The sequence below is a fragment of the Mesoplodon densirostris genome, chromosome 13, assembly GCF_025265405.1.
Source record: "Mesoplodon densirostris isolate mMesDen1 chromosome 13, mMesDen1 primary haplotype, whole genome shotgun sequence".
Lineage (NCBI taxonomy): Eukaryota > Metazoa > Chordata > Mammalia > Artiodactyla > Ziphiidae > Mesoplodon > Mesoplodon densirostris.
This window is the reverse complement of record NC_082673.1, coordinates 92,087,302-92,572,202: the sequence shown is the minus strand read 5'-3', so window position 1 is coordinate 92,572,202 and position 484,901 is coordinate 92,087,302. Positions and strand designations below refer to the sequence as shown.

The 484,901-nt window shown below is 59.2% G+C and overlaps 29 protein-coding genes across 99 annotated transcripts; 13 read left to right on the top strand and 16 right to left on the bottom strand.

The window, feature by feature from the left end:
- Positions 1–1,654: 1,654 nt before the first annotated feature.
- Positions 1,655–17,110, top strand: CPSF1 (cleavage and polyadenylation specific factor 1). 4 transcript variants are annotated; one of them, XM_060116278.1, is made up of 38 exons: positions 1,655–1,753; positions 1,834–1,992; positions 9,062–9,089; positions 9,182–9,333; positions 9,431–9,511; positions 9,597–9,748; positions 9,840–9,986; positions 10,136–10,275; positions 10,349–10,459; positions 10,544–10,637; positions 10,723–10,810; positions 10,883–11,005; positions 11,088–11,139; positions 11,223–11,317; positions 11,397–11,471; positions 11,553–11,633; positions 11,708–11,797; positions 12,009–12,119; positions 12,195–12,336; positions 12,422–12,600; positions 12,675–12,811; positions 12,894–13,068; positions 13,162–13,368; positions 13,438–13,527; positions 13,618–13,761; positions 13,845–13,997; positions 14,787–14,903; positions 14,996–15,086; positions 15,158–15,242; positions 15,329–15,470; positions 15,557–15,709; positions 15,786–15,962; positions 16,052–16,118; positions 16,188–16,235; positions 16,319–16,474; positions 16,551–16,680; positions 16,764–16,902; positions 16,995–17,110. In XM_060116278.1, the coding sequence occupies exons 2-38, from the start codon at positions 1,849–1,851 to the stop codon at positions 17,040–17,042; spliced, it is 4,344 nt and encodes a 1,447-aa protein (XP_059972261.1). In that variant the 5' UTR covers positions 1,655–1,753; positions 1,834–1,848; the 3' UTR covers positions 17,043–17,110. The 4 variants fall into 4 exon arrangements, with proteins under 4 accessions (XP_059972261.1, XP_059972262.1, XP_059972263.1 ...); XM_060116279.1 differs by having other exon boundaries at positions 1,685–1,992; positions 12,678–12,811; XM_060116280.1 differs by having other exon boundaries at positions 1,685–1,992; positions 15,846–15,962.
- ADCK5 (aarF domain containing kinase 5) lies at positions 17,098–33,138 on the bottom strand. 8 transcript variants are annotated; one of them, XM_060116289.1, is made up of 15 exons: positions 33,072–33,138; positions 24,925–25,031; positions 24,291–24,440; positions 19,584–19,659; positions 19,270–19,470; positions 19,040–19,180; positions 18,848–18,961; positions 18,639–18,770; positions 18,487–18,570; positions 18,326–18,407; positions 18,161–18,239; positions 17,978–18,069; positions 17,663–17,915; positions 17,444–17,560; positions 17,098–17,358 (listed from the first exon to the last, which is right to left on the bottom strand). In XM_060116289.1, the coding sequence occupies exons 1-15, from the start codon at positions 33,081–33,083 to the stop codon at positions 17,253–17,255; spliced, it is 1,746 nt and encodes a 581-aa protein (XP_059972272.1). In that variant the 5' UTR covers positions 33,084–33,138; the 3' UTR covers positions 17,098–17,252. The 8 variants fall into 8 exon arrangements, with proteins under 8 accessions (XP_059972272.1, XP_059972265.1, XP_059972267.1 ...); XM_060116282.1 differs by lacking the exon at positions 33,072–33,138 and adding an exon at positions 31,144–33,057; XM_060116284.1 differs by having other exon boundaries at positions 18,848–19,180.
- Positions 33,139–44,100: 10,962 nt separating this feature from the next.
- Positions 44,101–46,897, bottom strand: SLC52A2 (solute carrier family 52 member 2). 9 transcript variants are annotated; one of them, XM_060115900.1, is made up of 6 exons: positions 46,795–46,897; positions 45,927–46,171; positions 45,692–45,816; positions 44,949–45,310; positions 44,739–44,862; positions 44,329–44,631 (listed from the first exon to the last, which is right to left on the bottom strand). In XM_060115900.1, exons 2-6 carry the CDS (start codon positions 46,054–46,056, stop codon positions 44,419–44,421), a joined length of 954 nt encoding a protein of 317 aa, XP_059971883.1. In that variant the 5' UTR covers positions 46,057–46,171; positions 46,795–46,897; the 3' UTR covers positions 44,329–44,418. The 9 variants fall into 9 exon arrangements, with proteins under 9 accessions (XP_059971882.1, XP_059971883.1, XP_059971876.1 ...); XM_060115899.1 differs by lacking the exon at positions 45,692–45,816 and having other exon boundaries at positions 44,101–44,631; XM_060115893.1 differs by having other exon boundaries at positions 44,949–45,816.
- On the top strand, positions 46,579–50,077 carry FBXL6 (F-box and leucine rich repeat protein 6). 3 transcript variants are annotated; one of them, XM_060115891.1, is made up of 9 exons: positions 46,579–47,437; positions 47,713–47,871; positions 48,036–48,099; positions 48,402–48,530; positions 48,609–48,716; positions 48,802–48,915; positions 48,984–49,215; positions 49,304–49,550; positions 49,841–50,077. In XM_060115891.1, exons 1-9 carry the CDS (start codon positions 47,007–47,009, stop codon positions 49,989–49,991), a joined length of 1,635 nt encoding a protein of 544 aa, XP_059971874.1. In that variant the 5' UTR covers positions 46,579–47,006; the 3' UTR covers positions 49,992–50,077. The 3 variants fall into 3 exon arrangements, with proteins under 3 accessions (XP_059971874.1, XP_059971875.1, XP_059971873.1); XM_060115890.1 differs by having other exon boundaries at positions 46,581–47,437; positions 48,402–48,533; XM_060115892.1 differs by lacking the exon at positions 48,802–48,915 and having other exon boundaries at positions 46,580–47,437; positions 48,402–48,533.
- A 24,462-nt stretch (positions 50,078–74,539) lies between these two features.
- SCRT1 (scratch family transcriptional repressor 1) lies at positions 74,540–77,599 on the top strand. Its single transcript, XM_060116430.1, has 2 exons — positions 74,540–74,654; positions 76,656–77,599. The coding sequence occupies exons 1-2, from the start codon at positions 74,540–74,542 to the stop codon at positions 77,597–77,599; spliced, it is 1,059 nt and encodes a 352-aa protein (XP_059972413.1).
- A 6,426-nt stretch (positions 77,600–84,025) lies between these two features.
- DGAT1 (diacylglycerol O-acyltransferase 1) lies at positions 84,026–93,499 on the top strand. The gene is made up of 17 exons (XM_060115557.1): positions 84,026–84,303; positions 88,475–88,562; positions 90,670–90,710; positions 90,803–90,888; positions 90,971–91,023; positions 91,250–91,355; positions 91,501–91,614; positions 91,718–91,792; positions 91,875–91,978; positions 92,066–92,104; positions 92,207–92,248; positions 92,323–92,367; positions 92,444–92,556; positions 92,641–92,706; positions 92,788–92,875; positions 92,961–93,023; positions 93,117–93,499. Exons 1-17 carry the CDS (start codon positions 84,110–84,112, stop codon positions 93,270–93,272), a joined length of 1,473 nt encoding a protein of 490 aa, XP_059971540.1. The 5' UTR covers positions 84,026–84,109; the 3' UTR covers positions 93,273–93,499.
- Positions 93,500–94,939: 1,440 nt separating this feature from the next.
- Positions 94,940–114,693, bottom strand: HSF1 (heat shock transcription factor 1). Of its 5 annotated transcripts, none has more exons than XM_060115585.1 (14): positions 114,416–114,693; positions 100,224–100,332; positions 99,782–99,918; positions 99,415–99,572; positions 98,037–98,112; positions 97,907–97,968; positions 97,723–97,819; positions 97,501–97,637; positions 97,151–97,420; positions 96,704–96,787; positions 95,866–95,971; positions 95,664–95,729; positions 95,516–95,585; positions 94,940–95,441 (listed from the first exon to the last, which is right to left on the bottom strand). In XM_060115585.1, exons 1-14 carry the CDS (start codon positions 114,530–114,532, stop codon positions 95,236–95,238), a joined length of 1,695 nt encoding a protein of 564 aa, XP_059971568.1. In that variant the 5' UTR covers positions 114,533–114,693; the 3' UTR covers positions 94,940–95,235. The 5 variants fall into 5 exon arrangements, with proteins under 5 accessions (XP_059971568.1, XP_059971569.1, XP_059971570.1 ...); XM_060115586.1 differs by having other exon boundaries at positions 99,415–99,539; XM_060115587.1 differs by lacking the exon at positions 95,664–95,729.
- Positions 114,694–114,829: 136 nt separating this feature from the next.
- Positions 114,830–135,822, top strand: BOP1 (BOP1 ribosomal biogenesis factor). Its single transcript, XM_060115584.1, has 16 exons — positions 114,830–114,938; positions 116,407–116,604; positions 122,584–122,664; positions 132,929–133,083; positions 133,179–133,296; positions 133,375–133,476; positions 133,553–133,765; positions 133,839–134,000; positions 134,087–134,167; positions 134,241–134,310; positions 134,401–134,533; positions 134,612–134,792; positions 134,882–135,170; positions 135,243–135,327; positions 135,401–135,508; positions 135,590–135,822. Exons 1-16 carry the CDS (start codon positions 114,858–114,860, stop codon positions 135,741–135,743), a joined length of 2,211 nt encoding a protein of 736 aa, XP_059971567.1. The 5' UTR covers positions 114,830–114,857; the 3' UTR covers positions 135,744–135,822.
- On the bottom strand, positions 129,430–131,391 carry SCX (scleraxis bHLH transcription factor). The gene is made up of 2 exons (XM_060116077.1): positions 130,695–131,391; positions 129,430–129,764 (listed from the first exon to the last, which is right to left on the bottom strand). Exons 1-2 carry the CDS (start codon positions 131,265–131,267, stop codon positions 129,726–129,728), a joined length of 612 nt encoding a protein of 203 aa, XP_059972060.1. The 5' UTR covers positions 131,268–131,391; the 3' UTR covers positions 129,430–129,725.
- A 96-nt stretch (positions 135,823–135,918) lies between the features above and the next one.
- Positions 135,919–201,619, bottom strand: MROH1 (maestro heat like repeat family member 1). Of its 11 annotated transcripts, none has more exons than XM_060115574.1 (44): positions 201,554–201,619; positions 191,604–191,706; positions 190,118–190,195; positions 189,032–189,177; positions 182,982–183,113; positions 182,402–182,564; positions 182,067–182,165; positions 177,279–177,430; positions 176,746–176,886; positions 176,410–176,502; positions 171,968–172,046; positions 171,632–171,745; positions 167,281–167,354; positions 166,037–166,159; positions 160,939–161,046; positions 160,660–160,804; positions 160,529–160,569; positions 160,074–160,215; positions 159,692–159,744; positions 159,007–159,114; positions 158,470–158,589; positions 158,140–158,262; positions 157,215–157,361; positions 157,096–157,122; positions 156,062–156,184; positions 155,858–155,937; positions 155,666–155,777; positions 155,488–155,583; positions 154,852–154,956; positions 152,805–152,940; positions 152,579–152,691; positions 151,365–151,517; positions 145,576–145,730; positions 142,439–142,604; positions 141,645–141,841; positions 138,819–138,956; positions 138,346–138,460; positions 137,885–138,031; positions 137,510–137,698; positions 137,188–137,343; positions 136,971–137,105; positions 136,784–136,886; positions 136,643–136,708; positions 135,919–136,198 (listed from the first exon to the last, which is right to left on the bottom strand). In XM_060115574.1, exons 3-44 carry the CDS (start codon positions 190,137–190,139, stop codon positions 136,035–136,037), a joined length of 5,001 nt encoding a protein of 1,666 aa, XP_059971557.1. In that variant the 5' UTR covers positions 190,140–190,195; positions 191,604–191,706; positions 201,554–201,619; the 3' UTR covers positions 135,919–136,034. The 11 variants fall into 11 exon arrangements, 10 of the variants coding, with proteins under 10 accessions (XP_059971557.1, XP_059971559.1, XP_059971555.1 ...); XM_060115576.1 differs by lacking the exon at positions 201,554–201,619 and adding an exon at positions 201,500–201,515; XM_060115572.1 differs by lacking the exon at positions 201,554–201,619 and adding an exon at positions 201,399–201,480.
- Positions 201,620–204,648: 3,029 nt separating this feature from the next.
- On the top strand, positions 204,649–208,431 carry LOC132500655 (testis-specific serine/threonine-protein kinase 5-like). The gene is given in 11 exon segments (XM_060115748.1): positions 204,649–204,927; positions 205,303–205,407; positions 205,574–205,767; positions 205,849–205,913; positions 206,230–206,256; positions 206,259–206,355; positions 206,450–206,481; positions 206,484–206,564; positions 206,896–207,060; positions 207,149–207,283; positions 208,280–208,431. Coding segments are annotated over 11 exon segments (1,332 nt in total).
- Positions 207,436–210,333, bottom strand: HGH1 (HGH1 homolog). Its single transcript, XM_060116031.1, has 6 exons — positions 209,639–210,333; positions 209,466–209,566; positions 209,269–209,367; positions 208,976–209,067; positions 208,748–208,870; positions 207,436–208,662 (listed from the first exon to the last, which is right to left on the bottom strand). Exons 1-6 carry the CDS (start codon positions 210,262–210,264, stop codon positions 208,492–208,494), a joined length of 1,212 nt encoding a protein of 403 aa, XP_059972014.1. The 5' UTR covers positions 210,265–210,333; the 3' UTR covers positions 207,436–208,491.
- Positions 210,334–217,722: 7,389 nt separating this feature from the next.
- On the bottom strand, positions 217,723–225,807 carry WDR97 (WD repeat domain 97). The gene is given in 24 exon segments (XM_060115747.1): positions 217,723–217,959; positions 218,070–218,131; positions 218,228–218,372; positions 218,375–218,942; positions 219,095–219,148; positions 219,150–219,289; positions 219,291–219,564; positions 219,659–219,787; positions 220,752–220,835; positions 220,931–221,056; positions 221,138–221,179; positions 221,181–221,366; positions 221,445–221,594; positions 221,766–221,826; positions 222,102–222,223; positions 222,314–222,446; positions 222,547–222,637; positions 222,714–222,950; positions 223,033–223,175; positions 223,247–223,952; positions 224,145–224,263; positions 224,423–225,051; positions 225,236–225,366; positions 225,570–225,807. Coding segments are annotated over 24 exon segments (4,773 nt in total). The 3' UTR covers positions 217,723–217,756.
- A 9-nt stretch (positions 225,808–225,816) lies between these two features.
- On the bottom strand, positions 225,817–228,893 carry MAF1 (MAF1 homolog, negative regulator of RNA polymerase III). 2 transcript variants are annotated; one of them, XM_060116422.1, is made up of 8 exons: positions 228,539–228,893; positions 227,673–227,798; positions 227,440–227,568; positions 227,200–227,365; positions 226,946–227,067; positions 226,746–226,865; positions 226,462–226,602; positions 225,817–226,335 (listed from the first exon to the last, which is right to left on the bottom strand). In XM_060116422.1, the coding sequence occupies exons 2-8, from the start codon at positions 227,753–227,755 to the stop codon at positions 226,314–226,316; spliced, it is 783 nt and encodes a 260-aa protein (XP_059972405.1). In that variant the 5' UTR covers positions 227,756–227,798; positions 228,539–228,893; the 3' UTR covers positions 225,817–226,313. The 2 variants fall into 2 exon arrangements, with proteins under 2 accessions (XP_059972405.1, XP_059972404.1); XM_060116421.1 differs by having other exon boundaries at positions 228,531–228,892.
- Positions 228,894–229,069: 176 nt separating this feature from the next.
- SHARPIN (SHANK associated RH domain interactor) lies at positions 229,070–233,471 on the top strand. The gene is made up of 9 exons (XM_060116414.1): positions 229,070–229,730; positions 230,026–230,200; positions 232,023–232,160; positions 232,233–232,374; positions 232,459–232,549; positions 232,615–232,768; positions 232,848–232,966; positions 233,054–233,182; positions 233,309–233,471. Exons 1-9 carry the CDS (start codon positions 229,374–229,376, stop codon positions 233,390–233,392), a joined length of 1,389 nt encoding a protein of 462 aa, XP_059972397.1. The 5' UTR covers positions 229,070–229,373; the 3' UTR covers positions 233,393–233,471.
- Positions 233,472–234,604: 1,133 nt separating this feature from the next.
- On the bottom strand, positions 234,605–237,087 carry LOC132500728 (cytochrome c1, heme protein, mitochondrial). The gene is made up of 7 exons (XM_060115933.1): positions 236,914–237,087; positions 236,112–236,308; positions 235,903–236,029; positions 235,659–235,816; positions 235,421–235,581; positions 235,011–235,111; positions 234,605–234,908 (listed from the first exon to the last, which is right to left on the bottom strand). The coding sequence occupies exons 1-7, from the start codon at positions 237,043–237,045 to the stop codon at positions 234,804–234,806; spliced, it is 981 nt and encodes a 326-aa protein (XP_059971916.1). The 5' UTR covers positions 237,046–237,087; the 3' UTR covers positions 234,605–234,803.
- A 10,265-nt stretch (positions 237,088–247,352) lies between these two features.
- GPAA1 (glycosylphosphatidylinositol anchor attachment 1) lies at positions 247,353–250,837 on the bottom strand. Its single transcript, XM_060115940.1, has 12 exons — positions 250,636–250,837; positions 250,214–250,393; positions 250,017–250,128; positions 249,644–249,791; positions 249,462–249,563; positions 249,179–249,375; positions 248,910–249,106; positions 248,661–248,814; positions 248,402–248,497; positions 248,070–248,260; positions 247,818–247,988; positions 247,353–247,671 (listed from the first exon to the last, which is right to left on the bottom strand). Exons 1-12 carry the CDS (start codon positions 250,707–250,709, stop codon positions 247,428–247,430), a joined length of 1,866 nt encoding a protein of 621 aa, XP_059971923.1. The 5' UTR covers positions 250,710–250,837; the 3' UTR covers positions 247,353–247,427.
- A 1,155-nt stretch (positions 250,838–251,992) lies between these two features.
- Positions 251,993–254,057, bottom strand: EXOSC4 (exosome component 4). Its single transcript, XM_060115942.1, has 3 exons — positions 253,702–254,057; positions 252,517–252,723; positions 251,993–252,401 (listed from the first exon to the last, which is right to left on the bottom strand). The coding sequence occupies exons 1-3, from the start codon at positions 253,870–253,872 to the stop codon at positions 252,042–252,044; spliced, it is 738 nt and encodes a 245-aa protein (XP_059971925.1). The 5' UTR covers positions 253,873–254,057; the 3' UTR covers positions 251,993–252,041.
- Positions 254,058–261,733: 7,676 nt separating this feature from the next.
- On the top strand, positions 261,734–271,414 carry OPLAH (5-oxoprolinase, ATP-hydrolysing). Of its 6 annotated transcripts, XM_060115937.1 has the most exons (27): positions 261,804–261,882; positions 262,366–262,589; positions 262,665–262,856; positions 263,352–263,451; positions 263,532–263,655; positions 263,741–263,936; positions 264,018–264,183; positions 264,279–264,417; positions 264,498–264,565; positions 264,669–264,958; positions 265,055–265,167; positions 265,259–265,429; positions 265,582–265,719; positions 265,811–265,949; positions 266,068–266,180; positions 266,380–266,531; positions 267,046–267,206; positions 267,285–267,386; positions 267,458–267,632; positions 269,232–269,416; positions 269,540–269,686; positions 269,772–269,906; positions 270,068–270,217; positions 270,329–270,486; positions 270,568–270,728; positions 270,857–270,954; positions 271,203–271,414. In XM_060115937.1, the coding sequence occupies exons 2-27, from the start codon at positions 262,419–262,421 to the stop codon at positions 271,347–271,349; spliced, it is 3,891 nt and encodes a 1,296-aa protein (XP_059971920.1). In that variant the 5' UTR covers positions 261,804–261,882; positions 262,366–262,418; the 3' UTR covers positions 271,350–271,414. The 6 variants fall into 6 exon arrangements, with proteins under 6 accessions (XP_059971922.1, XP_059971921.1, XP_059971920.1 ...); XM_060115936.1 differs by lacking the exon at positions 261,804–261,882 and having other exon boundaries at positions 261,917–262,589; positions 264,693–264,958; XM_060115935.1 differs by lacking the exon at positions 261,804–261,882 and having other exon boundaries at positions 261,917–262,589.
- Positions 271,038–275,350, bottom strand: LOC132500651 (sphingomyelin phosphodiesterase 5-like). The gene is made up of 3 exons (XM_060115746.1): positions 275,112–275,350; positions 272,659–273,576; positions 271,038–272,241 (listed from the first exon to the last, which is right to left on the bottom strand). Exons 1-3 carry the CDS (start codon positions 275,348–275,350, stop codon positions 272,175–272,177), a joined length of 1,224 nt encoding a protein of 407 aa, XP_059971729.1. The 3' UTR covers positions 271,038–272,174.
- A 348-nt stretch (positions 275,351–275,698) lies between these two features.
- Positions 275,699–297,063, bottom strand: SPATC1 (spermatogenesis and centriole associated 1). The gene is made up of 5 exons (XM_060115486.1): positions 296,853–297,063; positions 285,357–285,935; positions 284,718–285,230; positions 284,468–284,607; positions 275,699–276,028 (listed from the first exon to the last, which is right to left on the bottom strand). The coding sequence occupies exons 1-5, from the start codon at positions 297,061–297,063 to the stop codon at positions 275,699–275,701; spliced, it is 1,773 nt and encodes a 590-aa protein (XP_059971469.1).
- Positions 297,064–311,856: 14,793 nt separating this feature from the next.
- On the bottom strand, positions 311,857–312,173 carry LOC132500910 (HIG1 domain family member 1A, mitochondrial-like). The gene has a single exon (XM_060116248.1). It carries the CDS (start codon positions 312,136–312,138, stop codon positions 311,857–311,859), a length of 282 nt encoding a protein of 93 aa, XP_059972231.1. The 5' UTR covers positions 312,139–312,173.
- A 9,369-nt stretch (positions 312,174–321,542) lies between these two features.
- GRINA (glutamate ionotropic receptor NMDA type subunit associated protein 1) lies at positions 321,543–324,759 on the bottom strand. Its single transcript, XM_060115487.1, has 7 exons — positions 324,661–324,759; positions 323,285–323,672; positions 323,089–323,201; positions 322,817–323,017; positions 322,573–322,701; positions 322,340–322,483; positions 321,543–322,259 (listed from the first exon to the last, which is right to left on the bottom strand). The coding sequence occupies exons 2-7, from the start codon at positions 323,646–323,648 to the stop codon at positions 322,110–322,112; spliced, it is 1,101 nt and encodes a 366-aa protein (XP_059971470.1). The 5' UTR covers positions 323,649–323,672; positions 324,661–324,759; the 3' UTR covers positions 321,543–322,109.
- A 1,372-nt stretch (positions 324,760–326,131) lies between these two features.
- Positions 326,132–335,018, top strand: PARP10 (poly(ADP-ribose) polymerase family member 10). Of its 3 annotated transcripts, XM_060115483.1 has the most exons (11): positions 326,133–327,581; positions 327,659–327,910; positions 327,993–328,229; positions 328,309–328,892; positions 329,003–329,224; positions 329,370–329,466; positions 329,654–330,289; positions 330,374–330,507; positions 333,514–333,603; positions 334,131–334,305; positions 334,382–335,018. In XM_060115483.1, exons 1-11 carry the CDS (start codon positions 327,287–327,289, stop codon positions 334,726–334,728), a joined length of 3,069 nt encoding a protein of 1,022 aa, XP_059971466.1. In that variant the 5' UTR covers positions 326,133–327,286; the 3' UTR covers positions 334,729–335,018. The 3 variants fall into 3 exon arrangements, with proteins under 3 accessions (XP_059971468.1, XP_059971466.1, XP_059971467.1); XM_060115485.1 differs by lacking the exon at positions 329,654–330,289 and having other exon boundaries at positions 326,132–327,581; XM_060115484.1 differs by lacking the exon at positions 333,514–333,603 and having other exon boundaries at positions 326,134–327,581.
- A 377-nt stretch (positions 335,019–335,395) lies between these two features.
- PLEC (plectin) lies at positions 335,396–395,233 on the top strand. 18 transcript variants are annotated; one of them, XM_060116463.1, is made up of 33 exons: positions 335,396–335,474; positions 336,753–336,951; positions 371,655–371,716; positions 372,141–372,251; positions 373,054–373,131; positions 373,212–373,304; positions 374,157–374,323; positions 374,936–375,051; positions 375,129–375,235; positions 375,310–375,429; positions 375,508–375,603; positions 375,817–375,944; positions 376,198–376,291; positions 376,782–376,936; positions 377,020–377,290; positions 377,366–377,443; positions 377,545–377,706; positions 377,861–377,965; positions 378,088–378,183; positions 378,435–378,560; positions 379,635–379,787; positions 379,873–380,027; positions 380,110–380,236; positions 380,323–380,506; positions 380,593–380,750; positions 380,876–381,054; positions 382,108–382,246; positions 382,348–382,704; positions 382,782–382,865; positions 383,029–383,133; positions 383,225–383,323; positions 384,373–387,753; positions 387,856–395,233. In XM_060116463.1, the coding sequence occupies exons 2-33, from the start codon at positions 336,759–336,761 to the stop codon at positions 394,072–394,074; spliced, it is 13,698 nt and encodes a 4,565-aa protein (XP_059972446.1). In that variant the 5' UTR covers positions 335,396–335,474; positions 336,753–336,758; the 3' UTR covers positions 394,075–395,233. The 18 variants fall into 18 exon arrangements, with proteins under 18 accessions (XP_059972446.1, XP_059972447.1, XP_059972448.1 ...); XM_060116464.1 differs by having other exon boundaries at positions 335,411–335,470; XM_060116465.1 differs by lacking the exon at positions 335,396–335,474 and adding an exon at positions 335,782–336,090 and having other exon boundaries at positions 372,162–372,251.
- Positions 395,234–418,145: 22,912 nt separating this feature from the next.
- NRBP2 (nuclear receptor binding protein 2) lies at positions 418,146–425,795 on the top strand. 3 transcript variants are annotated; one of them, XM_060116168.1, is made up of 18 exons: positions 418,146–418,606; positions 419,083–419,205; positions 419,270–419,371; positions 419,469–419,558; positions 419,719–419,774; positions 419,869–419,963; positions 420,093–420,116; positions 420,189–420,272; positions 420,344–420,399; positions 420,496–420,591; positions 421,662–421,794; positions 421,911–422,013; positions 422,134–422,184; positions 422,267–422,402; positions 423,358–423,411; positions 423,499–423,562; positions 423,662–423,722; positions 423,808–425,795. In XM_060116168.1, the coding sequence occupies exons 1-18, from the start codon at positions 418,484–418,486 to the stop codon at positions 424,070–424,072; spliced, it is 1,716 nt and encodes a 571-aa protein (XP_059972151.1). In that variant the 5' UTR covers positions 418,146–418,483; the 3' UTR covers positions 424,073–425,795. The 3 variants fall into 3 exon arrangements, with proteins under 3 accessions (XP_059972151.1, XP_059972154.1, XP_059972153.1); XM_060116171.1 differs by having other exon boundaries at positions 419,734–419,774; positions 423,662–423,717; positions 423,808–423,958; XM_060116170.1 differs by having other exon boundaries at positions 423,662–423,717; positions 423,808–423,958.
- Positions 425,796–429,195: 3,400 nt separating this feature from the next.
- On the top strand, positions 429,196–441,409 carry PUF60 (poly(U) binding splicing factor 60). 6 transcript variants are annotated; one of them, XM_060115833.1, is made up of 12 exons: positions 429,196–429,353; positions 433,682–433,771; positions 435,980–436,075; positions 436,168–436,257; positions 437,162–437,212; positions 439,247–439,408; positions 439,481–439,573; positions 439,722–439,935; positions 440,015–440,205; positions 440,335–440,470; positions 440,666–440,901; positions 440,983–441,409. In XM_060115833.1, the coding sequence occupies exons 1-12, from the start codon at positions 429,330–429,332 to the stop codon at positions 441,280–441,282; spliced, it is 1,683 nt and encodes a 560-aa protein (XP_059971816.1). In that variant the 5' UTR covers positions 429,196–429,329; the 3' UTR covers positions 441,283–441,409. The 6 variants fall into 6 exon arrangements, with proteins under 6 accessions (XP_059971816.1, XP_059971815.1, XP_059971819.1 ...); XM_060115832.1 differs by having other exon boundaries at positions 433,679–433,771; XM_060115836.1 differs by lacking the exon at positions 437,162–437,212.
- Positions 441,410–442,080: 671 nt separating this feature from the next.
- Positions 442,081–463,868, top strand: SCRIB (scribble planar cell polarity protein). 5 transcript variants are annotated; one of them, XM_060115451.1, is made up of 37 exons: positions 442,081–442,568; positions 443,790–443,907; positions 444,016–444,094; positions 444,185–444,274; positions 444,377–444,433; positions 444,534–444,597; positions 444,689–444,763; positions 444,832–444,976; positions 445,381–445,499; positions 445,700–445,899; positions 446,010–446,176; positions 446,251–446,381; positions 446,476–446,610; positions 447,467–447,634; positions 448,105–448,497; positions 449,236–449,298; positions 449,783–449,872; positions 450,317–450,394; positions 451,282–451,605; positions 451,697–451,777; positions 451,861–452,115; positions 452,419–452,529; positions 452,629–452,922; positions 453,026–453,205; positions 459,170–459,280; positions 459,360–459,407; positions 459,568–459,642; positions 460,769–460,831; positions 461,647–461,754; positions 461,847–462,006; positions 462,107–462,251; positions 462,347–462,532; positions 462,639–462,781; positions 462,862–462,899; positions 463,024–463,098; positions 463,338–463,389; positions 463,468–463,868. In XM_060115451.1, the coding sequence occupies exons 1-37, from the start codon at positions 442,410–442,412 to the stop codon at positions 463,632–463,634; spliced, it is 4,947 nt and encodes a 1,648-aa protein (XP_059971434.1). In that variant the 5' UTR covers positions 442,081–442,409; the 3' UTR covers positions 463,635–463,868. The 5 variants fall into 5 exon arrangements, with proteins under 5 accessions (XP_059971434.1, XP_059971435.1, XP_059971432.1 ...); XM_060115452.1 differs by lacking the exon at positions 463,024–463,098; XM_060115449.1 differs by lacking the exon at positions 463,024–463,098 and adding an exon at positions 461,427–461,510 and having other exon boundaries at positions 452,419–452,922.
- Positions 463,869–464,016: 148 nt separating this feature from the next.
- Positions 464,017–475,956, bottom strand: IQANK1 (IQ motif and ankyrin repeat containing 1). The gene is given in 14 exon segments (XM_060115745.1): positions 464,017–464,107; positions 464,161–464,394; positions 464,460–464,594; positions 464,675–464,768; positions 464,861–465,094; positions 465,189–465,234; positions 465,340–465,421; positions 465,493–465,632; positions 474,540–474,613; positions 474,616–474,802; positions 474,862–474,949; positions 474,951–475,012; positions 475,341–475,474; positions 475,947–475,956. Coding segments are annotated over 14 exon segments (1,611 nt in total).
- Positions 475,957–484,901: the final 8,945 nt, after the last annotated feature.

Genomic DNA, 484,901 nt, shown 5'->3' with positions numbered 1-484,901 from the left:
GGAGAGGACACAACAGTGAGAGGCCCGCGTACCGCAAAAAAAAAAAAAAAAAAGAGAGAGAGAGAGAGAGAGTCAGATTTCTTCAAGTCTACCAAAAAAAAAAAAAAAAGAAAAAAAAATCGAGGGATAAAGTAATTACACTAGGACGAAAACTCAAATAATGGTTTACAAGGGAGCAAGGTAATTTGTGATTCTTCATTGGTATGTGACCCCAATACCCAAACTGCCTTAAACCAGCCTGCCAGGGGGCTATGTATTAATAGAAGGCCTGAAGGGAAGAGGGGGCTTATTTTGTTACAGCAAGAAGGGGCTTGAGTGGGGAGAGCAGCAGCTGGCCCCCACTCCCCCAAGACTTCTATCACATCTACAAATATATATATAAATATATTACATAAAATAGCAAGTCTGGGAGGCAGGCTCCCCACAAAGGCTCGGCTGACACAATTACACGTCGCAGGAATTCTAGGAAAGGGCGCGGGGCTCCTAGAGAAATGGGCTGCGGGTGCTCTCTCCTGCTCAGGGTAAGCTCTGCCGCAGCCTACTCCTCTTTTCAGCATTCAGTTTTGTTATGACTTTTAAAGGGGTTTGCTGTGACTTAGGGGTCACACACCTGCCCCGGCATCCAAGTGACCCCTTTGTCCACCGCTCAAGGGTCCAGATTTGAAGTCTTGTTGCTGAAATGAGCAAGTGAGCAGATCTGGATGCAACATGAACACATATTTCTATGCCATTTTCTCGGGTGTGACTATACTTTCTTGTTTTATTTCCTAAGATTCCGTTTCTTGGGAATTCCCTGGCGGTCCAGGGGTTAGGACTCCGCGCTCCCACTGCAGGGGGCACGGGTTGATCCCTGGTCGGGGGGACTAAGATCCCGCTAGCCGCGCGGAGCGGCCAAAAAAATTTTTTTTTCTGTTTCTAAATCCCAGACCTGTTCGCGAGTACCTAGGGCGAGTCCCTGCCAAGTGAGGAGAGGACTGCTTAGCTGTGCATGGTCCTGGCTCCAAGGCCCTTGAAGTGGGCAACTGTGCCAGGCCTCGGGAGGGAGCAATGGGCAAGAGGCGCGAAAAGCGCCGTTCTACGGGGAGGGGCTCGTAGAGGGGCCGGCGGGACCACCGGCAGCTACGCGACCGCCAGTGCCCGTCAGGGCCGTGCGTCGTGAGTACGCGTGTTTTGGAGGGGGTGGGGGGTCGCTCTGCGGGGGAACACTGAGCAGGGACGGGACACGGCATCTCCAGGAAGCTCTCCCTGGACTAGTCGGGCGTCCGCCACACTAGCGACACCTGCCGGGGCGTAATTTGGCGAGTGTTTATGTCCGGGGATCTCTGCCCTCCCGGCCTCCACACTGCGAGGCTCGCCTGGCTGAGCTGGGCTTCGGCACCCGGCAGGGCGCCTAAGACCTCGCCTCTTCCTGCGGGCGAGACCCTCAGCGGTGACCCCATTCTGAGGTTCTGGGGCGGGCAGGGCCCTGACCGGCGGCCCTGAGCCGTCTCAGCCCCCGTCCGGCTTCCATCCTGCTCCTGCGTTCGCCCGCAGTGGGATCCTGGATCTGGAGAGAGCTCGGTTTTCGGGACTCCGGAGGCGGAGCCTCGAGTCCCCCCCAGACCACCAGGGGCCGCTGTCGCCCCCGCGGCAGCTGCGCCTTGGCGGCGGTGCGTAAGCGCAGAAACACGGAACCTCGGCGCGCGGCTTCCGGGCCCTGCCGGACCGTGTTCGTTGCCGTACGAGTCCCCCGCCACCGGGCTCCAACTCCTAGGTGTGTGGCCGGCGGGCGGGCGGTCCTGGGGTCGTGCGCCGGCGGCCCGGCTCATCTTGTCGCCTTCCGGCCCTGTGCAGCCCGGGCTCGGCGCCATGTACGCCGTATACAAACAGGCGCATCCGCCCACCGGCCTCGAGTTCTCGATGTATTGCAACTTTTTTAACAACAGCGAGCGCAACCTCGTGGTGGCCGGGACCTCGCAGCTCTACGTGTACCGTCTCAACCGCGACGCCGAGGTAGGTAGGCCCGCTCCAGCCGCAGCGCCACGCGGCGAGGGGTGCCCGGTACAGACAGAGAGGCAGGCCAGACGGGCCCCGTGGTTGGTTGTGTCCAGAGCCCGTTCTCTTCGCTGCCACGTTCCTCGACCTCTTCCCACGCCTGGCGAGCTCAGAGGCCTGCCCTGCGCGTCTCATTTGCTCTTTCGCTTTTTTAGCAAATTACATGAACACCTGCTGTGTGCTAGGTGGTAGCGATGCAGTAGTGAACAAAACCTGCAAAAACTTGGGGCAGGAGGACACCCGCTGACCAAATGCACACGTGCGAACACACCTGTAGACACACTGCAGCCTGCAGAAGGGGCAGCTGAGGAAATGGAGGAGAGAATGAGTGATCAGAGGAGCCTCTTTTAGGCAGAGTAGGAGTTTGTTGGGGGAAGAACTTTCCTGGCGAAGAGAACAAGGCTGGGTGTAGGTGTGGGTCGGAGGTCGGTAAAGTGTGATGAAGCCATCAGTAGAGATACAGGGGTGCTTTGGTTGCCGGAGGTGTGAGGCTTGGTCCAGGGGGACTTCTTGCAAGAGGCGGCTTCTCATCTGTTCTTGAAGGGGGAGTAGGAGCCGGGAGTAAGAGCCAGGCGCAAGGATGGGGAGGGGGTAGGTTTCAGGCAGAAGGAAGGCCTGTGCGCAGGCGTGCGCAGGCCAGAAGTAATTGGGGGGGGGAGGGGGGAGGGGATGGACTGGGGTGCAGAGTGGAGGTGGGGTGGGAGGGGTTGTCGTCTGCGGGGCAGCAGGTGGTCAGAGCCAGAGGGCAGCCAGAAGGACGCCGCCTTCCTGGGCACCTGCCTCAGGACATGGGTGTTTGTTTTGTGTTAAACGTGTGTACTGTTATACTAATTCACACGTGACAATGCAAGCAAAATATAGAAGGATGTGAGAGCTTTGCGACTGAATACGTGTCATTAAAAAATCTTAGTTTAGGGCTTCCCTGGTGGCGCAGTGGTTGAGAGTCCGTCTGCCGATGCAGGGGACGTGGGTTCGTGCCCCAGTCCGGGAGGATCCCACATGCCACAGAGCGGCTAGGCCCGTGAGCCATGGCTGCTGAGCCTGTGCGTCCGGAGCCTGTGCTCCGCAGCGGGAGAGGCCACAACAGTGAGAGGCTCGTGTACTGCAAAAAAAAAAAAAAAAATTAAAAAAAAATCTTAGTTTAAGCTTTCACGATACAGCAGTTTTGAGGTCAGTATTTGGCTTTTGTCAAAATTGCAGTCAAAACTGAAAAAGAAATTTTGCACATAAATATATATGGTTCCACACTGTATAGGAGGATCTTTGCTGTTACTAAATCTGAGACTGGTTTCCAGTCAACTTTCAGAGACAGATTGGCAGTTTTTACATTGTTAACGTGTTTTACAGATGGGTTCACGGCGTCTTGGGAGGGGTTGGTGAGCGCCGCCCTGGTGGCGCTCTGGTTCTGGTTTGGGGGGCAAACCACACGCTGCCAGCACTTCACATGCTGGAGGCGAAAGTGCCTGCGCCCCCCAACAGGATGGGATGGAGCCAGGCGTGGTCTAAAGCCCCCCTCCTTGGGCAGGTGAGATTTGAGTGGGCGAGGAGGATGGTGTGGGGAGAAGAGCTTCCAGGCAGAGCCCAAGGTCCCAGGGCAGCAGGGGCCCGTGTTCCGGGACCAGCCCAGCGGCAGAGAGGGAGGGAAGAGGGAGCCGGTGAGAGCAGAGGGTCAGAGGGGTGACGGCCCGGGGGTGGGGCATTGGCACCGCGGCCTTCTGGGCCACTGTGGGAGCTGAGCGGTGACTTGAGGCAGACGGGGAGTCAAGGTTCGGGCAGAGGAGCGAGCTGACCGGACGGTGTCTCCCGGGGCCGCTGTGGCCGCTGTGCGGAGGAGCAGCGGGTGCTAGAGGTGGCAGGAAGCGCTTGGGTCAGGACGGAGGGACGTGGGGATGTGGGGTGGGCAGGGGAGCGGAGCCCAGGGCGATGCCGAGGCTCTTCAGGGTCGAGGCTTTGCCTGGGTTGGAATTTCGGTCTGAGCGCCTGCAGGGCGCCTGCGGGGCAGAGTAGCCGGCACCTGAGAAGGGAGAAGGCTGCAGGGAGGGTGTGGGGACTGCGGTCAGGAGCTCATCTTGGACATCGTAAGAGTTACTCGTTGCTGCATCACAAGGTGCCCCAAAGCTCAGCAGCGTGAAACAGCGGGCACTGCCTCGCAGGGTCTCGGGGTCAGGAAGCTGGGAGCGGCCCCGACAGGGTCTCTTGGGGCTGCAGTGAGACGTCGGCTGGGGTCGCCGTCCTCTGAAGGCCCCACTGGGGTTGTGTTTTCTGCTTTCTTTCGAGGCGTCGGTTCCTCACCGTGCGGCTTCTCCACAGGGCTGCTTACCACGCACAGCCTCCCCCAGGACGACTCAGGCTACCGGGTTTTGTAACCTGATCTAGAAGTGGTCAGGGCCACGTGGACCTCCCAGCGCAGGGAGCCGCTGGGGCCACCACAGACCCTTTGAAGTGCTCACTCCACAGCCGGAGTCGATGTCCAGGAGGGCTTGGGGGCTGGAGCTGGAGTCAGGGTCTGCAGCCTGTGGGTGGTGTTTAGACGTGGTAGCAGCAGGTTGCGCTCACCCCAAAGATGGCCCCTGGGGCGCCCCAGCATCCAGGGGTAGGAGGAAGGGAAGAAGCCGTGGATGAGTCTGGAGCGGCGTGGTCAGGGAGGGGGCAGCCAAGCCAGAGAGCGTTCTGGCGGCCGAGGGAGGGCAGCATTTGGGGACCTGATAATGGGTCCCGTGTTTCTGAGCCTCAGGTGGGTCCTGAGGCCTGGAGGCCCCTGGTGACCCCGACGAGGAAGTCTGGTGGCAGGCAGGGGTGCGGGCCAGTGAGGCCAAGAGCCTAGTGCAGGAGGAGGGTCAGTACCAGTGGGCAGAGACAGCTCCCTGGGAGAGGTTTGCGCAAAGGGAAGAGAAGAAATGGAGCAGAAACTGGTAGGAAGAGCAGGATTTTTTAAGGGGAGTGAGACGGCACATTTTGCTCGTGCTCCGAAGGGAAGGAGCCGCCTGTGCAGGGCCCCCGGCACAGCCCCACTCTCAGCCCGCCGAGATCCAAGGGAGCTTGCACGCCTCTGAAGGGCTGTGAACAATTCCAAAGAAGATCCTCGACAGACCAGATGCGGCTGCAAAGCCTGAATCAGATACTTGCTCCCCGGCCCTTCATAGGAAATTTGCCAACTCTTACACCAGACTGGAGTGAGTGGGAGCCGGAGATGGAGTGCGGGCTGCGGTGGGGTCCTCGGGTGGTTGCGGTTGTTGGGGGCCAGCCTAGTCACTGCTGCGGGACAGCCCGCCCTGGAGCTTCAGACAGCGCTGTCACCAGGGTGGCACACACCTGTGGGCGGCTGGGAGCTTGGATGGCGCAGCAGGGACCGTGGGGACGCCTGGCCTCTGCTCTGTGAGCTCTGGGTCTTGTCTGGGTGACTCGAAGGGCGTGTCTCTCCCCTTTCTCTCCACGTGGCCGGCTTGGTTTTCGTGGCAGGCGGCCTTGAGGTAGTTGAGCTTCTTACGTTGAGGGAAGCGGCCGGTCGTGGCCAGGGCCAGACCCTGGGGCCACAGCGTCCTTTTTGTCACTGACTGTCCTTCAGAGCACCACCCCCAGCCTGGATTCAAGAGGGGGTGGAAAGCCCCCTCTGGAGGCTGTCTTCAGTCTGCCCCAAGGAATCAAGTGCAAGTGCAGGGGCTGCCGTGGTGACAGGAGGGAAGGAGAGAGTGGGGAGCAGGTGGGGGTGGGGTGGGGCGTGTGCCTGGTCCCTCAGTCCTGGGGGAAGCAGACCCCACGCAGCTGCGGGAGCAGCAGGTCTCGCTGCTTTGCAGGGCCGGGCAGCTGTGACCTTCGGGAGGAAAGAAAGTGGATGGCACTTGCTTGAAATTAAGCACAGTCTCAAATAAATAGAAAATGTATCATGGATGGGAAGTCTCAATATCGTAGAGATGTCATACCCTCTTCAAATGAATCCAAAAATCGCGTCCTTTTTCTCAAAGTTGCCATAAGACTTCTTGTTAGATTTCATAATCTTGATTCTCAGATTTACATGGAAGAGCCAAAACTCAAGAATGTATAATTTTATTTATTTTTAAGAATTTCTAAAAAAATTAATTTATATTTTATTTATTTATTTTTGGCCGCATTGGGTCTTCGTTGCTGTGCGCGGGCCTTCTCTGGTTGCGGCGAGCGGGGGCTACTCTTTGTTGTGGTGCGCGGGCCTCTCATTGCAGTGGCTTCTCTTGTTGCGGAGCACGGGCTCTAGGCGCACGGGCTTCAGTAGTTGTGGCTCACGGGCTCTAGGCGTGCAGGCTCAGCAGTTGTGGCGCACGGGCTTAGTTGCTCCGTGGCACGTGGGATCTTCCCGGCCCAGGGCTCGAACCCGCGACCCCTGCATCGGCAGGCGGACTCCCAACCACTGCGTCTCCAGGGAAGCCTGCATTATTTGCTAATTAGCTAATACCTTTGAGGCCACAGCAGGTCTCTGTGGTTTATTACAGTCTGGCTCCACTGAGCTTCCCCAGAGCACAGAGTCCTTGTGAGCCTTCATCCTCGTGGCCCCCACGCTTTGCTCTCTGGGCACAGGTTTCGCTCCCGCATAGGCCAGAGGCTCTGCAGAACATCACTGTTGTTGTGAGCACTGCGGTTTTACGTAATTTCAGACCCAGAAAAGTTGCAAAAGCACAAAGATTTCCTGTGTGTGCTCACCCGGAGTCCCAAAGGTGAACACTGTGCCGTATCTCTGTCTCTTTTTCCTCCACCTGGAGGATAAGTTGCAGGCGGGGACCCCTTGGCTCCTAGAGGCCAGCATGTCACGTGCGTTCAGACAATACCAAAGTCTCTGCAGAACCACAGGCCAGTGGTCTGAACCAGGACGCCGGTGCTGGTGTGGTTCAGGCCTGGGCACATCTGGCCAGCGTGTCCTGTGGTGCTCCTCAGTGCAGTCATTGGGTGCTGGTGTAGGTGGCTTGGTGGGGTGAGCAGCCTGCCAGCTTTCCCCCTGGGATGTTGGGACTTGGAGACCATAAATGCCGTCTTACTGCTCAGACCTTCCTCTTCCAGTTTCAGCAGCAGTGATTGTGTTTGTCACCATCACCATGGATGCGGTGCTTTTCCTGACCCCACCCTCTCTGCTACCTTCTTGGTGGGCTTTCCTTTCTCCCCGTATTCATTCCTTTCTTTATAACACCACAGGCTCACGGATTCTTATTCTATTCAGTAGGTTGTAGTCTTCTTTTATCCTCTGGGGTCTTCAGCCTGAAGACCTTCCCTTAGCAATTCTTGAAGAGTGTTTCCGCTGTCAGGGAACTTGTTCCACTTTTGTTTGTCTGCACATGTTTTCATTTCAACTTCCCTTTTGAGGGATATTTTCATTAGGTTTAGAATTCTAGGTTGGCTTTTTTCTTTCATCACTTTAAAGCACTGGCGTCTGTAGTTTCTGTTGAAAATCAGTTTGTTTTTAAAAATATTTATTTATTTGTTTATTTATTTTGGCTGCACCGGGTCTTACTTGGCGGCACGTGGGATCTTCGTTGTGACATGCGGGCTTTTTTTTTTTTTTTTTTTTTTTTTTTTTCCGGTATGCGGGCCTCTCACTGTTGTGGCCTCCCCCGTTGCGGAGCACAGGCTCCGGACGCGCAGGCTCAGCGGCCATGGCTCACGGGCCCAGCCGCTCCGCGGCATATGGGATCCTCCCAGACCGGGGCACGAACCCGTATCCCCTGCATCGGCAGGCGGACTCTCAACCACTTGCGCCACCAGGGAGGCCCATGCGGGCTTTTTAGTTGTGGCATGCGTGTGGGATCTTAGTTCCAGTTCCCCGACCGGGGATCGAACCAGGGCCCCCTGCATTGGGAGTGTGGGGTCTTAACCACTGGACCACCAGGGAAGTCCCTGAATATTAGTTTTTATGAAGGTGTTGTCCCTTTCTGCCTCTGACCACTTTTCTGATACTTGCCTTTGTCTTTGGTTTCCTGTCTTTCAACTGCGATGTGCCCCTTTGTATTTACCTCGGGACTTGCTGGCTAGCTTGAATCTGTAGGCCGACACTGCTTATCGGAATATTTTTGGTCATTTCTTCAGTTACGGGTTCGTCCTTTTCCTTCCTCCATCCTTCTGTGTTGCCAGTGGTGTGTTAGACCGTTTGATTATGTCCCTGTGTCTCTTAAAATGGATTTACACTTTTACTCTGTGTCTTGCATCTGTACAGAACTGCAGTTGGTCTCTCTCTTGACCTTGTGTCTGGCGAGGGGAGAGGGTGTCCAGGCCTAGTCCTCATTTCACATTGTAGTTCACATGTGACACTTGTTATAGATTTACTGTGGATGACCTTTATTTGATGAAGGAAGTTGTATTCTTGGGTTAGTAAGAATTTCTACATGAGTGGGTCTAAATTTTATCAAATGCTTTTCATATCCATTGAAACCAATACATGATTTTTCTCCTTAATTTTGAGACTTTGGTTGATTGTAGCGATGGGCTTTCTTGTGGTAAACTGACTTTGCATGCCTGGAATAGCGACTTGGTTGTGGTGTAGTATCCTTTCAGATGCCGCCAGGCTCACTTGGAGACACCCTCCTGCCCTGGGGAAGGTAGTCGATAGGACACAGATGGGGCGAGGGCCATAGCCCCATGTTGGGGTCACCGTCACGCCCAGTTTGGGCTCAGGGGTGCGCCCTGCATGTCAGCAGAGCCGGGGTTCCTTCTTCATAGCAATCACGTGTCATTGCAGCTGGTTGCAGCCATGGCTGGGCCCAGGGTGAGTCTGGGGTGGGTTGGGGCGGCACAGAAGTGCTGTCCATCCTTTGACCCTGAGCATCCCGTGTCGGGACGGCTGCTGGGGAAGCTGGGTGGGGAGCTTCCTGAGGAGGAGCCCTGGGGCGGGCTGGGGACCTAGATGCCAGTGTGAGTCTGTGGCACGGCCGTCTCCAGCAGCGTCTGGTCGCACGCTCCACTGTGGCGAGCCCCGTGGGGCTCCTGGCTGCAGGGCCGGCCTTGGGTGGTCTTCTCCTGTCCCTCCATGGGGTGGGCCCCTCACTGCCCTCCCTCCTTCTCCCTCCTACAGGCACCGACCAAGAATGACAGGAGCGCAGGTGAGTGAGTGCAGGGTGGGTGCCTGGCCACGCACCTGGGGGTTGGCGGCCGGACCCTGGGGCCCAGATCCCTACCCACTGGCTCTCTGCAGAGGGGAAGGCCCACCGGGAGCACCGGGAGCACCGGGAAAAGCTGGAGCTGGTGGCTTCCTTCTCTTTCTTCGGCAATGTCATGTCCATGGCCAGCGTGCAGCTGGCGGGCGCCAAGAGGGATGCCCTGCTCCTGAGCTTCAAGGACGCCAAGGTGGGAGTGGGAAGTGGGGGGCGGGGGGGGCAGGCGTGGGCGGGAGCCGAGCGGTGGGGCTGCGGCGGGCGGCCCGGTTCTGACCTGCCGCCCCCAGCTGTCGGTGGTGGAATACGACCCGGGCACCCACGATCTCAAGACCCTGTCTCTGCACTACTTTGAGGAGCCTGAGCTGCGGGTAGGCCTAGCCCCGCCCCCTGTCCCGCCCCCTGGCTCCCTGTGGGGTCCCCTGCCAGGGCCTGCCTGATGCCTCTCCCCTGCAGGACGGCTTCGTGCAGAACGTGCACACGCCGCGGGTGCGCGTGGACCCCGACGGGCGCTGCGCGGCCATGCTCATCTACGGCACGCGGCTGGTGGTCCTGCCCTTCCGCAGGGAGAGCCTGGCCGAGGAGCACGAGGGGCTCGTGGGTGAGGGGTGAGTGCCCGGGCGGGGGGTGGGGGGAGGCGCTGCTGAGCCGGGGTTCCCCTCCCTGTGCCCCTCCCCAGCTGAAGCCCTTTGCCCCCAGGCAGAGGTCCAGCTTCCTGCCCAGCTACATCATTGACGTGAGGGCCCTGGACGAGAAGCTTCTCAACATTGTCGACCTGCAGTTCCTGCACGGCTACTACGAGCCCACCCTGCTCATCCTGTTTGAGCCCAACCAGACCTGGCCTGGGTGAGGCCCTGCGCTGCTGTGGCCATGGCTGTGGCTCTGACGGGGGGCGGGGAGGGAGGGAGGGAGGAGCCGGGCGAGTCTCAGTGGGGCGGGGCTGGGGACTGACGTGCTGTGACTGGCCCCCTGGCCGACTGCTGTCGTGGTCCCAGGCGGGTGGCCGTGCGGCAGGACACGTGCTCCATCGTGGCCATTTCGCTGAACATCACGCAGAAGGTCCACCCCGTCATCTGGTCCCTCACCAGCCTGCCCTTTGACTGCACCCAGGCCCTTGCCGTGCCCAAGCCCATAGGTGAGGTGGGGCTGCTTGGAGGGGGTGGGTATGGAGAGCGCTGGGCCCCACCCACCAGCGTGTCCACCTCCAGGCGGGGTGGTGGTCTTTGCTGTCAACTCGCTGCTGTACCTGAACCAGAGCGTCCCCCCCTACGGCGTGGCCCTCAACAGCCTCACCACCGGCACCACTGCCTTCCCCCTGCGTGAGTGTCGGGGTGACGGGGCCGAGGGGTGGGCGCGGGGGGAGGGGCGGGAGGCTGCTGGGTCCAGCTGACTCCCCACCACAGGCACCCAGGAGGGCGTGCGGATCACCCTGGACTGTGCCCAGGCAGCCTTCATCTCCTACGACAAGATGGTCATCTCCCTCAAGGGCGGCGAGATGTGAGTCTCCCCCTCCAGGGAGCCCCGTCCTCTCTGGCGGGTGGTGTGGTCCCTCCGCGCCAGCTCAGCGTGTCCCTCCCCGCAGCTACGTGCTGACGCTCATCACGGACGGCATGCGTAGCGTCCGCGCCTTCCACTTCGACAAGGCCGCCGCCAGCGTTCTCACCACTAGTGTGAGTGGGGTCTTGGGGGGGGCGGCCCCGGGTCCGGGCTGGGCCCCGCCCTCACCCCCGTCCTGCCTTCAGATGGTCACCATGGAGCCCGGATACCTGTTCCTTGGCTCTCGCCTGGGCAACTCCCTGCTCCTCAAGTACACGGAAAAGCTGCAGGAGCCCCCGGCCGGCACCGCCCGAGAGGTTGCCGACAAGGTAGGTGCGGGGACTGTGGGGACGCTGCCCTCCCGTGCGGGGCGGCCTCGGGGGGCTGCTCACCACCCCACCTGCCTCACAGGAGGAGCCGCCCTCCAAGAAGAAGCGCGTGGACGCCACCGCGGGCTGGTCAGGTGAGGGCCGTCAGATGAGGGCCGAGGGCGGGGGCTGGACTGGGCAGCCCGGTGGGCTCAGGTGGCCTTTCCACATGCTGTAGGGGGCAAGTCAGTGCCGCAGGACGAGGTGGACGAGATTGAGGTGTACGGCAGCGAGGCCCAGTCAGGCACCCAGCTGGCCACTTACTCCTTTGAGGTGAGCCTGGGCATAGAGGGGTCGCCGCCCGCTGGCCCGCCTGCCCCGCCTGCCCGCCTGACCACTGCTGTGCCCGCAGGTGTGTGACAGCATCCTCAACATCGGACCCTGTGCCAACGCCGCCGTGGGCGAGCCCGCCTTCCTCTCGGAAGAGGTGCCCGCTCGGGGGCGAGGTGGTCGGGGGCAGGTTGCACAGCAGGGAGGTGCCGTCCTCACCCCCCGGCCCCCCATGCAGTTTCAGAACAGTCCCGAGCCAGACTTGGAGATCGTGGTGTGCTCCGGCTACGGGAAGAACGGGGCCCTGTCAGTGCTGCAGGTGTGTGGGGGGCAGGGGTGGCGCCTCCTGGCGGGGCCCGGGTGCGCTTGCTGACACCCCTCATGTCCTTCCAGAAGAGCATCCGGCCCCAGGTGGTGACAACCTTTGAGCTTCCTGGCTGCTACGACATGTGGACAGTCATCGCCCCTGTGCGTAAGGAGCAGGTAGGTGCCCCCAGGTGGGCGAGGCCTGGGCGGTGCGGTGCCCAGTGTGGCCGTCCACCTGGCCCGTGGCGGGGGGCCCGGAGGCCACCGGTCCCAGCACCGGGCTCTGCCGTGCAGCTCAGGCGGGCTTGGCCACGGGCTTGCTCTGGCTCGGCGCTCCAAGCACCTGGGGCTGGGCGGTGGGCTTCCTGCTCTCCTTCTGCCTTCACAGGAGGAAAGCGCCAAGGGGGAGGGGGCGGAGCAGGAGGCCAGCGCCCCCGAAGCGGATGACGATGGGCGGAGACACGGGTTCCTTATCCTGAGCCGGGAAGACTCCACCATGGTAATGGGGCCCGCCCAGCAGCCTGGGGCGGGGGGGCCGCTGGTGGGGGTGCACCTCACCCGCCGTCACCCACAGATCCTACAGACGGGGCAGGAGATCATGGAGCTGGACACCAGCGGCTTCGCCACACAGGGCCCCACGGTCTTTGCCGGCAACGTCGGGGACAATCGCTACATCGTGCAGGTCTCGCCACTCGGCATCCGCCTGTTGGAAGGAGGTAGGCTGGGCCACGCGGGCAGGCGGGGTGGGGTCCGGGGCTAGCGCGTGCCGACTGCCCTTTGCTGACCAGCCCGTGTCCGCAGTGAACCAGCTGCACTTCGTCCCCGTGGACCTGGGCTCCCCCATCGTGCAGTGCGCCGTGGCCGACCCCTACGTGGTCATCATGAGCGCCGAGGGCCACGTCGCCACGTTCCTGCTCAGGAGCGACTCGTACGGGGGCCGCCACCACCGCCTGGCGCTGCACAAGCCCCCGCTGCACCACGTAGGCGCCCTCCTCCGTCCCCGGGGCCGGCCGCCCCCCGCCGCTCACCCCACTGAGCCCCCCTGTCCCCACAGCAGTCCAAGGTGATCACGCTCTGCGTGTACCGGGACGTCAGCGGCATGTTCACCACCGAGAGCCGCCTGGGCGGGGCCCGTGACGAGATGGGCGGCCGCAGCGGCTCAGAGGCCGAGTGCCAGGGCTCGGAGACCAGGTGCGTGCGGGGCTGGGCCGCAGGCCGGGAGCGGGGTCCCTGGGGCAGGCTGCCTGTGACCGACGTATCTGCTGGCCCCCAGCCCCACGGTGGATGACGAGGAGGAGATGCTCTACGGGGACTCGGGCTCCCTCTTCAGCCCCAGCAAGGAGGAGGCGCGCAGGAGCAGCCAGCCCCCCGCCGACCGGGACCCCACCCCCTTCCGGGCTGAGCCCACCCACTGGTGCCTGCTGGTGCGGGAGAACGGAACCATGGAGGTGGGTGGCGCCCCGTGTCCAGCGTGGCCCCCGTCCCCTGCTCGTGCCCCGCCCCGCCCCGCCCCGCCTGGCTAACTGCCGCTGTCCCCGCAGATCTACCAGCTCCCCGACTGGCGGCTGGTGTTCCTGGTGAAGAACTTCCCTGTGGGGCAGCGGGTCCTGGTGGACAGCTCCTTCGGCCAGCCCACCACCCAGGGCGAGGCCCGGAAGGAGGAGGCCACGCGCCAGGGCGAGCTGCCCCTTGTCAAGGAGGTGCTGCTGGTGGCGCTGGGGAGCCGCCAGCGCAGGCCCTACTTGCTGGTGAGTGTGGCCCCGCCCGCGCCTGGGCCGTGCACAGCGCCCGCCCCCTGACGACCCGCTTGCCCCCAGGTGCACGTGGACCAGGAGCTGCTTGTTTACGAGGCCTTCCCCCACGACTCGCAGCTCGGCCAGGGGAACCTCAAAGTTCGCTTCAAGAAGGTGCAGCGTCTGGGCCGTGCTGGGTGTGGGGCGGGTGTGGAGCAGGGGTCGGGGGAGGACGTGGCCCTCACGGCCGCGGTGCCCCCCCAGGTCCCGCACAGCATCAACTTCCGAGAGAAGAAGCCAAAGCCGTCCAAGAAGAAGGCAGAGGGCGGCAGCGCTGAGGAGGGTGCCGGGGCCCGAGGCCGTGTGGCGCGGTTCCGCTACTTTGAGGACATTTACGGCTACTCTGGGGTAGGCTGGCGGCTCCGAGGGAGCCTGGGCTGCGGCCGACAGGGCTCCGGCCCCGGCAGCCTCCTCACGCTGCCTGCCCCCAGGTGTTCATCTGCGGCCCCTCGCCCCACTGGCTCCTGGTGACTGGCCGGGGGGCCCTGCGGCTGCACCCCATGGGCATCGATGGCCCCATCGACTCCTTCGCCCCATTCCACAACGTCAACTGCCCCCGCGGCTTCCTGTACTTCAACAGACAGGTAGGGTGGCCCCATGTGGCCCAGCCTGGCTCTCGGACACTCGCCGATGCTGCCCAAGCAGGACCAGGTGCTGGGGCCCCAGAAAAGAGGCCCTCAGTGGCTCGGGATGGGGGCACCCTGGAATGGAGAGTCGGGGTGTCCAGAGGGTGGTGGGAGCCAAGGCCGAGTTGGGGAAGTCGGGACTGGAGGCTGTAGCCCACAAGGGCACGCGCCTGGGCAACCAGGGTCCAGTCACTGCTCTGCTGGCTTGCACCCCAGCTCTGCCCCTTAGAAGCTGTGTGACTGGGTGAGGTGCTCACCCTTCCCTGAACCTGAGTTTCCTTACCTGTCACCAAGGTGTCAGCCCTCTGAGGACTCAGTGATGGTGACGTGGTAGGTGCTTTGTAGGTGCTGGCGCGCTTAGAACCGTGGGCGGAGGAAACCGGCTCGGGGCCCCGGCAGGGCACCCGTGCTTGTTTGTGCAGACACTGGCGTGGCCTGTGTGTGTGCCGCCCACCCTTTGCCTGCGGCCTCCAGCACCCCCTGAGCCTGGCTCCTCCCTTGTCCCGGCCCAGACCACAGCTGTGGCCAGTGTCCCAACCCTGGGCGAGCTTGGCTGAAGGGATGGGAAGCCCACAAAGCACAAGACAGTGGGCCGTGGTCTCTCCAAGGCCTTGCCTGGACACTGCGGTCCCTCGCCACCCATTCCAGCGGAGCTGAGGGCTGACCCAAGGGAGCCCTTGGAGGCCTGGGTTCATCGGCTTGGCCTTTGGGGTGTGCCAGCCCTCGCTAACCCCCTGCCCCACCCAGGGCGAGCTGAGGATCAGTGTCTTGCCTGCCTACTTGTCCTACGATGCCCCGTGGCCCGTCAGGAAGATCCCGCTGCGCTGCACGGCCCACTATGTGGCTTACCACGTGGAGTCCAAGGTCTGACACTGCCCCCCTGCCCCACCGTGCCAGGGGCCTTTGGGGCCTGGGGGCCCGGCCTCTGGCATGTGACACCCTCCCCGCCCCCCCAGGTGTATGCTGTTGCCACCAGCACCAACACACCGTGCACCCGCATCCCGCGCATGACGGGCGAGGAGAAGGAGTTTGAGACCATTGAGAGAGGTGCGCGGCGCCCCGGGCTGGGCCCGTTCTCGGGGCCGCCCTCCCTGACTGTCACCGCTCTGTCCGTGCAGATGACCGTTACATCCACCCTCAGCAGGAGGCCTTCTCCATCCAGCTCATCTCCCCGGTCAGCTGGGAGGCCATCCCCAACGCCAGGTGAGGCTGGGCCCACGGTGGGGCTGGTGTCCTGGCCTGGGCTGCTGTCCTGACCTGGGCTGCTGTCCTGACTTGGGCTGATGCAGGATCGAGCTGGAGGAGTGGGAGCACGTGACCTGCATGAAGACGGTGTCGCTGCGCAGCGAGGAAACCGTGTCGGGCCTCAAGGGCTACGTGGCCGCCGGGACCTGCCTCATGCAAGGGGAGGAGGTCACGTGCCGAGGGCGGGTAAGCGGCCGGCAGGGGGTGGGAGGTAGGCCGTGCCCAGCGGCCTGCACGCAGCCCGTGAATCACCCACCCACCTTCCCTGACAGATCCTGATCATGGACGTGATCGAGGTGGTGCCCGAGCCCGGCCAGCCCCTGACCAAGAACAAGTTCAAGGTCTTGTACGAGAAGGAGCAGAAGGGGCCCGTGACCGCCCTGTGCCACTGCAACGGCCACCTGGTGTCGGCCATCGGCCAGAAGGTGTGCCCCTCTCCGCCCACCCCAGCGCCCACCGCTCACTGCCCACCACTCACCGCCCACCCCTCCCACCCCCCAGATCTTCCTGTGGAGCCTGCGGGCCAGCGAGCTAACAGGCATGGCCTTCATCGACACACAGCTCTACATCCACCAGATGATCAGCGTCAAGAACTTCATCCTGGCCGCGGACGTCATGAAGAGCATCTCGCTGCTGCGCTACCAGGAGGAGAGCAAGACGCTGAGCCTCGTGTCCCGGGTACCGAGGGGCTGGGCTGCACGGCAGCTGGGTGGGTGCTGCCCCAGGCCCACCCTGACGTCCGTCCCCCCCTCCCCTCCCGTCCTCAGGACGCCAAACCCCTGGAAGTGTACAGCGTGGACTTCATGGTGGACAATGCACAGCTGGGCTTCCTGGGTGAGCACGGGGGCTGGGGTCCCCGGGACCTCGCTGGGGCTGGGGCTGACCGTGGGCTCTGTTCCCTAGTGTCCGACCGTGACCGCAACCTCATGGTCTACATGTACCTGCCAGAAGGTGAGTGCTCCCTCCACCCTCTCCTGGGCAGGGGGTTGGGCATGGGGCCGGGCAGGCGGTGACCTGAGGTCCCTCCGGCCCAGCCAAGGAGAGCTTCGGGGGCATGCGGCTGCTGCGCCGGGCGGACTTCCACGTGGGCGCCCACGTGAACACATTCTGGAGGACCCCCTGCCGGGGCGCTGCCGAAGGGCCCAGCAAGAAGTCCGTCGTGTGGGAGAACAAACACATCACGTGGTTTGGTGAGTGGGGGGCGGCGGGGGTTAGGGTGGCAGCGGGGCGTGGGGGATCCACGGGGCTCACAGTGTGTCGCTTCAGCCACGCTGGACGGGGGCATCGGCCTCCTGCTGCCCATGCAGGAGAAGACCTACCGGCGGCTGCTGATGCTGCAGAACGCGCTGACCACCATGCTGCCCCACCACGCCGGCCTCAACCCGCGTGCCTTCCGGTGAGCCTGCCGCCTCCGCCCCCCTCTGCCCCCCACCCTGCACCTGTCCCGACTCCTCACTGGCTCTGTGCCCCCCCCCGCAGGATGCTGCACGTGGACCGGCGCGTCCTGCAGAACGCCGTGCGCAACGTCCTGGATGGGGAGCTGCTCAACCGCTACCTGTACCTGAGCACCATGGAGCGCGGGGAGCTGGCCAAGAAGATCGGCACCACACCCGACATCGTGAGCCGCGCGCCGCCCGCCCGGTCCCTCCATGCCCAGCCCCTCCACGCCCCGCCCCTGCCCCCCGCCCTCACCCACCTCTCTCCCCACAGATCCTAGACGACCTGTTGGAGACGGACCGAGTCACTGCCCACTTCTAGACCCCTGGATACTGTCACTTCCCCCCAACTTTTGTACAAAACACGAAGAAAAACATTTGATTTGAGAAGAGCGTGTGGTCATTGCAGGCCCAACTCCAGGCCACAGTCACTCCAGTGCCCCCAGGTCTTTCTTAGGCGTCTGTGCCTTAGCCCTAGCCGGGCCCTCAGCCTGCGGTGGGGTGAGCTCTGTGGTCCTCCTGCCGTGGCTCCCTAGGTCTCCAAGTACTCGTACAGCTCCTTGGTCTTGGGCATGAGGCCCAGGTGGACCAGGACTCGGACCAGGAGGGCAGTGATCCGCATCGACAGGGTCTCCAGCCTGGGGTGGGGGAGTCAAGGGGTTGCAGGTTGGCGAGGGGGTGGGCCCTGGCTACCCGCCCGTTGGACCCCGCGTGCCTTCTCACCTCAGGGCCACTTCAAACTTGAACGACTCCCAGATGACCCTGATGTGGCGCAGGACACTGGCGCCATAGACGTTGTGGCCCGTGGCGCCCACCAGGCGGCTCCAGCCCCGGACTGCGCTGCAAAGAGACCACCGACCCACAGGCCATCAGCCCCGCCCCTCCTGTGCATGCACGCCTGCCGCCTGCGTGGGGTGGAGGGTGGAGGGGGTGGGGGCGCACCTCTTGGCCATGAGGAAGTAGCGGTCCACCGGGGCGCCCAGCGCGGTGTTGATGGCGCGCACGGTGTTGAGGTTGCGCAGCACCAGGAGCATGGACCGCGGCAGGGCCTTGAGCACCGCCATGACCTCCGCGAAGTGTGCCCGCGCCATGTCCTGCATGTAGGCCGCCTCCTCACGGCTCAGCAGGTGTGAGCGCCACAGCCGGCCCAGGCGCACAGGCCGCTGCATGAGCACCTCGGAGAACAGGAAGTAGTCTGGGGGGGCCTGAGCCAGGGCTGTGCACTCTCCCCGCCTCACACCCACCCCCCGGCCTCACCTTGCACCCCGAGCTCAGCTGCGTGCGCCTTCATGGCAGCCTCGTCCCTCAGAATGACGGCCCGCCACAGCTGGCACAGGGCTGACCGATCCCTGGGGGGCCCAGCAATGAGCGGTGTGCGGGTGGGGGAGGCCGGCCTGCAGGGCGGGGGGTGCCCACCCAGCCCGCACGCCCCCAGCTTACTTCTCATCCAGGAACTGGTACAGCCCGTGGTCCAGCAGCACCAGCTGTCCCTTCCCGTCGGGGCCTTTCCGCACCAGAACTAGGGACAGGGCACGCCGTCTCACACCGCCCCACCCTGACCCCTGACCCCAGACCCGACTCCCACCCCCTCAGGCCTTTTCCTACCATTGCCAGGGTGGGGGTCAGAGTGGACGAAGCCTGTGTAAAATATCTGCTCGGCAAAGGCCTTGATCAGTTTCTCTGCTATCTGGGGAGAGGAGGCCACATGCCATCATTCTGGGCCCACGGCACACGTACCCGCCCCCGCCCCGGCACACAGCACTCACATCCCGCACCGCCAGCCCCATGGTCTTGATGGCCTCCACGTCGTTGACCTTGCAGCCCTCACAGAATTCCGCCGTCAGCACGCGCTGGGAGAGGACAGGTGCCTCAGCTCAGCAGGCCTGCACACCCCCGCCCAGGAAGGGACCCAGCCCACCTTGCTGGACACGTCCCAGTGTACGCGTGGCACCACGACATAGCGGAAGTGCTGCAGCTCCCGTGCACAGCGCTCGGCATTGCGGCCCTCGTTCTCGAAGTCCAGCTCCTGGGCCAGGGTCCCCTTCAGGTCCTGGGGGCCACATGGGAAGCTGGAGGTCCAGCTCAGAAGGCGGCCCACCCCCGGCCCCCTCGGGCCCCCTCGGTTACCTGGAGGACCCAGCTGAAGCCGAAGCTGGGGTGCATGAGCTCAACGAGCTGCAGCAGGAGCTCCAGGGTGTGGATGTCGCCGTCGAAGCGGTCCCGCAGGTCGATGTACTGCACCTGCACGGGAGGCTGCAGGGAGGACTGGCCACTGGCGCCCGGGTGCCCCCCGCGGGACCCCGCGGGGGCCCCGCGTACCTTCACGGCCACCATGGTGCCGTCATGCAGCCTGGCGCGGTGCACCTGGGCCAGGCTCGCCGCCGCGATGGGCTGGTAGTCAAACTCCTGGAAGAGCTTGTGGGGCGGGGCCTGGAAGTCTTCGAGGAACAGCTCGTCCACCTGGCAGGACAGCGGGGTGGGGTGGGGGGCATGGCTCGGAGCAGCCTGCGGCCGCTCCCTGCCTCCACACTCCCGCGAGAAGGGCTCACCTCCCGGAAGCCCCGCGTGAGAGCCCTGTCCTCCAGCACCCGCAGTGTCTTGATGTACTCAGGGGGCAGCAGGTGGTTGAAGGAGCACAGCCCCTGGCCCAGCTTCACGTAGAGGCCCCCGTTGCTGATGGCCCCAGCCACCAGGGCGTCGGCCGCCCGCTGGTGACATGCAGACATCACCTCCAAGTACCCCGGGCTGTTCTGACCACAGGTATAGAGGGAAGAGATGGGGGCGGGCGGGCACCTCCACCTGGGCACCCCCATCCCCCCAGGCCGCAGGCCAGGACCAGCCAGGCCAGGACGCAGGAACAAACCTCCTCCACCCCTCGCAGGACGACATTTGTGCACCACCAGTAGTCCAGGGAGATCTGCAGGCCGACCCTCAAAGACCTGTGGGCAGAGGCTGCCCTCAGCCCCAGCGGGCACTCACCTCCGATCCCCGCCAGCACCCCGGACCACTGTGAGCACCTGGCAGGGCTGCTGGGCTCTCGGGGCTGCGTGGCCAGCGGGTCAGTCTCAGCCGCTGGGCTGTGGACTGGGCAGCCTGCATCCACACCACCCCTCAGCCCCTCAATGTGCACCCAGGGGCGCCTGGGACAGGAACGGGGGCCTCGGGCCCCAACAAGCAGGTGTGCTCTTTTCGTTCTTTGATAACACGTGTTACACTAGAAAGTCCATCCACGAGCTCGCACAGCTGCAGTGGCCGCTCCGTCTGTGGACATGCCCTCGCCCAGGCCCCCCTGCACCACTGGTCCTGTCTCCTCTGCACTCCGACTGGAGTGGACAGGAGCCCCTGGGGCTCAAACCCCAGAGCTGGGGCCTGCTCGCCCAGCTGAGGGCACGGCCCCGGGAAGTCCCGCAGGCCCAGGCCTTCTGGTGTGGGCAGGGGTCCTCGCTCACTCCCACGCCCCAGGCTATGGACAAGGCGGCCCTGGGTCTGGAGAGAGGAGGATCCAGGGCCAGAATCCAGGCCTCCAGTGCCGCAGACCCCAGCCCCTCAAACTGTCATGAGCAGGGTGTGGGGCTCCTGCTTCTCGGGGCCCCGGTGCAGGCCGAGCCTCCGCCCGCCCCAGCATGTCCTGTTCCAGCCCCTCCGCCACGAGGGGCCAGGATGAAAAGGCGGGAAGGAAGAGGCTGCCAGATCCTGCAAAGGCTTCCTGCCCTCCCAGCAGCTGTGGAGACCAGTGTCTTAGAGCAATGAGGTCAGCCCAGACAGAGTGCCGCGAACCGGGTCTGTCCCACCCACCCCAGCCTGACACAGGAAGCAAACAGGGCTGTCTGTGAGGCAGGGTGAGCAAGGAGACAGGATTTCTCTGAGCACCCCGAGACCCAAAGAGGAGCTGCCCTCCTTCCTGAATAATTCGTCCAAAAGCTAATGCAAGGTCTGCACAGGGGTGAGGGTAGGGGTGCAGGTGAGGGCAGTGGGGTGATGGCTATACTCGGGTGGGCTAGCTAATAAGTCAGTAAATTAGGGACAAGGGGAGCCGGGCTTCTCCCAGTTGGAGAAGGAGTTACAGACACAGAAAGGGAGAAAACCAGAATGACCCGTGTGGGAAATGAACAGCGGGTTTGCCGTCGATGGCTGGCCACAGCAGCAAACATATGGCCCTGGGCGTGTGTGCTCACAGCCACACACGTGTGCATGCCCGCAGCCCTTGTCCATGGAGGAGCCTGGGGCAGACAGCCCAGAGTGGCGAGCACACCGGCATCCTCACCGTGGCCCGAGCCCCTGCTCCGTCCCGAAGAACCATCAGGAGACTAGCTGCGTCCATGGCTGAGCCTGGAGTAACTGTGCTGCCAGCAGGAGTAAAATGCTCAAAGGACAGAGGGCGTTGGAAGGGTTGCGAGATGCTATTGATAAAAGCCAGGCTCACCAGCTCTGCTGTACGTTTGAAACAATTTACAGTCAGATGCTGGAGATTAAAAGAGAGGGGTCAGGGGCTTCCCTGGTGGCTCAGCGGTTAAGAATCCACCTGCCAATGCAGGGGACACAGGTCCGAGCCCTGGTCTGGGAAGATCCCACGTGCCGCGGAGCAACTAAGCCTGTGCGCCACAACTACTGAGACTGCGCTCTAGAGCCCGCAAGCCACAACTACGGAGCCTGCATGCTGCAACTACTGAACCCACGCGCCTAGAGCCCGTGCTCCACAAGAGAAGCCACTGCAATGAGAAGCCCGCACAGCGCAACGAAGAGTAGCCCCTGCTCACCGCAACTACAGAAAAGCCTGCGCACAGCACTGAAGACCCAACGCAGCCATAAACAAACAAGTAAACAAATAAGCAAACAAGTAAATAAAATATAAACATATATATATAAATATAAATAAAATATAAATAAATATACACACATACATACGTACATACATACATACATACGTACTTTGGGCCTTAGGGGCAGCCTCAGGAGGGTGAGGGGGGCATGGCTGCCCCTCCAAGGAGCTCTATTTATAGAACAGGCAGCACCTCTGACCCTTGTATTTGCCACAGGGCCAGAGTTTGCTGACACCCTGTCGTACAATATTATGGCCTATCTGCCCACAAATATGTCAAGGTCGTCATGTGACGAAGAATTAACGTTACCCAGCTCCTGGGAGGTGCCCCTAAACCCATGGGATTTCCTGGACACCAAAGTGATGGAAGCATCTGAGCCGCATAACAGCCTTGACGGTTCACACCAGTGAGGGGCTCTGCCAGCCGGAAAGAACAACCACGGGGTTAGAGTTCAGGGTCTTCAATCAATCAGGGCTATGAGATGAAACTCTGGACACAAAGCTTGGGGGTGACCCACGTGTACTGTCAGAGGGGGATAAGAGGCGGGGGATGTGTCTGAGGACATGGAAGTTCCGAGGCTGGGAGCCTCCCAGACCTCACCTCACCCTGGGCATCTCTTCCTTTTGCTTATTCCGACTTTATCTTTCTGCTAAGATAACACCATAATCATAAGTACAGTATTTCCTGAGTTGTCCTAGGGAACTATCAAAACTGAGGGTCTGTGGGGACCCCCCAATTTGTAGCCAGTGGTTTGAGGTGAGGGAAGCCATGGGGACGCTGGAACCTGCAGCTGGTGTCAGACACCCTGGGCAAGCGGGGATCTCGGGGGCCATGCCCTGACCTCGAGTTTAGCCATGAGAGCTGAGGAGACAATGAGGACTCTTCCAGCCTGGAGACTAGACATGGGCCCAGGTGGGATCTTTGTGTTGAAAAGGTTGTTACTGGGGCACCTGGTAACACAGGGTCTGAGGGTTAGAGGGTCACAATGTATCAGTTTCCCGATTGTGGCCATGGAGGAGAATGTCCTTGTTTAGGAAATAACTCAAGGTTTCAGGGGTAATGGGGCATATTGACAACTTATTTGTCAATGTTTCAAAAAGAAAAAAGTTCTTTTATGTTAGTCCAACTTCTTTGGACATTTGAAATTGTGTCCAAAAAAAGCCCACAGGGTTTTTAAAAGTTAAAATTAAGTAAGGGGTGGGGGCAGAAATGGACCCCGGTGCCACCCTCCACCACCCCAGCCCCTGCGAGTGAGCCCGGGTGCATGCGGTACGTTCTAGTCTCCCCTCCCACAGCAGGATGAGCCCCGCTGCCCTTGGGCGAGCTGGTCCTGAATTACTCACCACCCACGCTCCTTCCTTGGGCCCCTGCACGTACGTTGCCCTGTTACCCAGGACGCACTGTGGGCCCCGAGGTCTCCAGGGGCCCCGTGGTCACCCTGCGCCCAGCCAGGGATGCTCCGTCAGGCCTGCCTGTCCTGGCAACTGTTAGGACTGAGAGCTGACGAGATCGCACAGGTTGTTGGGAAAATCGTTCTAGCTCAGCCTCTGAAAGCAAAGCTGTGAAAACACCCTTTTCGGGAGGGAAGTGGAGAAGGCAGGGGTATACCAAGTCTGCCATGGGGTATCTAATGCTGGGACACAGCAGCATGTATGCAGCAGAAGGTGAGACAGCCCAGACTTGCTCAGTGTCATCTTCAGAACCAGGCTGCTTGGGGACAGTCCCCACCGGTCCTGTGCGGTCCCTCATGGTGGAAAGCCACAGGAGAGCCAACCCCAGGCTCTGCCCTCATCAATCTCTAGGCTATGGAGACTGGGAAACCCTGCAGGACACAGGGGCCACTGCCTAGAACCTGCCCAGGAGGGCAACTAGGAGCTCCAGGCAAACCCATCAAACCACCACCCTGGAAGACGGCGTGGGCGCAGCCGCTGCCAGCGAGCTGAGGACAGAACGCCTTGTTTCATCCTGAAGATGGAATGAGGTAAAGCGTTTGGCCATCTGCCCACCTATGGCTGCCACTGGGGTAAATTTCAACAAAGCTTCAGCCAAGTGCCCCAAGCCCTTGGCATCCTGAGCCTGCCCTGGGAAACCGACCCAGGCTCCCAAAGGGCAGCAGGAGCTCAGAGCTGGCCGAGCAGGACACCTGCAGCGGCCTCCTCAACCAAGGTCTCATGTGAGCCCCCTCCCCAGGCAATCGTGCACCCCCAGTCCAACCATGGGTTTGGGTAAGCTCAAGTTTCACTCAATGCCGAAAGCTGGCTCTCAAGACCCTGTGGCTGTAGGAATTCCTGGATCTGACTGGAGCAGGAATGCCTGCCCAAGCTGCTCCAATGGGAAGACCGCCCCACAGCCCCAGAATCCTGCCCCGGGAGATACAGGAGTATGAGAGACCCTTCAGCTTAAGGCGCCCTGGACGCCAATGACCAGCAAGGCCCGTCACTAGTCCAGGACACTGGGAGTGGAGGCGAGAGGCAGTCCTCCCCTCTGAGCCCCAAGCTCTCCGCCTGGATGCCAACTCTCCTTGGGAGTGCTGGGGCGGCCCGAAGGGAGGTGAGGCAGAGGCCTGAGGTGGGGTCTGTGGGGGCCGTGCCCAGCGTGGATGGCGTGGGCACCGCGGCGCTCGGCTGCCCCACCGGGCAGCACAAGAGGTCCCAGCAAAACCCTGCTGCCCCTCCCAGCCCCCGCACAGGCCCCGCACGCCTGAGAATGGGACGCAGCGGGGAGAAGCCGCCACCTTGCCGGCCCCCTACCTGCTGAAGCGCCCGATGCCGTCCGCCACGAGCCGCATCCGCCTCCTCTCCTGTGGCTCAGCCATGAAGTACCTCGCCCCGAGGAGCAGGGGCGCCCCCAGCACCGCGGCGGAGAGTGCCTTCTTCCACAGGGGCCGCGGTCTCGAGGGCCTGGAAGACGACAGGCGCACGGCCGGGGTTACTTCCCGTCTGCCCCGGCCCCTCCAGCCTTGGCTCTCCAGGCCCAGCCCACGGCCACTGCGGCCTCGCCAGGACCTCGGCAGGCAGCACCGACTCCGGACGCCTGTGCGGTCACCGCAGTGCTCTCTGACCTCCGGGTCTGAGTCACCTCGCCGGAGCCCCCCAGACCCCCAGACCCCAGGGCTCCAAGTGGGCTCCAGCCTGCCCACTGCCCACCCGGCCCTCCAACCCCTTGCTGCCGCTCTTGCTCTGGCCCGCCCTCCCCCACTCTCTGAGCCCACAGCCCTGGCCGAGTCCCAGGCCAGGACCCTGGCGGTGGGGCAGCCGCGCACCGCACATGGGAGCAGGCGCATCCCGTCTCGCGGGTGGCGTAGAGAAGGCACGGCCCCCCAACGGAGGTCGCCCCTGCCTGATGAGGGGCACATGCCCTGGAGGGTGCCTGTGGCCAACTCACCACCTTGCAGGCGGTGCCCCGAGGTTTCTCCTGAAGAAGGCAGTGGGGGATGGCCAGGGCTTCAGCCTGCCCTGCAGCAGGGCCGAGTGGAAATGGCAGAGCTGGGACTGCGAAGCAAGCAGAGGGCACGGGGTTGGCGGCGGGAACATGCCCCCCGGCCTCACACAGGCAGGGACCCTCCCCCCCGCCCCAGACACGTCACTGAAGAGCCCTGGTGCTTCCTGGGCCCTCGCGTGTCTGACGCAGGCAGGCAGAGGCTCCGCCGGGTGAAGAGCAGGCCGAGGGCCACGCACCACGCGAGGGAAGGGAAGGCTACGTGCATCTGCACACGGGGCGTCCTCCTTGGAAGCCCCTCCACAGGCCACTGGAAATGCCCCTCGGTCCCTGCCCCTAACACTCTGCTGGGCCCTGAGAGCCCTCGTGTCCTATTTCCCGCTGCTGAGACCAGCGGCCTCCCAAGGAAGGGCCGAGAATCTTCACCACACGATCAGAAAGGAGGCAGACGGCCTTGGGGTGGTGCCTGCTCGGAAAGCAAACGAGGGCACCAGGAACCTGTGCTTGCTGAGCCCCCAGCGGCCAGACCTGGAAAGCTTCTGCCTGGAGGAGGCAGGGGAAGGCTGGAGGAGCCACAGCCGAGGGGCAGGTAGGGAAGCAAAGTGCCGGGGAGACAGGCCAACACGCTGCTCTGTCTCAGGGGCCACGGAAGAAACATCGCGGCTCTCCTGCACCCACTGGCAGCCTTGGTCTCCCAATCTTATTTGAATAAGACCTTAAAGAGTTCCTCAACCACAGACTCCCCAACTCTAAATTCTCAGTTTTTAGGGAAAAAAAAAATGTGCAAAGTCAGTCACAGCCCACAACACAGGCGTTAGCGCTATTATCATGGGCCGAATAGGGAGCTGACGTTCCCGTCACTTTCCGGCCGAAGCACACGGCACACGGCACACAGCACCTGGCACACGGCACACAGCACACAGCCCTGAAGACAATTTCAAGGATGCAAAACTACACAAAAGTCAGAGGAAAAGGTCCATGACCTGCCGTCCCAAGAGGAGAACAGGACGGAAAGTTCCACCCCATAAGGCCACGCACAGCAAGTGCAGATCCTCAAGGAAAACCCCACAACGGCAAGAGAGGCAGCGGTGGGCGGACTCGGGCATGCAGAGCCCCAGGCCTTCTGTGCCAGAGGGCGGCCCAACCTGCTGTCCACCCCGCTGCCCCCCTACCTGGCCCGCACGACCTGACCTGGCCTGGGGCATGGCACACACGGCGGCTGCAGGCTGGGGCCCCAGTCACCTCCCACCTCACAGATGACAAGGGTCTGTGGTGCCAGCAGGCGTGGGGGGCGGGGAAGGCCCGGCTGCTTCCACACCGGGCCTCCCCCTCAGGCAGCCCTGCCTGGCTGCCCGGCGCTGCCTGCTCTCTGCGAGGTCTCCAGACCCCTGTACCCCTCACCCGAGCCCACGTCTGCGACCGCACACACCCACCAAACACACCCTGCCCGTGAGGGGCCACGGTGCGACCAAGGACCACAGCCAGAACCCTCCTGCCCGCATCCCTGCTGCCCTCCTCTGGCTCTGGCCCCATCTCCAGCAGGCCCGCCCTCCCCCACTCTCTGAGCCCACAGCCCTGGCTGTGTCCCAGGCCAGACCCGAGTGCGGGGTGGTGGTGGGGGGTGGGGCCGCGCGCTGCACGCAGGAGCAGCACCAGGTGAGAGGGCGTCAGGGATCCCACGGCCTGGCAGCAAGTGGGTCTTCCACCCGGACGCTGGGGCAGAGGAAGCCAGGAAGGTAAGGGCATTGCTGGGGAGGAGACAAGCCCGTGTGGCTTGTGACTGGAAAACATAACGTGTGGTCAGAGGTGGGGAGGGGCGCACAGACAGAAAAGGGTGGGCAGCAAAGTCAGCTGTAGCGTGAGGCGGGGGGGCCCAGGGTTTTCATGCGGGGGGGGGGGCATACGCTGGAGTGGTCAGCCTGGGAGGATGCCGGGCCAAATACCCAGCAAGAGGGGGCTGGAGCCCGAAGCGGAGCTGTGGCCTGGGGGCGGGGGTGGGGTGTGGGGTAGGTTCAGGGCCAGCGTGAGGAACCAGGCAAGACGGCCGAGGCCCGGACGCCCCGCACGCCAGCTGCCTGCTCCTCTGGCCAGCGAGCGTCCTGCCGCGACTCTGGCCTTCTCAGCGAGATCACAGGCCCACGGAATGAGGAATGACAACAGCCCCGGGGCTCCTCGATCGTCATCAATGACCCTGAGGATTCCCGAGCCTGGGGTGTCTCTACACAACAGCCTGGCCGCTCCAGAAAGCCATTAGCATGCACGCATTGAGAACTACTGGTGCCCGGCACTGTCATTTATCAGTTCTCTCTACTTCTGTAAATATTTGCAATTTTTCCTTAGAAGTTAAAAAAAAAAAAGTCACGAGAAAAAACGTGGGACGACTTTGCACCAAGTGCAAAGCATGGACCCTGACTAAAACCTCGATCTTAAAGAAAGCACCTGTGGAACATTTGAGGGACCCCAGACACCAGGGAGCACAAAAATTAGGATTTTTAGTCCTGACGGTTACTGTGGTTACATAATATCCTTGTTTAGGGGCTGCACATTGAAGTATTTAGAGATTCCGTGTCAGAATGTCTGTGACTTACTTTCAAATGATCCAACGACAACAAGATATACATTTTCAAATAGAAAGAGATCCACGAGGGCGAGACGTTAACAATGGGTCGCTCTCGGTGGTGGCACCTGGATAAGTAACTCTGTGGGACCACGCGGTCAGCTCGTCCCTACGTGTAAATGTTTTCATGATCCAAGGTGCAATGCGTCTGCTACACTCTGAGTCCAGTCAGGAGGGCGGCATGTGGAAGGCGAGGTCGCTGGTACAGGACAGGCGGACCTGGCACTGTCTGGGGACACTCCTGGTTGTCACAGCTTGGGGGAGGGCGTGCTCCTGGCATCAAGGGGGTAGAGGCCAGGGACGCCACGCCAGGCACGGGAAGGCCCCGCCCCAGAGACTCCAGTAGAGCCTGGAGCCAGACTTCTGGGGCTGGAGTGGGAATCTGGGCTCCAGCACTTACCAGCCACGCGGCGTGGGTAAGTGCCGTCCCTCTGTGCCTCAGCTTCCCTGTCTGTAAGGTGGGGACTGCTGTACTGCTGAAGTGAGGGTGAGTGAGCTGACATCTGCAAAGCCCTTGAGCAATGTCCAGCCCAGCGTGCAGGGCAGGCGGAGGCACACGCTGGAGCGACCTGCCGCTAGGCCCTCCTCACTGCACGAAGCTGCCCGCTGGTCCCCAATGCCCTAACCCTCCTCCCAACAACCCTGCCCCCCTTGCTCTGCAGACCACCCCACCTAACAAGAAGGACGTATTTGCTCGGTTGAACTAAACTATTTATATTGTATTTATTTCTTTGGTTGCACCAGGTCTTAGTTGTGGCAGGTGGGTTCCTTAGTTGCAGCTCCAGGGCTCCTTAGTTGTGGCATGCATGTGGGATCTAGTTCCCTGACCAGGGATAGAACCCAGGCCCCCTGCATTCGGAGCACGGAGTCTTATTCACTGCGCCACCAGGGAAGTCCAACTATTTATATTGAAAGATCGTCAGCTGCCCCCTGCTTTTTCAGAAGGAAAAAAGGGTTTGTTGAGCCCAGAAGAGAGACTACAGATCCTCCTCGACTTATGATGGGTGAGGGCTAGGGTCAGACCCACTGTAAGCTGAGAACATCGTAAGAGGCGGAAGTGCATTTAATACACTGAGCCTACCGAACGTCCCAGCTGAGCCTGGCCTTCCTGAAACGCGCTCACAACACTCACATTAGCCTACAAGGGGGCGAAACCACCTAGCACAAAACCTGTTTTATACTAAAGTGCGGACTATCTCATGTAACTGATTGAAAGTGAATACAGAATGGCCGTCAGGGCACCGCTGTGCACCCTCGTGACCTCGGGGCTGCCGGGGAGCTGCCCAGCATCAGGAGAGAGTATCCACCCTGCATCACTGGTCCAGGAAAAGATCAAAATTCAAAATTTGAAGCACGGTTTCTACTGAATGTGTATCATTTTTGCAGCATCATAAAGTTGAAAAATCTTAAGTCAAACCATCATGAGTCAGGGGCCAACTTATGAAAAGCTTGGAGTACATTATATACAGACATGAAGAAATGCTCAGTTACTGGAGCGGACGGGCAGCAGAGAGGGCCTCGCTGCAAAGTCCCATGGGGACTGCACCCTGTGACAGAGAAGGAAAATGGCCAAAGCTGGTTGATAATGATTACATTCAGAGGGAAAGAAAGGACGGATCCACGAGTTATTCTAGCCGACGTGCCAACGACCTGGAGGCACAGAGTCAAGAGGCTGCGGGCGCCAACGCTGAGGTGAGGGCTGGCAGGGGCTGTCACACCCAGAGCCCGGGCACAGCTGCTCCAAAACCACGGCTGAGCCCAGCATCACACCTCCTCCCCCAGAGGCCCCGCACACGTGGTCTGCGTATTTCTGACTTAGAAGCAGCAGAAGACTGCGGGAGAGGAGGGCGCCCCTGATAGAGGGCTCATCCTCCAAGCCCTGCCACCTGGGGCAAGACCAGAGTCCATCAGGGAGACTCTGAGGGGCACACGATGAGGACACCCCAGAGGAGAAGTGTGTGCAGCCCCAGCCGCTTTTCTGGTGACCCCAGTGGAATGGCACAGAACGGCGTACAGACAGCACAGAACTAAGTGCCCTCGTGCTGACGGGGTGCCGTGGAGCGGGGCAGGGCCCACGAGGGCCGAGCGCTGCGCTGCAGCAACACAGGCCCAGCCCGCCGGCCTCACCAACCTTTACCCTCTGCCTGGGGGCGACTCCCCGCTGACACCTTGCCAGGCTGGAAAGGTGAAACATGGTAGAAATAAAGTACCTCGCTCAGGGTCTGGCACCTAACAGGTGTTCAACAAAAGGTGGGCATTTCTGACGGTGGGGCTTTCACACATATCTCCTCACATGGTCCACAGCAGAAACGCCTGGCGAATCTGGGGGTGGAGCCCAAGTCAAACCGCTGCCCCCTAGTCGTCACCCTGTCCTTCCCCAGATGGCAGGTCCTGACAGCCACAGGGCGGAGCACACTGTCCCCCTGAGCCATTAGTAGGAAGGGTCTGGTGAGGAAAAGTCAAGTCACCTCAGTGACAAATAAGTTTACACATCAGGATCATATTAAAACATACAGCTCTTTTACGGGAGGATGCTGAACCTGAATCGTTTAAGGCACGAGGCCCCCACTGCGCCCGCAGCCTCCTAACCGCTATCCACCACCAGCAGGGGCTCTGGCAGGGAAGCTGAGGACCAGCGTCCACAGCCTCCGAACACACGGCCGATGCAGAGGGGGCACGGCCAGAAGAGTAACCGCCCCTGACCACAGTCCCCGTGACAGTTTTCTGTTGTTTTCGGAGGAGCCATCGCTGCAGCAGGAGCTCTGGCTGCAGCTCATCACTCCCAGCACTGAGTTCTCACTCTCTCTCCTGGGCTAAACATGTCTCTGGCAGACCTTGGACAGCTGCGCGGAGCCCGGCCCAGGCCTGCTCCCCAGGCTGCCCTTCTGCCTAGAAGGCCCTTCCCCCACCCTGATTCACCACGGTTACCAGCCCCCCCACCCCTCTCCCACTGTCCTTATCACACAGGACTGTGCCTGGTAGTTTGCAGTCTTTCTCCCCACCAGCCTGAGGAGGGCCCACCCGCCAATCACCTCCGTACTTCGACTAGCCCTGTGCTTTCTAAGATAAAGCAGAAACGCCATGAATGCTTGCTGAATTAAGATAAACGGCGAATGAGCCAGAACCCCACATGGCCCAAGCGAGGATGTCACTGAGCAACAGGGCGAAGGCCACAGTCAGGCGAGAGACAACCCCAGCCCCGACCGCAGCCTGGCCCTGGGCCGGCCTCCAAGGATGAGGCCTCCTGCTGACGACGCCAGAGCGCCCCCAGGGCCCCCAGCTGCCTGGCTCCGTTCCAGCTGGGATGCCCAGCGACTCCCCGAATGTCCCCCTCACAGAGACATCCCTGAAGCCCAACGAGGTCATGTAGCTCTAAATGTGGGGCAGAGACCGCAGCCAGACCTTCCAAGAACCAGTCCGGCACGATGTCCACCACATCACAGGTAACCCAAACCACACCCAGAGCTCGGGCAGGGGCGTGGCAGCAAACATGCACAGAGAGGGCTGTGGGTCCCCAGGACACGCTCCTGCACACAGAGCCTTCTCACCAGGATGACCACGCACGCGGCTTTCCTGGGGCGGTCCTGGCTTATGTGGGTTGTCCCAGCACCCCTCTCACTCCAAAAGCCTCCCAGTTGCGACAAGATGAGATGGGCCTCCTCTACCCCGGCCTCTAGCGCTTTCTTAACGGTGCCCGCACAGTCTGTCAGCAGAAACAGGGTGCTCATCGGGGACTCAGCTAACAATCTACAAAGGAGCAAAAGGAGCTGGAGTGGTAACACTCAGATAGATACTACAACCCTCACAAACTCTGTGTGTACTTTAACACAGCACTCATGTTTTCGGCACAAGCTGAGTTGTCTGTTTTTCTAACACCCTATTGATTAGACACAGCAGATTAGAAGGAAGGTGAAAGGTCACTGCAGGATAAACCAGTCCCCCCCAGCAGTAAGAAGCAACTGCTGAGTCTCATGAGGCCTGAAACAGAGAAACTACAAAGAGGTGACAAGAAGCTGGGCAGGTTAATGGTGACGTCAACAGCGCTGCGCCCACACCAGGAGAGGAAAGCAAAGCACAGACACGTTCTCATGGTTAGGAAGGGAGAGCCTGGGAGTCTGGGCCCAGAAAGGTGGTGGATGACCGTGATGCCCTGTCCTTTTCTTTTCCAAGGGTCTGTGACCCTCTCAACACCAGTCAGGACTTAGAAGGCTACTGGGCCCCGCTCCACTTACTGGTCATGAGCATCTCCTCATCAGGGGCTAAAGCAGCCTGGAGGATTGAGTGAACTGACTGTGTGAAGCAGCTTTATGAACTATAAAAAGATAAATAAACCATAAAAGACCAACTCCGTGTCTCTCTGCCGCACTCTCAGACTGCTTCACCATCTCAGCCCATAAAACACCCCTATGTCACGGAGCTGTGCACTGCAAGCCACAAAAGGTAACGGGCGTTTATTTGTATTAATACCTAAACCCACAAGGCTAGGCTTATTAGAAAAAGACAAGGTCTACAGAAAATTCCAACTTGAAAACGCTGATGAGCCGCCCTCAGTCTCTTCAGCTCTAAACCAACCACAGGAGAAAAGGGCTAGATTCCTGGGGAGGGAGTGGCTAAGACCTGGGTCAATGACTATGACACCCGGTTTGAAAGGTGCTAATACAAACCGCAGAGACGCAATAAAACGGGGAGGCCCGACCAGGAAAAAAACTGGTAAGTCAGCTGCCACGTTCAGGATCAAAAGAAGCCTGAGTTAGGAGGGCAGCCCAGGGCCAGGCAGAAGCCTAGGAAGGCCTGAGAGGGGCTTTCGGAGACGGGGTGGGAGGAGGGGTGGCTCTGCGCCGGGCTGGTGCAGCCATCAGCCCACCTGCCGCCCCTCCCAGCCCCCAAAGTCCTCTGTCTCCCCAGAAGCAGGGGGGCAGCTGTCAGCCCAGGATGACCCAGGGCGGGGGGGTTGGTGACCAGGCGAAAAGGGTGCCCAAGGAAGCAGGTAAAAAGAAAGACGGGGGATCCGGTCTGGGATTCTGGCAGAGTCTGCAGCAGCGACGGGTCTAAGGGAGGCACGGGGCGGGAGGAGGGGTCAGGCGCTGGGCAGTCGCCTCGGGACAGTGTCTCCTTGGGGAGGGGAGCCCCTGAGGGGACTAGAGGGCCATCCCTCGCGGGGTTGGAGAGGCTTTGGAGAGGCCGCCTCTGAGACAAGGCTCCACCACGGAGAACGTGCTTCTGAGGAGAAGGGGGGCTGTGGGCTGCGTCGGGAAGGCAGCCTCTCCAGTGGGCCCCTAAGTGGCTCCCGGCATCTCCCCACAGGGCCTGGGGGCTGAAGTGGGGGCCCGAAGGACAGGGCGCCTGAGGGCTGTGACGGGCTCCTTCCAGAGCCCTGAGGGTCCCTGTCGGGCGAGAGGACCTCTGGGGGCAGGGTCTCGGGGCCCTGCGGGTCCCGGCCGGGCCGCGGGAGGGGCGCGGGCGCGCGGGGGCTCACAGGTCTCCACATCTTCGGGGCCGCAGCTCCGCTCCCGCCGGCCGCACGCTCGCGTCGCCGGCCCAGCAGTCCCTGCGGGCGGGGCGCAGTGCGCACGCGCGCACCGCCCCAGTGGGCGGGAACTGGAGGCCTTGCCCCGAGCGGGCCCGCGGCCGCGGCCTAGCAGCACCCCCTGGCGGCCCCCGGCGACCTAGCTTTAGGGCAAGGACCGGCCCTCGTGAAGGCTGAGGACCGTGGCGAGTCCCTCCGGCAGGCACGCCATCGGTTCCTGCCGCTGGTGTCTTTTCCCACCCCCGGTAGAAGCTGAGGCTTGGGGAGGTCAGCTCACCTGTTGCCCAGGAGCTCACAGAACGGGCGGAAGCTGAGAGAGAGAAGGGACCCCACTAGGAGGTCAGCGCCGAGGGCTGGAGCTGGACCTGGGGAGGGGGAGGGGCGGCCAGTCCGGCCCAGCACTTCCGTGCCACGGATTAGGGTGAATCTCTCTAACTGCTCAAGCCTTATTTTCCTCGCTGCAAAATGAGGTCATAACTCACAAGCTAATAGAGCTCCCTGTCCATGCAATGCCTGCTGTTCACCTGGATCTAAGCCACTGATGCGAGCACCTGCTGTGTGCGGGTGGGCGGCCGGGGAGGTGGACACTCAGTAACCACGCCGTGAACAGTGAGCACAGGGGAGGCGAGGCCCGCGGAGAAAGCTTCTGCCTCCCTCACTGGCCTGCCAGCCTCTCCCGCCCCTCCCATCCCTCCTCTCCTGCCGCCCTCTGGGAGGGCAGGACCCATCCTCTCTGCTCAATGGCCCTCCCAGCTGATGCCAAATCTTCTCTCCCCTCCCCTCGCCTGCTTCCCTGTCACCCTGACAGGTAGCACCCACTCGCTCAGGTGCTCTCCTCTGGCCGTCGCGGCCCCCTTTCCGAGGTTCCACCAGCCCCTGGTCCCACTCCGCATAACTTCTTCAAGGGCAGATCCACCAGCCAGCCACGTGCTAACCTCAGCGAAGCTCACGCCCTCGGGGTCGGGGACAGGGGTTTGTCCTGAGTGCTCCTGTGGCCTGGCCATTCTGCAGTGGATGCCCTGGGCCTCGTGTCCCCTACCCCACACATACTAGGACCCCACCTTCACACTGATGACTCAGGAAGCTTTCTCCTTGAAGTCTGGTCCCACCTGATGGTTCTCCTGTCAGCCCCTTCTCCCACGTGGCCCCTCCCTCTCCCACGTGGCCCCTCCCCTCTCACATGGCTCCTCCTCCCAATGGTGCCTGCTCTTTTGGGTATCCCTGGGCCCAGGCAGGCCTGTGCCTCCTTCCTTCTTTTCTGCTACGATGTACCTCAATGTCCTGAATCACCTCGTTCCCATTGTCCCCACTGTAGCAAATGCTGGGCTCCATACCCTGGCTGAATACAGATGGCTCACTGATTTTTTGCCTGCCTTGCCAGGAGGACAGGAATGTGGCCTCTCGTCTCCACTGCTGTGTCCTAGTGTCCAGGCCAGGGCCTGACAGAGTGGATCTGGAGCCCCTCCCAGGGCCAGGCTTTCCGGAAAGTTTCCAGTTGTACACATTTGACCTCCCCACCTAACCCCATAACATTTAATGAACTAGGAGATAGGGTGGGTGTAGCTGATACAGGAATGCCTCCAGGACATCTGAGAAGGGACAAAAGCAAGGTGCAAGGTAGCAGGATGAGCTGACCGGTACTCAGTTACAGATGGCACTGGAAGCCTGGGCCATCAACTGCCCTGGGCTGGGAATGGGGGTGGGAGGAGGGTTTATAGCTGTTTCCCAGCACCCAGATGAACAAAGGAATGAACTCTGACCTATTTCCACATCAGAGGACCCTGGTACTAGCCTGGGCTCCCACCAGAGCTGAGGGCTGCAAGTCCTCCCTCTGCATGGCAGGACACAAGCCCCTGGACTGAATCAGGGGTACCCCACCCCTGGTGGTGCTGTATGGGGTCAGTTCCCTCAGACTGGGACTGCTGGGCCCCAGGGGCACCAAGGAAACCTTGCCGCAGTGACCACCGCTTCCGTTCCACTCACACCCCAGACACAGTCTCCTCCAGTCTCCCCCAGTGGGTCCCCCACCCCCAAGCATATCTGCACAATCTCCCAGCACCCTGTGTTTCCAGGGCCTTGAATCTTCAAGCTGCTCTTAAAGAAAAAGAGTGCAGGTGTATATTAAGAAGCATGACACACAGACATGATGGGAGCAACATTCCCCCAAAAGGTTTGTCCAAGTTCTAACCTCTGGAATCTGTGATGTGACTTTCTTTGGAAATAGTGTTGTTACAGATGTAATTAAGTTAAGGCTCCCTAGTTGGGATCGTCCTGAATGAGGATGGGCTCTAAATCCAAGGACTGGCGTACTTACATGAGAAGGGAGAAGGCGATCTGAGACCCAGAGGAGAAGTCCATGTGAAGACAGAGGCAAAGACTGCGGATGTGGCCACAAGCCAAGGGGCACCGAGGATGGCTGGCACCACCAGAAGCTGGACGGGAGCCTGGAACAGATCCTCCCGACAGCCCTCAGAAGGAACCAACCCTGCCAACATCTTGATTCCAGACTTCTGACCTCTAGCACTGTGACGGAATAAATTTCTGTTGTTTTAAGACACCAGATTTGTGGTAATTTGTTCCAACAGTCCTAGAAAACTAGTACAGTGTGTCAAAGGTTTACTTAACTCATTAACTAATGAGAGAACCAGGAAAGGGGTTACAAATTCAAAAAAAGAGGTTCGAAAACCACAAATTTATATGGAGTAAAGGAATGCTAAAATAAACTTTAAAATAGATGGAGATTGGCTTTTTTCACAGGAAAAGTACAAGTGAACCTCTACTGGACCAAATGTATTTGCATGTCTATAAAAAGGAAGTATTTTCATTGCTGTTGGTCACTGACAATTTACAGAGCTGTAAAATAGCTCACAGACAATGAAAGGCAGGGAACTGATGAAGTCAGAATCAGATAACCTGGAAGGGCATGAACTAAACAACAATGGAGATACCATTATGATACTTTTTTTTTAAGTAAGACATTTCTGTATTGCTTGTTTTTTTTTTTTTTTAATATATTTTATTTATTTAATTTTGGCTGCATTGGGTCTTTGTTGCTGCGTGCAGGCTTTCTCTAGCTGTGGCGAGCGGGGGCTACTCTGTTGAGGTGCATGGGCCTCTCATTGCAGTGGCCTCTCCTGTTGCGGAGCACAGGCTCGAGGCGCACGGCCTTCAGTAGTTGTGGCACGCAGGCTCAGTAGTTGTGGCGCACGGGCTTAGTTGTTCCGCGGCATGTGGGATCTTCCCTGACCAGGGCTTGAACCCGTGTCCCCTGCACTGGCAGGCAGATTCTTAACCACTGCATCACCAGGGAAGTCCGCAGGTGTCATTTTAAAAGGCTGCGTTTCAGTTTACAAAAAGAGTCTACTAAATGACTATGGGTTACAGATAGCTTGAGGAGAGGGAAAGGGCTTCTTTATGTACCCAGTGTTAAAAAGAAAGCCACAGCCCCCAAAGGGAATCACATATGCTCAGCCAGGCCACTAAACCAGGGCTTAACAGCAACCCTTACTGAAGCTTCAACCTCCCCCAGAAATGCAGTCTTAACTGGTCAGTCAGGAATTCTCTGGTCGGCACCAATGAGGTTACCTGACACATGGGCCCTCGCCACCCACAGAGGAAGAGGAAGTCATCCGGCACAATGACCGCTTCCATCCCCCATAAGTAGGTGACCTAAGCCTGACATCGTCTTTTTTGTTTATGAGTTTTTTGTCTTGCTTTTAAAAATCTTCCCCTTTCTGGAGCCCTTTGGAACTCCCCTATACTTGCTGGATAGCATGCTGCCTAATTCATTAATTGGTCAGTAACACCAATTAGACCTTCAAATTTTAGTTGGTTGAATTTTTGTTTTTTAATACCAGGAAACAGAGCATTGAAACAACATCAATGGTGTTCAGGCAAATGACCACGGAAGCATTTCCCTCACCTGCTCACGCTGTCCTGTTATCAGTTTCTGGTTAGCTGGGTTTGGGGTGAGCAGTCCAAGGCACGGGCTTCTTCTCCATGAGAGGCTGGAAATGGGGAATCCACCTCGAGGTGTCCAAAGGTCATCCGAATGTCCATCCTCAGATAGGTCAATAGTTTGAAGGACATGGTCCCAACTTTTTCTCAGGGACTCTGGGGCTATCCTCCATTGAAGGCTTAGTCTCTCTCCTGTGGCTGATGGCAGAGCCTCAGGTGAAACAGAAGATGAGAGACTCAGTGGGTGTTGCTAATTTACTACCTAACATTTTCAAATGAAAGAGGCCTGATGAGGGTCAAAATAAGAATGATGCAACTGACAAAAAGATTTGGTTGTTTCTGTGACATGCAAAGATAGTAAGACAAATTAAAAAAAATTTTTGGCAGCGTGGCACATGCAATCTTAATTCCCTGACCAGGGATCGAACCCACACCCCCTGCATCAGAAGCACGGAGTCTTAACCACTGGACTGCCAGGGAAGTCCCCAGTAAAACCAATTTTTTAAAAACTTAGACAAAGAGTTCATGCAGGCGCCAAGCAAAGAGTCCAGGCAGCTAGTGCTTAAAAGGCCCAAACCCCCCAAAGGCTTTCAGGGAAAGGTTTTTAAAAACAGGGTGAGGGACAGGGTTGTGCGGTGAGTGGTCAGCTTGTGGACATTCTCCTGATTGGCTGGTGGTGAGGTAATCGGGAGTCAACATCATCAACTTTCTTGTTCCAACCGGTCTGAGGTCTATGGGCTTGTGGGCAGCAGACAGTTAACGTCTTCCAGCTGGTGTGGGTTTCAGCGTCTGCAGATCAGCTCAAGGACATGGCTCAGAAAAGTCTCTATAGTCCTTGAGGAGGAACTAAAGGTCCTTGACTTCAATGGCTAAACTATTATTATTTTGTCTTGCTTGACTGTTTTCCTTTCTTTCTGCATTTTATCACTTCTCTGATTAAATTTACTCTTTAGAACTCAGGGAAGGATTAGGACGCTAAAGTTTTTCTACAGACAAGAGGCAGGCAGAGAGAGAGAGAGAGAGAGAGAGAGTGAGTGTGTGTGTGTGTGTGTGTGTGTGTGTGTGTGTGTGTTATTTGTCATTTTATTGTAAAACTGTAAGAGTGCTTTATATATTCTGGATACAAGTCCCTTATCAGATAGATGATTTGCAAACATTTCCCCCCATTCCATGGATTGTCCTTTCAGTTTCCTGATAATGTCCTTTGAAGCACAGAAGTTTTTAACTTTGATAAAGTCCACTTTATCTAATTTTCCTTTTGTTGCTTATGCTTTTAGATTGTTAAGATTTAATCCTACGTTTTCTTCCAAGAATTTCAGTTTTAACTCTTAAATTTGCCTACGATCCACTTTTGAGTTAATTTTTGTATATGGTGTGATGTAGGGGTCAAACATCGTTCTTTTGCATGTGGATATTCAGTTGTATAAAAGATTATTCTTTCAACATTGAATTGTCTTGGCACCTTGCCAAAAATCCATCAACCATAAGTGTAAGAGTTTCATCCTGAACCTGTGATTCTATTCCATCGATCCACGTGTCTTGAATATCCAGCACCACCTTGCCTCAATTAGCGTAGCTTTGTAATAAGTTTTGTAATTGGGAACTGTGAGAGATTCCTCCAACATTATTCTTTTTCTTTTTTTCTTAGTGCATTTAGTGCAAGGGCTTTCTCTAGTTGTGGCAAGCGGGGGCCACTCTTCATCGCGGTGCGCGGGCCTCTCACTGTCGCGGCCTCCCTCGTTGCGGAGCACAGGCTCCAGACGCACAGGCTCAGTAGCTGTGGCGCACGGGCTTAGTTGCTCCGCGGCATGTGGGATCTTCCAAGACCAGGGCTCGAACCCGTGTCCTCTGCATTGACAGGCAGATTCTCAACCACTGCGTCGCCAGGGAAGCCCTGACCACATATTTTTATATTATCATACATACATATATGCTTTGAAAGCAAATGCTCTTTTTTTCTTCCAGTTTTATTGAGATGTAATTGATGTTTGCACTGTGTAAGTGTAAGGCGTGCAGCATAATGATTAGACTCCCATACATCATGAAATGATGACCTCAGTACATTTAATGAACATCCATCATCTCATATAGATACAAAATAAAAGAAAAAGGAAAAAAAGTTTTTTTCCTTGTACTGAGAACTCTTAGGATTTACTCTTAACAACTTTCATATATAACATTCAGCAGTTAATTATATTAATCATGTTGTACATTATATACCTAGTACTTATAACTGGAAGTTTGTACCTTTTGACCAATTTCATCCAATTCCCCCTCCCCCCACCCCTTGCCTCTGGTGACCACAAATCTGATCTCTTTTTCTATGTTTGTTTTCGGTATATGTATGTTGTAATCTGCAAAATTTGGTTGAATTTGTTTTTTTAGTCCTAATATAGATTTTTGTGGATTCCTTATGAGTTTCTTTCTTTCCTTTTTAAAAATATTTATTTATTTATTTGGTTGTGCTGGGTCTTAGTTGAGGCAAGCAGGCTCCTTAGTTGCGGCACGTGGCACCTCGTTCCTTGACCAGGGATCGAACCTGGGTCCCCTACACTGGGAGTGCAGAGTTTTAACCACTGCGCCACTGGGGAAGTCTCTCCTTATGAGTTTCTAAACATAGAATTGTGTCCTCTGAGGGACTTCCCTGGTGGTTCAGTGCCTAAGACTCCGCCCTCCCAATGCAGGGGGCCCAGGTTCAATCCCTGGTCAGGGAACTAGATCTCACGTGCCACGACTAAGAGTTTGTGCGCCACAACTAAGACCCGGCACAGCCAAATAAATATTAAAAAAAAAAAAAAAGAAAAGAAAAGAAAAGCGGGGCTTCGCTGGTGGCGCAGTGTTTGAGAATCTGCCTGCCAATGCAGGGGACACGGGTTCGAGCCCTGGTCTGGGAAGATCCCACATGCCGCGGGGCAACAAAGCCCGTGAGCCACAACTACTGAGCCTGCGCGTCTGGAGCCTGTGCTCCGCAACGGGAGAGGCCGTGACAGTGAGAGGCCTGCGCGCCGCGATGAAGAGTGGCCTCCTCTCTCCACAACTGGAGAAAGCCCTCGCACAGAAACGAAGACCCAACACAGCCAGAAATAAATAAATAAATTTATAAAAAAAGAAAGAAGAAAATCATTTTAAAAAAATCGCATCATCTGAGAATAGAGAGTTTTACTTTTCCAATCTGGATGCCTTTTGTTTCTTTTTCCTGCCTAACCACCCTTGCCAGGACCTGCAGTGCAATAGAGAGCAGACACCTTCGTCTGTGGATCTGCCTGCTTTTCCTCTCTGGATGTTCAAGCCCACGTGCTAACTGGCCCTGGAGCCCGAGCACCCTGGCCTCAGCATCTCTTTGCATCCCTCTGGCTTAAGTCAGTGTGGGGGTGGGGTAGGGGGGGCACGGGCAGTATGGACACCTGCAGCGGGGGGCGGGGCGCTGAGGAGCTGCCTTCCCCACGACTTGCCTTTAGAGAATTGGTGCCCTGGTCTCCCCGGCCACAACACATACCCACTCAGTGCTCCCGCTCAGCGCTCTCAGAGGGTGCTGTCCACAGAATGTTTTTCAAAGGGAATATCAAGGGCTGGCTCGGAGGTGTCAACGAGGGATCAGGTAGGGAATCTTTTGCAATCTGCTTTCTAAAGAGCTCGGCTTTCCTGCCTCTCTTGCAAAACGAGGGGAATTTCCAGGCTGGTTTGCCACTTGCCTTTCATTTAGCTCATACAGTTACGCAGCCAGAAACCTTCTCCCGGGTGGTCCTGCCTTCTTCCCCCACTGGCCTGGTTTGAGGTGTTCTGAGAGGGTCAGACGTCCAGGAGACTCTTCTACGCAGGTCGGAAGTGGGTCAGGGAAGCACCCTGGTCAGGAGCTGGAGGTGGGGGCCTGGGAGACGGAAGGGTCATGGGGAGCACGACAGGGAGAGTCTCCAAGAGAATGACCGACTCTCTCCCAGGCAAGGAAAGATTAACCGGTGCCCTGCGTGCAAGGTCTGAACAGTCCTAAATGCTTCAGAGAGGAGACGAAAGAGGATTTCACAACTCCTGCAGCTGTGACAGACAAGAACCAACTCAACTTAAGCAAGAAATTGTGAGCCCACGTAACTTGCAAGTCCAAGGGGTTCAGCTTCGGGGACAGCTGGATCCAGGAGACCCCAGAATGCTCTCCGAGTTCTGCCTCTCCACCCTTCGCTCTGCTTGCCTCTGGGACGCCTTCATCCTCTGGTGTGCACCCTGAGTACTCTGGGTATTTTTTATAGCTCTTGGGATGACCGACACCCCCGAGACAAATCTCTGTTAGAGCCTGACTTGCTCCCCAGGGCCAGGGTTCCCAGTTCAATCACCATGGGCAGGAGGGTGGGCACCACAGCTGGATTAGCCGGGCACCCACCCAGCCAAAGGGTGGAAGGCAGGGGCCTGTGACTGACAGCCCACTAGAACGAAGGGGCCTCTGAGCCCCTGGAAAGTGCAGTAGAGAGCATGTGGCCCCACTGAGGTGGGCAGCACCCCAAGGCAGTGTGGGCCTGGTCCGAGAGTGGCCGATTCCGGAATTGCTGATGACCTGCACCCGCTCCCTTACCAGAGGCCGTCACTCCCACACTCCCATCCTCTGGCCCCACTCCCCATGGAAGCGGGGAGGTCCCTTTGAATCCATGGAGGGGAGGGAGCCCCTGAAAGGACTCATCCCTTGTCCCCAAGTCAGGCAGTGGGGCTCTGAACAGGCGCAGATGAGGGGTGTGACCGTCCCCTCACCCAGGTGTTGTCACACTCATGCCCGCGTCGGAACCCACCCCTGCCTAGGGACCCCGGTGGGCTGACAAAGCCAGGACTGAACGAAGGTGAAGGCCCCACCCCTACTTGCTCAGCCAGAGCCGGTGAGCCTCGTCCCTCTCCGTCTTGGGGGAGTGGCCGCAGTGGCCACACACCTGCGGAGGGGCTGCGCGTGGCAGGGCACACCCTGGCTGGCTCTTCTCTGGTTTCGAGAGAACCTGAGCCACGGACCACAGAGGGCCCGGGGCTCCGCTCTGGGGACGGTGCCTTCGGTCCTGCCTTGGACACCGCCTCCCTTCTGGGGTCTCCTTTAAGTTCCTCACCACCCCGGGCCTGAGAGACCCTTTGGGTAGGGCTGTGAGCTTGAGTGGCTGGCCACCTGCTGTCCAGCTGGAGGTGTGCGTGCCCGGATAGGGCCCTGGGGGGACGCTCAGCTCTGAGGGGCTGGCGTGGTGGGCCGCGCTGTTTCCCGGCCACTGGCCTCAGGCCTGGACACGAGAGGAAGGGCGTGCCAGCAGCTCTCTAGGACTTGGCCCCGAGGCGTCTTCCTCCCCTGGTTGTTTGGGCTCCTGCCTTGTTCCCTCTGGGGAGCTGACCGGACGCCCTGGAGACAACAAAGGGCAGGGGCTCCTTCAAGCCACCCCTGCGGTCCTGGCCTCCGGGGCTCAAGACCACGCCACGCCACGCCACGCCACCCCTCCCCTCCACTTCGGGAGACCGTGCCTTGCTTCCCGGGGCCCTCACGCCTGGCATACGTGGCGCAGACACACACGCCGGCAGGGGAGGCTCCACAGACGCCCAACGTGAGGGAAGGCAGGAAGGAACTGGGGGGAGGCTCCACCAGCCTCCGGCCCCAGGGTGGGCTGGGGAGGGGTGAGGGCAGCGTCAGAGAGGCCAGGGGAGGGCACGCGGAGGCCCGGGGCCACGCCACCCCCGACACGCCCTCGGCCTCCTCCCTCCCACTCTCCAGAGGTGGCTTCCACAGCTCACACCCGCCTGCCAGCGCCCCCCTCCCCAGCCCTATCAGGTCAGGGAGCCGGGTGGTTAGCGCCCTGGAGGGCGGTGGCCTTCTACCTTAAGGGCTGGGCTCTGTCTGGGCCAGTTGGGAGCCTGGTCCCACCATATGCCTGATGCGCGGTCAAGGCCTGGGGATCTTTCTCTCCCGCCAGGAAGTCCCTCAGCTCAGCCGGTCCCACCAAGGCCAGGGAGGAAGACCCCGAGAAGGCTCCGCGCAGCTCGAGTCAAGGACAACCGGCTTCAGAAGCTTAGAAAGGGCATCCGGAGAGAGCTGGCCAGCAGGGCAGGAGCCGCTCCTCCCGGGGCCCACGCCTGGCCCCTGGCAGCTGCAGGGCCCCCTGTGGAAGCGGGGCTCATTGCCTGTGAGAATGGGCTCTCGGTACCACGCCAGTCACAGTGGCTCACGGCTCAGGTGTCCCCCCCCAGGCCTCTGCTCCCCACCTGCCCAGGAGGCACAGAGGCGGCGGCGGCAGAAGCCCAGGCCCCGGCCCCGCGGCAGCCCCCGTCTGAACCCCCTCTCAGATCCTCCCGGCCCTCCTGGCTGGGGGCGCACTCCAGTCCCCACCAGTCCTGTGGGGGGAGCCCCCGGTGCAGGACAGCCTGTGTTTGGTGCTGAGCTCCCTGCAGACACCAACGAGCAAAGGCCTGGACTGCTGTTCCAGGGTGGGAACAGAGCGTGGGCCGCTCGGAGCCGCCCGCCAGCAGCCCAGGGGGAAGGCAGTCACTGTCCGTCCGTGTGAAGAAAGGGTTTGGGGCCTTTGCAGGTTTGATCACAGGAGCTACAAACGAGGCTGGTGGTTTCGGGGAGGGGACCACGTTCTTGGGCAGAAGAATCCCAAGATCGGATGGACCCTCACACCCCAGTCTCTTCTAAGTCCCACTCGCTGAGCCCTTTCTGTGCCAGGACCTGGCAACAAGCCCCTGGCACAAATCCCCCAGTAGGATCCTCCCATAAAGCAGCGGGTAAGTGTGCCACACCCAGGCCACAAAGGCAGCGACTACGAGGCAGCCCATGCGGCCTGACCTTCGTGCCTGGCTGGCTCGGCCCACCACACAGCCTCTGACTGCCATAGCATGGCCTGTGTGGGTCCTTGGCCTACACTCCAGGCCCTGGGGGCTGGCCTTCACCCTCCCTCTGGGCAGTTCTGTATGTGTATCTGTGTTTAGGAGGAGGTTCCATGACCCCCAGGATCTATGAGTGCCCCAGTGAGTGGGACAGGCCCCTGTTGAACAGGTCAGGCTACTGCTCTAGCTCAAGAGAGATGTATCTACACAGCAAGAGTTGTTCCTAGGGTTAGCTCTAACTCATGAAATAAACACGCTTTATTGTACAAATCACACACAGGTCCTGGGCCTGGGCCAAATCCACATCCCCAGCCGGGCCCTGGCTCCGAGCCTGCTCTGTGGTCCCAACCCTGGCCTGCAGTGCCAGGTTCTCCTGTGGAGTACGCAGGCATCCGTGAGCAGGCTGCTTGTAGGGTGGGCCTCCCTGGGCTGTGGGCACGCAGGCACTGTGGCAACCCCAACCTGAAGACAAGTGGAGTGGAGCGGAGTCCCCACCTGCTCAGGCTTAGGGGCCACAGGGGTCCACACAGTCCTGCCCGCTGCGGAACACGTGGTAGATGCTGGTGGGAGGGAACATGGCCACGGCGCCGAGCAGAGAGCCCACCTGGATGGCCACGCCAGCTGCCAGCAACGACCGCTGGCCCCCCCCATGCAGCAGGGAGCTGGAAGCCACCTTCACGTATGAGAACACGCCGAGACACAGAACCCACGACACCACCTGGGAAGGTGGACACAGTAGCAGGCTGAGCGTGAGATGCCCCGCTCTAGAGTGAACCCCCTCCCTACTGCCACCCTCTTTGCTTCACTGTGCCCCAACATACTTACCACAAGGACCACCCCTGCAGAGGTGCCCACCAGAGGTGGGCAGGGGCTCAGGATTGCCAGCGCCATCAGGTAGGTCCCAAAGAGCATGCCCAGCAGGGAGAGACTGCCCAGCCCTGCCAGGGACCTGCCAGGGGTGAGCAAAAACTCAGGGCTCAGGCCCAGGCTCTCACCCCTAAGTCCCACCCTGAGTGGCCTGGGCTGCCCACATACCTGCATAGAACACCCATGGCCAGGAAGCAGGCGAGGGGGTTGGCGGCACTGCCCAGCACCACAGCCAAGTGGTAGGCTGGGCGCCCATAGGGCAAGCAGGAATAGCTCTGCACAGCAGGCAACACACCATTGGTCAGAGCGTTGGTGACGGCCAGCAGGCCCAGCAGGCAGACACCACGGGTGGAGAGCAGCCGATGGGCCGCAGGTTCTGGGCTGCGGGTGGTGCCTGCCGCCTTGCTGGGAGACTCCTGCAGGGGTGAGGCCTCTTCCTCTTCCTCCACTCCTGGGGCTCCCACCTGCAGGCAAGGCCCTGGGCCTCCTGTGGGTACAGGCGGTGGTGACGGCAACAGCACCAGGAGACCCTGAAAGGCGGCAGCTGAAACGACTAATAGGGCAGACAAGACCCCAAAAAAAGTGCTGGCAGGAAAACGCTCTGGGAAGTCAATGGGGGGCCCAGGAGTGCCATTGGTGGGGGTTGGTGGGCACTCGAGGCGACCCACACCCTGCACTAGGGCCAGCACACAGGGCAGCAGGGCACTGAGGCCCTGACCCAGGAAGAAGGACCGCAAGAAGGAAGGTGGCAAGCGGCTCAGGAAGGGCAGGAAAGTGACATTCGAAGCACAACAGGCCAGCGCCAGCACGAAGGAGAGAGCCAGGAAGGCCACGGAGTGCTCCTGCCCCGCCACTGTTGCCACGTGGGGCCACAGAGGGGCCAGCAGGGCCGTGCCCACCACGCTCAGCACCTGCACCACTTGGATGGGGGCCCTCTCGCCATTGCCCGGGGCCAGCCGCCTCCACAGGGTCACCACCAGCAGACCCAGGTTCCCCAGCGCCACAAGCACAGAGAGGTAGGAGGGGAGACTCCAACCTGTAAGGAAAAAAAGGAGGAAGCGTGTCGGGCAGGATGCGCAGGGCCAGAGAGCAGCTGCAAGCCACCTCCCCCGCACGCAGCCTCGCCCCCTGCCCACATGAACTCACCCTCGGGGAGGTCTTTCACCACAACAGGCAGCTCTACCCAGATCCCGTTGATGGCAGCCCATGAGCCCATGCCAAAGAGGGCTACCAGAACGTGGGTCAGCACCAGACGGCCCAGCGGGGGTGCCGCCATTTAGCCCAAGGCTGGAGCCTTCAGGACAGGGCAGAGGTCACAACCAGCTCTTCTTTCCCCACCTAGGTCCAAAAAAGACGCTTCGGCTCCTCCGGGAAGTGAAGGCTTCGTCTAGCTTGAAAGAAAGAAACATGTGTGCAGAATCACAAGGGAGAGACACAGAACCATCGTCAGGAGAGGACCAGACGGCCAAGGCCAGGGAAACTGGGGGGATGCCGGGGGTGGGGGATGGGGAGAAGAAGGGACCAAGCACACCGGCAGCCTGTGCCGGGGTCACGACACAGCAAAGGCCGGCAGGCAGGGAAGCAAGAAGGCGCCGAAGCCCAGGAGAGGATGATGAAAGAGGGAGATGATCTTCGGGTGTGAACTACCGAGGCCGCCAGAGTACTCCCCCCACCCCATGGATACGGGACAAGGACTCCGGGACAGGTCCACCTCTCAGGCGCCAAGCACACCTCTGCGGCTTCTGCGAGACCCGAGACAGCCGGAGACAAGTCGGGGCTGGGGGTGTGGCCGCGGCGGGCACCGCCCCTCGCTGCGTCAGCGGGGCGGCGGAGAGCCGACCGGTACGCTGGGGTGCCTGCGCCTCCCGGTCCTGAACACGCGCGCTCCCTGACCTGGCGACCGGCCGTCCCGCCACACTTCGAGGGCGCCGCCTCCGGCCCAGGGTCGAGGCCCCAGCCCAGAACCGGTGGGGCCGCAAAACGCAGCCGAGCGGGAGCGAGGACTCCAACTCACCCGCCGGGACTCGGAGAAACCACCCGCCGGCGCGCCCCAGCGCCTGATATACCGCTCCGGAAATCGAGTGGGGAGTCCAGGGGCGGGAGGGCCTGCCGGGGCCCTGACCCCGCCCCCCGAGGCAAGCCGCGCCCCCGACGGCCCCACCCCTTCCGCCGCAGGAGCCGCCTCTTCCGCTCCCCTGGGCGGAACTCGGAACGCAGCGAGTGGCTATGGCTCCGGGTGCGGCCCGGCGGGCCCGGCAAAGGGTCCGGATCTTGCCGCTGGCCGGGGCGCGGAGCCGCTCGGCGGAGGACTGGTGGTGGGATCGGCTGGCGCCGAGCGGCTCCGGTTACCACCTGCTGCAGTCGGACAGCATGCTGCTGGTGTTGCCAGGCCCGGGGCCCGCCCGCCCCCGCGCTCAGAGGCGCGCCGCCCGCCGTGCTCAGCTGCTGCGGCTCCACCGGGCCCGCGCCGCTGAGGCCAAGGCCAAGGCCAAGGCCAAGGCCAAGGCCAGGACCACACCCGCACCCGCACCCGCACCCGCGCCCGCACCGCACCAGGAGCCCGACCCGGGCTGGGGCGACCGCATTCCCTTGGAAATCCTGCTGCAGATTTTCGGGCTGCTGGTGGCGGCGGATGGGCCTATACCCTTCCTTGGCAGGTACCCCAGGACCATCGCGCACAGCGCCGGGTCTCAGGCTGACCTCTTAGGCACTCAGCGGGTGGCTGAGCACCCACACACGCGTCCCAGGGAGCGCAGTCTCTCAGGGCGTCCAGTTGGAATCCCAGGGGCCCGACTTTGAACTGAGGGGTCCGCAGCGTTGTGAGAGTTGGCGGGGGGCAGGTCCCTCCTCTTAGAAAACCCCATAGCGACAGCCCGTGAGGGCGAGCATCGACCACAAAAGGCCCGGCCCCTCAGGAGAGATTTTCTCCCAGGGCTGCACGCGTGTGCCGCCGCTGGCACGAGGCCGCCTCCCAGCCAGCGCTCTGGCACACACTCACCCTGTCACCCCCGCTGACTGGCCGCTCCGCCAAGAGTGGGACCAAGACTGAGAAGAAGCTTCTTGCTTCCCTGGAGTGGCTTATGCCCAGTCGGTGAGCAGTTTCATCTTTTTCTTATCCCCTCATTCCCCTTCTGTGTTGTGTGAAAGCCCCAGGCCCCCTCCTGCATCCCTGCACGAAGGTGATGGGTGGGGAGAAGGCTGGCAGAAGGGGCAGTGTGGGAACACTGTGCAGCTCTGTCTTTGCTGTCGGCCCAGGTTCTCACAGCTCCAGAGGCTGACTCTCATCCACTGGAAGTCCCAGGTACACCCTGTGTTGAAGGTGAGAGCTCGAGGCTGCCCTGCACGCCAGCCATGACATTCTGGGGTTACCCACCAGGGAGTGGGTCAGGTAATGTGGGGCCCAACGATGCCCCATGAAGATGCCTGCTTGGTTCTCCTTTCCTGGCGTGTCTTCCAGCAGGGAGGTGTGAGAGGTGGGAGCACCCAGGTAGGCCTGGCACGGCCAGGAAGGAGACCATTGCTGAGGCAGTAAAGTGCGGTTGGCACCAGCCGTTGGTCTGTTTCCCTTGTGGACCACAGCCTGCCCTCCCTCAGCCCCAACTGGCCCTCTGTCTTCCACAGCTGGTTAGCGAGTCCTGTCCCCGGCTCACCTTCCTCAAGCTTTCCGATTGCCACGGTGTGACCCCTGACACTCTGACCATGCTAGCCAAAGCCTGCCCCCAGCTCCACAGCCTGGACATACAGCACTCCGTGGTGAGCCCAGGAGTCCCCAGGGGCCCCAAGGAAGCCTGGGCTGAGTTGACCGGTCCCTCTGTGCTGGGTCTCCAGGTGGAGTCCACGGCTGTGGTAAGCTTCTTGGAGGAGGCGGGGCCCCGAATGCGGAAGCTGTGGCTGACCTACGGCTCCCAGACGACAGCTGTCCTGGGTGCGCTGCTGGTAGGTTGGTCACGGGCAGCAGCAGAGCTGGGGGCTGAGCCAGGGCTGCCAGGCCTCCGGCCCCACCTCTCCCCCTCCTCTCCAGGGCGGCTGCTGCCCTCAACTCCAGCTCCTGGAGGTGAGCACTGGCCTCAACCACAACAGCACTCCCCTCCAGCTGCCTGTCGAGGCCCTGCAGAAAGGCTGCCCCCAGCTGCAGGTACCTGCCGCCCCACCTCTTCCACCTGTCACCCCCCTCCCCACCTGCAGCCTGGGCCTCGCTCCCAGGTGTTGCGGCTGCTGAACCTGATGTGGCTGCCCAAGCCTGCCGGGCGAGCGACGACTCCTGGCCCAGGCTTCCCCAGCCTCGAGGAGCTCTGCCTTGCCAGCTCCACCTGCAACTTTGTGAGCAACGAGGTCCTGGACCGCCTGCTCCACGGTTCCCCTCACCTGCGCTTGCTGGATCTCCGTGGCTGTGCTCGAATCACACCTGCTGGCCTGCATGATCTTCCATGTCAGGGTCAGCACTCCCCGGGTGGTGGCTGGGCAGGTGGGATGTGGGGATTCTTGCCCACCCCACAGCTCATGCCCATTCCTCTCACCTCCAGAGCTGGAGCAGCTTCACCTGGGCCTGTATGGCATGTCAGACCGGCTGACTCTAGCCAAGGAGGGCAGCCTTCTGTTAACTCAGAAGTGGTGCCACACTCTGCAGGAGCTGGACTTGAGTGGCCAGGGCTTCAGTGAGAAGGACCTGGAGCAGGCCTTAGCTTCCTTCTCAGGCACCCCTGGGGGCTCGCACCTGGCACTGTGCTCCCTCAACCTCCGGGGCACCCGGGTCACACCAAGCACAGTCAGGTCAGCATCCCCACCCCCGCCAGTTCCTTGGAGCCAGTATGGCTTGATCCCCTGTCCTGCCTGGCTTGCCAGCTCCAGGGGTCTGAAAAGGGAGCCCATACTGGCCCAGCCCCTGCCTGGGGTTGGCCTTAGGGACACCAAGGGTACTGGGCTTGGGCTTTGATGGCTGTAGGCGGCAGAGCCAGCTGCGGTGCAAGGGTAGAGAGGGCTCCTTAGACTGGCTCAGCCATGCTGTGCCTGGGTCTTGGGGCCAGTGGCTCAATCTCCCATGGCCTGCACTGCTCCCACAGCTCTGTGATCAGCAACTGCCCAGGCCTGCTGTACCTCAACCTGGAGTCCTGCCGCTGCCTTCCCCGGGGCCTGAAGCGGGCCTACAGGGGCCCAGAGGAAGTCCAGTGGTGCCTGCAGCAGCTGCTCACCAGTCTCCCCCCTCCCAGCTAGGCAGCTCCAGCCAGCCAGCCCTGCCCTGACCCCTTTCCCATTTTTGAATGTGTGAGCATTTTGTTACAATAAAACATTTTTAGGAACTCATGTGTGGTCTTTGGTATCCCAGTGAGAGGCTAGGGGTTGTCCCTGAGGGAACTACTTGGGGCTAGAACTGGCCCAGAACCTGTGTGTTGTGGTGTTGGGGGCAGCCCCCAGGGCTCCTGAGTCAGTCTGTGGCTGTGCCTTGCCTGCTCAATCCTGGGCTCAAATCTTGGACTGAGTGTGAGTGTGTGTGTGTGTGTGTGTGTGTGTGTGCTTTCCACCCTCAGGGACACTAAGGTGAGATGTCTGTGATTGCAGAGGCGGCAATGGAGAAGGGGAGGCCATGCTCAGCTACGGGGCTCGTTGTGGGGCACCTGCCTACAGATTCCTCTCCAGCTCAGGCCTGGGATGTCGCACTACCCCACCCTTCAGGCCAGGACTGTGAACCAGGCTGTACAGGGGGCCTCCAGTGGGGTGGGGACTAGCGGGGGAAGTGCACGCCCACCGCAGGGCCGGGCCGGGCGACTCCCTGGAGAAGGGATGATCAACAGGACGGCCCCTTCTAGAACCCGCCGCCCAGAGCTTCTAGAACCCAGCGTAGCCCAGCCTAGACCGCCACTTGGTGTCGCTCCCCTGCCTTCGCCTGAGAACTGCTCCTTCCTGGACCGCAACCCTGAAGGCTTTATTCTCCCAGGTATGAGTGTGGCTGTGAGCAGTGGGCAGTGGCAACAGGCGAGCCGCACAGCTGACGGTCTGTACCCGACCCAGGCCCCCAAGGGCCGGGTCAGCGGCCTGCCTACGACCTCCGGCAGCAAGCCCTTCCAGCTTTGGGCCCAAGGGCTCTTCTGCACCGAGCGCAACCTGGCCAAGCGCCTCAAGAACAACAGTTTCTACCCGTTCACGCAGCAGCAGCCCAACGGTGAGGGCGACACTCAGTTGCGACGGGACCAGAACCCGGCGGAGCGGGGACGCGGGGCGGGGACTGGAATCTGAACGGGGCGGGGCCCGGCCGGCTGCGGCCTGCGTGAGCGCTGGAACTGCAGGCTGGACCCTGACAGCGGCCCCGGGCCCTGCGGGCGGCGGGCAGTTCCGGGCCCAAGCCCTGGCACTTCCACCTCGGGCTGCGAGCAGGGGCCCGGTATCCTCACGCGCCCCTGCCGCGCCGCCCCCAGTCTTCGTGCTCGAGTACTACCTGGACACGCTGTGGAAGGGGACGCTGCTCTTCATCGTCTGCTTCCTCCTCGTCAGCTTCGGGCTTGTGAGCGAGGTCTGAGCTCCTGGGCCCGCCCCCCACGGCCTTCCTACCCTGGGGGCCGGACCCCCACTCGGTGCCCCGCCCCCGGGTCCCGCGGCAGCTCAGAAAGTCCCCGCGGCGCCCACAGGTGCAGAAGCAGGAGACTTGGGGCTTCCCTGCCTACGGCGTGGGCGTCGGCCTGTGGCTCATGATCTCGTCGCTACCGCGGCGCCGCCTGGTGCTGAACCACGAGCGCGGCGTGTACCACTTCTCCATCCAGGGCCGCACCGTGTGTCAGGGCCCCATTCACCTGGTCTACGTGCGCATGGCGCTCAGCTCCGATGGTGACGCACGGGGCGGGCCGCGGCCGGGGGTGGGGGGGGATGGCGTGCAGGGGAAGGGGAAGCCACGTGGAGTGGGGAGGAGCAGACAACTGGCCCAAGCCCCGCCCCCGGCGCCCCCGCCCCCGGCGCCCCCGCCCCCGGCGCCCCCGCCCCCGGCGCCCCCGCCCCCGGCGCCCCCGCCCCCGGCTCTCCAGAGACCTGGGGCTGAGCGGCTTGCCCCTTGCCAGCCTACGGAAGGTGCTTCTTCCAGCTGGTTCTGTGCGGCCACAAGCTGGAGCCGCTGGTGCTGGTGCAGCTGTCGGAGCGCTACGAGGTGGGTCCCTTCCAGCCGGCCACGGGGTCCCAGACACGCTCCCTTCCCCTCCTTGGTTCAACATGACGCCAGCCACTGTTTAGGGTCTTAAGATAGGGCCAGTGCATACAACGGGGTCCTGGCCCAGGCCCTCGAGCTGGGAGCCGGCGGAGAGGGCGCCGGGGCTGACGGGCAGGGCTGGAGGTGCGGTCTGGCCAAGGGGAGGGGACGCCTCCGGCGCAGCTCTTGTTCGGGCAAAAGCTGACCGCCACCCGCTCGCACAGCAAATGGAATACCTCGGCCGTCATATTGCCCGGAAGCTCAACATTAACTACTTCGACTGCCTGGCCACGTCGTACCGGCACGTGGTCCGCCACCGGCCGCCGGGGGCCGCCTTCAGCCCAAGCATCCTGCTGCGCAAGACCAGTGCCCAGGACAAGCGGGACCCTAACAGGTCAGCCCAGGACTTGTGATGCTGCCAGCTGGCGCCCAGCCCTCCCCCACCCCGGGACTGCATTCTCCCTTCCCCTCCAATCTCCCACCTCCACCTGACCACTGGCCTTCTTCTCAATAAAGCGACCTCCTGCTTCAAGCCTGCTCATTTCCTCCGTGCGGTGGGGGCTGCCGCCCCAGGGCCCTCCTGTGGTGCACACCTCGAAGGGCCTCAGGGAGCCTTTCAGGGAGCAACCCCAGAGTTTGGGTTGGAAGATGGGGGTCGCAGTGGGACTGAGGGTGACAAGTAGCCAGGCCTCTAGAACACGTGTGAGACACACTGCCTCTCTTGGTCAGTAGCAGTGAACTGGTCCTTCCAGGCTTCAGAAGTGCTGACCAATGAGCAGAATCCAGGAGTCAGAATCTAATTGGTCCAGTCTGGGTCAGGTGCTGTTCTAGTCCAATCAGCAATGGGATGGGGGCACCGCCGAAGGTCCAGCACTGTGCCTAGGGGTGGATCCTGCACTGGACACTAGTGGAGTTTCCCCTGCGGAGCTCTAGGCCAGAGCTCAAGGCCTGCTGGGGAGTAGACCCAACATATCCCTGGAGCGTGCTCCTGCCTGTCTGCTGGAACCCCAGTCCCATGTTCCCTGTCCAGCGGGTGTTCTTGCCTCCTGGGTGCTGGAAGCTGCTGTGGGAGCAGAGAAGGCACCTGGGTCTCCCCGTCAGCATTTTTCCTTAGGGCCGTGCTCACGACCCAGGTCTTTGTGCATTGTATCAGCTGAGTGTCCCTGGAACCAGAACCAGCTGCATAATTTGCAGGGCCCCATGCAAACTGAAAATGCAGAGGTCCTTGTTAAAAAGTTATTAAGAATTTCCAGATGGCAGTGCTAGAACATTAAACCAACTGTACCCGTTAGTGCTGGGGGCTTACCTGCCCACCAGCCAGTAGGCTGAACAGCCAGGTGTGTAGGCATCCAGCCCCACCCACCAGCAGGTTGGCGGTTGGCACCAGACCTGGGATCCCCTGTGCCCCACACAGCCCCACTCACCAGTGAGCCTGCACCCTCTGTGTGAGACAAGGTCTGGCAGCCAACTGGTCCAGGGGCCAGCCCCATCTACCAGGGTGCCCACAGTAGCAGGCCCTGCCACAACAGAAGGGCCCTTGCAGCCCACACAGAGGGCAGCCCTAGAGCATACAGCTCTGGTGACCAGAGGGGAGTGTGCTGCTGGGTCACATAGGGCATCTCCAACATAAGCCACTTTTCCAAGATCAGGAAACATAACTGACCTACCTAAGACACAGAAATAAAAACAGAGAATTGGGCAAATGAGGCTACAGAGGAATATGTTCCAAATGAAGGAACAAAGGCACTACAAAAAAAGGAAATGATAGGCCAATATCCCTGATGAACATAGGTTTAAAAAATCCTCAATAATATATTAGCAAACCAAATCCAACAACATATTAAAAGGATCATACACAATGATCAAGTGGGATTTATCCCAGGGATGCAAGGATGGCTTAATATCCACAAGTTAATCAATGTGATACACCACATCAACAAACTGAAGAATAAAAATCATATGATCATCTCCATAGATGTGGAAAAATCTTTTGACAAAATTCAGCATCCTTTTTTAAAAAATTTATTTTTAATTTATTTATTATTTTTGGCTGCGTTGGGTCTTCATTGCTGCACGTGGGCTTTCTCTAGTTGCAGCAAGCGGGTGCTACTCTTTGTTGCAGTGCGTGGGCTTCTCATTGCAGTGGCTTGTTGTGGAGCACAGTCTCTAGGCACACGGGCTTCAGTAGTTGTGGCTTGCGGGCTCTAGAGTGCAGGCTCAGGAGTTGTGGTGCACGGGCTTAGTTGCTCCACGCATGTGGGATCTTCCCGGACCAGGGCTTGAACCCGTGTCCCCTGCATTGGCAGGCAGATTCTTAACCACTGTGCCACCAGGGAAGTCCTCAACATCCATTTTTGATAAAAACTCTCAACAAAATGGGTATAGAGGCAACCTGCTTCAACATTATAAAGGCCATATATGATAAGCCCACAGCTAACATTATACTCAATGGTGAAAAACTGAAAGTGTTTCCTCTAAGATCAGGAACAAGACAAGGATGCCCACTCTCACCAATTCTATTTAACATAGTATTGGAAGTCCTAGCCAGAGCAATCAGAGAAGAAAAATATATAAAAGTACTCCAAATTGGAAAGGAAGAAATAAAACTGTCACTGTTTACAGATGACATGATGCTATACATAAAAAATTCTTAAGACACCACCAAAAAACTATTAGAACTAATAAATGCATTCAGTACAGTTGCAACATCAAAATTAATATACAGAAATCTGTTGCATTTCTATAAACTAATAAATAACTGTCAGAAAGAGAAAGTAAGAAAACAATCCCATTTACAATTGCATTAAAAAGAATATCTGGGAATAAATCTAATTAAGAAGGTAAAATACCTATGCTCAGAAAACTGTAAGACACTGATGAAAAAAACTGAAGATGAGGGACTTCCCTGGTGGCACAGTGGTTAAGACTCCGGGCTCCCAATGTAGGGGGCCTGGGTTTGATCCCTGGTCAGGGAACTAGATCCCACATGCACGCCACAACTAAGAGTTCATATGCCACAATTAAGGAGCCTGCATGCCACAACTAAGGAACATGCCTGCTGCAACTAAGAAGCTGGTGAGCCGCAACTAAGGAGCCAGCGAGCTGCAACTAAGGAGCCCACCTGCTGCAGCTAAGACCCAGAGCAACCACATAAATAAATATTTTAAAAAAAAAGAAATTGAAGACAACACTAACAAATAGAAAGATATACTGTGTTCATGGATTGGAAGGATTAACATTGTTAAAATGTTCACACCACCCAAATCAGTTTACAGATTCAATGCAATCCCTATCAAAATACCAGTGGCATTCTTCACATACCCATTCACAAAGTATGTCTAAAATGTGTATGGAAACACAAAAGACCCCAAATAGTCAAAACAATCTTGAGAAAGAGAACAAAGCTGGAGCATTCACACTCCCTGATTTCAAACTATACTACATAGCTCCAGTCATCAAAACAGTATGGTATTGGCACAAAAACAGAAATATAGATTAATGGAACAGGATAGAGAGCCCAGAAATAAATCCATGTGTACAAGGTCAGTTAATCCATGACAAAGGAGGCAAGAATATACAAGGAAGAAAAGACAGTCTCCTCAATATGGTGTTGGGAAAACTGGACAGCTACATGCATAAGAATCAAACTGGATTACTTTCTCACACCATATACAAAAATAAACTAAAATGGATCAAAGACTTACATGTAAGACCTGAAACCATAAATCTCCTAGAAGAAAACATTGGCAGTACCCTCTTTGTCATCAGTGTTAGCAATTTTTTTTTGATACGTCTCCTCAGGCAAGAGAAACAAATGCAAAAATAAACAAATAGGACTACATCAACCTAAAAAGCTTTTGCACATCCAACAAAATGAATAGGCCACCTACTGAATGGGAAAATATATTTGCAAATGATATATCTGAGAAAGGGTTAATATCCAAAATATACAATGAACTCATACAACACAATATCAAAAACAAACAACTCGATTCAAAAATGGGCAGAGGACCTGAATATAGATTTTTCTAAAGAAGACATACAGATGGCTAACAGGCACAGGAAAAGATGCTCAACATCACTAATTATTAGAGAAATGCAAATCGAAACTACAGTAAGGTACCACCTCACACTGGTCAGGACGGCCTTCGTTAAAAAGTCTACAAGGGGTTCCCTGGTGGTGCAGTGATTAAGAATCCTCCTGCCGGGCTTCCCTGGTGGCGCAGTGGTTGAGAGTCCGCCTGCCAATGCAGGGGACACGGGTTCGTGCCCCGGTCGGGGAGGATCCCACATGCCGCGGAGCGGCTGGGCCCATGAGCCATGGCCACTGAGCCTGTGCATCCGGAGCCTGTGCTTCGCAGCGGGAGAGGCCACAGCGGTGAGAGGCCCACGTACCGTGAAAAAAAAAAAAAAGAATCCTCCTGCCAATGCAGGGGACACGGGTTCGAGCCCTGGTCCGGGAAGATCCCACATGCTGCGGAGCAACTAAGCCCGTGCACCACTACTACTGAGCCTGTGCTCTAGAGCCTGTGAGCCACAACTACTGAGCCGTATGCCTAGAGCCTGTGCTCCGCAACAAGAGAAGCCACTGCAACAAGAAGCCCACGCACCACAACAAAGAGTAGCCCCTGCTCGCTGACACTAGAGAAAGCCTGCGCACAGCAATAAAGACCCAACACTTTTTTTAACTAAAAAAAAAACTTTAGTTAATAAAAGGAGGGGGTGAGAATTCCCTGGTGGCCTAGTGGTTAGGATTCCAGGCTTTCACTGCTGTGGCCCAGGTTCAATTCCTGATTGGGGAACTGAGATCCTGAAAGCCACACAGCTGGGAAAAAAAAAAAGGAAGGGGTGAAAGGTGTGTAGCAATTATGGTCAAGAGAAATTCTGAAATGCAGATGAGCATATGTTGGAGCAGGAAATCCTCCTCAGTTGGTGTCCATTTGTGGTCTGGTAGTAGTTTCCCAGTTGTTCTCAGAGGGCCTTTTTTTAAAAAGATTATTTATTTATTTTATTTATTTTTGACTGCGTCGGGTCTTAGTTGCGGCATGCAGGATCTTTGGTTGCAGCGTGCAGGCTCTTTGTTGTGGTGCATGTCTTCTTTCTAGTTGTGGCATGTGGGTTTTCTCTTCTCTAGTTGTGGCACGCAGGCTCCAGGGCATGTGGGCTCTCTAGCTGTGGCACACGGGCTTAGTTGTCCCATGGCATATGGGATCTTAGTTCCCTGACCAGGGGTCGAACCTGCATCCCCTTCATTGTAAGGCAGATTCTTTACCACTGGTCCACCAGGGAAGTCCCCCTCTCAGAGGCTCTTGACTCCACCCTCTAGCTTCTTGGCTCTCCTGAGTCATCCTTCCTTTTCTATAGGAAAGGCTCACGCTCTTGACCTACTTTCTGTCTATAGAAATTTTGAAGCCCGAGGTCTTTTCATTTTGAATGATCTCTATCTCTTTTAGTCCAAGCTAGTATGACTCCTTTAAAAACCATGTAGGGGGCCTCCCTGGTGGCGCAAGTGGTTGAGAGTCCGCCTGCCGATGCAGGGGATACGGGTTCGTGCCCCGGTCTGGGAGGATCCCATATGCCGCGGAGCGGCTGGGCCCGTGAGCCATGGCCGCTGAGCCTGCGCGTCCGGAGCCTGTGCTCCGCAACGGGGGAGGCCACAACAGTGAGAGGCCCGCATACCACAAAAAAAAAAAAAAAAAAAAAAAAAAAAAAAACCATGTAGGTTTTCTATGTATCAAATTATAACCCACTCAATTAAACAAGATTCACACCTAGAGATCTGTTCAAGGAAGAGCCCACTCTAATTCAGCTGCAAGTCAGGGTACTGTCTAAAATGTGTTTGAGATTCTTAGAAGCTCTTCTGTCTAGCTGGGAGGGTTTACAAAACACTGCCTTATGTCTTTTAGCGGCCTGAATGTGAAGTCTTACAGCCACACCCTTGACTTAATCTTCACACTGAGAACACATTTCACTGGTGGTGCTCTGGATTTGATCTTGGCCCAGAGGCCATTTCTTAATCTGAGAAACTTTTGCAAGCCAGAAACACTAGGAATGAAAAATACCTTGCTTTCCAACCCAGCAAGTCCTAGGTTGGAAATATTTTCTCTAAATTCTTCTTGAAAGTACTCCCTGGTACTCTGTCCTGCGAATTCTGGCCACCCCAGCCTTCGCAGACACCCAGCTCCGTCTCTGAACTTGGGGAGTCTGCCCGGGTGGCCCACCTGTGCCACAGCCTGGACACACTCTCTAGGCAGTGACCTGGGGTGATCATAGGGCTCACCTTGCTTGTCACCTCCCAGGGGTCACTGTCCTTCATTGCTGATGCCCAATGTCTTGAGATCCATTGCTTCATCTATTTTGCCTAGTTTTTTTTTTTTTTTTTTTGAATGGGAACCTGTTTGTGTCCCTCCTCCCTTTTGTTATTTTTAAAAATTAATTAATTAATTTATGGCTGTGTTGGGTCTTTGTTGCTGCACATGCTTTCTCTAGTTGTGGCGAGTGGGGGCTACTCTTTTTGGTGGTGAGCAGGCTTCTCATTGCGGTGGCTTCTCTTGTTGTGGAGCACAGGCTCTAGGCGCGCAAGCTTCAGTAGTTGTGGCTCGCGGGCTTAGTTGCTCCGTGGCATGTGGGATCTTCCCGGACCAGGGCTCGAACCCGTGTCCCCTGCATTGGCAGGCGGATTCTCAACCACTGCGCCACCAGGGAAGCCCTATTTTGCCTCGTTTTTTTAGCTGTTTCAGGCAGGATGGTAAATTTGGTTCCTGTAACTGCACTCTGTGCTGGAAGTGGACACTCGTCCAAGTTTCTCTGGAGCTCAGCTACTCTGATGCTTAAGTCAAGGCCTGACCCTCGGCACTCTCTGCACTTTGGCTGCAGAGCTGGGAGCTGCCACTAAGGGGCTGGGCTTTCCGGGGCTAGGCGAGGCTCTCAGCCTGTCATCACCCTTCCATCGGAGCTTCACCAGAGCTGAGTCACGGCCGTCCTGCCCACGGCCTCTGTCGCGACTGTGGCTCCTGCACAGTTGAAACACCAGGCCCTCCAGCCGCTGGTGCGTCCCTTCCTGCTGTGTGAGCCCTGCTCACTACGGGTGAAAGTTTTAACCGCTGGACCTTGGCCTTGTGCCCCGGCCTGTCCGTGCCCCACCTGCAGCCGTGGCGGGTCCTCACTGCCAGCCAGGCAGTGAGCGAGTCTGCCTCAGTCCAGGCCTTCTTGGACCACTCCTGACTTCAACTCCCTGCCCGGGCTCTCCAAGAGGGAGACACTGAGGCAGAATGTACAGGATGTGCCGCTGTGATCAACCCCATGGAGGGAAGAGAGGAAGCAGGAGGGCCAAGGACAGCCCAGTGCCGCTGCGAGGGCTCTGGGGTCAGAACAGCTTGCTAGAGGTGCCCGCATCAGGCTGAGATGCCAGGCCTTTGGCTCCTGCATCGACCAGCCGTTGGATGCCAGCCACCACGAGAAGGCTGGGACATGGGGCCAGGGGCAACCCCTGGAGCCTCTGACAGCTGAAGTTGTCCCCTGCAGACCAGCGTCCCTCCTGGGAAGATGATCAGGGCAACGTGTCACGTGTGCACCACAGAGAAAAGTCCTAGGAGTGGCCATGGGACTGGAAGTAGGCCAGCTCGTGTTCAGAAGAATGACCCGCTGCCCCTGCTGAGGAAGTGTGGTCCTCGGGGGCCAGGTTCCTGGGAGAGTGAGGAGGTGGACGGGCCGCAGAGACGATGCAGTGAGCACGGCCATCTCTCTGGGGCAGAGCTGGGGTAGGGGGGCTGCGGAGGCAGCCACGGGGGCGCGATGTTCCAGAGCAAAGGCTGAATGCAAGTGGCACCCCGTGGAGAGGTCAGGAGAGTGAGGGTACGGGGGTCCACACTGTGTCGGGAAGTGCGGGGCTGCCAGGCTACCACATGCCAAGCTTCTGCGGAGCGTAGGAGGGATGGCGGCCCACCACCTGCTGCCAGGGCCTACCCGTTGGTGGCCCAGGCAGCCCTGCCCTGCAGTCCCTCTGGTCGCCTTCTCCCCCCTTCCTCCTCCTCCCCAGAGCTCACTCTCTTGCCCGTCCCCCTACCGTGTCTCCTTTAAAACTCCCCAAAGAACAGTCCTGTGGGGGACACTAGTGGCCTGTGTCTGGACAGGGCAGATGCCTGTGTTGACACGGGAACACGGAGGTGTCTGAAGCGTATGGGAGTTCCAGCTCAGGCTCAGGCTGAATGAGACCAAGGCTGTGAGCAAGTCGGGCAGTTGGATCCCTTGGACTGAGGAGGGATCTGGGCCACTCTGGGGCAGCTGGCCTCTCAGATAGCCAGCTGGAGACCCTGGACACAGGAGGCTAAGGGGACACCCTGCCCCAAACAGGAAGGGGGCAGGGCCCAGTCATACCTCCGGCGCCCCTGGGTAGGGCTGGACGGACTCAGAGCAGGAGGCTGGGGCTCCATCACACGACAGCCAGGCCGCCTGCTCTCCTGTCTTTGTTTAGCTCCTAAGAGAAGAGTGGCGCTTTGCGATGGGGGGAGGGCAAAACGGAAACCAGTCTGGCCGTGAACTGGTGGTGGTGACAGTCACAGGGTCTGACTCTCTACACTCTTGTGCATGTCTGATACTTTCTACAATAAAATGTAACACACACACACACACCCCGAAAACCCTGAATTTACGTTTTCATTGTTTAATTTGCATGACTTTTCTGGCGAGGCCTCGTTTCTTGTGTCGTAAATCTCCTGTTAACCCCTTGGGAGTATCAGCATTTCTCTTCTGCACAAGTTCACCTAATACTACTTGTTCCTACTGTCAGAAGAGTAACCATTGCTATATTTACTGCACTCGTTTTCTACTACCTTGATGTTCACCCTTTGTTTTTCCTGGTCTTTTTCAGGTAGCCGGTTTCAGTTGCCTCGGGCTCTGGCCTCCCTGCTGTGGCTCTGACCTCCCGCCCCAGCAGGTCTGCCTCTGGCCCTTGTTCCCATGAGCCCCTCCCAGCACACATCACTTGTTTAGGAGTAAAGCCCCTGAGTCCTGACACCCTCCCCCGGGGCCAGGCTCCAGCAGCACCCCCCCGCCACCCCGCGCCCTCAGCCCCATCACTCAGCCTTTGCTCTCCCCCCGGACCGCGGCCCCTCCACCCTGCTCCCTTCCCGCCAGCCTTCTCCGGGGCTGCTTTCTCTCTCCCCGCCTCGCCCCCAGGCCTGGAAGTGCCACGACCCCTCTTCCTGCTGCAGCCCCCTCTTCCTGCTGCAGCCCGCAGCCCCTTCCCCCTTCTCCACCCACGAGTCCTGGCTGACTCGGCCATCGGCCATCGGCCGCACCCACCGCCCACCGCCCACCACCCACCCCAGCCCTTGCCGCATCAGGCCTGAATTCCTGGTCGTCTCCATATTCCCGTGGACCACCCTTCAACTCCCTGCCCCTCGGTGTTGACCTCTTCTTCCTGCCAGTGACCTCATCCTCTGCCTCAATGACACCCTGGACCCTGTCACCTCCAGTAACCCCCAACCCCGCCCCGGCATCTCAGTTCAACACCCGGTTCCCCGCCCATCACCTCTCCCAGATCACTGCTGACTCCAGCACCCCAGAGCCCCAGGATGATGTGTCGTCACCCTCTCCTCATCTGGTTTAGATTCCACAATCACTGCCACCCCTCCCTTGCACGCCCCTTGATTCACATGCCTCTCTCACTAGCTCACCTGGATAAACTCAACCCCTCTGCTTACCCTCACTGGCCTCCCTGCTGTTCCTGAAAGACACAGAATCCCATCCCCTTTGGAATAGAGGCCAAAGCCCATAACCACCTCACAGGCTTAGTCTCTGCCCCCTTCCTCTCCTTCAACTCGTTACTGCTCTCCCTCACGCACCTGCCCTTCTCTGGCCTAGGGTTTCTGCCCACACTCCTCCCACTGTGGCCTCAGGACCGTTGCACGGGTTGTTTCCCCCAGTACTATTCAGTCTCAGTAGCCCTCCACTGCTTGTCTCCTCCCAGTCTTTCCCCTTCCTGCTCGCATCGTCCAAGCTTTACTGGTTCGCCTCTGTCTCCTGGGCTGGACTGTGGGCTCTAGGGGCGCAGAGACCAGTGTCTGCTGCCCCTGCTTCAGAGCACAGATTCATGTTCAATATAGGTTAGGGGGGTGAAGGCAGAACCGGTTCCAGATACACCCACTGGGGCAGAGAGTAGGGCAGAGAGGGGTGAGAAGGTGACCACGGGCCCATGGGTGGGCACACACAGGGCTCCTGACTCTGCTGGGGGCACGGTGCTGGGGACACAACACTGGGCGTCCCCGCTTAAAGTCTGGCTCTTCAGTAATATGAGACCTGCCCGGCCTGGAAGTGGCACACACTGAAGCAGAGGAAGGCAGAGGAACATGGAACTAACACCAAATCCTTCCCATTAGACATGGATAAGGGGCTGGGACCAGCTGTTGCAGTGTGAACCTGGGCAGGGTGGGGCTGGTGGACAGAGACCCTGAGGCCAAGAGGCTCCTCGGGGTACGGTCCCTGCATGGGCCTCGAGTGCCACAGTGCCCTGCAACCCACTGGGTCCGCTGGAGGCCAAAGTGGACTTGCCTTGGGACCCACTCCCCTCTCCTGCAACAAAGCCCCCTATACCTACCTCAGCTCTCAGTGGGAGAGACTCATGGTGGCCTCTGGTGCAAGGGGGCTGAAACTTTCCAAAGGGGTTAGTGTAAGGCCAACTGGCCCAAGGCAGGGGAACGCAATCAGATTCACAGGTTGCATCAGACCGAAACTCTCCGGACCACCCAGTTCCAGAAACTGACCTGGAGACATTCCGGACCACTGAGTTCCAGGAACTGATCTGGGGGCTTTCCACGCGGCCCAGCCTTCCCGCCTTTCGAGGGGCGGGACTAGCGGTCCCAAGACTGATGTAACCGGCACCAGATAGTGCCAGGACACCCGAAGAGACCACCAGATAAGGAATACCCTGAGCCCTCCCAGATTCACCACACCCCTTTCCCTTCTTCCGCTATAAAATCTTGCCCAACCCTCGCCCGGGCGCGACTTCTCTGGCCCCTTTCTCTCGGACCAGTGAACCTCGCCCGGGAGCGCCCCCTAATAAAGCTCACTTGAAGCTTTCCTCTGTTTCGTGGTGCCATCTGTTAAGATCTGACCTTACAGTTAGTATCTCCAGCTGTCCTTTCCCAGCCTCTCCTAGCTGGACCCCACCATGGGGCACAGTTGTTAGGGGAAACCCTGACTGAAACCACCCGCCCTGGCCAGGCAAAGACAGTAACAGTTTGCATGAGTTATTTTATGACAGGAGATCCTGGTAAGGAATACGGAACTAACAAGCCACCACCAACTGGAAGAATACAGGAAAGGTTAAAAGGAGAGAGGAGGGGCTTCCCTGGTGGCACAGTGGTTGAGAGTCCGCCTGCCGATGCAGGGGACACGGGTTCGTGCCCCGGTCCGGGAGGATCCCACATACCGCGGAGCGGCTGGGCCCGTGAGCCATGGCCGCTGAGCCTGCGCGTCCGGAGCCTGTGCTCCGCAACGGGAGAGGCCACAACAGTGAGAGGCCCGTGTACCGCGAAAAAAAAAAAAGAAAGAGGAGACGCCAGTCCACATGTCATACCGACCTCCCAGAATCCTCCTCGCTGGAATCCATCTTGGCTGAGCGGTTGCATGTGCCACCAGAAAGTTCCCTGATTCAGAATGATCGGCCAGAGACAACCCAGAAAGTAAGCCCATCACCATAAAACCCGAGACTGCGAGCCACGTGGCAGAGCCGTCCTCCTGGGGTCCCTGACCCCCCTGCTCTCCGCCCGGGCGCCCCTTCCCAATAAAGCCTCTTGCTCTGTCAGCACGTGTGTCTCCTCGGAGAGTTCATTTCTGAGTGTTGGACAAGAGCCCGCTCTCGGGCCCTGGGAGGGGGCCCCTTCCTGCAACAAATGGCAACTCTGGTGGGATCCCTTCTTCGCTACGACTGACATCCTGACCACTTGGGGTACTCGGGGACCAGCTCGCCCGCAGATGGACCAGACCCAGCGGTCGCAACTGGGACCCTTTTGTTCCTGGTCTCCTCCTGACGCGGACGACTGGCCAGAGTGCTCCGACCGGGTGAGGAGCAACAGACTTTACTGACCTCTTTCCCCTACCCACTCTCTTTCCTCTTTCAACCCCTCCTATCCTACCTTTTCTTCTTCTGTCCTGGTCCTGGACGCAGGAGTCTGGTTGAAGGGCCTCAGCCTGATCTGAGGGTCGGAGCCGGATCACCTCCGGTGGGCAGAGAACTCGAATTCTGGCTCTGGTGTGGTCTGGTCTCTGGTTTCTGGCAGCGCCAAGTTCCCGTCCTCCCTTCCTGGAATCCCAGGGAAAAGTCCTGTAATGGTTGGACATCTGCAGGTGGCAGGAGACGTCTGCAAGGCCACCCCTTTTGTCCCCCTCCTTCCCCTCACCTTTCAACCTGGCTTCCTCTCCTCCCTTTGAAATCTTTGAAGACTTGAGATATTTCCATTTACTCTGTTAGTACTCGGATCTGAAGTTCTGTGTCTCCATAGGAGGTTTTCTGAGAGTCTTCAATCTTGTATTTAAGTGAGTGTCTGATTAGGATGGCCGGGCCTGTGTGTGTTTTGGTTTTTTTTTTTTTTTGCTGTACGCGGGCCTCTCACTGCTGTGGCCTCTCCCGTTGTGGAGCACAGGCTCCGGACGCGCAGGCTCAGCGGCCATGGCTCACGGGCCCAGCCGCTCCGCGGCATGTGGGATCTTCCCGGACCGGGGCACGAACCGGCGTCCCCTGCATCGGCAGGCGGACTCTCAACCACTGTGCCACCAGGGCAGCCCCCTGTGTGTGTTTTATACTTTGTGTTCTGTGCTGTGATTTGTGATGGCCATTCTGCCTTGTGAAATGGGATAACCTTGTGTGGCCACCATATTGTTTAGACTCCAGAGAAAGTTGGTTTAGGTAAAACTCTTGAAAACTGGTTCTAAAACTGGTTCTTTTTGCATATACATTTAGTAAAAGCAAGCTTGATCAAACGTCTTTTCAGAATTCTGAGTCTGAGGGAATACATCCTACTAGGAGAACTTGATTTTCTCTCCCTGTGCTTCGAGACCAGGGCTCTCAGGAACACTTATCTTATCTAGACCATCTCTAAGTCCTGAGATTGAGGGAAAAACGGGCAGAAGCCTTTAAAAATTTTACTTATTCCAACTGTTATTTATAAACTAGTGAATTTTATATTGTGATATCTGATTCATGACTAAGTTTAGAAAATGAAGCTAGATTTCTCATTGTGTCTGGCTGGATATATGTATGTCTCACTGTGTGTCTCTGTCTTTGGGTAATATTGCTGAGGTTAATTTGTAACTGAGCTCTATTTAATCGGCTTAAAGAAAAGTAAGCACTTACAAATCAAACAATTCTAAATACAAGAGAAATTAAGCTAATTGAACTGGGAAATATTCAGTATTAAATTAATACCTGGTATTAATGTTTAAGTTTGTTGATCTAATTAATATAGACATGTCTTTAGCGTCACCAACATTAAGTATAATACTTTTATTGTACCTAGGTTTAATAGAAGTTAAATTAGATCTTATTATATGTGTTGCAAATTTGTCAGCAAGGAAAGTAACTCAATGTGAAGAAACTTTTAAGGAAAGAAAATTCAAATGAGATAAGAGCTTTGGATGAACTTTTTAGGAATAAAATAAGATACTGAAACATTAATTACTGAACATTGGCTTTCTTTTACAGAGAAACAAAAAGTTTAGGACTATCAATAGATATGTTTAGTGCCACACTGAGATATTTTCTATAAGAAAGCACATTTTTCAAGAAATTATTGGGATTTATGTTTACCAATCTACAGAGTATTGATATAAAGGATAGTTCATGGTTGCTTAAGGAATATAGGATGTGTGTTTTTAGTAAAGAAGGGATGAGGAATGGAATTACATTTTATTAAGGGAAAAAGAAGTAGGTCTGACTTACAGGTAGCTGTTTCTGGATGGAAAAATAAAGTGATGGATACAGAAAGTGGTAAAAAGCTTTGTGGAAAGTGGACCCCAAGAAAAGAGTTCTGTGCATGGTCAGGATTGACTAAGTTTAAAATAAGTTTAATTGAGTAATTGAATTTTAAATGTAAGTGGGTGCAAAACTTGAATTTGGCTTTTCTCTCTCTTAAGAGGACAAGATTTCTTAAAATGTTGAACTGCGTTTGATAACAGATTTCAAGTTTCTTTACCTTTTAAGTGATCTGTTCTGTATTTGCCTTTGAAATCTTTATTGTTACTTTGGCTAAGTGAATAACTATTGTTTCACAGTGACCTTTCTTCCTTCCTGAGTGTTCTAAACCCTTTTAAATTATTTTTGGACAAAACTTCCTAAATCAAATTCTAATGAAGTCCTTTTTTTTACCTCTAGCTAACTTTGGGATGCTTCAAAGGGCCCTTGAAACATCCCAAAGAAAAATATTAAACTAATTAAGTTCATCTGGTATGTTAAGTTACATGGGAAGTATTGTCAAATGAGTAATAAGTCTTCTTAGGTTATATTGTATGGTAAATGTTACTAATATAGATATCCTAGACATTATAAGCAGTTCCTAAAATTCTGATATGTCCTGGTAAAATGTTATCAGTCATAAGGCTAGTTATTATCTTAAAGTGTTGTATGTCACAGCAGTAACCAAGTTTCTTTGTCAATTGCATTGTAATCAGATTTAAACGTGCCTTCTTAAGTCTTTTGTCATTATAGACAGTTACCGTTTCACTTGAATGCCTTTGCAAAAGTGCTTCCTCTTCAAGAAGATTTATAGAAAGGACTTTTGGATAAATACAGGTTTCTGACTTTCAGACCATAATGCTGAACTGGGTAAGAAATTGAAGAATTCTAATGAAAAGCCTGATGGCTTCATAAAGCTGTTAACAAAAAGGATTAGTTACATAGGACTGAGTGAACTGGTGAATATGGTTATAATTTTTATGGTTTCTATCTGAAAAATTACTGGTTTAAATCTGTGTTTTCCAGGTATACAGAAACCTTCCCCTCAAACTCATTATGACTTACAGAAATTTGGGAAATTATACTTTTGTAAGCAGAATTGAAACATTTCTCTTTTTCTCTCTATCTGCTCCCTCCAGAGATTGGAAACTCTTAGGTTCCCAGCAGCTTTGTCAGATAAATTAGGAAGGCTACCTCACTAGCAGGTACAGAAATCCCAAGGTATTTTGGAGACCTCGAAAAGGGAGGAATTCACCTATATTTGTTAGGCAAAAATCTGTGATAAGCCCTTGGCATGACTTTCCCAGCCCTGAGAGGTCTTTTAAAAGTCCAGTCTGAGGGGCTTCCCTGGTGGCGCAGTGGTTGAGAGTCTCCCTGCCGATGCAGGGGACACGGGTTCGTGCCCCGGTCTGGGAGGATCCCACATGCCGCGGAGCGACTGGGCCCGTGAGCCAAAATTACTGAGCCTGCGCGTCTGGAGCCTGTGCTCCGCAACAAGAGAGGCCGCGATAGTGAGAGGCCCGCGCACCGCGATGAAGAGTGGCCCCCGCTCTCCACAACTAGAGAAAGCCCTCGCACAGAAACGAAGACCCAACACAGCCAAAAATAAATAAATAAATAAAGCAAACTGTCAACAAGTAAAAATAAACACTATTATATAAAAAAAAAAAAAAAAAAAAAAAAAAAAAAAAAAAAAAAAAAAAAAAAGTCCAGTCTGAGACTCCTTACAAAAATTTCAGCAAGTCTATATGATCAATTACAGTTATATAAGTCATCAGGCCAAGTATTGAGACTAGACTTATTCTGCAAACAAATTAGTCTTAATTTGGTTACATTTGGTAGAAAAGAGGGTAATTTTAGAGGAAAAAGATGTTTCAATGAATGTTAAATCCCACTTTTGTTAATGGAGATCTGTATTTACTAAGACTCACCTCCCAGATAGTTCTTTGCTGTTATGTTATATTAATGTAAAATTTAATTGAAGGACACTAAGTTTGTTTCTGAAGCATATCTCAGTAATCTATTTTTGGATGAAGATCAGATGCACCACAACCTGCAACTGGGGGATTATGCATACTGGAAAAGATAATTTTAAAAACTATCTCCAACCTGGACAGAAGGACCCTTATCAGGTACTCTTAACTAGCTCATGTGCAGTGAAACTGAAGGGAACTGACTCGGATTAATTTCCACTCATAAAGGGTCCCTGTACTGGACTGGCCTATAGAGAGGACAGCTGACCTCAAACTCACCTTAAGGAGCTTCCCTGGTGGCACAGTGGTTGAGAATCCGCCTGCCAATGCAAGGGACACGGGTTCGAGCCCTGGTGCAGGAAGATCCCACATGCTGCGGAGCAACTAAGCCCGTGAGTCACAACTACTGAGCCCGCGTGTCACAGCTGCTGAAGCCCGTGCGCCTAGAGCCCGTGCTCTGAAACAAAGAGAAGCCACGGAAATGAGAAATCTATGCACCGCAACAAAGAGTAGCCCCTGCCCGCCAGAACTAGAGAAAGCCCGCAAGCAGCAATGAAGACCCAACACGGTAAAAATAAATAAATTAATTAAAAGAAAAAAAAATTCACCTTAAAACAATGCTCAGAGGAGAAACTACACTTACACTAGGACAAGAAGACGACATCAGAAATAGACGGACTGCCCAAGATCCTCCACCTGGCTCGTATGATCATTTATAATGTTTTCCTGACTCCCTGGACCCTTGTATATGAATCAAATGTTCTCCTATCATGGGCACGATCCTATGCTAGTTTTAAAAATCAGTCCAATTGTTGGGTTTGTGACCAATTACCTGTGTCTAGTACTTCTGGGTTACCTTGGTGAATTTCTCCACTCCAAGGCCCATTGGTTGGCCCTGAGGAAATTTACTTTATTATTTTTTTAATTTTTAAAATTTTATTTTGGGCTTCCCTGGTAGCGCAGTGGTTGAGAGTCTGCCTGCCGATGCAGGGGACACGGGTTCGTGTCCCGGTCCGGGAAGATCCCACATGCCGCGGAGTGGCCAGGCCTGTGAGCCATGGTCACTGGGCCTGCACGTCCAGAGCCTGTGCTCCACAACGGGAGAGGTCACAACAATAAGAGGCCCGCGTACCGCAAAAAAACCAAAAAAAAAAAAAAAAAAAAAAAAAAAAATTATTTTATTTTATTTTTATTTATTTTTATTTTGGGCTGCATTGGGTCTTCGTTGCTGTGTGCGGGCTTTTCTCTGGTGGCGGTGAGCGGGGGCTACTCTTTGTTGTGGTGCGCAGGCTTCTCATTGCAGTGGCTTTCTTGTTGCAGAGCACGGGCTCTAGGCGCGTGGGCTTCAGTAGTTGTGGCACAGGGGCTCAGTAGTTGTGGCTTGTGGGCTCTAGAATGCAGGCTCAGTAGCTCAGTAGTTGTGGCGCATGGGCTTATTTGCTCTATGGCATGTGGGATCTTCCCAGACCAGGGCTCGAACCCACGTCCCCTGAATTGGCAGGCGGATTCTTAAGCACTGCACCACCAGGGAAGCCTGGAAATTTACTTTAAAAGAAAAATTATAGTCATGTTCAGGTAACTATTGATATTACTAGGTAGAATCCCTTCACCTGGCCGGTTACTAATGCCTGCTCTGACCCTGGCCGTAAACACGAGTTTTCTTCAGCTACTCAAGCTCATTCAGAGCAACAAGCAGAGTTTCAGCCAAGGAATAAGACCTGCCACAATCATGGGATGCATTTATGTAGTTAACACCAGGCTATGGTAACTTAAGCTTAAAGGCGCCTCTATGTTGGGAACAATTCAATCATACTAAGGACAATCAGTCTAGCTACACTAGGAAACTGGCCTGGGTGCCTTATGGACAATGCCAATATATAACTTCCCTTAAAGATAAGGATTGGTGGGGTGCCCCTGGTGGCGCAGTGGTTGAGAGTCCGCCTGCCAATGCAGGGGACACGGGTGCGTGCCCCGGTCCGGGAAGATCCCACATGCCGCGGAGCGGCTGGGCCCGTGAGCCATGGCCGCTGGGCCTGCGCGTCCGGAGCCTGTGCTCCGCATAGGGAGAGGCCACAGCAGTGAGAAGCCCGCGTACCGCAAAAAAAAAAAAGATAAGGATTGGTACAGAACAGACTAAGTCAGACGACCTGGGATATACTGGGCTGCACCTAATGGAAGTTCTTGACTTATATTCTTGCTTATGACCTTACTAATCTGCTAGCTATATAATTTTTTTATATTGCCTGTTTTACAAAATTGTTGTTTCTTGCATTACCAAGTGTGTGACCGAGACTCTGACAAAATGATAATATATAGTTCCACATAAGATCAATGACGGTGATAGTGTAAGTCTAGATATGGGAAGAAGCAACAAGAGGGAATATTGTCCTGCACCATAAGAGACTAGACTAGACAGGTGGTCCAGAGACTTTTTGGCTACTCGTAAGGCCTAGTCCAATAATAGCAGCACACTGAGTGGCCTATCAGTGAAATCTTCACCTGACCTGGGAATAAGCGTTCCTAGCACCGTGGGATGAAATGGTCATGAAATGCCCCCCAAACCATGCTGAAATTTATGACCCTGATGGGGATCTGCCAACTGAAAATTGCCATCTGCCTCTGCAAGGATTAAGTCAATGGCCACTACAGCCACTGAGCTTCAACACCCCCTGAAAGGAATTCAGGGTGGAGATCAGGAATGAGGCACACTGTGCTCTGAGAAAACCTGGCAGGACAGGCCTTCAGATAGTGAGATATTTTCAGGAGAAGATTTTATGAGTCCTAACTCTTGCATTTTCTCATACCTAGAGAAACACTAACATCATTAATGGTGACATCTGCTTTGGCTATGAAGGAGAAAATTACAATTAAAAGTCAAAATGGATTTTAAAAAAAAGTCAAAATGGAGTAGCTATGGTTCAGACATCCAAGGAAATAACTAGGTGACACTATGGGTGTGATTTCAGACAAGTCCTTGTATTGCTGAAAGTCACACATCCTGCAGCCCTCACCCCAAATTTTGATTTGGGGTGACTCTACGAGGCAACTCTACGCCCGCTCTCAGCAGGAAGTAGTTACAGAAGAAAGAGACCTCCGCCCCAATTCCCAAGAATTATCTTGAGTACGAAGTCTCTCGGGGGGAGTTGTTAGGGGAAACACTGACTGAAACCGCCTGCCCTGGCCAGGCAGAGACGGTAACAATTTGCATGAGTTATTTTACCACAGGAGATCCTGGTAAGGAACAGGGAACTAACAAGCCACCACTAACCGGAAGAATATAGGAAAGGTCAAAAGGAGAGAGGAGACGCCAGTCCACATGTCATACCGACCTCCCAGAATCCTCCTCGCTGGAATCCATCTTGGCTGAGCGGTTGCATGTGCCACCAGAAAGTTCCCTGATTCAGAATGATCGGCCAGAGCCAACCCAGAAAGTAAGCCCATCACCATAAAACCCGAGACTGCGAGCCACGTGGCAGAGCCGTCCTCCTGGGGTCCCTGACCCCCCTGCTCTCCGCCCGGGCGCCCCTTCCCAATAAAGTCTCTTGCTCTGTCAGCACGTGTGTCTCCTCGGAGAGTTCATTTCTGAGTGTTGGACAAGAGCCCGCTCTCGGGCCCTGGGAGGGGGCCCCTTCCTGCAACACAGTGACCTCGACCTCAGGGTGCTTGAAAGGAGGTGGGGTGGAGAGGACTAAGTAATTGCTTCCGGGCCGCATGTGTGCTCCACAACCTGGCCTTTTCGGACTGATGGCCAAGGCCTAGGCCCAGCTGCCCCTCCCCGCTGGGCGCCCCGAGGGGCTGCAGGCTCTACCCCGAGCGAGTGCGAGCGAGGGCGGCCTAAATGATCCCCTTGGGAGCGCCCGGGCCGTAGGACACGTGTCGGTGCTCTGACGCCCGGTGGGTCAAGAGGGTTGGGAGCCTTGGGGACGGGGAAATTGACAGACAGGCAGGGTCTGGGACAGCGAGCCAGGAATGGAAGAATCGAGAAGCTGGATGAAGGAACAGAAATGAGGGAAAAGCGAAGGGCGATGGAGGAATGGGACTGAGGAAACAGGTGCAGAGGGAGGGACAAAAGACAGGGTAGGGGAGTGGAAGAATGGGGGAAGGGGTGGAGGAGCAAAAGCACTCGGACAGAGCGACAGGGAGACGGGATAACGGAGGGGGACAGGGGCGCGGTCCGAGAGCAGTATTGGGGCGGATTGTTCGGGAGGCGAGGAGCCCGGGGTGAAGGGAGTGCGCCTGGCCCGTCCGGCCGGCGCCCCGAGGGTTAGCCCGGTAATTAGGCCTCGGTCCAGATGGGCCCCCCAGTCCCGCAATCAAAATGCTAATTGAGCCCGCGCCTCCGGCTGCGCCTCTGCCTGGCCCCCCTGGGAGAGGGCAGGGACAAGCGGCTCCTCCGAGGGGGATCCCCGTCCCCGCCCCCACTGCGGGCCCCACCGGCTGCGGCTCTGCGATAAGGGGCCAGCCGCGCCCCGCCCCCGCCCCTTGGGAGCAACTGCCACGCAAGATGAATATCCCGCCACTGCCGCGGCCTGGGCCGCCGCCACAAAGCGGGCCTGTGGTCTCCGCCGCGCCCCCGCGCCGGGCTGGCTCGCTCACAGCCACGCTCACTCGGCTCCTGGGCTGAGATGCGGGAGGAACCGGAGAGCCGGGCAGGCGGCGGGGCGCTGAGCTCAGCACGCCCGGCACGCCCCCGAACGCGCGTCCCCGGTGCGGCCCTCCCGCCGCGCGCTCCCGGCAGGTGTCCGCGGGACCGCCGTGCCGCCCCGCACAAGGTCACCGCTCTCTGCGACGGGTGCGCACGCGCTCCCGGCTCGGACGCGCCCGGATACTCCCGGAGCCACCCCTGCGACCTTGGTCCCCAGAGACGGATGGCCGCGTTGGGGAGCGCTCGGAGCGTGCAGACCCGAACCTCCGGGCGGGGGAGGGTGAGGGGACAATGGCGGCACCGGGCCCTAATTGGGGACATATGTCCTCGCGCGCGGCCATTGTGCGGCCCGGAACTCCCCGCACCCCCGCGCCAGCCATTGGCTGCTGGGCCTGACGTCATGGGGGCTGCAAACTCGGGGCGGGCGGCCGGGGGAAGGGTTATCCGCCTGGTTGCGGGGCCGCGCGGGGGAGCTGCAGGCGCGCGGGAGGGCGGAAAACCACCAGTGAAACCGAATTTCTGGAGCAAGGGCAAAGCAGCCCCTCTCCCCCCTTCACATCCCGTTCGCCGCGTCGCCGCTGCGCTCGACCTCCGACCCTTGGGAGGAAGGCGGGGGTGGAGGAGGCCTCTCCAGCGGGCGCGGGGTCAGCCCGGGTGACCGAGTGGCAGGGAGCCACTGCGGCACAGGGCGCGCGCAGCACTTCCACACTGCACTTTCGCTGCCTCAGCATTCGCTCCTTCGCCTACCGCATCCCCCACCTGCCCCCGCAGATCCCTTGCCTCCACACCCGAGAGCTAGACAGGCCGGACCATTCTGGGGTCCGCCCTGCGTTCCTCCCCCAAAGATCCCAAGTCCGGGCTCGCGGGTCCCAGGCCTGTTTCCACCTCTCCCCCCACGCCCCACAATGCTGCGGACAGCTGGGCCTCCGTTCCTGGAGTCTCTCGGGGGAACTCCACACAAGCCGGGCCGCGGCATCCCCAAGACCCCTCCCAGGAGATCCTGGCGGGGGCCCGGCCCAGCGCAGCCATTTCCGCCGTCCTCTCCCCCACTCCTCCCACCCCCTCCCGCAGCTCCTGGGCTTTAAAAGCCGGAGGCTGGGCCGGGCCGCAGGCAGACGCGGCCGCGGGTGCAGGAGGCCGGGCCCAGGAGCTGTCGGAGGGCCGAGCCCCGCCCCCGGAGCCCCCGTCCCTCCCTCCCACCTCCCGTCGGCCCGCCCTCCCAGCGCACCCCTCCCCCCGAGGACCCCCGCCCGCCGCCCGCCGCCCGCCGCCCGCCGCCCGCCGCCGCCGCCGCCGCCGCCGCCGCCGCCGCTCGCTCCGGCTGCAGAACAATAAAGCAAGCCTCCCAGAGACCCCCGCCGAGGACCCCCGCCCGGCGGCCGAGCCCCCGCGGCCCGCCCCTCGCGGCTCGCGCCGGCTTTACCCGCCCGGTCGCTGGCCGAGGTGCTGGCCGGGCCGGCGCTGGCCGCGGTGCTGAAGCTGCCGGCACTCCCGCCGCCGCCCCGTTCTCCGGGCCCGGCGCCGCCACCTCCGGGGGCATGGGGGGTCGCTGACTGAGGCTCCGCCGCGGTGGCGGGGGGGAGGGGAAGGGGGCCGCGGAGCCGGGCCAGCCCTGCACCCACTCGCAGCCTCCGGGCCCGGGACGGAGCCGCTCCCCCCCTCCCCGCCCTCCCAGCCTCCTCCCCCGCCTGTCCAGGGGCGGCACTGCGGGCTGGGAAGCCGGGACCAGAGGAGGAAAGGAAGGAAGGAAGGAAGAGAAGAGAGAAGAGAAGAGGAGAAGAGAGAAGAGGATAGAAGAAGAGAAGGAAGGAAGGAGAAGAAAAGGGATCCCGAGGAGCAGAGGAGGCAACGCAGGACAGGCAGGCGGAGGAGAGGACGGCGCTCGTGCGGCAGCATCCAAAGGCCAGAGTGGGGACCCGCGCTGCTTCGCCGCTCCTCGCATGGTGACGGGGCCCCGCCGCGGCCGCAGCCCCCCCGCGTCCCGGCTCCGCAGGCCCACAGCGCCGGAGCCCCGCAGGAATCATGCCCAGATCCTTCCTGGTCAAGAAGGTCAAACTTGACACGTTCTCCTCGGCAGACCTCGAGAGCTCCTACGGGCGCGCCCGAAGCGACCTCGGCGAGCGACTGCAGGAGAAAGGTGTGAGCTGGGATGAGGCTGGGGGCGGCGAGGGGCCCCGGGCAGGGCCGAAAGGGGCAGAGGGCCAGAGTGTGGGGCTGGAGGGAGCAGGGGCCCCAGGAAATCGACCCGAGGGAACCCGGACCTGCAGGAGGCAGTGGCTGGAGTGGGGCTTGGAGGGGAGGGAGATGGGGGGTAGGGAGAGGGGAAGGCAGAGGTAGGCCAGAACGGAGCCAAGGCTGGGCAGGGAGAGTGTCAACGCAGGAGAGAGTGTGGGGAACAGGGGTCAGGAACAGGAGGTACCTGAAGGTACCCACACTGACCCACACCCTGACCAACACAGCATGGACACCTGCCGACATGACAGGACGTAGCGATGCATACAAACCCACACTCAGAAAACTGAGCCCGCTTCAGAGCCCTCTCCTCTTCTTTGGCTACACCTCCAGGACCCCCTGCTAGGGCCACCAGGGAAGTGCTATGAGCTCCAGGGAGTAGCCATGCGGTCCAGTGGGGGCGGCCCACCTGTCAGGGCAAAGGTCCCAGCCGAGGCATCAGCAGTGTCTTCTTCCCTGAATCCAGGGTCAGGGAGAAGGGTGTGTGCAGGTGGGCTGTGGGCAGGGAAGTCCGAGGTGCTGGAGGCAGGGGGAGGCTCTTTGTGTAAGCCGCCCAAATTCAAGGACAACTGTTAGCATGCAGGCAAAGGGGCCTGAGAGTGCCAGCAGCCTGGGGTGGTAAAACAAGTGTGACCTGAAGAAGCATAAGCCTGTGTGCGAGCCTGTGTGTGCCCATGTGACTGCGTGTGGCCATGTGACTGTGTGCGCTTGTGTGTGACCCTGTATGAGTGTGTGCCTGCCTGTGTGCCACTACATGGGACCATGTGACTCTGAGGCTGCTTTGCGCCCATGTGACTGGTGACCCTAGCTGAGAGCGTCTGGGTGGCTCTGGGTGGCTGCGTGTCTGACCCTGCATGAGTAGGTGGCACAGGCCTGGGTTAGCATGCAGCCCACCCTGAGGGGACTCCAGGATTGACAGTGTCTGAGAGGCTGAGTGTAACCCTGAAGAAGCCAGAGCCTGTATTGTGTGGGGTGTGCATTTGTGACTTTGAGGGTGTGAGATCCATCTCATGCCTTGAGAACAGCTGCAGTTACCGGCATGAATAATGCTGCCTGCCTGCAGTTTGTCCCTGTGAAGGTGTCCCCTGGTGGACGCCCTGGCACTGTCTCCAATGCAGCGTCTTCCTGGTCATCTGTCCTGGGGCTGAGGAAGGCCCCCATAAAGGATTAGGGCCTGGGGGAAGAGGGCAATGCGGAACAAGGTAGGACCCAAGGCTGCAGGATGATTGAAGGGAGTGGGGGCAGAAGCAGAGTGGATGGAGGGAGATAGGGCTGGAGCTGAAGGTGGTCAAATCTAGTGAGTAGTGGGAGACCTGGGAGATGAAAGGGAGGTGCTAGAGGGTCTGCGGGAGGTAGAATTCTCCAGGGCTTGTGGGGAGACCTTGAGCACCGGGGAGGGTCAGCATCAAGGCTGGGCGCGGGTTCTCAGCACAGTGGAAAAGCCGCTGGGAGCCATGAGAGCGGGAGCGACGGGGTCCCTGGACAGGCGGTCCTGGCTTTGTGCGCTGCGGGTCTGCAGTGTGTTGCATAATCAGGGAAAACTGCTGAAGTGGGGAGAACCCGAGGGGGAGGGGGAGGGGGAGGAGGGGAAGGAGGGCGAGGCAAGCACCGCCCCTCCCCCCTGACCTTGAAGCTCCGCGGAAGGTGGGGGGGGGGGCAGCCGCGCCCGAAGATGCGACTCTTTTCCTCCTCCTGCGGGGGCGGGGCGGGGCCGAGCCGGGCCCTGTCTCATCTCTCCTCTCCTCTCCTCCCCTCCCTGCCCCGCGGTCCCTCGGCCCCTTATTCTTTGTCCTCCTTGTTCCCTCCTTCCCGGACCCCGCTGTCTCCCGCCGCCCTCCCGTGTGTGTCTCGCCCGCTGCCCGGTTCCCCTCCCGCTGTCTCCCTGTCTGTCCGCCTCGGCCCTTAGGATACCTCAACGACTACGCGGGGCCTGCCTCTGTCTACGATGGCGACGCCGAGGCGGCCCTACTCAAAGGGCCGTCCCCGGAGCCCATGTACGCTGCGGCCGTGCGGGGAGAGCTGGGCCCGGCGGCTGCGGGCTCGGCGCCGCCGCCCACCCCGCGCCCGGAGCTGGCCACAGCCGCGGGTGGCTACATCAACGGCGATGCGGCGGTCAGCGAGGGCTACGCTGCTGACGCCTTCTTCATCACCGACGGGCGCTCCCGCCGCAAGGCCGCCAACGCCAATGCCGCCGCCGCCCCCTCCACGGCCTCGGCGGCGGCCCCCGACGGCGACGGCGGAGGCGGGGTCGGGGCAGGCGCGCGCGGTGCGGGATCGGGGGCCGGGGGTCGAGGCGGCGCGCGCGCGGGGGCGAGCACCGAGGCGCGCGCGGGGCCTGGGGCCGGCAGCGCGGGAGGCCGGCACGCTTGCGGCGAGTGCGGCAAAACGTACGCTACGTCGTCGAACCTGAGCCGCCACAAGCAGACGCACCGCAGCCTGGACAGTCAGCTGGCGCGGCGCTGCCCGACGTGCGGCAAGGTGTACGTGTCCATGCCGGCCATGGCCATGCACCTGCTCACGCACGACCTGCGCCACAAGTGCGGCGTGTGCGGCAAGGCCTTCTCCAGGCCCTGGCTGCTGCAGGGCCACATGCGCTCCCACACCGGCGAGAAACCCTTCGGCTGCGCGCACTGCGGCAAGGCCTTCGCCGACCGCTCCAACTTGCGCGCGCACATGCAGACGCACTCGGCCTTCAAGCACTTCCAGTGCAAGCGCTGCAAGAAGAGCTTCGCGCTCAAGTCCTATCTCAACAAGCACTACGAGTCGGCCTGCTTCAAGGGCGCCGCGGCCGGCGGCCCCCCGGCCCCAGCGCCCGCCGCGTCGCCGCAGCTCAGCCCTGTGCAGGCCTAGGGCGGCGGTGCCTCCGCCAGCCGGGTCGGCTCTCAGCAATACGGGCCCCCAGGGAGGTCTCCGCCGGCGAACAGGCGGAGGGGCTGGAGGGCGGGCCCCTCCTCACAGCAATAGGGGGAGGGGGCCCGGCCCCGCCCCGCCCGCCAGGGGCCTTGCCGGCCCCTTCAAGCAATAGGGTCCCGAGGGGAGACCCACCCCGAGCCCCCTCCCTTCCCCTCCAGGGTGCCCCAGGCTTTTTCCCAGCAATAGGGTCGAGGAGACCCAGAACCGAACCTCATCTCCGAGTTAGGTCTCTGAAGACCGGGGTGGGGTGAGGTAGGGAGCGCCCCCTTCCTCCCTCTTCTGCGCCCCTGGATCGTGTCGCAGAGACTCAGGTCTTCCCCACCCCTTCCCAAGCCTTCCAGGGCCAGGCCTGCGGCCTAGACGTCCAGGGAGCCGGTCCCTCCCCAGAAGCAGGCGGGGGAGGAGCAGGATGGGGGGCTGCAGAGGCGTCCCTACTCCTCGGTGTTCGTTGAACCCCAGGAGTGTTAGACGCGTTGGGGATCGGGGAGGGGGGCGGATGGCGGCACCTCTCTCCCTTGGGTTCCTTCTGGGGCCTCAGTCCGAGCCGCTCTCCTACCCTCGCCTCGCATCCCCTGCCAAATCCGAATTCTTCCAGCCCAGCTTCCCGGGCTCTGTCCTCCATAACGAATAATAATGACGCATATCAAATCGCATGGACTTATCCGACCTCCTCAGAACCCGCTCCCGCCCTGCCCCGGGGCCCCCTCCCTCGTACCCGGGCATTCGGTGTTGGAGGACGGATTTCTGGGGCCCGGCAGGCAGGCCTGGGCGCAGCCCTCTACACACCTCTCTGTATTCGCTTTGCGGGTAAAACCCCCTGGGGGGGGTGTTGCGGATGCGTCGGGTTTCTTTCTGTATTTGTACGTTATATTTATGAACGGATTGCACTCGGGTCAGGGAAGGGGCGCTGCGGCCCCTATCCTTCCCGCCGACGCCAGGGGTTTGGGATGTCCTGGATCATTTTCCCCGCCCCTGAACCCCGCCCCACCCGGGCTCCGCCTCTTGGGAGCCTCAGGCCCCGCCTCTCAGAGGCCGGTGCCCTCCCTGGAACCCCAGGGCCCGCCCTCACTCTGTTGCCAACTTACGCCCGTCTATGCCAAAGCCTCGGCGGCGACACCGCCCCAAGGGCCCGCCCCATTGGCCGCCGCCTTTGTGACGTCACTGCATGCAGCCCCAACCCACCTCCCGTCCCTTCCCGGGGCTGCCCGCTCCCTGTCCCTCTTAGTTAGTCCGAAGCCGACTATAGAGCAATAATGCGCACTGCATGCGAAGCTGCCGCCGCCTCTAGAGTTACTGAGAATCAGGTATCCCCCTGCCCTACCCACCCCATAGGCCCCTAGATCAGGGACACTGCGCGGGGCCGGACGCGCAGACTTTCTTCCCCCTCCTCCTCCCTCCTCCTCCCCCTCCCCCCCACGGCAGAGGCCGGCGGGTGTAATGGTTTCAGGGGCGGGGCGGGGTGGTTGCCCCCCAAGACCCCTCCTTCAGTCGTCCATCACCCACCAATCCTTCATTAGGCACCAACTATGTTCCAGGCCCCCTTCTGAGTCCGCTAGGGACGCGGCGACCTGCGGGAGGGGGGTGCATGTTGTGACGGGCCCAAAAGTCTTGGGTGGGCCAGGGATGGCCGCAGGTGCAGAGAGAGAGCCGCGGTCCCTCGAACTAACCGCGGGTCCCTCACTCCTCCCCGCCCCAGCGCCGAGCCAGTGCTGGGGGCAGTGGGGCTCTGCCTTTGACTTGGGCCTGGGTTCTCAGCTCAGGTGGCACAGACCGAGGGCCCCAAGGCCCAGCGCCACCGGGGCCACCCATACCGAATCCCATTCCTTCCATCCCCTGGCAATGAGGGCTCTGTCACGTCAGTCCAGGGCTCCAGGCCAGAAGAAAAGGTGCACGCTGGAGCATTTGACCTGGCTAGCCCCATCCCCGTGGGTACCAAGCCCGGCTGCTATTCAGCTGCTCCTGCAGGGGTGGACCCGGACCTGAGAGGCCAGCACAGCAGAGCCCACGTTCAAGACCCCTACATCCCAGCTTGCTGTTCACACAGCTCCCAAGCTGGGTGGGGCCTGCCCCGCTTGCGCTGGGCACACCCGCATGCACACGCACACACAGGCACTCCACCCTACCCCACATGCCTATCTACCTACCTAAGGAGAAGGCCGGAGGGCTGTGGGCCGGCCAGGGTCTCCCGCTTCTCCCCACACCCCGCCGCCGTGGAAAGCCATGGGCCCCCTCCCGCCCCCATAACTAAGCAGCACAATAACCGACTTAGCGAATTCAGGTAGAAGGAACGTTTAGGTAGCACCTATTTTGTACTGATTCTACGAGTAGGGCCCGAGATGCGGGGGCCCTCGGGTGGGGGCTGCGGCCGCCGGCCCGCCCCGCCCCCACCCCCGCCTGCGCCCCGCCGCCTTGTACATACTCCCACCCGGAACAGGCCGGGATTTTTACTCGGGCCGCGCCTCTCTTCCGCCCCCGTTTGGGGCCGGGCCGGCCGGACAGACGGACGGACGGACAGACCTCCTTCCTAAGCACAATAGCACCAGCTCCCCGGAGCACCGCACCTCCACGAGGAGAATAAATGCCACTCTTGATAGAACTTGGAGTGTCGGGCTGATGTATACAGGGCTGGGCCCGCGCAGCAGGGGGCACTGGGGTCACCTAGGGGGCGTCTTCCGGGTCCTGCCGCTCCTCAGAGGTCGGGCAGGCGCAGGCCCAGTGCTGCGAGTGGCATCCTACCCACGCAGCCTTGGGGTCGCGCCGCTGCCTTTTGCTGGGGTGCGCCCATGTCTTCTTTTGCGAGAAGGCAGTCTTCCACCCTGGAGGGCCGGCTTGTCAGACCCAAGGCAAGAGCACACCCCTGAAGGCAACGCAGTTAGCGTTTCTCCTGTGGCAGGCAAATCCGCTCTGTGCCAGGAACTGGGGGAGGCTACAGTCAGATCGAGCCCAGGACTGATCTAGAATGGCCAGAGTAGGTACAGCAGGGCCTGTAATCCTATGGCCTGGGGTAACCCTGCTCTTCCTGTAGGGGCTCCTGCTGTCCCTACAGGCCTGACAGCCACCAGTGAGCCTTCCTCGATGCCATTGGAGAAAATGGGGACAGCAGAGGGTGTGGGGTCTGACCCCTTCCTGCAGCCTGCTGTCCACATCCTGACTCCCAGACTCGGGATATGTTCCCACACTGAGGAGCCCTCCAGAGGTAGCTGGGCCAGGCTGGCTCCGGGGAGGAGGTGCCCAGGGGTCATAGGAGTTCCCACAGCCACCCACAGCCCTCGGGCTCTAGACAGGATGTCATGTTGAGGAGATGAGGGGCAGGGCTGTGCTGGGCTCAGAGAGCCCAGGGACATGGACCCCTACCCCAGCAAATGCCCTCGGCACCCAGGTGGGTAGCCATGAGCTGAGAGGTCCCACATCTTTGGAGACATGTGGTCAAACAAGGTCAGCCCAGGGCCAGAGCAGCTGTCCGCACCCTGGCAGGGGACAGGCCCACCCAGACTCCACTGGTATGGACAGCAGGGGAGACTGACCTGCAACAGACCATAGCCTGTGGGCCTGCTGCTCAGGGTGGGGCTCACCTGGAGGTGGGCGCCCCCTTCTGGGGAGCACTATCAGCCTTAACAACCTCAGGAAAGCCCCCAGTGTTGGTAGAAGATAGGTAGGAATCATTGCCTAATTTGCATATGAAGATTCTGAGCCGCAGGGAGAGAAACAACTTGTCCAAGGGCTGCCTTTGACTTAAGCCCTGCCCAATACCCCACCCACCCTAAACTCAGATTCACACCTGGGTGAGCACCAGTGGCAGGGAGGAAGGCAGGCTCTTAGAAGTGCACTCCTCCCCAGGGCTCCTCAGCTTTGGGGTCTGGACTGACTGTTTCTGCTTCTCCAAGACTCTAAGGGGCAGTGGGGGTGGAAGGATGCAGGCTGCCTCCCCGGTGCCCGGGACGAGCCCACCCTTGTCTCCACAGGTGTCCATGGACAGAACTTTGCATTCCAGAGAATAGGCAGCACAGGCTGCTGGTCACCATGTCCAGGGTCTTCCCTCACAGGCTTCCTTGGCCTGCCCGCGGTGCCTCCAACCTAGTGTCAGCCCAAGGCCCTTTCTAAAACCAAAAGCCTTCCAGCCCTTTATTCGGCCAGACCTGCAGGTTCCTCACCCCGGGCCAGGTGTAGCTTCCACCAGCAGGGAGACTCGCCACTGAGCTTTCTTCGACAACTGCTCATGCACACATTTGTCCCCAAACGACCTCACCTACCTTGACCTTTTCCCTCTCCCCTGTGGGTCTGGGCCGCACCTCACCCGGGATCCTGAGGTGCTGGGGCTGTGGGCGTGGTTGGTGTAGGCCCCACCCCCCTCCTAGAGGTCCCGCCCACTATCAACCACAGGCCTCCGCCTCCCTCAGACAGGCCCTGCACCCCGCTGGTACGGGGGCTCTTCCTTATTGGTGCCTTCACAGCCCATGGCTTCCCATTGGCTCGAGGCCTTGATCTTGCCCTCACCTTCGCTGGTGGAACCCTTGGTTCCCCCACAGCCCCCGGTCAGATCGGTCCTTTCTGGCGGCCCCCAGTCCACCCTGGTCCCCTCACTCCTACTACTTCTTGTCTGCCGACGACTTGGAGCCTGGACGCGGACACAGGCAGCCGCTCCTAACACGGCCCTTCACTCCTCGTTGGCTACTGTGCTCAGCCTCTCTGGGCCTACTGGCAGCCTGAGCCGTCGATCTTCTCCTCTACCAATCAGCGTGCCAGTCCGGGCCGGCCCTCTAGTCTTGGCTCTGTATTGGAGGATGGCATGGCCAGAAGGTGCGCGGAGACACGTGGGCGTGGGTGGGGAGCTTACCACTAGCTGCCTGGGAGAGGGCATGGGGAAGGAGGGGCAGAGCTCCCAGGGCTCACCCCTATGCTGCGGGCTCCCGAGAGGACCCTCTCCTGCGTCCGACCTCCCTTGGGATCAGTACTCAGAAAGGCCTAGCTCCCCCTGGCTCAGGTCTGCCTAGGAACAGAGGAACGTTCTTGGACACTGGATAGGAGACGGGACTGGTCCTGACCCACCGAGGCTGGGCCATGTGGGCACGCGGGAGGGGTTCTGGCGCCCAATGAGGGCGGCCCCGTTAGCAGGCTACTCGAAAACACCTGCAAGGTAGCCTCAGCCTGCCAGGAAGGGACCCCAGGCTGGTATAAGCCGCAAATGGTCCGGTGGCAGAAGAACGTGTCACCAGGGGGCCCAGGTGCCTGTCCATGGAGGTGATGGATCCAGGGCAAGCCCGGCGGGAAGGAGGGCTGACCTCAGACTGAGCCTCTGGGTTTATTTGCTTTCAGAGAGGTGATCTTCTCAGCCTTGCTTACCTCAGGGGAGTGAGTGGAGTGGGTTCTGCGGCTAGGGGTGTTTTTTTGGTAAACCAGGCCTGAGCCCCCAGTGAACCCTCGCATGCGGAAATTCCAGGACGCTCACACTCCATGCTCTTTGCAAAATGCAGGTCAAGCCGTGTGGGACCGGACTTGCCCGCCCACGGTTCTCACCTTGCAGTTGTTATGGTGTATTAGTTGCTTCATTTAACGACTGGATGACTGCAGACTGTGCAATGACACAGAAGCCTCTGGGCCCCCGCAAATTGGCACTTCAGGATCCCCCCGCCCTGGCAAAACTGGCCCGGGTGCGAAACGCGGGAAGCTCTGCAAGTCTGCGGACGAGGGCAGAAGGGGGCCGGGTGGAGAGGCGGGCCGGGTGTGCCCATTGTGGGGGCGAGGGCAGCACCCTTGCCCTTCCCCGTCCTGGGCCTGCAGCGGAGAGGTGCTGCCCTGGGAGTAGGTGGGCCAGGCGGAGGTACCCGGGACGCGGGGCCTGGGGCCTTTCTCTCGCTCCATCCTTTGGCCTGGAGCTTGTCTGAACAACCTAAGCGGAGGAAAAGCGGGGGCCTACGGTAGTAACTAGAGGGCTCGCGGAGCATCAACGCCCTAGGTGTCTCTCTGACAGTAACGCACGAGGCATTTCATAAATAACCTACATCCCCACACCCCGCGCCTGGGCTGAGGCATGACGAAACCCTGTGTTTAAAGAGAGGGACAAGGGTCAGGCAGCAGTCAAGAGGGGCTTCCAGCTGCCAGGAAGCCGCGCGTTTTCCGCCGAGGCCCTCGGGGAGCAGCGTCCGCCCCTGGCTGCGCGCCAGCCTCCGCGCTCTGGCTCGCGCCATGAGACTACAACTCCCAGCATGCCCCGCGCGCCACAAATGGACGCGCGCCGCGGCCACGGGCCAGTTAGCACCTCCGGGAGCGACGCTGCCGCGGGCTCAGGGAGGACCCGGCGGGTGCGCGCTGATTGGCGGCGCGGGCTACGGCGGCCGACAGGGGGCGGTGGCGGCCTCTGGCCGTGGGTCCGGAGGCGGGGCCTCGGGCCTCGGGCGCTGCGAGCACGGTGGACCACGACTCCGCCGCAGCTGGGTGCGGGCTGAGGCCATGGGCGATCGCAGCGGCGCGAGCGGCTCCCGGCGCCGGAGGACGGGGTCGCGGCCCTCGAGCCAGGGCGGCAGCGGTCCCGCGGCGGCGGCGGAAGAGGAGGTACGGGACGTGGGCGCCGCGGGGGACGCGCCTGCCCCGGAGAAGGACAAGGACGGAGACGTCGACGTGGGCAGCGACCAGTGGGATTTGAGGTAGCGGTGCGCCTGACCCCTAACCTTTGACCCCGACCCGGGGCCTGCGCGACCCTCGTTGTTCCGCCAGGCGTGTCCGCTGCAGCTCGGATTCCGAGCCCGAGAGACTGGCGCTTGGGCTCCGAGTCCGAGAGCCTGGCTTCCGGACTTTGCGTGGACAGGTGTGCCCCTTGGGCCTCCGCGGGGAAACTTAGGGGGAGGTTAGGGGTGGAGGGTCGCCTGACAAGGTCACACAGGTGGGGGCGCCGAGGGGAGCCGGCAGCGGCCCAGCTTCCAGACGCCCCTCCCTCTGCACATCTTTAGGTGGGTCCTGAGGCTCTTTCCCAGGGTGAGCCCAGAGGTGGGCTGGTTCCAGCCACCCATACTATCCTCTTCCTGGAAGGAGATGGATGGCGTCTGGCGGTGTGTGATGAAGGGGGCCCCTCAGGGCTGTGAGGGGTGCCTTGTGGGTAGATAAGGCTCCCAGAGGAGGGTGGGCTGGCTGGGGAGTGGGCCAGCAGGAGCTTGGGACTGCCTGAGGAAAGGGGCAGGGGGCAGTGCGAGAGGGTTTCTCTTTCCTTGCAGACCCTCCCAAGAATGGTCTTCACAAAGGTTCCTCATCCTTTACCCAGTGATTGACTGGCCTGGGGTCCTGCTTGTAGTACCAGCACAAATGCCTGCTCTAGGGTCAGAGATGGGTCCTGTATTGGGACTCTCACCCTTGGCTGGGGTACAGGAGAGGGGTTTGAAGTGGGCACATCCACAGGTGGTCTCCCTGCTTAGCTGAAGGACTGATGGGAAGGGGGTGGGGAGCAAGCCGTGGCTGATGGAGAGGACCTGGCCCACCTGGGCATTGGCTAAGTCCTGCAGCTGGCTCCAGCCGATCCCTCTGCCATCCTCCACGCCCCCTCCCCCCACCGTAGCCTTCATCCTGGCCAAGGGGCCCTCGGGGACTCTGGCTTTGGAAGCAGCTCCAGAGCTAGAGATTGTCAAGGAGGAAGTGGGCAACCTGTCAGTGGGTTGGCAAGGATTTGCCCTCTCATTAAAGAAGAACCGAGGCTTTCTTCACTGGGTACTGTGGGGAGGGGATGGGCAAGGGCCTGTGGTGCAGGCACTGTCCTTGCCCTTGGGGTGCACACGGTTCACCTGGGAGATAAGATAGTCTCAGCACTGAGCAGTGTGAGCAAAGGTCTGGCGCAGAGTCCATGACGGCACCATGGGGAGGAGGGCGGCCCTAGGAGGGGTGCTGGCTTCCTGTGGGCCTGAGGTGGGACTGAGGGAGGGTGCCGAGGATAGGAGTGTCCTAGGGTCCCCTCTGCCAACTCCCCACATGATCCTCTCCAGGAGGCAGGGGCGTGGCTGGCTCCATCTCCCTCTGGAGGGGGTGGGATTTGGGGTCATTTTGTATGAGATGGGGGGGTGCCAGCTTTGGGCCAAGCTGTCACCCTGGGTGGGCAGTCACTTTGCTGCTCTACGCAGGCCAGGTGGCCAGAAGCCTCCCCTGTACTCCTGCTAGTTGGGCTGAGTGAGCAGGAGCCCTGCCTGCCCACCCTCAAGGTCTGCACCCTTGGGAAGAGGAGCAGGAGGTGGCAGGGACGGGCCACAGCAAGTCCCCTCTGGTCTGCAGGACACACAGCCTATGTGTGCTTGTCCCTCATGCCAGACGCCGCAGGGGTCGCGTCTCCTGGGGCAGAACCAGGCCTTGCTGTGTCTGCCCTCCTGGCATCTGGCCTCTGCCCCCGCCTCTCCCCCCTGCTTGTTCCTCCCCCTTCCTCCTCCCTCCCCTCCCAGCACTTCCTGCTCACCTTGGCCTGGCGGCTCGGTCAGGCTCTGGGTGGGGCTGGAAGGAGGGCCGCCCCTTTAGCCCTGCCCGCCAGCTCATTCCTTTCAGGTGCACCACACTCCCCTGTGCGCCCTCCAGGCAGGGCCTTCTTGTCGTGGGGCTCTCCCAGGGGTTTGTCTCTGGGGTGTCCTCTGTTTCTCCCTCTCTAGCAGGGACTGAGGACACGGGGAGCCCACCCAACTGGAGGAAGTGCCAAGGGGGTGGCAGCTGGGAGGCGAGCTGGCACCCTGCCCCCTCCTTGTCCTAACTGGCCCTGGAGCTGGACCGTGTGGTCCTGTGTGTGTGGTCCACACTTGGGTCTGTGCCTCTGGGCAGGCTTTGAACCTCGGTGAGAGCCTCAGTTTCCCCGTGTGCCCGCCTCCCAGTGCTGGTGTGAGGTGGCGAAAGAGGTGATACCTGTGATGAGTTAGAATGGCCCTGCTGGCTGGGTGGGACTTGGGAGCAGGTGGGCGGGCCGCTGGAGGGCACAGAGGCGTGGGCAGCGCCTGCAGTAGGGGAGAGGGTGACAGAGCTCTGGGCAAGGCGGCCAGGCCCCGCGTCCATGCCAACCATGCCTGGTGCCCTCTGGTCCACTGCAGCTGACTGCATCGGCAAGGCTGGACCTCTTCGGGGATTGGTGGGTAGTGGGCTTCCTTCCCTGGGTCGGGCTCTCCGACCTCTTGGGGCACAGAGCTGCCTGGGTTGGGGATGGTCAGAAGGCCGGTGGAGGGACCCGAGGGGCGGGTGTGGGTGGCTTGGGGAAGGCCTTAGGAGCCGGACAGCAGCGATCTGGAAGAGCTTTTGTAATGTTATTTGTTGTCAGGTTTGGAAAACGCCACCCTTCCCCCACCCCCATTTTCATCTTAGAGATTGCTGCACATGAAGTCGGTGTGGTCTTCTCAATGGCCCAAAGCGGGCAGGGGTCACGCTGTTGTGAAACAGTCCCCTGGGCGTGTCGAGCTGGGCGTGGACACGCAGATGGCGGTTGGCAGGTTTTGGCATGAGGTGGCTTCGGGACGCTTCCAGTAAAAGCAAATTAGCCTGAATTTGGGGGAGGGTTCTGGGCAAGCCCGTCCAGTGGAGAGGCCCAGAGACTGTCCTCTCTGGGGAGCTGGGCCTTGGAGCTCTGCTTGCCTCTCCGAAAGGCACGTGCAGAAACTCAGGAAGAAGAGGGCCCGGGGTGGAGCTCACAGCCCCACTGCGCGTGGTCCAGGATGGCGCTCGAGGGCAGGTGCAAGGAGGCCAGGCCTGTGACTGGGAGAGGCGGGTGGGCCAGCTGTGGGCAGACCTCGGTCGGTCTGGGAAGGCAGAGGTCAGACCGTCAGCACTGCCCTGGCTGAAGATGCTGAGTGGCGTCGCGTCCTCCCTGGCCCTCCACCTCCTGGGTGCGGCCCTCTGAGTGCCGACCCCAGCCGTAGCCAGGCCCGCCACAGAGGCAGGGCCACCCCCGGAGGCCTCTCTTCCCCTGTGCCCCAGGTGCCGCTTGAGGTGGAGCTGTGTCTGCGGGAGGGAAGGGGAGGCCCTGGCTTCACCTCTTACAAAACCGGACGCCTTGCTCAATGCCGTGGACGGCCTCCTGGTGGCAGGGCACTTGGGGGAGGCGGGCCTGCAGCCAAGGACCAGCACCAGGTCTGAGCCTTGCCCCGCCGTGCTGTGGCCCCTCCACCTCTGCCTCACCCTGAGGATCAGGCAGGGACGTGAGGGTCTGCGTCTGTGTCCCCCAACCCCGGAACTGGGTGGGAGCGCTCATGGGCGGGGGGCACCGAAAGTGCCTCTGCTGGCTTCTACTGTAGACCTCCCTGCCATCAGGCGCCCAGCGCCTGGGTGCCGGTGCCCGCTGGGACCTGCGTGGGCCAAATGGAGGGAGGAGGCGGTTGGACTGGGGCCCTTGGCTCACTGGGTGGTGGGCTGGGCCGACTGCAAAGGCAGATTCGCCCCCCCCCATCTGTCCAGCATTGCCAGATGGGCCCCCGGACCCCTGGGGTGGCCTCTTCCTGTGGGCCCATCACCTCTCCTTAGCCAGCGAGTGTGGCGGCAGCCAGAGGCATCTGCGGAGGGAGGTGGGCTCCCAGCCTGGGGCACTCCGGCCCAGCGTAGCCAGCTCCTGTCTGTGGCGTGCCCCCGTCCACCTGCAGCGTGGAGCCGCAGGCCTCTGGGTGTTCCTGAGAGCTTGGCATGGCCTGGCCCCTCTCTGGTGATAGATGGGGAGTAGGATGTGTGGGCAGATGGGCGTGAGCTGCCCAGAGTGAGGGGCTGGGCCTGGCCAGGTTCCCAGGTGTCTGCCAGGGCTGGGAGGCGTGGGCCTGCTTTTGGCCTTGCCTGCGGTTCTCACTGCCTGGGGCTCTGCGGGTGCCCACTCCTGCTTTCCAGGTGCCACCGCCTGCAGGATTCTCTGTTCAGCTCTGACAGTGGCTTCAACAACTACCGTGGCATCCTGAATTGGTGTGTGGTGATGCTGGTAAGTAGGGTGGCGTCTTGGAGCAGGTGTACCTGTGGCCAGGTGGGGCACGGGCTCTGCCCCCTGGGGCGGGTGGCCAGAGCTTTTATGGCTGGGCCGAGTGCAGAGGGATCGCGGTGGCGGTCCCTGCAGCGGCTGTATACTGGGCTCCCGGAGGGCACACACTCCACCCTTGTCCCTGTGGAATCCCAGGAGACGCCTGCAGGGCTAGCGTGGGAGCCTTTGTGCCGTGGGCTGTATCCGAGGGGCACTGGGGTCTCCTGAGGGGCTTCTCTGGCTTGGCGTGGGGGCAGGAAGTAGATGGGCTGGTGGGCCTTGGGTCTGTGGAAGGGGCGCTGTGGGCGCAGGGCCTCCTGGCAGCACGTGGGAGTGGGCCGTGAGGAGTTGCCTCTTCTGTTCCAAATGGCCCTCGTGGGCGTGGAGCCCCCGGGCAGGCCCGGACTTGGGGGAGCAGCGGTGAGAATACGGCTCCTTGGCTCAGCCCTGCAGCCCCGGGCCCCCCTCCCTCAGTCTCAGGCGGGTGAGAGCGAGGAGCCCCGCGCCTGCCTCGCTCTGCGGCCTGGTCGAGGCCACTGCTTCAGGGGCCCTGCTCCCCCGGCGTTTGGCGGGGCTGGGCCAGCAGCTCTGGCCCACAGGCAGCTAGAGTCCAGCGCTCCAGGGTACAGCCTTCGGGCGAGGCAGGGGACAGGGGCCTCTCTGGGCCCCGCCCCCGCCACTCAGGGCTGATGTGGCGCGATGCCCTTGACCCTCCACCCCACGTGTCTGCCTGTCTTGGGTGTGGCTCCCGTGGCTGCCCGTGTACAAGGGGCTCCCGCACCTTCCCTGTCTGTGGCCCCAGGAGGCTCCCTGGGGAGCTGTGGGGCACCATGCGGCCCGGTGGGTGAGAGGCTGGCTGGGCAAGGGGAGAGCGGGCCGTAGGCCAGCCCAGACCCAGGAGATGATGTGTCCCTGGTCTCTGGAGGCCACTGCCGGCCGAGGCTGGGTTTGTGAAGAGCGGGTCGTGCGGGGCGGGCCCTCAGCTGCCTGGGCGGCACTGTCTGCTCTCCTGCAGCCCCTGGCCCTTTGCTGCCGCCCCAAAGCCTCCCCCCTGCTTCTGGTACCTCTGCCACACCCTTCCTGTAGGAGACGCGCATCCCGCGCTGCGTTCCCTCTGCAGCCTGGGCCTCCAGTGCTGCCTGTTTGCAGCTCTGAGCTCTCAGGACAGGCCACCACCAGGTTGGGTGACATTGTAGGACCGCATGTGTCCTGGTAAGCTGGCTGGTCAGGCGTTTGACTGGGAGAGGGTGTGGCAGGTGGCTCCTGCATCTCTGAGCTTGTCACCTCCTCGTGAAACTAGCCAGGTAAGGGACCCCACCAGTGTCCCCTGGAGAAGCATCACTTTTCTGCAGAACCTTCCGTAACCTGCACGGGGCCTGTGCCTTGTGGGGTGGGCGAGCAGGTCCCCGTCCCTGCAGAGGAAAGCCAGGCACCCAGCCACCGGCCAAGGCAAGAGCTTGTTGTGGTGGGGGCTCCATCCTCGGCTGCTGGTGCTGCAGGAGTGGCCGAGGCGGGCAGGGGCGTGAGTTACAGTGTGGCGCTCCAGGCCCAGCTTCCCCCAGCCTCTCAGGACTCTGGCCCACTTCTTCCCACCACCCCACACAGGGCGTGGGCACTCCCGGTGCAGCGCCTGCCACACAGACAGGCTCTGCGAGGACTGGCCTGACTGGCAGGGCCGTGCCCTGGGCGTGGGTGGCAGCTCCATCTGGCAGGCTTGGACTTTGGGACTGTTGCTGTGGCCTTGGGGCCCTCACCAGCTCAGTGGGACGGACGCGGGCTGCTGGGCGGCGGGGGTCTCTTTCTGCTGCTGAAGACACAGGCATCTGGGAAGTGCCTGGTGTCGGGGTCGGCTCCTTGTCATCGGCGTGCCGGGGGCAGTGCCGAGGGGCTTCCCGTCCCTGCACTGGTGCCCGCGGGGTGGGTTGCGAGTCTCGGAGCTTGGCGTGAGGTCAGACAGGGCTGGGCCTGCAGGATGGAGGCTGCTGCTCGGACCCACGGGTGCCGGGAGGAGCTGGGGTGGGTGTTCCGGGGCCAGAGGTGACAGGGTCGTGTCCCTCTCTCTCTCTTGCAGGTCTTGAGCAATGCACGGTTATTTTTAGAGAACCTCATCAAGTGAGTGGGCCCTGGCCCTGCCCCACCCACTGCCAGCTCAGGCCCCGCCCTTCCCCCACTCAGACCCTCATCCCCCACCTGCCCATCTGCAGGTACGGCATCCTGGTGGATCCCATCCAGGTGGTGTCTCTGTTTCTGAAGGACCCCTACAGCTGGCCCGCTCTGTGCCTGGTTATTGGTGAGCTGAGTGCCCAGGAGGCCTCGGGTGGGGACAGGGCTGACTCGGGCCTGAACCCGCCCTGTGGCGCTTCTGTTCTCAGTGGCCAACGTCTTTGCCGTGGCTGCGTTCCAGGTGGAGAAGCGCCTGGCTGTGGTAAGCAGCGCCCTCACGGCCCCCTCGCCCTGCCCGGAGGTCTGCGCCTCACCAGCCAAACTCAGGGCAGGCCAGCAGCGCGTCCCACTGTGTTTCATTCAGGGTTTGGGGCTGTGTGTGGCTCTCCCGGGAGGGGCTGCACCTCGGGCCTGGCAGCCACGCCCTAGGGAGACCCTCTGGCCGGGGAGTGGGGGCCCCAGCTGAGCGCTGTGCTCCCCCCACCCAGGGCGCCCTGACGGAGCGCGCAGGGCTGCTGCTGCACGCGGTCAACCTGGCCGCCGCTCTCTGCTTCCCGGCAGCCGTGGCCTTCCTGCTTCCATCCATCACTCCAGGTGGGCCGCCCGTCTCACCCCCGTCCCAACCTGTCTCTGGGGCCCGTAGGAGAGACCTAGGCGAGCCACAGGGGCTGCCCCCGTGGCCGTGGCTCTCCTGTGGGCAGGGTGGGAGGTGCGTGGCCTGAGCTCGCCTCTCCCGCAGTGGGCTCCGTGCTGGCTTTGATGGTGTACACCATCCTGTTCCTCAAGCTGTTCTCCTATCGGGACGTCAACCTGTGGTGCCGAGAACGCAGGGCCAGGGCCAAGGCCAAGGCTGGTGAGGGGCCGCCTGGGGGTGGGGCCACCCGGGGCTGCCACCTGCTGCGTGGCTGGGCCCGGGCAGCATCGCAGCCTCACCCCGCCCTGCCCCTTGCTCGTAGCTGCTGCGGGTAAGGTGGTCAACGGGGGAGCTGCCCAGTGCACCGTGAGCTACCCTGACAACCTGACCTACCGCGGTGAGAACCCTGCCAGGGCCTGGGAGAGGGGGGCTGCTGGGGGCCGGGGCCTCGGCCTGCTAACCCCACCCTCCCGTTGCAGATTTATACTACTTCCTCTTTGCCCCCACCCTGTGTTACGAGCTCAACTTCCCCCGCTCCACCCGCATCCGAAAGCGTTTCCTGCTGCGGCGGCTCCTTGAGATGGTGAGGCTGGAGGCTAGGGGCCTCGCGGGCTGCGGGGCCACGGGGCACTGGGGGACTCAGCCCGCTGTTCTCTGCTTCCTCCTCCAGCTGTTCCTCACGCAGCTCATGGTGGGGCTGATTCAGCAGGTACGCGGACTGGGCTGGGGGCTGTGCTGCGCGGGGTGGGGGGAGTTGCTGGAGGAGGGTAGCTCGGGCGGCCAGAGAGCTGACCCCCTGCCCTCTTTGCAGTGGATGGTCCCCACCATCCAGAACTCCATGAAGCCCTTCAAGGTAAGCAGGCAGGCCCTCGCGGGGTGGGGTCTGAGGGCGGGACCGAGGGAGCCAGATGCACCCTGTCTCTGCAGGACATGGACTACTCCCGCATCATCGAGCGCCTCCTGAAGCTGGCGGTGAGCAGCCTGGTGGGTGGGGGCACGTGGGCGGCGGGGGGTGGTGTTCTGGAACCTGGCACACGCCTTCCCGCAGGTCCCCAACCACCTCATCTGGCTCATCTTCTTCTACTGGCTGTTCCACTCCTGCCTGAACGCCGTGGCCGAGCTCATGCACTTCGGAGACCGGGAGTTCTATCGGGACTGGTGGTGGGTGGCCTTGGGTGTGGGGCCGGGGGCTGGGGGGGGAGGGCCATGGTGCAGCCCGGTCACCCGCCGTCTCCCAACCCCCAGGAACTCTGAGTCCGTCACCTACTTTTGGCAGAACTGGAACATCCCCGTACACAAGTGGTGCCTAAGGTGGGTGTGGGCGCTGCAGCCGGCGGGCGGGCGGGCGGCACATGGCCTGGGCACCCGCCCCACGGCCTCTCCCTTCTGCAGACACTTCTACAAGCCCATGCTCCGGAGGGGCAGCAGCAAGTGGGCAGCCAGGACGGGGGTGTTCCTGGCCTCGGCCTTCTTCCACGAGGTCAGTGCCCTGTGGGTGTGTCCTGCCCCACCTCGGGCGGGGGTAGCCGAGGGGTCAAAGCTGACGCCCCTCTCCCCCCACCCAGTATCTGGTGAGCATCCCTCTGCGCATGTTCCGCCTCTGGGCCTTCACGGGAATGATGGCTCAGGTGAGTCCCCCACGTGGCCTGGCACCCTCCCCGCGCCCGGGAGCCAGCCCCGTGGTCGCCGAGGCCTGCTAACTGGGCTCCCCCCGTCCTCAGATCCCACTGGCCTGGATCGTGGGCCGCTTCTTCCGTGGCAACTACGGCAACGCGGCCGTGTGGCTGACGCTCATCATCGGGCAGCCGGTGGCGGTGCTCATGTACGTCCACGATTACTACGTGCTCCAGCACGGGGCCCGGACGGCCGGGGCCTGAGCCGCTCCGGGCCCGCCTGCCTCGCCTCGCTGCCCGTGGCTGGAGCCGCCCCCCACCTGTGTGCTGGGGAGAGGCTGGCTGGTCCATGCTGCCTCTGTGCCCCTACGGGGCACCCTCCTGCCCCTCAGGGATGGCAGACTGGGCCCGTGGGAGGTGCCAGTGCTCCGGGAGCTGTGCCGATCCTGCCCAGGCATCTGACTGTGTCAATAAAGTGCTGTCCACAGTGAGCTCCCTCAGCCTCCAGAGCACCGGGCTGCTGGGAGGTGGTGGCCGTCCCAGTCCCGCGGGGGCGACCTCCCTTGGGCTGGACCATGGGAGGGGAATCTGGGTCCCTTCGGCATCCCAGGGCCTGGAGCAGCTGCCCGGCTGTGGCTGGGCTGGAGGGGTGGGAGGGGGCGCGTGGCGCAGGACACAACCTCCCTGCGTCCCAAGACTTCCTGTCCTGCAAGGTGGGGCCTCAGAACTCCCAGGCCCCGTGTGCCTGAGGGCTGCCCAGAAGTGGACTTCAGCTTGGGGTGGGGCCAGAGACCGAGAATCAGGACTGACTCGAGGGGCTAATAGTCTCCAAGGCAATACTGCAGAGGACACAAGCCAAGTCCACAGGCCCCTGGGGAGGGGCAGCCACATGCTGGGGTGCTCACCTGGGGTGGGCTCTAGGCCTCTGGGATGAGGCAGGTGGCCTGACCCAACCCTCATCCAGGGCCTCCCTGATACTGCTGGCTTGAGGCCTCCCCGGTCCCTTCCCAGCCCTGCTCTGTTTTCTTGGCACTGACTGGGCTGGATGGTCCACTCGATACATCCTGAGTGTGGCCCTTGGGCTCCCAGAGCTTGCCACTCAGAGCTTGCCAGGGAGGTTGCCAGGGAGGTGGGGGCAGCCCCGGGCTCCTGTTCCCACCTCTGGTGGAACCCCGAAGCTGTGCTGGGTCGGGTGTGCCCTGACGTACAGCCACAGTCCAACAAGGTGGGTGTCTGAGGAGGTGACTGGGTGCTGGTCTCAGAGCCATGCTGCCCCTGCCCCAGCCCCAGCCAGAAGCTGCTCAGCCCCACGTCCTCGCCGCCTCTGGGTCATGGTGGTATTCTGGGGAGAGGAAGGCCACCTGGGGGTGCCCTTTGAGTCCAAGGGATTACAGGCCGCATCTCCCTGCCCCTGCCTCCTGGGCGGCTGCCAGGAGAATGGTGAGCAGCGCGTGAGCCGGGTGGGGCAGGACATCGGGTGGGCCGCTCTGGCCTGCCCCCTGTACCGCACGCACAGGCTCACCAGTGGCCGCCTGACCCAGGGGCAGGGCTGTGTTCCCACTCCCTCCCTCCTCTGCCAGACCCCGCACCTCCCTTTTGCCAAAGCCAGCCCGGCCCCTTGTGACATGAGCGCAGAGCAGAGGTGGCTCTGCTGGGCAGATACACAACGGCGCACCCACCTGTGTCCCACCTGCTGCAGACCTGGCAGTGGAGTTCCTAGGGGCCCTCTGACCCCTCCCCGGTCCTTTAATAAAGACTTCTGCGTGCACACGGCCCAGTGGAGCCAGGCAGGCTCAGGCTCAGGTGTGCTGTGCCCATCTAACCTCCCTCCAGCCCCTTCTGAGACCCCTGTGCCCCTCCTCACCCCCCCACCCACCCACCCCAGGACCCCCACGGGAGGAAACAGACAGGGAGGCCACACGCACAGCCCGTCGTTTATAGATCTGTCTCGTCTGTCCGTCTGTGTATATGCGTGTATATCTCTACAGAAGGGGAAAGGGGGGACTCGCGTGTAAAAATCCAAAATACAATTCTATGAGCACCCGCGTACCGGTCAGTCCGAGTGTGGCCGTGAAGGCCCCAGCAGGCAGCTGCTCATGGGGCTGGGCCCTCGGTGCTGACTGGGGGCCATGCCCGCCCAGCCGGCCCGGTACTACTGAGACCAGCCCTGCACTGGGGGGTGGGGGGTGGGGGTGTGGGGCGCAGGCCGGCCCTCCTCCTGGGGCCTCTAGGAGACAGTGGGGTCCTTGGCTTTGGGGGGCTCAGAGCCCGTCAGCAGGGAGATGGTGGGGTCGTCTGCGTAGTCATCCCCCTCGGAGAAGTAGGAGCCCTCTCCCAGCTCGAAGAGCACCGGCAGGTCGCTGCCCCCCACGTCCACGGAGCCGGGGTCCAGCAGGAGCAGGGGCTGGGCTGTGTAGTGCACCAGCTGCTTTCCTGGCGGGGGGGCACCGAGCAGGTCAGGGCGCTGGCGCAAGGGCACCGGGCGGGGGTGGGCACGTTCAGCTCACCTGAGTCAGGGCTGCTGCTCTCTGCTTCAAGAGGCCTGGGGGGCTCCTGGGGAGAGAGGAGCTCCTGGATCTGCTGGGGCGGAGGGAGTGTGGTGAGGGTTCCCGGATCCTCTCCCCCACCACCCCGCCACCCCCACGCCCTACGCACGCTGGCCAGGCTGCTGTCCAGGTCGGGCAGGCTCATGTCAGGCACTGTCACCGAAGGGCTGAACAACTGCAGGGAAGGGAGGGCGGTCAGGCCGTGCCTGTGAGCCGGGCGGGCAGGTGCGGGGCGGGGCCAGTGCGGAGTGGGCAGATGCGGGGCGGGGCCAGTGCGGAGTGGGCAGGTGTGGGGCGGGGCCGGGACTCACGTCCAGCAGGGTGCTGGTGTCCACGCTGAAGCCGTGGCTCGTCAGCATGGTCTGCAGGTTGTCCAGGTTGGAGTCCATGGCATCCAGGTGGTCGCTGAGCTCGGTCCTGGCCAGAGGGAGGGAATCGGGTGAAGCGGCATCCTGGGCGTCCCCACCCAGGCGCCTTCCTGCCAGCGCTCACACCCACCTGCCAGAGAAGGGCTCCCCTCGGCCACCACCCACCCTGCTCGGGCTCACGGGAGGCCCTCCAAGGTAGGGCCCCCCTGCGCTGCCAGCCCAGGCCCGGTGGGGCAGCGTGCACGCGGCCGGGATCCTTGGCCACGCCGGGGGAGTGGCTCAGGCCCCGCCGTCACCGGTCACCGTGAGGCCCCTGGCAGCATTTTAGGCTGGGCCAAGATGGCAGGAGGGCCAAGGAGGAGTTCAGTGCTCAGAATGGGGCGGGCGCCCAGATTTTCAGGCTCGATAAGGTTGGGCCTTTGCACCGGAAGAAAGCAGGAGGCGGCGAGGGGCCGTGCTTGGCGTTGGGTGGGCCAGCCTCTCCCCCCGGTGCCTGCCAGGAAAGAGACCGGGCCTGGCGGCTGCGAACAAAAAGGCCCTACCCTCTCCTTAGAGGAGGCCAGTCAGCACAACACCTGGGCCATCCTTTGTCAGTCAGCAACTCGGGGTGCTGGCTTGGGCCCCAGAGCCCGGGGGGCCAGTCCCTGCCACAGAGGGCCCAGGGTGCCCGTTCACCAGGCAGGGCTGAGTGCTCCCAGCCGGGCTGGGGTCTGGTCCACGTCTGGGGAGGGGCCCGAGCTCTGGCAGAGCCCTCCTCCCTCCCCAGGGGGACAGCGCTAACCCTGGCTGGACTCGGCCATGTAGAGAGGAGGAGGGGCAGGGGAAGAGGCGGGCGACCCCAGACATCTGTGGAGCGCGAGCCAAACTGCAAGATAGAAAGACAAGAGCCCCCCGATTGCAGGTGGGGGCCGGGCAGACTCCAGGCCCCCACCCTCGCCTGCCCACCTCTGGGGCAGGACAGACACAGGGACCCAGCAGCCTGCTGCAGGAGAGGGCGGCCTGGCCACACGCCTGGGCTCCTGCGGTGGAAGGGCCGTGGGATCACCTGGTTGGCATCTGTCTCCCTCCCCAGCCCTGAGCTTTGTGCTCAGGGCCAGGTCCGCGAGCTCATCCCCAGCAAGCCCTCAGCCGCAGGCCTGAGGGCCGCCCGTGTCCAGCCCTGCGGACAGTCCTCGCCAGAGGCCCGGCCGTGCTCCCAGAGGCTGGCGGGTGAGCGGATGGTACTCACTTGTCCAGGCAGGCTACGCTGAGGCACTTCTCGGGGGCCGAGGCAGGCCGGGGCGAGGGGGGGCGACCCCCGGCATCGGTGAGGGCCGGGGCCGAGGCGGCCGGCGCAGGCTCGCTCTCCCGCAGGATGGAATCAATGAGGGCGGTTGGGGACAGGGGCGTCTCCACCACGGAGGACGGCTGGCTGGGACTGGCATCCTCTGCCTGGGGGCTCCGAGGTGGGCTGGGGGGCTCCTCCTTGACTCGAACCGGGGGGCTGCCGGACAGGGGCCTGCACAGGGCGTGCACGTGTCAGCGGGCGCCTCCACGAGCCCCACCCGCTCCCGCCTGCTGGGAAGGCGCCGCGCCCACCTCTCGGCTACGCTCCCGCCCGTGGAGGCCAAGGGGCTGCCGGGGGCCAGCTCGGTGATGTCGGAGATGATGGGTCCGGAGCTGGCAACAGCGTCTGGAGGGTAGAGGCTGGAGCCGCTATAGGCCGGGGACGGAGCCTGCCACCAGAGGGAGGTGACCACATGCAGCGCCTGCCGCCAACTCACGCCCCGCCCCGCGCGGCGCCCGCTGCTCGCTGCTCACCGAGTAGGGCCCCGGGCCGTGGATGTGCTCCAGGGAGTACTGCCGGCCGTACTTGGGCATGGAATGCGCGGAGCTGCTGTCGTTCAGCATCAGCGGGCTGCGGGGAGGGGTGGGTCAGCTGCGTCCCGGCCTCGGCAGTCCCCAGGACGCGGCCAACGGGAGGGGGGCATGGCTAGCGCCTCACATCTTTCTCTTCACTCCCAGGATCCGGTTCGACTGCACCAGCGAGATGAGGAACTGGATGAGCTGCAAGGGGAGAGGAGGTCAGCCTGGCTGCGGACAGGGACCCCGTGCCCTGCCGGCCGGCGTCGCACCTTGTTGACGACTTTCTGCTGCTGGGCGTGCTTCTGCCGCAGGCTGGCCACCTCCCGCCACAGGGCCTCGTTCTCACTGCAACAGACCAGGCGCTGTTGGGGGGCTGCGGGGAGCCCTGCGGACACTCCACCCCACCCGGGTAGAAGCAGGGCCGTGGGGGACTGCGTCTCGCCACAAGCCCAGCTGCCGGGCCATCCCCACCAGAGCACAGGCTGTGGGACGGTCTGGGGGCCAGGCCAGGGCCCCGCCCCTCCTTGCGCTGTTGTGCTGCGAGGGGAGGATGCGCGGGGGTGCCGGGTGCAGGGGCAGCGGGGCTGTGGTGGAGACCTGGGCAGGGCCGGCTGGTGCGCCCCAGGATCTGGGCCGAGAGCCCCGGGGCTTTCTCGGTCACAGTCGAGGTGGCAGAGCCTTGAGGGCGGCCCCCCACCTTGGCCGTCTCTCCCTAGACCGAGGCTGAGAACGGGAGGAGAGTCCAGGGGAAGGGGGCAGTACAGCTTGCAGGCCACAGGGTGGCATGTGGGGGGTTGTCCTGTGCTTTTAGGGGATCAGAGGTGGCCTCGAGGAGCAGAAAGGGCCACCTGAGCGGCCCACGGTCTGCCGCTCCAGGGGGCCAGCCCTGCTCAGCCCCCAGCATGTCTTGCTGACGTGCAAAGAGACCCTCCTGGATTCACCCTGAGAGGTGTCCATGTCCTGGAGACCAAGTTCACCTGGTCCCATCTCCAGGTTATCACCCAGCCAGGGGCTTCTGCTGGGCCCTGAAGTGAGTAGTCGGGGCCCAGGAGCATCCTCCATGGTCTGGGGGACAGGACAGCCAGCCCTCTGAGCAGCTTTGAGGCCACACCGAGATATGGACAGCCACCCCGGGCTGGGGTTCCTGAGGTCCCCAGGGCCCCAAGTACATGGGAGGAGACCTAAGCCAGCCTCCATAGGGGTCCTGGCTCGGGGGAGCCTAGAGCTGGTTCTGTGGTGGCCACACATGCCCCAGGGGCAGGGGTTCCAGGAAGAACCCAAAGTGTTTCCTGCTTCCCAGGCCTGAGGAGAGGCAACACCCGTGCTGAGTGATCCCAGGCGCGCTCAGGGGTTGAGTGAGGAGCCCAAGGGCGTGGCCGCTGCCCCGGGCCCAGCTCTGCTTGCTGCCATGGGAACCGGGTCCAACCCCACCTTCTGGAAACGAGTTCAACCTGGCAGGGTGGGAGGCTGTGCAAGCCTGAACCTAGTTCTGTCTGGAGAGCGGAAGGCCTGAAGCGTCTGTCTCGGAGCCTGCGGGGCAGGACTGGGGGGAGAGGCCCGCCGCTGGCGCCCCTCCCCCTGCTCTGCTTGCCCCCCAGGAGGCCTCTTGGTCCCGGCACCTCCCCTGCCCGGCGCCCCAGCACCTACTGCTTCATGGCCAGCAGCTTGGAGTCCATGCTCTCCTGCTTCCCCTTCATCAGCTGCACGTCGGTCAGCAGCTTGGTGACACTGTCCTGGTGAATCTTTATGTCCTCGCTCCTCAGGGTGGACACCTGGGTCCCCAGGGGAGCAGTCACTGAGATGGCCTGGTGGGGGGGCGGGATACAGCAGAAAGGGCCAAGGGGCTGCCGGTCTGGAGGGGCCTTCGCTATGGGGGCTGATGGAGGAGGGGCTGCCAGCAGGAAGAGGGCTCGGTGCAGCCAGGCCAGGCCAGCAGGACAGGGGGTGGATGCTGCTCCTGCTGACGGCCTGGAGCGAGGTCCAAGGATGTGGGGGAGGGAGGAGGGCTACTCACGCTGGTCACTTTCCTCTTGATGTTCTCCAGGAGCTGCTCTTGGCCGCGCAGGAAGCACGGGTGCTGGAACTCGGTGTCGTCCCTCTCCGGCTTGACCAGGCCGCCCTGCTCAATGTGCACCACCTTCCGGAAGCCATCTGCGCGCGACGGGGTGGGGCAACGCTGCCTCAGGGCTGGGAACCCAGCCCCTCACTCCAGCACGCCCACCGCCCCGCTGGAGGACGAGGGAGGCTGGGGGGTGGGGAAATGCCCAGCACTGCCCTCTTGGGAGCCCTGCCTGAGGTGGCTGGGTGGTCTCGGTCTCAGGGAGACTCCACACCCCCCACGACACCCCCTCCCCTTGCAGGTGCGCTGGCTCCGGGCCATGCCCCTGGCTACCCAGGGGTCGGAGCCTGGGGGCTGCACCAGGCCAGCGAGCGGGGCCCCGGGGCAGTGCACTCACACATGTTGAGCTGCCGCACAAAGCTGGCCATGTTGCTGTGCTTGAAGTACTTGGGCAGCACCTCCTTGGCGAACTGGCCCTGGTCCAGCACGTGGAAGCTGTTCCCACTCTGCCAGGAGACGCAGGGGTCACGCAGCAGCCTCCGTGCGAGGGCTGTGCCCCCACCCAGGGTGGAGGTCGCCCTGGGACCCAGCACCCTTGCTGAGGCCCGCTCCCCCGGGCTGCAGAGGGCCATTCAGGAAGCACCTCAGAGCACTGCAGGCCCCTTCCTCAGGGGGCCTCGTGCTAGCTTTAATCAGCAAATTTCCCTTAATAACAGCCAAGACCCCAAACGGAGGCAGCCAAGAAAACGGGAACCTGATTTCAGTTACTCTGGAGGAAAACAAGAGTCATGTTCAGAAACGCAGCTTTTTCTTTTGGCGACAGAGACAAAAAACAGAGATGAAAAAAAACTGCTACGTTGGGCTTCCCTGGTGGCGCAGTGGTTGAGAGTCCGCCTGCCGATGCAGGGGACACGGGTTCGTGCCCCGGTCCGGGAGGATCCCACATGCCGTGGAGCGGCTGGGCCCGTGAGCCATGGCCGCTGAGTCTGTGCATCCGGAGCCTGTGCTCCACAACGGGAGAGGCCACAACAGTGAGAGGCCCACGTACCGCAAAAACAAAACAAAACAAAACAAAACTGCTACGCTGCTCTTCCATTTCCTTCCTGCCCTCAGTCCAAAAGCTACTGGGAGGGCGACAAGGCAGCCCTCTGTGCTGGCAGGGCCCGGGAGCGGGCACAGTCCTCCCCTGGGATGAGGGACAGGGAAGAGCCGGAAGATCCCTGTGGCAGCGACCAGGACGGAGCAACGCTTCTTAACACGGACAAAGACGTGACAATAAACAGATGTAAGTGTGAGGTGAGGAGAAATGGTGGAAGAGAGACCTCTAAAGCTTTTTTCCTCCAAAGAAGCAATAAGAAAACTAGCAAGAAATGTTTAGTCAACTTCTTCAGAACCCTGAAGCTCACCCAAAGGACTGCAGCAACATGGGGAGAATTTATTCAAGACATGGTTGAATCTCAGTAAGATCAGTGAGCTGTGGCATTCAAACTCGCCCTGTTTCCACCTCCTTTCCCGTAGCTGTGAAAACCAACAGCTGAAATTGTGGGGGAACCAGCATTCTGGCAGCCACAGGGTGAGAATGGGGCTGGGGCTCCTTCAAGGCCTGTATGGCAACTCCCTGGAAGGTTCCACTTGCAAGGCTGTTTTTGTTTGATTTGACTGGAAGCTCTCTTAGTATAAAAAGCCTTTCCCTAGGGATGTTTGTTGAAAACATCTAGAGGCAATTTTAAAACTTGTGGCTGCCTAAGACAGTGGATAGCAGACGGGGAAAAACAAGCTAACCAGAAAACTTAAAAGGAAGAGCTGGGGAATGAGATATCAAGAGGAGCTTTGAAAAGCTCCAAAATATTCCAGGGGATCTAGAAGTCACATGCACATGTAGAGCTGTGTGCACGCCTGAGAGAGACCTGAGAAGGCCCTCTCATCTCTGGCTGACTGAGGCTCTGCATAAGCAGGAAGTGGAGGAGAAAGTCAAGGTGTCAACTACCTGGCTGGGAGGTGAAGGCACGCCCAGCACATACAGAGTCCCCTGCAGAGGCTGGGAGGGTTATTGTCTCCAGGCATTGAAGGACATTCCTGCTCCCTTTACTCCCTGACCAATGAGCTAACTGGGCAGAGAACTCAGTGACCACACACAACAAAGAACACAAACTGCCCAGAATTAGTTCAGAAAAGTCACTAAACAAACAAACAGCAATGACAAGAAACAGCGACAAACCCTGGCAAGCGTAGAAAATCTGATACTGAGTTTAACAGATGCCACATTATATTAATGGAAAGTCCAACATTCAACAAAAAATTACGAAATATGCAAAGAAACAAGGTATGATCCATACATGGGAAAAAAGCAACCGAAAGAAACTGTCCCTAAGGAAGCTCAGATGTTGGACTTACTAGACAAAGACTTTAAAATCAGGTATTTGAAATATGTTTGAAGAACAAAACAAAATGGCATCTAAAGAAATAAAGGAAAGCATAAGAATGATATCTCTTAGAACAAAGAATAACAATAAAGATAGAAGTTATAAATATGAACAACAAAAAAATCCTGGAGTTGAAAAGTGTAACAACTCAGATTTAAAATTCACTGGAGGGGGCTTCCCTGGTGGCGCAGTGGTTAAGAGTCCACCTGCCGATGCAGGGGACACGGGTTCGTGCCCCGGTCCGGGAAGATCCCACATGCCACGGAGCGGCTGGGCCCGTGAGCCATGGCTGCTGAGCCTGTGCGTCCGGAGCCTGTGCTCCGCAACGGGAGAAGCCACAACAGTGAGAGGCCCGCATACCGAAAATAAAATAAAATAAAATAAAATTCACTGGAGGGCTCAAGAGCAGATCCAAGCAGGAATAAGAAAGAATCAGCGAACGTAAAGGAAGATATTCAACTGAGATTACCTAGGCTGAGAGACAGAAAGAGAAAAGAATGAAGAAAGTGAACAGGGCTCAGAGGCAATGTGGTACACCACCAAAGACCAACATATGCATAAAGGAGAGGAGAAAAAGGGACAGAAAGAATATCTGAAGAAATAATGGCAGAAAACTTCCCAAATTTCATGAAAAATATCCAAGAAGCTAAACAAATTCCAAGGATAAACTCAAAGAGATTCACATCTAGATATCCATAATCAAACTGAAGAAAGCAAAAGACCAAGGAAGAATCTTGAAAGCAGTAAGAGATAATAGACCCATCATATACAAGGAATCCCTAATAACAGCTAATTTGTCATCAGAAACCATGCAGGCCAGAAGCCAGTGGGATGACATACCAAAAATGCTGAAAGAAAAAAACCTGTCAGCCAAGAATTCTATATCCAGCAAAACTATCCTTTGAAAATAAAGGCAAGGTTTCTCTGTCTGGGAAGGCAGCTAAGGAGATCCAGTGAACCACTCCAAGGAGAAAAAAAATGAAGCTTATTTAAGTCATCTAAAGTCTCTGGAAATTGTCCTAAAGGCATATAACAAATGAAGAAACATTTATTCAAGAAAACCTAAAACTCAGTAGGAACAGAGTCTGTAGCATTTTAGCCATAACTTACTCCCTCCTCCTCACACCAGTTCAACTGGATTGATATGACACTCTGGGAGGCTATGGCCTAGAGGTGGGGATTCCTCTCCCCTCAGTTTACAACCAAGGCTTTCTGTGTCTTACTGAGGGGCAGGCCACCAGCATTTCTCATCTTGTCCAGCTTGAAGGTGAAGAGGCTAAATTCCTGGTGATCGCAGCCAAGAGGCTGAGGGCCCTCTTCCCCATCTTGCCCCCAACCTATAGAATGGAGGCTCTACCCCAGGCGTGGCAGGCTGAGAATACTGGGGCTTCAATTACCCTCACCCCAGTTAGCCTTTAATTTCTTTTTCTTGTCTTAATGTACTGGGTAGGACTTCCAGTACACTATTAGCCAGAACTGGTGAAAACGGACTTTGTGCTTTGTTCTGATCTTATGAGCAAAGCATTCAGTGTCTTACCATTATGTATGATATTAGGTGTAGGATTTTTTTGTGTGTGTTGTTTTTTCCTAAAGATCCTTTTGTATCAAGCTGAGGAAAGTCCCTGCTAGCCCTGGTTTTCCTAGTTTCCTGAGGGATTTTTTTTTTTTATTATCACGAACGTCAAATTTTGTCAAATGCTTTTTTTGAATCAAATAATATGATCATGTGGTTTCTCTTCTTTAGATTGTTAACATGGTGGATTATATTGATTTAAAAATCTTGAACCATCCTTGCATTCCTGGGATAAGTCCCACTTGTTGTGACATTATTCTTTTTATGTACTGTCAAATTTGATTTGCTAAAATTTTATAGAAGACATTATGAAGGATATTGGTCTGCAATTTTCTTGGACTGTTTTTGTCTAATCATTTGGGCCTGAAAATTCTTTTTAGGAAGGTTTATGACTAGGAATTCTATTTCTTTAATAGACTCAGGACCACTAATAGTTATGTTTCACCTTGGGTGAGTTTTGGCCGTTTGTGCTTTTCAAGGAATTGGTCCATTTCATCAACTTTACATGCATAGAGTTGTTTGTAGTACTTCCTTATTATCCCCTTACCACCTGTGGCGTCTGTAGTGATATATCCTCTGTGATTCCTGATATTAGTAATTTACCTTTTTTCTTCTGTCAGTCATTCCACAAGTTACCAATCTCAATCTTTTGAAAGATTCAGCTTTTGAATTCATTTATCATGTTTTACTGTTTTCAATTTCATTGATTTTTGTTGTCTTTATTCTTTCCTTCCTTCTGCTTGCTTTGGGCTTGTTTTGCTGTTTTTTACTTTAACGTGGAAGCTCAGAAGCCATTCTTATTTCCCTTTTAGCACTGCTTTATGTGGACCTCACACATTTTCAGACAGGAAGAGTTTGGTGGACTGCTGGGGAATGTCTGTAGCACAGATGGATATCCTGTCAGGTGGAAAATGAGGAAAGAAAACACTCCTCTGGAGGCTGCACTCTTGCGAGTCTTGACGGTGGCATCTGCAGGCTGCTACTGTGCCTCAATCTCCCCATGTGGCATCTACCATTCACCCACACGACCTCAAGCACATCCTGTCTCACCCTAGGCCAGACTGCTTGCTGAGCTCTACCCTTGCTGACTGATTGGGTGTCTCCACCTGGCTGGCCGTCTGGGATGTACCTCCAGATCTCTGAAAAGGAACCTATAATCTATATACAGTTTACCATTTTAAACGAACAACTCTCCATTTCTGACACACAGCTATTTACTCGCACAGGCGAGGAACAGAGAACATTTCCATCTACCCCCCAAATCACCCCTACGTCCCCTTGCCGTCAACCTCCTCCCTCATCCCCAGGCAACCACTGATCTTTTGTCCCCATCGTTTTGCCTTTTCTGGAATGTCATGTAAGTGGAATCACAGGGTATGTAGCCTTTTGTGTTTGTATGTAGCCTTTCACTTAGCATAATGCCTTTGAGATGCAGCCATAGTGTTGCAAGGGTAAGCTGTTTGTTCCTCTTAAATGCTGAGTAGTATTCCATTGTAGGGATGTCCCAGAGTTTGTCTTCCACTCACCAGTTAATGGACATCTGGGTTGTGTCCTGTTTTTGGCTATTATAACTAAGTGCTACGAACATTTGTGTCCTGGTTTTTTCCTTCTAGAAGTTATACAGTTTTAGCTCTTATATTTCAATCTATTTAATTTTTGTATATAGTATTAAACACAGGACAGGCTCACATTTGTGCTTGTGGAAGTCCAATTATTCCAGCACCATTTGTTGAAAAGACAGTTCTTCCTCCATTGAATTACAGTGGCATCTTTGTCAAAAATCAAACAACCTTGAATGGGTGGGCCTACTTCTGGACTCTCTAGTCTGTTCCATTTATTTGTATGTTTACAGTTATGCCAATATCACTCAGTATTGATTATTATAGCTTTACAGTATGTCTTGATATCGGAGAGTGTGAGTCTTCCAACTTTGTTCTCCTTAAAAAAAAAAAAAAAGGTTGACTATTCTCTGTCCTTTGCTTTTTCATATAAACTGAAGGTTACTGCACACAAAAATTTCTGCTTGGATTTCACTGGGATTGTGTGGAATCTACTTACGTCTTTTTCTCAGCCATGTTTTATAGTTTTCAATGAATAAATTACACACGTATATATGTGTATGTGTGTGTGTGTGTGTATACATACACACATTTTGCAAGATTTACCCCATGACAACTAGCCTACAGATGGCCTCCAAGGATCCCCACCTCCAGGAGTCCACAGCTTGTGCTGTCCATGATCTACCAGGAATGTTCTCTATGACCAACAGCATCCAGCAGACATGATGGTATCTGAGAACACATTACAAGCCCACCTTGGGCTCTTGCTCTCTCAGATTGCTTGCCCTGGGAGAGGCAAGGTGACATGCTGAAAGCAGCCCTAAGGAGAGGTCCACAGGGTGAGGAACTGAGGCTGCCAGCACCCAGCTGAGTCTTTTTTTTTTTTTTAAGATTTTTTTGATGTGGACCATTTTCAAGGTCTTTATTGAATTTGTTACAGTATTAATTCTGTTTTATCTTTTGTTTTTTTGGCTGAGAGGCATGTGGGACCTTGACTCCCCGACCAGGGATCGAACCCGCACTCCCTGCATTGGAAGGCGAAGTCTTAACCACTGGACCACCAGGAAAGTCCCCCCAGCTGAGTCTTGAGATGACTGCACCCTCACAAGAGATCCTGAGGCAGCCAGCTCATGGCTCTCAGACACTGGGAGATAACAAGGGTTTGTTGTTTTAGGCAGTTAGTTTGGAGGCGACTGGTTACACAGCCACAGATAATACAACCAGTAAGTGTTCTGTGGTTTTTGTAGCACTGTAAATATTTCCATTTTCAACAGTTCGTTACTGGTACATAGAAATATATTCCATTTCTGTATATTGGCCTTGAATCCTGTGACCTCACTGAACTCATTCATTAGTTCTAATAACTTTTCTGTAGATTCTTTGGGATTTGCTAAGTAAACAATAATGTTTTCTATGAATAGAGAGTTTTATTTCTTGCACTTCAATCTTGATGTCTTTTATTTATGTATTTGCCATATTGCCTGAGCAGGGCATCCAATACATATTAAGGAAAAGCAGTAAAAGCAGACATCCTTGCCTTCTTTTCTAGCCCTGGGGAAAGTACTCAGTTTTTCACCATTAAGTATGTTAGCAGTAGGGTTTTTTTGGTACAAGCTTTTTATGAGATCGATGAATTTCCCTTCCTAGTTTGCTGAGCTTTAAAAAAAATTTTATGTATTTATTTATTTTTGGCTGCATTGGGTCTTCATTGCTGCATGCGGACTTTCTCTAGTTGTGGCGAGTGAGGGCTACTCTTCGTTGTGCTGCGTGGGATTCTCATTGTGGTGGCTTCTCTTGTTGCGGAGCACGGGCTCTAGGCACGCGGGCTTCAGTAGTTGTGGCTTGCGGGCTCTAGAGCGCAGGCTCAGTAGTTGTGGCACACGGACTTAGCTGCTCTGCAGCATGTGGGATCTTCCCAGATCAGGGATCGAACCCATGTCCCCTGCACTGGCAGGTGGATTCTTAACCACTGAGCCACTCAGGGAAGTCCCTTGCTGAGTTTTTATCATGAAATGGATATTGAACTTTGTCAAATGCTTCTTCTGCCTCTGTTGAGAAGATCGTGTGGCTTTTCTTCCCCATTCTGTTGATGTGGTGAGTTACACTAGGTCTTGAGTGTTGACCCGACTTCCGCCTACAGGGCCCCTTCCAGTCCCAGGCCTCATGCTGTCTCTGATCGGAAGTCAGTCTCATTCTTATCCTATTCTTCCATGTGCAATTTCCTTTCTTTTTCTGGCTGCTTTTAAGATTTTCCCTTCACCACTTGTTTTCAGCAATTTGATTGTGATGTGCATTGGTTATCGTTTTTTTGTGCTTTATCTTCCTTGGGAATCATTGAAATTCTTGGATCTGTGGGTTTACAGCTTTCAAAGAAAAAAAAAACTGGGGAAAATTTCAACCAGTATTTCTAAAATTCTCGTTCCTCCTTTACTCTGGAACTTAAATTGTGTGTCAGACCACGGACATTATCCCCATAAGGCTCTGCTCACTTTTTTAAGTCTTTTTTTCCTCTCTGTGATCACCGTGCATAGTTTCTTTTGCTAGTGTTCAGTGATCTTTTCTTCTGCAGTTTCTAATCTGCTGTTTAATCCCCTCCAGTAACTTATAAAAACAAGCTTTAAATTTTAGAAAGTTAGATTTACAGAAAAGCTAGACAGTACAGAGTTCCCATATATCCCACACCCAGTTTCCCTATTATTAACACCCTGCATTAGTGCGTATGCCACAAGTAACGAATCAATATATTAGTAGTTTATTTTTAACCAAAGTCCCCGTTTTGTTCAGATTTCCTTAGTTTTTACCTAATAGGTCTTTCCATTCCGGGACATCATCCGAGACATTACATCACATTCACGTCTTCTTACGTCATTCTTGACAGTCTCAGACTTTCCTGGTTCCTGATGCCCTTGGCAGTTTTGAGGAGGACTAGGCTGGTATTGTGTAGAATGTTGCTCAACTTGGATTCGTCTGATGTTTTTCCCTCATGATGAGTTGGGGTTACGTGAAGTTTTTGGAGAGGAAGACCACAGAGGTGGCTTGCACTGCCCATCACAGCACATCAGGGCACACCCATCAACGTGACTCATCACTGCTGGCGGAGGCCTGTCAGGTGTCTCCACCGTACAGTCTCTCCCCCCACCCCCTCCTGTACTCCTCAGAAGGAAGTCTGTGTGCAGCCAACACTGAAGGGTAGGAATTACGTGTCACCTCTTTGAAGGGAGTCAACAGAAATAATTTGGAATTCTTCTGCGTGGGACACTTGTTCCGGAGATATTCTGTTCAATTTCCTTCCTTTTTATATCTTCCATTTCTCTGTCTTAATGTTTTCTCTCTACTTCTTTGAGCACACAGAGAATCTTAATAACTCTTTTAATGTCCTTGCTCGCCACTTCCATCACACCTGGATCTGTTACTATGACTCTTCCCTTCTTTGTTACAGGTCACATTCTCATGACAAGTGGATCATCTATTAGTTTTGACTAGATCCTGGAAGAAGAATTTTACTACATTGTGTCTGAGTTTAGTTGTCTTCCTTTCAAGAGCACTGCACCCTCAGTTCTGCAGGAAAGGATCAGCCTGATCCTTTTTTTTGTGTGTGTGTGGTACACGGGCCTCTCACCGCTGTGGCCTCTCCCGTTGCGGAGCACAGGCTCCAGACACACAGGCCCAGTGGCCATGGCTCATGGGCCCAGCTGCTCCGCAGCATGTGGGATCCTCCCGGACTGGGGCACGAACCCGTGTCCCCTGCATCAGCAGGCTGACTCCCAACCACTGTGCCACCAGGGAAGCCCAGCCTGATCCTTTTAAGGCTTGTTTTCAAGCTTGTTTACACTGCATTTGGGTAGCCTTTTCTCTGGGGCTAATCCAGCCCCACTTTCAAGCCGTGGCTGTTCTGAGGTCCGTGAAAGGCTCTGTATGTTAGAGTGGTCTCTCCACTCTGGCTGTGAGGAATCAGATGACTCGACCAACTCTAGGTGAGCCTGGTGATCGCTCCCCACACGGCTCCTCAGTGGCTGTTCTTTCGCTGGAAGTTCTCGGGCGGCTTCCCAGGCTCCCCACATGGATGGGCAAAGCAGCACTTGACCAAGATCCACAGGGGCTCACGTGCAGCTCCTCCTCTCTAGTACCAGGTCTTGCAAATTCTGGCTGTCTCAGTTTCTCCAAAGGCCAGGCTCTCAGAGTCTGAACACTGCCTCCAGACAGAAAGCCTATAAGCAGCTGGAGGGCTCACCGGTCCTCCCTGTTTAACTAACCTGAACACTGCTGGTGGGTTGAGTCCATGTTGAATGCGTCCTACCAGCCTGACCTTAAGGCCTGTTAGAAGGCTGAGAGGGCCTTCTGGTGAGTCCATCGCAGAACCCAACGTCTCCTCCTCCTCTGCTGACCACGTGCCATTCCTGCAGGAAGTCTTGGCTTACCCTTGGATATAACGGAAACCAGTGATGGGAAATACGGCAGGACCAGGGAGAAGCTGTTGCCCAGCTGCTGGCTGGCGAGCAATGCCCTTGCCCCTGAGGTGCAGTTCTTAGTAAATATCCAGTCTTACTGTAAATTCAGAGTCTGTGGCCCTATTTCCTACACAACTGTGAACAACTTGAAACGTACACAAAGTTTTGCACGTAAGCACATTTTTACAGAGGGAGGATCTCTGTCTCTGAATATTTTCCCAAAGCGCCCACAACTCAACAGGATTAGCATCCACAGTAATTCCATGAGAGGCCTCCCTGTACTTTTCAAGTATATTCCCAGAAGAAAAGGCCCGTTTTAGTCCCCCAGCCAAAGAGACTGGTGTGTGTGATGTGCTCCGGGAGCAGTGGGCATGCAGCTGGCACCCATGTGCAGTGTGAGCACTACAGCCGCGTGGACGCGGTAGCAGAGCAACGCAGCCTGGTGGGAGGACATGGGAGGCACAAGGTGGGGTGCAGAGGGGAGCTCACTTTCGGTCCCCTCCCCGGCCTTCGTCTTGTCCTCAACCGAGAAGAGGACCATCTGCACTGTCCTCACGTCATTTTCTTACTTCTGCTCAGGGTCGCAGCACAGGCCCCATGACCAGAGCCTCCCCACTCACGTCCAGCCGCCAGCCCCGTGCTTGGGTCTCCAGGCCCAGCTGAACATCTGCACACAGGTGACTTCTGACTCAGTAACTGCCTGGGCCCTCCCAGTGGGAGGAGACTGTGGGGCCGCTGCCAGCACCTCCAGAATCGGGAAACATTCAGGGAGCCGGCCTCCCTCCTTCCACAGCCCGCGAAGCCAGCCCTGCGAGCCCTGCAGATCTCCAGGAAACCCTGCAGCCAAAGGTGCAGCTCTGGGGTCTTTAGCCCGGCGCCTGTGGTATCTGACAGGAGCTGACCGCTCATTCCAGGGCGGGTCCTATGGACCCCGCTGACCCCTCTCCGGTCCTTTAATAAAGACTTCTGCGTGCACACGGCCCAGTGGAACCAGGCAGGCTCAGGTTCAGGTGTGCTGTGCCCATCTACCCTCCCTCCAGCCCCTTCCGAGACCCCTGTGCCCCTCCTCACCAGCCCCTGCCCACCCCAGGACCGTGAAGGGAGGAAAGAGACAGGAGGCCACACGCACAGCCCGCCGTTTATAGATCTCTGCCTGTCTCGTCCACCCATCCATCCATCCATCTATACGCATACCTATATATCTCTATGGAAGGGGAAAGGGGGGATTCTCGTGTGAAAACACAAAATACAATTTTATGAGCACCAAGTACTGGTTAGTCCGAGTGTGGCTGGGGTCAAGCTAAGAAAGCAGGTAGGGACTTCCCTGGTGGCGCAGTGGTTAAGAATCCACCTGCCAATGCAGGGGACACAGATTCAAGCCCTGGTCCGGGAAGATCCCACATGCTGCGGAGCAACTAAACCCGTGCACCACAACTACTGAGCCTGCGCTCTAGAGCCCGCGAGCCACAGCTACTGAAGCCCACGTGCCTAGAGCCTATGCTCCCTAACAAGAGAAGCCACAACAATGAGAAGCCCGTGCACCGCAACAGAGTAGCCCCTGCTCGCCACAACTAGAGAAAGCCTGCACGCAGCAACGAAGACCCAAGGCAGCCAAAAATAAATAAATAAATAAATAAATAAATAAATAAATTTATTTTGTTTTTTTAAAAAAAGAAAGCAAGCAGGTGGGGTGGAGCTGGAGCCTGGACCCCACAGGTGGAGGCCTCACGTTGCCCTCTACCCGGGAGACGCAGAGTGTGGCGAGGGCAGGCGTGAGCCAGAGCTGGACACCTCTGGCTCCAGAGGTGAGCGAGAGACCGTGGACTTCGGGTCCTGCTCAGCCATCCCCCAGCTCTTCGTCTGTTTCCTGATGTCTCTGGGACTCAGTTCCCGTGTCTCTAAAAGGCCGGCTGTCACCTCCACGTGGGGCTGTGGAAGGAGGGGAACCGATACCCGAGGGGCTGGGCCTCCTGCTGCGCAGAGGGACTGGGTAGGGACAGCCATGTCCTGTTTGGCAGGTGCAGGGGGCGCCAGGAGCCTCCAGGCCCCCGGCGCCCCTCACAGCCTGCACCGGGTGCACCTCCGGCCTTTCGGGGCCACTGCCCATCCCCGAGGGCGGGGCGGAGGGCCTGCTGGGGCCCACTTGGCTCCCGGGCCGGGAGGAGGGGCAGCCCTGCCTGTCGTGGGAGCCCCGAAAACGGTCCTTGGCCAGCTCGGACTGGCCAGGTGCGACCAGGACCCTCCTCGAAGGGTCGGTCTCACAGGGAGCTGGTGACCTGACTGCAGGGACTGCTTTCCAGCCAGTCCCTCCAGTGTGACCCTCTGACCGCCGGTGCTCACATGGGTCATCCTAGGCGAAAAAGGCCCTCGCTCTTAGGGCCTCGAAGTGCCTGCAGCCTAAAAAGAAGAGCCTCCTTCACCTATGCACTCCCTCCCCCCATCCCTGTCCCGTGGGAGTGGGGTAAGGAGAGCCGCTGCATTCGCCAGCTTCCCTCCCGAGGGCGGCGGGGCCTCGGGTCCTGCAGGGCAGCCCCGGCCTATTCAGCAGTGGCTCCACACCAAGCACATCGGTAACTGGCAGGGGTTCTGGAAGCGGGGGAGCCAACATGACTCTCTGGGCAGCGACCTGCTGGCCGTCCCCTGGGCTGTGCAGAGAACGCACAACACTGCCGGACTGGCCCCCCGGCCAGAGTTTCTGGGGCCGGAAGCCACCCCTCACCCCCACCCCCATTACTCAGCCTTGAGGGTCAGCCACCCCACCACCGCCTTTCCCTGGTCCCCCCGGGGTCAAACGCTGGGAAGGTCCTCTTGGCAGAATGGGGAGAAAACTTCCAGCACAAGCGGGAAGGCACCGAGAGCACAGATGCCAGAACCTCCCAAGGTCTCTGGAAGCTGGACTTTGGGCTGCAAGTCTGCAGAAGTCTCCATGAGGACTTTCTGACAGAGGCCCGGGGCTTGTGTGGGCATCACTGAGACCTCAGGCAGGGGGCTGTCTCCTTTCTCGGGGCTGGGCAGCTCTGCAGCCCCTGCCCAACTCAGAAAAGGGCTCCGTTTCTGCCCTGCCTGGCAGTGCCAGCCCGCCCACTGCCTCCTGCACCAAGCACACCCTGCTCGGCCTGTGGACAGACCAGGGGGGCTCAAGTGCGCAGGCTCCAGCCAGCACCCCTCGACCCCCGGGGAGAAAGTGCCAGCAGGGCCGGCGGATGGTGCAGCCGCTGTGAACGAGGCTGTCTCAGGCTTGATGGTTCCCGCTTTCCTGCTCCAAGGCCTTGCCCAGAGCACAGACAGTGGGACCTGGAGAACCCGCTGGTGGGGCTTTGCCCACTGCCTCACGATCTTTAAGCAGAAGCAGTGAGCAGGTCAAAGGTGGGGCGATCACCCCGGTAGGACTAAGCTCGGAACATCCCAAAAGGTCTCTGATGCCCCTCCCCAAACCGGGTAAGAGTGCTGCCTGGGAGTTAAGGGAAAGGGGAAAGAGGAAGAAGGAAGGATAATGACAGAAACATGGGGTCATTTCCTTGGGTCTGCGAAGTTCAAGGCCTGCAACGAAAGGATGGTGGTAACAGGACAGGCTGCAGGAGAGCACGGCCCCCGCCATTACGGAGACAAGCAGTGGGAATGGAGCGCGCCACACGGATGTGTTACTTGGACCAACACAAAGTGTCCCCCACAAGGACGCTGCAGGATTTCTAGTCTCTTTACTCCCTCTCCCCCTCTCGAGGCAGCGCTTCCGCAAACAGACAGCCCAGGAACGAGAGGACCCAGCCTCCAGTTCTGGGCTCGCTTCAGCCCCGACTGTTCTTCGTTCCTAAGGGCTTAAGACTGTGGAAGAGAAGTACTTAGGAGAGTCTGAGAAAGCCAGCGTCCCGGCCCTCAGGACAGCAAGCCCGTCTGGAGGCGCCCAGAGGCTCCGCAGCCCAGGGCGGCCTAGGCCACCCATCTGCCGGCCCTGAGCTATGGCTCCGGCCTTCCCCGGACACGACGTCACAGCCCGGACGTGAATGGCAGATTCTCAGCCGCAACTCCAGACAGTCTCTGCTGTCCCTCTGCAAGCCCGAATTGTCCGGTCTGCAGGGCCAGACCACGGAAACGAGCCTGCTGCCAGGCAACTGGAGGCAGGGACGCGACTGAAGACGTCCCGAGAGGAACGAAAAACAAAGTCGCTCTTGGGAAACCCGGCTCTGGTCTCCGGACACGGGCTCGAGACCCACCGGAACTTTATGACGTTTTGCTTTCTGTTTTCGCTCCTTTTCCTTTTCCACTAGAGTAACGCCCTCCAATTCCTGCGCCAAGTCCTGATTTCTTCCCAAAGGCTGCCGACCCCACCACCCTGGTAACTCATCTGAGAAGCTACGGGGGCCACCTGGGCACAACGCTCACCAGCGAAACTGGGCGCTGCCCTAAGGCCAGACGCGCTTCCGCAGTTGTCCCGCACATAGCCGGCGCGAGACCGAGGAGGAGAGGCCCTTCCTGCCCAGCCCAGGGGAGCGCGCGGCAGGAAAGACGAGGGGCGGCCTCGGACGCTCTTTCCCGACGCCCTGCTGCCCGCCCCCCAAAACCCCGGGCCGGCGCGCCCAGCCCCTCACCGGGCTCCAGCAGATAAGCGCGTCCGTGTCCGGGTCGCTCACGAGGGTCCACAGCTTGGTCAGGAAGGCCGGGACGTTGCTGGGCCCCGCCGCGCCCGGGCCCACGGGCAGATCCATAGCGGGCGAGGCGGGAGAAACGGAGGTAGCGACCGCGAGGAAGGGCTGAGGGCCGGGCTAGCGCCGCCGCCGCGTCTCCCGCGCGGGCCGCGCCACCGCCGCTCGCTGCGCACACACGGCCCCAGGGCCTAGCATGGCCGCCGCCATCTTGCGACGGACGCGCTCCCGCCGGCGCCGCCCGCCCGCGTCCCCACGGCGCGCGCACGCCGGCCCCGCCCCACCCAGGGCCCGCCCCGCGCCCTCTGACCCTGCGGGCCCCGCCCCCAGGCCCACGCGGTAGTGTCGCTGCCGGAAGTGGCGGCGCGGGTCGGGGCTGGCCTGGAGCATGGCGGGCACGCGGGGCGTGGGGCGCGAGGCGGCGGGGGCGCTGCCGGGGAAGCGGCCGCCGGAGCCGGAGCCGGAGGAGGTGACCGCGGGCTGCGCGAGCGGGACGGGGAGGTGCATCTGGGCCGCACGTGGCGGCTCCTCGGCCGCCGGCCCCGGGGAGCCAGGCCAGGGAAAGCGGGGAGGAGGGTCGCCTGTCCGCTGCTGGCGGTAGCCTTGTGGGGGCGTCCTGGGCAGGGAGCACCCCTGCGCGAGGGGTAGCCGGTGTGGGGCTGGGCTGTTCTGCGGTTGGGAGAACGTCTGGGCCGGAGAGAGCTAGGAAGGAGGGCTGGCATCCTGTGCGGCAGCCTCCCGAGCCCTTTGAATTGTGCTTCCTGCGTTAAAGGGATTTGAGTCTGCAGTAACTGCTTGCCTGTTGATGCGTTACTAATACGTCGCGTCCGTTGTAAAAGGGTACGAGAATAGTAAGGCAGTGCCTGCTGCACTGGATGCATCGTTTCAACTGGACTCATGGCCACTCCTGATTTCCAGCTGGACCCCAGCTGGATCGTGGGGTGTCATCAAATCTCGGTGGTAGGAAGCCGCCGAAGGCTTGTACAGTCGAGCCTCTCTGAGCCGGCACTCCACGCCGCTGCGTTGTCAGGCTGCCCGCTCACTTTGCGACAAGTCCTCTTGGCTCTGTACCCATTAGCAGCCATTTGTACTTGTGCCCAAATCGTTTATGGCATTTTCACTTGCTGTTTTAATTGTGTGGCTTACTAAGTGTTGGAGTAGTTAGTGTGTGTCAGAGTCGTTTCTGTGGAAGCTGAGATGAGCGCTGCCAAGTAATGGGTGAGTGCAGGCTGTCCAATTAGGTGAGACTTGTTAACAGTTGAAAAGCAGTGAATTCTCCATTCAAATCAATGCTTGCTAAAGGTCTGCAAGTTCTTGTTCCACTTCTAAAAGGTCCACACACTGTGCACTGCGTCCTGTAGACTTAGGGATCGGGGAGTGTCTGGTCAGCAGAGCTCTGCTGGGGGAAGCTCTGGTCCTACCCCTTGAGGGGGTGAATGGAAACACCTGTTTTTAAGTAAAGTTTGTGTAGTTTTTATGTTTTTTCAACCAGCCTTTACAATTTACTGATCAACTTCGGTCCCAATCTGGTTGGATACAGAGTCTTCTGGTTCTGGTGGGAAAAGCCCCTCAGGTTGTGGTCCTCTGCCTGGCCCAGATCCCGCCCTAGTGCCCTCATAGCTCTGGGGCTGTGAGTGCCAGGGTGGGGGGTGTGGAGGATAGGGGGCCGGTGTGGGTGATGTGATGGGAACTGAGCTCCTTGAAAAGTCCTTCCCTTGTGAGATGCTAGGAGTTGAATGTCTCTTCCGAGGGCACGTGGCCTGCTGTCGGCGGAGGTGGGTGGTGAGGGAGGCCTGGGTTGGGTGGGTGGTTTTGGTGGAGGTGGAGGCTTGCGGCCTGAGGGCTGTGGCCTTGGAGGAGGGCCACACGGAGCTGTGGGTCAGCGCAGGGTGCCTGGCGTGCGGGCCGTGCGCTCGTTGACGCCGTGCTTCCTTTAGCCTTGTGTCCTCGGTGCTCCTGCTCTCGGCCCTGGGCCTGGCAGCGATCCTGGCCTCTCCGACAGCGAGGAAAGTGTGTTCTCAGGCCTGGAAGATTCCGGCAGTGACAGTAGTGAGGCCGACACTGCGGCTGAGGAGGAGGACAGGGCCAGCAGCGCTGAGCAGCACGGCAGGACGGAGGAGACCCCCGGGCAGCAGGTGGGTAAGCGAGGAGCCTCCTGGTGGGCTCTCGCCCTGGATGACCATGGCCAGGAAGGTGCCTGCCAGGCATCGGGCTCTCTGGGGGCTCCCGGCAGTGCTTTCTCCCATTCCTTGGGAACCCCAAGGCCCTCGTCCCTCCTCCGGTGCAGCAGGGCGGAGGAGGGGGTGGGTGTTGCTGGTGGGGGCTGGGTAGGACGCTTACTTGGAGCTGAGGTGCTCTGAGCTCTAGGGCACCAGTTTTCAAGCATAGTCATGTGCTCTGTTCATAGGAACCCCAAAAATCTACCTGCCTGGGCCCCCACCCCCCACCCCGATGATTCTGATGTCACTTACCCTGAGGCTCAAGCCACTTTGCTAGACTCAGCTGTAGGCTGGGTTTCCTAGGGGCAAAGCCCAAGGTGGGATTTGTTTGCAGGGGCCTGCCTGGGGGGAGCTGGTGGCCCCGCACTTCTGGGAGCGAGTGGAGCTCCATCCACCTGGCCTGGTCTCGGGGGCGCAGGAGCCAGCTGGCCGCCGTGTGAGGCTTTGCCGTCCTGCCTGTTGCTGTGACGATGGGGAAAGGCAAACCCCACTCTTGTCTTAAGTGAGGAAAATGACAGAAAAGCTTAATTTAACTAAAACACAACACTGGTTGTTCAGACCATCCTAGAAACGATCTTGTAACTACTTATACTTTCAATGGCCGTGGTGTCCTGGAGGTTAGGACCGTGATGGAAACCAAAAGCCACACTTATTTGATCTGTTTCCTAGGAAGAAAAGATTTTAAATCAGATTTAAATCTTCCACCCATTCAAGCTTTAATTGTAGCGCTGGTGCACGAAGAGAAGATGGTCCACAGACTGCCTTGCCCGTGGTTTGTGGGCTTATGGGCAGACTTTTCTCCTTTTTTTTTTTTTTTTTTTTTTTTTTTTTTTTTTTGCGGTACGCGGGCCTCTCACTGTTGTGGCCTCTCCCGTTGCGGAGCACAGGCTCCGGACGCGCAGGCTCAGAGGCCATGGCTCACGGGCCCCGTCGCTCCGCGGCACGTGGGATCCTCCCAGACCGGGGCACGAACCCATGTCCCCTGCATCGGCAGGCGGACTCGCAACCACTGCGCCACCAGGGAAGCCCTCTCCTTTTTAACTTTTATTTTTTTTAAGATTCATTATTTATTTATTTATTTAGTTAGTTAGTTAGTTATTTTATTTTTGGCTGCGTCGGGTCTTAGTTGCGGCACACGGGCTCTTTCGTTGTGGCACACAGGCTTCTCTCTAGTTGTGCCGTGCGGGTTTTCTCTCTCTAGTTGTGGCGTGTGGGCTCCAGAGCGCTGGGCTCTGTAGTTTGCAGCACGTGGGCTTAGTTGCCCTGCGGCACGTGGGAAGTTAGTTCCCTGACCGGGGATCGAACCCGCGTACCCTGCATTGGAAGACGGATTCTTTACCACTGGACCACCAGGGAAGTCCCTTAACTTTTGAAATTTACAAAATATTCCCTCCTTGACAAAAAGTTAAATCTTAGATCAACACTGTTCAGTAAAGGACGTTTCCATTCGCTGCCTTCACTCTCCTTGGTGAGCACAGTTCGTGGTTAAATTATCTTCCTGGATCTTTTCCTCCTCTTTTAAAATTAAGGATCCACACGCTTAAGATTTTTCCTTTAAAATAGGATTTTTATCCTCTTTTATAAACAACATTTTAGGAATGATTTTTAAAACTTAAATAACTTTTTTTTTAATAACTTTTTTTTTTTTTTTTTTTTTTGCGGTACGCGGGCCTCTCACTGCTGTGGCCTCTCCCGTTGCGGAGCACAGGCTCTGGACGCGCAGGCTCAGCGGCCATGGCTCACGGGCCCAGCCGCTCCGCGGCATGTGGGATCTTCCCGGACCGGGGCACGAACCGGCGTCCCCTGCATCGGCAGGTGGACTCTCAACCACTGCGCCACCAGGGAAGCCCTTTCAGTAACTTTTTTTAACAAAAATAATTTTTAGTTGAAATTCTCTAGGTGAGGTACTGCGTACACGCATCTCGAGGCTGACCACCTGTGCCCCGTGAGCTGCTGGGCTTTTGCTGCTCCGCAGAGGTACCTGGGCTGCCGTCCTGGGTCTGCTGGCGGCCGGCTCAGCGGGTGCCAAGCTGCAGCTCAGGAGAGACTCCATGCCCGCCCTCTCCAGAGGGCGGGGAGCCGTCCTCGCCCCTGGCCCTCGGCCCTCCGGGGTGCCCTCCGAGCCCTCTGTCTGAGGGAGTCGGCCCAGGCCACCTGGGTGGGGACGTCCTCAGAGGGGGTGAGGCTGCCTGTGGCTCTGTGCCCTCTCCAGGTGTCCCCCACTGGCAGCCAGGCCCTCGGGCCCTCCCTTCCGTGCTCCCCTCCCAGCTCATGTGCAGGCCCTTAGGGCCCATCCGCATCGCCTGTGGGTCGTCCTGGAGCCCTGCCAGCTTCCCCGGAACCTGCTTGGCCTGGGCACTCACATCTCTGGCTTCTTCGTGCTGTAGCTGAGGGGTGTTGGAGGACATTTTTCTAAAGCGGGGACCTCGGTACTGGGTTGGAATTCATCTAGGCCAAGAGAGGGAACTGAGGAGGTGGGCATGCTCTTGACTCCCGGTGGAAGTCCCCCCATCTCCCCTTTTCTTCCACCCGTTCCTCAAAAGCCATCCACCGCTCCATCTGGTGGGGCTGGCGATTCTCCGCGTCTCCTGTTCACAAACAGGCCAGTCAGGGCTTCCTGCGTGTTCCCCTGTCTCCCCCCGAGCCTGGCCGCACGAGACACCCAGGAGCGGCCCCCGTGACAGCCCTGTCATGCTCTGCATCGGGGCCCCCCGAGTCAGCCTGTCCCTCTCATCCTGCAGCTACTGCAGGGCTGCTAACCTGCAGAACCTTCCTACCACGCTGGGGAGTTCCGCTAGGTCAGGGCCCTCTCGAGGGTCTGCCGACCCACCTTCACCTGCCACAGCCCGTGGCTTGTCCCGTGTCACACCAGGAAGCCCTGCGAGCAAGCTAGAGAGGAGCCCTGGGCCCCGCTCCCACTCCCCCACTGGCCGCCCACGCCCCTCCTGTTTCCACCCTCAGGTGGCGGCTCCGGCCGCGGGGCACCCCCAGTCACCCAGGGCCTCTTGCTTTCCCTGTGTCCCCCCAGTAGCACTTGGTGGTGCTTTTGGGTGGGCTTTTCCGGTCCCATGGGTCTCGCGTTGCTGGGCCTCCTCTTGATTTCTCACCTTGAGTGGATTTAGGTGCTGACGGCCATTTCTTCCTTTTTGTGCTTGTTTAGATCCATTTTTTTTTTGCTTGTTCTGTTTGGTTTGGTCCTTTCTCATTTGTGTGGGTTTTCCCGTGTTTTGTCTTCTTATCTTGTACAGAGGTTCCCATCTTCACTAGTTCAATCTGCTTGCCACGTTCCAGAATGTAACAGAAGACCTCGTAGCGATGCCTAATGTGCACCTAGCATCTCCCGGATACGAGTCCTACCTGTACCGGCTGTGCACGGAGCTTACTGCAAAGCCGTGGGCAGGAGGCGCCCATGTGGGTCTCAGCTCAGCTCTGGGGAGTGGTGGGCAGTGGCTGTGAGTCCCAGGCCTGTGCACTGTGGGGTCTGGGCGTTGGCTCCTTGGGAGGGAGCGGGCCCGGTCAGTGGAGGCCACCTCAGGCAGGACGTGCCTGGGCCTGTCCCACAGAGCCCCGGCCATGGCCCAGCGCCAGACACTCTTCTTTCTGGGGATCGGAGTTCAGGGCAGGTGGGGTGGCGTCGCATCTGGGGTGACATGATCCGTGGGTTTGGGAGATCCCACAGCCCCCCTCAGCTCTGAAGCACATCAGCTTCTCCTGTACCCTCCCCAGGTTTCTAGTATGTTCTGCCCTCGGAGGGTGGTCACTCAGATCACATCCCGTGTTCTGGGGTTCACTCACACGTCCGGGTGGGGTGGCCTGAGTGACTGGCTCTCACTGGGCATCTCATCTCTGCCTGCCTGTCCCCTCTCGCGGGACTCAGGGCTCCAAGAGCAAGCAAGCCGTGCAGCAGCACCCTGGCTGTGGAGCTGCCAGTCATGATGCGAGCCTGCAGCCCCTCCCAGGAGAGGCCCATCCCGCCTCCCTTGGTCCCCTGGTCTGGGGCATTTGCCTACAGAACCCCACTTGCCTCTGGTCCTGCCCGTGGGCCCCCAGCCATCCACATGGACGCGTTTGGGAGCCCATGGCACGTGGTGTTGAGCCCGTCTTGGCGTGGGTGCTGGCGGCTGTGGGCAGCCCCTCGCCACCTGGTGCCTGTGCCTGGGGATGTTGGGGGCCGGGGCTGGGCCGCGTGAGAAAGAGGAGAGAGAGGGCGGCGCTGTGCGAGTTCTCCCTTTTTTACGGTGGCCACTGGCCAGCTACAGTGCCTCTAAACTTTGAAGGGGTGGGGTTTGTTAGGTCCTCCAGGTCCCAGGAGCTGGGCCACGCCCCGCATCACGGCAGCCCCCTGGTGGCCACCATCTGCCTTGCAGCGTCACCTCTGGAGGGGGGATGTGGCTGCAGAGCCGTGGGGCCGCGAGGGGGGGCCCTCCTTGCCGGGTGTCCAGCTCTCTTGCCCAGGAACTCACAGCCCCGCTGCTGGGTGTCCCCTCCCCTTGCTGAGGTCCCGCCTGTGTCTGGCTCCCCAGGCATCACTGGGGCTGGCCAGGGCCCCTGGATGGTGGCCTGTCGTGCAGGTGGTGCGGGGCTCCTGGGGGCCGGTGCCTGGTGGGGGGCATCAGACTGGCTGGTGGTTGGCAGCCTTGGAGCACCATGGCCTGCACTGCCGACCCTGCTGTGACCAGTGGCCCGTCAGCCATGGGCTGGCATCAGGGGGCTGCTGAGAGACTTGCAAGTGGCCCGGCCAGGGGTCCTGCCAGCCCAGGGCCTGGGGCAGGTGTGTCCGCTCCTGCGGTGACGACGGTGAGGGTGAGGACGGCAGGAAAGCCTTGGGTCCCAGGCTGGCCCTCTGTGCCCCCCGCTTGCCCCCACCCCCAGGCAGTGCTGACCCACTTTCAGCGGGCAGGGCTCCCGCAGTGCACAGCTCGGGGAGCAAGGGGTGGGAGAGACGTGGAAACCAAATCTCGCCTTTTCCTGGCCTGGAAAAAAAGTTACTCTCCCACCCCCCTTACACCGAGGGAAAAACAGGCGGGAGGGAGAGCTGCCTTGCGGGCCTTTGGCTCTTGCCCGGGCAGGGGGAGAGGGGCTCTGGGCGGGGTGCCTGTGCTTGGGGTGGGGGGCCCCTGCTACACTTTACTGCCCCTGGAGTCGTGGGGAGAGACGGGCTGTTCTCCCCATCAATCCCAGTTCCGGTACATCAGGTCCCCCCGCCCCACAAGGGGAGAATCTGTTTTCCAGGTTGGGGTGTGAATGAGCAGTGGCACCCACTCACTGGCCCGGTGGGCGGGGTCAGCCTGGGACCGGTCCTCCCGGCATTCTGAGAGTGTGGGTGCCTCTCTGGGCCCTTGGCCGGCTGCGCTGAATGTGGCCTCCTCGAGGCAAGGGTCTTGCCCTAGGAGTGGGTCGGCCATGGTCCCTCTGCTGGTGGCCAAGAGCGAGTACCATGGCCTTCCCCTCGGTGGATCAGCCCTCACCTGCGGCTGCTGAGAGGCCTTGTCCCCTGACCCCAGGCTGGCTCTGGGCTCGGCTGGGCCTTTGGGCCAGGAGCCCTGCAGCCGTTTTTTTCATTAAGGAGTGCGGGGGTGGCTAAGTGCTCCTTTTCCAGGTGTCAGCCCCTCCCTGGGGTCCTCCCTCAGAGCTTGGACGTTATGATGGGTCCAGCCCTTGACAGAGGATGACCCTGGGTGGGACCCCCCTCCCTGAGAGGCCCACTTAGACCTGCGGTGTCCCCAGTCTTGTCCTGGCGCCGGGACCAGGTTGGAGCCGCTTAGAGACTGGGGTGTGGGAACCTAGGCCTCAGCATTGGCAGGAGGGGGCGGGCGTCCTGGACCCACGATCTGCCCCAGGCACAGGGCGTCAGTGTCCTGACATAACATAATTGCTCTCCCCTTGCCTTCCCAGGCCGGGACCCCTTCCCCGAGGACGGAGGTGGCGAGTGTGCAGTTTGAGGACGAGTACGTGGAGGACAGCTCTGACGAGGAGGTAGGGCTGGGGCCGCGGCCTCCTCGTTTGCAGGGTGGGCTGCACTGCCTGGGCAGAGGGGGGTCAGGCCACAGCGAGGCCTGAGTGGGCGTCCTGGCCTGGGGCCCCAGTCCCTGTCTGGAAGAGCGATTTCAGGGTCGGGGACACGTGACTGCAGGAGTGTGTGTCATCGCGGGGAGGGGAGGGCACTGGGCACCTCGCAGCCAACCCTGGGCCCTGGGGGGTGGGCGGCGGGGCTGACAGGCAGTGTGGGCCCCTATGCTCTGGGCTGGCACCGACAGGCCCGGGGAGGCTTCCCCGACACCAGCCGGCCTGGGCTGGTCCCCGGGGGTGAGGGTGCAGAGACAGGCCTCACGGGCACCTGCGCTGGGCGCTGAGGGCAGGAGACGGGCGGCCCCGGTTCTCTGCCCCTCTCCTCCGTGGCGTCCTGGAGGCCGGGGTCGCCGGGGCCCTTAGTGAATCTGGCCGTCCTTCCCACGTTTACGCTCTCAAGGAGAAAGCTTGCTGCCAGGCGAGGGGTGCTCGGTCTGGCCAGACGCTGCCGTGGCTCAGCTGCCCGAAGCTGCCCGTGGGTTCTGGGGGTGCTGGGGCTGAGGGGCCTCCCAGGTAGACGTGGCCGTGCTGCTCGCCCAGCCGCCCCCTCCCCGATGTGTCCTGGCCACCGGGCGGGGCTGCGGCCCCCATGCCCACTGCCCTGGTGTGGGCCCTCCGGGTGTGTGCCTCCTCGGGCTGGGGGGCCCTGCAGAGACAGCGGTCCCCGCCCCCCGGTGGCTCTTCCTGCCGCCTGCCAGGGGCTGTCCCCGGCTGGGGAGACACGCGCCCCCTCCCCTGCACAGCTTCCACCCCCATCCTCTGCTCTCTTGGCAGCGGCTGCAGGAGCCTTGGCTGCCCGCCCGATCCGGTCTCTGTGCGTTCAGAGAACAGAGACAAAACAAAATAAATTGGTTTCCTGGCCGGAGCAGCGGGCGTACTCGGTGAAGGGGGGCCGGTGCAGCGCGGCTCCCGGCCTGTCTCCCCCACTCCCAGGGGCTCTGGCTGTCGGCAGCCACATCCTGTCGGCTACTTTTTTATATTCGGTATTTTGAGAAATCGATGATGATTGTAAATGGAGTGCAGAGGCCGGGGGAGGGGCTTCGGCCCGCCCGCGGGGAGGCGCTCCTCCTGGCCCGGGCTGTGCTGGAGCCGCAGGGGTGGGGGCTGCTTCCTCCGGCGATGACTATCCCATATGTCGCCTGAGTGACAGGGAGCCGTGCTTCTGCCAGCACAGCCGGCTGTGGCTCGAGGGGGCGGCAGAGCTCGGCTCTCAGGGACCAGGCTGGCCTGACAGATGCTCTCCTCCCTGAGAAGTGCTGCCCCGGGCCCCCCACCCCCCCGACACACACACACTTGTCGCCGTGTCTCTGCCGTCTGTGCAAAGCAGGGTGGGCTTCAGGGAAGGGGCTTGAGAGGTGGGGTGGCGAGCCGTCCTCTCGGGGGCCCAAGGGGCGAGAGCACGCGAGGGGCGCAGGAGCCTCCCCCCCCCCCCGCCGGGGCTGTGCTCTGGGTGGTTGGCACCTGGGAGGGGCCACCGTCCGCGAACACTTGGTCGCATCGTGTCGGGCAGCGCCTCCTCCACGCAGCATCCTTGGAGGTGGCCGGTGGTGCTAGGACTCCACTCAGGCCTTGGCCAGCCTCCAGCAGTGGTGTCCTGACAAGGCGTGCTCCCGGGGGAGAACCTGCGGTGTGGCAGTGCCCGACCTCCCCCTCCCCAGTCCCTGTCCTGCCCACCCCTCAGGCCTGGGCTTGAGGCCCGGGGTTTCTAGGCCCTCTGACCGCCGGCCTCTGCCGTGCCTGGCTTTGGGGGACCCCGGCCCCAGGTACTGATGGGTGAGCAACGGTTCTCCTTCTCGGAAGACCTGGGTCCTGTTTCCATACCTTGGCCTTCTCCGTACCTTCCCTCCAGCTCACATCCCAGGCAGCAACAGGGCTGCAGCCCCTGGACGTGCTGCCAGGCCACGCGTGGCGGGGGTCCTGGCCACCGTGAGCCGGGGGGGGGAGCCCCGCTCCCACAAGTCCACTGCACCCCTCCCCCACAGACGTGATCTCATCCAGCTGCCGCCCCGGGAGGAGGGGCGGGGGCGGGGGGCTGGGCGGCCTTCGCAGCAGCGGGGTTCCCCCACCCTGTCTCTGGCCTGGGAGAAGCTGGGAGAAGTTGAGGCCTTGGGCGGGTGGGGTGGGGGCGGGGCTGCGAGCCCCCGGGGTCCCGGCCCTGCAAGGGTGGGCGGGCGGCGGGCGCATCTGCGTCCGGGCTGCGGTCCTCTCAGCTCTCCCGCCAGGCGCCGCTAATGGCCTCCCGGCTACTGAGCGGCAGCCGCCTCCTCCGGGCTCCGCCCCCGCCCCGGCCCCCGGCGCGGCCCTCGGCCCTCAGCGCTCGCTCGCTGCTGGCAGCGCAGCCGGGGCTCGGGTTTCGAGCTGTTGTGCAGAGCGTGCGTCTCGGCCTCGCGGGCCGCCGGCCTCCCTGGCGGGCCCCCATCCCCGCGGCCAGGCTCCGACAGACCCTCGGGTCGCTCCGGCCGCCTGGCCTGGGAGGGGCCCGATGACACCGTGGCCCGTGGCCTCACAGGTGGCCGTGGGGGGCTGTGGGTGTGGCGGCTGTGACCTCAGGGCGCCCCTGGCTGCTTTTGCCAGGCACCACCTCTCAGCCAGGCCCGCTGCGTTTGGGTGTGTGTGGGGTGCCCCCCCCCCCCGCGCCAGCGCCGCCCGCCCTGGGTCCACTTGTCACACTTGGGAGACAGGGTTCTCCCTGGGGAGGGCGGAGGGTGTTGGAGGATAGCAGCACGCTCCCTTTCACTGGGGCACCTGGGCGGTAGAGGCCCTGGCCTGCCCTGTGCCCACTGGAGCCAGTTTCCCGGGGCAGGCGGGTGGGAGGGAGGGCGCTGGGCCTGGGGCGGGGCGGGGGTGGGGTGGGTGTCGCCCTAGGGCTGGAGGTGTGGCCGTAGACCGAGGCTGGCTGGGCAGGCTTGTGGGGCGCAAAGTTCTGTAGGAAAGGCGGTTGAGCGGCTGGCTGCTGAGCAGGGCCAGCACGTGTCCCGGCCCAGGCCCGGGCTGCCTCGCTGAGGACAGGACTCAGGGGGTGGGGGGCTGGCCCTGTGTGGGCAGGGGCTCGCGAGGGGGGGCTGGCCCTGTGTGGTCGGGGGCTCGGGGCGAGTCCTCCTGAATGAGGTCTTGGAGGGGCTGGGGCTGGGATGTGAAGCAGCGTAGTGGGCCTTTGGCACTTAGCAAGGGGGTCCCAAGCCTTTGTCCACCTCCAGCATTCCCAGAGGAGTTTCTGGGGGCCCTTGCCTGCAGGGAGCCGAGATTCGGGTGTCCCACGTGGGAACGCCCACTGGACCCTGGCCAACCCCAGGAGGGGGAGGGGCAGGTGGGTGGGGGTCTTGGGTATCTGAGGACCCAGGAGCAGGGGCAGCCTCGGTGCCCTCTCCCCCTCCCCCATGGACCCCTTGGCGGGGGAGTGGACTTGCTTCCCTCTACCCCAGCAGCCGTGGAGGCACTGGTCAGGGGTCAAGGAGTGGCCTTGGAGGGGCCCTGTGCCCACACAATGTCCGACGGTTCAGGGGTGGGTCGGGCCAGCAGCGCTTTTGTGAGGATGGCAACTAGAAGGGACAGTCTGATGGAGGAGGTTTGGGGAGGGGGTTCCGAGTTTCTCGCCCACCCCACCCTGGCCTGGCTGGCTACAGCTGGTGGGCCCTGCTTCTGACCCCGACCCCTGCCGGGATCCCCTCAGCTGGCTTTGGCCTTTGGGGCAGGAAGAGGCCGAGTGGGACCTGGCTTTCTCCCCTTGGGCCCATCGACCAGGACTCATCCTGCCAGCACCTTGTGTGGGTTCAGCTGCAGCAGGTGGCCTGGGGCACGTGGCCTGTCCTCCTCCCGCCATGGAGCGCAGGAGAGAGGAGGCGCAGGAAGGCGGGGGGCGGGGGGGGGCTCCGTGTCGGGGGAGCTGAGGGAACACTGCCGGCATTGTAATCGGAGAGGGGCAAGGGGAAGAGAGAGCCCGAGCGAGGGCGGCTGACCCCGCGCTCCCCGGGGACAGGTGGGAGAGGCGGAACGAGGAGAGAGTGAAGGATTCCAGAGGTGGGCCGGCTTCCTTTCTCTCAGACAGACACGGGAGGGAGGTGGGCAGCGGGCCAGCGCCGTACCTGCAGTTCCAATCTGCGGTCCTGACAGCTGCAGCCACTTTGGGGAGGGGGAGGGGAGGGGGGGCTCTGCGAGAGCGGAAAAATCCCAGCCAACACATCAGCCGGTGGCCGCCCGCGTCCAGTGCAGCCTGGGGGGTGGGGGACCCCTGCCGCCCGAAGGCTCGTCCTTGGGGCATGGCGGCCCCCTGGGAGAGCGCAGGCTGGGGGCTGTCTGGGCCCTGGAGGGGTCGGCGGGCTCCCGCCCCCACGGGGTCACATGTGCTTCCTGGCAGCCCGCAGGTGCTGCGCAGGGTAGGGTGGGGGCCGGCTGGCCTGCCGGCGCAGGCGGCCTGGCGATGGATCACGTGGTGCCGCCAGCAGCTTGTTCCCCAGGCTGGGGACAGGGAGCTGACAGCCTGGCCCTGATGGCCATCAGAGCGTTTCCAGCCCTGCTTGGCCCGCAGAGGCGGCTGCTGGCCCAGGGTGCGGGCCGGGCCCTCCTTCCGTGCCGCCTCTGTGGGGCACTGGCACACGGAGGCTCGGTGGAGGGGCGAGGCTGGCGTCCTGGGGAGGAAGTGGGGTTTGTGGTGGACGGGGGCCCGGCGGCTGCCGTGAGTAGCCGAGTGGACTCTCGTGGGGCCGCAGGGGCTCGGGCCGGCCCGCCACCCCCAGTCTGGTTTGAATTTCTGGAGCGGTGGAGGGTGACGGCGTGCCCCTCCCCGCCCCCTCCCCTCCCTCTCCTGCTGGCTGGCGGGCCAGGCTCTCAGCCTCTGCTGCTACCGGTGCAGCTCAGGGAGCGACCGGGCCCACTGCCCGGGCCCGAGGCTGGCCAAGCTGCAGCCGCTGTCGGAGTCACAGGCCCAGCAGCCGAGGGCCTGGCCCGCTCGCCCTGTGCCAGGGCCTGCCGGCCCCTGGGGACCGTCCCAGCGGGCTGTCCTCTCCTACCGACTTGGCATCTCCGAGGCTCCCTCAGCCCCTTCTCCTCTCCTGCACCGGCTCCAAGGGTCCCTGACACCCATGCCCCTCCGGCCTCGCCCTGCCTGTCCCCCTCGCCCCGCACTCTTCTCTCAGGCCTTTGTGCAGGGCATGCGGACCCCGCCCCCTGCCGCCCATCGTCTTCGGGAGGATTTGTGAGGGAGGGTGCAGTCCCACCCAGCCCAGGTATGGAGAGGTGAGGCCGGTGGGTGAGCGGCAGGTGGGCCACAGACCGTCCCCACAGAACTGCACCGGTGCCCCGGGGAGCAGGGGAGGCAGGCTGGAGACCCTGGGGCGTCCCTGCTTGCCCGCCCCGCGTGCCCCTCCGCGGGTCGCGTTCTCGCAGTGTCCTCAGTGCCCCGGGGCAGAAGGGGTGCTTTTCTCATCCCCCAGGCAGACCCCCACACTCCTCCTGGGTCCTGGCTCTCCAGGCAGGCGGGCGGGGGTGATGAGCGTGCCCTCTCCCCCACTTCGGCCGGCCAGCTGTAGGCTCCTGCAGGATTAAGGAGAGGAAATTTGGGGTTGGGTTTCTCTCTGAGTGGAACCTGCCGTTGTGACTTTTTATCCTGTTATATTTCTATCAGATTGGACACAGCCCCCTTCTAGTCCTTAATGGTTCTGGCTTTGAGAATTTCCTCCAAAATTACCCCATCGCTTTCTGTTTCTCGGTTCCCTGGAGCCCGTCTGTTCAGAGGAGGGGGCGGCTCTAGCCCTGCCCTGTTGGGGTGCCCACGTGGGCCTCGGCACCTGCCCTCTCCCGGGGTCCCTGAGCCTGCGCGGAGGGCTAGCAGGGCCCGGGGCCGGCACCTGGCGCTCTGGGCCATTCCCCGCCCGCTGGCCGGAAGTCAGGCTGCTGGCCAGCCTGGGGGTGCTGGGGTGGCCTGCACAGAGCCGCCCCCACCTCTCTTCTCTGCTGTGCCTGTGGGGCTCGCACCACCGGTCTGTAATTGTCACCTGCAAGATTTTAATGGTCCGCCAGCTGTGCACAGCTCGGGGAGAGGCCTGAATTGCCCTCCTCGTGGGCAGGTGGGGCCTTTGGGGGAGTTGGGTGGGTGGGTGGGTGGGTGGTGGGCAGCCAGGGGTCCTCCCGGTGTGAGCAGTGCTGCCGGGGCCAATTGCAGGGCTGGGGGCAGGGGTGGGCCCCAGGGGTACGCACAGGCAGCTGCCACCTGGTCCTGCCCTCAGGCCTGGGGACTCACTCTGCCAGACAGTGCCCCTTGATTACCTTCCCCTACATGCCCACCTCGTGGGGCTCCGTGGGCAGAGGCTCAGGTGCCGAGGCCCTGAAGACCGACCAGAGCAAGCTGCATGCCGCAAGCACTGAGGACCCTTCAGGGCACTGGGACACCTGGCAGGCTCTCGGAGCGGGGGTGGGGCGAGACTGCTCCCGGGCCGGGCTGCCTGTGTCCTGCTCGGTCCCTCGCCCTCCTCTGCCCTCACAGGTCTCCTTCGGACCCCACGCCATAGTTCCCTGGTCGGGGGTGCTGGGCACACCGGCCCTGAGCCCTGGAAAGTGGGGGGCCTTCCCCGAGAAGTGGGTACCTTGGCCCACGGAGCCCTGAGGGGTGGGAGGGTGGGCTCGGGCTCCGGCTCAGGGTGCATTCTGAACTGCTGGAGAGGACAGTGTGCGTCCGTGTTTAGAAGATAATTGTTTCGTTTTTAATTATACAAAGTTTCCAGACTTTATATTATCATATCAAAGACACAAGATGCCAGCACATAGTGACCAGAAGAAAACCAGGTTGGGAGCCAGCACGGAAAGTTCCAGTGGGGCTGGGCAGGTGCTGGGCCAGCTCTGAGTCCCACCGCCTGTCTGTCCATCGGCCCCGCTCACAGCTGGGGCAGGGCTGGCCTGGGGGGTGCCCTCAGGGAGGCCTGTGCCCGAGTCAGGTCCATGGGGGCTCTCCGTGGATGGCCCAGCAGCATCCGCCTCTAACTCCGAATCGCCGTCTTTCTGTCTCGGTCCTTGCTCTGCAGAGGGGAGGGCAGTGTCAGGGCCCGCGCAGAGACCAGTGCCAGCCTGCACCTCTGGGCTTCCCCACTGGGTGCTGTCTCGGGTGGTGGGTGCTGAAAGCAACCCCCTTCCACGCTCAGCCCAGCCTCCCCAAGCGGCTTGGGGAAGGAGAGTACGCTGCTGCACAGCCGAAATTGTAAAATTAAATTTCCCAGATGTTCAGGCCCCAGGAGCTCGCGCGTGCCGTCTGGAGAGGAAATGGGGATTGGGGAAAGCCGCGCCGTATTTTCTCCTTGCCTGCTCACCCTGCTTTTCCGGTGCCACCAAGCACAGCAGGAGCTGTAAATCAGGGCCAGCCAGCGTCTCCCGCAGCAGGGCCTCTCCCCCAGCCCCCAAGTCTCCTGCCCGCTCCTGCCAGCGGGTCCCACAGCTGCACTGGTGTCTGAGTGGGCAGCCCCAGGGGCAGGGGCCAGGGGAGGGCAGGCAGGTGCCCGATAAGCCTTAGGCCAGTGGCAGAGCAAATGGATCCCACTGCCCCTGAGTCTCCTTCCCCTGGGGGCAGGGTGGGTGGCCAGAGTGGCTTGATCCAACCCTGGTTTGGTCCCCTAGCTTCCAAGTTGGTGCCGGCCCTGCCTTGGTCTCTTCCCCCATCTGGCCCTGGGTGCCCTTGTCTGGTCCCCGTGGGAGCCTGTGTCCAGGGAACTCGGGGAGAGAATGTCCAGGGAAGGCCCAGCCCCGCCTGCTCTCGCTGCGCCCTCCTCCTTGTGCTCCTCCCCCGCTGGGCTCGGGGCTGTGCGTGGGTTAACAGGTGCTGCTGGGGAGCTCTGCCTGCCTCTGGCCCCGCCCTCTCTGCCAGGCAGGTGTGGGTCGCACGGGCGGTTTGGAGGTGGGGGGCGCCCCTTCCTCCTCGCCGCCCCTTCTGGGGACGACCCGCGGCCAACACTCACCAACTTCCTCTGGTTGCTGAGGCAGAAGGTGCAGATCTGTCTGGGCTGGGCGTTCTCGCCGTCGCGGGCGGGGGGCGGGGGCGGCGGGGGCGGAGGGCTGCCAGGGCGCGCCGCGTGGAAGAAGGCGGGCCCCGAGTGGCAGGGTTGCCCGTCGCCGCAGGCCTCACCCACCAGCAACACGTTGCCCAGGTGCGAGATGTAGCTGGAGGCCAGGCGCAGGGTCTCGATCTTGGAGAGCTTGCGGTCGGCCGGCTCGGTGGGGATGAGCGTGCGCAGCGCCGTGAAGGCCGTGTTCACGCTGTTCGTCCGGTCCCGCTCGCGCGCGTTCGCCGTGTGCCGCTGTCGGGGCTCGCGGCCCGGCCGCCCCCCAGGCCCCGGGCCGCCGCCCCCCGCCCGCCGGCCCCCGGCCCGTCTGCGGGCGCCCTGGAGGCCACAGCGCGCCGCGTGCACGCGGCAGGGCTTCTCGTCGGAGCCCGAACTCTCGCTGCCGCGGTCCTCGTCCTCCGACAGCGGGCTCACCTCGGGGTACAGGTAGCGGCCGGGCGGTGCCGAGCGCAGCATCGCGAAGGACATGGGGCCGGCGGCCGCCGTCAGCTCCGCGGCGCGCCGTGCATGCCGCCGCCGCCGCCGCCGCCCAGGCCAGGGGGGCGCGGGGTCTCAGGGCTCCCGCGGTGGCGGCTGCGGCGCCGCGCGCACGTGTGCGTCCCGGGCTGGAGCAGGGCCGCGGGCCGGGCCTTTATAGCCGAGGCGGCCCCTCCCCCGCGCCGGCCCGCCCTCCTCCCCGCCTCCCAGCCCCTGGAGGCCGCTCGGAGCAGGGGCCCTGTGTCCCTCTGCCTTCCCGCGCCACGGTGAAGGGGCCTGGAGCATCGTGCCGTCTTTGGGGGATGCGGGGGAAGTGGGAGCCCCCTTCTGGGTGGTACCAGGGCTGTGCCGCCTCCTCTCCTCCCTCTTTGCGGGGGGCAGGAGGGTCAAGCAGGACCCATGACCCGGGCCTTCTCGCTTGGCATGACCAAGTTAACCCAGCTGCCCTGGCCCCAGCGCCTGGCCACACCCTGTCTGTCTCTCCCTCCCATGTACACTGGGGCCTTCTGTGCCCGGAGGAGGGGGCTGGAGTTCAGCCCCAGCTCCCTCGGCCGCCCCCCGTCAGGTCTGGGCCTGGGGTCGCCTGATGACACAGCCTGTCTCTCCTGCACCTGCCCCCTCCTGGCATCAACCTCCAGGTCTGGCCCAAGCTGCGGGTGCCCTCTTTACCGGCTCCTCCCTGCGCTCCTGCCCTGGAGGACCCCCCACCAGCACCCCGTTCCCCTACTGAGTGCTCCCGTGGGCCTTTTCTCGGAGCCACCGACCCCCTAACCCCAATCTGTCCAATTCAGGCATGGCTGTGTAGACTTGGGGGTCACAGGAGAAGGCAGGGCATTCCTAGCAGCGGCAGGGACACCCGGGGGCACACCTGGAGGATGGGCAAGCTGGGAGAACTGAGGTCGGCAGGTTGGGGGCTGGGGGCAGGTGCAGGGGGCGGCTCCCAGGGGGTCCCGTCCTGCTGTAGGGGGAGGGGTTCCCGGGCTCCCGGCCATGCTGCCTCATCGGGGCCACTCCTCCCGTGGCTACTGTTGCAGGAAGCGGCCGCCTGGGCAGCAGTCTCCGTGCTGGGTGGAGGGAGGGTGGCGGCTGGCAGGGGCCTCGACCAGGAATGTGTGTCCAGGAATGTGGCTGCTCTGCCCGCTGAGGGTGGGGTGGGGGACAGGGCTTGGGGGCTGGGGAGTCCCTGAACGCTTGCAGGTCACAATGCGGTGGGTGCGGCCTCCCTTTGTAGTGGGTTGGTGGGGTCTTCCCTGAGTCCCTGCCCGTGGCTACCCGGTTTTGCCTAAGGCCCCCCGCCAGGGGAGGGAGCCCACGGGCGATGAGGTCACCCTTGCCTGTGGCTGCCCAGAGCCCTGGCCAAGGAATCCAGGGGGGAGGCTCTGGGGTTGGCACCACTTCAGTGGAAAATGTGAAGGTACAGCTCCGGCGCCTCTGAGGGTCAGGGGGGTGGTGGGGGACAGTGCCGGCCGCCCTGCCACGTCACACCCCAGGGAGGAGGCACGAGTCAGGGTGCCCGGGTGCTGCCCCTGGCTAGCCTTGAAGCCAGTCCCTTTGCTCTCACCTTTCCCCCTCGTCGGTATCTTTTGGGGGGCTTGGAGGGACGGGTGGGCACAGTGGGTGTCCAGTGCCGATACTCTGGCCTCCTGCCCCAGGACATCCGGAACACGGTGGGCAATGTGCCCTTGGAGTGGTACGATGACTTCCCCCACGTGGGCTACGACCTGGATGGCAGGCGCATCTATAAGCCCCTGCGCACCCCTGACGAGCTGGACCAGTTTCTGGACAAGATGGACAACCCTGACTACTGGTGCGGGCGTGGGGCGGAGACTGGGGGGGTGGGACAGGGCCGGTGGGCTGGGGCGGGGTGGGGCAGGGCCTCGGCTCTGACGGGCAGTCCCTTAGGCGCACGGTGCGGGACCGGATGACGGGGCACAGCGTGCAGCTGACAGATGAACAGGTGGCCCTGGTGCGGCGACTGCAGAGGGGCCAGTTTGGGGATGTGAGCTTCAACCCGTATGAGGTAAGGGGCAGCCGCTGGCCCCAGGGTCTGGGGGCACCTGCAGGGCCCGGGCCCACACCCCTCTGCTCATCCCCCCAGCCGGCTGTGGACTTCTTCAGTGGGGACCTCATGATCCATCCGGTGACCAACCGGCCTGCTGACAAGCGCAGCTTTATCCCGTCCCTGGTGGAGAAGGAGAAGGTGGGTGCGGCCCCATCCTCCGGTCCGCCCCCGGCCACCCGCCCCCGCCCCCGCCCTGACCCCGCCGCCTCTGCAGGTCTCCCGCATGGTGCACGCCATTAAGATGGGCTGGATCCAGCCCCGCCGCCCTCGGGACTCCACCCCCAGCTTCTACGACCTGTGGGCCCAAGAGGACCCCGATGCGGTGCTGGGCCGCCACAAAATGCACGTGCCTGCACCCAAGCTGGCCCTGCCGGGCCACGCGGAGTCCTACAACCCACCTCCCGAGTACCTGCCCAGCGAGGAGGAGGTGAGCCTGGTGCAGGCTGGGGTCTGCCTGCCCCCGCCCGCCCTGCGCTCCGGGCTCACTCCTGCCTTCACAGCGCATGGCCTGGGAGCAGCGGGAGCCCGACGAGAGGAGGCTCAACTTCCTGCCGCACCGGTTCCCGAGCTTGCGGGCTGTGCCCGCGTACGGCCGCTTCATCCAGGAGCGCTTCGAGCGCTGCCTTGACCTCTACCTGTGCCCACGGCAGCGCAAGATGAGGGTGTGTGGTGTGGGGGGGGCTCCCGGGCAGGGGCTGGGGGTGGGGGCGGGGGTGGATGCCGCTGACCCCTTATGCTCCTCTCCCAGGTGAACGTGGACCCTGAGGACCTCATCCCCAGGCTGCCCCGGCCACGCGACCTGCAGCCTTTCCCCACGTGCCAGGCCCTGGTGAGCAGACAGGGCGGGGCGGCCGGGAGCACACAGTTCCGGGGCTCCGTCCTTCACCGCCCCTTCTCTGCAGGTCTACAGGGGCCACAGTGACCTCGTCCGCTGCCTCAGTGTCTCCCCGGGTGGCCAGTGGCTGGCATCAGGTGGGCCTCGGGTGGGGCAGCCCTGCCATGGGGGCTGGGCTGGGGGCTGGGCTGGGGGCCGGGTGCTGAGAGCCCATCCGCTGTGCTCAGGCTCAGACGATGGCTCGGTGCGGCTCTGGGAGGTGGCCTCCGCCCGCTGCGTGAGGACTGTGCCCGTCGGGGGCGTGGTGAAGAGTGTCGCCTGGAACCCCCGCCCGACCGTCTGCCTGGTGGCCGTGGCAGTGTGAGTATGAGGCCAGGGGTGCCCGCGCCGGTGGGGGTGGTCCTATGCCTGGGGGCCTTCACTGGGCTTTGGCCACAGGGAGGACGCAGTGCTGGTGCTGAACCCGGCCCTGGGGGACCGGCTGGTGGTGGGCAGCACGGACCAGCTGCTGAGCGCCTTCACCCCGCCCGCGGAGCCTGCTGCGCAGCCCGCCCACTGGCTGGAAGCCTCGGAGGAGGAGCGCCGGGGCGGCCTGCGGCTGCGCATCTGCCACGGCAAGGTGTGGGGGCTATGGGGGAGGGCGGGGGGAGGAGGGGGAGGAGGCGGGGCGGGGGAGGGGGCGGCTGAGCCCACCTTGCCTTCCTGCAGCCAGTGACACAGGTGACTTGGCACGGTCGTGGGGACTACATGGCCGTGGTGCTGGCCACCCCGGGCCACACCCAGGTGCTGATGCACCAGTTGAGCCGGCGCCGCAGCCAGAGCCCTTTCCGCCGCGGCCACGGCCAGGTGCAGTGCGTGGCCTTTCACCCCGTGCGGCCCTTTCTGCTCGTGGCTTCCCAGCGCAGCGTCCGCCTCTACCACCTGCTGCGCCAGGAGCTCACCAAGAAGCTGACGCCCAACTGCAAGTGGGTGTCCAGCCTGGCAGTGCACCCGGCAGGTGAGGGGGCGCCCTGGTTGGGGGGTGCACGTGAGGGGGCCGCCAGGTCCCTACCGCCACGTCTTCCCCCAGGCGACAACGTCATCGTTGGAAGCTATGACAGCAGGCTGGTGTGGTTTGACCTAGACCTCTCCACCAAGCCGTACAGAGCGCTGAGGTGAGGGGCTGGCGGGTGGCGGGCGGCTCCCTACGTGGCCCCCCCAGCCCCCTCAACCTGGTCCCCTCCTCAGGCACCACAAGAAGGCCCTCCGGGCCGTGGCCTTCCACCCCCGGTACCCGCTCTTTGCCTCTGGCTCCGACGACGGCAGTGTCATCGTCTGCCACGGGATGGTGTACAAGTGAGTGCCAGTGCCCGCCTGCCCGCCCGCACCCCATGGGGACGGTGCTGCCCACATCCTGAGCCTCTCCCTTCCCCACAGCGACCTGCTGCAGAACCCGCTGCTGGTGCCTGTGAAGGTGCTCAAGGGGCACAGCCTGACCAAAGGCCTGGGGGTGCTGGACGTGGCCTTCCACCCCAGCCAGCCGTGGGTCTTCTCCGCCGGGGCTGACGGCACCCTCCGCCTCTTCACCTAGGGGGCCCTGCTTCCCGGGAGGGGCACGTGGGGCTGGGCTGTGTGTGTGCTCAGGACCCTCAATAGAGGCGTTTCTCCTGCTGGCGTGACCTTCTCTGAGTCAGGATGCCTAACGGGGGAGAGGGCCTGCCGACCTGCCCGGAAGGAGAGGCCACGTCACTGCGGCACCTGCTGAGCAGCAAATGGCTTTATTGGGAAGCGGGGGGGGGGGGGACAGCAACGTGCCCACCCTCGTGGCCCCAGCCCTCCCTCGCTGTGTGGGCCTGGGGGCTCCCCTCGGGCAGGGGGCTCCTCAGGGCCCCATCTCGGAGGTTCGGTTCGGGCCGGCGAGGCCGGCATTGCGTGTAGGGGCAGCGCTACCACGGGAGCCTCCGGCGAGCTTCACCAGGCGGCCCAGGGTCTCAGCAGCTTTCACGCGCGCCGCGGGGGCCGGGTCCTTGAGCAGGAGCTGGAGCGCTGGGGGACAGGGAGCTGCTGCTGGGGGCTCCTCTGCGGCCCTCTGAGAGCTGGAAGTCCGAGCCCATGGTCCCGCCCACACCCCGCTAGCAGCTGTGGCTACGGCTGAACCCCCCTTTCTTGGCGCGCTGAGCCTGGGGGCCAGGACCCCAAGGCTCACACCCCACCCTGTGCGTGGGGGCTGCCCGCCCACCGCCCTCCTAAGACAGGCCTCTGCCGGGAGGGCTCAGGAGCCAACGGAAAGATAGTTTTTCCTTTTTTAGTGTTTTTTAAGCTCTTGGAACAGTTAAGAAGTTTCCGTGAATTACTAGAGACGATGAGGTCACCAGTGACAGGGAAAAAATCCTTGAAATCCAGGAAAATCACTTAGTCCCCCCTGGTGCCCACAGGGTCAGCGCGGCCCAGCGCGTCGTGGGGGGCGGGGCCCCCAGGACTGGGGCTCACCCGCCAGGAGCTGCTCCAGGTCCACCTGCGGCCGGCGCTCAGCCTCCACGTGCAGCACCAGGAACCCTGCGGGGGTGGGGGTGGGGCCGGGGTCAGAGTCTGCGCGGTGGGGAGCGGGAGGGGGGCCCGGGGCAGCCTCACCTGTGAGCATGGGGGCCGCGACGCGGATGTCCTCCCAGCTGCTCTTGAAGTAGAACAGGCTGGTGCTCAGCAGGCGGCCCAGCAGGTCGGGGAAGTAGTGCATCTGCAGGAGGCCCTCAGTCAGGCTCCGCCCCCGCCCCGCCGCCCCGCCCCCGCCCCGCCGCCCCGCCGCCGCCCCGCCCCTCACCAGGTGCTTGCAGGTGGTGTTGAGGAACTCTCCGAAGTGCAGGCCCCGGTCCTCCTGCAGGTGCTTCTGAAAGATGGCTGCCAGCTCCTCACACTCCAGGTTGGGGCCGCACATGCGCAAGGCGAACCTGCAGGCCTGCAGGGCACGGGCCGAGCCCTGAGTCCCTGAGTCCCTGAGTGAGTCCGGCCCGGCCTGCCCATACCCCCTGGCTACTCACAGCAGCCACTGGGGGCTGGGGGTCCTGCAGGTGCAGCAGCAGGGGCACAAGCCCGGCAACAACCTGCTCCAGGAAGACGTCCTCGCAGTCCCCCTGGCAGGCTTTGTTGAGGTGCCCGAAGAGGCGGATCGACGCAGAACGGAACTCCATCTGTTCCTGGGGGGGGCGGCCGGTGTCACCCTATGGGGCCCTCCCCAGAACTGCCCACCTGTCGACCCTGGGGCCTGGCCCTGAGGGGGTGGTGGTGACGGCTCGCGGGGCTCGGAGAGGAAGGGGTAGGAGCCAGGCGGGCGTGGCCAGGGGCGTGGCGGGCGGGGCCTACACTGTCGAAGAAGGGCCGGATGCGGATGGCAACGTGCAGCAGCACCGAGCGCAGGTCCCAGGCCTCCACCAGGTCCAGCAGCCTCGCGAGGCCCACCATGGCCTCCAGGGCCACCAGGCTGTGCGGGTCGTCACCGTCGTCCAGCCCACTGATCATGGCCGTCAGGAGTTGGGGGCCATGGGCCCGTACCTGGGGATGCCACACACACACCCGTGTGCCCAGGTCGTGCCGTGGAATGGCTCAGCCCCCACCCTCCCGGTGCCATCTCCACGCCCATGCCCACCGCCTGCACCGCGTCCACCTGGGTCTCCTCACTGGCCGCAGCTGTGCCGTCTCTCCCGGGGACAGGGCCCCAGAGGGTGGCCAGCCCCTCACCTTATCCGGGGAGCCCGAGGCAATGTTGGCCAGGCCGCGGAGCACCAGCCTTCGCACACGGGCACACGGGTCCTTCTGCCGCGCCAGCAGGTTGTCCAGCAGGGACTCCAGGAGCATCAGGTCGTTGACCATGTTGCTGCTAAGCAGCTGGGGGCAGAGGTGCTCTGACTACCCTTGCCCCACTAACCCCAGGCTTGCCCCGCCCCCCCCCACCACTACACTGGGCAGCCCTCCCAGTCACAAGTCACTTTGAGGAGGGGACATGGCAAAGGCCAGCTGAGGCCTGTATGCGAAGCCTGGGCTCCTGGCCTCCCCGGAACTCCTGACCCAGCCCCACCCGGGCCCCCGCTGCCATGGCCTGGGGCAGGTTTTCCAGGAGGAGGCCTGAGCCTGCCTGTCGGGGAGGGCTCCCCGCTGCCCCGCCAGGCCCCTATTCGTGATCCAGAACACGTGGCTCCTACCTCGGCCAGGAAGGCTGTGGAGCTGACCCTCTGGATCTCATACACACTGCTCTGCGTGGCGAACAGCGCCTTCGTCACCAGGGGCAGCCGGGGGCCCGCGAACTTGGCCATGGCACTGGGAAGGAGGCTACACTGGGCAGGGCTGGGGCCGCAGGCCTCCCCCGAGCACATCCCACTCCCACGTGGGCCTGGGGGCACTTCTGCCTCCCAACCTGCCCTGTCTGTGCTCTCCGGCCCGTGAGCCCCTTGCCCGGCTGCCGGGCCCTGCACGTCCTCCCTCTCCAGACGCGCCCCTCCCAGCCCGCCGCACCTAGAGACCCCAGCTGCCTCCCCGCTGCCCCCGCGCACCTGCTCCTCATGCTGGGCCCCCTCCCAGGTGCCACTGGGGGCCCCCGGATGGTACCTGAACAGGACCTGGCCTGTCAGAGCCCAGCCAGCACCAGACCTGGGGTGTGCGGGCCGGGCCTGCTCACCTGGCCAGCCGGGTGACCCCCTCCTCGTGCCCGGCCGAGGTCCTGAGCAGCTGCCAGCCCCCCTCCCGCTCCATGCACTGCACCACGTCGTCGTTGGCACCTCGGAGAAGCACGGCCTGCAGCGCGTCCACCGCGGAGCTGCAAAGACACGGGCGTGGCTGGCTGGGCGCCCAGCTAAGCGCACATGCGCACGCACACCTGTGCTGCTGGCAGACGTGTCCCGGGGCCACCCAGCCAGCTCCCTACCAGCAGCATCCTATGGGGCGCAGGTTCTGGGCTTGCCCCTTCCCCTCATCCGGGCACCACTGTGGACCCTCTGGTCTCAGGCAGACTGCTCCCGTCTCCCCAACCCCCATGAGGGGCAGTTGGGGACTCTGCAGGTAGTGTCCCCAAGGCCCCCTGGAGCAGGCAAGGCCCTCATTAATTTTAGGGTAACAATCAGCTGCTTTTTTCACCTGCGTTAAAGACCTTCGTTTAATTAAAAAAAAAAAAAGATGAAAAAGAAAATGGAGAAAACCCTTCATAAAAATGAACTCAAAAGGCAAATCAGAGTCTGACTCCTGCCTGGGCCAGGCAGCTCCATCTGCCACGCCCAGCTGGCCCTCTCTCTTGTAGGAGGGGCCCAAGGAGGCAGAAACCAGCTGGAACTGCGTGTCTGGCCCCCTCATTTGATGAACCCTTCCCCAGCTCAGGCAGAGGGTGCAGGGCTGCCAGTGAGCAGGCAGCAGGGACAGGACTGGGGGCAGCAGCGCTGGCCCAATAGGGACCTGGCAGAGGCTCACACCAGCCTGCGGCCCAGAGAGACAGCACATCAGGGTCCCCCGGGCCACACAGGGAGGGCCTCCGGGCAGCAGCCCCCACCCCTGTGCTGATCCCCTCTCCTGACATCGATCACCTCACGTCAGTCCCCGCGTGGGCCCTCAGACGTGTGTGTCAACGTAGGGCCGTCCCTGGGGCTCCTGGCCCAAGGGCACATGCCCACCCCCTGGCCAGTGCACTGGACCCTCCACGGGGCGGTCAGGCGTCAGCTGCATGGGGTCTTCCTGTGACCTCGATGGCTCAGCTGCTGGGGTGCAGGGGCAGCCAGGGGTCTAGGCGCTTGGAGCGTGAGGGCCAGGTCTTGCCAGCTGCACAGTACAGGCCTCACATCTGGGGAGGGGCGGGGTGGCTGTGGGGGAATCTGACGCGCTTTTGGAGGCCCTGTGACTGGTCCTGGTCCAGGGGTCCTGGCAGCCCAGGAAGCAGATGCTGGTAGACTCCCCCAAGCCCAGCTGTATGCACACAACCCACTTCCTCCACCTCGGCCCAGCTCCATCCTTATGGTCATCCCCGGGTGGAATGAGGGCTGTGGGGATGCCCCTGGTTGGGGGGAGGGGGGTCTGGTGTCCACTGACAGCTGGACAGGCTCCCTGGCTGTGCGTCCACAGACTATACCCAGCTGGGTCCCCGCCCCAGGGAAGACACTAGAAGGTGGCTCCCACTGTCCCAGGAGCTCTGCAGTCCCAGCAGAGGCCCAGACATTGGGGGGCCCCTGGATGTGGGGCGCCCACACTGACTGCAGGCACAGAAAACCAATCCAGCCACACGGTCACTGGGCAGATGCCCATGGTGCCCGCCAAGGAGTCCCGCACGGTATGGGCAGGGCTGGGCCACACCTAGGGCCCAGCAGCTCTGCGCCTGGCTCCACACCCTGCGCCAGGCCTCAAGGCCCAGAAGAGGTGCCACCTGGCTACAGCGAACGGGCAGTGGTGAGAGGGGCAGGTCTGGCCGAGGAGCAGGTCGACAATTCAGATGAGGTGCCTCCCTGTCCGTTCACCCTACTGCCCAGACTTTCTGGGGGTGTGGCGTTTGCAGGGGTCTGACTTGCTGGCTAATGGCCTCCGTCAGAGCCAAGGCCTGTGCCTGGCACTGCACACATCCTGGCTCAGGGGTGGCCCCCCCAGAACCCCTCTTTGGGCCATGGGACTGTAGGCCCCACAGCTCAGACCACGGCGCTGGAGCCGGTGTGCTAGGCCCGGGGTTGCTTGGGCCATGTCTGCTGGGCCGTTCACATTTCCACCCGGTCTGCACAGTCAGGCCAGGCCTCCTGACACACAGCCTTCGCTGGAGTGGATGCGTTAGTTCTGCGGTGGGGCAGCCCCGCAGTGGGGCGGGGCGAACTGACTCTGTCCCTCATGTGTCCCCAGCCAGACCCTGGGGAAGGGTGGGGAGGCAGCCAGGCTGACAGTCACTCAGGCTCCGGTGGCCCCGGGGCGTCAGCTTCCTCTGCTCATCCTGTGGCCCCAGACAACTGTTTGGAGCCCTGAAGAGCCACCAGGGGGAGCAGGAATGTCCCCAGGCTCCTGCCCCAGGACCCAGGGCCCCAAACCCCAACGAGAGGCAAGGGGAACGTGCCTGCATAGGCCAGTGGCACCAGGGGCCTGGCTCTGAGCCAACCCGGCATCACCCGTGTGGCAGCTGGGCCCTCCCCAACAGGGCTGGGGGCCGGGGCCAACCCAGCTGAGAGGCCACTCAGGGGAGGCAGGGAGGCTGCTGCAGAGTTTCTGTCTGAAGGTGGGGGACCCCAATCAAGTGTAGGAAGAGCTGGAACTTGGAGCCGAAGACAGGTCGCAAACACAGAGTGGGCTCACGCAGACCCTGCCATACCCAAGCATTCCTCACGCTCCGCCCTCCCAAAGAAGGCGCAGTTCACGACCCATCTGATGTCCCCAGGAAGCCCCGCCCCGACTGTCCCCATCCCTCCTGCAGCCCAGGGAAGCTGCACTCCCAGCAGGGACAGCAGCCCACAGACGAGCGTGCCAGGGGCGCAAGGTGGGGCCCGCTTACCTGCAGGGCTCGAGGCTCCGCGAGGCCAGGCCTGAGCTGGCGCTCTTCCTCTCCTTGGCCTGCAGGTTCCTGGGCAGCTGGACACCCACGGTGCAGCTGACCCGCAGCAGCAGTGCCGCAAACAGCTGGGGGTAGAGCTCCAGCACCGCCGGCCCAGACGCCGGGGCAGACGCTACCTCGTACAGCGCACAGGTGGCCTGGGGACGGGGCCACCTCAGCCTCAGCCCTCCCCGCTCCGGGCCAGGTCTAACGAGGCCGGCCACAGCGAAGGCTGGACCCTGCACCCCAGGACCCAAACTAGCCTGAAGCCCCACTTCCTTAGCAGGTACCCCATGTCCCCAGAGGTCTTGGGCCCTGGGAGCAGCAGGAGGCGCCTGAGGGGCGGCCGGGTGGGCAGGACAAGGAGCTCAGCCCTGCCCAGCTGGGCCCTCGGGGGCAGGAGGCAGGCCCAGGGCAGTGTGGCCGCCGGGGGACGGGCTCCCAGCATCTGCTCTCGTGCTTTAGCAGGAGGAGGAGGAAACTCTCACAGCTGCTTTACTGTGGAAACGCTGCCAAGCTGGGTTTATTCTTTTTCCGCAGGGTGAAACAGAGTGCGCTCCCTCGGGGACCGACACCTGCGGGGCCTTTACGAGCGCCTGCTCCGGTGCCCCAGTCAGCCGCCAGGTGCCTGCGGGGTGCCACCCAGGCCCCCCCCGAGGGGCCCTCCCGCGGCGGCCACGAGGCCCCTTACCAGCCTCCTGGACCGGCAGTGGGGAGGAGGAGGGGCCCGGCATGCCGCCCCAGAGCTCACTCACCGCAAGGGGCTGCAGGGTGGCCGCGCGGTCGGGCGCGCTGCTCCGCAGGAAGGCCCGGCTCTGCTTAAACGGCACGTCCCTGTTCATCTTCTCCAGGAGCAGCCCCAGGACCTGCGTGGCGAGGCTGGGCTCCACGGCCAGCGCCCTCCACAGGGTACAGGTGTGGCTGGAGCGGGGCAGGAGGACGGTCACCCCGAGGCCGCTGCTGGCCCCTGTCGTGCCCACCAGCCTCAGCTCCAGCCAGGCCACGAGCGGCACCCTGACCTCAGACCCCAACTCACCCCTTCCTCTGACCCAGTGGCCTGCAATCAGGCGGCCCGGGGGGCGAGCAGAGCTGGCAAAAAGGGCAGAAGATCTCACTGGTATGGGGGCGGGGAGAGGAGGCGTCCCCTGGGAGCTGCCAGAAGCAGACACTGGACTTCCTTGGAGGGGGCGGCACCACCCCAGGCCTCGGGGGCACCTACAAGTCACCTTTCCCGCAATGAGCAGCACGTGGCCAAGGAAGGCAGGCATGTGAGTGAGGTCAGGCGGAGGCCGCAGGAGGCCCGAGCAGCCTGCAGACCCCGGGTGCTCAGACGCACGGGGAGGCGGCTGTGCGTCGCACGTTTACGGAGAGAAGTGACAGACTCCAGATATCTAACTGGACCCGGAAATTCTAAAAATAGAGCACATCTGGAAGCCAACCAACAGCCCTTTAGAAATGAGACACAGGGACTTCCCTGGCGGTCCAGTGGTCAAGACCCTGCGCTCCCAGTGCAGGGGGCCCGGGTTCGATTCTTGGTCAGGGGACTAGATCCCACATGCTACGCGGTGTGGCCAAAAAGACAAACCAACAAAAAGAATTGAGAACCCTAACCCTGCACTCAGTGACATATTTGGCACCAGCCTGGATACAGCAGGAGAGAGAAACAATGAAGTGGAAGGTAAACGGAGGGAGTTACCCAGAAGCCAGCAGAGAACAATCACGGCGGAAATTCAGAGCCAGACGTGTAGGGGGTGGGACGAAAAGGTCTGGCAGACATTTGAGAGAGTGTCTGAAGAGGGGGGCTGAAAACCGGTCAGAGCTGAGGACAGACGCCAACTCACAGGCTCAGGAAGCCCGGCAGCCGCCTGGCGGAACAAGGAATGGACACCCACGCCCCCCACTCGCAAAGAAGCAGAGTGCCATAGACAAGGGGCACCTGGTGCGTGTCCCTCACGACCTCGGCACCACCTGGACTCACAGGAGCCAGAAAAGGACACGTCCTCTTACTCAGACTCAAAGAAAGCACGTGCCCAGCTCGAGTCCCAAACTCTGGCAAATAACCTCCGAGAAGGACAGCTGAATAAATGCACGTTCAGACGCACAGAAGTGGAGCTTGTCGCCCCCAGGAGCTGCACGGGGCTCTGGAGGGTGCACTCCAGCGGGAGGGCGCCAGGGCCCTTCGCCGCCCGGTCTCTTCACACCAGGCAGCTCTGCTGTGACGCGGCGACGGCAGCCACGGGCACGGACAAGGAAACGAAGGTGTGCTCGCTCCCGGAACGCCACCACGGACACGGACATTCCAGTGGCATATGACTTTCCGGACATGAAATATAATTCTTTTGACTTTTCCCCAGCCGTTTACAAGTGTAAAGCCCATCGTTGGCTCAGAGGCAGCGGGTGGTGGGCAGATTCGGCCCTGGCCGCACTGTGCCCACCCTGCCCTGACGACCCCGCTCCTATGAACACGCAAAGCACTGGCACAGCAGGCAAGGAGGGACAGCAGCACCCTGCACCCCGAGGACAGCAAAAGAAGCAGGAGAACGTCCAGAGGGCCCCACCGACAGCACGTTCAAGATCAGGCAAAACACACGTCTGGCGACAGCAGCCAGACGGCCGCGACCTTTCAGGGAGTTTCGACCGGGCAGGCACAGAGCCTAGTAGGGGCTGGGTGCCTGCCCCGTCTCCCTCTGCGCGCGGCTGAGGCCCCCCAGGGCCTGTGGCAGTGTCCGTGCTCTCCTGCATGAGCTGCACCCGTGAAAGGCAGGGACGCCGAGCCGAGGGGCGGGTGCGTGAGCAGACACACCGCCTGCACAGGGCAGCCACGACGCGGACAGGCAGGGCGGGGGGCCGCCCCTGCAGAGGCCTGCACTGCCCGGGGACGCTGGAGAACACAGAGTGCGCAACTTCCAAACTAACTGAGTGGAAGATGAAGTTGTAAAAAAGACCCTGTCAACCTAAAAAGGACAATGAAGAAGATAAAGAAAAAAGACCAAGAGAAGACAAAAAATAGGACAGTGGGTTTAACCCCAACTACCTCAGCAACCAAGAGCGTCTATTTACCCTGGAAAAGGAACACGCCTGAACTGCGAAGGCAAAGAAAGGCTGACAGTGACGGGCCGGGAGAGGCGACAGCGGCAAACGCTGACGGACGTGACCTGGGGAGAAGCCGCACACACTGGGACCGGGGGCCCCGAGCGGCGCCGGCACCTAAGTGAGAGCAAAGCAGGCAGCGCGCGCGCACGTCTTGACGGCAGGTGCAGGCGCGTCCGGCCACCGGGGCCATGGCCACGGGGAAGGGCTGTGCTGCCGCCCCACACAGGGGCCTCCAGGAGGCCTCCACCCACGCCGTGGACAGCAAACAAAGACAGGAGCAGCGGGCCCTGAGCTCTGGAAGCACTGGGACCACAGCAACGGCCACCTGGAGGCCTCGGTGCAGGAGGGGAGGGGACCCCAGGGGCTGTGGTACACAGATAGGGCTGGGCACAGGCCCTGGCGTGGAGAAGTCCTGCCCTGAGAGCCCGAGGATGGCAACTTGAGGGTCGCCGATGGGAGCTCGGGGACTGGGGTGCGAGTGGGGAACGGGTCGGAGCTCCCATACTTCGCCCCGCCCCTGGCAACCACGAATTCCCCCCTTCCTGGCTCAAGGAGGGGGCCCCAGGGGTCTGCTCACAGGTGATGGTGGACACCCTCCAGAGAACCAGCCCTGAGGACTGGCCAGCACAGCCCATGAGAGCGAGCCTGTCTCCATCCAGTCCAGGGCCGGGGTCTCCAGGCTCCCACGCAGAGGGGCTGGGGCCCGTGAATGCCACACCAGGGTGGGAGTGACCCTGGAATGTGGAGCCCAGGTGGCTGGAGCCCCACCCGCCCCCACAGGCTAGTGGGCACCACGTACCTGTCAAAGGGCAGGGGGCTGCCCAGAAGGCTGGACACCACGGCAGCGTGGTGCCGGGCCGCCAGGACGTACACGCTGTGCTGTGCGGCCTGCAGCACGTGCTCCCCGCGGGTCTCCTGCAGCTTGGAGCGCAGCACGCTCACGATCTCGGGCACCTGTGGGCGGGCACGCAAGCGCGGTTAGGCCTGCAGCGGGGACACGCCCACACCAGGGGCCCGTCCCCCATGGCCAGGGTGCAGGGGCCCCGGGGAGGCTGGCTGGCCGAGGGGAGGGGAGGGAAGTCCTGTGAGCTCAGAGCTCCCTGCTGCCGGTGCCCAATGGACAGCAGGATCGCAGAGCCCTCGGGGCCGAGGGAGCCGATCCCACACTCCACACGGGAAGCGGGAAGCGACGGGACCCAAGAGGGGCCTGCTGGGAGGAGGCACTGAGACACACACAGGCGTGCGCAGGGCAGAGCGGGAGGGGAAGGCCACCGCGGTGAGCGCTGAGGCTGACGGGGTGACCCAGCCTGTCCCTGGAGGCAGGTCACACACGGGCTGCGCTGCCCCACACCACCTCCCGTGCGGCGTACTGGAACAGGGACAGCGACGTGCAGCCCTGTGCCCAGACTGAGGCCACAGCTGGGCTGGGAGAGGGCCGGCAGCCTCAGGCAGGCTTCATGGGCTGCAGCTGCTGCAGAGGCCACAGATGGGCAACCAGGGCACGGTCACCATCGTGGGCCCCGCGCCACGGGGGTGCTGCCCACGACGGTCTGGGCTGCACAGCTGGGAAGCACCCTGGTGCAAGGTGAGAGCTGATGACAGAGCACTGGACACGGCCCCAGGGACGTGGTCCCCGGGACGGGCAGCTGGCAGGCCGTGGGCTCCGCCAACCCTGGGCTCCTGGGCAGGGCTGGCTGAGGAACCCGCCCGGGGGCCTGGGCCGCAGGAGCAGCGGGAAGGGACCGGCGCGGGGGCACGGGGCGTGGTCCTCGGCAGGGGAGGCAGTGCTGCATGTCCAGTGCTGCCTGGGCCGGGCCAGAGCCCCTGCCTGGGCCTCAGGGAGAGGCCCTGCCGCCACCATTTCTCAAAGGACTTGTAAGCATGACGAGGCTGTTTTCTTTTTATGACCTCGAGCCCAGAAGGTTGAGGACCCGACTCACAGGCATCCGCACCTCCTTCTAAAGACCTGAACCTCTTTGCTTTGCTCCCACCCGCCTGCCCAGACCCTCGACTGGTCCAGCTGCGTCTCCCTGACAAGACAGGCCGCCACACTAAATAGCCTCCCCGTGTTCCTGCCCGGGGACCTAGGCGGGAAGGTGGTGCTTTAGTGGAGCAGCCTTCGCAGCCGCTGGGCCGGTGCCACCCGTTAGCCGTGGGCGCAGCGACGTTCGCAGACAGCTGCACTGGGACCTTCCAGTCCACGGCCGCCGCTGCAACAGGCCAGACCGTCTCCGGGGCGAGGGGCACGGCTCCTCTCCAGTCTCCTGGGCTCTTTCTTGGCCACGAGGGGCACTGGTCCCCTGAAGATGTGCAGGCCTGGCGGACTCAGGCACTCGTGTGGTTCCCGCACAGACGCAGGTGAGGGCGGCCTTCCTGCAGAAGCCTGTCCCTGTCACCCCAGGTTCTCAAGTGCATTGGAATAGAGTTGCCCATATATATGCTTCATGGTATGTCGAATCTCTTATGTATACGTTTTCCCCTTTCTCACTTTGCTTTCTTGGATGTTGGCTCTCTTTCTGTGGCTTGTCTTGGCAGAGCTTTATTCCTAATTGTTTCACTGGGCTTATCTATCTTCTTCTCTAATGTCCTCTTTGCTGTTGCATATTCTTTTCAGCAGCCGTACCCGTGGGCGCCTGTGAGCAGCTTGAATCTGCTTCCTGCGAACCGTGATGGCAGCGCCCAGGCGCTCAGGCGTGGCGGGCTCTGGGGCTGCATCGGCACCAGGTTCTCGGCTTCCCAGGACTGGTGAGCAGGGGCTGCACCCTAGGCCTGCAGGGCTGCTCCAGACGTACCTTCACCAGCCCTGCTCCCGCGCCTCTTGGTGGCAAGCCCCGCGGGGGCCCTTTAACCTTCCCTCACACCTGGTCTAGGCTGTCTCCTCACAGTAGCCTCACGGAGCTATAATTGCGCACCACATACTTCACCCATTTTAAGTGTACAAGTCAGTGGTTTTTTGTATATTCACAGGGTTGTGCAGCCATCAATTTTAGAATATTTCTATCACCCGAAAAGAAACCTCATTTCCACGAGCAGTCGCTCCCGGGTTCCCCCGCCCCACCCCTGGCGACCACGAATCCACTTTCCGTGTCTGGATTTGCCTCTTCTGAGCATTTCAGAGAAATGGAATCACACTCTGTGGGGCCTTCTGTGACCAGTGCCTCACACTTCGCCGAGCATTTTCCGGGCTCCTCCAGGCGCTGCGGCGGGAATCGGCCCGTCACTCCTTCCAGCTGCTGACGAGTGTTTCACTGAACGGACACATCCAGCGACTAACTGGTGGGCGTCTGCGTCGTTGCCATGGTTGGGCTGCCAGGCGCATGTCCGTACAGGTTCCCATGGGCGTGGGCCCGCTGCTCCCGGGTACACGCCTAGGAGTGGAACTGCCGGGTTGGGCGGCGCCTCCGTGTTTAACGCCTGCCGGGCATCTCTGCAGCAGCGGCTTCACTTCCCATGCCCGCTGTTCTTTCCCGGCATGTCCGTCCCGCCCTCCACCTGACCAGCCTGGCTTGCTGGCGGAGGGGCTCAGCCCGGTCACGGGTCACCTGCTAGGACCACTTTTTCTGATTTAGTGTCAGAGAAACTCAAAGTCCAACAGTGTCCAGGTGTCTCTACGGGGTCCCCCTGCCAGGCTCTCAGGGTAGGAAAGAAAACGGTGGCCCGCCACGGCCCCCACGGGTACTGATGCCAGTGGCCATGTCACATGAGACAGAGGTGGCATGTTGCAGACAGGCTGAAGGTGTAAGTCAGGGACACAGCACCCGGGGTAGGTGTGCTGAGTGTGTCTGGGAGCCTGAGCCAGGAGGAGGCAGGCCAGCAGCTCCCTGAGAGGCCAGAAGCAGCCTCGGTGTGCTGGGCCCAGGGAGAGGCACCTGGATTTATCAAGGACGGGTGGGACCTGGAACTATTAAGGGACTCCTAGAAGAAAACGTGGAAATCTTCAGGACATTAGGTTTGGCAATGATTTCTTGGATGTGATGCCCAAAGCACAGGCAACAAAAGGAAACACAGGCATGTGGAACTGTATCAAACTTTAAAACTTTTATGCATCAAAGGACACAGTCATGAGTGTGAAAAGACAACCTATGGAATGGGAAAAATATCTGCAAATCATATATCCGATAATGGGTTAATGTCCAGAATATATAAAGAACTCCTACAATTCAACAACAACAACAACAAATCAAATAATCTGATTTAAAAATGGGCAAAGGATGCAAACTTCCCCAAAGAAGACATACAAATGGCCAACAAGCATATCACAAGATGCTCAACAAAGCTAATTACGTGGGATGTGCAAATGAAAACCAACATGACAAACCACCTCACACCCGTCGGGGTGGAGACTATCAAAAACACAGGTATTTAAAGGAAACCATGATTAGAGAAACAGAGTACAAGTTAACATAGAGACACCTCGTATACACAAATACTAAATGAAAAAATATTACCAATATTAATAATTATAGATGTCTGTTAATTTCCTCTTCTAGCTAATTAAAATAATGTGCCATATTGTACTTCTGAGGCTTAGGGGAAAATGTCCATTCCTGAAGAACTTTCGATATGCAAAGTATATATATATACATATAAAACATTAAAAAAAGAAAACCGGTATTAACAGGTACTGGTGAGGCTGTGGAGAAACTGGAACCCCTGTGCGCTGTTGGTGGAAACGCACACGGGTGCAGCCACTAAGGAAAACAGTATGGCAGCTCCTCAAAAAATTCAGAGCAGAAACGACCACATGATCCTGCAAACCCACTTCTGGGTGTTTACCCGAAAGAAAACAGGACCTTGAAGAGACATGTATTACACCCATATTCATAGCAGATTATTCACAGGAGCCAAGAGATGAAAGCAGCCCAAGTGTCCACCCACAGAGGAACAAGCAAACAAAGTGTGCCGTGTGTATACACACACCAGGACCACCAGTGGCCACTGCCTGCGGCCTGGTCTGTCCCCACCCCCCACACAGAGCCACCAGGGCACCTTTCTACCACTCCAGTCTGACCTGGAAGCCCCACTGAAGGCAAAATAAGATCCAAACCTTGGCCCATCAAACCCCGACTAGGACTCTCAGCTGTGCCTGTGCCGCCCTCCTCCTCCCCCAGCCCACTTCCACTCCCAGAAGGAGTGCGCCACGATGGCACGCGTTCCCCTCCAGGCGCCACACCACGCACTGCGGCCCCTCCGCCAGCAACTCCTGCTCCTCCCCGCCTCCCTGGGATGGTATTTGTTATGTATCCATCCAGTACAGGACCGGTATCCAGAATATACAAAGTGCTTCTGCAAATCAATAAGAAAAGCACAGACAACCCAGAAGAAAAGTGGGCAAGACTGGTGTCCTCACAGAAGAGGACGTCCGAATAGCCAGGAAATGTGCAAAAGTGTTCCACTTCATAAGCCACCAGAGAAACGCAAACAAAACTCGACCATGAAGCCGTTACACACTCACTAGAAAGGACAGAAATGGCGCGTTGGCAGGGGCGTGGCATGCGGGAGCTGCAGGCGGCGCTGGTGGAAGCTGAATGGCCTGGAGCGCCATCTGACAGCCCTGGGACAGCTGCACGGGGGCCTCTCCTTCAGGCCCCGGTCGCTCTCCCGGGTGTGTCTCCAACCAAAATGTACCCTCAGGTCCAAAGGACCCGCAGTCTGGCAGCACTCTCGGTGCTCAGACTGGGAACTGCCCAAGCGCTCGGGCCAGGCCGGGAGACGTGCCGTCTCGCAGGCTACCGCCAAGTGGGGCAGACATGAGGCCCCTGTACATGAGGTGCATGCCGAGGCATGCTCTGTGCTGCAGGGCATCTGCTGGGCTATAAGGGACTCGAGTTGGTAGGACCTGTGCTCCGGCCTGAGCGAGCCCCCAAGGCCATGCACTTAGGACAAACCCCCTTTTCTGCTGCTATGCTTCACTTTAATGGGGAGCCTAACTCTCCCTCTAGACACAGGGGACCCCACCTGCCAGGCCATCGGCTCTCCAGGATTCACAGACACGCGTTCTAGAAATCCCGATCCTTGGAGCCTGCCTCAGACATGAGGACCTGGGCACGTCTGTCATGGTGGCTGCCAATGCATGTCTGGGAACTCTGTGGAAAGCCACGTGAGCTCACGGCCAGAAGGACTCAGAGGCGATGGGCAGGACAGCACCTGAGCGTCCTGGGCACCTCTGCTCTGGGCCAGACCCGCCGCGGAACCCTCTGTGCAGGCACCTGGGGACCCTCGGGACCTGCGTCTTCACCGGCAAAGTGAGCAGGGAGCTCAGCCAGTGCTGGCTGGTGCCAGGTGATAGCCCCTAGCACTGGCATTTCCCTCTCAGTTGCCTTTTCCGCCCTTAAGTTCTCTGCAGTTACTTTCACTTAATTCTGTCTTCAAAGAGAAGAGAAAGATCTGTCCAACTCAGGCCCACAGGGAAAATGAGCAGAGCGCTGAGGGCCGAACCTCCAGAGAGCAGGAGCTGGGCCTGAGGGAGTGGGGTGGGGCGCCCCAAGGTACCCAGCCCCGCCCACCCACGCTCTGGGCACGTCCCAGACAAGACCACGCCCCCACCCGGCCCCCGCCAATCCGCGCCCCAGCCTCGACCGGCCCCACCTTCTCCAGGAGCACGTTGACCCGCTCCTTCAACAGGCAGTTGATCATCACCGTAGCGGCTCGGGAGCAGTCCTTGTCGGGGTCTCCCAGGCCCTCAAACAGGGTTAGCAAGAGGCTGATGAGCTGATCTGGCGGGAGGCGCTTGCCAATAATCTAGGAGGGCAGTGGCGTCAGGAAGGCTGAGAGCACAGGGTCAGCACACCTTCCCGGCGGAACATCCCAGGGGCTCGAGTTTCCGGGGAAGGGCTGACAACATTTCCGCCTCTCAGTTCCCTCCTCCAGCCTTTCCCACCCTCTTACAAGCCCTGTCTGTAAGGCTTCGGGAGCTCCTGCCAGTGCAAGGGTGGGGTGGCCCATGCACGGGAGCCCCCATCCCCAGACTGAAGCCTGGCCAGGTCCAGGAGGCAGCCTCCAGGGCCTCCAGGCCCAGGCCCCTGGAAGGGGGTCCCTGGGCAGCTGCAGGGCCCAGGTCAGTGTGCCCTCCCTGAGGCTCCTCCTGACCAGGGGTGTGGGCTGGGAGTGGCCCTGGTGGTGCAGCCTCTCTAGAACTCTCTAGAATACACCGAGTCAAGGGCAGATGGTGGCATGTTCCACCCTGGACGGCCCGGCCACCGAGACTCTGCGGACCTTCAGCTCCCCCTGCAGCCCCTGCCCTTCCCTCCACGGAAGAGAGCAACCGGGAGTTAAAGCAGATAAACTTTGTACAAAGAAGAAATAAAAGTGGTCGAATATCCAAGAAGTCTGATCCCAAACATACAGTTCCGCTCTGCCTGGACTCGCCCAGGGCAGGGTCTTTGCTTCCCAGTGTCTGAGCAGCCCCCCTCCCCCTCCCCCCGCCACCCCCTTCCCTTCCTTCTTCGGCAGGAGAGAAAGCCTCCTGACCCCTGAGGGCCATTTCCATCACCAAATGGAACAACAGCACCGCCCTGGCTTGGGGGCTCATGGGGTGGGCTAGGGGCAGCTTTCTCAACCCTTTGGAGCCGGGGCTGGGCTCCTGCCCACATCCTCCCTGCTGGGCCTCGGAGGGAGGGGGGACCCCAGCAAGCACAGGAGGGGGCGGGAGGTGGTGCTGGACACCGAACTCTCTGAGTGAGACCCGTCCGCGTGCCCGGCCCGGCACCCATGGAGCCCGTGCGCGAGAGGAGCTGCCGCAGAGGCGCCCTGGGCCCTGACCGTGCAGCCCCTCCTTCCCGCACAGGGGCCCTGGCAGGTACCTGGGCTACGCTGTGGCAGGTGTGGAACAGGATGGCGGGGTCAGGGTGCACCAGGCCGTCCTGGAGGCTGAGGAGCTGCTCAACCGCATCATCCCGGTAATCGCGGGAGAAGCCTGCAGTGGCGGGAGGGAGTGCAGGGCTGGGTGGAGGCCTCCGCTGGCCTCCGGAGGCCCCCACTCTGCTCCCTCACCACACCCCCTGCACCGCGGCCCAGCCAGGGGCTCACCCTCGTAGCCCAGCTGGAGGTAGAGCAAGGAGTAGACACAGCTCACAGCCTCCTGGCGGGTGGCAGGCCATAGGTCCGCGCACCGTGGGGAGAAGAGGCCGAGGAGGAGGCCCAGGTTGTGGAAGGGCACCAGGGCCTGGAGAGGCAGATGTGCGGGTGCTGTAGGGCCTCGGGGGCAGATGGCCAGAGATGGGGGCTGGAGCTCAGGAGATGCTGCGGTGGGCAGGTGCCGCTTGCACCCAGATATGGGAGCCCCTGTCCACCCCTGGGGCCAGCAGGGCCCCTTGTGCAGCTCCTCCTCCTGCATGGCGACCCTCAGCCCCCACGTGCAGGTCCCTGAGAGGGGAGGAGGGCTGGGCGAGTGGGTGTGTGCAGGCAGAGGGCCGGTCGGGCTCTGCTGCTTCAGCAGACACATGGGAAGTCCCCGCCCCAGAAGGCAAACCCGCCGTCTGGAAAGGGGGCTGCTGCACGAGACCCCTCTCCTCCTAACTCGGTCCCGGTCCCACCTTTCAGAGCCTTTCCTGCTCTCCTCAAATACGAAGCCTTCCTGACCCTGCTCTTAGCAAAGGGCCTTGCCTCCTACACCCTGGACCTGGGGACATCAACTACCGCCCCCGCCAACACGCAGCCCTCAGCCTTCCTGGCTCCACCACCCTGCTGTCAGCCCCCTACACGAGAGGCCTCCCCAGGGAAGCACCGCGCCCTGCCCCTGCCCTGCACAGGCTCCTTAAGGACGTGTAGGACTCCCGGGCTGCTGCTCCTCCCAGAAGTCACCAGAGGGGACTCCGGAAGGCGGGAGGGCTGGAGCGCTGGACAGAGGACCACCAGCTGCTGTTCCTCTTAGTGAGGGCAGAGCTGTGTCTCATCACGAACAAACGTGAACTCTGGTGGGACCAGGGTTACATGAAAAACAGGCCACAGGAGAACCTGGGTGGGAAAAGCCGTCTAAGCGAGCAAACAGACAGATGCTTCCGGAACACGACGAAAAATAAATACTGCCAACCAGATCAAGCATCGCTCTTAAGAGTGAGACCGTAAAGGCTTGGGGCTGCCGCCAGCTTTCATCTTCCCTCCAACGGCAGCACGAACTAACGTGCATCAATATTGGGGGAGGAAGGCCAAACTCGCGGCATTTGTAAACTATGATGACTGTATCTGAAAAGCACAGAGAATTAATCAAAACTTCATTAGAAAAAACAGCGGAATCTTATAAACTACCCAGTCCCTAAATAGCCAATAATCCATCGTTTTCCTGCCTACCAGCAATAAGCAAATTATTAAACACAGTGGGAGAAAAAGTTACGCTGACAACGGCAACAGAACCTGCGACCCAGAACCTGCCTCTGAGGGGCCCAGAGGGACCTGGATGGAAAGACCCATTATTAAAAGATGTTACTGCTCAACACACGAAAATGTGGGGTTCATGCCCCCATAGAGCTGCGCTGGGAGCATTTGAGGACCCTAAAACCACTTGATTAATGGTCTTGAAAGAACTGTGAAACTCTGAAAACGTGAAAAGGAGCTGCTTACTCTTAGCAAATATTAAAATGCATAATAACCGCGCGGTCCTTGGACGAAGCTCCTTCCCACCCACTCCAACCACTGAATAATACTTGCCTTTTCCGCAGCATTTCGTGGGTTCAGGCCCCCCTGCCTTTGCCCAAACTGTTGCTTCTGCCGCGAACGCCCTCCTGCTCTCCTTTCACACCCAGGTCCCCATCACCCTTTCCCTCCTCTGGGGAGCACATCAGGCGCCAGTCCCGGCCCATGATCCCGCTCCCGAGGACGAGGGTGCCCATCAGGTTGACACCGAGCGGCCAGCCCTGAGGACAGTTCCTGGCCCTCATGGTCCTCCGTCCACGGCCAGAAAGAGGACGGTGGCACTCACTGGGATGCGGGATGAGCCCAGGCAGCAGCTGGGCAAAGGGCAGAGAGCGTGCTGGCACTCAGAGACACAAGGGCCCCAGGCAGTGGTCCCCAAGCCGAGGGGCCAGGAATAGGGACAGGGCAAGGGAGTGGCCATGCGGGTCGCCACCTGGGTACTCACGCTGATGTGCAGGTGCTTCAGGAAGTACTGCAGCAGGTAGGCGCTCAGGCCAAGCGCTCGCACCCGCTCGTGGCCCCTCGGGGACTTGATCCATGGGCTCAGGTGCTGGGGAAGAGGGAGGCTTCATATAGGTGCCCTGCCTACAGCCACCCTTCTGGGTGTGGAGGCCAGTGTGCCAGGTCAGAGCAAGCCCCTTGTGCAGCGCACCCCGCCCCGTCACTCCGTCCTGCTGGCCTGGCTCACGGCCACGGCCACCCAGAGCAAGCCAGGCATACAGAGGGACAGGGTGTTCCTAGGAGTGGGTTAGTCCCGCCCCAGCCCACTGCAGTGCTGCAAAGGGCAGGAAGCCATGCCGTAGGCCACCGCAGGCCAGTCTGCCATCGCGATGGCCCCAGAAGGTCAGGAGTGCATGTCTGGGGTACCTCAGGGTCTCTCCATCCCGGCACCATGTGATGGAGGGGAGGGGAGAACCAGCTCGGGGCCCCCATCTGGGTCGGGGACCGCACCCATCTGCATACCCGCCCAGGCAGGAGGGGGTCCCCCCGCCGCTCACAGACCCCCCCCACCTCCTTGCATAGCATACCACACTGTCCCCACGGCGCCCCCGCCCTGGTGAAGCGCACACCCACCACACACCTCCACCATGACCTGCAGGCCCTGGGGGGTCATGTTTCGCTGAAGGAGGCTTGTCAGTAAGTCCTTTAGGGCCTGCATGGTGTCCAGGTACAGGGGCTGGAACGAGAGAAGCGGCCGGTCCCACCGTGACCCTGCCACCCGCGCATGGGCATCCGTGCGGCCAGGGCCATGCTCATACCTCCTGGTGGCCGTCCACCCCCTCGGGCTCAGGCAGCACGGCCATAACGCCGTGCAGGCAGCTGTGGATCAGGTCCGCCTGCGCCTGCCCCTCCAGCGCCGGCTCCAGGGAGCTGAGCCTCGAGTTAAGGGCCCAGCACTCACGCAGAGGGGCCCCCCGGCCGGGCCCCCCAGCCCCCGGAGGAAAGGATACGCCAGGTAAGTGCAGGCGAGCATGGCCTTCTTCCGCATGGGCGTCCTCAGGGAGTCCGAGGGCTCGGCCTTGATGAACTCCTGGGGGAGCAGCCGCGGGATGGCCCTTGGCCACAGCACCGGCCTGCCTCCCAGCCTCCCAGCCAGCGCCGCCCCTCACCCACTGGGGCACTCAGGCCCCTCCCCAGGCCCCGCCGGCGCTCACCATCATCTGCGCCACCAGCTCCGGCTTCCTCAAGAGCTGGAAGGAGCTGCCGTGGGAGCTGCTGCAGATGGCCTGGCTGGCCATGCAAACGCTCTGCGCGAGGCACAGCCTCAGGGCCAGGTCCTGCGGGGACGCTGGGCTGCAGGTAGGCACCAAGGCCCGAGGCAGCGGCCGTGCCCTCTAGGCCCCTGGCGCTGAGGCGGGGTGGGGGCCGCCCACAGCAGCGAGACCAGACCACCGGCCCGCTCCTCCCGCCAAAGCCAGAAATGCTCCCCTCCGTTCTGGGGCTCTTGGCCAGCCCCCGCCGTGGGCCACGGGGGGTCTGTGAGGGAACCCGGGGCCCTCGGCTGTCTGCCCGGCCTGGGCCTGGAGGGCCCCGGGTCACGGCCCCAGGCAGACGCCGTAGGCAGACGCCCGCTCCATCCACCAGTGGGGTGGCTGGAGGTGCTCCCAAAGTGGAGGGGAAGCCTGCTGCCCAAGAAGAGCCCCGGCAGAGGGGGACTGCCCCCCACTCAGTCAGAGAGACCACTCTCAGCACAGCCTCACCGCCCGGCCGACTGCAGGGGACCCGGGGTGGAGGGCCTGCTCTTTAAGGGGAGACCCAGCCGCTCCAGAGGGGGCTTCCAGGTTAGTGCCAGAAAGTCCAGAGGGAAACATGTTAGTGAGGCCAGAGGCCACTGTCACTGGCTGCAGAACTCACCCCTCCCCGGCGCTGGCCAAGAGGGCAGCCGTGGGCGTCAGGGGGCAGAGCCAGGAGAGGGGCTGCGGCCGAGGCCCCGCGCCCAGCCTGCGAGCCCTCACCTCCCCCTCCTTCCCACCCACCGTCCAGGGCCTGGGCCAGTGAAGGAGCTCCTGGGCCCCCATTCTGCTCCGAGGCGGTGGCGACAGGCCCCGGAGGGATGTCCCGAATGCTCTGCCCTTGGACTGGGACCAGGAAGCCCCAGTGAGCACCCCGGCTGCCGCCCCGGCAGCTCACGGCCCAGCCTGGAGAAGAGAGAAAAGCAGAGCCCCCACTCCACTCCTGCACACTGTACCTTGGTCTCTACCTTTATCCCCAGAACCTGAACGACAGAGGTGACATGAGTTAGCACGTGAGGCCCCAGTGGCGGCACCCCTCCCTCTCTCCCTCCCCGCGACACGGCCGGGCACCCACCTTGGTGCTGAAGCACTGGGACATGTTCCGGAAGATGTCTGACTCCACCCTGGCCAGCAGCAGCTCGCGGGGGGCCCGCGCTGCCACGTGCCCATAACACAGGATCAGTGTGCTCTTCACTTTCTCCACCTCGTTCTCACTCCGATCCTGAGAGGCCGGAGGAATCAGCAGGGCTCTGTGACACGAACACCCACCCCCCACCCCCGCAGCAACCGAGCGCTCCAACCCCACGTGCACAGGAAGAAGGGCACAGCTGGGCGGGAGGAAGGCACCACCCAACGCAGAGAGCCCCAAGGTCGGGAACAGCAGGACAGGATAGGACTGGGCAGGCTCGGGCCTGCTGGGGACCAAGGTGGGAGGGGCACGCAGGAGGAAGAGCCGGCGGGCTGAGAGCAACGGAAGGGCCAGAGGTGGGGTCCCTGCCTTCGCTTGGTGGCTGCCCAGGAGCCCCCCTCCATCCTCAGGGCCTGTTCACACTACACAGCCCTGAGATTCTGTCACTGGCTGACCCAGGCACAGGGAGACTGAAAACCTAGGGACAAGGGCTGGGGTGGAGGCCCACAGCGGGGGTCCAGCCCCCCATGGGGCTTCAGCGAGCACGCAGCCTCCACTGGCCACCAGGGGGCAGAGGACGCACAGATAGGCGGTGGGACAGGAAGGTGGCCGCCCCCAGCCCTGCTGCCCAGAGCCCCTCTCATTGCCCCAGTCACCAGCTGGGAGGGAGCCCTCATCCGCCAGCCCCGCCCACGACCGGATGCCAGCTCCCTGACCCACCCCCAACGTGCGAGGCACCAAAGCCCAGGAAGCGCCAGGACCAACCCTCCACCCCACAGAATCTCAAAATGCAGGGTACCACGGCTAAGACAAAATCACAGGCCAGGCCCACCCCAGACCTCCCCTTCAGCGGTCAGCCTGACCTTTGTACCTTAAAAATGTTGAAAATGCCGGCGGATTTTCTGAACACATCTGACTTTACAAAGTCCTCCAGCTGGGCCAGGGTGTCATCCAGGTGGGAGCTGGCACAGATCCCAAAGCAACAGGCAAGGCCCTGGGGAGGTACACAGGTGCACTCACACCTGGGCAGGGTCGGGGACGGAGAGGAGTACACATGCATGCGCACACCATCCAGTGCATCTGTGCACACCACACACACACACAGGTACACACGCTGGCTACACGCCTGAGAGGACAGAGTGGGCACTGCCAGCAAGCCTGCGGGCACCCGGGCTTCCTTCCCGTGGGGAGGGGCGGCCACCTCACGCTCGCTCTCCTCCTGGTATCTGGCCGTTTCCAGCAGCTCCTGCAGATGCTTTCTCACCACCTCCTTACTTGAAGCAGCACCCAGGGTGGTTCCTATGCATTTATACAGGAAGTTCTGCAACGAAGTCAGAGAACAGCGCTGCGCCTCCCGAGCAGAGGGATGGCCGGCACTCCCGCAGCGCTGCCCCGGCGGTGTTCGCGCTGCCAGCGGACGTGGGAACCCACGACACCGAGCGCTGCAAGGACCAGATGAGTTCTGGGCAGTGTCTGAGGAGTAGGAGGTGGGTGCGGAGCCCCGGCATCTCCCAGCCATCAGCCGCTACCAGGAGGCTCCCAGGCCTTCCCATCCAGCCTCTGCCTGGACCACAGGGGCCACCAGAGACAGGCTCAGGCAGCAAGTGACAGAGAACCAAGGAACAGGGACTGAGGACCAGGCCCACAAGAGCCCGGCAGGTTATCCTCCCACACCTCCTCCTGGGGCGTCCCCCCTCCCCCTGCACCTCCTCCTGGGGCGTCCCCCCTCCCCCTGCACCTTCTCCTGGGGCGTCCCGTTGTAGTTGGGTAGCTGCTTGCACATCTCCAGGCTCAGCTGGCAAATCCATGTGTTGTCAGACACAACAGCCAGAGTGTCCCGAAGGAACTGTGGGCAGGAGCTCTACCAATGAGGGGCCGGAGCTCGGCCTTTCACTGGGCTGGCTGGGGAGGGACCCAATGCCTGGGGGTGTCACAGGCAGGGACCTCAGGGTCCTGTGCCATGGCTCTGAAGGGTTGTAGATCACTTTCGAGCCCAGACAAAACAAATTCTGGGTGGTCAGGCACGCAGCACACAGGGGCACAGACAGCTCTGAGCCAGGCAGGGGAGAGGAGAGAAGGCTCCAGCGGCCAGAGCAGCTCGAAGCCCCTGTGATTTGACTCCATCACAGCAGGGTGACAATCTGTGAGGTCAGTAGGCAGTGCTCACCCCCACAGACACCCACCTGTCCCTCTGCTCCTCCCCCAGCCACACCGTTAGGTCAAGGCAAACATCACAACCCTGGGAAGGTACAGTTCCCCTAGCATTGGCTGCCCCAAGCTCTCCCCGCCCAGGCCAGAAAAGGCCCCTGGGTCCAATCCCCGCCCAGGCCAGAAAAGGCCCCTGGGTCCAATCCCCGCCCAGGCCAGAAAAGGCCCCTGGGTCCAAGACAGGCTACACTCTCGCCTCCTCTCCCTTCTCTCACCATCAGCAGCTTCTCCTCCCATTCCTTTCGCGACAGGGTTTCCTCCGTATATCCTGAAACGACCAGTCATCCACTCAGCCCAGCAGACAGACCCATGCCCACAGGCAGGAGTGCAGGGCTCAGAGCCCCGCCCCCTGCCTGGCCCCATCAACTCTAGCACAGAGGAAGAAAGGGCTGCGCGTGCCCACATCCAGTGTGCTCCCAGGTGACAACCAGCAGGGAGCATCTTTTCAGCCCCACTGTCCAGGCCCTTTCCTGAACCACAGCAGAGGCCATTTCTTCCAACTTTCAAAACCCTGGTCCCCACTGGCCAGGCTTGGTGCCGACTGGCTGAAAAAACGGGATCAGAGGAGGAGCGGCGCCGCCCACCTCTGGGCCTCACCGTCCAGGTGCTCCAGCAGCAGGGGGATGGCGGTCGCCCAGCGCGGACCCAGCGCAGGATGGATGTCCCGGTGAAGGACGCTCAGGAGGCGCAGCGAGGCCGCCCCGCGGCCGCCCCCCAGGCAGGGGCTGGAAGACACGGCCTGGAGGAGCCAGAAGTGAGCTCCCCACCAGCGCCCAGGGCCACAGCGCCCCAGCGCCCCACACGAGGCCGAGCACGGCCTCCCAGGTGGGGCAAGAAGCCCCCAGAGACGCAGCTCCCCAAAACCCCGCCTGGAGCACCCAACAGTCCCCACTGCGAGACAGTGTCCTTCTCACAGCAAGGACAGGGTGAGGACGGGGACAAAGGAGCGAGCCCACTCCTCCCCACCATCCCCGGAGTGCGCGGCCGCCCAGCGGTCACCTGCCAGGGGAGGTGATGCTTCTGGGAAAGCAAGCCCCCAGTGCACTGCTTACCAGGAGCCTGGTGGTCATGGCGTAGGGAGACGGAAGGGTCACTGCAGGGGAGACAGACATGCAACACTCGGGGCCGCCCGCGCCCTGGGGTCAAGGTGGGCTGGGGGGCCGGGCCAGGGCCGGGGGCGCACCGTTGCCGTTGTACTGAATGAGGAGGGCGTGGGCCCCCGCCTCCTGCTTCTTCTGGGCCAGGTGCACGAGGCTCCTGCAGAGCGGGGTCAGCGCCCCGGTGAACCGCACGGGGATGAGGAACTTGAGCAGGTATGGCCAGAGGACCTGGGGGCAGCAGCAGGGGGGTCTGCAGGCACGTGCAGCCTCCCTGCACCCGCTCCCGGGTGGGCGGGCAGCAGACCCCTGGGCCGGGGGGTCAGGCGGGGCGCGGTGGGTCCCGGGGGGTGAGTGGCACTCACGTCGCCCATCCTGTCCACGGTGGTGCTGACCAGGTAGAGAGTGCTGACACTGACAGCCCGCACGCTGTCCGCCGCCAGGGCCTCAGCGGCGGCGCCCAGCCTCGGAGCCTGCAGGAGGGGAGGGCGCAGAGTGTGCTCTCTGCTCTCCGGCTTACACCATCGTGGGCTCCGGCCCTGAGGACACGGCCTGAGCGAAGCAGGACAGGCCCTGCCCAGCCCCCACTGAGGGGACGCCCATGCCACCCGTCACGGGCAGGAAGCTCACTCTGCACTAACATCGCCCAAGGAAGCTGGCTCACCGGGCTTGGTTCAGCCACCAGAACAGAGGGAACCTGGACTCCGCCCTGGTGGGCAATGCCGATGTCCACAGAAACCGGAGGCCCTTTGTGGACCTGATAATAGGCTGAGAAAATGGCATTTTCCACGAAGAACAGAGACAAGCTCCGGAACCCGATGGGCCAGTGGCTCCTCTCAGACCTGAGGAGACAGTGCTCCAGGGCCCGGCTCCCTGGGAACCTTCCATGCGGAAAAGGACTCTGTTCTCCAAACACTCTGAGTCTTCAACTCATGCTTTGAAATACCGAAAAGCAAACACTGAAAACCAAGAGAAACTGGGAAAACTGCAATGACTGGAGGAGACATTTGACACCTCTCCCTGAGAAATCAAAGATGGAGTAGAAAAAACAGAGGTATTTAAGAGGGTCTAAATAGCAATTTTTAAAGCATGCTCTAAACATATAGATAAATCTTAATACCAAATACACACAAACAACTTTGAAAGTCTGACCACCTATTAGGCTAAAAAGAAGATCTCAACAAACTCTTAGAAGCAAAAATAAACCTGGCCAGATTCAATGTAGAGAACGCAATAAAATTACAAACCCACAGTAGCCACGAAAAGTTAATCACCTAGAAAACTTTAAACATCCTAAAAGAAACTTTGGGTTAATAAAGAATCCACAGAGAAACTGCAAACTATCCAATAGTGAACACTGAGGACACATACAAAGCCCAACAAAGGCAGATCTATCAGGACCCATAGACCATGAACATAAACTTAACCTGAAAAACATACTATAGGTGGGAAAATATTAATATGAACCAAGAACAAGAAAAACATGTGAAAGAGTCTAACAGTTAAATACAGAATTTGATTCAAGAAATTAATAGTGAAATGGTTGCTGTTAATAAAGAAATTACTGACTTGGAAGAACAGATTGAAGACCAAGGAAACGAAAAAGAAAGATATCAAAGAAGTGCTAACATTCAGATAACAGAAGTGCTGGAATGAGAGAGAAATAAAAATGGAGAGCAAGAAAAAATTCAAGAGATAAAGGAGACACATTCCCCCCAGAAATAAAAGATAAAAAGAGCTTATCTGAAAAGTGTCCACAGAGCTAGCGGTAAGGACAGGTCAGGTGAGCCTGGAACATCTTCTTGTGCCAGGAAACAAGGAAAGGCTCGCTCAGAAAAAGATGGAGACATGCCCTGCTTCCAGGACACAGGAGACCGCTCCGTGGGGGCTCTCACAGGCCAAACTCAGAACAATTGGACCGCCAAAACCAACGACAGAAATGCATGAAATAGTAACCCATGAATCCACACTGAGATATTATATATGAACATAAAAAGAGCAAAAAGCTCTTTGTCACAACAGAAGGCCAAAAAAATAAGTATAGAAAATTAATGGAGTTAGAAAATGAACAACTGATGCTAAAACTAGTAGGGAAAACTTTAATCAGCAAGTGATCAAAGTTTACACATGTTGTATCATGTGTCCAAATCTCCTTCCTTTTTTTTTTTTTTTTTTTTTTTCCGATACGCGGGCCTCTCACCGCTGTGGCCTCTCCCGTTGCGGAGCACAGGCTCCGGACGCGCAGGCTCAGCAGCCATGGCTCACAGTCCCAGCCGCTCCGCGGCATGTGGGATCTTCCCGGACCGGGGCACGAACCCGCGTCCCCTGCATCAGCAGGCAGACTCTCAACCACTGCGCCACCAGGGAAGCCCCCTCCTTCCTTTTTAAGGTTGAGTAACATTCTACTATACAGATAGAGCAGACCGTGCTTAGCCAGTCACCCCTTGATGGACACTTGGGCTGCTTCTACCTCTTGGCTATCGTGAATGACGCTGCTACAAACATGGGCGTTCAAGTATCTCTTCAAGATCCCGCTTTCATTTCTTTTGGGTAAATACCCAGAAGTGGAATTGCTGGATCCTATGGTAATTCTGTTTTTAATTGTTTGAAGACCTGCCATATTCTCTTCCACAGCACCTGAAACATTTTACATCCAGGAACTCGTCTTTTGAAACTTCCCTAAGTGAGAAGTAAGACTGTTTTGGCTGCCTAAGCGCTGAACACGGGCTCCCCTGGGAGTCTGGCATTTTGCTGGCTGTGGCAGAAGGTGCCTACCTCCAGTAACAACCTGGACTCAGGCTGTCAGATGGGCTTCCCTGGGCTGCATCCCTCTGATGCGGGAGGGAGTGTGCTCCGTGTGGCCCCTCCTGGGAGCACACAGGAAACCTGCACATGGATTTTAGCTACGAGGACAGTTACCTCTGAGTCCTACAAGCCCTTCTGGTGAACCACCAAGCATGTAGGTGGTCTTAGGACCCTTTACCCAGAGACAAACCACCAAAGCTTGCTCAAGAAAACAGATAACCTAAATAGTTATTTGTCTAGGAAACAATTCATGGTTAAAAGCTTTTCAACAAAGAAACCTCCAGGCCTACGTAGTTCCACTGAGGGATTCTACCAAAGACTTAAGGAAAAAATACCAAATCTTCACAAACTCTTCCATAAGTTAGAAGAGGAGGGGACATGTCCAAACTCACCTAATGAAGGATCACCACAGAGCGACATTACAGGAAAGTATAGGCCAATAACCCTCTTGAAGAGGTGCAAAATCTCTCAACAAAGTATCAGGAAATCAAGTCCTGCAATATATTAAAAGCATTATAAATCATGACCAAGTGTGGTTTATCTTGGCACTGCAAGGAATTCAATACCTAAAAAGCAATCATTTATGTCCATTTCAAATTCAAAAGAATTGAAAGCAGAATCTTTAATATTAAAAGACTGAATGTGTTCCCCTTAGAATGGAAACAAAGTAAGGGTGTCTGCGCTCATCACTTGTATTCAGCATTGTAATGGAGATTCTAACCAAGGCAATAAGGCCAGAAAAAGAAATAAAAGGCATTCAGACTGGAAAAGATTGAGCTGTCTATTGGAAAACATGACGTTCCATGTAGAAGATCTCAAAGAATCGATAAAAAGTAAGGCCACAGGATACAAGGTCAATATGTAAAAATCAACTATTTCTACACACTAGCAATGAACGACTGGAAACTGAAATTAACAAAACTATACTATTACAATAGCACTAAAAACTTAGTTACAAATCTAACAAAATATGTGCAGAATCTATATGCTTAAAATTATGAAGTACTGACGAAAGAAATCAAAGATGACCTAAGTAAATGTAATGCACCATTTTCATAGATGGGAAGACAACATCAATTCATCAAAAGATAGCAATTCTTCCCGAAGAGTCTACAGATTCAACACAATCCCAGTCAAAATTATAATAGGTGGGCTTCCGTGGCGGCACAGTGGTTAAGAATCCGCCTGCCAATGCAGGAGACACAGGTTTGAGCCCTGGTCCAGGAAGATCCCACATGCCGTGGAGCAACTAAGCCCGTGTGGCACAACTACAGAGCCTGCGCTTTAGAGCCTGTGAGCCACAACTCCTGAGCCCGTGAGCCACAACCACTGAAGCCTGCGTGCTTAGAGCCCATGCTCTGCAACAAGAGAAGCCACTGCAATGAGAAGCCCACGCACGGCAACGAAGAGTAGCCCCCACTCGCCGCAACTAGAAAAGCCCGCGTGCAGCAATGAAGACCCAACGCAGTCAAAAATAAAAACAAATAAACAAACAAATAAATAAAATTCTAATAGGTTTATTTTTGTAGAAATCAACAAGATGATTCTAAAATTTATATGGACAAGTGAAGGAACTATAATAGCCAAATGAATTAGAAAAAAAGACTGAAGTTAGAGGACTCATGCTACTTTGCTCCAGAATTTACTGTAAAGCCTCAGGCAAGACAGTGTGGTCCTGACAAAAGGACAGACGCAGACCAGTGGAGCAAAACAGAGTCCACGGTCACTTGATTTTGACAAAGGTGCAAAGGCAACTCATCCACGTGGAAAGAAAAGTCTTTTCAGCAGATGGTGCTAGGACACCTGGACATCCACGTGCAAAATAATGAGCCTTAACAACCACACCTCACACTAAACAAAATTAACTCAAAATGGATCACAAATCTATATGTAAAACCTCGAAGTTAAAACTTCCAGAAGAAAACATCGGAGAACATCTTTGTGACCTTGGGTTAAGAGAGGATTTACTAGCTAGAACCAAAAGCAAGAGCGATAAATAAACACCTGATAAAGTGGACTTCTAAAATATTAAAACATCTGCCTTCTGAAAGACATTGTTAAGAAAATAAAAAGATAAGTATGACGCAACAGACTTGTCAGAAAATATTTACAAACCATAAATCTGATAAAGGACTTGCATCCAAAATATATAAAGAACACTCTGTATTCAATAATAAGAAAGTAAACAACTCAAGAATAGGCAAAAGCTGTGAACAGACACTTAAGGAAGACATGGGGATGGCAAACATTGGTCGTTGGTGAGATGCCAGCCTGTCAGGACAGCTTGAGAAACCAACAGCCCGGACCCGACCCTGCAAGCGCCCACAGGGCCTCTCATCCGCTGCTGCTGGGGCCGTGAGATGGCACAGCCGCTTCGGAAAACCGTTTGGACGTTTCTTATGAAATTCAATGCACACTTTCCATTCGTGCTCCCACAGAAACCTGTACCCACACGGTCACAGTGGCTTTTCTCGTAACTGCCACACTGCGAACAGCTGGAGTCTCCTTCCTCTAGAGAGTGGTTAACAGACTGGCACGTCTGTACCACGGAATGCTACTCGGCAGTAAGACAACAAATCACTGGCACATGTGACGACACCCCCAACAGAGGTGGGGAACCAGGGGCCCAGGAGCAGGAGGGTGGGGCCGCACCCTTACCTCCGCCTCGGGGGGCAGCGCGCACTGCTGCACGATGTACTCGATCATGGCCTCGCCTCCGGGCTGCTCCAGGTAGCCGTGATGGGCCATGGCACTGATCACCTGCACCACGGCCCGCTTCACCTGCCCGGACCAAGGGAGAGTGGCAAGGGCCTCAGAGGAGCGCCGGACAGCACGACGGCCCAGCTGGGCGACAGAACCTCACCCTTCCCTCTGCCTGCGCCTGTACCTGCCCCCACCTTCTCCCCAGACCCCTGCTCCGAAGGCCAGCCTGCGGCCACGCTCGAATCCCCAGGGGGAGGCCTCTTCCTCCTCTTTCCCCCAGCCCCTCCCCTCCCAGGAGCCAGCCCTGCTGCTCTCTGGCTCCCGACGCGGCCGGCGCCTCCCTGGGTGTCTCCCGACCCCGTTTTGCCCTCTGGGCCAGGTCCCTGCTCTGCACTTGTCACTCAAACACTCCTGAGAGTTCTGAGTGTCCTGCTGTCCAGCCCCTTCGGTAACTCTGTCTGGTGGCTCCAAGGAACGGCTGGGCCGTCGTGGCCGGAAGCAGCACCCTCTTCCCAGGACAGAGCTGAGGGGCCCTGCTTCCGCTGAGCCCGAGGAGGGAGGATCAGCCCTGCCCTCGGCTCTGGGCGTCGCCCCCAAGCCCTTGGATGTCCCACCTGAGCCCCGGGTCCTCATTTCCCTGAGGCTTCGGCCACGCTGAATCACCTAACCATGTGATGGCTGAGGGCGGGGGCTTCGGGCCAGGAGGGGCTGGACTCTGAGGTCTCCATGACAGAGGACCGACAGAGACCCCAGACACAAGGCGGGGGGCTTCCCTGGGGGGCAGCCGGCACAGCACTGCCAGGGAGCCCAGGCTGCCCACGGCTCCACAGGGAGAGGGCAGCGGGGCTCCGACTTTAGACCCTCCTGGGCCAGCCCCTCGTGCCTCTTCTGTGGCTGATGTCAGCCTGTGTCTTCTTGGTGTAATAAACCATAATGTGGGTATGACGACTCTTCTGAGTTTGGGGGTTCTTCTAGAGAACGATTGAACCCCAAGGTGGTTTTGGGGACCGCTTCCTAACTTCATACTTGGTTAACTGCATCAGGAGGAAGCTGGGGGTCCCAGACACACAGCTTGGCAGATGCCCAGGCCTGCACGCACCCACTGAGGTCTGGCCTGGCTGAGAGGCGGCTGCCGGGTCAGTGGTGGCCACGTGGCCCGCAGCTGCTCACAGCGGAGCCAGGGCTGCCCGCTGACCTACCTTGCTATTGGTATCCAGAAGAGGAGGCTTCATGGAGGAGAGAATGAAGCGTTGCTTGACTTCCATCTGAGCAGCTGCAGGAAACAGAGAGATGGCTCAGTCTGCTCCCCACCACAAGGCCCAAGGCCACACTGCCGGGGTTCTGGCCTCAGTGTGGCCCTCCACGTGACAGGAGGAGGGGACTGCATATGCACAAGCCCACCCATTTCTCTCCAGCGGGCGGGAGGGGGAAATGACCTTTTTCAGCAAATAACATTATTTCACCCAATTAAAAATTTAGGAGGTTTGTAGTTTAGGGCAGCAGAGAAAGAGCGGGCTGAGTAGGTATCCCAGTTCAAGTGCAAGGGTCAGGGGGTCTCCTGGGCCATCAGAATCACAGCAGGCTCGTTAGGCATCACCAGTCGCTGTCCCCTCTCCCCACTCCAACCTGCAGGCCCGGGTGGGCTCAGGCGTTCACTTCTCACACATTCCCAGGTGAGCTGGTGCTAAGGACCCCACTTTGAGAACCAGCAGTATAACCCTTCCTTTCCTGATATTTATTTATTTTAATTTTTTTTGGGGGGGGGGGCCCGCACCACGCCGCATGTGGGATCTTAGTTCCCCGACCAGGGATCGAAACTGGACCCTCGGCAGTGAGACCGCGGAGTCCTAACCACTGGACCGCCGGGGAACTTGCATTCTGATATTTAAATGGGGGTAAAAAGTGAATATCAAGAAGTGGTCATGAGATTAATAAAAATAAAAACAAAGAGGGACCTCCCTGGCCCGGGTTTGATCCCTGGTTGGGAACTAAGATTCTGCAAGCCACATGGCGTGGCCAAAAAAATTTTTTTTAATGAAAACAGAGACTGGGAGCACAGTGATGGCGCTGTCATTCCAAGGACAGCCCCAGGGGAGGGGTGTGTCATGATCCCACCTCACATGGGAACTGGAGGCCTCATGGCCTGGAATGGCTGATTCCAGGTCTGGGGCAAGAAATATACACGATGAGCTTAGTTCATCATCAAAGGACTCAGAACCTGAAGAAGTCTCCCCCACTGCCCGGAGGTGCCACAATTTGAGCTCCAATAATGGTAATAACTATAGATAACAAATAAGGACCTACTGTCTAGCACAGGGAACTCTACTCAGTGCTCTGTGATGATCTAGATGGGAATATAATCTATAAAATAGGGGATATACGGATACGTGCAGCTGATTCACTTTGCTGTACAGCAGAATCTAAAATGACACTGTAAATCAACTATATTCCAATAAAAATTAATTTAAAAAATAATGGTGATAACTGCAATGAACTGAAATTTCTCAAATATGTTTGAATTCATGAGTCCCTGTGATATTTTTAAAGAGCAACGGTCACCTTTAGCAGGTGACAGGGGACCAGTGTATTAGCTTGAAAACTGACAAAACAAAGCAGCCAACAGCTGAGCCTGCAGTTCCTACATGAGCCACACTTCTGCGTGGCTGAGTGGCAGATGAAGAGCATCTCTTCATCAAGGCACCCGGCGAACCGGCGCAGCACCAGCCGTGCCCCAGGCGGCGAGCGTCAGTGCCGCCGAGGCTGCCGGGTACACACTGTGCCCCCTACAGTCTTGCCAAAGGGACTCGACTGGAGCCTGAGTTCTTGCCAACTTGCAAGAATCCAGACGGACGAGTAAACCTCAATCTGCACCTCAAGAACACAGCCCGCCAAGCTGACCGTGTGAAACTCCACAGGTCCAATGGCCTAGGCTCTTCCACGGAAAAATTACAAAGGAAAGAAAAGAGCACAGGAAACCTGCGGTTTAAAAGGGGCTGAAATGTGGGGAGTGTTGTTTAGTGGGGACAGAGTTTCAGGTTTGCAGGATGAAAAGCGTCCTGGAGGTGGCTGCACAGCAATGTGAATGTACTAAACGCTGCTGAGTGTACACCTACGACGAGGAGCATGGAAAATTTTATGTTATGTGTATTTTACCACAATTGTAAACAAGCAAATTAAACCGAGGGCCAAGCCCCCCAAAAGGGAGAGATTTATATATATATATATACATAATTTAAAAAATTTTTACTTTTTTACTGAAGTAGAGTTTACTTACAGTGTTGCTGGTGTTCAGCAAAGTGATTCAGTTATACATATACGTATCTATTCTTTTTTTTTTTTTTTTTGACTGCATTGCATTCGTTGCTGTGCGCAGGCTTTCTCTAGCTGTGGTGATCAGGGGCTACCTTTCCCTGAGGTGCGCGGGTTTCTCATTGCGGTGGCTTCTCTTGTTGTGGAGCACGGGCTCTGGGTGTGTGGGCTCAGTAGTTGTGGCTCGTGGATTCTAGAGCGCAGGCTCAGTAGTTGTGGCGCACGGGCTCAGTTGCTCCATGGCATGTGGGATCTTCCTGGACCGGGGCTCGAACCCGTGTCCCCTGCATCGGCAGGCGGGTTCTTAACCACTGTGCCACCAAGGAAGCCCTATGTATCTGTTCTTTTTCAGATTGTTTTCCATTATAGTTTATTACAAGATACTGAGTATAGTTCCTGTCCTATACAGTAGGACCTTGTTGTTTATCTATTTTATATATAGTAGTGTGTACCTGTTAATCCCAAACTCCTAATTTATCTCTTCCCCCCAATTTTCCCCTTTGGTAACAAGTTTATTTTCTGTCTGTATATTTCTATTTTGTAAATAAGTTCATTTCTGTCATATTTTAGATTCCACATAAAAGTGATATATTGGGTTTCCCTGGTGGTGCAGTGGTTGAGAGTCCGCCTGCTGATGCAGGGGACGTGGGTTCGTGCCCTGGTCCGGGAAGATCCCACATGCCGTGGAGCGGCTGGGCCTGTGAGCCATGGCTGCTGAGCCTGCGCGTCTGGAGCCTGTGCTCCACAACGGGAGAGGCCACAACAGTGAGAAGCCCACGTACCGCAAAAAAATAATAATAATAAAATAAAATAAAAATAATAAATAAATAAATAAATAAAAGTGATATATTGTATATGTCTTCTTTCTGACTTACTTCACTTACTATGATAATCTCTAGGTCCATCCATGTTGCTGCAATGGCATTATTTCATTCTTTTTATGGCCAAGCAGCATTCTATTTTTTATATGTACCACATCTTTCTTTTGGCCATGCCATGTGGCTTGCAGGATCTTAGTTCCCTGAGCAGGGATTGAACCCGGGGCCTGGGCAGTGAGAGCACCGAGTCCTAACCATATATACGTATATACACTTATGGCCAGAGAAAGAACTTAAAGGAAAAAATGAAAGACAAGTGGATACGAAGTGACTTTGGAACATCATCGCGAGAGAAGAATTAACAAAGGAAAGGCAAGCGAGGCTAAGCGCATAGAAAACGTTCAGTGCCACTAATGACCATAAACAGCAGGTCAGAGAGGAAGCAAAGGCCCGGCCGAGGCCCAGACGAGGCCCACAGGCGCCTGGGCTCCCGAGGGCGTTGTGGCTCAGGTGAGAGGCCTTGCTCTCTGTCCCCGCACCACCCTTCCCCAGGGAGCCGGCAGGCCACCAGCCACGTGCTCCTGGGCTCACGGCAGGACCCGGCCCTGCCCGCCAAGTGCTGCCCCCTCAGTCCCCAAACCCGAGAGCTGCCAAGTCTACAGGCGCCATCTGGTCCACATGCTTGTTCCACAGAGGGTCAGACAGAGAACACTTAGGCTTCCAGGGCCACAAGTGGGCTCCATCACATATCCTCTTTGTTTGCTTGTACAACCCGTTGCCATGTGAAAACCACCCTCAGCTCACGGGCTGTACAAAAGCAGGCTGCAGCCCTGATGTGGCCCACGGCCACGGCCACGTCCACGGCCACTGTTTAGCAACCAAGGCTCACCAGAAAAAAACAGACTTAAGTGTGAAAACTGTTCAAGCTTATTGCTGATTAAATTAGCCTTAAAAGCAAGAAACCTGAATTCTTCCATCCAGTTGTGAGGAGATCATCAGACACATGGAAATTGAGGGACTGTCTACAGAACTGGCCTCAACTCTTCTCCAAGGTCCACGTCTAAGACACAACTAAGCAACATATGCCCGTGCGCAGACCCCACACTGAAGGGCAGCTGCGGCAGGCAGCGTGACGGGGCAGCGGGGCTGAGCCATCAGACCAGCGGGCATGTGGCAGCTGCCGGGCCCAGGGTCGGGGCACTGTGTCCCACTGTCTGCAGCCAGCTGTCAAGGGCAAATGTCAGCGATGGACACCTGCTGGGAGGCAGATGAGCACTATTGCTGCAACTTTTCAAAAAGTTTGGAATTTTGCAAAATAGAAAGTTGGGGAAATATTCAAAGAATTCAAAGCAAGATGTTCCTTTTCACCTAAAAGCTGGACAACGTCGGCCTTTTCCATCTCTGCGCCACAAAGGGCACTTACCGGCCGAGTTGATGATGTGCCTCAGGACCTGGAGGGTGCCCACACGGGTCCTCTCGTTGCTGGTGTCCAGCTTGGGCAGCAGGAAGGCCAGCAGGCGGTCAGGCGAGCAGCAGGCTGCAGGGCGAGCGCTCGTCAAAAAACTGTAACAAGCTGTCCTTTGCTCCCTGCTGGCGGTCTGCACCTCCAAGACAAGCAAGGCCTGGCGGCCAGGGAGGCCGGACGCTTGGGGCTGCGGCCCAGCCAGGCCTTGGCTGTATGCTCCCGAGACACAGGCGGGCAGCACACTAGACAAAGGGCCCCCCGCCCCCCAGAGCAGCCAGGCCGCCGGCCTCGTACCCAGCACCGTGAAGCAGCGCAGCACCTCCTTCTGGTTGCTCATCACCAGAGGGCTCGAGGACTCCACGGGCACGCAGATCTGCTCCAGGAACAGAGGGCACGGTCACAGGGGCCCAGCAAGGCCACGGGAGGGACAGGTCCCGTGAAGATGCTGGGCCCAGGTTCCACCTCAACCACCACGCAGGGGCAGGTCCCTCAGGCGCTCTCTCACCTGGGTGCAGGAGCCCCTCACCTGTGACTGGAAGCGCCCTGGGGACCTCAGCCCACACCATACAGCTGGCCCTCTCAAGGGAAAAGAGTCCTGCTCCTTCTATACCCCACCCTTCCCACCACCAGCCAGGAAAACAAATTCCCAAGACACATTCCTTGATGAGAAAGGAGACAGTTTCCCGCTTTCCTGGGCATGACATCCTGGGCTGGAAACCACGGACCTCTAGAATACAGAAAGCACTGGAAACCAAAATACCTAGAGTCCATTCGTTCAAAACTGTATAAGAAAAAGAAGCTGCACTAGTAAAAGTAAAAACAGAGGGGCTTCCCTGGTGGCGCAGTGGTTGAGAGTCCGCCTGCCGATGCAGGGGACACGGGTTCACGCCCCGGTCCGGGAGGATCCCACATGCCGCGGAGCGGCTGGGCCCGTGAGCCATGGCCGCTGAGCCTGAGCGTCCGGAGCCTGTGCTCCGCCAACGGGAGAGGCCACAACAGTGAGAGGCCCGCGTACCGCAAAAAAAAACCCAAAAACCAGAGGCTGTTGGCAGATGTGTCTCTGGGCTCCACTGCACCTCAGCGGGTGACACTCACCGGGGGCTGAGCTCTGGGTGGCACCCCAGCCCCCACTCAACCCCTCAAGGTCACAACAAAGGACACCCGCAGGGCCTCCGAGCACAGGGCTCTAAGGTGAGAAGTGACCAGCAGTGGCGGCCGCGTTCTGCTCCAGGCCCCCAGGGTGCTCCTTGTCACTGCCACTGCAAAGACCTAACCTGGCCATAAAAGGCACCACGGCTTCCTACCTGCTCCCGGGCTCACTCAGCCGCTCAAGCAGCCCAGGAGCAGGGAGCCGGCTTGGAAGCAGAACCCCCGCCCCACGGGGAGCCTTTGGAAGATGCGTGACGGTGACCACGCGGGAGCCTGAGCTGCTCAGGACTCCGTAAGTGACTTGGAGAGAGTAAACCGCTGCTGTTTTCACGTGCTAAGCTTTGGAGTGATCGGTCAAAGGGCAATAGATAACTAGTGCAAATGGGTAGTCATCCAGAAAAAAGATAAAACTAGATTCTCACTCTTTCCCTAAAGCAGACTCCAGACGGATTAAACAGTAAAAGTATAGGGGAAAATGAGAGAAGCTAAAAATTAATTGCAGAACTCGAAAGCCTTTTCCAAGTGTAGCAAAAGCTGAACTGTAACACAAAAGATGGATAAATGATGGTGTAAAAACTAAATAATTTTGCATGGCAAAAAATACCATAAACAGAGCCACAGATAACGGACAAAGTAGAAACAAACATTTATACCTACATGATATGAAACTATAAATAACTGCTACAGATCAATATGAAAAAAACCCCTAAAACCAATAGAAAAACAAAAGACATGAATGGAAAGCTCTAAGAAAAGGAAATATCACATTTTTTCTGCCTTTTCAGCTTTTATATATTTATATTTCCCGTTTAAACCCCACCCCCATCCCATAGATAATCATTGTTTTTACAGTTTTATGCAATCACTTTTATATTAAGTAAATGATATTGTACCATATCTCTTTTTTTCCTCACTTTTTTTCAGAGCTGTAAACTTTTTCTCCATAGAGATCTCAGGCATTCTTCGTTAGGTGAATTCCCAGACACTTTACGAGAAGTTTCTGTCGCTGTTGTAAATGGTCATTTGTTTGTACTTTCTAGTTGGTCACTACTGATGGAGAAGAATGCTCCTGACTTTTACAGGGTGGTCTTGTAACCGGCAAGCTTTCTGAACTCAGTTCTAGTATTTGTGAACCGATTCGGTTCATATATGAGCGCCTTTCTGGATGAAGAAATCAACCACCCATAAGACAAACGTCTACTGAGTGCTCACGAGTAACAGGCACCAGTGCTGGGACAGCAGGGACAGAACGGAGCAAACCCTCCCCCTCACGCCTGTGCCTTCTCGCTGCGGAGGCCCGAGTGGCGACCCACCTGCTGCCGAGTGTATTAAGAGGAGCCCGGGGACCGGGACGGAGGGTGGGTGGCCGGGAGGAGAGGAACGACAGGTCTGGCCCCGCTCCCCCCCATTCCTGTTCCTTTCCCCATTCACACTGAGAGCGGGGCTCCTCCCTGCTGCTGACACTAGAGGAAACGTTCCTGCCCCCCACTCACCGGGACGTATGCGGAGGGTTTGGGTATTTAAACTTCGTCAAGTTAGAGAAGTTCCTTTCTGATCCTGGTTGCTAAGAGCTTTAACGACAAATAGGTGTTGAACTTTATCAAAAGCTTTTTCTGCATTGATTGATATCAGAGAATATTTTCGGGAATCTCATTCCATGATGAGGTGAGCTGACTGGCCTCAGCACTGTGCAGCCCCCTGGCTGGGCCCTACACCCCTCGTGTACTGGGAGTGCAGTGCTGAGGGTGCACAGTGCTGAGGGTACAGTGCTGAGGGCACAGTGCTGGGAGCACAGTGCTGAGGGCGCAGTGCTGGGAGCACAGTGCTGGGGGCGCAGTGCTGGGGGCGCAGTGATGAGGGCACAGTGCTGGGAGCGCAGTGCTGAGGGCGCAGTGCTGGGAGCACAGTGCTGAGGGCGCAGTGCTGGGAGCACAGTGCTGGGAGCACAGTGCTGAGGGCGCAGTGCTGAGGGCGCAGTGCTGGGAGCACAGTGCTGAGGGTGCAGTGCTGAGGGCGCAGTGCTGGGAGCGCAGTGCTGAGAGTGCAGTGCTGAGGGTGCAGTGCTGGGAGCACAGTGCTGAGGGCGCAGTGCTGAGGGCACAGTGCTGGGAGCACAGTGCTGAGGGTGCAGTGCTGAGGGCGCAGTGCTGGGAGCACAGTGCTGAGGGTGCAGTGCTGGGAGCACAGTGCTGAGGGTGCAGTGCTGGGAGCGCAGTGCTGAGGGCGCAGTGCTGGGAGCGCAGTGCTGGGAGCACAGTGCTGAGGGTGCAGTGCTGAGGGCGCAGTGCTGGGAGCAGTGCTGAGGGTGCAGTGCTGAGGGTGCAGTGCTGAGAGCGCAGTGCTGGGAGCACAGTGCTGAGGGCGCAGTGCTGAGGGTGCAGTGCTGGGAGCACAGTGCTGAGGGTGCAGTGCTGGGAGCACAGTGCTGAGGGCGCAGTGCTGGGAGCGCAGTGCTGAGGGCGCAGTGCTGGGAGCACAGTGCTGAGGGTGCAGTGCTGGGAGCGCAGTGCTCAGGGTGCAGTGCCAGGAGCACAGTGTAGGGTAACTCCCTTCACTGAGCACACGATCCTCACATCTAGCCTCACAGTAGTAGACCTAGATTTTTCTGTGTGGTCCTGACTTGGATTTGGAATCAAGACCAGCCTCAGAGAATCTATCAGGCAGCTCTGGATCCTTTTCTCATTTCCAAGCCCACCTGTGTAGAGTGGAAATTAGCCGTCCCTCAAAAGTTTGGAAGAACGCAACCTTCAAACCACGTGGGTCCTGGGTTTGCTTTCAGAAAGGAAGGGCTTGGAATGTTGTTTCCATTTCTTTACTGGTTTAGTCAAGTTTTCTATTTTTTCTCTGCCAATTTTGACATTTTTAAGATTTTTCTAGGAATCTATCCACTTCATACAGTTTTTCAGGTTCATTACCATTGCTCACACACTAAAATTACTAGTTAATCTCTCTACCATAGCCCGACCCCCGGCCCTCACTGGGCGCCGACCGTGTGTGTGGCAGGTGAGGGCTCAGGCCGGCGGGTCCGGGAGGCCAGGCTGGCATCCCAGCAGGTGTGGGAGTGGAGCATGCCCAGAGATGCCCCAGGGGGTGGGGGGAGCAAGGAAGTCCACTCTCCCTGCTTCTCTTTCTCAAAGAGCCGCCTGCCCACACTCTCTCTAGTTTTCCGGTCCTCTTCTCTCCCACTCAGAAAGTCCCATGGACGCAACGTCCCCCCAGAGCTCCCCGTGACCTCCATGCCCCTCATCTGACCTGGGGGGGCAGGGTGTGCACGGCTGCGGAGCCTCCTCGAAGCCCTTTCTCCATCAGAGCCTTCAGGACCCCTGGAGGGGGTCTCCACCTGAGCCTGGGCCCTCGGGACGCACGGCCAGTGCAGATGACCCAGAGCTGCCCCTGGCCTGCTGGCTGCCCGCTCCGGCCCCCACACACCGGGGCTGTGCTGTGTCGCGCAGCCCGAGCCCCAGCGCTGGGCAGACGGCGGGCTGTAGCCCCGAGGGAAGCCCACGTTTCAGCCCCGCCTCCTGCTCCCTGACCCTCAGCAGGCACCGCCCAGCGTGCTCCCACCCCTCCCTGGGCCCCCAGCCCACCTGAGCGTGCAGGGCAGCCAGGAGTGAGTCAAGCTGGACGTCCAGCGTGCGGCTGCCCATGCTCGCGGCCGCCTCGAGGATCTGGCCCAGGCTCTGCTCGAGGAGGGAGGAGAGGGGCTGTCAGGGCCTCCTCCTGCCCCAGCCCCACCCCTGCCAGCTGCGGGAGGCTCCCAGCCCTCTGCCCTAGCGCTCGCAGGGGAGGGCCGGGAAGGGGGCGTGCGGTGAGGCCAGGTGGGCCCGGCTCCCCGGCTCCCGTCCACGCCCCCCGCTGAGGCTGGCTGCCTCCAGGGCTTCCCCCCGACCCCGCGCCCCTTGCAGCTGAACTCCTGAACGCACCCTGGACACGTGGACGGTCTCGGCGTGCTTCTTGTAGAGGCCAAGGACTCCAGGCAGCAGCTTGGGGAGCTGCTCCTCCAGCTTCTCGCTGGGCAGCAGGTGGCTCATGGGCCCCAGGGCCTCCACCACAGCGAGCCGCAGCTGGGGGGACACAGGGACAGGCGCTCGCGTGCGGACCGGCCGGCAACGCCCGTCAGCCCGGGGCAGAGATGTACAAAGAGCCCTTCCCCAAGGACCCCACAGCCGGACTCGAAGACCCAGGTTACGGCGAGCGGGGGTCCTAAAGGGGCGGAGGGAGTGGGCCCAGGGGGAGAGGTCCAGCGCTGGGGCCCCAGGAAACTAGCCCTACTCTGTGAGGACCTGCGGGGTGGGGGAAGGAGGGGCACGTGTAGACAGATCTCCCCCGCGCCCCGCCCCGAGAACCCGCAGGACCCCAGAAGAGGCCCAGGTGACTGGAGCAGTACCTCCAGGCTAGGGGGTGGGAGAGGAAAGCCAGCTAGGCAAGGTCACAGGTCCCTATGGGCCACACATACCTTGGCTTCCCGGCTCTGCAGCCAGTGGTGAAAGAGGATGTCGTAGGCGCTGGAGACGTCAGTGGCGAAGGCGTCCTTCCTGACCGTGGGGTCGGGGGCCTGGTCCAGGTTGGCCAGGTACTCCAGGGTGCCCTCGCTGAAGCGCTGCAGAGCTGTGGCGACCCACGCGGTAAGCGGCGGCCGGCCCATGGCCGCACAGGTTCCGCGCAACTCCTGCCCCTTCTAACATACCACGCTGCCTGCGAGACACCCTCCAGAGCACCCGGCCAAGCGTGGGACCAAAGCACTGTGCAGGCGTGAAGAGGCCCCCAACTCATGTGCTTCGCAGAAGCTCAGAATGTGACCTTTTTCGGAAACAGGGTCTTTGCAGATGCAATGAGTCAAGACGAGGTCACATTTCGGGGGGGGTGGGCAACTCCAACAGGGCCGTGTCCTCCCAAGAAGAGGGACAGACGTGCGGGGACCACGGAGGCGGAGCGCACCGCTGCAGGCTCGAGCCAACGCGCCAGGATGCACGGGCACCTCCCGACGCCAGGGGGCCTGGAAGGTTTCTCTCCAGAGCCGCAGAGGGCGCACGGCCCTGCCAACACCCTGCCCTCGGAATCCTGGCCTCCTGAGCCGTAGAGAACACGTTTCTGTTGTTTTAACCCCCCCAACTTGTGGTCCTTCGTTAAGGTGGTCCAAGGAAACCAGTACAGGAACCAACCTCCCCAAAACGCCCCCAGGCCACCATGCCTGGCCCACTCCAGTCTGCTGTGCCCACCTCCCCCCTCAGAGAGACGCGTGCCACGCGTTTCCAAGGGCCGCTGTGCCGGGCAGGCGTGGGCCCCCCAGGACATGTGTAGGAAGAAGACCTGGGGGCACAGTGGCAGGGTGCCGAGAGTGGGGAGCGCTGGCCTGGGGTCTGTGTCCGTGGAAGGGACTGTGCTGTGGACACCAGGCGGGTAAGCCTGGGGACTCGCTTTGGTGCAGACCTGCGAGTGGCCAGCAGGACCTGGACCCTGGATCACGGGAGACGATGGGGCCACAAAGGAGAGTCGGAGGCCACGACCTGGCCACAGGGCCTGGGCAGTGGAGGGGGAGATGATGGAATGGCCCGGAGAGGCGGCGGCTCCCGGCCGGGGCCCCCGAGGGCAGAGCCCGGCGCCCAGGCAGGGGCTGCAGCAGCTGCCCCGGGGGTCTTTACTTGCCCCAGCTCACAACCTCAAACCTGGCCCACTTATAAGGCTAATTTCTTAGCTTGGGCTTTGCAGCCCAGCAGAAAGACTAAACCTAACCCTCCATCTACAGGAGGGCAGCCATGTTCACATGTGCTCAAGAGAGAACATAAAGAAATTCTGAAAGAAAACTACCTCCTGGGGGAAGGTTTCTGTGTCACGGGCAGCCCTTCCACTGAGGATAGGCCCCTGGAGGGTCTGGCGAGGTGGGCTCTGGTCCCCTCCCTGCCACGTGGCTGCTAAAACCGGGGCTGCAGGTGCCCCGAGAACCCTCAGCTCCTCTCTCAACCCCCCGCTCCTCCACGGCCCCTTCGTCCCCTCACTCATTTGCCTCCGTGAGCTGTTCAGTCAGGCTGTTGGTCAAACTGATCAGGGATCCTAGGTATTTTGCATGGGAAGGTCTTTCAGGGTAACAGGCTACTATATGGCCAGAAGCAGAAACCCACCCCCGGATCTGTTACTAGGTTTGAGGTTTTCGTCAGGTACACACACAGGCATAAGGTAGAAGAGCAATTCTCACCCACCCTCCGCCAGCCCAATTCCCTTTCTCCAGAAGCAAACATGGGGCTTGGATCTATCTCTCGATAAATAACGCATCCACGACGTTCCTCACCTACTACTCCCCGCAAGGCCGGGGCCAGTCCCTTCCGTCCATCCCTCCAGACCCGCACTGCCAGAGACCCCCCACTCCCTCCATGAGCAGCTCTGTTGCCCAGAGGAACCGACCGCCTGCGGTTCGAGTCTCCCTGGCTCTCCGGGCACGGGTCACTAAGGCGACCTCCACATCTCTTGCCGCACGCACACTCTGGGGCCCCCTCGGCCCGCCATGTGGGACCGCATCCTTCCTGATCCTGGCTTCTCCAAAAGAGCCTTTACCTCCTGCTCAAGGAGCATCTGGGCAGGGTGCTGATTCTCAGAGGGTGCCTTCCACTGCAGCTTTCTGGCGCCCTCCCTTGAGCAAGAGAAGGCAAGGCCACCCTCTTTCCTCAGCCTCCCCTTGGACCATCCCTGCCCCACCCCCCGCAAAGTCTTCCCGGTGCGGTGCCTGGAGGGCCTCTCCACCAGGATCAGCTCCTGCTGCAGGGCAGGCTCGGGGATTACTGCACGACTCCCCCACTCCACTCTCTCCGTCCGTTCTTTCCAGGGTGTCTTATTCCGATGCTGGCTTCATGGCCTAGCCTGCTAATTCTTTTCTTTCTCTCCTATTTTCCATATATTTGCATTTTTGCTCTATTTTCTGGAGGATTTCCTCAACTTTCTCTTCGATTTCTGCCTTCCATTTTCATCATGTTTTTAATTCCCGGAAGCTTAATTTTATTCTCTGAATGTAGCTTCCTCACAGCAACATGCTCCTGCTTCCTGAATGCATCTTCTCTGAACTCCCTGAGGATATTAACCTCAGATTTCCTTTCCTGCCTGTTTTCTCCGCCCTGAACTGTCTGCTTTCCCCAAGTCTCGGTTTCTGTTATTTTGCTGCCACCTTTCCTATCAGAGACTTGCCTTGTGGGCAGTGATTTTTGGCCGCCTATCGGTGCTGGACAGTGTGGCCAGGCCAGCCGTGCACCCTGCTGTCTGGCACACGTCAACACGGTCTCTGGGTCTCCCTCCCCACTCTTCCCCTGCCTGGCCACAGCGTCCTGCCAACTGGACAAGAACCTTCAAGTGTGCACGTGCTCCTGTTCTTGGCCCAGCGCCACTGCCCACTTGTGCCGCCTTCTGGCAGTGGACACAGACATCTGCCCAGAACCAGAGGCTGTCCGGAAGGACAGGAGGCCCCAGCCCTCTCGGGGCCCACCCAGGCCGCTGACGGGCTGTTGTGGACCCTCCTGGCCCGACTGGGGCCACTCCAGCAGGCAGGACCACCCTTCCCTCCAACTGCAGACCCTGAACGTTCTATCTGTGTTGAGGAGTGCGCACCTCAGCAGGAGGGCGGCCTGCGGGCAGGTCTCTTGGCCCACGCACTTGCTTCAGACACGACATACCGACAAGGTGAGAACCGCAGGGGCCTTTGGCCTGTGAACGGCAGGGACCAGAGCTCTTGAGAACTGCGAGTCAGCTCTCCATGCAGGGCCCTGCACTTCCAGAGTGAGGCCAGTACTTCCCAGAGGAGCTGCCCGGGGCCTGCAACTAAGCCCTCGGCTCCGACATAGGCTCTTCGTGCTCCCCCAGCGGCCTGAACGCGTGCTGCCCTAGGCTGGCCTTCTCCCCGTCTGCAGCGCACCCGAGGTACAGCCCCAGCCCCTCAGCTCGGTCTCGGCCCCTCCTGTGTCCTGCTCCTGCATTCCCAGCTCAGCGGTGATTCCCGGCCCAGCTGCTGGGGATCCTGTCACAAATTCCCTTTCCAGCCAAAACCAGGTCAAGGAGGGTTTCCGCCCTTCAGCCCAGGCAGCCTGCCAATCACGCACAGGTGGGAGGAGCCTACAAGAGGCACCAGAGAGACCAGGGCAGGGAATGGAGAGAATGGGGAACGCGGGGGGCTGTGAGGAGGGCTGGCAGGGGCTGGAGCCCCTCCTAGGGCCCCCTGAAAGCAGGGGAACCCTGAACCCAAAGCTCTAGGCCCTGGCTAGGAAAGTCCCCAGGTGTGTGCAAGATACGCAGCTTCCCTAGGAACCCTCCCCAAACACGTCCTCTAGCTACCAGCCCCCAACCCCAACCCTGAGCCCTGCCCAGTGTGGCCACGCCCTCACCACATGCTCCCTAGCCAGCAGCCTGGGGTGGAAGCCCGGCACCTGCTAACAGGCTGGGCTGTGGATTAAAAAGGGTCCTGTCCTCATGGGGGCCTCAGATGGCCCAGGTGCTCCCTCTCCCTCCCCTCAGTGCCAGCCAGCAGTCTTCCTGAGACTGGTGGGGACACTAGGAACACAAGGAAGCTAAAGGACAAGGGCAACGTGGTGGCTGCTAGAAGAGGCCCAGGCCCCCTCAGCCCCCGTGTCTCAGGACCCTCTGCTTCCCTCCCACACGAGTGCCCCCCCCCCATCAAGAGTCATGCCACGAGGCACCGTCCCCTGCCCAGGCATGCAGAGGGCCGCACACAGAAGGTGGGAGAGTGATTACCCCATCCCAAGATGCCCAGGGAATGGTCACTCTCCCAGCACGGAGCAGGGAGAGAAATGGGAAGCAGCTGCCGCTTTGGGTGAGTCTCTTCCCGCCCCGCATCAAGCGTCCAGGGCTCAGGGATTGCAGTGTAAAGTCCTGGGCAAGGGGGTCCCCAGCAGCAGAGAAAAGCAGTCAGACGGCAGAGGCCAGGTCTCTACCTGCAGCAGCATCCACCCAGCCCACGCCTGCAGTCACCCTTCCTCTAAATGTCCCACCCTCCTCCTGCAGCCTGGAGGACCCACAGCCCCACAGAGGGGCACTGGAGACAAAAGGTCCAGGAGTGGACAGGCTGCGCCCAGCCCCTGCCCCGCAGAGGCCCACCTGCCCCACAGAGACCCACCTGCCCGCAGAGGCCCACCTGCCCTCAGAGGCCCACCTGCCCCGCAGAGATCCACCTGCCCCGCAGAGGCCCACATGCCCTCAGAGGCCCACCTGCCCCGCAGAGGCCCACCTGCCCGCAGAGGCCCCGTCTTACCACAGCAGAAGACCACCCTCATCGAGTCGGTCTTGGCTGCGCTCAGCATGGGCAGCATGGTGTTCAGGATGGACGTCAGGAAGGGCACCATGCCGAACACTGCAAGAGGGGTACGTCACGGGGGCCCCACTGCCATCCCCACCCAGCCTGTCCTTCCCTCGGGCCCTGTGCCCCAGGGGAGGCAGGGGGCACCCCGGCCACACGCCTTGAGCTCCTTCTGCACAGCCTGGGGCTCACGGTGGGGCTGCCGGGACACAGGGAAGCGAGGCCGGGGGGCTCCCAGAGATCTTCACGACCGCTGAGCACGGGTCAAACGGGGCCGGGCCGCCACCTACCATTGGAAACTGAGAGGTTGGCGAGCGTCTGCACGACAAAATGGTGCGGCAGGACCCCGGGCTGGAACTTGCTCAGCATCTCCTCCATCACGCTGCTGATGAAACGCTTCCCCACCGCCACCAGGACGGTGCTGGCGGCCTGCTGCCAGTCACAAACCAATTCCTATCCCCCCAAGAGATCTGAGCTGGCACCCAGACCGAAGGAGGCAGACCTCACCCTGAAGCCGCCCAGGAAGCGAAATGAGACACTCTGCCCTCAGTCACGCCAGGGGACAGGCCGCCCGTCTTCGGGACGTGCCGCTGCTGCGAGCAGGGCCCCCTGCTGAGCCCAGCGCCTACACACACCGGGCACCACTGCCCCTACATTTGCCCTGAGGGTTTGGGAAGTTTGCTCTCTGCTTCAGTTTCCATCGGAGATTGTGGGGTGACCCTCCCCACCCCAGGAGGGCGGTCGGTGCACAGGACCCAGAGGCCAAGCCTGAGGCAGCCGGACACAAACCCACACCCTTAAGGCACTTGGGAGGAAAGGCCTCGGAAAGCAGCTTCCCTCCCAAGCCAGGGCCTGGTCAGCCCCACAGACCTTCACTTTGGTCATCTCGCTGGAGGCCAGGAGGATGCTGGCCCTGGCCAAGTCCTTGTCCAGCTCGCCGATGTGACGGTTCACAACCGTCTCCATGACCCTCAGGATCATCGTCCGGTACGGATGCGCCAGCTGAGGAGAGAACCGTGGAGGGAGGACCAGGACTGACTCGTCTCTCACGGCTCCTCCCTGAGCTTCAGAAAGAGCCCTGGTCTCCTGACAGCGTCGCTCTGGGTGGCCCGCCTGCTGGGGAGCTGTCCGTGTGTCCTGGAGCAGCCCTCTCCTCAGCCACGCCCCTGCAGCGCCCCTGTCCAGCACGCGTCGTCCTCGCCTTCACTGAGGACACGCAGACCACAGCGGAGGCTGTGACAGGTGGAGGGCATGTCACGGTGACGACAGAAAACCCCACGACACGAGCAGAGCCCAGCCAAGGGAAGGGCTTCATCCTGCCGGAGTCCCGGGCGTCACAGAGACCGGCGGTGAGGGCAGGAAATACTCGGGGAGCCAGGAAAGACCAAGACCCGCCGCTTCCTGAGGACCCCCCCTTCCCCCCGGGGATGGAGCGTCCAGACAGGGGGTGCAGACCAGGGGGCACAACCTCAGTGCAGCGGGAGTGCCCAGGCCACGTGATGGGAGGAAAGAGGGCAAGAAAGGGTGCGACTCAGGCTGGCTGCACTCAGCAGAGCTGCTCAGGCCTGAGAAAAGGTGCTCGTGACCCTCGGGCGAGAGCCCCGCCCCCCCGACGTCCCCACCACGCTCCCTCCTGCAGAGGCCGCTAGCAGCCCTCACGGGGGTGGCCCACACCACCCGGTCACTCAGCCCTACAGGCGAGAGAGGAGGGCAGGAAGCCCTATATTTCAAGTAGAAACATACAGCTTATACCTGGGTAAAGCACCAATGTCCTACCGATGGGGTCATTCACAGCTGGTGGCATGTATGTATGTATGTATGTTTGTATGTATGTATTTATTTATTTATTTTTGGTCGTGTTGGGTCTTTGTTGCTGCGCGCGGGCTTTCTCTAGTTGTGGTGCGGGGGCTACTCTTCGTTGCAGTGCATGGGCTTCTCACTGTGATGGCTTCTCTTGTTGCAGAGCACGGGCTCTAGGCGCGTGGGCTTCAGTAGTTGTGGCTCGCGGGCTCTAGAGCGCAGGCTCAGCAGTTGTGGCGCACGGGCTTAGTTGCTCCGCGGCATGTGGGATCTTCCTGGACCAGGGCTCGAACCCGTGTCCCCTGCATTGGCAGGCGGATTCTCAACCACTGTGCTACCAGGGAAGCCCTACTGGTTTGTTTTATTCTGTTTTTCGTTTTTTTAAATTGTGTTAAAATACACATAGCAAAATTTACCATCTTAACCGTTCTCAAGCATACAGCACAGTGGTATTAAACACATTCAGCTGGTGTGTGGCCGTCAGCACCACCCCTGCCCATAGCTCTTTCCACCTTATAAAGCTGAAACCCTGTCCCCATTAAACCCTAAGTCTCCATTCCCATCCCCCCAGCCCCTGCCACCCACCTTTCTACGTTCTGTATCTGAATTTGACTATTCTAGACACTTCATATAAGTAGAAGTATACAGTATTTGTCCTTTTGTGACTGGCTTATTTCACTGAGCAAAATGTCCCCAGGGAGGTTCATCCAGGGGCTTCCCTGGTGGCGCAGTGGTTGGGAATCCGCCTGCCAATGCAGGGGACACTGGTTCAAGCCCTGGTCCGGGAAGATCCCACACGCCACGGAGCACCTAAGCCCGTGTGCCATAACTACTGAGCCTGCGCTCTAGAGCCCACAAGCCACAACTACTGAAGCCCGCGTGCCTAGAGCCCAGGCTCTGCAACAAGAGAAGCCACCGCAATGAGAAGCCCCGCGCACCACAACGAAGAGTAGCCCCCACTCGCCACAACTAGAGAAAGCCCGCACACAGCAACGAAGACCCAACGTAGCCAAAAACAATAAATAAAATAAATTTATTTCTTAAAAGTCCTATGTATCCCTAGATAAAAATACTAAAAAAAAAAAAAGAGGTTCATCCATGTTGTAGCACGTGTCAGAATTCCCTTTTTTTTTTGGCAGCACCACGGCTTGTGGGATCTTAGTTCCCCAACCAGGGATTGAACCTGGGCCCTTGGCAGTGACAGGGCTGAGTCCTAACCACAGGACCGCCAGGGAATTTCCAGAATTCACTTCAAGGCTGAGTATTCCGTTGTGTGGATGGACCACGTCTGGCTTATCCATCATCCACTGATGGGCACTTGGGTTGCCTCTACCTTTTGACTAATGTGATTAATGCTGCTATGAACAAAGGTGTGCAAATATTTCTTTGAGACTCTGCTTTCAATCTTTTGGGTATATACCCAGAAGTGGAACTGCTGGGTCATATGAAAATTCTATTTTTATTTTTTGAGGAACCTCCATAATGTTTTCCATAGCCACTGCACCATTTAACACTCCCACCACCACTGCACAAGGTTTCCAGTTTCTCCACATTTTCACCAACACTTGTTATTTTCTCTTTTTTTGATAGTATCCGTTGTAATGGATGTGAGGTGGTATTTCACTGTAGTTTTGACTTGCATTTCCCTAATGATTAGTGATGCTGACCATCTTTTCATGTTCTTATTGGCCATTTGTATATCTTTTCTGGAGAAATGTCTATTCAAGTCCTTTGCCTATTTTTGAATTGAGTAGTTTGGTATTTTGTTGTTCAGTTTTCAGAGTTCTCTATATATCCTGGATATTAATTCCTTATTGGATATATGATTTGCAAACATTTTCTCCCATGCTGTGGGTTGCCGTTTTACTCTGTGGATAGTGTCTTTTGATGTACAAATTGTTAAAATTTTCATGAAGTCCAATTTGTCTATTTTTTCTTCTGGTTGCCTGTTCCTTTGGTGTCATATCCAAGAAATCATTGCCAAGTCCAATGTCCAGGAGCTTCTGTCCTATGTTTTCTTCTAAGAGTTTTACAGTTTTAGGTTTTACGTTTAGGTCTCTGACCCCTTGAGTTAATTTTTGTGTATGATGTGAGGTAGGGGTCCAACTTCATTCTTTTGCAAATGGATATCCAGTTTTCCCAGCATCATTTGTTGAAAAGACTATCCTTTCCACATTCAATTATCTTGGCACCCCTGTTGAAAATCATTTGACCATATATGTGAGAGTTTATTTCTAGGCTCTATTCTACTCCATTGGTCCATGTGTCTGTCTCTATGCCAGTGCCACACTGGCTTGATTATTGTAGCTTTCTAGTAAGTTTTGAAATCAGGAATTGTGAGTCCTCCAGCTTTGTTCTTCTTTTTTTAGGAATGTTTTGCCTATTCAGGATCCCTTGAGATTCCCTAGGAATTTTTTTTTTTTTTTTTTTTTTTTTTGCGGTACGCGGGCCTCTCACCGTTGTGGCCTCTCCCGTTGCGGAGCACAGGCTCCCGACGTGCAGGCTCAGCGGCCATGGCTCACGGGCCCAGCCGCTCCGCGGCATGTGGGATCTTCCCGGACCGGGGCGCGAACCCGTGTCCCCTGCATCGGCAGGCGGACTCTCAACCACTGCGCCACCAGGGAAGCCCCTCCCTAGGAATTTTAGGATGGGTTCTTCTACTTCTACGAAGTTGCAACAGCTGCTTATTTTTTAAGACTTTATTTCCACTTTATGCTGCTCCTGAGAGTTCAATGAGCAGAACAGTAACCACATCACAAGACGATGTGGGGCACTCCCTCCGAGGGAGGGGCTTTTCGCCCAGGCCCTCATGCAGGATGATGTAGCCACAGCCCCCTGTCAGGTAGCACATTGGGAAAGGAACGGGGTGGGGGTGGGGGGGCAGCTTGCCGATGATACCTGCCCTTGGCAGGTGTGTGTGAGATTTCAGGCTCAACCATTCTGATGTGTTGGTGGGTGGCCAATGAGCCCATCACCCCTGCGGCCCTTCCCCCACCCCCAGAACCGACTGAGTCCACTAAATGGATGAACTGGATGACTAGGCTACCTGCGCGCAGGAGGACGTTAGGAGGCAGGGCCTTTGGGATGTGATTAGGCCACGAGGGTGGAGCCCTCTTGAGTGGAGTTTGCGCTCCTATAAAGGAGACCCCAGGGAGCTCCCTCATCCCTTCTGCCAGGCGAGGACAAAGGCAGGAAACATCCATCTATAAACCAAGAAGCAAGCGCTCACCAGGCACTGAATCTGCCAGCACCTTGATCTTAAGACCTCCAGCCTCCCGAACTGTGGGAGACACAAGTCTGTTGTCTAAAAGCCACCCAGTCTGTGGCATTTTGTCATAGGAGCCAGAGGGGACGAAGACAACTATTTTTGCCTCTCTTCCCCAAATCACTTCCCTGCCCACTGGCCTGACAGCCCTTGTGAAGGAGCCTGCTTGTCCCTGTGTTCACCTTTCCTATGCTGAGACTTGGCCAACAGGAAGGAGACTGGATCTGTCTAAAGCTGTGCGGCCCACCGCCGTCCAGGAACACAGACCAGGACCAGCTGGTGGAGCAGCAAACATGCCCCAGCGCCCCAGGCACACTGAAGCCTCTAGAAGCTGATATCTACAGAGTATCGCACGCATCTCAAAACGCTGCCTTGACCTACGATGATCAGATAGTGCTCCACACCTGTCTTCTGCTACCCCACATCTTTCTGGAGAGAGAATCAAAGGGATTCGAAATGTACATGCTAAGATGCAGCCCAATAAAGTCTGATTGTGAAGAAACACAAGTGAGTGGCACAGAGCTGCTGGCAGCAGGGTGTGGACGAGGCAGTGGTGGCGGCTGGGGGTGGGGAGCCACCAGGAAGGGCTCCCCTGAGGGGGACGGAGCTTCCAGCTTCAGACACGCTCACTGTAAAGGGCCACTGTGAAGGAAGTTGGTTTTTAAAGTTGGTTGAAGAAACTAAAAAGGCTAGAAAGGGGGTGAAATCATAAATGAGCTAGAAAATGACAAGTATGAAGCACACTTAAATTTTGCTATGAACTATTAAAAATAACAAAGGCTTTTTAGCCACCTTTAGTACTCTTTGGCCATTTCTTCAAATAGCCAGGGCAGCCCTAATCTTTGTCTAACAATCAGATGCTGAATTCAGCAGGTCACGATGATGGAGCCTTTCAGCCACAAAGAGAAGGGCCCTGACACCCAGCACGCATGCACCGTGAAGCTCCATGAGCCGAAGAGCCTGGGTAGACACACACGTGCCCAAGCACAAGGGTGCCCTTTCCGTCCTACCTACCCCCAGTCCCAACAGCAGTCCATGAACAAGTAAAAGGCCCAGAACAGCTAGGACAGCCGGGCGGGGGCAGGGGACCCTCCCCACGAGAGGAGAGGTCATCAAGCCGCAGCACAAACCGCTCAGCAGCCACTCAGCAGGACGCGGCTATTTCCCCCAGGAAACGGCAGTTGACAGATGAGAGAGAAATAACTCATATTGTATAGGGATCCCCTTTTACTGATCAAATGTCAAAAACAAAAAGAAAAATGGTCGTTTGAGACCGAAAGTCTAACTCCCAGGAATGAGCCTAAAACACGCACTGGGGAAAACTGAAATAATTTCCCACCACAGGGAGCTGAGAGCGTCATAGAACCGTGGAGCCGAGACACAGGAGAGGGGGAGCTGGCAGAGCCCCTTCTGTTGTAGTTGGCGGGCCTTGAGCCATCTCTGCAGAGTCCAGTCGGCACGCCCACCCAGCCACAGCCCCTCTCCGAGGCCCGTCCACGTGTTCCCGTTAACGCGGTGGACGCGAGCTGCCCTCTCTCATTGGCGAGGACAGCTGTCCAGGCTCCAGCAGGTCAGCGAAAGGGGATGGCGGCACTGAGCCTGCGAGCGAGCGGCTGGACGCTGCAGTGCTTACCACCCGGACCCTCCACAACAGGACCAACCCACAGGCCACGAGGCAAAGAGGGTCATCTATGCTGGACTTGCCTGCCTCGAGGGGGCTTGGACTTGCAGGGATGATTTTCTACCCACAGCAGCACGGCTCTGCACTCCGGACCCAGCCAGCCGGCAGACCCCTGGCGCAGACCCCGCCCCTCAGGCCCCGCCCCACAGCCCGGCCCGGCAGGAGCAGCAATACCTTCTCGTGCAGCCGCAGGTGCTCCTCGCAGGCGCGGAGAGCCTCCTCAGGCTGCGACTCTCCGAGGGTGCACAGGGCGCCACACACCTGCTCCTGCACCTGAGGGTCCGTGTCGGTGACAGCGTCCAGCAGAATGGTGAACAGCCCTGCCGTGACAAAGCCCAGTGGCGTAGTTAGGCCCGGCCCCGACCCCACCATCGCTACGCTCAGCCTCTGAGGACTCGGCCCCACAGCTGGAGGAGACCGCCGCACCGGCCTGGCCGCTTTGCAGCCTCCACTGCGCTGGCCAGGATCTCCGGGACCCACTGGCCGCCTGCTCTGAGGTCACTCCAGCCACCTGTACCCCGGCCTTCCAGCCCAGGCCATGTCTGCTCCACGTCTCCGGCCCCACTGGGTCCGAGCTCCTATGAAAGGCAGGTGGCGCAGGCTCAGGGGCCCTTCGGGAGCTGCCCCAGGTGGCCCTCCGGCCCACACCCTGCCCTGTGCTTGCCAGGTGGCACCCCAGTCCCACCAGCTGCTTTCGCAGACTCCTCACCCTGGCAACACCCCACACCCAGATCCAGGCCTCCGCCCCATGGATGGGACCCCCCATCCTCGGCGCCCCGAGAGCTCCGGGCGTGTGCCTGCCAGCAGTTCGCAGACCCTCACCCTGGGGATGGAACCTGTGGGGCAGGAACACCATTCCCAGCCTCTGCCCCGCCCTGGGCCATGCTCTCAGCAAACAGCTGGCCCTGGTTGCAAGCAGAGTAGCCAGCCAGAGTGGATGCTGGCCCTGGGGCTTTTGTAAGAAGGGACGAAGGCACAGGGACCCTCCCACATGGAGCACGAAGCCCCCTGTGCCAGGCAAACGCAGTCCCCCACACCAGACTGAGCCTGTGGCCAAATCTGGACCTCTGCGTCAGCATCTGCAGAGACAAGAGCTTTGTTTTCTTTTTTTTTTTTTTAAACAAAAACTTAGAGAAAGTGTGTTCGTGCAAGCGTCATTCCTTCCAAGCACATTTACTCAATGCCACGGGCTCCTCTGTGTCCCAAGCTCAGAAACCGCAGGCATGACATGGAGACCTGCCAAGAGCCCCACATACTCACTCTTCACGTATGACTCGCTCATTGCTGTGGCCGTGGCTTCCTCTCGCCCCGTGTGAACGTGGACAGCTCTCTTCAAACCTGGAGCAACCAGACGTGCAACATTTAAGTCATAAGCCTCCTCAGTTTACTAGCAGTTACTGTGTTTGTGTAAAACACAAGATTTAAACAATTTCGTCCTGGGGGCACTGTCTCTGCCACAGTTCGGCTGAAAGGCGTGCAAAGGACAGGAGGCACCTTCCCCTCAATGGTCACCGGCTCTCCTCCACCCCAGCAGCTGTCAGCCCCGCCGACGCATGGCCGGCCCACCAGGGCTGGTCCTGATTGGCCCACGGTGGCCTGGGCAAGCATGTTACCACCTCTAGCTACAGCACCTCCCTTCACTGTGTGCGTGTCAGGCCTGGTGTCGCTGGCGGTCTGTGCGGAGCAGGGACCCCCTCCCTGAGAGCCAAGAGCAACTGCCTTGGTGGCTGCGGAGCCGGGACTCCCCATGCCTGAGACCTTAGCACAATGTTAAATGAGCCTCCTGCTGGCCGAGAGACTGGGCGGGCAGCACAGGGATCTGGTGGGCTCCCTGGCGCCTGAAACCAACCATCCAAACAGCACACGGGATCCAAACACCACACGCCTCGAAGCGCCACTTGCAACGGATGGACCCAAAGGATAAAGCCCGTGAAATACGCGGGCGGCTCCCCACTTCACCATGTGGTCACACGCTCTGCCCTATGGCACACTCTCCGAGGACCTGTACGGTACTGCTTTCTCACACTAGTGTCCTCGATCTGCCGGTCACCACCCTTCATTCCCCAGTCACCACCCGTCCAGAAAAGGGTGAAGGTGGAGGTAGCAAAGGAGAGATGCCTTGACTTGCCCCCGAGCGTGGAGGATATGCTCATTTGGCTGTGGCCACACAGGAAGCGGGCAGTGAGAAGTCACCTAATGTGGGGACGGGGTTAGGGGGTGGAATTAAAAATAAGTGAGAATTCTAGAGCTTCTCTGGTGGCGCAGTGGTTAAGAATCTGCCTGCCAATGAGGGGACACGGGTTCGATCCCTGGTCTGGGAAGATCCCACATGCTGCAGAGCAACTAAGCCTGTGCGCCACAACTACTGAGCCTGCGCTCTAGAGCCCGTAAGCCACAACTACTGAGCCCGCATGCTGCAACTACTGAGCCTGTGCGCCTAGAGCCCGTGCTCCGCAAGCAGAGAAGCCACTACAAGGAGAAGCCCATGCACCACAATGAAGAGTAGCCCCTGCTCTCTGCAACTAGAGAAATCCCGTGCACAGCAACGAAGACCCAACGCAACCAAAAATTAATTAATTAATTAATTTTAAAAAAATAAGTGAGAATTCTAGATCAAGAAGGCACACCGGTCCTAAGCATTCACCCATCCCACCAAAACTTCAGTGAAATGACAGAAAAGATGCATGTTTTAAAAGGACAAACCCACAAGAGCACTAGAAAACAAGAAAAGATAAAATTAGCAGACCAGAAGCTTCCAGGAATCCCAGGCAGACAGAAAGCAGGTGGAGAGGATTGGTTTGAAGCTGGTGGCATCAGCAAGGTGTTTCCCCTTTCTTCCTGGAAAGCATCTGAAAGTAACAAGGAAAACAAGAAATAAAAACACATATTCCACTGGCAGCAGAGCAAGAAGGTGGCAGAAAACCCCCACCCTGAAAAGATGAAAGGCGGAAAGTACCACAGCTGGCAGGCAGGTGTGAGGTGCACTGGCCACAGGCTTCAGAAAGCCCACAGGACACTTCTCAGAGGCAGGCGCCCCCGCACATGGAACCCACATCCTGAGTTCCCAGAACCGGTCTGAGTTTACAAGGCAAGCAGCCAGCTCCTGGGGCAGAGGCTCTGCCCTGTGAAAAGCTACAGCTGTCTATGTCCACGCCTCAGAGAAAAGGGGCTAACCAGCTCCAGCTGGAACGTCCTTCCCACAAGTGCAGACAGCTGGGCTCACTCGACTCAAGTGGCAGCAAACGCAAACAAGCGTAAGAGACGTCAGTCCCCAGCCCACCTGGGAGGGAGGGACCAGTTTGCCATCTCAATCCAAACAACTAAGAAACTGAACAAAACACGTGAAGCCATAGTTCTCAGGCTGCTGGTCAACAGGAAACGAAGGGCATAAAGCCCTGAGATCACTCCAGCTCATCACCTATAGGGCACATCCAGCTGAGGACACTCAGGAAGGCCCAGAGTTAGGACGGGGAGCATCTCGGGAGGCCTGAGTCTTGCTGGAGTTTGGAGGGTCTAGTACCAGAGAGAAGTCCAGAGACCTGCAGAGGGTCTCCTGGTCACTCAGCTGACTTACTAGCCAGCACAGGGGCAATAGAATAATGTCCCCAAAGATGCCCATGCCCTCATCCCCAGAATGTGAATATGTTACCTTATCTGGCAAAGGGACTTAGCAGATGGGATTAAGGGTACAGACCTTGAGGTGGCGAAATGACCCTGGATTATGTGGGTGAGACCAGCCTAAGCTCTTAAAAGCAGAGAACCTTTCCCAGCTGTGTCAGAGAGATGAGATGGAAAAAGGGGGAGAAAATCAAAGCATGGGAAGAAAACCCACCATGGCTGGCTTTGAAGATGGAGGAGGGAGGCTCTGAGCCAATGAATGTGGGCACCTATAGAAGCTGGGAACAACCCTCAGCTTACAGTCAGCAAGAAGACACGGACTTTGGTCCTACAGCCATAAAGAACCAAATTCTGCCAACAATCTGAAACAGCAGGAAAGAGATCCTCCCCAGAGTCCCCGGAAAGGAGCACAGCCCTAGCAACCCAATTTTAGCCCCATGAGATCCAGGTCAGCCTTCTGACCTTAAGAACTTTAAGATAATGAATATGTGCTGTTTGAGCCACTAAGTTTGTAGTAATTTGTTACAACAGCAATAGAAAACCAATACAAGCACGATGTTTAAGAAGAAATTACAGGGGCTTCCCTGGTGGCGCAGTGGTTAAGAATCCGCCTGCCAGTGCAGGGCACACGGGTTCGAGCCCTGGTCTGGGAAGATCCCACATGCCGTGGAGCAACTATGCCCATGCGCCACAACTACTGAGCCTGTGCTCTAGAGCCCGCGAGCCACAACTACTGGGCCCGCGTGCCACAACTACTAAAGCCCACGTGCCTAGAGCCCGAGCTCTGCAACAAGAAAAGCCACCACAATGAGAAGCCTGCGCACTGCAACGAAGAGTAGCCCCCGCTCGCCTCAACTAGAGAAAGCTGCACGCAGCAACGAAGACCCAATGCAGCCAAAAATAAATAAATAAATTTATTTTTTAAAAAAAGAAGAAGAAGAAGAAATTACACAAGGCCAGGAAAAGAGCCACCCAAAAGGATTAGCAGCAAATAATCCCTGGGGCTCACAGTGAGGCAGGAACGGGCCTGCTCCCAGCAATCGGGGGAAACGTCACAACTCACAGGGTTCTGGGAACGGCACTAAAAAAGATTTCAGCTCAGTAAAGAAGTAAAATTAGGGAGTTCCTTGATGGCCTGGTGATTAGGATTCCAGGCTTTCACTGCTATGGCCTGGGTTCAACCCCTGGTCGGGGAACTGAGATCCGGCAAGCTGTGCCACGCAGCCAAAAAAAGACAAAGAAAAAAAAGAAGTAAAATTAGCCCGACGCTAAAGGCCATTCTGGTTTCACCTAACAAAGCTAAAAGCAAGACCTGAAAGGATCAAACTGTTCCCAAATAACTTAGCCACAACCCAGAACAAAGCTTGAGAATAATAATAGGAACACAAAAACATCTAGCACTAACAAAGTAAAATTACAGTGTCTGTCATCCAATCAAAAATTACCAGGCAGGGACTTCCCTGGTGGTGCAGTGGTTAAGAATCTGCCTGCCAATGCAGGGGACATGGGTTCAATCCCTGGTCCGGGAAGATCCCACATGCCACAGAGCAGCTAAGCCGGTGCGCCACAACTACTGAGCCTGCATGCCACAACTACTGAAGCCTGCATGCCTAGAGCCTGTGCTCCGCAACAAGAGAAGCCACCGCAATGAGAAGCCTGTGCACTGCAACGAAGAGTAGCCCCCACTCGCCGCAACTAGAGAAAGCCTGCGTAGAGCAACGCAGACCCAATGCAGCCAAAAGTAAACAAATAAATAAATTTATTTTAAAAAAGAAATTACCAGACATGCAAACAGGCAAGAAAACTCAACCCATAATGAGGATGAATCAATCAATAGACACTGACCCAGAAATGATGCAGAGGAAAGAACTACTAGTTAAGGACATTTAGATTATAATTGTATTTCATATATTCAAGAAACCACAGGAAACACTGAATATGTTAACATAAAGAGGCTAAAATAAAAGAATGGGAGAAGAAAAACAAGGCTGACAACTAGTCATAAAAAAGCCGGAGTGACTATATTAATATTAGACAAAGTGGATTACAGAGACATAACAATTCTAAACATTTATGCACCTAATAACAGAGCTTCAAAATACACAAAATCAAACCTAATAAAAATGCAAGGAGAAATAGACAAATCCAAAATATAGTAGAAATTCAGCACCCCTCTGTCTGTAATCGTTAGAACAAGTGTACAGAAAATTGCTAAAGGTACAGAAGACCTGAACAATACCGTCAACCAACTTAAGTAGTATTTATAGAACACTCTATTCATTAACAGTAGAATATGTATTTTTTCCAAAATCACATGAAACATTTACCAAGACTGACCATATTCTGAGCAATAAAACAAGTCTCGGGCAGCTAAGCCTGTGCACCACAACTACTGAGCCTGCGCTCTAGAGCCCACGAGCCACAACTACTGAGCCCGCACACCACAACTACTGAAGCCCACGCACCTAGGGCCCGTGCTCTGCAACAAGAGAAGCCACCACAATGAGAAGCCCATGCACCGCAACGAAGAGTAGCCCCTGCTCGCCGCAACTAGAGAAAAGCCCACGCCCAGCAACAAAGACTCAATGCAGCCAAAACTAAATAAAAACACTTACCAACTGATTCTCTGAGGCCAGCATAACTCTGATAACAAAACCAGACACAGATACTACAAATAATGAAAACTATAGACCAATATCCCTCATAGACACAAAATTTCTTGACAATATTTTATCAAATCGTATCCAACATGTAAAAAGGATAATACATCATGACTAAATTGGGTTTATCCTATGAATGCAAGGTTGGTTGAGTATTTTTAAGTGCAGCCAATGTAAGTCACATTAACAGACCAAAAAATAAAAACCATATAATCATCTCAATAAATGCAGAGAAAGCATTTGCCACAATCCAACATCCACTTATAATAAAAATTATCAACAAACAGGAATAGAAGGGAACTTCCACAACCTGACAAACAGCACCTAAGGGAAACCTATAAGAACATCCTTAATGGTAAAAGACTAAATGCAATCCCTGTAAGATGGGGGACAAGGCAAGGATGTCTGCTCTCACCCATTCTTTTCACTATCATACTGGAGGCTTTAGCCTATGCAATAAGGCAAGGAAAAAAAATAATATAAGGCATCCAAATTGAAAAAGAAGTAAAACTGTTTTTATACACAGATGATGTGGCCATCTATGCAGAAAATCCTACAGAATCTACAAGTGGAACCAGATCAATAAGTCAGCTAGCAAGATCACAAGATATAAAATTAACATTAAAAAAGCAACTTATGGGGCTTCCTTGGTGGCGCAGTGGTTAAGAATCCACCTGCCAATGCAGGGGACACAGGTTCAATCCCTGGTCCGGGAAGATCCCACATGCCACAGAGTAACTAAGCCTGTGCACCACAACTACTGAGCCTGCACTCTAGAGTCCACTAGCCACAACTACTGAGCCCACAAGCCACAACTACTGAGCCCACATGCCACAACTACTGAAGCCCGCACACCTAGAGCCCGTGCTCCACAACAAGAGAAGCCACTGTAGTGAGGAGCCCGCGCACCGTAATGAAGAGTAGCACCCACTCGCCTCAACTAGAGAAAGCCCATGCGCAGCAACGAAGACCCAACACAGCCAAAAATAAATAAAGTTTTAAAAAATTAACAATAAAAACACAACTGTATTTCCATATAATAACAATAAACAAAAATTGAAAAAGCCACATCATTTGCCACTGAGCAAAAATTATATGAAATATTTAGGGATACATTTGACAAAAGATGGACCTGCTGAGAGATATTAAAGAAAATCAGCAGGCGGACTCTCAACCACTGCGCCACCAGGGAAGCCCATATGTCCAGTTTTCAACAAAGGTACAAAGGCAACTGAGTGGAGAAGAGATAGTCTTTCAACAAACAGTACTGAACAAGTGGACACCCACATACAATAAGTAAACTCCAATCTATACCTCACACCACACACAAAAACTCCAAATGACCCACAGACCTAAATGTGAAACTTAAAACTATGAAACTTCTGGGCTTCCCTGGTGGTGCAGTGGTTGAGAGTCCGCCTGCCGATGCAGGGGACACGGGTTCGTGCCCCGGTCCGGGAAGATCCCACATGCCGCAGAGCGGCTGGACCCGTGAGCCATGGGCGCTGAGCCTGCGCGTCCGGAGACTGTGCTCCACAACGGGAGAGGCCACAACAGTGAGAGGCCCGCATACCGCAAAAAAATAAAAAAATAAAATGAAGTGTGGAGGACTTTAAAAACAAAACAAAACAAAACAAAACTATGAAACTTCTGGAAAGAAACATAGAAGAAAATATCCATGACTGACACCAAAAGCAAAATCTATAAAAGAAAAACTTGATAAACTGAAATTTGTCCAAGCACTGCTCTTTGAATATGCTGCTAAGGGAGTGGCAACTGAACGAGCGAACACCTCTAAGGCCACCACGCAGTGACAGACATGCCATGACCAACGTCAGCGCCCCCCCAACCTCCTCACTCCACCCCCACCCTGCACATCAGACAGCAGGTGCCCTGCTCCTTCTCTGAGAGCTGATCCCTGGTGGCCGCCTCACCTAACCCTGCCTTTGGCCACTTCCTCCACGCTGAGTGCTGGTCTTTGTCAAACGCAGGTCACATCACGTCACATCACTTCTCACTGATCCTCACCGTTGCCCACAGAATCAAACCAACACCTTCAACGAGGGCTGTCGCAACCTAGACCCAAGCCCCTCTCTGCTTCTCTCTCGACCATCACGCTGCAGGCGTCCAGCACCTGAACGCCCTGGGCCAGGGCTTCGGCTCTCGCACCTCTGCTTCTGTTGGTCCCTACAAGGACCCTGCCCCGCCCTGCCCCCTCCACCCCGGGAAACCCACTCATTCCTCAAGGGCCAGTCCCTTAGCGCACCCCTCCAGCGGGTGACCCAGTGTTCCTGCAGCCCTGGCTCCTACGGGGACTGTGGCATCGGTTCCAAACAGTGACAGCTGTGTGTGCCAGTCTGCTCCAGCGCACTGTGACTGGGGAGAAAAGTTGTGGTTTATATCCTTAGTATGCACGCAATTTCAAAACACAAACAAAAGCTGTTCATTGAAGGAAAAGACCCAAAATCCTCCCATAAGACTCAATATTATAAAACTGTCAATTTTCCTTCATCTACAAATATGTGAATCGGGCTACTGGAGGGTACTTGACAAAATCGTTCCAAAGTTCATATGGAAGAATCAACGTACAAAAGTAGCCAAATAAATTTTGAGAAGTATGTGAAAAGGATTTGTCCTATGTTATGTTAAGACGTATTAAAAGGCTACCGTAATTAAAACTATGCTATTGTTCTAAGAAGAGGTGCACAAATCAACAGAATTGTATAGAAAGTCCAGAAATAAACACCAATAAGGAAGAAAAAGAAAGGGAGGATTTTAAATAATGAAGACAGATTAGCCAATAGTGTTGGAACAGCTAGTTAGGCACTTAGGGAAAAAAATTAGTCTTCCCTGCATCTTTCCTTACCCCAAAATAAATGCTAGATGGATACAAGTGTTACATGTAAAAATGAAATGTAAGTCCTAAGTAGAAAATACAAGTACACATTTTATAGTCTTGGAGTAGGAAAGGATTTTCTAAGCCAGACACAAAAACCCACACACCTTGATGAATGTTGTTCAGTTGGACTATATAAATTTTTTTAATTTCTGAAAGTCATAAACACACATACACCTATGCCCACAACCGTACACTCTCACAACTCACCCCATCCTCAGTGGAGCATAAAGGAAATAAAAGACAAAACAGGTCAAACCATTCATAACAGGTATGACAAGAGGCTAATCTGTCTAATACGAACACGCAAAGGAGCTCATCCGCATCAACAAGGCAAACAAGAAGGAGGGCGGCGTGCAGACGGCCAGTCCAGGACCGGGCTCTCCCCGCGTCACGAGTGAGCGGCTGGGAGCGAGGCCTGCACACCGCTGCGCTCTGCCAGCACCAGATGTTGTCACTGCCGTGGCCACCACACAGGTGCGGACAACCAGCAGAGCCTGTGGAGGGTCCCCCACAAGCCCAAACTGTCGCACTGCGTGACGGGATCATCCACCTCTCGACATCCGTCTACAGAAGCCCTCCCGTGAGTACAGAGTGTTAGAAAACACACATGTGTCAATCAGGGATCTGGTTAGACTTTTTAAAAAACAAGCACTGGAAAAAGGTGGTAGTCAAGTAAGTATAAACTACCTGGCTGGTGGAAGAGCCGGGCTTGACCGGTTTTGTAAATTTCCACCTGCTGCCCCTGCCCCAGGCCAGGAGGTCTGTGGAGCAGACAGACCTGTGAGCACAGCGCTGATGGCAAATCAAGGTGAACACGCTGCAGAGACAGGGACGCGTCTGGGAGGCTCCCTGCGTCCCACAGGATACACCGAAGAAGCACCATCTCCGTTAACCTGCACGGCCAAGCAGGTCTGCGAGGGACGTGCTGTCAGCAGCTGGTCAGCAATGGGGCGAGACTCCGCCAGGACTGGCTCCTGCACTGCCCTCCACAGCTGCCCAGATGCTCCCAGCACAGGGCACGGAGCAGGGCCAACAGGGTCCTCCTTCCCATGCTGGACACGCTGTGGGTGAGCGCAGAAGCAGCTCCCTCCTCCCTCTCCCACCCCTCCTCCTCGCTCACCTGTACTCAGCATCCATTCAATGGCATTTAGTAATGCCCACCAGGTGCTGCTCCCACCCACAGAGCCCCTGGCCTGAAAGATGCCCACTTGTATTATGGCTGCCACATGCACTGGCACACGCTAACAGAGGTGCTGGGCCAACTTTGCTGAGCCGGAGGGGGGTCAGAAGTGGGTGTGGGAGGCGAAGGAGGCCACACACAGCCCAGCCCAGAGGCAGCCAGGAGCTGGTCTGGAGGGTAGGTGTGTGAGGGGAGACTGGGAAGTCAGGAGGCCCTGGGGGGTCACGGGAACTCCCCACCCCCACCCACGCACAAGGCCCAGGGTCTTCCCCTCTTAGCACAGGAGCTAGAGAAGGAATCAACTTCCAGAGTCACCGACAAGAACCTGGGCAGATGACCCAGGAAACACAGTCCCTTGAGAACACCGTTTCTCAACATAAGCCACGCCAAGCCGTGTCACCCCCAAAACTGGGTGGCCCTCCAGCTCAGTGGAGAAAGCACATTTCTCATGACATCCAGTAGCCAACGTTCCTTGAGCACTGAGCAGGAGCTTTCCTGGGGCCCGACCTCAAGAAGGTCAAGTAACTCAGCTCCATGAAGGGGCTCACGAGACCTGGGGCTGCTGAACACAGACAAGCAGCGACCCGGCTGTCCACCTGGGCCTTGGTGGACCCTGGGTCTGAAATAAGCACAGACACCTGCTTCCAGGCACAGGCGACAGCTGTGAAGGCGAGGGAGCAGGCAAGCACCCACGGGTTCCACCTCTGACCCACTGAGGGTCCTCAGCAGGCAGCAAACAGCCTTGGAGGAGTGAGAAACAGCAAGACGCAGGTCCAAACAATCCACCGCAGCGTGGACGTCGGTTTCAAGGTAACCAAGACAGCTCAACTCCAGGTGATCCTATTCTGACACCAAAGAGAGACGAGAGACACGTGCTCACTTGAGCCATGATGGCCAAAGAGCCTGCTGACAACAGCCTCCCCAGGCCCTTTGGCTGCCAGGACCATAGGGGCAGCCATGTCACAATCATGCCACCGCTCAAGTGTCCCACACTGATGATTCCCGCATGGGTCTCCTGGGGCCCAGCGCCTGCTGGCCATCTCCATCTGGACCACCATCGCCACGCACACTCAACAGCTCTAACACCAGCGTCACCCCGACTTCTCCCCGACCCCCACCTCACCTGCCTCTTTTCCTGTGTCATCGTGCACTCAGCTACGTGGGTCAGAGGTCAGCATCGCCCCCTCCTGTTCCTCCATCTCCCTCCCCACACCCTACAGTGACTCACTGACCACCTTCTTCCCCACCTCTACCACCATCCCTTTCCAGAGTGGTCCCCACAAGCCAGCCTCCACCCCAACCCCACCTGCCCCCCCACCAGGCAGCCACTCCCGCTTACACCCCACACAGGCCGCCTCTGCCCCCCACACCCCTTTGTGCCTCACTGCCCTTGAGCTCACCAGTCGGCCCCGCCCCCACCCCGGCTGGGCCAGCAAAGGGGAACCTCAGGCCGTAGCTGTGCTGGCGCTCCAGGAAAACCAGAACCCAAACTGGGGCCTAGAAGCCCAGGGACTGGGAGCCAGCCCTGGCCTAGCACCACGCAGCTCTCACCTGGATTGAGAGCGGGACGTCCTGCAGCCCTCCGGCTTCACGCCTACCTTACGTGACCACTAATCCTCAGGACTGTGGACAAAGTACCTCCCTACTCTACAGTCAACGAGAAAATGGAACGAATACAGCGGCCCCTGCGCGTTGGGACTCTCGGGTTTAGGCTTAGCTTCCCATAGAGAGGACCCCGTTTTCCCCCCGGGGAAGCGAGGACGTGGACCACACGCCTCCGGAGTGACAGGCGCCAGGACTGGGGACCGAGCGCCCCCCAGGGAGGAGACGGGCACAGAGACGAGGTACCCCGAGCCCCGCCCTGGGAGGGGACGGGCACGGGGGCCGGGCTCCCCATGCCTTTGCGAGGAAGAATGTGAGCGGCTCGGCTCCCAGGGCACTCTTCCGGGTTGTGACGCGGCAAATCCGGCTCCGCGCGGGGCTGGGCGCACCTGAGCCCGGGGAAGCGGGTGGGCTCGGCCCCGCGACGCCCGGGACCCTTTCCGCGCTCGCCCGGTAACCTTGGAGAGGCGCCCCCTGACTCGGTTTACCACGGCGGCCTGGCCAAGGGGGCGGCCCGAGAGTCCGCAGCCCCGGCTTCCCCGAGGGGCGCCTCGCCGAGTTACCGCCGCCAGCCCCGATTACCTGAGGAGCCGCGGCAGCCGCGGCCCGTGCACCGCCCTCCCGCCTGCCGCTGACCGGAGTGGGCGGGGCCACGCAGCGAGCCCACCGCCCCCCCCACCAACCGTGGCCTGGCGCGCGGCAGCCCGGCCCCGCCCCCAAGCGATCTCTGCGCTCACTGGTCGCAGGGGCGTCCCTCTCGCCCTCTCCACCGGGTGTCCCGAACCCCAGAGAGTCAGAGTGCGCAAACTCCGCCTCGCGCTCGGCCCCGCCCCCGGCCGCCCCGTGACCTCCACACCTGACTGCTGGGCGCCAGTAGGGCCGCCCTGTCGGCCTCAAGGCGTGCGGCCGGCCACTGCGCAGGCGCAGGAAGCGGCTCCCGTCCCACTCCGCTGTGTCCTCGTACGACATATACACCGCGATGATCCCGGCACACAGGCACCGCCCCACATAGCGGGAGAGGCATCGGCGACGCCGGCTCGGCGCCTCAGTGTGCCCAAAGCCGGTCCTCTCACAAGCACATACCTGTCCGGGTACACACGCCAGGTGGGCCTGACCTGGACACACACAGGCACTGTCATGTCCTATATCTCTCACACGTGAACACACACTGAACACCCAACCAACACCCCAGAGACCCCAAGGCCGAGGAACCCTCCACAGACAGGTACACACACGCAAACTGGAGGCACACGTCCAGTAGGCCAACAGATCGTGAGAATCAAGATGAGCAGGCATAGGGCTTCCCTGGTGGCGCAGTGGTTGAGAGTCCACCTGCCGATGCAGGGGACACGGGTTCGAGCCCTGGTCCGGGAAGATCCCACATGCTGCGGAGCAACTAAGTCTGTGCGCCACAACTACTGAGCCTGCACTCTAGAGTCCGCAACGCACAACTACTGAGCCCACGTGCCACAACTACTGAAGCCAGCATGCCTAGAGCCCATGCTCTACAATAAGAGAAGCCACTGCAATTAGAAGCCCACCCACTGCAACGAAGAGTAGCCCCGGCTCACCACAACTAGAGAAAGCCTGCATGCAGCAACGAAGACCCAACTCAGTCAAAAGTAAAATAAATAAAATAAATTAATTTTTTAAAAAATGCACAGAAGACGTTTCTCCAAAGAAGGCATACAGATGGCCAATAGGCACATGAAAAGATACTCAACATTGCTAATTAGAGAAATGCAAATCAAAACTATAATAAGGTACTACCTGACACCAGTCAGAATGGCCATTATTAAAAAGTCTACAAATAACAAATGCTGGAGAGGGTGTGGAGAAAAGGGAACCCTCCTACACTGTTGGTGTGAATGTGAAGTGGTGCAGCCACTATGGCAGACAGCATGGGGGTTCCTCAAAAAACCCAAAATAGAGTTGCCATATGAGCCAGCAATCCCCCTCTTGGGCATATATCTGGAGTAAACTATAAGTTGAAAAGATACATGCACCCCAGTGTTAATAGCAGCACTATTTACAACAGCCAAGACATGGAAGCATCCTAAGTGTCCACTGACAGATGAATGGATAAAGAAGATGTGGCACATATATACAATGGACTACTCCTCAACCATAAAAAAGAATGAAATAATGCCATTTGCAGGGACATGGACGGACCTGGAGATCATCATGCTAAACGAAGTCAGTCAGAGAAAGACAAATATAACGTTACCCTCCCCTTGAAATACCTGGAGCAGCTTCTCTTTTCCTAACCCCCAGGTCAGTAGCAAACCAGTTAGTTTGTCCATATTTTCTAAACTCCAGGCAGTTTGCTAGACAAGGGTCGTGGGTGAGCAAGGGAATATCAAGCACCAGCCTCGTTCTCAAGCAGCTCACAGTCCAGCAGGGATGACGAAATGTGTCACAGCAGTTCAATTCCAAGCATTCTAAGGCTTTCCCTGCAGTGGGAGTACCCCATGGACCGTGGATCCCAGTGGGGACAAGTCCAGTCCACAGACACTGCCAGGACGGCAGCCCCCAGCCACTGTGCTGTCCAGCTCACAGAAGAGAGACTACGACTTGGGCCTCAGTTGTGTCGTCTGGAAAGGGGGCATCGCTTGGTGGTGCTCAGATTTGAAATCCTGGGTGTGAACTGCCTACCACAGGACAGGCACGTCGGGTGTGGTCTGTGCGCAGGAGCAGGGCTCTGGGAGCTGGTAGTTGCCGCTTAGAACAGCACCTGGCTCACAGCAGGCACTCGGGAAATATTGGCTGCTACTCCCCATGGTAAAAGCACTCACAGAAGACTCCAGGGGCCAGCAGAAGGGAGGGACCGTGTTGGCGCATCTCTCCTGGAGCTGGGGGTTTGAGGTGGACTCAAGCGGGGGCGAGGGTTCCTTGCTTGCTTGGGAACGTGTCATCAAGTGCGTAGAGAGGTCTGGGGGAAAGGCCTCTGCAGCAGGTCTTGGCCTGAGCAGAAGCTTCCAGGCCTCAGCAGCGGCAGGATGGGTGGCTTTGGGAATTCTCTGGCTGGCCAGTGGTTTTTTTGTTTGTTTGTTTTTGTTTTTTGGCTGCATTGGGTCTTCACTTTTGCGCGTGGGCTTTCTCTAGTTGTGGTGAGCAGGGACTACTCTTCATTGCGGTGCGTGGGCTTCTGATTGCGGTGGCTTCTCTAATTGTGGAACAGACTCTAGGCGCGTGGGCTTCAGTAGTAGTGGCTCGTGGGCTCTAGAACACAGGCTCAGTAGTTATGGCACACGGGCTTAGTTGCTCTGTGGCATGTGGGATCTTCCTGGACCAGAGATAACCGGGGTCTCCTGCACTGGCAGGCGGATTCTTAACTGCTGTGCCACCAGAGAAGTCCCCAGGCCAGTGGATGTGACTTGGCACTTTCACTGCCAAAGGCCTGGGTTCAATCCCTGGTCAGGGAAATAAGATCCTGCAAGCCTTACAGCACCGCCAAAAAAAGGCCTCTTTTGGCCCTTGGGGTTCTCACCCCAGAGAATGGGCCTCACGCAGGGCAGGGCTGGTTCCAGCAAGATGTTCTTAGGGCAAGCTAGTCCTGGGGGATAGGACACCCCCTTTGAGGGCACACCGCAGGTACAGCTCTAGAACCTTCCATTCTAGAATCTGCCCCTGCTATCCCAGAGCCTACCTTCCCCCATGCCAGTCCATGGTTGTGCAGCTGTGTTAGCCTCCCACCCCGAGCTCTCAGTCCTGGTCCCTCCCCTGTCTCTGCCCCAGTCCCAGCAAGACTTCAGAAGCTTGGCTGCAGCCTTGAGGGGGCGCAGGTCCCAGCTGGCCTCCTGCAGCCCCATCACCCCTGTTCCGCTAACACATGTCAGGCCTCAGTCATGCCTCCCGTCCCCCATCCCCAAGGCCCTGTGGTGAGCTGGATGGCCCCAACCCCTTCCGCAGTGCCCTGACCTCCAGAAGGTCAGACCAGACAGCCTTCATGGAGCAGGTATGCGAAAGCAGGGACAACAGCTACCTGCCTTCCTCCAAGAAGATCGGCTCTGGGGCCTTCTCCAAAGTCCACCTGGCCTATGCCACGCAGGAGTGCATACAGCACAACTCCAAGCTGGCCTCTGACCTGAGGGGCAAGTGCCACACCACGGTGAGGCAGGCCGCCTCCTCCCCATGCGGTGGGGGATCCGTGGTTCACCCTCCAGCCGGTTCACCAGCCCTGAGGCCCCTGTCCTAACCCCACCCAGGCACTTCCCAGGTGCTCCGGCTCCCTCCTGGTCCTGGATCCTCCCTGAAGGCCAAGGCTCGGGCAGGCTGATGACTCCCAGTTCCGGACCCCTTGAACACAAAAGTGCCTGGGACAGGAGTGAGCAGGACATCAGAGCTGCCCCCCAAGGACGCTGCTCACCGAGCCTTGCCCCGGCCAAGTTCAGCAACATGCACAAAGGCCACAGGGCCTGTTCTGCCACATCCCGCCCCCGAGGGGCTGTGGTCTTCGCACAGTGGCCACCCTCCACCCCCGCAGGTGACTATCAAGATCGTCTCCACCGCTGAGGCCTCTGTGGAGTTCTCCTGCAAGTTCCTGCCCTGTGAGATCTCGTCACTCACTGCTACCTACAAGCACCTGAACGTGGTGGGCAGAGACCCCAAGACATCCTGGTCCCCTCCTGCCCAGCCCAGCCCTGCCCCCTTCCCCTCCTGGGACCCTTACGCTCGAGCCCAGCCCCATCCCGAGACCCCAAACCAGTGCAACTGACGGCCCCTCCTCGGGGTGATGGCAGGCGGGCGGGACCCAGTACGTGCAGCTCTATGAGACCTACCGGAACAGCTGGCACGCCTACTTGGTGCTGGAGCCGGCGGCCCGTGGTGACCTGCTGGAGCACATCAATGCCGTGTCCGACCACTGCCGCTGCCCGGGGCTGGAGCAGGAGGCCCACAGGCTGTTCCAACAGCTAGTCAGTGCTGTGGCGCACTGCCCCAACTCAGGCATGGCAGTTGAGGGCGCCGCCCAGCCCACCCTCCCACCGCATGGAGACCCGCCTGAGCTCAGGCCCAGCCTCACCTCTGCTTCCCCATGCAGGGACCTAAAGTGTGAGAACATCCTGCTAGATGACGGAGGCTTCCTAAAGCTGAGCGGTGAGCCTGCGGCCCAGCCCCCAACCCTGCCCCCAGCCTGCACCAACTCTGACCGAGGTCTTCCACTTCTGCGGGCCACACGTACCCCACTCTTGACCCAGCCAGGCACCCAGCGTCTACACTGGCTTGCTCCAGACTTCTGACCCCAGTCTGCCTTGTCCTTCAACCCCCCTAGGAGGCCTACATCCCACCCTCGCCCAGAGCCACACTTGCAGTCACCCCACACGCCCCATGCCCACCACACAGCCACCCCGCAGGAGCCCACTTACACCCCGCCCCTCACCCGCCACCCACCCTCCCTGTATGCCCCCTGCAGACTTCCGCTTTGCCAATCGATCGGGGCTTAAAACTCGCGGCTGAGCACCTTCTACGGCTCTGTGGCCTACGCAGCCCTGGAGGTCCTCACGAGCAAGCACAGCGGGGAGCAGGCTGACCCGTGGAGGCGGGGATCGCCACCTCACGGGCTCCAGGACCCCTAGGGAGGGGAGGGGAGTGGCGGGGTGGGGAGGGGGCACGCCCTGGGAAGCCCACGCCCCCGGAGGTGTCGTGCTCTATGCCATGGTGACTGGGAACTGCCCAAGGAGCGCCAGCCCCACCGCATGCTGTATCTGATGTGCGGGGGCCCCACCTTACGGCCAGGCCTGTCCCCAGGTGAGCGCCTCCACCCTGTGTCCCTCCCCCGTCCCAGCCCGCACCCAGGTGGGCAGCAAGAGAGAGCTGGGTCCGGAGAGGGGGACATGGGCTGGTGGCCCCGCTAAGCCTGAACCCTGCACTAGCCCAGGGCAGCCGCATCGCCTCTCTCTGCCTGTCACCCCACGTGTGAAACACGGACACCCTACGGCCGTTTGGGAAGACTGAATGGGATGACCGCTCCAAGCTGCCGGCATTGTTGGCGGTGATGGCCGTGGGCTGGGGCGCGACAGGGCGTGGGGGTGGGGGGCAGTGTCATCTGTAGGCCGCATCCTTGAGGCCTCACCCGCAGAGTGCCAGCACCTGATCCGAGGCCTGCTCCAGCTGCACCCGCGAGCACGCCTGGGCCTGTAGCACGCGGCCGCGCACCACTGGAGGCTGCCCGCCACGCATGCGCTCTTCCGCACCGTGCTCGGTGACGTCACACCAGGTGCTGCAGGCCCACCAGTGGGGGCAGGTGGGCGGCTCCTCAGCGCCCCACCTGACCCTCCCACTGCTGTCAGTTGCAGAGAAGCCTGAGTCGTCCTAGCTCCCAACGTCCCCAGACAACGTGGAGCCCAGCGCGGGCTCAGATCCCCCAAGGACGCTCCTGCAACTGCGGCGACCCCAGCAACAGGGCACCCACCCTGAGAGTGCCCCTGGTCCGGCGCCCAAGCCCACGGAGTCTCCCCGGAGACGAGGTGCAACTCTGCCGGGCTGGGACTCTGGAGCACGGAGACGGCCAGTTGCGCGGTGGGCCCTCCAGGCGTCCGCTGTCGCTATGCTCCATGTCTGCCATCCGCCACATGCCTGGACACTACTTGGTTAACTGAGGGTGGGCGGGAGCGTGGGGGCGAGGCCAAATAGAGCGTTTATTCTGTGGAGCCAACGGTGTGGACTTAATGCAGGAAGAGGGCCGCGGGCCTTGGGGCATCTGGAAAACAGTCCACATACCTCCAGGCCAGAGCTTTAATTTATCTGGGGGGAAGGGAGGGAATAGAGAAGGGAACGCAGAGGAGGGAGACACCCGGCACCCATGAGGAAGCCAGCCTTGATGGGCGCGCCCGTGGAGCTGTCTCCAGCTTTGCAGGGTGGTCAGGGGAAAGACTTGAGCCAAGGGCAAGGCTGCAGGCACAGCAGGGAGGCGCTCAGCTTGGCAGGCAGGGGGTTCTGGGGAGCTGAGGCTCAGGCGAGCTGACCAGGGAGAGGGCCTAGCTAGTGGGGGAGAGCGAGGGCATCAGGGCAGTCCAGGACTGGGAAATAGGACTTGAGGAGCTTGCGAAGAGCTGAGGGTAGGTTTGGGCACAGGTCAAGTGGAAAGGTGGGGAGCATGAAGGGGAGGCAACACCCAGCAAGTGCTCCGAGGACAGGCCACAGGGGTGCAGCCCCGGGTAGACCCCAGGACAGGCTGTGGCTGGTGAAAATCTCAACAGGTGAGCCCTTTGAGGCTGGGTCTCAGGCAGGGCCCCAGGATGGAGGGGCCTGGGGTGGGACTGGTACCGAGGGACACTGCAAGCACCTGGGTGCCCCACTATGCCCAGACCCCTGTAGCACCCTTGGGACTGGGAAGCTCCAGCTAGCCCCTCGGGCTTGCAGTGTTTCTCTGTCCAGCCCTGCTGGCCATCCCCATGGAGATACCTGAGCAAGTCACAGGGTTGGGCCAGCTCTGGCTGAACAGTCCTCCTCTGAGCAACCAGCATTCTTGCTGGAGCCAACAGGGCACAGGGAGACACCCTCAATCCTCAGCAAAGACCTGGAGCTTAAGAACTGCTCTGCTTCTCAGCAGGGCACACCCTCAGAGCAAGGGGACCCGGAGGCCTGCCGGCGGCTGCACGCAGCCCTGGTCTGAGAGGCCTAGACGGATGGCGAGCAAAGGTGGGCCCGGAGCTGGCGGCAGGCTTCGCGGGCCTCAGGTGGGTGCAACTCCCTCTGTGTGCGTCTCTGGGGCCACAGCTCCAGCCCCCGCCGCGCCGCCCTGCTCCCAGCGGTCCTGCTGCTGCAGCTGTCGCTCAACGTCCTCAGGTATTTGCACCTCCAGCAGGTTTTCCATGCCGCGCTCTGGTTCATCCCCAATAAGAACCTGCCAGCAGGGCAGGCAGGGGAAGCAGGTGAGCAGCTGGCTGGCACACTGTGGACATCCACCACTCCCCCAACCCTGCACCCACCTGGATGAGTTTCTCACAAGTCACCCGCACATCGGGCTCCGGCTCCCAGTTGTGCAGCTCGCGCAGGATCAAGTAGGCTCCCTGGTCCCTCACCTGCTTCCGACCAGGTGCCGTGGCCGTCAGCTGGGAGAGAGCAGAGGTTATCCCGACATCAGCGTGCTAATAATATATAAGTGGGGGGGGGGGGCGGGGGGGTGTGACATTAATGCAGCAGGTGCTCCGGCTCACCAGCATGATGGCCTCAATGAGCATCTTGCGGATGTCGGCATCAGGATCTCGCTGCTTGTCTTGTGGCAGATATTGCAGGTCAACGGGCAGCCCTAGGGGTGAATTCACTGGGTCCCTATGCTGGCCCCTGGACTGCTAGGCAAGACCCTACCACTGTAAGGCCCATCTGTGTTCAGCAACTCCCTGCTAAAGGTTTCAGAAGGGGCCCTCATCTGGACACCTCCTGCTGCCTCTCCCCCCACTGGCCTCCCCTCCTGCCAGACCAACGCTGAGTCTCGACCCAAGCCACTCACGCTCCATCTCCTCCTCGGAGAAGTCCTCAGGCCCAGCCAGGGGCAGTAGCAAGTAGGGGAGAATGTCCACCTCAGGCCCAAGCAACCACTCATGGTGTCCTGGGGAGAAACAGGAATGGAGGCCAATCCAGAGGGGCCCCAGGGTCCAGTCTATTCCTCCCACTCCCCGACACGGCAACTTCCCCACCACCACTCACGGTGCTCGAAGCAGCAGTTTCGCAGTGTCCCCACCACCCCGCCCCTGCGCACCGAGGAGTCCGGGTACTGGGTAAGAGGCAGCAGCCGCTGGACCACGCACCTGGAGGGAAAGGCCACTCAGTGCCGTCCCTCCTCACTTCCACCCCCTCCCCGCGAGCGCCCTGGGCTTCACCTATCGGGGTTCAGCAGGAAAGCGCGCGTCGCAGGACGCTGGCTGAGGTTGGAGAGCACTGGTCCCAAGTAGTGCAGGGGCGCGCGGGCGTTGTAGCCGGGAGTGCACAGCGCGAGCACCAGCCGCTCCAGGCCCGACTCCCCGGGCTCAGCGGCCGCCAGCGCCTCCATCAGCGCAGTACATGGCACCGGCTCGCGGCTGAGGTTAGCCAGCACGGCGGCCGCCTCCTCGGCCCAGGGCCACTGTGGGTCCAACGCGCAGCCCAGCAGGCAGGCAGGTAGTCCGGGCTCGGCCGCCAGCAGCGGCTCGTGCAGGCCGGGGTCGGCGGCCAGATTGACTAGCGCGCGAGCGGCGTCTCGGGCCGGGGCGGGAGCAGGGGCCACCGCCAGCTCGACCAGAGCCCGCAGCAGTGCCGCCTGGCCGGCCAGCAGCATGCGGCCGGGCCCCGAGCCGGTCAGCTCCAACACATGCTGCGCCGCCGCCGCCTGCAGGTCAGCCCGCGCCCCGAGCGCCAGGAAGGGCAGCAGCTTCGCCGCCTCCGCCTTCGGGCCGGCCTCCAGCATCGGCGACCCTACGGAGGCGAGGCCACCGGCTGACCCACCCACGGCCCCTTCGTCCTCCCGCATGCTGGTCGGCGTGCTCCGCTACGCAAGCTCAGCGATGTGGTGCGCCTACAGGTGGGCAGCGGCCCCGCGCACCAGGGTACCGGAAGCCCCGGCGACCAATCCGAGGCTAGCGGCTCTGTGCAAGGGGCGGGACCGGCGCGCGGAGGCGGGGCCACGCCAAGGCCCGGGGGATTGTGGGATTAGTTGCCGGCCGGAAGCCGGGGACCTCGGGCTCTGCGCGGTGGTGGGGGTCGTGCAGGGACAAGCTTTGGGCCCTGGCATGGCACCGTCCCTTAGGGGTCCTGCCAGCCGCTGATAGCGGACTGATTACATTCCCTCTTCCTTCGTGATTGGCAGACATCCGTCTTCGCGGGAAGAAAAGCAGGATCAATTACAGTGCTTGACTTTCTAGTGTATTCCTGGCATACTCTCCGTTTGATCGTGATATATTTTCGTTTTTATATATGGTTGTATTAAGTTTGCGAATTTATTTATTTATTTTTTTTGGCTGTGTTGGGTCTTTGTTGCTGCGCGCGGGCTCTCTCTAGTTGCGGCGAGCGAGGGCTACTCATCGTCCCGGTGCGCGGGCTTCTCATTGCGATGGCTTTTCCTTGCGGAGCACGGGCTCTAGGCGCGCGGGCTCAGTAGTTGCGGCTCGCGGGCTCTAGAGCGCAGGCTCAGTAGTTGTGGCGCACGGGCTTAGTTGCTCTGCAGCATGTGGGATCTTCCCGGACCAGGGCTCGAACCCGTGTTCTCTGCATTGGCAGGCGGATTCATAACCACTGCGCCACCACGGAAGCCCTTATTGGTTTTGTTAAAGAACCACCTTTTGGATTCATTTCTTTATTGTTTTCTTTTTCAAGTTTATTGATTTCTAGTCTGACCTTACTGTTTCTTTTCTTCTGCTTACTTTGAGTTTAATTTGCTGTTCTTTTTTTTTAGTTTCTTAAGGTAGAAGCTGAGGTCATTGATTTGAGACCTTTCTTTTCTAATATAGGGGTTTCCCCCCACTTATTGCCTGACTCATGGGTTATTTGTTATGTACTTTACTTTTACATAGGTTATAAGCCCCTTAATAGATTGATATTATTTTTGTTTCACACTAAGGGCTAGGACGAAGCCTCTAGGGGCAGTGATGCCCAGAAGAGCCACTTATAGGGAAAAATATGCCCCTGAGGTCAGGAGGTCATAACGTCCAAGAGCCGGGATTTGCCCCGCCTGAGACCCATAGCCTCAATCCCAATCTAAACTTTCCTGAAAGTCCCATGGAAATTGAGGAAGAGGATGGATGAGTCCAAGGACGTGCCACCTCTCCATGGCAACCACATGCTCGGGACACACAGATCCCGGCCAGGCCATAAGAGTTGAAAATTCCTCAAGGTATGGAATTAGAATATTGTGGATAACCTAGGTAAATGATGCCCTCTGGTGGGTACTTTTGACTGAGACAAAAATGTGCACCTTCAGTGCCCACTGGCGTGAGCAGAGGACTAATGAACAGGCTGTGATTCAAGGAGGTGTTTACAGTAATCACCAGCTAGGGAGCCTCAAATATGCCCATGATGAATTAAAAGATCCAAAGTGTTTGGAAGTGATTTCAAAGTTAAAGGGACAAGAACTGTACAAAGAACCCCCATATAGCCTTGACCCAGAGACCTCAAATTCCCAGGTCACCCCGGTAATGACCTTTGTCTTACCTCTTGTGTCCAGGTGGGAACAGCTCTTCATGCCCTCGACACAGACCACCGGCCAGCTATTGTGTAGCATGTTCCTTGATTTGCATTTGTTTGGTTGTCTCCTGATTAGATTCAGGTTGTACATTTCTGGTAGGAATGCTCTGGAGGAAATCCTGGGTTCTTTTCATCCTGTCCAATCAGGTGGCACAATGTCAGTTTGTCTCAGCTTATTTTGATCACTTAATTATGATGGAGTGGCCCAAGCTTCGTCCCTGTCAGGTTACTCTTTTTCTTTTTGTATTTAATAAGTATTTTATGGGGGGATACTTTGAGGCTATGTAAACACTCCGTTCCTCATCCACCTTTCACTCCCTAGTTTTTGCATGTATTGTTTTTTCCTCTGAATTAGTTATTACCGTGATGGTTACCAAATGGCTATTTTCTAATTTTAACATTTATTGTAGGGAAAAAAGCTTTCTCTTTACCTATTTATGTCAATGAAGTCTCATGAATTCCTAGTTTATTCAAAGAAATATAATACTTTACTGTTATTATTTTGATCCTCAGTTTGGCCAGTGGAAGCCCCTTTAAGGAGGCTCCTGTTGTGTTTTTATTTATGTATTTTTAAAATGTATTTATTTATTTATTTTTGGCTGTGTTGGGTCTTCGTTGCTGTGCATGGGCTTTCTCTAGTTGCGGTGAGCGGGGGCTACTCTTTGTTGCGATGTGCGGCCTTCTCATTGCGGTGGCTTCTCTTGTTGCGGAACACGGGCTCTAGGCACTCAGGCTTCAGTAGTTGTGGCACGTGGGCTCAGTAGTTGTGGCTTGTGGGCTCTAGTGCTCAGGCTCAGTAGTTGTGGCGTGCGGGCTTAGTGGCTCCACGGCATGTGGGATCTTCCCGGACCAGGGCTGGAACCTGTGTCCCTTGTATTGGCAGGTAGATTCTTAACCACTGTGCCACCAGGGAAGCCCTTCTGTGGTTTTTTGGTTTTTTTTAATTTTTAAATTTTGTTTTATTTTTATTTATTTTTAGCTGTGTTGGGTCTTTGTTGCTGTGCGTGGGCTTTCTCTAGTTGTGGTGAGCGGGGGCTACTCTTCGTTGTGGTGTGTGGGTTTCTCATTGCAGTGGCTTGTTGTGGAGCATGGGCTCTAGGCACACGGGCTTCAGTAGTTGTGGGGCTCAGTAGTTGTGGCTTGTGGACTCTAGAGCGCCGGCTCAGTAGTCGTGGTGCACAAGCTCAGCTGCAGTGCGGCATGTGGGATCTTCCCAGACCAGGGCTCAAACCCGTGTCCCCTGCATTGGCAGGCGGATTCTTAACCACTGTGCCACTAGGGAAGTCCCTTCTGTGTGTTTTTAAAAATAGCTTTATTTGAAACCAAACAGGACCCTGCAGGGCCTTCCTGGGGACAGACACCCCTCTCCCACCGTCACGTCCCCCACCTCTTGTTTGTAGAAGAGCTTTAGCCTCCTAGGCCGTCCCTGAGTTCCAAAGAGCAAATTGAATCAGAGAAGTGGGAAAACGTAGCAAAAAAGGGAGAGCAGTCTAGACAAAGTAATAATATTTTAGCCATAAAACAAAGTCAAGGACCTTTAGTTCTACTTGAAGGCTATAGATAATATCCTGAGCCATATCCTTGAGTGGTTTTGTAGATACTAAAGCCCCCAGCAGGTGGAAGAAGTTAACTGCATGCTGACCACCTGCACTTAGACCGCAGAAAACTGGTAATTGAGATTTCCGAAATACCTAGTACCTTGTTACCTCACCATCAACCAACCAGAGAACTGTGCACGAGCTGATCACGAAACCCATGACACTCTCCCTCACACTGTCTTTAAAAGCCATTCCCTGAAAGCCACTGGGGAGTTCAGGTCTTCTTTTGAATATGAGCTGCCAGTTCTTCTTGATTGGCACATGCAATAAACGCTGTACCCTCCTTCACTACAGCCCGGTGTCAGCAGATTGGCTTCGCTGTGCATCAGGCGAGCAGACCCAAGTTCCGTTCAGTAACATATTGAGATATAATCCACATACAGTACAGATCATCCATTTAAATTCAGTGGTTTCTGGTGTGTTACATTAACTGTTGTAAATGGTTGTAAAATACATGTAACAAAATTGACCATTTTTTTGGCTGTGCTGCACAGCTTGTGGGATCTTAGTTCCCCAACCAGGGATTGAACCCTTGTCCTCGGCAGTGAGAGCGCCAAGTCCTAACCACTGGACCAACAGGGAATTCCCCCATTTAATTATTTTTAAGTGTATAATTAGTGGCACTAATCACACCCACAACATTCTGCCACCATCGCCACTGTGTATTTCCAAAACATTTTCACCCCCCGGAGCAGAAACTCTAACCTCCCAACCCCCTCAGTGACCTCATGGCTACTTTCTGTCTCTACAAAGCTGCCTGTTCTAGGTTCTTCAGTGGTTACTCTTATGAGGCTATAATACAGTGTCAAAATGAAATTGTGTGTGTAGATCCATGCCTCTTTTTTTTAAAGATTATTTATTTATTTTTGACTGCATCGGGTCTTAGTTGCGGCACATGGGCTGTTCGTTGTGGTGTGCTGGCTTCTCTCTAGTTGTGGCATGCGGGTTTTCTCTTCTCTAGTTGTGGCACACAGGCTCCAGGGTGCACGGGCTCTGTAGTTTGCGGCATGCGGGCTCTTGTTGAGGCGCGCAAGCTCAGTAGTTGTGGTGCACGGGCTTAGCTGCTCTGTGGCGTGTGGGATCTTAGTTCCCTGACCAGGGGTCGAACCCACGTTCCCTGCATTGTAAGGCAGATTCTTTACCTCTGGACCACCAGGGAAGTCCTTCCGTGCCTCTTTATCCCTTGTGTAGATTCGTGTAACCAATGTCACAGTCAAAATAGAGAATAGCTTCATCACCACAAAGATCTCCCTCCTGCTCTGCCCTCTCCTGCCCATCCTTAACCCCAGGCAACCACTAATCTGTTCTTCACCTCTATAATTTTGTCATCTCAAGGATGTTATTTAAATGGAATGTTTTCAGATTGGCTTTTTTCACTCAGCATAATTATCTGGAGATTCATCCAGGTTGTTGTGTTAATAATTTATTTTTATTGCTGAGAAGTATTCCATGGTGTGGATGTGCCACAGTTTGATTAGGCATTCACCTGTTGAAGGACCTTTGTGTCATTGCCAGTTTGGGGCTGTTACAAATAAAGCTGCTATAAACATTGGTGCATAGTATGGTTTTGTGTGGACATAAGTCCTCATTTTTCTGGGATAAATGCCCAGCAGTATGATTGCTGAGTCCTGGTTTTCAAGAAATTGCCAAATTGCTTTCCAGTGTCTGGACCATTTTACATTCCCGCCGGCATCGTACACAGATCCAGTTGCTCCACATCTTCTCCAGCATTTGGTGGCGTCACTTTTTAAATTTGAGCCATTCTTAATTTACACTTCTCTAATGGATGGTGATGTGGAGCATCTTCTCATGTGTTCATTTGCCATCTTCATCTCCTCTTGGGTGAAATGTCTGTTTTGTTTCTTTTGCCTGTTTTCTAGTGAGATTGTTTGGTTTTTAGTTAATTCTGAGAGTTGCTCATATATTCTGGATATGTGTCCTTTGTGGATATGTCATTTGCAGATATTTTCTCCCAGTCTGTAGATTCTTTTCATCTTATTAACAGGGCCTTTCCCAGAGCAGTTTTAAAATTTGATAAAGTCCAATTTATTGATTTGTCTTCTTTTACACATGGTGCCTTGGGCGTTATGTCAAGACTCTTCATCAATTGCTAGGTCCAAAAGATTTATGTTTTCTTCCTAAATTTTTATAATTTTACATTTACATGTATGATCTGCTTTGAGTTTTGTCTTTGTCTTTTGCCGTAACTTTTTTTTTAAATCAGCAAATATATCTGTCTTTTCTGAGTGTTCTAAGTTAATTATTTTTCTAAATTACCTTCTGATTTATTTATAGTTTTATCTTCTACATTCCAATCTTCAACTCATCTGAAAATCACTCTCATAAATGACGTGAGGAAGGGTTCCGGCTCTGTTTTCTATCTACCTACGCTGTGCTCAGCACTGCTCCTAAGTGCTTTAGATATAACAATTCATTTAATCCTCACAGCAGTCCTGAGAGGTATTGTAGCATTATTATCCACATTTCAGAGATTGGAAACTGAGGCTTAGAGAACATAGGTAACTTGCTTAACATCACACAGTCAGGAAGTGGAAAAAATATATATATTTATGTTTGCTATATATATGTTTGGTATTTCAACATCTATAGTGGAAATCCCATTCTAGCTTTTTGTACACTTAATTGGGTTGTGTGATTTTTTTTAATTAATTTGTAGAACTTCTTTATATATTTTGGAGACAAGCCATTTTTAGTTACATGTATTTCAAATATGTTCTCCCACTCTGTGGCCTGACTTTTTACTCTCTTAATGCTATATTTTGACTAATATATTTCCTAATTTTAAAATAGTTCTATATTAATATTAATAAATATATTAGTGTTTTCCTTTATGATTAGTGGGATTTTGACCTGTTTAAACTTTTGCCCCACTTTCTCACGTTTGTATGTTGGTTTTTTTTTTTTTTTGGCTGTACCGCATGGCTTGCGGAATCTTGGTTCCCCAACCAGGGATAGAACCTGAGCCCTCGGCAGTAAAAGCGCAGAGTCCTAACCACTGGGCTGCCAGGGAATTCCCATGTCTGTATTTTTTAAAGCATTTATTGCTTCTGTAATTCGAAACATAGAAACACCAGTAGATGCAGACTACTACGGGCCTCGCAGTCCTTGTTTTAGCAGGTGCTGCAGTTTCTTTTATAAAAATGTCATCTTTCAGTTATCTGGATCTGGCACTTCGGGCCCTCCTTGGCCTAGGAAAGAGCTGCCCACTCAGCAGCCCTGTAACAAGAGCCCCTGCCCAGGTTAGGGGCTGCGGGAAAGGTGTGGGAGACCAATTTTAACCACAAAGCCATTGAGCAGAAATGTCTAAAGTTAGAGGCTGTGAAAATACAGGAAAGAAATCACTGCTCTGGCAACCCAGCAGCAGGACAGAGAGAGCTAGAACAGGCCCTTCACAAAAGCCATCCTAATAAGTGCGCACATGGGCTCCACGTGTGGTTGGGTCAGTGCCCTTTGAGGTCATGGCAGCTCAGAAGAAGGCCGAGGCCCTGAGACCCTGTGCATCACAGACAAGGTCAATCTCCTGGTGACTTTTAGGTTGAAAGGTCCAGAGAACACTGCCCCTTTACTGCTTCTTGGATAAAGCACACGGGGCCTCTTCATTAATTTTTCTCCTTTCCAGCCTAAAGGTAGCAAAGCTCCGACGGACTCCTGGTTTCACCTGCAGCAAATGACTGCAAGTTCCCCCACACACACCTGCGACCACCCAGACCCTCCCCTCTCCCCGCCCCCCCCCCCGTTAGTCTCCCCCTCCCCTCCTGACCCCAGTAATTAACTGAGCACCGTGGCTGAGGGCCTGAGCAGGGCTATGCCCGTGTGGCGGGTTCCCTCTCTGGGCAGACAGGCCCTCCCCCAGAGAACGCCGCTTTACCACGTGCTAACCCGAGCCCAGACCCTGTCCCATCCCAGACCCCACCAGTCCCCCAGCTCCTGCCTCACACGTGCAGCTGGCCACCAGCAGGTTCGTCACACACCAGCCAGACCCCCCTTGCCCACATCAGTGGCCCCCAAAGGTGAAGGTGGCATCCAGTGAGCTGGCCGTGGCCTCTGGACTTTATTCCGGCCCTGGGCCTTGGCTGGGGTGAACAGCCGGCTGGAGAGCCATGTCCTGACTCCATGCTGGAGGGAAGGGGGGGAGGCAGGGTCAGGCCGGGGTCACCAGCCAGCTCAGCTGTAGCTGTCAGGGTCCGTGTCATCTGGCAGAAAGTAACGTTGCAGGGCAGGCTGCAGGAGCTGCGGGGGCAGCGGGTGGGCAGGCCTGGGCCAGTCTGGGGGGAAAGGCTGCAGTTCCACCCGGGGCAGTGGCAGCTTCAGCATCCGGATGGCGCCATCCAGGGTGCGGCCCGCCCAGAGCCGGGACGGCATTCGGCCTGGGGGCCAGTAGTACAGTGAGACCTTGGGGTGGGGTCAGTGCTCCGCGGGAACTGGGCTGGGGTGGGGTAGAGGTCAGGGTCCGATTTCTACCCCCGTCCCTACTCACCCCTCAGTTTCATTGGAGACCTCTGGACCTTGGCCTCCTGAAGCCGGAGGATGGAGTAGTGCCTGGAGGGTAAGGAGGCGGGTTTGGCTGAGCCCGCGCCTCAGCTGTTCCACACAGGCTCTGCCCCAGCCTCTTCCAGGGACCGGTGGCGTGCTCACCGGGGTTCCCGGGACTGTGGCACCACCATGCTGGGCCTCCGTGGGGGCGGGCGAGGGGGCGGGGTCTTGGGCTCCTCCTGCAGGGGGCCCTGCTGCCGAGCCCGCTGCTGCTCGCAGAAGAAGTTGAGTGCGTCGATGGGCCCCGGTCCAGCATTTTTGACTGTGACCAGTTCGTCTGCTCCAGAGGCAGTGTCTCATCAGGCAGCGCGGCTGGCGCGGAGGGTCGCAAGGGGGCCTCAGGCCAGGGGCAGAAGTGCGTCAGTGTCTCAGACAGTGCACGTCGGGTCCGCCCAAAGCGCATCTGTGCCAGCGTCTGCTGGGCCTGCGACTCCAGGGCGGCCAAGTCCGGCTCTCCGGGTGAGACCACCGGTGAGGGCGTCCGGGAGATGCTTGAGGGCATCACAGAGATATGAACAGTTGCCCCGGAGACCATGGAAATCTGCGACAGGGCCTCCTTCGAAGGAGGGTGAAGTGCTGAGGTCTCTGAGACCTCGGGCAGCATCTCTGACAACTTGGCTACCGAAGGCGGCACAGTTTCCATCTGCTGGGGAGTTGGCCAGTGGAGGCTGGAGAGGTGCTGCCCCTGGCTCCAAGCCTGAGACCCCACCCCAGACTCCCTCCTGGGGAGGCGCAGGAAGATCCCGGGAGATGGGGAAGGGGTGAGGGATGGGGGAGGATGGAAGAGGCGCAGAGCCAGAGCGGGGCAAGGAGCCCGCTGGCCTCACCTGGCTCTCCCCTCTGCACTTGGGAGAAGCCTGGGGAGAAAGCGAGAGGCTCTGCGGGCAGGTGGCCCGCCCCCGCCCCGCCCCCACTCCCGCCCCCTCCCCCTCCCATACCTGAGCCCGTGCCTCCAAAACTCCCCCGAACCTGCAGAGTGAAGATGGGGAAGAGCTTTTTGAACCAGTTCTGGCCGACGAAAAAACTGCAGGAACCTAGGCAGATGCCCGTACCGCTCTTCCCAGAGCGAGTGCCCGTAGTGGAACTGGGGGCAGTGAAGACAGGTCTCGGCCCTGGCGGTGTCCTCGCGGGAGCCCAGGGGCTTCGCGATGAGACACTCGGGGCTCTAGGGGCAGCGGCAGCAGCTGCAGACCCTGCCCTCCCCAGGCAGCTCCTGCGCCACTGCCCAGCCCAGCCCCGACGCCCACCTGAGCCTCCTGCTCCAGCAGCTGGTCAGAGAGCTGCCTGTGGGGGCCCAGCGAATCCGAGGCCCAGTCCAGATCCTGCTCGTCCTCCTCCTCCCCCTCCTCTCCCAACAACTGGATCAGCTTCTCCTGCCGCTTGGCGCGCCGCCGACTCATGCCCCGCGACAGCCACAGGTCGTCCTGGCTCCCGCCTGGCTGCGAAGTGGAGAGCGAGGCCGTGGCCACGGGCGCGGCCTGGAGCCGGCCCCGCCCCGCCGCAGGCCCCGCCCCGCCCCGCCCCGCCCCTTGCCTCGCTCTCGCAGCGGCGCCTGAGCGGGCCTAGGGCTCCGAGGCCGCTGACCTCCACAGGCAGCCACATCTGCTGCAGCACCACCGAGTTGGGCACGCAGCCCGGGAAGCGGATGGGCCGCCGCCAGTGCTGCAGGTGGAGCACAGCGGGGCAGGTTGAGGGCCTGGACTCCACCTGCCCCAGAGACCACGCTGACAGGGCACCCCGGCCACCAGCCCAGCTCTGCCCGCCTGATGTCCAAGAGCTGAGCTGGGCTCACACGCCCTGCCCACGACACACAGACAGGAAGAGAGAATCTCTAGAGATCAGGCCGAAGGGCAGGCAGTGAGTGTGGCATCAGCTGTGGTAACTGAGGAGGGAAATCTGGGTCACAGCTGGCCTGTGGGGAGCCCTGACACCCACATGGTCTCCACGGGACTCAGCCCCGGTCCTGGAGCAGAGACGCTGATAAGAAGGGGGCAGTAGGAGGGACTTCCCCGGCGGCCCACTGGTTAGGACTCCGTGCTTTCACTGCTGGGCCGGGGTTCAATCCCCGGCCGGGGAACTAAGATTCCACAAGCCGCGCAGCGTAGCCAAAAAATAAAAAAAAAAAAAGAAGGGGACAATAGGAGCTCGAGGGGGGCTATTGGGGGCTTGGGTAGATGGAGTAGCAGCTGGAAGGAGCCGTCACCCACCTGGGAAGGTAAGAGTGCCGGATGTGTGGGGGGAGGGGCTGGGCCTGTCTGGGCACCTGGAGGGGGACAGAGTGGGAGGGCCGGCGTCCACTGACTCCGCTCCCCACAAGGGAGGGGACTCTGGCCTCCCAGACAAAGTCCACAGAGGCCCCGGCCCCCCAACCCTTGCGCTAGGGAGTGGCTTTGCCTGGCTCCTGCTCTGAAGTCCCCGGCCCTCTGGCAGCCAGTTCCCAGAGTGAGGGGTCAGGGCACACGGAGAGCAGCAGCAGCAAAACTGGGCCCGGGGTGAGGGGTGCAGGTGGGCCTGGCCCTCGGGTCAGAGCTGGGCACAAAGGCTTACGGCAAAGGGAAGGTTGGGTACGTACAGAGGGCCCCCCCCCCGGGGAGGGAAGGGCCTCAGGACAGCGAGGGGCTCTCACCTCATAGGGCTGAACAGCGGCAGGGAAGAAGCCCCTGAGGTTGGAGAGACGCTCCTGGGGCCGCCTCTTCAGCAGCAGGGGCATCTGGGGATGGGACAGGGCTCAGAGCCGAGTCTGGACTCCAGTGTCCCTGCAGTTCTGCCTTCGGGCAGCAGCCTCCACCCGCCTGGGCTCCTCACCCTGCACTGCAGGTGGGAGGACAGTGGATCCGGGGCCACAGGCTTCTCCCCGTGGAGCCGCTCCAACTGCAGCTGCAGGTGCAGACTAAGGCCCAGTTCGTGGCTCGGGAAGGAGTGGGCCAGCAGCTGGGGTGGAAGGAGTCGTCAGCGGGTGGGGCAGGAACCATGAGGTGAAGGCAGAAGGGTGGGAGTGGTGGTAGGCCTCACCTGGGACGCTCTGCTGTGCAACCTCCGGTGGGTGGGTGGGGGGAGGCAAGGGGACTCGGGGAGGGCGGGCAAAGCGCTGGCCCAGGGTCCCAAGATCCTGTGGTGGCGAGGCTTCAACGCCCCAGAGATCGGGGACATCTCTCGGCAGGGCGCACACGTCCCAGGTCTGTCTCTCCACTGTGAGGGTCACGGTGCTCCACTGCTGGGACTCTCCTCCGGAATACCTGCCCTGGCAGGGAGGGCAGGGCAGACGGGCAGTGTCAGAGGCCCCGGATGAAGGGAGGGACTGGGGAGGCCCCACACTCACCGGCAGACCAGGGCCATAAATCAGACGGAGGTAGTTATCAAAGGCCTCCTGGCACTGCTGCCAGGAGGGTGGGGGCCGGGCTGCAGGGCCCACCAGCCCCAGTTTCAGCTGCTGAAGGTCTTGGTCCCGGGCAATGAAGGCTTCCAAGTCCTGGGGTGAGGGTCAGGGGTCAGCGCATTCTTCCTTGAGCCTTGCTGCACGCCCCTGGACAAGCACAGGGATCCCAGGCCTGCCCCAGGGACTGAAGGGGAAGGGCCTGAGCTGGGGTCGGGGGGCAGGGCTGGGGCACTGAGGTGGAGAAGGGGTCAGGAGCCACCCCACCTTCTCCAACACTGACTGCTGAGGCGTGGCCGTCTGGCGATGGATGAAAGACGAGGCTGCGCTGCAGACAGGGAGGGACACAGGTGGGATGCTGGGTGGCATTGCCAGTGGGATAGGGCAGAGGCTGGGACAGGGACCCAGGGGTGGTGGCCAGGCCCCTGGTGGGGAACCACAAACAGCCAGGAGTGGGAAGGCCGGGACTGGGACGGGCTTGCAGTGGTTGGCCAAGGGGCCTGGGAGCCCTGGGGTCTCAGGTTGGGAGCACTGGGCCAGGCCCTGACCCAGGGGAGCCAGGTCAGGGCCTCCGGGACGGCTCGGCTGGGCCTGCCGGCAGACCTGAGGCTGGCCACCCCACGCAGGTTGGCGAGCCTCTGCAGCTGGGCTGAGGTCAGCGACTCCTGGCTGGTCAGCGGCAGTGGAGGGTCATCCACCACATCAGGGACATCCTGGCACAGCTTCTGAGCAGGGGAAAGGAGCCTGGAGCCCTGGCCTCGGTGGCTGGTCTGCCCACAGCAGCCCCACCCCGCCTACCTGTGCTCAGTGCACACCTTAATCAGGTAAGAAGTGGGCAGGTAGAACCTGTGGGCCACCAGGCAGAGGCAGGAGCCCAGGGCCAGCACCAGGTCCCCACTGTTACTGCAGAAGCTCAGGGCCTGAGGGGCACCGTTCAGCTGCAGCAGCCTGGAGGGTTGTTCAGACCGACAGTCCGGCCCTGCTCCTTGGAACAGAACACGGAGGCACCGGCAGAGGCAGGCCCCCCCCCAGCCCCCCCCCAGCCCACCGCAGCAGGCGGTTCTCCGCGGTCCAGATGCGGATGGTGCCGTCCAGGCTGGAGCAGGCGTACAGCTTGAGCGTGGGACAGAAGCACAGGCCTGGGGGGCCAGGACTCAGGGTCAGGGACCAGAGCCATCTGGCGGCGCAGACGTCACCTCTGCCCTGCCCGCTCACCGGTGATGTGGTCCGTGGGGTCTCCCTGGGGCCGGTGATCCAAGCGTGGGCTGTTGCCCAGGCCAAACTGCACCAAGCCACAGGTGGCGCTGTTCAGGTCCTCGAAGCCCACGGTGACGCGATTCCCGAGGGCACAGAGCACCGCCGCCGGGCGGCAGCAGGAGAAGGTGCGCAGGAGGCTCAGGCGCTCCTCGGCAAACGGACGGACGCGCCACATCTTCACGGTCAAGTCTCCCCCTGTGGGGGCGGGAGCCACGGTGGAGCCTTTGGGGAGGGAAGGGGTTCCCAGGCCGGCCGTGGAGGGAGGAGAGGTACCCACCCGAGGACACGATGCTGTTCCAGGTGGACGCAGTGGCGGTGACGGGGCCTGGGCTGTGCGCCTCCGTACGGAAGACCGTCTTCGAGGAGTGCAACTCGAGCACGGACAGGGTGCCATCAGTGTGCCCCACCACGAGCAGGTACCTATGGGTGACCACAGCCTGTTGGTGTGGGCCCGGCCGCCTTGCCCAGCCCTGGCTGGCTCCGGCACCCACCGGTTCTTGTCCTTCCAGGCCCCGGCCACGTCGCTGCGGCACAGCTCCCCCTTGTACTGGCGCACTATCTCCCAGGCGGCAAACGCGCTCCCGGGGTCCATGAGGTGGCTGTAGAGGTGCAGGCAGCAGGGCCGGGGCGCCGGGGGTGGCGGCGGGCACAGGCGGTGCAGCACGCACATGGGGCAGCGTGCTGCGTTGGCGCACAGCAGGTGCCCGGCGCGCGTCAGCAGCCACAGCAGCTCGCGGGGCAGGCAGTAGGCCACGGCGGCCGCGCGGTCCTCGGGCTCCAGCAGAAGCGCACTCACGGTGCGTCCGCTGGAGACCGACACCAGGTAGACCGAGCCGTCGGCGGAGGCGCACACGAGGCGCGTGGGCAGCTGCGCTTGCGGGGACGTGGGAGAGGGCAGCGCCGGCGCCACCTGCAGGTGGAGCACCGGCGCCGACAGCTGGGCCAATGGCGAGTAGAGCTCCCGCACGCGCCACAGCTCCACGCTGCGGGCGCGCAAGGAGAGCAAGGGCCAGCCGGGGCCGGCAGGAGCCAGCAGATGGCTCACGGTCTCCGACGGCACGCTCGGGCCCCGGCGGCTCAGCGCCACCTCACCCACCGGCGCCGCTGCCTGCAGGTCCCACGTGCGCAGCGTCCCGTCTTGCGAAGCCGACAGCACAAGGGCCGTGTTCGGGAGCACGGCCACCGCAGTCACCGGGCCTGCGGGAGGGGCGCGGGTCACTCCTGCGCACCAGGGACTGAGGGAAGGGGAGCCGTCGGTCAGGGTCATGACCAGGGCGGAGAAGCTTGGCCAGAAGCCCGTGGAGATCCTGTGCCCGGAGCTCTCGAAGGCAGGGCTGTGCCCAGGGTGAGGGGAGACCAGGCCTCAACAGCCACCGTGGCACGGCGCACCTGTGTGTCCCACGAACACCATCCGGATCTGCCAGTCAGCCTCCCACACCTTCACCGTGCTGTCCCGGGAAGCTGTGACCATGGCCCCACCTCTGCAGTACGCTAGATCGGAGATGGTGCTGAGGGCTGAGAGGGAGGCCCGTGGACTCAGGACAGCAGTGTGTGTGTGTGTGTGTGTGCGCACGTGCACGTGCCGGCACACCTGCCATGACCGGATTTCTGTCGCGGACTCACTTCATGGTCCCCCCGCTCCCGCCAGCCCCGGGGCCCCTCCTCACGTTTTGTGCAGGTCCCGACGCACATCTGTGAGAGCCCAGGTGTGCAGATCAAAGGTGAGCATGGCTGAGCCGTAGGCTGCGCAGCAGCGTGGGACGTGAGGGGGATGCCGAGGCCCCAGAGCCAAACGCGCGAGCGCACCCGAGAGGCTTGGCAGCAGCCACAGAGGGGACCCATGGGGAACCAGGCAGCGACCCCCTGCACGGAACTTCCAGAGCGCCAGGCTTCCGCCCGCCTCCGCCACCAGCAGCAGCCCGGGGTCGGGCACCGGCAGGCAGCAGACTGGCTCGCGGCCCGGCACCCTGTGCTCCACTGGCTTACTCTGCCACAGCAGGCTGAGGTCGGACCTTAGGATGGCCAGCCCCGCTGGGCCCCAGCCCACAAAGCGGCCCACAGTGCCCAGCTCGCCCAGCACTGCCACCAGCCCTGTAAGCGCGACTGGAGCCAGCAGCTTCTCTTGCGCCCAGCCATCCTCTCTGTGCAGGTGCAGGCGGCCCGCACCGTCCAGCACCACGAAGCGTCTGCCCACGGGGTCCTGTGCCACCGAACACAGCCCAGCTGCCACCTCCAGGCGGCGCAGCGGCTCTAGCCCGTGCGTCAAGCGTGCCACGCCCAGCTCAGCTCTCTTTTCCTGCGGACCGGGACCAGTAAGCCTGCCGTAAACTTGGCGGGGGCCAGGGGTTGGGGGGCGGGGGTGTAGGCAGCACCCACCTAGGGGAGCCAAGAGGATCCGGGCTGGGGTCCTGCAGGGGACCCCTAGGGGAAGAGCCAGGCCGGAAAGAGGCCTCGAGACAGATGCCATGGGCAAGCCGCACCTTTTCCACAGAAGTCTGGAGACGTGTACGCAGTAGCAGCCACAGCTGGCGGGCACGGGCGCTCGGGGTCATGTTCTGCCACCGAGAGTTGCTGGTAAAAAGCCGTGGGGCTGGCTCCTTAAACGATGACTCTGCGAACCGGCAGCGGAAGCCCTATCGGTGTGGACTTGGGCCCCTAACCCTGGAGGTCATGGGCAGCCAAGGCCCCTCCTGAGGGCCCTGCCAGGTTAGGGGACTGCCCGGGGAGTGCTGCATTCCCAGAGGACAGAACCAGCGCTTGAGTGAGGCCTGCGGCCAAGCGGGCCATCGCGGGGTCGAGGCCGGGCCACCTCACCGTCCTCTTCGTTGAGCAGTCCCGGGTCCGGGACGTCGTAGATGTCGGCATCATACAGGTCCAGGTCTGGAATCAGGTGGTCGCCTTCTACGGTAAAGGGGTTGCTTGCATCCAACACTTCTGGCTCCATTTCAGGAGCCGCGGGGTCCAGGCGGTTCAACAGCCCCCTTGGCCCGTTGCTAGGATACCGGACGCAGCAGGCCCCGCCCTCGACGCAGGCCCCGCCCCCACGCCTCATGAGCCTCCGTCCACACTGAGTCACAGAATCTTTTATTGGAAGCAAACCAGCTGCAGCAAAGTGACACTCAGTGCACGCTGCCCGATGGGCAAGGTGGGGAGTACAAGTGGGCGGATGACCCCTGGGGACCGCCTGCTGGGTCTCCGGCCCTTTGGGCTGGAGTGTGCAGGTCCAGGCCTGACCCTGCACAAAATACAAAAATAAACTCTGTGGTCCAGCTGTCCCTGCCCGTGTCAGTTCGTTTGGGCGGAGCAGTGGCTCCTCCCACCAGGCCCTGTGCCGTTGCTGTCCAGTCCAGCCACAGCGTGGGCAGCGGGAGCCTGTGGGGCTGAGGGGACATCCACAGGCTACAGCCAAAGGGCTAGGCAGGTGTGGCCTGGAGTGGCGCTGGTGCTGTAGCAGCGCCAGGATCTGGCCAGCAGCTGTGGAGGCCCTGGGGCCCCTCAGGTGGGCAGGTCCAGGCACTGTTTGAAGCTGGGTGAAGCTAGGGCCTCTGTTCCTCCTCTTCACATACAGATCACTGGGACCCTGGGCAAAGGGTGGCACATAGTGAGTTCTGAGGCGCCCACACTCAGGATACCAGGCAGAGGGGGCCCCACCCTGCCCTGCACACCCCAGGCTGAAGGGAGGGAGGCCGCTGCAACCGTCACACACCTGTCCTCTTCCATGGTGCTGGTCTCCTCGGGGCCACGCTCGCGGCCTCCACCTCCACTCTCTTCCTCCTCCTCCTCCTCCTCTTCCCCGAGCTCCATGTCCAGCTCGTTGCCTGCCTCCGAGGGGGTGTAGGTGGATCCACTGGGGGTGGGGGGACCAGTCTTAAAACCACCTACCCCCAGCCTGCTGCTAACCCCAGGGAGGGTGTCGGGAGGACAAAGTTAGGAATGGGGGTGGGGCCAAGCTGGGGGCAAAGGAAGGGAGGTGGACAGGTGCCGGCCAACCTGATAGAGCGGCAGCTGAAGAACACAATCCGTTTCAGCCGCTTGTTGTAGAAGAAGTAGTTGAAGGACCAGAGGCTGCCATCTTCCCCAAAGGGGTCTGAGTCCAAGTCTGGGTTGTAGCTGGGGAGTGTGGGGCGAGATGTGGTGTGAGGTCCCCAGTGCCACACACCCAGGACCCACCTGCAGGGATGCCAGCTCACCTGTAGATGTCGCACTCAGCCAAGCAGATCTCCTCATCCACCGCGTTCCACAGCTGCGGCTTCAGGGCCTTGAAGTCCTCGCGGACAGCCGAGAACAGACTGCAGTTGACTGCGTTCACCACCTAGGATGGTCACAGTCAGGGCTGACTAGGACCCAGGACAGCAGGCGTGAACTGGGCCGAGCCCCAGTAAGTTAGGGAGGACACCGGGGATGGTTGTGGGCCTGCAGGTCCCTTCCCCGACCCGACCCTCACCCAGCTGAGGCTGGGCTCCCGGCTGAACTCGTGGCTCCGGGCTGTGCTGAAGTCATAGTCCGGCCGGAAGGACTCGTTGAGTGTGGCAATCAGGTAGAAGAGGGTCTTGCGGCTGCACTTGTCGCTGAGGGGGCCCTCATCCTCGCCACCTTGGCTCTTACTCAGTCTGCACAGAGAGAAGCATCAGCCTGGCACTGCCCCTCTTGCCAGTCCACAGTGGGCAGGCCCTGCCCGGCTCACCTGCTGGGGCTGAGGCCCGAGGTCTGGGGTGGGGACAGTGCCTCCAGCACGTGTGGCTGGCCCTCCTGGCAGAACTGCTTGAACATGTGCTTGTCGTCGCCCGCCATCTTACACGAGTAGCTCTCAATCCTAGAGACGCAGGCAGGACCATGAAGCACGCCACCCCCCCAGGCTCAACCCAGAGACAGGGCAGAGCGACCTCTGAGACGCCAGCCCCAGAGCCCCGGCCTCACCTGCCAATGATGTGGGCATCTCCTGTCTCCACGGTCAGCTGCGAGTTGATGGCCTCGAAGCTGGAGTTCTCCAGCAGCTTCATGTCCTCGGGGAGGAGGTCCTGTGCTCCGAAGGGCTACTGCTGCCTGAGGATAGAGGTCAGTCCATGGGTGTCTGGCCCTTGGGGCTCCACCTTCAGCCCTCCTCCCAGTAAGTGGCGCCGCTGTAAACAACTTGGGTCCCTCCTGCAGCCTGCTCCCAGGCCGTCAGCACTGGCGGGAGAGGTGATGAGAGCGGCAGGTCCAGGCCCCAGATCAGCCACACCTCTTGCAACTCACAGGAGTTCCTGGGCCAGGCTGGGGGACCCACCGGGGATCCTGCTAACCCCGGGGCTGCTGGGTTAGTCTCTCCCTCAACAGCCCCCATCCAGACACAAGAGCCCTACCCACCAAGGGGGGGCCTGTGAGCCCGCGAAGGGACGTGACTCCTGCAGTGCCCCTCCGGCCGGGATCCTCAACCCGGGTAAGAACCGCACCCAGTTAGGAACCAGGTCACCTGGGGCTCGGTCCTGCCGTCACCTGGACGCGGCGCTCTTTCCTGTTCTACAGGCTGCTTTCTAGTGAGCTCCTCCGTTTTTCTCCGAAAGTACGACAGGGAGCGGAGGGAGGCCCCGCGGCCCCCGAAGGGCCTGTCAGCCAGGCAGCTAGGGCGCTGCAGCCTCTGCCGGGTCTAAGGTGAACCCCAGCCAAGCCGCGCGAACTACAAGTCCCAAGAAGCCTCGCGCCTTGGGAGGCGCGCGTGCGCTCCAGCGCGAAGCCTGCTGGGGGCTGTAGTTCTGGAGGGCCCGAGTCGGCGCCGGGCACAGGGCGTACCCCTACCTGCTTACTCTGCGCTCAATCGGGCCGGACCGGACCAGGCAGGGTCAGGTCGATTGGCGTCGGTGTGGGTGAGAAGGCGGTGCGGGCCCCGGGCAGCGCGGACGCCTCAGGACCGGAGTGCGGCGCCGCGGCCTCCGCTCGGGCCGCACTGTATCCGGGGAAAGAAGCTCCGCAGCGACGTCCCGTTACTCCCGGCCCCGCCGGCCCATCCGGGCTGCCACCGCGACATAGCCTCGCCCGTGCACGGCGCCCGACTATCGCGACCGACCTGCCCGCCGACCGCCACAGAAGGCCCGAGCAAGCGAGCGAACGACCTCTACCTCCCCGGACCGGACAACAACAAGCGTCCGCCAAGCCCGGCCCCACGCGTCTGAATGGCCCGCTCCAGCCGCCGGGACGGGGAGCTCGCAGAGCCATTGGGGGCATTACCCGCCGCTCAGTCCTGTCTCCCACTCCTACTGGCTGTGGCGCCTGTCCGTCATCTTCTCGGCCATGCGAACCCGCCTTCCCCCCTGGCGCTCATTGGTCGCGGCCCCTCGCCCCCTCCGCCCCGGGTGCTGTCAGGGTTCCCCGGATGGACTAACGGACTATTGAGGTGTGGGCTAGAGCGGGGCAACAGAGTGTTCAGTGGGCGGCGAGAGGCGGGCGGCGGCCCAGAAGGATCCTGGGAGCGCGTCCGGCTCCCGCCAGACGCGGGGGTCGACAAGGGCCGCTGGGCTGCAGCCCCCAGCCGAGCCTCTAGGGCCTTCCAGTCGTGGCCGGTGCTTCAGTCCCTGACGCTTTGCCCAGAGTACAGGCCTCCAAGCCCAGCCTCGCCCGCCGGAGTCCGAAGACCCTCTGGTCATGTCCATCGTGGGCGAAGCGGGAGGGTCAGACGGCTCCAACGCTCGGGCGGCGCCCGGAACCCCAGGCTCGCGGCCCCAGTTTCCGGCCGGTGGAGGCGCTCAGCGGCCCGAGGCCACGGAAGCGGGCTCGTGGGACCGGGCCGGGACCGGACCGGAGATGGCGCCGCCGGCGGGTGGCGCGGCTGCGGCCTCGGACCCTGGCTCGGCCGCGGTGCTCCTGGCCGTGCACGCCGCGGTGAGGCCGCTGGGTGCTGGGCCGGACGCAGAGGCGCAGCTGCGGAGGCTGCAGCTGAGCGCGGACCCCGAGCGACCAGGGCGCTTCCGGCTGGAGCTGCTTGGCGCGGGGCCCGGGGCGGTGAGTGGGGGCGGCGGGGGCGCGCGGCTTGGCCGCTGAACCTGAGGCCATGCCCTTCCATTCGCCAGCTGCGTGCTCTCGAGCAGTTACCTTTTCTTTGCTTCTGTTTCCTTGTGTGTAAAATGGGGATAACGCTGGTACCTCCCTTCGTAGGACTAGTGTAAGGGTTTCGTAAGGTAATACGTGTAAAGGGCTTAGGACAGTGTAAGTGGCCTACAAATGTTACCTCGTGTTCCTTTGATCATCATGCAGTATGTGCTGGGGGGAGGCACTGAGTCCGGACTCTCCCCCTCAGGTCAGTTTGGAGTGGCCCTTGGAGTCCATCTCCTACATCGTCCGAGGCCCCAGCCAGCATGAGCTGCAGCCTCCACCAGGAGGGCCTGGGACTCTCAGCCTACACTTTGCCAACCCTCAGGAAGCTCAGCGGTGGGCAGCCCTGGTCCGAGGTGCCATCGTGGAAGGACAGAATGGTCAGTGCCCTGGAGTGAAGATTCACTGGGACTGGGATAGTGTTAGTTCTGCAAGAGAACAGGAGTAGCCCCAACCCCCCAGGTCTCGATGTGGGGAGTAGTGGGGAAAGCTGAGCCCACCTTACCCACTGCTGGGACTCTGGGAGGACTCCCAGGAGGGAGGAAGTAGAGAAAAGGAACAGAGACCGAAGAGCTGGAGCCTGGAGTGCCAGACAAGTGTGGCGGGGCGGGAGCACACAGGCCCTCGGGACCTGGGTGAGAAGATGGACTATATGAAAAGCTATGGGAAGGTATTCAGCGGGAGAGTGACAGGCTCACATTCAAGCTGCTTAATCCTGGTTGAGACCTGTATTCGTGTGGGTGGTGCAGATAGGGCCGGAGAGAAGAAGGATGTTTCCAGAGATGCTTAGGAGATGGAATTGGCTGGATTTCCTTGAGGTTTAAATGGAAGAGTGAGTGGTTGAGACAGAAAGCTGCAAGGAACAGACACTGGGGAGCTCCCAGATAGAGGGCCTTTTTGGGAGGGCATAGAGGTGGTCAAGTTCTTAAACATGTGGGAGGGAAGGGAGGTAGGTGGATCTGGACTGGAGCTGGGGGTCAACCAAGGTCACCAGGAGAGAGAAGTGGGAAGAGAAGAGGGTCCGGAAGGCAGACAGTGCATCAGGGAAAGTCCACAGATGCATCAGAACAGCTGTCAGAGGGGTGAGAAGAAAACCACACACTGAGATGGAAGAGAGGTCCAGACAACAGCATCTGCAGAGAAAGAAAGAGCTTTTTCTTTCGTTCATTCGTTTGTCCGTTGCTTCACCAAATGTATGTTCAGCACCTGCAGTAAGTACTCTTTTAAGGCCTTAGAGGTTTAGCATGAATAAAACTTTAAATCCCTACTCTCTTGGAGCTGGCATTTCCAGAGAGGAGACAGACGTATAAAATAAGTAAAATAAATTCCGTCAGGGAGCGCTGGAAGGGAGGGGGTTGCAATTGAAAATAGGGTGGCAGGGAAATCTCATTTAGGTGACCCTTGAGTGAAATTTAAAGATCATGGGGTAAACCGTGTGGCCTGGGAGCAGCAGGTCCAAAAGCCCCGAGGCAAGAGTGTGCATGAGACCTTTCGGGCTCAGCTGAGGCCAGGCCAGGCCTGGTGCTCGGTGCTCGGGAGCCCCGCTTACCTCCAGGGGGGGACAGCTCAGAATACGGAGGCCACCACAGGAGCTGCATCAGCACCGCATGGGCAGGACCTCAAGTGGGTGGTAAGAAGCAGAGACGGCAGCATGCCCAGGGCAGGCGTCGGCTGGAGAGGGCTCGTTTGGCCCGGGAGCAGCCCGAGGTGTTCTGTGATGATGGCAGAGCTGAGAGAGAGGACGGAGGTCCCCGAGGACAACAAAAAGAGGCCGTCTTGACTGCAGGGCTCCTTCTGAGCACCTCCTTTGGTTCTGCTGCGAGGCCAGGGAGCCTCCTGTCTGGCTGAGAGGGCCTGTACAGGCCAAGAGAAGTGGCCCGGCCTCTGTGGAGGAGGGGCACGGGTGGGACTGGGCAGCAGAAGGGACCAAAAGGACTCCAGAGCCCAAGGAAGAGCCAAGTGCAGCTGAGTGGAGTCAGCCGGGACCTCTGGGGTTTGCAAGGGGCTGAGGTCAGCCTTGAGGCTGGGGAAAAGGCCTGGCTTGAAGTGTGGCCAAGGTGGGGCCCTGGCAGGGGCTGAGGTGAGGAGGGAGGAGACAAAGGTACCGGAAACCTGAGGTCAGAGAGCAGAGGCCTGGGTGAGTACTCAGCTGGGGGCGAGATCTCAGGGGATCACCAGCCCACCGCACATCTTCCCTCCTAGGCAGTGACAGCCTAGCCCCAGCCCTGGGCTCAGAAACGTGCCCCGTTTCCTCGCCCAGTCTCCTTGAAGTGCCTGCAACCAAGGCCCCCCAGCCCAAGGTGGATCTTCTTTGGCGCCCCGGAGACTTGATGGAGAAAGGTAAAGGCAGGGGGCTGGAGGGGCTTGGGGGGCAGCCCGTGGGGGGCTGTGACGGCCCTCTCTCCCCTGTAGAGGACCTAGCAGGGCACCTGACCCGGGCCATAGAGGGTGGGGATGAGAAGCGGGCAGCCCAAGCAGCAGCCATCCTGGCCCAGCATCATGTGGCCCTCAGCATCCAGCTCCAGGAGGCCTGCTTCCCTCCTGGCCCCATCAGGTAAGGCCTGGGACTTCTATGTCACCTGACCCCCCAACCCTCTCGGGTCCCCAGTCTTTACCGCTGACCTACATTCTGGCTCAGGCTACAGGTTACAGTTGAAGATGCGGCATCCTCTGCCCACATCTCGCTGCCAGTCCACCCCCACTCCACCATCGGGGCCCTCCAGGAGCAGGTGAGCACGGGGTCTGGGGACCCTGCTGGGGGGACCCGGGTGACATTCCGACACTCTGGCCCCAGGTATTCTCGGAGTTCGGCTTCCCACCGGCTGTGCAGCGCTGGGTCATCGGGAGGTGCCTGTGTGTCCCCGAATACAGCCTTGCTTTCTATGGGGTCCGGCGGGATGGGGACCCTGCTTTCCTCTACCTGCTCTCAGCCCCCCGAGAGGTCCCAGGTCAGTCCTTGATTGGAGTGGGATGAGGAAGGTGGGGTGCAGCCTGACATGGTCCCAAGTCTCATCCCCTCTATGGCAGGACGCACTCCTCAGCGCCCCCAGAAGACGGATGGGGAACTAGGCCGCCTGCTTCCTCAGTCACCGGGGCTACCCCAAGCCCCGCAGCCAGCTGGCTCCAGCCTGCCCAACCCCCTTCAGGTGGGCAAGGGACTGGGCAGGGAGAGCCTCGGAGGCTGCGGGCGTTGAAGGAACGGGTGAGCAGTGACCGTGTCCTCACCTCCCCAGCCCGGCTGGCCCTGCCCTTCCTGCACCTTCATCAACGCCCCAAGCCGACCTGGCTGTGAGATGTGCAGCACCCAGAGGCCGTGTGCTTGGGACCCCCTTCCCACAGCCCCCACCCAGCAGCTACCAAAGGTACCAGGGGCAGAGGCAGGGGCAGGGGAGGGGATGGGGCGGGGGAGGGGATGGGGGCCCGGGGGGGGGGATGGGGGCAGGGGGGCGACACAAGCAGGATGACCCGCCTTCTGCCCCTGCCCCCAGGTCACAAGGAGAGAGGACGGCCCTTCCCTTCCAGGCCCAAGGTCTCTGGACCCCCTCCTGAACCTCTCAGGGAACCTGTGCTGACAGACCGCTCGCTGGAGACAAAGCCAGAGTTGCCGGGGAGGGGCTGTGAGCTGGAGTCATTAAATACACTTGTGAGCCAGCTGGGTGCCCCTTCACTGTGCCCTCGTGCAGACTGGGCTGCTGGGAGAATGCAGAGCAGGGCGCAGCCCCACTCAGATGAAACTTGGCAGAGGCAGGGGTGGCGGCTCCCCAGCTGGGCCCAGGTGGCTACTGAAGAGCATACTTGGGACGCAAGTCCCCTGAAATCTCCCAGGCCCCAAGGCTGCTTAGGACACCCCCTGCCTGCTGACCACTGGGCTGGGCCCTCTGAGCCCCACCCAGCCCTCAGCTGACTGGCCCTCCTTTTCCAACCAGAGCCTTCCAGGTACACACCCTCCCTCTGCCTTTCTCCTCTCTGCTCTTGCCCTCCCCACGCTGGTCCCCACTCCTCTGGGCTATTCCCGCCAGGCTGCCCTTACATTCCCTGCTTGGGGACAAGAAAAGCTCAGAAGATAGGAGCCCTGAGCCAGGACCCAGGGTAACTACTAAGAAAACACCGCTGTGGCCCTCATGCCACTGACAGGTCCATAGCTGTGTGAGCCCGGCCACTGTCTGGCCGTGTGGCCTGAACCCACTCCCAGCCGCCCTGTAGACAGCTAGAAGGTGCTGTCCCCTCACAAAGACCGTGACCCTTGAGTCAACAGCACCTCCAGCTGCCCAGCCAAGAGACCAGAAGCACCTCCGGGTGGCCTCCGCCTGCCTCTCTGCTTCCTTGGTGCGGTTGAGCGCTGCCCCTCCTCTCCCGGCCACCCCCCAGCCCTGCCTGCCCCTGAGCCCCAGGAACAGCTCCTGCAGCTGCTACTTTAGGCCAGCCTCTCCCCGGTTGAAATGCTACGCAGGGCTCCCTGCCATCTTCAGGATGAAGGCCAAGTGGTTCCATACACGGACACTGGTGGGTTACTGCAGCAGGGCCCTGGGCCCCTGGGCCGTGTCCAGCCAAGCGAAGCCCTTTCCGCCTGTAACCAGGTTCTCTCCACTCCGGTCAGTGTTGCCACTTTCTCTAGTAGCTTGTTCTCCGCTTCCTGTCCCACATTCAGTGCTGACTGGACTACCAGCATGCAGGGCAATGTTGGCCACACTGCACTGGACACCCCTGGGAGCTCTGAGGGCAAGGATCTTAGTCCCAGAGTCCTCTGCAAACCTGTACTCCCATCACACAGTAGCTCAAATGGGTACGTTGAGAAACTTAATTTATTTCCGTGATGGGCGCCGGACGATCTGGAGCTGGAACCCCGTCTCCTGCCCCTTCCCCTCTTGTCCCAGAGGAAGAAGGGCTTGGCCAGGAGGGCCAGCTGGGACCTGAACAGGCCCAGGGTGGCTCCTTGGCTTGAGGACCCATTCAGGCAGGACAGCAAGCAGACACTGGGCAGGGTCACTTGGGTGGCCGATACGCCAGCTTCCGGCTCTTCAGGACTGACCACTTATGCCGCTTCATGGCATAGACCAGGGGCAAAAGCAAGCCCATCATCATCAACATCTGGGGGAAAGGCAGGCTCAGAGGAGGGAGGCGGAAAGGACCCCTGCCCAGGTCCCAGCCCCTCCCCCAGGCCCACTGTGCCCCTCCGCCCAGCCCTTTCACCTTGAGCCCCATGCGTTTGCGATGGTCGTGTTCTGGTTCAGACGTCCAGCGCAGGAAGGTGCATACGTCCTTGGCTACCTGGGACATGGTAGCTGGGGTGCCTGGTCCAAGGACAAGTGGTACGAGCTGCCCGTGGGTGTCCCTGCCCACTTTGGGGTAGCCCAAAGAGCATCCTCCACCATGGGGCAGAGACGGGTTCCTGCCCACAGCTTCAAAAGGGATGGGACCCACCCCTACCACCAGCCAGCACACGGACGGCCTCAAGGCTGCCCATGAGCCTCCTCAGAAACACACAGTGTCCCAGCCAAGGAAGGTGCAGGCACTCTGGGGCCAAGAACACCAGGAGAGCATCCCTGGCAGTGGGGAAAGTAGGACCCAGGTTGCCCACCCCCAGCGTGGGGGCCTCTCACCATCATCAAACTCCAAGACTTCGTTGTAGATGGGAGGTGCCATGCCAATGGCCTGGCCAGGAAAATAGGGATTGAAGTAGAGGCCTTCTCGCAGCGACACCCCAGTGGGTGGCTCACAGTAGCCCGTGAGTAGGGAGAAGACGTAGTCCTCACCACCGTGCCTGGGACCAGATCGGGGTCTCCTCAGCCCCTGGCATGAGGCAGCCCTTCCTCCCCCCACCCCACCGCAGGCCAGTACCTAGCTCGCACGACGTAGCTGAGGTCAGGGGGCAGTGCTCCGTTGTTGGCCGCTCGCGCAGCCTCAGGGTTGGGGTATGGTTTGGGGAAGTAGTCAGACAGCTTCCCCGGCCGCATGAACATCTCCCCGTTCTCATTGGGGCCATCCTGAACCTCCACCTGCCACCAAGAGCCCCATCACAACCCTGCTGTCCAGCACAGCAGGAGCCCCAATCTGTGGGTCCTCCGCATCCCCACGTACCCACCTCCTCAGCCAGCGCCTTAGCTTCATCCTCTGTGTAGCACACGCCCACCAGGTGGCGGTAAGCCACGTAGTCCATGCTGTGGCAGGAGGAGCACACCTGCTTGTACACCTGGAAACCCCTCCGGATGCTAGAGACGTAGAAAGGGTTAAGGGCGCCGAGGATTCCACCCCACCCGGCCCACCCAGAAACTCCCCCAGCCAGCCACACACCTGGTGTGGTCCAGGGAGGAGAGGAGGCCGCGGTGGGACCACGGATAGCTGGGGGCGTGCAACTCCAGGTCACTGGCACTCACCGCAGAATGCAGAGCCACAGCCAGCCCTGCACCCCCTGCCGCCAGCATGCCCAGCGCTGACAGAATCACCTTCCGGCCCCGGGACGGGCCAGACTTCGACGACAGGGACACTGCCTGCAAGAGTCCCGCTCAGCGCCTGCCAGAACACCACCCAGCCCGACCTGGGGATCTGACTCTCAGCGCCTACCTCTCCCAACTCAGGCACCCAGCACCGGCCACCTCCCGCGCCACTGCCCTCCCCACCCTCCCCGCTGCGGACCCCCTCGACCGGAATTCAGCCCTGAGAGGGGGGGGTTGTGAGGCGTCTTCTTAGATCCTGGGCCAGGTATCGGGCCGAAGTGAGCAAGGGTGCTGGGGCAGGCCAAGGTCACAAGCAGCTGGCCGAGATCAGGCTGAGGTCACTTTAGGACGCGGGCCCAGTCAGGAAGGCCGGAGAGGGAGCGGGCCTGGGCGCGCCCCCCGGGGAAGCGCCCAGTCCCGAGCCGGCAGCGAGCCCGCCCCGCCGCTCCCCACGCTCGGCACCAGGTGCCTGGGCTGCTCGGAGGGGTGGGAGCCCAGCCCTGCTCCCAAGGTCGGCAGGCAGCGGGGGTCCGGCCGGGGTGGGGGCCCGGGTGCGGAGGCTGCTCCCGCGCTGCCCGGCCCGCGCCCGGAGCCTCCCAGCGGTGACCTTCACCGGGCTGCGGGGCCGCGCGGCGGCCAGGGTTAAGACCAGCTCTCACCTGGGGTGTCCGCAGTGGGAGCTGCCCGGGCCGCGAACCGCTCAGCAGACCCCGGGACCGCGCGCCCGGCAGCCCCGCGCCCCGCGGGCCCAGTACCAACCCGCGAACCGAAGCCACCGCCGCTGCCGCCATATTGCCCCTCTTCAGCGCGGCCACCGCTACCGTGGGCCTCTGCGGCGCCGAAAGAGCTTAAACCTCGCGAGAACCGGGGAGCGTGGGAGGGGGCGGGGAGGGGGCGGGGCGGGGGCGAGGCGGGGCTCTGTCAGTCAGGGTCGCGCGCCGCCTCGCCGCGCTACTCCGGTCGTCGTGGAAACTAGCGGTTGGGCGGGTCCTCGCTGCGTCTCTCTATCGCCGTGACAACTCTCAACAACCCTGGTTTCCGTGATCCCGCCGCTGGTCTCCGGGGCTCAGCGGTGCTGCGCCCCCCACGCCGGGACGCCCCCAACCCGGAATCCACCGCTTTTCGAAGCCATCGCACACTTTCGTCCAGCAACATTTCCAGACCTGGCGCGGTGGCAGAACACCCTCACTGCAAAGCATTGATATTATTTAACCGGTCAGATGACCCGCTGGAAGGCCCCTCTTGCCGAACCCACTCAACTTGCCCGGTGCTAGTAGCCTATTCCCCGAGGCTGTTGAAGGCAATTAAGGGCAAGTGTTGTAGTTTCAAAGCTGTTATCTCCCTGAGGCAATGGAGAACAACTGGGGCAAATAACAGACTAACCAAAAAACTTAAAAGGAAGAACTGGGGAATACATTGTCCACAGGGGCGTTGAAAAGCCCTACAAATTTCCGGAATACAGATGGTCAAAAACATAAGTAGGGCTGTGCATATACTCATGAAAGACCTGAAAAAGCCCTAAGTGCTCACTTCTGGCTGACCTTGAGTGTGCACAGGTGAAGCCTAAAGCAGAGTTGTAAACTGCCTGGCTGAATTCCGAGAGCATGTCCCACATACACACAGAGCCACTTGGGAATGACAGAGATTTATTGGTTCCAGACACTTAAGGAAATTTCTGTCCAATCATTTATCTGACCACTAAGCTAACCAGGTAGAGACTTCAGTGGCTACCCATGACAAATAATAGACTTGACAGAATTAGTTCAGAAAAGCCAATACACAAATACAACTACCATAGCAGCAACAGCAACAAAACCTGGAATCTGATTTCCAGAAATGCCACATTATATCATTTAAAATATCTAGTTTTCAACAAAAAATTATGAGACATCCAAAGAAACAAGAAGGTCTGGCCTATAAATAGGGAAAAAAAGAACCAATCAATAGAAACTATCTCTGGGGAATCTTAACTATTTAAATATGTTTGGGGGGGATAAATTGGAAGATTGAGATTGACATATACATACTACTATGTATAAAATAGATAATGAGGACTGATGACCCACTGTATAGCACAGGGAACTCTACTCAATACTCTGTAATGACCTATATGGGAAAAGAATCTAAAAAAGAGTGGATATGTGTATATGTATAACTGATTCACTTTGCTGTGCAGCAGAAACTAACACAATATTGTAAATCAACTATACTCCAATAAAAATTAAAAAATAAAAAATTTAATAAAAAACAAATTTAAAAATATGTTCAAAGAGCTAAAGGAAACCATTATGTCTAAAGAACTAGAGGAAAGTATGAGAATGATATCTCATCAAATAGAGGATGTCAGTAAAAAGGAATAAACAGGGTCCAAATGGAAGTTATGGAGTTGAAATGTACAATGATGGAATTGAAAATTTTAACTTATGGGGTTCTACTGCAGATTTGAGCAGGTAGAAGAAAGAATTAGCAAACTTGAAGTTAGGTCAGTTGAGATTGTCTGGTCCGCAAAACAGAAAAAAAAATAGAGAGAGAAAAAAATTAACAGAGCCTCAGAGACCTGTGGGACACCATTAAGCGTACCAACCTATACATAATTCTCAGAAGCAGAGGAGAAAGAGGGGCCAAAAGAATATTTGAAGAAATTGTGACTGAAAACTTTCCAAATTTGATGAAAAACATGGATCTATACATCCAGGAAGTTAAAAAAAAACTCCAAGCAGGATGAAGTAAAAGAGGTCCACACCTGTACACATTATACATTGTTGAAAAGCAAAGAAAAGGAATCTTGAAAGCAGCAAGAGAGAAGTGACTCATCACATATAAGTGGTCCTCAATAAAATTAACAGAAGATTTCATACCAGAAACCATGGAGGCCAGAAGGCGGTGGTATGACATATTCCAAGTGCTGAAAGAACAAACTTCCCAACCGAGAATTCTATATCTGGCAAAATCATCTCTCAAAACAAGGGGGCAGGGACTTCCTTGGTGGTGCGATGGTTAAGAATCTGCCTGCCAATCCAGGGGACATGGGTTCAAGCCCTGATCCAGGAAGATCCCACTTGCCACGGGGCAACTAAGCCCATGTGCCACAACTAAAATCTCACAAGCTGTGTGGTGAGGCCAAAAAAAAAAAAAAAATCTATGGGTATAGACACAGAATATATGTGGTGGAATATGTGGCAATAAATAAGGAAGGGGGAAACAGCTATACAGGAGCAACATCTTTTAATAGAGTTAAAATTAATGTAATGTTAATCTAAATCAGATTGTTACAAATTAAGATGTCAGTTGTAATCCCAAGAGTAACCACTAAGAAAATAACTCAAAAAATATAGTCAAAGAAATAACAAAGGAATTAAAGTTGTACCCTGGAAAATAAAACACACACACACACACACACACACACACACACACACACACAAGACAATAATGAAGAAATTGGGGGCAAAAAAGACATAAGACACATAGAGAGCAAATATCAAGATAGCAGGTATAAATTGTACTGTACCATTAAATGTAAATGGATTAAAGTCTCCAGTTAAAGGCCAGAGATTGGCACAGTGGATTTTTCTTTTTAAAGTCATGATCCAACTATATAATGCCGATAAGAAACACACTTTATATTCAAAGACACAAATAGAAAGTAAAGTTTGGAAAAAAGGACGCCACACCAACAGTAACCAAAACAGAGCTGGAGGGGCTATACTAATATCAGACAATATAAACTTTAAGACAAATGTTTATATTAGAGTTAAAGAAGGACATTTTATAATGAAAAAAGGATCAATTCATCAAGAAGGAATGACAGCTATAGAGATATATTTGCCTAACAGATCCCCAAAATACATGAAGCAAAACTGGACAGAATTGAAAGGAGAAATAGAAAATTTAACATAACAGTTGGAGACTTCAGTACCCCACTTTCAGTAATGGATAGAACAGCTAGACAGAATATCAGCAGGGAAAGAGAAGACTTGAACAACACAATAAGCCAACTAGACGTAACGGGCAGCAATGAAACACTCCAACAACAGAAGAGTACATATTCTTCCCAAGTGCACATGGAATATTCTTCAGGATAGATCATATGTTAGGCAATAAAACAAGTCTCAATAAATTTAAGAGTAGTAAAAGCATACAAAGTATGTTTTCTGACTACAACAGAATGAAATTAGAAATCAATAACAGAAGGAGAGTAGGGAAATTCACAAGTATGTGAAAATTAAATGACATACTCCTAAATAAACAATTAGTCAAAGAAGAAATAACAGGGAGGGACTTCCCTGGTGGCTCAGTGGTTTAGAATCTGCCTGCCAATGCAGAGGACATGGGGTCAATCCCTGGCCCAGGAAGATCCCACATGCTGCAGAGCAACTAAGCCCGTGAGCCACAACTACTGAGCCTGTGCTCTAGAGCCCGTGGGTCACAACTACTGAAGCCCACGCGTCTGGAGCCTGTGCTCTGCAACAAGAAAAGCCAAGGCAATGAGAAGCCATGCACCGCAATGAAGAGTAACCCCTGCTCACAACAACTAGAGAAAAGCCCATGTGCAGCAACGAAGACCCAACACAGCCAAAAATAAAAATTAAATTAAAAAAAAAAAATCACAGGGAAAATTAGAAAATACTCTGAGATGAATAAAAACAAAAACACAACACACTAAAACTTAGCACCATCAAGAGAGCTGCTAAGAGGGAAATTTAGAGCTTTAAATTACTGTATTAAAAAAAAGGGCTTCCCTGGTGGCGCAGTGGTTGAGAGTCCGCCTGCCAATGCAGGGGACGCGGGTTCGTGCCCTGGTCCAGGAGGATCCCACGTGCCGTGGAGCGGCTGGGCCCGTGAGCCATGGCCATTGAGCCTGTGCGTCCAGAGCCTGTGCTCCGCAATGGGAGAGGCCACAACAGTGAGAGGCCCGCATATCGCAAAAAATAATAATAATAAATTAAAAATAAATAAATAAAATAATAATAATAAGATCTTAAATAAATAACCTAACATTCTAACTTTAAAAACTACAAAAAGTAGACAATCTAAACCCAAAGTAAGCAGAAGGAAGGAAATAATAAAGATTAGAGCAGAAACAATTGAAATAGAGAATAGAAAAACAACAGAGAAAATAAACTAAAAGTTGATTCTTTAAAAAGATCAACAAAAATGACACACCTGCAGCTTGACTCACTAAGATAAAAAGAGAAGACTCAAATTGCTAAAATTAGAAATGAAAAAAGTGACATTACTACCAACCTTACTGAAATAAAAATGATTATAAGGGAATACCGTAAATAATTTATGCCCCCAAATTAGATGACCTATATGAAACAGCCAGATTCCTAGAAAGATACAAACAGCCAAAACTGACTCAAGAAGTAGAAAATCTAAATAGACCAATAACAAGGAAAGAAACTGAACTAGTAATTAAATAACAACAACAACAAAAACTTCCCAGAAAAAAAAAGCCCAGGATGAGATGGCTTCACTGGTGAATTCTACCAAAATTAAGGAAGACTTAACTCCAATACTTCACAAACTCCTCCAAGAAATAGAAGATGAGGGAATACTTCCCAACTCATTATTTGAGATTAGTATTACCCTGACACTAAAACTAGACAAAATATCATAAGAAAGAAAGCTACAGGCCAATATCCTATATGAATATAGATACAAAAATCCTCAACAAAATATTAGCAAACTCAACCCAATGCTTGAAAAATGCAGTACATCTTTTTCCCAGTGGGATTTATCTCAGTAATGTAAAGATAAATCAATGTAAACATCAATCAATGTATAAGAAAACACGCAATATAACACATAATAGTAATAAAGGGAAAAGGACCACATTTGATCATTACAGTAGACACAGAAAAAGCTTTTGAAAAAAACTCCAACACATTTTCATGATAAAAACCTCAAAAAAACAGGAATACAGGGCAACTTCCTCAACCTGGTAAAGGACATCTATGAAAACCTCATGGCTAATATACTCAATGGTGCAAGACTGAAAGCTTTCCTAGTGAGATTAGAAGGAAGAGAAGGATGTTGGTTCTTGCCACTTCTATTCAGCATTATATAGGAGGGTCTATCCAGGGCAATTAGGCAGGACTATAAAATAAAAAGCATCTAAATTTGAAAGGAAGAAATGATATTACATTTTCAGATCACATGAATTACATACAATTGACCCATGAACAACACGGGCTTGAACTGCGCAGGTCCACTTATACTCAGATTTTTTTTGCTAAATACACACTAGAGTACTACGCCATCTGCAGTTGGTTGAATCTGAGGATTCGGAACCGCAGATACGGAGGGCTGACTGTAGAGCTATAGGTGGATTTTCAACTTTGCAGAGGGTCGGCGCCACAACCCCTGCATTGTTCAAGGGTCAACTGTGAAATCCTAAGGAACACACAAACTATTGATATTAGAGATAATGGATGAGTTCATCAAGTTTGACTGAAGATCAATATACGGAAATCAGTTGTGTTTCTATACACCAGCAATTAACAAACTGAAAATGAAATTAAGAAACTAATTATATTTACAATAGCATCAAAAAATTAAATACTTAGGGGACTTCCCTGGTGGCACAGTGGTTAAGAATCCGCCTACCAATGCAGGGGATATGGGTTCGATCCCTGGTCTGGGAAGATCCCACACGCTGAGGAGCAGCTAAGCCCGCAAGCCACAACTACTGAGCCCGCGTACCACAACTACTATTTCACAGCTGACCCTTGAACAACGCAGGGGTTAGGGGCGCCCGACCCTCTGCAAAGTTGAAAATCCACCTATAACTCTACAGTCAGCCCTCTGTATCTGCAGTTCCGCGTGCTGCAACTACTGAACCCCATGAGCCTAGAGCCCGTGCTCCACAAGAGAAGCCACCGCAATGAGCAGCCCACGCACCACAGCAGAGTAGCCCCCATTCGCTACCACTAGAGAAAGCCTGCGTGCAGCAAAGAAGACCCAATGCAGCCAAAGATAAATTAAAAGAAAAAATTATATACTTAAGAATAAATTTAACAACCTTTATACACTGAAAATTATAAAACATTACTGAAAGAAATTAAAGAAGCCCTAAATAAATGTAAGGACATCCTGTGTTCACAGGTTGGAAGTCTTAATATTGCTAACATGCTAATACTTCCCATACTGAGTAGAGTGATGAAAGCTTGCACCCGCCCCTCTGTCTTGCCTGGGACACAAATGATGCCTTTGTCCAGTATATCCTGCCCATTAGTCACTTAGTAGCCATCTGGGTTATCAGATCAACTGTGGAGGCATCAGTGTCTGTATTCAAGTAAGTGACCCTTTTATTTGTTTTTTCACATCTTTATTGGAGTATAATTGCTTTACAATGTTGTGTTAGTTTCTGCCATATAACAAAGTGAATCAGCTCTATGCACACATATATCCCCATATCCCTTCCCCCTTGCATCTCCCTCCCACACTCCCTATCCCACCCCTCTAGGTGGTCACAGAGCACAGAGCTGATCTCCCTGTGCAATGCGGCTGCTTCCCACTAGCTAGCTGTTTAGTGACCCTTATTTTACTTAAGAATGGCTTCAAAGTGCAAGAGTAGTGATGCTTGTGATTCAAGTACACCAAAGAGAAGCCTTTAAGTGAAAGGAAGTGCTTCCTTTAAGTGAAAAGGTGAAAGTCCTCAACTTAATAAAGAAAGGAAAAAAATTGTATGCTGTGGTTGCTAAGATCTACGCTAAGAAACAATCTTCTATCCGTGAAACTGTGAAGGAAAAAGAAATCCGTGCTAGTTTTGCTGGTGCACCTCAAAAACTGCAAAAGTTATGGCCGCAGTGCATGATAAGAATTTGGTTAAGATGGAAAAAGCATTAAGTTTGTGGGTGGAAGATACGAACAGATAGAATTCAGTACTATCCAGAGGTTCAGGCATCCCCTGGGAGTCTTGGAACACAAGCCCCGAAGATAAGGGGTACTACTGTACTGCGTGAATCCATTCATATGAAAGTCCAGATTAGGCAAATCTATAGCAGCAGAAAGTAGGTTAACGGTGCCAGGGGCTGAAAGGGGAGGGGGAAGTGGGGTACAGGGTTCCTTCTGGGGGGCAATAAAAATGTTCTGAAGGACAAGGCAGGAGTTGGCCAGGCAGGCCTTGGAGACCAAGGTAAGGAGGTTTGATTTTATCCTGGAGGCGATAGGCATCCCCTGAAGAGAGACAAGGTGGACCGCAGGTCCAGGATTGGGTGAGGGCACCAGGGGAGGAGATGCACGTGGGGTGGGAGGTGTTCAGGTTGGGAAGAGATGACTTAAAGGTGACCACGGCACATCCAGGAGGCGGAGGTGACAGGATGTGGCCTCAGGACAGAGGCCTAGAGGAAAGACAGGATCTGAGTGCAGGCATGAGGGCAGCTGGAGCCCGCGGGGGCGGCTCACAGAGATAGGCCCCCAGGGCAGCCCTGGAGCCCCACCTTAAAGCCCCAGGTGGAATGGGGTGACTTGGCAAAGGGTCTGATAGAAGCACAGAGGAAACCTGGGACAGCCAGCCAATTGCAGGAGGACGTCTGCAGAGGGTCTGGTCGTGAGGAAGCTGCTGGGTGTCCTGAGGTGGGTCCTGCCTGGCTCAGGACCTCCCCAGTCTTGCACCCTAACCTCCCGGGCCCTCACCCCATATCATAAGACAGGAGCCCCTGTAGAAGCCAAAAGTCTGCCCCCTGGGCTTCCTTCTGGACCTCCAGAAGGGCTCCCTCTGATTCTTTCCTTCTTTCATTCAAGAAATACGTATGAATATTCCACCACATCCCTGGCTCTGTGCTGGAAAAGAGGCAGGAAGAAAGACAAAGCCTGTGCCACAGAGCTGCTCTTCCGGGGCATGGGAGGCAAGCGACCAAGGAATGAGCACTTACTACCAACACAATAGACACACACACTTCTAGATGCACCCGGCTGCTCACCGCCTGAGAGCCCCACGTGAGCTGGGCTCAGCAATAGTCCCTCATGCGTGAGCGAGACTGAGATGTCAGAAAACTCCAATAACGACGACTTAAGCACAGTAGAAGTTTGTTTCTTTCTTGCAAATGAAGCCCGGTTTAGCAACCCTGGGCGACGGGCTAACCCGTTTAGCAAGGGCTTTGGAGGGTCAGGGAGGCCCTCCTCATCTCCACCCCCAGCCTGGGCTGGAGCTCACGTCCCAGACGTGCTTCCGGCTCCACGTGGCCCCGGGCAGGAGAGGGAAGCGGCTCAGAGGGCCACCCTCCGTTTGAAGTCTCTGCATGGAATTCACCCTTGAAGCTTCTGCTCAGGTCCTGTGGGCCACAGCAGCCACACGGCCACACCTAGCTGCACAGAGGCTGGCAGTGCACCTGTGCTCGTATCAAAAGTAGGGTGCCATGACGGAGAAGGGACATGGGGGCCAGCATCAAGCACCCTCAGGGTACAGCCCGCGGGGCCTGACACTCATCCCCTGTACGTCTCATCTGTATCTTTACAGCCTGACGTTTTCTTTCGTTTTAAAATGTATTGCACGAGTGACATCAATGAAAATCAGAGCAGAAATTCTGCTTCCCCAGCATATCAGCTTCAAAATTCCCATGGCTCCCCCCCACCTCTTGTGTATGGGTAAGCTCAAAACAACTGATCATCGGATAGCTTTTGTCCTCACTTGTATGTTTCATGATGTAAGGTGTTTTCATGATTTGCGTTTTAAGTGGCTACCTAAGTCCAGTTAAAAATGACTGACTGGCGCCAAAGTGCAGGTAAAATGTGTGGAAGGGATTTTGTATTAGATGCCAGTCCACAAAGACAGAGACAACAGGAGACCACAGCAGAGCAGAGATCTCTATGCGCCTTGGAAGACAGGAAGCCCACAGACAGGCGGTGCCTGCCTTATCAGGGGAGATTTCCGAGAGAGGCCAGTCTGGAGGCACTTCTGGGGGTGCTGGGTGTGGGGCTGCAAGCCCTCCTCTAGCCTCAAAATGACTAGAAGACAAGCAGATGGAACCCAGGCTGCTAGTCACAGTGGGCCTCCAGCACCCTTGCCCCACCCCATCCCTCACACTCTGGACAGAGCACACGTGCCCTTCAGCAGTAAGAAGCCCCAAAGTGAACCCCTCCATTGGCTGCCCCCCACTGTGGAGTCAGGGACCCCCAGCTGTTGAGGGGAGCCCCCCAGGAAGATGAGCCCCACCACAGAGGCGGGCCTGGGCGGGGGCCGGGGGCAAAGCTTCCTCCCTGAGACTTGCCAGGCCGCCCCGTCCTGGGATGCGGTCCCGAAGGAAGGGAGGCTGGTCCTGGTCTGATGCTCCAAGCAGTGCATCTCTGTCTCCCTTCCAACTGTGAGGCCTGTAGGAGGTGGTACCGGTCTCGCTGCCCTGTGGGGTGCTGGCAGGGGCACCATGGCCTTCCCGTGAGGTCTCTTAGCCTCATGTGGCCGTGGTGTCACCAGAGGGCTACACTTTGCTTACCTCCCCTCCCGAATGGACGCTGGACACCCCAGTCCCTTTCAGGGGTCTTGGTACAACCAGTGACCTCTCTGTGTACCAGCCCATCAGTGCCCCCCGCCAGCCCCCGGTGCTCACGTGGTCCCTGTTCCGTGGCCTGTCCGCTCTGGGTGGTGCTGGGTGGGCACCCGGACTGGGCTGGGCTGCCCCCAGGAAGCTGGGCCAGGGGCGTCTCCTGCTCTACCCCAAGGCCACACGAGGTTCTGGCCTTGGCTGGGGCGCCGTTCTCCTCCCCTGGGGGGAGCCAGCCCCAGCTCCCTTTACCTCTTAGCTCCAGCGCGGAAGACTGTGCTGGGTGGCCTCTGGGTGTCTCAGCTCCTGTCAGGCCTCCCAGCCCTGCCTGTCGTGTTTCCTCTCGCACAGCACTGGACCATGATGCGCAGAGACCTCCAAGGCCGGGAGAGTGCACTTGGGGCTGCGGCCAGGTCTGCCTGTGCCACTTCCACACCCCAAGCGTCCATCCAAGGACCTCTTCCCAAGGCTGATGCAGCTGGGGCCCTCCCTCCCGCCATCAGTCAGTGGACCAGAAGGGGCTGAGCAGGGTGTCTAATCCCGCAGGCAGAGCCTCTTGCTACAGGCCCCGGAGCCCCACGTACACAGCAGACAGTGTGACCAGGAGCCCGGAGGGCAGCTAAACAAAACTGTTTATTTCCCAGGAAAGAAAGAACGTGGGACGTGTGGGGGATTGCCACCTGCCTTCATCACTTCCAAAAGAGCACATTCCAGAAGAGCAGCCAGCAGGGGTAGAGACCCAGCGCCAGCAGCGGGAAGAGCAGGGCACCGTACGTGTGGTGTTCCAGCACGCCCTGAGCCAGCGCGGCCAGGAAGAGCCGCCAGCCCTCGGCCAGGGAAAGCGGTGCCTCCTGCAGCTGCTGCCACAGGAACAGGCCGCCCAAGAGCGTAGCTGCTGGGCTTGTCAGCACCAGCAGGGCAGCACAGAGTGGCCTGCGTGGAGAAGCAAGGTCAAGGGGGGCTCTGAGGTGGGGGAGGAGGAGTGACGCGTGAGGGGGCGTCTGTGGCGAGGGGCAGAGGCCCTGGAGGCGGGGGGCACGTCACGGCGGGCTTTGTGGTGGGGACCGACCAGCACATACCGGGGCCCGGAGGGCTTGGTGAGTGCAGCGCCGGGCACCATGGTGGCAGCCAGCAGAAAGCCCAGGGAGAAGTTGGTGAGGGTGATGCAGGCCAGCTGTAGTGCCAGGTAGATCAGTGCCACCAGCTTCAGCGCCATCCAGCTCCTGTCCGGGGCCTGGGTGCTCAGCACCCTGCGAGGCAAGGGGTTCAGGGGTAGCCGCCTGCGTGCCCAGGGTGCCCCCTGCCCGCGCCCACCCAGCCCATCTCCTCACCAGGGGGTGCTGTGCGGCAGGGCCAGGCCAGCTGCACAGACGGCCAGCAGCGTGAGCACCACGGCCTCGGCCTCGGCCACGGGGAAGTGCTGGGCAGCCACGTGTTGACCCAGCACTGGGAGGACGTAGAGGGCCAGGCCCACAGCCTGGGAGATCAGCAAGGGGGCCACGAGCGAGGCCAGCCCCACGCGCTGCAGGGCACACGGGCACTTGGAGACAGACCCCGGGCCAGGGGAGTCCCAAGGATCCTCACCATCCCTCCACCGGCTGAGACTGAGCAGCAGCAGTAACCACCACCCAGGACCCCAACAGCAGGAGTGGGGGGCCGTCACCTGTGTTGCAGGGAGGGGAGGACTGGACCCAGAGGTCCCCCCAGCCTCCTCAGGACCCACTCCAGCCTCATGCAGCTGCATCCACAGTTCCAGAGCGTGGCTGAGTCAAGGACCCTGACAAGGGGTGTGATGGGCTCTGCCCAGTGGGGGACCCAGGGCTCACTCCCACTCCCCCGCCCCGACGTTGGAGAGCTCTCCCCAGCCTAGAGTGGGGGGACCTGAGGCTGGCCACAAACGGACAGCAGGAAGCAGAGGATATCTTGAGACCGAGGACCAGGAGCAAAAAGCCGGCAGCAGGCATGTAGAGGCCAATGGAGACGAAGCGGGAGAGCGCAGGGAGCAGGTAGAAGAAGAAGGACTGGTGCAGGCGCTCCAGGAGGTGGTTGAGTTTGCGGAACATGCCCTCCAGAGCCCTGCCAGGCGTGGGCTGGGGTCACGACTGGCCAGACACCCGCAGGCACCCACTAGCCCACCCCGAGTATGCAAAGGGGAGACCAGAGGCACTTACTTGCCCACTGCCACCAGGTCGTACTTATACTGGCGGAAGCTATTGATGCCACGGAGAGTCAGAGCCTCCACGCGGTAGCGCAGGAAGAGGCCGTGGGCGCCGTGGGGGTGGCCAGAGGCCTGCTGCAGAACCATGAGCAGCAGCGTTTGCACACCCTGCAGCGGCCCGTCCACTGACGTCCAGTCCTGGGGCTGCAGCTTAGAGAGTGTGAGACAAGGTCAGATAAACCCTGCGCACAGGCCCCGTGCTCCCCAGGCAGGTGGCCCTACCTTGCCCTGCAGCGTGCACAGGAGTCCCCCTTTCTGGCAGAAGGTCTGGAAGAGGTTGAGCAGGTCCAGGTTGGGCAGCTGTCCGTTGAGTCCCTCCACAGCCACGTCAAGGCTAGTGACCACATCAGTGCTCAGCTCCAGGGCCACGGCTGCCTGGATGGCCCCAGCCCGGCCCTGCAAAGGGGATGACTGCATACCTGTAGAAGCAGGTGAATGAGCTGCCAGTAAGGGGCTGGTGAGGACAGTGGCCCTGTGGGGGCCAGGGCAGGGCAAGAACACCCACCAGTGACATTGACGTCGTGGTAGGCTTCAAGCCAAGCCTCAGAGCCCAGAAGGTCGTGTTCTGTCACCAGGAAGATGATGTCTTTGGCCCAGTAAATCTGCCCTAAAGACCAAAAGCAGGGTCAGCAGGGCCTGAGGCGGTGGCCAAGCCCTCCCTTGCCAGCAGTAGCCCCTGAGCCTCACCCCGGAAGTGGGCAGCAAGTGCCAGCATCAGCCCCACAGCCTGGCTGTTGGTAGACTCAGGGCCACAGGGCACGGTGAGCACCAGGGACTCAGTGCTGGCAGCGCGCGGTGCCCGAAGGATGCCGTACACGTTGATGCCCGACACCATCTGCATGCAGTATTGGGGAAGCCTCAGCACGGCCCCACTCTAGATGGCTGAAACCCCTCCCCTTTAGCCCTAGAATGCCCACCAGTGACTTCTCTGGCCCCAAGACATCCCCCCGCCCCCAGTGACCTTCCTGGCCCCAAGGCCACCCCCTCAAGGTGCTTTTTGGTCGCAGGCACAACCCCCTCCCCCCCTCCCACGACCCGCCCCCCCCCCCCCCCCCAGTACATAGCGCTCGTGAGTCTCATCTGGAAAGGGCAGTTTCCGGGAGAAACTCTGCGTGTAGACCTCCAGCCCCACTGACCGCATCGTCCGCTCCAGCCAAGCCACTGGCAGAGCCCTGGAAACACAAAGGGAGCTTCTGAGCAGAGCTCTCTGGCCTTGACTGGCACTGCTTCCCCCATACCCACGGCTCTGTCGCTCACCCCGACTTCCTGCGGTGCGCAGCGAAGTCCCGGGCAAAGCTTCGGGCACGCTCTCCGCCCGCAAACTGCTCCTCCACCATGGTGGAGCCCATGGCGTTCTCCGACATGTAAGTGCGCTGGGTCAGCGGCGGGAAAGCCAGAGCCAGGAACCAGGCGATGCCCGCCACGTAGCTCAGCGCGCTGCGGGGAGAGGGACGGAGGGACCACCGGAGCGTTAGCGGGCCCTGGCACCCCGGCCCGCAGCCTCTACCTCTGCACTGGGGGTGGAGGGAGCATGTCTGCGGGACCCAGAGTGCCGGTACCCGGGACGCCGGACGGGAGAGCTGAGCCCCAGGCCTGAGGCCCCGAGTGATGCCGGCGGGCGGGAAGAGACCGGCACGCGCTGCCGGAGGGGCCCCCGGGCCCCCGCCCCCCGCCCTCACCAGAGTGGCGCGTTGAGGCGCAGCACGAGGCGGGCAAGCGCGCGCCGGCGCACCGGGTCCGACAGGAGGCCCATCGCAGGGCCGGGCGGCTCCGGGACCGCGCTCCCGCTGTCAGGTACGGCCGCCGGCCGGGAACGCCTCTCCTGTCAGACCCCGGGCTGCACGCCGGCCCTCACTTCCGGTCCCGACGGCCCTCACGCCGCTGCGCCTGCGCCGTCCCCCTAGTCGCCCCGCACCGCCGCCGCGCATGCCCAGAGCAGAGCCGCTGTGGAGGGAGCGGGAGCCGGGCCTGGGTTTCCCCGCCTGCGGAGAGCGTCCTCCAGGCAGGCCGACGGCATGGTGCAACGCCGGAGGACAGTGAAGACGACGGGCCGCTCGAGAAAGCTCGGCTCGAAAGGGAATCAGAGTAGGATGATGAGCAGGGCAGATGGGAGGAAATCCGGAAGCGGCGACCAGAGCATCGACGCCGGAAGATTTCTGAAGGTGCTGCCACTGGCAACCACAGGTCTGAATGCTGTGCTGGGAAGTGAGGGGGCTTCCGTGAACTGAGAGACCAAGGCATTGGCGGACCCTTTCCTATGGATGTCGGTCACCAAAAACAGCCGAGTGGAATCACAGCGTGTGCCCAGAACCGAGGTCACTGGGGTCAGATGACCACAGGGAGGAAGGTGCGTGATACTACTGGCCAAAGGGGTGTCAAAGGAGCTGAGGTGTGTTAAGTAGAAAGTGGGGCGCACCCCTGTCCAGGCCAGGTGCCTGGGATATTGGAGGAGAAGCAGCCCCTGGGCAGGCTGCAGGGGCTCAGGCAGGTCTGAGGGCAAGGGGTGGGAGAAGGGGAGTCTGAAGAGGGAGGGGCAGTGGTGGGGAGCAGGGAGTGTCTATGTCTGACTGAGAAAGCATCAGAGCTGAGAAGACTCCAGGCTAGATCATGTGTCTGTTGTACTTTTGGAGCCCAAGGTAAGTAGCAGGACAGGCCCAAGGGATTCCTAGGGGGAAAGAGAGCATTCCGTGTAAGCCATAATCCAGAGCATGTGGGATATGGGCCCCTACATCACCACGGGGGATACCACAGCCACTGAGTTCTCACTCAGCACTTGTGCTCAGGGCCCTGGATGTGCCGGGCTGAGAATGACAGACTCCACGGTCTCAGGCCATGTCTCACTGCTCAGCTGCCTTGATCCCTTCCTGGCCCAAGCCACTCTCCTCACCCAGGGACATCCCCTCCTTGTTCAGGCTTTGACTCGTGAGGCTGCAAGGGGTACGCAGTTCACGTGTGGGGGAGCATCCTTAGTCACCCCTGGAGCCAGTACCAGGCCAGGCTCTGAGGGCATGGAAGTGCTGCGGGGAGAGACCAAAGTACAGTGGAGTGTGCGTGGGTTTTATTCTGGCCCTGGGTGGCCATGTGCTCAGTCCCCCAGCAAGACAGAGGCCTCCTGGACGTGCTGCCGGACCACACGGTCCAGTAGGGTATGTACATCTCGGGCGGCCTGGGCAGCAGCCTCTAGCACCTGCTCCAGGTGGTCCTCATGCAGCCTGGCGTCCATCTCAAGCAGTGCAATCTGGCCTGAGGACGGTAGCAGGGCCAGGGCCAGCTGGGGGCCACCAGCTGCTTCCTCCACGTGGCTGAGGTCTGCCAGGGCTGTTCCATCCACAAAGCCAGCTGAGCAGGCACACACAAAGTCCCGCATGGGTATCCCTGCATCCAGCACTGCCAGCGTGGCTGCATTCACACAAGCCGCGTAGGTCCCACCATCTGCCTGCAGCACCTGCAGGGACCCCCCCAGTGGCATCAGTCCATTAGGCCGCTGACCCCATCCCCCCCACACACACACCCTCCTCCTCCTCTCTCCCCTCCCTGGGTTGAGGGCTGCTGTTTCTCACCTGCACATAGATATCAATCTGGGAGCGTGGATGCAGTTGTGTAAGGATGGCTGCCTCGAAGGTTTGACGCAGCTGCAGGCCCATCTCGCAGGATTTACGGTCCCCATGTGGCCGCCGCTTGCGCTCGCCTGTGCTGAAGGTCGCAGAACTATACTGGCAGTTCACCAGGGCCCTGTCAGGCAGGGCTCGTGCCCGGGAGCCCCGGATCTGGGGGAGGGTTGGGGGAGGACACGTGAGCCAGGCCCACTCCTCCCAGCTCACACTACCCCTTCCTTCCTCTGGCTCTTGCCCTGAGCCTTGGCCTCCCTCCCTCCCCTCCTTCTATCTGCAGCATCTCAACAAGCAACTACTTTACCTCCAAAACATAGCCTGAGGGAGGGCCACCGGGCCAGTCTGCAAGCTCCCATCACCTCTGGATCTCACCTCTCTCCTGACAGGCCTCCCTGCTTCCCTCCTTGACTCATCTTCTCCCAGCCCACTCTCTGTTTGTATCAGAGTCTGTTTACAAATATCAAGTCTGATTCTGCCTTCTCTAGGCAGTACACATACTACTTACCTTTACAGGCTTCCCACCACGTAGGAGGCAAAAATCCTAAATCTTTTCCCTGTTCTACAGATCTCTCAATCTCATTTGGAAATACTCCCCATCCTCCCCACCATCAGCCTTTCTGATCTGCAGGCGCGTCAGTGCTTACTCTTCCACCCCTCTGGCCTTACGCTTCCAGCGCTGGAATGGCAATATACCCAGGCGGCTGTATTTACAGTCCCTGTCCTCACGGAGTTTGTTCCAGCGGGGAGACAAATGGTGAGAAATAAGTTAAATTGATGTCTGAGGAGGCGGGTGCAGAAAAGCAGCAAGTGTGTGAATGTAGGGGAGGGAATCTGACAGGTGATCTGGGAAGGTGTCACCGGCGGGTCACGTCAGAGTAGAGCTGAGTGGTGAGGGAGCGAGTGGGAGCGCACCTGGCGGGTTTAGGAATAGCAAAGAGTGGAGGGCGCAGGGGACGGTGGCCGATGAGAAAGGCAGGTTCCATCGTGCATCACACGGTTAGAACTCTGGCCGCGGCCCCACACGGAGGCGCGCGCCGGCCTCACCTCCCGAGCCTCTGCTCAGCCTGGCGGCCCCGCGCACCCCGCAGTCTCTGCCCGCCCCGGAGGAAGCCCGGCTCGCGCGCGCCCACTCGCCTCGTGAGGCCCGTAGACCACCGCTAGCGCCTTGGTGTTGCCCTGCTCGATGTAGGCCGAGCCGTCGGCCTGCGCGAATACACCCATCCGCGCCTGGATCTTACGCAGCTCCCCGGCGCGCCGCCCGTCCACCCGGTAGCCCTGGTCCGACAGAAGCTCCAGCCCCGCCATGCCGCTCGGCCGCTAACCCCGTTTCCGCTCTCTGGAGAACTACAGTTCCCGGCGGTCCGGATGCCCCACTTCCGACCTCCAGAATCCTACGGTTTCCGGAGCGCCGCCTCCCATTTCCGGTGCCGGAGAACGACGGTTCTCCCAGGGTTCCCGGCGGCGCCGGTTTCCGCACTTCCGGTCCGCGGAGAGGTGGGGCTGCGGCCGTTTGGGATGACTGTCCTGCGGCTGCCGGGGGTGGAGACCCGCTGGGCGTGGAATCCCCACGTCGTTTCCCCCCGGGTTTGTCGTGGGGGCGGTTCCCACGACCCTCGGGGCCTACCCGCCCTGCGTCGCCCTGGTCGCCGCCGGCGCGCGCCTTCTCCCGGACCCAGAGTCTCGGGCCTCCCACTGCGCCCGCGACCCGCCGGCCGGCCCTGCCGCGCCTCTGCCTCTCCCTCTGCGGCCGAGCCCCGCTCGGACCCCGCGCAGCCGGTGCGCCTCTGCTTCTCTTTGACGCCAGGCGTCTTCCTCGAGGTTCGCGGGTGAGAGCCGCGACTGCTGGAATGATAGCATCGTTTTGTCTGACGGCTTCTGTTCTTCCGCGCTCGTAAATGCATTCGTTTTCCCAAGCTGAGACACATTTTCTGTTCTCTTTTTTTTTACCGTTTAAACAATTGTCCATTAAAAAAACCCACATAGTTTATATTGTACATACACGTGGTTGCATTTTTTAGAGCAGTATTAATTTTTTTTTCCATGTTGCTTTAGTTCTTCACTCCGTACGACCCCACGCCCCCCAGCATCTGCCGTAGCTTAAGTACTGGTTCTGTGATTTTCTTCACACATAATTACATACAAGTCACAACAAATATGTGCAGTTGTAATGTACAGACATATAGGGGCTTTTGGAACTCTGGTTATTTTTTTTAATGGGATCATTTCATACACACTTTTCTGTTTCTCACTAAAAAATATGTAGTGAAATCTGTCCAGATAATCCTGTGGAACTCTAATTTTTTGCTTGATACTCATGGGGTGGATGTACCAGAATTTACCCATCTACTGCCCCACTGTGGGCAGTTGGTGTGTTTCCAGGGGCTTGGGAGATGGAACCCCAGGGTAGGGACTAACTGGGTGAAGGCTGTAAGTGTGAGTTACATTTTCCCTCCTTTCCCACCAAGAAAAAGTGTTACAGTTTTTACATAATCCTAGCCACCCTGCGGAGTGTTACTGACATGCTGTAGTCACTCTTGCGTTTCTTTGCCTGATGTATTCCAACATCTTGTGTCGGTCAAGTCCCCTGGAACTGTTGAGGGGTCTACAGAAGGGAGAAATGAGATGCTCAAGGGGAGGGGACATGCCCCCCCCCCGCCATAGGAGCAGTTAAATGTCAAGCTGTGAGAAGAGCAGGTGGAATGGACATACTGTGGTGGGCTTGGGCCTAAGTCCTAGGCAGAGCGTCCCCTCCAAGGCGGTGGTCTCCTAGAACACTGGGGCACGAGGCCTGGCCACTGTGCCTGGTCAAAGGCTGTGGATGATGGCCGTCATTCTCTGCCACTGGCCATCCTCCATCCCCTCGCCCTCGACTCTTCAGCTGGACTGAGCAGGCCTTCTTCCCTCAGCAGTGTGGGCTCTTACTCTCCCAGTTCTTACTAGGTCAAGATTGCTGTAGTCCATTGACGCAGGTGGAAGCCCCCTGGGTGCCCCGCCCTCATTTCATGGTTGGCCCTAGCAGCTCAGGATAATTAGGATAATGTTGGTTCTGGGCCTAAGGAGACCAGAGTGACTGGGGGGTGGCTTTTCCTTCCAGATCAGTGCAAACCTTACTGTGTCCCCTTGTGGACACAGTTCCACCCAGGAACAAGTTGCAACAATGTGTGTGAAATGCTGGCCAGCAGGGAAGCTCACCGGAGACTCAGGGCCTATGGCTTTCATAGGGCACTGGTCACAGTCATGTAGGCACCCCTGCCTGGTATGTACCCGGAGTCCTGGGAGGAAAGCAGGAGTTTAGCAAAAACCATATTTGTTTGTACAAAGAGTTTAGGTTCAGTGAGCCACTCTTATTGGGAAATGGTAGGAACCCTTCTGAAACCTAGGTTCCCAGACGCCACAACTTTGCACACATCGTCTGAAGGAGAGCAGTCTCAGGACCCTCTTTAAGAAACAAAGGACAGGGATTTCCCTGGTGGTCCAGTGGTTAAGACTCCATGCTCCCAATGCAGGGGGCCCAGGTTCGATCCCTGGTGAGGGAACTAGGTCCCACAGGCCACAGCTAAAGATCCCACACGCCACAATGAAGATCCCGTGTGCTGCAACTAATTTTATTAATAAATAAATATTTTTTAAAAACAAAGAAACAGGGCCTCCCTGGTGGCGCAAGTGGTTAAGAGTCCGCCTGCCGATGCAGGGGATACGGGTTCGTGCCCCGGTCTGGGAGGATCCCATATGCCGCGGAGCGGCTGGGCCCGTGAGCCATGGCCGCTGGGCCTGCGCATCCGGAGCCTGTGCTCCGCAACGGGAGAGGCCACAACAGTGAGAGGCCCACATACCGCAAAAAGAAAAAAAAAAAACAACAAACAAAGAAACAGAGGACAAAATCATATTTACAAAATTAAGTGAATAGAGGAAAGAAATCCCAACATGCAACACAAATTTTTAAAGTCGACCCATATCACAAACATCACAAAACACAGAAAACAAAATGTCATCAATTAACTTCCTGACGTATTTCTAATGTTTCCCCTGTGGTTTTCAGACGCAAAATCTGTCACCTCTTAAGGTGATGATACTTTCATGATGTCATCTTCTATATATAGAGGATAATTTAGTCTCCTCTCTAACACGCTTAATCAAAGTTTACTTTATTTAATATATTTATTTTTATTTATTTATTTTGGCTGTGCCGTGTCTTCGTTGTGGCACACGGGATCTTTTTAGTTGCAGCATGCGGGCTTCTTAGTTGCAGCGTGCTGACTTCTTAGTTGCAGCATGCATGTGGGATCTAGTTCCCCGACCAGGGATCGAACCTGGGTCCCCTGCACTGGGAGTGCAGAGTCTTACCCTCTGGACCACCAAGGAAGTCCCATCAAAGTTTATTTTTATAACTTACAGCTTAGGAGAAAAGTTGTTTTCAGGTAACAGCACCTTTAGCTAATATTGTGTAAATTTTTAGAATTATTAAATTTGAGAAAGCCTCTATCAAATTTCTTTTACATATGAGCCCTAAGATTTCAGGGCCTTTGGGGGCTCTTGTCTGTGGCTAACTTAGATGGTTTTCGAATCGACGACGCTCTTTAGCCAATTCCATTAGCTTGATGTGTAGTGACACACAGCACAGAGGGCAGGTGTGTTCCTGGCAGCCACTTCTACACCAGAATGACAGCAAGAACTGAACTACATCAGGAAGTGAATGTTCCCTCAGAGCCACACTAAAGCTCTCCCCACTCAGCCTCCCTGAGTGAAGCCCATGAGGCCCCCCCGCCCTGTTCAGTGCACCAGGGGAGGAAATGACCCAAATGGGAAGAGACAGCATTAACCGACTGTGATTAAATTATGTGCTTTGCAAATTTTCCAAAATGTGCGACCTTGGGAACACTTTGCTGGGCCCTGGCCTGGAAGAGTCCTGAGCTGAGCCTCATGACTTCGCAGTGAATCTCTCCCCAGACCCCAGACCCCTTAGGCAGCACAGATGCATCTCAGTAGCGTCCCATCCCAAGAGGGGTCAACAGGGCCAGTTCAGGGTGCGGTTGAGGAACACTTTCAAGTCTGCCCCACGTCCAGCCATTGTAACAGGCTGAAGAAGAGCCAGGTCCTGATTCCCAAAGGCTGTGAATGTCACCTTCTATGACAAAAGGAACTTTGCAGGTATGATTAAGCTAAGGGTCTTGAGAAGGAGAGTGTCCTAGAGTATCCAGGTGGGCCCTACCTGTAATCATGAGTATCCTTTGGAGGTGGAAGCAGAGGAGGAGGAGAAGTGACCTTGGAGGCAGATTGGAGCGATGCAGCCACAAGGCAGGGAGCGCCGCCTGCTGGCCGCAGCAAGGAACAAATTCCCCCGGACCCTCCAGAAGGAACTGTCCTGGCTGACATCTTGAGTTTAGCCCCAGTGACTCAGTTTGGACTTCCGGCCCCTGGAACTGGAAGAGAATAAACGTCTGTTGTTTAGCCTTCGAGTCTGTGGTAACGTGTTTGAGCTTTTTTTTTTTTTTTTTTTTTTTTTTCGGCTGCTCAGTGCAGCATGTAGGACCTTAGCTCCCTGACCAGGGGTTGAACCCACGCCTCTGCATTGGAAGCAGGGAGTCTTAACCACTGGACCGCCAGGGAAGTCCTGTTTGAGCTCCTTGATAAGTTCTCACCGCTAGGCTCTCCACCATCCTCCCCAGCCCCACACGCAGCGTCTGAGGAGCTGCTCAGCTGCGCCGTGGAGCCACTCGTCCCTCCGTCTCACCTCCTCACCGCTGGGCGGGGTCTGGGGGAGCTGGGGCGGCTGGGAGCCTGCCCCTCCCAGAGATACCCCTGACCCGCGGGTGTTGCGGGGGAGGCCTCGTCTTCTCAGCTCGTCTCTCCCAGTTTCCTCTGCCCTCGGCTGGAGCCGAGCACAGGGCGCCCCGTGCTCTTGGCCACAGCCTCTCGGAGCCGAGCTGTCATGATGCAGAGCCGGGCGGGGAGGGGCGGGTCCCGCTCTTCTTACCAAGAAGTAAGACCTCCACGAATGACTGCTGCAAGCCCAGAGTGACAATCTCCAGAGTGACAGGGGAACTCCTGCCCCTGCCAGGCCTCTCAAGGTCACGGCTCGGCACGGGACACTGTCACTTCCACCATGTTCTTCCAGTCAAAATAAGGCAGAAGGCCAGTTCAGAGTCCAAGAACTGAGAGCTGGACGCACCTGTTGAGGGAAGACAGCACGTGCACCTGCAGCGGCAGCAGTGGCCGGCGGCCCTCTGTGCCCCGGGGGAGGCCCCTGCCCGCTCCTCCAGCGAGGAAGGAGGGGCTGCTTCTGCCAGGAAGGGGCTTGTGGGAGTTTGGCAGCCTAAGATTCAAGTGTGTCCGCTCAAAGTTCCCATCCCAGGTCTCAAGGCTGACTCTGCCCCGGGACAGTGCACATGCCATTTCCTTTGCAACCCAGCTACTGGTATAATCAGCTCCTGCGTTTCCTTCAACACAGGAGGCTGTGCTCGTTTCCACTGCTATGTAATAGGTTGCCCCAAATGCAGTGGCTTAAAACTACATCCACTTGTAAACTCACAGCTCTGTAGGTCACAAGTCTGGGTGCAGCATGGCTGCATTTGGGCAATTGGACTTGAATGACTATTTCATGACTTCCTATCAGCTTGAAGAACTTTCTTTAGTATTTCTTGTAAGGTAGGTCTGCTAACAACAGATTCTCTCTTTGTTTATTTTGGACTGTCTTTATTTCACCTTAATTTACAAAAGATCATTTTCCAAAATATTGGACTCTTGCTTGAGTGTTTTAATGATTTGAGTTTGTCATCGCATTGTCTCCTGGCCTCCATTGTTTCTGGTGAGAAGTTAGGTGTGAATCTTATGGTATTCTCTTATATGTGACAAGTTATTTTTATCTTGTGACTCTTGAAGTTTTCTCTTTGTCTTTCAAGATTTTGGCTATGACATATCAGGTCCTAGGGGCTGCCCACACGTCCTGCCTCATGGCCCCCCAGCAGTGGAGAATCCCCCCAGCAGTGAGAACTTCCTGCCAGCGTGCCACCCTGGAGCAGTGGGGAAAGGACATGCAAATCCTAGGAAAACTACTGGTTGACAACTGGAAACAGCAGACCCGCAAAAAGGAAACGATGATGTGAAATAAACAATAATCATAATGGAAGAAATGACACAAAATAATGGCAACTGCACAGAGCCGTCCCATTAGAAGACAGATTGGGTGGAGGAAAGAAGTTCTCTATATGATCTCAAGTGAAAACCCAATTGTTGTCCTTGAGGCGGCCGCCCTGCCCCCAGGAACCTGCTGTCCTCAATGTCTCCTGGGGCCTCCCTGCTCCCTGCCCTCCCCCCACCATTCCCTGAGGTTGTGGCCCTGAATGTGGTGCCTCATCCTCCATGTGACAGTGACACTCCCTGCCACCCCGACAGCAAGACCACTGTTGCCTCCAGCCTCGCCCTACGGTGCTCACTGGCTTACCCCACGCCCCCAAGCTCTGACCCACCTTAGTCTCCACAGTCCAGCTCCCCTTTGCTGTTGGGCCAGACATGCCCCCTCCCTCAGGGCAGCTCAAACATCCACCCTCCTGACCCCTTCAGATGCTGTGCTGGCCACGACCGCCTCTGGGACTGTGCCCAGTCAGCCAGCCCCACAACCTGGCACGGGCAGCTGGTGGCCAGTGGGTGGCCAGATGGGTGGGGAAGGATGCCTGAATCTCACACCCCTCTACCTGCAACACCGCCATCCTAGGCTGGGATGCAAAAGCTTCTGTCCTCCAGGAGGGGCTTCCTAGGGGGACTCCAGGCCTGGGGCAGGAGATCCAGCGGCTGGCACAGGAGAACCAAGAGCTGCGGCGGCTTGTGCAGCTCATCCAGGAGAACCAGGAGCTGAAGCTGGTGCTTAGGAACTGGGGCAGCAGCCTGAGCTTCTGCAGCTCCGGGCTCCTGGCCGAGGTGACCGCCAGCCCCCGCTTGCCCCAGCGCAGAACCATCAAGTTCAAGGATGCTGAAAGAGGTGCGTGGGCCAGGGCCGTGGGGGTCTCCTCAGGGACCAACAGGCTGCACTCATTGGGCCATGCAGGACAGCGAAAAGTGGGAGAAACCCCTGCTCCCATGCGGCCGTGTCCTGTCTGACAGGTGCTGTGGAGGAAGGGGCAAGGAATGGAGTCTGGGGACTCTTTTAGGGGTGCAGCAGGGAGAAGGTGACATCTCTGAGAGAGTGACCTCAGAGCAGCGCTAGACTGACGCGAGGGAGCCGTGAGGCTGCGCTTTACTGCCCCATCGTGCAGAGGACGGAGACGGCCGGAGGCCAGCAGTCCGGGGGGGGGGGGGCCCTGCCGCAGCCTCGGTTGCGGCCCAGACCCTGTGCCCTCACAGCAGCCCACCTCCCTCTCTCCTCCCGGAACTAAGCAGGCATCAAGGGCCAGCAAGGCTCAAGGAAGCGGGAGAGCCTGGGGTGGGATGGGGCCAGGGCATGGACAGGGTCGCTGCCGGTCTGGCCCGCGAGGTGAGGTGGCCCCTTCACCTGCTGTTCCTCTGCTTGGGAAGCCCCCTATCCCCCACCGTTCCTTTGCGGGAGCCCCTCACAGCTCCAGCCCACCTCAGGCCTGGGCAGGCACCCGGGCAGCTTTCAGCTCGCGGGGAAACAGGCCGGGGAAGGGCAGCCACCCGCCCCGTGGTCCCGAGACTGACCACGGCGTCTGGCGATATCAGCCCGAGCGTCGCGCGGTCGGCCTGGGAGGGCGGTGTGGAGGGCCCCCAGCCCACAGCGCCTGGCACGCCCATGGGGTGTGAGGGGTTTCTGCAGGGCGCCCCCCTGCCCCCCCCACCCCGGTCGGGCCACTCAATTCTGCCCTCCCGCGTCACCCATCTCCCACCTCGGGCCGCCACAGCCGCCGCACGCTGGGGGGCGCGGTCCGAGGTCTTCTGGGCAGCCGGCTCCGCCTGCCCCGGGGTACCTGGAAGAGGGTACCCGGGGCGCCCGCGGTCAGCGAGCTCCGGACCGGCGCAGGGCCGGACGGCCGCAGAGCCCAGGTGCCCGGGGGCCGGGCCGCGGGGTGGGGCCGCGCCGGCACAGCGCCGCCCCGCCGGGGATCTGGATGGAGACGCCTGCCGCCCGCGGCCCAGCTCGGGCCCCGCCCCGCAGTCCGCGGGGCAGCTCGCGGCCGAGGGAGGGGGCGGCTCCGGGCCACCCGAGCCTGACGCAACCGGAGAGCCTGACGCAACCGGAGAGCCCGGCGCGCCGGGACCGGTCGTGCGGGGGGTGGGCGCCGCTTCCGGGCTGGGGGCGGGCGCCGCAGGGCCCGGAGCGAGTGCGGCCAAACGGACGGCGAGCGACCGGAGCCGACAGGCCAGGTGGGCCCCGCGCCAGGATCCTCCGCGCTCCCCTGTCCGCACTCCCGGACCCCACTCGCCCCCACCGCCCGCTCCCCTTCGCCTCCCGGCCCCGCCCCGTGGTCTGCGCAGGCTCCGCCCCGTCCCCGAGTCCCGCTGGGCCTCTGCTCCAAGGTCGAGCAGTTGGGAAGTGGGCCTTTTCTCACCAGCCCCCAACCCACGTGCCTCTTCGTGCTTAAGGGCCCAGAAACCCCAGCCCGAGGGCTCCCGCCGCGCCTCCTCCTTTGAAAGGCCTGCTCCGGGCCCTGGGGTCCCTTGCAACCCTGCGCACTGGACTTGGGGAGGGGGGGTCATGGGGCCCTGCAGGACTTGCCCAGCTCTGGCTCCACCCAGGGCCCCTCATGGGCGTGGAATCCCTGTCTTCTCCCCATCCCAGCTCTGCCCAGGGCTGCCCACCTGTGGATGACCCCCAGGCCTCCCTGCTGACCCACTGCCTCTGGCCAGGGCTCCCAGGACTGCCGGCTGAAGAGTCGCTGCTGGACTCCAGCCCCGTCACCATGGGCAGCCCGGAGGGGCGCTTCCACTTTGCCATCGACCGTGGAGGCACCTTCACAGATGTCTTTGCCCAGTGCCCAGGGGGGCACGTAAGGGTCTTAAAGCTGCTCTCAGAAGACCCCGCCAACTATGTGGACGCACCCACTGAGGGCATCCGCCGCATCTTGGAGCAGGTGGCCAGGGAGGAGTGGTGGGGTGGGGAGGGACCTTGGGGCCAGAGGCCTGATGGCTGACCACGTGGTTCCCAGGAGGGGGGCATGCTGTTGCCACGGGACCGGCCTCTGGACACCAGTCGCATCGCCAGCATCCGCATGGGCACCACCGTAGCTACCAACGCGCTGCTGGAACGGCGCGGGGAGCGGGTGGCACTGCTCGTGACTGGCGGCTTCCGAGACCTGCTGCACGTGGGCACCCAGGCCCGCGCTGACCTCTTTGACCTGGTGAGTTCACGCCAGCAGGCGGCCAGCTCTGTGGCACACGTTTTCCCTGGAGTGCCGTGGCCCCTCAGGGAGGGTGGTCCTTGGAAGGGTCAGTGCCAGCCCAAGGCCACCAGCTGATAAGAGAGGAGGTTCTGGGCACTCGCAGTGGGACGCTGCGTCCCCTTAGCCCTGACTGGTCACCTGTTGTCCTGTGCCTGTCTGCCGCTCCGCCCAGTCTTGGACCCTGACCCTCACCCCCACTGCTGGGTTCTGGGAAGGAGCTGCCTTTGTGGGGGTGGGGCACTTGGCTGCACTCAGAGGCCTGGGGGCAGAGAGCTGCCCCCCCGGGGGGGCCTTCCCACCCGCTCTGAGTGTGTCACCCTGTCTCACTGTGTCTCCTGGGCCTGTGGACTGGCCTGTTGGTTCACATCCGCTCACCTGCATTGCCCCACCCATGCAGGGTCCCAGCAGGGACCCTCAGGCCTGGGCCTGCTCTGAGCCTCTGCCTGCCCTCAGGCTGTGCCCATGCCCGAGAGGCTGTACGAGGAGGTGCTGGAAGTGGACGAGCGTGTGGTGCTATATCGAGGGGAGCCAGGTGCTGGGACGCCCGTGAAAGGTACGGACGCCCGAGTGTTGGGGCGCAGGGCAACAGGCCCAGATGGGCCTTTGATGGGGCAGCGGCGGGCTTCCCTGCAGGCCGCACAGGGGACCTGCTGGAGGTGCAGCAGCCTGTGGACCTGGGGGGCCTGCGAGGGAAGCTGGAGGGGCTCCTGTCCCGAGGCATCCACAGCCTGGCCGTGGTGCTCATGCACTCATACACGTGAGTGTGGGCTGGCTGGGGGCGCGGGCGGCGGGGGGGCCAGCGGGTGGGCAGGTAGCTCAGCGGCAATCGGACGTCATCATAGGTGGGCCCAGCACGAGCAGCAGGTGGGCGCCCTGGCCCGGGAGCTGGGCTTCACACACGTGTCGCTGTCCTCGGAGGCCATGCCCATGGTGCGCATCGTGCCTCGGGGGCACACTGCCTGCGCCGACGCCTACCTCACACCCACCATCCAGCGCTACGTGCAGGGCTTCTGCCGTGGCTTCCAGGGTCAGCTCAAGGTGAGGCCCCCCGCCTGCCCGCCCCTGGCCACCCCCACCCTGTGCCGCCCCGCCCCTCACTGCCCACCTGCCCGCCCACAGGACGTGCAGGTGCTGTTCATGCGCTCTGATGGCGGCCTGGCACCCATGGACTCCTTCAATGGCTCCCGCGCTGTGCTCTCGGGCCCTGCTGGGGGCGTGGTTGGTTACTCAGCCACCACCTACCAGGTGGAGGGTGGCCATCCTGTCATCGGCTTTGACATGGGAGGTATGAGGGGTCCGGGGGAGCCTCAGATGCTGGGCTGGGCAACGTCAGGCATCCAGGTCTGTGGGATGACTCCTTACCACCCCGTCTCCCACCAGGCACGTCTACCGACGTGAGCCGCTATGCTGGCGAATTTGAGCACGTCTTCGAGGCCAGCACAGCTGGGGTCACTCTCCAGGCCCCCCAGCTGGACATCAACACCGTGGCAGCTGGTGGGGGCTCCCGCCTCTTCTTCAGGTCCGCCCCATCCCGCACCTGGGCGGGGCCCCCAGCCCTGCCTCCCAACCCACCTCCACCTCCAATTTCCCTCTCCAAAGGTCAGGCCTCTTCGTGGTGGGGCCAGAGTCTGCAGGAGCCCACCCTGGCCCCGCCTGCTACCGCAAAGGTAAGAGGTGGCATGTGCCCTGCCAGCCCCCTTCCCACGCGGCCCAGGCCCAGCCCACCCCTCAGCCCCACCCCCATTGCCCGCTCCCGGCGCTCACCTCCAGCCCCACACCGTGCACACCTCCCAGGAGGCCCTGCGACCCTGACGGATGCTAATCTGGTCCTGGGTCGCCTGCTGCCTGCCTCCTTCCCCCACATTTTTGGGCCGGGAGAGGACCAGTCACTGTCCCCGGAGGCATCCCGAAAGGCCCTGGAGGCTGTAGCCACTGAGGTCAACAGCTTCCTGACCAATGGGCCTTGTCCGGCCTCCCCACTGAGCCTGGAGGAGGTGGCCATGGGGTTTGTGCGTGTGGCCAACGAGGCCATGTGCCGGCCCATCCGTGCACTTACGCAGGTACAGCCGCCTTTCCCCTTGCCCGGGGGTGGGGGGCAGGATGGGGGAGGGCCGGGCGGGGCAGGGTAGACCACTGATCCGCTTCTGGCTCCCCAGGCACGAGGCCACGACCCCTCGGCCCACGTGCTGGCTTGCTTTGGGGGAGCTGGTGGGCAGCACGCTTGCGCCATCGCCCGGGCCCTGGGCATGGACACCGTGCACATTCATAGGTGTGTCTGGGTGTGGTGCGTGTGTTCTGGGGCTGGGGGGCCACTTTGGGAGGCACCCCACCCTTTCTCTGTGCGGCCCCTGTCCCCCTAGGCACAGTGGGCTGCTGTCAGCACTGGGGCTGGCCCTGGCAGATGTGGTACACGAGGCACAGGAGCCCTGCTCCCTGCCCTACGCTCCTGAGACCTTTGTGCAGCTGGACCAGAGACTGAGCCGCCTGGAGGAGCAGTGTGTGGACACCCTGCGGGCCCAGGGCTTCCCCAGGTGGGGCTCCAGGGGCTGCCGGGCCAGGTGGGGGGCCGGCGGCATCCTAGCCACTTCACTTGGGGCCTCTTCGGCAGCAGTCAGGGAGGGGTGGACTAGGTGTCCTCAAGGGTCTCCAGTGCGAGTGCCCCCGCCCCCCATCACCGTTGCAGGGCCCAGATCAGCACCGAGAGCTTCCTGCACCTGCGCTACCAGGGCACGGACTGTGCCCTGATGGTGTCCGCCCACCAGCACCCAGCCACTGCCCGCTCACCCAGAGCGGGCGACTTTGGGGCAGGCTTCGTCGAGAGGTATGTGAGCTCCGCGTCTCGGGGGCCCTGGCTGGGGTCCGCTGGCCTGGCTGCCCGCCCTGATGGCTCTCCGGGACCTCCGGCTGTGCAGGTACATGAGGGAGTTTGGCTTCATCATCCCTGAGCGGCCAGTGGTGGTGGACGACGTGCGGGTGAGGGGCACTGGCCACAGTAGCCTTCGCCTCGAGTACAGCCCAAAAGCCCAGAGTGGGCCCCCCCGGGTAGACAAGGTTGGTGGCCCTGCCTGTGCCCGTCCACCCACGCCCACTGGGACACGGGGACAGGTGTGGGGGGGGTGCAGGGAGGGCACTGGCCCTCGGAACTTCGCTCACCTGACACCCTCTGCAGATGACCCGTTGCTACTTCGAGGGGGGCTACCAGGAGACCCCCGTGTACCTGTTGGGCGAACTGGGCAATGGGCACAAGCTGCAGGGCCCCTGCCTCATCATTGACAGCAACAGGTGGGCTGCGGGCCAGGGTGACCTGTGGGGGTGACCTGTGGGGCCCTGGCAGGGGGTCCTCTGGCCCAGGCTGCAGGAGTCTGAAGGACTCTGGGGTCCCTTCACGGTTGGGCTGTTTCTGGGCCTGGGCACATGGGGTCCCTGCTTGGGATGGGTGTGTGGCCTGGCTCCTGCAGCCCCTCTGCTGCCCTGCCCCCAGTACCATCCTGGTGGAGCCAGCCTGCCAGGCAGAGATGACTGAGACTGGGGACATCCGCATCTCCGTGGGGGCTGAGGCCCCCAGCACGGTGGGTGCCCAGCTTGACCCCATCCACCTGTCCATCTTCTCCCACCGCTTCATGAGCATCGCTGGTGAGTGGCTTCCCCCATCCTGCTCCCTGCGGCGTGCCCGGCAGGGGTGTGCAGAGAGAAAGCTTGACCGGGGGGTGGGGGGGGTGTTGGGCAGAAGCGGAAGCCCTCCTGCGGTGGTGCAGGCAGTGTGGCCCTGGCCCTGGGATGGCACAGCCCCGCTGCACTGCAGGCCTTGGGCAGGGTGGGCGCTTTTCTCCTCCCAGCACCGTGTTATCTGGGCTCTGCACGGTGAACCCAGGCTCCGAAGCCTGTGCCTCGGCATCAGTTTCTTAATGTACGAAGCAGGGCGTAGGGTTGATGGGGGCGCCGGGCAGGGCTGGGGAGGAAGAGGTGCCCTTCACGTGAGCAAGGTGTGGCCGTGGCCTCACAGTGTCTAGGTGGACCATCACCCGCTTCGGGTCCTGGGTCCGGGACTCAGAGGCCTTGAAGGCGGTGGGTCCTGCCTCTCCGTACCCCGGGAATGCACTGTGGATGGGGTGGGGCCAGCGGGCATCTGGTCGCTCTGTGTCCCCAGAGCAGATGGGCCGCATCCTGCAGCGCACGGCCATCTCCACCAACATCAAGGAGCGCCTGGACTTCTCCTGCGCCCTCTTTGGGCCCGACGGGGGGCTGGTCTCCAACGCCCCTCACATCCCTGTGCACCTGGGTGCCATGCAGGAGACGGTGCAGTTCCAGGTTCGGCGGGCCCCTCTCCCTGCCCCCCGCCCCTTGCGCCGGCCCCCTCCCCACTCTGCACGTGTCTCCTGGCTTCAGATACAGCACTTGGGGGCTGACCTCCATCCAGGCGACGTGCTGCTGAGCAACCACCCCAGCGCGGGGGGCAGCCACCTGCCAGACCTGACCGTCATCACACCGGTGAGGGTCGCTGCCCAGGTACCTTGGGTGGTAGGGCCGCCGGCGCCCCTGACCCTTGCCCTCACCCCTAGGTGTTTTGGCCGGGTCAGACGCGGCCTGTGTTCTACGTGGCCAGCCGCGGGCACCACGCGGACATTGGGGGCATCACACCGGGCTCCATGCCCCCCCACTCCACCACCCTGCAGCAGGAGGGCGCTGTCTTTCTGTCCTTCAGACTCGTCCAGGCGGGTGTCTTCCAGGAGGAGGGTGAGTGGGAACGGGTCTGGGGCTGAAACACCGCTTCCTGCAGCCAAGCTGGGCCGGACACGGGGATGCAGCCCCCGCTGCCCCCCTCCCCCCGGCCTAGGCCAGCCTCCCGGCTGAGGGAGCTGGGCGGTGACCCCCCCAGGGTGGTTGCAGGTCGCCTCTCAGAGGCGATCACATGAGCTGAGCCGAGTTCTGCCTGGGCCCAAGAAGGCCTGGAAGGTTTGGGGGTGGGGAGCTGGCCAGGACACCCAAGGGATTGGGTGCAGGAGGGGGAGGAGCCTATTTTCAGGTGGGCGGCTGCTCGTGGCGTTTATGGTTTGCACTGGGTTTGCACTGGGTTTGCACTGGGTCTGGGGACTGCAGAGACACGGCGGCACCAGCGGCCCAGGGCTGCAGGCTCTTGGAGAGCTTTCCTGGGCCTGGGTCAGTCACTGGGCAGCTGTGAAGGGCTTCAGCTGGGCCTGAGCTGCCTGTGCACCAGGCAAGTCCCCTGCCTATGTGCAGGGCGCATGGAGGGTCCTGCAGGCCAGGCAGGGGGAGTGGGGTGGGGGCAGCTGCACTCGCCCTGGATGATGCTGAGCCTCAAGCTGGGAAGCAGCGGTGAGGGTGTTTTGGAGGTCAGGGCTGGTAAGTGGTAGGATGTAGGCAGCGGGGAGGGAATCAAGTTGGACAGCCGTAGGATGCAGGTTCTGGCACTGCAGTTACCAGGAAGGTGGGACAGAAGCTGCAGGGGGACCTGGGGGTCAGGGACAGCTGGTGTGAGGCTGCAGGGGTCTGAGAGCCCGGGGGGCATCCGAGTGAGAACAGGTGATGTGGGCAGGGTGGAAGGTGGGGTAACAGAGCCATGGGCTGCTGTGGGTGCTGAGAACACGAACAGAGTGACTGAGGCCTGGCTGCTCCCTTGGTCAGTATGGGGCAGGGGCAGAGGGTCGGGATCACTGAGGAACCTGTGCAGGCACGTGGCAGAGGACCCTGATCCAGACTCAGGAGGGGAGCTTTCCCGAAGCAGGGAGTGGTCTACGGGGCCAGAACCTGTACTGCTTGCCCGAGGTGGAGGCCTTGTCCAGATCTTTTGGGGGCGGTGGCGGGGTGCACAGGCAGCCAGGCTGGCGCTCTTTCAAAACGACTGGCTGCGGCAGTGAGTTTGGGGCCCCAGGGCTGAGGGCAGTGTGAGTGTGGGAGTGTTAAGGGAAGTGGGAGAGGGGAGGGGGGCCCAGAAAAGGCTGGAGAGTGGGGGCCAGGTGGTGGGGAGGTAGGGCAGGAGGAATGAAGGAGGGAGGAGACTTTGCTGAGGGAACCTGCCCCCTGCCCTGCCCCCCTGCCCCAGGTACCTCCAGCCCACGTGCGATCATGGTCATGGTCAAAGCTGCTTGTCCCGTCCTAGGGTGCCCTGGGGGATTGTGGGAAGAAGGTTCAGTAGCCGATGGGGGGAAGTTGGGGGTTTTCAGGGACCTGGAAGAGCCAGCAGGGTAGTGGGGAGCCAGTGATGGGCCAACATGTGGTCCCTGCAGTGCCCCAGCAGAAGTACAGCAGGTGTGGAGCAGGGCACCAGGTGGCCCTGGGACTTTGAGTGGCTCAGTGGCGATCCCATCCATTCAGCGGTAACTGAAGCCCTGAGGGCACCAGGCAAGATTCCAGGCTGCAGCGGAACACGGAACCTGCATGACAACCTGTCAGATCTGCGTGCCCAGGTGGCAGCCAACCAGAAGGGCATCCAGCTGGTGGGCGAGCTCATTGGGCAGTATGGCCTGGATGTGGTGCAGGCCTACATGGGCCATATCCAGGTGGGCTTGGGGGAAGGAGCAAGCAGGCAGCTCTGTGCCTGCCCCGGGCAGGTGGACGGAGGTGGGGGGCACCTGGCCCCCCTGGAAGGCGGCGTGGCCGTTACTGAACATACTCCCCACCAGGCGAACGCCGAGCTAGCCGTGCGAGACATGCTTCGGGCCTTTGGAACCTCCCGGCAGGCCCGCGGCCTGCCCCTCGAGGTGTCTGCAGAGGACCACATGGACGACGGTTCTCCCATCCGACTCCGAGTGCAGATCAACCTGAGCCAGGTCAGTCGTGGGAGGAAGGACCTCCCCAGGCATCAGGGCCGTGGCCACCTGGCTGCTGACCTCTCCCCTCCTGTCTGGTGGGCAGGGCAGCGCTGTGTTTGATTTCAGCGGCACGGGGCCCGAGGTGTTCGGCAACCTCAACGCGCCTCGGGCCGTCACGCTGTCCGCGCTCATCTACTGCCTTCGCTGTCTGGTCGGCCGCGACATCCCGCTCAACCAGGTGTGTGAGGGTGTGCTGTGCACACGGACAGCAGGTCGACCCCAAGCCCCATGTCACCCTGAGAGAGCCCGGGGCTAGGTCGGCCCGAGGTCGGACTGATCCTAGGGATGCGCGTGGTGTACCTCCCAGCTGTTCTTGAGCGCTGGCCCCTCTCCCCATAGGGCTGCCTGGCACCGGTGCGTGTTGTGATCCCTAAGGGCTCCATCCTGGACCCGTCCCCAGAGGCGGCGGTGGTGGGCGGCAACGTGCTTACGTCGCAGCGGGTGGTGGACGTCATCCTGGGGGCCTTCGGGGCCTGCGCTGCTTCCCAGGTGCGGTGGGCCGGTGGCACAGCGGCGGGGGACGGGGGTAGGGCTGCGGGCTGCGACCGGCGGAGAGGGGATGCACCCCCAGCCAGTGCAGCGGCCACTTGCCCCTGCCAGGGCTGCATGAACAACGTGACCTTGGGCAACGCCCACATGGGCTACTACGAAACGGTGGCGGGCGGCGCGGGCGCGGGCCCCGGCTGGCATGGGCGCAGCGGCGTGCACAGCCACATGACCAACACGCGCATCACCGACCCCGAGATCCTGGAGAGCAGGTGGGCGGTGCAGGAAGGGGTGGGGCTGAGGGGCCGGGCCTGGGGCGGGGCGGGCTGGGCTGAGCCCCTGGCCCCGCGCAGGTACCCAGTTATCCTGCGCCGCTTCGAACTGAGACTGGGGTCTGGGGGGCGCGGCCGCTTCCGGGGCGGCGACGGTGTCATCCGCGAGCTGCTTTTTCGTGAGGAGGCGCTACTGTCGGTGCTGACCGAGCGCCGCGCCTTCCAGCCTTACGGCCTTATGGGTAAGTGGCTCCATTCCCCTCTCCCCCCACCCACCTCCTGTCCCATCTACCCCCTGTTCCCCCACCAGCCCCCCGTGTCTCTCACGTCCTTGCCCCCTGGGCCACCCCCACCTTGCCTCTTCTTGCAGGGGGTGAGCCCGGCACCCGTGGCCTAAACCTACTGATCCGGAAGGACGGCCGGACAGTGAACCTGGGTGGGAAGACCTCGGTGCCCGTGTCCCCCGGGGTAAGGATTGCGGCCTGGCCTGTCCCGTCCCCGCCCCCACCCCCAGCTGCCCTCATCCCACAGGGTGAATGGAATTGCACAAATAACTAGAGACGGAGTTTAATTTGGCTCCTGAAGGAAGGGGGCCGCAGACCGGCTCTCTGGGGTCCCAGCTGGCTGCTGTGGAAGCACTGCCCCGCCGGGGATGGGGCTGTGGCAGGAGACAGGTAGGGCCCGTCCCCAGCCTGAACCTCCCCTCTGCCCCACAGGATGTGTTCTGTCTCCACACACCAGGCGGCGGGGGCTATGGGGACCCGGAGGACCCCGCCCCTCTGCCGGCGTCGCTCCTGCAGCCCCTAGCCTTCCCTGAGCGGGGCAGCGTCTATGAGTACCGCAGGGCCCAGGAGACTGTGTGAGGGAGGGCCCCGTACAATAAAGATCCCTGAAGTCGTCCTGTTCCAGTGGCGGCTGGCCAGCCTCACGTTCTGCGTCCCTGTTGTCTTTCCACCCGTGCTGGCACCTGTCTCCTCCGTACCTGCCTTAGGAGGGCTTGGAAGTCCCACAGCCAGGTGGTCCGTAAGCCCCGCCAGGGCGGTGCTGAATGTCACCTGTTCCACCTCTTGGGGGCAGGAGTCAGGTTGAGGAGTCGACCCAGCGCCCGCAGGCCCAGCACCCTGCGCTCTGGCACTTACTGGGCTCAGAATGTCTCCGGGTCCTCCTTGGTAGGTGACGTCGTCCAGGCGCCGGCCCCGCCAGTGCTCAGCCGGGCGGCCTCCCCTGGGAGGGCCTGCCAGGGAGTGGCGGCGCCCTTCCTCTTCCTCCTGCTCCAAGGCCCTGAGGAGGGTGGCAGCGTCACCAAGGTCAGGGCAGCCCTCCTTCCGGGCGTTGCCTGGCCCCCAGCATCTCAGCATCTCCGCGGAGCAGGCCACGGAGTGGCGGAGATTGGAGGTTCTCAGCAGCGTTCCTGGGGAGGGCGGTATCAGTGGGAGCCTTGGCCCGCGAGCCCTCCCTGGGTCCGTCCGCCCCCAACCCCGGCGCGTCCCCAGCCGGCGGCGGTCCCGGAAGCGGCTGAACAACTGGTGCTGCAGCTCCTGCGCGTGGTCTGCGGAGAGGCCGGCGCTCGGTGGGCGGGACCGTCCGCCTGCCCCGCTGCAGCCTCGTCTCACCTAAGCGAGCAGTTTTCGAAGTTTAGGTCACCCAGGCGCACACTGAAGGCCACGGCCTCGTCACTTTGGCGGCTCTCAACCTCGGACAGCTCGGCCCAGTCCAGCAACAGCGTCAGCTGTTTGCGGCGCAGGAGCCCGTCCTCTGCGGGGCGGGGTGGGTTGGAGGGGAGGGAAGGAAGGCTCAGTCCGAGGTGCCATTCTGCCTCCTGGACACCCAGCTGCGCCCGCACCTTCCCCCGCCCCGCCCAGTCCCGATCTGTGAGCCCACCAGCACTCGAAGGGACTGGCGGCGCCTGGGGCAGTGAATAAACGGTGGGGGGAGGGGAGGTGCAGACAAGGGTTGGGACTCCGCGCAGAGTGATGGGGGGGCGGCCCTCCCACGAGCCTACGAGCAGCCAGTCGGGCTCACCGCTCGGCGCATGCAAATGCCTTCAGTGCAGGAAGCCCACGATGCGGCGCCCGTCCGGGATGCCCAGCTGCGCTTGGGGACCCTCGCGAGTTCGACCCCATGCCCCGCCCCCTCCCGGGTCCCGGAGCGCCGCGGCCGGTGGGCGGGCACCTGTGCAGAAAGTAGTCCCTTGGAGCCCAGCGCATCCTCGCGACGTGCGTGAAGAAGGACTGGAAGGCTGCGCGTAGCAGCGGGTAGCGCGAGGCCAGCAGCAGCCCGCTGCCCAGCAGCTTCAGGTGTAGCCCGGGCTGCAGGCCGAATGTGCCCACGTCGTACGACACCGGGCGCAGATTGGGTGCCAGGCGACTCGCCAGGCGTCGCTCTGCGCGAAGGTCGAACACCTCCTGCAGGCACATGAAGTCCAGACTCGCTGGCATGGCGCCTATCAGCACCCCGCACGGCATCCCCTGCACTGGCGAACTGCAGCCGGTAGCCCCAGAGGGCGGATGCCGCAGGCCGGCGAGCAGCACGGCGCCCACGGTCTCGGCCCGCCGCTGGCTGTGCGGCAAGTTGCTGAAGCGCGCCAGCCCATCGGGGAGCAGGCACAGGTTGGCGCCGAAGAAGCTGAAGCTGCGCGCGGGCTCAACTGGGGGGCGCCAGGGCGTGGGGGGCGCCCAGAACTGCGGAGGGGGCTGGTAGCAGAAGGGACGGCGCCAGGCTTGCAGCAGCAGCCAGAGCAGCAGGTCCGGCAGTGCCAGAGGCAGGCCAACAAGAAGCAGCAGCGGCAGAGCCGCTCCGGCGCCCGCTACAGCGCTCAGCCGGATCTGGTCGCTTGGGCGTGCGGCCGGCGCCCAGCAGCCCAGCAGCTGGTCCAGGGCCCAGTAGGCTGAGAAACGTAGCGCGCGGGCCAGGCCGGGGAGAGCGTGCAGCACAGGGTGCGGGAAGGGCGAGGGCCGTAGGGCGCAGGGCGTCGGGGGCCAGTCGGGCGGGCGTGGCGTGGCGTGGCGCGCGGGGCTCTCGGTGGCAAGTCTCTCCGACGACTCACTGGCTTCCAGCGTGCGAGTCGACTCGTTCGTGCGTGCTCGGGAGCTTCAGGGGAGTCACAGGGGTCAAGGCCACGTGGCACAACTTGTGCGCGGAGCCTGCAAGGCGCCGAGCCCCCGCGAGCCTGGGGGTATGGGCACAGGCGGAGCCACCCGGGAAGCCGCCCTCTCCTCACCCGCGCGGAACCTCGGCGGCGGTTGGAGAACAAAAGGGAAAGCGAAAGAGACCCTGGTCCCGCCCCAGATCCTTCTTGCCCCGCCCTCCCCTGAAAGCCGCAGGGAGAACCCCCCGACCCGCCCCGATGGGAGCGACTTCTGGGTGCAGCCCACACCAGGTGGAGGGCGACACTTTTTAATGCGGGCCGGCGCAGCGACAGGGAGTGGAGCGCGCTGCGCGCTTCATCCCCCTCTCCCTCCTCCCGCAAGTCAGAGTGTAACGGCCCCGGCGCTCCCGCTGCCCAGACTGCGGGATCTACCCGACCCCGACCTGCTTCCCCCAGTCCGAGGAAGGGGCGGACTCGGAGAGGCCTGACCAGCCACCGGCTCAGCGCCGGGCACAGCCCATACCGGAGGCGGCTCTGTGACCCTCCCCCAGGAAGCTTCCAATCTGGGGGAAGGGCCGTTGGTTCGGTTCTGCGCAGCGGGCCGGGCCACCGGGGCCCGCGAGCCAGGTGGGAGCCAGCTCTGCATCCGCGGAGCCCTCTTGCACCCGCTCTGTTGCATCCCAGGGTCGAGCTGCCTCGCGCTTGCTCAGGCGCTGCCCTGCCCTCCACCTTCCTAGTTCGAGCTGTGAACCAGTTCCTAGAGCTCGTAACGTTGCCTCTTAAATTGCCCTGAAGTTTGGGCCAGGGTTGCTCTTCACACCTACAGACGCGGAGGAGAAGGGGCTTCTGCTCTCCCCCCAGCCCCCAATTTTCCAGGAATCCCTGATACCCTTTACAAATCAAGATCTGGTGCCGGGTGTGCCCGTTGCTACGGGTTTGTCGTATTGCTAAGCCTTCTCAGCAGACAGAGCTAGAAGGTCTGTATGTATAGCTCTCTAACATATCTATACACAGAGGCCTTCCCTGCCTTTCCCAGGGGTCTGGCTTCATCTCCTGAAGTAGCAGGCCTGGGAGTGAGGGGAGCAAGAAGGCAGGGAGCTCTGGGGCCAGAGCACCCCAGCACGCCCTGCACCCCCTCCCCTCTGCACCCCTTGCTGGTTGCTGACATGATTCCCCTGTTTGAACCCAGGCCCAGGGGCTCCCCTGTCCACTTGCGGTCCTCAGGCTGGCAGGCGGCGGTGCTTCCAGAGCCTCCCTGGCTGGGGTCTGCTTCCCCGCCACCGCCCCCCCTTCAGGCAGGCAGGCCCTCTGCCCCACACTGCTCTGCTCGCGCACGGCCTGAAGGGACAAGCGTCCTGGCCTACAGCCGTCTGCGCCCCGCACTCTCCACCAGCCCTTCCCCCTCCGAGTCTATGGGTCACCTCCAGGAGCCCCACCCCACCCCATCCCCACTGCAGCTCTCCCAGGCTCTGTTCGGCTTTCCGTCCGGCCTGTGCACCTCAGCTCTGCCCCTGCAGTAAGTGGGATCTGCCCTCACCAGCTCTGACTCTCCCAGTCCGGTCCCTTCCTGCGGGGGCCTTTGGCAGGGACCCCGTCTCCCTGGGCTGCCCGGTGCCCAGGTTCCTCCTGGCTCCCCTCCCTTGAACGTCCTCCTGCCCTCAGTGAGGTTCCAGAAGCGCTTGTCGCTGCCTCGTGCAGAGGGAGGAGCTCCCACGCCCACATCCTTCTCTTGACCTCGCCTCCCCCTGCTGCTCTGTGCCCAGGCCTCAGTCCCATGCTCGTCACCAGGCCTGCTGGCACACCCACGACACTTCCCTGCCCGTTTGGCTCCTTCCTGCTTCCTGCTCTTCCCCCTTCAGGTGTCAGGGGCTCCTGTGCTCCCACTGCCAGGCCAGCTTTGGGGCCTTTGGAACATCCCCCTTGGTAAGACAGCTGCTGAGCTTTGGTCTTGGGGCTCTCCCCGGGGGCCCCGGAAGGGCATGAACCCACAGGGCAGGCAGGACTGAAGGGGAGCTGGGGAGGGGGCGATGGCGAGCCCCCCAGAGGCAGCACCTCCCAGGAGCACCCGTGCACGGGGTGAGCTTTAATGGCTGTGCACCCAGGTGGGGCCCCAGCGAGCCAGCGTCACCAGACGAACATGGGCTTGCCGTCGTCGTGCGCCAGCTGGCTGAGGCAGGAGAGCAGCAGCAGCGCGTCGGTGAGCATGCTGGGGTGCACAGTCTCCACCAGCACACGCTGCAGGAAGTCCACAGTGTAGGAGCCGCCCTTGGACGCAGCCAGCTCGGGCCGCTCCCGCAGGATGCCGTAGGTGTTCACCAGCTGCTCGGTCAGTGCCGGGTGCACCTGCCCGTTGTAGCCCAGGCTCTGCAGCCGGTTCATGATGCTCGTGTAGCGCTGTGTGAGTGTCTGGCACAGCTCCTCGTCCAGCTTGTGGTCGGTGGGATTCAGGGAGGCCTGAGGGGACAGCAGCCGTCAGGGACCCTCCAGCCCCCCCGCAGCACACAGGCAGGCAGGCAGGTGAGGGGCGATGGAGGCCGAGGGGTATGGTTGTGGGAGGACCGCGATCAGAGGGAGTGTCCTCAAGGGGGGTGTCCTCGAGGCCCTGAGAGAGACGCCTGTGGGCCCTAGGGCGAGGGGAGCCCTGTGGGCTGAGCCTGAGCAGAGAGGCTCCAGAGGCCCCATCACCTGCTCCATCCACCACCAGGGATTCGGACTGAGTGGGGGCCACAAGGAACTGGGGACAGGGAGCATGGCTGGGGGTCATGAAAGACGAGGGGGCCTCCCAAAGCCCCCAGGGTTGCCCGACCCAGAAGACACCGCCGCCTCCTGGGTCCTGCCCCGCTTCCTCTCAGCCTTTCCTCCGGGCCCCCCGTCCCAGCACCCCAGGCTGCCTCCTCAGCACCCCGTGGCCTGCACACCCCCCTGCGGGAGTCCCTTCCCACCCCTCATGCTGCACCGCTGCCCCCAGGCCTGCAAAACGAAGGTGTACATAGTGGGACAGGGTCTTTCCCTGCTAGAGCCCCCCTGCAGTTTCCACTGCTCCAACTTCCAGGGCCAGGGCGGGCCGGCAAGGCCCAGATCTGGTCCTGCTCACCCTCTTCCCGCAGTTCCCTAGACGTCCACCAGGCTGGCTCCCAACCTGCTAGGGGTGCCGGGACAGTCTGCTCAGGCATCGCCTTCTCCAGGAAGGCCTCCCTGTCCGCTCCCTGGATGGTCATGTGAGCACAGCACCAGGCTGATGCTTGGGCTCAGCCACCGTGAGCCCGGACCTCCGGCAGGGGCACCCAGAGCCCTAGGCTCAGCACCTGTGCTGCCTGGTGACACTAGGACAGGCCTGTCTTCCTGACCTGGGCACCTGAGTCTTCTTCCATTTGCCCGTTTACAGGCCCCGGTGGGACAGACCGCAGGAGCTCGGCCAGCATCTGTGGGTGAGCAAGCGGACCTGCGGCTGCTCACACCAGGGCGACCCAGGGAGCAAACCGGTGGATAGCGTTAAGCCTTGGCCACTGCGGGGGCATCGAGAGCCGTCACCCGATCACCCCCGGCCGTGGCTGGGCTCCTGCTGTGTGCCAGGCTGGGCACATGGAGCTTAAGACATGAGCAGGGGTCCGACGGGGGCACATTGACGCTGAGAGACAAGGCCAGGGCTGCCCCTAGGAAGTGAGCCCTTGAGAGTGGAGGGCGACAAGGGGGAGTGAGTGTGGAAGAGCAGGACAAGCACCCCAATAGCACCGGAGCAGTGGGTGTGGGTCCCCGCCCCCAGTCCCCTCCGGCTTCCCCTGAGAAGCTGCAGGCCTGAGCAGAGCACGGGGCTGGGGTGGGTGGGCGAGCGGAGTGCCCTGTCCTAAAGGGTCGGAGACGCCTGGTGGGCTTTGTGGTTTTAAGAGATCATGCTGACCACTGGCAGGGGCTGGATGGAAGCTGGCAAGAGAGGGTGAAGGGTTCTGTCCATCCAGCCTCACTCTGCAGATCTTCTCCGAGCCCTCCCGGTTCAAGTGTGAGCAAAAGGCCCTCAGAGTTTACAGTGAGGACACGGCCCAGGAGAGGGATGGTACTGTGAGCGCTGCCACTGGGGAGGGGGTCCTGGAGGGAGAGGTCGCTGGACCGAGGCCTGAAGGACAAGGACAATGGAGGGAAGAAACTTCCAGGCTGAGGAGCAGCATGCGTGGCATGGAAGGTGCCAGGACGCCGGCTGCAGAGCAGGGCCCCCCGGGAAGAGTCGGGTTTGACGGCCGCCACCACCCTGAGTGTGAGCCTCGTGTTCCCTGCTGGGACTGCAGGAAACACTGCACAGCCTGACAGCGCTGCTGTGAGGACAAAGGAAACGTCTCTGGGGGCGTCGAGCACAGCGCCCGGGCCGGTCAGCTCTGCGGCACGGGGGTCACTGTCTACAGGCGTAGGGGTAGAGAAGGAGGGGCGCCCAGGGCCGTGAAGTTGGCCCCGGTGAGCCCGGGTCTGGGTGGGGAGAAGAACGAGAGGCAGAGATCCTGACGGCTTTTCTTGTTGACTGAAGGCCTCCGAGGTAGAGAGCGAGCTCCCCGAGGGCACAGACTGTGTCTGGCGCCCGCTTGGCATATTCTGAATGCTTGACACTAGCCAGGCCTGACTAGGTGGAGCAGCAAGGCTAGCTGTGGACCAGTTAAGGGGACAGCAGTTTGGACCATGGGGTAGGAGTGGAGGAGAAGAGAATGTAGATGTGGATGTGGACGTGGAGAAAATCAGAGTGGATGGGAAGAATCTTTCCAGGGCGAAGCAGCAGGACCTGGTGCTGGAGGGGATATGGCGGGGGGCGTGGGCGCAGGGAGGCACATAGACTCACACCTGCGAGACCCAGCACACGTGGTCATCACGCAGTCTTTCCATCCTGGACCACACACAGCATCGACCATGTGCTCAGTGAAAGGGGAAATGGCAGCAAATGTCAGAGAAGCAGTGTGGTACGGCCCTCATTCTCCAAACACAGGGCAGGTGTGTTAGAAGCCAGCACTCACATGCAGCCTAACGCCCCTCAGATGGCGGTCCTGACTCACTCAGGGGTTAGAGAGGAAATGCAAGGCAGCTCGTGAGACATTCAGACCTGAACAGCCACACATCCACCCCTCCAGCCTGCAGGGCTGCAGCCAGAGTGCCACCAGAGTCAGGCTGGAGCCTCGGCGGACAGCGCCGAGGCTGCCAGGAGACTGTCGCTTTTCCCAACCAGCCTTAAACAACAGAAGTCTCCCGCTATGCTTGGATCCTGGAACAGGATCCACTCTGGCTGGTGTTCCCCTTGTACCGGTTGTTGAATATTTTGAATATCTCCCTGACTAGAAGGAACTTCCTTGTCCTAAGTGTAGTTATTTAAAAACAAAAGAGATGTAAAATAAAATGATTTAAGAGCTCAACCCAAGAAAGAAAAATAAAGCAAAGCTAAAGGAAGGAGAAGGAAGGAAATAATAAAGAGCAGAAGTGAGGAAACACATCTGAAGGGTGAATAGAGAGGATGAGCTAAGTCCACACCCTCCACGGAACAGGCAGCGCCTCCCCCTTCTTGTAGGTAATGCAATGCCCAGCGGAGACCACCAAGTGTCCCACCATCCTGCAGGGGGACTGATGTCACTAAGTCCGAGCCAAGGGGAAGAGCCTGGGACTTCGAGCACCACCCCCCAGGCCGAGTCCCGGGACGCGGGGACCCTGGGGACCCTGACGTGTGCGAGGGGCTGGGCAGCAGGGCCCGACAACCCTGTGGAGAGAGAAACCTCTGGCTTATTAAGCCATGTATTTCTGTCACAGAAACTTGGCACGATCTCTAAAAATGTAGCGAAGCTGCAGAAGTCTTAAACAGCAAACAGAGCATCCCAGTGCATTTATATAAACACCAGGGACGCAGTGTGGTTTATGAGCGGAGTATCTTCTCATGTGTATCAATACGTTAACAGAAAAGGGAGGGGGAAGAAAACTGTGATCATTTCGGTGAGAGAGAGAAACAACATTCTAAAAAATTCAGTATTTGCTCATGAGTAAGAAAAAACCCAACAACTCTGAACAAAGGAGGCATAGGGAACTTCTTCACCTGATGTGGCCGATGCTGAATGTGGCTCACCTGGCTTCTGCCCTAGTGCATTCTAGCACCTTCCTGAACTCTAAGAGGCTGGACGCTAAACGTCACCTATTCCAGACTCCCCTGTGGCTTAGGTACCCCTCTGACCTGGGTTTCTGCCCAGCAAGTACAGGTGCGTGGACCTTGTCTCCTGGAGGAGACAGTGCAGGCAGGGGACTGGGCTCTCTGAAGAGTGCACTGGCCGTGGCACTGGTTCTTCGGGGCAGCTGCACCAAACTGCAGGCCTCCGACTAGGTATCTGCATGCTGTTCCTGGAGCAGCAATGACAATGGCGTGTTCACCAGGACACCCCCTTGCCGTGCTGGCGTTTTTACCGGCTGTAGAGCAGGCAAGCCCAATTTGGTGTCCTTCCTGGAGCCTGTCTGAACACCTAAACATCTATAATAAACCCCTTTCTGCTTATATCAGGTAGTGTGGATTCCGTTATGTGCAACCAAGGACTCTGACTGATTTGTCGAAAGAAGATCTGGCAAAAAGCCTGGTGTCGGAAGCCATCCTGGAGCCATTGCACCATGACAAAGTCATGAGCAACGGAAGGCGAAACTGCAAGGCAGCGCCGTGCCAGGAAGGTGGACTACAGCTCCGTTGTTATGTTTTATGAAAATAAATTTACATACAGGGGCAATTTGGGGGGGATGTTGCTCCACATGAAAGAAAAATTCCTTTAGGCCTCCCCCTCCTGAAACTACCACAGAATGGGAAGTACCCACTAAAGCCCCGGGGAAATGGGTAAAGAATTAAGAGCCTGGAACTAAGGGGATGTTTTTATGAAAAACACCCTCTAGTGTGGAGTTATGGCCATGGGCCGGGGTTCCTGATGACGACAGGAAATTTATGGTTCTATTATAAAGGAAGATTAATTATAGAAAAACAAATGACTAGAGCAGAATTCGTGGCCAGGATAGGGAGAAAACACGGTCTCAGTTAAAGGAAACAACGAGAAAGAGCATGCAGGTACATTGTAAATATTTTCATGGAACCATTGTAAAAGGTTGTTCATGCAAGAAGAAAAATAGGAACAAGTAGCTCCAACTTTTACAATTGAAATAATCATATAACTGCTTGACTTGGTTACTAAGAAACAACCTGTGATTAATGGGAACTTGGGGAAATATTTTAATAGGACATCTAGAAACTAGGGGATATTTGTTTTAAAAAATCTTTATAGAATATTTTGAGGTTGGATTGTGCTAAGATTGTTTGGCCGTGTACCTGGTAATGTAATCAACCACAATATATAAACCTGTGATTGTAACAAAAAAAGAAGAATGAAGAAGAAGAATCAAGAATAAAGACATGAGCGAAAGAAACATGCAATGCTGAAGTAATAGAATTACTGCCTTCGCCGACGCTATCCATCCCTCGGGTATCCCTGGACTCGCTGGAGCTGGACTCCGGCAGCCTGGAACACACGTCATACTTAACCGGAAGACTAGAAGTGTGTGTTTGTAATCACGTCACAAATAAGATGAGGTTGCCTTATGATCTGCTTTTAAAAAGTGCTATATGGGACTTCCCTGGTGGTCCAGTGGGTAAGACTCTGAGCTCCCAATGCAGGGGGCCCGGGTTCGATCCCTGGCCGGGGAACTAGATCCCACATGCATGCTGCAACTGAGTTCGAATGCCGCAACTAAGAAGTCCACATGCCGCAACTAAAAGATCCCGTGTGCCGCAACTAAGACCCAGTGTGGCCAAAATAAAAAATATTTTTTAAAGTGCTATATGATATGATTGTCTACAGAGGAAAGCCAAAATGATATACAGACTATCAGAACTAGCGAGAGGGTTTGGCAAGGTAGCTAAATAACAAATCATTACACAGAAATCAAAAATGTTCTGGGGGCTTCCCTGGTGGCGCAGTGGTTGAGAGTCCGCCTGCCGATGCAGGGGACGCAGGTTTGTGCCCCAGTCGGGGAAGATCCCACATGCCGCGGAGCGGCTGGGCCCGTGAGCCATGGCCGCTGAGCCTGCGCGTCCGGAGACTGTGCTCCGCAACGGGCGAGGCCACAACAGTGAGAGGCCCGCGTACCGCAAAAAAAAAAAAAAAAAAGTTCTGGGCAGGCCAATGTGTTGGCCTAGAGAACATCCGGGGGGGACTATGGGCAGGACTGAGGTACCACCCTCAGTGTCCCTCACACTGATGCAGCTGGACTCAGGGTCTCCTAGGACAAGGGTGCAGAAAGGAAGAGAGCCCGAGCATCTCCCATGGAGCAGATCTTTGTGTTTGGGTAGAAGAACTGACAGGCATGAGCACTGGGATAACTTTCAGTTGAGCTTAAAAGATGGCATAGCTGTCTGTGAACTTACAAAAAAGTAGATAGCCACGTTCTATGAAAGAAGTCAATGAGTCCTTATTGAGTATCGGGCTCCATTACAGTTTTCAGCGTTAAAGCTGTACGGCATTCGGGAAGCAAAGGACCCCAGTTGGACGACACCAGGTTTCACCTGATTTGGTGAATCTAGGTAGAATTTAAGGGCTCTAGCAACCACCAACATTGGAGTTCAATGTGCAGAGAATTAAACAAGATGTCTTGATGAAGGGAAGTAAAAGGCTGGGCAAAGTGGAATTAAATGCAGATAGGAATCAACAAATGATCCAGCCAAGTAGGCAGGCTGGCTTGAGACCAGGAAGCATCTTTATGATCCTCAGGTGGGACCAGACCTCAGTCAACCTGCAGTGGGCCCTACAGAAGGCCAGCCAGGGGGTATCCTGGAGACAACTTCTGTGCAGGTGGGCTGCAGTAGAGCAGCTTCCTGGGAATAAGGGCAGCAAGTGTGTGATCCTGGCAGTTCTGGTCATTGCTGGATGGAAGGTGAATGGGGCCAGAGGCCGTGGAATTGGTGATGGGGGCCGATGGGCAGAATGATCAGATGAGTGTTGTGGTGAGAACCACCAGCTCCCCAGAGGCCACCAAGGTGGAGGCTGAAGCACAGGCTCAGGGGCACCAAGCTCCTCGACTTCCTTAAATACCAAAAAAATTGTCTTACGTACATTCTGCTTCCTTTTCCTGCTTCTTCTCTAAAGAGTTGCCACTTAGTGCCGTGACTTAAATTCTCCGGCATAAGCAGTAACTCGCAGGCAAGGTGACGAGCAGCATGGAAGGGGAGGACTCGCACAGCCCACGCCCTCCTGGAAGGTCTACCTTATCCTCCGTATAAACAGCAGTTTCAAAACAACCAGAAACCTCCCTCCACAGTTTGATGTCTAACTTCTATGTGGGCAACTAGACTTTCACTTATGATTAAGTGTAGTCTTTGCCAACTAGATATCAGATGCAGCATTTTAGAGACATAAATATTGTGCTTCTCCCACGTCATTTGCCAATTTTTAAATAGCCGCTGCCAGGCTGCACTCATGGCACAGCAGTGGTGGCGGTGGTCCAGGATAGGAATCAAGGGTCGTCAAACCCAACATGGCCAATTTGGCCCCGCCGACACAAGCAACACAGGGACAGCCAACATGGCAAAGATGGGAAACTTCCCCAGTTCAACCTATAAACCAATGAAAAACTAAAAATTTGAACTAGGTTTTTCTTGGAACTTGACAGACTGATCCTAAAATTCATATTGAAGAGCGAAGGGCCAAGAGGAGCTACGATGATCTGGAAGAAGAGATGCCCAGGCTCCCTTGGCCTCCCAGGATTAGAGCACTGTCACCTGAGCAGGGCCAGACCTGCAAACCTGGAGCCCACACTCGTGGGACTGGGAGAGGGGACCGAGGCGGGGCTGGCAGCTCCAGCCTTAAATGGGACTCAAAGAATACAAACAATAAAGGAAAACGTGGGACTTCCCTGGCGGTCCAGTGGTTAAGACTCCGCGCTTCCACTGCAGGGGACGTGGGTTCCATCCCTGGTCGGGAAACTAAGATTTTGCATGCCACGTGGCACGGCCAAAAAAAAAAAGAAGAAAAAAAAAGAAAAAAAGGAAAAGGTGGATAAAAAAGGTGGATAATTTCGGTCTCGTTAAAATTAAAAACCTAACCAAAGGACACCTTAACAAAAGGAGAAGGCACGCTCAAACCGGGACACAGATGAGCCCGCTGTAACTGAACGCGATTCCTGCCCACTCACAGACCCAGAGCCACAGTCCATCCACGCATAAGGACGGCCAGAGAGGAAGGGGCCGGGAGCACCGAGGGCTACTTCGCGAGGGAAGAGTACACAGCTGCAGGGCCGCGGCGCCGACGCCCGCCCCCTGCCCCACCCCCGCTCTACCCGAGTGGGCGTGTCGGTGGGGAAGGGCGCACACCAGCCCATCCTGCCCCGGCGCAGCCCAAGCCCCCGACGGCTCCTACTCCAACGTGACTCCTACACGTGGTGGCGAGGAGACGCGCGCAAGCGTGTTTGGGAAACATCGTCCTCTTGCGTCCCTCAGTTGGAGCGGGCTCATTGCAGGGCATGCTGGGGATACGGAACGAGCCCGGCCGGAAGACCTTGGCCACCAGGCCGCCAGCTGCTCAGAGGCTCTGAGACCTGCCTCCCCTGCGCCCCCAGTGACACTTGAGGACTTGGACAGGGTGAGGGAGAGGCATAGGCGTCAGCTCTGCCAGTCTGGGGAGGGCCCGTGGGAGCGGGGCCTGGCAGACCCGAGGCCACTGCAGTGGTAAAGTGGGAGCTCACAGGCCTGACAGTGCTGGGGCCCGCTGCTGCCCTGCCCTCACCCATCCCAGGGTGCCCGCAGATTCTGATGCACTCTGCCTAGCTGGAGTGCAGGGGCCCCCAGAAGGCCGTCCCCATCCCTGCAGGTGGCGGGGTAGGCCCTCAGGCGGTGAGTGGCAGGTAGGCACAACGCACCTGGATGATCTTCTCCGGAATGTTGGAGACCGTGAAGCCGTAGAGCCGGACACGCTCGGGGAAGATGCTGGACAGGATCCTGCGGTCCAGCTGGAAGGCGATCTCCCCCACCAGCCTCTCCCAGCCCAGCTGCTTCGACTCTGGGGACAACAAGGGATGGAGGGGGTGGTCAGTGACCGTGGTCAGCAGCCCAGGGGGGTGCCTGGGAGGTCGCCAAGGGCAGCCGAGGAGACCCCAGACTCGTGCTGACCTCGGGAGCTGTCAGGGAACTTGGTGCTCTTCTGGTGGGCTAGCTTCCGCTCCAACTCCGGGGTGCTTTTCCGAGACGGCTCTGCCACGCGTGGACCTCGGGCATCGTGGACTGAAGCCGGGGACGAGGCTCGAGGTGGGGAGTGGGGGTTGTGTGCAGGGGAGTGGAGGGTGGGCGAGGGCCGGGTCGGGGAGCGGTGCGTGCGGGCAAAGGGGTGCGGGGTGCTTGAGGGCCTAGAGCTCGTGGCAGCTTGGGGGGCGGGAGTGGGGGCAGAGGCGAGGACGATGATGCTGTGGAAGGTGGCCGAGGCAGGGACAGAGGCAGAGACCGCTTGTCCCCGGGGGCCACCAGGCTGTGTCCGGGCGTCCGGGGTGCCATAGGAGAAGGCTGTCGTGGGGCTGGGTGTGCCCATGGGGCCGACGGGTGTGGAGGTCTGGATGGGCGCACCCACAGACGTCATGTTGAGGGGCTCCGGCTCCTGGGCAGGCGGGGGGCGCTCGGTGGAGAGTGGGACTAGCGACGTGGGGGAGGGGCATACAGGAGAGGAGGAGGATTAGAGCGAGGCGGGGCCAGGGCCTACTAGCCTGGCAGGAGCCCCTCCCCCTGGGCCCCCCGCCGCCCCTCCCCCACACTGCTTACCTTCGGCTGCGGCAGCAGGTCCCCCACCCGCTGCGGGATGGGATCCAGAGGGGCATCCTTGGAGCGGCTCTGCCAGCCACACCCTCGGGGCCTCCGACTGCACCAGATTGCTCATGGGATTGGCCGGAAGGTTCTGAGAGACACCTAGGGGGGCGGCCGTGGAGGTGAGCAGGGGGCTACTCAGAGAGAGGGCTACCGAACCTATTATAGGGTCCATAAGGGGGCTGCTCCGAGACACAGCTAGGGGGCCTGTCAGGGGGCTGCTTGGAGTCAGGGGGCCAGTCGAGGGCAGGCCCAGGGAGCTGGCCGGTGTGCCCGCCAGGGGCACTGCCACGGGGCTGGCCAGGTGGCTGCTCAGGGGGCCAGTCAGGAGGCTGGTGAGTGGGCTGCTCTGTGAGATGGGCCCCAGGCCAGGCAGCAGCGTGTTGAGAGGGCCCAGCAGGGCGCTCACGACGGGGCCTGCCGCGGGGCTGGGCTGCGGGCTGTTTAGCATGTCGGCCAGGGGCGCCAGAGCCACAGTCCCCACTTCTTCCGGGATGAGTTCATTTGCTGCTGCCGGGGATGGGGGCAGGAAGACACCTGGGGGACACAGAGAAAGCACTGAGACCCCAGGCTCTCTCCCCACTGTGGCAGGGCCTGGACCAAGATGCCCATGTGCCTCTGATGAGCTGACCAACTCTCTCCGAGCCTCACCTCTAAGCGGGCATCTGTGGGGCTGCTCAGTGGATCCCACGCGAGGGTCTGGCCCCCCATCCCTGTCCTCCAAGGGAGCCTGGTCCCTGCCAGGATCACCTCTGTAAACGCCGGCCCCCCAGCCACCAGGACATTCCACGCTGCCTGTCCCTCAGACAGGCCCACTGCCTTGAGCCGCTGACCCCTCACTGAGGAGAGGAGGGTCTGAACACGTAGGTCGCCAAGTGGACCCCTCTGTTCCCAGGTGGTGGGGGAGTGGGCCCGAGCCTCCTGACTGCCGTCCCCTTGGGGACAGCCAAGCCTCACCACGTGGGGGACCCTCAGGGAGGCCAGAGCTCAGAGCTGCTGGGAGCCTCCCATGGAGCCCAAGGTGTGCCTGGCCCGTACAGGACCCCGCCTGCCTGTCGCCGGGGATGCAGGCACAGGAAGGGGTGTTGCTTCTCCCCTGCGTGGGGCCTGGGAGCCCGTTTGCCCTTGGGTTCCTGAGGAGACTGCCCTCGGATGACCGAGTGACTGCTGTTTGGGGCAGAAGACCCCTAGGGAGGGTGCAGGAGAGGTTTCTGTGAGTGTAACTGCCACATTAAAAAAAATAAAAACAGGGCTTCCCTGGTGGCGCAGTGGTTGAGAGTCCGCCTGCTGATGCAGGGGACATGGGTTCGTGCCCCGGTCCGGGAAGAACCCACATGCCGCGGAGCAGCGGGGCCCGTGAGCCTGGAACCTGTGCTCCGCAACGGTAGAGGCCACAACAGTGAGAGGCCTGCATACCGCAAAAAATAAAATAAAATAAAATAAAAGCAGTACACGCTTATTATAGGGAAAGAATGGAAATACAGAAAAGTCAGAAAAGATGAAAGCCACTGGTGGTCCTGTTATCCCACCGCCCGTCATATAGCAAAGCTCCGCGAAGGCTTGAAGACTTTCTCCACGTGTTTATGTCGCTCAGGGGCCGGCGAACCCCTCTGTAAAGAGCTGGTGAAAAGAGCTCCAGCTTTCCTGGCCATCCAGCCTCTACTGCAGCCGCTCAGCTCTGCTGTCATGGCTCCAAAACAGCCACAGACAACACGGAAACAAATACACGTGGATGCTTGGTGACAAAACCTTACTTATGGATGCTGATATTTGAATTTCATGGACTTAGTGCATGTCGTGAACTAGCACTCTCCTTCTGATTTTCTCTCAGCTGTTTAAAAAGGTAAAATCCATTCCCAGCTCCCAGGCCACGCACACGTGTGTGGTGACTGTGTATGTTGCCCGTGTCCTTATGTGCCCCGCCTCTTCATGCTGGGCCTGCACCACGGTGACCTTCAGCATCATCGTTCTTGGAAAACAGCGCTTATTGTGGCTGCGGTGGTGTCCGTCTTGTGCACGTGCCATTGTTTATTGAGCCTATTTCAGCTGTTGGGCGAATCAATTGTTTCCAGTTTTCCCAGTGACAAAAATTCTACTATATAATTCTTTATTATCTTTCCCCCCCGAAAACAGACATTTTAGAGGTTCTTAATGCACACTGCTAAATCTATCCACTTTAAGACCCCTCAGAAACATCTGACATTCCCTGAGAAGCCCAGGCCTTGTTACACTGATGCTGCCCTGCACAGTGTGTGCCAGGATGTCCTGCCGTTTATTTTTAAGTTTTGTTATTTTTTCCCAAACAAATAACTTAACATTTCAGAATCAAATCAACCAGTCTTTTATGATTTCTTGTTTGGCTTTTTGGGATTTTTGCTTTAGGATTGAAGAGACAGTGAAGCTTGTGGCCCAAAGGGAAGTATCCCACGGAGAGGAACAGCGTGAGGGAAGGAGCAGCCGGTGCGGCAGAGAGCGGTGACGGGGCACGGAGATCCAAGTCGGGGCGTCTGTCCTTCTCAGCCTGTCTCCTCTTGGGGGAGCCTAGGGTCCGGATGACATGGGAAAGGACCACTCGGGCAGCGTCTTTAGGACTTGGGAGAGAAGACGGTCCCTGCACGGCCAGGTCCTCATGGCCTCTGAGACCCAGGGGATCTGGTTTCCATCTCACTGATGTTCCCACCTCCACTGGTGTCCTCAGTGTCCCTCGAAGACGTCCCTGGGCGTTGTACCAACTCCCCATCTCAGTCCATTTTCTCCTCCTCCATCCCTGCACCCAAACACTGGTCGAGGGGCCGGTGACCCTGCGTTGCAGAACCCAGCGTGCGCTTCACGGGGCTCTTCTCGCAGGTGGCGGGTGGTGTCCACGCGGCGGAACGTTCCTCCCTGTTGAAATCCCGTCTTGGTTTGGCATCCAGGTTCCCGGTCACCCGGCTTCCTCCAGGTGCTTCTGGGTCCACATCCTCTGCCCCTGGGGGCAGCCCCAAGGCCCACCTAGAGTCTGCTTCCCCTCAGGAGCTGATGCAGCTCAGACGCTCCGGACCAGCGCAGGCTGCTCACTCTCGGGCTGGACTCCGACTCACATCCCAGTGGCCTGACCCCCTTCTTCCCGGGGTTCTGCTGGGGACTCTGCCGCCCTGGTGTGCCGGCCGCCGACATCTTTGCTCTTTCAGTGGCTCAGGCCTCAAATGGTGCAGCCTCAACACTTCTCTTTCAGGAGCCCCGAGCATCCCATCTGTCTGCAACACCTTCAAGTACGTACATCCAGAATTCAGCACGTGTGCTCCTCCCAACTCCGGTCCATACCAACATTACCCTGCCTGGATTATTGCAGGAGCCCCCTGGCTTGCCGCCTGTTTCTGGCCTTTCCCCTCAAACATCAGCCAGACTGTTCCAGTTAAAATGCCCACCAGCTAGCTCACCATCTCATTCTTAGTGCTAGGCTGTTCAGTGTCCCCTGTGACCTGGCTCATCATCTCTCTGACTTTGTTCTCCTCCTGGTCTCCCCCTGGCACCTTCTGCTTCAGCCCCTTGGGCCTCCTTGCTGTTCCCTCTGCCTGGAACGCTTTTCCTGCGTACACAGCTGGCCGCGTACTTCCACCCGTCCTTTCAGTTGTGACCTCTTCAATGAGCTCTTCCATCCCAAATCACCAGTTTCCTTCACCCAACCTGTTCCTTCCCTTTCCTCTGGACTATGTCCTCCTTAGCACTTATCTCTCTCCAAGTTCCTCTCCATTGGCTTACTGGCTTTTCCTGTTTCCCTCGATTAGAATGGAAGCTCCGTGAGGGCAGGGCTTTGTCTGTTTGCTCCTGTTTCCCAGTGCCTAGAACAGTACTTGGGCCACAGAAAGTGTTCAATAAATATGAAGAACATGATGTATATATGAGCACAGATAAAACTTGATGATTAAAAAAGAAGGTCAGTATAGGATTATCTATAGAATGACCTTATAAACTGTGACCACTGAGACAGCCATGTGAGATCCAAAACTCAATCAGGTAACAGGTAACTTATCTGAAGGAGTTGTGTGGTCCTTAGAATACAAAGAGTGCAAGATTCGTCGGCGGGGTCTACAAAATCAATTGTATTTCCATACACTTGCAATGAACAATCTAAAAATGAAATTAATAGCATCAAAAAGAGTAAAATATTTAGGAGTAAATTTAACAAAAGATATGCAAAACTTGTGCTCTGAAAACTTTGTTGAAAGAAATGAAAGAAGATCTAAATAAATGGACAAACATCCTGTGTTTCTGGATCGGAAGACGTAATATTGTGAGGATGGCAATACTCCCCTAGTGATCGACAGATTCAGTGAACTCCTTATCCGAATCCAAGCTGGCTTCTTTGTAGAAACTGACAAGCCAATCTTAAAATTCGTAGAGAATTGCAAGGGACCCAGAATTGCCAAAGCAATATTGAAAAAGAAGAAAGAAAATTCTCACCAAAGTGTACACCACAACCTAACACAACACTGTGAATCAACTATACTTCAATTAAGAAAAAAGCAAGAAAAGAAAAAGAAGAAAGTTGGAGAACTAACTTTCAGATTTCAATACTTACTACAAAGCGACAGTAATCAAGACTGTTTGGCACTGGGATAGGAGAGACAGATAGACCGATGGAGTAGAATAGGGAGTCCAGAAATAAACTCATGTATCTACGGTCAACTGATTTTCGACAAGGGTGCCAAGAAAACTCAATGGGGAAAGAGTAATCTTTTTAAAAAATTGTGCTGAGACTACTGGGTATCCACATGCAAAAGAATGAAATTGAATCCTTACCTCACACCTTATACAAAAGTTAACTAAACAGATCAAAGGCCAAAATGTAAGAGCTAAAACTATAAAATTCTTAGAAGAAAACATAGGGATAAATCTCCATGACCTTGGATTTAGCAGTGCATTCTTAGATATGACATCAAAACCATGAGCAACAAAAGAAACAATAAGTTGGATTTCATCAAAATTAAAAGTTTCTGTGTTTCAAAGGATACTATCAAGAAAACGAAAAGACAGAATGGGAGAAAATATTTGCAAATCGTATGTTTGATGAGGGACTTATATCCAGAATATATAAAGAACTCTTACAACTCAATAATAAAAAAAAGACAAATAGTCCAATTAAAAAATGGACCAGGGACGTCCCTGGTGGCGCAGTGGTTAAGAATCCGCCTGCCAGTGCAGGGGGCACAGGTTCGAGCCCTGGTCCAGGAAGATCCCACATGCCACAGAGCAACTAAGCACGTGGGCCACAACTACTGAGCCTGCGCTGTAGAGCCCGCGAGCCACAACTAATGAAGCTTGAGTACCTAGAGCTCATGCTCCGCAACAAGAGAAGCCACTGCAATGAGAAGCCCATGTACCCCAATGAAGAGTAGCCCCCGCTCGCTGCAACTAGAGAAAGCCCATGCACAGCACCGATGACCCAACGCAGCCAAAAGTAAATTTAAAAAAAAAATGGACCAAAGGTCTGAACATACATTTCTCAAAGATGATATACAAATGTCCAAAAAACACATGAAAATTTGCTCAGCCTCGTTAGTCATCAGGGAAATGCAAATCAACACCACAATGATATATCACTTCACACCTACTAGGATAGCTATAATCAAAAAGTCAGCTAATAAGTATTGGCAAGGGGTGGGAGGGAGGCTCAAGAGGGAGGGGATATATTTATATATAGCTGATTCACTTTGTTCTACAGCAGAAATTAACACAACATTGTAAAGCAATTATGTGCTAATAAAATTAAAAAATAAGTATTGGCAAGGATGTGGAGAAATTGGAATGCTCACACATCGCCGGTGGCAGCGTAAAGTTGTGTAGCCCCATTGGAAAGCAATCTGGCAGCTCCTCAAACAGGTAAACATAGAGTTACCATATGATTCAGCACTTCCTCTCCTAGATATATAGTCAAGAGAAATGGAAACATACATCCACACAAAAACTGGTACATGAATGCTTATGGCATCATTATTCATAATAGCTGAAAGGAGGAAACAAAAGTCAAAGAACCAATGAATGAATAAACAAAATGTGGTAATCCGTTAACGGAATATTATTCAGCCATAAAAACAACCTTCCCCACATCCCGCGTAGACGCACTGACTCATCTACAGCATGGATAAACCTTGAAGACATTATGCTAAATGAAAGAAGCCAGCCACAAAAGCCACTTATATATGAATCCAATTATATGGAGTGTCCACAACAAACGAATACATAAAAATAGAAAGTAAATTAGTGGTTGCTTAGAGTTGAGGAGGGTCGGGCAGTAGGAGTGTGATTGCTAGAGGGTTTGTTTTGGGGGTGATGAAAGAGTTCTAAAATTGATTGTGGTGGTGTTTGTACATATCTCTGAATATACCAAAAAACATAAAATGGTACACTTTAAAGGAGTGAATTTATGGTATTTGAATTATATCTTAATAAAGTTGTTAATTAAAAAATGATTCAGGGCTTCCCTGGTGGCGCAGTGGTTAAGAATCCATCTGCCAATGCAGGGGACACGGGTTTGAGCCCTTGTCCTGGAAGATCCCACATGACATGGGGCAACTAAGCACGTTCGCCACAACTACTGAGCCTGCGCTCTAGAGCCCACAAGCCACAGCTACTGAAGCCTACATGCCTAGAGCCTGTGCTCTGCAACAAGAGAAGCCACCGCAGTGAGAAGCCCCTGCAATGAAGAGTAGCCCCTGCTCCCCGCAACTAGAGAAAGCCCACGTGCAGCAATGAAGACCGAACACAGAAAAAGAAAAAAAAATTAATTGGAGTCACAGGCATTTAGTGTTGCAGCAAAGACATATTCATGGTTCAAAGGCCAATTGACTGCATCCCTGGATGGCACTGCAGGCTCTGTGGGTACAGAGCCTGGGGGAGTGTGTGGTGGCCTCAGTCGTGGACACAGTGTCCATGGATTTTTGACCCATTAGGGTCACCGATGAGAATCTCGGGAGCAGTCTGTTGAAATCTCTGGCTGGGAGATGGGGACATTTGAAAGCACAGAGTCCCAACCACTGGACCTCCAGGAGCCCCAGGTCGAGCCTTGGTTTAAGAGATTTCAGTCCTATAGCTTTGTATTGTAGTGCAAAATGTGCAAGTGATTGTTTTAACCTTATAATTTATATTTTGCTGATTTAGATTTATGAGTTGAAATGTTCCTAGGTACTTTACTACATACAGTATTAGAAACTTAAAGAGAACTTAGATTCACTGAATCTACATGGGTTTTTTTTAGCTTTTAAAAATAATTAATTAATTAATTTTTTGGCTGCTTTGAGTCTTCGTTGCCGAGCGTGGGCTTTCGCTAGTTGCAGTGAGTGGGGGCCACTCTTCCGTGCGGTGGCTTCTCTTGTGGAGCATGGGCTCTAGGCGCGCGGGCTTCAGCAGTTGTGGCACAGGGGCTCAGTAGTTGTGGCGTACGGGCTTGGTTGCTCCGCGGCATGTGCGATCTTTCCAGACCAGGGCTCGAACCCGTGTCCCCTGCATTGGCAGGCGGATTCTTAACCACTGCGCCACCAGGGAAGCCCTATATGTTTACTTTATACATAAGAATTATTTGGGTCCAGGAAGGTTTGTTTGTTACATCGGACTATTGAAGCTAAAAAGAAAAGCAAATGTCTTAGATCTACAAATGCAGTTTACAATGTTTTAACCGTTTAAGCGAACTTGTGATTTCCTCCCCCAGCCTGCTCCTCACAGGGGCAGCTCCATCCTTCCCGCCGAGGCCGAGGGCGGGACTCTGGAGGGGCCCCACTCTGGTCTCCCGCCCCTCGTCGCGTCGGTCAGGACGTGGCCGCCACACTGTCCTGCACTCGGCCGCGCCCTCGCGCCATCTCCCTGGCCGGCCCTCGGGCTCCGGGCTGCAGAGCCTCCCCAGCGGTCCCTCCCGGGCCTGCCCACCGACCGTGGCCTCTCCGGCCTCGGAACCCTCCCTCCGCGAGGACGTTGGCCCCGCGAGGACCAGGCCGGGCCCACACCCGGGCAAGGGCAGCCCGGCCACCGAGACCCACCCCCGGTCCACGCGGGGACGAAGGCGGGGGACAGTCAATATGCCTGGGGTCAAAGCTGGCGGTCGGAGGGCAGGGCCCTGACGGGGCGGGGCCCGAGCGTAGGGGCGGGGCCAGAGTTGCGTCGCCGCTCAAGGGGCGGAGCTAGCGTAACGGGGCTGCCCTGAGGGGCGGGGCCTGAGGGTCTGGGCGGGAAGGTGTTGCTCAAGGCCGGACTCGAGGAGGCGAGACGGGTGAGCAAAGGCCGCTAGAGCCCAGGGTTCCAAGAGGTCTGAGGCGGCGGCAGGTGAGAAAGAGAGGGGGGATGGTGACAGGTCCTGAGGAGGGGACTGGCCCTGAGATGGGGGCGGGTTCTGAGGGGGGACAAGGGTCTTAAAAGAAAGGCAGGGCGGGATGGGGTCCTGAGGGGGGAGGGCTGTGAGGGGGTGGGTTCTGAGGGTGGACGGGGGTCCCAAAAGGAAGGTGGGTCTTGAGGGGGGATGGGGTCCCCAGGGGCGTGGGTTCTGAGGGGGGACAAGGGTCCTAAGAGGAAGGCAAGTCCTGGGGGAGGGATGGGGTCCCACGAGGGATGGATCCAGGGGGCTTAGGGTCAATCCCTGGGGTGGGATGTAGGGTCCGGGGTGGGAGGTTGGGACTCGGGGGAGGATGGGCCCTGAGGCGGGGACAGTTCCTGAGGGGAGGCAGGAGGCGCTGCTGGGGTAATGAAGGCTCCAGGACTGGGGGGAGGGGAGGGAGGTTGTGAGGAGCTGGGCTGGCGAAAGCCCGTCGGAAAAGGAGGAGGAGGAGGCTGCTCCCCGCCTAAGGAAGCTTCCGGCAGCCGGCAGCCCCCAAGAGTAGACAGCGGGGCAGCAGGGGTGGGGGCTGGGAGGAGGGTGGGCTTCGGTGAGGAAGGAGGGGCAGTGGGGGCGGGTGCCCAGCAGAAAGGGCAACAGAAGCCCTCCTGCCCGCCGGCCCTGACAGCCTTTCCCGGCCTGAGCCCCCCTGGAGGGAGGAGCCAGCGGGGGGGGGGGCAGTCCCTGTCCTAGTGGCTGGAGCCCTCAGTGCAGCCTTCATTTCCTGTCTGCTCCACCTGCCCCGACCCCCATGCGTCTTCCGTCTGCGACACATCCCGGCACGGGGCCCGAGCGAGGCCCTGCGCCCTCAGGAACAGGAGGCCCTACGGTCCTCGTCCATCCTGGCTCCAGCTCCCACCTGCCATGTTCACAAGGCCGGCGCCTGAACCTCATGGCCTTCTTCCTTGTGAAATTGATCCAGCCACCAGCCAATGTGTACTGACTTCCTGCCGCGCAGAGTACCCGCTCTGACCCCGGAGGTGTGCCTTCTGCCGTCCCGGCCAGCCTCTCTCGATCTCTAGCACGCTGGCCTCTTTATTTTCTTCTCGTGTGACAGCCCAGCTGGTGTCCACTGCCTTCTGCGATGTGCCCGAGCTCTTGCTGGCTGGTCCTTAGCTCCACGGGCCCGCCTTCCCCGTGTCTGCCCCCACCCCCGCCAACCCAACGCTGCTGGAGGCGGTTGGTGGCTGCTGCCTTCGCAGTCAACACGTGCCGGCATCATCTGGGCCCGTTACACACCTCCCCGGCTCCCCTCTCACTTCCTCCTGCCATTTTCACTCTATTTCAGACTTTCCCCATCTTTTTCTCGCCACCCTGACTTTCAGAGAATGACAGTTTTCCAGAGAAAATTGAAGCCATGGTTCTGGAGTTTTCTTAGCTTCCCATCTGGTATTCTCACGCACCCTTCCTTCCTCCTTCCTTTCCCAGACAGTGGAGGAGATGTTCTTCCTTCAGTCAAGGCAGCCTCCGCTCTATACAGTGTTCCTTTTCTCTTTCGTGTCTTCCCTTTCCATAGAAATAAACTCAGGTCTCTGCCATCAGGAAAAGCAGCTCTGGAGGCCGTGCCCCTCTCCAGCTAGTGCCCCCCCTCCAAGCCCTGCTCCATGAACGAAGCGTCAACCATCTATTCTCCCCATTTTCTCACTCACTCTTCACCTCACTCCTGGGCCTTTCCTACTTACAGTGGCCTTGAAGCTGCTCTCGCCAAGGTGACTCACGCCAGGTCATTAGCACTTTTCTTGCTTGACCCCTCAGGCAGCCTTTATGTTGCTGACACTCTGTCCGCTTCGAAGCTGTCTCGGCTTCTGTGACATTACATTCTTTTTTTTTTTTTTTTTTTTTTCGTGTGGTACGCGGGCCTCTCACTGTTGTGGCCTCTCCCGTTGCGGAGCACAGGCTCCGGACGCGCAGGCTCAGCGGCCATGGCTCACGGGCCCAGCCGCTCCGCGGCATGTGGGATCCTCCCGGACCGGGGCACGAACCCACGTCCCCTGCATCGGCAGGCGGACTCTCAACCACTGCGCCACCAGGGAAGCCCTGTGACATTACACTTTTGATGTGTCTCTTGTCTCTCTGAGTGCCCCTTTGCCAGCTTCTCTACCTGTCTTGACTTAGGACTTGTCCCCAGTCTCTTCTCACTGTTCCTCTCTCTTTGCAGATCGTCTCACCTCTCCTGCGGCTTCAGTTATCAATGACTCTTGGATCTTTTCTCTCTAGCCCTGACCTCTCCTTTGAGCCTCAGGCTCATACCTCCACTGCCTCCTGGATGCTCCAGGTGGATGTCGTGAGAACGTCTTAGAGTCAGTTTGTCCAAAGTACAACTTATTCTCTTCCTCCAGGACTGAATTTCCTTCTCCCAAATGGAGGCTCACATATGATATGTCAGTTCAAAGTTATCAATCAAGCTAACGAACTGCTAAATTATGTTCTATCTGCTTACCTGACAAATAAACCTTTGTAACAACCTGGAAGGTCAGGTTTGATTTTAGGACTCTTGTACTCCCTGGAGCTCTGTGCCAGGATGTGGTGGCTTGGGGAGAGCTGGTCCCTGGCCAGCCTCTGTGTGAACGCCTCTGGCCTCTTTGCCCATTCTTCCGTCTCACCCTGCCCCATACCTCCTCTCCAGCCCCTGGGCTGTCACACACTAATGATTTCAAACCTCAAGCTTCGGTCCTGGTTTCTCTCCTTGGTTTCTAGGCTCCGGTGGTCAATTCTGAGTGGAGAGGGACGGGGCAGGGGGCTGAGGGTGCTGACGGGGGGGATGGAGGGGAGCGGGGGGGGAAGCTGAGGCTGGGTGCCGTATTGGGTCCAGTGGGGCAGCACCTTTGGATTCCAGGGCTGGGAAATTCTCACTCTGTGGAGCTGCTTGGAAGTTCACCTGAGGGGAGGCGTGTGTGGGTGGGCAGGGACTCCTGCCGTCAGGTGAATGGGGCTGGTGCCTAGTTTTGTCCTTTTACCATGGTTGTCCTGTGTCCTCGCCCTCCCCTCACCCGGGCTTTGTTGCTATCTCCGCCCTTCTCTCCACGATTTCCCGAGACCCCAGCACAGAGTCTCTCCTCTCGGGTACAGTCTCACCCTTCCCTCCCCGCTTTTCTTGAACTCAGGCCCCTTGCAGTTACCCTGGTGTTGAGGAGGGCCGGTCGCTGCCTCGCCCAGCCTGCTGCTGAACCCGCTGATGCCCAGGCCGCCCGCCTGCGTCTTGATCGCCGACATGAGCTCTTGATTCTCCCGGATGAGCCGCACCAGCTTCTTCAGTTCCTCGTTTTCCCGCACCAGCCTCTCGATCTGATGCCGAAGCCCCTCATAATTGGTAAGTAGAGACATGCCCCAGGGCAGCGGGAAGGGTGCGGCCCTCAGCAGGGCGCTGCACCTGGAGGCTGCCCAGGGCCTGGGGCCTCGCCCGGGCTGGAAGAGGGCACCAGAGTTTGCAAGTTGCAAGGCTGGCCTGTGGGCCTGGGTATTGTGAGGTCAGAGGCTGCACCGCCTCCAGGCCTCTCTGCTCTACCAGGCTCAGCTCTCCGTGCCTCCAGGCCTGAGCGCAGGCCCTGTTTCAGCCTGGAACATTCCCACCCCTTCTCTGTCCAGCGGCTTTCCTCTGTGGAGCTTCCCAACCGCCACCCTCTAGGCTTCCCCGCAGGCGTTTCCTCCGTCACAGCACTTACCTGGCTCCGTGCAGTTAGCTCTTTAGCGCTGTTTCACTCACTTCACAGCCAGGGCAAGGACTGTGTGACCCACCAGCATCCAGCAAAGGGCCGGGTGCCGTGCAGGTAGGTAACCAGTGAACACCTGCTGAATGAAGACTCTTCACCTGCCTTCCTGGAGAGGGCGCCCTTTCCTTGGGATCTTGGGCACACCTGGATTTAGCTGTCAGCCTTCTCCTGGGGACTAACATCTTGGACAGCGGGACACTGGGCTATGCTTTCTTCTGACCCCAGGTGCTGAGAGCCTTTCTCTGGCTGCTGGCCCAGGGGCTCCCCCGTCTAAGCAGTCGGCTCCCTATAGCTTGGAGTTTCCATTTCTGATGACTCAGGTTCCCCTATTCCAAATTCCCTAGCGGTGTCCCCTCTGTGCCCACTATTCTCTGGCTTCTTGAATTTTCCTGACTATAGTCCTTCAAGAACCCAAGACCGCATTCCTCATCAGGTTCCAAGAACTCATATCTCTGAGTCCTTATCTCACTCCCCCTTTTTAGAGCCGTCTACACAGAGAAATTTGCAGGCCTGACCTTGGGAGTTGAATGAGGCCATGTCCTTGTGACCTCCACTGGCTCTGCGGGCAGCTGATGTTGAACAGGAGAGGGTGGTGACGTCCTGGTATAAGGCAGAGGGTACGCTCCTGGCAGGCGGGTGGGGGTGAGGATGGAGTCGAAGGTCAGCCAGGGCTGGGGCCAGTCTGAGTGGAGAGTTCTACCTGGACCTCACAATGGGGGGCCTGCCCTCACCTTCCTCTGACGCCCCAGACTGTAATCCTGGCTGAATCACTCTGGCCCTGGGGACCAGGGCTGAGATTTCTTCAGTGGAAGAGATCCCTTCTCCACACCCTCTGCTCTTCACAGAACGTCTCTGCTGGGTTTTCCTGCAGCATGTGAAAATAAGCTTGTCACGGCCCTCTCGAGCCTCTTCCACGGTCCAGGCTTAACTCGCTGTTGGCCTCTCCTTGGGTTGATGCCCTCCTTGCCATCTGTGTTGCTTACATTTTCTGTGTCAGCTTGGCTGGGCTATGGTGCTGCCCAGGTATTTGGTCAAACACTAGCCTAGTCATTGCTCTGAAAGTTGACTTTAAGTAAAGCAGATTATTCTCAGTCATGTGGGTGGTCTTTATACAATCATTTGAAAGCCTTCAGAATAGAAAACTGACGTTTCCAGGGAAGAAGGAATTGTGCCTCCACGCTGTCCTAGAAATTCTGCCTGAGTTTCCAGTCTCCTGGTCTGCTCCACAGACTTCGGACGTGCTATTTCCCACAATTGTGTGAGCCAATTCCTTAAAATAAATCTCTTAATATACACGAACGCTGACTGATACACCATCTGTTATTTCCCATTGTACCAGTGCTGCTTTCCTCCAAAAATATATCTACTGAGCGCCAACTGTATGGCAGGCGTTGTGTTAGGAATTGGGGGTTCTGTGCTAGGAACTGGGGGTTCTGTCCTAGTCATAATCGGGCATTGTCCCTGCCGTATCAGGTACAGCGGGGAGCAGCCGAGAATCGAACAGTCACACATACGTGTCGAATTACCGCCATGATGGATGCTGTGCGTGGTGCCGGGAGAGGGTGCGGCGGGTAGGGTAGACCCAGTCAGCTCAGGGCAGCCTCCCCGAGGAAGTGATGATTGAGATGACACAACGGAGGAGTCTCTGGTGGGAGAAGAGCTTCCAGCCAGGAGGGCAGTGTGCTGCTGAAGGAACTGAAAGAGGCCGGCCTGTGTGATGGACCCAGGGGCGGGGGGCGGGGCGTGGAGGACAGAGGGCCCGGGCTGTGATGGGCCTGGCGGCCGCAGGGCCCATATTACCCTTCATCCTAATGGCCTTGGGAAGCCCTTGAAGGGCTTTAAGAAGGGCGCGTGGGAATGGATTGGAGAGAAAGAGCTGCCGAATGGAGCGCAGTAAGGAGGCCGCCACAGTCACCCAAGCAAGCAGCGCGGGTGCCTTGGACGCAGTGGTGCCGAGGAGGTGGAGAGAAGTTCAGTGGGTCCCCGGTGGCCTGGTCTCGGGCACGGGCGTGAGCAGGGACAGCCTCACAGCTGCTGGTGACCCCAGCCCAGCCGGGAGCAAGACCAAGTTTAGAGCAAAGACCCTGAGTCAGGTTTGGATGTGCTGCTGAGAGTGGGTGCCATGAAGCCTGTGAGGAGTGAATTCAAGGAGGCAGTGGTTACAGCTCGGGTCCCAGGGGAGAACCCGCTGCGTGGACTGGCAAGATACCCCTTGGGGTCATCAGCTTCTGGACGGCAGATGCAGCCACAGCGGTGGGCGAGGTCACCCAGGAATCAGTACGTCATGAAAGACAATAGGCTTTAGGCCTCCTGGGCCTTGAAGAGCAGGACAAGTCTGCAGAGAACACAGGACGGAAATGCCACAGGGACACGAGGAGGAGCCCGGGGGGCTGGGCTGGCACAGCCACAGGCTGAGGAAATAGAATGGCTCCGAGAGGCCAGATGACAGGAGGACAAAGTGTGCATTGGCCTTAGGGACTTGGAAGTTGCTGGGGACTTAGGGAGAGCTGTTTGGCTGGAGCCATTTGGCCAATGCCGGGTTCCCGAGTGTGAGAAGTGAGCGGGAAGGTCACGAGGAGATGGGGGCACCACAGCTCCCAGGAGGAGGTGGTGCGGAGGGCGGGGTGCAGCTGCAGGCTCCCCAGCCCCGTCCAGCTCTGGACGCCCGGGGCCGGGCCAGATGCTGTCCCCACTGCCTGGTCGCAGATCACTGTACCGTGCTGCCACCAGCGTTTCCTCAGAAAGCCCGGCTCCCCCAGGCTCTGGGCTGCAGCCTCCTGCCGCTTTCTTGTACTCACCCTCTTCAGGCTTCATTTGCTCTCTTTAATTTTCTCATCTTTTTTTTTTTTTTTTTTTTTTTGCTGTTATATCACATAGACAGTGTCCTTTGGTATCCAAATCTATTAGGTTTGAGTTTGGGATTGAGAGTCGCAAAAATCTGGCGAGCAAGGGATTCATCCAAAAATTGACCCGCGTTAATTTGGATCATGTGTTTGGGGGCAGGAGTTTGGGGCCACCCCTCGATGTCTTCTGTCCTGCTCTTCCGTCTGAGCTCCTGGCCAGTGTCACTGTGGAATGGTTCTCAGGTCCTGCTACAGGGAGGTCAGGGCTGCAGGAGTGACGGGAACCTCCATGCCTCTACTCTGGCTTTGCATTCCCCACGGGCTCATCAGGAATTCACTGCAGACAAACCTTCAGTGTTTTCCCACTTGCTTATGCTGAGTCAGACCCCCCCGTCTGGTCTTGGGTCACTGGCGTTTGCACAGTTTGTCCCCATTCAGATTTGCCTCCTTAGATTCAGCTCGGCGTGCCAACTTGGCAAGGCCTTCAGGGATCTTTGCTCCTGTCTTGGCTTGGGATTCTTTGTAGGTTTAGCAAACTTTGTTTTAAAGCCATCCTCTCAAGGCACTAAGTTGCTGAAGAACAGGGACCTTCAACCTGGAGCCCTCTGTCCACACCCCGTTTTACCTCCTGTCCCCTCCTGAGGAGGGGCCAGTCCGCACGTGGCTAACGCGATTCTAGCAACACCGGCCGTGTGATCATTTCTGTCCTGTTTAACCTCAGTGTCTGTGGGCTCACAGGCACACCTGGTGCTGGCAAGGAGCTCCTGGGGGGATCTGCCCAGGCTGCACTCCCACGGAGTCGGCTGGCACCCTCCAGGCACTGCTGTAACAGTCCCAACACCCGCCACCCCAGGCAGATGTACAGTCACCTCCTCCTACAGGTGAGGCACCAAGACACAGCCATGCCAAGTGCCTGGGCTTTCCAGGTCCCCACGACTGGCCCATTCTTCCTGCATCTTCCCGGCTGTCAAGGCTGGGGCTTGGGGCGGGCTGCCTAGTCTCTGGCCCACTCTTCCTGCATCTCCCCAGCTGTCAAGGCTGGGGCTTGGGGCGGGCTGCCTAGTCTCTGGCCTGCTCTTCCTGCCTCCAACCTCACCCTTTCTGCTGCAGCCTCTCTGCACAGCTGCCAAGGGGTCTTTCTGACCCACTTCTGGATCCAGGCTCCACTCAGAGGGAGGACTTAGGGTGGTGTCCCAGAGAGGACAAGGACCACAGCACACTCTGCTGCTCTGCATCCCAGAGCCCAGTACAGGCCCTGGAACACAGTAGGTGCTCAAGAAATGTATCAGCGCATCTTTATTCAACCTTTTCTTCTCTTTTCTGAAAGAATTCCCACCATGAAGCTGGAGAAGGCACGCGCCTTCTTGTCTATAGCGGTAGAAACCGGCCAGGTGCTAGCTGGCCCTCTGAGTGTCTGAGGAGGACGTGCCGCCGGGTTTCTGCGGGGCCGGCTGTGCCCTCCCTGAGTCTGGAGGGCCGTGGGAAGGCAGCCGGCCCTGGGGGGAGCAGGGGCACCTGCTCATCTACCTGGGGCCCTGCCAGCCAGAGTCGGGAAGAGCAGCCTCAGAGGAAAGACTGTCCAGGTCTCGGCTAGAGGCGGAATGTTCTAGGAGTGAGACCTTGGTCACCAACCCCGGGGCTCGTCCATCACCCCTCGTGAAGAGCTTGGGGACTAGAGGCCAGGGCAGAGGCCAGGAGGGCTCTGCCAGGCTCTGGAGCCTTGGCCACGTCTCCATGTTGGTAGCAGGGCCCTCTCGGCTTTTTGAGAAGTGTTATCTGGAGGGCAGCAAGGAGGAGGAGGGCTGGTCAGCCCGAGAGAGGGGAGGGGGCTAGGAGCCAGGGCTGCTGGGCGTGTGTGGTTGGGGTCCAGGCCCCCAGGCTCCACAGGCCCCACGTCAGACCCGTGTGCCCCCTACCCCGACCCTCAGTTGATTCCTGCTCCCACTTCACACCCCAGCTTGGGAGACCCCCTCAGGGTTCCCCTTCAGCAGCATCAGGGGGGTCAGGCATCTGGTCTCCAGCTTTGCCGTGTGGCCGGGGCAGCCCGCATCCTCTGTGCCTCTGTTCCTTTGTCTGTCAAGTGGGGTAATAACCTCCCTCCTCCTCCTGTTGTTAGATGAGGTAATGTGTGTAAAATAGCGAGGCAACGTCTGGCACAGAGGGAGAGCTAAATGCGTTTTCTCATCAGCCCAGAGATCTTGAAAGCCTGCCAGGCGCCCGTTGCAGGGGACAGCAGGGAACAAACAAGGAACCTCTGCCCTCTCTGGCTCCATTTCTATGGCCAGGAGCTGCCCAGGGCAGGGCAGGCTGGAAGCTGTTGGCGGGAACCCCAGGCTGCCCAGCCCCGTTCCTTGACTGGAGGGCGTTCTCAAAGTCTGGGTGGGGGGCACAGAGGGGCGTGGAGGTGGGGGGGTGCTGAGATCTGACGGGCCCAAGCCAAGAACTGCCCTGCCAGCAAGGGCTAGGGTTAGGCCAGAGGACACGTGGCCCTCTGATGCCTCAGTCTCCCCCTCTTCCACGTGGGCTTGCGACGCGCTCTCGTGGCTTCTCTGAGGACCGTATGTTTGGTCGTTTGCTCCGCAGCAGCCATCGACGCCATGTCTCACTGGAGCAGGGGACACGGCAAAGGCCTGCTGCCTTGGAGCTGATGTCCCGGCGGGACCATGGGCAGTCGCCAGAGAGGATGACGAGGGTGGTGGTGATGCAGGCCGTGGGGAGGCGTAACGCGGGGAGAGGGCGAGCAAGCGGAGGCGATGGCCTTCAGTACGGAGTGGTCGGAGGGCCTCCCCGACAAGGCGACACTTGGGAGGGGACTTGAGGTGGGGGCAGGACAAGAAGTGAGGATGTTTAGATAGAGGGCCAGCCTGTGCAAAGGCCCTGGGCACACGAGCAGGCCTGCCGCACTTTTGAAGACCATCCAGGAGGCCTATGAGATGGAGGGGAATGAGCCACGGAGAGAGAGGTGGCAACCGAGTCAGAGAGGCAGAGGGCGGCGTGTGGGGCTCACACAGGGGTTTGGATTTTACACCCGGTGGGACGTTAAGGCTCGGAGGCTCTGGAGTGAAGGGAGGAGCCTTAACCACCAGTTCAGGTGATTGCATGACCTGTGACCCCAGGGCTGCAGGACACTCGTCTCCGCTGGGTCCTCGAGTCCACTCCCAGCGCTCCACGGGCTCTGGGTGAACCCCGCAGGGCAAGTGCACGGGCCCCGCCTGGCCCTGCCACTGCCCTTGCCCCTCGGCTCCAGGTAGATCCAGACGTCCCTGCCTGCCCCCTCCCCTCCGCACCTGCAGCTCCTCAAAGCGCACGCCGACTTCACGCCTGACGGTGCCGGCCCCTCCACTGCACGCTTCCCTGGTCCTCACGTCTCCTGTGAGCCGGGCACTCTGCCACCCTGCCTGCCACACCAGCCTGCCCCCCCCAAGCCCGTGCCCGCCCCCGGCTCCGGCTCCGGGTGCCTCTGTGTCAGACCCTTGCCGGCCCTGCGGCTGACGGCAGACCTGCCTTCCTAGCTCTCAGCTCAGCCCACTCCGAATAGGACCTTCACGGGGGATTTTCATCAGGAATCTCTGTGAACACAGAGGGAAGTGGCAGGGGACAGAGGGGCCTGGTTTTAGGCCTGGATCTGGAGAGCGGGGGGACAGGGACGGGGGGTCACGGCAGGCCATGCTGTCTCGTCTGGGGAGTGAGTTTGTCTCGAAGGTCAGAGGACCCTGAGGGTGAGAGCTGAGGTCAGGTAGGGGCCTGCACGTGGCGCTCAGCACCTGGTTGTGGTGACGGACTTCCGACACTTGGGGTCCCATCTGCCCACGCTCAGGGCTGGCAGAGGGAGAGCTGCTGGAAGGGGAGCAGCTCAAGGCCAACAGGCACACGCTAGGTTGGCCTGATAAGGTCACCAGGCTGCGTGTCAGATATTGGGGTTGGCACAGGATTAGAGCCCAACCTGGGGGCATTGGCCACCCCTGTCAGCAGCCAGCCACTCAGACCTTCCTGCCCTTGGCCCTGAGGCTGCCCCGGTTCCCACGCCTGCAAGCGAGCCCTGGGCGGGGCTCTGGGCTCTGGGTCTGGGCTCCGGTTGGATCAGGGGGGCAGAGTTGCCCCCACTTCTTCCTGTGACACATTTGGCCAGCCTTTTCTGCCTGGTCCTAGGAAAGTGTCTCTTCTCTCCTCCCTTCTTCAGCAGATCAGAAGTAAAGACTTTCCCAAACCCAGTGTTCTTAGAATCTGCCGTTTGTGCCCTGGGTCTGTGACCCGAGGACTCGCTAGAGCTAAGCTCATTTGCTTGGTGATGATGACGGACACCTGCTCGGGCCGACCAACGCTTGGGCTCCCCATGACGGTCCTCTCTTCCTAGCGTCTTGCACCACAGTGTTTAGGCTGACGTCCCACAGGTGGGAGACTCTGACCCCAGAACCCCTCTTCGGCCAGTCTGGGTCCTCGAGCCCCAGCCTGAGGAATTCTGTGCTACAATTTATGACGTAGATGAGTACCTTCTCTGGTGCAGTCTCTTAATTTGTCGTGTTACTGAAAAATCTGGTTATAGGAGGGAATCCTAAAAAAATAGTTTGCTAAAATGCTTGTTTTGAAAATGTGAATTTGTTTCAACACGGTTGATATATTTTTGAACAATTTGAACATAAGGCAAATTCCGTTTGTTTACATGCAATTCTGTTTATGAGAAATGGGTGAAAACAGAAAGCAAAAACTGCACCCAGATGAATGGACCACAACAACACAGGAACGTGCAAAACACACACACCTCAGACATCTGCCAGCGCCTCAGTTCACTGCTCCTCTGTGCTGAGCCACACCTCGCCACGTCCGTGTCCGATTTCAGACAACTCACTTCGCAATAACCCACAAGCCACGACCCTTCCACCGCCCACGTCTATAAACTGGCTTCAGGTCTTCTTCATAAATGCCATATTTATTGTAGTACTTTTGGTATTTCTTTTTTTTTTTTTTTTTTTTTTTTTTTTTTGCGGTATGCGGGCCTCTCACTGTTGTGGCCTCCCCCGTTGCGGAGCACAGGCTCTGGACGCGCAGGCTCCGGACGCGCAGGCTCAGCGGCCATGGCTCACGGGCCCAGCCGCTCCGTGGCATATGGGATCCTCCCAGACCGGGGCACGAACCCGTATCCCCTGCATCGGCAGGCGGACTCTCAACCACTTGCGCCACCAGGGAGGCCCACTTTTGGTATTTCTTAACCATGTAACATATGTAAAACTGTGCTATCGTTTTTATTAGGTTGTTGAGACTTCTTAACTGTTTCATTGATGACGTTTTGAGTACTGTGCCTCTAGCCTCATTTTCCTCAAAAGTCTTGTGGCTTTTCTTGTGCTGGTCGGACACACCTGACCTGCCATTGGACGCTGGTAGTTACTGAACCTCCGAGAGCCACAGGCTCCTCATCTGTGAAGCCTCCCGAATGTTCATTTGTCCACTCGGCACCCGAGGACTCGGGCACGTCTGTCTGTGTGCAGATGCATGCCAAGCTCTGGGCACATGGTATGGACAAGACCGGGGGTGCTGCTCCAGCAGAGACGCATCAAGCAAGGGCCACAAAGGCATCAGAGCAGGTGGTGGGATGGGGGATGGTGGGCAGGGTGGACTACAGGGCCTCTGAGGGGACATCGTGGCTGAGAGCTGGGATGAGGCGCAGAGCAAAGGTCCTGAGGCAGGAACCGCGGGCCACGTGGAAGAAGAGCCAGAAGACTGTGGAGCAGGACAGCGTGAACCAGGGGACGGGGCCGGTGGCACGCATGGGGCCTGTACACGGGCTGTAGGCAGGGCAGGTGATTGGGGAGCCATGTGACAGGAGGTGTGTAAGCTCATACCCAGTGCTCTCTGGGCGTCAGCCGCACTTTGACCCTGTGCTGAGAGCAGGGTGGGGCGGAGAGCCAGGACTGGGGAGAGTGGAGCAGGGTGGTGAGTGTGCAGGCTGGTAGCAGGGCTGCTTGGTCACGCCGAGGTCCATGAAGTGTCCCTGGGAGGACACCAGGCCACCTTGCCCTGTGACTGTCCTCCCAGCCTCGGACTGCCTCAGGATGGGCTGGGAAAGGCCCGTCAGAGGGGGCTGAGCCAGGGCGTGATGTGGTGGAACGAGGGACGTGGAGCAGGCCCTGTGCCCCGGGGGAGGGCGGGCAGACAGGCGTGGGCTGGGAGGGGAGAAGGGCTTGATGGCTTGCCCGTTTGCACCTGGCCCGGACAGGTCCCTAAGTGGGAGGCTGGTCTGGTCCATTCCCAGAGCACCTGGGCTGCGGGGAGCCTCAGTGGGCCTTGGTTTGGGAGCCTGCAGGTCAGGAGGTGAGCTCGCTGTGGGGGAAGGAGGGTGAAATCCTGCGGGGGAGTGAGCATGCAGAGCCGGAGCCCGCAGCCTGCGGCACTCAGCGGCTGAGAGTCAGGGGAGGGCTGGGGAGGGCTGGGTGACGGCTGAGGGCGGCACGGAAGTGGGGAGAGTAAAGGAGCAGAAGGGCCGCAGAGGCTCGGTGAGGGGGAGGGGCTGCGCCTCGGGTGACGGACAGACACTTGCAGACACTTGGAGACGACGTTAGAAACGGCAAATTCAGAGGGAAGTGAAAGCAGGGCACAGTCAGCGGGGGAGGCGTCTCGCCCACCCACACAGTGCGGGGCATGGAGTGCACTTCCGGGTGGCCCGGCCGCTCCCCGAGGCCCCTCGAGGGAATCACCCACGGGAGGGCTAATCCTTTTTCTTCGTGTGTCACCTGTGCCTTGAGGGAGCCCTCCCACTCCCACGCCACCTCCACTGTGGACTCGGGCTGTGCTGCGTGCTCTTTGACACACAAGGCAAGTCAACAGGGACTAGATTTACTGAGCACCGGTTGTGTGCCATACACCGTGCTGGGTATCCAGGTGGCCATGGTGGCACGACAAGCATTACACAGAGGTACAGGAAGTGGAGCACACAGATCGACAGACAGACAGACAGCGACCACACAGGGGGCGAGGGCTTTGCTGGGGAAGCCGAGGCAAAGGGCATCTGGCCCTGGCTGGGGGTCAGGGGTGCGTCCCAAGGGAATGACTTCTGAAGATCTAACCCCTGGAAGGAGCCAGCCAGGCTAGAGGAATGTCAGGTGGGGACAGGGAGGGGAATGTACAAAGACCCGGAGTCAAGGGAGCTTGAGGCAGCTGAAGTGTACAGAGCAGGGACAAGAGAGGGGGAGGCCGGGCAATCATCAGGGCCCTGAGGCCCCATCAGAGAGTCTGGACGTTATCCTGGGTGCTGGGTGGTGGGTGGAGGGGTGGGCAGTGGTTGTCACCCAAGGGGGCTGTCCATTTGGAAGTGCGTGTGGGCTTTCTTGTGTCACCCGGATGGTGGGGTGTCAGTACCAAAAATGCTAAGCCCTCCTGCGCTGCGCTGGGCAGTCCAGCACCACATTTTTTCTGCCCAAACGCAGGAGTGTCTCTATGAGAAACACTGCATCTTCAATGGGCAGCCAACAAAGAGTATTTTAGTTTCCAAACGTTCGTTTTTAATCTTGTTGTTAATTTAAAATTTTGTTACCTTGTGGTCAGAGAACAAAATTGTTCCATGTAGCTGCCGTTCTTTCATTTCGACTGTTGGACACTCTTCCCTTCTGTGCATGTACCACAGGTTATACATCCATAATCTTGTCTGTGGACGTCTGGGTTGCTTACAGGTTTTCGCTAATATGAACAAACACTGTGAACATTCTTATACGTGTCCCCAGGCATACAAGTGCAAAAATTTACGTTGGGCATATCTAGGAGTAGGATTCTGGGTTGTAGAAATGTAAGTTTCCAACTTCACAAGATAATGTCAAATTGATTTGCTAATTGACTTGCTCACCAGCAAAGCTCAAGGGATCCTGTTGCTATGTATCTTCTCCAACACTTGATGTTGTCAGAATTCTTGATTTTTTTCCCATTGGATGGATATTAACTGGTATCTCATTGTAGTCTTGATTTCATTCAACCAGTGCCAGCCACTGCTTTAGGACTAGACTTGCATCCCCTTGATAATTTATAAATTTATTTATTTTATTTTTGGCTGCGTTGGGTCTTCGTTGTTGTGCACAGGCTTTCTCTAGCTGCAGCGAGTGGGGGCTACTCTTCGTTGCGGTGCGCGGGCTTCTCATTGCGGTGGCTTCTCTTGTTGCGGAGCACGGGCTCTAAGCATGCGGGCTTTAGTAGTTGTAGCATGCGGGCTGAGTAGTTGTGGCTCGCGGGCTCTAGAGCGCAGGCTCAGTAGTTGTGGCACATGGGCCCAGTTGTTCCGCAGCATGTGGGATCTTTCCGGACCAGGGCTCGAACCCGTGTCCCCTGCATTGGCAGACGGACTCCCAACCACTGCACCACTGGGGAATCCCCCCTTGATGATTTATGAGGTTAACAGGTCATCCGTCATATGTTTCATGGCCATTTGTCTTACTCTTCTGTGAGATACACACTGCAGTGTCCATCAGGGGACCTTCTTAGTCTACTAACCCCCCAGCCCCATCTGTAAGACGACCAAGGGCCACCCTTGGCAACCATCTGCTCAGAGGTGCAGGAAATACAGCTGGCCAGCAGGGGAGCTACATCTTCTTTTTCTGAAGGAATCATGGAGCGATTTATATAGCCATCAAGGCTACATCTTGGGACCCACAGGTGACAGCCCACACGCAAGGGGATGAGATTCACGCCGGGCAGAGCTTCCAAACCTTACGCCTCACAGGAGCCATATATCTTGCAACAATTGCATAGGTGTAGCTTCCAGGGTCTCCACAAGAGACATGCTCTGCTTCAAGAATCACTGTCCTCCAGGAAGCTCAGAGCTATGGCTTCTCTCAGGCATTCGTAGTTCATTTCTAGCTCCTCCCTGTCCACATGATCTTCCAATAGGGGCGATTGTCACCATAAGCAGTGTTGCCTAGTTAAATTGTTGACATTCTGCCTTTATCTGGTTACCAGGGAAACATAGCTAGAGAATTAACCAAAGGGCAAATTCTCAAGCAGAAGAGGAAGCGGTTTTGTTATACTTTTGCCTACATTCATTAAAAAAAAAATCAACTTTATCAAGGTGTAATTCTCATGCAATAAAATGTATCCATTTTAAGCAAACAATCTGATGAGTTTTGACAAACCTGTATACCATGTGAGCACCACTGCAATAAGGTATAGAATTTTTCTGTGACCCCAAAGTTTCCCTGTGCCTTTTCCTAGCAATTCTCACCTCCCATCCCTGGTCCTGATAGATTCGTCTTCTCTGGAGTAGTAATCATACAGTATATATTCTTTTGTGTTTGCTTTCGTTTGTTATATATTCTTTTGTGTTTGCTTTCGTTTGTTCGGCATGGTGTTTTTGAGATCCGCCCTTGTGGTTGTGTGTATTACTAGTTTGTTCCTTTTTTACGGCCAAGTAGTATTCTGTTACATGACTATCACAATGAGTTCATTCCTTCACCCATCGATGGACATTTCAGTCATTCCTATTTTTGGTAATTATGAATAAAGCTGCTATGAACACTTGTGTTTAAATCTTTGGTTAAAAATCTAGGAATAGAACTGCTAGGTCATATGGTAAATATGTATTATAAACTGCCAAATTGTTTTCCAAAGTGGTTATACCGTTTTACTTTTCCACCAGCAGTAAATGAGAGTTCCAGTGGCTCTACATCCTTGCCAGTATGTTAATGTAAATCTTTAAATTTTAGCTATTCTAGTGAATGTAGAGTGATATTTCATTGTGGTTTTAATTTGCATGTCCTTTATGGCTAATGATTTTGAAAATAATTCATGTGCTTACTGGCCATTTGTATATCTTCTTTTATGAGGTTCCTGAAATCTTTTGCCCATTTAAAAAAATTAGGTTGCGTGTCTTCTAATTATGAAGTTGTAAAAGCACTTGTATGTCTGGATACAAATGCTTTGCCAAATATATGTATTGCAAATATTTTCTCCAAGTTGTGGCTTGTCTTTTCATTTACTTTTTATTTATTTATTTACTTATTTACTTGGTTGCATTGGGTCTTAGTTGCAGCAAGCGGGCTCCTTATTTGGGGTTTGAGGGCTCCTTAGTTGTGGCAGACAGGCTCTTTAGTTGCAGCATGCATGTGGGATCTAGTTCCCGGACCAGCGATCGAACCTGGGCCCCCTGCATTGGGAGTGTGGAGTCTTAACCGCTGAGCCACCAGGGCATTTCCTTTTGAAGAGCAAAAGGTTTTAAGTTTATCGAAAAAAATTTGTTAAATGGTCTGTGCTTTTTGTGTCCTATGTAAGAAATCTGCCTACTCTAGGGCCATGAAGATATTCACCTACATTTTCATCTAGAAGTTTTTGTAATTTAAGTTTTTACATTTAGGTCTATGATCAGTTTCAAGTTAATTTTTGTGTATGACGTGAGGTGAGGGTTGAGGTTGTTCTTTAGTATTGATATCTAATTTTTCCATTACCATTTTTAAAAGAAATATGTGTAGGTCTATTTCTGGATTCTCTATTCTGTTCCACTGATCTATATGTCCCTCCTTAGGACAGTATCACACTGTCTTGATTATTATAGCCTTAGGGTGAATTTTGAAATCAGGTCTTCCAACTTTTTTCTTCTTTTTCAAAATTCTTTTGGCTTTTCTAATTCTTTTTCATTTTCATATAAATTTTTTAAAAGTATTTTTCATTTACCTTTTCATTAGCACTTAAAATACACACTTCTATTTCAAAATGCCATTTAAAAATTATTCTAATATAACAGCAGCAAACTATAATTCTGCAATTACAAAAGAGCTAAACGGGGATCTATAGTTAAGTTATTCTCATGTTTACAACTAAGATTCTGAAACAGATACTACTTCAAAGCAGCTGTTACCTGCTCTTTAGGGTTGGTTTAAACACACACACATAGTTGCCAGGAGGTTTATAATGTTGTAGTCCGTGCACTGTTCTGGAAGGTTTCTTCAAGAGCCAAGCAGACCTTAAAAACAGCACTCAGTCCACAGGCGTCAGAAGGAGTTAAATTAAGTGGGGTAGGGGGCTTCCCTGGTGGCGCAGTGGTTGAGAGTCCGCCTGCCGATGCAGGGGACATGGGTTCGTGCCCCGGTCTGGGAAGATCCCACATGCTGTGGAGCGGCTGGGTCCGTGAGCCATGGCCGCCGGGCCTGCACGTCCGGAGCCTGTGCTCCGCAACGGGAGAGGCCCCAACAGTGAGAGGCCCGCGTACCGCAAAAAAAAAAAAAATTAATTAATTAATTAACTGGGGTAAATAGGATTCCTACATTATATCAAAAGCATATGACATTCTGCAGCAACTGGGAGCATGTTGTCCTCTTTACAACTAATTTTATCAGAAGAGTTTAAGAAGGTGGACGTTGTACCACCATCAAGTGCATTTAAAAGTGACATGTTTTTGTGCTAATCTGACTCCCCTGAATGACCTAGCTAGCGAACTAGTCACTAGGCAAATCAAGCCTGCAAGAAAGGAAGCCAGTATTCAAATTACCATGTTATTGTCCGACCCACAGAATTTATTTTCAACATAAACATATAACCTCAATATGAGATGTCTAACTAAAGCAAGCACCACCAAGACCAAGACATCATCTCCTCTTCTAAGGTGTAGGTTTTGCCCAGAATTCTTGATACATGGAATAGCCCATACCAAGAGTCATTGCTCCCACAGCAAAGCCTTGGGCTGCCACGCGCATGTGGATCAGGTGAACAGACATTTTAGTATTGCCCCTGCTCTTCAATTTATATAATCCATATGCAACGATTGCTGCAAAACCTGCCATTCCAATGGGGACAAATGGTGCCTCTCTAGCTTTTCGGATAAGTTTAGATCCCTGATCTTCATCATATGAAGAAAGAGAAACATCTGTGTCGCTTGACATAGTGATTGAAGAATAGACAACTGCACGATGTCGCAGGCTCCAACCGGCTTCTCTCCATATAAATTTAAGGTGTTTGTCAATGTCTACGTAAAGCCTGCTTGGATTTTGACTGGGATTGTGTTGAACTTCTAGATCAATTTGTAAAGAATTGCCATCAGTATTGAGTCTGAGGCACGAATTTGGTACATCCCTCTATTTATTTAGGTCTTTTAAAATTTCTCTCAGAAGTGTTTTGTAGTTTTCAGTAGACAGGCATTGCACATATTTGTTAAGTTTATCGCTGTGAAGAAAAGAGTTCACACAGCAGGCCTGACACTTCTGTCCTTAGAAAGGTCTGCTTGGAGCAGAGGCAGGAGTGGCAGCTGCCCCCTCTCCCCGGGGTATGCAACCCTTAGAGACTGCCTCAGAGCCCCCTCCCAGCCAGCGGGGAGCTGGACCCCTCCCTTGCTCAGGGCCTCCTGGGCGGGGCCCCTCGGCCCAGGGGGTCTATATATACATCTTGTAAGCCCACCCCTCCCATGTTGCATGCATGCTGTCCTCTACAGCCAAAGTGTAGCCCTTCCCCCTGCAGCCTCTGCCCTGCCTCCGCCTGCTGGGGTGGTGGGGGGCGACTGAAGTGTCATCCTAGGTGGATTTCGTGGAGGTGGGAACCGGGCCATTGAGACTCTAAAGCAGAAGACAATGCTCAGATACCATCAGTAGATTTGGAACTGCATTTATTTTTTATTTTATATGCATATATTTTAGGGCTGTAGATTTACTTTCCTAATTTGTTTTCCATAGCTTATTCCTGAGCACAGAATGATAATAATCGATTTATACATCACCTTTTTGACCTTTCAAAGCCCTTTTACAACTATCGGCATTTTCCTCACCCTGGCCTTTGCCGGTAGCATTATCTTTTCTGAGAGACCAGAGGCCGAGAGAGTTTGAGTGTGAGCTAGGACTAGAGAGACTTGGACCTCCCACGCAAGGCTGGGAGGCAGAAGTTTGGCTGAATGAGTGTTAGTTCCACAGGGGGCGGGTGGGCGGGCGGGACACCTAAAACCTGCAGTTACTGAATCCCTTCTCCAGGCGGGTCCTGCCGCAGCTACAGGGGTGCCGGCCCTGCTCTGTCCTTAGGCCTTGTGGATAAGGGAGCGTGGACTATCGAAATCCTCACCTCCCTTTTTTTCTTTCCTTTTTGTTTGGATGTTTTCACAGGTCTCACATATACCAAAGGGAAAGAATCTTCATTAAAGTCCATATTCCTTCAAAAAAAAAAAAAAGAAAGGTCTGCTTGGCCTTGGTTGTCATCTGGAAATTTGATTTTTGGAGCGTTCCCGTAATTCTCAGAACTGATAAACTGATAAGAATGGCTCACTGCGCCTAAACTGTTGGTTCAAACAGCATGGCTTATGCTGAGCTTCTGACTTCCTTCTGAGAGTCTGGAATTTTGGTACCTGCTAGGCAGAGGGTGCCTGTATGATCAGCTGAGCCTCTAATAATCTTCCTTGACAGACAGCATTGCACGTGTGTGGTCCCAACTCATTGCTCAAGGAATTAAGTTCGTCCTGTGTGACTCCACAAGGAGAAGACTCTTGAAATCCTGTGCCGGGTTTCCTTCACATTTGGCCCCCTGAGTCTGTTTTCTGTGCTGATTTTGCTTTATATCCTTTCTCTGTAATAAATCGTAGCAGTAAGCAGGAGTATATGCTGAATCCCCTGAATTGTCAAACCTGGGAGTGGTCTTAGGGAGCCTCTGCCATAATCCCTAAGCATTTAAAAAAATTAATTAATTAATTTTTATTTTGGGCTGTGTTGGGTCTTCATTGCTGCACACGGGCTTTCTCTAGTTGCAGCGAGCGGGGGCTACTCTTCATTGCGGTGCGCGGGCTTCTCGTTGTGGTGGCTTCTCTTGTTGCGGCTTCTAGGCGCGCAGACTTCAGTAGTTGTGGCACGTGAGCTCAGTAGTAGTTGTGGCTTGCGGCCTCTAGAGCACAAGCTCAGTAGTTGTGGCGCACGGGCTTAGTTGCTCCGCGGCATGTGGAATCTTCCTGGGCCAGGGCTCAAACTCGTGTGCCCCGCATTGGCAGGCGGATTCTTAACCACTGCGCCACCAGGGAAGCCCTATTTATCCATTCTAAATGTAATAGTTTGCATCTACCAACCCCAAACTCCCAGTCTATCCCTCTCCCCAACCCCCACTTGGCAACCACAAGTCTGTTCTCTATGTCTGTGAGTCTGTTTCTGTTTTATAGATAAGTTCATTTGTGTCATATTTTAGATTCCACATGTAAGTGATATCATATGGTATTTGTCGTTCTCTGTCTGACTTCACTTAGAATGATAATCTCTAGGTCCACCCATGTTGCTACAAATGACATTATTTCATTCTTTTTTATGGCTGAGTGATATTCCACTGTATAAGTGTATCACATCTTCTTTATCCATTCATCTGTCAGTGGACACAGGTCCCTATTCCCAGCACCACTTGCTGAAGAGACTGTCTTTTTCCCATTGTATATTCTTGCCTTCTTTCTCTAAGATTAATTGACTGTAGGTGTGTGTGTTTCTTTCTGGGCTATCTATTTGTTCCATTGATCCATACATCTGTTTTTGTCCCAATACCACTCTGTTTTGATCACTGTTGCTTTGTAGTATGGTCTGAAGTCTGGGAGGCTTATGCCTCCTGCTTTGTTCTTTTTCCTCAGGATTGCTTTGGCAATTCTGGGTCTTTTATGGTTCCATATAAATTTTAGGATTGTTTTTTCTAGTTCTGTGAAAAACGTCATGGGTAATTTGATAGGGATCACATTAAATCTGTAGATTGCTTTGAGTAGTATAGCCATTTTAACACTATTAATTCTTCCAGTCCTAGAACATGGGATATCTTCCCATTTCTTTGAATTATCTTCAGTTTCCTTTATCAGTGATTTATAGTTCTCAGCATATAAGTCTGTCGCCTCCTTGGTCAGGTTTATTCCTAAGTTTTTTCTTTTTATGGGATTTTTAAAGGGATTGCTTTTTTACTTTCTCTTTCTGATATTTCATTGTTAGTATAAGGAATACAATAGATTTCTGTATGTTAATCTTGTATCCTGCTACCTTGCTGAATTTGTTTATCAGTTCTAGTAGTTTTTGCGTGGAGTCTTTAGGGTTTTCTATATATAGTGTCATGTCATTTGCATATAATGACAATTTTACCTCTTCCCTTCCAATTTGGATATGTTTTATTTCTTTTTCTTGTCTGATTGCTGTTGCTAGGACTTCTAATACTATGTTGAATAGAAGTGGGGAGAGTGAGCATCCTTGTCTTGTTCCAGATTTTGGCAGGAAGGCTTTCAGCTTTTCACCATTGAGTATTATGTTGGCTATGGGTTTGTCATAAATAGCTTTTATTATGTTGAGATATGTTCCCTGTACAGTAAGTCCCCTACATACAAACCTTCAAGTTGTGAACTTTCAAAGATGTGAACGTGCATTCGCGTGTCCAATCACATAAGTTAGTTCACATGTTTGGCATACTTTGTCACGCATGTGCATCCTCTACAAATGGTTGTGCTTTTGTGCACTTTACTGTACAGTACTGTATGGAGTATAGTAGTACAGTAGCTTTATTTCAAGCCCAGGATGTCTGGAAGCAACCGTAAAAACGGTGGTGTGTAGCTGGTACTGCTAAAAAGCGCCAAGCGATAACGATGGAAACAAAAGTGAAAATAATTGAGAGGGTGGAGTGACAAGAGGAAGAAGAAGTAACTGAAGAACCGAAGAGATTCATGATGAAGGAAATGGCAAGGGCATTTTCTTTATTTGAGGAGACACTGTTAGTGTTTGAGGCACAGGACCCGAACGTGGAACGGTACACGAAGGTTGCAGCAGCCGTTCAGAATGCAATCCAGTGCTACCGTGTCATCTATGATGAGAAAAAAAGAGCTGCGACCCAGACAGCACTGGATTGTTTTTTCAAGAGGGTAGATAGAATTGAATCCAGGAAGGAACCAGAGCCTGTGCCATCAACGTCAGGCGCAGTGAAGTTGCAGCTTGCCCTCCGTCTCCTATTGCTGACGATCCTTCAGCTCTACCATCTCCCACCTCCTCTCCCTCCTCCAGTCAGGAACTCTTCTTGCCTGTTCACTTGATGCCAGCCCCTGTATGCTAGCTGTTGTACTGTACTACTGTACTTTTCAAGGTACTGTACTGTAATATTAAAAATGTTTTCTTTATTATTTGTTTTTTAATGTATTATTTGTGTGAAAAGTATTATAAACCTATTACAGTACAGTACTATATAGCCGATTGTGTTAGTTGGGTACCTAGGCTAACTTTGTTGGACTTACAAACAAATTGGACTTAAGAAGGCGCTCTCGGAATGGAACTCGTTCGTATGTAGGGGGCTTACTGTATACCCACTTTGGTAAGAGTTTCTATCATTAGATTTGTCCTATTGTTTGGGGAAATTTTCAGGCATTATCTCTTCAGACATTACTTCTCCATTCTTTCGCTCTTCTCCTCTGGGACTCTACATATGTGCATTTTTTACTCTTTTCCCCACCTATTATACTATTTCCTCTATCCATTCTTTTTTTCCCTTTGTAAGTTTGGATAGTTTCTATTGACCTTTCAGTTCACTAATCCTTTCTTCTGACTTGTCTAATTGGCTCTTAAACCCATCTATTGAATTTTTAGTTTCAGTTAATTGTATTTTTCCATTCAAGATGCTCAGTTTGATTCTTTTTATAGAATTCAGTTCTCTGGGAAATCTCCATATTATCTTCCATGTTTCTCCATTTCCCTCTGCATTTTGCTTAACATATCGATCATTTATTTTAAAGTGCTTTTTTTGCTATCTCCCATCTTTGAGTCACTTTTAGGTCTGTTTCTGTCATCTCATTTTTCCTCTTGGTTTTCAGTCATATAGCTCTGTCTTTTGAAATGCCTAGCAATTTCTAACTGACAGCTTGCGTATTAAAAGACCGTAGAGGTTCTGGGTGATGTTATCTTCTTACAGGAAGATAGAGTCCACAGATCAAGTGGGGCCAATTACGTTCAACCCTTGGGGCAGAGCCCAGAGCCTGCGGTTTTGCCAAGGCTCCTCCCCCTGGTAGGTCCTAAATGCTGATTCTTTTTTTTTTTTTTTTTTTTTTTTTTTTTTCTAAATGCTGATTCTTGTCTCCTCAGCACAGCCTCTCTAAATCCCACAGCTGTAACTCTTCCCTCACAGCCGCAGGGTCTCCCTTCACATTTATTTTTGCATTCCGGCTCAGTTATTTAAAAGTATTTTATCTGGCAGTTTTATGTGTTAAGAGTAGGAGTCAGGATCTCGGGTCAGTCGGTCCGCCATCCTGATGGGAAGTCCTCTGAAGGCATTTAAGCAGGGACATGCCATCATCTCCTTGTCTGTGGTGCCGAGGATGGTTTGGGTCTGCTCAGAGGTGGTCATGGCCTTGACTCGAGAGAAGGGCATAGGTGAGAGAGGCACTTGGAAGATACCACCCAAAATGCCCCAGGGTCGTCATAGCAGTTGCGGTGGAGAGGAGGATTCTGAACCTGGTGCTACAGCCCTCCCACATCGGGGAAGCTGCTGGATACCAGCGAAAAGCAGACCAGAGTTGGATGAAGGAGAGGAGAGGGCACAGGTTTCAAAGGAGGAAGTTGCTGCACAAGAGCCTGAAGGTTTGCAGGGGTGGACATGTGGGTGACCTTGTGAACTGGGTCCTGGGGGATGAGGGCCCACGGGGAGAAGAGGCCTTCTTTACTAGTGAAGGTGGGAGTTGAGAAGTTGTGTGTGTGTGTGTGTGTGTGTGTGTGTGTGGTGGGTGGTTTGCATCTGGGGAGTTCGGAAAGGTCTCCAGTGCCTGACGAGCCTGAGACGAAGAAGACACTCAGGAACACAGAAGGTTTGGCGGCAGACGGGCCAAGCCATGCTGCTGCCCGGGGTGCAGCATCTGGGCCCCGATGGGGAAGGGCTGCCTTGGGAGCTACAGCCCCGGGACCAGGCCTGCACCCATGCCTCCCCTCCCAAGCACCCTCTGCTCCCCAGGCCCGGCCCTCCCTGCCACCCCGTCACTGTGGTCCTCGCCGATTGTCCTGCCTTTATTCAAACCACTTCTGGGCTCTTCCCTGGAACAGCCCAGTGGCTCGTCACTACCTGAGAAACAGAATTCAGACTCGAGCTTCACATGCACAGCTGTCACAGCCGACCTCGATCCCTCAACTCTCCCACATCCTCTTTCCTCCACCTGGCTCCCCCAGGTGGGGCTCCATGCATTTACTGGGCTTTCAGTTTTGCTGCCTGCACTCCTGAAATGCCCCCTGCTGATGCTGATGCTGATGCTGATGCTGAGCCACAGTCCAGAAGTCTGCAGCCTTCTCTGCCCCCCCTCGGGGCCGTTGGTGCCTCTGCGGCTCGTGCTACGTAGAGTTCATCCGCTCATTGCACGGTCGACACCGGGGGCGCGCCCCCTCTGGACTAGATGCTGGCCTGGGTGTTAAAATGCACAGGTCACAGTCCCTGTCCTGAAGGCACTTCCAGCTCTGAGATGCTGACGGTAGCCCTGGTTAGCAGGGCAGGTGGCACAAGGCATCTGTGGGCGTGCTGAGTGAGCTGGGGTCCTGGGCTGGCCTCTCACCGTGGTTTTCAGCAGGCACCAGTGATGGTGTTGCTTTTTTGCAGGGCAGGGAATGTGACGGAGACTTTGTGTCGTTTAATCTCTTTTTTTCTTTATAAATTTATTTATTTTAGGCTGCGTTGGGTCTTTGTTGCTGCGCGCGGGCTTTCTCTAGTTGCGGGGAGTGGGGGCTACTCTTCGTTGTGGTGCGTGGGCTTCTCATTGCAGTGGCTTTTCTTTTTTGTGGAGCATGGGCTCTAGGTACATGAGCTTCAGTACTTGCAGCACATGGGCTCAGCAGTTGTGGCTCACGGGCTCTAGAGCGCAGGCTTAGAAGCTGTGGCGCATGGGCTTAGTTGTCTCACGGCATGTGGGATCTTCCTGGCCCAGGGCTCGAACCCATGTCCCCTTCATTGACAGGCGGATTCTTAACCACTGAGCCACCAGGGGAGTCCTGTGTCGTTTAATCTTGAAAACAAGAATGGACTTAATGATTACTCATGTAAATAAACATTTTTGATTGAAGAATAAATTAGTCCTCCTCATATAGTGGCCTTAGTATAGCGAGCTGTGTCAAGGCTCCAGAGGAAGCCCACAGGGCACCCTGTGGCTGAACAGGTCAGGCTTACTGCTCACTGCGGCAAGCGGGGGGACCACAGGAAGGGGGACTGGAAGGATTTCCTGTGGGACTTGGCTTGTTTGGGTGAATTGGGGTGGGCCTAAAGAAGCAGTGCTTTGCTTGGGATTCCAGGCTGTCCGGAAGGGAGTCATCCTGTGACTGGGTATCTCAACACCTCTTCTTTGGAAGGGGGACGGGGACTAGGGGCCGGCTAAAGCTGTCCATTCTGAAGAGCCAGCAGCTGCTCAGATTAGGCAGGACAGGATGCACGCAGTAGGTCTTCTTTATGGCTTGGACAGTGCCTGCCTCTGGTCTGTGTTCAGACATGATTACAGAAGAGTCCTCTCCTCTTGACCCAGTCCGGCACAGAGGGGCCTTGTCTGATGCAGATCTGCATGTGAAACTGCATATTCTAAACAGGAGACCACCAGGGCCTGTATCTGAGTGCGCCAGGCTGGCCCCTACAACACCAGGGCCTCGCTGATAGGACCAGGCCAGCTCCTGGATGTTGGGGGCTGCTGCTTTCCTCACCTGAACAATCTCCCCTGCTGACCTCACAACTGCTGTGGCTCCTTCTACATACTCATCCACCCGGTCAGATCACAAGCTGTCCCTTTTCTCCTTTCCAGGGGGACACAGCAGACAGCAGGCCAAAGTCCATCGGCAGAGATGCCCTGCCCGCCTCAACCAGGCCCATCCTGAGCCCTCTGTGGCACTGCCAGCTGCTCCAGCCCCGAGCCCCACCTGATCTGCTCCTCTCTGCACATCTCATCTGCTTCCTCCCTGCTTTCTTCACCTGTTAGCATCACCCCTTCTCCTGGACATTCTCTTGCCGGACGCAGCTTCCTGAACCCACAGCCAGCTGTGGCTGCTGCCAGAGTCCCCTTCACCGGCAGGACAGGTCCAAGCCCTCACCCATGTGCAGCCCTGTCCTCCCCTCCCGTGGTGGCCTCTGCTCTGCGTGCGTCCCCTGGCTTCCCGGCCCCGCCCTGGCCCACATCTCCAGCCCCTGGTCGTCCCCGGGAGCCTCCCCCAAGGATTAGCTCAGCCAAGAGTTTGTCCTCCGTGAATTCCCTGAGAAAACACTGTCCCTGCACATTTCGCTTGGCATTTATCCCTGAGCTGCTTCTCTTGCCTCTGCTGGTGTTCTCTTCAACCACCTGAATGCTCCGTGTTTTCTCCCGTGTGGAATCCTCACGGGTGTGTAGGCTACCACGGAGCAGGTTTCCGTGCGCTTGGAGCGTCTGCAGGCAGGGTACCTTGGATGAGGAGCTGCACCTGCTCGAGGAGAGGTGGGGAAGGGGAGCCGCGTCGCCTGCCCGGCGCTCGGCAGGCGAACAAAGCAGAGGGACTGAGGGTAGCCGTGTAGCGTGAGGTGGTCTCCAGGAAGGGCCCAGGTGGCTGGGAAGGCGGTGTGCATCGGGCCTGGGGAAGTGGGGCCCGCCTGTGGCTCAGGCCGAGCAAGGCCAGGTCTTGGGTTGAGGAGCTCGGGGACAGCGGAAGGCCAACTCAAGCAGCAAGAGCCACAGGGGAGGACGCGCAGGGCCAGCTGAGGCTGAGGGCCATGGCAGGGTGGGGCCTGGAGAGCTGCGGAAGGTGCCAGAGGCAGGCCAGGGGCCCTCAGCGTCTCCGTCCAGCTCTCCCCTGGGGCCTCCGGTGTGCAGGTTTCTCGGGGGGGAGGGGGCAGGGGTGCGGACGGCCTTCATCTGAGCCAGGCCTGGGCCGCGTGTCAGGTGCCCGCTGATGGGCTCCCTGGGGGCCCTTCAGAGCCAGAGGAGCAGGACGACCCTGCCTGGGGGCGGTCAGTGACCTATGCCGCTGCCCATCAGGCCCGAGGCGAGACGATGAGGGTGTCGCAGCCCCCGCCCCCCCATCATGCCGTGCAGTTCCCAGGCACGAGTGGCAGACACCGTGTGACCCAGGCACCACGTGTAACCACCGGGAGCCTTGGGGTCCCCGTCCATCAGCTGGGAACCCCGGCATACAGCTCGTGACGTGGCTGGGAAGATTGCAAAAGCGGAGGTGGAAGCACCGAGAGAGAAAGATTAGCTGCTGTCGTTAACCTCCACCCTGAGCCAAGCCCCACCGTCCGCACCTGTCCTGCTCGATGCCCCACACTGGCAGTGCCTAGACCCCTCCCCACCTTGTGGAGGAAGCGGCAGTGACGAGAGTGAGGAAGGGAACACAGAGCGCAGAAGGTCCCATTTATTGTTTAAAGACAGCAGAATGAGAGGAAGGCGCCCTCCTCCCCTGAAACATACCCGGCCTCTCTGCCCTCAGGGCTCAGCACAGGGACGAGACCCTCACACCCCGCAGGTCCCCGGAGGGCAGCACTCTAGTGTGGGGCTGGGGAGGGGAAAGGGATACTTTATGCCAGGCGGGGGAGCTGGGACAGGAGGGGAGACGTGCACCCTCAGTTCTTGGCTCCGTCCCTCTCCCCTGGGACCTAGTGTTGCCCCCAGACCTGGGGTGGGCTGGCAGACAGGGCTCATGCAACACTGAGTGGGCAGGAGGTGGCATGGAAACCCGGCCCCCCTGCCCTTTGGAAGGGCGGGAGGGCTAGAAGGGGCCATGCTGGCCACAGCGGGTCCGAACAGAAGTGTCTGCAGTGTACACACAGGAGGCTTGGAGAGGGGCTCCCTCTGTCCCAGGCTGTGCACAGGGATGAGAGAGGGGAGGTACAGAGGAACTGCCACGCTGGGGGCAGGGTCCAGGCCAGCCAGGCCACCTGAGTGGGGCCCCGCATGTGCCAGGGGCGCGGGCTACTCCTTGGCGCGGCCGATGATGGTAAGGATGTACAGGAAGATGTTGATGATGTCCGTGTACAGGTTCAGCGCGGCGAACACGTACTCCTCCGGGCTCAGGGACAGCTGCTTGTTCCCCAGCAGCAGCTGGGTGTCCACTGCCAGGAACTGGGGGTGGCGGCGGGGTCACGTTGACAGACACCCCCCCGCCCAGCGTCCCGCCCACGCTGCCCCCCGCCGTCACTCACGCAGGTGAAGAGCAGAGCGCCGAGCGAGGCGTACACGATCTCCAGGATGCGGCTCCGGACGAAGATGCAGAGGACGGCGAAGCTGAGGAGCACCACCGTGCTGACCAGGAGCACGCCCACGCACGAGGTGAAGTCGTGGCGGGTCTGAGGGCACAGGGGCACACGGGGCCTGGGTGCCGCAGCCCTGGAAGGCCTCTGGGCCCTCGGCGGCCCTGCCTCGGGGGGCCCCTTACCTGCATGGAGAAGATGACCACCGTGAAGCAGACGGTCGTGGTGATGCCTACGGCCATGATGACCGCCTCAGTGTTGTAGAAGCTGGCGATCACGCCCACCATGTAGGACAGGCTGACGGTCAGGATGGACTGAGGGGAGACGAGCCTTGAGCGTGTGCGGCCGCTGCCCCACCCCCACCCCCGGCCCCCTCTGGCACTCCAAGGTGTGAGCCACGGGGTGTGAAGGCCTGGCTCTGCGGGTTACCAGTGCAACGAGGTTCCAGGGGTGCTTTCGCCGGAAGTCCCCACAGCAGCTGAGGACAATGAGGGAGATGAAGAAGACGGCGTAGGAGACATAGTAGGTCCAGACGTTCTCCCGGACAAAGCCCTTCACCTCCCCGACGAAGGTGAACACGGCCACGGTGGACAGAGTCACGGACAGCTGCAGGGTCAGCACCAGGAACACCTGGGGAGGGAGGCGGCTCAGAGCTCCGGCCAGCACAGCTGCCCACGCCCTCCCCAGCCCTTGTGGCCCACCTTCCGGATGAAGGCCTGCCGGATGCTCTTGTCATCCCAGTTGGTGGCAGGGAAGTCCTGGTTGTCGTAGTAAGATGGGGGACCCTCCTCGTGATAGTTCCCATGCTGAGGTGCTGAGGGGCAGGACGGGCTGGGTCAGCACCCCTCACTGGCGCCAGGAGCCCCTGCCCTCCCCTGCCCCTGCCCCACTACTCACTGCCAGAATCCTGTGCCGGGAAGGCCTGTGGTTGTCCGTAGGGGTTGGGGGGAAAGGGGCTCTGTGGATACGGTCCCTGAGGGTAGCCCCCTTGGGGGTAGGGGCCCTGAGGGTAGCCTCCTGGGGGGTAGGGGCCCTGGGGGTAGCCTCCTGGGGGGTAGGGACCCTGAGGGTAGCCCCCCTGGGGGTAGGAGCTGGGGCCCTGGGGATACCCTGGCTGGCCATAGGGGGAAGGCTGGAACGGGGGCTGTGGGTAAGGGGCCCCTGGGTAGGGAGGCAAGGAGGGCTGGGGCCCCCCAGGATATCCAGGGTTGGGGGGAGGATAGCTGTCCCCGGACACCAAGAAACTCTTTTCATGGGACATGGCCTCAGGTTCTGTGGTCTCCCCCTAGAGGACAGAGAGAGAAAGGTTAGCCCTGAGGTGACAGGAACCAGCCAGGGGCCTCGCCACCTGCTACGGGGAAACGGGACGGAAGGAGGGGGTTTCGTGACCTTTGCCCCAGGGCTGTCCGGAGCCCAAGCTGGGGGGCCAGGAGAGGCGGGTGGGTATCGGGTGGCCGGGCGTGTGGCTTCAGGAGGGGCCGCTACAGGCCGACCCCAAAGATGGAGGAGGGGATGGACGAGGGGATGACTTTGGCAGCCTCAGAATTTTGGGCTTCTGCCGTTTCTTGCAAGCAACTGGAGGGGCCGTCTCACCGCTGCTGGCCTCTCCGGGTCAGAGCTCAGCGCGGGTCGGGGCTGGGGGCGCGGTCGGGGTGGTGCGGGGGTGTGCCCGGACACTCCCCTTCACATCCCGCCCCTTAAGCAGCTTTAAGGGGCCAGAGCCGGAGGCTATTTCTATCCCAGGAAATCCCCACGCCATCTGTGACCAGCCAGAGCCCTGACCCCCCTCCAAGAGCAGGGCCCGAGCGCCCCTCGGTCCCGGGGTAGGGCCAGCAGGCCTGGATCGGCTGCCGGGGTGCCTGCCAGCGGGGTACGCCAGGAACAACGGGTTGCGGGGGGTGGGGCGGTGGGGGAGGGAAGCGACCAGAGGGCGTGCGGGGGAACAAAGCGGACGTGGGGACGAGGCGAGTGGGGGCGGCGGCCACGGAACCCGCACCGAGGGCGGGGTGGGCCCTCCTGCCCGTTCGGGGGGCGCTCAGACCGCCCGTCCGGCTGTCGCCGCAGTGCGCCGCCCCCGCCCGCCCTGGGCCCTCCGGCTCCCCGGCCCCGCCGCCCCCGCCCCCGCCCCCCGGCCCCCGCGGTCCACGCGCCCGGCCGGACCGACCGACTGACCCACCGCAACGCCTGTCTGCTGCGCAGGGCCCGCGCGGGGGCGGCAGTTGCCGGCCGGCTGAGCGAGTAGACACGCTGCCGGGCTTGGGCCGGGGACTCACCAGTCGCGCGAGTCGCCTCAGGCCTGTGCGCCCGGTGTCCGCTGCGCGGCCGCGCGGTCGACGGCCGCTGTGCCCGCGCCCGCACCCGCACCCGCTCCGCGGCCGGCTGGGCTGGGCCTGCGCCTGCGGCTCCGGAGACGCAGCGGGGCCTTGTGACGGGGCGGGGCCGGCGGCGCGGGGGCGGGGCCGTGGGCTGGGCTCCGCGGGGAACGCGGGGGCTTCTCCCGGATGGACCCTACCCGACTGGGTTGCCCTGCTGGCTTCTTTCCGAGCTCCAGGCCCGAGCCCCGCGTCCCGTCCTGTCCGTTGAGGGGTGGCCTTGGGCCGTGAGGGCTGTAGACCTCTGGAGGCTGAGACCTAGCCTCTCCAATTTGGGTCAGGGAATTTTGAGAAATTTATTCCTAAATCTGGGATTTGCTAAGTCTGGCAAGCACTCTCCATCCCTCTTTGGCCTTAAAACTCCGCTTCCCCTTTCATCCAAGTCTGTTCCAAATCAAGAGGCCTAATTGTTTAAATGCTCTATCCTCTCTAGGAAACTGGTCCAGGTCCCTACTAGACCAGTTATCCTTACTTGTCTTGATCACAGTACCACAAGCTGTAAGGGTGGCATTCTTAGCCCTGTTTCGCTGCTAAGGGGCTGAGGCTTAGAGATGCTCCAGGACTGGAGGCCAAGTTAAATTCCCTCGGCTTCAGCGGTCCTGAGGAAGTGCTGCCTGCCACCTCCAGGGACATCCCTGCCAGCAGGAGTGCCTCTCCACCTGGGGCCTAGGAATCTTATTGTCCTTTCCAGCCTTTTGGATAGTGGCCTCTCCCAGGCCCAGCAGTGATTGGGAAGAGGCTCTATCCCGTGCAGCTGGTGTGCTGGTTCATCGTTGAACGGCGGGCCCCAGGGATGGGAAACCTTGATCTGTACCTTTGCACTTGTCCTTCATATCAATACCCCATCGTGGCTGATTTCAAGCGACCACCAGTTTAACAACTGATTCACAAAGATTCCTGAAAATCGAACAATGTAGTCATGATGTGAGTTGCTCCAGCACACTGCTGCCTGTGGTAGCAGGGATTGGTGTAATAAGTAAGTTATACAGTATGTTAGAATATGATGAGTTCCATGAGAGGAGAAAATGTAGAGCAGGCAGGGATGACTTCAGGTTTTGTAGAACTAGAAGCTCATACAATTTGACGGGTCTTTTTTAAGAAAAATAATTACAAATGACAAATGTTAAGTTGAGGCCAGGGCCCTAGGAGGGGCCCGTGCAAGTCATAGTTCCTTGAAGAATTTTAGGTTCAACTTGAATCTGCCACCAAGAACCTGGTAAGGTGAATCAGGCCAGGTGGCTCTGTAGGAGAGGCTGGTCTGGGAAGAGGGAAGGGCCAGCAAGGGCATCGGGGAGGGAGGGTCTGCTGCACCGGATGATGGAGGATGGGGGATGCAGGGGGGATGTGGCAGAAGGGACTGGGGCCCGGTCAGTCCAGCCTGGCAGGTCCTCCAAAGGACTTTGGCTTTACTGTGGACCCAGCTGTAGCGGCTGTCGGTGCCACTTATAAGGCTCACCCTGCCCTCTGTTGAGGATGGACAGTGCGAGTGGGCAGGAGTGGCAGAGAGAGATCAGTTAAGAGGTCAGAGTAGTGATCCAGGCAAGAGATGATGGAGGCTCAGATCAGGGTGGGGGCAGCCAGGGTGCTGGGTGTACAGCTTGGGGCACAGACTGGACAGGTCCTCAATTCCTTGGAGGAGTAGCAGGGCCAGAGGCTGGGTTTTAGTGGTTGAGGGATAAGTGGGAGGTGCGAGATGGAGAGCAGTGGGGGGCACAACTCTCTGAGAGGCTGGAAGCCAATGGAGCACAGGCGGGGGGGTACTCGGCTGCAGCAAGAGGGACTGTTGATTGTAAAGGTGCCGCCGAGCGTGAGGCTCCGCGCCCCCTCTGTCATGGGCATGTGCTGCAGCAAGGCCGGTGAGCACAGCACCAGCCCCTTCTGGGGTCAGCCTCGGTGCCGCCGCCACCTCCAAGGACAGCGTAGGCTGGGGAGGCGGGGAGGAAGCTTTCGTAGGTCAGGAGTGGGAGCTGCCGACCCACCCTCGCGGGGTGGGAGGTCGGTCCCCTGTATGTTGTTTAAGGGTGAGTGCGGGTGCCGTCGCCCAGGTTGCTGGGGAGAGTTGAAAGCCAGCCTTAGCCAGGCCGGCCAGAGCCTCAAGGTGTGCGTGCAGTGGGGGAGGGTAACACGGAGGCTTGAGATCTTGAGTGGAGGGCGATGATTCGAGTCCGCCGTGTGGATTTACCAGCGAGGGCGACTGGCCGTACTGAGGTTCACAGGGCAGGGCCCGTGGGAGTGGAGGACCGCGAGCCGACACGCCCCCCGACCCTGCCAGCCACTGGGCTGAGGTCAGAGAGGTGGGGCGGGTGGGCTGGGCAGAGGGCTGAGGAGATGGGGGCAGGGCTGGAAAGTTCTGCAGGAGGGGCCTGAGAAGGGAAGCACCTAAGAGGCAGCCACTCCCCTCCCTCCCTCTGACGGTTTCACTTTTGTTTTCTCGTCCCAGCCCTTTGGCTTCCGGGCAAAGGGGAAGGAGTCCGGCTGAAGACCTAGGCCGCGGTGGCCCAGGCAGCTGGGGGAGCGGGAGTGCGGGATGTGGGCCAGCCCCACAGTGAGGGGGGTGCCAGGGAACGCTGCCCAGGGGCCTGCGAGGGGTGAGGCGGGGCTGTGGGCTGCTACCCCACCTGCTCCTCCGGCCCAGGCTGTGATGATGGGCGAGGAAGAGGCGGAGCTGGGGGCAGCCGTGGAGCTCAGAGGCCTGCCCCACGACGTCCCAGATGAGCTGCTCACGCTCTACTTCGAGAACCGTCGAAGCTCTGGGGGTGGACCTGTGTCGAGTTGGCAGAGACTTGGCCGCGGGGGCATCCTCACCTTCCAGGAGGCTGCAGGTGAGGGGACCCCCGCAAAGGGGCAGCCTGGGCCCCCATCGGCCGCCGGCCCTGACACCCCCTCCCCCTGCCTGCAGATGCAGCGAGGGTCTTGGCCCAGGAGCACACTCTGCACGGCGCTCGGCTGAGCCTGCGGCCAGCCCCACCACGCGCCCCTTCGCGCCTACTGCTCCAAGGACTGCCTGCTGGCACGGGACCCCAGCACCTGGAGCAGTACGTCCAAGCCCTGCTTTGTGCCGCAGGACAGCCAGTGCAGCCCTGCCATGCCCTGGCCAGTCCCCGACCAGACCGGGCCCTGGTGCAGCTGCCCAAGCCCCTTTCAGAGGCAGGTGAGAGACGGGATTGGGGCAGACTGGGGCAGACGTGCCTTTCAGGGGAGATGCCCCGAGCTGACTTGCACCCTCCCCACAGAAGCCCGCGTCCTGGAGGAGCACGCCCAGGCCCTGGGCCTGGAGGGGGCTGAGGTCTCCCTGGCCTGGGTGCCTCAGGCCCGGGCGGTGCGTGTCGTGGGGGCCAACCCCCCTGCAGACCTGATGCTGCTGGAGCTGTACCTGGAGAATGAGCGCCGCAGTGGCGGGGGGCCCCTGGAGGGCATGCGCAGCCTGCCAGGGCATCTGGGCACCATCGCTTCCTTCCGGCAGTGGCAGGGTGAGTGGGGCTGGACAGGGCGGCCCACCCCCCCATGCCTTGGAGCCCTGACGACTTCTGTCCTTTCCCTTCCTCCAAGTGGCCGAACGGGTGCTGCAGCGGGCCCACCAGCTGCAGGGTTCAGAGCTGAGCCTTGTCCCCCACTACGATGTCCTGGAGCCCGAGGAGCTCAGCGAGCGCACCAGTGGAGGGGGCTGCTTGGCCGAGTTGGGGCCTGCGGCCCCCAAGCATGCTGTCCTAGAGGCTGGAGGGCCAGCAAGGGCACAGAATTGTACGGGGAATGTGACATTGGGCTCTGAGGAGGCACCGGGGCAGGCAGGAGCCTCGCTGAGGACAGGGCCTCTCTGGGACAGGTCCTCTCTGGGACAGGCCAGGCCAGTCAGCTCCAGTCCCATGGGGTCTTCAGAACAGGAGGGGCTGGTGAGCCCAGGGCCTACGGGGTCTCCAGGCCCAGCGGAGATTGCCGTGGGGTCTCTGGAGCAGGTGGTGTCAGTGAGCCTGGACCCTGTGGGGTCACCGCGGCAGGAGGGCCTGGTGGAGACAGTGTTGCCGATGGAGCCAGGAGCAATGCGCTTCATTCAACTCTATCACGAGGACCTTCTTGCTGGCCTGGGAGACGTCGCCCTCTTCCCACTCGAGGGATCAGATGTGACTGGATTTCGGGTAAGCGACCCCTGAGGATTCCTCACCTCTACTCCTGGGGGCTCTGGGTGCCTCTCCTGTGCCCTAAGCCTGCCAACTGCTCCTCCTCACCCCGCCCCGTGGTCCTGCAGCTCTGCGGAGCCCTGGCCCCATGCCAGGCAGCCGAGGAGTTTCTGCAAAGTCTGCTGGGCAGCGTTAGCTGTCACTTGCTGAGCCTGAAGCACCCAGGCAGTGCCAGGTTCCTGCTGAGCCCAGACGGGCAGCACCTTCTGCGGGGGCTGGAGGCCCAGTTCCAGTGCGTCTTCGGGACAGAACGTCTGGCTAGGGCTGCCCTAGACGCAGACCAGGGAGAGGTAGACATGGAGCCCTCCCCTCCCCTCCCCTCCCCTCCCCTCCCCTCCCCTCTTTCACTCCTCAGCCCCCCGTACCTCTTCTACCCTTGTTCAGAGGCCTGGGAGGGGTATGTGTCTGGGGGGTATTGGCATTCTTTCCCAACAGGTGGACCCCACTGAGGCTCTACAGGCCCTCCCTGGCTACTCCCACACCCTGTGGCCTCCAGACAATACAGACGGTGACCAGGAGAATATGAGCCTAGGTAGGGCTCCCTGGGGGCCCTGGCACATCCTGCGGCCCTTTCTTGGCCTCACCCTCTGCTGCTCTGCCCTGTGACTGTATACCCTCTAACTCCCTCTCTATCTTCCACCCGTCCCCTGACTAGTCCTCTCCTTCAGCCCCATTCTGGCTGGACTTGACCCCTGACCCGGTGCCTCTCGTGTCCCCAGAGGAGGTCCGAGAGCTGCTGGCCGCCCTGGAGGGCCTGGACGGGGAAGACTGGCTGCCATTGGAGCTGGGGGAGGAGGAGCCTGCGAGGCAGCCAGAGGAGAGGACTCCCAGGGCTGGGGAGGGGCCCGTGGCCCCCAGCACCGGGGCGCCTGGGCGGCTGGAGGAGGAGGCCGAGCTGCAGCTGGCTCTCTGCCACTCACTGGAGCCACAAGGCCAGGTGGCCGGGCGGGAGGAGGCTGTAGCGCTGCAGTGGGCCCTGGCCCTCTCCCTGCAGGAGCCGCCCCCGCTGGAGGAAGGACAGGAGCTCCGGGGTGGGGGGCCTGGTAGCTGGGCCCAGCTGGAGGTGCATGCGGCCTTTGAGCAGGATATGGATGAGCTGGACCGGGCCCTAGAGGCGGCCTTGGAGGTGCACCTCCGGGAGGAGACGGTGGGGCCCCAGGGCTGCGTGCTGCCCGCGGAGCTGTGCGCCCGCCTGGAGCGGCGCCACGGCGTGAGCGTTGCCCTTCGTGGTGACCGCACCGTCTTCCGTGGCTTTGGGACCCAGCCCACCCGTGCGGCCCGCCACTTAGCAGCGCTGCGGGCTGGCCCCCGGGATCAGAGCTTGGCCTTTCCCTTGGCGGCTTCGGGCCCCACTCGTGAGTCTGCAGCCCGCACGGGGGAGGGCATGGTGGACCGGTGCCCCAGGCGTGGCCCGCACCGCCTTTCTCCCTGTGTGTCAGTGCCACAGCAGAGGCCGAGGGAGCCCTTGGGCAGGCTGGAGCGTGTGGCCGAGAGCAGCAGTGAGTTCCAGACGGTAGTGCAGGCCTTCTGCGCCACACTGGACGCTGCCCACGGCAGGATCCGTGTTGTCCAGGTGAGTCCGCGCCCTGCCTTGCCAGCCTCTGGCCTCCTGGGCTCCTGGCACCATCTTTGCCTCGCAGAGTCTGTGGGCTATCACTTGCCTATGTCAGGATCGGCTGGCCAGATGCTGCCCAGCAGGCTGAAAGCTGTCGGGGGCAGGGGAGCACCAGGGCTCCGCAGCCCCGTTGCCTCCCCGAAGGGTGTTCACGAGTGTGCGGCCAGGGAGACAGAAGGTTGTAGAGCTTAGGGGGTCCCAGCACAGGTCCCCACTTCGCCGGTTGCAGCCCGATGCCGGCCACAGTTTCTTCCTCTAGAACATGGGGTGGTGATGCCACCTCGTGGCTGCTATGAGGATGACTCATTCCACCAGTTGTTCTGGGTGCTGTTCTGGGGCCCGTCTGCCTCCCAAGGGGTCTGCTCCAGCAGGAAGAGGGCTGGCTACAGCGAGGCAGCCTCCTCCTACATTTTCTTTTTCTTTTTTTTATTAGTTTCTGCTTTATAACAAAGTTATACATATACATATGTTCCCATATCTCTTCCCTCTTGCGTCTCCCTCCCTCCCACCCCTCTAGGTGGTCACAAAGCACCGAGCTGATCTCCCTGTGCTATGCGGCTGCTTCCCACTAGCTATGCATTTTACGTTTGGTAGTGTATATATGTCCATGCCACTCTCTCGCTTTGTCACAGCTTACCCTTCCCCCTCCCCATGTCCTCAAGTCCATTCTCAAGTAGGTCTGCGTAACAGGAATAAAGACACAGACCTTCTACATTTTCACTTGTTGAACGTGGCAACTCTGAGCACGGTTGGGTTGCGGGAAGGGCTGGGCACCACGGGTGGGGGACCCGAATGAAGCTCTGGGAGCCCCAGTGAGCCCTGGCCACGCAGGCGTGGGAAGCAGAGGTGGGGCGCTGGAGGCAGCGAGGGCCAGAGTGCCTGCAGGGCCAGAAGGAAGGACTGAGGAGGGGCTGTGTGCCAGGCAGGGGTGGAGAGTGACTGGGAGCTGAGAGCTGGGCCAGGCTGAAATGAGCTGGCTGCGGAAGCGAGGGGGCAGAGAGGAGCTGGAGCAGAGTGCAGGGCTGAGTGCTTCCAGCTCGGGGGAAGGAATCTCGGGGCTGTGGAGAGCTGGGCTCAGGGTGCGGGTGAAGCCAGGTGGCCCTCTTGACGCACCAACTTGTGGGTGGGCGGGCCTGGGGGCAGGGGGCGGTGAGCAGCAATAGCAACCCAGATCTGGTCAGATATGCAGACCCTCAGCCTTTCCCAGACCGGGCCCAGTCCGCCACCAGCACCACCACCACCGCTTTCCTGGGGTGACCACTGTAACTCTGGGTGGACTTAGCAGCTGTCACTTGTGCACTTGGAGAGAGGAGGACGCCCCGCGCTCACGCCCCGCGCTCCTCCTGAGGCTCTGTTAGTCACGTGCGCTCGATTCTTGTAGCAGGACCTTTGTGACTTTACGTGGTACACTGGAGTCTTTTTTCCACTTAACGATTTTAGAGACTGTTTCTGGCCTCCCTGCATGGAAGATCAGGAGAATGGGCTTCCCTTCCCCCCTTTCACCTCCTCCTCCCTCTTCCATCTCACAGTTTGGCCAGTGACATTATTTTTAAGTTGGCAAGGTTGACAAACAAACGTCATCTTCTATTCTGCATGGCATGCTTCTATTGCAAGCAAGAAGCTCCATACTTGGGCCATAGGTTGATCGATATATAATGACAATGAAAAAATATTTACCACTGGACCAGAGAGGAAAGGGGGAAATGAAAAACCTAGTTATTTAAACCATGTTGCGTGAAAGAGAATATTCTAGGATTCAATGACTAATGGCTCTTTTTTTTTTAATAGACTTATTTATTTTTTAGGCTGCGTTGGGTCTTTGTTGGTGTGTGCGTGGGCTTTCTGTAGTTGCAGCGAGCTGAGCCTACTCTTTGTTGCAGTGCACGGGCTTTTCATTGCGGTGGCTTCTCTTGTTTCGGAGCACAGGCTCTAGGCCTGCAGGCTTCAGTAGTTGTGGCATGTGAGCTTCCGTAGTTGTGGCTCGCGGGCTCTAGAGCGCAGGCTCAGTAGCTGTGGTGCATGGGCTTAGTTGCTCTGCAGCATGTGGGATCTTCCCAGACCAGGGCTTGAACCCGTGTCCCCTGCACTGGCAGCGGATTCTTAACCACTGTGCCACCAGGGAAGCCCAATTAATGGCTCTTGATTTTGTTTACTTTCTTCGTTTTTCTCTGTGGTGCTTGGCTACTGGCTTACTCTTGGTGACCCTGTCACCTTTTTCTGTGTAGTAAAAGTATTTCCTTGAGCGAGTAGTCAACATTTTGGACTTTTAAATGTATTTTGCCTTTTGCAGTTAGAAGTAATTTGCAACTATAATTTGATACTGGTATTTTTTTAAACACAAGATGCTACGTGTTAAGACATCTCTGTTCACTTCAGCACAGCTGGTTCTTGCACACCTTCATCTGTCCTCATTTTGTGCTCATCATTAATAGTTTGGCTGGATATAGGGTTCAAGATCAAAATATGTTTTCCTTCAGATCTTTGAGAGACGTAACACTTTTTCTTTCCTCCTTAAAATTTTTTGTTTTTGGAAAGGCAAGAAAAAAAAAATCCTTCTATGGTCTTTTAGCATCCAATATTGCTGGTGAGGACCCCAGTATGAAAACGTGAGGTTTTTTTCCCTGTCTGTATGTCGACTTTGGGGTGTGTGTGTGTGTGTGTGTGTGTGTGTGTGTGTGTGTGTGCACGCGTGCGTCTGGACGCTTGTACACTTTTCTTTCACTTTGAAGGTTGAAGTTTTCCCAGCAGGTAAGTGCCTTTCCACATTGTCTTTGGCATTTTATGGCAAGATCCTTTCCTTCTGAAGATGCTGCCTTCAGCTTAGGCGAACTGTCTTCCATTAAGTCCTCACTTGCCCCCATCACCTGTTGGGTGTCTTCTTGTGGAGCTCCTATGACTCAGATCTTAGAGCTCCTCCCCCCCTCCCTCATCTGTCCTCTCACAGTTCCCAACTCTTTTCTTTAGCTCTGCACTGAGTCACTTCCTGAACTCCATCTTCATCAACTTCTTATTATCCACACCCACTGGATGCAGTTCAGCAATTCCATTCTTAATGTAAGAACTCTCTAATTTTCACTGTTTCTTTTTCACAGTAGGTCGTCTTGTTTCATGGATATAATATTCATTTGCATCCCTCTGAAGTGACTAGTTAGAATTTCTTTAGAAACTTTTTGGGTCCCTGAGTTGGCTCCTCTTCGGTTGACTACTGAGTTGGTCATCTTGGTCTCCCATCACTGAGAGGTCCGGGGCATCTCCTGGCGTTGGGAGTGAAGTCCTGCGGGCAGTGCAGGCGGGGGGCTCAGCTTTTCTCTGCAGAGGCCTGGCTGTGGGTGCAGGGTTCTGGTGAGTGGATGGGTTGCCTACCTGCAGACCCCCCTGGAAGCCCTCCAACGCCACTTGGGGCTCCGTGGAGGTGGCGAATGTCCGCCTAATGTCTGCTACTGGGCAGAGCATGACAGGAGCTGTGAGGTCTCCCCAGGCCCTGAACTCCTCCAGGAGAGGGCTCTTGATTTCCGGGCTCAGCCCTGTGCCCTCTGGCCCAGGGGATACAATAGCCTGGTTCTGACCAAGGCCGCCCGCAGGTGGAGCGTGTGTTGCACCCGCTGCTGCAGCAGCAGTACGAACTGCACCGGGAGCGCCTGGAGCGGTGCTGTGACCGGCGGCCGGCCGAGCAGGTCCTGTACCACGGCACGTCGGTGGCCACCGTCCCGGACATCTGCGCGCACGGCTTCAACCGCAGCTTTTGCGGCCGCAACGGTGAGGCCTGGGGCCCTGAAGGGGCGCGGTCTCTGCCCACCGTAACCACCCTGACCCCCGTGCCTCCCCCGCGCAGGAACGCTCTACGGACAGGGCGTGTACTTCGCCAAGCACGCCTCCCTGTCGGTGCTGGACCGCTACTCGCCCCCCGACTCCGAGGGCCACAAGGCCGTGTTTGTGGCGCGGGTGCTGACCGGCGACTACGGGCAGGGCCGCCGCGGGCTGCGGGCACCCCCCCCGCGGCCCCCCGGCCACGCTCTCCTGCGCTACGACAGCGCGGTGGACTGCCTCCCCCGGCCCAGCATCTTCGTCATCTTTCACGACACCCAGGCGCTGCCCACCCACCTCATCACTTGCAAGCACATGTCCGGGTCTCCCCGTGGAGACCCCCCTGGGCTCTTGAGCAACTCCTCAGCCACCTAACCCTAGAGGCCCCGCCCCCTCGGCCCAGCCGCTGGCCTCCTGCTCCCCAGGCTCCCCGCTCCGCACAGCCCCACCGCTCCCTCCCCCGCCCGAGCTGCCCCCGGGGTCGCCCCTGCCTCCTGCAGTGGTGGTGCCCATAGGGGCGGCCGGACGGGGAGGGCTTGGGCAGGGTTCCCCGCCACCCCCACCCCCGGGCCGGCCCAACCACCAGGGGTCAGCAGAGCCCAGGAGGAGGGGGGCCGGCCCTCGCCCGAGCGCGACTGTGTTGTTTGAATAAATGTGTACGTGAAACCAGGCGGGGGAAACCTGCGAGCTTCGGGTCCGACCTGTTTGGGGGGGTGGCTAGGGGCGGGGGCCGCGGCGCAGAGTCCGCTGGTGCTTTGGGGCGGCCCTGGGCAGCCGGCAGAGACCGGACCCGGCGCGCACCCGAGCGACCCCGCGTCGCCTTAGTGTCACGCACGCTCGGCTCCCCTAACGACGTCTCCTTGCCGACCGCCCCGCCCTCTGCGCGCGGGGAGGGGGCCGTGCCGGGCGGTGGGGGTGCGCGCGGGGGACGGTACCCGGGAGAAGCCGCGCTCGCGCTCTGGCCCCGCGCGCACTCGGACGCAGGGGCCGCACGGGCGGCGCTCGGTTCGCGGCCGGGGCGGGGCTCCGAACTCGCCCCGCCCGCGCAGCCTGCGCAGCTCTCCCGGTACCAGCCGTCCGGCCGCACTGGCCGAGCCTAGCGGAGCTGAGCCACCGGGCACGTAAGACCGGGGCCGGGACAGAGAGGCGCGCGGCGGGCGGGAGCCGCAGGGTGGGGTAGGGGCTCTCCCTCCGCAGGCATCGCGGAACCAGAGGCTGCGTCGCTGCCCATCCTCCCTCGGGAGGACGCCACCTCCGCGCTCGGAGACTGCGGAACTGGACGGGCGGTGCCCGGGGTGTGGGCAGGAAAGGCGGATGGGGTGGGGCGCCGGGCGGTGGGGCGCCGGGCGGGGGGCTGGAGCGGAGGCGCCTTGCGGACGGGCTGTAGGGGGCGGGGCAGGGTGGCCCCCAGCTCGGTGCCCGCCGTCTCCTCCCCAGCCCTTAGCCTAGGGGCGGAGGCACAGAGCCCACATTGTGCCCCCGCGCCAGCCCGGCCCCGCCGGGACAGAGCCCCATTCACCTCCTGCACGCCAGCGCTTGTGGGGCCCGGGAGCTGAGGGGCGTGCACGCGCGGGTGTGGGTGCCCTTCGGCAGCTCCGCGGTGCGGTGTGCGTGCCGCGCAGGGTGGGCCGCTGGAGGGGCAGCCCAGGCTCCCACCCAGCCTTGCCGCAGCAGAGCTCCCGCGGCCCACGCTGATGCGGCTCTGGCTATTTATAGGCCTTCACTGCGGAGACCGAGGTGGGCCTGCGCTGGGGCTGGGGTGGGTAAGGCGACGGGGAGCGCTATGGGCTCAGACAGCTTGGAGGTAGAGCCAGTGTTCGAGATGCGGGGTCTGGGTCCTTCCCTGAAGGCCGCTGAAGGCAGGGGCAGCAGCCAGTGGTTCCTCGTGGCCTGGCTTGCTTGCTGACTCGAGGAGGAGAGGAGATGGGGTCCAGGTTTGGGATGGAGGGATCGGAGGCCAGTGTCCGAGTGACGGGGTGGAGCGGGGATCAGTGTCCTCTGATTGCGTGAACCCCTGGGTGACAGCGTGGAGGGGTCAGTGTTTGGGTGACTAAGAGAAAGGAGTGGCAGTGAATGTTGGGGGGTGGGGGGTATCACTGTCCCAGTGATAGACTGGAGGGAGTGAGGTCAATGTCTTGGTGGGGGGGGTGTCACCGTGTGGGTATCGGAGGAATGAGCTGGAGGGGGTGAGGCCAGCTGTGGATGGCTGCAAAGGGTTGTCCGTGTCTGGGTTCAGTATGTAGATGAAGCAGGACATAGGAGCGGTGTGGGTGTCCGTGTCCAGATGACAGGGTGGATGGGATGGGGTCCATGTTTAGGTTAAGAATGTGGTGGGTCAGTATGCAGTATCCCCCCCCCATACACGGTGGTGTGACACCCCCCCCCCGCTCCCTCTCCAGGAGGCCATGTCGGGCGAGGACCACGAAGTTCGGGCAGTGGTTGAGGATGGCTCCAACGGAGGCAGTGGCTCGCCCAGCCCTGGGGACACACTGCCCTGGAACCTGGAGAAAACACAGCGGAGCCGGCTAAGCGGAGGTGGCCCTGGGGGGAATGGGAGTGTCTTGGACCCTGCCGAGCGGGCAGTCATCCGCATTGCAGGTAACGACGCTGAAGAGCTTCGTCTGTCCAGTTCATAAACATCTGCTTGTTGACTGAGCACGTGCTCTGTGCTCTGTGCAGGTATAGGACTGGGATGAGAGACGTGAGGGTGATCTGCGGGTCAGAGGGGGCCTCTCCTGTCCCAGGTGGTTGCAGACAGCACAGCGCCACCTGCTGGCTCCACCCGGTCAGCTGCATGAGGCCTGAGGTTGAGCTTGCTGAGGTGGCACCATCATTGGTCTCAGAACAAGGGTCCAGTGCCCAGATGTGATGATGACACTTTCTTGGGATCCTGGGGCAAAGCCGCCTTCGAGGCCCCTGGTCTTGGCTGCCACCATGGGGGTGCGTTGGGTAGAAGCATATAGGAGCAGGACAGGAGGGGCCACCTGGTTGGCGAGAGCCCCAGCCCCTCCCTGAGCCAGGGTCCGGCCTTGCCCTCTAGTAGCTGCCATTCTTGGGGGGAGGATGGGGAAGGCCCAATGCAAGGCCCCTGACAGTGTCGGGCTGGCAGCTGGACAGTGGCTCCTCCCTTTGGGAAGTAGGTGACCTAGGGCTTGAGGCTATTGGGCAGGGCGCGCTGGGAAGGGAGGAGCCAGCTGAGGGTCTCTGGATCAGTCTGTGGGCTACTGACCCTGCCCCGTCGGCTAGGACAGAATGATGATGAGGGTCTGGGGGATGGGCTGGCCCTGCAGGAGACCGGGAGGGTGGACCGAGGTGCGTGGGAAGAGGCCTGGAAGCCCAGTGCTGGGCGAGGATGGTGGCGTGGGCAGCAAGGAACTTTGTGGGTGGAAGCGCAAGCAACAGCTTGTGGGGACGCAGGGGAGCGGGACAGCGTGAAGGGAACCTCACCGTCTGCCCCACCCCCGGGAGCCGGTGTGGACATGGCACGGGACCGCCAGTCCTTTTCACATGTCACATCCGGATGTTAAAGGAGGAGGTTCTTTTTCCCTCACATGAAAGTGAGCCCTGAATGTCCTCCCGCAGCCCTGGACTCTCTTCACTATGAGGCCCTGCGGGCGCTCTTTGTGTGCGCCTGGTGACCCTCTTAGTCCTGAGCCCTGGAAGTGGGGCTTCTGGCCACAGTGTTTGCGGCATTTCCAGTTAGAGGATCATTGCCGGGGGCATTCTGGAGAGGGCATTTCTCAACCCTGGGAGATGGGGGATTGTCAGTCTGATGGGTGGCAAATAATTTTTTTTTTTAACCAATCATTTTTTCTCTGTAAATTCCCTATTTCAGTCCTTTTATTCGTAGTTAAGTTTTTGTGTGTAAGGGTCTCATATTGAAGATGCCCACTCTACCTCCCAGGTTGCAATAGAAGGATCCTAGGTAGCGGCGGTTGGAGCAGAAAGTGGGGGCGGGGGGGACGGCCAGGTGAGGTCCCTGGGTCTGGCAGGGTGGCGGAGGGCTCGCGGCTGGGGAGGGAGGGGGCCCCTGCAGGACCGGGCGCGGAGAACTCGGGCTGTCGGCGGGCCGGCGACTAGGGCTGGGAGGGGGTGTGCGCCCGCCGGGACGGGCGCGAGACGCAGACTCGTAGCCTCCCAGCCCGCTCCGCTGCGGCTGCCGAGCCGACGCCGGGAGGCGCCCGGGCGCGCTGCCGCCTCTCCCCCGGGCCCCGCCCGCCCGTGGGGCATCCTGGGTGCGGGGCGGGGCGGGGGCGGCCCCTTTAAGCGGCGCGCGCGGCCGCAGGGACCGAGTGGCCGCCGGGGGCAGGAGGCTCGCTCTGCGCCGCAGCGCCCCGCCGTGTCCCGCGCCTGCCGCCGGCATGGCTGCCCTGCTGCCGCCTGGTCCGCCGCCCAACGAGCAGGACTTCATCCAGGCCTACGAGGAGGTGCGGGAGAAGTACAAAGGTACGGCGCCCCCGCCCCCTCTGCGGGCTGCCTGCCGTCTGGCCGGCCCTGACAGGTCCTCCGGCCGGACAGTCCGGCCTCTGACACCTCGTCCGCGGTAGTCGTCCCGATCGGAGCCCAGCCCCGCCCCCCGCCGCCAGCCTCGCTCGACCCGCGCGGCCGCCGGCGCCCGAGGAAGAGGCAGCGCGCTCGGCGGAGCCCCATAGTCATGTCCTTAATAGGGCATCGTGCGGCGCGGGTGGGTGGGTGGGGTGGGCCGCCCCGCGCCGCCCCGCCCCGCCCCGGCCAATGTCCTGTGTCCGGAGTCTGTGCACAGCAGACACGTGGGTCAAGGCAGAGCTGTCCCCTGCCTCTCAGCTAGGTGCTTCCCCCAGGGGTGCTGGTGGCTGCCACTGCCTGGCAGTGGGTCGCATAGTTACTGCGTTTCCTCACCTCCCCCAGTGGGTGAGCACCTAGGCCAACACCCGCCTTGGCAGGGACTCCTGTTACGCCCCATTACTGTCCCCTGGGGAGCAGCTGTGGGCTGGGGAAGTCAGGGCAGCCCCCTCCTCCTCTTTAGAGGAGCCACTCTGTGGCTTTGGCAGACCCCCCTGGCCCTGCTCCCCACCCCCTGGGGCCTCTGGACCTGCCCAGGCCTTACTGCTGTCAGCTGCCCACAGCCCAGCTGCCTGGGGCGCTGGGCTCTGAGCAGGCGTGGACACAGCCCTGGCTCCTGGCCCGCAGAGGCTTAGAGAGGGTCGAGGTGGGGCCCTGGGCAGAGCTGACCCAGAGCAGGTCCCAGCTCCACATGGCTGGTTATGCTGGCTCTGCCCCCAAGGGCAGTTCAGGGAGAGAGGTCCTGCTGGGACCTTGCCTGGAGCCTGGGCAGCCGCTGTCCGTCCACTGACCTCGCCCAGGCAAGCAGGGGAGGTTTCACAGGGCCCAGGGCTTGCCTCCGCCAGGCAGTCCTCCACTCACAGCTTTGGTGGGTCCTGGGCGGTGGATGTGCCGTGTGCTTCTCCTTGGCAGCTGCTTCTTGTCAGCACTGTGGTCGCCGATCCATTGCCTCTGTGACCAGTTCGCTGGGGCCCGGTAGAGACACTCGTGGCAGTGGGCTCCTGAGCCTGACCGCCGCACCTGCAGGGAGGGAGGGTGCGTCTCTGGAGGGCTGGCCTGGCCTGGGAGGGTCCATCTGGACAGGTCCAGGGCAAGGAAGCAGCTGCCCACTGGGCCACAGCTCTCCTGGCAAACCCCAGGACGGAACTGTTTATGAACTGGCCACTCTAGTGAAAGTGGGGACACTTACACAGAATAACTAGTGCTTTGTTCCAGCATCTTCCTTGGTCAGATAACGTCACAGGGCCGTGTGTGGTTCCAGAGGCCGTCAGGGCGTCGAGCTGAAGCATCCCAGCCTGAGGAACTGTGTCCCTCTGCTCCCGGGATGCCAGCCCACCTCTCAGAGTGAGTCCTGCCAGGACCCTGCAGGCTTCCAGGGTTGCTGTGAGGGCACGCCGGGCTGCCGTGGCCCGTGCCCCCTCCCGGGCTCGCCTGGTTCCTGCCTGCGGGTGCTGGGGCACGTGCCCAAAGTGGACTGGCCACCGCCACGGTGAAGCCCCCCTAGTGTGTGGCACTGGCCCGAGGGCGGCTGAGAGTGGCAAAGTGGGAGCGTAGGTGCCGGGGACTGCCGAGCGGGGCCGAGGGAAGGGGAGGCTTCTGGGGTACCCCGAGTCACCTCCCCTCCTGGCTTGAGGCAAGGGAATGGGGGGGCGGGGCTGTGCCTGTGGCTGGGCCGGGGCCACTGCCAAGGCCCAGGAGTGGCCTAGAGGAGCAGAAGCGGCCAGGCTATGTGCCGCGGCCTGACCCTTGTGAGCCCCTTGGGCCTACTGGAGGCCTGAGGCCCTGGCCCATCCTGCCTCAGAGAGGAGGCCGCCCCTAGTGAGGGCGCAGAGTGAAGCCCCTGATCCCGCCACCACTGGGAGACTGCTGGGGGCTGGGGGGCGCAGCAAGCACTAGCAGGCTCTGCCTTTGGGGACCCCTGCCCAGCTCTGCACACCCACTCCTGGCCCACCGCTGCGCCCACGAGGGGCTCTGGCTTCTGCCTCCTGACCTCTTCCCCGCACCTGCACTCGCCCCCAGCCCCACCTTTGCCCTGCTCTCGCTCGTGAGATACACTTGCCCAGCTGCCTCCAAAATCCAGCTTCTTCGCCCCTCACCTTTATGCCCCCACCCCACAGCAGTGGAGGTGTCACTCCCCAGCTCTCCCTCCGGAAATCCCCAGTCCTCCCCACCGGGCCCTGCTCCTTCCAGAACAATCTCCACTTCCTGTCTGCCTGAACCCTTTGCCCCTCCCCGTCCTCCCTGCCTTCACTCCAGGACAAATTCCTGTGGGGCTGAGGCCGCCGGGGCCTGTGGTTGGAGAGCTCCCTGTGGGCTGGCGGGGGTCTCCAGAGCCTGGCCTGCCACAGTTACGGAGGCGGGGCCGCCCGGGGGAGCCCAGGGGGGCCTGTGGTCCCGGTGCACGGGCAGGGCTGGGGGCGGGGGAAGGGTGTGTGGGGAAGGAGCCCCCCAAGCTTCCGAGGCAGCTCTTTACGCGCAGGGCCAAAGGCCTGTCCAGGCGGACAGGGCACGAAGTGCAGGGCAGGGCGTGGGGAGCGCCGGCCGGGAGGGTCTGGGCAGCTTGTGTGGACTTCAAGGTTGTGTCATCAGGGCTGGGAGCACAGTCAGTGTGGATGGGGGTGGGGAGGGGAGGGCTTGAGGGAGGGGCAGCGGGTGTGGAGAGGGGAGGGCAGAGGGGAGGAATGTTGGTGGGGTGGGGGTTTGGGGGCGCAGGTGCTCCAGGCAGGGTTGGGGTAGGGAGCCTGCAGGAGGCACCCACCTGGAAGGCCTGTGTTGGTCTAGAGAAGGTGGGACTGGAGAGGCAGGCGCGTGCTTTCTTTAAGACTCAGCTGGAAGGGTTCCCCCACCTCCCTGTCCGGCCCTGGGCCTGCCTGGTGCCATTGCGCCTGACATCCTCCCCACGTGTCCCACCGTCTCCCATCCTGGACTCTGAGCTTGGTTATCTGTGTCCCTGGCACCAGCCCCAGGCCCTCAGCCAGCACTTGCAGGGTGCTTGCATGGGTGAGTGGATGAGAGCATGGGGTGTCATCTTTGGTGGCCAGAGCTCAACTGGTAGGATCGGAGGCTGGCAGTTATTTGGGGCTCTTTGAAGAGGGCTTTTGGTCTGTGTTTATGGTCAAAAGCAAAATGTTCTGGGACTTCCCTGACGGTCCAGTGGCTAGGACTCTGCGCTCCCAGTGCAGGGGGCCCAGGTTCGATCCCTGGTCAGGGAACTAGATCCCACATGCTGCAGCTAAGAGTTCGCATGCCGCAACTGGAGACCCCACATGCCTCATCTAAGACCCAGTGCAGGCAAATAAAGAAGTAAATATTAAAAAAAAAAAAAAGCAGAATGTGCTAAAAACAAACAAACAAGCACTGTGGAAGTATATGAAGAAAAAAGGTGAAAGTCACGTTGAGCCCCTAGTCTCGCTGGCTGGGGTGACCATAGTGTGTGTGTGTGTGTGTGTGTGTGTGTGTGTGTGTGAGAGAGAGAGAGAGAGAGAGGGAGAGAGAGAAAGAGAGGGAAGGAGAGGGAGGGAGGGAAAGAATTCAGTGGTTTTTAGTGTATTAATAGACTTGTGAAACGGTCAGCACAATCCATTTCGGAGCATTTACATTCCCCAGCCCCTGGCAAACACTGATCTACTTTAGGTCTCTATGGATTTGCCTGTATTGGATATTTCATATAAATGGAATCATACAGTTTTGTGTCTGGCTCCTTTCACGTAGCCTCATGTTTTATCCGTGTCACAGTGTGTACTGGTTCTTCATTCCTTTTTATGGAGTAACATTCCATGGTATGGATAAACTACATTTTGTTTATCTCTGGAGGGGTTGATGGCTATTTGTGTTGTTTCCACCTTTTGGCTATTATGAATGTGCTGCTATGAACACTGTGTGCCAGTTTTAGTGTGGATGTGTGTTTTCATCTCTCTTGGAGATATACCAAGGAGTGGAATTGCTGGAACATGTGATAATTCTATATTTCACTGTTTGAAGAACTGTCAGGTGGCTTTCCACAGCAGCTACACCATTCTATGATCCCATGAGCAGTGTATGAAGCTTCCAATCTCTTCACATCCTCACCAGCACTTATTATCTCCTTTTTTGATTACAGACGTTTAGTCCTAGTGGGTGTGAAGTGGTCTCTCTTGATTCTGATTTGCGTTTCCTGATGACTAATGATGTAGAGCGCCTCTTTTTTGCATATTGGTTATTTCTATATCTTCTTTCCAGAAATGTCTCTCCAGAGGCTTTGTCCATTTTTAAATTGGGTTTTTATTATTGAGTTGTAAGTGTTCTTCATGTATTCTAGATATAAGTCCCTTATCAGATAGATGATTTGCAAAAATATTTTCTGATTCTGTGGGTTGACTTTTTATGTTTTTGATGGTGTCCTTTGGAACACAAAAGATTTTCATGGTGAGTTCAGTTTACCTATTTTTTTCTTGGTTGCTTGTGCTTTTAGTGTCCTATCTAAGCACTATTGCCTATTTCAAAGTCATGAAGGTTTATGGCAATATTTTCTTCCAAGAGTTTTATAGTTTTAGCTCTTACATTTAGGTCTTTGATCTATTTTGAATTAATTTTTGAGTATGGTGTGAGGTAGGGGTCCAACTTTATTCTTTTTTTTTTTTTTTAACTGTGCCTTGAGGCTTGCTGGGTCTTAGTTCCCCAACCAGGGATCGAACCCGGGACCCCCAGCAGTGAGAGTGCTTAGTCCTAACCACTGGACGGCCACATAATCACCCCAACTTTATTCTTTTGCACGAGGATACCCAGTTGTTCCTGCACCATTTGTTGAAAAGACTATTCTTTCCCCATTGAATGGTCTTGGCACCCTCATGCTTTTTAATGGGTACTAAGTGTTCCATTGCATGGAAGTATCTCCGCTTATTTATCTCGTCCCTTTACATGAACATGTGGGCTTATCATTAAAAATAACTGTATTTCTAAATTGTTCTCTGGCGTAGATGAGCCAGCGGATACAAGGCAGACTAGTTCCAATCCCTTGCCAATTGACTGATGAGAAAATTCTAATTTGTTTTAATGTGCATTCTTTGACTAAGTGATCATCATTTCATAGTTATTCACTCTTTGTATTGAAAAGCATTGTTCATTTCTCTGTAAGGTATTTTGTTTTGAATTATAAGAGTTCTTTATTATGACTGTTAACTTCCTTGTGTGTTATCAGTGTTTCTAATTTTTCTTTCAGTTTGTTACATTTTTTTAAATAAATAAATTTATTTATTTATAGCTGCATTGGGTCTTCATTGCTGCATGTGGGCTTTCTCTAGTTGCGGTGAGTGGGGACTACTCTTCATTGTGGTGCGCAGGCTTCTCACTGTGGTGGCTTCTCTTGTTGTGGAGCGCGGGCTCTAGGCGCACGGGCTTCAGTAGTTGCAGCACATGGGCTCAGTAGTTGTGGCGCGCGGGCTCTAGAGAGCAGGCTTAGTAGTGGCGCACGGGCTTAGTTGCTGCGCAGCGTGTGGGATCTTCCCAGACCAGGGCTCGAACCCGTGTTCCCTGCATTGGCAGGCGGATTCTTAACCCCTGTGCCACCAGGGAAACCCAACAAAGAGGATTTTAAATATCTTCTCTCCCACCTAACCCAGCTTCCCGAGGGCAGGGTCTGTGTCCTGTTGAACCTCGTTAATGTGGTTTGAAAATGAGCAGGTGAATGGGAGGGAAAGTGGACCCCGAGCTGGACCCCTGCAGAAACCCAGACCCCAGACTGGGCTGCCATAGAGTGGGAGTGGAGGTTGGGGTGGGGAGCAGCAGGGGTGTGTGTGTGGAGTGGTGCCTCTGCAGCAGGGGCGGTGGAAGAACAGGAGCTTAGCTTGGGGGCAAATAAACTGAGATGATCGTTGAGCTGGGCAACATGTGAAGACTCGAGTTGCTGGGGGGACCAGGCTGGGCACTGTGCTTGGGGCCCTCGCGGTCGGGGTTGGGGGGAAGCCTGGGGCAGAGGGGGAGCCTTCCCCAGGGGGTGGTCCAGGCAGCCCAGTGAAAGGGAAGGAGCGATGAACCAGGAGCTGGCTGCCCTTAGAGCGCCTGGCGTGGTCATAAGGGATATCGGGACCTTAGGGAGACCTGTTTGGGGGCGTGGTCAGATTGGGGGTGCCAAGGGGTGTATAGGAAGTGAGAGGGGAGGTGGAGACGGTGAGGGGTCCAGCAGCGTGTGAGAGGGAGACCGCCATCCAGGACAGGGCAGTGACACGGAGGCCGAGCTGTCAGCAGAATGCAGCCTGGGCAGAACCCTGGCTGGCGGGGGCCTGGGTGGCCCGAGTGCTGTGTGACTCTCTCATTTGCCGAACCGCACGTGCTGGGGGTGGGCGTGACAGCCCCTTGCCACGCAGGGCCCTGTGGTTCAGAAGGGATAGAGGCTTCTACAGGTGTGGGGGAGGGAAGGCGTGGGGGAGGGAAGGCGTGGGGGATGGGAAGGCGTGGGGGAGGGAAGGCGTGGGGGATGGGAAGGCGTGGGGGAGGGAACATGTGGGCGATGTTGCCTCCTGGCCTCAGTTTCCCCAGTGAGACCTGAGGGGAGCCGGCAGCAGGGTGGGGCTTGGCGGCAGGATCTGGGCACCTTGGGAACAGATGCAATGAGGCTGGAGAGGGGTGATGCAGGTGGGGGGCCAGGCGCCGCTGCCCAGCATGGGGCCAAGGGCAGTGGCCAGAAGCAGGCCCACACTGGACAGGGAGATGCAGGGCTGGGAGAGCTGGTGCTGTGGCTGCCTGCACAGGCTGTGGGTGATGAGGTCTAGGACCTAAGAGGGGCCATGGGCTGGGTCATCTGGTGGTGGCCCAAGGTGATGGTGGCTGGGTGGAGGGGGAGTCAGGAACCCCTTCTCAGGTGGGCGGGTGCCCACTTGGAAGACTCAGGGCACAGCCTGCAGGGCTTCCTCCCCTCTCCCTTCCTCCCATCCTCCTCTGGGGGAGCTCGGGTCATGGTTTAGCTGCGGAAGGGTCTTCCCAGCTGGGTGGTCAGCCCTTGGCAGGGACCTTTCCTTTCCTGCTGTCCTGAGGTCAGGAAGAGGATGGGGGGCATCTGCTACCCACGCTGGTTCCTGAGGTGGGGGCAGGTCCGGGGTCAGTGCTGCAGGAAAGGAAGGCCCTAGAGGACGTCCGGTGTGGCTGCCTGGAGTCTGGGAGATCTCAGGCAGGCTGGTGGGTCAGGTGGGCTGGGGGCTGCACGGGTGCCCGGTACAGTGGGGTTTGGGAGGCCCTCCATGGCAGGCATGGTTGGGGAGCTGGGGGTACAAGACTGGAGGATGCAGGCGTGAGGCCATTGGCAGCAAGCCAGAAAGAGGTGTCTGCATCAGGTATCTCTGGCTGGGTGGATGGCTTTTATGATCTTTATTCAGGTCTTTTTTTGTCTTTCAATTGAGTGTGTATTTTGAACTTTTGAAATGTACCTTTCTTCTCCTTTCTTATTAAATGAATGGCCACATGGGAAGCTTATAGAACAGGCACAGGGTTAAGCGCTTCACTGTTCTTATTACCACAGGATCTCATGGATGTTTTCAGAATACAAATAGCCCCCACTTGCCACACTCTGGGTGGCTTAAAACAGTAGAAATGTATTCTCTCACAGTTTAGGAGCCAGAAGTCTAAAATCAAGGTGTCAGCAGGGCCGAGGCTTTAGGGCAGATTCCGCCCTGCCCCTCCCAGCTTCCCGTGGCTGTCGGGTTCCTTGGTTTGCGGCTGCATCACTGCAGAATAGGCCTCCATCTTCAACACGCCTCTCCCCTGCGTCTTCTCTTCTGTCTCTTGTGAGGACACTTCCGATTGCATTTTAGAGCCTTCCTCATAGTCCAGGATGATCTCATCTCAAGGTTCTTCACTAAGTTACAACTACAAAGACCCTGTTTCCAAAAGAGGTAACTTTCCCGGGTTCTAGGGATTTGGAGGTAGACATGTATTTTCAGAGCCACCATTCAGCCCACTGCAGTCTGCCCTCTGGCCTCCTAAAATTCATGTCTGTCACATGCAACGTGCATTTGCCCCAGCCCAGCATCCCCAAAAGTCTTACAGCAGCAACCCTCAGTCCAAACTCTCATCAGCTCAAAAGCCCAGTCTCATCTAAATTCTTTAACTCAGGTATAGGTAAGGTTCTGGGTATGGTCCACCCTGGGGCAAAATTGCTTTCCATTTGTGGACCTGTGAAACTAGAACGCATGTTGTATACTTCCAAAATACAATGGTGGGACAGGCATAGGGTAGACATCCCCTTTCTCAAAGGGAGAAAGAGAAAAGAATAAAGGGGTCCCAAGCAAGTTTGAAATCCAGCAGGGCAAGTTCAATAGGTTTGAAGGCCTGAGAATACTCCTCTGTGGCTTGATGCTTTGCTCTGTACACCTTCAGCTCTGCCGGCCTCTGCCTCTGTGCCCATGGCTCCACCCTCTGGGCCCAAGGCTCTGCCCTTGGAGTCATTTTTCCTTTTTCTTGCCGGGCAGCATATGTTTGAAGCTGAGTAGCTCTGTCACCCCATTTCCTGCCTGTAGTATCCCAGAATTCCAACAGCTTTCCTTCCTTTCATCCTATCTCTATCCTCTTGCATCCAAGCTGGCAGTGTTTCTGCTGATACAACATTCTTATACACCTTGTGGGTCTCCCATGTATGACACAGGGATCCATGCCATCAGGTTAGAGGCTTCTGCACAGAGCTTTCCTGGATGACCCTCTCTATCCCCAGCTTGTGCTGTGAGGCTTGAATGCATCTGTGAGGCAGAGATCAAATCTCTTCCGATGAAGATTGTCCAGTTGCATCCTTGTCTTTCCTAACGGTGAGTCTCCCCACATTAGCATCTTCTGCAATCTGAACAGGCCGTGAGTTTCCCAATCACCAGTGCTGGTTCTTTTTTTGCTTAACAGTTCCTTCCACAGTTTACGTCTTTCCTCCTGCACTTTACCGTAAGGAACAGGTTAAAACCAGGTCACACCTTCCACACTTTGCTTTGAAATCTCCTCAGCTAAAGATCCAAGTTCATCACTTATAAGTTCTGCCTTCCACCCAACAGTGGAACACAGTTCAGCCACATTTTTTGCACTGTTTAATCGGGATCACCTTTCCTCCAGCTTCTGGCGATATGTGCCTCATTTCCTTCTAAGTCATCACCAGCAGCATCTTTAACATCCATATTTCTTCCAACAGCCTATTCAAGGCCATCTAGGCTTTTGCTATCATGCTTCTCAAAATTCTCCAGCCTCTGTCCGTTACCCAATTCCAAAACCAGTGCCATGCTTTTAAATATTTGTCACTCCTGGTAAAAATCTCTTCGTTAGTTTCCTGTGTCTGCCGTAACAAATGACCACAAACAGGTGGTCTAAAACAACAGAAGTGTATTCTCTCATACTTCTGGAGGCCAGAAGGCCAAAGTCAAGGTGTTGGCGTGGCCGCAGTTTCTGTGACGGCTCTAGAGGAGACCCTTCCTGCCCCTTCCAGCTCCTGGTGGCTGTCGGTGTTCCTCGGTTTGCGGCTGCGCCGTTCCAGTCTCTGCCCCATCGTCACGTGGCTTCTCCTGTGTATCTCTCTTCTGTCTCTTATAAGGACACTTGTCATTAGTTTTAGGTCCCACCCAGATAATCCAGGGTGATCTCATCGCGACATCCTTAACTTAATCACATCTGCAAAGACCCTATTTCCCAATAAGGCCACAGTCACGGGTCCCAGGGATTTAGATGTGAACATATCTTCCAGGGGCTACCGTTCAGTGCTTTCCCCTCAAGCTGCCCTGCAGTGGTTGATTGGTGTTTTGTAAAACCTCCACATCTTTTTGTTTTATGCGTGTTGTTTTATTTTTAAAAAAAATTTTTAAAAATATTTATTTAGGATGCACTGGGTCTTAGTTGCGGCAGGTGGGCTCCTTAGTTGTGGCATGTGGGCTCCTTAGTTGTGGCTCACCGGCTCCTTAGTTGCAGCTTGCCAGCTCTTTGGTTGTAGCTTGAGAGCTTCTTAGTTGCAGCAGGAGGGCTCCTTAGTTGTGGCTCACCGACCATAGTTGCGGCTTGCCAGCTCCTTAGTTGTGGCACTCAGGCTCCTTAGTTGTGGCATGTGAACTCTTAGTTGCGGCATGCATGTGGGATCTAGTTCCCTGACCAGGGATTGAACCCTAGCCCCCTGCATTGGGAGCATGGAGTCTTAACCACTGTACCACCAGGGAAGTCCCTATGCTTGTTTTAAAAAAATGTGCACAGTATTTTATAGTATAATTTAATTTATTTATAACTTTATAATCTAATATTATGAAGTATTTTAGGCACGTGTAACTTCTTTTTACTTAATGTTAAAACAAATACATCTTTCTATGACATTAATTTATAATATAATATTCTTTTATATGGTAATCATATCCTATTTAATCTCTTCCCATGGAACATTAGGTTTAGTTTTGTTTAGTTTTGTGGGGTTTTTTGGTATTGTAAACTGCTACATAGAAGAACTTTGTGGCTGGATCACTGTGTGTCTATGGCTATTGTTAGAAATAGAATTTCTGGGTCAAGTAGTATGCAAAATTTAAGCTCTAGCTACACCAGGGTGCCGTGTTTTCACCTATCAGATTGGTAAAAATCCAGAAACCCAGAATTTCTGGATTGCATTAGTGAACCAGTGGAAACCAGGCCAATGAAAATGTCTATCAGGCCTAATAAGAACACAGTGTGTGTGTGAGAGCCAAGGATGGCAGCCAGTGCCCTGAGGGAGGGCGGTTGCAGGGGTGCAGCGGGAGACCTCCCAGGTGTGGGGTCAGATGGTGCAGGCGAGGTGTCACTTTTTTTTAAAATTAATTATTTATTCATTTATTTATTTTTGGCTGCATTGGGTCTTTGTTGCTGTGATCGGGCTTTCTCTAGTTGGGGCCACTCTTTGTTGCTGTGCAAGGGCTTCTCATTGCAGTGGCTTCTCTTGTCGCGGAGCACGGGCTCTAGACGCACGGGCTTCAGTAGTTCTGACACACGGGCATAGCTGCTCTGCGGCATGTGGGATCTTCCCGGATCAAGGCTCAAACCCGTGCTCCCTGCATTGGCAGGCGGATTCTTAACCACTGTGCCACCAGGGAAGTCCCGAGGTGTCACTTTTTGTGTTAAAAGGGGGAAAACCAAAAATCATGTTTGTATTTACGTGACTTTCCACATAAAGAAATTTCGAGGGATAAAGAGGAAGCCGATCCTGAAAGTGATTTCCACACTGTGTGTGGGGTGGAGAGGGGCCAGTCTCTGGGGAGACTTTTCCCTGTGTGGCCCATGTTTGCATCCAGGGAATAGTTCCTATTCAAACACAATATTTTTTAAAAGTTCGTAAGGTGTTTGCTAGGTATTACAGCAGCGCCCGAAAGGGCTCGCTCCCTACACCTGCCCAGCACCCAGTGACAGGGTTTCAAACAGACAACAGAATCTCGCTGATCTGATAGAAAATCATGTGAGTGTCTGAAGGAGGCAATTATTAAGAGTCGGTGCGGCAGGACTTCCCTGGTGGCGCAGTGGTTAAGAATCCACCTGCCAACGCAGGGAGCACAGGCTCAAGCTCTGGTCCGCGAAGATCCCACATGCCACGGAGCAACTAGGCCCACGCGCCACAACTACTGAAGCCCGCACGCCACAACTACTGAACCCGTGCGCCTAGAGCCCGTGCTCCGCAACAAGAGAAGCCACCGCAATGAGAAGCCCGTGCACCGCAACCAAGAGTAGCCCCCGCTTGCCGCAACTAGAGAAAGCCTGCGCACAGCAACGAAGACCCAATGCAGCCAATAATTAATTAATTAATTAATTAATTTCAAAAAAAAGAGTCGGCGCAGGGCTGGCAGGGCTGGCGGGGCCAGCGGTGGGGTGTGGGGGTGGGTCAGAAGCGCAGTTCTAGCTCGGGGCACAGTGGTCCTGCGAGGTCGGACCTCTGCATTGGGCATGTGAGTCTCTCCATGGGTCTGGTTCTTGCTTTGTGCTTGTGGGGCTTTCTGAAGTTAAGTTCTGACTGATTTTTATTTAGCTTGTTCCGGAGTAGTTTCTATCCTGCACTGTGAATGAAGGTTTTTCCCACCCTCTTTTTCCAGCTCATTATTATTGGCCTGTAAGAAATCTCTTGGGTCTTTAGAAGGGTGCCGAAAGCCGGCCACTCTAGTGAGCACCTTTGTTGGCTCTGGTAGGTGGTCAGAGGCACTGGTTTAGGTGCCGAGGAGGTGCGGACTCTGAACGCTTGTCAGTGCTTGCATCCGGAGCCTAGGTTCTTTCCCCTCACATGCCCTGGGTCAGCCTCGCCCGCAGCTGAGCCCGGAGGCTTGCCCTGGCCGCCTGTGGGCGTGGCTTTGGGGGTGTCCCGGCCACCATGCTGAGCCTACAGCCCTGCTGCTCCTGCTCCCAGTAAGTCCTACCGGCGAGGCCCCTGGCGCGGTGCGGTGGCCGCTCAGATTTGGAGGGACGTCTGTTCTCATGTTAACAGTATACAGCCAGCCCTCCCCATCCACGGTTCTGCAACTGGGGATTTAAGTAATAGATCAAAAGTACTCTTGGGGTGGGACTTCCGTGCTGGTCCAGCGGTTAAGATTCTGTGCTCCCAATGTAGGGGGCCAGGGTTCGATCCCTGGTCAGGGAACTAGATTCCGCGTGCTGCAACTAAGACCCGGTGCAGCCAAGTAAATAAATAAATAAATGTTTTTTAAAAACAGAAGTACTATGGGGGGGGGATTCCAGAAAGTTCCAAAAAGCGAAACTTGAATTTGCTGTGGGTGCTCAAAGACAGCTATTTACATTTACACTGTATTTTTTAAAATAAATTTATTTATTTATTTTTGGCTGCGTTGTGTCTTTGTTGCTGCGCGGGCTTTCTCTAGTTGCGGTGAGAGGGCGCTATTCTTCGTTGTGGTGCACAGGTTTCTCATTGCGGTGGCTTCTCGTTGCAGAGCACGGGCTCTAGGTGCGTGGGCTTCAGTAGTTGTGGCATGCAGGCTCAGTAGTTGTGGCGCATGGGCTTCGTTGCTCCGTGGCATGTGGGATCTCCCCGGACCAGGGCTTGAACCCGTGTCCCCTGCATTGGCAGGTGGATTCACTGCACCACCAGGGAAGTCCCTGCACTGTGTTTACAACTATTTACATAGCATTTGCACTGTATTAGGTTATACGCAAATACTACTCCAGTTTTTTTTTTTTGCGATACGCGGGCCTCACACTGTTGTGGCCTCTCCCGTTGCGGAGCACAGGCTCCGGACGCGCAGGCTCAGCGGCCATGGCTTATGGGCCCAGCCACTCCACGGCATGTGGGATCTTCCCGGACCGGGGCACGAACCCGTGTCCCCTGCATCGGCAGGCAGACTTTCAACCACTGCGCCACCAGGGAAGCCCTACTCCAGTTTTTATAAGGGACTTGAGCATCCGAGGATTTTGGTGTTGGCTGGGGTCCTGGAATCAATCCCCCTCAGATACTGAGGGTGCCTGGACCTCCTTTCCCAGTTTACTGGGTCACTTTGTAAAAATCAGAAATATTGGTGAGTTTTTATCAAATGAGTTATCAGAAGTTTTGAGATCAATATACAGGTTTTCTCCTTCAATCTATTAATGAAGTAAACCTCTATTAATAACATTCCTGGGAAGTACCTCATCCTTGAACTGCAAGCATCCACTGCTTGGTTTCCCTGCGTGGACGCCTCTGACCAGGCCTGGGGTGCAGGGGTGCTGAGACAGGCGTCCCTGTGTGAGAGCACTGTCCCCACTGTCCCTGCTGGAGGAAACCGCAGAGGGGTCTGTGCAGCAGGACGACACAGGACAGGACAGGATCGGCAGCCTCTCTGTAGCCCTGAGATGGAGCAGGTGTGGCAGCGGGGCTGTGGCCGCTGAGTGCCTGGAGGTGGAGGGCAGCGAGGAGGCCCGGGCTGTCTCCAAGGGGAGGAGGGTGGCGGTGGAGACAGTGGGAAGAGGACAGGTTTGAGAGAGATGCGGGGGGGCAGAATGATGGGACCTCCTGATGGATGGAACATGGGGGTGGGACCCAGCATCCCTGCCCGAGGTCTCTGGCGGACACCTGGTAATGGTGCAGTTTTTGAACTGGGCTACAGGGAGAGAGAGCTGGATGGGGCCCAAATGGGGACCCTCTATGCCTCCTGGGCCATCACCAGGACCCCTGGGGCCCTGGCGGCACCCACCGCAGTGCTGTGGACCTGGCCTTGCGGGGTGGAGCCGCACAGGGTGGCTGGTCTAGCTGAGCTCCCGCCTTCGTCACCCAGTGGCTGCCCACGTGGAGGAGCGTTCTCCTCCTGCCCAGCCTGGTAGCTTCCCCAGGTCAGGGCCAATGCCAGGTGATGGCTGTGGGGTGAGGCCTGGTAGTGCAGGTGAGATGGCCCCCTGTTCCCACTGCAGGGAACAGGCACAGTCTGTAGCAGGGTCTCACTGGGTGATTATGGGGGACCCTGTGTGGAAGGTGTCTGCCGGCAGGGCCGACAGCTGTCACATGTCACCCCTGCACAGGATCACCTGCCCACCGGTCACTAGTGAGCCCCGGTAGGGCAGGCTGCCCAGGGCTGGGCACAGGCGTGAAGCTGGGGAGCCCTGGTGAGGAACGCGGACTGGAAGGCAGACCGGGCCTTGGGAGCAGTGGGGTGGTCTGAATGGCAGGGGGTGTGGCCTGGCGCTACACCTGCCAGGGTCTCAGGAGGCTTGTGAGGAGGGGATGCTTTGTCCCAGATAGAGGGGCTGGGAAGGAGGGGGCCTGGCTGTGGCGTAGGGCCTCAGCTTGGGTTGCAGGAACCGCAGGGGTGTAAGCTGCCTCCTGGAATTTGCAGTAAAGCTTCAGGAGCGTTCGGCCTTGCGCATGATGCGAGTCCCTGGTGCAGGCAACCTGACAGGACCCCGGCTGGGCGTGGGGAAGCCGTGCCAGGTCAGACAGCCTGCTTTCTTGAGGACCCTGGGACTAGATCTCCTGGGCAGCGAGACCGTGAAAGCTGAGGACCGTCGGGAGGGCCAGGCCCATTGCATCTCACCCACCAGAGCCACGCTTCCCCCATCTCTTGCCCCCAGGCCCTTGCCAGCCGCAGTCCGAGGGGCCTCCCTGGCCCAGGGGAACCCCGCCTACAGCTCTGTGTCCAGGCGCCCTCCACGCAGACGTTCTCTGGGGTTGGCCAGACGCCTCTTCTCTTGTCCTGGGGCCTTCGTCTGTGCGTCCGCCTCCTTTGCTGGCTCGCTGCAGCCTATCTTTCCACGGCCCCACCTTCGCTGCCCCTTCCTCTGGGAAGAAACCAAGGAATGGGCTCAGTGTGTCCCATGGACTCTATCCAGGGGCCATGGCCACAGCCCGCTTCCCAGGCCACACCACGTGGCTGCCGTTTGGGGCGGACTGGGCAGGGGCAGGCCGCAGGCCTCTGCACTGGGCCTTCTGGCTGCCACCCCTTCTCTGCGAGCCCTTGTTTGCAAGTGGCTGTAGGTGACTGCAGTGGCCACTCTCGGGTGGGCAGCGTGACATGAGGGGGCAGTTAAGGGCCTGGGACATGCCTTCTCTGTCCCCATGGTTCTGAACAGTTAGGAAAAGCCACCTAATTGCGCCTGATCCTTGTGTTACCCCATTACTTGCTTTCTGCCCTCATCTTTTCAGTAGCTTCAAATTATAATCTTATAAAATTCAATTGTACGCAGTTTTTTTGTTTTTTTGGCCATGCCGTGTGGCTTGTAGGATCTTGGTTCCCCAACCAGGGATTGAACCCTGGCCCACAGCAGTGAAAGCGCTGAGTCCTAATCACTGGACTGCCAGGGAACTCTCAATTACACGCAGTTTTAAAACTAGAACCAGCACTAATTTTGTGTGTGGGTGAGTTTTCCTACAGTTTTTAGTTCTGTTTAAGTATCTATCAGTTTCATTTGAGATTTAGTTAGGAAGTACTCTTCAGTTACAGTTTGGATTTAGGTTCATCTGGACGTGGCTAATAAAAAAGGAATAGGAATTTAGGTGTAAGGAATCACAAAATCCTCTATTAATTTCTCGTATTCCTGTTTACCCCAGGTCTGCTGCTGTTTTTTCCTGAGACCTGCCTGTGCCCCGGACTGGCTGAGTCCTGAGGGGGCAGGGATGGGGTGGTGGGGGACCCTAGAACGTCAGGCCTTGAGCCAGTCCAGGGCCACACCCGCTTCTTCTCTCATCAGCCAGTACCTGCGGGCACCGCCGGCTTCACAGCTCTGCCATCATCACGCGCTCCCCTCAGTCCTGACCCGACGCACGGTGGGCCTGCCCGCAGGAAGAGTGGTCGCCTAAAGGCAGTGGCCTGGCTGGGCAAGGTGTGGGCCCCAAGGGGCCAGGAGGGGCCTGGGGGTGAGGATGGAGGAAGAATCTGGATGTGGGCCTGGCAGGAGACTGAGGCTGTGTCTGTCCCCCACAGCCCAGCACAGAGGACCAGGGTGGGGCAGGAGGGCCCAATCCTGCGGCTTACACTGAAGCCGCCCGCGCATGTGTGCCCACGCCCGAGGTGTGGGCAAGGCTTGCGCGTTTGTTTACAGCTTCCTGCGGCACCGTGAGGGGGGCACCGTGAGGGGGGCACCGTGAGGGGGCACCGTGAGGGGGCACCGTGGGGGGCACCGTGGGGGGGGCACCGTGAGGGGGCACCGTGGGGGGGCACCGTGGGGGGCACCGTGAGGGGGCACCGTGGGGGGCACCGTGGGGGCGCCGTGTGGGGGACCGTGAGGGGGGACCGTGGGGGGCACCGTGGGGGGGGGCGCCGTGAGGGGGGCACCGTGAGGGGGGCACCGTGGGGGGGCACCGTGGGGGGCTCCGTGGGGGGGGCACCGTGGGGGGCTCCGTGGGGGGGCACCGTGAGGGGGGACCGTGGGGGGGGCACCGTGAGGGGGGCACCGTGGGGGGGCGCCGTGAGGGGGCGCCGTGAGGGGCACCGTGGGGGGGCACCGTGGGGGGCACCGTGGGGGGCGGAGCTGACCCACCCCCGCAGTGCCAGCGCTGTCATTCTCCCCAGGGGGCAGGCAGTGCCAGCCAGTGTCCAGGAGGCTGATCCTGTCAGCCATAGGGTGGTGGTGCAAGCAGACTGCTGAGCCGGACAGCTGGTGGCAGGTGGACAGACTGGAAGGTGGAGCCACCAGGACCTGTGGGGCTGACCCATAGGGGTGAGGACCCTAGGAGGTTGGCCTGAGCTGCTGGGTGGTAGATGGTGGTACATCCGCAGAGCCGGGAAGACAGGAACTTCCCAAGACAAGCTTTGTGGGTCTTTGCTGAGTTGGAGAGGCAGAGGCTGAATGTGTCACCTTGGGAGTCAGAGTGTCACAGGACCGGGTGAGGTGACCCAGAGGTGCATGTGGGTGGAGGAGGGCCCCCAGCTGAGGGGAGAAGGCAGAGGGCATGGAAGGGCGGGGGGGAGTGAATGGTGGTGATGAAGGAGCCTCCAGCCTCTGCCCCGGTAGGATCTACCTTCTCTCCTCACCCAGGGTGCTGGCTGGGGAGTTCGCCAGGAGGTCCAGACCGGTGGGTGTCTCCTGCAGGGAGTGAGTGGCCATGACTTCGAGGCCAGGAAAGCCACGTGCAGGAGCGGCTAGGAGGGCACTCTGAGGGTGGCCAGCAGCGGAGGACCGGGGACTGGGGGGTGGCGTGGGCCGTCCAAGCACGCCTGGATCCAGCCTGATGGCCTGGCAGTCCGGCTGGAGTTACCTGGGTCAGGTGACCGGGAGCATGGGTCTGGAAGGGTGGGGGCGGTGTAGACGGGAGCAAGCTCCGGCTGGCCTTGCACTGCGCATTGATTAGTTGAGGCTCCGCCCCGGCTGGCAAGGCCCGCCCCGCGCCTCCCGGCTCCTCCCCCAGGCTGCGGCTCTGGCCTGGGCAGTGCAGTGCGGGGCTGGACTCTGCGTGGCGGCCCGCGCCGCCCTCAGCCCCGGCGGAGACATGGACCCCTCGAGAGCCATCCAGCATGAGATCAGCTCCCTCAAAGGTGCGGGCCGGGAATGGGGACCGAGCCGGGGGGTGGGGAGTGTGGACCAGGCAGTGACCTCTGGCTGGGTGCAGCCCCCACAGGGCAGCGGTCGGGGTCTGCCGCCTTGGGGGGCAGCTTTGTGGGTGGGGAGCCGGAGCCGCAGGAGACCCCATGTCCGTGTCCTGCCGGGCCTCCACCTGGTGCGAGGTCCGCCTGGAGCTGGCGGGGGTGACTCCAGCCGCAGCCCCGCAGCCCTGCAGCCCTGCAACCTTGCAGCGAGTGTCGGGGGCGGGGCGGGCTACTGCGGCGGCGGGGGCGGGGCGGAGGTGGGAGCCGGCCTCCGCCACCTCTCGGATCCACACTTTCTCTCCTCCCTAACTCTGCCGAATCCCCGCCCCGCTTGTCGGCCTGCCCCCCAGCGTCGAAGGGGACAGGAGGGCCTCGGGGATCGATCACTGGAGGGGGAGGCGCCAGGCGGGCTGGCCCCGGGCAAGTCCATACTGCGGTTCTTTGTTCCGGAATAAGGGGGGGGGTGCTGGGGGCTGCCCAAGGACCCCGACTGGTTGCCCTGGAGATCCGGAGGGGCCTGGAGTGGGGTGGAGGGGGCCGCCCTGTCTGTCCGCCCCGGTCCTTCCTGTGCTGAATCAGCAACTGCGGCTGCGGTTCCCGCAGCGTGGGGGCAGGGCAGAAAGGGGTGTTCTCCCAGCCCTGGGGGGCGCGGGGGTTGGGGGATGGGGTAGAGGGAGGCGTGCCGAGGCCGGCACCGCGGGCCAGACCGGGACGTTCCAGGCTCCTGCCTGCTCCTCCCCTCAACCCCCGAGGGCGGGGCTGGTGGGAGGGAGGGGGATTCCCCTTCGTGCCCCGCCCCCTCCTTTCTTCAGCGTCCCAAACTGTTGCCCTCTCCTGCGGGGATGGCGTGGGTTGTGACGGGGCTGAGGGGCTCGGCCAAAGACCCGTGCAAGTCTGTGTGGGAGGAGGAGAGACCTTAGGTCTGGGGGCCTTGGGTGTGGCTTGGAATCATTTTGGGAGGGGGGCATGCTGTGGGGTCGGTTTGGTAGGAGGCTTGGGGGTTGGGGAATTAGGTCGATTAGGTCGGGGAATCAAACCAGGGAAATGTGCGGTGGACGTATGGGGTGGTTAGGAGGGAGAGGAGGTCAGAGTGGGGCTGTGGGTTGGGCAGGGGAGTGCGCGGGAGATGGGGTGGGGCAGGGGGAGCGCAGGAGGTCCGGGGGAGGGCTGAGGGTCAGGCCAGGAGTGGGTCTTCCGTGGGCACAGGGCCGGGCCGGGCCACTGGCCTGAGTGCTGGCCTGAAACCACAGCTGGTGTTGGTTCCCGAAGCCACAGCCCTGGTGCCCGGCAGGGTCCGCAGGCGCCAATAGGCTGAGGGGGCGTGGCTGTTGCCTACTCCAGCGCCTGCTGGGCGTCCTCCCCGAGCCGGCGCCCCGCCCTCCCCGGCCGGTGTCCCGCGGGGCTGGCCCCCTTCCCGCCGGCGGAGGGAGAGCGGCGCCGCAGAGCTGGCGGGCCGGGCTGTGGGAACAGTTGGCTGTGCCTGCAGTTTCCTCTGCCACAACTCGTGTGTGTGTGTGTGTGTGTGTGTGTGTGTGTGTGTGTGTGTGTGTGTGTGTGTGTGTGTGTGTGTGTGTGTGTGTGTGTGTGTGTGTGTGTGTGTGTGTGTGTGTGTGTGTGTGTGTGTGTGTGTCTCTCCCCGGCTCTGCGCTGCCATGGCAACGGCCTCATAAACCCGCCCCACGCGCCGCCTGTTGGCTGCCTGCCCGCCCGAGCCTCCCACCTCGGGATCCCCCCCCTTCCGCCCTATTTATAAACAGTACCCGAGTTAGCAGTGCTGGGAATGGGTGTGTCCGCTTGGGGGAGGGGAGAAAGCGTGGGTCCAGGTGTGAGTGGTGTAGCGCCCAGTGGGAGAGCGGGGCGTTGGGTGGAATGGGGAGGCGCGGGATGTCCGTGGCTGGAGCCTCAGCTCTGAGGGCCTAGGGGTGACCGCTGGGCGTGGCCGGGCCAAGCTGCAGGGTGTTCGCGTGGAGCACACAGCCCCTTCCTGCCCCCCGCTGCTGGTCCCCCTTTCACTGGGGCCCCCGACCCTCTTCTAGCCTGGTGCTACTCTCCCCTCATCTGTCCAGCTGGCTCAAAGGAGGCACTCAGGCTGCCCAGGGTGGGGTGTCTCCTGGCGGCAGGGGCTCTGGGCTGCGGGTGGCTTTGGGTCCCTGTGGCAGCTGAGAGCTTCTGGCCTCCAACAGCTGGCCTGGGGCCGTGGTGGATGGAGGCCACTCAGAGCCCCTACCCTGTGCACTGCGCACAGTGCTTGGACTCTCAGCCGACTCCCTGTTCCTGGCCCGCCCTTGATCTGGCCTGGCATGGCGAGTGTTAAAGAGGGTGGCCGCTGTCTGGGTCTGACATTTGGAGCTGGGGGCTCTGTCCCTTTGCCTGCTTGATGGACAGCAGCCAGTGGTGCCTGCAGCCTGTCCATGTGCAGCAGCAGCTGCCCCTGCCATTCCCCTCAGACCTCTGCCCCCCCAAGACCGCAGCTCTTCCCTCAGCCCTTGAGTCAGTCCCCCCAAGACCTCAGCTCTCCTCCCTTAGACCTAGAGGACGCCCTGCCCAGACGGCCCAGCCCTCATCTTCAGGCCCTTGTGAATCCCTGAGGCTCCGAGACCACAACCCTGAGTTGGGTCCTGGGCCTGAGGACCCTCCTGCCCTCTCGGCTCCCGCTTCCCTTCTGCTAGCCTTTTAGATTCTGGGTCCACAGCCACTCCCGTCCACCCTCCCCCTAATCTTAGGAACCCTGAAGGAAGTGTTTAGAAACTGATGTAATTTCTGACGTGGAGCCGCGGGCCTGGGAGGGGAGGGGGCCTGCCTTGGGGATGGCCGCTGCTGCGAGGTGCCCCCCACTCGCGAGGGGCCCTGTTAGCTGAGGGTGGGAGGGGCCGCCCTTGCTGCTGAGTCAGAGGGGGCCGGCCTGGGCGTCCTGAAGGGCGGGCAGGCGGGAGGCTCGCGCAAGCGGTGGGCAGGCCGCAGTGCCGGCAGGAATCGCACAGAGCCAGAGAGCCAGGCGCCGCGAGCCACAAGCCCGGAGCCCGCGCCCTCGAGCTCAGCGCCACGGCCTGCCTGCCCCTCGGGCCCCGGTTGCACCTTGTGCCGAGGGCGTCTCCTGGACCTCCTCCCTGTGCCCCGCCCGCCGCCCTTGACTCGCCAGCGCCCTCGGCTCACCGGCTCCGGCAGCCATGGTGGCCGGCATGCTCATGCCGCTGGACCAGCTGCGGACCATTTACGAGGTGCTCTTCCGCGAGGGTGTGATGGTGGCCAAGAAGGACCGGCGGCCCCGCAGCCTGCATCCCCACGTGCCCGGTGTCACCAACCTGCAGGTCACGCGCGCTATGGCCTCCCTGCGGGCGCGGGGCCTGGTGCGGGAGACCTTCGCCTGGCGCCACTTTTACTGGTACCTCACCAACGAGGGCATTGCCCACCTGCGCCAGTACCTGCACCTGCCGCCGGAGATCGTGCCCGCCTCTTTGCAGCGGGTGCGCCGCCCTGTCGCCATGGTGATGCCTGCCCGCCGCACCCCCCACGTGCAGGCCGTGCAGGGTCCCCTGGGCTGCCCGCCCAAGCGGGGGCCGCTGCCAGCCGAGGACCCTACCCGTGAGGAGCGGTGGGTCTACCGTCGGAAGGAGCCTGAGGAGGGGGCACCTGAGCCCCCTGTGGTGCCCGCCGCCACCCCAGGGACCCTGGCGAGGCCTGGCCCGGAGCCTGCCCCAGCCGCAGGTAGCTGTGTCCTGGCCCCAGGGTGGGGGATGGGAGGGGGTGCTGGGGCCTGGGCCTGGTGGGCTGGGGTGGGCAGCCAGTGTGCAAAAGCTTTGCTCCCGCCAGCAGGTGGCGCCGTTTCTGCCTGCGCGCTCTGGTCAGTGGACCCACAGAACTCCTCCTGGCTTGAGGACCTTGGGGTGGGTAGGCCAAGGAGGGGCCGGTGGGTTACTGCCAGCCCATCCCCAGGCACACCCCGGAGCTAGGGGTGGGGCTTGTGGTTCTTGGACTGGCAGGACCAGCTGTTAACACAGCCCTGGCCGGCACCCTCGGCCCTCTCCCCAGCGTTGCCCTTGTCCTGTGCCCTGCTCGCCCCCACCCCACCCCCGCGACTTGTCCACCCTGAGGCCCTCTCTGCAGGAGGTGGGGGCATGCAGAGGAGGTGCTGGGATGGGACAGCGGTGTAGCTTCTCTCCAACAGTGTGGGTGACTACCTGACCTTTCTGAGCCTTGAGTTTGTCCAGTCGGGGTGACACCTGCCCCCATGGTTGTGTGGCACAGATGTGATACTGTGCCTGGCTGCTTGGTCGGCTTGGGGTTGGTGATGGCCTAGCGGGCAGCCCTGGGTTGGGGCGAGAAGAGCAGACCCTAGGTAGGAACATCTGCCGCTGGGCCTGAGGCCGAGGCATGGCGGGTGCAGGGCCCAGCCTGGGGTCCAGGCAGATCCTTCCCAGCTGGAGCCAGGTCTCAGAGGATGGAACAGGTCCTCTTGTCCCAGAGGTGGCCTCAAGCCCTTGCTGTGTCCCTGCTCTGTGGCATCCCTCTGTCCCTAAGCACCTGTGCTGCAGGACCCAGGTGGGCAGAGGGTCCCGTGCAGCTCGAGGCTTACACATGCGCTTCTGGAACCCGTTGGCCTTGGCGTTGAGGTGGGGCAGCCCGCACCTGCTTCCGTCTGTGTGTCTCACTACCTGGGGAGGAATTTGGTTTCTGAGGGGGGGGCGGGGGGCCTGGGGCGAGGCTAGCAGGGTGGGTAGGAGTCTGCCAGGTAAATGAACGTGGTCTGGGGACCCAGGTGCAGGCCCAGGTGCCGAGCGGAAGCGCCGGCCCTGGCCTGGTCCGGGTTTGACCCGCGAACTTGGGCCTAGGTGTGGGAGCCCATCCGGGAGGATCAGTGAGGCTGTAGGCAGAGGGGCAGCCTCGGGCTCACCACACGGCCTCTCCAGCTCCTGTCGACGGGGCGACAGTGACACCCACAGAGAGTCAGTAGTGCTTCGCTGGGCGCTTGGTCAGCTGCGACCAAGCACCCGGGGGCCGGCTCTCGGCCTGGGCCTTCTCGCCCAGCCTTCGCCTCGCTGCTGCCCCTACCCTGCGCAGTGGCTGGTGGACAAGCCTCCTCCCCCTTCTTGGGTCAGGGGTGTGGTGAGTGCAAGCCTCTCCCTCCCCTTCGCTCCTTCCTTCCTTGTCTGTGGCCTCGGTGGGCTGGGCAGGGTGGCTGGGCGGGCAGTTGGCCGTGGGCCAGGAGGGGGGACTGGGTGTGGCTGCAGTGGGCAGAGCGGGGGTGGGGGGACCCCCCAGCCCTGACTGAGGTGACTCAGTCTTCCCTTCCCAGCCGCAGTCGCCGGTGGCAGCTCAGAGTTTCCAACAGGAAATGAACTCCAGCTCCAGGATGAGTCAGGGCCGGCGGGTGTGGGCTTCCCTTCCCCTTGGTCCCTCAGGCCTAGCACAGGATCTGAGTGCCACTCTGGGTACAGGAGAACGCCTAGGGCGCCTTGGGTGCTGGATGTGGCACAGGGCTACATCCCCGTCTGCAGGGGTTGTGATGCTCCACACTCCGGCTAGGAAGGTTCTGATGACATTTAGAACCATCGACTTCCCAGAGTTTTAAAAATTATCAAGTGATGAGCCACACAGCCGCCTTCTTCCTCACAGCCTCGCCCTCCAGTCAGCTTGCAGAAGGACCAGGTCAACAGCCCATGGGGCGAGCCGCCCTGCTCACCAGAGTGGCCTCGGTCAGGTGGGCTGCCTGTGCACGTCCAGCCCCGGCTGGGGAGTGACGGACGCTGCGGGGCAGTCAGCTGTGCCTGCCGCGCCACGGTCCCCACGTGAGGCCCCCGCCCACCTGTGCCCTGCTGGTCTGCTCGTCTGAGTGGGAAGGTGTCCACTCGCTTGTTCAGCCACCTACCAGCCAGACCCAGGCCGAGTCCCGGGCCGGGAGCCCCCAGCATCTGGGGATGGGCTGGATGAAGAGCTAGCAGGGAGGGCCCCTGTGCGGAGTTGCCCTGAGCTGAGCCCTGACGGATGAGGACCGCGCTTGGCCCAAGAGCCGCCTGGCAGAAGGAGGGACAGAGGGGGGCCGGGTGGCAGGAGGGCGAGGAATCGGGGGTTCCTTCGTGTGACAGAAAACTCGGGGAGTGCGTTCTTATATATGAATTTCATTTACGTTTCAAGTGGTAATGCTCGGCATGGCTTAAAATTCAGAGTGGACTGAAACTTCTGTAGAGAAGAGGTACCATCTGAACGCTCTCAGCACCTGTGCTCCAACAGCGTCTTACATGGCAGACGCAGGTGGCCTTCAGGGTCTTGCTTCTTCTGACCCCACTGTGCACCTGGCTTTCCCACGTGGCTTGTCCCCCAAGCAGGGGACACAGAGTCAGCACACAGAGCTGCCGGGCTCCTTTTCACGGCGCGTGGCGCCCCAGCCAGCCCTCCGTGAGTCTCCAGCTTTGTGTCTGGGCTGTGTTCGGAGAAATCTGCAGAACTCTGGCAGGTTTTCTAAGCAGGGTACGGCAGGATTAGATTTGTCTTTTTTTTTTTTTTGCTGTACGCGGGCCTCTCACTGTTGTGGTCTCTCCCGTTGCGGAGCACAGGCTCCGGACGCGCAGGCTCAGCGGCCGTGGCTCACGGGCCCAGGCGCTCCGCGGCATGTGGGATCTTCCCGGACCGGGGCACGAACCCGTGTCCCCTGCATCGGCAGGCGGACTCTCAACCACTGCGCCACCAGGAAAGCCCCCTAGATTTGTCTTTTACTGGGTCCTGCGGTGGCTGGGCAGGCCAGCGCCCGGGGAGGGGAGGAGCGCAGAGGCTGGGACTCAGTGAAGAGATGTCACCTTTGTCAGGGCTGGAGGCTGCGGTGGCTGCACCTGAGCTGGTCTGGGGGATACGGCAGGGAGGGGTCCAGGAGCGGCCGGGGAGGTGCAGGCTGGTGGGGCCTGTGCAGCAAGGGGGAGGCTGCGGGGTGGGCCCGGGTGGGCCAGGCAGGCACAGGAGGGAGACCGGTGGCCCCTCCGGCTCTGCCGGAGGGCTCAGGGATTGCAGGCAGGCTGGTCCGACCTGTTGATCCGCTGAGCTTCGGCTCTGCTGGGCTTGCTGACTAAGGGGTGGCCGTGAGGAGGAGCCACGGCTCCCAGGGCTGGGTGGGGAGGCCAGGGCTCCAGCGAGCCTGCCCTCCGCCTCCCATCCTTTCCCTCCTTCCTGCCTTCCCTTCCTTTCCTCTCTGCCGGCTCTTGGAGCGGCCTGGCCCCTGTTCGGCAGCCATGGACAGGTACAGCATGGAGGAGCTGATTCAGCTGGGCCAAGGTAGGGCAGGGCTGGGGGGGCGCTGCAGGCCTTTGGGAGGGAGGGGCCCTGGAGGGGCAGGACTTGGGACTCGGGGATGAGCACGGCTCCCTCTCAGAGGTGCCCGGGGGTGTGTGGTGTGGGATGGAGGCTCTGGGAGCTGCAGGCCCTGCCCCAGGTCCCTGGGGGGGCGGGGGGTGCTGCCCGCCACCCTCGAGGGAGGGACACCCTTGCCTCTGGGAGCTGGTTCTCCCCCGGCTATTGACTCCTCTGAGGAGCCCGGTCCCAGTCGCAGCCTCCAGAGCTGGCTGCTGCAGGCCACTCTGCGTCAGCAGTGGGTTTCTGAAGCTCGGGGTTGATGGGCAGGAGGCTCGGGTGGCCTGGCCCTCCACACCTCCACCCCTCCGGCCCTCTCCTCGTTGCCCCTGGCCTCTCCACGTGGACCAGGGGGCCTCCACCCCGGCGGCCAGAGGCCAAATGTGGTTTGCTGTGCTTTGCTGCAGGCTGACCACACACTCCAGGCAGACCGCCGGGGCTGACATCACAGCCTTGTGTGACCGAGGGTGAGCCCCTCACCCTTTCTGTGCCTCGGTTTCCTCATTTGTACGATGCAGTAATACACGGGGCTTACTCCGTAGCTTTCTCTGAGGGTTGGAATAGAATGGTGCTGGGCACAGGGGCGGCGCTACAAGACGGGGTGCAAACCCCTGTGCTCTGTCTGCTCGGGCCTGAGGGGTCCAGGCTGCTGGGAGGAGAGAGGAAGGACCGTGACCCCCACGTCCTGTCTCCCGAGCGCACTGAGGCCTGGGTCAGTCCAGGATGTGATGTGCGCCGGTACCTCGGCCCCAAGCGTTCTGCAGACCCGCCGCTGCTGGGGTCTGGGTGGGGTCAGCGTAGACACTGGGACTGTCCTGGGGTGGGGAGGCACGGCCCGAGCTGGGGGGCGGGCGCTCACGTGGCCCAGCCCGATTTGACCCAAGATGTCACCTTGGGGAGGCTATCCGGTCCCTCTGGGCCAGGTGTTGCGTCCTGTGACTTGTGCAGGGGGGTGGGGGGAGCCCTTGCCTGTGTGGCCTTTCCGAGTGCTCCCCCACTGCTGTCCCTACCCCACGAGGCAGGCAGGGCAGGGCTGTGCCCCATTCAAGGGGGACGTGAGCCCCCGAGGCCCACGTGCTGGTGCTCGGCCTGTTCCAGGAGGCTTCTTATTATTAGAATCACCCATGGGAGCCTGGGGGTAGCGTCAGGGGGTGGGGTGGCGCCGCCGAGTCAGCCTGGGCTCCAGCGAGGCTCTGGGCCCAGGTGCCCTCGCTCTGCACGTCATGTTCTAAGTCTGGACGCATGACGGGCCTCGCTGGCCCTCCCTGGATATTTATATCCCCGGGCCCCCTGCCCACCCCTCCCCTCCCCCACGGACACCGGCACTGCTGCTGTGAGCAGCACCACCGCCACTGCCGGGCTCACTGCTCCCTCCGAGGGGTCTGTGACCCTCCCCACACCCCGCACCCACTCCCTGTCGGACCCGTGGGCTCCCACCACTGTCCCCAATGAAGATTGTGCCGGGTAGGTGGGGCAGCCGCGGGTGGGAGGCTCTGTCCTTACCTCTGTGCGCGGTCTGCTCTCCAGGCCGGCACCTGGGCCCCTCCCCCACACCCTGTTTGTTGTCCTGTGGAGGGGTAGGGGCGTCGGGGCTCTGGCCGCTTGTCTTTGAGGGTGGTTAGGTCAGCTGCCAGCCTGGGAGGCCAGCGAGGGCTGGGGTGCTGGCAGCTGTCACCAGAGGGTACCCTTGGAGGCAGAGTGGGGTGCTCGGGCACCACGGTCGCCCTCCTGGTGGGTGTGGGGGCGGGGGCAGGACTGTGCTGAGGCCGCCCAGGGCCCAGGCTGGGGGGGCCTGCCGCTCGGCCAGGCTTCCCCGCAGGCCCCTCCTCCTGGCGGGTGTGGCCGAGGGTGGGCAGCGGTTAAGGCTCCCGCTAACCTTGAGCGTGACAGCGTGATAGCTGCGCTGGGACAGCTAGGCCGGCGCCGCCGTGGGAGGGTGGGGAGCGCGGAGGGGGAGGGGGAGGGAGGGGGGCTGGCGGGAGCACAGTTGGTGCAGCAGCAGCAGCAGCAGTAGCAGCAGCGCCAGGGCTGGTCTCTGGGCGCCTGGCGGACGGTCATAGGGCGGTCCTGCAGGGGGCGGTCCCCGGTCCCGGGGCAACCCCCGCGGTCCTCTCCGCCCGGGGAAGGGAGGGGGCTGCCCGGCCTCGAGCAGCGCTTCCAAAGGGCGATTCCGCCTGCCCTGCTCTCCAGAGCCATGGAGCCCTCGGGCAGTCTGTTCCCTTCCCTGGTGGTCGTGGGCCACGTTGTCACCCTGGCCGCTGTGTGGCACTGGCACAGGGTGCGCCGGCGGGTGCAGGATGAGCAAGGTAAGGCCGCTGGTGGCTACTGCCCGGGGGCTGCTGTCGCCAGCCGCCACCCCGTCAGGGGGCTGAGGGCGGGGCGGGCAAGGGGCCGCCTCCCTCCCGCCCCTGCGTTTCCCTACGCCCTCCCCTTCCGTCCGGGGGAAACAGCACGGGCACGTGGTCAGAAGCGGTGTTGCCCCCGCCTCCTGCCCTGCTTCTCTGGGTAGGGCCGGGGCTCTGTGGCTTCATCAGCCTGGAGCCCCCTACTGGGCGGGGGGGTTCTGGACAGGTGCGGAGTGGGCGGCAGGGGCAGTGCAGGAGCGTCCAGTCCGGAAGGGAGGCCCCTCCTTAGCAGTCAGGGACAGGGTGAGCACAGGTGACTGTGCACAGAAACTGCGGCTGGCAGGTGCAGGCCGGGTGTCCTGGGGCAGGTCTTGGGAGAGCTCCCGCCCAGGACTGAGGTGGGGTTGGGCCTGGGCGGAGCCTCCCCGCCCTGCGCAGAGGTGAGGCAGGTGCCTGAGCGCCCGTGGCCAGGGCTTAGGAACGCCTGGGACCGGCAGCCTGGCTGTGTTCTGCCCTCCCCCTGCTCCAGGTCACCCGCTCTGGGCTGTATCCCTTGGCAGCAGCTGCGTGCAGCCCAGGAGGGTGGGGCCTCCACTCAAGTGAATGAGCTGGGGGGCGGGGGCATGGTGACCGGGGTTCTGGCCAGAGGGACTGCCCCACCGGGGACCTGCCGGTCTGCACTGGGCATAGCCTGGAGTGTGGAGGCTTGCCCTCAGTGGGGGTGGCCAGGGCTGGCCCCTGGCAGGGGTGCTGGGCCCGCTGGGCCCTAGGCCTGAGTCCCGATGGGGCTGCTAGGCGTGGCTTTGGGGGCTGGGGAGCAGCTGGTGACTCAGCTGCAGGGACGGTCAATAAACAGTTCAATAAAACGCGCGGGCCAGGACTTCTTTGCTGTGGGTTGGCCCTCCCTCCCTCAGCCTGCTTCTGTGCCCTGGCCCCACGTGGGGAAGGGGCTCCCCTCGGCCGCTCCCTGTCCCTGCTGCCCTTGGTGCCCCTTGAGGCTTCGGTGCTCCTGCTCTGTTCTCAGCTGTTCTCAGCCCCCCGCTGCTCGCATTGCCCCCAGCCTCTCCCTCGTCCCCGGGAACGGTTATCTTAGGGAGTTCCCAGGCCTCTTTGTCCTCGAGGGCAGCCTCCCCCTGCCCCCAGTCCCCCAGGCCTAGCCTGGTCCTCTCCCTCCACGTAGGGGCGCGGCTTCCAGGCTCACATTGGGCGGGGCGCCCGCCGGGGGGCAGGGTCTTGGCGTCTGGCCGCCGCAGCGGCGGGGGAGGGTGTGGAGGGAAGAGCTGGCGGCCCCGGCCTCACGGGTGGGCTGGGAAGCAGACGCTGCCCTGTCCTGTTTGCTGTCCCCAGGGCGCCCGAGCTCATGGCTGCGCCTGGCACGCGGGGGGCGGGAGTCGCTCTTGCCGCGCAGAAGGAGGTTGTGCTGGAGCGGCCGTGCTGGCTGGATGGGGGCTGCGAGCAGGCCCGCAGGGGCTACCTCTACGGGCAGCTGTGCTGCGTAGGTGGGTGCGTGCGGCTGGAGGGTGGTGGTGCAGGGGGGGCACCTGCCTCTGTCTCCTCGTCATCTCCGCTGCGTGCTGCCCAGCCCAAGTGCAGCCCCACCCGCAGGCTCAGTTCCGGAAACACCTGGGGAGGAAGGCGGAGTGAGGTCCCCTCTGCCCCTTTGTTCCCTCTGGAGAAGGGGGAGGGGAGGTGGGCGCGGCGGCTTGGGCCAGGGCCTCGGCTTCTGGGCACCGGGCGGTTGGCAGTCGGCCGCGTGAGGGGAGAGGGCGGAGCTGAGGGCGGGCCTGCAGGCCCTTCGCCTCCCGCCTCTCGTAGGCCGAGGTCCCCTTCTCCGTCCGCAAGCTTCCTGTCCCAGGAGCGGCTTCGCTCGTCGTGGGGGGGCTTCCAGCCTTAGTGTCCACATCTGTAGAAGGGGGCATCGATACTCTTCAGAGGGCGTGGGCAGCTCTAGGGGACGCTGGGCTGGTGGACAGGACAGGGGTCAGGCAGATGTGCAGGCGCGCCAGTGCTGGGGAATGTCCTGGGGAGGGCCGGCTGAGACGTGCTGCAGCCTGGCCTGTGGGGAGTCAGGCGGGGCAGGGCCGGCCTGGGAGGGGTTGTCTCTGGGTCTGAGGGCCCGAATAGGATGGACAGGGGAGGGAGCATCTACAGCTAGGGGCGAGGGGCTAGTAGGCAGGGCTGGAGGGAGGGGCTGTGGAGCTGGGAGAGGACGAGCTCTGAGACCCCACGGGGAGCTCAGAGGCAGGAGGGCGTCCAGGGGGGCCGGGCGCTGGAGCCAGGCTTGGGAGGAGCAGGGGGAGCCCCATCCCAGATGGTGAGAGGCAGCATCCTTGGAGGCCCCTCGGAGGCAGAGGGAGACCTGGAGAAGGAGCGGGGCCGGGCCCGGGCCGGGGGCTCATCCAGTGCTGTGGGTCCTGCTCGTCCTGGACTCCCTGCTCCACTCCTGACTCACTCCCAGGGGCCTCGTGTGTGTGCCCTCCCCAGAATGACACCCCTACCCCTGCAGGCAGAGACCCCACCTCCCTGTTACTGCTGGACTAGCCCTGAGCCTGCATACAGCAGGCGCCCAGTACAGGCTTTTTGAACTTCGACGAGGACGAGCGGCTCTCTGAAGAAGGCGTTTCTGCAGGATCCAAACCTGGGGAGGGGCAGTGGGTGTGAGACGTTCTCGGTGACCCTGTCCTGGGAGTGCTGGCCAGCGAGGGGTCAGATTTGGGATTCTGGAGCGCCTCTGGAGGGTGAAGAGCTGATGTCCGTGGGGCCTCTCCAGGCCCTGCACAGAAGGCTGCGGGATGTGTAGAGCAGATGCAGAGTCTGGGCTTGGGGCCTGAGGGGCCTCTCCGAGGTGGGGAGGGATGTGACATTCGGCAGAGCCCCGGAAGTCTGACTGTGCCCCTAGGGCCGGGGGTGGGGTGTAAGCAGCTCCACCTGGCTTGGGCACCCCCTACCCCATGGGGTTTGGGCGCCCTCCCGTGGCTACAGAAGGGCAAGCGGGGACGGGGTGGGGTGAGCTTTCCCTGGAGCCGACGCCGGAGGTGCTGTGGGCATGGGGGGCACCGCTGACTGCTGGATCACATCACATCTGACTGGAAAATCCTGTGGTCGGGGCGGTACATTCGTTCCTGCGGTGGTCGGGCAGCCTGGGCAGTCCCCACGCTTCTAGGGGCAGCTGTGTGCGAGACCAGAGGGAGCAGGCGCAGGTGGCACCCCCGTGCCCTTTGTTCTCCCACCTTCACAGCCCATATAGCTGCCACCTGTGTGCCCCGCCCAAGTGCAAACTGCCCCCCACCCGTCCTGCCCCCACTGCCCCCAGGTGCGGCTTCCTTTCCTGTGAGTCACCGTGCAAGGGGGGGGGGCGTCACCGTGCAAAGGGGGGGCCCTCCCCATCCCTGACTCACTGGCTGCCGCCCCCCCCGCCCCGTGCTCCCCTCTGGCCCCAGGCCCCCCCTCCCGACCGTGGGGCAGAGTTCCTGCGGCTCAGGGCTGGGCAGTCCTGCCCGGTGAGTCAGCGCTCGGCTATGTGCCCCCTCCCGCCCTGCTGTGTGCTCTGCCTTCAGATGGGGCACTGCTCCAGGATGTGCCTGGTGGGCAGCTCTGGAAGGGCCCACCTGGCACTGGACCATAGTGGCCCTGGAGCCAGGGGCACAGTGGAGCCTGGCTCCCACCCCACAGAGGGCATGTAGGTCTGTGAGAAGGGATGATTTAGGAGGACTGCAAGGAAAGGACGGGCACTTGGTCCCCCAGGCCAGGTGTCACTCAGCTTGGGGGTCCCTCCTTAGAGCCCCTCCAGCAGGTAGTGTGGGCAGGCACGGGGGTAGCCCTGGGCTCGGCAGCCCTGAGCCGGTGCTTGCCCAAGAGGTGTGACCCGTGGGCTCCCTGGGCCCAGCCGCACTCAGGTACCCTCCCTGTGGGGGGCCCTCCTTCGGAGTGGCCATGAGGAAGGCGTGTGGTTCCCTGTGATTCCGGCGAGGTACCAGGTCCCCTTGTACCCCCGGGTCCCGCCAGGGGCTGCAGCGGGCAGGGTGGGTGAGGAAACCCCTGGGTTTCCTGTTTCTGTCGGGCTGTGGGTGTGGCCATGGGGGAGGGGCCGCCTTCCTCCTTCCCGCAGGGACACTCCCTCTCTGGGGGTTGTGCAGGGTGGGGTGGGGCTCCAGGGGCGGGGACAGCAGCTGGGGAGTACTGCGGGCCGGGCGTGGCCCCACCGACTGGGCTCCGAGCTGCGCTGAGCTGAGCCGCTGAGCGAGCACCTTCGCTGCTGTGCCGCACGGGCCGCTGCCGCCGCCGCCGCCGCCGCCGGAGCACAGCACCTGGGGACTGAGGGACAGAGCGCCAAAGGGGTGGGCGCGGCATCATGTCTCAGAACCGGCTCCGAGTGCCCGAGCCCAAGGGCCTGGGTCAGAAGAGAACCGGCTCGGAGGACAACCTCTACCTGGCTGTGCTCAGGGCTTCAGAGGGCAAGAAAGGTAGCGGGCACTCCTCGCTCGGCAGGGCAGGCGTGCGGCAGGAAGGGCCCAGTTCCTGCCGTGGGAAACGTGGCACTGGGTGGGGTGGGGCCCAGACTCTGAGGGTCTGAATTTGGGGGACAGACTCTGAGACAGGCGGCTGGCGCTACGGGGAGCGTGCTGTGTTCTGGCCCAGGTGCAGAGCTGCCGGGGTCGGGTGGCCAGCCACCCGTGCCCAGCACAGAGGCCGGCAGTGGCCTGTGGGCCTCGGGTGTCGGGCAGTGTGTGGGGGGGACAGCTCTCTGTGTCCCGGGAAAGGCCCACTGCCCCGTGGGGAGAACAGAGCTTCACCCTCGCCGCATCCCTGCCCAGCCCGGGGCCCTGGGAGGCAGCCTGTTGGGGGGAGGGGCAGCCCGGGACCTGTGTGCTGTGGCTCCAGGTGTGGCTGCCAGCTCCAGACCCTCCCAGCTTCAGGGGGAGACAGTAAGGAGACCCAGCAGTGGGCACCGTGTGCCTGGCCCCTCCCCACCTGTCCAGGGCTGAGGAGGGCGGCGTCGGGCAGGGGCAGGGGCAGGGAGGCTGGGTCACCTTGTGAGGAGGCTGAGGCCCTCTTCAGGCGCCAGCCACTGTATCTGCATGGTGGTCACCTCCTGGGGGCTCGCAGGGCTTCTCCCAGGCCCCAGGTCACCTGGCCTTGTCTCTCCCAGATGAGCGGGACCGTGTGCAGAAGAAAACCTTCACCAAGTGGGTCAACAAGCACCTCATCAAGGTTGGTGGCGTGTGTACACGTGGGTGTGTGCAGGAGTGCCTGCGTTTGCCTGCGCGTGGTCGCAGGGGCTGAGGAGACTGCGGGTGGGGGTGAAGGGGCGTGCCCCTGGCACTCCAGCCCGAACAAGGGCCCGCACCCCTCCTGCCACCCAGCCGCTCGGGGCCATCCCTCTCTGCCCTGGGAACTCACCTCCCACCTCTGAAACCTGTCCTTTACTGTCTGCTTCCTCCCCTCGCTCGCTCCTGCCTCCTGTCTCTGTCCCCTTCCTCCTCCTCCTCCTCCTCCTCCTCCTCCTCGTCTCTTCTGGTCTCTCTGTGTAGCACTGGAAGGCAGAGGTAGGTGCCTCCTCGGGGGTGGGTGTCTTCTGTGGGCCCCTGCCTCACGGCCTCTGGGCCTGGTGGTGGTTCTGGGGGCCCGCGGCCAGCCCGGCCCTCTGTCCCTGCAGGCACAGAGGCACATCACTGACCTGTATGAGGACCTCCGTGACGGCCACAACCTCATCTCCCTCCTGGAGGTGCTCTCAGGGGACAGCCTGGTACGTGCGCCCGCCCGCCCGCCCCCTCCGAGGCCCCGCGTGCCTTCCTTCCGGGGTCTTGCCCCAACGCCCTCTCCGTGTCCAGCCTGGCCTCGCCCCCCACTGCGCCTCCTGGTCCGGAGTGTCGGACCTGGCCTGGGAGCGGCCCCTGGTGCACAGCCCTGCTGCTCTCTGTGCCGGAGCCTTGACACCGTAACCTCACGCTCTGCTCTGCTTTGGTTTCTCTGCTGCTTGGACTCTGAACTTTGACCTCTGCCCTTTACCCTTTGCCCTGCTCTGGCCGGGCAGCCAAGAGAGCGGGACGTAATCAGGAGCTCGCGCCTGGTGAGTGGTTGTGCCCGCCGGCCACGGCGGCACGTGGGCTCCCTGAGACCAGGAGCCCAGCTCACCCAGGGCCGATGGCACTTGGGCTGGCAAACGGCCCTGCATCCAGCTGCCTGCCGTCCTGCCTGCCGCACTGCCTGGGGCCGGGCCTGAGACCCGCCGGGGCTGCCACCACTGGGCAGGAGGACCCCTCCCCCAAAGCCACGGCCCTCCACCCGTGGCTTCCTGGCTATTGTCTCCTCCCCTCCCCCTCCTTCCTTCCCACAGCCTGGTCCCTGCTGGGCCTGGCCCCTGGGCCAGCGGCCCCCCCTTCCCAGCTGGGGCGGGTGGACCCGGGTCAGGGAAGGGCTGCTGCCCCACTGGGGAAGACCCGCACTGGAGATGCCTTGGGGGTTCCGAGGGTGGGCGGACGCTGCGGCCATAGGACGGGCTGTGAGCGGGCTCTGGGGCCGCTGACCGGCCCTGCTTCCCCTCCCAGCCGCGGGAGAAGGGCAGGATGCGCTTCCATAAGCTGCAGAACGTTCAGATCGCCCTGGACTACCTCCGGCACCGCCAGGTAATGCCGCCCGCCTGGCCGCAGGCCCAGCCCCCCTTCCGGCCGGCTCGGGGGCACGACTGAGGGCAGCTTGCTCGCAGGTCAAGCTGGTGAACATCCGGAACGATGATATCGCCGACGGCAACCCCAAGCTGACCCTCGGCCTCATCTGGACCATCATCCTGCACTTCCAGGTAGCGTGGCCCTCCACCCCGGCACTTGGAGCCTTCCTGCCAGCCCGTGCCGCTGCCCTGTGCTGGCTCCGTGGCCTGAAGGCCCAGGCCTCTCTCCAAGGCCTGCCTATCCCGTGCCCTCTGGCCCTGACTGGGCAGGGCCTGCAGAGCCTCCCTGCAGAGGAATGCATTCTCTACTCTTGGTGTGGCCTCCTGCCCCACGGAAGGTTCTAGAGAAGCACCCGCTGCACCGGGCTGACTCACCCACTGCCTGCCCAGCGCACAGGAAGCCGCAAATCTGAGAGCTGGGCAGGCAGAGCCTGGCTGGCACAGCAGCTGAGTCACACAGGCGGGCAGGCCGACAGACAGACAGATAACTAGGGCCAGGCAGGCGGGGGAGCAGACAGGCTGGCCGACCCAGGCCTGAAGGATTGGACCGAGTGCAGGGCCCGGCCGTTGCTGTGGCCGCGCATGCTCAGTCCCCGGGACATAACCCTGGCCTGCAGCCAGGGAGGCCAAGCCCCGCCCCCTGCCCCTCATGACAGCCTTTTCTAGGCCTGGGGCTTCTGGGTGAGCTCCATGCGCCCACCATCCACCAACTCTGATCCATGCCCGCCTTGCGGGGTGCGGGGTGTGCCCCAGGAGGAGGGAGCCCAGGGCACCCACCATGTGGCAACGGCAGGGGCTGGGGGCCTGACATTCTGTGGCAGCTGCCGCCTAGAGTGGCCTCGGCTTGTGACACTGAGGTGTGGTGGGTCCCTGCGGCCCCAGCCTGCCTCAGCTGGCCTGGCAGCTCCTGTGCACCCTGACTGGGCGCCAGGCAGGTCGGTGGCCGTGGCTGAGCTCCTGTCTCCCGCCCACCGTGTGGGGCAGATCTCGGACATCCAGGTGAGCGGGCAGTCGGAGGACATGACAGCCAAGGAGAAGCTGCTGCTGTGGTCCCAGCGCATGGTAGAGGGCTTCCAGGGCCTGCGCTGTGACAACTTCACCTCCAGCTGGCGAGACGGCCGCCTCTTCAACGCCATTATCTACCGGCACAAGTACGCGGCCCAGGGCAGGGAGGGCACTGTGGGTCGGGGGCATTCCTGCAGCCCCTCAGCTGGGCAACTTCAAACGAGTGGGGGCGAAGAGGCGTCTGCCGCCCACTGGGACCTGCCGCCCACGGGGACGGGCACCAGCGCCAGCCCGCCTCCTGGGGACGGTGCAGGCGAGTAGGCCCACGCACGCCCTTCCCGCCTCCTCCTGGGCCCTTCCTGAGGCCGTGCCGGCTTCCTCGAGGCCAGAGGACAGCAGGCTGCTGGTTTTCACAGCCATGAGCACTGGCCCCACGTGGACATCCCAGAAGGGGCCTGTGTGGGGTCGGCCCTGCGGGGGGCCCAGGCTGACCGGCACCCCACCCCATGCCTGTGCCCACTGTAGGCCCCTTGAGCTCCTGGGGGCAGGGCCCAATGTGTGCAGCACCCGCAGGTGGGCTGCCTGGGTGGGTGGGACTGGATGCTAGTGAGGTGGGGGTGTTTTTCAGGATGAGTATGTGCTGGGGGTTCTGTGTTTCTGGGGGCCTGTGGAGGGCATGTCTGTGCGCTGACCTGCCCGGTGGGCCTTGCTGCCCCTGTGTTCCCGCCTGCCTGCCCCACCCGCCCCTTTGCCCACAGGCCTACGCTCATCGACATGAACAAGGTGTATCGTCAGACCAACCTGGAGAACCTGGACCAGGCCTTCTCCGTGGCGGAGCGGGACCTGGGGGTGACAAGGCTCCTGGACCCTGAGGGTACGTGCCGTGGCCCCCGCCTCACTCTCTCCTGCTCTGCCGCTCGCTGAGGCCCCTCTGACCCTCCTCTCCCGCAGATGTGGACGTTCCTCAGCCCGACGAGAAGTCCATCATCACCTACGTCTCATCCTTGTACGATGCCATGCCCCGGGTGCCCGATGTGCAGGACGGGGTGAAGGCTAATGTGAGTGCCGGCCGGCAGGCCCCGGGCGGGCGGGGGATAGGTGGGCCCCTGACGGCCCGTCGCCCCCTCTGCAGGAGCTGCAGCTGCGCTGGCAGGAGTACCGGGAGCTGGTGCTGCTGCTGCTGCAGTGGATCCGGGCACACACGGCTGGCTTCGAGGAGCGCCGCTTCCCCTCCAGCTTTGAAGAGATTGAGGTGAGTTTCTCTGCTTAGCCAGGGTCCTGTGCCCACTGTGGGGCCCCAGGTTTGGAGGCTGACACCTCTTGTCCCCAGATCCTGTGGTGCCAGTTCTTAAAGTTTAAGGAGACGGAGCTTCCAGCCAAGGAGGCGGACAAGAACCGGTCCAAGGGCATCTACCAGTCCTTGGAGGTGAGGGGGGTCCTGGAGGGAGGGGAGCGGGGGGCATTCTGGAGGTGAGTGAAGCTGCCCGGGAGCCCAGGGCCTGTGGGGTCCCCTCCAGCAGGCTTGGCCCGGCCTTACCACGGAGCTGGGACCAGGGCTGTTTCAGGTCGGGTGGGCCGGGGGCCCGGGTGACCCCCAAACCTCTGCTGGCCCAGGCCTGAGCTAGGCCTCTGCCCACAGGGGGCGGTGCAAGCAGGCCAGCTCAAGGTGCCCCCCGGCTACCACCCGCTGGACGTGGAGAAGGAGTGGGGCAAGCTGCACGTGGCCATCCTGGAGCGGGAGAAGCAGCTCCGAAGCGAGTTTGAGAGGTGGGCGGGTGCTGGGGTGGAAGAGGCAGCTGGTGGGCGGGTGGGGCCCTGCTGTGGCAGGGAAGCCACCCCGAGGGTGAGTCACTGCCTGGGGAGGAAATCCCTCCTCCCCCGAGGCTGGGAAACCCACACTGAGCTGCGGGCCCGCAGGCTGGCGGGCAGGCCGGGAGCAGGAGGGGAGTTGCGCTCTGTGGTGGGGAGCCTGGGGGCGGACGCCACTCACTGGGGGTCCCGTGGCTGCTCTGGGCCGCAGACTAGAGCGTCTTCAGCGTGTCGTGAGCAAACTGCAGATGGAGGCCGGGTTGTGTGAAGAGCAGCTGAACCAGGCCGACGCCTTGCTGCAGTCGGTGAGGGGCGGGGCCGAGGGTGGGCCTGGGCGGGGAGGCTTGGGGGAGGGAGGCGGGCCCTGAGCACTCCTCCCTCTGGGTGTGGAGCCGACTCTGACCGCTGGCTTTGGGCAGAGATGGCTTCTGGGCACCAGGCCTGCCCTGAGCTGCTGCTGTGTGGAGGGGCCCAGACCCGTGGGGCCCAGAGGGGCAGGACTGTGTGGGCCTGGACAGGGGCTCTCTTGGGGAGAACTTTCCAGGGGTGGGAACTGGAGGACAAGACCACGAACCGTCCGGCTCCTGGGCCCTAGTGGAGGCCTTTGGACCCGGTCCTGGGTCCCCCAGAGAGGTGGGGGCTGGGGGTTTCACCAGAAACATCAGAAGGACGTACCGTGGTGGACGGGGAGGAAAGGGAAAGGATGGGGGTGGGCCCGGAGGCAGCGGGGGAGCCCCATGTAGGCAGGCGGGAGGCGGGGTGGCCAGGCTCTGAGTCAGGGCGACCACCTTGCAGGATGTCCGGCTGCTGGCCTCAGGCAAGGCACCGCAGCGGGCGGGCGAGGTGGAGCGGGACCTGGACAAGGCGGACAGCATGATCCGGACGCTGTTCAACGACGTGCAGACTCTCAAGGATGGGCGGCACCCGCAGGGCGAGCAGATGTACCGCAGGTGGGCCAAGGCCCCCCCACCCCAGGGCCTGGGGAGGGCACCCCGGCTCCGCTGACCCCTCCTGACCCCTGCCCCGCCCACAGGGTGTACCGCCTGCATGAGCGTCTGGTGGCCATCCGCACCGAGTACAACCTGCGTCTGCGGAGCATGCCGAGGCACCCCGAGCTCGAGGACTCCACCCTGCGCTACCTGCAGGACCTTCTGGCCTGGGTGGAGGAGAACCAGCGCCGGCTGGACAGCGCTGAGTGGGGCGTGGACCTGCCCAGCGTGGAGGCGCAGCTGGGCAGCCACCGAGGCCTGCACCAGTCGGTTGAGGAGTTCCGGACCAAGATCGAGCGGGCGCGCACCGATGAGGTGAGTGGGGGGTGGGCGGCAGGCGTGGACCAGGTCCCGGCCGCCGCAGGCCTCACCCCTCCTCATCTCCCACAGGGCCAGCTCTCCCCGGCCACCCGGGGCGCCTACCGAGACTGCCTGGGTCGGCTGGACCTGCAGTACGCCAAGCTGCTCGTGAGTGGCGGCCGGCTGGGAGCCGGGGGTGGGGGAGGGCGGGGTGGGAGGCGTGGGAGGGGGGCACGGGGCTGACACACTCCCCGGCTGCCTGCTCACAGAACTCCTCCAAGGCCCGCCTCCGGTCCCTGGAGAGCCTGCATGGCTTTGTGGCCGCCGCCACCAAGGAGCTGATGTGGCTGAGTGACAGGGAGGAGGAGGAGGTGGGCTTCGACTGGAGCGACCGCAACACCAACATGGCCGCCAAGAAGGAGGCCTACTCGGTGAGGCAGGTGGCCGGCCTCCGGGCCCTCCCCTCCCACGACTGCCCGCCCCAGTCCGGGTCCAGCTCCAGGCCCCGCGTGGTGCTTGGCGGGAGACGGGTGGACCCTGACGTGGCCCTGGCACCGTCCCTGAGAGCCCTTGCCTCCGTGTCAGGCCCTGATGCATGAGCTAGAGCTGAAGGAAAAGAAAATCAAAGAGATCCAGAGCACCGGTGACCGCCTGCTTCGGGAAGACCACCCTGCCCGGCCCACAGTGGAGGTGGGGTGGGGATGTGGGGACACCCCCCCGGGCCCCCCTGGTGTGGTGGGGCAGGGCTGGGGGGATCCCCCTGGGCCCCTGTGGTGGGGCAGGGCCCGACGGGGCCATGTGCTGTGCTGCAGTCCTTCCAGGCGGCCCTGCAGACCCAGTGGAGCTGGATGCTGCAGCTGTGTTGTTGTATCGAGGCGCACCTAAAGGACAACACTGCCTACTTCCAGGTGAGAACTGGGCTTCCCAACCCCCGGCTCTGCTGCAGTGACCTTGAGGAGCCCCTCGACCACCGCTGTGGATCTGGGGTCCCTCCCCGTGTCCGTGCAGACGTGGATAATGGGCCCCACGCACTGTCCCAGTGACCTAGCGTCAGAATCCCCCCCGGTCACTGGGCCCAGCCCCTCCGGCCCGTGCTGGGGCAGCTCTGGTGGGGGGCTCCAGGCTGTTGGCCTGATGGGACCCATTTCTGCCACCGCAGTTCTTCTCGGACGTGCGGGAGGCTGAGGAGCAGCTGCGGAAGCTGCAGGAGACACTGCGCAGGAAGTACACCTGTGACCGTTCTATCACTGTCACTCGGCTCGAGGACCTGCTGCAGGACGCCCAGGTGAGCCGGGCTCAGGGCCATGCAGCCCAGCGAGTGGCAGACGCTGAGGCCCGGCCTCTTGGCCTGTGGGGCTGGAGGGGCACAGGCAGTGGCAGGCATCGAGGTGGCAGGGTCCAGGGCCAGGGGAGCACAGGGAGAGGCTGGCCCGGTGTCTGGGCTGCATCGATGCTCTGGGAAGGTCCCTCTGGAGGCGGAGAGTGGTGACTAGAGGTGCCAGCAGGGGTCAGGAGGCACGATAGGGGCTGGAGGTCAGCACAGTGGGACGGGGGTATGGGTGAACCGAGATCTTAGCGGCAGGGTCCTGGCCTGGGGGCAGGTGGGTGGCCAGAGCTGGTATGAGCCCCCCCACCCACAGAGCCCCTGGAGGGAGTAGACGCCTGAATCAGCTGCTCTGTTGCCAGCCATGTCACCATGGGCAGGTCCATCAGCACCTCGGGCCTGACAGGCTGGGGCAGGCGCAGTCGGGAGGGCTGAGGGGGATACAGAGGCAGTGGAGTGTGCTGCTCAGGCGCCCTGGGGCAGGGAGTGATGGAGAAGAGAGGAGGCTGGCAGGCCCTGCCGCCTGGAGCTCCTGCGGTCGGGAGTGGGGGTCAGCGAAGCCTGGGGTCCAGGAGGCCCCCTCAGCGGCAGCATCGGCCCGGGAGGGGGCGGGAGAGGTGCAGGCAGCTTCCGCGTGGACTCTGACCTACAGCCTTGGACGGTCCTCCATCCCTCGGAGTGGCTGGATGGGAGGAGGTGGGCGACCTTCCACAACAGGACAGGGGAGGGCAGAGGGGAGAGGATGCTGTGGGGCCCTCCCCTGAAGGACGTCACATGTCACGGGGCCGGGGAAGGCCATTCGGTCCTGACTGGGAAGGAAGGAGTGTGGGTGGGACCGGGCGCCTGTCCTGGCTGAGTGCCCAGCCCCACAGCATTCTGGGGGCAGTTGGAAGGACACCTGATCTCAGGGCATTGCGGGGGTGCAGGGGTGCTCGTGCGTTTCCCGCGGTGGGCACGTGGGTCCTCACAGACCCTTGTCCGGGCGCTCGGTGTCCGACGCCAGGTGATGGTCTCTGAGCTGCCCCTCCTCTGCAGGACGAGAAGGAGCAGCTAAGCGAGTACAGGGGGCACCTCTCAGGCCTGGCCAAGCGGGCCAAGGCCATCGTGCAGCTGAAGCCCCGCAACCCAGCGCACCCCGTGCGGGGCCGCGTGCCCCTGCTGGCCGTGTGCGACTACAAGCAGGTGGAGGTGAGGGCTTGGCCGGGCAGGGTGGGCCAGGCAGGGTGGGCATGGGTGTGGGTGGGGCCACGCTGCGATGCTCTGACTGCTTCAGGTGACCGTGCACAAGGGTGACAAGTGCCAGATGGTAGGCCCCGCGCAGCCACCCTACTGGAAGGTGCTCAGCAGCTCCTGCGGCGAGGCCGCCGTGCCCTCCGTGTGCTTTCTTGTGCCCCCGCCCAACCAGGAGGCCCAGGAGGCCATCGCCAGGTGCGTGGTCCCGGGTATCAGCTGGAGAGGGTGGTGTTGGGCAGGTCCCCGGACACCTCTGACTGTGCCCCTGACCTGCCAGGCTGGAGGCCCAGCACCAGGCCTTGGTTACATTGTGGCACCAGCTGCACACGGAAATGAAGAGCCTTCTGGCGTGGCAGAGCCTCAGCCGCGACATGCAGCTCATCCGCTCCTGGTCCCTGGTCACGGTACGACTGCCCCGCTGGGCACTCTGGGTGGTGCCGGGCGGCAGGGGTCTTCCTGCGGCCGTGCTCAGCCCTCGTGCCGTCTGCAGTTCCGCACACTGAAACCAGAGGAGCAGCGCCAAGCCCTGCGAAGCCTGGAGCTGCACTACCAGGCCTTCCTGCGCGACAGCCAGGACGCTGGTGGCTTCGGGCCTGAGGACCGGCTGCAGGCTGAGCGCGAGTACGGCTCCTGCAGCCGCCACTACCAGCAGCTGCTGCAGAGCCTGGAGCAGGGTAGGCCGGCGCCCCCCGGGGGGTGGGGGTGGTGGTGGTGGCGGAGGGCGTGGCCAGGGCAGCCTGTGAGCAGGACGTGTCCGCAGGCGAGCAGGAGGAGTCCCGCTGTCAGCGCTGCATCTCAGAGCTCAAGGACATCCGGCTGCAGCTGGAGGCCTGCGAGACGCGCACCGTGCACCGCCTGCGGCTGCCGCTGGACAAGGAGCCCGCGCGGGAGTGCGCCCAGCGCATCACGGAGCAGCAGGCAGGCCCCGCCCACTCCCCCCACCCCCACCCCCACCCCCTACTGCACCCCGCCCCCGGCCTTCCACACGTGCCGTGTGCTGGGCGCGCAGGCTCAGCTCACCTCCTGCTCCGTCTCTCTCGTAGAAAGCACAGGCTGAGGTGGAGGGGCTGGGCAAGGGGGTTGCCCGGCTCTCTGCCGAGGCCGAGGAGGTCCTGGCCCTGCCCGAGCCATCACCCGCTGCCCCCACTCTGCGTTCAGAGCTGGAGCTGACCCTGGGCAAGTTGGAGCAGGTCCGCAGCCTGTCCGCCATTTACCTGGAGAAGTGAGTGCACCTGACGGCGGCCGGGGGGCTGTGACCGAAGGGGCGTCTCGGGGAGTGTGTGGACTGGCAGGGCAACGGTGCCAACGAGGTGGGCTCCGCTGCAGGCTCTGGCCAAGGGATGGCCAGTGTGGACCAGGGTGGGGGTCGCAGAGGTGGCTGGAGGGGTTCAGTCCTGGTGTGCCTTGGAGGTAGGGCTTCCTGATGACTGGATGTGGGGTGAGAGGGGTTGAGGGGCTATTGGAGGAGGACTTAGGGCCCCCCCACCCGCGGGAGGGTGGTAGGGGAGGGTCACTGACGTGGAAGGTGTGTAGGCAGAGGTGAGGGGCCGGGGCGCATTGCGGGGTCGGTCAGGACCGGGCCCCTGGGGGCACTGGCAACCTTGGGGGAGGGGCTTCTTGGCGCAAGGTGGGGCTGAGGCCCTGCGGAGAGGAGGCAGGGTGGGCAGTGGGTGAGACAGCAGAGGGCCAGGCTGCCGGGGGGGCCCCGATCCCCTCTCCCACAGGCCCTTCCACCCCAGTGCCTCCCGGGGAACGCGCAGTCCTCACCAGGGCCCCGCCTCCTCCTTGCCCCCCGCCCCCAGACACGGGTACCTCTCTTTCCCTTACAGCTCATTTCAGGGTATACGCTCACGTGGCTCACAGATCGCTTTCGGAAGCTTAGTGATACATCCTCCACTGCTCCCCTCGGTCCCAACGGGATCCGCCCTCCAAGGCCCTGGTCTTCGTTTCTGTCTCTTACCCAGCCTTCCTGCACGCGCCCCACGTGCCGTGTGAGGAGCGTCCCTGTCAGGCACACGGTGTCCCCCTCACCCAGTCTGGGGACTGCAAGGCTGATGGGGGCTCCCTTGGCCAGCACAACCTCCCTCCAGGACTCGGGCTGGAGCTGGAGCATCCCCGTGTCCGAGGTCCCGACCACCTTCTGCCTACACCTCTCTTCTCCCTGAAGCCCATGACCACAGGGGTCAGCTGGCCACCAGGTCTGGGGGTCCACCGTGGTGGCCTGGCTGCCCCTCCAGCCCACCCCAGCCCCGCTCTGAGCCCTGCTCTCCCGCAGGCTCAAGACCATCAGCCTGGTGATCCGCAGCACGCAGGGGGCCGAGGAGGTGCTCAGGGCCCACGAGGAGCAGCTCAAGGAGGCCCAGGCCGTGCCCGCCACCCTCCCAGAGCTCGAGGCCACCAAGGCTGCGCTGAAGGTACCACCACAGGCCCGCACCCTGCCGTGAGGGCCCAGAGACGCTGGGGCCAGTGGCAGGGACCTCGGGCTGAAACGGCACCCTCTTCTCTGACTTGACAGAAGCTTCGGGCCCAGGCGGAGGCACAGCAGCCTGTGTTCGATGCCCTGCGGGACGAGCTGCGGGGGGCGCAGGAGGTGGGCGAGCGGCTGCAACAGCGACACGGCGAGCGGGACGTGGAGGTGGAGCGCTGGCGCGAGCGGGTCGCCCTGCTGCTGGAGCGCTGGCAGGCCGTGCTGGCCCAGACCGACGTGCGGCAGCGCGGGCTCGAGCAGCTGGGCCGCCAGCTGCGTTACTACCGTGAGAGCGCGGACCCGCTGGGCGCCTGGCTGCAGGACGCCAAGCAGAGGCAGGAGCAGATCCAGGCCGTGCCGCTGGCCAACAGCCAGGCCGTGCGAGAGCAGCTGCGGCAGGAGAAGGTGGGCCCCGGGCAGGTGGGCAGGGTGGGGCGGGGGCGTGGTGCACCCTCTGGCTGCTGACCACCCTGCTCTCCCAGGCGCTGCTGGAAGACATCGAGCGCCACGGGGAGAAGGTGGAGGAGTGCCAGAGGTTCGCGAAGCAGTACATCAACGCCATCAAGGTGAGGCCTTTGCAGCCTCGTGTCCCAGGGGAGACATGCAGGTGGTGGGCCTGGGACCTCGGGGGGGCCCCCCAGACCAGGCTGTGCTGGGCAAAGCCAGTGGGCAGGTTCAGGGGCAGGGTGGGGAGGGCAGAGCTGGTGGCCAACCAGTGTGTCCCTGCAGGACTATGAGCTTCAGCTGGTCACGTACAAGGCACAGCTGGAGCCGGTGGCCTCACCAGCCAAGAAGCCCAAGGTCCAGTCGGGGTCCGAGAGCATCATCCAGGAGGTGAGGCTGAGGGGCAGGGCTGGTGGGTGGGCTGAGCCTGAGTCAGCAGGGGCAGGGCTGACTCTGGGTGCCTCTCCCTCCCGTCCCCCAGTACGTGGATCTGCGTACCCGCTACAGTGAGCTGAGCACGCTCACGAGCCAGTACATCAGGTTCATCAGTGAGACGCTGCGGCGTATGGAGGAGGAGGAGGTATGACCCGCCGGGGCGGGGAGGCCATCCTGCTGCCCACCTTGCCCCAGATGTGGCCCCTAGGAGCCCGCCTGAGCTGTCCCCACTCCCTCCTGCCTGGTGCTGCCAGCGCCCCCTCTCCCCCCAGCTCCCCGCAGCACGGCCTGTCCCCAGGCTCGCCTCACCTGTGGCCCAGCCCACCTTGGCCCGATGCTGCACTGCTCTCCCTGTGGTGGCTGGCACCTCCTCTTTCTCTTCTGTGTTGGCACTTGCCCCCACCAGGCGTCCCACCGGCTCTCTTGTGTGTGTGCCTCCTCGGGACCCCGCATTGGCCTCTTTACTTGGCCACTTGCTCTGCAAGAACTTTGGGCTGTTGGGTCATGGGGGCTGGGGAGAGGGGCCCCGAGGTGCTTGGGTGAGGAAGGGTACCTACCCCATCTTGTTCCTCCTGCCTCCTGGGTGACCCCTCCGTCTGGCCTACCTGCAGCTTCCTCTCTGCTCAGAACCGCAGGCTATCGAGTCCCCCTTCCGAACTGGCTCAGATCTGCACTGATGTCCCACGCTGGCCACCCTGCCCCGCCGGGTCAGGGAGAGGGGCCCCGTGGCCAGAGCCAGGCCGCCGGGCATTCAGCGGTGCTCAGGCAGGGCTGTGTGGCAGGCGGGGCTCCCAGGCCCTGTGAGCCCCCTGCTTTGCTCGCTCTCTCCCTCCCTCCCTCCCTCCCTCTCTCTCTCTCTCTTTCTCTCCCTCCCTCCCTCTCTCTCTCTCTCTCTCTCCCCCCCCACCCCCTTGTCTGTGTGTCTCCGTCGCCTGTCTGTGGGAAGAGGGGAGAACACCTGGGTCTCCTTCCCCAGTCTGGTGAGCGCTGTGGGGCCAGGCTGTGCTCGCTGCCCCAAGTGCCCTGGGTGGGTGCACGCAGCCTCCCTCGGCTGGGCCGGGACCCCTGTCCCCTCCCAACACCCGCGCCACGCTGTCAGGGTGAGCTGTGGTGGCACCGTGTCGCGGGCTCAGGGCACCTGCTCCCTGCTCACTCCTCTCTCTGGTTTTCTCCCTCTCTCTGCTGCGGCCGCAGAGGCTGGCTGAGCAGCAGCGGGCAGAGGAGCGGGAGCGACTGGCTGAGGTGGAGGCCGCGCTGGAGAAGCAGCGGCAGCTGGCCGAGGCGCACGCGCAGGCGAAGGCGCAGGCAGAGCGCGAGGCCCAGGAGCTCCAGCGGCGCATGCAGGAGGAGGTGGCACGCCGGGAGGAGGTGGTGGTGGACGCGCAGCAGCAGAAGCGCAGCATCCAGGAGGAGCTGCAGCACCTGCGGCAGAGCTCGGAGGCGGAGATCCAGGCCAAGTCCCGGCAGGTGGAGGCGGCCGAGCGCAGCCGGCTACGGATCGAGGAGGAAATCCGCGTGGTGCGCCTCCAGCTGGAGGCCACCGAGCGCCAGCGCGGCGGGGCAGAGGGCGAGCTGCAGGCACTGCGTGCGCGGGCGGAAGAGGCCGAGGCGCAGAAGCGGCAGGCCCAGGAAGAGGCGGAGCGCCTGCGGCGGCAGGTGCAAGACGAGACCCAGCGCAAGCGGCAGGCGGAGGCTGAGCTGGCCCTGCGCGTGCAGGCGGAGGCCGAGGCGGCGCGCGAGAAGCAGCGGGCCCTGCAGGCGCTGGAGGAGCTGCGGCTGCAGGCAGAGGAGGCGGAGCGGCGCCTGCGGCAGGCAGAGGCAGAGCGGGCGCGCCAAGTGCAGGTGGCCCTGGAGACGGCGCAGCGCAGCGCCGAGGCGGAGCTGCAGAGCGAGCACGCCTCCTTTGCCGAGAAGACGGCGCAGCTGGAGCGCACCCTCAAGGAAGAGCACGTGGCCGTGGTGCAGCTGCGGGAGGAGGCCACGCGGCGGGCACAGCAGCAGGCCGAGGCTGAGCGCGCCCGCGCGGAGGCTGAGCGGGAGCTGGAGCGCTGGCAGCTGAAGGCCAACGAGGCGCTGCGGCTGCGGCTGCAGGCGGAGGAGGTGGCGCAGCAGAAGAGCCTGGCACAGGCCGAGGCGGAGAAGCAGAAGGAGGAGGCGGAGCGGGAGGCGCGGCGGCGCGGCAAGGCGGAGGAGCAGGCCGTGCGGCAGCGCGAGCTGGCCGAGCAGGAGCTGGAGAAGCAGCGGCAGCTGGCGGAGGGCACTGCGCAGCAGCGCCTGGCGGCGGAGCAGGAGCTGATCCGGCTGCGGGCCGAGACGGAGCAGGGGGAGCAGCAGCGGCAGCTGCTGGAGGAGGAGCTGTCACGGCTGCAGCGGGAGGCGGCCGCGGCCACCCAGAAGCGCCGGGAGCTGGAGGCCGAGCTGGCCAAGGTGCGGGCTGAGATGGAGGTGCTGCTGGCCAGCAAGGCGCGGGCCGAGGAGGAGTCACGTTCCACCAGCGAGAAGTCCAAGCAGAGGCTAGAAGCCGAGGCCGGCCGGTTCCGCGAGCTGGCAGAGGAGGCCGCCCGCCTGCGCGCCCTGGCAGAGGAGGCCAAGCGGCAGCGGCAGCTGGCGGAGGAGGATGCGGCGCGGCAGCGGGCGGAGGCGGAGCGGGTGCTGGCCGAGAAGCTGGCCGCCATCAGCGAGGCCACGCGGCTCAAGACGGAGGCAGAGATCGCGCTCAAGGAGAAGGAGGCGGAGAACGAGCGCCTGCGGCGTCTGGCGGAAGACGAGGCCTTCCAGCGGCGGCTTCTGGAGGAGCAGGCGGCCCAGCACAAGGCCGACATAGAGGAGCGGCTGGCGCAGCTGCGCAAGGCGTCGGAGAGCGAGCTGGAGCGGCAGAAGGGGCTGGTGGAGGACACGCTGAGACAGCGGCGGCAGGTGGAGGAGGAGATCCTGGCGCTCAAGGGGAGCTTCGAGAAGGCGGCCGCCGGCAAGGCGGAGCTGGAGCTGGAGCTGGGGCGCATCCGTGGCAACGCCGAGGACACGCTGCGCAGCAAGGAGCAGGCGGAGCAGGAGGCCGCCCGGCAGCGGCAGCTGGCGGCAGAGGAGGAGCGGCGGCGGCGCGAGGCCGAGGAGCGTGTGCAGAAGAGCCTGGCGGCTGAGGAGGAGGCCGCGCGGCAACGGAAGGCCGCGCTGGAGGAGGTGGAGCGGCTCAAGGCCAAGGTGGAGGAGGCGCGGCGCCTGCGTGAGCGAGCAGAGCAGGAGTCGGCTCGGCAGCTGCAGCTGGCCCAGGAGGCCGCCCAGAAGCGGCTGCAGGCGGAGGAGAAGGCGCACGCCTTCGCGGTGCAGCAGAAGGAGCAGGAGCTGCAGCAGACGCTCCAGCAGGAGCAGAGCATGCTGGAGCGTCTGCGCGGCGAGGCCGAGGCGGCCCGGCGGGCGGCAGAGGAGGCGGAGGCGGCGCGGGAGCGGGCTGAGTGCGAGGCGGCGCAGTCCCGGCAGCAGGTGGAGGAGGCGGAGCGGCTGAAGCAGTCGGCGGAGGAGCAGGCGCAGGTGCAGGCGCAGGCGCAGGCCGCCGCGGAGAAGCTGCGCAAGGAAGCCGAGCAGGAGGCGGCCCGGCGGGCGCAGGCAGAGCAGGCGGCCCTGCGGCAGAAGCAGGCGGCCGACGCTGAGATGGAGAAGCACAAGAAGTTTGCTGAGCAGGCGCTGCGACAGAAGGCGCAGGTGGAGCAGGAGCTGACGGCTCTGCGGCTGCAGCTGGAGGAGACCGACCACCAGAAGAGCATCCTGGACGAGGAGCTACAGCGGCTGAAGGCGGAGGTGACGGAGGCGGCCCGCCAGCGCGGCCAGGTGGAGGAGGAGCTGTTCTCGCTGCGCGTGCAGATGGAGGAGCTGGGCAAGCTCAAGGCCCGCATCGAGGCGGAGAACCGCGCGCTGATTCTGCGCGACAAGGACAACACGCAGCGCCTCCTGCAGGAGGAGGCGGAGAAGATGAAGCAGGTGGCGGAGGAGGCGGCGCGGCTGAGTGTGGCGGCCCAGGAGGCGGCGCGGCTGCGGCAGCTGGCGGAGGAAGACCTGGCTCAGCAGCGGGCCCTGGCAGAGAAGATGCTCAAGGAGAAGATGCAGGCGGTGCAGGAGGCCACGCGGCTCAAGGCGGAGGCAGAGCTGCTGCAGCAGCAGAAGGAGCTCGCCCAGGAGCAGGCCCGGCGGCTGCAGGAGGACAAGGAGCAAATAGCACAGCAGCTGGCGCAGGAGACGCAGGGCTTCCAGAAGACTCTGGAGACGGAGCGGCAGCGGCAGCTGGAGATGAGTGCCGAGGCGGAGCGGCTCCGGCTGCGCGTGGCCGAGATGAGCCGGGCTCAGGCTCGTGCGGAGGAGGACGCCCAGCGCTTCCGGAAGCAGGCGGAGGACATAGGCGACAAGCTGTACCGCACGGAGCTCGCCACGCAGGAGAAGGTGACGCTGGTGCAGACGCTCGAGGCCCAGCGGCAGCAAAGTGACCAGGATGCCGAGCGCCTGCGGGAGGCCATCGCGGAGCTGGAGCACGAGAAGGAGAAGCTCAAGCAGGAGGCTCAGCTGCTGCAGCTCAAGTCTGAGGAGGTACCTCCCCGCGCGCGGGCAGGGATCTGGGACGGGGTCTGCTCTCAGGCAGGTGCTCCCCGGGGCCCGCGTGTCCCTGACCTCCCCCTTCCCCCTTCACAGATGCAGGTGGTGCGGCAGGAGCAGCTGCTGCAGGAGACCCAGGCCCTGCAGCAGAGCTTCCTCTCTGAGAAGGACAGCCTGCTGCAGCGGGAGCACTTCATCGAGCAGGAGAAGGCCAAGCTGGAGCGGCTCTTCCAGGACGAGGTGGCCAAGGCGCAGCAGCTGCGCGAGGAGCAGCAGCGGCAGCAGCAGGAGATGCAGCAGGAGAAGCAGCAGCTGGTGGCCAGCATGGAGGAGGCCCGGCGGCGGCAGCACGAGGCCGAGGAGGGGGTGCGGCGCAAGCAGGAGGAGCTGCAGCGCCTGGAGCAGCAGCGGCAGCAGCAGGAGAAGCTGCTGGCGGAGGAGAACCAGAGGCTACGTGAGCGGCTGCAGCACCTGGAGGAGGAGCGCCGGGCTGCGCCGGCACACTCAGAGGAGATCGCTTCCTCCCAGGCCGCGGCCGCCAGAGCCCTGCCCAACGGCCAGGACGCAGCCGATGGCCCAGCTGCGGTGGCAGAGCCTGAGCACGCCTTCGACGGCCTGCGGCAGAAGGTGCCAGCCCAGCGGCTGCAGGAGGTGGGCATCCTGAGCGCAGAGGAGCTCCAGCGGCTGGCGCAGGGCCACACCACGGTGGCTGAGCTCGCTCAGCGGGAGGACGTGCGCCGCTACCTGCAGGGCCGCAGCAGCATTGCCGGGTTGCTGCTGAAGCCTGCTGACGAGAAGCTGACCATCTACGCAGCCCTGAGGAGGCAACTGCTGAGCCCGGGCACGGCCCTCATCCTGCTTGAGGCCCAGGCGGCCTCAGGCTTCCTACTGGACCCCGTGCGGAACAGGCGGCTGGCCGTCAACGAGGCCGTGAAGGAGGGCGTCGTGGGCCCTGAGCTGCATCACAAGCTGCTGTCGGCTGAGCGCGCCGTCACTGGCTACAAGGACCCCTACACCGGGGAGCAGATCTCCCTCTTCCAGGCCATGAAGAAGGACCTCATCGTCCGGGAGCACGGCATCCGCTTGCTGGAGGCCCAGATCGCCACGGGCGGCATCATCGACCCCGTGCACAGCCACCGCCTGCCCGTGGACGTGGCCTACCAGCGCGGCTACTTCGACGAGGAGATGAACCGCATCCTGCAGGACCCCAGCGACGACACCAAGGGCTTCTTCGACCCCAACACGCACGAGAACCTCACCTACCTGCAGCTGCTGGAGCGCTGCGTGGAGGACCCCGAGACAGGCCTGCGGCTCCTGCCGCTCACGGACCAGGCTGCCAAGGGTGGCGAGCTGGTCTACACTGACTCAGAGGCCCGGGACGTGTTTGAGAAGGCCACCGTGTCCGCGCCGTTCGGCAGGTTCCAGGGCAGGACGGTGACCATCTGGGAGCTCATCAACTCCGAGTACTTCACGGCCGAGCAGCGAAGGGACCTGCTGCGGCAGTTCCGCACGGGCAAGGTCACCGTGGAGAAGATCATCAAGATCGTCATCACGGTGGTCGAGGAACACGAGCAGAAGGGCCAGCTGTGCTTCGAGGGCCTGCGCGCCCTGGTCCCCGCTGCGGAGCTGCTCGAGAGCAGGGTCATTGACCGGGAGCTCCTGCGCCAGCTGCAGCGGGGCGAGCGCTCCGTGCAGGAGGTAGCCGAGGCGGAAGCCGTGCGGCAGGCCCTGCGGGGCTCCGGCGTCATCGCGGGTGTGTGGCTGGAGGAGTCGGGGCAGAAGCTGAGCATCTACGAGGCCCTGAGGAAAGAGTTGCTGCGGCCAGAGGCGGCTGTGGCCTTGCTGGAGGCCCAGGCCGGCACCGGGCACGTCACCGACCCCACCACCAGCGCACGGCTGACCGTGGACGCGGCGGTGCGCGCCGGCCTGGTGGGGCCCGAGCTACACGAGAAGCTGCTGTCGGCCGAGAAGGCCGTGACAGGCTACCAGGACCCGTACTCGGGGCAGAGCGTGTCCCTGTTCCAGGCCCTGAAGAAGGGTCTCATCCCCAGGGAGCAGGGCCTGCGTCTGCTGGACGCCCAGCTGTCCACAGGTGGCATCGTGGACCCCAGCAAGAGCCACCGTGTGCCCCTGGACGTCGCCTATGCCCGGGGCTACCTGGATAAGGAGACCAGCACCGCCCTTTCGGCACCCCAGGACAGCGCCAAGACCTACTATGAACCCCGTACGGGGCAGCCAGTCACCTACAGCCACCTCCAGCAGCAGTGCCGCCCCGACCAGCTGACGGGGCTGAGCCTGCTGCCGCTCTCGGAGGAGGCTGCCCGGGCCCGGCAGCAGGAGCTCTACTCTGAGCTCCAGGCCCGTGAAGCCTTCCAGAAGGCCACCGTCGAGGTCCCCGTGGGCAGCTTCCAGGGCAGGACGGTGACGGTGTGGGAGCTCATCAGCTCCGAGTACTTCACGGCCGAGCAGCGGCAGGAGTTGCTGCGGCAGTTCCGCACGGGCAAGGTCACCGTGGAGAAGATCATCAAGATCCTCATCACCATCGTGGAGGAAGTAGAGACCGTGCGGCGGGAGAGGCTCTCTTTCAGTGGCCTCCGAGCCCCTGTGCCGGCCAGCGAGCTCCTGGCCGCCGGGGTCCTCAACAGCAGCCAGTATGAGCAGCTCAAGGACGGCAAGACATCGGTCAAGGACCTTTCGGAGCTGGACTCGGTGCGGACACTCCTCCAGGGGAGCGGCTGCCTTGCTGGCATCTACCTGGAGGACTCCAAGGAGAAGGTGACCATCTACGAGGCCATGCGACGCGGCCTGCTCAGGCCCAGCACCGCCACTCTCCTGCTTGAGGCCCAGGCAGCCACTGGCTTTCTGGTGGACCCTGTGCGGAACCAGCGTCTGTATGTGCACGAGGCCGTGAAGGCCGGTGTCGTGGGCCCCGAGCTGCACGAGAAGCTGCTGTCGGCTGAGAAGGCCGTGACCGGCTACAAGGATCCCTACTCGGGCAGCACCATCTCTCTCTTCCAGGCCATGAAGAAGGGCCTGGTCCTCAGGGAGCACGGCATCCGCCTGCTGGAAGCCCAGATCGCCACGGGCGGCATCATCGACCCCGTGCACAGCCACCGCCTGCCCGTGGACGTGGCCTACCAGCGCGGCTACTTCGACGAGGGGATGAACCACATCCTGCAGGACCCCAGCGACGACACCAAGGGCTTCTTCGACCCCAACACGCACGAGAACCTCACCTACCTGCAGCTGCTGGAGCGCTGCGTGGAGGACCCCGAGACGGGCCTGCGGCTCCTGCCGCTGAGAGGGGCAGAGAAGGCAGAGGTGGTGGAGACCACGCGGGTGTACACCGAGGAGGAGACCCGGAGGGCCTTCGAGGAGACACAGATCGACATCCCTGCGAGCGGTGGCCACAGTGGCTCCACCATGTCCCTGTGGGAGGTGATGCAGTCGGACCTGATCCCCCAGGAGCAGCGGGCCCAGCTGATGGCTGACTTCCAGGCCGGCCGCGTGACCAAGGAGCGTATGATCATCATCATCATCGAGATAATCGAGAAGACCGAGATAGTCCGCCAGCAGAACCTGGCTTCCTACGATCACGCCGGCCGCCGCCTCACTGCCGAGAACCTGTACGAGGCCCGGGTCATCTCCCGCGAGTCCTACAGCCTGCTCCGGGAGGGCGCCAAGAGCCTCAACGAGGTGCTGGAGGCCGAGTCCGCCTGGCACTACCTCTACGGCACGGGCTGTGTGGCCGGCATCTACCGACCCAGCTCCAGGCAGACGCTGACCATCTACCAGGCCCTCAAGAAGGGGCAGCTGAGTGCTGAGGTGGCCCGCCAGCTGCTGGAGGCACAAGCGGCCACGGGCTTCCTGCTGGACCCGGTGAAGGGCGAGCGGCTGGCCGTGGACGAGGCCGTGCGGAAGGGCCTGGTGGGCCCCGAGCTGCACGACCGGCTGCTGTCGGCTGAGCGGGCCGTGACCGGCTACCGTGACCCCTACACGGAGCAGACCATCTCGCTCTTCCAGGCCATGAAGAAGGACCTGATCCCCACCGAGGAGGCCCTGCGGCTGCTGGACGCTCAGCTGGCCACGGGCGGCATCATCGACCCGCGCCTAGGCTTCCACCTCCCGCTGGAGGTGGCCTACCAGCGCGGCTACCTCGACAGGGAGACGCACGACCAGCTGTCAGAGCCCAGCGAGGTGCGCAGCTACGTGGACCCCTCCACGGACGAGCGCCTCAGCTACACGCAGCTGCTCCGGCGGTGCCGCCGTGACGAGGCCAGCGGCCTGCTCCTCCTGCCACTCGCGGACGCCCGCAAGCTGACCTTCCGCGGCCTGCGCAAGCAGATCACGGTGGAGGAGCTGGTGCGCTCGCAGGTCATGGATGAGGCCACGGCGCTGCGGCTCCAGGAGGGCCTGACCTCCATCGAGGAGGTCACCAAGGACCTTCAGACGTTCCTCGAGGGCACCAGCAGCATCGCCGGCGTCGCCGTCGACGCCACCAAGGAGCGGCTGTCGGTGTACCAGGCCATGAAGAAGGGCATCATCCGCCCCGGCACGGCCTTCGAGCTCCTGGAGGCGCAGGCGGCCACCGGCTACGTCATCGACCCCATCAAGGGGCTCAAGCTAACCGTGGAGGAGGCTGTGCGCCTGGGCATCGTCGGTCCCGAGTTTAAGGACAAGCTGCTGTCGGCCGAGCGCGCCGTGACCGGCTACAAGGACCCCTACTCCGGGAAGCTCATCTCCCTCTTCCAGGCCATGAAGAAAGGTCTGATCCTGAAGGACCACGGCATCCGGCTGCTGGAGGCCCAGATCGCCACGGGCGGCATCATCGACCCCGAGGAGAGCCACCGCCTGCCCGTGGACGTGGCCTACCAGCGCGGCCTCTTTGACGAGGAGATGAACGAGATCCTGACCGACCCCTCGGACGACACCAAGGGCTTCTTTGACCCCAACACGGAGGAGAACCTCACCTACCTGCAGCTGATGGAGCGCTGCGTCACTGACCCCCAGACGGGGCTGCGGCTCCTGCCGCTGAAGGAGAAGAAGCGGGAGCGGAAGACGTCCTCTAAGTCCTCGGTGCGCAAGCGGCGTGTGGTCATCGTGGACCCGGAGACGGGCAAGGAGATGTCGGTGTACGAGGCCTACCGCAAGGGCCTTATCGACCACCAGACCTACCTGGAGCTGTCCGAGCAGGAGTGCGAGTGGGAGGAGATCACCATCTCCTCATCGGACGGCGTGGTCAAGTCCATGATCATCGACCGCCGCTCGGGCCGCCAGTACGACATCGACGAGGCCATCGCCAAGAGCCTCATCGACCGCTCTGCGCTGGACCAGTACCGCGCTGGCACGCTCTCCATCGCCGAGCTCGCCGACATGCTCTCAGGCAACGCCGGTGGCTTCCGCTCACGCTCGTCCTCCGTGGGGTCCTCCTCTTCCTACCCCATCAGCCCCGCTGTCTCCAGGACCCAGCTGGCCTCCTGGTCCGACCCCACTGAGGAGACGGGCCCCGTGGCTGGAATCCTGGACACGGAGACGCTGGAGAAGGTGTCTATCACGGAGGCCATGCACCGCAGCCTGGTGGACAACATCACCGGGCAGCGTTTGCTGGAGGCACAGGCCTGCACCGGGGGCATCATCGACCCCAGCACCGGTGAGCGCTTCCCCGTCACCGACGCCGTCAACAAGGGCCTGGTGGACAAGATCATGGTGGACCGCATCAACCTGGCCCAGAAGGCCTTCTGCGGCTTCGAGGACCCGCGCACCAAGACCAAGATGTCGGCCGCCCAGGCCCTGAAGAAGGGCTGGCTCTACTACGAGGCGGGGCAGCGCTTCCTGGAGGTGCAGTACCTGACGGGCGGCCTGATCGAGCCCGACACGCCAGGCCGCGTGGCCCTGGACGAGGCCCTGCAGCGCGGCACGGTGGATGCCCGCACCGCCCAGAAGCTGCGCGACGTTAGCGCCTACTCCAAGTACCTCACCTGCCCCAAGACCAAGCTCAAGATCTCCTACAAGGACGCGCTGGACCGCAGCATGGTGGAGGAGGGCACGGGCCTGCGGCTGCTGGAGGCTGCCGCCCAGTCCAGCAAGGGCTACTACAGCCCCTACAGCGTCAGCGGCTCTGGCTCCGCGGCCGGCTCGCGCTCCAGCTCGCGCACCGGCTCCCGGGCTGGGTCCCGCCGCGGCAGCTTCGATGCCACCGGCTCCGGCTTCTCCATGACCTTCTCCTCCTCGTCCTACTCCTCCTCGGGCTACGGCCGCCGCTACGCCTCAGGGCCCGCGCTCCCCCCGGGGGGCCCCGAGTCAGCGGCCGCCTGACCCCTTCCTGCACCCCGCCTCCCGCTCTGCATGTGGCCAGACTCCCCGCCCAGGCGCTGGGATCTTTAATGTTTCAAGGTGTCTTCCTCCCAAGCGGTGCCTAAAGTTTAACCAAAAAGTACAGACTAACACATTAATATATATCTCTTGTCCAGACAGCCTGTCTCTCGGGGGCCGGGGCCAGTCCAGCCCCACTGACCACCTCGCGCCCCCCACCCCCACCCCAGGTCTCCCTGCTCCTCTTTACCTGCCCCTCACCACAGCCAGGTGCCTTGGAGGGTCCAGAGCTGGGCCCCCAACTCAGCCCTCTCATCTCCCCAGGGGGGTTCCATCTGGGCGAGGTTCCCCCAGCCCTGTAGGCCGGCCCCACCCAACTCCCAGCCACCTGCTCGGACTACGGGCATCGGCCCCGCCAGTAGCAGGGCCATCAGCGCCAGCGTTTTCTCCTGTTTCTGGGACTGACCTGCTTGCTCGGTGGGCCTTGCTGGGGAGGGAGGGAGGGAGTCCTGGGTCAGCCATCTCTTCTAGGCTGCCCAGGGAAGCCCCTTCCCCATGGGAAGATGAGGGTCCAGTCTGCAGACCCAGCTGGCCCGGGCCAGGCCCCAGCCTGTTCCCGGCTCCATTCCCAGCCCCCAACCCGCGCCCGAGACCCCACGCCTCTGGCTTCAGCCTTCCAGCCTCAGCTCCCCAGTAAGTGCCTTCTGTGTCCCCCTGCGCACCCCAGGCCCCGAGGACCCACACCTGGGGTGGGAGACAGACCCTCCTGGTGAAAGGCTCACCACTGCCCAGCTCTCGGGCGTGCCGGCCGGGCATGACTGGGCTTCTGCAGGCCTCTTCCCCTCCGTGGGCCCAGTGTCCCCTGGAACCTGTGGAACCCCACCCTGGGTGCTGCCTGCCTGCCTCTCCCAGGGCGCCTCAACCCCTGTGTTGGGCCTGGGGACAAGGCAGCCCAGCCCGGTGCCACCAGTCCTGTTCCAGCCAGCCCCCGGCCCTGGTGGCTTCCGCCCCCGCCTCTGCTCTCCGATTGAGCTTTGCATGTCCCACTAACCCAGGTAGGTGGCGGGTGGAGGCCCAGGCTTCTGCTGCCTCTGTGGACAGAACACTAACCCGACCACGGCGGGCCTGCGGCGCTCGCCCCAATAAAAGCAATGCCAACCTTCCCGCGGGTCTGTCTCGCTTTTTGTCCTGAGGTCAGCTTGTGTGTTGGGCTGAGGGGGTGCTGCAGCCCCAGGCTCTGAGCTCGGCCACTGTGTCCTGGCCTAGGGCAGAAGAGTGGGGCCTCGTGAAGGCGCTGGCCAGGGGCTGCACCCCTCAGAGAAACCCAGGCCAGGTGCACCCGGCCAGGCCTCCTCCTCCGTGCCCTCGTGGGGACCCTCTGCACGGCTGTGGTCTGGCAGCAGTAGGAAACGTGGTGGCGTGGGCCACCTGCTCGTGTAGCCCTCTGGCTCTACGTGAGCCAGGGCCTGGCGTCCACTCCCCCTTACTCTAAGCCCTCGCCCAGCCCGCCAGCTGTGTGTCGGTGGGTCTCAGGGCACCAGCTCCTGACGGGAGCTGTGGTCGCACGGTCACCCATGTCCTGTGGTCAGGTGTGCAGCCCCCCAGCCCCAGGAGCACTCTAGGAACAGCTCTGTGGAGTCCGCACATGCTCTGTCCTCACTTCAGAGCTGGGGCTCTCCTTTGGGGCCTCGCCGGAGACCCCACATCACATTCTTGCTTCCAGGGCTGCCGCAACAAATACCACAGGATAGGGGCTTTTAAATGACAGAAATGTACTTCTCGGTTCTGGAAGCCGAAGTCTGCGAAACTTCTCAGCAGGGAGGGATGGGAATTCCCTGGCGGTCCAGTGATTAGGATTCCACGCTCTCACTGCTGAGGGCCCGGGTTCGATCCCTGGTCGGGGAACTAAGATCCCACAAGCAGCGCAGCGCAACCAAAAAAAAACAGGCGGCAGGGCTGGTTCCTCCTGAGGCCTCCCTCCTTGGCATGTGGATGGCCGTCTTCTCTCTGAGTCCTCATGGGGCCGTCCTATGTGCGTGTCCATGTCCCGACCTCCTCTTCTTGTGAGGACACCTGTCGGATTGAGTTGGGGCCCCACCCTCATGACCTTATGTACCTTGATCACCTCTTTAAAGATGCCATCTCCAGACACAGTCCCATCCTGAGGTCCAGGAGTCAGCCCTGCAGCATGTGGATTCGGGACACACGGTTTGGGCCACGCCCCCGCCATGGTACCTGAGCCCTCCCCTGACCCGTGTGCGGCACGTTTCACCACATACGGTCTGAGCACCAGTCCTGCTGTAGGTGCTGGGACTAACAACGTCCACTGCCGCCGGAGGTGAGCCGTGAGGGTCCAACCCCAAACCCTGCTGTGGAGGATGCTTCCAAGACCATGCCCGGCACCACCTGTCTCAGATCAGTTCCCCAGAAGCAGAGCCCACGACGGCGGTCCAGGTGCACCTGGTTTGGGGGGGGTGGTGCTCTCAGGAGAGGGTGTGAGAAAAGCACTGGGCGAAGGTGTGGCTTCGGCGAACCCCACCACGCGTGGCCTGATCCGTGGGTGTCGCAGGACTGTGAGTTTCACCTCAGAGGGCTGTTTCTCCAGCGACAAGGGGTCTAGGCTCATATCCCCGCTGCAGCCGTGGACTACGGGCTGCCCTGGGTCGGGGCAGGCGGCTCCCAGGCACCTGTTAGCCAGGCAGCTCTGTCATCCAAGGGCACCTCTCGCTAAGGGTGCTGGTGTGAGTCCACAGCAGCTGGGGGATGGGCACACCCACCCCCCAAGATGGGCTCTGAGTGGATCACCAACTGCACCTGCTTAAACAACACCACCTTCGCAGCGGCAGCAGCATGACAGGCCCAGACACCCCGGAAAACCCTCCCACTGTAAGTCTCCTAGGTGAAAACTAACAGACACCTTCTCAGGTACCTGAGGTCACAAGAAAGAAAAGGAAATGCTCAGGGGTGAAAAATGAAGCACAACTTCAGCGTGGGGGCTGACACTTCCCTGAGGAGTCTGCTGACCCTAGAAACCCAAAACCTCGGGCTGCAGCAGATCCTCAGGGGCAAGAACGAGGGCCTGGGCTGCACAGGCAGGTGCCACACGACACCTGTGTCCCCAGTGGGCTCTGCTTAGTGAGCACGTGCAGTAGCGACACCCCAGCATGGGCAGATGCTGACAGAAGGGACCTCCCTGGATGCAAAACAAACTTCCCACTGGACATTCGTCACCTCAGACCTTCTGCCTGTACGTTCTGGGGAAGCCCACGCGGAGAAACTAAGCCCGCGTGGCCCCAGGTGGGCTGTGGCTGTGCCTGACCTGAGCGAACACAACCTTCTCTGGGGGTCTTGCCCGCAAGGCCTCGCAGGATTCCCAGAGATAAAACCCAGTCTTTCAAACATGATCTCACAATTCAAAATTACAAGGCAAGGGCCTCCCTGGTGGCACAGTGGTTGGGAGTCCGCCTGCCGATGCAGGGGACACGGGTTCGTGCCCCGGTCCGGGAAGATCCCACATGCCACGGAGCGGCTGGGCCCGTGAGCCATGGCCGCTGAGCCTGAGCGTCCGGAGCCTGTGCTCCGCAACGGGAGAGGCCACAACAGTGAGAGGCCCGCGTACCGCCACACACACACAAAAAAAAGCCTACAAATAATAAAGGCTGGAGAGGGCGTGGAGAAAAGGGAACCCTCCTACACTATGGAGAACAGTATGGAGGTTCCTTAAAAAACTAAAAAGAGAGCTACCGTATGATCCAGCAATCCCACTCCTGGACATATATCCAGAGAAAACTCTAATTCGAAAGGATACATGCACCTCAATGTTCATAGCAGCACTATTTACAATAGCCAGGACATGGAAGCAACCTAAATCTCTATCCACAGGTGAATAGATAAAGAAGATGTGGTACATATATACAATGGAATATTACTCAGCCATAAAAAAGAATAAAATAATGCCATTTGCAGCAACATGGATGGACCTAGAGATTATCATACTAAGTGAAGTAAATCAGACAGAGAAAGACAAATATCGTATATCACTCATATGTGGAATCTAATTTTTAAAAATGAAACCAATGAACTTATTTACAAAACAAAAACTTACAGATATTGAAAACAAACTTATGGTTACCAAAGGGGAAACATGGCATGGGGGGAGGGATAAATCAGGAGCTTGGGATGAACATACACACACTACTAATTATAAGATAAATAATCAACAAGGACCTACTGTATAGCACAGGGAACTGTACTCAATATTCTGGGCTAACCTATATGAGAAAAGAATCTAAAAAAGAATGAATAGGGACTCCCCTTGTGGTCCAGTGGTTAGGACTCTGCACTCTCACTGCCAACGGCCCGGGTTCAATCCCTGGTCAGGGAACTAAGATGTGCAGTGTTCCCCCCCCCCAGCACACAAAAAAAGAATGAACGTATGTATATGTATAACTGAATCAATTTGCTGTACACCTGAAACTAACACAACATTGTAAATCAATTATACTCCAATAAAATTAAAATTAAAAAAAGGAAATTTATAGCATTAAGCACCTATATTAGAAAAGAAGAAAGGTCTCAAAGCAATGACCTCAGCTGCTATCTTATGGAACTAGAAAATAAAGAGGAAATGAAACTCATAGTAAGAAGAAGAATAGAAATAACAAAGATCAGAGCAGGAATCAATGAAATAGAAAACAGAAAAATAATAAGGAATAGGGAAAAATCAATGACACCGAAAGCTACTTTTTTGCGACAATAAAATTACTAAATATCTAGAAAAACTAACCAGGAAAAAAAGAGAGAAGATAAAAATTACCAATATCAGGAATGAGAGAAGTGACATCACCACAGATATTAAAAACATGAAAAGGGAATGTTATGAACAAGTTTGTATCAATAAATTCAACAACCTAGATGAAAGACACAACTTTCTTAAAAGGTAAAAACTACTAAAGCTCACCCAAGAAATAGATAACCTGAATAGCTCTGTATCTGTGAAAGAAATTGAATTTGTGGTTTGAAATCCTTCCCACAAAACAAGCTCCAGTCACAGATGGCTTCACTGGGAAATTCTACCAAACATTTAAGGAAAAAAAGAATACCAATTCTATACAAACTCTCCCAGAAAATTGAAGAGGAAGGAACTTCCTTAACTGGAAAAAAGGCGTCTAGGAAATACCCACAGCTAATATCATGTTTAATGGTGAAAGACTGAATGCTTTTCCCCAAAGATCAGGAACAAGGCAACATTGTACTAGAGGTTCTAGTCAGTGTCAGTAAGGGAAAAATAATAATAAATAAATAAAAGACATCCATATTGGAAAGGAAGAAGTAAAACTGTTTTTATTCACCAGTGACATGATTGTCTACGTAGAAAATCTCAGAGACTCTACAAGAAAGCTGCTAGAACTAGTAAATGAGTTTAGCAAGACTGTGGGATATAAGATCAAGATACAAAAATAAATTGTACTTCTGTATTCTAATAATGAACGATTAGAAATGGAAATTTAAAAGATCATTTAAAAATAGCATCAAAAGCATGAAATAGGAGTAATTCTGACAAAAGATGTGTAAGACTTGAACACTGAAAACTACAAAACATTGCTGTGAGAAATTAAACAACTAGATTGATGGAGAGGTAGACCTTGCTCATAGATGGGAAAACTCCATATTGTTGAGATATTTCTCTCCGAATCAAACTATAGTCAATGCAACTCCATCAAAATCCCAGCAGTTTCTTTTTTTAAAGAAACTGACAAGCTAATTTTAAAATTATTATGAGAAAGCAAAGGACCAAGAACGACCAAAACAACCTTGAAAAGGAAAAGCAAATTTGGAGGACTTATACTCTCTGACTTTAAGACTTACTGTAAATGCATAGTAATCAAGACAATGTGGAATTGATGTCAACATAGATCAATGAAGTCCAGAAATAGAACCATGCATGTATTGTCATTTGATTTCAAATAAAAGCACAAAAGTAATTCAGTGCAGCAAGGGCTAATCTTTCAACAAATGATGCTGGAACCACTGGATATCTCTATGCAGAAAATGAACCTCACACTGTTACAAAAATGAACTCAGAATGGATCAAATTGGAATCTTAAAACCATAAAAATCTAAAACAAAATATATGAGAAAAGTATTTGTGATTTTTGGGTTAAGCAAAGATTTCTTAGACATAATACTAAAAGCATGATCAATAGAAGAAAAAATTGATGTTAGATTTCATCAAAATTAAGAATTTATGGGAATTCCCTGGCAGTCCAGTGGTTAGGAGTCTGTGCTTTCACTGTTGAGGGCCTGGGTTCGATTCCTGATCAGGGAACTAAGATCCCACAAGCCAAGAACTCTCAATACTCAGTTAAAGAAAACAGACCAGTTTGAAAATGGGCAAAAGTTTTGAACAGACACTTCACCGATGAAGATATAGGGATGGTGAATGGCACATGGAAAGATGCTCAACTTCACTAGTCATCAGGGAATAAAAATTAAAACTATGATGAGAGAACATTACACACCCACTAGAAAACCTAAAATAAAAACACTGACCACATCAAGTGCTGGTGAAGATGTGGAACCACGGGAGCTCTTAGATGAAGCTGTTGGGAAGGTAAAATGGTTCAGCCACAGTCCTAGGTAATTTACCCAGCAGAGAGCAATGTGTCCATGCAGAGACTTGGCTAGTCATAGCAGCTTTATTTGTAATAGCCCAGAACTGGAGGGTAACCAGATGTTTATCAACTAGTTGGTGGATAAACCAATTGTGGTCTAACCACACCATGTAAAACAGCTCAGCGATAAAAAGAAGTGAGCTACTGATACCTGCAACGCCATGGATGAATCTCAAAATAATTATGCTGAATGAAAGAACCCAGACAACAAAAGGGCACACGTTGTTTGATCCCATTTATATAAAGTTCTGGGCAAGGCACACTAACCTAGAGTGGTGGAAAGCAGCTCGTTGGATGCCTGGGGCTGAGGGGTTGGAGGGGGTCGAGGAGGCTCAGGAGGGCCTGGGGAACCCATCAGCCAAAACCTATTTAAAATCAACCCCTGTGATCTGGCTTTTTCACAAATAGGTTTCTACAATGAGAAATCTCACACGTGCCCAAGGAGACATGGCCCATTTGCGGCATTCTTGGACAGAAGGTAAAGTTGGAAGTAAACCACTATCAATGAAAAATTAATCAGTTGATCTGAGAAAGAAATGGAAAATTTGATTTGAGCCAAATTTGAGGATTATAACCCAGAAAGAACATCTCAGAAAACTCTGAGAAACTGTTCCCTGGTTAGAAGTCAAGACACAGTTTATCTAAGTTTTTTGAGACAGAGGGCTGCACATCAAATGATGTATTATTGACAGTTTCCACAATCCAGGTCTAAGCGTCATCCTGGTGGGTCATGTGCCCCCTACGAGGTGGAGGAGGAATGTTCTCTTGTAAGGAGTTGTCTCGTTGATGCTGGGAGAATGTCGCTCTTCACGGTTGAGCAGGTATTTCTGCCTCTGGGGAGTTCTGGTCAGTGCGTAATGCAGATACATGATTCATGGTCGGGGGAGAGGGGGCCAAAGGGCAGAGACTTTTTGTTTAAAATTTTCTTGTCTTGCCATAAAATGTGAGTTTTATTTCACACCACGTAACCCAAGTTACTTCCAACGGGTGAGATATTCATGTACTGTGATAAGTAGAGTTAAAATGAGAAAGAAAAGGTGGATTTAAAATATCAGACATCAGTAACATGTAAAATAGAAGGCACACCTGGTCTAAAACATTTTAATGCCTTAGTATTTTTCAGGACGAGGATGTGGATTTTGATTGATTCTGCACTTTGTTAAATATTCATGTTAAATTTGACCCTTAAAGGAGTGGAAATACAGTGTGTCTGTGGTCGGGAGTCCTGACATGAAGCAGGGGAGGTGAGGCGCGTGTAACAAAGGGATCATTTACAAAGATGTGGGCGGGAAGGCCACCGGCTGGGGCCTGTGTGGCCTCCGGCCGATCTGGGCTGGGAACTGCTGATCCTGCTGTTGACTGAAAAGAGTGCACAATGGAAAAGCTGAGAACCATGTTTTCTCTGGCAGACAAAACCGAGGACTTGCGCCCGGGGGACAGCCTCTCAGATGGCTCTGAGGTTCTGCTCCAAAGAGGTCAGGGAGGGGCCAGGATACACAGCAGTTTCTGCAACAAAGATCAGGTAGCCGGAACATCAAAAGGTTACGTTCATTCAAGAAAACCAGACACCTCAAGTTAAGGAATTTAGCGCTTTTCTATGTACGGGAAGACGCAGGAGTCTGACTCACTGAAACTCCCTTGACGTACATCTCAGCTACCTGGAGGCTGTAGCCTGTGATTTCTCATCCTGAGTCTCCTCGGGACGCACCATGGCAGGGTGTGGGTCCCCGCAACATCCTTTGTTTACTGGCATGTCAGGGGATATTCTTCACCCACACTGTTATGGCAGAACGTGTTTCTCTTTACCCTGTTTTTAAGGAGTCTGTCTGCTGTCTATTAGCCTGGCTCTGCAAGGTCCCCGGGTGACCACGTAATATGACAGATTTTATTGTCAAAACAGCTGACCCCAGTCAGGGAGCACAGGGGTGCCCAGAAGTTCTGAAAACCCAGGGATTGTCACACTCGTGCTGCCAGCAGGCACCTCCTGGTCAGACTGCTGGGCCCTCTTCAGTCTAGGAATGGACGGAGATGCAGCCAGACGGGGCCAGAGCCCCGGGCACGTTTGGGGTCCGTCCTTCAGGGACTCAGGCAGTGCTGCCCCCGGCATGAAGCTGAGCCTCTGGGTCCAGGCTGAGCCCTTTGGGAACCAGGCATGCTGCTGGCAGATGGCCTGGCATGAGGCAGGGGAGGCAAAAATTAACTCAAAGTGGTTCAAAGATTTAATTTTTTTTTTTTTTTTTTTGCGGTACGTGGGCCTCTCACGGCTGTGGCCTCTCCCGTTGCGGAGCACAGGCTCCGGACGCACGGGCTCAGCGGCCATGGCTCACGGGCCCAGCCGCTCCGCGACGTGTGGGATCTTCCCGGACCGGGGCACGAACCCACGTCCCCTGCATCGGCAGGCGGACTCTCAACCACTGCGCCACCAGGGAGGCCCTCAAAGATTTAATTTTAAGACCTAAAACTATAAAACACTTAGAATAAATCATCGAATAAACGAATGCATGACCTTTGACTTGGCCGTGAGTGACTTCTTAGGTACGACACCAAAGGCACAGGCAACAAAAGAAGAAAAAAAGACAAATAAGACTTTTGTGAACATGTGCAGATTCTGTTTGTCCAAAGACACTGTCCTCCGAGTAAAAAGGCGACCCGCAGAAGGGGAGAGAACATTTGCAAATCATTTACCTGATGATTATTCAGAATTTATAGAGAATTCCTAAAACTCAACAACAACAAAACAAACAACCCAATTCAATAATGGGCAAAGGAGGGCCTCCCTGGTGGCGCAGGGGTTGAGAGTCCGCCTGCCGAGGCAGGGGACACGGGTTCGTGCCCCCGTCCGGGAAGATCCCACATGCCGCGGAGCGGCTGGGCCCGTGAGCCATGGCCGCTGAGCCTGCGCGTCCGGAGCCTGTGCTCCGCAACGGGAGAGGCCACAACAGTGAGAGGCCCGCGTACCGAAAAATAATAATAATAATAATAATAATAATAATAATAATGGGCAAAGGACTTGAATAGACATTTCTCCAAAGAAGATATTCAAATGGCCAATAAGTACACAAAAATATGCTCAACTCCACTGATCATTGGGGAAATGCAAATCAAACCTACAACCAGATACCTCCTCACATCCATCTGGACGGCTACTATGAGAAAAACGGAAAATAACAAGTGTGGTGAGGATGTGGAGTAATGGAACCCTTGTGCCCTGTTGGTGGGAATGTAAAATGGTACAACTGTTGTGGAAAACAGTATGGAGGGTCCTCAAAAAGTTAAAAATATAATTACCATATGATCCAGCAATTCCACTTCTGGGTGTATACACATAACAATTGAAAGCAAGGACTCAAACAGATATTTGTACACCCATGTTCAATGCAGCATTATTCAGAATAGCTAAAACATGGGAGCAACGCAAGTGTCCATGGATGGATGTGTGAGTAAGCAAACTGTGGTCTGTACATACGATGGGACATCATTCAGCCTTAAAAAGGAAGGCAGTTATGACAGGTGCTATACCACCATGGATGAAACTGGACAACATTATGCTCAGTGAAGTCAGCCAGTCAGAAAAAGACAAGGCTGCAGAGTCCACTCACATGAGTCACCTGGAGTCGTCAAAATTACAGAGACAGAAAGCAGAAGGGTGGTGCCAGGGCTGGGGGCAGGGAGAGTTACGGTTCCATGGATACTGTTTCTGTTTACAAGGTGAAGGGTTATGGTCATGAAGGCACCTAACGCCACTTCACTGTACTCTTTGAGAAATGGTTCAGGTGATCACTTCTACGGCACGTGTGTATTTTACCTCAATAGCAAAAAAAGGAAAGAAGGGAATAATTGTGAAAAACTGGAAACGACTGAAGTGTCCAAGATGTGGAGGATTATTCAATTGAAAAAAAAAAAAAGAATCAAGCATTTATCCTGCTTTTGCTACACAAACAGGGACACTGGGTAACCAAACAGTAGGAGACAGGGGTTTCTCTCTGCAGAGACACTCCAGCCAGTGAGCACGGACGGGTAGCAGGTGGGAACGTCTGCATGGGACACAGTGGCCACCCTGAGCCTCCTGACGGAAGGCCAGACCACGAGCAGACCTGCCAGAATCCCAGCTGATTTCACCCGTGTCCCACCCTGATACATTTCAGAGCCGGGGGGTTGCCAGGGGGCACCAAGGGGCCGTGAGTGCTGGACAAGGGTCCTGCAAAGAGGGGAGTGGGCTGATGGGTTGGGGTCATGAGCGCCCACTCTCCCCCCCCAGGGACAGCCACACCCTGAGGGACCACAGCCAAGGGGAGAGGGAGGGCAGAGGCTGGGAAATGCCCCCCCCACACCATCCTGGAGAGGGCAGGGGCTTCTCCGACGGCCTGACCCGACGCCACTGGACAGAGACGGTGCAAACACGGGTTTGCCCTGACCCTCTCTGGGCCGGCGGCGCTTCGCACCCTCAGACCACCTTCGCGGCCTGCCAGGGAACCAGGGCGTGGCGCGGTCTACATCTGGCTGCTCGTTTCACTCCGTCTGGTCCTCCTCGGTCCGACTCTTTCTTTCTTCACGATTGGTCCAGGCCAGGCAGCAGGAGCGGGAGACTCACGGGTTCCCTGACCGCGAGAACATCCGCTCTAAGGAGGCACCGGCTTCTTCAGACCAGCACTTCTTTTCACTGTAACACATTTCAGTTATGGCTTCATGCCCCCCGACAACTGGTGGCAAAAGTGGGTATTTATTATGAGAGTTTTCCAGCAGATGGCAGCAAAGTGTCTTGTTCTAACAAAAAGTAGTATTTTACTCCAGCTTTCTGGGGGTTTTTTTTGTGTTTTTTATAAATTTATTTATTTTTAGCTGTGTTGGGTCTTCGTTTCTGTGCAAGGGCTTTCTCTAGTTGTGGCAAGCGGGGGCCACTCTTCATTGCGGTGCGCGGGCCTCTCACTATCGCGGCCTCTCTTGTTGCGGAGCACAGGCTCCCGAGGCGCAGGCTCAGTAGTTGTGGCTCACGGGCCCAATTGCTCCGCGGCATGTGGGATCCTCCAAGACCAGGGCTCGAACCTGTGTCCCCTGCATTGGCAGGCAGATTCTCAACCACTGCGCCACCAGGGAAGCCCCACAGCTTTCTGTCTTTTAATCTTTCTCTTTCAGTTACCATCCTATATTACTTAAAAAAATATATTGAAATATAGTTGATTTACAATGTTGTGTTAGTTTAAAGTATACAGCAAGGTGTTTCAGTTATACAAATATACACAATTTACCCCAGCTTTCTGACAGAGAAAGGGAGTGTGGTGTTTGGTCTGGAAGGCTCCACACCAACTCCTGAGGAAGAAACAGTCCCGTCGCTGAAGGGGCTGACGCTCTGACGTCATCTGGAACAACGCGTGCTTCTCAACACGCAGGGGCTCCTCAGCTAGAGAACTGACCAGCAAGCGTCTTCAAGGAAATCCCCCACTGAGAATATCAGACACGGGACACTGGTCTTGAAACCTGTCCTCTGCGAATACAGATTTCTAATCTCCAAAACAGGAGCCACAGGTAGGACATTTTTGGAAACTTATTAAACATGTATTCTTCCAAAAGGTGACATTTAAAAAAATCTGGAGCCTGGTTTCTTTAGAATATATGACACTCAAAAGATTATGTATTTTGCTTTGATTTCAACCTCTTTTGGCATGAAAAAAATGAACTGATGAGTGAGGACGGGGACAAATAATTTATCCACAATCTTAGTAAACGTGAAAATGTGATTTGCACATCAGTAATAATAGCGAGCGTGAAAAGTTTTTTTAGAGTTTGAAAAAGATAACCTATGCTATGGAATAGACATTATATGAAAAAAATTTAGGCCGGGTACTGTGATTGATCACACACAGGCCTCTCCCCTTTAATGGGAAGAGAATATTCCCAAGAATTAGCCAAATTCTCCACAAAAGTATCAGTTGGACACCTACGTGGGAAAAATTACAATGTAACTAAAAGCCAGTCAGTACACATACATATAAGTGAGTGTGAAGTGCTAAACACACTGCTTCCCAAACTCAGCGATGAACGTGGATGCTAACAAGTCCATCTGCGGGGGCGTGGCTTCTTTTAGCCCCACACCATCCCACCACCCACACAGGCGTTTGTTGATCCCCGAGCTTTGCACAACACCCTCAGGTGGTGATGGTCATCTAGCCATCCTGAGGTTCATTCAAGATTTCCCCTGCACACTGTTCGATTAAAGTTTGTTTATTGATTTGGGGTGATGTGAATATAAAATGTTCCTGTATAAATACTGCTAGAAAGAGAACTGAGTGATACACATGTTCTATGAAGTTCAGGTATTAAACCCCAAGTTGTTCAATGGCAGAAACGTTACCTTGGAGGAGATCTCTGGGCTGTGCCTGTAGTAGGTTCAGCTTTGGGCGAGGCACTGTCTAGGGGTCAGAAGAGCATCCAAACAAGTGCACACATGAGATAAAGTCAATAGTTTTCACTTGGCAGAAATCACAGGAAACTGTCATAGCATTATGCCAGATCACGTATGAGGAAAGCAATCATCAGTGTCAAATTGTGCTACTCATTATTTAGAGTAGGGGTCCCCTAGCCCCAGGCCGCGGACTGGTAGCGGGCCAGCGAGTGATGCTTCATCTGCCGCTCCCCATAGCTCGCATTACCTGCTGAACCATCCTTCCCCCTCCATCCCCGCATCCGTGGAAAAACTGTCTTCCACAAAACTGGTCCCTGGTGCCAAAAAGTTGGGGACCGCTGATTTAGAGGATGAACTACAAAACTGAATGACTAAAACCATGACAGGTGGGATAAGTGTGATGGTTTTGAATGAGGGGCTGTGTGTTCACGAGTACTGTTCACAGCACTACTGCATCCAGTGCACAGGAGGACTGCGCTGCCACCCCTTGTGGTCAGGGGGACCATGTGACCAGTGCTGGCCAGTGGGGTAGGAGAGGAAGTGGCACGTGGCCCCTTCACACCAGAGCGTTTAGCTGCCAGTATAAGACCTCCCCAAGTTCTCAGTCCTTAAGCCAGGAGGACCAGCGATATTCCAGATAATGGTAACTTCATCAGCCTGGATCCTGAAGTGAAGGTGGCAGAGTGGAGCCTCAGCCAGCCCCTGACATGCAACACGAGTGAGGGTAAGCTTTCGGAAAGGCAAGACGAAGCAACCCAAGTATCCACCCACAGATGAAAGCATAAACAACATTGGGTATATACATACAATGGAATATTGGGCAGCCTTCAAAAAGAATGAAATCCTGATGTGTGATACAGCCTGGATGAAGTTTAAAGTTGCTACGCTATGTGAAATAAGCTGGACACAAGAGGACGAACATGGCATGATTCCACTTATATGCGGTCCCTAGAGTAGTTATTCATAGAACAGTGGTAACCAGAGCTCCAAGGAAGGCACCAGCTCTGGCTGACCAGGGGCAGCCCAAGGGCCTCGGGATCAGGAGAGTCACCCAGGCTTGCCCCCCGGGAGGGTTCCTGGAAGATCTGAGCTGGAGGTCACCACAGGGGGCTAGAGAGGAGCCGGAGGGGTGAGGACCAGTGGGCACGGCTGGGGCAGGGGCGGCCACATGCAGCCTGCCCACGCCTGCAGGTGAGGCACAGGCAGGCATGCTGCCCGCCCCTGGGCACAGAGAGACCCAGGCCTGGACAGCCTCACACCTCCTTCCCACAGCGAGGAGCTGGCCCACACCTGGGTTTCGTGGCCTGGCAGCCGTGCTGCCTGCAGTGACTGGACCCCACGGAGAAGAGGCTCCGGGCTGCACTCCCGGCCACAAGCCACAGCTAGCTCGGCACGTTTCCCAGCAGGACTTCATGGACGGTGTCCTGGCGTTTGGTGAGCAGGGACAAGACGAAGGCAGCTGGCCTGACACGCCTTGGGGGGGGGGGGAGGGGCCCAGGCCGCAGCTCACTACTCTGTCAGGCCAGGCCTCTCCAGCGGCCACACAGCATAGCCAGTGTGGGGTACGCAGACAGGGACAAGGACACAGGCGGCCAAAGGTCGGCCCAGGGTCCAGGAAGCCTTGGTGAGCAGGTGTGAGCGTGGGCCTGGGGGTGGGGGTGAGCACAGAGCCACGGGAGCCAACGCTGGCCCCCCGGCCCCCGTGCCTGCACAGGTGTCTCGAGGTGCCCTCATGGTCCGTGCCGGAGGTGGCTGGGTGGCCCTGCATGAGTATCTGGTCGAGAATGACCCGGAAAGAGGTGAGGCCTGGGGAAGGGGAAAGACTAAGTCCTCAGGGCCGGGACTGGGGACAGAGGAGGACAGGTCTTGGGTCCTGACCCTGGGGGGCAAGGGGCACCTGCTCCACCCCCTCCATCTGGGATCTCTAGGCAGCAAAGGGGAGGACCAGCCAGAAGATCCATGTGTGGTTCCTGTCCTGGGCCGTGGCCCCAGCCTGCCAGTCTCTGGGCCTTCTTCCTCAGCTCCTCCAGGAGTCCCAGGCCCCGGAAGGTGGGCGCTGGGACTGGCGTCTGAGAAGGGGCCCAGGTCCTCCTGGTGGACAGAACACGTGCTCCGATCCCAGGTGGAGGTGCTGAACCCATGGGGCAAGGCCTGCTGGGGACAGAGACCCCATCTCTTCCACGGTCAAGGCAGGGAAGCCACTCGGCCATGGAGGCAGCCTCTGAGGACAGCCTGGCCCGGCAGCCCCAGGACCGAGCGAGCACCGGCGCAAGCAGCCGGCCCCAGGGCAGTGAGCAAGGCCTGGACGACGAAGGACATTGCACAGGAGGGGCACCTGGGTCGACGTCGACGCCTGCACCAGCGGCCCCATGGGCCCCCTCGGGCAATAAAGTCACCGTTTGTAAAGCGAAACTGCTCGCGCGTCTGGCGGGGCCGCATTTACCTTGCGAACTCCGTTCAAAGGCCGTCAGGGCGGCTCGGGACGCACCCTGCTCCCTGCCGCCGCCCGCGTTCCTTCGCGGTGACTCTGGGGGAGCTGACGAAAGGGGCTGGGTGGGAGCGAGAGGGCCCTGCTCCTCGGCAGCCGCCCTCCTCCCCGCCTAGGGGTGTTCACAGACCGTGGCGGCCGAGGGGCGCGCGCGGGGGCGTCGACCCAGCCCCGCGTGGGCTTCTCGGTCCCGCGCCCCTCCCGGCTTCAGGGCGCCCGCACCCGTCGGAAGCACAGCAGCGAACGGAGGGACTGCGTACGGAGTGCTGCGCGCACCGTGAGGGCAGGTGGGACAGCCAGGCCGGCCCGGGCGGGGCGGCCGCCGGGCGAAGCCGAGACACCTACGGGGGCTCTCGGCCCGGGGCCCGCAGAGGCTGGGGCGGGGGCACGACGCGCCCGGAGGTGGCCCCGGGTTCTGGGCTCCGTTCAGGGCAAGCGGAGCGCTGAGGCCCGGTTCCCTCCCAAGTAGCCCTGGTGCGGGGAGTCCTGGCAGTCGCCCCCGAGCCTGGTTCCCCGCACGGGCGTGGGAGACGTGGCAGGGGTCTCACCTGCCCAGTGGTTTCCGGGCGGGACTGGTGCGCGCCTGGGTGGGGCCGTGCAGGTCCGATTCCTTCCTGCCCCGCCCCTGCCTTGCAGCTGGAGCCGATCCGAGCGCCCAGGGCGCGAGGCAATTAGGCTGACAAATTGAGAGGGTGGGACAGCTCCTGGCCCGTTGCTGGGGTGAGGGAGGCCAGCGCTTACCGATGGAGGGAGCTACCTGCCGTCGGGGGTGGATGGGCACCAGGGACCCCTGCGTGGGGCCATCTCGAGACCCTTGGGAGGTAGAGGCGGGAGGGGCCCTGCCATGGGTTCCAGCCTCCGTGACTGTGCTCTCCCTTACCCGCCTATCATGCCGAGCTTCTGTAGGGCCATTGATCTCTGCGGTCTGCACCCAGTGCAGGTGGGCGGGATCTTTCTGACACTGCTCAAAGTGGGCCAAAGGCCAAGGTCACTGCCTCCGTGTGTGAGCCTGAGGCAGCCTGGCCATCCGGTTCTGTTCTGATTTGGCTCAGATGGGCAGCCAGAGAGGCCCCTCCGCAGCCCCCTCCCAGCCTGGCTATGCGGGCGGCCCTTCCGGGTACTGCTGGGTGACGCCCCCTCCCAGGGATGTGGGCCCACCCTCCTCAGGAATTGCCCTCCCACCTCTTGTCCCCTTGGGCCACCTGAAGTGGGGCTGCTCCCAGGAAGCCACAGGAGGGACCTCCTCTCAGAGTCCCTTTCCAGTGCTGGGAAATCCGTTCGGCCCCTCCCCCCAGCCACGAGGCCACCCTCTCCTCTGGCCACACGCCACTGCCACTTCTGCTGGTAGCCGCCTCTCTGGGACACCTGTCTTTTGGCTTCTGGGCAATTGGGCTCTTCTGTGTCTCCCACCCTTGAAACTGCTTTGTCTCCCAATCCCCAGGCCCTGGACACCCCTCACATGCCCTGGTCTGTCTCTCCCGAGCTCCAGACCCCTCTGTCCAGCTGCTTCCCCAAGGTCCCCACTTCAGACTCAAGGCACCCACTCCCAGGCCCCTCTTCATGTCCTACCTGGTCAGGGACCAGGGAGGCTCGTACCAGGCCCAAGGTCGCTGCTGACCAAACGGGCCATGGCCCAGCCACGGTTACCCAGCTGCGTCGGGCAGACCCGCAGGCACAGGGCCTCTCCCAGCCCCTCACGCCCTCCCCCCACAATGGCACTCAGGGCCCCAGCACCCTCCCTCCCACGAATCCCTTCTGTTCAGGAAACTTGAGCCTCCTGCTCAGGAGTTTGTCCTGCTCCTCTGGTTTTCCTTGCTGGGCTCCCCTGCCGGCACAGCACAGCCTGCAGGTCCCCCCTACCCAACACACACACTGGCTGCTCCTGACCCCGTGGCCCAGAAAGCCCTCCCGCCTTTGCTGGGTAGCGAACTGCCTTTTTTCTTTCCCACCCTGGTCCCCTGCCAGACTTCAGGTGATCGGCTCACTGCTCCAGCCAGCCCGGTGGCCCTGTTACCTGAGGCTTCCTCTGGCTCACAAACCCTCTGAAGGCCGTCCTGGAACGAGGCACACCACACAAAGGAAGCAGGCTGGTCACTGGGCAGGTGGGCAGCACAGCACGCGTCCAGGTCAGCTCGCAGAAGCAGAGTCGGACACGGTTTCAAGGAGTGGCCTCGGGAAGGCTCCTGGGGAAGGAGGGGAGGAAGCAGATGGCAGGGAGCCACGCTGGCTGGTGGTGAGTCTCGGCCACCCCTAGAAGGAGGTCAGGGCAGCCTTGCGTCCACCACGGTCACACCGAGCCCTGGAGCCCCGCTCAGGCATCCAGCTGGTCACTCGAACAAAGCCTTTTGTGTTCTTTCCCAAGGCCTGGATCTTAACAACGCTCCTCTCTCCCCACCCCATGTCCTCTTCCCATCTTCTCAAAGGCCTGATGACGTGCCCTGCGCGCCCACACTGCATGGCCTGCTCGCTTCGGGAAAGCTGAACAAGTGCCGTGCTTCCTGGAACCTGGCGGGGGGCGGGGGTGGGTGAGTGCCAAGCCACCACCTCCACGTCTGCCCGGGCCTGGCACACACTCCGAGACTCAGCAGCAGACCAGCTGCAGGCGCCACCGGGGCTCTGGGCCCAGCATCCGGGCAGGGAAAGGGGGCAACAGGATTTTGCCCAGGGGTCTCAGCAGGCACAAAGGAGCACCTCTTGGGCCCAGCTATGGGGAGAGGGGGGCCGTGGAGGGACTTAGGGTTCAGGCTCTGCAGAGCGGGTGACGGGGAGCTGCTCACAGCCAGCACCTCTGGGGGCACCATGGAACTTGAGGCTCCTTGCGAGACCACTGGGCATAGGTGTCCAGGAGGCAGCTGGACACGTGGTTCCGCGACCCCAGGACAGGCTGGGCTCCAGCTGCGGTCAGGGGAGCTCTCCGGCTGAACAGGGAAATGTCACCAGGGAGGAGGGTCCCCCATGCCCCGTGACCCAGAGGTTGGGAGGTCAAATCGGAAATGCGTTTGTGGGGGTTGGCAGTTGGGGTCCGAGGTTACCTCAGTAAGAGCTGCGGAGCGGAGGCGAGGGCGCGTGGGGCTGAGCCTTCTCCCGAGGCCCCGTGTGAGGCTTTGGGGAGCTGCGGGAGGCGAGGACAGGTGTGGACCAGGACCGGGGACTGCAGGTGTGGTTCTGTGGAACCAGGATGTGGACTGGCTCCTGGGGCCGGGAGGGAACAATTACCGCAGCCCGGGAGGCTTCAAACAACAGAACCTTATTCTTCCACAGTTGAGGGGCCAGAATCTGGAATCAGTGCTTCTGGCGTTTGGTGGCAATGCTGGGCTTTGGGGCCTGAAGCTGCATGCCTCCAGTCTGCTTCTGTTGGCTGGGCGTCGTCCCCCTGTCTGTCTTCCTGTGAGGACACAGTCGTGTTGGAATAAGGGCCTCTCTACACCAGTATGACCTCACCTTAGCCTTAACTTAATTACATCTGCAAAGACCCTATTTCCAGAGGCCATGGCCCAGAGGACCAGAGGGGGACGCAGCCGGGCTGAGGTGGGAGACTTGGGACAGAGGGCAGGGATCTGGCTGAAGCCCGGTGGGGAGCCAGGAGGGAGCAGAGGCCAGGGCGGCAGTGGGTTACGGTGGGGGAGGATTTGGAGGGGTCACTGGGGAGGGGGAGGGAGAAGAACACGAATACATGGAGACGCCCAGGCGCCGGTATTGAGGCCAAGGGTGGGTGGAGGCTGAGCCCCTGCACCAGGACCCTGGGGGGAGGGGGACGAGGGTGTGGGGTTGAGATAGAGGCCAGAGGATGGTCTATAGGAGAAAACAGAGCCCGCACCCCCCAAGGCTACCGTGGGGTCCCTGTGCTCACATGGTCCCCTCCTGGGAGCCGCAGGGCAAGGGGAGGGACCGAAGCTGGATGTGACACCCCTCCCCCAGGAGGGCCGGCCACACTGGAGGTGGGTTCAGGTTGCGGGGTTGACCTCCTGACGTTGTCTGCCCTCCCACCCAGCTGGGCTGTCTCGGGCCCCTCACAGAGCCTTTCCATCCCCACAGGGAGCAGACAGTGGACCCTGGCTGAGCAAGTCCTGCGCGATGAACAGCCACGCCTCTCCTCTCAACCTCCTGGTCACCAATGGTGCTGAGACCGTGAAGGCCGTGCTGGGTGCCGGCACCCCGTCCGGGCCCCAGGCCAAGGCAGCCACCCCCCCCCAGGCCAGGAGCATCGCCAGGGTGTATGTGGAGGCCTCGGGCCAGGCCCAGCGTCTCTACGCTGTCATGAAGCAGGGTCTCCTGCCCTTCGGGCTCGGGCTGGCTCTGCTGGAGGCCCAGGCGGCCACCGGGGGCCGCATGGACCCCGGGCAGGGCCAGCTGCTCCTCCTGTCTGAGGCCCTGCAGCAGGGCCTGGTAGGCCTGGAGCGGAAGGAGAAGCCACTGGCCGCTGAGCGCGCGGTCACTGGGTACCCTGACCCTCTGGGGGTGGGAAGCTGGCCCTCTTCCAGGCCATAGGGAAGGAGGCTGTGGACAGGGCACTGGGGTGGAGCTGGCTGGAGGCCCAGTGGGCCACGGGGGGCCTGGTGGACCCCATCCAGGGCGTGCGCGTGGCCCCTGAGCTGGCCTGCCAGCGAAGCCTCCTGGACCAGGAGACGTGGTGTGGGCTGTTGGAGCTTGGGCCCAGCTCAAGTGCCCCAGGCTTCCTGGACCCCGACACGCTGGAGCAGCTGCCATACTGGGAGCTGCTAGGCAGGTGTGTGCGGGCCCCCAGCACGGGGCTGGGCCTGCTGCCCGTCAAGATCACTTTCCGTTCGCTGAGTGGGGCACTGAGCTTGGCCGAGCTGCTGGAAGTAGGGGTCCTGGACGGGGAGACGGCCCAGGCCTGCGGGAGGGCAGGCTGGCGGTGCCGGATGTGGGTGCACGCCCCACGGTGCAGCGCCACCTGCAGGGCACCGGCGGTGTGGCATGGGTCGTCCTGCTGCCTGCAGGGCACAAGAAAAGTTTCTTCCAGGCCGCGGCGGAGCGCCTGCTCCCCATGGGCGCCACGCTTCCGGTCCTGGAGGCTCAGGACGCTACCTGCATGCTGGTGGACCCAGCCACCGGCCGGCAGCTGTGGGTGGATGAGGCGGTCAGGGCAGGCGTGTTTGGACCAGAGCTCCACAGGCAGCTCCTGGCAGCAGAGCAGGTGGTGACGGGGTATCAGGACCCCTTCGGTGGCACCCGAATCCCCCTATTCCAGGCCATGAAGAGGGAGCTGGTGGACAGGGCTCCGGCGCTGAGGCTCCTGGTTGCCCAGCTGGCCACAGGCAGGCTAGTGTGTCCTGCCCGCAGGCTCTGGCTGCCCTTGGAGGCCACCCTGCACTTCGGCTGCCTGGACAAAGAGACTCAGCAGCATCTCTCACAGGCGGCTGGCTTCTCGGACCCCAGCATGCAGGAGAGCCTCAGCTGTGGGCAGCTGCTGGCCCACTGTGTCACCGACCCAGAGACGGGGCTGGCCTTCCTGCCCATCTCAGTGGGGAGCCCTGGAGAGGAGCCACAGGGGCCCCCGTTCACTGAGCACAGCACCCGGCAGGCCTTGAGAGCTGCCGTGGCCACCGTCTCAATGGGCAAGTTCCAGGGCCGCCCCGTGTCGCTCTGGGAGCTGCTGTTCTCCGAGGCAGTCCCCGTGGAGCAGAGGGTGACGCTGACCCAGCAGCACAAGGACGGGGCCCTCTTCGTGGAGGAGCTGGCGGCTGCACGCTGCAGCCACTGCCAGGACCACCTTTGCTGGGTGAGGATCCCCGTGACTCCAGGAGAGCTTCTGAGAGCGGAGGTCATCAACCAGGGCGTGTACGAGCAGCGGGAACGAGGCTGGACCGTGGCCCAGGACGTGGGCAGCCTGGCCTCGGTGCAGAGGTACTTGCGGGGCACTGGCTGCATCACCGGCTTGCTGCTGCCTGGCTCCCAGGAGCCCCTCAGCATCCAGGAGGCTTGTAGGAAGGGGCTTCTCAGGCCCGGCACAGCCCTCGCCCTCCTGGAGGCGCGAGCAGCCACTGGCTTCATCATCGAAGGAAAACAAGGGGTATTCGGTGGAGCAGGGGCTGAGGGCTGGCGTCACTGGGCCCGACGTGCTCGCGAGGCTGCTGTCGGCCGAGCGCGCCGTCACCGGCTACACCGACCCCTACACCGGGGAGCAGATCTCCCTCTTCCAGGCCATGAAGAAGGACCTCATCGTCCGGGAGCACGGCATCCGCCTGCTGGAGGCCCAGATCGCCACGGGCGGCGTCATCGACCCCGTGCACAGCCACCACCTGCCCGTGGACGTGGCCTACCGGCGCGGCTACTTCGACGAGGGGATGAACCGCGTCCTGGAGGACCCCAGTGACGACACCAAGGGCTTCTTCGACCGCAACACACGTGAGAACCTCACCTACATGCAGCTGCTCCAGAGGGCTACTCCTGACCCAGAAACAGGCCTCTTGTTTCTTCTCTGTCTGGAAAGTGAGTGGGTATTCTTTCTAATTGGTTGTTTATTTCAACCCTGAAAAATATATGACAATATTTTTATACATTTTTTAGCGTGCCAGTATCTGTGTGCAATGTGTTCAGCTTACGTGTACAGCGACATTCTACTCTCTTCCATCCTTTTTTGCTTATGGTTCCTCATTGCATTAAAGGAAAGGCATTGTCCTTCGTGATTTTTTTCTCTTCACCCTTGGTGTTATCAGTTGTGAATTTTCAATTGAAATTTCACAAGTGGCCGTTTCTGATAGACTCTGATGCATTTAGAGTGAAGGACTTTCCTTTGTTTCCTTGGCCTATCACACTGAAGTGTATGCATCAATTTGTTATATTCCCATTTTAATTAAATCCGTTCCTTTCAGTTATCGATTTTTGTCCTGTTTGTCGAGTAAACTATTTCCCATCAATTTCTCGCTGTAGTAAGTGCCTTTTGGGTCTCAATTTGGGGTCGACCTGCCATTATTTTCCATCCTATGGCTGTGCTTTGAGGGGGCAGAGGCTGATTCTGTCCCCTGGTGCAGCTCTGCCAGTGGGTATGACCCCCTTGGTTTGCGTCACCAGCTTTGTTCTGGAGGTATGGCCTTTACAACGTACAAAGAATTGTTAGTATGTCAACAAAGCTTTTTTCTTTGATTTCAGTTTTTTGAAGGTTCATCCACAGAACTCTTTATCCTTATTGTAGATATGAGGTTAATCACAGGAGATAAGCATTGACAACCTAGGGTGGCATACAGTCATATCCAGAATGGTCTCTGCTTACACTGCAGTTCAGGTGTCAGACTCTCGGCTGAGCCTGGAACTTCAGACACTCATTGCACAGTGTCTGGTTGGGGCAGGTGACAGAGGCCAAGTCTTGCTCGTCCCTCCTTTGCGACACAGAGCGTTCTGAGCCGTGTGAGTGATGGTTTCACAGGATCGCCTGAGGGGGTGGAGTGGAGAGTGCAGGGGCTAGGCTGGTCCACCAGGATGATGGTAGTGGAGTTATGTCTATACAGAAGGTTGGGAGGAAGAGAGGTGTGCAGGGGACTCTGAGAGGCCAACAGGCTGAAGGCCTTCGAACCCGGGGGGGAGGAGCAGGAGGTCGGGATTATGGTTTACGTCTGGAGAAGGCACACACGTGTCCACTACTTTTCTCTCCAGAAAGACATAGTGAAAGGAGGGTGAGGACTCAGCAGGTGTGAGCGGGAGACTATTGAAAGGTAGTGGGGGTTTGGGATAAAGGGGGTTTTAGACAAGAATTCTAAAGCACATCCCCTGTTGACATGGCTGGAGAGTGTGGGGGGCCTCTGGGGTCAGGGCTCCCTTCTGATGGCTCCACTGTTCCAGAAAAGTCGTCAGCAGAAAGCGGAAAGAAGGCCATCCCGGAATGTGGGAAGTGGGTGTGCGGACATGAAAGGGAAACACCGAGTTGCAGGCCAGTGGGAGGTCTGTGGTCACTAATTAAAGTCCACCTGCTTGCGTATTTTTGTCTCCTTCGGGGACCCTCCCACGTGTTCCTTAGGGGAGGGGGGACGTGCCAGGAGAGCTGGCCTCCCCGACGCGCATTCCTGGCCTTCCCCCAGACCCTCGCGGTGATCCCGGGGCTGAGCGGGCTGCGCCCCGCCCGCTCCACGCTGGGTTCACCCCAAGGCGGGCGCCCGGGGACTGGGCCGGGTTTCAGGATATCTCTGGCAGGAGTGTGGTGGGGAACCGGTGCAGGAAGTACCAGCGGCTCCCAGAGCTGGGCAGGGCCGGTGGGCGCAGGCCTCCGCGCGCCCGGGGAGGCACCGACGGACCCGGCTCCGGGCAGCCACGGAAACCCCTGCGCCCGGGCCGCTCGCCTCAAGCTGGTGCCGGGGCAGCCGAAAGCAGCGAGTCCCGGGAGGAGCCTGTTTGGGACCAGACAGCTCCACCGGGAGGAGGCCTCGGGAGGGGCGGGGCCTCGGGGCGGGGCCCTAGAGGGGAGGGCGGGGCCTCTGACGGGGCGGGGTCCGCGAGGCGGGGCCCTCGTGGATGTGGGCGGGGATCGTGGGCGGGGCCTCGAGCGGGGTGGGGCTCCACGCGGTGGGCCCCTGGGCGGGGGACAGGTGGCGTCTCCGCCGGCGCCGCAAGGGCTCTGCCTTGTACGGGGAATCTCCGCTCGGGCTCCGGCCAGGGGAGGCGGCTCCGGCGGCTCCGGCGGCTCCGGCGGGGCAGGCGGGCTCCACCCCCGGGCCGGTCGCGCGCCCGTGCCTCCCAGTTCCCGGAGCCCGAGTAGGGACTCGAGGTGGTGGCGGCGGCGGCTCCGCTCCCAGCTGGGCGTCTGGGCGCCTGGGCGCGGGGCCAGGACGGGAGGGGAGCGGCGGCGGCGCTGGGCGGCGGATAGCGCGGAGGGCGGCGGCCTGGACCCGCCGAGCCATGGCGGCCCCGGAGCCGGTGCCGAGGCGGGGCCGGGAGCGGGAGCGGGAGGACGAGAGTGAGGACGAGAGCGACATCCTGGAAGAGAGCCCGTGCGGCCGCTGGCAGAAGCGGCGGGAGCAGGTGGGCACGGTGGGGAGGGGCGGGTCGCCGCCCACCTCCCGCGGAGGGGCCCTTGAGACCACGCGGGGCCGTGCGGACTCTCGGGGAGCCAGAAGGCCCGAATCCTCTCCGAAGCGTCGCGCAGGCGGCCCCCTTCTTGACGGGCCCTTGCACTCCTTTAGCCTGGCGCCCACGCCCTGGTGAGGAACCCCCGATTCCCTAAGTCTCCTCCCGAGACCACCTCCCCATGCCTCTGGGACCAGCTGTTAGTCCTCTGGGGACCAGCCTCAAAAACACCCGGAACATGCCCCAGGTCCCCTCAGCCCAGCCCCAGGATACCAAGGCTCCGCTCCTGGGTGCCCAGCTTCCCCCCAGAGCAGGCCAGCGCCTGCCTCACATGCTCGGGCTGCTGGAAGGGAGGTGAGCGGAGACCTAGCCCGCACCCTTTTCCTCCCCCACGCACCAGCTCACTCGTGCCCCCCCCCCCCGCCCACCAGGTGAACCAGGGGAACATGCCCGGCGTCCAGAGCACCTTCCTGGCCATGGACACGGAGGAGGGGGTGGAGGTGGTGTGGAACGAGCTGCACTTCGCTGACAGGAAGGCTTTTTCGGCCCACGAGGTAAGGCCCGCTGCGCCCCCCGCCCGCTCCCCCCCTCAGCCTGGTGACCGCCTCCCCTTCCCAGGAGAAGATCCAGATCATATTTGAGCAGCTGGTGCTGGTGGACCACCCCAACATTGTCAAGCTGCACAAGTACTGGCTGGACGCCTCGGAGGCCCGAGCACGGGTGAGCCCTGGGCACACCACGGGGAGGGGGGCACCAGTGGGTGGGGCAGCTGTGGGCACCCACCGTTGGTGGAGCCCGTGAGCCTGCCGCTTCGCAGGTCATCTTCATCACAGAGTACGTGTCATCGGGCAGCCTCAAGCAGTTCCTCAAAAAGACCAAGAAGAACCACAAGGCCATGAACGCCAGGGTACAGGGAGTGGGCTGGGTCAGCGTCAGGGACAGGGTGGGGTCGGGGGTGCGCTGGGGACAGAGATGGTGAGGGGGCGCTGGGCGGCCCTGGGCACAGGAGCGGGGTTGGGCCGGGGCACCTCAGGCCCAGCTGCCTTTCCTGCGCTCATCCCACGGAGTCCGTCCGCCGCCAGGCCTGGAAGCGCTGGTGCACGCAGATCCTGTCCGCGCTCAGGTGAGGGCCTGGGCTTGCCCGAGCACCTGCCCTTGGCGCCCCCGCCTCCCTGGCACCCCTGACCCAACTCCCCCTGCTCTCCCCTCCTCCCCAGCTTTCTGCACGCCTGCAGCCCCCCCATCATCCACGGGAACCTGACCAGCGACACCATCTTCATACAGCACAACGGCCTCATCAAGATCGGCTCTGGTGCTGGCGGAGAGGGGCTGGGCAGGGGCGGGGGGCGGGGCTGGGGGACCTGTCTGGAATGGGGGCGGACGATGCCCAATGCCCCATCACGTTGACACCTGCTCTTTCTCCCCGCGGTGACCGGCTCAGTGTGGCACCGGATCTTCTCCAATGGTGCGTGGGGACCCTGGGGGGACGGAGCGTGGGAGAGAGGTCTCGTCTGCTCATCCCGCGCTCTCTCCATAGCGCTCCCAGACGATCTTCGAAGCCCCATCCGTGTTGAGCGGGAGGAACCTCGGAACCTGCACTTCTTCCCGCCAGAGTATGGAGGTGAGTCTGGGAGGTCCCCCCTCCCCTCCCGGCATCCGCCTTACCTGCTCTGACCTGCTCTCCCCTTTCAGAAGTTGCCGATGGCACTGCGGTGGACATCTTCTCTTTTGGGATGTGTGCGCTGGAGGTACTAACCCCGTGGTCACTGGGCCCCTCCCAGCTAACGCCCCCCGTCCCACCTGTGCTGTCCCTTCCCCATGCCTGAACTTGCCCTGCCCCCCAGATGGCTGTGCTGGAGATCCAGGCCAATGGGGACACCCGGGTCACAGAGGAGGCCATCGCTCGCGCCAGGCATTCTCTGAGTGACCCCAACATGCGGGTAAGCAGCTGGCCCTGCCCCTGCCGGCTGGCTCTGTTTTCCAAGGAGGGCCGGTGCGGTGCTTTGGGCAGGCCTGGAGGTGCAGCAGGTCAGGGCCAGGCCCGCTGCGCAAGCCTCCACCCCGCCACCCCCACAAGGAGGGCCTTACTGGGCGTGCATGTTGAGTTGCGTTGCAGACATGAAGGTTCTGAGGGCACGTTCTAAGCACAGAGAGACTGGAGAGATACTTCCCGGGTGGGCACAATTTTTATGCCCATTTTATAGATAAAGAAACAGGTTCAGAGAGGCTTTAGAGTGAGTGGTGGAGCCGGTGTTTGCATCCAGGTCTGCCTGATTCCACATCCCCGCCTGTAAGCCTTCAGGAGACCAGTTAGAAAGGACGTGGTCCTAGCCTGTGTTGGGGGCAAGGTGGGGGGGGGAGCCGGCAAAGCGCATGCGGACGGACAGAAGCTGCAGCCACAGCCTCTCTGGCCAGAGTCTGGCGACTGTCTGGCTCCACCGCATGACCTCTGGGGATGGGGGAGGGAAGTGACGGGGCCTGGACAGGACTGACGAGGAGGTGGAGCCAGGATGGACCGAGAGGCAGTGGAGGGCATGGATGTGGGGCAGGGCAGGGACACTTCAAGGTCATCTCCGGAATCGGGCCTGACCTGAGGCAAGCAGAAGAGGGGCGGGCTGTAGGTAGGCGGGCCCAGGCTAGGCTGCACTGACCTCGAGGGCCTGCGCTGATCTTTCAGCTCTGCCCAGCCCCAGGGCTGCGAGGCGGGGGCCAGTGTCCTCCCTGCAGTGCAGCTTCACCTGTGAACTGGGGACGACAGTGCCAACCCGCCACGATGTTTGTGAGGGGTGCTGGAAGTAGAGCACGGGCAGTGCTGGGCCCGGGGGCAGACTCGACTGTCCTGTTTGAAGAATCAGGTCCTGGCCTGGCTGCTAACGGGATGCCTCTACTCTGTGCACGTTGCTCCACGAAGGCTCCCACGGGGTTGGACCCTGCAGGGGCCCCTTCTTCTCACACAGTGGGGCCGGAGTGGAGGGGCTCCACCGACTGCAGCCCCCTCTCCATACCCCAGGAGTTCATCCTCTCCTGCCTGGCCCGGGACCCCGCCCGCCGGCCCTCCGCGCACAGCCTCCTCTTCCACCGTGTGCTGTTTGAGGTGCACTCGCTGAAGCTCCTGGCCGCTCACTGCTTCATCCAGCACCAGTGTGAGGGGCAGGCCAGCCCAGGGGTGGTCCAGGGCCTGGGGTCGGGATGCAGAAGGAGGCCCCGCAGGACCTACTGCTTCAGGGCCCACTGCCCTGTGTGCTCCCACGGCCCGCAGACCTCATGCCTGAGAACGTGGTGGAGGAAAAGACCAAGGCAACGGACCCGCACACGGTCCTGGCAGAGATCCCCCGGCCGTCCCGGCCCCCGTTGCAGTGGCGGTGAGCGGCCTGCAGCCCAGAGGCCTCCCCTCTCCCCCCGGCCACGCCCCCCCACCCCTGCCCCCACCCCCACCCCGCGGCAGGACCGCCACCCTCATGTTCTCCTCACACCCATACTAGGTACTCAGAGGTCTCCTGCTTGGAGCTTGACAAGTTCCTGGAGGATGTCAGGTGAGGGCTGGAGTGAGGCTGGGGAGTGGGCAACTGTCAGGCCTGAGCCCTCAGCTGCCACCACCCCGCACTGTGTCCCTAGAAATGGGATCTACCCACTGATGAACTTCGCTGCTGCTCGGCCCCTGGGGCTGCCCCGTGTGCTGGCCCCACCCCCCGAGGAAGCCCCAAAGGCCAAGACCCCGACGCCAGAACCCTTTGACTCAGAGACCAGAAAGGTAAGACTCCAGCCTCCACAGGCCTGCCCACTGCCCAGACGGGTGCCCTTATCAGGGGTTTCAAGTCCCCCAGCCCGGCTCTCCTCCAGGCTGCCAGGAGAGACCAGGTTCTGGCTGACACCTTTGTGGGGCTTGGGGGACAGTCGTACAAGCGGGGATACCCCCTTTCCCAGAGGCTCCACAGGGGAAGACCCCTGCAGGCCCCTCTCCCATACACGCTGCCTCTCGGATCCCACCTCCTTGGCTTGCTGATTCGCTGACATCTGTGACCTGGTGTTTCTGCCAAGGCCCCCAGGCCCTGTGTTTCTCCCGTCCCCTCCTCCTGCTAGGCTCCCCCCTGGCCAGGGGCCTCCCCGGCCACCCTTTCCCTTTTCTTGTCCACACCCACTGGGCTCCAGAGCCTCTGGTTTTGGCCTTGGGTGTGTCTCCATGGTTACCTCCCTGATCTGGGCCCCCTGTTCCCCACTTGGATGCTGCACCAGCCCCCAGCCTGGCCGCCTTCCCCGGCTTCCCAGCCAGAATTCATGTTCTAATAGCCACAGCTGGGGGTCCTCAGCGCACACCCCCAACCCCCCCGCCGCACCCCCCCACCCGCCCGGCACGCTGAGGCCTGGTTTTGCTGGCATCCTGTGCTTCCGCTGTCATGTCCCTGCGCCCCTCGCCCCTCCCCCACCCCCTTCCCACAGCTCTCTCTTTGTTCAGCTGTTCTCTTCACCTGTGAAAACTCCTGTTCATCCTTCGGTACCCAGCTTCAATATCTTCTCTGGAAGTTTCCCTCAACTCGCCAGGCTCCTAGCAGTGAGATGTGCTTCCTAGGCTCCCCTTGGAGACCTTCCTCATTTCCCGTCTTTACGACCCCTTTGTGTCTGGGCCCCTTTGACACAGCATCTGCTCTTGCTGCCCAGTTGCTGAGTTCCAGCCTTCGTGGGTGACCTTGGCCTCCCCCTTCCCCCAGGTGATCCAGATGCAGTGTAACCTGGAGAGAAGCGAGGACCAGGCGCGCTGGCATGTGAGGGGGGCCCCGCCCACAGAGGCGCGGGGGCGCGGGAGGGGCGGGGCCGACTCCCGAGCCCACCGAGCCCTCCCGCCTCCCCAGCTCACTCTGCTCCTCGTGCTGGAGGACAGGCTGCACCGGCAGCTCACCTACGACCTGCTCCCAAGTAGGCCGCCGGGCGGGACCCCGGGCGGGGCGGGGGTGGGGGGCAGGCACGGCGGCCGGTGCTGTGGCCTCACGCCCGGTCCTCACACCCCTGCCGCAGCTGACAGTGCCCAGGACCTGGCCGCCGAGCTGGTGCACTATGGCTTCGTCCACGAGGTGAGGTGCGCAGCCGGGTACGGCCAGCCTGGGAGGGCCGCAGGGTGGGCCACGTCCCACCATCCCCCGTGCCTCCCCCCTGCCCTGCAGGACGATCGGCCGAAGCTGGCTGCCTTCCTGGACAGCACCTTCCTCAAGTACCGCGGAGCTCAGCTGTGACCGTGATCCCGCCTCAGCGCTCCCGCTCCCCAGCCCCTCCCCCCCCCCCCCCGAACCAGACCTGGTGGCTCCCGTGGGGAAGCTCGGCATTGGCCCCGGCGTCTGGGTGGGGGACCAGGGGCCCCCCCTGCCTGTGTGCCTGCTAGTGAGGATCCTCCCCCTCCCACAGCTCCCAGCAACCCTGCGGCGGGGCTGAGGGTGGTGGGGTCAGGCCCATCAGGGGTGAGGGAGCCAGGGCTGGGGCTGGGGGGCTGGTTAGGCCCCGCATGTCCTTAGGATCAGGATCCCCCCATCGGCCAGCTTCCACAACTCAGCATCCCTCCCGTGCCCTCCATTTCCACCCCCGACGCAGTCTGGTCATGAGGGGCTGCCCTGCAGGGAAACGCGGCAGTGCTGGGGGGCTGAGGGGCGGGGGTTGGCCCTGGACAGATGTGTGCCCAGAGGAGCGCTGCATTCCAATTTGCTACCGCAGAGCCACACGAGGAACCGGAATCGCTGCCTTAAACCCTTGGTAAACCACCTGCAGGTGTCAGGCGTGGTGCTGGGCTGGGCAGGGCCACGGCCCTTCAGCTCCATGTGGCTCTCGCACCCTGCCCCCCGGCCAGTGCAGACCCTCCAAAGGGCTATTTTCTGTCCTTGTTCCCTGGCCTCGAGTGGTCATGGTCAGGCACCCTCCCTGCTCCTCCCAAGCTCACCACCCCTCCCGCTACGTCTGTTACCTCCTCCTGTGGCAGCTGCCTTCCTGGGTCCTAAGGCTACCAGCCCCGGCTCCCTGTCTCCCCCACCCCTACCCCCCATAACCCTAGCCTCCATTCACTTGGACCACCTCCCTTCATTTTCAGATGTAGTTGATCACTGTTAAAGATTTTAAACTGCATGTATAAATTTAGCACATTCAGTTTCTAAGCTTTTCAGATGTCAAACAAGAAAAGCTCACCACCGTGTTAGTTCTCTGTTGCTGCTGTCAGGGTTTACCACAAACTCAGTGACTTAAACCAGCACACTTAGATAGTTCTGTAGCTCAGAAGTCTGGCACAGATCCCGCCAGACTAAAATCAAAGTGTTAAGAAGACTGCGTGTCTTTCTGGAGGTTCTAGGGCAGAACCCATTTCCTGCTCCTTCAGGTTGCTGGCCTGCAGGTGCCAGGCACGGCACTGGGCACAGGGCAGGGATTCATTTCCTCGCAGTGATGGGGCCGAGATCCCCACTTCCTTGCCTGCTGTAAACTGAAGGCCACTCTGAGCTTCTAGAGGCAGCCACCTCCATTGGCTCACGGCCCTGTCCTCTGTCTTCAAAGTCGGAAACATCGGGTGGAGTCTGTCTCACGAAACTGTGTGTCTGGTTTTCTGCAGCCAGGAAAGCTTCGTGTGGCTAGGTTGGGTCCACCCGGATAATCCAGGATGATCTCCCCATCTCAAGGTCCTTAATCACATGTGCAAAATAACCTTTCACCAAGTAAAGTAATATTAACAGGTTCTGGGGGTTGGGACACGGACATCTTTGCAAGGGGCAGGGGGTGGGTGTCATTATCCCACCTACCACATCACCCTAGCCAAAACCCTAAACCAAAACACCTTACCAAGATGTATCAAATGAAACACATGCACCAATACGGTGAATCTCAAGTTATCTTAAACATTCCAATATGCTTTACAAAATTATTCAAGTTCTCACACCTTTCAATTTAAAATTACAATCTAAAATAACTTACACATGTAGTTGGAAACGCTGATGCTGTCTGATTCTGCGTCATCTTAAACAGTTTGAGTGTCCAATGCGTAACAGATTGTACCAGTGATTAAACTGAACTCAAAAGGATCAATACTATCATTGCTTCATTTAATGCCTATGTTGAGGTTTTCATTTTAACTTTTATCTTTTCAAAGTTATATACACATTATTTTAAAAGTGGAATTTTCTTAGGCCAATAATAAATAAATAATAAATACTGCCTCTAACCCTGACCCTTTCCAAATTCAACTCTCTTAGCTGTTTCTTCAGGCATTTAAAATGCATGTTTCACAAAATCGCACACATGCTTTTACTGTTTTTTTTTTTTTTACTGTTTTTTTACATCACGTGTCACCTGCTGGTGTCCTCTGGGGGGAAGGGGATCACTGGCCTCAATCCCCTGACCCAGCGTCATCCCAGTGTGATGGGCAGTATTACCGCTTCATTCCCACAGGTCTCAGCAGAGAACAAGGTGTCCTAGGATTATATTTGCTTTCTTGCACAACTTTTTGTTTCCCCTGGAGTTAATCATTGCCTTTTTGGGGGGCTTAGTTTTCTACACGTCTCATGAATTCCTCCCTAGATTCTCCCGCAGAAGTGTGAACCTACTCTCAGTCTTGAGGTTTGTTGCATAGCTGGCTGCTGTGTCATCTTTTCCTGGAGCCCCCAGCCTGGCCACTCTCTGCCCCAGGCTACTTGTTCTTGGGTTCGTGACCCAGCTGTCAGCATGGGCTACGCCTTCAGCAGCACCTCCCTCCTCTTGTCTCTGGAACCCATGCTTGCTTCTTCCTCCATTCACCCTCTGTTTGAGGAGGAACATCCTGAGTGAGGCTGCCTGGAGAGTCACGGAGTCGCTCCTGTTTGCCCTCACCACTCTCACATCTGCTTGTTCGTGCAACTAGGGACAGTGTTGGGCTGGTGGAAGATTACTTCTTGCCAGGACTTTGAGGGCATCCTGTCACTTTCTTCTAGTCCCAAGAACTCCCATGCCTTTCTGAGTTCTGACCCTTTGTGATTTCTTCTTTCTCTCTCTGGATCTTCTCTTTACCCAAGTGCTTTGGAAATTCTCAACGATGTGTCCTGATTCAGACCTCTTTCTTTTATTTTGTTATTATTTTTAATTAAGGTATAGTTGATTTACAATGTTGTGTTAATTACTGCTGTACAGCAATTTCCATTACAGTTTATCATAGTATATTGAATATAGTTCTCTGTGCTATACAATAGGACCTTGTTGTTTTGTTTTTTAAATATTTATTCATTTATTTATTTGGTTGCGCCAGGTGTTAGCTGCAGCTCGAGGGCTCCTTACTTGTGGCATGCGAACTCTTAGTTGCAGCATGCATGCGGGCTCTAGCTCCCTGACCAGGGATCGAACCCGGGCCCCCTGCATTGGGAGCACAGAGCCTTACCCACCGTACCACCAGGGAAGTCCCTGGACCTTGTTGTTTATGACCTCTTTCATCTATTGTCCAGAGATCCCAACCCTTCAGTTCTAGGAAGTTTTCTTTGCTTTTCTGGTGATTTCTCCCCTCTCCTTTTCTGGAATGCTTACTTCGATGTTGGACTTATTTTCTGACAGGTGCAATATGTGTTGGTTAAGGGCATAGGCTCTGGAGCCATTCTGCTGCTTCCTGCTGTGTGACAGTGGTCTGTGACTCCACTCTCTCACCAGTAAAGATGGGGATAATAACGGTCCACACGTCATGGGGTGGTTGTGAGATCGCACAGATTAACTGTGAAAAGTACGAGAACAGGGCCCAGCACACAAGCACTCTGAATGCAGCGATGCCAGATTTTCACAGGGGAAGCTGCCACCAGGGGGTGGTGCTTTTGCCCCCCACAGTGGTGGTGGAAAGTCCCAGCCCGTCCACCCCCTCTGTTACGGAGGCCTCTAAGGCGCCCGGCCAGCTCTAGCACTGGGGAGCGCTAACAAGTGTGACAATGACTCCATTGTCTGCTTTCTAGCTAATATGGTTTCATTGTTGTCATACATTCTGGAAAATTACAGATTTATCTGTCAACCTTTCTGTTTAACTGTTCGTTTTCCTCTCATGCTTTTCATTTATAAGTGCTCTTTCTCGTTTGCTGAATGTTCTTTCTTTATAGCCTCTTGTTCATGTTTTCGGATGCAACAGCCTCTCTAATATCTCTGAGGATACGGTTTTAGCTTTCCTTTTTTCCTCCTTCTGCTCGCTTTATTGGCTGTGTTCCTTCTGAGTCCCTTTTCCTTTTGCTTTTTTGTTTTTTCCTCTCCCTCAGCTGTCTGGTGATCCTGGGTTGCCCAGCTGCATTTAATCTTAGTGGCTGGGGCTTATTGCCTGGTGAGCTTTGAGCTCAAGGATCGAGCCAGGCCATCCTCCTGACCACCTCCCAACTGCCAGGCTTTTCTTCCGTGTTGGGAACTACTGCAGAGATGAGCTCTTCTCTCTGAGGACTGTGGGGGCCACATGCTTGGGGCCGGACTCAGAGCCGGGGGTGGAGGTGGCAGAAAGGCGGGAATCTCACGTATCCCCCCACTTTCAGAACAGGACCCTGCCCCCGACGGACAACCCAACCGAGAGCGCCTCTGCTGGAGCTCACCTCCCAGCCACTGCCGGTAGGGGCTGAGCCCTGGAGTCTCTTCCTTTTCACAGTTGCACTTGGCGTGACCGATCTCCTGGACCCCGACCTCCAAGAAAGCAGCTGCCGCTGGCCACCTTTCTTCAGCTCCACAACATTCCACCCTTTTGTCTTCATGGGTTGCTTCCTTTATAAAATCCTTTTCCTATCATTTTAGAGGGAAGGGAGATGAGGCAAATATTGTTGGGTTTAACCAGGGGTGTCTGTATTTCATGTCAGACTCTCCCAGGATGGAGAAGAGAACTGCCTAGTTGGGGAAGACACCTTGCTGCCTCAGGCAGGCTGAAGTTGCTGAGCTGACAACCTCAGGACCTGAGCCTCACTGAGTGAGGGTCTTGGGACTGGGTGGGCATGCAGCAAACGTCCAGGGCAGTTCAACACCAGGGATGGACACCTGGAACCTTTAAAAAACAGTTCAGAACTAAGGGGACTCGGAATGCATACCCTTCCCACGGGATTGGTTCAGAAGCCTGTCTCTTGGGTTGCAGTTCTACCGACTGTATGTCAGTGGCTCTACGACGCCATCAGTGCAAAAGATGCACTGTTTTATGGATCAGTAGGAAAGAGAAAATGCGGCCATTAGGTGACAGCATACCATGCATTGGTAGGCGCATTCAGAGATGTTATGATGCAAAGAGCATCTCGAAATCTGAGTCCGAAATAAAGCGATTCTTTGTCACTGCTTTCAACCGCAGCCCTGGAGAGGATCGGGCCGCCTGTGACCTGCCTCGGGTTTTCCTGCAAAGCAGGCAGAAAACCGAGCAGAGGCCGGAGGGCGGCACGGGACGAAGCGAGGAGTGGACGGGGACGCACTGAGGCCGGCGGAGGGCGGGGCTGGCGGCGAGCGGAGGCCGGGCGGCAGCGCGCGCGCCCCCGACACGCCCCGGCCCCGCCCCTTCTGCCCGCCCCTCCCGGAGCGTTAACTGTTTCTCCCCTCACCGGAAGCGCGCTCCTTTTTCCTTCCACGTCGCCGGGGGAAAGGCCCTTAATCGCGAGAGTTCCGTCCTCTTGAGAGTTTCTCCGCCGGCACCCAGATCGCGCGAGACCGCGGAAGGAGCCGAAGTGTGCGGCGCGCGCGCGGCGGCCGCGACGGGCGCAAGATGGCGACGGCGACCATAGCTCTAGTAAGTGAGCACCCCGTGACCGCGGGCCGCCGCTCAGATGGCGGGAGCGGGTTGTCGGCCCGGCCAGGGCGCCGAGGGTTCCCCGGGGATGTGGCGATTGCTCCGGGGCCCCCCGCGAGCTCCCGCGTCCTTTGGTCGGGCGAGGCGGGGGCGGGGCGGGCGCGAGGCGGGGGCCGGCCTGAGGCCGCAGCTTCCGGCCCGCAGATTGCAGCTTCCGGCGGCCGGCGCGGGAGGGCCTGGCCCGGTGGGGACCTGGGGCGCAGGTGGGGGCCGTGCCGCGCGCCGAGCCGGGTCCCTTCGCGGTGAGGCCGGTCGGGCCCCGGCGGCGGTCGTCCCCTTCTGTCGACGGGGTGCGCCTGTGTCCCCGACTTGAAGGCGGGGCTCCTGGGAACCGTGGCGTTTCTCCTCCCGCTAGTGTGAAAGGGGCCGCTGGGCGTGCGGGGGGCCTGTAGGAAGCGATCGGGCCTGGTGAGGAGGGAGGCCTTGGCTTCTTGCGTACACAGCTGTGAATTTGCTCTCCGCTGATGCTCACGGGGAAGAGGTTTCCAGCCAACAGGGACTCCGTCCTGCTATCCCCACTCAGGAAGGGAAGACGTGGTCTCTCATTGCCTGTTTCCTGAGCGATCACATTGTCCCAAGCGCTGTGCGAGGACTTGGGGGAACAGTGGGGAACCAGAGGCAGTCTTGCCCTTTTCCGGGGTCTGGTGGGCACTGGAGACCAGTTCCCACCCAGGGTGCGTGAAGTGCTAGGGGGGTGCGGGCACCTAGAGGAAGGAACCCCTCCCGCCCTGCTTAGTGCTCGCGTCCGTCCGCCACATGGAGCAGTTAGCATAGATGGACAACCCCTCCTCACACAGCACTTCCGTGGTGAAGTCTCCCTTCACTCTTCTTCCTCCCAGGCTTGTGCGACTGACCCCTCTGGGACCCTTCACACGGTGCATCCCTTTCTTTACCTGCCACTCTCCCCCGACCTGTACTCAGACTGATGTGGTGAGGTCTGTCTAAGAAGGCAGCTTTTGCAGGTAGATGGAGGCTGGACTGATCGGGGAGATGTCTGAGGGTCAGGGGGTGTACTTAGACTGCCTTGGCCATGCTCTCAGCTGGGGGCTGATGCCCAGAGAGGGGGCCGAACCTGTCGCACTGGGGAAGAAACTGACCCCCAGTGAGAGAGAGCCCGCAGGCTATGAGGGGGGCCCAGTGTGTGACTGTCGGGCCTAGCTAACTTCACTGTCCTCTTGCTGCCATGTCCCGCTTCCTGTTGAAGCCACGAGAGCAACTACCTTTGTGAGAGGAACGTTAGAGAGAAAAGAGGTGAAGGTGGCGGCTTGGAGGCCAGTGAGAGTCATGTCCCCAAGCGTCCACAGACCTGCGTCAACACCATGCCTCAGCCTTGCTCAGGGGGCCTCGGCTCTGCTGTGGCACAGGGCCAGGCACAGGTGGTGTCATAGTAGAGGTGGATGGGGGCACTGAGTCTAAACCCTGTAAGCTGGGGTTTTCAATAAGGGTCTTCACTGACCCTCTGACTCCTTTCAAGAGGTTAATACATGTGTGTTAGTAGGTGTATGTAAACTGTAAAGGCCCAGGCTTACCTCATCAGCTTGTGGGAGTGAAGTCCAGCTTGTGGTCCAACACATTCCTCTTCCTACCTTTTGAATGGATAGGTTTCTAGAAGGGTTACCTGTTTCCCTGCAGTCCTTTTGGGGCATATTGAGAGCTTGCTCTCTGTCTTCTGGTCCATGCATGCTGAGCAGTGCTGGTTTGCTGTCCTAAGCTGTGGCTTCAGCTCTTGTGGGAGGTGGAGTGGAATGGCACAGTGATCTCGTGGGGAAGGACCCAGGAAGATACAGAAGTGCCTCTTCTGACTTGGGTGTGCCTTCCACCTCGTGGCTGCAGAAACGGGCCATAGCCCCTTCCTCTGACACTTGGGCTCACTCCCACTGGGGACCATCATCCTTGGGTTCCATCTGGCAGGGGCACTGGGACCCTCTCCCCTCCCCAGGGGCACAGTTGCTTTTTTCCTCTTCCTGTGGGTCCCAGCCTGCATGTCAGTTCACAGAGGCCTGCCCTGGGTGCTGTGGCCCAGCGTGCCTCATAGGCCGCTCTTCCCCCGCTGTGCTTGGTGTTCTTCTTAGCACTTGTTAACTACAGAAATAATCTCACATCGGTGCTGGTTGGCATGTCTCTTGTCTTGTTTTGCTGCATCTGCAGTGCCCTGCACAGAGCCTGGCCATGCAGTGGACAGCATGGCACCGTGTCAAGGGGACTGAACGGAAGGAAGGCAGTGTCTTGCAGTGGCCCTGCTGTGGTGACTTGACTCTGGATGTTGTAATAATACTAATAATCATTGAAACCTATGGGTTGCTTGCCATGTGCAGAAGGATTGCCTTAAGTACTTTATATGGAGCCACTCACTGAGTCTTCCTGCCAGCCCCAGGAGACAGGCCTGAAGAGCCTGAAGCCTGGAGATGTTAAGTAGTTACATAACTTTTCTTTTCTTCTAGTGGAAATAATCCTTTTGCCCTGGGCTGTTGATCATTGACAGTGCTGGGGTTTGGGGCCCAGAATCATGCGGCAGCACCCCACCCCACCGTACACACACACCTGCCAGAGGGGGATTTGCACCCCTCAAGGCACTGCTGCCTGGTGGGGGGCGGGGTGGGGGGCTTTGTGACCGCAGGGCATGCTGCATTCATTGCCAGAGGATTACAGCACAGGGCTAGCTGTAATGATAAATGACAGTTTCCTTTAAGCTCTCTTAGCATCTGCTTAGAACAGAACCCTAGGCTCAGTGGGACTGGAAACTGCTTCTGCCATGAATGGGGTAGGATGTCCTTCCTAGAGTTCCTGGTGAACTGAATTTTCCTGGGAAGTCTCTTCTGAGCTGTGTTCTGATCTCAGCACTGTCCTGGATCCTTTGTTGGCTATTACAGCAACTTGGGGTAGTGGTTTATAAGTGTGCCCTCAAGTTGACTCTGTTCACAGGGGTCTAAGGGTTGGATTGTATTCCCAGACCTGAAGTGATCTCTTGCTGTGGGTCTTAAGAGGCAGCCTCTGCTGTGGGTGTGTTCTGGGGGCTGCCAGGGAACTTGGGGCAAAGCCAGACTCTAACCCTGTCCCCAGATGCCATGTACCCACTGGATGGGACTTGTGTCAGCAGGTGCCCCCTTTCCTTTGTCTCTCTCTGGGGCACAGTTTCTAAGCAGCAGTGGTGCCGAGTTCAGAGGGGTTCCAGGGAGGCAGCCCGGCTGGCTCGGCCCCAGCTTCTGTGCCCACTGGCCACGTCTCTCCTTTGAGGCTGGAACTCGTGAGACATGCTCGGGCCAGGTCGTCCCAGCCTTTGGCTGTGTTTGTGCACAGACCCTTGAGGGTGGGCATGGCTGTCGCCTGTGTTCAAGATACATACCTGTGGGTCTCGTCCTTGATCTGGGAGCGGGTTCCTGCTGTGTGGCATCTGAGAAGGTGGGGAAGTCTCAGGACCCTTCCACGAAGACCCTCACCCCTGTGACGTTGCCCACCTTCTGCCTTTGGCCTGCCACCCTTCTAAGCCTGGCCGGGAGCTTCTCCTTCCATTGGGCTGGCTCTGCATGGCAGTGCTTCTCGGCCCCTCTAGGCGTGGCCAAGCTCTCATCTGCCCTGAGTTAGACAGCCCTGGACAGTTTGCTGGGGGAGGGAGGCTTACCCATGCAGACCCCCTGCCCGGCCCTGCCACTCAGAGGGCAGCCCTCCTCAGAGCTGTCTTCAGGAGGGGCCTGGGACCTGCCCCAGGGGCTTGGCCAGAGACTGTTGAAGGCATTGGGGCTGATGCTGAGCTGGGGGCTGACCCCGGCATGTGTACAGGGTGCTAAAGAGGTGCCTCCGTCTGCCTCAGGAGGGAGACGGCCATCTGTGCTCCTTGTCATCTTGTCCTGCCCGGCCTGGCCCAGCCTGCCAGTAGGAAAGGAAGTGATCTTTAGGACCTCAGCTGTGTGGCCAGAGGGCAGCTCTCGACCCACTCCTGCCTTTTGTTGGCCTGGGGCAGGAGCACAGCTCCGCTCTCTACCGTGTCTCTTTCCGGGGACTCGTTGCCAGCTCGGGGCTGCCCCAGATTCTGCTCTGGTTTCTGCCAGGCCAGCCCCTTGTGCTGGGCTCTGGGCAGCTGCAGGTGTGCTGGGGGAGTGGGCAGGTGAGGCGCAGTGAGGCAGTGTCAGGAGTGATCAGGGGCCATGTCACAGCCGGCTCCTTCCTGGGCCCGTGCGGAGCTCAGCTCTTAACCAGGAAAGACGAGAGAGGGCCTGGGTGGCTGGGTCTTGTGAATGTCCATCATATCGTCTCCTTCCTGCCTGCAGCAGGTCAATGGCCAGCAAGGAGGGGGGTCCGAGCCATCGGCGGTGGCGGCGGCGGCGGCGGCGGCAGCGGGAGACAAATGGAAACCTTCACAGGTACTGACCTTAAGCATCCTCGCCCTCAGGCCCGCCCGCCCGCCCGCCTGCCTGCCCGCCTGCCTTCGCGTCCCTGGGCCCAGAGAGACCTGGCAGGGGGTGGGGCGGGAGGAGCCCGAGGGACTCTTCCCTGCCTTCTGGGCAGAGATGCCTGTCCTGCCCTCTCGCCACCCAGCCCCCAGCCTGGCTGTAGCCTCCTCCTCCCTGCCTCTACTTGGCGTCCTCCTGCTTCTGTGGTGGGTTGAAGCCTCATGTGTCTTCAGAAACCAGGCAGATGGTGGCTGTGGTCAGGTGGGGTGTGAACCTCAGCCGGTGGGAGCCCTTCACCGTCGGTGTCGTACAGAAGGGCAAACGTGTTGTTCCAGAACGTGCAGGGTATTGTTAAGAGCCAGAGGTACAGAGTTTCACTTCAGATCTCTGATTTAAGTAAAACGTGAAAGCAGAACCATGTGTAATTCAAAGTATAAGTCTGGGAGTCTCGGGGCAGGGCTTCAGGGTAGGCGTGGGAGATCTTGGCCAGTTCTGGTCGCTGAGCCGGTGGGAGTGTGGGAGGGGGAGCCGGGTAAGAAGGTTCTTCACGCTTCTGCACGGCAGCGCCTGCGTCCAGAGGGTTCGGGGGCTGTTCGGCTGGGCCCTCAGCACGCTCGGGGGAGGGCCATGGCACGCAGCCTGGACCCTAGGAAGTTATGGGGGCTGAAGCTGGTGGGCCCCTCTCGCCAGCCCTCCCCGACCCTGGCTGGCTGTCTAGCCAGCCATTGGTTGGTAGAAGGGCTTTTTGTTTATCAAGACAAAGAGGAGATTGAAAAGTTTCTAAGGGGCTGAAAGGGGGTAGCGTTGGTTACCATGGTGACAGCCTGTTCTGGAGTCATAGCCCCAGGCTCTCGGGCCTCTCTCCCACTAAGGAGAACTGGGCTTGGAGCCAGCGGGAAGGACAGCCTCGCAGGGGCCAGACTGGGTCGCCAAGGGAGGGGCTTCCAGGGCTTCCTGCCCTTTGACCCTGTGCTGGAAACCCCACACTCCAGCTAGTCAGGATGGTGGTTCTTGGGGTTTGGGTCATCCAGCCCCTTCCTGCCCCCTTTGTACCTCTGTCCTTGCTCGTCACTCCTGTGCTGGCGACCTGCCTCTCTTCTCTGCTGTCCCTCCCGAGGCTTCATGCTGGGGGCTGCAGAATATCCCCTCTGGAGCGCTTGCTGGCCACCCAGCAACTGGTGGATAGGCAGGTGTGTTCTAACTCCCAACACACATGCTCTTCTGGGTCTGGTGGCCCTGCTTCTCTTCCAGCTTACACAACTGTTTTCTTCCCCCTGCAAACAGCTTAGAAATGAGTTTTGATAGAGGGCATGTAAACAATCGTAGTAGCATCCGCTGTGGTCTGCAGCAGGCTGGGACACCGCCACCGCCACCAAAGCGTCTCCTCATCCCTGTGCTCGCCTAGGGTGCTGGTGGGTGTCCACTTCTGTCCCCCTGTGGCTGGCCTGCTTCTGGCTTCTCTTGCCAGGGTGCTATGCACAGCCCAGGGAGGAGTTTGCTGGAGGTGGGTTGGAGCCCTCCTCGGGGCTGCGGTGGCCTGGGAGAACAACTCGGGGCTCTCCGGGCGGTGAGCACAGTGTGCAGGGATGGGTTACCGCCTGGAGCTGTGCTGGGAGGGAGCCCTTGCCCATACTTGCTCTTTGAGTGGCCCCTGGATCTTGTCCCGAGCAGGGAAGCCGAGTCTGTGGCCGTGGCTTTGGCCGTGAGAAAGTGTGGGTGCCAGGCAGTCCGGGAGTGAGGAGTCCCAGGACCTCCAGAGAGCCCTGGCCCCCTCCCCTTGTCTTAGAGGACAGCTGAGGCCGGCTCTCTCGTGCAGCATGGGACGGGGGTTCTGGGGTCAGGCTTGCCATGAGGGCCCGGGCCCCTCTTACTACGTGCTACCTGTCTTGGTGACTCGGGCAAGCCTGGGTCCTGCAAGGTGTCTGTCTGCCTCGGTGTGTGTCCTCCCGGTGGGTCCTGGAGGAGACCGGCCTGGGACAGGCATAGGGATGTCAGGTGGGCAGACCCACGTCCAGGCCAGGCGGGAGACAGTCTGTGTGAGGACCTGTCTGCGCCTGGGAGCGGGCTGAGCTGCAGGCCACGTGCGGTGGTCGGGGCAGAAGGTGGGGTGGGCTCCTGGGGCCGTGTGCGGGAGGTCTTGAACGTGTTCTTAATGACTTCCCTGCTCCCCGTCACCAGGGGACGGACTCCATCAAGATGGAGAACGGGCAGAGCACAGCCGCGAAGCTGGGATTGCCTCCCCTGACGCCCGAGCAGCAGGAGGCCCTGCAGAAGGTGAGAGTGTGGGTCCTGCCTGGGGCGCCGCGGCAGGGGGAAGCCTCCCCGCAGGCCGGGCCCGCAGCGCCCCTCACCGCCCCCTCTTGCAGGCCAAGAAGTACGCCATGGAACAGAGCATCAAGAGCGTGCTGGTGAAGCAGACCATCGCGCACCAGCAGCAGCAGCTCACCAACCTGCAGGTGAGGGCCGCCCGCCCCGCCGCCGCCCGGCCTTCTCCCCGCCCCCACCGCCGCCTCTGCCTTCTCTTCCTCCTCTCGTGCCTGCGGCTGTCCCCGCACCGTGTCGTGCTGCTCGGTTTCTCAAGGACTCCTTGGGACGCCCGGGTTCCTCCCTGAGGCACGAGGGGCCCAGCCTGACCCACCTGTTGAGAGCCCACGGGCCCCCCCAGCCCTCCTCTGTGCCCCGCCGCCCTGCCCGAAGCGGCTCCTCTTCTTGGACTTCAGACGGTGGCCCTGAGCCCGTGTGCCCCCAGGCGGCGTGGCTGGGTTGCAGCCCCTAGGCATGTTCCTCCCCACCCCCGTGGCCTCGGATAAGAGCAGTCGGGGCCCCCCTGCAGGGAGTTCAGTCCTCGGCTTGGGGCCCAGGACTGAGAGGACAGGCTGGGGACGCCTCCACGGGGCCCTGCTCTAGGCCTGTGGCCCAAGGCTGCCTGGGCTCTGGGGAAGAGGACAGGGTGAGGCTGACAGGTGCCTGGGCCTCGAGCCCCCCTCCCCCTCAGATGTTCACGCTGCCGCCAGGAGCTGCCCCTGGCTCTTCACCGTGCTCCATCCGGTCCTCCCCTCCCCCTCCCCCTTCCTCCTCCTCCTCCCCCTCCTCCTCCTCCTCCTCCTCCTCCTCCTCCCCCCTTCCTTCTGCCCTGCCAGCCAGGCTGCGGGGCGGGGCGCCTGGGGCTCTGAGGCCCCCCTGGGCAGGTGCCGGCGGCCGGCCACGTGGCCGGCAGTGTGGGCCGGCCGGCGGGCCTCCTGGCAGGGCGGGGCCCCCGGGCCCGCGGCCGTCTGCGTGAGGGGCGCCGAGAGCGAGGTGTGGCGAGCGCGGAGACGGCTCGGCTCCAACGGACTGAACTCTGTCTTTACTGTCTTTCAGATGGCAGCAGTGACAATGGGCTTTGGAGATCCTCTCTCACCTTTGCAATCGGTCACTAGACCCGCTCACTTCCTCCGGGGCCATGTCCTTAGTCAGGGCTAGGGGGGGCGGCGCGGCCCGCGCGCCGGGGACCTCGCGCCCCGTGGCCGGCCCCGCCCGCCAGCTGGGACGAGCGCAGCAGAGCGCCAGGCGCGGCGGGGCCGCTGGTGTGGGGGGCACCCACCCCGGGACCGCCCCTGGGGGGGCCTGCACCTGCTCTGAGGGCCCGCCTTAGAACTAACCGGCCAGGTAACTGCGGAGGGCAGCCGGCCAGGAGGGCAGCTGCCCGCGCCAGGCCCGCCTGCACGCACGGGGTGCACCGCCGGGCCTCCAGCTCCGCCGGGCTCCTGGCTTGGGGTCAGGCCCCCGAGGAGAGAAGGGTCTTAACTCAGGGCCCCATCAAACCCCGGAGGGAGGACGGATGGATGGGGCGGGGGGCTGGGGGGACCCAGGCGAATGAGAGAGGGAAGGACAAGGACTGGGCCTCGGGCCTGGCGGTCAGCAAGGGGCGGAGGCCACACGGCCAGGGAACAGGCAGGGGCTGTGGTCAGAGGGGCCAAGGAATAGGCAGAGGTGGTGGCCGCGGCCCGGGCTGCCGTCAGCAGGAGTCTGGGAAGGAGAAGCCCCTCCATCCCCCAGAGGCAGGCTGAGGAGGAGGCCAGGCCCCTCTGGGGAGTCTGAGGGGGAAACGTGGCCTTCTCGGGGGGTCATCCCTGGGCGTGCCGCTCTCGCAGGGGAGACGCAGTCCTGACCTCGAGGACCGGACAGTCCCTGTGTCCTCTCTAGGAAGCGTCTGTCTGTGGGGACAGGTCAGGGGGAGAGGGCTTTTGGCACACCTGCTGTTGGGGAGCCCACACTGAAGAGGAGACGTGCTCCTATCTTGGAGAACTTTGACCTGAGGGGCAGCTGGTTTCATGTCTGGGGCTCCTGGTGCGAGAGGGGACATGATTCTACCTTTGGGGGGCGGTCCTTGGTCTCAGCAGGGAGCCTGAGGCCTGTTTGTTGAGAGCATAGTTTGAGGAGGGGAGTCCCATTTGGGGGGCGGAATTCTAGTCTGGGGGAGATGCGGACCTTATTTGTAGGCCCCTTTCTGAGGGACGGGGGGCCTGGCCTGTTCTAGGCCCGTTGATGTATCTCAAAGAAGCTGGCCTCTGGTTATGGGGAATCTCGTGAGGGTGTGGGGCTCCCCTGTTGAGGGGCTGGAGCCAGGGCCCCGTCTCCTTTGCCTGCCCTGGGCCTGTGGTCTCCTCCCTCGGCCCAGCTCCTCCCAGTGGCCCACGGCATGTGGCTCTAGGACCCTCCCTTGCAGGCATGTCACACGTGAGGTGGCAGGGTGGGGACTGTCTCCCTGAGGGAATGGGGAGGCCCCTCGGCACAACTGCCAGGCTCGCCCCAGCGTGGAGGCGGGGTGTCGGCCCGAGCAGAGCCCAGGGGCTTCTCCTTTCGGCGGCTCTGCCACCTCTTGCTGTTCCCGGGGAGTAGCAGCCCTTTTTTGTGAGGGTTCAGGCCCTGGGGCCCTGTGCGAGCGGCTGCTGTTCGTCTTCTCTCCCGGGAGCCCCTGTCTGGGCTCCTCCCCTCCTCCCCGGGGTCTCTTCTGGGCGGTGGCTGCCCTGTCTTCTGTCCCCTCTCTCGCCTCCACACCAGTGGGTCCCTGCAGCCTGGCGGCTCCCCCTTCCCTCTCTGTCGGAGTACACGGCCAGGACCCTGGGAGGACCTCTCAGCCCACCTGGGTGCCCGGCCCCAGACTGCAGGGCTTGCGGCCCTGCCTTGCGACCACCTGTCAGCTTCGCTGTCAGTCTGCCTGGGACCTGGGTGGGCCGGGGTGCGTCCGTTTCCTGCCTCCAGGCCTGCCTTTCCTTCCTGGGGGTGGGGTCCTGCCGACCCCCACCACCCTGACTGCAGGGGCTGAGCCTGCACCACGCTGCCGTGTGGGGAGCCCTCCCCACGCGGAGCCGGGTGGGTGGGCCAGGAGGGGAATGGGCTGCCCAGCCTCCCACCACCCCCTCACAAGCCAGTGGCTCTCTCTCCCCTTGTGTCCTGCTCCAGATGGCAGCTCAGCGACAGCGGGCACTGGCCATCATGTGCCGGGTCTACGTGGGCTCCATCTACTACGAGCTGGGGGAGGATACCATTCGCCAGGCCTTTGCCCCCTTTGGACCCATCAAGAGCATTGACATGTCCTGGGACTCCGTCACCATGAAGCACAAGGTGAGGTTCCGTCTGCCCTGCCTCGCCCCACCCCCGGGCTCTCCAGGCCTAACGGCGTGTTCCTGCGTCCAGGGCTTTGCGTTTGTGGAGTACGAGGTCCCAGAGGCCGCCCAGCTGGCCTTGGAGCAGATGAACTCCGTGATGCTGGGAGGCAGGAACATCAAGGTGAGGCTGGGGGTGGACCTTGGGGTCAGCGTGCGGCACGGGTGTGCTCTGTGTTCAGTCCCCCCGAGATGCAGAGCAGCCCCTCCAGGAGCCTGCAGTGACCCGGCCTAGGCTGACTGGGCACTCTTCATCCCTGCCTCTCCCCCAGGTGGGCAGACCCAGCAACATAGGGCAGGCCCAGCCCATCATAGACCAGCTGGCCGAGGAGGCGCGAGCCTTCAACCGCATCTACGTGGCTTCTGTGCACCAGGACCTCTCGGACGACGACATCAAGAGTGTGTTTGAGGCCTTTGGCAAGATCAAGTCGTGCACGCTGGCTCGGGACCCCACGACCGGGAAGCACAAGGGCTATGGCTTCATTGGTGAGCTTGGGGCGGCGGGGTGGCGGTGAAGCCCACCCGACGCCGAGGCTGGCCCCTCACTGCCGCTCCTGCTCTGCAGAATATGAGAAGGCGCAGTCGTCCCAGGATGCCGTGTCTTCCATGAACCTTTTTGACCTGGGTGGCCAGTACTTGCGGGTGGGCAAGGCGGTCACACCCCCTATGCCCCTGCTTACACCTGCCACACCTGGAGGCCTCCCGCCTGCTGCTGCTGTGGCCGCAGCTGCAGCCACAGCCAAGATTACGGCTCAGGTAAGGGCTGGTGGAATTGTGTGGGTTTGGTGGTGGGCACCAGGCCCCCCTGATCCTGTGCGGACTGGCTCTTTGGTCTTGAGTGGAGGCAGCCAGACCGGGGACTAAGCACAGTGGCCTTGGTTGCAGGAAGCAGTGGCTGGAGCAGCGGTACTGGGTACTCTAGCCACACCTGGACTGGTGTCCCCTGCCCTGACTCTGGCCCAGCCCCTGGGGGCTCTACCCCAGGCTGTCATGGCTGCCCAGGCCCCGGGAGTTATCACAGGTGAGCCTGGGTGGGTCGAGGCTTCCCTCCTTCCCCTGCCCCCTCCTCTGGGCTTGATGCCTTCAGCTGCCCTTAATGAGCTTCCTTAGTCCCCTGTGCCCCGGGCCGTTCAGCCGTGCTCCGCGGTGCTGTGCTCCTTGCTGGGAATGGTGGGGGTGGGGGGAGTGACCGCTGGACCTGGTGGGTTTGCTGCAGGTGTGACCCCGGCCCGGCCCCCCATTCCGGTCCCCATCCCCTCTGTGGGAGTGGTGAACCCCATCCTGGCCAGCCCCCCGACACTCGGCCTCCTGGAGCCCAAGAAAGAGAAGGAGGAGGAGGAGCTGTTTCCTGAGTCAGAGAGGCCGGAGATGCTGAGCGAGCAGGAGCACATGAGCATCTCTGGCAGCAGCGCCCGCCACATGGTGATGCAGAAGCTCCTCCGCAAGCAGGAGGTGGGCAGCCGGGACCGGCGGGGCGGGGCGGGGTGGAGTGGTCCAGCCACAGCCGCAGCTCTCAGCTGTCCCCCCCCACAGTCCACAGTGATGGTTCTGCGCAACATGGTGGACCCCAAGGACATCGATGACGACCTGGAGGGGGAGGTGACCGAGGAGTGTGGCAAGTTTGGTGCCGTCAACCGCGTCATCATCTACCAGGAGAAGCAGGGCGAGGAGGAGGATGCAGAGATCATTGTCAAGATTTTTGTGGAGTTTTCCGTAGCCTCTGAGACTCACAAGGCCATCCAGGCCCTCAACGGGCGCTGGTTTGCTGGCCGCAAGGTGGTGGCTGAAGTGTATGACCAGGAGCGTTTTGATAACAGTGACCTCTCCGCGTGACCTTAGACCCATTCCCTGGACTTGCACTTTCTCCTCGTTTCCTCCGGGTTTTATAGAGAGATTCGGTGGTATCTTGGGCCCAGCCGCCCAGCCTGTGGATAAAGGTGCAGATGCTGCTGGCCCTGAACGTTCCTGTCTGACACTGGTCTTGTGCTTATTGGGTCCCGTTGGGGCGCGGGCGCGGCTCAGGGCAAGCACCCGGGCCGTGCGGAGGCACTGGGCCTTGGCGGCCGGGACCCGAGTCCCGGGAGGAGGGCATTCGCCGGGGTCAGCAGGGGCTGCTTGGTTACTTGGTACCCGCATGGGGCCGCGGAGGAACGTGGGGGTGGCTTTCCTGCTCTGGGGGGCTCCACTGTCACCTGCGCAGGCAGTGCTGCCAGAAGGCTGGCCCAGAGCCCCTCAAGTCCCGGGACACGTTTAGTCAGGCGAATGAGCGCCGCCTTGGCCCGGCGCCCTACCCTCCGGGAGCCCGCGTCCCTGTGAGAGGGGCGGCGGGCAGGATTGTGGGGTCTTGAGGCCAAGCCCGGGGAGGGGGCCCAGCGGGCGGGAGGGGCGGCAGGAAGCCTCGGTGCCGGCAATGATTGGGGCGCTGGCACGCGGGAGCTCAGGCTGTGGACGGACTTCAGCTCCCACCATGCCTTGCGCCAGGGGGAGGGAACCGAGCTTCCCGACAGACCGTTCGCGGTGCCGCTACGGGTCTTCGGACGCACCGGCGCCGCGAGGCCTTGTGGGGGTTGCAGTTCGGGGCGACGAGGGGCGGCGAGGGCGGGCCTCGGCTTCCCGGCGGGCTGCGCGGCTGCCGGCGGTTGTCGGCGGGGCAGTCCGGCGGGTAGTGGCTGCGGTTCCGGCTGCGGCACAACGGCGGGCGAGCGGACGGGCCGGGTCAAGTGGGCCGGGCGGGATGCGGGGCCGCCGCCGCCTCCTGAGAGTCTGAGCGTCGGCCGGGCCGCGCCCCCCGCCCAGGCCGCCGTGGTCCGAGCGTTCCGAGCGCGGGCCGGGCCCAGCGCCGCCGCCGCCGCCGCCGCCCCGGGCCGCCCCCGGCTCCTACCCCGCCCGGGCCGGCCCGGCGCTCATGCGGGCCGAGCCCCGCCCCCCGCCCGCCGCCTGAGCCCGCGCCCGTCCGCACCATGCTCAAGTGCATCCCGCTGTGGCGCTGCAACCGGCACGTGGAGTCGGTGGACAAGCGGCACTGCTCGCTACAGGCCGTGCCCGAGGAGATCTACCGTTACAGCCGCAGCCTGGAGGAGCTGCTCCTCGACGCCAACCAGCTGCGTGAGCTGCCCAAGGTGAGTGGCCGCTGGACCTGCCGCCGGCCCAGCCCTCGCACCGGGTCGGCGGGGTCGGCTTGGCTGCGACAGTCCGCTCCTCTGAGCCCTCAGCAGGCACTGGCCCGGGCGGGACGCCGCAGTCTCCAGTCGGCCCTGATGGTTCTTACTGGCCAGAGCCCCACCCCGGCCAGCCCCACCCTCCTCACCCACCGCCGGCGCTGGCACCAGGTGGCAGCGGTCATCGGGTGCCTGCCTGGGGGCGGGGATGGTCACAGCCTAGAGGAGGAGCTGCAGCTTGAAAGCCGTGGGGGAAGGTGGATGGGGTTGGAGTGCATGGGGTGGAAGGTGAACCGGGCGTGACTGACGGATAGGAACTTGCTGGACTGCTCTGGAGGTGGGGAGGCCAAGCTTCTGTGCGGACTGCTCTTCTCTTCCTCCTGGGTGCTGGGGTGGGGTCGGGGGCAGCCGGCTTAAGGTGCTTGTTCTTGGCAGGTCTGTCTGTAGTTCGTCTACTTTTCACTGCCTTGCTCTTTCTGGACAACTTATTTTCCTCCTCTTAAGGCCACTTGGGAGAGGAGATTAAAGGAAGCAGGCCACAAACGGATTTCCTTTTTGGAGACGGGGTGCAAAGTGGCCTAATGCTTGGGGGCTGCGTGCCACAAAGGGTGTGGCTCCATTCTGGGCTTGGACCAGGGCTCCTCACGGTCATCTCCAGGTCCCACCACACGTTGCCTGCAGCCCCTGCACGCATGCAGCCCCTATCTGTGGCCTTCTCCTGTTTTCTTTATACTTTTTTTTGGTAGTTGCCAAATTCCTGTCATGGGCTCAGGCTGGGGTGGCGGCTGGGGTGCAGTAGCAGAAACCACCACAGGCCTTGGAGGGCCCACTTGCTGGGTGGATGGAAGAGGTGATTCAGGGGGTGGGTGGAGCCTTGAGGGAACCCAGAGAGCAGGGAACAGGGACTCATCAGGTCAGAAAAAATAAGTGATTTTCCAGCCAAGTCTTGAACGTGTAAGGTAAGTCACGTGGCAGCGTTGTACGGGGCGGGGTGGGGGGATGACTCTGAGGTGACACAAGTCAGAAGTGCGGGAAGATGCGTGTGTATCTGTTTTTGCCTTCTTGCCTTTCTCACTGCAGACTAGGGTGATGGGACAGGCCCTGGGGTTCCTGTGTGGCCTGGAGCAGGGAGGGGCTTCGGCTGCAGGGCCCATCACCCCTGACCCTACCCCCTGCCCACAGCCCTTCTTTCGGCTGCTGAACCTGCGCAAGCTGGGCCTGAGTGACAACGAGATCCAGCGGTTGCCCCCTGAGGTGGCCAACTTCATGCAGCTGGTGGAGCTGGACGTGTCTCGGAATGGTGTGGAGCCTGGGGCGGGTCCGGGGTGGAATCTGAGGGCGGCAGGAAGAGCTCTGAGCTCCTGGAGGCTGGGGGCATGTCTCCGTGGTGACCCCTCTCTCCTCACAGACATCCCTGAGATCCCCGAGAGCATCAAGTTCTGCAAAGCCCTGGAGATCGCAGACTTCAGTGGGAACCCTTTGTCCAGGTGGGTGGTGGCCGTGGCAGGGGTGGTACTGGGGCTTGGGAGGTCCTTCGGCCTCTGCCTGGGCATCTGAGGACCCCTTGCTCCACTTAGGCTCCCCGAAGGTTTCACACAGCTGCGCAGCCTGGCTCATCTGGCCCTGAATGATGTGTCCTTGCAGGCGCTGCCTGGGGACGTGGGCAAGTGAGTGCATTCTTGGGGGGTGGGGGGGGCTCAGTAGAGCCCTGTTCCTGCACCTCTCCCCACCTTCCTGCCTTTCTCACGCCCTGCCCTGATCTTTTTCAGTCTCGCCAACCTGGTGACCTTGGAGCTCCGGGAGAATCTGCTCAAGTCCTTGCCTGCGTGAGTGGGCTTGGCCCTGCCAGCGGCCGGCCTAGGCCTCTCGGCCCCAAGGACCACGGGCCGTGTGCCCACGACAGAACTTGCTCTGTTTCCTCTGCAGGTCCTTGTCTTTCCTGGTCAAGCTGGAACAGCTGGATCTGGGAGGCAACGATCTGGAAGTGCTGGTGTGGAGAGGGCGGGGCTGTCATGGGTGGGGCGGGGCCGGGCAGGGTAAGTGAGCCTTGGCCGTCACTCTGTCCCTGTCTCTTCTTGCAGCCCGACACCTTGGGGGCCCTGCCCAACCTGCGTGAGCTGTGGCTGGACCGGAACCAGCTGTCGGCCCTGCCCCCGGTGAGTGAGGGTGTGGCTGCCCCCGCTTCACGCTTGTCCGTCCCCTGACTCTCTGCACCTCTCTCCAGGAACTCGGGAACCTGCGGCGCCTGGTGTGCCTGGATGTGTCAGAGAACCGGCTGGAGGAACTGCCTGCGGAACTCGGGGGGCTGGTGCTGCTCACCGACCTGCTGCTCTCCCAGAACTTGCTGCAGCGGCTTCCCGACGGCATTGGTTAGTGCTGGGAGGGGTGTGGCTGGTGGTGAAACCAGGTCTAGAGAGGGTTCCTGGGGCAAGGACCCTGATTTTGCTGCGTCTTGGGACACAGCCCTGAGGAAGGGGGAGACTGGCCTGAGGCCAGAGTGGGATGGCTGGTGCTGCTCCTGAGGAGCCGGGGCAGTTTGTGGTGGTGAGTGGGGATGGTGAGCTCGTGAGGGCACGATGGCAGGTCGGGGGCAGCTGGTGCGTGGGAGCTGGTGGGCGTGGTCAGGTTGGCAGCAGGATGGCAAGGGTGGGGGGGTGAGCTCTAAGTGTCCTCGAGGCGCAGGAGGCAGGGTGAGGGGCGGGCTGTTTCAGTCGCGTGGGTGACTGGGCTCCCTGCCTCGCTGAGCCCTGTCACCACGTCTTCCTAACGCCAGGTCAGCTGAAGCAGCTGTCCATCTTGAAGGTAGACCAGAATCGCCTCTGCGAGGTGACGGAGGCCATCGGGGACTGTGACAACTTGTCAGAGCTGATCCTCACGGAGAACCTGCTGACGGTGGGGCCCGGTCCCGCTGGTGGCTGGTTTCAGAGTTAGCATGGGATGCAGAGGCGGGGGACGTCTGGAGGCGTGTGGAGTGGCGGGAGACCAGCGGCTGGAGGGGTCGGGGCCCTGGAGCAGGGGCAGAGACCGCCCTCCGAGAGCGCTCATCTCCCGGGGGCTTCTGCTGATCTCTGATCCTCCCTCCTCCCGGCCAGGCCCTGCCCCGCTCCTTGGGGAAGCTGAGCAAGCTGACCAACCTCAACGTGGACCGGAACCGCCTGGAGGCACTGCCATCTGAGATTGGGGGCTGCATGGCACTCAGCGTCCTCTCTTTGAGGGACAACCGCCTGGCTGTCCTGCCACCGGAGCTCGCCCACACGGCCGAGCTGCATGTGCTGGATGTGGCCGGGAACCGGTGAGTAGCCCCCATGCCCGCCTGGCCTGGCTTCCACTGAGCTGACCATCCATGCCCACTGTGCCCCCCCACCTCCCCCACCCTGAGCTAACGGTGCCCCCGGCCCCCAGTCTGCAGAGTCTGCCGTTCGCACTCACACACCTCAACCTGAAGGCCCTGTGGCTGGCAGAGAACCAGGCTCAGCCCATGCTTCGGTTCCAGACTGAGGACGACGCCCAGACCGGCGAGAAGGTGCTCACCTGCTACCTGCTGCCCCAGCAGCCCCCTCCCAGCCTCGGTAGGTTGCTGGGGGGCAGGACGGGGCGTGGCCTCGGGCGGGGAGGGGCTTCCCCTTGATGCGCGCTTCCACAGAGGACCCGGGGCCGCGGAGCAGCCCTTCCGAGAGCTGGGGTGACGCCCCGCTCGGCCGCGTCAGCGTCATCCAGTTCCTGGAGGCCCCCGCGGGCGACGAGGACGCAGAGGAAGCCGCTGCCGAGAAACGGGTATGGGGGGGGTGGGGTCCCCGGGGGGCTCCCTCCTCCCCACCCCCGCCTGACCCCGGCCCCGCCCCGCCCCTCACCCCTGTGCCCACTGCAGGGCCTTCAGCGTCGGGCTACGCCTCACCCCAGCGAGCTCAAGGTGATGAAGAGGGGTGTGGAGCGTCGAAGCGAAGCCGCCTCCTGCAGGCCCGACTCTGCACAGCGCTCACCCTCACCCCCGCCCTCGGAGGAGGTGCCTGGGGGGATCCACGGGGCGTGGGAGGGATGCCCACCTTACAGGCTCTCCTGCTCGGGGGCCCCAGGCTGGGTGCAGGGTTCCGGGGCCCTGTGTGGGCATGGGGAACCGGCCAGGAGAGGTGCCAGGTTGCAGTGGGTGGGGGCTCAGGGCCAAGCGCCCACACACTCCCGCAGAGCAGGCCGCCTCCACCGAGGGCTGCTGGGCAGACACGGGGGTCGTGTGGTGTGGACGTGCGGGCAGCTACAAGAGAGGAGCCAGAAGCAGCTGGGTCCTTGGCAGAGGAGACTGAGTAGTGGGCCCATTCCCTGTGGCGTTTCTCTTGGGCGCCCACATGGTCGGGTTTTGTGAAGGGGGCTGGGGCCAGAACCAGGCCTAACTCTACTCAACTCAGGAGCTTTGGCAGCAGGGCTAGGGAAAGCTTTAGGGCTCCTGGGGTACAGCAGGGTATCTGGTGCCTGGGGGACACGGGGCAGGGCCTGGGTCTGTGACACAGAGCCTTCCACCTGGGAAGCTGCCACAGCTCATCTGCAGAGGCGTGCTCACTTTGCGGTGCTTGTCCTTCCCCGTGCTGGTGTCATCTTGGGTACTTGAAATACCTTTGAGGGTCCGCCACACAGAGCAGTGGCTTTGCGTGCCCATAGCTGTTTGGTGGAGTGTGGCTTCCCTGGGGGTGGGACAGTGGGCACCCCAGAGGGTTGAGCACAGATTCCACTCCCTGCAGGGAAGGGCCAGCTGGAAGTGGGGAGCCCACGAGGTGCTGTGGTCAGGCAGCAGGGAGCCCCGGGGTGGGTGGCCTGCAATGTGAGGTCCCCCGATAGGTGGCCTGACCCGCCACCTGACCCCGCCACAGGAGAAGAGGCTGAGCACCGAGTCTGGCCTGAGTGCGGACTCGCACCCGTCTGCCGGCACAGCCTCCCAGGGTGAGCCTGCGGGCCCGCTGGCCGGGGCGGAGGGGCCGAGCCAGCAGGAATCCACGCCAACCTCTCAGGAGGAGGTCACAGAGGAGATCTACGAGGAGGTGAGACTGGCCTTGGAGACTCCCCCCCGCCCCTCCTCCTTCCCGAGCAGGTTGCTCTCAGGACCAGTCAAGGTGCAGGTGGGCCCCGCAGATGTGCTCTTTCCTGTGTGGAGCCCAGCAGGAGCCATGCTGCCCCAGGCAGGGGCGAGGGCCTGGGGATGAGGGCCGCCACCCCATGGCCAGGTTTGGCGTGGGCCCTGCTCTCCCACATCAGGCACCGCCTTACATCCCCCTTTTGGGTTGTTCTCAGACCCCCCAGGGACCTTTATCGCGGCCCTGATGGGAACCCCAGCATCAGGCTGCTGAGAGCACAGTGCACGGCGTGGGCAGAGCCTCCTGGCCCCCCGATCCCCGTCCTTCTCTGATCCGAGCAGCGGGGAGCCTCTCAGAGCCTCTGTCGGCTGCCACCTTCCCTGGGCCCCTGAGTGGGGGTGGGCCAGACCGACGTCCTGTCGCTCGGCCTCTCGCAGCCCACGGTGCGCTTCGCGGAGGACACGCTGCTCCTGCCCAGGGAGGATGGCGAGAGCGAGGAGGGGCAGCTGGAGGCCCCCTGGCCCGTGCCGGGTGAGAGGCAGCGGCTCATCCGCAAGGACACGCCCCACTACAAGAAGCACTTCAAGATCTCCAAGCTGCCCCAGCCCGAGGCCGTGGTGGCCCTGCTGCAGGGGACACAGCCAGATAGTGAGGGCCCAGTAGGGTCTGGGGGCTGGCACAACGGCCCCCACGTGCCCTGGGCTCCTCGAGCCGCGGAGGAGGAGGAGGAAGAGGAAGACGAGGAGGAGGAGGAAGCAGCGGCAGGAGCCGAGGAGGCGGGCGAGAAGGAGGAGAGCGAGGGGGCTGCGGCCTGTGCACCCTCTGTCAAGGTGGGTGTGACCCCACGCGCCAGCCCAGGCCGGGCCGGCCAGGCCCCTCGGCGCGCGCTGGCGGGATCTCAGGTGACACTCGAGGCCCGTGTCCTGAAACCAGCTGCTGAGGGTGGTGCCTGTCCCCACCTGCCCGCCCTCCTCCCCAGGCTGGCTGCTGGCTCCACCCAGAGCTCCCTGCTGGCCTCGCAGCCCCATCCCAGGGCTCTGGCGGCCACTCTTTCTCTGCCCGGGCTCCTCTGCCTTCCCTGGCTCTCCTGAGGGCTGGCCTTCAGGCCAGCCATGGGGCCCTCACCAGCCTCCTTGCCCTGGTCCTCAGCTGGCTCTCACGGGGCCCCTGGGGTCCGGTCTCCTCCGAGGGCTGCCCCACTGCCACAGCGCCCCCGTGTCTGCGTCGTCAGTGATTCTGCCCTGAGCACGGCGGCATGATGCCGTGACAGCTGAGAGGGCCTTGGACAGTCAAAACCGGGACAGCCAGGCCTAGGCTCAGCCTGTGGTGGGGCCCCCCTGTGACCCCGTTTGGCAGGTTGGCAGAAGCAGCCAGGCCTCCAGGCTGGAGGGGACCCCGCGCCTGGGGGCAGCGCCAGGCACAGGCACAGGCAGCAAGGGCCCGGCACTCAGGCTGTGGGAGCTTGGTGTGGTCTTTTCTCTCTTTCCTGCTCGAGGTGGGGCCGGGCAAGGCGGTGGCGGGGCTGGGCGTGGCTGACCTGCATGCCCTTGCTGGTCCTGTCCTGACAGGGGGTGTCGTTTGACCAGGCCAATAACCTGCTGATAGAGCCCGCTCGCATTGAGGAGGAAGAGGTCTGTACTCGCTTGCCGCTCTGTGCTCTGTACCCCAGGCTGCCGCCGGCCTCGCTGCCCGGGCTGCGGGCTCTGCGTCTCCATCCCCCGCTCCTGCGCAGGCCTCCTCCTGCCACCTCAGAGCCGGGGCCTGGGGCGCCTGACGGCCCTCTGGCACAGATCGGGGGGGACAGGGCGCTGGCCTCCAGGTGAGGGTGGCCAATCTCGGGGGGGGTGCTGGGTGTCCCCCACCGCCCTGCCTGCGGCACGCCAGCCCGGGCACTGTAGGGCAGCCTCGTCACCCTCAGGCGAGGGCTCTCTCCGGGTTGTACTCCCTCAACCCTGGCATTACCCGCCCTGTCCAGCTCCTCTGTGGCCCAAGCCAGCCCTGGGAGCGGTGGTCAGTGGCCAGGGGGGCCTGGGCCCTCCCCGCCTCCCGCTGAGTCCACCAGCAGCCCTGATCCCTCGGCCGTCCTTGGACACCGTATGTCTGTTCTGCTTCCAGCTGACGCTCACCATCGTGCGGCAGACTGGGGGCCTGGGCATCAGCATCGCGGGCGGCAAGGGCTCCACCCCCTACAAGGGCGACGACGAGGTGAGGAGCCGCCGCTGCCCCGCCCACTCCGTCCTGCTCGCACCGCTTGGTGGCCCTGAGGACCCTGGGGTCCCCGTCCCCCAGAGAGTGAACGAGACCTGGAGGTCGGGGCTGCCCCGCCTGCCCGCAGTCTTCTTCAGCCTCGCCTTCCTTCGCTGGTCGCCGCTGTGCTAGGCACGCGGTCAAAATTCTCTGGAAGCTTTTGACTGGCACCTTCTCGCTCTCTGACACCTGGGACCTTGCGACGGCCCGCGCCCAGCCCCTCTGACCACCCCAGGCCCACTTCTGCTTTTCCCGCACCCTTGGGCGTCTCTGCAGCCCCGACGTGGGGGCCTCTGTGCCTCGCAAAGCTGCCAAGGGCCCCTCCCCCAGAAGGGCAGGGTGGAGGTCCCCCTCCGTGGCCTCTGCCTACGCTCTCGAGCTTAGTTCCTATCTATCCTCCAGGGCATATTCATCTCCCGGGTGTCTGAGGAGGGTCCTGCAGCTCACGCTGGGGTCCGAGTAGGCGACAAACTTCTCGAGGTGAGTCGGCAGCCCCCGGCCCCTGTCTGAGTGAGGTACTGGGCCCTCGGGGCCTCACATCCTGGCTGTCGGGTGCTCGGCTGCCTTCCCTGCAGCCAGCTCTTCTCCTGAGAGCCCCAAGCACAGGACCCCTGGTGAGGCGTGCAGCTCATAAGCCAGAGCTTCAGGGGGCCCAGATGCCAGCCCCTGAGGCAGAGACCCCCGTCTGGGCGGCAGGCCTGGTGGGGTGGGGCTCTGGCTGTGCCAGGAGCAGAGATCTCAAGGAGGAATCCGCTCCTGAGGGCTGGTCTAGGAGGGGCTCAGACTTCTAACACGTTTGGGTGGCGGGTTGTTCCTGCCCTGGAGCCCCTGCCTGTGCACCTGGCCACCCAGCCCTGGCAGGTGAGCTCATCATGGGAGGCCACGTGCCGGTGCTCACCGCTGTCACGATAGGGCAGGGTCTGAGGGCAGTGTGCCCGGCCCACGGGGCAGGGGCGCCAGTGGACAGAAGGCTGCAGGGCCAGGCGGGGCTGGTCCTACACCCGAATTCTATGGAGGAACTGCTGTACCCCGATGGCTGGGAGAGCCTGAGTCAGGGGCAGGGTGGAGGCAAGGGGCCAGAAGCCCAGAAACCATGGGTATGTTTGGCTGTGGGATTGCTCAGATGAGAACGTGGCAGGGGTTTCCAGATCTGGGAACCCAGGTGTGGACCAGCAGGAGGGGCCTCCACCTGCTCTTCTCGGCCTGCTGGCGTCCTGGCCCTGGGCTTGCACAGGCGGTGGGCACGTAGATAGCCAGTGCCCATAAGCAGGGGCAGTGACGGCCCACCACTTTTCCCTGTGGCATGTCCCCTGCTCTGCCTGCCCACCTGTAGAGGGGCCTGCCCTGACGAGCGCTGTGGCCTGCAGGTGAACGGCGTGGCCTTGCAGGACGCCGAGCACCAGCAGGCCGTGGAGGCACTGCGTGGGGCGGGCACCACCGTGCACATGCGGCTGTGGCGGGAGCGTATGGTGGAGCCCGAGAACGCGGTCACCGTCACGCCTCTGCGGCCCGAGGACGACTACAGCCCCCGGGAGCGGTGGGGAGGCGGCCTGCGCCTGCCCCTGCTCCAGCCCGAGCCCCCCGGGCCCCTCCGCCAGCGCCACGTGGCCTGCCTTGTGCGCAGCGAGAAGGGGTTGGGCTTCAGCATCGCTGGGGGGAAAGGCTCCACACCCTACCGGGCTGGAGACCCGGTGAGGCGGGTGGGCAGGGCCAGGGAGGGGTGCTGGGGGGCGGGGCCGGGCCAGCCTGCAGTACAGAGCTCCCCTTCCCTCTCCCCTGCAGGGTATCTTCATCTCCCGCATTGCTGAGGGGGGCGCCGCCCACCGGGCGGGCACCCTGCAGGTCGGCGATCGCGTCCTCTCCGTGAGTGGGGGCAGTGGGGCTCCCCCAGTACCCAGCCGCCTCACCCGCCCCATGGGGCCCCCTGACTGGCCCCACTCTTGCAGATCAACGGGGTGGACATGACGGAGGCCAGGCACGACCACGCCGTCTCCCTGCTGACCGCTGCCTCTCCCACCATCGCCCTGCTGCTGGAACGGGAGGCCGGGGGGCCACTTGCCCCCGGTCCCCCGCCCCACTCCCCCCCACCCCCTGCTGCTACCAACACCACCACGGCCACTGCCACCCCTGGGGAGCCCGGGCCGCTAAGGCTGGCCCCCAGTCTGCTGGCTGCTGCCCTGGAGGGGCCGTACCCAGTGGAGGTGAGACCCCAGTCCCCACCCTTAACCACTACCCGGCCCCCTCCTCCCTGTCCACACGGCTTTAGGGATGGGGTGCTAGCCGCATCGGTGGGAAAGCAAGTACTCAACGCCCTCTGCGGCTCCAGATCACCAGGGCGTCGTTCAGTGGCGGGTCTCCTCCTCCTGTGGTCTCTTGTGCACTGCAGGATGGCCTCCCTGCAGTGGAGCGCCCGGATCCCACACACTCTCTGGGCTTGGAAAGTGCCCCTTTGGTACTTTGCCAGGCCTGTTCCAGCCACCTCTTTCACCCCTCCATGTCCCCAGGAGATCTGTCTGCCGAGAGCTGGGGGCCCCTTGGGGCTCAGCATTGTCGGGGGCTCCGACCACTCCAGCCACCCATTTGGCGTCCAGGAGCCCGGCGTGTTCATCTCTAAGGTAGGGCGGACCCTGCAGGCATCTTTGTGCACAGAGGGCCCAGCCCAAGCACAGGGCGGCCAGAGCCCCAGCCTACTGCGCACCACCCTCCCCCAACAGGTGCTCCCCCGGGGCCTGGCTGCACGCAGTGGCCTGCGGGTTGGGGACCGCATCCTGGGAGTGAATGGGCAGGATGTGCGGGACGCCACCCACCAGGAAGCGGTCAGCGCCCTGCTCCGGCCCTGCCTGGAGCTGGTCCTGCTCGTGCGGAGGGACCCGCCGCCCCCAGGCATGCGGGAGCTCTGTATCCACAAGGCCCCTGGAGAGAAGCTGGGCATCAGCATCCGTGGGGGCGCCAAGGGCCACGCAGGGAACCCCTGTGACCCCACGGACGAGGGCATCTTCATCTCCAAGGTGAGCGCCCCGCCTCGTCGGCCCCGCTCCACTGCATTCCTCGGGGCGGAAGGGGGCTCAGGCGTGGGCTGGTCCTGAGCTCTGGGGCCGGGTCTCCCCACAGGTGAGCCCCACAGGAGCGGCCGGGCGAGATGGTCGCCTGCGGGTGGGGCTGCGGCTGCTGGAGGTGAACCAGCAGAGCTTGCTGGGCTTGACGCACGGCGAGGCCGTGCAGCTGCTACGCAGCGTGGGCGACACCCTGACTGTGCTTGTCTGTGACGGCTTCGACACCAGCGCCCCCGAGGTCAGTGCCCCCGCCCGGCCGGTGCTCTGCCACGGGGACGGGGTCCTTCCCTGGAGGGGTCCCGGTGACCTGCCCCTGTGCGGGCCGGGACAGCTGACCGCTTCCGCCTCCAAGCCTGGGAAGCGCTCGGCCGTCGTGATTCAGCCCCGGGGGTGAGCAGGGCGGTGCTGGGCCCTGGTCTTGGCCACCGCTCATGGCCTGTGGAGGCTCTGGCCCGGGTTGGACGAAGCATGGGCATAGACGGCCTGGTCGTGTCTTGAAAGGAAAGGCTGAGTCACCTGCTTCCAGGTGAGCAGTACCTGTACCGTGTGGCCGCTGGGCCTGGGCAGGATGGCACAGAGCCGGGCACACGGCCTCCCTGCAGACTCGCACGGGACCCCACCCTGCTGGCCCAGGGCGCCGTCCTGCTCTTCCTGGCAGCGCCTCAGCAGGGAGCTCGGCGCCCAGGATGCCCCCATCCCAGGTGGGCCTGTGGCGGAACCCAGCTGTCCTCCCTCTTCGCTCCCTGGAGAGTGTCTGGGCTCTGGAGGCCTGGTGCCTGGCCCGGTCTGTGTCCTGGACAGGCCTGGCTTCCGAGCCTCAGCGTCCCCTCTGCTCGGAGGGTCCCGCTGTCCTGGTCTTTTCCGTTTTGTTTTCTCCATGGCTGTCCCCGGGCCCCCGGCATAAACTGATGCCCGCCCGGGCCTCTGAAGGCTCGTCACCTGCAGTGGCTGCCAGCTCCACCCTGAGGGTGCCCTCGCTGGCACGACCTCTGGGATGGGGCGGTCACCTTGGTTTGGCCTGCAGTGGATCCTTGGGATGGTGACTTACTGCCCCACTTGCCCCGCGCTGCCCGGGAGGGATCACCCTCGTCCTGCGTCTTGTCTCCTGAGCGGGGAAGGGCTCTGCATTGGTGTTCTTTGCTCCAGGGCCGGAGGCTGGGCTGGAGGCCCCACTCCCTGGGTTCTGGGGCCACCCTCTGCTGGCTTCCACGCCCACATCTGTGTGTAGTCACTGGAACCCTGTCGTTGCTGGGGAGCAGTCTCTCTCAGGTTTCCAGAGAAGGCTTTGCCTTCCATTTACTTAATTAAAATGTGTATTTAAGTGTTTTAGTCCATACATTTACTTATTTTAAAGCTTTTTGTACAAAGAGGGAGAATAAATACAGCTTTATGGTAAAGGGTAGGGGCTGGTGTGTTCCAGACTTTACAGGGGGCCCTCACTGTGTTCTGCCGGTGGTTCTTTGACTTCCTGCGTCTGGCCTTCTCTCCATTGTTGCTGTATCTGTGCTGTGTTACCAGCCAGAGCGCTCAGGAGCCCATCTTTATGCTTTGGGGGGAGTTTCTGCAGGAAAGAGTCCTGGAAGAGTGGGTGCTGGGCCAGAGGCCACAGGCTTGCCCGGTCTCCCGCCCCCTCCCAGCCTCAGGCAGCACCGGCTTCTGTTTCCGTGGGATCGGGCATGCGGTGCCATCTAGTTTCCTCCTCCTTTTCCTTTTGGGAGTTTGTCTTTAGTCACTAATTCAGGTAACTTGTGTAACTTGCAGTTGCTCCTTTTTGTTGTAAGTTTCAGTCTTTTATTACATAGGGCATGAGTGGTTTTGTCTTTTGCTGTTTAGGAACAGCCTCTCTGGGGTTACAGAAATGGAGACTTCTATGAATTAAGTCTTCTAAACTTCTTTATGATCTCTGGGTTTGGTTTTTGCTTAGGAAAATCTTCTCTGTTGCAAGATGGTCAAAGCACTTTTTTAGAAAACATACAGCTCTGTAATCCACCTGGAATTGCTTTTCAAGCAAATGGATCTTTTGTCCCAATGGTATGCACTGAAACGTCTGTCATTCTCCCACTGATTTGGGGAAATCTGACTTCCTTGTGGGTCAGATCCACATTCCTGTGGCCCAGGATGTGGCCCTGGGGAGCCGGACGCGCTCTTGGGCCAATGCTGCTGTCCTCAGTATAGCCACTTTAGACTGTATTTCAAGACCTAACCAGTGAAGTCACCCACTTTTTTTCTTCTTTTGAAAAGTTTAGTCTATTTTCATGTGTTTCCTAAATGGACCTGCTAAGTTCCCTAACAAAAGTTGGTTGGGACTCAGGGATTAGCTTTGATCTCTGACTGTAAGTTTTCCCCAAGCACATTCATAGGTTGCTCTTCGTTTCCTTATTAATGCTCATCGGTGACTTTCTTTCATCCCCTAGCGGAAGCCCTGCCTGCGGCCCGATTGGTGGCTGCGGGTCCCCTTTTCCTGGGAGGTCAGGCTCCTCCATCCCCCCGGGACCCAGTGGTGGCGGTGGCCAGTGGCCTTCCCTTGTGCCGACTTCCAGGCTGTAGTTTATATAGCTTTTTTTTTTTTAATTTGGAGGGCTGTTTCCATTTATAACCTGTAAGAATTATTTTCTGAAGTGGGTGTTGAGTTTTCTGAAGTCCCTTCATTGATGGTTTTTACAGCCCTGTGCCAGGTGGGGTTGAAGCTCAGCACACAGGTTTCCTCTGGCTGGCTTGGTGCTTGAAACGAAAAGGGGTCACACCATTTGTCCCCCCACCCCCATTTCTCTTAACCTCGGCCCACCGGGCTCATCTGCATTGACCCATTTGACCCGTATAGGAATCAGAGTTTGCAGCCATTTCCCCGAACTTTGATTGGATCCCACACCCCGCCTTTGTGTCAGCCCGCACCCTGCCCCTCCTCCCCGGCGCTCTGCACGGTGGGGGGGCGGACTGTCATTTCTACCTGCCTGTCTTGCTCTTGGGCCGCAGCCCCTCGGGGCTCCTGTACAGTCGGACAGCCCTGGTGGCCGGTCTTCGGCTGCAGGGCCTCAGGGGCCGCTGTGCACTTTCCAAGAAGCCTCCTCACTGTAGTTCTCAGCATGTTGGTGCAAGGTTGGGAGTATTCTCTCTCCTCCGCCTCTCCTCTTCTGTGTTTCTATCACCTTTTTTTTTTTTTTTTTTTTTTTTTTTTTTTTTTTTGCGGTACGCGGGTCTCTCACTGCCACGGCCTCTCCCGCCGCGGAGCACAGGCTCCAGATGCGCAGGCCCAGCGGCCACGGCCCACGGGCCCAGCCGCTCTGCAGCATGTGGGATCCTCCCGGACCGGGGCATGAACCTGTGTCCCCTGCATCGGCAGGTGGACTCTCAACCACTGCGCCACCAGGGAAGCCCTCTGTCACCTTTTTGATCTGATTTCTGTTGCCTCTTCCTTCTCATCATACTCACCAAAGTCTTGTGTATTTGAATGGACTTTTCAAATAACCAGCTTTAGGATTTTGATCAAGACTGCCTTTCTTTTTCAGTATTTCCTTGATAACTGCTCTAAAGAAGAATGCTTCAGTTATTCCTTCTACATCTGTTGCTTTTAGTTATTCTACTGACCTTTCTGTAAGGAAGAAATTTTCTTTACCAGCTATTTTTTTAATCCTAAAATAAGACTTTATACACAAGAGGTGTGATAAATACTTTGATTCTTTCATTTGTTGATTTTTTAAATCACAACCTGGTGCCTTGGAAACCCCCAAAGATGGCTACAGAGGTGTTTTTCTGTCTTTGTTTTTAGGGTCTGTATATTCTTGGTGTGCCGTCCTTGTTGGGCAGTGTGGCTCCCGTGTCCTTTGAGTGTGACACCCGTCGCTCGTGAGCGTCCTGCTCTCTGGTGACCAGATGTCCACGCCTTTCCTGCCCCGGCCCTGGGTGTGGGGTACAGAGCTGTCGCTGGCCGGGTGCTTGTGGTTCTGAGCTGTCGTTGCTCCAGGGCCCCTGCAGCACAGGAATCCTGGGAAGTGGATAGTTTTGGAAGGAGAAAAATCACGAATTTGTACTGTTACTTTCAATTCATATTTAAGGTTACAGGGTTTTGGTTTTTTTGATTTTATATTTGTATTTCTTTTTCTCATCTTAAAAACTGTTTCAGTAAATTAAGTAACATTACCATAATTATAATTTCAAAAAGCAACATCAATATTATTACTAATAATGAAACCATTAACAGCATCTTTTTTTTTTTTTTTTAATTTATTTGGCTACACCGGGTCTTAGTCGCAGCATGTGGGATCTTCGTTGTGGAACGCAGGCTCTTAGTTGCAGCATGTGGGATGTAGTTCCCTGACCAGGGATGGAACCTGGGCCCCCTGCATTAGGAGCATGGAGTCCCAACCACTGCGCCACCAGGGAAGCCCCAGTCACTTTCTTATTATAAGTCTTACGTGGCCCCAAAGCCGGAATTACGGACACGCACCTTGAGGAGTCAGTCCCGTCTCCACCCCACAGGCCATCATCTGCCTTAGTGTTGCTTTCTCCTGCCATTATTTCTTTCTGAAAGATATAAGCAAGTATATAAAATAATTTTAAAGTTGGAGGAAAGGGGCTTCCCTGGTGGCTCAGTGGTTGAGAGTCTGCCTGCCGATGCAGGGGACACGGGTTCGTGCCCCGGTCCGGGAGGATCCCACATGCCCCGGAGCGGCTGGGCCCATGAGCCATGGCCACTGGGCCTGCGCGTCCGGAGCCTGCGCTCTGCAGCGGGAGAGGCCACAACAGTGAGAGGCCCGCGTACCGCAAAAAAAAAAAAAAAAAAAAAGTTGGAGGAAAGTGTCAAGAACACTCACTCAGAGGCCCCATGTGCGTCCCACCAGCGGTCTTGGGGCTACGCCAAGGCCACGGTCCGGGGCATGCGGGTGTCTGGTTGCCACGCCTGCTCAGGTCTCCCTGACTCTGGCCTTGAGCTTCGAACGAGCACAGGCCGTCATCACTGTGTGGAACATCCCTCGCTGTGGGTCTGTCCAGTGTTTCCTTAGGACGGGCTTCAGTGGATGCCCTTTTGGCAGGGTTGACACAGAGGTGACACTGTCTTCAAGGGCCTCCCACCAGGACGCATGGATGGTGGTGTCCCGTCAGGGACCCTGTCCACGGGGGCGTCTCTGGGCTGCTCCACAAAGTGACGCTTTTCCCTTGAAATTAACAAGGGCTTTGTGGGGAGCTGCTGTGAGACCGTGTAAGTATCCTGCTCTCCGTCGGGCTCCCCCGGGCAGCAGCCCCGCTGCCGTCCACGCCTCAGTCCCCGGTGTTCCTTCCACATGTATTGGGCGGCTTCCTGCCCTGAGGAGGAGTTTTCCCTTCTTCCTTAGCATAGATGTGCCAGTTTCCATTTTATTTCACAGGTGATAGTTTGTCACTACTGCTGTTGATTTTGGTGCTCAAGCCATCCCAGACTTGGCTGATGAGAGGGGCTCCTGGCTGGCCCTGGCCCTGCCCTGTTAGCGTGACCCCCCTTGGCTGATGAGAGGGGCTCCTGGCTGGCCCTGCCCTGTCAGCATGACCCCCCTCCCTTTGAGCAGCTCACTTTCTGGCACAAGATGTCTGGGGTCATTGCATACTTTCCCACCCAGGAGCACTGGTTCCTTTAGTGGAAAGTGATACTTAGACGCCAAAACCTGGGCCCTGGGCATCCTCACGGCTGTCGGGGTGGCGTGGTCCCAGGACCTCTCAGTGGCTGGAATCACACCTGTGAATGTAGGCACGTGTGCCTCCGCGATTCTCTGTAATTCTGGAAGAGCATGTGGTCGCATCATGCCTTGATCACTCACTCCAGTCAGCACCACGGGCCAGCTCTTCCGTATTCAACAGACTTCTCTGATGTGAGAACCTGCGTTGTCCCCCTTGCCACTTGGACTTCCGCCTCAGCCCCGCTCTGTGCCCTCAGGCACGTTGCTGCATCACCCCCCATCCCCGCCACCTTGTTGTCAGTTCTTTGCTCCCCGGGGTGACTGTTACGTGGCCAGCCTTCTCTGCCCCATGGCCCAGCGTCACTGCCTGGGAATCCTGCCCTGCATCAGAACATCCTCTGGTGCACGCAGTGTACAGACGTGACCTGTGGGTACCCCGAGTCACAGAAAGGATGATGGCATGGTGTCCTGAGTGGGCGGCGGCGCTGCTCACACAGTCCGCCCCCAGAGGCCACCTCAGGTTTGTGTGGTCACTCAGCCCGCCCCTCCCGCAGGTGTCCCCAGGCATCATCGCCAACCCCTTTGCAGCGGGCATTGGCCGCCGGAACAGCCTGGAAAGCATCTCCTCCATCGACCGGGAGCTGAGCCCCGAGGGCCCCGGCAAGGTCAGAACCGCCGGCAGCCAGCAGCCCCAGGGCTCGGGAGCCTAAGGCCGTCAGTCCTGACCACTGTCTCTGCTCACAGGAGAAGGAGCTGCCTGGACAGACCCCACAGGGGGGGCCGGAGGCCGTGGTGAGTGTCCGGGTTGTCCCTGCCCTGCACGGTGGGCTTCTCCGCACACAGGCCCATGGCTCCGAGCTCTGGCTGCCCACCCCGCCCCCCTCGCAGCTGCCCGCCCCACACTCGGCGGCAGGCGCAGCCCCTGGTAGCCCTGTGTCCACCTGCTCCCCAGGGTCGGAGCCTGGAGAGCCTGACGCTGGACTGCCGTGCCCTGGCCGCCACACCCAGCGCCGGCAGTGTGCAGAGGGTCAGTCCCTGGTTGTCACACCCCAGTCCTGGCCTCTGTCGGCTTACCTGTCCGTCAGTCCTGCCCGTCTTCACCTCCTTCCCTCCGCCTGAGACCCTTGCAGGGCAGGGCTGTCAGGCGGCTGCCCCCAGGGGAAGGGCTGAGGCCTGCGGAGGGCCCTCACGTGGCACAGGGGCTGGAGGAGGGGACTGGCCAGGGCGCCCTCCCAGCCTGGCACGTGTCTCGTCCTCCTGAATCCGTGAACCAAGCCGTGAAGCAGATGCTTCTGATGCTTCTGGCCCCTCCTTAGAGCCCAGGACGTGAGGTGTGGCGCGGCAGGGCCAGCTTCTGAGAAGGCCCTTGGCCTCCGCCCCAACCCTTCTCTTGCCCTCAGACTCACCAGGCAGGCTGGGCAGAGGGGCTGTGTGGGCCCAGAGGGCTTGGGCCAGGGCCAGAGGCAGGGGCAGCTTGAGGCCACCGGAGTGGTCAGGGTGGGATCGGGCACCAGCCACGGTAGGGAGAACAGGCTGGAGCAGCTGCGGGAGCCCCAGAGGCCATGGTTGGCGAGGCGGCCCAGCACTCCCAGCTGGGGGAGGGGACGCTGGACGGCAGGCATGTGGTTCTCATTCCTCTCCCCAAAGCTAGAAATAACCCCTCCCCGAGGGTGTGCCCCACCAGCTGCTGCTGGGAGACCCCACAGGACTGACCGTGAGTGGTTGGGAGGAGGGTCCAGGAGTTGCAGTGGGAAGGCTGCGCTGGGTGAGAGGCCGAGTGGGGCCTGGGGGCTGAGGGAGCCTGCTCAGGGCCTTTGTGAAGACCCTCCCTCCCTTGGCCACAAACAGGCAAGAGCAGGAAGTCCCCAGGATGGGTGGGAGCCCAGTGTCCTCTGACCAAAAGGGGCACAGCTACAGGGTGGCTGGCAGGAGTCGGGGCCTCCCTGGCTCATGGATCTCTGAGGCTCATGGGGAGGGTGGGTGGCCCCGCTGTGGGGAAAGCCCGCCTGTCTCGGGATGTTCCCTGGGCTGGTCAGGTCAGGGAGCTGAGGACCAGCCTCTGCGACCAAAGCAAGCACCCCACCCCCCAGGTCCTCCTTGTGGGGCCCCAGCCCTGCCCAGCCCTCATCCCACCCACCACTCGGCTCTTCCAGGTACCGTCTGGGGCAAGCGGCGGGAAGATGACTGAGGCCCCCTGTTCCCCTGGCCACCAGCAGGTGAGTGCACACGGGGGTGGGGGGGTGGCAGACTCCAGAGGGGTGCTGCCTTCAGAGCCCCCTCCTCTGGGAAGGCGGTTGCCAGGGGGTAGCGCCTCCCCCCAGCTGCCCTCCGTCACTCTTGAGGACACAACCTGTGGGCGGGCCCCCTTCCTGGCAGAGCTGGGTGGCGTGGGGCTGGGGAGCTCCTGCGGCTTCCCTGGGCAGATGGGCTGTGGGTGGTCAGGGCGGCCTCACCCCCATCCGTCCTCCCGTCTGGGAGCCCCTGGGGGCCAGCTTGGCCCTGCCCCCACCCCCACCTGCTTGCAGAGGCTCCCCGGTTCTGCTGCATGGGGAGGGCCGGTCCGTGGGCACCCCCCTCTCGCCTGGGGGCAGGGTAGGGGTGGGCACTGGAAGTGCCAGCTTGGAGCCCAGCTCCCAGCCTCCGCCCCTTTCCGACACAGCAGATGGGTGAGTGTTGGCCTCACACCCTGGACACCCACCCAGCCACCCACCTTGGCTCCATCTCTCTTTTTTCCCCCGTCCCCCCCGCCATCCTCACATCCCTTCCCCTGAACCGATTCCTCCTTCTGGCCCCTGCACCTGCCCTTTGCAGACAAAGCCTGGGGTGATCCAGCCAGTGGCTCAGGCCTGGCCAAGGGGCTCCCCGGCCCTCAGGGGCAGAGGTGATCCCCAATCCGTGAGTGCCCTGACCCGGGGGGGCGGGGGGGCGGGCGGGAGGGGAGGCAGTCAGCAAGCACAGCTGGTGGTGGGAGGGGTGGTGGCTGCGGCCGGGACAGCTGTCACCACGCAGCTCACTGTGCCCCGTCCGCCAGCCCCCCTCCCCGCCCTCCCCTGACGAGCTGCCCGCCAACGTGAAGCAGGCGTATAGGACCTTCGCTGCTGTGCCCGGCCTGCACCCGCCCCTGGAGGCCCCTGCCCAGGTAGGTGGTGGGCGGCCCACCGGTCCCCTGCTGCGTGTTCCTGCCGGGGTGCGAGACCCGAGGGACCGGCTCTCAGGGCGTGCTCTCCCCAGCCCCCCACGCCTGGGCCCACGGCCTCTCCGGAGCAGCTGTCCTTCCGCGAGCGGCAGAAGTACTTCGAGCTGGAGGTGCGGGTGCCCCAGACCGGGGGCCCCCCTAAGCGCGTGTCGCTGGTGGGTGCCGACGACCTGCGGAAGATGCAGGAGGAGGAAGGTAAGCAGCCGACTGGGTTGGGGGGGGGTCGGGGAGGGGAGCACGGGCTCGTGGCCTGACCCGCCCCGCCCCTCCCCTCCCCTCCCCTCCCCTCCCCCAGCCCGAAAGCTGCAACAGAAGAGGACGCAGATGCTGCGCGAGGCGGCGGGGGACGCGGCGGACGCGGGGCGCCCGGAAGGCGAGGCCCCGGAGTACGAGGAGCCCGAGGAGGAGCCGCCCTGGGCCGGCCGGGGCCCCGCCGCAGGGTGAGAGGGGGGAGGGGCCGCCCCCCAGCGTCTCCCCTCCCCCCTCTCCGCTCGCGCGGCGCCCCTCCACCCGGCTCTCCTGTCGCCCGGCCCAGGCTTGGCCCCGCGTCTCCCCCGCCGCAGGGAGGCGGCGCTCCGGTGCGGACGGCCAAGGCCGAGCGGCGCCACCAGGAGCGGCTGCGCGTGCAGAGCCCGGAGCTGCCTGCGCCTGAGCGGACCCTGTCCCCGGCGGAGCGCCGCGCCCTGGAGGCCGAGAAGCGCGCACTGTGGAGGGCGGCCAGGTGAGGCCCCGCCCCGCGCGCTGCTCCCGCCCCTTCCCTCACCTCCCCCTCCCCCTCCCCCGCCCTCCGACCCTGCCCAGCCCGCCCTCCGCTCCCCTGCCCGCAGGATGAAGTCTCTGGAACAGGACGCCCTCCGCGCACAGATGGTCCTCAGCAAGTCTCAGGAGGGCCGAAGCAAGCGGGGGCCTCTGGAGCGCCTGGCCGAGGCCCCCTCGCCCGCGCCCACCCCGTCACCCACCCCCTTGGAAGGTCTGTGCGTCGTGGGGAGGCGGGGGGCTCAGCCTGCGGCGCGGACCTCTCCCGACGTCGTCCACTTCTTGTCCCTCCAGACCTCGGCCTCCAGACCGGCACCTCCCCGGGACGCTTGGTGAGGAACCAACGACTGTCACCCTTCCCTGCACTCCTCTCCTGGTGGGGGGCAGGGATCCAGACTCCCCCAGCCCTCTTTCTTCTTACGCTCTTTACGTCTCTCCTCACGCTGTCCTTTCAAGGCCTTGTCTGGGAGGAAGTTTGACTACAGGGTGTTCGCAGCCCTCCCCTCTTCCAGACCTGTCTATGACATGCAGGTACCGGGCCCTCCTGGCCCTTCTGCAAGACAGCCCGACCAGCTCCTGCCACCTTTCTGCTGTGCCTGTCACCCAGCCCTGTCCCCTCCTCTGGTACCCTCCCTGTCTGTCTGTGGCCAGTCCTGTCCACCCACCTCCCATCCTCCAGCCAGGGCTCAGCAAGGGCCCACCCAGGCTCAGGTGGGTGGTTTCAGGCAGGTCTGGGGCGGAGCCCTGAGCAGCCCTTCTCCCCATCACAGTCCCCAGATTTTGCTGAGGAGCTGAGGTCCTTGGAACCATCTCCGAGCCCTGGTGAGTTGGCAGGCGCGGCCCCGGGTGCTCCCAGGGTGCCTGGGGCCCATCAGCTCACTCCCTGCCCCCGTCGGCCAGGTCTGCCAGAGGAGGATGGAGAGGTGGCCATGGTGCTTCTGGGCAGGCCTTCTCCAGGCGCCGTGGGCCCCGAGGAGGTGGCCCTGGGCCCCGAGGAGGTGGCCCTGTGCAGCAGCCGCCGTGCCGTGCGGCCGGGGCGGCGGGGCCTGGGCCCCGTGCCCTCCTAGAGGGTCCGGGTACCTCCCCCGACTTGGAGTGGGGGCCCTGCCAGCTCCAACACCACCCTTGCCTCGAGTCTTTTAACCCGGCCATTAGCATTTTAAAGAGGTCCCCTCAGGAGTTCTGGCCGCTAACTGACCCCTCCCCAGCCGGGACCTCCTGGCGAGACTGTAACTAGTGATGTTTGTACAACCAAAGACTCTATTTTGTGGTTTAAGGAGAATAAAATTGACTACGTTTTACCTCTAGTCTGTGTGTCTGTCCACCCGCCGGCATACCAACGCCCACCCCTTCTGCTCCTCCAAATCTGGGGCCGGTGCGGGGACCACGAACTCCCACGTCGCCCCGACTGTGCACTGCTCCACAGCGGGAGGAACTGAACGGGCCCACCTACTCCGCCCCCAGGGGCCCGCCGGCCGCGGTCCCCAAGCTGGGGCTCCCGGCCGGCCCCCTCCCCTGCACGGCGCACGCCCAGAGAGCCCTGATGCGGACGTGCACGTTCGCGGACCCAGCGCCCTGGGGCGCAGCGGCCACCGAACCTTGGTGACGAAGAAGAGGTGGAAGTGCCCCAGGCGCGCCTCCCGGCACTGGCTGGGGCTGGACTCCGGCCCATGGCTCTGCCGCAGCAGCGACAGGTACCTCTCCCGCTCCAGCAGCCCGCGGCCCAGCAGCTCCTGCGCCAGGCCCGGCTGCACCGCCTCCAGCTGCCGCTGCGCCGCCGGGAACAGGTCCACTTCACGCAGGTCGGACACCCGCGGCTTCCCGAAGCTGCGGGGAGGGCGGGGGGGGTGGGGCGGGGAGGGCCGGGGCCTCCCGCCTTCCGTCCGCCTCACCCGAGGGCCCCCAGCAGCGCCAGCCTGATCCTCTCCGGCCTCAGGTGGTCTGGGTTCACGGCGTCCACATAGTTGGTGTCCTGGTAGCGCTGGAAGGTGGCCGCCTGGCCCAAAGGGTCGATGACAAGAGGCCACCTGGGGGTGGCCGCCAGGTCACCGCCGTCCACCCGAAGCCTCGGCTTATCCTTCGCCCCTCGCCGGCCGGGACCAATGACCTGCCGTCAGCGCGAATGCGATCACCCACGTCCTTCAACAGCACGTCGTGGAGCTCGGTGACATGACACTTCAGCCCGGGCGCCTCCTCCTCCCCTATGGGGATGTAAGTGGGGGGCCAACCGGCGGGCTCGGCGCCCGATCCCCTTCCCCGGGCCCCTCTGGCCCCCAGCCCGAGCCCCGCCCACCCTCCTGGGCCCGCCCCCCGCTCTCCAGCCTGGCCAGGGCCAGCGTCTCCTCCGCCTTTTGGGCCTCCTACCGGAGCCTGTCCACTTGGGCCTCCGCGTCCTTGACGGCCTGGAGGAGGGGCCCTACGCTCTGCTCAGGGCAAGGCCGGACCCCCACCCCTGCCTGCCGGGCGCAGCCGGGACCCCTAAGGAAGGGGCTGGGAGGGGGGCCGACCCGCCCCCGCCACGCGGCTGCTGGAAGGTGACACCCCGGGTTTGGGAGTCCAGGCCGAGGGGGAGTAGCCAACCTGCCGAGTGAGCTCAGCCATGCCCGCGCCGCTCCGTTAACCCTTGTTGTGCTCGTCGGTCCTCGGGTTGAGCTCGAGGTAGGCCTGCTGCCGGTTGGGGGCGGGGCCGGCTGAAGCCCTCCAGACCAGGTTGGGGGACCAGGTTGGGGGCTCGCAGGGCGCCTCTCAGCACCCAGCTCTCCTTCCTCCCACCGGCTCCTTCCGGGGGGCTGGCTGCACACCTGTTGGTGACACTTGCTGCTCCTTGGGCAGCTGTTGCACTTTGAGGTTCGTGCTGGGCGGGGGGAAGGCGGGTCAGAGGAGCTCCCGGCCGCCTCCCCCCGCCCCCACCCCCCTCTTCAGCACCACTTGGCCTCCGCCTCCCTGTGCTGCTTGGTTTCCTGGCCCCGGCGCTGCCGCTGGACCTCCATGTTCTGGAGCATGGCATCTGTGAGGCTCAGGTCCCAGGACTGCAGCATGCTGACCACCGTGTCCAGCGAGGCCACCTAGCAACAGAGGACAGTGGTCAAAAGCTCAGGGTGTGTTCTGTGTTCTGCCTGACCTGGGGAGGAGATGCTGTTACACTCCCACTTCAGAAAAAAGAACACCGACTCACAGAAATGTGGCCCTCACAGCTGGCCAGGGATGAGCCCCGAAGCGTTGACCACCATGCCTCCGCGCCCCCCAAAGCCAAGCCCCCGAGGTCCTTGCAGTCCCCCTGCCAAGACCACACAGGCCTCCACCTTCCTCTCCTGCCCTCCTCCCTCCACACCCCTGCCACCGGCCCCCCGGGCTCCCTGCTTGTGTCCACTGCATGCAGGCCCCTGGCTGCAGTTCCCTGCCTTCGCAGTCTCCCTACAGGCCTCAATCTGCAGGACACAGCCCTTGGGGCCACACATCCCAAATCTCACCACTCCTGTTCCTCTGAAGTACCCCCCCGCCAGCCCCCCACCCCAGAGTGATAAAGGGCCACAGAAAGCAGGGTTCTCAGAAGGGAGGGATAGGGTTCTCCAATATTTTATTTCTTGACTCAGGAGGTTAATCCAGGAGTATTTCCTTTATCATTTAATCAAGCCACAACTTTGACTTGTACAATGTTCAGTATGTGGTTTGTATTTTAGAAAGGAAAGTTCAAAGATGTGTAAAATCAAGGATGAGAGAGGAATGGATGGATGGAGCAGATAAATGAATGGAAGAGTGAACATAGGAATGGGTCCATGAATTATTAACTTAAGGAGCTGTGAATACCTACTTAAAAGAATAACAGCTACCACTTATTGAGCAGTGTGTGCCAGGAATTGTGCTAAAGAATTCCATTCATTGTCTCATTCTTCTTCAAAATATAGGAACTGTTATTAGCCCCATTTATGAATATATGGAAGCTGATATTCAAATAAGTTTAAAAACTTGCCAAAGTTAGTTTGAAAGTAGAAGAAATGGAAAACTAAATGAGTGAACAGATAAAATAATAATGTAATGGGTGATTTTATGAATGAGTTAATGAATGGACAAATAATGAGTAGATGAATAAGTTAATGAATTAAATGATAAAAGAATGAAGGATTCTTGGATTAATTGAATGGATGAAATATGAATTGATACATGAAAAATTATTAGATGAAGGGATTTAATGGATGAATAACTTAGATAAGAAGATGGTTGAGCAAATGGATAGATGAATTGATGGGTGAGTTCAATCATTCAACACAACTTTTGAGTGCCTTTCATGTGACAACCAAAATGTATGACATTGGAGAATACAACTGTGGAGTGAACTAACATAGTCCCTGCTTTCTCGAAATTTTCTCTCAAGTAAACAGCATGAATGTGTGTATGAATGCACGGATGAAGAGATGTGCGAATTAACAGTAGTTAAATAAATGAATACATGAGGATGACTTAAGATGGTAGTAAGGCTAAAGTGGATACAGTAATGAGGGGATAGACTGGCAGGTTTATCAATAAATGATTCATAAGTTAATGAGAAAATGTGTGAATTGATGAAACAGTAAGTCAAGTACTGGGAAAAAAGATGGTATTCAGGGCTTCCCTGGTGGCGCAGTGGTTGAGAGTCCGCCTGCCAATGCAGGGGATACGGGTTCGTGCCCCGGTCCGGGAAGATTCCCACATGCCGCGGAGCGGCTGGGCCCGTGAGCCATGGCCGCTGAGCCTGCGCGTCCGGAGCCTGCGTGTCCGGAGCCTGTGCTCCGCAGCGGGGGAGGCCACGACAGTGAGAGGCCCGCGTACCGCAAAAAAAAAAAAAAAAAAAAAAAGATGGTATTCAATGGATAAACTTATGAAAACAATGATAGATGGGTAGATGAACGATAAAGGGACGATGGATGGAGGGACAGATAATGATTGATAGTTATTTAATTCTTCTACATCGTTACTGATTTTTCTGTCTACTTGTTTCACCAATTATTGAGATAGGGATGTTGAAATCTGCTACTATAATTGTGGAGTTAGTTCTCCTTGTAGTTCTGTAAGTTTTTGCTTCATGTATTTGGAAGCTCTGTTAGTAGCTGCAAAAACATTTAGGATTCTTACGTCCTCTTGATGAAATGATCCCATTGTCCTTATGAAATGATTCTTTTATTCTCAGTAATATTCTTCGTTCTGACGTCTACTTTTTCAGATGTTAATATAGTCATTTCAGCTTCCTTATATTTAGTGTTATACTGGCATATTTGTTCTATCCTTTTACTTTTCACCTATCTGTACCTATTTTATTTTATTTTATATTTTTTTACTTTTTGGCCACACTGCACGGCATGTGGGATCTTAGTTCTCCGACCAGGGATGGAACCCATGCCCCCTGCAGTGGAAGTGCGGAGTCTTAACCTCTGGACCGCCAGGGAATTCCCATATTTTAAGTTTGTTTCTTATAGGCAGAATATAGTTGGATTTTTAAAAAATTTATCTTTATTTCTTTTGGCTGCGTCGGGTCTTAGTTGCAGCATGCAGGATCTTTCATTGAGGCATGTGGGATCTTTCTCGTTGTGGTGCGTGGGCTCTTTGCTGCAGCACTCGGGCTTCCCTCTAGTTGTGGCCTGCAGGTTTTCTCTCTGGTTGTGGCACGCAGGCTCCAAGGTGCATGGGCTCTGTAGTTTGCGGCACTGCGGGCTCTCTTGTTGAGGCGCGCGGGCCTAGTAGCCCTGCTGCCTGTGGGATCTCAGTTCCCCAACCAGGGATGGAACCTGCGTCCCCTGCATTGGAAGGTGGATTCTTTACCACTGGACCACCGAGGAAGTCCCTATAGTTGGATTTTTAAAATCTGAATGACAATCTCTGCCTTTTAATTGGGGTGTTTAGACCATCTGCATTTAATGAGATTATTGATATAGTTGAGTTAAAAATTACCCTTTGCTATTGTTTTCTACTGGTTCCATCTGTTCTTTTTTTTTTTTTTTTTTTTTTAATATTTATTTATTTATTTATTTGGTGGTGCCGGGTCTTAGTTGCAGCACATGGGATCTTCGTTGCCACGTCCGGGATCTCTGTTGTGGCATGCAGGATCTTTAGTTGTAGCATGCAGGATCTTTAGTTGTGGCATGTGGGATCTTTTAGCTGTGGCATGCAGGATCTAGTTCCCTGACCACAGATCAAACTGGGTCCCCCTGCACTGGGAGCATGGACTCTTAACCACTGGACCACCAGGGAAGTCCCTGTTCTTTATTTTCCTTTTCTTCTTTTTTTGCCTCCTTTCTGATTGCATATTTTTTAGAATTCCATTGTATCTCCTTTATTACCTTATTAACTATAACTGTTGATATTTAGTGCTTACTCTAGGGTTTACAGTATATATACACCTATAACTTATTACAATCTACTTTCAGATGATATTGTACCACTTCACATATAGTATAAGAACCTTCCACAGTATATTTCCATTTCCCCCTGCCAACCTTTATAATATTTTTGTCACACATTTGAGCCAAACAACTATAATTTGTGCAGTTTTCAGTATGTGTATCTACATGTGTTATAAAATCCCATGACATATTGCCATTATTTTTGTTTCTTCAATTACCTTTTCAATAAATTTAAGTAATAAGGCCGTATCTCATATTTACCTAGGTAGTTACCCTTTCTAATGTTCCTCACGTCTTTGAGTGGATCCATCTTCACATCTGGCATCCCTTTCCTTCTATTGGTAGGGCTTCCATTAACATTTCTTATAGTGTGAGTCTGCTGGTGATTGATTCAGCTTTTGTATGTCTGGAAAGGTATGTCTTTATTTTGCCTTCAGTTATGACAGATACATGCACTGGGTATAGAACTCAAGGTTGACAAGATTTCTTTCCCCCCTCAGTACCATTAAAGATGCTCTCCACTGTCTCCTCACTTGCATTGTTTCCAACAGGAAATCTGCCATAATCCTTATCTTTGTTCTTCTGTCTGTAACATGTCTTTTTTCCCTCTGGCTGCTCTTAAGATTTTCTCTTTATCACTGACTTTGAGAAATTTTATCAAATTGTGCTTTAGCCTGATTTTTCTTCCTGCTTCTTGTTGAAATTTGGTGTTTGTTGAGATTTTGGGAATGTGGTTTATACTTTTCATCAAATTTGGAAACCTTAAGGTTATTATTTCTACAAATATGTATTTTTTCCTGTTTCCTTTTTTAAAAAAATAAATAAATTTATTTATTTATTTTCAGCTGCATTGGGTCTTCATTGCGGTGCATGGGCTTCTCATTGCGGTGACTTCTCTTGCTGCGGAGCACAGGCTCTAGGCGCACAGGCTTCAGTAGTTGTGGTGCACAGGCTTGGTTGTTCCACGGCATGTGGGATCTTCCCGGACCAGAGCTCAAACCCATGTCCCCTGCATTGGCAGGCAGGTTCTTAACCACATCACCACCAAGGAAGTCCGTCCTTTCTTTCTTCTCTCCTTTGGAGACTCCAATTACATATATATGAGGCCTCCTGAAATTGTCCCACAGTTCGTTGATCCTCTTTTCGTTTGGAGGGATTCCTTTTTCTCTGTGTGGTTTTATTTGGAGTAGTTTCTATTGTTAAGCCTTCAAATTCACTAATCTTTACCTCTGTTCTGTCTAATCTGACATTAATCCCATCCATAGTTTTTTGTTTGTTTTTCATCTCAGACACTGTCATTTTTACCTCTAGAATTTAATTTTTTTATACCTTCCATGTCTCTATTCAATTTTTCAAGCATCTGGAATATAGTTAAAATAGCTGTTTAAATGTCTTTTATGCTAATTCTAATATCCACATCAGTTCTGGGTTTGTCTTGATTAGTTGAGTTTCTCATTATGGTCATATTTGTATGCATCTTTGTATGTCTGGTAATATTTAATTGGATGCCAGACAATATACATTTTGCCTTGTTAGGAGCTGTATATTTTGTATCTCTATATGTATTCTTGAATTTTGTTTTGGGATACAGTTAAATTACTTGGAAAGTTTTATCCTTTGGGTCTTGCTTTAAGATTGGTGAGGCTGTACCAGAGCGGCATTTACTCTAGGACTAATTATTCCTCTGAGGCAAGATCCTTCTATGTGCCACATGGATCCAGTGAGGTTTCCTGCTTGGGCTGGTGGGAAAAGGCTAGGCACTGCTTCCTTCCCTCCTAACAGGTGGCTCTGTCCCCAACCTTGAGACATTCCATCACACACATGAGCCATTGAGTACTCAGCTGAATCCCCAAAGGGGTCCCTACACACCTCTGGAATGCTCTTTATCTTTTTTTAAATTTTTATTAGAGTATAGTTGATTTACATGTTGTGTTAGTTTCAGGTGTACAGCAAAGTACATCAGTTATACATATACATATAACCACTCTTTTCTAGATTCTTTTTCCATATAGTCCATTACAGAGTATTGAGTAGAGTTCCCTGTGCTATGCGGTAGGTCCTTATTAGTTATCTATTTTATATATAGTCGTGTGTGTATATGTCCATCCCAATCTCCCACTTTATCCCTCCCCCCATTTCCCTGCTGGTAACCATAAGTTTGCTGTATACATCTGTGACTCTATTTCTGTTTTGTAAATAAGTTCATTTGTACTATTTTTTTAGATTCCACATAAAAGCAATATCATTTGTCTTTCTCTGTCTGACTTACTTCACTCAGTGTGACAATCTCTAGGTCCATCCATATTGATGCAAATGGCATTATTTCTGAAACGCTGTTTCCCTTTGCAGCTCTCTTCTCTCTGGCACTTGCAGTCTGACTGCCTTGGAATCCCTGGACTCTGAACCCTGTCTCCTTAACTCAGGAAATTGACCAGGCTCTGCCTGGATTCCCCCTTCCTGCACCACAGCCTGGAAGTGCTCTCAAGGTGGTTAGCTGGGCTCACGTAGTTTATTTCCAGCCTCTTGGGGATCACTGATTATTCCCTGATGCCCAGTGTCTTGAAAACCGTTGTTTCATATATTCTCTCTGGGTTTCGTTGTCGTATTTCAGGTGGAAGGAAAAATCAGGTTGCATTTATTCCATCCTAGAAGCAGAAATCTCTGTTCATTTTTTTTCAACCTTCTTTCTGTGTTTCGTTTTGGATAATTTCTATTTCTATATCTTCTAATTAACTAATTTTTCTTTCAGTGTCTAATCAGCCATTAATCACATCCAGTGTGTTTTTCACCTCCAGCATTGCAGTTTTCAGAAGTTTAGGAGTATGTACATAAAAATAGAGACAGGTGGATGTAGAGGTGTGCTGTGTGAGATACAGCTGTAAGTTTTAATGCCCTTGTCCACTTATTCTGTGATCTGTGTCACTTCTGAGTCAGTTTTGATTGATTTTGCTCTTCACTATGGGTTGTATTTTCCTGTTTCCTTGCTTGACTGGTAATTTTATTAAACTTTTATTTGCAAACAATTACAGATTTACAGGAATTTGCATGTACCCTTAACAAGTTTTCCCCAATGATGGCATCTTATACAACTATAGTGCAATATACAAAACAGGATATGGACATAGTACAATCCACAGACCCCACTTACCTTGTTTCAACAATTTTACATGTATCCCTTTGTACGTCTACAGTTACATGCAGTTTTATCATACATGTAGATTTGTGTACCCGCCACCACAGTCAAGATGCGACCTGTCCCATCACCACAACGCTCCTCTGTGTCACCACTTCTAGTCACATCACCTCTCTCCCCTTTCCTTCCCTGCCCCTATTCCCACCCCGCAAAGCACTGATCTGGCCTCCGTCTCCATAATTTCGTCATTTTGAAAATGTTATGTGAATGGAATCAGGCAGTATGTAACCCTGTGAGATGCGCTCTTTTTTCACTTGGCAAAAGGCCCTTGAGATCCATCCAGGTGTTGCTGTACCACTAGTTCCTTCTCACAGCTAAGGAGTGTTCTGAGGTGTGGACTGGCCTGAGCTGGCTTAACCTTTCACCTACTGAAGAACATCCAGGTTGCTTCCAGTTTGGGGCTGTTACAAGTAAAGCTGCCGTGAACATGCGTGTGCACACTTTTATGTGGACACAGTCCTCATTTTACTGGGATAGAATGCCCAGCAGTGTGTGCTGAGTCCCATGGGAAATGTACGTTCTGTCTCTTCAGACACAGCCCCACTGTGTTCCAGGGCAGCTGCACCCCTTTCCGTTCCCATGAGCGCTGGGTGAGAACTGGCTTCTTTGCCCCCTGTGCCATCCTCACTGGTTTCCATTTCAGCGTTTCTACCAGGTGCGATGGTTGAACAGCTCGTGTTCATTGGCGTCATTATATCCTCTTCCGTGAAATTTCTCTCCGTGCCCTTTGCTCACTTTATAACTGGATCGTATCACTTACCATTGAGTTTTGAGTTGTTTGTATATTATAAATATGGGTCCTCTGTCAGATATGTGGTCTGCAAGGATTTTCTCCCTCTCTGTGGCTTGTCTTTTCATCCTGTTAACAGGGGCTTCAGCAGAGCAAAAGTTTTACATTTTTAGGAAGTTCCATTTGTTGGGTTTTTTTTTTCTTTTATCGATTGATTGTGCTTTTGTCTAAGAACCCTTTACCAAGCCATAGGTCCCAAGGATTTTCTCCTGTGTTCTTCTAAAGGTTTTACAGTTTACATTTTGCATTTAAATCCTAATCCATTTTGAGTTCATTTTGTATAGGGTGTGAGGTTTAGGTGAAGGTTCATTCCTTCGCCTGTGGACGTCCAAATTGCTCCAGCACCAGACTGTCCCTCCTGCAACCAGTGGCCTCCCGCCCCCCCCACCACCAGTGTGCTGCCCGTCTCAGTGCCCCCTGCCCGCCCCCCTCAGGCACCAGCGGGCTGGACATCCTCCTCAGCACCCCTCAAAGGCCGCCTGCATGCTTCTCCAGCCTTCATGCCCTGTGCCCACCGCCCGGGCCTGCCCCAACACGACCCGCGGAGAGGTGGGCCTCCCTGTGCCCCCTCCTCGCTCCAGCCCCTCTGAGGCCATGGCCAGGCCCTTTGGTCCTCCTAGCCTCACATTTTGCTCCTTTGAGGAGGAAGCAGGAGGAGTTTGAAACCAAAGGCTCTGCTGGCCTTTTAAAGCTTGCCCTGTTGCTTATTAAAGAGGAGAAGCCAAGAAGAGCAGAGGGGATGCCTTCCAGGACAAGGGGGAGCCTGGAGCAGCACCCTGAGGAGGCAGCTGGGGGTGAAGGCGGCGCCCAGGACACGGGGTCCCCAGGTGGCAAAGGCCCTGGCACCCCCGGGTGGAAGCAGGGGCTCAGCAGCAGACCCGGGCCAGTCCCACATTTTCCAGCCAACACCTCCGCTCTCCAGGCTGGGGTGGAAGGACACGCGGCCGAGACGGGCGAGGGCCCGAGACTCCAGTCAGACTCATTTGAAGAAACTAAGGCCGTGGCATTAGGTGATCCGGCTTCACGGCTGCTCCCACAGGCCCTGGGTCAGCCTCATCTGACCTGGCCTCCTGGGCCGGGGAGAAGTCCAAGCGCCCGTGTCCCCAGCCTGGCCCAGGGCCTGTGAAAAGTCCCCTTGACATCATTCCCGGGCGCCACGGAGGAGCTGCCAGGCTGAGCTGCCTTGGGCAGGGTCATGGCTCCGAGCCCTAGGGCTCAATTTTCTCAGAGACGTGGAAATTCTGAGTGAGGGGCCAGGTGGGCGGTCCTAGTGCTGCCCTCAATGCCCCAGAGCTCCCACGCTGGCTCCCGAGGATCCAGTCTGTTTCTCCACCTCCCACGGTAACACTGCTTCCAAGGTGGGCTGAGGGTCCAGGGCCGTGAGTAGAACCCCGGCCACAGGACGCCCCCAGACACCGAGAGCTGTGGTCTTGATCGCGTGTGGCCGGTAAGGCTCATAGCGAGGACTTCGGGAGGGGAAGGGCCTGCAAAGGCCTTGCAGGTGGTTCTGGGTCCTGGAAGGTTCGGGACCAGCCGGGGCGGGGTCCCCAGGCTCCTGACAGCTTTGGGGGTGGGGGAGCAGGCGCCCCGGGGGCTTCTGCCCACGCCCGCGCACCTGCTCGGGGGTGCGTCCGTCGTCCGCATACACCCGGGGGTCGGCTCCGAGCTTCAGAAGCACCTCCACGGCTTCAGGTGGCCCCCGAAGGCCGGTCGGTACAGCGGCGTCCGGCCGAAGGCGCCCTGCTGGATGCGCTCACTGAGCACGGCCCGCCCGCCGCCGCTGTACTCGAAGTCCACCAGGGCCAGGCGCCGCTGCAGCCGGCGCGCCGCCCGCGCCGCGTCGCAGCTCACGCCCTCGCGGTTCAGCAGCGCGTCCACCTGCGCCGGGCGGCGGTCAGCGGCGCCGCGAGCTCAGGGCCCGCCGACCCGCCGCCCACCTCCCGCAGGACCGCCTGGATCTCGCCCAGGTTCCCGTCGAAGGCCGCCTCCAGCAGGCGCGCCCCGCGCTGCCGCTCCTCCTGCCGCCGCTGCTTCTTCCCACTGCCGCCGGGCCGCCTCCTGCTCCCGCCGCATCAGGGCCACGAAGGCCTGCGGGCGGCCCAGTGCGGCCACCGCCCCAGCCCTGGGTCCGGGACCCGGAGCCCTGCAGTTTGCGCCCCCGAGCCCTCCTTCCCCGCCCCCAGCCCTGCGTCCCCCCGCCCTAACCCTGCGTCCCCGCCCCCAGCCCTGCGTCCCCGCCCCAAAACCTGCAGTTCCCGCCCCCGAGCCCTGCAGTTTCCGCCCCCGAGCCCTCCTTCCCCGCCCCCAGCCCTGCGTCCCCCCGCCCTAACCCTGCGTCCCCGCCCCCAGCCCTGCGTCCCCTCCCCCAGCCCTGCAGTCAGGCCTCCACTCCGACGCCCACCCCCGTAGACCTTACCTGCCTCGGGAGCTTCTCCATCAGCTCCAGGTAGTCCTGGTGGTCCTGCTCACCGCGGGGCTGCTCCTTTCTCGCCAGGAGCTTCCGGAAGGCTCACCGGATGGTGGTGGCTGCTTGGTCCTCCGCGGTTGGCCCTGCTAGTGGGGAGAGGGCTTATGGATCACAGTGCTCCCTTCCACGCTGCGGTCCACGCGGCTGCAGGACAACACCAGGTGTGCCCGAGCTCCAGGTTAACAAGGCGAGCGGAGCAGGCGCACTCCCTCCTGACCTGACGAAAGGATCAAAAATGTTCTAAAATCCACAAACACGACCAAACCAGAGTAATCCACCGGCAGAGAGCAAGTGAGGAGGTACAAGGAGTGGCAGCCGAGAGCGGAGAGAGGAGCCGGGTCTCGGCACAAAGTCTCCTGCCCTTCCCCACCCCAGATACAGCTGGGACCCTGCGAATACCTTCTGAGCCCCCAGCCTGGGAAGATGGTCTGGAGATGTTGGTGGGAAACCCGAGGAAGTCTGAGAAAAAAGGCTTCTGGCAGAGAAGCCCCTTGTGGATCCCCACAAGACCCCTTCCCTCTGAAAGCCAGAAGGACCTCTTCCGAATTCAGGCACCCGCATCCATAGGTGGGGCTGACTGGGCTGAAGTGGGGGTGTCTCAACCCACAAGCCCACTGGAACTCAGAATAGGGAGCACAAGGCCACTGAGAGCTGTGGTCCGCTGGCGGCACACTCTGCCTTGCCACAGCAGCGCCCTTGGCTACAGGGAGGGTCCGAATGCCTGCCCTAGGAGAGACGTCCACACCCACCTGCCACTCTCTGCCCATGTGATGAGGTGACCAGTTAGCCTCTCTGGGCCTCAGTGTCCCTTTCTCTAAAATGGGGTGATGGTAGCTACACCCCACAGGGCTTTCCAACAGTCCAATAATAGAACACTGTGAGTCCTGAAAGAACTGCTCAACCTATGTTTCCGTAATTGAGACTCCAAGCAGAGGAGAGCCAGACCCAGGGGCCATGCTCACCGTGAAAGAACTGGCAGGTGAGAAGGTGCGGACATGCCATAGGGAAGGGATGACACGGCTTTCAGAAGACACTGGAAGAAAACAAGCAGAAAAGCCAGCTCTCCAAAAGCACCGCAAGCTAGGGAGGAACTTAATAAAAACAGAAATTCAATAAAACAAGGGATCAAAGACAAGATGGGAAAAACAGAAGGAGGAGGTAAAAGAGTCATCACAGAAAAGAAGACAAATGGAAAACAATACTCAGTTCTGCAGACCAACAACTAAAGCAGGACCAGATGAAAATAGAGCCGATGTGGTTCAGAGTGGAGCTCAGGGCAGGAGGGTCATGGTGAATGCTAGCAAGGAGATGGAAACCAGAAGGAGGAGACACAGATGATGACAATAAAACGTGACAATAATTAGTGTCTCTAGAATGTGGAGACTAGTGATGGGGAAAGTATTTAGAGATAAAATACAAAAAAATTTTCCTGAAATGAATCTTAAGACAAAAGGGACAAAGAATATACCAGGAAACAAAACAACTGGCAGGTTGTTTTTAAGGTTGCTTACTCTTAAAAAAAAAAAATGTTATTGGGATTTCCCTGGTGGTCCAGTGGTTAAGACTCCGTGCTCCCAATGCAGGGGGCCCGGGTTCGATCCCTGGTCAGGGAACTAGATCTGGCATGCCACAACTAAGAACCCACTTGCCACAACTAAAAAAGATCCCACATGCAGAAACGAAGATCTCACATGCAACAATGAAGATTCCACGTGCTGCAGCTAAGACCCGGCACAGCCAAATAAATAAATAAATACTATATATATATATATATATATATATATATATATATATATATATATATATATAGTTACTTGAGGACCCAAGCAGAAAAGAAATCAAACTATGCTCTCCTAGGACTTTTTTTTTAAAATAAATTTATTTATTTATTTATTGGCTGTGTGGGGTCTTCGTTGCTGTGCGCGGGCTTTCTCTAGTTGTGGCGAGCAGGGGCTACTCTTCGTTGTGGCACGTGGGCTTCTCATTGTGGTGACTTCTCTTATTGTGGAGCACAGGCTATAGGCATGCGGGCTTCAGTAGTTGTGGCGCGCAGGCTCAGTAGTTGTGGCGCACAGGCTTAGTTGCTCCGTGGCATGTGGGATCTTCCTGGACCAGGGCTGGAACCTGTGTCCCCTGCATTGGCAGGTGGAGTCTTAACAACTGCACCACCAGGGAAGTCCCTCTCCTAGGACTTTTTATAGCAGCATCAAATGTAGAAGTCAATGAATCAGTGTTCACAGAATTCCAAAGGGAAAAGAGTAGCTCCAGAAGCTCCTGCACGTGGTTCTGCTTCTGCCATGTCAATGAAGGAGGTTAGGACCAGGCTTCCCAATGACAGCAATAAAAAAGACGGACAGAATGAATATGCTGTAAAACGTGTCTGAAGGCACTGAAGGAGGTGAGCTCAGGGCAGGAGAGCGCAGGAGTGGCCCCAGACCCGTAGACAGGCTTCCCCTGGCAGCAGCCACCAGCACCAGAAGCACAGCACCAGGGGGAGGGCAGGGGCACAATGTGAGCAGGGCTTCTCAGCAACAAGGGGACAAAATCTGTATTCCAGAGCACTGGGTAAGGGCTTAGGGTTGCCAGGTTTAGCTAATAAAAACACAGAACATAGGGGCTTCCCTGGTGGCGCAGTGCTTAAGAATCCGCCTGCCAATGCAAGGGACATGGGTTCAAGTCATGGTCTGGGAAGATCCCACATGCCGCGGAGCAATTAAGCCCATGTGCCACAACTACTGAGCCCGTGTGCCTAAAGCCTGTGGTCCACAACAAGAGAAGCCACCGCAATGAGAAGCCCGCGCACTGCAACGAAGAGTAGCCCCCGTTCGCCTCAACTAGAGAAAGCCGGTACACAGCAACGAAGACCCAATGCAATGAAAAATTAAAAAAAATAATAAAAAAAAAAGAACATAATCCTGAGGGCATACAGTAAGAAAGGATTTATTGTTTATCTGAAATTCAAATGTAAATGAGTGTCCTGTATTTTATCTGGCAATTCTATTGAGTAAAAATCCTGAAGAACTCCATCCTCTGGGAAATAAAGCAACCCTCGTGGGAACGGAATCCTCAGCTTCAAATCACTCAACCCCTGACTAGATTAAGGTCATCTGAGTTGCCTCTAGCCTTGGTGCCTGCCAGAAACTAAATAAGTCTCCTCTGGAGGAAGATGTCATTGTCCAGGACTTTAGCATACCTCCAACATTTTTAATAGGCAATGTACAGCAACCAAAAAATATCAGGCTAATGAGGAACCAAGATATGAGTGAAAAACAAGAAAAATGATAACAATAGAAACAGACCCAGATGCAGCCAATAATGGAGTTCTTGGACATAGACTTTAAAATAATTATGAGTGATATATTCAAGGAATTAAAAGACAAGACTGAAAAGTTTGGGCAGAGAACTGGAAACAATAGTAAAGAACCAAATGGAAATTCTAGAATGTAAAAATACAAAACATAAATTGAGAGCTCAATGGCTAAGTTTAACAGCATAATAGACATAGCTGGAAATAGAATTAGTAACCTGGAATACAGTACAAATGAAAATATCCAGATTAAAGAAAGAGAGACAAAAGGAAAGGTCTGATGCTGATGTCATGGGAGTTGCAGGCATGAGGGAAAGACGATGGTAGCAACGTTCAAGGAGAATTTTTCAAAACAAACAAGAGATCAAGTCAGAGCTTTGATACGCATGAAGAATCCCAAGCAGGATGAGTACAAAAACAAGCAAGCACACACAAACACCAGAGCACACCATAGTATAATTGCCAAAACCTAATGAAATGAGAACAATCTTCTTTACCCCTTCAAAGGGGTAAAAAAAACAGTTTTTAATGCAAAATAAACACACCTTTGGACAAACAAAACTTAGGAGGATTCAGTAGCAGCAGACCAACAATGACGAGAAAGACAAAAGAGAAAGAAAAAAGGCAGAAGAGACAAAGCCAAATGGGACATGGAGGTGCAGGTAGGGAGGGTGCATTGGAAAGAATACACATAAGAGTTGTGCAAGGGCTTCCCTGGTGGCGCAGTGGTTGAGAGTCCGCCTGCCGATGCAGGGGACACGGGTTCACGCCCCGGTCCGGGAAGATCCCACATGATGCGGAGCGGCTAGGCCCATGAGCCATGGCCGCTGAGCCTGCACATCTGGAGCCTGTGCTCCGCAACGGGAGAGGCCACAACAGTGAGAGGCCCGCGTACCGCAAAAAAAAAAAAAAAAAAAAAAAAAAAAAAGAGCTGTGCAAAACAGTAGCACCAACATCACAGATATATGAGAGCTAAAACACACACAAAATAATAGCATATGTATTGGAAGAGGGTAAGTGTAGTTAAAAGGGCTAAGATTCTTGCATTGTCAGAAAAGTAGGGTGTTATAGTAGACTTGAGAATTCGAAGATATGTTGTAAACTCTAGGGTAACTACTAAAGATTAGTAAGAGAACATTGTGGCAGACACACACTAAGATGATACCCTGTGGCTTATGCCCTGTGTGAGCCCTCTCCTTGAGTGTGGGTAGAATCTGTGAAGTAGCTTTAATCAGGCAAAGGTGATAGGTGGTCACTCCCATGGTTACGTTACATTCTGCAAGATTCCATCTTAGCAGACTGACTCTCCTGCTGGCCTTAAAGAAGCAAATGGCTGTGTTGAGGTCTGGCTGCAGAGGGGCCATGTTATGGGGAGCTGTGGGCGGCCTCCAGGCCTGGAGAGCACCTCCAATGGCCAGAGAGAAGCCAGGACTCAGTCCTCCAAGGAGACGGATACTGCCAACAACCCAAATGAACTTGGAGGTGGAGTCTTCCCCACTCAAGCCTCCAGTGAGACCACAGACCCAGCTGACACCTCAACTGCAGCCTGTGAGGTCCTGAGGGGCACCAGGTGGGTCACCCTTAGATGCCCGACCCACGGAAACAGTGAGATAGTAATTATGTGTTGTTTTAAGGTGCTAAGTTTGTGGTAATTTGTTATGCAGCACAGAAAATACAAATTTATACCTAACTGCTAAGAGTAGAAAAAATTGGAATAATAAAACATTTTAACAGATTAAAAGAAGGCCAAGAAGGATAGTAAAAAGGGACACCAAGTAAATTGAAAATTTTGAAGTAAACACTAAGATGAGATTTAAACACACATATGTGATTGATTACATTACATGTATTGGGTTGGCCAAAAAGTTTTTTCCAGTTCAATATCTGCAAAGCAATCAATGTGCTACACCACATTAACAAATTGAAGACTAAAGATCATGTGCTCATCTCGATAATGCAGAAAAAGCTTTTGACAAAATTCAACATACATTTATGACAAAAACTCTCCACAAAGTGGGTATAGAGGGAAGAAACCTCGACATAATAAAGGCCATATATGATAAGCCCACATTATACTCAATGGTGAAAAATTGAAAGTGTTTCCTCTAAGATCAGGATCAAGACAAGGATGCCCACTCTCACCACTTCTATTCAACATAGTTTTGGAAGTCCTAGCCACAGTAATCAGATAAGAAAAAGAAATAAAAGGAATCTAAATTGGAAAGGAAGAACTGTCACTATTTGCAGATGACATGGTAATGTATGACTCTAGGATAGAAAATCCTAAAGATGCCACCAGAAAACTACTAGAGCTCATCATTGAATTTGGTAAAGTTACAGGATATGAAATCAATATACAGAAATCCATTGCATTTCTATACACTAACAATGAACTACTGGAAAAAGAAATTAAGGAAACAATCCCATTTACCATCACATCAAAAATAATAAAATACCTAGGAATAAACCTACTATGGAATTAAAAGAACTGTACTAGGAAAACTATAAGACACTGATAAAAAAAATTGAAGATGCCACAAACAGATGGAAAGATGTACTGTGTTCCTGAATTGGAAGAACTGATATTCTTAAAATGACCATACTACCCAAAGCAATCTGTAGATTCAATGTAATGCCTATCAAAATACCATGGACATTTTTCACCAAACTAGAACAAATAATTTTAAAATTTGTGTGGAAACACAAAAGACCCCAAATAGCCAAAGCAATCTTGAGAAAGAAGAAAAAAATTGGAGGAATCACACTCCCTGACTTCAGACTATACTACAAAGCTACAGTAATCAAAACAGTATGGTACTGACACAAAAACAGAAGTGGAGATCAATGGAACAAGATAGAAAGCCCAGAAATAAACCCATGCACCTGCAGTTAATTAATCTATGACAAAGGAGGCAAGAATATACAATGGAGACAAGACAGTTTCTTTAATAAGTGGTGTGGGAAAACTGGACAGCTACATGTAAAACAATGAAATTAGAACATTCTCTAACACCATCTACAAAAATAAACTCAAATGGATTAAAGACCTAAAAGTAAGACCAGATACCATAAAACTCCTAGAGGAAAACATAAGGAGAACACTCTTTGACATAAATCACAGCAATATCTTTTTTGAATCTGTCTCCTAAAGCAAAGGAAATAAAAGCAAAAATAAATAAATGGGACCTAATTAGACTTAGAAGCTTTTGCACAGCAAAGGAAATCATCAACAAAACGAAAAGACAGCTTACAGAATGGGAGAAAGTATTTGCTAATGATATGACCAATAAGGGGTTAATATCCAAAATATAATAAACAGGTCATACAACATCAAAAAAAATTTTTTAAATGGTCAGAGAACCTGAATAGACATTTTTCCAAAGAAGATACACAAATAGCCAAGAGGCACATGAAAAGATGCGCAACACTGTTAATCATCTGAGAAATGCAAATTAAAACCACAATGAGATATCACCTCACACCTGTCAGAATGGCTATCATCAAAAAGACCACAAATAACAAATGTTGGTGAGCATGTGGAGAAAAGGGAACCCTGGTCCACTGTTAGTGGGAATGTAAGTTGGTGCAGCCACTGTGGAAAACATTATGGCAGTTTCTCAAATAACTAAAAACAGAACTACCACATGACCCAGCAATTTCACTCCTGGGTATATATCTGAAAAAAATGAAAACACTAATTGGAAAAGATACATGCACCCCAATCTTCAGAGCAGCATTATTTACGATTGCCAAGATATGGAAACAACCTAAGTGTCTATCAACAGATGAATGGATAAAGAAGATGTTCATCTATATATATAACAATGGAACAATATTTAGCCATTAAAAAAGAATGAAAGTTCATCATTTACCACAACAAGGTTGGACATGTCCAGTATTATGCTTAGTGAAATAAATCAGACAGAGAAAGACAAATGCTCTATGTTATCACTCATATTCAGGATCAAAAAAAAATAAAACAAAGAAATGAATATAGCAAAACAGAAACAGATGAACAGATATAGAGAACTAGCAGTTACCAGTGGGGAGAGGGAAGGGGGAGGAACAAGATAGGAGTAGGGAATTAAGAGGTACAGACTACTGTGTATAAAATAAATAAGCTACAGGGCTTCCCTGATGGCGCAGTGGTTGTGAGTCCGCCTGCCGATGCAGCGGACACGGGTTCATGCCCCGGCCCCGGAGGATCCCACATGCCGCGGAGCGGCTGGGCCCGTGAGCCATGGCCACTGGGCCTGCGCGTCAGGAGCCTGTGCTCTGCAACGGGAGAGGCCACAGCAGTGATAGGCCCGCGTACCGAAAAATAAATAAGTAAATAATAAATAAATAAATAAATAAATAAGCTACAAGGCTATATTGTACAACACAGGGAATACGGTCAATATTTTATTACTATAAACGTTTTATGGGACTTCCCTGGTGGTGCAGAGGTTAAGAATCCGCCTGCCAATGCAGGGGACACGGGTTCCAGCCCTGGTCCAGGAAGATCCCACATGCCGCGGACCAACTAAGCCCGTGCGCCACAACTACTGAGCCTGCGCTCTAGAGCCCGCAAGGCACAACTACTGAGCCCACGTGCCACAACTACTGAACCTGCTCGCCTAGAGCCCGTGCTCCGCAACAAGAGAAGCCACCGCAATGAGAAGCCTGCACAACACAACGAAGAGTAGCTCCCACTCGCCGCAACTAAAGAAAGTCCGTGCACAGCAACGAAGAGCCAACACAGTCAAAAATAAAAATAATTTAAATAAATAAATAAATAAATAAATAAAAATAAATGTTTTAGGGCTTCCCTGGTGGCGCAGTGGTTGAGAGTCCGCCTGCCGACGCAGGGGACACGGGTTCGTGCCCCGGTCCAGGAAGATCCCATATGCCGCGGAGCGGCTGGGCCCGTGAGCCATGGCCGCTGAGCCTGCGCATCTGGAGCCTGTGCTCCACAACAGGAGAGGCCACAACAGTGAGAGGCCCATGTACCGCAAAAATAAATAAATAAATAAATAAATAAATAAATAAATGTTTTATAATCTATAAAAATTGTGAATCACTGTTATACACTTGAAACTAATATAAATATTGTAAATCAACTATACCTCAATTAATTTTGTAATTAATTTTTTAAATTTAAAAATAAATAAAATAAAAATTCAAAACTATGTACCTCCTACAAATGTTAGTTATTTATTTATTGCCATGCCCCACGGCATGTGGGATCTCAGTTCCCTGACCAGGGATCAAACCCACGCCCCCAGCAGTGGAAGTGGGGAGTCTTAACCACTGGACCACCAGGGAAGTCCTCCTCCTTGCAAATTTTAAAGTTGACATCTAAGATTTTTCATAATAAGTTTAAATAGTTGCAAAAGATCAAATTTGTGGTATATGATAAAAATTTAAAATAAAACTCTTAGTCAGTGGATTACATATACCATAACCATTTCATACCCCCATCACCCTTTTTAAAATATACACAAGCAACTTCTTATAATCAGAAATAGCACCTAGTGACTTTCTCCTTGAAATTTTATATCTATCCCACTTTCTTCAAAGATTTATATCCTAATATATTTCATGCCTTTTACTGATAATCCTGTAATATTTCCTATAATATATAGTCATAATAAATTCTTTTGCAATTCAGTTTTAAAGTTTTCCCTGTAAGTACAAGGCTCTACATCAAAAATATATATATATCCTGTATTGAGTTGTCATTACTGTTAGTGTAGCACACAATTGTTCAAAATGACTAGTATGTTACAAAATCTGGCTGTGTAATCACTGCACATAAGGAATGAAAGCTGTGTAGGAAAGGCACACTGTAGTGGGACGGGTGGGATTTGTATCCGACGCACCTAGCAGCCCGGCCGCCCCCTCGCTCCTGCCTGCGCCCCGCTGCGCCTCCTTCCTGCTCCCTGACTCCCCGCTTGGCGCGGACACCTGTCAATCACGCTCGGACTGCTGAGCCCACGTGGCTCCGGACAGCTCCCGTGGCCGTGAGGTCCACTTGCCCTCCGGCTCTGCGCGACCCCACCTCTGCGCTCTGCCCCTGCGCCCACCGCCCCTTCACCGTCAGGCACCTGCCCTTCTGGACCGTGCCCGGACGGCTCAGGAGAGGTCAGGCCCCCGGCGACGCCTCCTCTCTGCCCGCTCGGAGGTCAGAACAGCAGGGTGAAGTCCCAGCAGCCCGGGCC

Excerpts from the sequence above, each read along its gene's own strand:
- CPSF1 (XM_060116278.1), top strand. The coding sequence starts at position 1,849 with ATGTACGCCGTATACAAACAGGCGCATCCGCCCACCGGCCTCGAGTTC. Across the intron at positions 13,998-14,786 it reads TCCTGTACTTCAACAGACAG|GGCGAGCTGAGGATCAGTGT; the intron begins GTAGGGTGGCCC and ends TGCCCCACCCAG. Across the intron at positions 14,904-14,995 it reads CTTACCACGTGGAGTCCAAG|GTGTATGCTGTTGCCACCAG; the intron begins GTCTGACACTGC and ends CCGCCCCCCCAG.
- ADCK5 (XM_060116281.1), bottom strand. The coding sequence starts at position 31,323 with ATGAGCACCCTGTTTCTGCTGACAGACTGTGCGGGCACCGTTAAGAAA. Across the intron at positions 18,571-18,638 it reads ACTGGGACGTGTCCAGCAAG|CGCGTGCTGACGGCGGAATT; the intron begins GTGGGCTGGGTC and ends GTCCTCTCCCAG. Across the intron at positions 18,408-18,486 it reads TGGGGCTGGCGGTGCGGGAT|ATAGCAGAGAAACTGATCAA; the intron begins GTGAGTGCTGTG and ends TCCTCTCCCCAG.
- SLC52A2 (XM_060115893.1), bottom strand. The coding sequence starts at position 46,056 with ATGGCGGCACCCCCGCTGGGCCGTCTGGTGCTGACCCACGTTCTGGTA. Across the intron at positions 45,817-45,926 it reads GGTGAAAGACCTCCCCGAGG|GTTGGAGTCTCCCCTCCTAC; the intron begins GTGAGTTCATGT and ends TTTTCCTTACAG. Across the intron at positions 44,632-44,738 it reads CTGCAGGGGTGGTCCTTGTG|GTGGTGTCGTGGGTTCTGTG; the intron begins GTAAGTATGTTG and ends CCACCTTCCCAG.
- FBXL6 (XM_060115890.1), top strand. The coding sequence starts at position 47,007 with ATGGCTCCGGGTGCGGCCCGGCGGGCCCGGCAAAGGGTCCGGATCTTG. Across the intron at positions 48,717-48,801 it reads CTGTCCTGGGTGCGCTGCTG|GGCGGCTGCTGCCCTCAACT; the intron begins GTAGGTTGGTCA and ends CCTCCTCTCCAG. Across the intron at positions 49,551-49,840 it reads GTCACACCAAGCACAGTCAG|CTCTGTGATCAGCAACTGCC; the intron begins GTCAGCATCCCC and ends CTGCTCCCACAG.
- SCRT1 (XM_060116430.1), top strand. The coding sequence starts at position 74,540 with ATGCCCAGATCCTTCCTGGTCAAGAAGGTCAAACTTGACACGTTCTCC. Across the intron at positions 74,655-76,655 it reads CGAGCGACTGCAGGAGAAAG|GATACCTCAACGACTACGCG; the intron begins GTGTGAGCTGGG and ends CTCGGCCCTTAG.
- DGAT1 (XM_060115557.1), top strand. The coding sequence starts at position 84,110 with ATGGGCGATCGCAGCGGCGCGAGCGGCTCCCGGCGCCGGAGGACGGGG. Across the intron at positions 88,563-90,669 it reads ATTGGTGTGTGGTGATGCTG|GTCTTGAGCAATGCACGGTT; the intron begins GTAAGTAGGGTG and ends TCTCTCTTGCAG. Across the intron at positions 91,356-91,500 it reads GCTTCCATCCATCACTCCAG|TGGGCTCCGTGCTGGCTTTG; the intron begins GTGGGCCGCCCG and ends CCTCTCCCGCAG.
- HSF1 (XM_060115585.1), bottom strand. The coding sequence starts at position 114,532 with ATGGATCTGCCCGTGGGCCCGGGCGCGGCGGGGCCCAGCAACGTCCCG. Across the intron at positions 99,919-100,223 it reads TGTGCGGCAGCTCAACATGT|ATGGCTTCCGGAAGGTGGTG; the intron begins GTGAGTGCACTG and ends CGTCGCGCGCAG. Across the intron at positions 95,586-95,663 it reads TGGACAGCAGCCTGGCCAGC|ATCCAGGAGCTCCTCTCTCC; the intron begins GTGCGTAGGGCG and ends CCGCCCCAGCAG.
- BOP1 (XM_060115584.1), top strand. The coding sequence starts at position 114,858 with ATGGCGGGCACGCGGGGCGTGGGGCGCGAGGCGGCGGGGGCGCTGCCG. Across the intron at positions 134,168-134,240 it reads TCCCCACGTGCCAGGCCCTG|GTCTACAGGGGCCACAGTGA; the intron begins GTGAGCAGACAG and ends CCTTCTCTGCAG. Across the intron at positions 134,793-134,881 it reads TGCGCATCTGCCACGGCAAG|CCAGTGACACAGGTGACTTG; the intron begins GTGTGGGGGCTA and ends GCCTTCCTGCAG.
- SCX (XM_060116077.1), bottom strand. The coding sequence starts at position 131,267 with ATGTCCTTCGCGATGCTGCGCTCGGCACCGCCCGGCCGCTACCTGTAC. Across the intron at positions 129,765-130,694 it reads TCAGCAACCAGAGGAAGTTG|AGCAAGGACCGAGACAGAAA; the intron begins GTGAGTGTTGGC and ends TCCCCTCTGCAG.
- MROH1 (XM_060115574.1), bottom strand. The coding sequence starts at position 190,139 with ATGAGCGAGTCATACGTGAAGA. Across the intron at positions 177,431-182,066 it reads GAGGGTGGTCTTCTGCTGTG|CTCTGCAGCGCTTCAGCGAG; the intron begins GTAAGACGGGGC and ends GGGTCGCCACAG. Across the intron at positions 160,216-160,528 it reads CCATGACCACCAGGCTCCTG|GCCGTGTCTTCCAGCCCCTG; the intron begins GTAAGCAGTGCA and ends TGGCTCCTCCAG.
- HGH1 (XM_060116031.1), bottom strand. The coding sequence starts at position 210,264 with ATGCGGGAGGACGAAGGGGCCGTGGGTGGGTCAGCCGGTGGCCTCGCC. Across the intron at positions 209,068-209,268 it reads CTCCGAGGAGGAGATGGAGC|GGCTGCCCGTTGACCTGCAA; the intron begins GTGAGTGGCTTG and ends ATTCACCCCTAG. Across the intron at positions 208,871-208,975 it reads TCATTGAGGCCATCATGCTG|CTGACGGCCACGGCACCTGG; the intron begins GTGAGCCGGAGC and ends GCTCTCTCCCAG.
- MAF1 (XM_060116422.1), bottom strand. The coding sequence starts at position 227,755 with ATGAAGCTGCTGGAGAACTCCAGCTTCGAGGCCATCAACTCGCAGCTG. Across the intron at positions 227,569-227,672 it reads GATGCCCACATCATTGGCAG|GATTGAGAGCTACTCGTGTA; the intron begins GTGAGGCCGGGG and ends CTGCGTCTCTAG. Across the intron at positions 226,336-226,461 it reads AGCACCATGGAAGAGGACAG|GGTCCCAGTGATCTGTATGT; the intron begins GTGTGTGACGGT and ends CCCTTTGCCCAG.
- SHARPIN (XM_060116414.1), top strand. The coding sequence starts at position 229,374 with ATGTCCATCGTGGGCGAAGCGGGAGGGTCAGACGGCTCCAACGCTCGG. Across the intron at positions 229,731-230,025 it reads TTGGCGCGGGGCCCGGGGCG|GTCAGTTTGGAGTGGCCCTT; the intron begins GTGAGTGGGGGC and ends TCTCCCCCTCAG. Across the intron at positions 232,769-232,847 it reads AGCCCCCCGAGAGGTCCCAG|GACGCACTCCTCAGCGCCCC; the intron begins GTCAGTCCTTGA and ends CCTCTATGGCAG.
- LOC132500728 (XM_060115933.1), bottom strand. The coding sequence starts at position 237,045 with ATGGCGGCAGCGGCGGTGGCTTCGGTTCGCGGGTTGGTACTGGGCCCG. Across the intron at positions 236,030-236,111 it reads TCCTCCCTGGACCACACCAG|CATCCGGAGGGGTTTCCAGG; the intron begins GTGTGTGGCTGG and ends CTACGTCTCTAG. Across the intron at positions 235,817-235,902 it reads CTAAGGCGCTGGCTGAGGAG|GTGGAGGTTCAGGATGGCCC; the intron begins GTGGGTACGTGG and ends TCTTGGTGGCAG.
- GPAA1 (XM_060115940.1), bottom strand. The coding sequence starts at position 250,709 with ATGGGCCTCCTGTCGGACCCGGTGCGCCGGCGCGCGCTTGCCCGCCTC. Across the intron at positions 248,261-248,401 it reads CTCCCCTCCCTGCAACACAG|CGCGTGGGGCTGGCCTCGCT; the intron begins GTGACGGCCCCC and ends TGTGCCCTGCAG. Across the intron at positions 247,989-248,069 it reads CTGCCGCACAGCACCCCCTG|GGTGCTGAGCACCCAGGCCC; the intron begins GTGAGGAGATGG and ends CTTGCCTCGCAG.
- EXOSC4 (XM_060115942.1), bottom strand. The coding sequence starts at position 253,872 with ATGGCGGGGCTGGAGCTTCTGTCGGACCAGGGCTACCGGGTGGACGGG. Across the intron at positions 252,724-253,701 it reads TGGTCTACGGGCCTCACGAG|ATCCGGGGCTCCCGGGCACG; the intron begins GCGAGTGGGCGC and ends ACCCTCCCCCAG. Across the intron at positions 252,402-252,516 it reads AGATTGATATCTATGTGCAG|GTGCTGCAGGCAGATGGTGG; the intron begins GTGAGAAACAGC and ends GGGTCCCTGCAG.
- OPLAH (XM_060115934.1), top strand. The coding sequence starts at position 262,263 with ATGGGCGTGGAATCCCTGTCTTCTCCCCATCCCAGCTCTGCCCAGGGC. Across the intron at positions 265,720-265,810 it reads GGGGCAGGCTTCGTCGAGAG|GTACATGAGGGAGTTTGGCT; the intron begins GTATGTGAGCTC and ends CCGGCTGTGCAG. Across the intron at positions 267,387-267,457 it reads ACCTGACCGTCATCACACCG|GTGTTTTGGCCGGGTCAGAC; the intron begins GTGAGGGTCGCT and ends CCTCACCCCTAG.
- LOC132500651 (XM_060115746.1), bottom strand. The coding sequence starts at position 275,350 with ATGGGACTGAGGCCTGGGCACAGAGCAGCAGGGGGAGGCGAGGTCAAG. Across the intron at positions 273,577-275,111 it reads GACTGGGAGAGTCAGAGCTG|CTCCCGAGCACGCACGAACG; the intron begins GTGAGGGCAGAT and ends ACTCCCCTGAAG. Across the intron at positions 272,242-272,658 it reads AGGGACTACTTTCTGCACAG|AGGACGGGCTCCTGCGCCGC; the intron begins GTGCCCGCCCAC and ends CCCGCCCCGCAG.
- SPATC1 (XM_060115486.1), bottom strand. The coding sequence starts at position 297,063 with ATGTCTCTACTTACCAATTATGAGGGGCTTCGGCATCAGATCGAGAGG. Across the intron at positions 285,936-296,852 it reads TCCTCAACACCAGGGTAACT|GTGTCTTCCTGCCCCCATCC; the intron begins GCAAGGGGCCTG and ends TGTGTCCCCCAG. Across the intron at positions 284,608-284,717 it reads GTTCCCTGACAGCTCCCGAG|AGTCGAAGCAGCTGGGCTGG; the intron begins GTCAGCACGAGT and ends TGTTGTCCCCAG.
- LOC132500910 (XM_060116248.1), bottom strand. The coding sequence starts at position 312,138 with ATGTCAAGCGACACAGATGTTTCTCTTTCTTCATATGATGAAGATCAG.
- GRINA (XM_060115487.1), bottom strand. The coding sequence starts at position 323,648 with ATGTCCCATGAAAAGAGTTTCTTGGTGTCCGGGGACAGCTATCCTCCC. Across the intron at positions 322,702-322,816 it reads CCTGGAACCTCGTTGCACTG|TCCATCCTGACCGTCAGCCT; the intron begins GTAACCCGCAGA and ends GTCTCCCCTCAG. Across the intron at positions 322,260-322,339 it reads GCGCTCTGCTCTTCACCTGC|TTCCTGGCAGTGGACACCCA; the intron begins GTGAGTGACGGC and ends CGCCACCCCCAG.
- PARP10 (XM_060115483.1), top strand. The coding sequence starts at position 327,287 with ATGTGGGCCAGCCCCACAGTGAGGGGGGTGCCAGGGAACGCTGCCCAG. Across the intron at positions 329,225-329,369 it reads TAGACGCAGACCAGGGAGAG|GTGGACCCCACTGAGGCTCT; the intron begins GTAGACATGGAG and ends CTTTCCCAACAG. Across the intron at positions 330,508-333,513 it reads GCAGGATCCGTGTTGTCCAG|CTCTGCACTGAGTCACTTCC; the intron begins GTGAGTCCGCGC and ends TCTTTTCTTTAG.
- PLEC (XM_060116460.1), top strand. The coding sequence starts at position 359,993 with ATGGTGGCCGGCATGCTCATGCCGCTGGACCAGCTGCGGACCATTTAC. Across the intron at positions 375,052-375,128 it reads AAGGCTCCTGGACCCTGAGG|ATGTGGACGTTCCTCAGCCC; the intron begins GTACGTGCCGTG and ends CCTCTCCCGCAG. Across the intron at positions 376,292-376,781 it reads CCGACGCCTTGCTGCAGTCG|GATGTCCGGCTGCTGGCCTC; the intron begins GTGAGGGGCGGG and ends ACCACCTTGCAG.
- NRBP2 (XM_060116168.1), top strand. The coding sequence starts at position 418,484 with ATGGCGGCCCCGGAGCCGGTGCCGAGGCGGGGCCGGGAGCGGGAGCGG. Across the intron at positions 420,400-420,495 it reads TTGGGATGTGTGCGCTGGAG|ATGGCTGTGCTGGAGATCCA; the intron begins GTACTAACCCCG and ends CCTGCCCCCCAG. Across the intron at positions 422,185-422,266 it reads AAGTTCCTGGAGGATGTCAG|AAATGGGATCTACCCACTGA; the intron begins GTGAGGGCTGGA and ends CTGTGTCCCTAG.
- PUF60 (XM_060115832.1), top strand. The coding sequence starts at position 429,330 with ATGGCGACGGCGACCATAGCTCTA. Across the intron at positions 439,409-439,480 it reads CCGTCACCATGAAGCACAAG|GGCTTTGCGTTTGTGGAGTA; the intron begins GTGAGGTTCCGT and ends TCCTGCGTCCAG. Across the intron at positions 439,936-440,014 it reads CAAGGGCTATGGCTTCATTG|AATATGAGAAGGCGCAGTCG; the intron begins GTGAGCTTGGGG and ends CCTGCTCTGCAG.
- SCRIB (XM_060115448.1), top strand. The coding sequence starts at position 442,410 with ATGCTCAAGTGCATCCCGCTGTGGCGCTGCAACCGGCACGTGGAGTCG. Across the intron at positions 444,598-444,688 it reads GCAACGATCTGGAAGTGCTG|CCCGACACCTTGGGGGCCCT; the intron begins GTGTGGAGAGGG and ends CTCTTCTTGCAG. Across the intron at positions 451,778-451,860 it reads TCGGCGATCGCGTCCTCTCC|ATCAACGGGGTGGACATGAC; the intron begins GTGAGTGGGGGC and ends CCACTCTTGCAG.